This window comes from Ceratotherium simum, chromosome 17, assembly GCF_057802395.1.
Source record: "Ceratotherium simum simum isolate JZ-2026a chromosome 17, ASM5780239v1, whole genome shotgun sequence".
Taxonomy (NCBI): domain Eukaryota; kingdom Metazoa; phylum Chordata; class Mammalia; order Perissodactyla; family Rhinocerotidae; genus Ceratotherium; species Ceratotherium simum.
This window is the reverse complement of record NC_141916.1, coordinates 11384349-11938399: the sequence shown is the minus strand read 5'-3', so window position 1 is coordinate 11938399 and position 554051 is coordinate 11384349. Positions and strand designations below refer to the sequence as shown.

Here is a 554051-nt window from a genome sequence, read left to right as displayed (position 1 = left end):
ATGGGGTAGAAGGGGCTGAGGAACCCTCACTATAGCTAAGAAAAGTCCTGTCTTTCCCTCTGGTGAGATATGAGGCACTTGACTTCTGCCATATGTTGGCCGGTACCCTAAACCCTTTCACTGTACCTGTACATGCTCCTACCTGGCTGGATGTTCCTCTTGCCCATAAGTCCCACAAAGAAGTCATGCATATCACCTGCAGAGAAAGGGTCAACATTGTCAGCAATGATGTCGAGGGGGTGACGCATTTCCCCAGACATGTGTCAAGACTTCTGAGAGCGGGTTTCTGGTCTCTGTTTCTTTATCTTGCCACAGCTTGACTCCCCACAGTTAGCAAGCTATCCCCTAATCCCACCTTCTCCACCCACCTCTCCTCCAAATTTCAAGAATTCTCTACCCCAGCAGGTGCCTGGCTTAGAATCTTCACAGCTACCCAGAGATCTTCCTGGTTCCCAATGCCCAGCCAGTGGAGGGAGAGTCCACCACACCCCTCACACCTGCTTCCTCCTAGTTCCTGGTGGCCTCTCACATTCAGTTGCAGCTGGCATACTGTTTACACCAGCTAAGATGGGGCCAGCCAAAATAGTCACTGGCCTCTATGCCCACAGAGCTCTGGGCAAGTGATTACAGCAGAGATAGGGAGGGAGAAGAGGCTACTCACGTTTCTGGGGAAGCGATGATCCCTTAGGATCTGTGAAAGCAAGAACAAGCATGTAACTGGGGAATGGAATCTGGAAAGTGACAATTAGAGAGAGGCAGGTTCCGATCATGACCCTCAATTACTCACTAAGCCATCTCCAGCCTCCTTCCCACCTGAAGGGGTCTCCCGGCCTTTTAATCTTCAGAATCCTGCCCCGCACACCCCTCTCCCCCGGGCTGCTTCCTACCCACGCTAGCCTTGCTCAGCATTTTAAGCAATCCATCCAGGGAGACTGAGCGGCTGTCATAGAGTCTCCGGAGCAACGACGGGGGCAGCTGGTAGAGATACGAGTCCTTCTAGGGGAGAGAAACAAAGAGGGCTGAGGCAGGAGGCTCACACCCATCCACTCACTCTTTTCCTGTGAGACACAGCCTCTTCTTGAGTCCATCACAGCTGAACCCGACATCCTATTTCTTTCAGGATTTCCTCTGGTTTACAAGGGAAGAGAAGTGGGCTCTCCAAGCGTGGTCCATGGACCAGCAGCAGCACTGCTGGGAGCTTGTTAGAAATACATAATCTCGGGCCTACCCGAGACCATATGAGAGAGAATGTGCACTTTAACCAGGCCCCCGGTGATTCCTGTGTGCAGCAAGGTTTCAAAAGCACTGGTAAAGGGAACACATGGGCTTCCTTACAGGCTGACCAACTGTCCCAGTTCGCCCAGGACTAAGGGCCTTCCTGGGATGTGGGGCTTTCAGTGCTCAAGCTGGCACGGTCCCAGGAAAACTGGGACGGTTTGTCATGCTATCTCCCAACCTCAAAGGGGACTATCCCTTAGGGCCCTCTCCCAGCTCCTGCCACCTCTCAGTGAGAAGGGCCATTGGTTCCTTTCTCCCTGGCACTTCAGGAACCAGTTTGCCCAAGGATGTGGTTGCCCCACTAAGTGAGTGAGCCATGAAAAAAAAGGCCCATCAGACAGAGCAGGTGTCCTCTGGTCTGTGCTCCATGACTGAGTTGCAGGCAGGTCTCGGTCCTGGGACGGGTAGGGGCAGGCAGCCGGGGCCCACCTGCCACCCCGACACTCCCCCACTCTGCACCATGTCCACAGACATTTCTCTCTCTGTCTTTCCCACTGCCTCTCACTCTCTTTTCTTCTCCATGGGTTTCTGCCTCTAGTTTCTCTCCCTCTCCCCTTTCTACACTGGATTTAGAATTTCAGGAAGGCAGCGTGCTCAGAATGACACCTCTTCTTCTCCTCTCCTCCACAACAGAAACCCATTCTGGACCTGCTACCAAGCAGGGGCTCTTAATTGGCGATTTTTTTTGGCAACTTGGGCCCAGCAGGATGGTTGGTGGGCACGCGTCACACGCCCAGTTAATTGCAGGTGCAGAGAGAAAATGACAACCATCATATTTGGAGATTCTCACCTTGAATCCCAGCAGTGCCTCCCTCTCCAGAGCCCAGGTGTCCTTGGGCTGCTGAGCACACACAGAAGCACATTGACACAGAATGCACCCCCACACATACAAACACAGTGACCGAGGCACACATGGATCCTACCCTCGCCCCACCCCAATTTCCCTCATCCTCATAGACCTGCGGGGGGAAGGCATGGACGGCAATCTCTCTCTTTCATTGACCAAGAGGGGCAAGGTCTCGAAGTAAGTTTGTCTCAGAGGAATACACCCAGATATTCTGATCATCTCCAGCTGGAACTTTGGGCTGCGAACAGAGTGTCCAGCCCATATTTGGCAATCCCAGTGTGTTTTTTGAACTGGTTCTGGTCTTTTGGATCTGGTGCAACAGCTGCCACCTGAAAGGCTGCCAGCCATTGTGCCCTGGGACACCTCACCAGCTGGACGAAAGCTGGTGATCTCTCTCTCTGCCCAGCGCACGGCTCCCCAGGCAGCCACTTTTCCCAAATTGTTCAAATACTCTGCCCACCTCCTGCAATGAGATGCTAAAGAGATTTGAGCTGGAGAGGCAGTTACACTTCACACACTGAATTTGTAATCGTTCCACCTGTAATCATCTTAAAAGCATTTGTACCAATGTAATTGCTGTCATTTCAAAACCTTGAGAAGACTTCCTCCCTGCTCTCCCCCTATACCCCTATCCTGACAATTCCTGTTCTTTTTCTTAAAGGAACTTTGGAAATTGGGGCCCAACCTGTTTTGTGTTGTTTTTTTTTTCCATCTTGACTAAGCAGAGGCTAGAGGCGGGCAAGGGAGAGGAGAGAAGAAGGGGTTGGGATCCTAGGAGCACCTGAGGTTACTGGAGTGGATGAGCAGAGGATAAGCGAATTTATTTGAATTTTGAAAACAAAATAATACACATAACTGATAGGTAAAATAGCATACAAATGACCATTTGGAAGAGAAATTCTGTCTGTTTCATACCATCCAGGGAGTGGAGCGGATTTGCCCCTGCAAAGGACAGAACCTGAGCTGGACCACAGAGAACCTCAGACTACCCTAGCCCACCCTTCACAGTACCATCCAATCACCAAGTCACCAATCAACCAACCTAATGACATATCAGTAGGGCACCTTTTATGTACAAGGTGTCAAAGACGCACAGAGTGACAGACACTTACAGACATACCTGGAGACAGTGAGAACATGAGACCAACAGAGAGGCAGGGAAATCCAACCCTCTGATGGATACCCAGGTAACGCCCAATCCGCCAGCCCCACCTTCCTCCCTACAGCTGTGAGACAGGCAGAGCACCAGCTCCCGTGACGCTGCCCAGTATTCTGCAGGGCAGGCACAGCTGGAGGGGGCCTTACCTTGCCGTGGCCCTCGCCAGGCACCACCTGCTCCTGTGACTCCTCACAGACAGCCCCGAAACTCTGAGCCAGGCTGAAGGCGAGAATGGCCGTGAACAGCAGGGCGCTCTGCATGGTGCCTAGGAGGGCAGAGGGACAGGACAGGGAAGGCAGGGAAAAGAAAGACACAACACGGGGGCAAGCGGAGGAAACATTCACAACCAGCAGTCTGGTCTGACCCTGCTTCCCCAGCCCCCAACTCTCCCGTCCAAGCACTGGTCTGGGGAGAGTATCTCTGAGCAGGAGGGGCATCCTTTGGGCTCTGTCTCCTGGCTCCCCCATCACACATCTGCCCAGGAAATGCACCTGGCAGTGAGCAATGGTGCAACAGTGCCAGGGACTAGGCTCTCAAGGAAGGGGATAGATTTATAGGACATGCATGGGGCTGTTTCCTTAGGCAGCTTGAGGAGGGATCCTGGATGCTATTTTCCAGCACTAGGTAACCCCAAGTCTTAGGCAAAAACTTTCTAGTATTGGAAGAATCAGCCTGCACCCACAGCTACAAATATTACTAGCTCTCAACCCCTATGGGTGCCTTCTGCCCACCTTCCCGGTACCCTGCTCCCCAATCAAAGACTGTCACCCTTATGCCCTCCTGTCCTTTATTCCCTCTTGACTCTGGCCCCTGTCCTTTGGTGCAGTCCATCCAACATTCTCCCACTTGTGCCTACCTGTGGAGCAGCTCTGAGCCTAGGGCAGACGGTCTAGCGGGATCACGGAGCTGGCCGAGAGCACTGCCTGCTCCCTACACACGCTGGTGGTGCTGGTGGTGCTGGTGGTGCCGTGAAGAGAGAAACAGGGAGTGGAGGAGATCAGGAAATGTGGCAGGAACTCTGGCCCAGCTCTCTGATAAAGGCTCTGGGAGGGTCTGGGGGAGCCGGGGGAGGGGCCGAGACTCACCAATCCCAGGGTGGCCAGAGGGGAGGGGGGAGGTTGGTGGGGGAAAGGAGGATATAGGCTGCAGCCACACACACTCAGACACACACACACAAACACACACACACCACAAACCCAGCTGTGAGCTGGAATTATCCAGCAGCCCACTTTCCAACAGCCCCTGAGCTGGGTATGCTAAGGAATGATGTTGTATATGGTTTGTCCTGAAATTTCCAGGCCAATCTAGCTCAATAGCTGTGGTCTCTGGGCCTCTTTCTCCTCCTTGTTCACCCCCAGTTCCTTGCCCTTTAAACCCTCAGACTCAACTGCCAGGCCCAACAATTTTAGGCAGGTGCTTCTCTGGCCCTCCCACCACCAAGAGACCAAGTTCAGGCCCCTGAGGATTGGGATGTGGGTCTGGCAACCCTTCCCATCCTCATTTCTCCCTCTGTCCTCCTCCCAGCTGGAGCTGACTCATCACGTTGGTCCTCAGGACTTGTCCCTTGCTGCTGAACACAGGAACCCCCCGGGTGTACCTCCACCTCCACCTCTCCGGTGCTAACATCTCTCCACCTCGGCCTCCCCACCCACTCCTTCTGGACCCCTGAATCAGCCCGATTTAGTTGCATCCTTCTAGAGTTCTAACTTCTCTCCCACCTGCCATAATCTTGGAAAGAAGGAACTGAATACACCAGTTTAGCTGTTCCCCCACCCTTACCCCCGCCCTAGCATTGATCTCTTAATTTCTTCTGTTTTTCCTCCCAGTTAGACTTTTTTCCCACTCTAATCTCTCTCCCTGAAGCTCAGGCATCTTCTCCCCTGACCTTCAAGGCTCTTGTTCATGCCCCACACTGCTGAGGGGGCTTATTCTGCTCACTTCACACCCAAGGTGGAGAGCCCCAGGCGAGAGGGAGAGGCAGAGGCAGAGGCAGAGGCAGAGGCAGAGGCAGGATCGAGAAGCAGAGAGAAAAGATACTGCTGAAAGAGGAGGGAGAGGCAAAGGGGAAGCCAGCTTCATAGCCATTAGTCACTCCCAGCGTTTAGAATGGGGGCAGGGTTTGAACAAGGTGCTTCAGCATAGAGCAATCCATTTGATTTTCATCGCCACTACCATGTGAGGAGGAAATATTTTTCAGATGAGGAAACTGAGGCTCGAAAAGTTCAGTCACCCCCTATGTTCATTGCAGCATTATTCACTATAGCCAAGAAGTGGAAGCAACCTGGGCCGGCTCCGTGGCTTAGTGGTTAAGTGCACATGCTCTGCTACTGGCGGCCCGGGTTCGGATCCCGGGCGTTCACCAACGCACCGCTTCTCCAGCCGTGCTGAGGCCGCGTCCCACATATAGCAACTAGAAGGATGTACAACTATGACATACAACTGTCTACTGGGGCTTTGGGGAAAAAAAGGAAGAGGATTGGTGGTGGATGTTAGCTCAGGGCCGGTCTTCCTCAGCAAAAAGAGGAGGATTGGCACGGATGTTAGCTCCGGGCTGATCTTCCTCACAAAAAAAAAAAAAAAAAAAAAAAGTGGAAGCAACCTATGTGTCCCTCGACTGATGATTGGATCAAGAAGATGTGGTATATATATATACAATGGAATACTACTCAGCCATAAAAAAAGACAAAATCGTGCCGTGTGCAACAACATGGATGGGCCTGGAGGGTATTATGTTACTTGAAATAAGCCAGAAAGAGAAAGACAAACACTGTATGATCTCACTCATATGTGGAATATAAACCAACACATGGACAGAGAAAACTGTATTGTGGTTACCAGGGGCAATGGGGGTAGGTGGTGGGAACAAGGGGTGAAGGGAGATATATATATGGTGATGGACAAACAAAAATGTACAACCCAAAATTTCACAATGTTATAAACTATTAAAACATCAATTAAAAAAAAAAAAAGTTCAGTCACGTGCTCCAGGTCATATAGCTACTGGAGAACAGGCTCAAATTCAGGTTTTTCTCACTCCAAACCTCTCTTCATTTGACTGCCCTAGTGTGAACGTTAACCAGTGAGGGCACTGTTAACTCACACAGAGCCAGTGGTGGCCCACCTCTCCAGGAGACCTCGTACTTTTCTCCATCTTGGGGTTGGGGAGAGAACCGTAGCTCTCTTGTGTATTGAATACAAAGACTCGCCAACGCCTTCCCCAATCACCCTACTTAAAATTACTACCACTCCCTACTCCATATCCCCTGCCTATTTCTTTTCTTCACGCACTTATTACATCCAATATGCTAAATATTTTACTTATAGTCTGTTTACACACCCCCACCCCGAATGTCAGCATCACAGGGCAAGAACAGGTAGGGACCACTAGTGGGTCCCCAGTTCTATGGTGTTTGGCACATAGTAGGTGCCAATAAAGTTTATTTATAAAACAAAAGGGAGCCTTGGCCCAGCATCCTGCGTTCCTTCCAGCCATGAGTCCAGGCCACAGTGTAGATGCTCCATTGGGCTCTCGAGTGCTGCTGGGGTCCTGAAATGTCTGTCTCCCACTCCACATTCCTGACACCCCACCCACCCTGGGGCTTGGGCCACACTGAGGGAAGTCACTCTGGCTGCACACGGCCCCATGTTCACCCGAGTGAGGGCAGCAGCTGGGTCTCAAGGCCCCTTTATTATGTGAGACACTAATGGGGCCTCATTAACAGCTTCCCATTACGCAACTAATTGCAGGGCTGTGTGGGCCGACCATGGGCCAGGACCCAGGATTGGGAGCTTTTGGTAGGATAAGGGGTAGAAGTGGGAGGCTGTTTACATGCAAATGACATGACTGGTTCGTGCCTTTGAGAAGTTCAGGTTCTAGTCCTAACTGGATCTAACCATCAACCACCTCCTCCCCTCCTCCCCCACCAACCTGGAGAATGAGGTCCAGCTAGGAAGGCTAGGGAGAGTTGGGGTGCTGGAGGAGGACCGTATTAGCTAAAGGCTGAGGACTAAAGCCTCCTGGGTCCCTCCTCCCTCAACCAACCCATCCATCCCTGCCCCCCTGGCACCAGGGATGCAGGGCTTCAGCAAAGGTCCACCATAAATAATGTCCTTTGATGATGTGGCATCTCACAGAGGATGGCAGGAGCCAAGGATGGGGGGAGCAAGGGAATGGTAGGGATAGCTGATCACCCCTTGATCTCTGGGATTAGCAAAGACTTGAAAGAGTTGATGCTAAGCTAAGTTAGAGCGGGGGTAAAGGAGTGAGGCTTCGGAGGGCTAGGGCAGGCCGGGCTTCATTTCTCCCACAAATCATATGCAAACGACATGAAAAGTAGGTGTTGCAGCTACAGAGCCCTACGTGTTTTTTCCTTTGAACAATTTGTTATTTGAGCCACATCTCAGATGCTGTCACTGGCCTAGAGGAGCAGGGTCCCCAGCAGATCCTTCCTCGCAGCTCCCCTTCTTTGTTGCCAGGGCAGGTTGGGGGTGAGGCCAGGAGAAGGTGGGTACAGTTCAGCTGAGCTGAGATGCATTAGCCAGCTGTTCCCTGGGGGGCAGAGCTGGAGGCTGACCCAGCATGTACTTGAGCCCACGAGAGGACCTGCACATGTCCACCACACGCACACCTTGTGTGCAACATGTGGACTCCCTCAACATCCTGGAGGGCTGCTGCGGGGTAGGGAGGGAGGAGCCAGGGCCGTACATGACACTGGGTGGAGAGACCAGTGAAGAATGGAAAGATGGCAGCTGCAGGCCTGCAGCTGCGAGACAGCTGGAGGACAACCCACACAGCAAGGAACCAGAAGACCCCCTCAGAGCCAGGACTGAGCTAGACTGGTTAGAGCTGTGAGATGCTAGAATGACTTCTTGTGTATGTGTGTGTGTACGTGTGTGTGAGGAAGATCGGCCCTGAGCTAACATCTGTTGCCAATCTTCCTCTTTTATGCTGAGGAAGATTGGCCCTGAGCTAATGTCTGTACCCATCTTCCCCTGTTTTGTATATGGGATGCTGCCACAGCATGGCTTAATGAGTGGTGCATAGGTCTGTGCCCGGGATCCGAACCTGCGAACCCCGGGCCGCTGAAGCAGAGCGCACAACTTAACCACTACGCCACCACGCTGGCCCCTAGAATGGCTTCTCATGGGAGTTAGCAGACTCCAGGATGGCTTGAGCCTCTCGGAGGCTGAAACACCTAGACTTTGAGAATGCTGGACTGGTGTGGACGGTGGCGGGGGGGTGGGGATGGCAGGAGAACTCCAGCTTCTCTCATTGTGATGGAGCCAATTCAAGCCCTATAACACAGGTGTGGAAACTGAGCCCCTGTAGGCTTCAGGGGACGAAAGCACACAGTCCTGGACTTGAGAAGAGAAGAAAGGCAGAGACACGAAAGAGGAGGCGGGAGAGGTGGGAGAGAAAAGGAGAAGATCCCCCACTTTCCTCAAACTAGCATCCATCTACATGACGGATGGGGGGAGGACGGGAGGGAGACCAGGGACCCTAGCCCTTCCCCCCCCCCCCCCCCCCCCCCCCCCCCCCCCCGCCCAGAGCGCTGACAGTGCCTTCAGCCCTGGGAAAGGAAAAGCAGGATAGGGAGCAGCAGCTGCATATTCTCCTGAAATTGCTTCCGAAAATGACCAGACACTTCACTGGGAAAGTGACGACAATTTGGGCCCTGGGAGCAGGAGATGAGATGGAGAGCGGAGGCGGTCAGGCTGTGGTCACCACCCCGCTCTCAGCCAGACAGGGTCTCCTCGGCCTGATTCTGAGAAGTCAAGAATGCGGGGAGCTGTCAGGGGTGGCTGAAGGCTGACCAGAGCCTGAGCTACTCCCACTCAGGACACAGCTCGCCCAGGGCAGCTCTGGCCCCTCACTCGCCTGGGAAGAGCTGACTCCCTGGATCCTAGCTCAGCTCAGAGCAGGGTGTGCCAGAACAGGGCCTGTGCTCGGAGAGCAAGATTAATCTGCAAGCAAGAAGAGAAGTTAATCAGGTCTCCCGCCAGCACGATTACCTGGGGCCGTGAGCTGCCTGCCGATGGGAGCTGGGGCGGAGGGAGACCCCAGCCTGGAGGCGCATGAGCTCAGTGTGAAGACAGGGAAGAGCAGGGAAGGCAGAGATCATGAGAGGAGGGAGAGACGTCTAGAGATGGAAACCAAGGCAGCCATTTGAACGCTCTCACAGAGCACAGATCTCAATTTTACTGCAAACATTGGAGCTGCTTGTTCCCTAAAGGTAGAGACCAGGGAGGGAGAGGCTGAGACAAGACAGGAAACAGACATGGGGGTGGGTATTTAAAGCATTATACAGACTGTCCCAAACTGATATTAGTCAGAGCCCACAGAAACGGGGACAACGAGATGGTGTGAGAAGTTGGTAACTGAGAAAAAAATAATGAGGATGACACAGGGAAAATAAATGAAGACAAGAGGGAAGGAGTCAGTCATAGGGATGGGAGAGTCTGGGGGGGAGGTCCCCTGTCAAGTGCTGTCAGCTGCAGGCCCCAGATGTGGGACAGCGATTAGCAAGATAACTGTGGGCAGCAGCCTGGCATCTCTGGTGTACGGAAAAAAAGGGGGAGCCAGGGGCAGGTATGAGGAAGCCCAGTGCTGAACTTGGTAGAGGGGTGGTGATGCAGCTCCTGGGTGCAGGGGACCCTGCATTCCCCAGCTCACCAGCTCACATGAGCCCTCCAGCCTTGGGCCTCTCTTCAAGCTAAATATCTCCAAAGGATCCCAGTTTATGCCAAGACAGGGATCCTCACTTCTCCCCTCCAGGGACACACTTAATGAATCAGTCCATTGGCCACCTGCGACCTGAGCCCTGTCCCCACCCCAGTCTCTCCAAACCCCGCCAGAGCTCAGCCGGTCAAGGAGCCGGAAACAATTTCCCTTCTTTTCCATTCTTATTATCTGGTATTAGCTGGCTCCAAGGAGCCTGAGGAAGGGGAAGGGGGAGGGTGGGTCTGAGCACAAGCCGTTGAGAAGATGGGGGAACAGAGACCCATCCACACTGACCAAACCTTTGGGAAGTCACTTGTTTTATTAGGGGACAAAGGGTGGGAGGAAGCTAACTATGGAGAGAGGACTGGAAAGGTCTGGGAGAAGAAAGGTCCTCTTCAAGGCTTCTTCCATCTCTGAGCCCCACCCTGCAATCAGAGGGGTTAGACACAAGATCCTCCCACAAATGTGGGTGGGTGGGGTTGGTGCCGGTCCAGGAGCAAGAAACTGCTGTCTCTCATGAGGCCCCACCTCCTCACTACACAGCCACCTCCAGGCGACGACTCCCCTTCTTCTTGCAGCTTAGCTTGCTGTCCTCAGCACCCCCAGGGCCCTGGGTGACCTTCACATCCACACTGCCCTTCTTGAACCTCACTGAGAACCTGGAGCAGGAACAGACAGAAGGGCAACGCTAGTGCCCTCATCCTCTCGCTCTGGCTCCCGTGTTTTTATGATGGCTTCCCCTCCCCTTCTTGAGGCAGGTCCATCCCCCACCTCACCCTCCACACCCCACTCCCTGTGTCAGAAGACTCAGGGCCCAAGAGAACTTGGGTGGGGAGACTAAGAAACACTTCTGAGCCCTGCCCTGACACAGTATGCTTCATTTTCTGACTGCACGAATTTTTCGGGTCACAATGACAAACAGCTTGGTCATCTGCCCCAAGCCACCCCTCTCCCAGCTCATGGCCTTACTCCTCAGTCACGGTGATTGGAAGCTGCCTCTGCGTGGCATCCAGCACAGCCTGGTACATTCTGGTCAGCAATTCAATCACATGCTCGCTGATCAGCAGGAAGTCCCCCTTGGAGCCCACTGATGATATCTTAGCAAGGGGGAAAAATAGCAGGGAAGGGTTCATTTTTTCTCCTCAGGAGCAGAGCACCCTGAGAGACACCAAAGGCCCAGAGTGAGAGGTCTGGTCTCCATCGCCTCCAGCCCGCCCCAGCCCCATGATGCCCGCCACGTTCTCCAGTCCGAGGCCCTGCCCCGACCCAGTTCCAATACCTCACTCAGATGCAAGCTAAAAAGCCCATCCTTGAAGCTGGTGACTGACACCCCGGCCACACTGTCCAGCCCAATGACAGTTTTGGCCTGGGAGTTCTTGGCGTCTGTGAGAATCACATGCCCCTTGGTCAGGAGGAGAATTCGAGAGGAAGCCTAGGGACAGAACAGGAAAGAGTGAGGAATGGCAGGGAGTCACTTCCACCCTTCCAGCTACCGCCCGAGGCTCCAGATCAGGCTGTGGGGAGGAGTTCAGGATGCAGGCCTTCACCTTGCCGTTGCCACGATTGACCTTTTTCACAGTCTCTGCCACCAGAACAGGCCCTTCCTCCCCGCCCTTCAGCTTCTGCAGCTTGGGGTTCCTTTGCAGCCCAATATAGTCACCGTGGAATGGAATGGGGACACTGAGGACACACAGGAGGTATGCATTGGAGACAAGGTCCTTACCACTGACACCCAAGGCCCTGCACGGAGTCCCCCCACTGAGTTCCCATCTTAGTCCTCCTGTGCCCCTTCCCCCATCCTCCACCACATCCTCTATCTCAGTAGTTCCCAGAGCATGGTTCAGGATCAACCTCAGCATCCCCTGGGAACTTATCAGAAAGGCAAATTCTTGGGGCCCACCCTAGACCTGCTGTATCAGAAATTCTGAGGAGCGGGTGCAGCAACCTGAGTGTTATCAAGGCTGCCAGGTGATTCTGATGCACACTAGAGTTTGAGAACCACTGCTCTATCCCACCTGGGGAATATTCTCTTTGCTCTTAATGAAACTGACTGCACACGGTCTGGGAGGCCCTCACCTCTGGGGGTATGAAGCCTTCTTGCCCTTGAACAGTTCGCTGGCACAGAGCTTCTCCCTCAGGATCTCTACCTGCTTCGGAGACAGCTGATCCCGGAATTTCTTGCCCTGTGAGTGGGGAGGGGCAGGGGCTAAGATCATGGAGGAAGAGGGTGGGGCTGGGGAGAGATGTGGGAGGAGAGGGGCAGGGACTGGAGAAGAAGAGAGATAGAGGGAAAAGGACAAGCACTGGACACCTCAGAGAGGGCAGGGGCTGGAGAAGCATTGGGGAGGAGGGAGGGACTGAGGGATGCTGAGGGAGGGGACTGAAATAATCAAATACAAGCCTCATGAAGGCCATATGCCCAGCATACAGCACGAGCCCTAGTCCCCAGACAGATGCTCAATAGGTATTTCCTGAATAGAAGAACACCATGCTAAGTGAAATCAGCCAGACACAAAAGGACAAATATTGTATGATTCTACTTACATGAGATATCTAGAATAGTCAAATTCATAGAGACAGAAAGTAGATTGTAGGTTCCAGGGTCTGGGGGAGGGGGCAAATAGCATTAAACACGTCATTGCTTAATGTGTACAGAGTTTCAGTTTGGGATGATAAAAAAATATGGAGATGGATGGTGGTGATGGTTGCACACAACGTGAATGTGCTGAATGCCACCAAACTGTATACTTAAAAATGGTAAATTTTGTTGTGTATGTTTTACCACAATTTAAAAAAAAAAAAGTAGAAGAGGGAGCAGAAGAGGAAAATCAAAGGGAGGAGAAAAAAGAAAGACAAATAAGGGGAGAGGAGCCTGGGCCCTAGAAGAGGCTGCCCAGCCACTCACCTTCCACTGGTAGAAGAGCTGCCGCAGCTTCTGGTTGGTGGTGCTGAAGCACCTGTAAGGGGCCGCAGGCCATTTTTTGTCCAAGACACTGGCAGGCAAACTGTTCTTCAGCCCCAGGAGGAATTTCTGAGCCTAGGTTGTGAGCAGGGGGGTTGGGAGTGGAAGGATGAGAAGAAAGACCTCTCGGCAGACTCCCACCCAGATCCTGCCACTTACAAGGAGGAAGGACACCCATAGTGAGAAGCACAAGTGGAGCTGAGGAGACGGAAGGGAGTCCGCCTGGATCTCTTTCAGTGTGAAGGGTAGGCTTGAGGCTGGGCAGTAAGAGCATGAATGGGGGACTGAGGGGAGAGAAGGATTAGTTGCAAGCAGAGACCTGCTACCCAGGCAGTGAGGTGGGAGGAACCAATACAGAAACTGGCCTCAATAGTTTGCTCCTGGAGCTTCCTGTTCTCTCAGCTCACAATTGCCTACAGCTGGCTGCCACTGTGTGAGCCACTGGACAGGTACCAGACTCCCCTCTGCTCTGATCAGTCAAGCCCAACACCTCAACCTGGCATTCAGAGTCCTCTCCTGAGAGCCCAACCTCCTGTCACAGGAGGCCCTGCATTACCCTGGCACACCAGGACTCCTTGTCATGCCTCTGCCCAGCCCACACATGACCACTCTGTGCTCAGCTTATGCTGCTCTCAGCTCCGCTCTGCCACCCAGATTCTCCGCCTCCTTTGGGAGGCAGCTCAAAGCCCTCCCAATTCCCTGGGCCAGGGCACCTCTCCTTTCTTTGAAGCTTCATAGCACTTTGTCTAGACTTCTGTTTTTGTACTATTGTCACTTGTATAGAACTCTTCTCCCTCTTCTAGACAGGAGTCAGGATCCAAGGTCTTGAGGTTTTTACCAGTCAGCAGCATTTACCAAGTATCTGCTCTGTGCCTGGCACCATCCTAGGTGTGAAGGCACAGCAGTGAGGAGAGCAAACATAGTCCCCATTCTCACTGAGCTTACATTCCACTGGGGTGGGGAAGGAGACAGGCCACAAGCAAATAGACATACAATGGAATGTTCAATAATTATACAGGCTATGATGCAAAAAAACAGGCCCTGAGACAGGAACGAGTGGTAGCATATTTCAGAAACAGAAAGACAGCCAGTGTGACTGGACTAAACCGAGCAAGAGGAGAGAAGATGAGTGAGTTGGTCGGTCAAGGACAGATCAGGAGGGGCCTTGTAGGCTGTGTAAAGACACAGGCTTTTATTTGGAGTGAAATGAAGCACCTTTAGAGAGTTTTAAGGGGGAGAGTGACATAATCTGACTTAAGATCTTTAATTAAATACTATTTATTTTCTTATTTTTAAAGTTTTTAAGCTTGCATAAAAGTTGAAAAAACATTACAACGAACATCTGTATAGCCCTCACGTAAATTCACCAAGTGGTAATGTTAACATCTTGCCCTATCTGCGTGCTCTCTCTCTAACACACGCAGACATGTATACAAACGCATATAAACATATAAACACACATATATACACAAATCTTTGCTACCATATCATCCTAAAGTAGGTTACAGATATCATGACGTTTTCCCCTAAAACTTAATCATGCATCTCCCAAGAACTGGGACATTCTCTTACACAATCATGATTCCATCACCACAACTAAGAAAATCAACATCGATTACATACACTCATCCAACAACATCGCATACTCAAATTTCTCCACACGTCCTTTATAAACTTCTAAAAATATTCTTTTTAGTTTGGCTTTTATTTTTCCTCTTCCAGGATCCAATCAAGTTTCACCCGTGGCATCTGACTGTTTAGTCTCCCCGAATCTAGAACAAGGACTCTTAAGTCTTTATATCCCAGAGAGCGCCTAGTGCCTTGTCTGTGTATGGGATAGAATTATTGAAGGTATAGAAAATGACAATCTTGAGCACTTCCAAATTTTTGGAATTTGTTTTTTAATTTTATTATTTATTTATTTATTTTTTTGTGTGAGGAAGATCGGCCCTGAGCTAACATCTGCCAATCCTCCTCTTTTTGCTGAGGAAGACTGGCCCTGGGCTAACATCCATGCCCATCTTCCTCCACTCTATATGGGACGCCACGACAGCATGGCTTGACAAGCGGTGCATTGGTGCGCACCTGGGATCTGAACCGGGGAACCCCTGGCCGCCGCAGCGGAGCTCACGCACTTAACCACTTGCGCCCCTGGGCTGGCCCCAAAGTTTTGGAATTTTTATGAAAACTTTTTACTAAGACATTAGGTTAAAAAAGCTAAAATACTCTCCAGGAACCATCCAAGGTCTCTGTAGCTTCCACTACAGATCTAGTGGGCTTACTCTAATCGGTCTAGAGTCTCCAGTCCTTGGTGTGGTTTGATTTCATTCAACAACCATTCTTAAGCATCTCCCATAATCCCCCATATTCCAATTGATGTGGAGGCTCTGAGGGTTTTCTTTTCTTAATTGTTTTTTCTAGATCTAGAAAGTTCTACCCTTCACTATGCAGCCCTCCTGCACCAGGTCTCCTACGGCCATGGATGCCTGGGTTGCCCAGGCCTCTACTAGGGGGCAGGGAGGCAGTCTTAGGCAGTGCTTAAAACTCTGGAGTCAAATGGTTTGTATCCCAGCTCTACCGCTTACCAGCTGTGGGACTCCCTAGCAAGTTATTCAACCTCTCTGGGCCTTAGTTTTTTACCTACAAAATGGAGGGAAAAAAAGGCCTTCCTCACGGGGTTGTTGAAAGCATTAGAGTTAATGCATGTAAGGGGCTTAGTGCACGGTAATGTTCAAAAAAAAGTAGGTATTAGCATTAGTTATAGGCAAGGTGACGGCCAAATACAGACTAGTCAGAAGCACTGGAGGAATCAATGCCCAGGGGCCCCCTGCATGCATGCTTCCATAGGGAGTGTAATTTATTGAAATACTGGTCTAAACCCAACAGCTCCTGGGTGACATTGAGCAGATGCCTGATAATACACAGGTGAAAGAGGGGCCAGTCAGGAGATGAGAGCAAAATCAGATTCCAGGTCTCAGGTACGCAGCAAGAGAGCACGTACTCTGGAAAGGCAGATACCCTGGAGCCAGCATGAGGAGAGACCAGGCAAGCGAAGAGGCCTGGGAAGCTGGAGCTTCCCTGGGGTGGGGGGAGGAGGACTTGATGAAGGCTGAGGGAGGCAATGAAGAAGCCCAGAGCCCCCATTCCTCAGCGCACCCAGGGACTCAGCCTCTCCAATGACAAAGAGGTGCTCCAACGCATGTGTCCCATGTCTGCATGAGCAGTTAGTAAGAGTCCTAACGAGTGTCAAAAACCAAACTAGCGGAGGTCAGTTCTAATTTACCCCTGCCCTCTGCCCAAGATCCCGCTCTTCCTCCTGCTCTCTGGCCCTTCCTGAGGTTTCACAGGACGTACTGCTCTCTCCCTGTCTGTTTTCCCTCCGATGCTTCTCAGAGGCACCATCACATCAGATGGAAGTCTCCGGAAATCACCCTTCTCTCTCCCTGTTTTCCTCTCACTGGAAATTGCCCATAGTTTGAATGTCCAGGCCTGGTCTCAGCTTCTTCCTGCCCACCCTGACCCAAGTCCTCCAGAATTACGATCGGTCTTCCCTAAGTTTTCATTTCTGACTCGCCTGCTATGTTTTGGAAGAGATAGAAGGAAGATATGATTCCTCCACCTTCACCCTCACCCTAAAATGGATCTTGGAAGGTTGCGTTCGTTAACCCCATGTGTGGCCTCACTCTGCTCTTCAACGAGGCTCAGACTCTTCAACTGTTGGTAACCATCCAGCCCCAGTCTCTTCTCAGGCCAGGATCCGTTGCTGGGTACGCTGAGACCACTTCCTGCCACAAGGTTGCCTGCAGTGTCCACTCAAGCCAAAACGCTCTCTGATTTTGCCCCTGGGCCCTGAGACACTGGGGCCTGCTCCCTGCAGGCTGCTGCCACACCCCATCCCCTCTTCTCCTGGGGCTTAAATAAATACACAGATTAAGGAAGCTCTTGGGGGAAAGCCTTGAGTCACCTCCTCTCAAATCCCACATCTTCCTCTCCCAAACCCGACCCTCCCTCCACCACCCCCCATTTCCACCCTCAACCCCCACCACTTACTAAGCTCTTGTAGATGAAATTCGCCAAGATGAGGGAGGCCCCTGACCGGAAGTATTTTCGATAATTCTTGCGGGCCTGGCAGGGACATACAAGAAAGGAGTCAAAGTAAGGATACAGCTGAACCTAGAAGATAGAAGATAGATCTAGAAGAGTTCTACTATTTTTCAACCTCACAAGGAACAGAGTAAGATAAAGAGCTGAGACTATAGCTGGAGGGACGGAGTCAAGTCGGACAAGTTGGCAATGAGGAGGACACTCAAAGCAGAAGGCAGAGCTCTGCTGCAAGGCAGAGACCCAGCCAAGCAATATACAGATCTCCCTGACAGGCGTCCACACTGGGACAGACCCAGACACACACCCAGACACAGATATGCCATCTCCCAGAGCTACGTCCTGGGTGTCGCGTGGGTGTGGGCACGACTTGCTCGCTGCTATTCTTTTTTTTTTTTTTTCCCCCAAGGCCCCAGTAGATAGTTGTATGTCACAGTTGCACATCCTTCCAGTTGCTGTATGTGGGACGCGGCCTCAGCATGGCCGGAGAAGCGGTGCGTCGGTGCGCACCAGGGATCCGAACCCGGGCCACCAGCAGTGGAGCGCGCACCCTTAACCGCTAAGCCACGGCCCTTAACCGCTAAGCCACGGGCCGGCCCCGTTCTCTGCTACTCTTTCTCCCCCACAGGTGGCACAATCCAAGAGGAACCATGTGGGGGAGGGAACCACGTGTGGGGAGGAGACCCCTCTCCCCTGCCCCATTACCTTCCATCCTCTCACAAAAGCCTGGATCAACAGTGTTGATGCCTTTATCTTCCCATAGCGTTTCTGTTGCTGTAGAAAACAATGGGCCTGTTAGAAAAGCTCCACCTCCTGAACCACGCCTCCTACTTCCCACTCTCCTATTAGAGAGAGGGGGATGGGACTTTAGGGGTAACTGGTACCATGTTGCCCCGAAACCAAGCGGAAATGAGGATCTGACTCTTGCGCATCAGCTGGTAGTGGGTGCGGCAGCGCCAGCCTCGGTACGTCTTCTGTATGAGTGTGGCCAGTTGCTGGAGTCGAAGGCGCCTCTGCTCTTCCAGGTAGAAAAGCTGTGGGAGGCGGAAGGGCGGGATGGAGAGGCTGGCCTGGGGAACATTGCTGTCTCCTCCTGTACCCCACGGCACCAGAGGCTTCCCAGCCGGTGTTTTTCTCATCATTCGTCTTCTGATGTGCCTTCATTCATTTAACAAGCATCTGCTGAGCTCTATCTCTGTAGCAGGCACTATGCTGGGTTTGGAAACTCAGACACAAGCCGCACATCACCCTGACCCTCAAATCCTGCTTTAGGCGGAGGCACCAGAGCGGGCTGTGCAAGCACACCTAATTCCCTGGGCTCGGCGCAGGGAGGGAGCCCAAGGATTCAGTTCCCACGGATAAAGTCCCTGCAGAGAGGAGACTTCCTCATCAACTCTGCATTCCAGGTTATAGATGCTCCCCTCCCCTCCAGCCTCTCTCTCTTTTGGGGGGGTGGGGGATGGGCTCCTACTCTTCCACCTTCCATGCCCACCAATAGCAAGTGCACTCTCCAACTCACAGTCCTGGGGCTTCTAATGAAGATCTTTGTCTTCCCGAAGGCCAACTCCTCTGAGGATATGCTCAGCTCCTCCAGGACCTTCTCGACCCCCTCCCTACAGGAGCAGATGGGGAAAGGTGCTGAGGGGCATCCCAGGGAAGTGTTCTCTTCCACCTTTCCCCTGACCCTCTCACCCTGGGAGAAGAGTTCAGGGTGCAAACAGACCTCACAGCCTCTGAAAAGGGACTATTCAATTCATCTCCCCAAGCATCTGTTCCCCGAGCTTCAGAAGATGTGGACGGCTCTTCCCACAGATGCTGCCTGCACTGCCCTTCCCTGATCCCCAGTCTCCCCACTGAGTCTTACCGGTCTCCCCCATTCCAGTGAGGCCAAGTGCTCCGGCTCAGCAATCGGTACCTCTCCAGGAAGGGCCTGTACTGCTGGCGGTAGGCGAAGCCGGCCCGTCGCACCCGCACATTCTCCAGCAGCCCCAGGTACCGAACCTGGACTGCCACCAGCTCCAAGGAGAACTGACCTCGCTGCTGGTGCTCATTGGGCTTTATGCACCTGGTGGGAGGTGGGGCAAGGCACAGGCTTCAGGAGCTTCACCTCTGCCAGTGTAACCTACCCTGGTCTCTACACCCCTATTCTGCACACGTTCCCGAATTGAAATATTTCAGAGGAAATGGACATACTGGTCTTCCTAGTTTTGCTCACTATAGCATGGTCCCTACCAAAGTCTGGTGCTCTCCCCACTACAGGACTCTCAACTCCACGTCTGGCTCTGTTTTCCATGAGTAAAGAGCCTCTGATACCCTTACTCCAGACACATCCCCCACGTGGATGTTCTACAGTGCATGGACTCTGCATGTGCCATCACATATGTAGCATGCTCCCCTGTGCACCCAGCATGTCACCTGATGTAGCTGGGATTCTTGGAATACAGGTTCTTCATGAGAATGGCCACAGAATTCTTGAACTGGGACCCAGCAGTTGGGGGGCGTTTGAGAGATGCCTGCTTGGGATCACCCTCAGGGAATAAGGACCGAAGGAGGGGGTGCTGGGCCTTCCACATGGCCTGGGACAAGTCCCGGAAGAGTAGGTCATTATTCTTGTCAATGAAGCTGTCCACGTTGTACGTCACCTGCAGAAGAACAGCTATTAGTCTGGAGAGCCCACGACCTTGTCCTAGCACTTGGCCCACTCAGTCTCATTGTGAAGTATTCTGGGTTCTCATCTCCCCCCAGTTCCTCTCCCATTGCCTTCAGCCTGTACCCAGGCCCAGGCTTTACCCTCCAGCCCTGCCATATCACCTTGCCCGCATAGTGGCAGATGCGGAAGCAGCCGAGGCCCATGGTGTGGTCATACTGGCGCTGGGCGTTCTGGGTGACTTTGCTCTCATAGTGACCATGCTTGGAGAAGAGCTGGTTCAGCTTCGCTAGGAAGGTGGAGTCACTGACCACTCCAGGCCGCAGGCACTCCTCGTCCAGCATGGCCAGGATGCCTTGCTGATTCTGCCCAGAGAACAAGATCAGCCCAGCCTAGACCTGGTCCTCCAAGATGTCCATGTCCTCACTGCTGCTCCTCTGCCTCCTCATCCTTTGCCCTCTTCACCATCCTTACCACATGAGGCGAGGGCAGGGGGGCAGAGAGAGAGAGACAGGGGAAGGATGTTCAGGCAGTCTGGAAGGGGAGGTCCCAGAGAGAAGAGAAGGATAACTCACATGCTCAATGAGGTTACAGATGATGCCATTATCAAAGTAGTCCACCTTCCTCCACGGTATGCCCTGGCAAGGGGAGACATGACAAATTACAGGCAGCAGGTCCAAGACAAGCCTCCAAAGACCTCACCTGACCCAGGCCCCCTTTCACCCACCCCACAAAGGACCATCAGAAAGCCCTGTAGTTCAGAGGGGTCCTTGGTGTAGTTTCTGTTTATGTCCCCATCCCTACAAGGTTAGAGGAGAATTTGTGGGGTGGGTGGACAGACATTGGGAGGACCCACATGTGTAAGAGAGGTGAGACAATGCAGAAAGCCTTGTAGGTGCTGTAGGGTGGACAGGGAAGTGTAATATGCCGGGTGAAGATTGGGGTAGGGATTAACCCGCTGTGGGAGGGGGGCAGGATCCTGGAGTGTGTGGAAGAGCAAATGGCCACACTGCTCCAGCAACGAACTAGAGAACCAGAGCGCATGAGTGAGGTTATCATCAAACAATAAAGCTAACTTGATACATTTCCAAAGACTTACATCAGCGATTCTCACACTTGAGTGTGCATCACAATCACCAGGAGGGCTTCTTAGACACAGAGTGCTAGGCCCACCCCCAGAGCGTTGGAGGCAGCAGGTCTGGGACAGGGCCCAGGAATCTGCCTTTCTAACACGTTCCCAAGGGATGCTGACACTGCTGGCCCAGGATCACACTTCGAAAACCACAGATCTACATGATACTTTGGGACTGTATAAATTTTTTTTAAAAAGCAACAATGGTACAGAAGCAGAAGACCCAAGGACAATCGTTCTCTTCATTAGGGATTTGCTGGGTATCAGGCCTATAGGTGGGACAGCTCCTGATCCCAGCCAAGGGCCAGGCCTCCCAGGCTCGGGCCATTCCCAGGTGTGGAAGCCTCTCCCCCTCCTCCATCACAGGTCTTCAGAGAATGCAGAGTGCAGTTAAGTCAAGTCGCCCTCTCACTTCATCCCAGAAATACCTTTCCCAGTTGTTAAATGAGTTATGATAGCCTTACAATCCTATGTAAAAAATCATCTTTACATACTGACACAGAAAGAGCTCTTGTTAACTGATGAAAGCAAGGTGTAGAACTGAGTGTGTTCACTGCCACTTGAATAAATTTTGTGGAAAAATATATTTACAGATTTACTTGTATACATATAAAAGACCTCTGGAAGGAGGCGCATTTCAGCTGCCTCTAGATGGGGAGGAGGACTAGGAGGCTAGAGACAGGGTGGGAGGGAGACCTTTCTTTATACACTTTTTTAAGCTTTTTGAATTCTGAAGCATGGGAATGTATTACATATCTATTTGATAATTTAAAAATTTTTAATAAAACAACTAAAAAAAACTGTTCCACCCATTGTGACCACATTGTCTGAAATTCTGCCACAACAGATTCCCTACAGCTCACAGTGAGCATCCCTGGGAGGGTTTTGACAAGTGACACTCTTGGCCAGTCACACTAGGGAGTGGATGAGCTCAGTCAGAGAGTCTTCCTAACACCTAGCCACAGAAAACAGGGGTTTTCGCGGAACAGGGGAAGGAGTGTGGAAATTTCGAGCCATAGGGCACTTCTGGTGAGGAAGTCTGGGATCAGGGTGCTACCAGAGGGGACGGCGACATCAGCCAGGGCCTGGGGGAGACAAAGGATTCTGAAACATTAGAGAAGGGCACAGAAAGGGATGTGTAGGGTGCCATGCCCAGGAGAAATGTGGCTTCTAAATGTGGCTCACAGTCTGCCACAGGCCAAGCACAGCTGTCACTTCCCTCTTGTCAGGACTCTCCCCACACACACACCCTTCCATCAATCTACCCCCTTCCTCGCCTGGCCTGGAGTGGGAGGATGGGGACCTGGGGGATGGAGAGCAGAAAATCAGGGCTTCTCGGTAATGCTGGAAGGTTCAGCTGTGCAAGAGAAACTTTCGTCCTCTGTGTTCCCATCCGGGGACAACTGAGAGGAAGTTGTGATCAAGGAGAAAGAAAGATCTGGCCTGCCTGCAAGTCATTTCAGAGAAAGGAAGTAGGCAGAAGGCTTCGTTTACCTCTCTCTTGTATTCCTCTTGCTCCTCTTTCAGTGTCATCTCTATGAACACCTGCTGTAGCTTCTCATTGCAGTAGTTGATCACAAATTGCTCAAAGCTATTATCCTGAGGGAGGGTACACAGGTTAGAGAAAGAGACCAGCTCAGCCCAAGATGCTTCCTCCCTCTCAGCCCTACCTCCCCTCTCTCCCATCCCCACTTTGAGCCTGTCGCCCTAACTCTGGGGAAGCAGGGTCTGAGGTTGGGTGAAGCACTCTCACCTCTAATATTTCAAAGCCGTAAATATCCAGGACCCCCATTACCTTCTTCTTCTCCCCAGTGCCCACCTGAAGAAGAAAAAAGATAAATGTGAAGACAGGCCCCCTCTGTACATGAAGCCAGGCCCTTCTGGGGTGGATGTGATGGAGCAGGGGGCAAACAGAACTCGGGTGAGCTTGACTGAGCTGGAAAGGAATTGGTATGCTTTATTCTCCTTCCTCCTCTATATGCTGAAGGACAAGCAAAGATGGAGGAAAGGAGGAAAAGGAAGATGCAAACAGATTCCAGGTTGGTGTTCCCACGGTACAAAGTAGAAAGACATTAAAATCCTCTCAGGAAAATAACCATCTCTTATATCTGTAGAGCATTTTACAAAAAATTCTGTGTTCTTATTTCATTAATCCTTCTCATGACACTATAAGGTATGATTATTCCCATTTTACAGATGAAAAAACCAAATTTCAAAAGGACTAAGCATTTACCCAAACCTAGATTCAAATCCCATTTTACCCTGCTGCCTTCCAGTAACAGCTTCTAAATTGATGGCATTTCCATGTACATAATTTTTAAATAATAGCTCTATTTTGATCTAATTCACATACCATAAAATTTACCCTTTAAAGGTATACAATTCAGCGGTTTTTTAGTATATTTAAAAGGTGTACAACCATCACCACTACCTAACTGCAGAGCATTTTCATCATCCCCAAAAGAAATCTACCCATTAGCAGTCACTCCCCATTCCTGCATCCCCCCAACCCCTGGTAACCACTGATCTACTTCCCATCCCTATGGACTTGCCTATTCTGGACATTTCATATAAATGGATTAATACAAAATGTGGCCTTTTGTGTCTGGCTTCTTTCACTCAACATGTTTTCAAGATTCATCCATGTTGAGCATATATCAGTACTTCATTCATTTTTATGGCCAAATAATGTTCCATTGTATGGATATACCACATTTTGTTTATCCGTTCATCAGTTGATGGACTGTTGGGTTGTTTCCACTTTTGGGCTATTATGAATAATGCCTCTATGAACATTCATGTACAGGTTTTTATGTGGACATCTGTTTTCACTTCTCACAGATATATACCTAGAAGTGGAATTGCTGGGTATATGGTAACGATATGCATAATTTTATCTGATCCTCACTAAACCCGTGAAGCAGGTAGGTATTAGAGTCCCATGCCCCAAATCAGGAAACTGAGGCTCAGAATCTTTGTGAAATTGAAAGGCCATATGGCTGGTAAGTAGGGGATCCAGATAGTCGAACTCAAAAACCAAAGATGTTTTCACAACGACACCCTATTGGAAGGAATTGTAGCCTCCCCCTCATCCTCCTTACTCTGTTCATCTCAGAACTCAAGGTATGGGGCTGGTGACCAGGGCAGGAAAGGCGAAGCAGGCAGGAGAGTGTTGAGGGAGGAGGGCAATCTCTCACCTTGATACTCTCGTTGATTCGATTCACTATCCAGTTGAAAAGGCGGCTGTAGATGTTCTTAGCCAGAGCATCCTGAGCATACTGAGCCTGCAGGGCAAGGCCCGCTGGTTAGTGTGGCAGCCACAGAACAGACTCAAAATCAACCCCCTCCCCTAGGGCCCCTTACCTGGGTGACACTCAGTGCAGTGACCACCTTTTCTTTGGCTGTTTCCACGGTCCTTGAGCACAAAGCTCTTTCTAGTTCCTCTGATTTCAAACCCACCATTTCCCCAATCTCCTGAACACCTGGAGTGACGAGGAAATAGAACATGGCCTGAGAGAGGGCTTTCTCGCAGGGGAGGGAGGGAGGGCTGATAAGTGAAACTGCTAGGAGACTGGTGTCCCTGTGTCTTCCTGGGGAAGTCCTGACCCTGGAGGAATCTCTGGGGAGGAAGAAGAGAGCAGGGAGATATGGACGCTTTACATGCGTTATCTACATTAATAAGAGAATCTCCTGAAATAGGTGTAATTGTTCCCATTTTGCAAAGAATCCCCTGAGACTCAGAGAGGTCCCAGAACCTAAGTCTACCAAACTTCAAAACCTCATTCTAATATGCCTCACTGGGAGTTCTCAATGAGTATGTGTGGACAAGAACTCAGGAGCAGGCTGAGTGGGACTGAATTAGAGTGAAGTCGATTGCACCAGACAGAGAGCAAGAAGGGAAATTGCAGTAGGAGATTCAGAGAGCTGGCTGGGGGCTCCCGCAGGGTGGCGCAGACCTCTCCGATCACGAATGCCACTTGCTGATATCCCATTGGCCTGGAACTCGTCCTCCAGTTCCACGTTCCCCAGCTTCAGCACCAGGGCCGTCACCTCTAGCACCCATCGAATCTCCTCCTCCGAGAACCCAATCACAGCCATTGCCCTCTTAGGGAAAGAGCAGAAATCAGAGGCTGCACTGTGGTGCCAGCCCAACGCCTCCCTTCTCAAAGCCAGGGCTTGGACTCAGGGGATGGCCTAGAGGCCCATTCTGGACACCCACCTGTACAGCTTTGAAGTTAGAAGCGTCATCCATGCCATCCACTCTGGACAATTTCCGGTTCAGATAAGCATAGTTGCGTGTATCTTTCTCAAGCTTCAGGGCCTCTGGGAGTGCCAGTATGAAGGAAGAGTGTTAGTACACGGGCTCTCTGGAGCCCTCCAGCCTTGACTCTCACAGCCCTTGCCCTAAGTTGGCTCATTCATTTATTCGAAAGCTCTTCACCCACCTCCTTTGTTTTGGGATCATGAATTCCTATAATGATAGACTAAATTTTTAAGTGGTATTTAGGGTTTGAGTGTTCATAATTGTTGGTTTTTTCCCCAACATTTATGAAAGAAAAGCCTCATTCTACTCTACTCCCCACCCTCAGGGTTCTGAACAAAAAAAACCAGACAAGCAAACCTTCCATCCTGCTCAGGTCTCTGGCTCTGGGAGGATGAAGGTGAGGAAGGAAGGGTGAGCATACATCTCCCACCCTCCCCCAGCCTCAACACCTCACCCTTGGCCTGGGTTGGCACATTCATTATTTGTTCGCTAAACACCGACAAAGTGGCAGGTACTATGTTCCCCAACCCTGACCTCTCTTCTGGAAGGTTTTCTCTGACATTGTGGGGCTGAGCCAAATGGCTCTCTTGTGTTCCCCATGGTGGATCTCTATCCCAGCCCACAACACCCAGGCTAGGTTTGGTTTTTCTGTCTCTCCCACAAATGAACAACTTATTTTGCTGGGCCTGTGCTTTTTCATCTTCATGCTCTGTGTGCCTGGCTGGTATGCAGGAACTTTCTTCTTTTTAATAAATGAATCAAGGGAATGGTCAAAACTGTTCACCTGAAATGGGATGGAGTAGGTTAATCGTGGAGCCTGAGGGATATCAATTATCTGTTATTCAAATGATCTGAGAATCAGGGAGTGTCCTTCAAACTAGAGTTTTTTGTTTTTTGGGTTTTTTTAATAATTTTATTTATTTATTTTTTTCCCCCAAAGCCCCAGTAGATAGTTGTATGTCATAGTTGCACATCCTTCTAGTTGCTGTATGTGGGGGACTCAGCCTCAGCATGGCCGGAGAAGCGGTGTGTCGGTGCGCACCCGGGATCCGAACCCGGGCCACCAGCAGCGGAGCACGTGCACTTAACCGCTAAGCCACGGGGCCAGCCCCAAACTAGAGTTTAATGGCAGCTTCCCCTGAGACACAAATTTTGAAACAGGAGACTGCTAAAGAGGGATGTCTGGATGGAGAATGAGTCAGAAAAGCCTTGGGATAATGACACCAGGGAGGCCTCACCTGCACTCAACTTAAACCAGTGGGGGCAGAACAAGACATTAGTGCCTACAAGTCGGACAAATTGAACACAATGAAGACTATTAAGCCAGGAGGGATGATGAGACCTGTGGTGTCTCTTGAACTATAGAGATCTCCAGGAGAGGAAAAGGAGATAGGCACAAGTCCAGCATAGAACAACCAGAAACCAAAGGAACAGGTCGTTGGGGGCCAGATACCCACAGTGCTCACAGCTAGAGGGGGAATTAGGAGGCAAACTCTAGCAGGGCCTGAAGTCCCACCAGACCCTGCAGTGATGTCCACTCAGGGCCGTGGGCCCACCCAGCATTCAGGCTGGGATGGTCTCTTCCCCAGAACAAAGCAAGATGCTCCATGCCTTCTGCTCCTATAGCCACCTCCACAGGACTATTGGCACTGATCACACTGCATTGCAATGTATCTGTTCACACATCTGCCATCCCTAGAAGACTGTAGGTTCTTTGAGGACAGGGTCCATGTCTTACTCAACTCTGTATCCCTAGAAGCTAGCACAATGTTCAATCATAGTAGGTGTTCAAGAGATGTTTGATGAATGAACAAATGGAACCTCCATAGAACTATCTAAGAAGAGGAAATCAAGGACAGGGTCCTGGGTGAGGCAGATGTAGACCCAGGACAACTTCAGTTAGAGCTCATTGAAAGTTCTTGAACGTTTGTAACATCCTTCCTGATTTCCTGCTGAGCTATCAATAAAGTCCCTTAAAGCGAACATAGGAAATGATAGTAGACAGAAATGAGTGTTCCATTTTTGAAGCCAGCTTCGGGAAAGAGGAACCCAGGCAGGACAGAGGAGAAAGAGCAGTGAAGAGACAAGAAGGCTTATTCCCAGCAATAAAGCCCCAAAAAAGGAAGAGAACACAGAGGTCAGGGGATTTGTTCCCAACAATGGGTGGATGAGCTTCAGGGTGGGGGATTCAGGCAGGAGAAGTCTGAGGGGCTCAAGGGAAGAGGGCTGCAGGGACCCAGAGGGGACCATGGGTTCTGGGGATTGGATGGAGGTCGGGGATGCTCTGCCGTGTGTCTGGGGCAGGCACATACTCAGCAGCTGAGCATCTGCTCCAGCCAATAGCTGATAGAAGATGTGGAAGTTCCTTTCTCCTTCAAGCTGCTTCACCACTCGGGATTTCTCAAGCAGATCTGGCAGAGAATTAGAAAATAATGTTCTGAGGGTCTGGGAGATACCACACTTTCCCTCCAATTCTGCCCTCACCCCTGGTGTTTCTAGCGGTTGGGGAGTCTGGTAGTCTAATATTCCTCCTTCCTACAGTAGCAGATTAGCAGAAAGGGACACTGTGGGGCCGGTGGAAAAGAGAGGTGGTAAGTGGAATGAGGAGACACGTACAGTTTGTGATGACGCCACCGAGGGGGGATCCCTTGAAGTCAAACTCGATATCCATGTATTTTCCCTTCAGAGACCAGAGAGAGATACTTTGCTTCCTCCTCTTCTCACCACCTGGTCCAGGAGGGGTCTGTGCCATGTTCCTCCCTCTCACGCCCCACACCCTCTCCTCCCAGGCTGGAGAGATGGTCACTCACAAATCGAGAGGAGTTGTTGTTGCGAATGGTCTTGGCATTGCCGAAAGCTGCAGAGATGAGGGGAGAGGAGTGAGGTGGCTGAGGAGAGGAGAGGGACTTTGAGAAGGGAGGGAGGAAGGTCTTCTCTCATCGTGCCCATCTCAGGTTTTTCAGGCTGAACGAGAGCAGCAGTGTTTGGAACACTGAGGAAAAGGGTCCAGGGCTGAGTGACTCTGGGGCAGTAGGGTGCGGGCATGGAGACAGCAGAGACTGGAATTCTCACCCTCCAGCACTGGGTTTGACTGAAGCAGTTGCTCCTTCACAGAGTTCACCTGCTCCCCTTTCCCACAGACGGCTGCCACGTAAGACATCACCAGCTTACTAGCCTCTGCAAGAGAAACCCTCATGTGGACCCCCACCACCCTCCTTAACTTCCTTCATTCCAGCACCTCGCACATCTCAGAGTCAGAAAAACCAGGAAGGAATTGAGGGGCTGGGGGTAGGACTAGGCCTGGCTTGGAAAGAGAGAAGGGGGTAGTTCCAGCAGTGACCCGTGGCTCCTCCAGCCAGGTGCCTCACCAGTCTTCCCAGCTCCACTCTCGCCCGTGATGAGGATACACTGGTCTCGGTCCTGGTCCCTCAGTGACAGGTATGACACATTTGCCAATGCATAGCTTGTGGGGGAAGAAATAGGTGATGACTAATACAGGGCCAGTCCAAGACACCATCTTGCACTCAATCCCCAGCCCCCAGATTCATCCACCCTCCCACTTGGACCAGACTCAAGCAAGTGACAGGTCTAGGAAGGGGCCTCCAGAGGGCCAGGGGAGGAAGGGACAGCTGGAGAACCTCCTTTAGGAAAAAGGATGGAGGAAATTAGAATGTCTCATCATCAGGTAGCTGGGGCCCTGTCACATTCCCTTGGTTTCTCTACTCACATATGGGGCTTCAGCTCATAGAAGGTGTAGTCCCAGTATTTGGCAATGAACTCCGGGCCATAGATAGGCAGCTGTTGGTAGGGATTCACTGAGACCAACACGTTCCCAATGTAGGTCTGGAGCCAGAGAAGAAGGTGAAGGGAATGAGCAGGGTGGAGGTTGGGGACGTCGGGCGGGGGTTGGGGGTGGGCACTGAGAGCATGTGAACTCACTGGCCACAGACCCACAGCCAGGGGCACCCACATGCACTCACATAAATCTCCCTGTTTTCATAGCGCAGCTGGAGGTTCTTCAGCAGAGACTCCTGCTCCAGGGGCTCGAGGAGCACAAGGTCCTCCACCCCTACAGAACCTTCCAGGAGAGCCATGTCCAGACGGGCTATTGATTCTGGGAGTAAGGGGGGCAGTTTGCTGATGTCTGCTCAGCTTTAGGAGCCAGTAACTGTTTGAGGAGAGAAAGACAGAAGGACCTAAGAGAGCCTGCCTCTCCCCTCAAGTCCTGGCCCTAGAGAGTGCCCCCAACCCAGGAGAGGCCTCTGGACTAGCCCAAGCTAACTGTGGGAGGCTGCGGAGACTCAGCGGGAGGTGGGGGATCCTCTGCTCCCTGGGGTAGGGCAGAGGTGGGACAGGACCACCTGCATCTGACCGCCAGGGTAAGGAAGGCACCCAGCAGGCTGCGACTAGGGGAGCACAGATGAGCTCACAGGAGAGAGGGGTGGGAGGAAAGGGTAAGCGAAGCTTGCTGCCACAGCCAGGCCCCGAAAGCTCTCTGCCTCCTGCACTGAGGCCCTGGCCAGGGTCCCGACTCCTTGACTATTTGCCCCAGTTCGCCTTCTCAACTCCCCACCTCTCACAGCCCCTATTTCAGTCACCCAGCCCACTCATACCCATTTCAAAAGTTCTTCCAAAGGTCTCTCCTCCCCTCTCATTTCTACGGTGAGATTCTCTTTTTTTTTTTCAGTTAATATTTAAAAAATTTTTTTTATTTTATTGAGGTCATATTGGCTTTTAACATTGTTATAAATTTCAGGTGTACATTATTATATTTCATTTTCTGTATAGATTGCATTGAGAGATTCATTTTTTATATGGGGACTGGGTAAGGGGATGAGTTAGAGGAGACAGGAGTTCCTCCATAAAAGATTGGAATACCCCAAAGAAAATGAAAGTGAGTTTGTTTCCCCAACATCAAGTAGCTGTCAGGACCTCTGGATGTGTCTACACGTCTGTCCCTGTTTTTCTATCTCCAGCTTTTACACCCATGCCTGCAACCTTCTGGCATGGACTTTGCCCCAGAGAGACACACCCAGCTTTTTAGTAGCTGGTGGGAATGGAAAGGAGGAACAGAGTTGGAGGGGCAGGGACCACTGTGGGGCTCGGCCCCCACGCAGTAGGCACGTGGCGAGAGTTACTTAAGGAGAAAGCCCAGCCCTCCTCAGTCTTTCCTGTGGGACTGAGTAGCCAGGTCGGCCAGGTACAGGACAGAATTATTAGTACAATGGTCAATGCCACTCCCTAACAGGAATAAAAAAGCCACATCCTCTGGCTCTCCTGCATCACTGAGCCTGGGTGGGGGAGGGGAGGGAAGCAGGAATGGAAGATAGGGCAAGAAGGGAGCACAGGCTGCCTTTTCCCTTCACTCTGCTTTCGCCAAGCTCCAGGGAAAGAGAGCACCTGTCACTTCCTGGAAAGACACAACCAGGGGAGCAATGAGAGTGCTGATAACAGCAGCCTCTAGCAATCATGCAGTGTTTACCATGGGCCAGGCGTGGCTCTAAACACTACATATACTAATTCATTCGATGCTGACTATATCCCCATGAAGGAGGTACTATTATTCTCCCACATTTTCCAGATTAAAAAAAAAAAAAGTTGTTTTTAAGTAGCTTAGCAGGGAAAGGTGAGAAGCAGAAGCGGGGCCAGGAGAAGGCATCTAATTTGGATTAGAATTTGAGAGGAGTGGGAATGTGATTGGTTGGAGATGGGGAAGGGGAAAAGGAAGCAGCCCCCAGCTGGGGCACCCCAAGATGTTAAAAGAGGAGCAGTGACATGTCAAGGCAGGACTCACCCAACACTGGAACTAGGGTGTAACTTCAGTGTCCCCTGGAGAATGGTGGCTGAAATCCCAATTTGACAGGAAGGGGGCATAGGAGTCCCAGGCCCCAAGGGTGGAGAGGTGCCTTTGTTAATGGGAGCTGTCCATGGTGTTGGGGAAGCCAGGAAAGGGGCTGCCCTCCTCTTGCCGGTCTCCACTCTTCTGACTTTCCTCTGTGCTGCCTCCTCTAGCCAGGGCTTTCTGTGCCAGGCAAGCCAGAAGAGGCCAGAGACTGCTCAGCACAAAGTCCGAGGCTGTTCCTGCTGAGGGTGTGGCTCGCTTAACCCTTCACAGGCCTGAAGCCCCAGAGGGAGACAGTCAGAAAACAAAGGCCTCTCTAGGTAGGAAAGGTTATCTGGCTGGCCTTAGATGAGGGGCTCACATAGAGTTCTTCCTCCTTTGCCCCCCAAATTTGGAAATGAGAGCAGAAGGAGTGAAATTTCTAGCCAAGGAAAAGCTTTTCCAGAAAGTCAGGAATTTTGTTAAGGAGGAAGGTAGGCTGGGGTGTCTTCCTAGCAAAGAAACAGTACCTCCCTCAAACCTATCCTTCCTATCTTATTGGGAGTAGGGGGTGTGAATAACATTCCTCAGGGAACTAAGCAGACAAATCCCCAAATTCAAATTCATCTCTACTTCCCTCCCCCCATGAATGGGACCCCATCACACAGACCCAAAGACTAAAGTTAGTGATAACACCTCGCATTTGTATAGATGCCACCATTTCACTGAACTCTCATCTGCATCATCTCACTGCATCACACCACGCTCTGAGGTAGGCAGTGTAGACACTTACTCCATTAAAAAGGAAAATTAGAGTCCAATACTGAGGCTCAGAGAGGCTACACAATGTGCCTATAGTTCCACAGACAGTATGTGGCAGAACCAGGAACAGAATGCAGCTTCCTGATCCTATGTCGGCCACAGGTTCCAGCCCGAGGCCTGGTATTTCTAATTTTAATCCTTCTTCTGTGCTAGGATACTGAATAAGACTCGGAGATGCTTTTCCTGGGCACCAGCCCAGCTGGAAATAGCTGCTTCCAATAGATAAGAAGCTTATAAAATCCTATTTTCCAGGGTACTCCCTCATCCACCCAGAAAAATTCCTAAACAGCAGGCTCCCTCTGCCCACCATCCTCTCTCCCAGGCATGCACAAAGAGCAAATTAGGTAATTACAGACACTTAGCTAAAGATAGACTTGATTCTCCAACTCCCAGCCACAGCAGCTTGGTTCAAGGTCCAAACTCTATTGCTCTCAGAGAAGCACTGTGCATAAGCCTGGCCCATCAGCAGTCCCATTATCAACCTGCCCTTACATAATTTATTGATCTACTATATGTATTTGAAGTGGGAGGAGGCAAGGAAAAGAGAGAGAGAGAGAGAGAAAGCGGAGTGGATGTGACATAGGAACAAAATCCCATATCTCGGTGGAGAAGGATCACAGTGTCAGAGGCAGAAATGACTCCAGATTCCCTATTTTACAGTGGAGGAAACAGACCTAGAGTGAGAAACCACTTTCCCAGGATCACACCACTGCACACCTGGCAGAGCTGGGACAGAACCCAGGTCTCCTGTGCTCCAGGCCGGGAACCTGCAGCCACCTACAACTGGGGGTTCATCTGTGTGTCCACCCATTTGCTCACGTGAGAGAAGTGACCCCACAATGAGATGGCAACCTCAGGCCTAGAAAGAACGGCATGAACATCACAGCTAGGGAGACCAAACGTCCTGGTTTGTCTGGGACCAGAGGCGAGTTCTCTGGACATGGGAATCTGAGTGCTAAAACAAGGAAAGTTCTGGGCAAACTGGGATGAATGGGTCTCTCTAAATTAACACGGTGTGAAACACACATACAAGTCAGCTGGGATTTCACGATCTGTCAAAGCATCTGGGGTGGGGAGGATGCAAGGGCACGCAGGACTGTGATCTCCTGCTTCCCAAGCGAAACTGAGACAACGGGAGCTCACTGGTCTTCCTCCACTCTGACCCCAAGATCTCCTTCCTCTTTCCCCCCATTAAAATTTCTAGTCCATGGAGGGAGCATGTGGGAACTTTCAGGGGTGATGCAAATGCTCTATATCATGATTGTAGTGGTAGTTACACAATCATCAACTGTCTCCACTTGTCAAAACTCAGCAAAATTTAAAACTGGTGAATTTTATTGTACATAAATTATACTTCATTAAAGCTGGCACACACAAAAAAAAGAAGAAACAATTCTAAATCCTTTAGTGCTGATTTCTGAGAGTTGGGAGGGCAGCAATCTGATTAAACCAATTCACATGCATTAGTCCTCCCAGGGATATTCACTTTTTAAAAGATGCTACACAATAAAAACACAGAAGTTTTCAGATATCATGGAGAAGATATTTGGGGGTAGAGGGTTTTCTTGACTCTCACAAATTATCTGGTGTCAATTAGTAACAACACTGATCAAGTACTCACTACATGCCAGACAACAGGCTAAGTGCTTTACATCCTTGCTGCTCAAAGCGAGGTCCACAGACCAGCAGCATCTGAATCACCTGAGAGCTTATGAGAAATCCAGACTCTTGGGGCCCCAACCCAGACTTATTGAATCAGAAGTCTGCATTTTAGCAAGCCTCCCAGATAATTTTAACAAGCTTCCCAGATGATTCTTATGCATGTTCAAGGTCGAGAACTGCTTTATATACCTTATCTTTTTTTATCCTCACTAAAGCCCTATGATGTCACACACCTAGCAATTATGCTTTAAGTTTTGATTAATTCAACCATTAATGATCACCTATGTCTTATTTAACTAGCATAGTTATAGAAGGGAGAGGAGAAAGATGTCATTAGTGTGCATTAATCTACATAAATGGACACATGGTCTACATCCTGTTTCTCCCTTTTTCACCCACTGTCTTTCAAAAATGGACAAGGAATTTCCATGTAGTCTAAATAACTGAGAAGAGAGGAGACGGGTACAGAATTAAGGCAAATGCCATACGGGATTCTCAGAGCAAAGAGCCAAAATATAAAAGAAGATGGAAGGTACCAGGCTTCTGCGCAGAAGCTGTGCCCAGACATCATGAAGTTTTTAGTTTGTGGCCCTAATACCCACTACATCCCCGCTCCTCTCCCACGCTACAGCCCACAGCTGGATCCACAGGTCTTCCCTTCACCTCCATGGAGAAACAAGAGATGCTTTATGCCATTAAAAAAGAAAAGAAGTAAAGTGCAATCAGGGTAGCTCCCTGGACCAGGAATAATCTATACATTGTTTTCCTATGAGACAGCACCGTGGTACAACCCACTACTCCTGCAGGAATACCCCTTAGAGATCCAGCATCCTGGGAAATCATCCAGCCCAAGGATGGAAGTAGACCAAGACAGACCCAAGATGGGGAGCAGTGGTTAAGAAAAAAAGGAAAATAGATGGCATGCAAAACCATCTCATTAGAAAGACGAAACTGAGGAGCTAATTGCTGAGTATCTGAAAACAAGAGACTCAAACAAGAAAAGTACATGTTCATTAAGAGAGACCACTATATAGTCTATAAAACTTTATTAAAATTGGGATTACTTACAAACTCGTACAATAAAAATGAAAAAATATATGAGACATCGTTATTTTTTTACAGAAAAGAGTGAAAATGAGACCCATGGCAAAGAGCCATCCCTGATCATTTTGTTCCTTTCAAACATTCATGAATATTTTAAATATAAATGACAAATCTTTTTAAATAACACTAAGGCATTACCCACAGGCTAAAACTTACCCAGTTATTCCTTACCCCTGTTATTTCACCATCAATTCTAGAAACATGGGAAACTGAGGCAACGCAGGCTGTCACAGTTCTCACACTCACATTATGAGCTATCTACCGTGCTGACATAAGAATATTGCCTATGCTGTAGGAAAGTTCAGAGAAGGTGATCTTACCATTTTCAAGTTATTGTCAAGAGTGTGAAGAGGGAGATAACACACATGGATGGGGGCTGTGTGCCATTCCCATCCCGACTAAAGCTGTGCATTGACACTGGCGTGAATCTGCTTTGTTTGTTCCCAGCAGGCTCTGGCCCCCATCACATAAGGCACCAAACACCCTCTCCAAAGTAGTAACCATCTGGAATCCAACTCAACAGCAACTGAATCCATAAGCTAAGTGACGCACTGGACCACAATTGCATATGTTTCCCTAAAAAAATTATTTCTGCTACATCAAACATAAACAAAGGTTTTAGGCTCATTTGCCTTTGGCAATGGCTATTTTATATGTTTATTACTTGGTTTCAGTGCCTGTGTAACATGAAGGCATAATAAATCTGTCAAACTGTCCTCTCCTTGGTTCAGATAAAATTCTTAGCATTTCAAGATAGGTTATTATCTCATATGTCAGACCTGAGTCCAAAGGAATACTAGAAGGACATTTAATTTCCTTTCCTCCTACTTCAACTTTCACTACTCAATTCAGAGAAAAGTTATGAGTATACAGTTAGGAACCACTTTTATGCAGGCATCCATCTGAGCCCGTTTTTTTCCTGGAACAACAAAAAGATTGAAGGCAATTGCGCAATCCATTCCCTAGCCTTTTATGGCTACCAGGACCTGGGGGCCTGTCCAGCCTATTTGGGTCCTTTCATTCACCAAATCTCTATTGTAGACGCCAAGTCGGGATTGGGTTGACGGGAACACAGTCAATGAAGACAGGGCTAGGCCCTAGAATGGATGTATTAGCACAAAAAGGAACACTGGGACCCAAAGTCTGTCACCAGCAAAATCCCTTTGTAACTGACGTAAAAGTCCTAAATTTGGGGGGAGAAATAAACTAGTTTTGGTGGGATGAAGTGGCTATTGATAGGAATTCCTTATCAGAAGATACCAAAGTCACTAAATTTTCCTTATTATTGGTCATTGGTTCCACTGGTCTTGTGAAAGCAATCTGAGTGGGAAAGGGAAGGGGAAATGTTTTAGGCCAGTTGGCCCTTGTATTCCCATTAATGGGAATCATGCTCTACACAACTTGGTCAGACGGATTAGAGGCCATAGATTTCCAATGCTGATGAGATCCTGAGCCCTAGGGCCAATTTACAGCTTGATATTTGCAGAGCAAGACGCTGACATGGCAGCAGACGTGGCTCCACTGTCCAGCTCACTCCATGGTTATGCCTTCAATCCTTCTCGATGAGATCGGTCAGAGAAGAGATGCTGAAATTGCAAGAGCTGTAACCGCCAGAGGAAAATTAAATGGGGGCTTCAGGTAGTCACTGAGCCAGCAGACTAAGTGGCCAAGAGCGAGACAAGAGCAGCTCCTAAAAAAGGTTTATGGAGTCAAGCAATTTCTGGGCACACGGAGGCTCTGAAGCATCTGAGGCAGAGCCACATACGCAGGCATAGCAAGGACACACAGCACAGCAGAGGCACGGTCCTTCACTGTCTGAGAGCAGCTCTCATCTGCAGGACCCGCTGTCATCTCCACTGCCTACAGCTCAGCTCTCCAACTACCAGACAGGAAGTGATCAACTGAGTTTCATTTTACTCACCCCAAATTCAAACACAGTGAAAAAAACTGGTCTTGAGGTGGAAAGTGTATTTCACAAGGAGTTTACTAAACAGAAAAAGAAGAGAATCTTTCTCTGCTTCACAATGCTGTCTCACTGAAACAAAGACATGAGTCAGGAAAAGTCGCCCTGGAGGCAAGCTCCATCTCCCTAAACAGCTATTTGGAGGAATGCATCCAAGTCTCCAGGGAATCCTGAGACCACTTGTGCAGCTGAATTATTTTTTCAAATCAACTTATGCTCAAATATGCTAGGTTTCAATTTCTATAAATGAGGCAAAAAAAAGTCTATTCTAGAGGTCTTAACAGTTCTTTGTAGAGGGATAAAATTATACCATGTACATAATTCACAAAGGCATAAAGGTTTCCCAATATAAAGCTCCTTTACCCTGCAACTTTAACCCACAGCAGCCCAAATACCACTTATTTTTCACTTTCTACTATATGTCTATTTGCAGCCAGTGAGGTAGCTGTCACTTTAGGGCAGTTTAAAGCTGTGGGAAACACTGGTGGAAATAACCAACTGGCCACCTGGAGGAAAGTCACAGAGCTGACATTTTGGAAGTCAGCAATGGAGCCCAGGGCTTTTGAAAATTATCTGCTAAATGGCTGGTCTGAAGGAGTCATTACAGTTTTTTAAAAAATCATCTGCCTTCTCCGTGATCATAGTAAGCCAGTAAGTCTGAAGCTGTGCTCCTGCCAGGGGTGTCTATCTTCCTGGCCAGAGTAATTATAGTTTTTTCCAAAGTACCAGGGTGAAGATCACAAAGAACCAAGTAAATGATGACAGAGACTTGGGAATTTGCCCCCCTCATAAACGACATTAATAGTTTATAAGGGTACTTTCCAATGGCAAAAGAATGTGAAACTAACGCCACTGTAATAAAAGGCAGCAGGAATCTCTGGTCAGAAATGGAATTGCAAATAAGTACAATAAGTTCATGGAAAAATGTATCTGATCCTGATGGCTGAATGAGCATCCAGAGGCATGCAGATTATCTGGAGGTCTATTTCCTGGCAATGCCAATTGTGGAAGCTATTTAGCTACAACTTGTATGCTGTACCAAGACACTTCACGGATAGTTCCAGGGCTTACAAATTAACCAGATTTCGTTGGGGAGGGGTACGGGTGGTGAGGAAAGGCTGAGAGGAAGAGACAAGTAGAACAGGTAGACAAAGGAAGAGAAAGGAAAAGGAGACAGTTTCTTCATTCCACAGCCACTCAAAGATATGTGACCCACAGACAGAAAAAATTGAGAACCTGTAAAAAACATTTATATTCCCTAAATAACATCACTTTTCCTAACTAGCAGGAATAATTCTATAAACCAAGGGGAAGAGAATATAAGAAACAAAACAAACTGGGGCCGGCCCCATGGCTTAGCGGTTAGGTGCACCCGCTCCGCTGTTGGCGGCCCGGGTTCAGATCCCGGGCGCGCACCGATGCACCGCTTCTCCGGCCATGCTGAGGCCGCGTCCCACATACAGCGACTGGAAGGATGTGCAGCTATGTGACATACAACTGTCTACTGGGGCGTTGGGGGGAAAAATAAATAAAATTATAAAAAAAAAAAAGAAATAAAACTGAATTGTACATACTTCCCAGGTGAGGGAACAGACCCTTCCTGAAAGGGCAGGGAGGGGCAACAAGGAATGGGAAGGGAAGAACGCTGATGTATTTTTAAGATGGAATTGAAAGTTACGTATAATAAAAAGCCCAACAGACCTCCCCTACAGAAGGGCCTGCAGGCATGTTCCTAAAAGTAAGCAGGACTCAGAATATCATATGTGTGAGAACGAATTCAAAGCTCGACATCACAGCTCCTGGGGCTTTAATGGAGAATCCATATTAATAATATGTAGGTATCTAAGGGGCTTGTGACTCTGCAGCGCCTGCTGATTCTGGAACTTGAATTTGTTACATTTAAAAAAATATATTCATTTAAAAAACAAGATAGACAAATAAAAATCTATTTACCTCTCAAAACAGTTAAAACAAGGATTATTCTAAAGTCACTGACATAAGAGCAGAAGTGGAGGTGGCTCAGATTTGTGGATTTCTCCCCAGATGATACAGCCTGTAGTCTGAACGCAATACTGCACAGATAACAGTTCTCACTTCTGATTGCCAGCCACAGTGGCAGAAGTGCCTCGACTGAATCGACTTTCAAAGAGGAGCTAGAATACCACGCTAGCTGTGGCCATCCAGTTTCTTCGGAAACATAAAGGTGGGCCGATAGCCTAACCGATGGGAAGCAATCAGAAGCATTCACTACGTTATCCACTCTCCTTCCTCAGGGATCCCACAGAGACCACCAAGACCATTTCCCAAAGGAGGCCTACTCAGGCCTCTGATTTCAGCGGGAGAATTTCTGCACTATCTCACCCTGTTTCAAAGAGCTGAGAAGCAACTGCATGACACATGCAACAGGGACCATGGAGGTACCAAGCCAGTCCTCATAAAAACAGCTGCCACCACCTAGGTCAGGAAACTGTTCTGTATGATAGCCAGGGACTGGGACTCTGAGTCTTCCTCCTCAGAGGACGTTTCTTCAGAGATGTCATCCTGGGCGATAATGCTCCCTAATCCATACTCCTGCTCATGGACAGAAACCTCATTTGGTGTGAGGTGGGAAGAGCCTTCCATAAAGTCAGCAAATCTGGAAAAGAGAAGATAATACTCATTAGTAACCTGGCTTCTGTCTTTTCTGGCTTTCTTTCAAAATAAGAACAAATTAAAACCCTTGATATGCTCACAGCTCAAATTCTATTGAGTCTAGCAAACATCCCTGTCCTTACTGGTGGGTAAGTAGACTAAAGCAAGAAATAAGGAGAAAAGGAAAGCTGGGATCATAGGCCAACATCCCCTGCAACCCCATCCTGTTTAATAAGCACTAGCCTATCCTTTTTAGTTATGGAAGTGCTAAGGTTCCTTTAATCATCTGTAATCCTGATAAGAGAAGTTATGGGGCATTACATATTTATTCGTGCTTATTGCCCTATAAGCTGTATGCCATGAGGAATCCAAATTGAAGCTTCACATATTCATTGGTACAGTTGCTCCAACAAAAAGAAAACAAAAAACAAAAAAAACCCAACCACCTTCCCACAAAAAAAAACCAAAACACTCAGAGAGCAACGCAAAACTATCAGAGGGGAAACTTAATATGGTCCCGGAGTCTTCTCATCTCAATGCTACAATCAAAGCTAGAACAGATAGTTCCTTGAAGAACCAGAAAACAGGCTACTGTTTAACATACGATGATATACGTACCTTTCTCTTGACTACTCCTAGATGAACAGGAAAACAAAGCCACAAATACAAAATGATTATCTAGAAGTATGATCTCTGTTAAAACTCAAGGTCACAATTACCCTGATAGATGCTTGGCATATCTGGCCAAGAGTTTACCTCTTTGGAGACTGGATTCGAGAAACAGTCTTCCAAGGAGAGCAGTCTGGACTGTTACAGTATTCTCGAAGTTCCTCTAAAGCCTTTCGGGTCTCCACCTCACCTTGTAGCCGGTACTCTTCTTCTGTCAGGAGACGAGGTGGGACAGTCTTTTCTGTTGCCTTACACATCTTTCTGTGCTCACCAAAATAACATCATGAATCATTAATCAGTAATCTGTGTCCATCCTTAGCTCCAGCTCCCTTCACTGGGCAAAGCTTACAGCAGAGAGCCTGAACATTAAGAGTCATCACACCCACCTATCTTCCACAGATATCTTTAGTTATAACGTACTTTTGACACATCACACTATGAGTGACAAGTCAGAGTAGTCAATATTATTCACTAATGTAAATAAATTCCCTTATTTTCCAATAAATGACAGACAAAATATTTATTTTCCAATAAATGGAAAAATGACAAGAAAATGATGGTATAAGATTGTGGTCCATTAACTAGGTTCCCCAAACTGAAGGCATCACCTTGACTATCTGTAATAGAACAACCACTGATAACCTCAGAACCTATGACCACTCCACATTCACTATGCAAGGTGATAACATGCTATGAATTACATCTTAAAATAAGCTGAGGACTCCCACAGCAATCTGAAAGCCAATGTGAAATAATCTGAAACCAGGTGACCTGAAGGCATGTGGTATAAAAGTGATATACTTTGCACCACCTAGTGGTAACAGGAACACATGATACTTTGCTGGATGCTTTTATTTTACATAAAGTGACTAGAATAAAACTATAAAAATGCCTACAGAGAGTTAAAAAAAAAAAAAAAGACTCAGAAGGAACAAAAGTAGAAGCATAATACAACAAATTGTCATTAAACAGAGAGGCTCCCAGGTCAACACCTCTGTATCCTTTTGCTGCAACTGCTTCCCAGAATGCACATTACAATACAAAGTGACAATGCCTTTTAGTCACCTGTAGGTGATGTACAGCCACTGAATAGGGTACTCCAGATTCTTAGTACACAGTGCAATGATGACAATGGCAAGGGCAATGTGTGGTATCTGGATACTGGAATACATGAAACATAGGCCCATCAGCTGCAAGGTCCAGGTCAGCAGGTTGATACTTCGCTCGTTCTCCAAGGGCCCATACTTGTAACAGACTGCAAAACTCATGAATCCAACTGTGAGGACATAGCCTATGAGAAGAGTTATCAGAAGACATTCTTTTGCATCTAAAACTGGTAAAAATAATTTGTGCGGGTAGTAGCAGTAAATTCACTATATAGCACCTATTGAACCAGGAAAATAGATAAGACCTTTACTCAATTATTCACACTTTTTTCAGTTTCTACCCTTTCTGCTGTCCCAAATTTATCTGGTTCAAATGGAGGATTAAAGCTACATGTTGAACAACTCTAGAATAATCTGTTTAAAAAATCTAATATATGAAGGGGCCAGCCCGGTGGCGTAGTGGTTAAGTTTGGAGGCTCCGCTTCGGCGGCCCGGGGTTCGTAGGTTCAAATCCCAGGTGCAGACCAATGCACCACTCATCAAGCCGTGTGTGGCGGTGTCCCACATATAAAATAGAGGAAGATGGGCACAGATGTTAGCTCAGAGCCAATCTTCCTTAGCAGAAAGAGGAAGATTGGCAACAGATGTTAGCTCAGAGCCAATCTTACTCACACACACACAAAAGAAAAACCTAATATATGAAAATCCAGATTAATCACCTCTCAAAGGGTAGATTATGGGTAACTATCTGTACAACCAAAGGAGTCTCGCTTTATAGATAAAATTCACTTAAGAATCCTTTACTTCTAAAGTCCTCTAGTGTATTTAAAATATGATTATATTAATAAAGTCAATTTACAGTTTTTCAGAAAGATGCGTAAAGAAAGGTATACTTATAAACACTAACAAATTAAAGTCTTCTCCCTAGCAGCATAATTTTATTTTAAGAGAAGGTGGCAACTGTAGAGGGGTTAGAAATAAGTGAAGCACTGTGATCCTTAAGTGTTAATAAAATGGCATGGACTATTAAATTCCTGTAAGCAGGCAACATCTTTTCATGATCAAATTAACTAAAACAGCCCATAAACATACAAAAAGAAAAGCAAAACCGACAATACTTACTTAAAAGATACTGCCAGTAACACCTCCAGATCTCTTGTAAATTTTTAAAAACTAGTTGAATGAGGTACAGAGAAAAGGACCAGCCTCCCACCAGGATGACATAAATGGGACTTTTCTAAGACAGAGTAGAAGTGAAAGCAAAAAGTTACAACAGGCCTTCCATAAATAAAAGAAGCAAAATGGAAGTACAATTTAAAAAAATAAAATTTCAACCTACTAAAAGTGCACAAAAAAACATATCTCTTAAAAAGATGTCCTTTATATTTAAAATGGTACAGTCTACAAAGAACACTGGGAAAATGAGATGCTAACTAACTTAAAAGCCTAGCCATGTAATTAGCAAATAGGAAGGAGACTTTAATCCCCCATTGAGCACAGGATTTTAAATAAAAAGGGAAAGTTTGTATGTAATCAGGCTCCAAGTTTCATCATGGAAACTACCTTTCTGAATCAAGGAAAGTGTAGGACACTGACTTATCAGCCATCAATGCAAATTTTCAGTGCACTAAGATTTTCCAAGAAAACAGTCATTCAACTATCCAAGCTCATCCTAACTGCATATGAAAATTCTGCTACTTACCTTGGGCATAAACTTGGACAGTATGAAAATGATGATTAGTAGAGAGGCCACAATTCCCACACTCATCCCAGTGGAATAGTAGAAGATTTGGCTTCTGCGGAGAGAAAATTTATTTCATCACTATGTGTGTATTCTTCATACATGGCATTGTTCAAACAAGGACAACTATCCCAGCCAAAAGATAGAAAAAATGTACAAGATTAGAACAGGTATTTGCCCAAAACTTGAGGTCAGAAAACTGAAGAGATTGGCACGATGTAGTTGCTGCCAGAATATGAGGATTAGTATCGATGAGGTCCCTGCAAATATATCCCAATAATAAACCTCTGCTTAGTCTCCACTCCCATCCCCAGCATCTCTCCCAACCCAATTTTTAATAAGAATCCTTCTTCTGAGAACTGCACAGCTTCTCTGGGGAGAAGGAAGGGGCAAGCATACTGCCCAAGTGGAGACTGGAAACCAGAACTGAACTGATTACCAAGAAGGAAAACTAAACATAGGGCCTAGAACAGAGAGGCTCCTACTCCCATTCCAGGCTCTTTCTACCAGATATTCCTCCCTCACCATGCGCTTCACTCAGGATCCCCAAATAAGGAACAACTTCCCCCAACCTTACTCCAGCCCAACTTCAAACTCCAATTGTTAATCTTTTTTTTTTTTGTTTTGTGAGGAAAGTCAGCCCTGAGCTAACATCCATGCCAATCCTCCTCCTTTTTTTTGCTGAGGAAGACTGGCCCTGGCCTAACATCTGTGCCCATCTTCCTCCACTTTATGTGGGATGCCGCCACAGCATGGCCTGACAAGCAGTGCATCGGTGTGCGCCCGGGATCCGAACCCGGGCCGCCAGCAGCGGAACGCGCACACTTAACCACTACGCCACGGGGCAGGCCCCAATTGTTAATCTTTCATTCACTGCTCCACAAATACTCATTTTACTTGTGTAGGAAGTTAATGTTGATTCTACCTTTGTTGAATGTTTGTTTAGTGATCTATATGTTTTCTTTATATTTGTACGTGTCAGTTTCACCTGGCTTGGCTAGTAGGTTCCTAAAGGCAGGAGATGATTAAGTGGCTGATGTTTATTTCTTTACCTATGAAAAGCACGAACTCATCAACGCATGGCCCTGTAAAAATGAGGGCTTAACACACTATTTCTAAGGGTGGAAAGGATGGTGATATATTGGCTAAATCCCATTATGTGATGGGTCAACCTAACAGGGGAATTTCATTATTGAAAATCTTCCTCAATACAAGAAAAAACAAAACGCATAACACATATTAAAGTATTTAAAAAAATTATCCAAGCAGGCAATGGCCTAGCCATAAAGGTCCTGGAAAAGGGAAGGGCAGCACTTAAAGTCTTGATGATAAAAGTCAGGCAGGGGAGGCCTGAGCCTCGTCGTTCCACACTCTAGCCTTGGAACCTACCTGCTCAGCAAGTCCCCACAGAAAAATAGCATAAGTCCAAGGAGGAAAACGAGGAAGAGTTTGGGGTCAAATCCTGAAATAAATAAAGACTTCTGCTTAATAGGAGAACCAAACAGCTTAAGGCATTTTAGAATAAAAGGCAATGTTGGCATTATTGGTCAGCTAATAAAATAAATGCAAAGAGCCCACCTACACAGCATTGTACATTCTACACAAAGCCTGGGCACTCTTCCAAAAAGAAAGTATAATTAGGTCTCTGTCTAACCTGTACATTCTAGAAGACCTTATTTTTATTTGGCTACCTACACCACGGCTAAAAGAAACTAAGCTTTGCTTTTTGGACACAGCCAGGCATACTGCCATCAGCACTTCATGCGATCGCCCACAAGGGGTCTCTACCATTCTGGCTTTCAAGCCTTAAGTCTTTCACAGGCTTGGATTCAGATTTGCCTAGAACTTTGGGTAGGGGCCCTCTGTTGGTCTCTAATTGGCTGCTTCTCTTGCCCAACACCACCACCTACTTCCCTTCTTACAAGTACTGCATTGGAAAAGCCTACACTCAAACACATCTCACTCAGGACCAGGGGGCCAGAGCAGAGGCCCCTAGTGGCACACCAGATACTCCCACAGCTTTCACGTTCACGAGCTCTGAGCCCCCACAAACAGAACAGGAGCAAGAGGGATCAGTAAATGTAAAAGGAACACAAAAAAACTGGCCAATCCTACACAGCCAAAGAACTGTGGTTCCCTACGACAATTGGACGGGCACAACCTATTTCGTTGCAAAACCCAGGGACGTTTTTACTACTCACATCCCAGGACCCTGGGTAGTAACCAAGGAGAGACCAAAAGTTTTAGAGAATTCAACAGGATAATGATCCACCTCCTCTGTGAAACTTTCTCAGACACATTCAGAGAAGGTAAAACTTCAGTTCCACTGAATAAGACATGAAAAGGAGTGCTCTTCATATTTATTTATGGAGCCACAAATACTCTTCATACTCGTGAAGTATTAATATTCAGTTCTTCCTTCAGTTTTTATTAAGTTCATTCAAGTCTTCAAATGTAGGCCTGTACATTTCAGAACATCTTATCTTTGTCTAGAAGTGCCCAGAAGGCAGACAGAGCAATACTCTGAAGAATATTAGGCATATCAGCTCAGGGCCATTGGAAGTATTAGAAATGCAAGTCTGCACGATTCTAGGAAAGGAGGTACTCAGAATGACCTGAGGTGAAGTCTCGATTCTAGGCCTAAAGGGTTTTATGTGGGGTGGAGTCTCCCTGAACTGTTTGGAGCTGTGGTGTACTCAGGTTATAATCAGAACCAAAATGGAGCTGTCCTGAGCTGACTTCTCTGCCTCACTAATTATACCCTTCAAAGTTCAAGCCCTTCTCACCATAGGATCCATCGGAAAAACAGAGGTAAGACTTACTCCGGGTCAGAATGACACTGTACTTGGTGTCGTCCTCTATAATCTCAACTTTGAGGCAGGTTTTTGTGCTGTATAAACCCACGTTAACATAGGTGTCATTCAATTTCTCTTTTAAAAAGGAAGAAAAAAAGTTCCAGATACTAAACTGCTCTAGCTCCTTCAGTTTCTCCTCATTCTCCACCTGGGTGACTCGTACCAGTTTGGAACTATTTACCCGGATCTGTAACACAAGTAAAATCAAGAGGAGAAAGAAGAAGGTAGGAATTTAAAATTTTCACCAATACAATTTTTTTTAAAAACTTTATGATAAATAGCTAAATCAGTAATGGCACCTTTTCCACAAGGCTTATGAGAAATATAGAGATGCAGCAGCTACAACATAATTGAGCAAATAACACTGCACATGGTACAGAGAGACGGCTGTCAGAATGTCTTGTTGTTAACATGATCTGAATCCACTATTAGGCCAGAACATAGGGGCAGAAAAGACTTACAAGCTGAAAGAGTTATCAATACAGCTATTTATGAGAGAGCATACAAAGCAAGGGTCTAGAATATTAAGAAAACTGCCAGGCACATAAACAGCCGTGAAAATGTTTCAACCCTTTGTCACAAATCACTGATTACGGGTAAATCCTGGTTATAATGTGCCCCAGATGGAATATGATTTTTATATCAGACAACAAAAAAAAGAGAATTAAAAAAAAAAAAACACCACAAGCCCACCCTTATGTTTTTGACGTGAACAACAAATGCCCTTATCAGTAACTATGCTTATATCGCAGCAGCAACATTTCCAAAAGGACTCATTTTGTTCAATCATTATTACAGCCAAACACTCTTGCTTGCCAGATGGCTCAACAGTTTTATGAAATAAATGAGACCAAAGTCATTCTATCAAGGGGAAACTTCAGCTCAGGGGGTTTATGAAACACCTTGTGTAGAATTAAAATAGAATAGGAGCAGCAAGGCAAAAGAGTTCACATCCTGACAGTTTCCAGCCCAAAGAAGGAATATGGCCTTTAAAGAAAAAGAGGGTGTGTGTGTGTGTGTGTGTGTGTGTGTGTGTGTAAAAGGAGAAATGGTTAGGGAAGGAAGCAGTTTCTGTGGGAAAAGGAGGAAGTTTACCTCAGGGTCAAGTACTGTAAGCTACTTAAGGGAACAGAGAGACATGAACACAAAGTAGGCATAAATGCTTATTGATAAAAACACAATTCAGGATAATCTCAACCCTTACAACACTGTTAATAATACTTTTTTTTTTAAATTGTGTGAGGGGGAAAAATGTTTCAAGGTACTCACTAATCACAGACAGACAGATATTCACAGAAGCTGCCCCTGCCAGGGGTCTCCAATTATTACCTGTACCCGTGTCCATACATCATGCCACTTTGGGATAAGCACATTTTTATAACAGAATTGTCGACTGGTAGTCATAAAATCAGCTGGGGATTCCTGAAGCATGACCACGTTTACATCAATTCCGGCTTTAGGCAAAGAAAGGAAATGAGAATTAAGTATAACATAACAGAACAAGCTAATAACTATAACTCATTTCATAAAAGGAATTAAACTGATCACTTAAAGTTGGGAATAAAATGTCAGCGATAGAAAAGAAAACTGAGAAGAGGGAAGAAATAAGGCAGTCTTATTTCTGTCAAATTTAATTATCTAAATATTATAAATAGTCAATATAACCCAGAAGTAATAATAAAAGCTACTATTAAGTGTTTATTAAGACAGATGGTCTGCCTCATCTAACCATCCCAACAACGCTATGAGGTAGGCACTCTCATAATCCCTATTTCACAAATGAGGAAACTGATGTTTAAGAAAGATTAAGTAATTTGCCCAAAATCACACAGCTAGTAAACAGCTTAAGGGAATGTCACACCCAGGTCCTGTTTCTCTTATAAAGGCATAGCTAAAGGAACCCATGTGTTGATTTTCTCTACCCCTTTTCTGAGCAGGATGAACAGAATTGGCAATGTTTTTGTATATACAGTACTTTAAGCAGATACAAAAAGACTGCAAAGTTACTTTTTGCCAGCTGTTTTATTTCATTTCAAGTTTTAAGAGAAGTCAATGATATATGCAGTCTCTTTGATTTTACCAAAACAGAGGATTCTCCCCTCAGGAGTTTGTATTCAATCTCAGCTAATTCAAGATTTAAAAACAACCACTCGTGTGGCTGGCCAGTGGCATAGCGGTTAAGTTCTCGTGCTCCGTTTCAGCAGCCTGGGGTTTGCAGGTTCAAATCCCAGGAGTGGACCTACGCACCACTTATCAAGCCATGCTGTGGCAGCGTCCCATATAAAGGAGAGGAAGACGGGCACGGATGTTAGGCCAGGGCCAATCTTCCTCAGCAAAAAAGAGGAGGATTGGCAACAGATATTAGCTCAGAGCTAATCTTCCTCAAAAAAAAAAAAAAAAGGTAGAAAAAAATGACCACTCTTGTATCTTCCCACCCAAGTTTGCACAAGCCATCTTCTTTACCACAAATATTTAAATAATTTCTTCCTTGAGTTCCATATTGTACTTACCAACTTATTAAGCGCTACTCTAACTGGAAATTTAGTTATCACTTTGGTTCTTAGTACAAAGGTGAGTAGATTTAAATAAACAAAACCAAACACACAAAAACCTCAACCAAACCTTAGAAAGCCAAAGTTACACACACAAAAAGGCAATGATGCCTACCAGTCCAAAATGGTTTTAGGGTGAAGTAAGACTAATTTTGAAGTTAAATCCAGTACTAACCCTAAATGTAAGAGCAAAAACTATAAAACGCTTAGAAGAAAACACAGGTGTAAATCTTCATGACCTTGGATTAGGCAATGGTTTCTTAGATATGACACTAAAGCATAAGCAACCAAAGAAAAAACAGATAAATTGAACTCCATAAAAATTGAAAACTTTTGTTTCAAAGGACATTATCAAGAAAGTGAAAAGACAACCCATAAAATGGGAGAAAATATTTGCAAATCATATACCTGATGAGGGTCTAGTATCCAGAATACATAAAGAACTACTACAACTCAACAATAAAAAGAGAAATAACCAAATTTTTTTAATGGGCAAAGGATTTAAATAGACATTTCTCCAAAGAAGATATACAAACGGCCAATAAGCACATAAAAAGACACTCAATATCATTAATCATTAGGGAAATGCAAACCAAAGCCACAATGAAATATCTCTTCACACTTACTAGGATGGCTGTAATCAAGAGGACAATAACAAGTGTTGTCAATGATGTGGAGAAATTGGAACCCTCCTACATTGCTCATGAGAATGTAAAGTGATGCAGCCTCTTTGGAAAACAGTTTGGCAGTTCCTCAAAAAGTTAAACACAGAGTTGTTATATGACCCAGCAATTCCACTCCTATGTATATTCCAAAGAGAACTGAAAACATTATGTCCACACAAAAGTTTGTAACAAATGTTGATAGCAGCAATATCCATAATAACCAAAAAGTGTAAACAATCCAAATGTCCACCAACTAATGACCGGATAAACAAAATGTGGTACAGCCATACAACGGAATATTATTCAGCCATAAAAAGAAGTACTGATACATACTACGACATGGATGAACCTTGAAAACATGCGAATGTAAGAAGCCAGACAGAAAAGGCCATGTATCACATGATCCCATTTACATGAAATATCCAGAATAGGTAAATCCAGAGACAGAAAGTAGATCAGTGGTTGCCAGGGGCTGGGAGGAGAGAGGAATGGAGAGTGACTGCTAAGGCATATGGGGTTTCATTTTGGAGTAATGAAAATATTCTGGAATTAGTCAGTGGTGATGGTTGTACCTTGTGAATATACTAAAAACCTAAAAAGGGTGAATTTTATGGTATGTGAATTTATGGTATCGCAATTTTTTTTTTGTTTTTGAGGAAGATTGGCCCTGCGCTAACATCTGTTGCCAATCTTCGTCTTTTTTTTTTTTTCTTTTTTCTCCCCAAAGCCCCAGTACATAGTTGTGTATCATAGTTGTAGAGTTGTAGCTCTTCTATGTGGGACGCCACCTCAGCATGGCCTGAGGAAAAGTGAGTAGATCCGCGCCCAGGATCCGAACTGGCAAACCCTGGGCCACTGAAGCAGAACACATGAACTTAACCGCTACGCCACTGGGTCGGCCCCTTATATCTCAATTTTTAAAAATTCAGTCTTGATATTGTAGGGAAGGGAAAAGTTTTCCTTGACCCTCTTAGGGTCACTGGCTGGGTCTGAAAATTAAACTGGCAAAGATAGATTAACAGGAGAAAAGCATACAAATTTATTTAATGTGTTTTACGTGACACAAAAGCCTTCATAAGGAAATGAAGACCCAAAGAAACAGATCCATGTAGTTTTATGCTAGGTTTGATGAAGAGTGGACAGTCGTGGAGGAATATGATAGGGTAAGAAGGATGAAATAATTGTAGTGAACTAGGGGAAACTGACCCAGGCCTGTTTGTTAGGATTCTTCTGGGCGTCCCTCTGTCTTTGGAGATAAGGATGCTCCTGTCCTCCAGGTGTAGGGAGGGCACCTCTCACATGAGGGTTTTATGGCCTGTTTCAGGGAAGAAGGGCGATGTAGGGAGGTCAGAGTGACCCACCTGCTTCTGCTGTCTTCTCAAATTCCCTCAGCTTAAAATATTCAATATGCCAAGGGGCCATATTTTGGAGCATCATGTCCTGAACCCCATTTATCAATTTCTCACTAGAAATCCAATAGTAATTTGTATTTCCTTCAAGCCTATCTTTCGTAAAATGAAAGCTTTACAAAATCCTGTTGACATCTGTCTCACTAGTAATCCCCCAAACATACTGAAAAAATACCCACTCACAAATATGTATCAAGAGTTTATTTTCCAGGCCAGGCCTGTGGCGTAGTAGTTAAGTCCAGCACAGTCCGCTTCGGCCACCTGGGTTCACAGGTTCGGATCCCTGGCACAGACCTACACCAGTCATCAAGCCATGCTGTGGCGGCAACCCACATATAACGTGGAGGAAGAATGGCACTGATGCTAGCTCAGGGCTAATCTTCTTCAGGCAAAAAAAAAAAAAAAAGGAGTAGGATTGGCAACAGATGTTAGCTCAGAGCAAATCTTCCTCACAAAAAAAAAAAAGTTTATTTTCCTCTGGAGAGTGTAAGAGAGTAAGGTTATGTGAAGCTTAAAACTACTATACATAAAAATTCATTGAGGTCTGCAAAAACATTGGGAAGTATTAAAAAAAAAAGATGTTGAACAAAAACCTATCACTTCCTTAATACAATATCCAGTCAATTTACAAAGACCCGAGTAAAAACATACACCTGTCAAAAAAAAAAAAAAAAATTCACTTATTAACCCCTTCTTTCCCACAGCACCAAGTAATATAACAGTATTAAGCCCATTTATTATCTTCAAGAGGGTAATAAGATGCAAATTATGTGTCAATAGCACAGGCCATTTGAAAAACTTTTATTTTTTTATTTTTTTTGAGTGTGAGGAAGATCAGCCCTGAGCTAACATCCATGCTAATCCTCCTCTTTTTGCTGAGGAAGACCGGCTCTGAGCTAACATCTATTGCCAATCCTCCTCCCTTTTTTTCCCCCAAAGCCCCAGTAGATAGGTGTATGTCATAGTTACACATCCTTCTAGTTGCTGTATGTGGGACGCGGCCTCAGCATGGCCGGAGAAGCGGTGCGTTGGTGCGCGCCCAGGATCCAAACCCGGGCCGCCAGTAGCAGAGCGCACGCACTTAACCGCTAAGCCACGGGGCCGGCCCTGAAAAACTTAATGCCAAGAAAATCCATCATTGTTTTCAAACTTTAAAACTCTCCAATGCCATTTTCCTAAAGAAATAAAACTGTTTTATAAAAAGCAGCACCTTTTAAAATCTAGTGCTTCCTTTTCCCAAGTTCCACACCATTCAAGGGAAAGAATTTTAAATGAATAAGTAAATAAACTTCTTTAACGGCAACCTCCTACGGAAATCAGCACCTTGGCCAGCCACATCTTTGGAAATTCACCAAGAAGGAAAATATACCAATTCAGCCCAAAAGGATAATCTGTGGAAACAATCACCACTCCGGCTATAGCTGAAATTGCTAGAAACACAGACCAAATCAAATGACTTTAAACATATACAAGTTGTGAAAACACTCACATTAGAACTTTGTGCTTCCAGCAGCAAAAGGGCACGTGCCACCTCTCTTTCCCTCCCCAAAGTGAGTCAGCCAGCCGGTTAAAAAGCAGAATGAATTACACATTCAAGAAAATACCTTCTGAACCCAAAGACCTAGTTCTTCTCAGAAAATGCCTTCTTGGAATTTAGTTAATCACAACTTGCTAATTATATTGACCCATAAAGCAGCTATTCAAAGGTTAACAACTTCACATTTACTTATAATCATTACAAACTTACTTTTCACTTACTTTTCAATCAGCAACACTGATCATTTAACGTCTACAGGTAAAAGGTAATGAAAATGATTCATAGTATGTGAGGACTGGAATGGACCCTAAAAAGTCTTAAAAAAAAAACCACCTCTTCTAATTCTTAAACAGCTTCTTTTCATTTCTAGAGGTAATCCACTTCACCTCACCTCACTTCAAATGCTAACATTAATTACAGATTACAAAGTAAAATAAAAAATTAAATCGTACCACACACAAAAAAAATAATGCAGTTTTGGAGGGCCCTTTAAGCGTAAAAGAAATGGAAATAAATCTAAAGAATAAAATCAAGTAACCACATAAAAAATATAAATCTTCTATTTAAAAAGATAAAAGGGGGCAAACTAAGGACAAGTTCTGCAATAAACAAATAATTAAATACATATATCCTAAATATATAAAAAAGCAAAAATTCATTTTTAAAGTACACAAAATATCACAATAAATAGACCAAGAATAAAGAACACACACATACTCCAAAAAGTTTGAAAGTCTAAACAGAAAATTTAAATAGCTTATAAAAACAGTTGAAAGATGCTCCCTCACAAATAATGCAAGAAATGCAAAGTAAATTAAGATACCACTTTCAATCTATCAAATTAGCAAAAGTGTTACAGTCTGGAATATCCAGTGCTGGCAAGGGTATGGGCCACAAGCTAATATTGCTGATAGTGGTGTAAACTGGCACACCTTTTCAAGAAAGTATTTCAGCAAGGTGTTTCAAGGGTCTTAAATATATTTTAGCTTTTTTTGTGTGTGTGTGAGGAAGATCGGCCCTGAGCTAACATCTGCCAATTCTCCTCTTTTTGCTGAGGAAGACTGGTCCTGGGCTAACATCCATGCCCATCTTCCTCCACTTTATATGGGATGCCGCCACAGCATGGCTTGACAAGCGGTGCGATGGTGCGCGCCTAGGATCCAAACCGCCGAACCCCGGGCCGCCACAGCGGAGCGCGCACTTAACCGCTTGCGCCACTGGGCCGGCCCCTATAGTTTAGCTTTTGATCTAATAAATCTATTTCTGATAATCTATCCCAAAAAAATAATCCAAATACAACAAAAATTTATACAGAAAGATGTTCACAAAGTGTTATCTACACGAATGAAAAACTAGAAACACCAAATATCCAACCAAATGTTTAATTCAGAAATATTAGGGCCGGCCCCGTGGCTTAGCGGTTAGGTGCTCGAGCTCCACTGCTGGAGGCCCGGGTTTAGATCCCAGGCACACACCACCCGGGCGCACACCGAGGCACCGCTTGTCCGGCCATGCTGAGGCCGCATCCCACATACAGCAACTAGAAGTAGAGGTGCAACTATGACATACAACTATCTACTGGGGCTTTGGGGAAAAAAACGGAGGAGGATTGGCAATAGATGTTAGCTCAGAGCCGGTCTTCCTCAGCAAAAAGAGGAGGATTAGCATGGATGTTAGCTCAGGGCTGAGCTTCCTCACAAAAAAAAAAATAAAGTTTCTTTAAAAAAAAAAAAAGAAATATTAAATAGTCTGCCCATATAACAGTACAGAATACAAGGAAAAATAACATTTATGAAGAATTTTAAATGACACAGGAAAGGAAAATGCTTATGCTACAAAATCAAATAAGAAAACCACCTCTTGTAACAACTGGTGATATCCAGGGAAGAGACCAGGACTGCTGACAGGCATACAAATGTATTATCAACTCAAAAAAATTTTTTAAATTAAAAACATGGGGAACAACATAGAAAACGTGGAAAAACAACAACAAACACATAGACATAGAAAATAGATTGGTGGTTACCAGACGGGAAGGGGGAGGAGGAGTGTGAAAGGGGTCAAAGGGCACATTTGGATGATGACAGACGGCAACTAGACTTTTGGTGGTGAACATGAGGTAGTCTACACAGAAGCTGAAATATAATGATGTACACCTGAAACTTATATAATGTTATAAACCAGTTACCCCAATAAAAAATTTAAAAAAAGAAACAATTATTGCTTTAAAAAAAAAATGTGGAGAAAGACCAGAAGAAAGTGTGCTAAAATAGATGGCCTCTGAACAGAATAAACAGTGAGGGCTTTTTCTACTTCTTTATACTTAATTGTACTTGCCAAGTAGTCCAAAATAAACTCATATTATTTCTATAACCAAATTTTTCAAAACCTTCCAGTAAGACAGAACTCCCTACCTTTCTAAGTATTCCATTCTATCTTTAAGCAGCTCTGACTTAGAGAGTTCTTCCCCATTACATGTAGCTGTCACCCATACGATCTATCAGGCCACACAGAACAAATACCATCCCGAGTTCACCCTTCTCGAAGCCAAGAAGTCCCTGTTCCTCTCTTCATTAAAGAAACTTGAAGAGAGACAACTGAGTGAGCGCTATGTAGGAGCATTTTTGCATATATTTTCTCTTTCATCCCCACAATCCCATTTTAGAGGTGAACCACCTGGCCCAGGTTCATTCACATCATAAGCAGCCCTTCAAATGTTACTCTAGGCCCTGCCTCTTCCTGGAAAAGTATCTTCCTGGAGACCTACCCACCTCTCCCTAAAAAAACCGTTTCAGAAGGACGCTGCACTTTGGAACTAGAACTGTGGATCCTGAAACAACCTTAAAGCTGCAGCTGAGGATAATCATAAGTGATACCACGAGACAGTCAGCAAACCAGGGACAGGGGAGAGAGCATGATATGTGTTCACAGAGATGGTTATCTTAACCTCGTGAGTTTCAACTCCCTCCAGTGGAAGCTCGGAAACCTCACTTATTTTTCTGTTGTGCATTTAAGGACAAGCGGGTAGAAGGAGGTTTTTTACAAACACACTCTAGGTTTTCTGGATTAGAGCGGAAAAGGAAAACAGTTTCATCCCAGTCCAAAGCCAAGCATCCAGAAGCAGGTATCAAGAAAGTTTGCTTGAGGAATGAATAAATTTCCAAAAGAAACCTAGTCGATGGCTGAATGGCGTTTCTATCTTTTTCGGAAACGGGAATTTACCTGCCCCGGGTCCGTTCTACAGAGCCGGTAGGGGCGAGGGTTTTACAGGAGCAGAAGATATATTAGATGGAGGTCACTGCATTTCAGTGAACTGTAATGATCTGTTCAGCCACCCGTGCCGGGTCCTGACAGAGCACACGCTCAAAAGGTGTTGCTAAATTGATGAATGAATGGGATGCTCCCTTTCCAGAGGCAGCTCCGCCTGGCCGAATGGTCCTCCCTCTCCTTCCGCAGCCCCCAAGACCGCTTCTCGCCCAGTCCAGGCCTCCCTGCTCATCTCCCTTCTCCCTCCCCACTCTGGGTAGCTGCCCACGGGCCCAGATCCCTCAGTGCCGACACCCACTCGCCGACCACAAAGCTTCTTCCCCCGCACCACGCCTGCGCCGCTGGGCAGAATAACGGTCCGCGCCCTGGGGACATTCCCCACTTTCCTAAATATAACCCCATCGCACCCGCCCCCTTGGCAGCTGCTGCCCGGGCGGTACCTGAGCCGCAGACCAAGCAGCCGGAGAGCACGAGGAGCAGCCGCACTGCCCCAGCGCCCCCGGCCCCCCAGCCCCAGGGCCCGGCACCAACTGCCGCCGAGACCGCCACTTTCATTCCTCCCGCCATGGCCGCCTCACGCCACCGCCTCCTCACGTGCCTCTCCCCAGCAACTAACCCGGAACAGGCGGGGCCGGCAGCCTATCCGCTACAAGACCCGCCCCCTAACAACCAATCGGATGGGCGGTGCTTCGAGCTCTCAGTCTGTACGGACCCTAAATCCCGCCTCTTAGCAACTGATGCGAGAGGGCGGGAGAAGCAGCTTTCAGCCTATTAGAAGGTGGGCTCTCATCTTAGCAATGGCGACAGGAAGATCCCACCCTTAACAACATGCTTCCGTCTCCAGCTTATTTACAACTGGTGCGATTGATGGTAAGCTTAACCAATAGAAAATTAGAATGGACGAGGGCTCCGTGAGCAAACTTGATAGTTCCATCGAAATTGTCTCAAGTTCCTTGTTTTCTCTCTTTCCTTTTTATCACCATCTTTTTGTTAAGGGAAACTTATAATTGAGACCTCGTTATAAATAGGGTCCTGACGGGACAATTTTTTTAAGACGACTGTGTCCTCCAAGGCCCTAAATGATTTAAAACGGAAATCTCACACACACACACAAATTGCGTTGTCAGTGTTTTATAGGAATAAACGTTAGTATTTAAAAACGTAGTCATAGGGATTTTTTTGGAAGCGAAATGAATGTGAAGATTAAAAGTTTTTATTCCTCACAACGTCTTGTGAGACAAATATCTCCGTTTAAGAAGCAGCCAAAGCTAAAACAGGCAAAGAAACCTGCCCAGGATTGCGTGGTTAGTTGGGCTGGGCTGCGGTTCCACCCGAAGTCTTACTCACCCCAAAGCCTGAGTTCTTTCTATGCATCAGGCAGCTTCCCATTAAATGATTTGATACAGTGAGGGCCTAGCAGAGTGCCTGCCACATAACAGGTGTTCAGGAAATGTTAGGAGAAATTGAAGCATCACATTTTTTTTTAGAGGATCTGATAGTGGTGGGTAGGAGCATTAGAGATGATGGAGCCTAGTGAGTTGAGAGGAAATTCAGGGAAGGAGGTAACTGCTGCGGAAGGTTCAAGCTTTCACAACAAGGAATTTTTAAGAAGTCAAAATAAAGCTGAGCCATGGGCAAAAGAACAAATTTCATCCTCAGAAAGAAAAGTGTAGGCCGCTCCTGCTGCAATGGTCATCTAATGTCTCTCTCACACGTTCCCTTGGCTGACCTAGAAAGGTGAGTATCAACAGTAATAAATCACGTGAATACTGTGTCCCCTTGATACCATGTGATGAAAACGGCATTTTACCTCTGTGATTTTCCTCCTTTCCCATGAGAAAAACATTAAATTCCAGTAGGCGCATCCTACAAAATACCTGACCAGTACTCCTCCAAACTATCAAGGTCATCAAAAACAAGGAAAGTCTGAGAAACTGTCACAGCCAAGAGGAGCCTAAGGAGACATGAAAACCAAATGTAATATGCTATGGTGGATGGGGTCCTGGAACAGAAAAAAAAATTAGGTAAAAACTAAGGAAATTTGAATAAACTATAGACTTTTAGTTAATAATAATGTATTAATACTGGGTCATTAATGGTGGCAAAGGCACCATACTAATGTTAAGATAATAATAATGGAAACTGGATGTGGGGTATATGGGAACTCTTTGTATTATCTTCTCAATTTTTCTGTAAATCTAAAACTTTTAAAAAATGATTTGTGTATGTATATTGTCAACACAAATAATCCATAATCAATCTATAAATCAAAATTGGGGTGAGGTTTATTATGAGCCAAGTTTGAAGACTATAGCCCAGGGCCTTCCTTCCCCAAGGAAGAAAGGGCACCACAGAAGTGGGGTGTACAGAGTGGTTATATACTGTCTTGGAACAAAGCATACATCACATTTGGCAGGAATATCTCTTTTACTTCTGTCAGGAGATGCTTAGCTGGCACAGCAGGTCAGTGGTCAGCAGGTCAGTGGTCACAAGGTGAGCACAGCAGGTCGGTAATTAATCCTTAGTTCCCAGGAAGAGATGCTTATTCTTAAAGAAGTGGTGATATGGGGGGAAGCTACATCCCTATTTTTAGGGGCATCATTCTTGTCTTTGGGGCATAGTAAATGTTTAAAACAGATATACAATGCATATTCAACAAGACATGTCAGGCCCTTTTGGAAAAACAAGATCCGGCTGAATTAGTTTTAAACCAAATGGCTTCCTCATATACTCCAATATATCCCATTGCTTTTCATTTATTTATCAGTATATACACATACACACACACATTTTCTACCAGGCCCCAAATTCTCACCATTCAGAGCTCGCTCTTTGGTTGTGAATAAAGGCCAGAGAACAGGAGAACTAATTCCAGGTTTGGAAACTAATTCCAGAAGATCACTGGCTGTTAAAATATGTAAACGAGGTATACATAATAAGACTGGCTGTCCCATTAAACTTTACCATCCAAATGAGTTCTGTCACTTCGAGATAGTCACTCAAGAAGCTTTTAGCCTTGTTTTAATAACGAGGACACTGCTCAAAACACTTTGAGAATCATCTTCAGAGTCTATAGCACACACTGCAATGAATATTCATTATCTGCAGGTGGCTCTGATTTATGCAAATAGCCAAAGAACTCAGGCCAAGACTGATGAGTAAATAGGGTGGGAAATCTGGATATAAATGTGTTTCAGAATTTTTTTGGATTTTAGAAACATATACGGTACATATACATATACAATACGTAAGGCAACAGTCCCAGTGGGGTCTGGGACAGCAACCGTAATCAAACAAATTAATATTTCTGCAATGAGATATATGAATATTCACATTGGGATAAACAAAAGTGGGATAAATGAAACTATAAATAATGAAAGTTTAGGAGGTCTGCCACAAAATAAGTTCAGGTCAGATTAGATTTTGTTGTCAAATGAGTTATGAAAAACTTTTGGTTTTCATTCATTTTAATTTAGGAAAAGGATTACAGATGGTGAATATTTAATGAAGACTCCATGTACTCAGTCACTCAAGCTAGAAGTCCAGGAGTCACCCTAAGCTCTTCTCTTCCCCCAACCCCTCAGCCAATCATCACGTCCTATTGATTTTACTTTCTGACTACCTTTTGAATCTATCCTCTCCTCTCCATCCCATGCCAGACATTTAGTCTAGCATCTTGCCATATCTCACTTGGGCCTCTTTAGTTTCCTTCAAGCTGGCCTCCCTGCTGTTATTTGCAGCCATAAACCCCTTCCTCCACACTATAGTAAATGCAGACCTGGCCATGTCACTCCCAGGTTATAAAGCCTTTATGGTTCCCCAAAAATCTCCTGTGATGAAGTCCAAGGTCTTTAGTATGATCTAAAACATAGATGTAAAGAAACAACTACAACAGCGCTATTCAAAGTTTATTACCAATCTGCAATGAAACAATTTCAGAAATTTAAGTGTAAACATTTAGAAACTTTTACAGCAATTTGACAAAAATATTTATTGAATCTAATAAAAATAGGGATTTTATTTCATTGTTCGATAATTCACTTCTAGTGTATTTTATAGAAGTATAGGGCCGGCTCCGTGGCTTAGCGGTTAAGTGCGTGTGCTCTGATGCTGGCGGCCCGGGTTCGGATCCCGGGCGCGCCCCGAGGCACCACTTCTCCGGCCAACGTGAGGCCGAGTCCCACGTACAGCAACTAGAAGGATGTGAACCTATGACATACAACTATCTACTGGGGCTTTGGGGGGAAAAAAATGAATAAATAAAATCTAAAAAAAAAAAAAAAAGAAGTATAGACTATAGACTGGAAATTTTTTTTAATTGGTCCTTTCTTATAGTTTGAGAAGCACTAGTCTATAATATCCTTAATTCAATGGCCTTGTCCACTTCCCTGGGCTCGTTTTTAACTACTGCCACCCCCCATCCAGCAATAATGAACAATTTCTAGTTTCTCAAAGATATCGTTCTGTTTCATACCTCCATGTAAGTTTATATTCTGCTGACTTGACTGTCCCTTCCTCCTGGAAATCTCCTATCCATACTCCAAAATCCTAGGCTGCAACATCACAGTCCCTCACAACCCCGTACAGAAGACGTCACTTGTCCCCTATACTTCGGTCAGTGTTTGTACCCTTATTATTGTCCTACGTTGTAATTATTTGTTTATATGTCTATCTCCCCTACTAGTCTATGAGTTCCTTAAAGGCAGAAGTTAGGATTATCAGTCTTTGAGGGGTGAAGCATCACCCCTTGTAAAATGACTAAATTGAATGACAATGTTCCTTAGATTATAATTCTTACATGTTACTAAAAGAGGAAAAAAGGATCATTACTTTATATTCATCTATTTCTGTTTCTAGCAAGGATTTCAGCCGTCTACCTTTAGTACCTGAGTATGAATTAATTTATCAGAAGAGTGGACATTTTAGAAGGCCAAGGAGCCAGAGCTGTGAGACTGGAAACTTTAAGAAGGAAGGAGGCATGGAAAAATACCTCCACTTACACAGTTTTGCCCAGGTTCAGCCCCTTTTGAGTAAAATCTGTCAATTGCCCTTTTCAAAGTTGCTCAGGCCTGGAAATAGCATCATCAACTCATTAATTTCAGAGGGCCCACGAGACACCAGACCTACCCTGGAGAGGTCCTGGGCTGAGGGCGAAACAAGCAACTATGCGTTATTGAAATGTGTACAAAGAACCGTGAGGCAACTGAAGGATGGGAGCAATTAATTCGGCCTAGAGGGGGTGCAGGCAGGACAGCGTGCAGGCAGGAGAGGGTCCAGGAAGGTGATATTTGAGCCAGAGCTTGCTGAGTGAGCTGGATTAGGCCTGGTGAAAACCTGGGGGGGGGGGGTGTGCGGGGGGGGGGGGGCCGGTGAGCAGTGCAATCTGCTAGATGAAAAGCTACCCGTGCCTAGGAATCACAATCCTTCTGGTTAGCAGTTTCCTCACTCCTCTTCCACCCACTTTCTTCACAATCTTTTCCCCTGTTCTTGGAAAACTGGGACTCAGGATACTGTTTCCCTTCCTGGAAGAGACCAGTGTAGGCAATAAACCCTTGATGAAACGGATCCGTTGCTCTGCTCTGCGTGCCCCTGACCTCACTGAGGTGGGCGGAGAGCAGGTGAGTCTCCTAAGAAAGTGGTCCTAACCTATACTGGAGGGAATGGGAACCATGAAGAAAAGGAGAGGAAATTAAGATTTTTGTATTCGTCCCACCTCTACTGTCATCCCCCCACCCCCCACCCCGCCCCCAACCTGTCTCTTATCTTTGTGTTTTTCTACAGTTTCTCATGGTCTCCGTGTCTTCGTCTCAGTCTCTCTCCATTTGCTAAAAGCTGGAAATTCCTTGTTCTCAACGGAAGGGAGTAGGAGGGGACTTGGGGGTGGTAGGAGTGGGAGGGAAGCGAAGAACAGACATCTCAGCAGCTGCGGGGGCGCTCTCGGCCTCTGGCGGGGCTTGACAAGTCAATGATTTTTTAAATGTATGTATTTTTAAATCCACACATAGGAGCTCACATACAAACCTAAAGCAAGACGGAGACACAGATACACAAGTAGATTTAAAGACATATAAATACATAATCTCAGGGTACAGAGGCACAAACTGGCAATAGCGTCTTCAATTTGCTTAGAATTTTCCAATTTACAGAGTTTTCGTATACATCCTCTCATCTGAACCTCAACCCTGAGAAACAGGGATACAAACACTAGGGAGTTTCACTCACACACACAGGTTCGCACTCAGAAAAATCCCTTCTGACTCCCCTAGGGGAGTGGGCAGAAACAGTCCGCGGGATTTTTCTCCCCTCTTCCCTCTCTGGCCGAATACCCGCCCTAGAACCGAGGAGTGGAAGCCCCAGAATCGGCCCCTCCCTCGTCCTCTTTCCTGGGCCGGGACCCAGGCGCTCGGCGCCTAGTTGGTTACCGCCCCCCTGCTTCACGCCCTACTCCGCCCTCTTCCCGGGCCTGCGGCTCTCTCCAGACCCAGGGGCTCAGCGCTGCCCCACGGGGGTCTGGGTGGGAGGGAGGGGGGCGCCTGGAGCACAGGCTGCGTGGGCGAAGGATGTGCGTCACGGGGAGCGTGGGCAGGAGGAGGGAGGAGGCACGTGGAAACCCGGGCCAGCGGCTGGCAACCCAGGCTCCAAAATAACCAGAGAGGGGAGTGGGGGAGGGGGTGCCCACACATATCGGAGGGGATCTGGGAGTGAGCCCGTCTAGCCGTGCCCTCCAGTTGGACAACAGGGGATTGAAAGGGGGCACTCGGCGCGATCCTATCACCCTCCACTGTGCTTGAGGCTTAATGGGATGGAGAAGAGAATCTTAGCTACCTAAATCCCCCTATGTGGTGCACCCGTCCCTGCCCTCCCCGCCCGTGACGGAAAGGTCCCCTCGCCCGGCTGGAATGTAGAACCAGCCCCGCCCACGCCACCCACGCCCTGCCGGGCCCGGGCCACTCAGAAGTGCGGAATGGCGGGGCGGGGCTGGGGTTTCGGACTAGGGGGAACCTTGCTTCTGGCCAGTCCGCTCGCTTCCAGTCGGCCCTCTCCCCCACCTCCTTTCCCCGGGGCCTAAAGCCACTGGGACGGGCCCTCAGAGCCCCCGCCTGTCCCCACCCTCTAGCCCTCCCAGCCGTGGGCGGGAGTGTAATGGGAACCAGATGGGGCTAGGAGAAACAAAGGGGGGAGGGGTAGTGGGTGGCGGCGACGGGGGGCGCGGTGGCCAGGCTCCTTGAAGGAGCGCCTCCCTCCAACTCCTCCGTATGGAGCCACGTCGGACGCTCCCGGCCTCCTGCCCATCTTCCACTAGACTCTCTCGGGCAAAGTCCCCTAATAAGACGTCCCCAAAAGGGGAGCCTCCTTATCCCAGCTTTCCCACACAGAATTCCCCAGGAGCAGGTCCCCACTCTCAGCAAATAGGGTGCGACGAGTAGAGGAAGGCGGATACCCCTCCCATCCCTGCCTGGCCTAATCGCTAACAAACCCCGACGCGCCTCATCAGCGTGCGTCTAAGTGGTAGCTTTTAGCATAACCCGCCCAATCCTGTTCCCCGAACTGCGGCGTGGACTCGAGGCAGAGATGGAGGCGGCCTGGATTTCCGAGAACTGGCCTTTCCAAACTATTCTTTTTGGGGCTGGGATATCTGAGGGATTCCCGCAGAGCCCCACGCTCACAGACCAGCCATAAGTGCCCACTCTATGGGAGTCAGATGCACGCACGGGAGGAGCCGCGCACCCGTCTCCGACAACTTTCCCGGCTCACTCCTAACATTCCCACGTACAGCCCGCGAGGCCTGAGTATGGGCAGCGGGCGTCCGCGTAGTTGTTGATGCGCGTGTGCACGTCCGTGCGCTTCTCTGTGTCTTTGTGTACCTGTGCGTGGTTGTGAAACTCCACTCGGAGGGGTAGGGGTGGTGGGGGGAGTAGGAATGTCGCCGGCTGGGCGCTCACGTGGTTACGTGGGCGCGGAGAGGGCCGGCTGTGCATCCGGCGTGGGCGGCACGGAGCGACCTCGCCCCGCCCGCTGGGTCCCCAAGTCCGCCTTCCACAGCCTGGCCTCGTTCACCCCAGTCCCCAACTCGGCGCCCCGGCTCCGCGTCCCCGCCCCCGCCTCCTGCTCCACACCCCCTCCCCCCAGTCTCCGCCTCTCGCCGTCTCTCAGCCGCGGCGTCTCCCCGGCCGGCCGAGAGGCCCGGGCGCCCGCCCCCCGCCCCCGGCCCCCGCCCCCGGCTCTGCCCACGCCCTCCGCCCGCCTGGCAGCCAGCGCAGCGCCGGGCCTCGCTCCCCGTGCGTCCTGCGGGGGCGGAGGCGCGGAGAGGCGGCAAGCGCAGCCGGGGAGGGGGGGGCAGAGGCACAGACAGAGGCGCGGAGGCTCGCAGAGAGGAGACGTGGAGGCAGGGACGGAGCCCGGACAGCGGCGGACACGGCATCGCGCGCCGGGAGGAGCGCAGCGCGCACCAGGCGCCGGGCACCGAGAGGGGCGGCCCCGGTGGTCTCCAGCCTTCCATGCACAGAGCGCCCTCCCCCGCAGCCGAGCCAGGCGGAGGGGACAGCGCCCGCCGGACCCCGCAGCCCAGACTCAAGTTAGTGGGCAAAGGGAGACGGCGGAGAGTGGAGATGGGTGGAGCTGGACTCGGGAAAGGGGTCTGGAGGGCGGAGGTCGAGGAGAGGACCAGGGGAAGCGGGACGGGGGTGGGGGGTGGAGACTGATGGAAAAGGGGGTGCGTCTTCGAATTCGGGGCCCTGGGAGCAGGCAGGGATCTGATGAAGCTGGATATGAAAGAATAGTACCTCATTCTCCATCCCCCGTTTACTCTGTGGGTATGACCTAGCATGTGAGCTGAGCCCCCTGCAAAGAACGTGGGGGCTCCCCAGCGCCAGGGGAAGCCCTGGAGCTCTAGCTGGCAGCAGTGCCGGGGAGGGCGGCTCAGCTGGCTCAGTCTGTCGTTGGCACGGAGCGCGCGGGCCGGGGTCCGGGAGAAGCCGGCGCCTCTGAGCCAAGAGAGCATCAGCGGGGCCGTGGAGAAGCAGGGGATGCCTTAGGTGTCCCTTCCCATTTCTGTGCGTTTATTTGCAGCCTGGGGAGGGGAGTTTCGGTCTGCAGCCCCTCCCTCAGTAAGCTTTGAGCCATTCCCCCACTCCACTTGAAAATGCAGACGGAAAATGAAGAGAGGAGGGTGGGCGGGAGCCCCCGGGCGGTTTTCGCCCACAGACGCCAACACCGTGGGAGTGTGTGTGGGCAGAACAGGCCCCAGAGCAGAACAATTGAGGCACTCCTCCCCTCCCCCGGCCGGAGCTCCACTGAGCAGGTGGGGAAGGTCACTGCTGGGAGAAGGGCCAACTGAGGGGCACTGGGCAGTCTGGAAGGGAGGGGCGAGGTCCCCAGGGAGAGAGCACGAGTGCGCTAAGAATGCCTAATTCGTGAGAAAAGCTGAGGGGAGGGGAGCAGGGGTGCACCCTCACTGAATGGGAAAGGGCAGAGAAAGGGCCACACACCCCCCTTTCAACCACAGGGTCAGGATGCCACCAGGGAGTGAAGCTGGCCAGCAGTGGTCCCAGGTGTCCACTGTGGAGAGGACAGGGGTCCTGCATTCACCTTAGTGTGGGACGTCACCTTGAGTAAGGTTGAGACTGCTGGGTGTTGAGCGTGGCAGATGAGAACTATGTTCTGCAGGAGAGTGCGGTCCAGCCTTCACAGGGGTGTGCTGGCTGGCCTCAGGGCTCAAGGTCTCCTTGCCTCAGGCCAGAAAAGTAAAAGCTGAGGATGGGGATCAAGAGCCTTTGATTTCTGCAGAGACTGGGCCGGTTTTTGGTCCTTCTGGCCAGTCGGATGGCACTGGCACATCTGTGCCTCTGGGCAGTGCCTGATTCTCAGAGACTGTGCTCAGGCCTGGGCGCTGGGCAGAGAGAGCATTCAAGAGAGAGGGAAGAGAAGCAGGCAGGAAAGAGGATAATTGTGAGTGTGGGTTGGTACAGAGCAGGGGGCCTTGTACTGACTGCCCCCCCCCCTCTCTTGTGCACCTCCTTCTCAGGCCCAGTGCCCAAGCCATGGCACTGCCTCGGACGCTGGGGGAGCTGCAGCTGTACCGGGTCCTGCAGCGCGCCAATCTGCTTTCCTACTACGAGACCTTCATCCAGCAGGGAGGGGACGACGTGCAGCAACTGTGCGAGGCGGGTGAGGAGGAGTTCCTGGAGATCATGGCACTCGTGGGCATGGCCACCAAGCCCCTCCACGTTCGACGCTTGCAGAAGGCACTGAGAGAGTGGGCCACCAATCCAGGGCTCTTCAGCCAACCAGTGCCTGCTGTGCCTGTCTCCAGCATCCCACTCTTCAAGATCTCTGAGACTGCGGGCACCCGGAAAGGGAGCATGAGCAATGGGCACGGCAGCCCAGGAGAAAAGGCGGGCAGTGCCCGCAGTTTTAGTCCCAAGAGCCCCCTTGAACTTGGAGAGAAGCTGTCACCACTGCCTGGGGGACCTGGGGCAGGGGACCCCCGGATCTGGCCAGGCCGGAGCACCCCTGAGTCCGACGTTGGGGCAGGAGGCGAAGAGGAGGCTAGCTCACCCCCCTTCTCCCCACCTGCAGGGGGAGGAGTCCCTGAGGGGACTGGGGCTGGGGGCCTGGCAGCAGCTGGGGCTGGGGCTGGTCCAGATCGACTGGAGCCAGAGATGGTACGCATGGTGGTGGAGAGTGTGGAGAGGATCTTCCGGAGTTTCCCGAGGGGGGATGCTGGGGAGGTCACGTCCCTGCTGAAGCTGAACAAGAAGCTGGCGCGGAGTGTAGGGCACATCTTTGAGATGGACGACAATGACAGCCAGAAGGAGGAGGAGATCCGCAAGTACAGCATCATCTATGGCCGCTTCGACTCCAAGCGGCGCGAGGGCAAGCAGCTCAGCCTGCATGAGGTGAGGACCCCAGCCTGCCAGGATTGCCCTTAGCTCCCAGGCCTCAGTCTACTCACTCTGAGAATCCTCACACTCCCCAAGTCCATTTCATTGTTCCTTGACCAGGACCCCAGGCCCTGATCCCCTCCCCCACACACCCCATCCCCAGCCACTATAGTGCTGTCCTCTTCAGCTGAGGGGGAAGCAGAGACACAGACAGCGGCCCAGCTGTCCAGCTCCGTGCTGCTCAAGACCCCACAGGAGTCGAGGAGGCCCCCGGCATTCCTAGGAAGCTGTGGGTGCTGACCTCTTGTCTTTCTGCCTCACAAAGCTCCTGTGTAGTGTGAAAACCCAAGCTAGGATCTGATGGATGGGCCTCATTTGTCTGATGGTGAAGGGGTGTGAGGAGGTCTGAGCCAGGCAGTGGGGGAGTTGGGAATCTGACTGCTCTGATGGCTCTCTCCACAGCTGACCATCAATGAGGCTGCTGCCCAGTTCTGCATGAGGGACAACACACTTTTACTGCGGAGGGTGGAGCTCTTCTCCCTGTCGCGCCAAGTGGCCCGAGAGAGCACCTACCTGTCCTCCTTGAAGGGCTCCAGGTGAGACCCCCTTTTCCAGGTCTTTCCTAGATGAGAATCCTGCCAAGGAGCAGGTCACGTTCTGACCTCCAGTCCAGGTGCCTGCTTCCCACCCACCTGCATGTCTTCCTTTTGGCCAAGTCCACTTGTCTGAGGTCTGGCCCCTCTTCCTCTCCATCTCAGGTCCCCTCTGACCCGCCCCCCCCACAGCAGTAGTACCTGAGCTGGAGACTCCTGCGCAGCCAGTTTCTTTCCAGAGCCTTGAAATGATGCATGCCCTTCCCCAGATTCTGTGCCCTGCCTATCATGTGTCCCTCTCCAGCCTCATCCTCCTTATTCCTCTCCATCTTTGCAGGCTCCACCCAGAAGAATTGGGAGGCCCCCCACTGAAGAAGCTGAAACAGGAGGTAGGTTTTCCAGGGCGTGTGTAGTGGGTTAGGGCGGCTTCCCCAACCCCCTCCCTTGCCAGGTCCTCATTTCCCCATTCGGGGCATCCGCAGGTTGGAGAGCAAAGTCACTCTGAAATCCAGCAGCCTCCTCCAGGCCCCGAGTCCTATGCACCCCCATACCGCCCCAGCCTGGAGGAAGACAGTGCCAGCCTTTCTGGGGAGAGTCTAGATGGACACTTGCAGGGTGAGTGTGCAAAAGAACACTTCTATCCTCACTGGGGGGCGGAGGGGGTGGGAGGAGGGAGCCAGGAGGCAAGTGCCTGGAACAGGGTTGGGAGGCCTGGCTGGATGGGAGCAAAAGGGCCTGGGCCTATGGGTCTGCCTGTGCGGTTGAGGGTGGGGGTTCCCTTGACTGTAGTCCCTTACCTGACCCGTGCCCATGCCCACAGCTGTGGGGTCATGCCCAAGGCTGACGCCGCCCCCTGCTGACCTGCCTCTGGCATTGCCAGCCCACGGGCTGTGGAGCCGCCACATCCTGCAGCAGACACTGATGGATGAGGGGCTGCGGCTAGCTCGCCTCGTCTCCCACGACCGCGTGGGCCGCCTCAGCCCCTGTGTGCCTGCAAAGCCGCCTCTCGCAGGTGAGGCAGCCAGCAGTGCTGTCCCCAAGCACCCCTGCCACCCAGGCCCCACACAGCAATCCTGGTGTCCTGGTGCCGGGTGGGAGGAAGAAGGACATAGTCACCAGAGAGGGCAGTAGGATAGTCGGGTTCCAGCCTTAGGTTGAGGAGAGGAGGACCCTGCAGGGCTGTTCCCACTGGGGAGAGTCTGACCCTAATGGAAACCTGTGAAGGGAGCAGAGGGACAGAAAATGGGAGACAAAGGGGAACAGGAAGGAGGTTCACCAGGAAGGGAAGCTTGGATGGAACTTCTACCATTGTAGGAGGTGCAGCAGGCTAGGATTTGGGGTGCAGTTGTCCAGCTTGGAAGTGGAGGAGCCCGAAGGGGGATGCTTTGTGTGTGGATGGGAACAGGGGGAGTAGGCTGGCAGAGGGCCGGGCAGCGGCTGGGCTGAGAGTGACGCAGCAGACAAAGCCACCAACCCTGGCTTGGTATTTTTAAACTGTGTGGGTGGGGAGTGGGGGTGGGGACTGGAAGGGGGGCTCTTCTTGGGGGAGGAGCCAGGAGGCTGGTTTCCTGTGTTCCCCCTGATTTGGCTTCTAAGAAACTTGGGGGGCATGGCAGGGTGGGTGGGGCTTGGGAGGGAACCAGGGATGAGTGGGGGTGGCAGAGCCTGGGAAGGGGGGAGGGGGAGAGGTCAGAGCCAAGCCACCCCCACAGCTCCTGACAGAACCAGAAATTCCAGCAGAACGGAGGCGGGAGAGACAGAGAAAGAGCGAGACACAGGCAGAGACAGAGAGCTACACACAGCCAGAAAGGGGAGGGGGGGCACATACACTTGGGTATGGACCCCCCACACGTGCACAAGGTGGGCAGGAGGCAGTAATTCAAGAAATCAAGCTCGTCTTCGCAGCCTTCTCTGCCTCTGTTCTCCGTCACTGCTCTCTGCAGTGCCCACCACACAGCTTCCTAACCTGCCCCTTGTCCCTGCAGAGTTCGAGGAAGGGCTTCTGGACCGGTGCCCCGCCCCAGGACCCCATCCTGCTCTGGTGGAAGGTCGAAGGAGCAGCGTCAAAGTGGAGGCTGAGGCCAGCCGGCAGTGAGGGGTGGACTGGTGTCCCCAGACCCAGGACCCCAGACTTCTGGCTCACACAGACCCCTACACTCTCGATCCCTGGCATCCAGTCACAACCGTGGATCCTTCTGCGGCTCTTCTCCTGCCTCCCCACCTGCTCCATGGGCATAGAACTATGGGGCTTCAAGCAATAACGAGCAGGGGCCTGGCGAGAGGACACAAGGAGGGTGCGTGGTGCCCCCTCAGCCTTGTCCAGCACAAGGGGGCAAGGACTCTGCCTCCAGGGCATTGGGGTTCTCCCCTCACACAACACACTTCTATTCTCTTTAGTTTGAACCACTGGTGTGAACAGTTGGACTCCGTTGGACATGGGGGAAAAGGGGACTTCCCTGGGAAGGTCCAGCAGCTAAAAATGAGAACGTTTCCCCCAGAACTGGGGGCCTGGGAACACTGGACCTGCTCCTCCCCACTGCTCCCCCATTCTTGTGCTTCTAGTTTGTTTCTTTAATTTAACAAGTGCTGCGGTTTGCCCACCCATCCCCATCTTTCCCCCAAGTCCTCAGCAATTCTTTTCCTCCTGCCCTCTCTAGGGGGGTTGTGGATGTGGGGTCCCCTTCACCTGCCCCCTCGGGAGGCCTTGGTTGGACTCAGGGTCTCCCTCAGCTGGGGGCTGGACCACAGCACCTGTCTGAGCAGTTAGAGCGTCTTTCTTTTCAGATTGTGTACAGTAGATTATTTATTTTGTTATTTTGGAATAAAATTTATTTTATGGCTTAGGATCTATGACCCCCAAGAGGGAGAAAGAGTGGCATGGGTTGGGGGAGTGGAGGGCAGCTGGCGGTGGGTGGGGAAGTAGAAAAGAAGCAGGGGATCAGGCCCCTTAATAGACGGAGAGGACCACACACCTGGGCCTGGGCCCCAGGCTCACCCCCTGCCTCCGTGCAGGATGGGCCGTGTTGAGCCACTGAAGCTATAGCCATATGCAGATGTCACAGCCACATAGACCCACCTGGGAGCAGTCATACTTAAAGCTGAGTACATTTGGGTTGGCATACATCAGAAAGGCCGGCACACTCACTGGTGTCTTTTGTGCAGTTTCTCACACTCCAAACTTGGGTGGTTATACAGGCAAATCAGATACATGTTCCGTGTGTGCGTACAACTAATGCGTGACATCTATATATTAACATGTCTGAGGTACACACACTTTCACGCAGTTATACACGAAAAGACTCAGCCCTTGTACTTCTGGACAGTACATGTAACTGAAAGCCTCCATCTGACTGACAGGAATTCGAGCTGTTTATGATTTGTTTTTTAATCTGAGCAAAACCCACATCAGTAACCAAATGTACAGACTATTCCTCTCCTCCCACCTGGGGTCTCCTGAACTGCTTCCTCATCCCCCCAGGCTGGGACCCAAGCCCATTCCTCCATCCCCAGCCTCCAGTGCAAGTGTGTGCACGCGTCTACACGTGTGTCCTGGACCCTGGCTCGGGATGGGTGGAGAAGCCCTTCGTGCCCTAACCTGCGCTTGCCCAGCTCCCTTCCTGCTCAGCCCCACCTCCCAGGGAGAGCAGTGTGTGTGCATTCTGCGTGTGCAGGCATGTTGAGCCGTGTCTCACTTTGGAACCTGAAGGGGTGTGTGGTAGGAGAGGAGTGGATAGGCTGCACCCCCTGTGCCTTCTCCTGGCAGTCTTTTTCTCCTGACCAGGGAGTAGGTGGGGATAGGAGGACACGCACCCCATCTGCTGCTTGGCAGGAGCATGGGCAGGTGTCCAGAGAGGTCCGTGGGGGTAGAGAAGCTGTCTCTCTGGTCTCCCTCTCCAGCTGGGATCACCAACTGGGGTTGGCCCTTAGGTCCAGGTGGGACATTGAGATCCCAGACTGCCCATAGGGGGACGGCTGCAGGAGGGGCTGGGCTCCCAAGGGCCCTCCCCCTGACTCCCCTTGCCCCTCCAGGAGAAGCTTGGTGAGGTCCTGTTCAGTGGGCGGCAGCAGGGGCGGGAACATGTCTTCACTGACCCTGCAAGGAGGAAGGGGGAAGCAGTGGGATAGGGATGGCACCCACTCCTCTACCCGCTCCCAGCCACCACCCCAGGCCGCCACCACTCACCAGGTGCCCTGAGGGAACCCTCCCACTGACTGGCTCAGGCAGCTATCTTCCGCCATGGCCACATCTGAGCAGAGAAGGGGCTCAGGGCTGGACACGGCATGCTCCTGAGGCTGGCATGGCAGCAGGCCCCTGCCAGGACCAGAAAAGTAAATAACATGTTGAGGGGGTGAGGCTGGGAGTGAATAGGGAGCATGGGATCAGGACGGGGTTGTCACTCACTGGGGGTGAGGTTGGTCAAAGGGCAGGCTCATCTGGCTCAGGTTGGGGGGCATCTGCAAGTGCGATCTGGAAGCAGGAAGAAGGGCACAGTCAGAGAAGAGAAGGCTGAGCAAGGGTGGGGCGTTGCCAAGTCAAGACCACTGAGGGAGGAAACAGAATTTCAGCTCCTTATCCTGACTGCGTAGCCTCGGGCAAGCCACCTCTACACTGCGAACTCAGTCTTCGCATCTGTCATATGTGTGCTGGGGCCTGGAGGGGGTGTGGGGAGGAGAGGAGGCTGGATGAGCTCATTTCTCATGTTTCTTTGGACTCTGAACTTTGGTAGTTCCAAGTCCTCCAGTCCCCACCCCCACCTCAGCTCCTGGGACGGGAGATATCATGACTTGACGCCTGAGTGTTACCTGTGGAACAAAAATGTCTAGGCTACTTCCAAGACAAAATAGATAAAGAAATAAAAATCAAGACAGCAGTTAAGTGATAGTGGATTTCAGGGGCAGGAGAGAAAGTACTAATACACAGCTCTTGCTATGAGCCAGGTACTATGCTCAGCTTCACACGTATTGTTAACTCATTTAACTTGCACAATAATCCTATGAGGAAGGTATTATTATTATTCCCCATTTTACAGCTGAGGCACCAGACTTGAGTAACTTGCTCAAAGTTAGTAAGTAGTGGAGCTGGAACTGGAACCTGGGAAGTCTGGATGTTAACCAGTAACGCCTCCAAGGAGTGGACACAAGAGACAAAAGAAAGGGTATAGCTTTCTACCACACCTTTCCACAGAAGAGCCTCTCCTAACAGTACAAATGTGCATCCTTCCTGCATGGGTATCCCTGCCCGTCCCCAAGAGGTTTTTCACTTACTCCGGGAAGGCTGGCAGCACACTGACCGATTCTTCCCGGGGAAGGGCTTGGTACGAGGACATGGACTGGGAGAGTGGTGAGTACACTTGGGGCCTGGGGAAAGAAAGCGGACCCCCTGATGCCAGCCCTTCTCCTGGACACCCCCATCCCCTGCCTCAGGACGGGGAATTCCTCTCATGGAAAGGAAAATTCCCTACTTCAGCCACCCATGCCAGCTCCCCAGGAGCCCCTGCTGAGAGCCCACCTGCACAGACCACTCCCATTCCCATCCCTCCAGCTCCTTACACCACATCAGGGCCAAGCTGCATGTTCATGGAGGAGTCAGGAGCCATTCCAAGATCGTAAGTGGGCATCATGGTAGGCATTTGGGGCTCTGGGGTGGGAAGTGGCTGGTCCCTGGAGGAGGGAAGGAGGCACATGTGACTGACCAAGGGTTGATGCCACCACCCCTTCCTGCAAGTAAGTACCAGGCCCCACCCACCATCCACACTGCCACACTCACCTTTCCACAGTCATCTTGATGGTAGCTGGGACATAACCCCTGCCATCCTTACCCATCTGTTCAGCTGTGGTGGGGGAGAAAAGGAGAGCCATGGAGTGCTCCAGGGTTAGGGAGGAAGGGAAATGGAAAAGGTGGGCATGGCTGATGGGCAGGTAGGAGAAGTGGGGCTACGAAAATGGAGAGATAAGTCAGGGATGACACACAGTGGGCAGGGAGGGGGGCAACAGGAAAGAGTCAGAACTGCCCGCTCCAGCTCACGCTTGTAGTGACTCCGGAAAGCCTCGTCCTTGGGTTTCTTAGGGTAGAGATTTTTGAGCTGATCAAGGTCCCGGATTCGGTCCCCCAGTGAGCGAATGGACAGGTCTTTGGCAGAGAAGGGCTGGATGTTCTCTATCTGTGGGGATCCTATGACAGGAATGAGACCCTGAATCCCCTCTGTCCAGACTTTCTTCCTTTTCCCCAGCCCCCACCACAGGACTCATTCTCAGTCTACCAGGGCAAGGGGGAGAGGACCTGGGGTGGGGTCCTGAGGGAGGGAGACCCACCAGTCTCCCTTCCCACAGAGCTCACAGTGAGAAGGTGGAAGTTTAGATCACAGAAGGAACAAGAGAAGCTGGACCTAAGGAAGAACTTCCTGAAGATAGAGTTGGCATCAAGGAAGGCCAGGACATTTCCTTCCCAGAAGAAACCCCAGGGAACACAGGCACAGAGGCAGAGGACTGGCTGGGGTGACCTCACCATCCTGGCCCCGGATGACGTGGGCAATGGTGATGCCCCCAATCTCTGAGTCGCTGAAGCGAAGGAGGAATGTTCCATCAGACTGGTTGAGAAGAAGGCTATTGACGTATTGTTTGCTGATGAAGCCAATGATCAGCCTGCCCAGGAGAAGGAGAGGATGGGAGTGGGGGCACTGGGTGTGGAGAAGGAGCTGGAGGTACAGCTCCTCAGACCTGGGGCAGGGACTCACCGATCTGACCAGTAGCTCCGGAGACAGCGTTTGGTGAGGTCCAGGACACCGTCGAACCACTGCCAAAAGGTGAAGCCACGACCCAGCAGGATCTCCTGGTGGGGGAGAGGTGGTATGAGCAGGAGAGGGCCAGAACTGCAGCCTGGTTAGGGCAGGCACTGGGCTGTGAGTGCCCACATGACAGAGTCACAGGGCTGAGGGACCACACTAGACCTGAGACCCCATCAACGACAATGGCCAACACTCAAGCTTACCACGTGCCAGGCACTATTCCAATCCCTTTCTATAAATTAATTTATCTGATCTTTACAAGCCTGTGGAGGTAGGTCCTGTAACTATTCCATCTTACAGATGAAGAAATGGAAGCTTAGAAAGGTCAAATAACTTGCTCAGGTCCACACAGCTGGTGAGAGGCAGAGCTAGGATTTAGCCCAGGAAGTCTGGGCTGGGGCCCCTCATCACCGCTGTGCTCCACCCCCTCCCCAGTGAGGCCTGGCGGAAGTGGAGTCCAGAGACAGTGGCTTGCTGGGTGTGGGTGTCCTGCTCCCTTTGTTAACACATCCTCTGGTCGTGTGGGCTTTTCTTTCTTCCTTTTTTTCTAAGAGATCAGTACATGACTGCGTTTACCCAGCTGGTTGTCAACCAGGACACCCAGATCTCCTTTTTCCCCTGTTCTTGTAACAGACCCAGTCCTGAGCCGCCTTATTTTGGAAGCAGTAAAATATTATGGCTAAGAGAAAGTCAGAAATATGGGGTTCCATCCCAGCCATGCCACTCGCCTGAGTATCAGGGTCCTCATCTGTGAAATGGGGATGATAATAGTACCTACCTCAAAGGGATGTTGGGAGGATAAAATGAGTAACACACATAAAGTGCTAAGCATGTAGTCAGCCGTCAGCACATGGCAGCTGGTATGACTACATATGTTCCTGTGGGGTTTCATTCCAGTTTTTGCAATAGGAAGTATTTTCCCAGTGGGTCAAAGTCATTCTGAATCAGAACTGTGTTTACATACAATCTGGGTGAGTCATGCAGGTCACTGATAAAGAAGAAGGACAGAGGGCCCCCAGACCAAAACGTGAGGGGTGCCAGAGAACACATCCTCTGGGCTGACCCCCTGAGCTGAGAGATTTTCCTTCCCGGGGCCATGACAGAGGCCTTCCTGACAGACATGATGGGGCATTGTCAAGATCCCAGCAGTCGGTCCCTGGGCAGAGGTTGGAGAGGCCCCGAGTGCCCCAGGGATGAAGAGCTTGGGGGTAGCTGGTCTGAAGGGCAGAGGAATGACCTTGTTGAACTGTGACCAGGACACAGAACGGTGCTGGAAGGCATCCATGCTGAGGCTGTTGTCGTTGAAGATCTTCTGGGCCAGGAAGAAGAAGTGCTCTGGGAGCAGCCCCCGGTTGGTCCCCACCTCAGCCATGAACTTGAGGTTCAGAGTTTCACACATCTTCTCCCAGGGCACACGCTCAGCCACCACAAAGGGCACACGGTCCTGGGGACAAGGGGGAAGGAGAGGGCGCCTCAGGCTATCACCCCCAGTCTTCCTCAGGAGGACCTTCATCCTTCCCACCTCCCCAAGGCTGCCCCTCCCCAGTGATGTCACTCTGGGCTTGCTCACAAAGGCCGTGCTTTACCAACAGTAGTTTAGGGTGCTATGGCACAATGGTTGTTAAGACTGGCAGGAAAAGAGGTCAGAAGCATGAAAGCAGATCCATGAGAAGGAGTTAAGGTCACTCCCACTTGAACATGCCTGCCACCCCACCAGCCTGCTCCCCAACCCTTCATGTTAGAGCCCACCCCATCCCTGTCCCCCCTACTCCAGGTCTTTCCTCACCATTTCAGAGAAGGCATTGTCCCACAGGATGGTAGCTTTGGCATTGTTGTCTTGGTTGCCATGGACGATGACCACCAAGGGCAGAGACAGAGCCTGAAGGAGGTGAGGAGAGGGACAAGGGGCTTCCTTAGGGGCTGGCTCTGAGGGTGCAAGGAAGCTCCTGGATTCATATGACATAGTTAAAAGCTCATGGTAATGTTATCAAATGCTTTCCGAAGCTCAGTTAGGACCTTACTGTAGAGAAGTGGTTGTGAGTCAGTGCTTGGAGCCAGACCTCCAGATTTCAAATGCCAGTTCCAGCACTTAGAAGCTGTGCGACCTGGGAAAATTAATCTCCCTGTGTCTCAATGTCCTCATCTGTAAAATGAGGCTAATAATAATACCTACCTCATCATGTCATGGTGAAAACCGTGTGCGTGTGTGTGTATGTGTGTCACTTGAAACAGTACCCTGATCTACAAAAAGTGTGTAATAAGTGCTAGTTGCTACTACACTGTTATTCCCTGGCATGTGCACTCCGTGTTCTTGCTCCTTCCATCTCACCTTGGCCCCAGTAGGCATAAATCCCAGACACCCAGGGTATGGGACAGTCATGAGGAGTGAGGATCCAGGGCCCCAGTGTGTGGCATGGAGGGGGACGTGGGGCCCAAGATTGGGCAGGGCTGTGGCCTCGGTTCACCTGGAGCTGGATGGGGAGTTTGTTGGGGCCGAGCGTGAAGCTAGTGGAGAAGAGCACCGCACACTTCTCCTCGGTGACAGATTCAGTGCCCTTCCGCTCACACCGCTTGATTTTCTTCAGAAGCTGTGAGGTGGGGTGAGGGAGAGGAGGGGTGAGGGCAGAGACGGCTTCTCCTGGGCTCCCAACTCCCTCACCAAGGAAAGTCGCATAGTCTGAGGACCCCTGCCCCCCTCCCTGCCCGCTGCTCCCTGAAGCCTCACCAGGTTCTTGAAAAGGGCAGAGCAGCAGTTCCCAGGAATGCTGTTCTCCAGGGGCACGGTGTTGTTGATGATTTCCCCACTGCTTTCTCTGCCAGGGGAGTCAGAGAGGCTCAGCCCATGCAGGCCAGGTGTCTGGAAGAGCTGGAGTCCACGGGTGAATGGCGTGGACTACGGGCCCCAAATCTCCATCTCCTCGCTTAAGTTCTTAAGGGAGAAGTCCCCATCTTGGCCAAATTGTGATGCTCCCACCCCATTCCAGCGCGGAATGGGCTGCCTTGACCATTCAGGTCTCACATCCCATGGCCCTCCCTCCCCATCACCTGCTCTTTGTGGGGCCCGGCTCCTCTGGCCTCCACCACCCCAACAGGCCTTCTCCAGCCCCAGCTTACGCGCCAGCCCCAGGCCCCTGGGGCATGCTCAGCTCCCTCGCCTGCTTCTCGGTCACCATGTCAGCCCTGACCAGCGGAGGCTTGGCCGGGGCCCCCAGGAACCGTAGGCCTAGCAGGAATCGAACCCCAGCCTGGAACTTGGTCTGAGTCTTCAGAACCTGCGGGGGCTGCTTCTCCACCAGGAAAGAGCTGGGAGGAGTGAGGAGGACACAAGGGGAGTTGGCAGCTGAGTCCCTCCTGGTGCCCTCCCCACAACTCTACACTCTTCCTTCCTTGGGGTCTGCCCTAGGCCAGGCTGAGGGCTCCCCGGCGTACCTGGTGACGAGGGTTCGCAGGACTTCATCTAGCCGGCTAATCAGCGCTGCCCGGGTCTTGGGCTCAAGCTCCCCACTAGCCGCCCCCACCTCCTGCTGCAGCTGGGAATAAATGTCCACCAGGCTCTCACACCTGGGGCCAGGACAGTGGTCAGGGGGCACAGGATTCAGGCTGCCTGCGGCGGCCCAGACCCCCTTCCCCTAAACCCAGGAAGAGAGCAGGAGAGTGTGTGTGGAGGGGTGGCAGGGGCAGTGGGTGTGGCTGCACCGTGCCTGAGCTGAAGGGGTTCTGGGACTTGCCTTGGCTCTGGGTGGGAGGTTCCTTCTCAATGCCTGCACCCCCTGTGGAAACCCAGAGGCCTCTTCCTCAGGGCTCTGATACCCAGGTCTGCTGCCAGCACGTATGGTGCTTTTTGCGCAAATTGAAAGGGGCCCCGCCCAGGAGACCAAATGGAAAAAGGCCTCCCACTCCTCTGGGCATGGGGCTTGAAGAGAAAAGCATGGGTTGGATGAACGCCCGCTTGTGCCCCCTCAGCCAGGCGCACTTATACAGGTCGCAACCTGAGCCACAGTTAGCATAGCTCTGCGGGAACTGGCTCCTCTGAGTCTTGGCCCCCTCCAAGGCCTTCTTGCCTGGCTTTTTCTCTCATGTCTGGGGGGCCTCCAGCAGGGATAGCAAGTGCCCACCTCCAGCCCACTCTCCGTCCCCGTCAGCCCTGCCCCAACCTCTCCTGTAGTGGGGCCAGGCTCTCCTCAAAGGGGGCACCATTCCCTGCCAGCTGCTGCTGCCGCTTCCACATCTGAATCCTCTTCAGCACCAGGGCCTTGGCAGCCTCCAGCTCCCCGACAATCTCCTGCAGCACCGTGGCCAGAGCCTGTGGGCAGGGAGGGCCTGAGCTAGGGCCACACACTGCCTCCTTCCCCGGCTCCTGAGGGGAGCACTCTCTTTCTCACGTCTCCGCATTCCCTGATCCCAGCTCAGTCTGTGTCTCTCTGAGGCCCAGTCTCCATCCCTTACAGATCGGAAATCCCTTGAAGCTCGCACTTTGAGCTCATCTCCACCTCTCAGGTCATTACTCACCTCACTTGGCCCAGTCCCATTGGCAGGAGTTTCTATCAAGCTGTGCAGAGACACTAGGGGCAGAAATCAGGGATGCAGATAAATGTGAGGTTCAGTCAATGTTGAGGTCCAAGAGGCGATCCCTCCCACACACTCCCCAGAATCCTCTTAGGGCTCTGGGCCCAGGCCCCCACCTTGGCCAGCCTCAGCCTCCTGCTGCACGGCTTCTCGGAGAAGGCGGGCTTCCCCCAGTCGGTGCTGCAGCCTCTGCAGGACTGTGTTAAACTTGAGTTCCTCCTGCTTCCAGTGGAAGGGTGCTGGCAGATGGCCGAACTGCACAGGATAGACAGATGCCGAGAGGTGAGACACTCTGCCCATCCGTCTACACCCGGCCTCCACTCCCTAAAGTGGTGCCTACAGCCATGCTCTGCAGAAAAGGAGATAGACCACTTCCCTTGTCTGGCTCTCCCCTCCCCTTTGATAGTTCTTCCTGACCTTTTGGAATCTCCTGGGGATAAGACCTCTCTTCTGGCAGAATCAACTCTTTATCTCTTGTTCTCTCCTCCCCAGACCTCGCTACCCTCGGTCCCTCATTTGAAGTTTTCCTGAGCTTAGCTTGGGGTTTACTCTGACCCCAGGAACCTCCTTTAGTCATCCTGGGCCTAGAACATTGAGCCTTTCTTCAAGTTCAAATTCCGTTTAGAGGGAATTCTCATGGCTCAAGCTAAAGTCCCAGAATTGGGTTGGGGTGGGAGGTGGGTATCACACAATACCTGTTCCCTAACAGCATTTTTCTCTCCTTGCAGTATTTGTTTGAAAGAGGCCACCAGCTTCAGGGGGTCCCTCTGATATATGCTCTATAGAAATGAAGGGTGGTGGACAGGGTTAGCCAGGCTCTTAGCCATGTCATTCTCCCACTTCAATCCCCCCCATTCACATACACACTGAAAGGCAGCGTAACTGTAGACTCCAGAAGCTCTCATGTATTTGCATGCTTTTAAAATCTAATTTGCATGCTAGCTAACAGCTAACCACAGAACACCAATTTGCTTCCAGCGGCCAACCAATTTCTTCCAGCATCCAATGCTCACCGCAGCTCCACTCTGGCCCCACCCCAGCCTTGTCCTTTCCCTCCTGCCCCCACCTCCAGGGTGCTGATGTGTTGCAAGATGGCGCTTCCCTCCCCCTGCTCTCCGGCTGAAGTCTGAAGGCGCTGGACAGTGGTGGAAAGTAGGGCGCTGGCCATGTTGCAGCAGAAGGCATCTGAGCCAACCAGGAACTCCCTGCAGGAAGATCAGGATGAGGCAGCCTCGAGTCAGGGCTTCCTCAGCTCCACTGACCCTTCACCCCACAGCAAACAGCTCAGCAGCCCTCCACCCCCATTCTCCATCCTCTGCAGCCCTCATCCGTGCTCCTTGTGTCCTAATTTTCCACTGTTAGGGGAAGTGCCCTTGCCCCAGCCCTGACTTTGTCCTCTTTGGCTCTGCCTCCTAAGGGGGTGAGGGACTCCATGTGTCAATAGGCATAGTCTGGTTGATGCAGCACAGACTCCCGCTAAATCTAGGCCACCATCCGTGAGTCCCAAGTCCCGAAATGGGGCGGAGAAAATCTGATGTGGGGGAAGGTGGGTGGGGGAGGACCTGAGGGATGAACATGGGGCAGCTGGGACTCACCAGGGCTGGTTCTCCAGCCAGTCACCCAGAAGATGCCGCAGGTGTTGGGGAAAGTCGACATAGAGCCGCTGCAGCTTTTCTGGGGGCATCTTGAGGACCAGACCCCACAGAGACATGATCTGGGGTTAGGAGGGTGCCTGGAGGAAAGGAACAAGGCCACTCTGAGAGGTGCCAAAGAAAGTTGGCCCATGTTGTGGGGCAGCCAGGGACCTCCCAGAGACCACCCTCACCACCACTCACAGCCAGACCACCTCAAACCAGGGACATCCTTGGTCAACGCCTGAGACAAGGTAATCCCTTCAATGGTAGACACAGGGGTGATGGGGTGGGAAGAGCTGAGCTGCAGCCAGCGGGGTGGGAGATGATGGAGACAGGGCAGTAGGGAAAGCTCTCTGAGAGAATGCAGAGGATGTGGGCTGCAGCTCTAGAGCTGGCTCTGGTTCTGTGGGCAAGGAGCCTCCCCTCTGTGGACCCGATCTTCTCATCTATAAAATATGAGGCTTGATAAGTGCAGAACTTTCCAAACTTTTTAAAGCAGTAGCCAATTTTAGTTTTAATGTGTAGAACCCCAATTATTTAAGATTGGACTTTCTCTGTTGAAAGCAAGTGTGGTAGGCCAGGAACGCTACTGCTCCCCTCTCCCCACCTCCTGACCTCAAAGGTGTCCCTGAGAAACCCCTCAAAATTCCAGGGCTCCATGAGATAATTTGAAGACTACACGGCTAGACGATGAAGAAGAGGATAGTAGAGTAATAATAGCCGCCATTTATTAAGCACTTACTATGTATGAGGCATTACACTAAGGGTGTTATCTCCAAACCTCACAATGATTTTTAAAATAGATAGTTATCCTCTTTCATAGATGAAGACACCGAGTCTCAAGGAGATTCTCTAACGTGCCAAGGCCACTCAGCAAGTGAGTTCCGAAATCAGGATGTGGATCTGAGTGAGAATTAACCACCACACTGTGCCATTAGGATGCTTTCCAGATGCAAATCCTGTCATCCTAAGAGGAGGGGGTGTGGCAGCAGAACTGAAGAAGGGGAGGTGGAGCAAAGGGGAATGTAGAAAGAACTTAGGAAGAAGGTGAGAGATATTGGAGGAAAAGTGGGGTTAATAAGCCTGGAGTGAAGAGCCTAGAAGCGGGGAGAGGAAGCTAGAGAGCTAGAAGGCCAAGGGTAGAGGAGAAGAAAGGGAGGGAAGAAAGGAGGAGACGGGAGAAGGAGGGGAGAGGGTTTTACTGGGTGGGCTGCCAGGTGAGGTGGGTAAACCAGTGGTTTCCCAGGGGTCTCTCAGTTCATGTTTCTCATAATGTCCCTTCCCAAAGATGAGGGGGAGGATGGGGATGGAAACTCCCTGGGTCTCCCCCAACCCAGAAACCCCAAGTCCTCCTGTTGCACTTTTAGCCTCTCCCCTTCCCCAGGACTCCCAAAGGGATGGAGAACAGAGGGGCCCCTTCTCAGGGACTCCAGCTCCAAGACCCTCCTGCCCCTCCCCCCCAGTCCCTATCCCCTCCAGCACTTTTCTCCCAGTGGCAGAATCCTCCCCTTCCTGCTCAGGGTCCTCCAACAGGCCTTTCTCCACCCCTGGGGTGGGGCACCTTTTGCTCTGTGTTGCAGATTCACCGGAGGACTCCGTTGTCTTTTCTGTCTTCCTCTCCCGCTTCTCCTGGCGCTCAGACCTTTGACCCTCTGGCCCTATCCTACTGGGGACTGAGGTGATCCCTAAACCGCAGGCAGCCCCCCTTTCCTCTCTATCCCCTTGTTGAGTGACCAGCCTCCCGGCGTGGCCCTGGCTTCAACTCCCCTTCCCTACTCCGTCCCCAATATCCAGATGTCAGGAGGCCACACTTTCCCCCACCCTCACCCAATGACAAGGCTGAGGGGGTTGGCCTGCCAGGACAGGGGCACCTTCTGCTTTAAGCCCCTCTCCAAGACCCGCAGAGAGGGAGGAGCCGCGGTGGGAGGGGCGGGGCCCGCGTTCCCGTCCCAATCGCGCAGGGAAGCCCCACGTCCGGGATCCTCTTCGGCCGGCTTCGTGGCCTAAACCCGATCACCTCAACCCCAACGTTCCCGAGTCCTGTGGCCATGGGACCAAAGGATCAAAAGTCAAAAGCTTCTCTGAGTTGCCCAATGTGTGTCGGTGACGGTGGGAGCGGGGAGGGGGCGGGGGAGGCGGAGCCAGTTCAGCATGAGGAGGGTTAACTCGGCGCCGCCGGGAAATCTCGGCGTCTACAGCAGCCAAGCGTGGAGCAGTTTTGAGGGGGAAATTCCCCCTCCTCTGGGGCACCATGAGGTCTACATCTGGGGCTCGCTCACCCCCCAGCCACACCCTTGAACAGGAACCTTTGTGGGGGGACAGGCTAGGGGTTTGTCTATGACCCACTGCCTTCTGGCATCAACCTTCTAGGGAGGGGCAGCCACTTCCCCCCACCCAGAGGGCAGAGGGGCACCTCCTTGCCCTCCTTTCCCTGTCTTCACATGTCCCCGGAGGTGCGCGGGCGGGGGTGTGGAAAAAGTGACCCACGGGGGGTGGGAGTGCGGGGCCTGTACCCACCCCAGATTCCTCTGAGAGTTGGAAACTGCCAAGACCCAGTACCACCAGCTCCTGAAACAATTTCTTGGGGACCATACACCTGGCCCAGGGAGGATCCTGAGAGGCCCCCCGCCAACCCACCCCCGCACACCCTCATAGTCAGAGGGTCCCCACCCTGCCCTCCTCGGAGGCATCCCCTCACCTTGGCAACCCCTCTGCTGTCTTCTCCCTCTCTCAGCGGGCACTGCCAGGCCCCATGAGTCTGTAGCTCTGTCCAGCGAGTTCGGGGCTGGCCCTGCCAGCACCCCCCCTCCACCACCACCACCGAAAAGAAACACACACACACACACACACACACACACACACACACAGTCCTCTCCCGTCCTTCCTCTTCAGTGTAAGCAGTGGCTGCCCCAGCCTGCTGTTTCCGGCTTCTCCGTCTACCCAGGTCCCTCCCTGGAGCTCTGACGACACAGAGAAGAGAAAGTGGGCTGGAGGAGGAAGAGGAAGAAAGTAGGGCGAGCATGTGTGCCTTCTGTGCCTGGTGAGGGTGTACAGGGTGGGGGGAGCCAGGACTGGGGCTTGGGGCCCTGGGGCCAAGCTGGAGTGGGAGGCTGATCCCCACTTACTCTGTCCCCCTCAAAAGTGATCAACTTTTCTCCAGAAAGCCACCTAATATCAAGCAGAGACATGCCGCCCCAAACTGCCTGTCCTGTACTCAAACTTTCGAAGCGGCCCAGGGTTTGGGCTCACGAGGGACTGGACTCCCCGGGGCCTCTGGGAAAGCAAATCCCTCTGGGCTCTGCGCTCCCTCCAGTGGAAGACCCTGAAAAGCAGCCGGGGAGCACATCGCCGGCAGGAACTCCTAGGTCCTCCTCCCTTCTTGGTGGTGAACGCCTTAGAGGTCCCGTGACCACTGATGGGAGGGAGTGGGGGAGGGGACCCCGAAGCTCAGAATTCTGGAAGACTCCAGAAGGAGTGCTGCAGACTGAAAACCATCTCTGCCCCTCCACACAGGGTACTACTCCTTAGGCCCTGGTGGGAGTTGACACGAGCCGGAGTCGCTGCCTGCAGATTACCAAGGGACAAATTTGAATATGAATCTGCTGTGCACCCTTGGCGAAGTTCCTGTCTGTTTCTGTGGTAACCACTGAGACACACCCAGAAATACACACGGGTACACATGCACAACTTCTCCAGTCACAAGCTACACACACACACACACACACACATGCTTACACACACATGCGAGCAGGCTCACAGACATGTCAGCACTCAGAGACACACACTCACATACACAGAGCTTGCCCAGCTTCTGAGTCATCATCGTAACTAGTGGGTGGTTTCTGCAGCTTTTGCTGGAGGAGCTGGAGGCCAAGGGACCCAGAGAGGCCTTCACATCCCCAAATCTGGGAGACGTGGTGCATGGAAAGGGTGGTTTCTGGGGGGCGGTGGGAGGTGGAAGGACGTTTCTACTCCCCTCTGTTCTCCCCAAATAGAGCTAGGCTCAGGGGCCAAAGCTAGGCCTATGCTGCCCCCTGGTGCCTGAAGTGATTCCCAGAACCCAGCTGCTCCCACTCCCATCCCGTAGGGATGGGCCTGTGTGTGCCGGAGGGCATGTGTGTGGGCCTGGCTGGCAGCAGAGGGTAGCAGTTAAGAATCTGGACTCTGGAGACAGGCTGCTTGGGTTTGAATCCTGCCAGCGCCGCTAACTGTACAACTCTGGGCAATCTACAATTTGTGATTCAGTTTTGTCATCTGAAAAATGGAGCAAATAATAGTCTTAACTCATAAGGTTGTAGTAGTGACATGTGATAATACGTGTGAAGGCTGAGGACAGTGCCTTCACATAGGAAACAGCAGGCACTATTTTTATAGCCCAGAATAAACCAGGCACGAGGATGGCAGAAGGGCCTCCATCCTACACAGGGGTCCCGGATTTGGGGGTAATATTAGTGCCACAAAGACAGAGCCTATTGGAGGAATGTGTGTTTCTGTGTTTATTGTGTCTGGAAGGCAGTGGATGGAAGAGGAGGGAGAGTAGGGGTGGAGATGGCGGGCGGGGAATCTGATCTCAGCAGTGCCAGGGTCGCAGTGTGTGCACGTAGGCGCTCACAGCACACGCGCTTTGTATGTGCTCCCATGTGCCCACGCTGCCTGCAGACGTCCACAGACAGTGCCTGAATTCAGGCTTTGCCATCTAAGGGGCTCAGGAGGTCCAAGTTCCCTAGAACTTTGCCAAGAGGAGGGGAGGAGGGAACGCAGTCTCTAACTGACTCCTTTTGGGGATGGGAAGGTGAGGAGCCAGTACTGGTGGGAAAATAATATTTATTGTCATTCTCTCTAACTGATTGCACCAATGGGGACACTGTGATAGCCTGGAAAGAACCCAGAATTTAGAGGCAAATCTGGCTTGGGTCTGACTCCACTTAAGAGCTCTGTGATTGTGTGTCAGCTCCTCAAACAGAGACAACAGTTACATCCACTTCACACGGCCTAAGCTGGGGTGAGGTGTCTAGGGTGCGGAATTTAAGGAGGCACTCATCTCAGGTCATGCAATTGCAGGGTTGGCTAGACTTTCAGTAATGCCACCCCCTTACACACCCTGAGAGTGAGCGCCTTGCCTGCCTCCCCTCCTCTGGGCCCTGCCATCCCACCAAGTGGCTGAAAGATTGCATGAGAGAAAGACTAGGAAAAAAGAACTTTGTGATCTGTGAACTGCAGGTTGCAACCCAATAATGAGTCACCAAATCAATTTGATGGGTGTTAGTTTGCTAGGGCTGCCGTAACAAAGTACCACAAGCTGGGTGGCTTAAACAACAGAAATTTATTAGTCACAGTAAAGGCTAGAAGTCCAGGTGTTAGCAGGGTTGGTCCCTTCTGAGGGCTGTGAGAGAATCTGTTCCAGGCCTCTCTCCTTGGCTTGTAGATGGCTGTCTAATGTTCCCCTCGGTGTTCTCCCTGTATGCCAGTCTGTCTCCAAATTTCCCCTTTTTATAAGGACATCAGTCATATTGGATTAGGGCCCACCCTAATGACTTCATTTTAACTTGATTACCTCTGTAAAGACCCTATCTCCAAATAAGGTCACATTCTGAGGGACTGGGGACACCTCATATGAATATGAATTTTCAAGGGACATATGAATTCAACATACAAATATATGAATGTTTGAGAGACACAGTTGAACCCATAACAGTGAGCCTTGACCATCCCTTTTTTTAAACAAAGTAGAGTAGAATAGAACAGCAAATATCAGAACATATCACCTAAAGTTAGGATAAGTAGTGTCTAAGGAAACTTGTGTCAGTTTTATGTATGTATTTGAGTTCTAGGTCTTGATGTAAAAGACACTTTTAGTGCAGGTTGTGATCAAAAAAACAAAGCACCATTTGGATGTTGGTGACCATCACATATCACTTTGTGTTGCTTTTTAACGATTTTATGGGTGTATCCTTCTTCTCTGACAAGAACATAAGCTTGCAGAGGGTGGGGATTCCTATCCCCCTGTACACACTGCTGTGCAGCTAATAAAGACAATGTCTGCTCTTGCTAGTGACAAGGACCACTGTTTACTGAGTGCTTACTATGTATATGGCACTGGGCTAAATGTTTTACATACACTCTCTGATGGAAAGACTGACCTTAGTGATGGATTGATGGCAGGAGCTCAGTACATTTCACAGATAAGATGAGTGGGTGCCTTGTTCAGAGCACTGGACAGTGGCCTGGGATTTGTGGAGGATTGAGGGATAGAAGGAAAAGGTCACAGAAGAAGTGTGGACCCCTACCCAGCCCTGTCTGCCAGGCCTTTTCCATTCTCCCCAAATTCGCATCCACTTTGATGCCAACTCACCACTTAGATTAGAGGAAGCAGAGGCCATCAGTTGGAAACTCCCCCAGTTTCCTGCTCCCTACTGACAGACACATTCATTGGCACCCGCACTCTCCCTGCAGGCTCAGAGGAGAGGGTGTCTCTGCCTCTGCCTCTGCCCCCAATACGTCCCTCCACTTGTGCTCAGGGCCCCTCCCTCTTGCCTCCTCAGGCTCTGTTCCATTAAATATCCCTTCAATTCTCCAAGTCTCCAGCCTCTCCTTCCTTAGTTAGTACAGCTCTTTCCTCTCAGCCTGTACACATGTTCAAATCCCTCCCACCTTTAAAAAAGTAAAATCAAACTGACAGCAAGCAAGCAAAACCAATCCTCCCAGAATCTATGTCCACTTAATTCAACAAAAACTTGTTGGGTGTCTGTTCTCTGGCTCTTACAGCTGAGAGGGGGAAGCAGATTAGTTAACAAACAACGATACTGCCGGATAATTGGGGCTGTGATTCCAGTGAAGGACAAGGTGCCATGGGAGCACATAGAATGGGCCATCTAAACTAGGTAGGGGGTAGGGGAGATCAGGGAGGGGTTCCTGGAGGAGGTGATGCCTTAACCGAATCCTGAAGGAAAAATAGGAGTTATTCAGGCAAAGAACAAGAGGAGAGTTAAACGAGGAAGAAGATCTAGCATGGACAAAAGCATGGATACTTCAGGAGCATGGTACCTTCTGGATATGGATAGTAGTTGGCGATGGGGAGCATTAGAGGATCTAGGCAGGTGAGTAATGTGATGAGGTTTAGTAGAGAGACCACCCTGGCTGCAGTGTGGAGGACGGATTTAAAGTGTAAGTCTGAAGCTAGGAGAACAGTTCAGAAAGTTGATCATAACAGAGGAGGAGACTGTTTGTCGGAGAAGTAGAAGTGAAGCATTGTGGGCGGAATCCAAGGCTGGTTAGGAAGAGAAGTAAAGACAGGAGGAGCCAGTGGGTAAGGATAGAACAGAGCGAAGGAACTGGAAGTCTCAACAGACTTAAAGACTGACCTTCCTGGGAGCAAGGGAAAGAAAGAGCTGGAGGGTTGGAATGTTGTGGTCAGAGACAGGGGGTGAGACTTCAGTCTGGCCCTCCTGGGAGGGTGTGGGACAGGTTGTGGCTATGGCGACATGGCGTAAGTCACTGGAGTTGAGGAGGGCAAGGAAACAGGAGTCCAGGGTGCTGCTGGACTACCGGCATGAACACTGAGGCCATCTGGGTTTGCAAAAGACCTGCGGTGAACAGGAAGACAGTGACTCGGATGCCAGAGTCTTCGAGGAGTGTGGGCAAGTGACCAAGACATCAGTGGATGAATGATAACTAACATTTAGTGAGGGTTTATGCGTTATTTCAATTCCTACTTTAAAAAATCTAAGCACTGTACATTTTATCCTACAATGATACTATGAGAAAGAACTATGTGCCCAACATGGTAGTGACTAACCATATGTGGCTGTTTAGTTTTAATTAAAAAATTCAGTTCCTCAGATGCACTAGCCGCATTTCAAATGCTCAATAGCCACACATGGCTAATGGCTACTATGTTAGCACAGATGTGGGACCTTTCCATCATCACAGAAAGTTCTGTTGAGAGCACTGATAGCCCTCATTTTACAGATGAGGAAACTGTGATGTGGAAAGGTTAAGTAACTGGCCCAAGGCCAAAGATCTGGCAAGTGACAGTGCTGGGATTTGAACTCAGTTAGTCTGACGCAGGCACTGAGGCTGTAAGCAGTAAGCTACACATCTTCTCAATGGACGGTGAAGTATCTGGCCCTGAAAACGAAGAGGAATTAATATGACTCTCGGGGCAAGCACTGCTGGTGCCTACTCAGCAGCAAGCCTTTCTCCCTTGCTGGCAAAGTCTGGATTTTGTACAGGGATTCCCCTCCCGTACGTTCAGGGGATGAATCTAATTGGTCTAGCCAATCATGGTCTGTCTGTTCCCCTGGCCAGTGACTCAGTCCTGGCCAACAGGACTTTAGGGGGCTATTGGGTACAATTTTGTTCTTCTTCAATGACGAGTCCACATGTGAGGACTAGAACAGCTGCAACCAGTTGCAACTGTGAGAGGAGATACCATCAACCACTGAGGATAGAGTAGCAGTGTGAAGAGGTAGAAAATTCTTGCTGAAGCACCAGCCCTGGATCTGCTCTAGAACTCCTCATTGTTCAGTCTAATTTAGTTGGGTCTTCTGTTACTTGTGGCTAGATGCATCCCTAACTGAGACCTTGGTGGAGCCATACTGACTACAGGAAATGGAGAGCCCGGAGCGGGCTGACTGCCCACGCTCCCACCACCACCCGTCTTGTGCACTTGGGAGAATAAGTGATATCTCTTTAAAGGAAGTGTCCTCAGGAAAGAGCCAGGTTTCGGGCAAGCAAAGAGGGGCAAGGACAATCTGAGCCAAGGGTGGTCCAAGGCTTCCTGCAAGGAGGAGGTAGGGAGAAGCGCAAGAGTGGTCAGGAAGAGGAAGCACTGGGCTGAGTGGAGAAGGGTGGACGCCCACTGAGGTCTGCCAAGGATGACAGGATGTGAGCAATGGCAAAGTCAGCTGATCTCCAGCTTCCAAATGAAGCCCTGGGGCTGTCAGAGGCTCTGTGGCCAACAGACCTTCACCTCACAGAAGGACAAGTAGTAGCCCTGGTGGGTGGGTGAAGTCAAGCATCTCTGGATGGAGCCAGCTGTGGTCAGGATTGAGCCTCTGCAAGGAAATTCCAGCCCTCTAACTGGCACTATAATTACTGTCTTGCCTCTCTCTCTTGTCCCCTGTGCAGCCAAACTTCTTGGGAAAGTTATTCACATTTACTGTCTTCCCTTCCTCACCTCCTCAGTACACCGCCAGCTGGCTGCTGCCCGCATCAGTCCCATGAAACTGTTCTGGCCATGTCACACGTACCCTCCTAGGTGCCCAGAATGATGGTCCAGCCCTGTCCTTCTCTCCCTGGACCTCTCTGCAGGATTCAGCACTGTTAATGGCTCTTGAGTAAGCCCTCCCCCCGTTGGTGTTCATGGTCCCTTTCTCCTGCTCTTCCTCCTACCTCTCTGGGTGCTCCTCAGTCTCCTGTCTTCACGGGCTACTCTTCCTGTGTGATCTCATGGCACCCAAGGCTGCAGCATTCTAGAGGCAAAGCAATGTAATGTGGTGGTTAAAACTGTGGCCTCTGGGGCCAGGCCACCGGGGTTCAAATCCCTGCCTCACTTGGTGGCTGTATGACATCCAAACCCCTATCAAGATGTAGATCATTGTCCTCACTCCACCCCTGAGGGGGAGCCACTGCTCTGATTTTTTTTCACCATAGATTAGTTTTGTCTGTTCTAGAATTCATATAAATGGAGTAAAACAGGATGTGCTTTTATGTCTGGCTTCTTTTACTCACCATGTCTGAGATTCATCTGTGTGGTTGAGTGTATCCATAGTTTGTCCATTTTTATTACTAACTATTAGCCCATTGTAGAGATATAACAGTTTGTTCATCCTTTTTTTGATGATAAATACCTGGGCTGTAGCCAGTTTTTGGCTATTATGAAGAAAACTGCTATGAACATTCTTGCTGACATCTTTGTGTGAGCGTGTTTTCTCTTCTCTTTAATAAATAACTAGGAGTATAATTGCTGGGTCATAGGTTAGGTACATGCTTAGCTTTATAAGAAACTGCTACATACTATTCCAAATTGATAGAACATTTTACATTCCCACCAACACTGTGTGAGAGTTCCAGTTGCTCTATATTCTCACTAACATTTGGTATTGTCAGATTTTTAAAGTTTTCATTTTGGTGAGTGGGGAGAATTATCTCATTGTGGTTTTAATTTGCATTTTCTTGATGACTAAAGATATTGAGCACTTTTCATGTGTTTATTGGCCATTAATATAGGTTCTTTTGTGAAGTCTCTATTCAAATCATGGGGCCAGCCCCATGGTGTAGTAGTTAAGTCTGGCGCGCTCCGCTTCAGTGGCCCAGGTTCATGGGTTCGGATCTTGGGCATGGACCTACACCACCCGTCAAGCCATGTTGTGACGGCGACCTACATACAAAATAGAGGAAGATTGGCACAGATGTTACCTCAGGGCTAATCTTCTCAAGCAAAAAAAGAGGAGGATTGGCAACAGATGTTAGCTCAGAGTGAATCTTCCTCACCAAAAAAAAAAAAAAGGTCTTGTGTACACTTTTTTAAAAATTGGGATGTCTTTTTATTACTGTGTTATAGGAAATTTTTTATATACCCTGGATAACAGTCCTTTGTCAGATCAATGTTTTGCTTACCTGTTTGGTTTACTTATTCATTTTCTTAATGATGTCTTTTGAGGAGTGAAGCTTTTTAATTTTGATGTTTCTTTTATCAGTGCTTTTCTTTTATGGTTATTGCTTTCCATGACAAGAAATTTTTGCCTACCTCCAAGTCATGAAGATATGCTTTGTTTTCATCTAAAAGCTTTATGATTTCCCCTTTTATGGTTTAGATCTATGATCCATCTTGAATTAATTTTTGCATATGGTGTGAGGTAGGGGTCAGGGTACACTTATTTCTCTTATATGGATATTCAGTTGTTCCAGCACCCTTTGTTGAAAAGACATTCCTTTCCCCCATGGATTACTTTGACACCTTTGTCAAAATCAAATGACCTTTATTTTTTTTTTTAACAGTTTTGCTTTTATTTTATTATTTTTTGTGTGTGTGTGTGAGGCAGATCAGCCCTGAGCTAACATCTGTCACGAATCCTCCTCTTTTTGCTGAGGAAGACTGGCCCTGGGCTAACATCCGTGCCCCATCTTACTCCACTTTATATGGGATGCCGCCACAGCATGGCTTGACAAGCGGTGTGTTGGTGCGCACCTGGGATCTGAACCCCAGGCCGCTGCAGTGGAGTGCCCTCACTTAACTGTTATGCCACCAGGCTGGCCCCTCAAATGACCTTTAAATGTGAGTCTATTTCTGGCGCTCTCTTCTGTTGTCTTTATACCAGTACCACACCATCTTGCTTATTGTAGCGTACAAGTCCTGAAGTCAAGTAGTATAAGTCCTCCAGCATTGGTGTGTTTTTTTGTTTGTTTTTAGCATTGGGATTTTAAAAGCTCCCCAGGTGATTCCAATGTGCAGCCAAAATTTGAGAATATTCTAATTTGAGCCAAAGGTTCTAGACCCAGCTTTCTCTGTCACTGTCCTCTAGGCCGACATGATAAACCAATTAGTGTACTTGAGCCTACCTTCTTAGTCTGGAATCCTCTTCTTCTCCAGCTCTATGGCTGATGCCTTAAAGACTTCATCAATTTCTCACCTGGCTCCCCACTACTTCTAGAAAAAAGTTCTGAGTCCTTAGTGTGGCTCAAATCACCCCTTGTGATTAGGCTCTCTGATACTTATCCATTACCCTCCCCAATAAGTACCTTAACCTTCAGCCACACCATATTTGCCATTCCTCGGATGTTTTAAACTCCTCATGCCTCTATGCCTTTGTCATATGTAAATGCCTATGTCATTGCTTGTCATCTCCTTCCTTTCTTTCAACATGTAGCCTGGCATCATCTGCCCTGCTCTGTGTTGATCCCCTTATCTGGAATAGGTACCTTGCCCTGGTTCCCAGACCCTCTGCGCTTGCCTTTACCATAGGCATTAAGGTTCTGTGCTGTAATTGTCAATCATCTTGTTACAACCCCACCAAACTGTTTGCTTCTTAAAGGTTGAGACTGTGTGTTTCCATCTCTTGTCCCTAGTGCCTAGCAACATGCCTGGCACATATGAGATACCTGATAAATGTTTATCAAGTGAATGAAACCTGGGCTCCAATCTGCACTGTGATTTGGGGCAGATTTCTTAACCTTCCTAAGCCTCTACTCTACTAAATACCTACAAACTGGAAATAACCCATGTCACAAGGTGGTTATGAGACTTAAGTGAGTTAATCCATGTAAAATCCATTGCGTGGGTGGGACTACATCAGACCAAAAAGCTTCTTCAAGGCAAAGGAAAACGAAAAGACAATCCACCAACTGGGAGAAACTATTTGCAAATCATATATCCAGCAAAGGGTTAATTTCCAAAATATATAAAGAATTCATACAACTCAACAACAGAAAAACAAACAACCAGATCAAAAAATGGGCAGAGGATATGAACAGACATTTTGCCAAAGAAGATATACAGATGGCCAACAGGCACACAAAAAAGATGTTCAACATCACTAATTGTTAGGGAAATACAAATCAAAACTACAATGAGATATCACCTTACACCTGTCAGAATGGCTATAATTAACAAGACAAAAAATAACAAATGTTGGAGAGGGTGTGGAGAAAAGGGAACCCTCATACACTGCTGGTGGGAGTGCAAACTGGTGCAGCCACTATGGAAAACAGTATGGAGATTTCTCAAAATATTAAAAATAGATACGATCCAGCTACCCCACTTCTGGGTATTTACCCAAAGAACTTGAAATCGACAATTCAAAGAGATTTATGTACGCCTATGTTCATTGCAGCATTATTCACAATAGCCAAGACATGGAAGCAACCCAAGTGCCTGTCAACTGATGAATAGATAAAGATGTGGTGTATATATATACATATATATATATGTATATATATATACACAATGGAATACTACTCAGCCATAAAAAGACAAAATCGTCCCATTTGCAACACCTTGGATGGACCTTGAGGGTATGATGTTAAGCAAAATTGGCTAGAGAGAGAAAGACAAACACTGCATGATTTCATTCACATGTGGAAGATAAATAAACACATGGATAAAGAGAAAAGATTAGTGGTTACCAGAGGGGAAGGGGGTTGGGAGGTGGGTGAAAGGGGTAAAGGGGCACATATGTATGGTGATGGATAAAAATTGGACTATTGGTGGTGAGCATGATGCAGTCTCTATAGAAACTGATAAATAATAACGTACCCCTGAAATGTCACAACATTATAAACCATTACGACTTCAATAAAATAATTAAAAATAAAATAAAATAGAAGAAAAGTGAAAAAAAAATCCATTGCATGGGCTAGGTACATGGTAAGCGCTAGATAAATCTTGGTTCTCTTCTCACCGTCTACCACACCCTTCAGCCACCCTTCCTTTCCACTCTTCTTTAGCTGACCACTAGGTGGTGTCAGTCTCTGGCCTGACATTCAGTCCTAGAGCTGCCCCCTTAATGCCCCAGCCCAGTGCCTGTTACATTCAGACAGGAAGGGGAGATGTTTAATGATTTGCTGGGAGATCCAAACAAGAAGATTTCCTCTTCCCACACCAATATCTTTGCCCACTGTCACCATTCTAGGTATCCCCATCATGGATTGCAGAGAATTCGTCCTTGGTTCCCCATTATTTTGGTTATAATTCCAACCCAAGGATTTGAAGATGGAAGAAGCTTCTTAAGAATAAGTGGGGAGAGGGCCAGCCCCGTGGCTTAGCGGTTGGATGCGCGCACTCTGCTGCTGGCGGCCCAGGTTCGGATTCCGGGTGCGCACCGACGCACCGCTTCTCCAGCCATGCTGAGGCCGCGCCCCACGTACAGCAACTAGAAGGATGTGCAGCTATGACATACATCTACTGGGGCTTTGGGGGGAAATAAAATAAATAAATAAAATCTTTTAAGAATAAGTGGGGAGAAAGAGAAGAAGCCGAGGCAGGGGGGATTGCATAGTGAGTGCTACAGGAGAAATACGAGGAAGAAGATGCTTACAGTCACATCCTGTTTGACAGTAATTAATTACGATTGTCTCCTCTACCAGGGCCCGCACATCTAGTTCTAACACTCTTGTCAGCCTCCCCACCAATCAATCAGAGCTCCTAACACTGGGTGGATACGAAGAAGTAAAAGACATGATCCCCTCCCTTAAGGACTTTCTGGTCTGGGGGTGGACACAGAACCTGCAAAATTAAGTGCTAGATTCTAGGAACTGAGGCTATCTTGAGTGCAAGTTTGGAACAGGAGAGATGGGCAGAGAGAGAATAACAGGAGAGCTTTTCTGAGGAGTGTGGGGAGGAGCTGGGAAAACAGTATAATTAAAGGCTCAGGTAGAAATATGCATTCTCTCATCTTAAAGAGACACCCTCAGCAGTTCACATACTGGAAATAACCAAGGCCCCAACAATCCCAATAGATTGTGGAGTATCCAAGAAGGAGATTCCAAGTAGCCAATATAAAGAGTGAGCTAGATGTGTATGTACAACACGGAAAGGGATCCAGATAAGTTAATTGAAACAAGCAGGCCGGTCCTGGGGCTTAGCAGTTAAGTGCGCACGTTCCGCTACTGGCGGCCGGGGTTCGGATCCCGGGTGCGCACCGATGCACCGCTTCTCTGGCCATGCTGAGGCCGCGTCCCACATGCAGCAACTAGAAGGATGTGCAACTATGACATACACCTATCTACTGGGGCTTTGGGGGAAAAAAAGGAGGAGGATTGGCAACAGATGTTAGCTCAGAGCCGGTCTTCCTCAGCAAAAAGAGGAGGATTAGCATGGATGTCAGCTCAGGGCTGATCTTCCTCACAAAATAAATAAATAAATAAATAAAACCCTTCATTAAAAAAAAAAAAAGAAAAAAGAAAATTACAAAACAGAATATATTGGGGCCAGCCCCGTGGCTTAGCGGTTAAGTGCGCATGCTCCGCTACTGGCGGCCCGGGTTCGGATCCCGGGTGCGCACCGATGCACCGCTTCTCCGGCCATGCTGAGGCCGCGTCCCACATACAGCAACTAGAAGGATGTGTAACTATGACATAAAACTATCTACGGGGGCTTTGGGGAAAAAAAAAAGGAGGAGGATTGACAACAGATGTTAGCTCAGAGCCGGTCTTCCTCAGCAAAAAAAAAAAAGGAGGATTAGCATGGATGTTAGCTCAGGGCTGATCGTCCTCACACACACACACACACACAAAACAACAGTATATATTATATGAACTCATTAAAGGATATTTATTTATATTATTCATTTAAAAAAAAAGCCTCTTAGAAGGAGACCCAAGGAACTCTTAGTAGTGGTTATTCTGAGGGTGGGACTGAAGAATGGGAGCCTGGAGAGTGGCAAGTTGACTTGCATCTTGCACCTTCCTATACTCTGAGTTTTTTGTGGGTTTTTTTGCTGAGGAAGATTCACCCTGAGCTAACATCTGTGCCAATCTTCCTCCACTTTGTATGTGGGTCGCCGCCACAGCATGGCTGACGAGTGGTATAGGTCCACACCCAGGATCTGAACCTGTGAACCCACGCCACCGAAGCAGAGCATGCCGAACTTAACTGCTAGGCCACAGGGCTGGCCCCTACCCTGAGTTTTTTAACCACTAAGTTTTACCATTTTTTACAATATAAAGTTAATAACGACGGTTTGGTCAATGACAGACTGCATATGCAACGGTGGTCCCCTAAGTTCAGTACCATGTAGCCTAGGTGTGTAGTAGGCTATACCATCTACGTTTGTGTAAGTACACTCCATAATGTTCGCACAGTGACGAAATCACCTAACGACACATTTCTCAGAATCTGTTCCCATTGTTAAGCAGCATGACTGTAAACACATGTTCACATTCAGGAGATGGCAGGGTTCGGAGGTAGCAAGTGGGAAGTGTTGACATGCTGGTTGAGGCCGGATTCTGGAAGGCCATGACTGGGAGAAGAGTTCACATTTGATTCAGTTGTCTATAGACACCCTCTAGAGGTTTGTCAGCCAGGAAGAGACATGGGGAACGCAGTTTTAGGAAGATTCACCTGTGTAAGGTAGATGGAGGGGAAAGGAATGAGCCCACCCCCTCCCAACCTTCTCAGGCGCATATACAGTCACTCCAGCTAGCCTTTTCCTTTCAAAGCTACCGGAGGTCTGTTTCAATCTGATTTCACTCGGACCACAGTATTGGGAGGGAGTTCTGGGAGGCATTCATTAAAAACATTTAGTGAGTCTCTGCCATGTGCCTGTCACTGTGTTAGCCCATGAGGGCTGTGCATAAAAGGATGAATAAGACTTCACCGTTGCCCGGAGAAACTCTCTGGCAGTGGAAAATGGAGGAACGCTGAGTGCTACTTCAAAGGAAAAAATGACAGGCCTTGTGCACAGGCTTGCAAGACTGGATATAGGAAAGGCCCAGAAGACAAGTTGGCAACAAGTCTGAGGCTTCTGCCCTGGGTGTCTAAAGGCAGGTGGCCTTGGCACTGAGCAAAGCAAGCCCGGAGGAAGCTCTGGTTTGGGGGAAAAGTCGAGTTCCTTCTGGATTGCTCTCTTGCTTGCTCTCACTGCCATCACTGGAGAAGTCCTCCATGCTGTTCCTCTGTCTGCCAGAGACAGACTAGAGCGAGGACTTGGGGCCCTTCCGACTAGAATTTTAAAAGGGAGAAGGGAGGTGCAACACTCTCTCATCTCTAACGTCAATTTCTGGCAACAGAAGTGGCCTGCTGTCTCCCTGAACTCGGACTGCCAGACACCAGAAAGTCAGACACGCAGGGTACGACCTTAAAACACCGCCCAGAAGGGGGCACTGCCAGAGGCACATTCACCGGGCTCTGGGAACCGCCCGGCGCCTTGCGGACTCAAAGCAGCATTCCCTTAGGGCTCAGGGCTGGGACGAAGGTCCCCCACTCAGCAGACACCTCCTTAGAACTGGAGGCCTGGAAGCAGAGGTCCAGAGTCCCTCATCTTATTCCAAATCCCTGTCGTTCGGAATCCAAAATCCCGACTTGGTGGGATGCCAGTCAGGAAAAAAAAAAAAAAAAAAAACACCAAACAAAAAAATAAATGAGCCCCGACCTCTTGGAGCGAAGGCGGGTGGCCCTTCCTCAACCCCACCCGCTGGTGACTCACCTCCCTCCAAACCAAGGCCTGCCCCTCCAGCGCCCGGTGCCAGGCGAGCAGGGCGGGGCGGGTACTAAGGTGGGCTCCATCCCTAAGCCCCAGGCGGGCGGACAAGCTCCGGCGTGTCCCCGCGGGTGTCCCTGTTTACTCCAGCCCGGAGCGAGGTGGGGGCGGGCCCTCGCGGCCCCTCCCCCCTCCCTCCGTCGCAGGCCCCAATCCCGGTCCCAGTCGGACAAAGTCTCCAAATCAAAGCGCAGCCTTTCCCCGTATCTTCCCCGCAGACCGGCGGCCCCTGCCCCCACCCAGGCAGGGGAGGCACAGTCAGGGTTCCCCAAGGAAATCGGGCCTCGGCCCGCATCTCCGGATCTTGGATCCCCAGACGGGGCCTGAAATCCTAAGGCTTGACACCGAGTTTCAAAAAGTCGCTCAGCTCTCCTCGCCCACTGCCCAATCCCCCCATCGCCCCTTCAGCTCCCTGGAGCGCGAGGGAGAAAGGGCCAGCAGGGAAGAGGACGCTCCAGGCACCAAAGCGGCTACCCGGGCCCCGAGCCCCCCACTCTCGAACCGCTGGCCAGAGCTCCAAATCTTGTCGCTGCTCTGACTCCCCCTCCCCAGGGCAGCGCGCCAAACCGGCGCATGCGCACTTCCAGGATTGCCGCGTAGCTCTTTCTCCCCCCCACCTTTTTCTTTCCCCGCCCCTTCTCTCCCTCCCTCCCTCCCCGTCCCCTCCCTCCCTCCCCGTCCCCTCCCTCTCCCCCCCTCAGCCCGCCCCGCGGCACCTCAGTCCGGGGAACAGTGGTGCGAGCTCCAGGCCCGTGCACTGAGGAGGCGGAGACGAGGGGAGCCCCCAGAGCTCCGTCAGGCCCCTCCAAAGGCTCCCCAACCTGGTCCACGCCCCCACCCCCCACCCCGCCTCCTCCCAATTGTGCATTTTTGCAGCCGGAGGCGGCTCGGAGATGGGGCTGTGAGCTTCGCCCGGGGAGGGGGAAAGAGGAGCGAAGAGAAAAGCAGGGGGGTTTGGATTTGGGGGCAGGGGGCGCACCCCCGTCAGCAGGCCCTCCCGGAGGGGCTGTGAACTCTACCTCTTCACCCACGCCCCTGGTGTGCTTTGCCGAAGGATAGGATAAGAATAGAGGAGGAGGAGGGGGAAAGGAGGAGGAAGGGGGACCCCCCGATTGGGGGGGTCGAGAAGTAGCAGGACCTGAGAGGAGGGGGCTACTGTTTGCATCAGCTCACACCATGCTGACCCCGCCGCTGCTGCTGTTGCTGCCCCTGCTCTCAGCTCTGGTCGCGGCCGCTATTGACGGTGAGTGAGATTCCACGGCCCCCTTGGACCCCTGGGGACACCCACTCCCCAGCCCCCACTCCTGCGTTCCGATGGGGAAGGGAGACGCGGGAGGGGGTGCCTTTTGTTATCCCAGTCCAGCTGACACAGCAGCGGCCCGACTGGGGGCGGGGATGGGGGTCCGATTTGGAGGATGGGGGCCCTGGACAAATGATGCTTCCGGGACCCCCCAACCCAAACAAAGACAAGAGGCCTGGGAAGGGAGAAGAGAGCTCCCCCTTTTTCTTATCCTAGGATCAAGAGGCCTTCTCTTCCTATCTCTGGTTGGGGAGGGCCTCTGCCTCCCCTACATCCTCCACCCCCCCCAACCCCCATCTGAATTGTGAAGGAATCCGGATTTGCAATGTACGGCTTCAAAAGTGGGCGGGGGGCCTTTTGCAGTGGCCTCTGAATCTGGAAGGGAGAGCCGGGTCAGGGGTGCCCCGCTGGGCAGAGGGCAGGCAGGCCTGGCAAGGCTGTGGGTGGGGAGAGGGAGGGCCAGGAGGGCCCCCTACTTGGGTGTGGAATCTGGACCCGGGAGACCAGGCTTGGAGGCCTGGGTCCAGGATCCAGCCAGCTGCCAGCCTGGATTCTGAAGTGGGCACTTCCCCCTCCAGGGCCTCTGTCAGTAGCCTGGATGGGGCTGTATTGGGGGGCGGAGGGAGGGGGGCAGGTGATGCTATGTGACTTTGAATTTTCCTTCTTAATTCCTGGGAGCTTTGAGATGAAAAACGTCAGATGTCATCATTGGGGAAGGGGACTGGAGAATGGCCTGGAATGCAGAGGTGGGAGGGTGGAGGGAGGCTGCTTCTCCCTGACTTCTGGCTTGATCACAGTTTGGACTGGAAGGAGAATTGGAGGTTGGACGGGGGTTATGACCATGCCCCCACCCCGGAGTTCCTTGCTCCTTTGGTGGATGTGTTTATTTCCACGTTTCTCCCCCCACTCACCCCCGCCCCCCCACTTTGTATCCTGCAGTTAGGCTGGGGCTAGAACTGTGTCCTTTTGGGGAAATGAGGTGCCCCCTCTCCCCTTTCTTTTTTTTTTTTTAAAGATTTTATTTATTTTATTTTTCCCCCCAAAGCCCCAGTGGATAGTTGTGTGTCGTAGCTGCACATCCTTCTAGTTGCTGTATGTGGGACTCGGCCTCAGGATGAACGGAGAAGTGGTGCCTCGATGAGCACCCGGGATCCGAACCCGGGCCACCAGCATCGCAGCGCGAGCACTTAACCACCAAGCCACAGGGCCGGCCCACCCTCTCCCCTTTCTATGTCAGCTATTTTTTCACTTACTTGTGAGTCATTGGTTCAAGTCTTACCCAAGCTTTGAGCTGGGATCATGGGGTTGGGCTGGGCTGGGCCACTGATTTGAGAAAGGGTAGGATCTCATCCCTTCCCATCATTTTAGTCCTCTCATCCAGGGAAAAAAACTGGGCCCAACACCATCATGCACCCCTCCTCCATCTTCTACATTTTGCCAGGTTGGGACTGGGAAAGTTTTTCTCTGAAACCAGATTATCTCTCCCTCTCCTCCCCTCCCCCCGACTCGCTTCAGTTGGGGGAGGGAGGCTAGGGGGTCAGGAAGTAGCTGTGCCCAGAAGGCCAGTATATTCAGTGGCCCTCAGATATGCCCTCTTGGGGACTGTCTGTCCCTCTGCCCACTGCCTCAATTATCTGCCCAAGAAGAGGAAAGAGGCTCTGCCCTCAACAGCCTCCAGACCACCCTGCCAGCCAGCCCTTGCCCATGACCCCTTCAGTAGGCATGTTCTTTCCTCTCGTTCTTGGCCCTGTGAGGTGGGAAGGGAAACTGAGGCAGAGAGGTTTGGGTGCAGCGGCTTCTGGGAGGGACAGAAAAATATTTTAAGAGAGACCCATCAGGAGCCCCATGATAGAGGGTGGATAGAGATGAGCAGAAGCAGGGGTGAGGGGCCTCTGTGGAGAGCAGAAAAGGTCCTACCCGGTCAGGAATGCCCTGGGAGCTTCACCCCCAGGGTTCTAAAGCGGTTCTGTTTGCAGCACCAAGTTGGTTGGTGCTAAGTGGAAGAAGGAGCTGGACATGTTACCCTTAACTGTCTCCCTACCCTTTCTTAAAATTTCCACGCAGTCCACAGCTGTAACCCAGCTCAAACCAAAAGCTCTCCAAAGTCCCAGGGAGAGGACCCCTCCCCAAACCCACTACTGTTCTTCCCGTGGGAATGGGAATATGAATCATTGGTTCCACCCCACTCTGGGGGGTGGGAAAGAGGGAATGGCACAGACCTGTAGGACCCACGCTCTCCAGGACAGCTTAGGGGCTCCCTACCCTTGCCCTTATGCCTCAGGCTCCCAGACACCGAACTTTCTCCTTTGCTTTCCAGAGAAGGAGACCTCGTGGACCCAGCTCACCTGATTTAGCGTCTAACCTTCCTCCTGCTGGTACCACAGGCCTTGCTGCTTTCCCTCCAGGGGAGCAGCCCAGGGGGCTTTCCCCACCTCATCTGCTTACTCTGCTATGCCTGAACCCACCCCCAGGGTCCCCTTCTCTTTGGGAAGCAATGTCACTCTCCACTAGTAGACAGAATTGGAGGAGGGGGAATGGGAAACAGATGGGGTAGGAAATGGGAAGAGGGGTTATCGAGGCCCCTGCAGAGATTCGGAACTTTTTGTAGTGAGGAGGGCAGCCCTGGGCAGATATGGCCCAGGGAAGGAGCCTGACTGCCCACCTCTCTCCCACCCCTCTGCACTCAACCCTCTGCACACACACCCGTGAGCTGGGGTACTACCAATTATCAGACAAGCTGGCCAGTTGAAGTGAGTTATGATGCTGAGGTGTTTGCCTCCTGGCTCTCAGAGAGAAGATTCCAAACTCCTTTCTCCCCTGGTCAGGCCCAGATCCTCAAACATCTCCCCTTAACCCTTGTCTTTCAAAGCAGAGATGTGTAGGACATTGATTTTGGGGTTGGAGGGAGATTTTGATGTTTGAGGCTGCTTCACAAGACTTTTTTTTTCTTCCAGTCTTGCTCCCCATCCTTCCATTTTCTGCATATGATTTTGCCCCCAGCCACTCCCCCATCACTGGGCCTCCTGAGGATGTCAGCTGGGGCCCTGGCCAGAGCCAGATCCTGTCCAAATCCCCCCAGCTCTGCAGAACTCCTTCTTGACCTTTGGGAAGCCCTTCCTTGCTCAAGTCTAGCTTTCTTTCCTCCTGCTGCAGTCTCAGCCTTTGCACATCAGAACCCCAAGCCTAGGGCTTACTCCCCCTCAGTAGTCTCTTCTCAGGGTCCCCCATACTCCGTGGACTCTCCAGCATTCAAGTCCTCCAGCTCTGGATGGGGGCTCGTTGCCCTTGGGGAATCTGGGTGCAGTTGAGTGGGACCACACAAGGGTCCTTGACCCGGTGGAGCTGGGTGCCGGGGGTGAGCATTTGGAGAACCGAGTCCCTGTGTTCAGTCCCAGATTTTAGCCCAGTTAGCAGGATCCTGCATTGTTTGGAGAAGGAAGCAGTTGGCTCCGGAGTGCTTCCGGTGCAGTGGCCCCAAACACCAGTGTAAAACCTCCCTGGGAAAGAGGTGAGGAATGGTGTGGGAGAGAGGCATTTGTCCCTCGTGCTCCCCTAGGGGAGATGAGAGTCTCTCCAAGGCCTTGGCTTCCCTCATTGAAGCGCTCCAGGCTTCCTTCTCCCACCCTCCGAGTTCTGGGAGGCAGTAGCCCCTATGCTGGGTCTACCCTGGGTCAGACACTGCTAGGACAGAGACTCTGTCTCCCCAACTCAGGATATATGCCGCCCCCACCCTACTCGGAGTCTCAGGGTGGGTGTTCTTCTCTGTGTTCATCCCAAGACGACTGTGTGGTTATCTTGACAACCTCTGGGCTGAGACTCTTTCCTGTCTTTTTTGCCTCTGTCTGTCTGTCTGTCATTGGTACTTGCAGTCTTGGCCCCTCAGAACCTCTAACTCTCATCCTCTTGGTTCATCTCCTTTTTTTTTTTTTTTCCTTTTGGTTCATCTCTCTTATTGCCCATCCTTCGTGGCATTCTCTGTCCTGTCTCTCTTGGTCTCTGTCTCTTGATTTGTCTCTGCCTGTCTCCATCCACCTCTATCCAGGCCTCTGGGTATCCTGAAAGCTCTCAGGGAGCAGGAGTCTCTCCTGGGCTTCCCCCCGTGCTCCCCAGCTCCCAGCTCACCATTTGGGAGTTATTCTTCCCCTCCCAGGCCAGACTCAGAATATTCACTTTGGCAGTTCCCCCTCCACTTTCCTCCAAGTTCTTCTTCCCCCTCCACTAATCATTTTGGGAATGATTTTGGAGAGAATATTTCTGGAAGAAGGGAACTTGATACCCTTTGTGGGATAAGTATGAGGGGAAGAGGAGACATTTCAGAAGGAAAGAGGGAGGTTAGACTTCTGGCAGAACTTTCTCATGACCAGGAGCCCAAGAACTGGAGAAAGGTGTGGGGGATGGGTCAGGAGCTTAAAGCTTTTACTTCTGCTGAGCACAAGCCATGTGTGTGTGTTGGGGGTAGGTGGGGAGGGCTTATGAAGGCCTGGTGAGAGATATGATGACTCTGGAGGCGTTTGAGGGGTCTGAATTTTACTTGTGGGGAAAGCAAAAATGGTGGGGAGGTCACTGGTCAGGCTAATGTCCTGCTGAGTCAATATTGACTTAGGATGGAGGGGGAGACCCTTCCCCTCCCCCGGCAGTCCAAGCCATTCCGTCTGTCCGTCTGTCCAGGCCGCAAAGCAGAGGCCCAGACTCAGGAATGACAAAAATGTGTCTGAGCCTCACTGAGCTGTGGGGAAGGAGCCACCGGGTAACACCCAAAATACATAAAATTCAGTGAAAAGCTCTCGGTTTGGGTCTGGGAGGTCCCTACTACCCCACCCCATATGTTGGAAAGTTCAGATTCCTGCAGGTTCTGCCCCCCACTCCCTGGCCATCCCCTGGCTCCTCTATTCCCTTACATATATCATGTGGTTCCCTTTAGAAAACATTCCCTCCCCCCCACCCCAGCCTATCTCTCCCTCTGCTGTGGCCACTCTTGGAAAGGGCCTCAAGGGTCTCTTTCATGCTTTTCCAGCCTCGAGTCTCGGTCCTTTAGGAAACACCATCTGAGGTCTCACCTCTCTTCCTCTCCCTCAATGCTCCCAGGGGATCAACGGATGGTCTCCTTCTCTGGATAAGACTCCCTCAGGGCCTGTACTTTCTGTCACCCTCTCTTCTCTGGCCAGACACTCTCACCCCCCTTCCCCACCCCACCCCCAAGGTCCCAGAATGGGACAGAGGACGACAGCCAAGGCTCAAACTGGGCAGTGGGGTCCGTGTTGTGTCTGGATGCATACTCAACCCTACACCTCCTGTCCTGGCTCCAGCTTGGTGGCCCTGGGGGCCATGGCTGGGCCGGGTGCCTGAGTTTGAGGGGGGGCAGGGGTGTTGGCCAGAGTTAGCATGGCGGTCACATTCATCTCCAGGCGAAGCTGAGAACAGACGGCCCCTGTGTCTTGGCGTTCTCTCTGCAACCTCACTCGCTCTCCTCCCTCTCTTGTTCTCTCCTCCTTCTTCTCCCTCCTCTCTCTTCCCTATTCTGTCTGTTCTTGTCCCTCTCCGTCTCCTCCACCCTCTCCCCTCCTCTCTGAGGAGCCCTGAAGGCCACTACCACCCCTACAATCCGTCTCCCCACTCCAGTGCCAGAGGACCAAAATATTCTCCTTTCCCTTCTTCATCCTTCTTCATCCAGCCCCATCATCATGGCCAATGAGGAAACCATCTTTTCAGTTACTAATCGCTCTGTCCTCAGTTTCCTCATCTGTATGATGGGGATTGCAATAGTACCCACCACACAGGGTTGTGAGGATCTAAATGCGTAAATATGTATGAAGTGTTTTAGCTCAGTGGCTGACACATAGTGACCATGTTGAAAAGCGTTAGCTCATATTATTAGGAAGCCCCAATTCTCATGAGGGGCGGGAGACGGAGGAGGCCGGTAGTTGCTCCCAAACTCAGGGCCGTGTTGTTCCCTCATCTAAGCTGCAGGCCACAAAGGTGGGGTTTCTGGGTGCTGGCATCAGATGCAGAAGGCTCAGCTGAGGGCAGTGGGGTTGGCTGCTCTAAGCAGATTACAAATTTCCTACCCCACCCCCACTGCAGCTCCCTCCCACCTCAGAGTGAGGCTTCCCTTGGCTGCGTAGACTGCCCCAAAGTAGGTTATTTATTTCTTTCCTCCCCTCTCCCGAAGGAAATCAAAGACAGGCCTCAGCCTTCAAACGCGAGATTCCTGGGGCTTTCTCCACCATGCCTGACAGGAAGGAAGTTCTTTCACTTATCTCTCCACCATCCTTGTGCTGCCCTGGCCCTTGGGAGATGTGCACCCCCAGTCCCTCTGCCCGGGGCCTGAAGAGATGCTGCTGTGGACGGGCCCTGAGCTTCCTCTTCCTTTCACTTTCCCCATCCCCCACTCCCCTCCCTCCACAAGAGCACATCTGGTTTGTGAATCTCTCTCATTCCAGCTTTCGGAGTTTGCCAGCTGCTGTTTCCTCTGTCGAGTTCAGGCCAAAAGTGGGGGTGGGGGACAGCGGGGGGGACAAAGTGAGGGCCAGAGGAGGGGGGATCGTGGCTGGGATGCGGCACAGAGGGAAGTGACCAACCAGTGACCTCAGGCCCCGGCTGTGAGTTCTGCCTTGGGGAGGAGTGAGGGTGTGGACTAAGTCCAGGTGGGGGGTGGGGTGGCACGGGGGCCGTTTCTGGGCTCCAAAAAGCCCATCTGCCTCTGAGCCCCATTCGAGCCGCCTCTACCCCCCCAGCCGGTCTCGGCTGGCCAGGGGAAGAGGCTGGCCAGAGGAAGAGGACCATTCTCCGGCATGCTAACTAGGCTGGCGGGCTGTTTCCCCGGGAAGACCTCACAGCTGGCCCAGTGGGGCAATGAACTCAGTATTATCCACCTCCTCAAGGGGCCTTTATTCCCCGCTCAGGGTGGGGGGTAGGAGTGGGGGACTCCGGGGGGGCCTGGCTGGGCCATCCTTGATGTGTTTCCTGAACTCGGCTCTCGTCCTGGCCAGGGGCCTGAGTGCAGTCCCCTCTGCCAGAGATGGGGCTTAGGGAGGGAGGACATTTCGGTGTGGCCCCCCTCAGACTCTGTCCCTCCCTGCTCAGAGCCTGACACACTTTACATGCCCTCCCTCCCAGCCCTGCACTCACTCTGCCCTGCATTCAAGTTGGTTGTGTACAGCTATCCTCCCAGAGGACTGTGGCTCCTGAGGGGGCATCTCGCTCCCCCCTGACACCCCAGTGCCCACTGCAGGGCCTGGCACAGAGCTGGTCTTCAGTGCCTGCCAGCTGAATAGAAAGCTCCGCTGCTGGCGGCCCGGGTTCGGATCCCGGGCGCGCACCGACGCACTGCTTCTCCGGCCATGCTGAGGCCGCGCCCCACATACAGCAACTAGAAGGATGTGCAGCTATGACACACAACTATCTACTGGGGCTTTGGGGGAAATAAATAAATAAATAAACAAAATTAAAAAATAAATAAATATGCTTTAAAAAAAAAAAGAAATGGAACTGATACAGGCTGAGGAAAAGACGAGGAAGGCCTGAGAGACTGGGTGGGGTGAAGGAGAGTGGGGACTTTTCTTCCTGTGGAGGCCCTGGTGATGGGGTGCGAGGAACAGCTCCTGAGTGTTTGCAGTGGAAAGGGGAGACTGGTGTGGACTGCATGGGGTAAAAGCTGCGAGTCAGCTCGTTTGATTTGAGTCCTGGTTTAGTCACTCACCTGCTGTGCGACCCCACCCTCTCTGGGGCCTGGTTTCCTCATCTGTGAAAGGGCAGTATTAGTCGTACCTACTTTGTCATATTGTGGGGAGGATTAAATAAGCCAATACACGGAAAGAACTGGTTTACCACAGTTCCCGGCACATACTGAGCTCACAATGAGTTAGTGTTACGATTCTTAATTCCTCCTCAGAGAATGAGGAAAGAGAATGGGGTGGGAGCAATGGGAGGCTGGTGGGTGAGGGAGTAGGGCCAAGAGGTCCTGGATATAGAAACTTCATGGGTTGGTTGGGCTGAAACCAGCTTCTACAGGTCACCCCAGCCATCCCCTAGTCTCAGCTCTCCCACTCCATCATCCTGAGCAGTCTTAGGTGCCTCTTACCTCTGAGAGCATCTGCTGAAAGTCTTCCCGGAGGTCTAACCAGCAAGGGAGGCTGTCTGTTTAGAGAATGGAGGTGGAGGCAGGCTCTCTGCCCTGTGCTAACTTGCCCTGCACAGCCTTGCTCTCCTGTGCCTCTGCTGATACCATCTCCAAGCCACCGCTGTGCCAAAGGCACCCCCCCAACACGCTTCCCGTTGGGGGTGCTGGTGGTTAGGAGTTGGAGATGGGTGGGGTGATGAGTTCCAGGGACCAGGAGTGTCCCAGAGGGCAGAGGAGCAGAGAGGTTAGAAAAGACCAGCTCTGGACTTCTAGTGGGAGGGAGAGGAAGACAAAGAGAAGACATGTCAAAGGCCTAAATGCCCCATCCTTTACCACCACTCTCAGTCAGCAAAGCCAGGGGATGCTAGTGTCTGGCCAGAGCACTGGAGAACAGCAAGGGCTTTGACCCTGAGGGCTGGAGGAGGGGCACACTGGACAGGCAGCCTCGGGGGCTGTGGGGGCTGGGGGGCAGTAAAATGTGCCCCCTGCATCTTCCCCTCCCTCTATCATAGGTATACATTGTTCAGGAGCACCCCACAGCCACCTGCAGCCCCAGGCACATGGACTGTGGCTCGAATTCTGGGCCAGATGGGGACTGATGCTGGGAAGGAGGAGGAGCCTGGGGGGCCTTAGGGCCTTAGAGTTGGCCTCTATCCACCATTTACACCCCTGTTTTCTTTCCTTGCCCCTAGCCCCTAAGACTTGCAGCCCTAAGCAATTTGCCTGCAGAGATCAGATCACCTGTATCTCGAAGGGCTGGCGGTGTGATGGTGAGAGGGACTGCCCGGATGGATCTGATGAGGCCCCTGAGATCTGTAAGTATCTTCTCCCCCGATGGGGGATGGATCCCTCTCCCGAAGCCCCTGAATTGTCCCTTTTCCTCTTGGCACAGGCAGTTTGGGATGAGGTCACTTGACCTCTGGCCTGGTGTGGACCTTGCTCTGGGATTGTTTGTCCGTGACACAGCTCAAACTGTCCTCTCCCCCTCTTCAAAGTACCCGGCATGGTGCCTGGTGTGCTCAGAAATGGCACATTGGATTGCTCCCGCAGCCGCACACCCCCAAACCTGGCAGAGACTGTGTTCTCTGGGCTGACAGCTTCGCTGGAAGGAAAGCTTTGCTGGAGAGCCTGGCCCCCCTTCCCTTCCAGCTCATCCCTCTCTTCTTCCCACCTCTGGGCCTCCTGACCCTTGATGAGTGCTCCCAGGTCTTGCCAGATCCCCTTCCTGTCCTTGGGCTCCCAGGCCAAAGGCCACTGGCTCTTGCTCAGTCTCCGTACCAGAAGCCCCACCCCTGTGCGTTTCCCGCCACCCCCGCCTTCCCCTGCCCCCAATAAGTGGTGTAATCAGAGGCAGCTGTTTAAACTGGGAGAAAGGTCCCCACCCAGCCTTTACCCTGCCAGTGGGGGGTGGAGGACTTGCTGGCAGGACCCCCAGAGTCCTAGGCAGCTGGCAGAGTCCTGGGGTCTCCACCTTCAGCCTCTCTTCTGCTTGGCTAATCTGGGCCAGGGTCTAGGCAACCCTGCACTCCCAGGTCTGTCTCTGTTCTCTCTCCTGGGTCTATCCTACTCCAGCCCCATCCCGTTCTCACTCATAATCATCAGGGGTAATTTTAGGGCCAGAAAGGGAGCCACCGGTTCTCTCAGCCTCACCCCTATGCACTGCCCTGGAGGGGCGGGGACCGTGGATATTCTGCAAGTGTTTCTGTGATGAGGGTGGTTGGGCCTGGAGTCTCTTCTTATGCGATGCCACCTTTATGGGCCAGATTTCTGACCCCGATGCTTGGTGTTGGGATAAAGAAAACCATGCAGAGGGCCTGGCTCTGGCTCTTTTTATCCATTTTTCCTTTAGTTTGATGCAGACCCCACCTAATACACATCCCCATTCTGTCCCCACTCATACACACTCCCGGATCCATCACACTCGCTCGCAGCCCCTCCTGGGCACTGACTCACCCACCCACCCAGCATACACAGACAAAGGCAGATGCTGACACAGACGCGTTCTCACAGCAGCAGAGTCAACACTCTCAAACGGGGGTGCAGAAACACAACCTGTGCTCAGATCAATGCCCCCAGACACTCACAGCCAAACCCGGACTCACTCCCAAAGGACATAGACATGCACGTCCTGAGGCCAGAAGCGCCAGCGCACACAGAGGCGCACAGATGCCACTCCCTCTGCACTTCACACCTCCCTCACCTGTGCATGCGGCCTCCTGCCCAGGCACATATGGATAGATGCACTCACACGCAGGCACGGTCAATCACACACCCTGTCCAGACCCGGGAGCCAGTGGGCAGTGGTCTGTCTCCCAGCCCACAGGCTCGGTCGGCATCCTAGCCTGCGTGGCCTCCTTAGGATTCCCTGAGGAGCTCTACCCTGCCGCACCCCCAGCCCATCTTCTTGGGCAACAAAGGAAGTACCTGTGGGCCACAACCTTTGACTCTTCCCAAATCCTTCCACCAGGCAGGTTGCTCTGTGGTTGGGGGTCTAGAATAGTGCTGTCTAACAGAAATATAATGAAATCACACATGCAATTTGGAAATTTTCTAGGAGCCACATTAAAAAAGGTGAAAATAATCAGGTGAAATTAATTTTAATTTTATTTTACTCAATGTATCCAAAATATTATTTCAGTATATTTTTCATATAAAATTATTAATGAGATCTTTTGCATTCTTTTTTGTGTGTGTGGTATTAAGTCTTCCAAAGCTGGTGTATTTTATACTTACAGTTCGAACCAGTCACATTTCAACTGCTCAACAGCTGCATATGACTGGCTTTGTATTGGGCACTGCAGTTCTAGAAGACTTGGTCTCATCCTCAGGTCCAGGGTCTGTGACTCAGGGGCCCATGGGAAGGAGTGTTCTGCATCGTTTGAGCTTCTCTGCCATGGACTCTGCTTTCCTCAGCTCATTAAAACCTTTCACTTCTATCCTGAGCCGTCTCTTGAGTGTAGGATGTTGAGGCATTGGGGTCCATAGGTGTTGGGCATTTGGGGAGTGGACTTTTTGCTGAAGGCCTAGTTCACCCCTCCAACCTGGCTGCTCCCAGGTGTGTGGCTACTGTTGGGAATGGTGTGGAAGAGTCTATAAACAGCCCCTGAGATCTAAAAAATGGAGGTGCCTGAAACCCCAGTCTGAGTCCCTTTCCCCAGTGATAAGTGGCCAGACGGCCGCTGTAGCCAGCTTGGTCATGCTAGCCTTTCCATCTGCTCCCAGGTCCACAGAGTAAGGCCCAGCGATGTCAGCCGAACGAGCACAATTGCCTGGGCACCGAGCTGTGTGTTCACATGTCCCGCCTCTGCAATGGGGTCCAGGACTGCGTGGATGGTTCGGATGAGGGGTCCCACTGCCGAGGTAAGGGCTCTTCCACCTCTCCTGTCCCAGGTGGATGCAGTGAGTTCTTAGCCAGGTACCTGATGGATTCGGAGGCCCGCCATCCGAGGACTGTCCTCACACCTTCAGTGGGGATGAGGCCCTGTCCTGCTCCCCTGCGCAGACTTGCCACCAGACAGCAGCCCAAATTGGTGGGCCCTTTGGGCTTAGAGCTTGGTCAACAGACCTGGTATGGGCCCTGACCTAGCCACTTCCCTCTGGCTGTGTGTGCTTGGACACATCACTACCCCTTTCCAGACTCTGGTTTCCCACCTGTAAAATGAGAGCTTTACACTAGATCTGTGTTTTCATACTTTTCTTTTGTAAATTATGGGGTCCTTTCTTCAAATGGTTTCTTACATGAAACCCGACTATGAAAAGAGAAGAGCAGATGCTGTGATGAAGCTGGGGCTGGGGCCTGGAGTTTTGTTCACCTGCCTCCCCGCCTGTGTCCCCAAGGCATCCCCCAGGAACTGCATATCCCTGAGGCACCCTAGAGCTGCTGGATGGGAAGTCACCAGGCTGGGAGGGAACCTTAATGATAGGTCAGACTTCCTTCCCACTGTGGCTCCAGTTACCAGCCCCACTGTTCTTCCCCTTAGGGTCCCTGTGGGCCAGCGAGAGTCTGGGTCAATGTGAGCAGTGGGGGGGAGGATTCCCGTGGGGGGCAGGCAGAACCTCAGGCCCGAGAGTCAGGGAATAGTGACTCTCCCTTCTGCTGCACTCAAGGTCTCCCAGGCTTTGCGAGGCCCCAGCAAGCCCCGGGGGGCGGGGCTAGTCTTCCGGGGTGGGGACAGTGTCCTCTGCCTGTATGCATGTCAGAAAACATCTGCCTGTGGGAGGAGACACATCTGGATCCTGTTCAGTGAAGGCAGGGAGTGTGGAGCAAGGGAGTTTGTGGAAGATTTTTATCCTTTCCTTTGGTTGATTTTCATGTTTTTGTCTGAAGCTCCTGGGATGCGATGCAGTGTGGGCCTAGGGGCTGACTTCAATTACCACACACATCCCGTTGTACCGATGGGGCGTGTTCACATTTGCTTCCTCTTGAATACCTGTTCAGTATCAAAAACAACAAAGAACCTCAAAAGCTGAGGATTGGAACTCCCTTCTCTGATATTACAGAAGTTGGACCTCCTCCTCCTCCCACCCCATATCCAGAAGAGAAACTCTTTTCTAGATTTTCCAGAACAAACAATATTTCCCTCCTTTGTGGGGGCAGGCTGGACAGGCAGCACATTTGGGCTGCAGGGTGGAGGTGGGGAGGAGAAGGAAGAGTGGGGCCTGGCCCCCCATCCCAGCTCCTCCCCGCAGGCTTAGTGCCTCTAAACATCTTAGCATCTCGGCAGCTCTCTCTCCTAGGTGCGGGAGGAGCAGGGGTGTGAGGCAGCTGGACAAAAGGGTCTTTGTGGCCAGGCCGCCTGGCCCCACGCAAGGCCATTAATTGGGTCGCTGGTCTGGGGGGGGCAGCGGCTCTCCCACCGCTCCCGCTCCTGTCTCATTCCTGTCTGTCTCCCCTGTGGAAGTGGGTCAGTGGCGGGAGAAAGATGAGAGAAGGATGGCGAGGGATCCAGTTTTGCCTCTCCTCCCATCCTCCACCTGGACCTTGGGCCCTCTCACTGAGGCCTCCAGGCCTGAAGGGGTGGGTTGGAGGGGTGCTTCCAGACCAGAGCTGGGATCCTGTGGGGAAGCCTCGATCCCATGCCCACTCCTCACCCTCGGCCCTGAAGCCAGCACTGTAGTCCCGGGCAGTGCAGGCAAGAGGCATAGGAAGGGGCTAAGACTCACTTTCCCCACTCCCTGTTGACCCCAATAAACTACTAGGACCCCTCTCCAAGGGGACAGAGGGAGTCCAGAGCAGCCAGAGCAGGGAGATGTGGGTTCTAAGCTGTAATTGGCCATGTGATCTTGGGCCTGTCTCACACCCTGCCCAGGTCTCAGTTTCCTCACTTGCAAAATACAGTAGCTGCTTCCTAAGCCCATCTTCTCCAACGCTGCAGGCCTTGGAGGTGGTCTCTGAGGGGTTGGTGGGAGTTGGGGGAGGGTTGCAGTCTGGATGTGGCTACCAGGTCTGGGGACCTGAGTGTGTGTTGCCTGCCCCCACACAGAGCTGCGAGGACAATGTTCTCACCTGGGCTGCCAGCACCACTGTGTCCCTACCCTCAACGGGCCCGCCTGCTACTGCAACAACACCTTCCAACTGCAGGCGGACGGCAAGACCTGTAAAGGTGTGTGGGTGTGCGCTGTGTGCTGGAAGGGCTGGGGGGTGGCCAGTGGGCCTGGCTGGGCTGGGGAAACCAGATGGAGGGTGCAAGAGAGGAGGTGTGGCCACATGCTTGACAGCCCCAGGGCACGACTGAAGCCCCCACCACTCGCTTCCACCAGACTTTTAAAAATTCATCTTCAAATTATGTGGGTCATATGTGAGTTTTCTTGTAAAAAAATTAAAGCACTGCAGATAAAACCAAAGTCCCCATTGCCTAATCCTCTTCAGCTCTGGTCCTTTTCCCATCTCTCTGGAGGTCAGCTCTGTTATCGGCTTGCTGACTCTCCTTGCAGGCTTTTTTCTGTACGTTTGTACACATGAACCCATGGAAAATCTAAGTGAACGTATTGTTTATGGGCATGTGCCCTTTTTTACGTAAATATCATACTGTTCATATCTTTTTTCAGTTTGTTCACTCGGTATGTTGTGAAGATTTTTCCATGTTCATATGTAGAGACCTACCTTGTTCTTTCAAAAACCGCTGTGCTGTATGACTCTTACCACAGTTTACTTGGCCATCTCCCTATTGATGAGTAAGGTGTTCTCGATTTCTCTCCGTCACAAACAATGCAATTTTCTGTTTTAAATTTACCTCTCTTGAGTCTTTGCACAAATGCCACCTTCTCAATGAGGCCATCCCTGGCCCCTCTAACGTCACACCCCACCACCTGCGTTCTCTGTCCCATTTCTCTGCTTAATTTTTTTCCATAACACCAGTCACTTTCTGTTGCACCAGCACCTCTAAGATATAATTTACCTTTTTGTTTTATTTATTATTGTAATAACAATATTGTACTTATTATCAGAATTTTAGTTTCATGAGGGCAGCAATTTGAATCTATTTTATTCACTGATGGATCCCCAGAGCCTAGGACAGTCCCTGGCACATAGTAGGTACTCAAGAAATCTTTTCTGAATGAATGGATGACATGCACGGGTGTGGATACCTGTGTCAGGTAGATTTCACATCTGGACTTGCTGGGTGATATAGTTCTCACATTCCCTATCGTAATAGATTCTGCCAAATTGTCCTCCAAAGTGGCTGTGGGGATGGACACACCCACTGGAGGTGTCTGAGGGTGCCCACTTCCCTGCCCTCGTCACACTGGAAATGACCGTGCCCTTGCCCTTTTCCTGGCAGACTTTGACGAGTGCTCGGTGTACGGCACCTGCAGCCAGCTGTGCACCAACACAGACGGCTCCTTCACGTGCGGCTGCGTGGAAGGGTATCTGCTGCAGCCAGACAACCGCTCCTGCAAGGCCAAGAACGGTAGGTGGGGTCGCCTGTGGCCTCAAGACTAGGCGCCCTCAGTGTTGTTCCCTGATGGGGAGTGGCCGAGGAGGTCCTAGGGCCTCTTACTGCATCCCCTCTCTCCTCCATCTGCAGAGCCAGTAGACCGGCCCCCCGTGCTGCTGATTGCCAACTCGCAGAACATCCTGGCTACATACCTGAGTGGGACCCAGGTGTCTACCATCACGCCCACTAGCACGAGGCAGACCACAGCCATGGACTTCAGCTACGCCAACGAGACCGTGTGCTGGGTGCACGTTGGGGACAGTGCTGCCCAGACGCAGCTCAAGTGTGCCCGCATGCCCGGCCTGAAGGGCTTTGTGGATGAGCACACCATAAACATCTCCCTCAGCCTGCACCGTGAGTCGCCTGCTCTCAGCTCGGAGGGCAGGAGAGGGCGGGGGAGATGGGCAGGATGGAGCTTGTCTGGGAGAAAGGCCGAGGATTAGACAGGATGACCTGTCTCTGGGGTGGAAGCAGAAACAAGAAGCCCCCGACTGAGGCCAGGGCAGGGGGCTGCACCTGATGACGCCTGTTGGGGGCAGGAGCAGAGTCACCGCTGTGCTTCCTCCCCTCTCTCTGGGCCAAGTCTCTGGATGGCTTCTATATTTCTGGCCTAGAGCTGAGGAATGCCTCGCAGAAGTGAGGGCGAAGAGGGCAATGACTGGTCAATCTCCAGGGAGCAGGGACTGTCCCTTCTTAGAGAGAGGAGTGTTGATTAGATTGCAGAGGGGCTTTCCCATGCAGCAGGAGCCAGGACAAGGGAAAGAAGGGGCCTGGAGCCTGGCGGAGTCTTGCTAAGTTGTGGCTGAGGGCAAAGCAGCCAGGGCCTGGCTGGGTCTATCTCCATGTTCCACTGTTTCCCTTGGGGGCATCGCCAGAGTGGACTTCCTGCTGCAGCGTGGATATGGGAGTCCTGAGGCTGTTTCTGGGGAGCTCAGTGGCAGTGAAAGAGACTAGAGGAGGAGCAGTGAGCACTGGGGCCATGTAGCGTTTTGATATCCAGACGTTCCCAGTCGGGCTCCCTCCCTAGGCTGTACTTGGTGTCTCACGGGTGGAAGAAGGGCTGACACTGGGGATGGGCCAGGGCATAGATCCACTGCCAGGAGCAGTCCTGCTCAACTCAGATGCTGTTACATAAACAAATAAAACATCTGGCATCATCACATTTCCAGGAAATGCACCACAGGGCTGAGGGGACGATCTGGCCTGTGGTTGATCTGAGCCCGGCGGGAGGGTAATGTGATCTGTGACCTTGAGTAAACCAGAATTCCCTGTCTCTGCTTTGGTTTCTAATCTGCGTAATGGGTTTGAGCTTGTCTGTTCAGGTCAGATATATTGAAGTGAAAGCCGGAGGTGACTAGAGGCTGGCACACACGAGGTTTGAGGTCGTGAACTTCGGGCCTGTCTACAAGATCTTTAAGTTCCTCCATTGGCTTCTGTATGATGATCCCCACAGGAGACCAAGATCCTAGGAGGACACAGGGCTTAGTTCTGCGGGGAGGAGGGGTTCCTCTGGGAGTCCTCACCTTCGGTGGCCTCATCATATGGTCTACACCTCGGCTCCAGCTCCTCCAGAGCATCCCAATAGTGTCCTTGGGCTGTTGGTGACCAAGGCTCACCTGTGATCAGACATATGTCCTCCTTGGACTACTGGGCTGGGGGCTGCCATGGCTAGTTGGCTGAGCTCTTGAGAGGTGGGCAGCTCAGGGCTCTCCATGGCAGAAAGGATAGGATTGGGGTGAGACCCCATGAGACAGCTGCCCTCTCCCTGCTCCTTGTCAAGGGCCCCACCCAACAGGCCTGTCTGGGCAGACAGCTCAGGCAGTTCCCTCCCTGGCCCTGCCTCAGGGCCAGACGATGGGCTCATGGGTAGGTGGCTGGGCGGGGAGGGGGGCGCCCTGATGGAACCTTCTCAGCTTTTGCTCTGGCCTGGCCCCCCTCCTGCCTTCTTCCCCAGGAGAAGCAGGAAATAACCTCAAGCAGATACCCCTCCCTTGGCAAACAGAGTTTTGCCTCCCAGTCTGCTAGATTCCCTGGGCCCCTCTGGGGCAGAGTCCAGGAGGCCGGAAGAGGCCAAGGTTCTGGGGAGAAATGCTAATGGGGTGACTGAGTGGGTTTCTCTTGCCCCAGCCTCTGTCCCTTCCTCCCTGACCTGCCCCCACCCCACGCCCCATGCCGCCTGAATGTCTGGCTGTCACCCTGAGGATGGTTGTTTTGCTCTCATCCCACAAACTAATTATGGGCCCTGAGCTGAGGATGTTGGAAGTGTCTCCCCCCCAGCACCCTCCCCCCATCCCCAGTTCATCCCCTTTCTCAGGAGAGGCTGAATGGCCTGCCCTGGTGTGTGGGGTGTCTGGTCCCAGGCACTCACCTGTGCAGTGGGCTGCTGGCCTGTAATTAGCTCCCCCAGGGGCATGAGGAAGAAAGGCTACTGCTTTCTCCTGCTCTCTCTCTGCCCTCTGGGGGAGCCCTCCCTGCCCTCATCCCATTCTTGGCTATGACTGTGACCTCCATTGGACTCCTGGGCTGAGCCCCATGCAGGAGGGAGGAGTCTGACAATTGAGAGGTGCTGGAGCCCAGAGGCCGAGAGGCTGAGAAAGGCCGAGAGGCCAGGCCGAGAGAAGCCCGCCTGCTGGTGTGTGTGGGAAGAAGGGGGAGCTTGCCCCAGAGAAAACTCTGGAAACAGAAATAGAATAGAAAGAAGGAAGGAGGCCAGGAAGTAAGCCTGTTCACATGGGTCCCCGGGCATGTGTGAGCCAGACCTGCTCTGAGTCCCGAGAGCCTCAGGGGCCCCTCCAAGCCCTTGTGGCGTCAGTGCTTGGTGGTTGGTGCAGCTTCGAGGAGGGGCTCAGTGGAGCAGGCTCAGGATCGGAGCTCCCGCTTTTTGCTGTCTCCATCCCAGCTCCTTTCCTCTGTTTCTACCCAAGAATTGGGGGAAACCCACTGGCCAATGTCCTCGCATGTTCTGAAAGGGGTGTGTGTAAATGTTTGTGTGTGTGTGTGTGTGTCTGTGTGCGCTTTCCCCCCTTAACCGAGCCCAGGCTGTCAGCCCTTCTTCCCCCAGCCTGTGTCTTTCATTGGCCTGGATCAGGGTGGATCTTGGGGACTCAGTCCTCATCTCTTCCCCTCCCTCCTGGGATATAATCTCAGGCCCCATCCTCCCCTCTGCTGCTGTCCCAGCAGGATGGGGAGGTCTCTGAGGACTCTGATTCTGTGACTGGAGAACATGATGGTGAGAGCCAGGGGACCCTTGGGGAGGACTGAGGCTGACCCCTTGGGGTTTTTTGTTTGTTTGTTTTTTTCGTGAGGAAGATTGGCCCTGAGCTGACATCTGTGCCAGTCTTCCTCTATTTTGTATGTGGGATGCCTGCCACAGCATGGCTTGATGAGCAATGTGTAGGTCCATGCCTGGGATCCGAACCTGCGAACCCTGGGCCACCAAAGCAGAGCATGTGAACTTAACCACTACACCACTGGGCCGGCCCCCCAACCCCTCGGTTTTTAATACTGCCTTTCCCAAAGCCAGACACCTTGATTTTAGGTCGTACATGATGTGTATTTTTCTTTTATTGTTATAGTTATGTTTTTATTTAATACCCATTAGGAAACTCCTATTACTAGCATATCAAATGTATGATTTCATAGATTGTTTAGGATGCAGAAAAATAAGAAAAGTGAGTTGATTTAAAGAAATAATAGGTAAATGATAGTGCAAGCTGTATATAAAGATGGCAAGCATTTTGAAAGTGATACACAAAGTTCTGGAAACTGAGACCCAGAGGGGTCAACAGGTCTGGTAGTACCAGAGCCAGGCCTGGTCTGACCAGCCTACCACCCACCTCTGACCACCCTCTCAAGGAACCTCAGGCCTCGTCCAGCCCCCTGAAGGGCTGCTCCTGGGCAGGGCTGGAGGTGAAGTCTACTGACCCCACCCCACCCCCAGCCCTGCATTGCCTAGGCTGCGCTCCTCTGACTTGTCCTCCGTTAGCTTTGAGGATGTTTCCACTGGAGAAGGAATGGGGCAGACTGCAGGAGTGGGGCCCGGGAAGGTATGTGTATGGTGAGGGGAGGTTCTGAGGTTGCAAATAGGGCCTTAAAGGAAATAAGGCTTGCTGAAGTCACTTAGTTTTAGACTATGTAGGAGAGGATGCTCTGGAGGGACCCTCAGGAGTCCTAGGGTTTCTTCCCTGTACCATGCTGCATGGAAAGAAGGACATAGGCAGGAAGGCCCAGAAAAGCCCCCCTAGGCTGCAGGGTCTGTTGCGAAATGGGTCCCCAAGTCCAGCTGGCCAACTTCACTTTTCCCTCCCTCTTTCTTTGTGTGTGTGTGTGTGTGTGCGTGTGTGTATGTGTGTGTGTGTGTTTAAAATCACAACAGGAAATGAGGTTGTAATTTGTCTAGAGGGGAGGCAGAGAGGGGGCAGAGAGCAGCCCCTCTGGTGAACTAGCTTCCCCGGCTGGAGGGGGAGCTGTCTTCTCACTGAACTGGGCACCCCAGGCCCCCTCAGACTGCCCCCCGTGCCTACGGAACACTTCTAGACTTTAGAGATGGGAGCCAGCTGCCCCCTTCCTTGGCCTTTCTCACCCACAGGGTGTTGCAATGTTGGGGGGCTCTCGCCAGCCCACTCTTTGCCCTTGGGCTCCCCACGTCCTGGTGCTTTTGCTTCCCATTCCCATTCTGAATTTCCTAGTCATTTAGCAGCACTCTCTCCTCTTCCTGGCGAGGGCCAGCCCTGCGTCTCCCGGCACAGCTCCAGCCCTGTCCTCTCCTCCCCCGCTGTCTCCTTGAAGTTGCCTCTCCACCCAGCCTTCTCCCAACACCCCCCTCCCTGTTTTCAAGCCAAAGGAAGTAACTTAAGCAAGAGAGATGTGTTTTAGAGCCCAGCAAGGATTTCTCAATAGTGGGAAGACCCTCGTTCTGCTTCTGAATCAGAACTGCCGAATCCAGTCTCATCCCGGGACCTGGGACTGACTGACTTGGTGGAGCGGGGCCAGGCAGGGGAAGGGAGCAGGGCATAAACCCCACAAACCCCAGCGGGGCTGGAGGGGGGCCCAGGGGACAGAGGTGACGCGATATGGCTGAACCTAAGACTAGCTGGTAGAACAAGAAGAGCTGAAGTCAGGACCTGGCAGGAAGCAGGACGTGAGGACATGCCATTTAGCAAAGCTTCTGCCAGGCCTGCCTGGCTGTCTCCTCTCTACCTGCAAAGTCCTCAGACTCTTGATCATCTCCCCCAGCCCTCTCCCCTCCCCCAGTGGCTCTGACAACCAGGAGGATTACCAGACAGACATCTTCTCCCACTGTCTTGGGATGTTCCAAGGCCAGAGAAGGAGGATCCTGGCAGTAGAAGGGAAGGGAAAAAGTGACGTCCCAGCTCTAAGATGACAGTGAGAACTCAGTACTCAACAAATATTTCTGGAATGAATCAGTACATGTGTGTCGGGCACCAGGGAAAAAGATGGAAGATAGCACCCTACCCTCAGAATATTTGTAGTCAGGTAAAGAGCTGTGATAAAAAGGAGCTACTGTGGCTTCTGGGAGCCTGTAAGACAGAAATCTTCCTGCTGGGGCCCTATGCCGAGTCCTGAAGCATAGTAGGTGTTAGCCTCAGACTTCTCACCTGGAGAGCTCACCTCTGCTCAGGAGGCCACAGGGCTCTCTGGCTGGAGGCACAGATGGTGACTTGCGGGAGAAGGTGGAGAAGGACGGGGTTGAGGTGGGGGAGGACGACGGTACGAACAATAGCTCCCATTTGTGGAGTGTGTATTATGTGCCCGGCCCGGCCCTGTTCTAAGTGCTGTTAATGTACCATCCCATTTTACAGATGAGCAAACTGAGATTTGGAGACGTTAAGTAACTTGTCCTTAGTCGCACATTTGGAAGGTGACAGAACACCAGATCCAAACCTAGATCATCAGTGTCTAGAGCCCGGCTAGGCCCAGGGCAGAGCAGAGTGACGGAGAGGTGCAAGGGTCCCAGAATAAGGGCCAGAACATAGTGTGTTCGCTGGAGACATGGTTAAGGTGGAAATGGGGTTCTCCTTCATCATCTGGGGCCCTGGTGTCCCATCCTGCAGTCTTTGGGTGTGCAGCTGGGTTGGGGGATATTTCTTTAGGGGATAGAGGCTCCCTTCCTTCCCCAGATTTATTTTTAGGGAGAGAGACTGGAATCCTGCAGTTGAAGCTAGGGTCTTCTTGGGAATGGAGTGGGGGCTGTTGGTTTTGGAAAAGCAGCCACTATTTAGAGAAATGCCTCTTGAACCATATGAACGATGGAGAAGTTGAGAAAAACTAGAGTTTGTGGGGAGCGCAGAGTGCTAAGCACTAGAGTAGGGGGTGCAGGGAGGACTCAGAATTCTGTCACAGACACACACCCCAGGTCTATTCTGGGGCCTGGAACTGAAAGTCCTTTGCGACATCATGGGCAGGCAGGCTGTGGTCTGTCCTCCGACTGTCTTGTCCCCCTCCCAGCTTCCTAACCTCCTTCTCTCTGCTGGAATCCTCAACTTTTTGGCCCCCAGACCACCCCCAAACTCCTCCCACAGCACAGCCTTCCTCCCCTTGGGTTTACCTGAGATTCTCGTGTCTTTAGGATTTGAGGCCTTTGGCCAGAGCCCCTCTGGAGGGTGCTCTGGGGTGGGCCAGCCCTGAGAACGGGACAGCTACCCTCTGGGTGTGTGGGGCCAGAATACTCAGGTCCTCTAGGCTGAAGCCCAGGACGCCACTTGCCCCCTCTGCCACGGGACAGAGGGCAGTGGGGCAGCCCAGGAGGGAAATTGCCCTCACCCAATATGAGCCCATCTCCCTACACTGGCCTTGGAGTAGTGTGAGTTGCCAAGCGTTTGTGTGCCTGTGAGTGTGTGCACGTGTGTGAGTGTGTGCGGTGGGGCGGGCAGAGGAATCTGGACTTTAGGAGAGAGGAAAATAATGTGGTAGAGGGGTTGGATAACAAAGGATTTTTGCTTGCAACTAATAGTCTCCAGCTGCAAAAATACCACAGGGGAGGCCAGGCCGAGCTGGGGCCTCCACTTCTTGCCAACTCCTCACCGGCCTGCTGAGTGGGGCCCTGCCTGGCCTTTGGGAGGTGGAAGGGGAGACCCGCCAAGGGTAAATATCTGAGAGCAGGGATGATCCCTCTGCCTTCCTTCCCGGAATCGGCAGGGAACCCAGGCCAGGAGAGAGGCTCGAGGGTCAGCCACATCCTGAGGCTTGGGGGATGATCGTGGCGCTGCACCTGGGATGGGGGCATCAGATCTTCAGATTTCCTCCTCCTCCCCTCTTGCCGCGGGAAGGGTGGACGGGGAGCAGGGGCAGGGTGTTGCCAGCCCTGGAGCTGGACAGTGACTCAGGGAAGCCTCAGGAAGTTGGAGAGAAGGACGCAGCTGCACCAGCTGGTGCTGGGAAACAGCCCCGAATGGTGAAGTTCCTCTGCGTGCCAGCAGCCCCCAGGCCCCCACCGTGCCCGCTGAGTCAAGGGCACACGGCCCTATTTGCCTTTAAACCTACTTGCCTGCTGGCTACCTGGGGCTGCGGCCAGTCCCCCTCTTCGGGACTTTGGTTTCCTCTGGAGGCAGCCCAGCAGCGTTCGTTTAATCTGCTTTCTCTGTGGTAACAGTGTGAGGGGCAGTTTGATGGCCTCACCCCTGCACGGGGCCCTCCTCCTCCAGGGCCCGGGACCCACACTCCCCAGGCAGCTCTGTCCCCACTCTCCAACTGCGTCAGCGTGGGACAGTCCCGGGGGCCCAGATGAGAGAGTGGCTGGGTTTGGGGGTGCATCAGACTTATAGGGGTAACACCTCATCCCTGTGACCTCTTTCTCCAGTCACCTTGGAGTGGGGTTTAACAGGGGGGACCTGAAGAGGAAACTAGTTTGATAAGGGCCTCAAATTGGCTCTTTCCCCTCCTCCTCCAGCTGAGTCCTGTGACTGTGAGTCAGTGTCAGGGCCTGGCCAAGTTCCTTGGGAGCCACGTTCCTGTTCCCTTTACCCCCCACCCCCACCCACCGTTAGGAAACAGCCCCTGAATCCCTGTGGGGAGCGGGGAGGACTAGGGAAGGGTTGAACAGAATGCCCTGTCATTATATCTGTAGCTGAGTGGGGCAGAACAATCCCTACTGGGTTGAGTGTGGGTAGCGGGGGTAAGTTTCAGCCAAAGGCAGGTCGTCCAAAGGTTTCTTTACCTGTTGGGGAGATTGGTGGTGGTGGCATGCAAGGCAGGGGTCCCAGAGTCACTGTCTTGGAAATTTCTCAGTTTGCAAGAGACATCACTTCTGATGGTGGCATTTGGAGGGGGCAGAAGGTGGATGGGAGCCAGCGGGTCCTGGAGAGGAGGGGCCCAGAGGATGCCAGCAGGGGTCCCTGTCCCCAGACTTCCTGCCTCCTAGACTTCCACTGCCCCTGCCCCACCTCTACTCTCTTCAGCCCTTTTTGGCCTCTTTGGTCTCCTCCAGACCCATGGCATAGGCTGAGTGTGGGCCTCTGGTCTCCATCCTCCTCCCCCACTCACACCCTTCTGACGCTCCCCCTGTTTCTGAGCCATGCCTCGGTTTACCCTAGAGTCCTTTCATGGCCCTCCTCCTATAGTCTCTCTCCTCGAGCCCTATATCTTATTCCCCGCTCCTTCCCACCCTCCCAGGACATGAGAAAATTGAGAAATAGGGACATGGAAGAAACAGGGGGATGGTGGTGAGTAGAGGAAGTTTGGCTCATGTCACTGGTTCCAACATTTTGCCACCACTGGCCTTCCCTTTTCCATCTCTGTGGGTCCTGTATTTGACATTCTTTCTCAGATTAGATTTATTAATGGGTGCTCTGCTTTTCCATTTTTATTTATTTATTTATTTTAAATTTTTTTGGTGAGGAAGATTGGCCCTGAGCTAACATCAGTAGCCAGTCTTCCTCTTTGTGCTTGAGGAATAGTGGTCCTGAGCTAATATCTGTGCCAGTCTTCGTCTATTTTGTATGCGGGTTGCCGCCACAGCATGGCTTGATGAGCGGTGTGTAGGTCCGTTCCCCCGATCTGAGCCTGCGAACCCTGGGCCACCGAAGCGGAGCACGCAAACTTAACCACTGTGCCACCGGGCTGGCCCCTGCTTTTCCATTTTTAAAAGTCACGCAGCTCGTACAGCTCCCAGTCAGTGCCCTGGCTGGCATGAGGTGACTCGACTTACCACACAAAGTTGGTCAAGTCAGCCAAAAGCAAAGATGTGTGGTGCTCTAGTCAGCCCAGGTGCTCTCATCTCAAGTAAAAACAGATTTTAAAAAATATTGGAATGAGTTAGTGGACCTGTCCTCACGGCCTTCTGATACCCCAAGAAGACAGTCACTGTTCACAGAAGGGCGAAAGTTGGGGAAGCTTGTCAGTCGTCCAACCAGCCAGTGCTTACCCAGTGCCCCTGCGTGCCTGCCCTGAGCTTCGCTTGGGCAGCCAGCTGTGTGGGAGGATACTCAGGGACTTTTCTTTGGAGAGACCAGATCAGTGGAAAGGTGGCAAAGAACACAAGGTAAAGTGTGAGGCTGCCGTAACTCCCACAGGAGCTCAGGGAGGAGAGAGCTGTAGCCTGGGGGGTGAAGGGGGCGCCGCAGATGAGGTGGGCTTCCGGAAGGTTCTGCATGGGCAAAGGGTGGGCATGTCAGTGGGAGGACCTCCCCTCATAGCTCTTTCGTTCACACCCTCCAGATGTAGAACAGATGGCCATCGACTGGTTGACGGGCAACTTCTACTTTGTGGATGACATTGATGATAGGATCTTTGTCTGCAACCGAAACGGGGACACGTGTGTCACTTTGCTAGACCTGGAGCTCTACAACCCCAAGGGCATCGCACTGGACCCTGCCATGGGGTGAGAGTGGCAGGCAGGGGTTCAGGCCCTGGAATGGGGGAGGCAGAGGCCAGAGTGGAAGGGAGGGTGCCCAAAGTCCAGCCCCTGATTAATGGGCCATCTGCCCACAGGAAGGTGTTTTTCACCGACTACGGGCAGATCCCAAAGGTGGAGCGCTGTGACATGGATGGGCAGAACCGCACCAAGCTGGTCGATAGCAAGATTGTGTTTCCTCACGGCATCACGCTGGACCTGGTCAGCCGCCTCGTCTACTGGGCCGACGCCTACCTGGACTACATCGAGGTGGTGGACTACGAGGGCAAGGGCCGGCAGACCATCATCCAGGGCATCCTGGTGAGGAGGAAGCCTTTGCAGGGAAGCCGTTCTCTAGGCCTCCCAGTAAGGGGGTGGACAGTATGGGAGCATGGTTGCCCCCAGCCCTCTGGTGGGGACTTGGGGGGGCATGAGCACTTCAGGGAAGGAGAGGACACGGCTTCCGCTGTAATGGGAACAGTCATTTTAGAGACACCTTTACTTCCCTTTTATCATTTAGTCCTTACAACAACGTCCGGGAGATGAGCAGGTGGGTGGCTCAGTTCCCTTTTGGCAGATGAAAAAAGCAGGGTTCAAAGAGGTTAAGGGATTTGCCCGAGGTTACACAGCTAGAAGAAGCACTTGAACTTAGCCTAGAAGCCCTGCTGGCTCACAGATGGCGCCTCCATTCTGGGATAATTAAGGTGACCAACCATCCCTGTTTTTCTGGGACTGCTCCAGTGTTAGCCCTGAGATTCCCATAAACCCCCAGCAAACCCCTTAGTCTTGGACAAACTGGGACAGTTGGGTACCCTAGATAAATTATGTGGGTAGCGGGGGCTGTTACAGACTTGCTTGGGGCGAGTCTGTCCTCTCAGTGCTCCCAAAGCTGGGGACTAGAGTCAGGCTAAGAATGTGAATGTTCTCTATGGACAGAGTTTAGCGCCCAACTCCAATTCAGTCCAAAATCATGCCATCACCTACTGTGTGCCTGATTCTGTAGGGGGAGTGGCTCCTGCCCTCAAAGGGTTTAAGCGGAGTGGGTGGGGTAAGTCCACAAATCACCAGACCGTGGATAACAGCCAGAGAGATGGAGTGTAGAAGGAGAGACTGTCTCTGGTTAGAAGGTTCCAGAAGCTCTTCAAAGAGATGCTTTGTGAAGGATGAGTGGGACTTTGACAAGTAAAGATCTCAAGAGCAGGACAGTCCAGCCAGAGGAGATAGGAGTAAAGCATGGAATTAGACAACTGTTCAATGAATTTGGGAATGTAAATAATGAAGTTTGGATGAGAAGCTGAAGGGATCTCCAGGGGTGGAGGGAGGATTCCCTTCTCCTCATGTTGACCATTCCTACCTGCCTGTCTCAGATCGAGCATCTGTATGGCCTCACTGTGTTCGAGAATTATCTCTACGCCACCAACTCGGACAATGCCAATGCCCAGCAGAAGACGAGTGTGATCCGCGTGAACCGCTTCAACAGCACCGACTACCAGGTCGTTACCCGTGTGGACAAGGGTGGCGCCCTCCACATCTACCACCAGCGGCGTCAGCCCCGAGGTGAGTAGGGCTCCCCAGCCCCTCCAGGGACCCTCCTGTGGGAACCCCTGGTTCTCTCATCTCGAGATTGCTTTTCTAGCCATCTACCCCAGACTACCTCCCCTGGCTCCTGACCATCCCCTGCCAGCCCCTTCCTGCCCTTCAGCCTCCAGATCCCGCCCCTGGGGAGCTCTTCTCCCCGTTCTGCTCGTGACGTAGATTGCCCCCCTTCATTCCCTGGCCGGTCTCAAGTAGAAGCACCTGGCCGTGGACGACTGTGTGACTCTCTCCCCTGACCATGGAAGCCCCCATCCGAGGGTCTGAAGGCTAGGTCATGGCGGGGCCGAGGAATTCCAGTCCTGTGACTTCCAAATCCTCAAACGGGACAACAGGCACAAAGACCGCAGCGGGAGGGAATGTGGTCAGACTTCAGGAAGCCTTCTCAAGGCCTGGGCACAGGGCCTCTGAGGGTCCTGACCAGCTCTCCACGCTGCCCCCAGTGAGGAGCCATGCCTGTGAGAACGACCAGTACGGAAAGCCCGGTGGCTGCTCCGACATCTGCCTGCTGGCCAACAGCCATAAGGCGCGGACCTGCCGCTGCCGCTCCGGCTTCAGCCTGGGCAGTGATGGGAAGTCATGCAAGAGTGAGTGACAGGGAAGGAGGGCGTGCCTGCTGGGATGGGTGGAGGGTGTCCTTGTCTGCCTCCCCACAGCCCAGCTGCTTCTGATGAGATGGAGAGAGTTGAAGGAACATACCCAGAGTTTCACCACTCATGAGGGGCAGAGACAGAACTTGAACCCGCATCCGAGAACAGGGCTTTTCCCACTATCCCACTCAGGCTCCACAGAAGACCATAAAGTGGCCCATTCATTCATTCATTCAACAAGTATCTAGGGGGCATGTCCTATGTGTCTGGCACTGTCCTGGCAGTGAGGATTCAGCAGAGAATGAGATAGATGGTGTCTCTGGCTTCACGGAGCTTACGGTCTGGTAGGGAGACAGATGAACCAAGAACTATAGCTTCAGGTGGTGCTAGGTGTTAGGAAGAAAATACACAGAGAGTAGTTGGTGATGACAGTTTGGATACAGTGGTCAGGGAGGAAGGCTTCTCTGTGGAGTTGACATTTGAGCCGAGCTCTCTGTGAAGTGAGGAAGTGAGTCATGTGACTACCTGAAGGAAGAGCATTTCTAGCAGAAGGAATCACAGTGCCAAGGCTCTGAGGCCAGTGGGAGCTTGGCATGCTGGGAGCGTGGCAGGGGGGCGCGGCACTGAGCCGTGTGAGTGATGGGAGATGAGGAATGGGAAGTTGGAGTGTATTCTAACTGGAGTGAGAAGCTCTTGGTGACTTTAGAGCAAAGAAGTGACATGATTAGATTCACGTTTGTAAAAAGATCATGGTGGCTGCTGGATGGGGGATGGGCAGCAGGGAAGTGGCAGGAGGCTATTTCTGTGAGGTAGGCAAGAATTGATGTGGCTTAGACTAGGGTGGTAGCAGAGGAAGTGGTCAAAAGTGATCATATTCCAACATATTTTGAAGATGCTCCTTTTGGGCCACAGAAATTTCACTACCCATCAGTGGGCACTTAACTGGAAATGTACTACTTGCTACCCTTGCCCCATTTCCCACCCCTATGGGGCAGGTAAAACACCCAGGGCATTGTCCCCTGGGCCTTGCATGTTTATATGTCTGTCCATATGACCCAGAGCCCCCACCGCCCCCAAATCCCCTGACCCAGTACAGCCGGGCATTGCAGCCCCTTGGGCCACAGCCCCCGAGGCTGGGTGGTGATATGTGTGTGTGCACACACACATGTGTCTGACTTTGTGTCCTTTCTTGTGTCTGCCCTAGAGCCGGAGCACGAGCTGTTCCTTGTGTATGGCAAGGGCCGGCCAGGCATCATCCGGGGCATGGATATGGGGGCCAAGGTCCCAGATGAGCACATGATCCCCATCGAGAACCTCATGAACCCCCGGGCCCTGGACTTCCATGCTGAGACCGGCTTCATCTACTTTGCCGACACCACTAGCTACCTCATTGGCCGCCAGAAGATCGATGGCACTGAGCGTGAGACCATCCTGAAGGACGGTAGGGACCCCTGAAGTTGGAGGCGCGCAGATGGGACTCCCGAGGCACACAGCCCACCTGGGACAGGAAGCGATTTGGGGCCCAGGCATCTCTTTCTCGGTGCCCTCTCAGCATGGAGAGTCCCCTGCTGTCTGGCTGGCTGAGCTGGTTGGCGTGGAGATGAAGGATAGACAGATTGACCCCTGTGTGACCCCCTTCTTGGCTGAGCCAAAAAGAAGTAGGAGGATGGATGGGTTAGGCAGCATGGGCCGTCCTTGCCAGCCCTTGGGAAAACTCAGGATCTCTCTGCCATTGGCTCTGAGCCCTGGAGCTGCATGCAGCACGCAGCCTGAGAGAGGCCTGAGGCCTTGAAGTGGAGCGGCGCACCAGCGCATGAGTGCACGCACAGGGTCTGTGCAGCCAGGCTCACACTGCCGAAAGCTGCATGCTTAGATGTCCCGCAAAAATTGTGTTTTGTGAGTTGAATCCAGTTTTTCCCTCTTAGTTGCTCGAGCAGGTCAACAGTGCATTGTCTTCTGACTGTCCATCTGCGTGGAGGCTCTGAGCTCCTGAGTTCTGCCCCTTTCCTGCGGCTGTTAGGAATTCCCAAACCTTCCCTCAGGCCCCCAGGACAGGGCGCCCTAACCACCAATCTGGCCGATGCAGTTACCCGCTTTGTGCTGCTCCCCACTCCCCACCCCCCACCACAGCTCAGAGAACCTCAGCAGTCAGCAATCACGAGACTTTGGGGAAATCAGAAGTAACTCCTCATCAGGAAAAGATTGGGGTTCTCTATGCCAGGGGAACTTGCTGTTTAAGCTCGAGATGAAGCCTTTGACTAAGAGAAAAATCACTTCCTGATTTATTCATTATGTTAGCTCAGGATTTTTAGGCTGGGACGTGGCATCACCCTTGTGCCCAGAGCCATGTGCATGTTGCTTCAGCTGTCCACCCAGCTCAGGCCCAGACATGCCCTCACAAGAGAGCCACATCTGCCACGGAGGTTTCCTGGCTGCTGTGTGCAGTTTTGACAGATTTAGTGCCCAACACAGATGTGGCAATACAAATGATCTCCCAGCTCCTTCTTCCAACTTCCATCCCCATCCCCCACAGCGTCTTGGGCACAGGAGGCTCCCTGCATTCCCTGTAGCCAAGTGTGCCTGTATCCCATGGGTCGGAGGTGGGCGGTTGGAGCTTCCTTTAAGGCTCTCCGGGGCCGGCCCTGTGGCTTGGTGGTTAAGTGCGCGCGCTGCGATGCTGGCGGCCCGGGTTCGGATCCCGGGTGCGCATCGAGGCACCACTTCTCTGTCCATCCTGAGGCCGATTCCCACATACAGCAACTAGAAGGGTGTGCAGCTGTGACATACAACTATCTACTGGGGCTTTGGGGGCAAAAAATAAAAAAAAAAAATAAATAAAATAAATAAATAAATAAAATCTTTAAAAAAAAAAAAAAGGCTCTCCGTCATTGCCCCCTTCATCCCCCACAGGCATCCACAATGTGGAGGGTGTGGCTGTGGACTGGATGGGGAACAATTTGTACTGGACGGATGATGGGCCCAAGAAGACCATCAGCGTGGCCAGGCTGGAGAAGGCTGCTCAGACCCGCAAGACTTTAATTGAGGGCAAAATGACACACCCCAGGGCCATTGTGGTGGATCCGCTCAATGGGTGAGTCCTCCCAGGGCCTTGGGTTGGTGGGAGCAGGAACTATGTGGGTCTCAGAAGTGGGGATGAGACAGAGAGTGAACAGGGAGGGCGGCCTGGGTGGGATGCTTGGGCAAGAAAGGGAGGCTGAGAGGGGAGAAGGGGTCCTGTCTTCAGGGCAATGGGAGTGATGCTGTAAACACGTACGTAGAAATGTGACTGTCCTTCGCAGCTCAGAGCCCTCCGCCGCTCCCCTTGCCCTGAGAGTGAGACGCACATTCCTTATCAGGCTTGGGGTCCTACGGGGTCTGCCTGCAGCTCGTCTGACCTCATCTGCACCTCACTTCCTGCCCTTGAAAGTTCTGTTCCTCCCTCCCTGCCTCTGGGCTTTGCTCTCGGAGTCCCTTTGCCTGGACCTCCCAGATCCTTGCAGATCCAGCTCCTTCTCAGCATTCAGAGCTCAGCTCAGACGCCACCTCCTCAGAGCGGCCTTCCCCACATGCTGCCTGGTCTCTCCATGCCAGCACCCTGCTTCCTGTCCTTCCTGGCTTGTATCACTCTCCCACGTGTGTGACCTTCTCGGTTGACTTGTTTTCTGTCTGTTTCCCTGGGTGGGACGTGAGCTCCAGGAGAGCAGGGGCCTTGTCTCTGACGGGTCCCCGAGTGTCAGACCTGTGCCCGACTCACAGCAGGCCTGCAACAAATACTTGCTGAATGGAGGAGCAAATGAAAGAAATGGGTGGGCCAGGGTCGAGTGGGGCAGGAAGACTCCTGTGAGAGGCTCTGGGGCAGCTCGCCTGGATTGGGGTCACAGGGGAGGCTGTTGATGGCAGGAGTGGCCTGTGCGGTGCTGACCAGTTGCTGCCCACAGGTGGATGTACTGGACGGACTGGGAGGAGGACCCCAAGGACAGTCGGCGAGGGCGGCTGGAGAAGGCCTGGATGGACGGCTCACACCGAGACGTCTTCGTCACCTCCAAGACAGTGCTCTGGCCCAATGGGCTGAGCCTGGACATCCCAGCTGGGCGCCTCTACTGGGTGGACGCCTTCTATGACCGCATTGAGACCATACTGCTCAATGGCACAGACCGGAAGGTGGGCAGGCGTGCACCTGTGTGTGGGTGTTCCTGTGTGCGTGGACCACGTTTGTGCGTGGGTGAAGCTCTGTGTGTGTGGATGTGTGGACATCTGTGCATGTCCGGGCCTGTGTGCTTCACGTGTGTTTACCTATGTACCTATGGATGCGTCCGTCTGTGTGCTTGGCGTCTCGTGGGTTGTGTTGTTTGAGGATTGCCTCCATTAGTGTATCTGTGACTGTGCGTGTTGTCTGCAGGCTTAACCACCTGTGTGCATGCCTGCGTATACACATTGTGTGCTTCTCGGCATGTTTGTGCACATACACACAGCACACATTGGTGTGTGCCTGCACTGTTTGCCTCTGCACCAGTGCGAGATGCCTGGAGATGGCGTATACGTACGCTTGTTCGTTTGAGTGGCTTCATGAGCCGGGTGCATGTCTAGGTGTGGACCGAGCTCTTTCACGGCATCTAAGGCCCTTTGTGATACAGCCCCGACTCCCTCTGTGGTCTTATTTCTCCCCCTCTTCCCTGCATCCTGACACTGAACAAGCGACGCTAGCCACCTCTGATTCCCAGCACATGTCACAGGGTGCTGCCCTCGGTGCCGTCGCTCGTGCAGTTCTCTCTGCCTCCACCCAGCTCCTCCTTGCCTGGCGCGCTGTCCCTCTTCCACCCTGGACTGCCGTGTGTGCACTCCATGAGACCATGGGCAGCTCAGAGCGGAGACCATGTCTGTCTCATTTCTTAGTGCCTACACAGCTTGGTCCTTAGAAGATCCTGGCAGGGCGGGCCCGGTGGTTTAGCGATTAAGTGCGCGCGCTCCGCTGCTGGTGGCCCGGGTTCAGATCCCGGGCGCGCACCAACGCACCGCTTCTCTGGCCATGCTGAGGCCGCGTCCCACATACAGCAGCTAGAAGGATGTGCAGCTATGACATACAACTATCTACTGGGGCTTTGGGGGAAATAAATAAATAAATAAATAATTAATTATTAAAAAAAAAAGATCCTGGCAAATGTTTGTTGGGTGAAGAAATGAATGGATGAATTCTGGCTGTCTGCTTAGTACTGTGTGTGTGTGTGTGTGTGTGTGTGTGTGTGTGTGTGTGTGTTGGAGGAATATGAATGAACATAAATGAGCCCAAGAGAGGACAGGATGGACAAGCCCATCAGCATCCTGCTGGGTTCAGGGTCTGGCACCTCGCTGTGCGCAAAGCTATCACCCTCAGGCCAGTGGAGGAAACAAAACCCACAGCCAGGACAGGGACAAATGAGTGTACAAGACAGTGATCCCCCTGGGCCTCTGGGCCTCCCTCAGGCACCCCATTTGTCTCCAGCTTCTTGGTAACCTCCCCTCCATTCCTAGATTGTGTACGAGGGTCCTGAGCTGAACCACGCCTTTGGCCTGTGTCACCATGGCAACTACCTCTTCTGGACCGAGTACCGGAGTGGCAGTGTCTACCGCTTGGAACGGGGTACAGGAGGCGCGCCCCCCACTGTGACCCTTCTGCGCAGCGAGCGGCCCCCCATCTTTGAGATCCGCATGTATGATGCCCAGCAGCAGCAAGGTACCCTTGGGACTGGGGCTGGGGACAGGGTGGGACCTAGATGGGGTGTGTGAGCCTCCTATGGGGGTAAAGGTGCTCCCCAGGGATCTTAGCTCTGACTTTTGAGGCTCTCGAGAGGAGAGGCCCCCAACCCAAATTGACTCTGTTCTCATCCCGCTTCCTGCCCGTGCCTGCGTCTCCTCTTCTCCAACGTGTTCACTGTCCTCTCCACATTTCCTCCCTTTCTGTCTCCTCACCTTAATACATCTCCTCCCCACCCTCTCGTCTCCCCCGCCCATCCTCTCATCTTCCCTCTTTGGCTGTTCCTGACCCTGCCACAACCCATTCCCTGCCCTCCCCACTCCCCTTCCCCTCCCTGTGGCCCCTCCCTCACAGTGGGTACCAACAAATGCCGGGTGAACAACGGGGGCTGCAACAGCCTGTGCCTGGCCACCCCTGGGAGCCGCCAGTGTGCCTGCGCCGAGGACCAGGTGTTGGACACAGACGGTGTCACTTGCTTGGGTATGAGGGGCCCAGTGGGAGTGGGAGGCAGGGGAGCAGACCCCAGCAGGAGGAGGCCACAGGGTCCAATCAGAGTCAAAGGAGGCAAAGAGGGCCCTGTGGGTGCAGTAGGAGGTGAGGGATGTGGGGAGAGAAGGCTCTGGGGGCCAGGGGGCGGCTTAGGGAGGAACAGGGGATGGGGGGGTCTGGGGCGCATGAAGATTAGGGGAAACTGACGGATGAGCAGGACAGCCATGGAAAAAGGAAAATATTCTTCTTTTACGTTTATTTCCTCATTATTAAAGCAATATAAAATGGTTCTCGGGGCCGGCCCGGTGGCGCAAGTTGTTAAGTGCGCGTGCTCCGCTGCGGCAGCCCAGGGTTTGCCAGTTCGGATCCCGGGTGCACACCGACGCATCGCTTGGCAAGCCATGCTGTGGCGGCATCCCATATAAAGTAGAGGAAGATGGGTACGGATGTTAGCCCAGGGCCAGTCTTCCTTAGCAAAAAGAGGAGGATTGGCAGATGTTAGCACAGGGCCGATCTTCCTCACCAAAAAAAAAAAAAAATAGTTCTCAATATTGGAAATTAGAGAATAGAAAAAAAGCTCAAATCCCACCTACAAACACCACTATATTGTTAGCCTTGTGATAAACTGAACACCATCCCTTTTTCGTTAGGCGGGTTATATTGTTGGGTTTTACATACCTGCAATCACCCTGTATAGAAAACGTCTTCTGCCCTTTTTGGCTCATATGTGTTACAGCATTTTCTGTGTTATTTTTGCATTGTTTTAAATACCCTCATTTTTTAATAAAAGTAGGTCATGCTCATTGTAAAAATAAATAAATAAACAGTATAGAAAAATATAAGGAGAAAGTACATCACACCAAATTCTACCACCCACAGATACCACTGTAACCATTTTGGGGAACACCCCCCTAAATATTTCTCGATGCATTTACCTTAAATGGAATCATGCTGCCCATGCTGTTCTGTTTCCTGCTCTCGTCACTTGACGGTATGTCGTGAATACGTGAGCAGAATTCCTGATGGCTGAAATATTTTTCATCTAGTGAACGTTCCATAATTTACTCAACCATTTCTCTGCTGTTGGTTGTTGCGGTTTTTGCCAGTTTTTGTTGTAATCACTGCTAACATTTATTGAGCACAGACTATGTACTGGGCACTGTTATAAGCACATCCCACACAGTAACTTATTTACTCCTTAAAATATTGCTGTAGGGCCGGCCCGGTGGTTCAGCGGTTAAGTGCACGCGCTGCGGTGACCTGGGGTTCACAGGTTTGGATCCCTGGCGCAGACCGACATACCACTTGTCAAGCCATGCTGTGGCGGCATCCCATGTAAAGTAGAGGAAGATGGGCACAGATGTTAGCCCAGGGCCAATCTCCTCAGCAAAAAGAGGAGGATTGGCAACGGGTGTTAGCTCAGGGCTAATATTCCTCGCAAAAAAAAAAAAAATATATATATATATATATGTTCCTGGAGGGATTGTATTGTTATTATCCCCAATTTACAGATGAGGAAATTGAGGCCCAAGGTTAGAGCAGGGATACGAACTCAGGAACTCTGACCAGAGCCCATTTCTTAATTCCCCGCTTTGCCATCTCGCACCCCCTCCTGCCTTCCCACATCCTGGCTGGCTTTCTTAGGATAGACTCCCAGAAGTGAAAATGGTCCGTGGGCCTACGCATAGAGCTAAGAGTGCGTGACTGGGGCCAGGAGGAGGGCAGGAGCATTGACGGGGAGGAGATGTGTGGGGCCAGGGTGAGGGAAGGATCGTCTACACGTTGAAATCACCACACGTTAATGCAAGAGTGACTCGAGAACATGACACTGAACCAGGAGCTCAGCCCTTAGGGGTGACGGGGAGTGGCCTGGGGGCCCATAGGAGTAGGGGTGGTGGAGTCTAATCACATGAAAGCCAACGCTGACCTTTCAGGAAGGAGAGGGGGGAAGAGTCAGGAAGCAGGACTGAGGGGCATGGCGGGCATCTCCAGGTGCCCAGGAGTCCATGGACTCTGGGACCCACAGGAAGTTTCAGGGATTAGAGAAGGATAAGAGACGAGTCAGAAAGGTGATGGGCAGAGCTGTAGGGTCCGGGGACGGGCTGACCGGGAGTCCTGGGCTTCTTGAGGTTACAGATGCAAACACAGACAAGGGGCACTGGATGCTCCTCTCATAGCCCAGGCAGGTGGCGGTGGTGAGGGGTGAGTGTTGGGGGCCAGGAGCCGGGGCCTGCGCAGTTCTGGGGCCTGTCTTCACTCCTGCTGGTGGAGGGGTGATGCATCTGTGAAGGAAAAAGTCCAGCGACCAGGGCCGGGCCCTGGGGGTCCCTGAGATGACTTCCAAGGGGCAGTTTGTGGAGATGGCAGGAGGGGGTGAGGAGAGGTCTTCTCAGCAGGGATAAAGGTATAGGGGGCTCTTGGCTCCTTGGAAGCTGCTGTATTCTCATGCTGTTCATGAAGAATTATGCACCAGGAAAAATTACTGTCTGCATATTATTTTAAAAGACTAAAACCAGCCAAGTGCAGGGGCTCGGCACCTGTCCCAGGCTCTGGGTCTGACTCTCCCCCTCTGCCCTGTGGTGCCCACAGCGAACCCGTCCTACGTGCCCCCGCCCCAGTGCCAGCCTGGCGAGTTTGCCTGCGCCAACAGCCGCTGCATCCAGGAGCGCTGGCGGTGTGACGGTGACAATGACTGCCTGGACAACAGTGATGAGGCCCCCGCCCTCTGCCGTGAGTCACCCACCTGCCCTCTTGGGGGGACCACAGGCCACAGGGCAGCAGGTGAAGGCCTCCCCCCTCGCTGACCCCTGATCTGTTCCCCCCTAGATCAGCACACCTGCCCCTCGGACCGGTTCAAGTGCGAGAACAACCGGTGCATCCCCAACCGCTGGCTCTGTGACGGGGACAACGACTGTGGGAACAGCGAAGACGAGTCCAATGCCACCTGTTCAGGTGTGGGGTAGGGCATCGCCACCCTGGGCAACCCTCAGTCGGGGAGGCAGGCAGGTGGGGAGCCAGGCTGGGAAGACAGGGGTGGAAGAAAGAGAGAGGGGCCTCAGGGGAAAGCAAGGGAGGATGGCGCCCCGAGCCGGAGGACTGAGCCCACAGGGGACAGAGCAGCTCTAGACTAGAGATGACGAGCCGGGCAGGTGGATCTTTCCTTGGAGGATCCAGAGACCCCTTGAGAGATTGGGTGAAGCGCCCGGTGTGAGACCACATCGGTGGTTTTGGATGTCTCTAAGAGAAATGGCTTTGAGGCCCTTGGGAAGACTTGCTGATAGGCAGAGAAAATAGGAAAGAAAAAGAAATTAAGAGAAAGGACAGGACCGTGAGCACTCACACCCATCCCTGTCCCCAGCTCGCACCTGCCCACCCAACCAGTTCTCCTGTGCCAGTGGCCGCTGCATCCCCATCTCCTGGACGTGCGATCTGGATGATGACTGCGGGGACCGCTCTGATGAGTCAGCCTCGTGTGGTAAGAGGGACAGCAGGAAGGCCAGGCTGGCACTGGGGAGGGCGAGCCCATGAGAACGTGCCCTGGGGGGAGGCGCTGGAGAGACCCTGCAACTTAGCACCTGGGTGGCCCTGAGCAAGTTACTTAATCTCCGTGGCCTCTATGAGGTTCATCTGCAAAGTGGGGATCATAATAGCACCCCCATCACAGCGTTGATGTGGGGGTTCAGTGAGATCTTGCATGAAAAGCACTCAGCACAGGGCCAGTGTTTGGTAACTAGTAGCTTGAAAAAAGGATGCTCAGAGGGGTAGGGATGAACGAGCAGAATTTCAGGCTGAGGCACGGCCACTTAGCCTCCCCTCCCCTATCTGGCCGGGCTCAGGGCTGCTGGTTACGGGAGGGACCCTGCACCTACCTGCTCACTTCCACGATGCTGTGCAGTCTTGAGGGCCCTACTCAACTACTCTTTCTCCCTGACAGCCTATCCCACCTGCTTCCCCCTGACTCAGTTTACCTGCAACAATGGCAGATGCATCAACATCAACTGGCGATGTGACAATGGTAAGAGTTGCCTCCCTTCCCTGCCCTGATTCCTTGGAAAGCTAGAAGCCTCAGCCAGGCCCTGGGTGGGAGGTGAAGCAATTTTAGAATCCAGCCAGGGACTCCCTCCAGTTCACTGGAGTCCCACTGGGTTGGCTGGGAGAAATAAGGATGAGCCAGAAATGCCTTGGGGAACCAAGATGGAGCAGGGGAGACTCTGTCCATCTCCGGTGAGCCATTTCTCCCCTGGCAGGGCCTGAGCTGCCCATCCTCCGGCAGAGGCTCAGGGGCCAGGGAGGATGAGTGAGAAGGGGCAGAGGGGCAGATCAAGGAGAGCCCAGTGCCCAACTCCCTTCTCCCTGAAACCCTGTCTCCTGGGGTCCTTGGTGCACCCTCCAGGCTCTGGCTCCAGGCTCAGGAGCCCACCTGGCGGTCAGCCATGGACCAGGCGATGTCAGCCCTGAACCCACGGGTCTGTGGATCGTTATGTGTGTGCCGTCTCAGGGCTGTGGTTGTGTCCGTGTGGTGTTGTGACATGTTCACCAGTGGCTCCAGCCCTGACTAACGTGTGAGAGGATATATTGGGTCAGCGCCACGTTGCCCCTCATCTTTGCTGTGTCTCGCGTGCCAATGGTTGCCCTGGCGGTTTCTGTGTTTCAGAGAAGGATTGTGGGGACGGCTCTGACGAAAAGACCTGTCCTGAGCCTGCCGGTCAGTGCATAGAAGCACATGCACCATCACCCCCAGAGCCCAGCTGGCTTCGGCCGCCTCTCAGGACCCCCAGGCAGCTCCCCTCCCCAGAGCTCCTAGGATGTGAAGGAAAAGCAAAAGAGAGACGAGAGAGAGGGAGGCAACAGAGGGAGAAAGGAAACAGTGGAAGGGAAAGAAGCAGAGAGGGAAGAGGGAACCCCTCAGAGGAGAGGAGGTGACAGAGAGGCGGGGACAGGATCGAGACAGAGTGGGAGGAGAGAGTTAGAGAAGCAGATCCGCTTGGAAAAGAGGCAGGAACACAACCCAAGGGGGACAGCCAAGCCCCAGTCTTCTCAAGCATCCTGAAAATGTGGAGGGAAGTCCCGTAGCCCCCACCCAAGAGGCCTGGAAAGCAGGACGTTCATTCAGTCACCCTCAGATGCCTTCTGGAAGTGGCCCCTGACCCTTCCCAGCCACAGGTGGTGCCCCTTGTGAGCCGGGCACCCAGGACATCAAGCCCAGCAATGCCCAGGCTCAGTGCTGGGCCTGATTAAGCCTTCCTACCCAGCAGAGAGGCCTCACCTACACTCCACCCCCCTCTCTCCCTCCAAAACTAGAGAAGTCCCTGCCTTTCCCTAACGTAAGCAGACCCCTGTTCCCACACCCTGCCAGAACCAGAAAGGAACGCATCCTGTCCCCATCCTCCACCCTGCCTCCCCCAGCCTTCGGGACTCAGGGAAGGGCCCTCCTGGAGCCCGCCAGTCTCTCCTGCCCCCACGGGGGCCATGGTGCATGCTGCAGTCTATGCAGTTTCTGTGTCTTTTCCGTTTGTTGTTTTCTCAGTGGCGGTTGGGGTGGGCCGAGGGGGGGAATGGGGAGGTGGGTGGGGGCCCAGAGCTGGGGTCAGAGAGAAGGCTGCTTGCTGACCCCTCCTCGCCTCTCCCATTCTTGCCTCCCCCCAGACAACGACTGTGGGGACAACAGTGACGAGGCCGGCTGTAGCCACTCCTGCTCCAGCACCCAGTTCAAGTGCAACAGCGGGCGCTGCATCCCCGAGCACTGGACCTGCGACGGGGACAACGACTGCGGGGACTACAGCGACGAGACGCACGCCAACTGCACCAACCAGGGTGGGCGCCTGGGGCTGGCCGGGCGGGTGGGCCTGTCCACATGCCAGTCACTCGGGCGGCCAGCCATCCTCCTCACTGTGTGCCGCTGCCATTCGGGGACCAGAGAGAACCCAGACCTGGCTCCATCCTGCAGGGGTGTCCAGTCCTGTGGGGGAAGGAGACTACAGACGAGTCTTCAGCACACAATGTTACGATCGCAGGCTTGGCAGTGGGTGGCCTTGGGTTTGAGCTCCAGCTCTGCATCTTACTATCTGGGTGGCCTTGAGCGAGTTACATAGTCTCCGTGGCCCTCTGAGTTCCATCTGCAGAGTGGGGATCAAGACAGCACCCACATCACAGCGCTGATATGGGGGTTCCCTGAGATCAGGCATGAAAAGCACTCAGCACAGAGCATGTGTTTGGGAGCTGGTAGCTTGAAAAAGGGATGCTCAGAGGGGCAGGGATGAATGAGTGCAATGGGGACAAGGGACAGAGAGCTGGCTCTGTGAGGGTCCCCTGTGCCCAGGCCTCCTGGGGCGTGGGGGCTGAGTTTCTGGAAGGCACAGCCCTTCTCGGGATGGTGGTGTCTCGGCTCTGGCCGGATGTTGCCATGGAAGAATGCAGACCCAGGGTGGCCCTGGCTTGACAAGTCAGAACTGCATATTTTTATGGGAACTCTACCCATTTTAAACACTGGTGTGTTAGTTTCCGAGGGCTGCCTCAACGAAGTACCACAAACTGAGTGGCTTAAACAACAGACATTTATTGTCTTGCAGTTCTGCAGGCTGGGAAGTCCAAGACCAAAATGTCATCAGGGTTGGTTCCTTCTGAGGGCTGTGAGGGAGGATCTATTGCAGACCTCTCTCCCAGCTTCTGGTGGGTGCTGGCCGTCTCTGGCGGTCCTCGGCTTGTACGTGCTTCACCCGGCCTCTGCCTTCATCTTTACGTGGCGTTCTCTCTGTCTCTGTGTCCAAATCTCCTCTTTATATAAGGACACAGTCATGGTGGATGAGGGCCCACCCTAGTGACCTCATCTTAAACTGATCATCTGCAAAGACCTATTTCCAAATAAGGTCACGTTCACAGGTACCATGAGTTAGGACTTGAGCATCTTTGAGGAACACAGATCAACCCATAACAACTGGCAAAGTTTTAAAAACACTGCAGGCCAAAATCTTCTAGTAGGCCTCATCTGGCGCCTGGGCCACCAGCCTACAGCCTCTGCCTTGTAGAGTTAAGGTGCACAGAGTGGGGACAGGACTGCCAGCACTGAGCACCCGGGATGGGCCCAGCACTGCGAGGGAGGATGGGGGTCACTTGAGGCCCGAGAAACAGTGACCAGTCTCAAGGGCCATCTCCTATGGAACAGGGAGCAGTGCCTGGGATTCTGAGAAGGGGCCCCTGGGGGCCTGCAGTCAGGCGTGCTGCGAAGAGCTCCCTGCCCCTCACTTATGAGCTTTGCGAACTTGGACAGGTCGCTTCCTCAGAGCCTTGGCTTCCTCCTCTATGAAATGAGAGGAGACGTGTGGGGGTCTGGCACGTGGGAGCAGGGCTGTCAGGATTGGTAGCCACTGTTAACTCTGGTTGTGAGCTGGAGTGGTCTGGGACCGTTCAGAAGGAGGTGGAGACGAACTGGGCCCTGCTGAGAGATTAGGCTGTGGGTAAAGGGACAAGGTGGCGGGTCTTCAGACAGGGGGTGGGGGTGGCCTGGAGAACCCGGCAGTAAGACTTAGAGAGTGAAGCTGAGCACTCCTGCAGGGACCGGGGTGGGGCAGGGCCCCCCAGACTAGAGGGAACAGCGGGGAATGAGGCTGTGCCCGAAGGGGCAGGTGACAACAGCAGGTGAAAGTCAGGCTCTGGGGACCTTCGGAGGATTTTGAAGCTGGAAGGTGATAAGATGTGGGAGGTGCTTTCAGAAGATAATCCTGGAAGGGGATTAGATTGGAAAGAGGTTCAGGGGCCCCGAGGAAGGAAAATCAGCTCAGAGGCTGTTGCTGAAGTCCAGGCACAAGATGAGAGCGTCGACCGTATTGACGGCGAGAGGGCGTGGGGGGAGTGGGGCTCACAGCAGCATCCGGGGTGCGAGGTGTGCCTCCCAGGTGCTGCCCGCACCCCTTCCCTGGCAGCCAGAGTGACCCCGCAGAACATGAGTCAGATCATGCCCCAGCCCTGCCCTCCAGCCGGCACCAGCTCTCTGCACGCTTAGAATCAATGCAGCCCCGCTCTGTGGCCTGCAGGGCCCCCTCTCTGATCTGACCTGCGTCTCTGCCACTCATCCCTTCCTTCACTCTACTCCAGCTGTGCAGCCTCAAATATGCCCTGGGCATTTTTCGAATGTGCCCTGCAGAGTCCTGTCTCAGGGGCTTTGCACTAGCTGTTCCCTTGGCCTGGCACCTCCAAGTGTCCTCGTGGCTCACGTTGTTCACGCCTGGCTCGAACGTCTCCTGTCAGAGGCCATCCCTGATTGTCCTCGGTACAGCAGCGTCCCTGTCCCTCTCTGGCCCTCACTCAGGTTTGTCTCTATAGCTTGAGCACTACCCGCAGTTGCACTCTGGATTTCCAGGTCTTGTTTTCGCTTCTGTCTTCCCCACTAGAACTTCAGCTCCATTAGGGTGAGCACTTTGTCTTCCTTGTTCACTGCTGGCAGCTAGAACAGTGCCTCGCACATAGTAGGTGCTCAGTAAGTGTTTGTGGAGTGAATGAATGAAACAGTGGCGAGGCTGAGGTGGGGGGCATTTGAACTCTGGCCTAACAAATTGCTTATCCAATCGAGCCCTGGCGTGTGACGTAGGGAGAGTGGACAAGGTGATGGCGGGGGTCCTGGAAGGTGTGACATCCCTGCCTCTCAGTTAGGGCTTCCGTGGAGTTGGCAGGGCTCGAGAGCTCTCCATCACTGCCTCTGTTCATAGCCCCATGCTGGGCTTAGCGGGAGGGGACTGGAAGGCAGAGATGGGCATGGCTGACCTGGAGCCCCTACCCCCCATGCCCTCCACCTGTCCCCCTGCAGCCACACGGCCTCCTGGCGGCTGCCACAATGATGAGTTCCAGTGCCGGCTGGATGGTCTGTGCATCCCCCTGCGGTGGCGCTGTGATGGGGACACTGACTGCATGGACTCCAGTGACGAGAAGAGCTGTGAGGGAGTGACCCACGTTTGTGACCCCAATGTCAAGTTTGGCTGCAAGGACTCTGGTAAAAAGAAGGATTGGAGGGAGCCTGGAATGGGGCAACAGGGACAGGAGGAGGCCATGTTGAGAGCAGTGCAGTGGCAAGGGAGACAGTCCCATACTGTGAGGGGTGGGCTGGGGACATGGTGAGGCAAAAGGCTGCACAGCAGAAGCTTGTGCATGATGCCTGGGGGAAGGTATGAAGGGACCAGGGCCTGCACTGAGGGCCCTGGGAGGTAAAACACACATCAGAGTTGAGCTTCAGCACCTCCTGCAGATTCCTGCCTTCTTTGTTGCCAATGTGAATTTGACAGAAAAAGCCTCAAGGTTCCTAGTGGACCCCAAGGCACTGCAGTCATGACCCTATTAGAGAAACCCACTGGGTCTGGGAAGAAGGGCATAGAAAGCCCTGCTGCCCAGGCCTGGCCCCTCATACTATACCCTTCTCTCAGCTCGGTGCATCAGCAAAGCCTGGGTGTGTGATGGCGACAGCGACTGTGAAGATAACTCGGATGAGGAGAACTGTGAGTCCCTGGCCTGCAGGCCACCCTCGCACCCCTGCGCCAACAACACCTCGGTCTGCCTGCCCCCCGACAAGCTCTGTGATGGCAACGATGACTGTGGAGATGGCTCGGATGAGGGAGAGCTCTGCGGTGAGGCCCAGGCCTAGGAGAGGCCCCGGGAGAGGAGAGGGGAGGGTGCCTGTGTAGGGGGTCTGGGCCAGCGCAGGGGAGACAGGGCAAGCTCTGTGCGGAGAGGTCTGAGCCCAGGAAAGGGCAGCTCTGGCTGCTGGGTGAGTCATGCCCAGAGCAGTTACCAACAACTGTGTTGATTTCGGACTTCCCTTGGCAAGAGACAGTGCTAAGCATGTCACACGTTACAGCATTTAATCCAGAAAGCAGCCCTGTGGGGCAGATACTACTGTCATCTCCATCTTACAGAGGAGAAAACTGAGGCACAGAGAGGTTAAATAACTGGTCCAAGGTCACCCAGCTCCTCAAGTGCTATAGAGAGAGTGCAGGGCAGCCCCTCCCTCAGGCACAGCCCCTCACCCACACTCGTACTGCAGAGCGGTGCAGAGCCGGCTTCCCAGATGGAGACACCTGGGTTGAGTGTTGATGTGGTCAGGGTGGGCTTCCCAGAGGAGGCCGGGATTTAACTGGTTCCTCAGGATGGATATATCTTGCAGAGCAAGTGAAAAGGTGGGAGGAGGAGGGTGTGCATTCCAGATCAAAAGAAATGGGGGTCAGGGAGGGCCACATGGTGTGCTTTGGGGACGAGGAGCAGAGCAGAGCAGCCTTATCTCCTCTGAGCCGGGCAGAACATCGGGTTCCTTGAAGACGAGGAGGGGGAGATAAGGCAGGTGGGGGCTGGCCCTGAGAACTGCTGACGGGTCATCAGTCAGGCTGGCAGATCCCAGAGAGTGTCAGAGGACCTGGGACAGGACATTCCCTACCGCACCCCACCCCAAATCACACCCGACTCAGGATCAAGGACAGGGGAATGGACCTACCGACCCTCCCAGAGAGAGGCAAAATTCTGGGGCCCCCACCACGGGCTCAGGAAGGGGCACGGAAATAGAGACGAGACAGAGATACAGCCGTGATGTGGGGGTGCCCCTCCAGGAAAGGGGAGGGGTGGTCCCGGGTGGTGGGTCCTGGGGTCCCAGCCCTGGTCCTGAGGGAGCCTGGGAAGTGGTGGGACAGAAGCGTGGCCGGGAATGGAAAAGAAGGACACCATGGGTGGGGTGCCAGGGACTTGGGGCCCAGCCCGGCCGTGGTCCTGCCTCCTCCCAGATCCTGACCCTGATCCTGCCCCCTGCTCCCACCACCTCCAGACCAGTGCTCTCTGAACAACGGCGGCTGCAGCCACAACTGCTCTGTGGCACCTGGTGAAGGCATCGTGTGTTCGTGCCCTCTGGGCATGGAGCTGGGGCTGGACAACCACACCTGCCAGATCCAGAGCTACTGTGCCAAGCACCTCAAGTGCAGCCAGAAGTGTGACCAGAACAAGTTCAGCGTGAAGTGCTCCTGCTATGAGGGCTGGGTGCTGGAGCCCGACGGGGAGAGCTGCCGCAGCCTAGGTGAAACACGGGTGGCCGGGGTGGCCGGGCAGGCTGGGACAGGCCCCTGAGCCGCGGTGGGCTGCCCTAGGGCGGCCAAATGCCAAGGCTGAGGTTTCCATCCAGGCCCAGGGCCAGGACCAACAGAAACACTGCCTGCCTCTGGACAGGGTGACAGAGGCAGCAAGCCCCTTGCTGACCCCTATCATTCCCTCCCCCAGACCCCTTCAAGCCGTTCATCATCTTCTCCAACCGCCATGAGATCCGGCGCATCGACCTTCACAAAGGGGACTACAGCGTTCTGGTGCCCGGCCTACGCAACACCATCGCCCTGGACTTCCACCTCAGCCAGAGCGCCCTCTACTGGACCGACGTGGTGGAGGACAAGATCTACCGCGGGAAGCTGCTGGACAACGGAGGTGACCGCCCTCCCCGCCTGCGACTGATAGGGGCGGAGTGCACCCAGACGGGGCACTCCAGTACTCAGAGCCCCAGGCCCAGGTCCAGGCCCTGAAGCCGAGGCCCTTAGCTCTCCATCCCCCACACTCCTGTTAATTGAGTTAGATTTTGCTGTGGGTCTTGGTGCCTGACGCCCCGTAATTATCGTCAGCAGAGCTGCCAGCCTGATAATTAACAAAATGATCAGCCTTTCTTTGGAACGGCCTGGAGTGCGGCTCCCCAAATCCTAGAATTGCAGGCTTGAAAGGAAAAAGCCATTTAGGGGTAAGGTACCTGAACCCTGCCTTCTGTCCTGAGGCGGCCTGACCCCTCACAGATGTCTTTCGTTAGTAACACACATATTGAGCACCTTCCGTAGGTGCCCTGGGGCCCCTGGGGAGACAGCAGTGATCCAAACAGGCTAAAACGTCTGCCCGCATAGAGCCTACACGCCGGTGGGAACATCAGATATAAACAAAACAAACGATACCATATGGAATATAACAGAAGGGACGGTGCTGGGGATGTAAAGGAAGGAGGCAAGGGGGGTCAGGGAGCACAGAGTGGCATTTTAAATTGGATGGTCCAGGAAGGCCCTTGAGAAGGTGACATCTGGACAAAGACTTGAGAGAAGCACATTTTACGAGAGGAGTTTGTATCGTTTGTAATAGAGAAAACTTGGAACCAGCACAACTGTCCATCAACACGGGGATGGCTGAGTAGATAAGATACTGTTCACACTATGCAACAGTTTCTAAAATAATGAAGTCCCTACATGTATATTACCATGGAAAAATCTCCGAGACAGTCTGCGGAGTGACTTCTAGAAACTTCTGTCCTCTTCGTATTGAGTCTAGGCTGTCCCCCAAAGCCTCCACCATCTGCTGTGACCTCCTCCCATGTGTTAGCCCTTCAGAACTGCAAGCAGAAGGAGCTGCCGCCTCGCCTTCTCCAGGGTTCTGGAAGCCAGGCTTCTCCCCTACTGCTTGACCTCCTGGTGGGGTGGGGGCCTGGGTGAGGAGAGTGGAGGGGTCTGTGAACCCCAGTTGAATCCAGGGCACATCAGAGGTGTTGGCAGAGGTGTCAGGGTGGGGAGTGTGTCATCCGGTGGTCCTCAGGTACCACCATTCAGCCCTCCGCACCCCAGGGGCGTCTAACCCCCCATGACCTTCTCTTCTCCAGCCCTGACCAGTTTCGAGGTGGTGATTCAGTACGGCCTGGCCACACCCGAGGGCCTGGCTGTAGACTGGATTGCAGGCAACATCTACTGGGTGGAGAGTAACCTGGACCAGATTGAGGTGGCCAAGCTAGATGGGACCCTTCGGACCACCCTGCTGGCCGGTGACATTGAGCACCCAAGGGCCATTGCACTGGATCCCCGAGATGGGTGAGGACCCTGCCCAGCCCTACTCCAGCCCCATGGTCCCCCAAAGCCTTGTCCAGCCGGGCCGGGGAGACCTGTCTCCTCAATACTGTTGGCCCCCCTCCGCCCTTTACCGAGAATCCTGCCACAGCCCCTCCCCCCGACCTTGGCCCTCCTGACCCCCTCCCCACTCCCCAGGATCCTGTTTTGGACAGACTGGGATGCCAGCCTGCCCCGCATCGAGGCAGCCTCCATGAGTGGGGCCGGGCGCCGCACCATCCACCGAGAGACAGGCTCAGGGGGCTGGCCCAACGGGCTCACCGTGGACTACCTGGAGAAGCGCATCCTCTGGATAGATGCCAGGTCAGCGCCCTCCACCACACCCCGGGAGGCCTCCATCCTCCCCGATCCTTTCCAGGGACAGGGTGGAGTCAGGGGTCCCAGTACCTGGCAGTGATGAGAAGGCCCGGGGGAGCTAGAGCCAGAACCCGGGCGGCCAAGGGCTGGGCCCAGTAGGAGGACTGAGGTCGGGGGAGAGGCTGGGCTGGGGGGAAGAGGTGCAGAGAGGAGAGGTGGAGACAGGGCTGTCACCCTGCACAGGAGTGCCTGGCCAGGGGTGGACGAGGGCTGAAATGCAGCCTCCTGTCCTCACCCACAGATCTGTGCACTCTCCTGGGGACTCTGTCAGCCCAGAGCAAGGGGAAACTTTTCCTCCTTGGTCTGCCCAGAGTGGGTGCCTTTTCCCAACCTTCACCAAAACCCTGTGTGTGCTAACGGTGGCTTGGGGAGAAGGGAGACAAAAGACAAGGGGCCTGGGCGTTGGGTCTGGGAGCTGGCATCCTAGACCTCCTACCACGTGGTTCTCGCTCCAGGGCGGCTCTGTCTGCCTTCCCTGGCCAGCGGGGTTTTGGGGGAAGGAAGGCTCCAGTGTGCTGAGGTTGGGGGGCGGTGGGCCAGGGCCTGGGCAGGTGGGCACCCGGGGCAGGGTGCCCTGAGGGCTGAGGTCCCAGCCGGCATCCTCACTCTGCCCCGACCACGCTCTCAGGTCAGATGCCATTTACTCAGCCCGTTACGACGGCTCCGGCCACATGGAGGTGCTTCGGGGACACGAGTTCCTGTCGCACCCGTTTGCAGTGACGCTGTACGGGGGGGAGGTGTACTGGACAGACTGGCGGACAAACACACTGGCCAAGGCCAACAAGTGGACCGGCCACAATGTCACCGTGGTACAGAGGACCAACACCCAGCCCTTCGACCTGCAGGTGTACCACCCCTCCAGGCAGCCCATGGGTAAGGGGCCAGAGAGGAGCCAGCAGCCTCTGTAGAAGCCCTTGAGAGAGGAGGGGGCGATGAGAACGGGGTGGGGTCTGTGCTGGGACGGTGGGGCTGGGCCAGCCTGCTGACAGAGGAAGGTACGGCAGCAGGCGATGCTGGAACAGGGAGGGTGAGGGGGGTGACTGGGGGGCAGGTGAGAAAGGCCAGGTAGGGGCCAGCAGGTCACAGGATGTTCTTGCTCCTCCCTCCCTGCCAGCTCCCAATCCCTGTGAGGCCAATGGGGGCCGGGGCCCCTGCTCCCACCTGTGTCTCATCAACTACAACCGGACCGTCTCCTGTGCCTGCCCCCACCTCATGAAGCTCCACAGGGACAACACCACCTGCTATGGTAGGAGGCCCCTCCGTCAGGAGCCCATGGCCAACCGAGGCTGAAGGGGAGGGGGTCAGGCGCCCAGGCCCCCCGTTGTAAGTGAAGGTAGACTGTGCCAGTTGGGGGGGACCTGATGAGACACGCTGCAGAGATGGCCACCGTAAGAAGAGGCTGGAACTCCAGCAGGGAGGGTACTGCTCATAGCCAAGGGCCAGCAGCAAACAGAAGGAACCAGAAAAAGGAGGGACCCTCATCTGGGTGGGTGGGGAGCACAAAGACAGGGGGCTGCCCTCAGTGACCTGCCCCGTGCCCCACAGAGTTTAAGAAGTTCCTGCTGTACGCACGTCAGATGGAGATCCGGGGTGTGGACCTGGACGCCCCCTACTACAACTACATCATCTCCTTCACCGTGCCGGACATTGACAACGTCACGGTGCTCGACTATGACGCCCGCGAGCAGCGAGTCTACTGGTCTGACGTGCGGACACAGGCCATCAAGCGGGCCTTCATCAACGGCACAGGCGTGGAAACAGTCGTCTCTGCAGGTTCTGCCCTCGCTCTGGCCCCCCTACTGTGGGTGTAGGTGCCCCCCACCCAGCTCTTGCTCCCCCTGGTCCCCTTGGTCCTGATGTTCCTTCTCCAAGTCCTCCCTCTCAGTGCTCTGCCGGTTTCCTGATCCCTATTCCCCCCGGACCCAGGCTGGCCCCTGCCCCCCCAGCCTCTGTGCCCTGCAAACACCCAACCACAGCTCCCCACTGTGCCCCTAGACTTGCCAAACGCTCACGGGCTGGCTGTGGACTGGGTATCCCGAAACCTGTTCTGGACCAGCTATGACACCAACAAGAAGCAGATCAACGTGGCCCGGCTGGACGGCTCCTTCAAGAACGCGGTGGTGCAGGGCCTGGAGCAGCCCCATGGCCTGGTTGTGCACCCCCTGCGTGGGTCAGTCCAGGACCCAGGGTTGGGGAGCGTGGGGTGTGGGGTGGGGGGGTGAAGAGGACTCTGACCCTCCCCTCCCGGCATCCCCCCAGGAAGCTCTACTGGACCGATGGTGACAACATCAGCATGGCCAATATGGATGGCAGCAACCGCACCCTGCTCTTCAGTGGCCAGAAGGGCCCTGTGGGTACGAGCCTGCCCTGCCTGCCGCTGCAGCCCTTCCCCAATTCCTCGACCAGGACATGCTCTCAGGTCCCCTAGTTGCCCCTCCACCTCCCCAAACTCCCAGCTTAGCACTGGTCCACCACCCTCCCCTCAAAACTGCACCCCCCTCACACCTCCTCTGTGCCCAGCCCTGGAGGCCCTGCTGGGTCAGGCTCCGGGACCCCAGCCCTGGGGCCAGGCTCTCTGGCAGTGACACCCCCTCTTCCAGGCCTGGCTATCGACTTCCCTGAAAGCAAACTCTACTGGATCAGCTCCGGGAACCACACCATCAACCGCTGCAGCCTGGACGGGAGTGGGCTAGAGGTCATCGACGCCATGCAGAGCCAGCTGGGCAAGGCCACCGCCCTGGCCATCATGGGTGAGGGCACTGGCGGGAGCAGGGACGGGAACAGGGCGGGCCAGGCCGGACTGGCTGGGGAGACGGGGGCTGGCCTGGGGACAGCCTGCCCACCCTGCCAGGGCAGGCCCTTCAAGAGAGCTGGGAGTGGGGCCTTCCCCAGGGTCTCATCCCCTCCTGCCACCCCAGGGGACAAGCTGTGGTGGGCAGATCAGGTGTCGGAGAAGATGGGCACGTGCAACAAGGCTGACGGCTCTGGGTCTGTGGTCCTGCGGAACAGCACCACCCTGGTGATGCACATGAAGGTCTACGACGAGAGCATCCAGCTGGGTGAGGCGGGGCGGGGGCAGGGACAGGGGCAGGGGATGGGGCGGAGAGGCCACGGCTGTGGCCAGGCGTGGCTGCAGGAACCCCTGGGGTGAAGGAGACTGAAAACAGATTAGGCTCCACTCACCACCCGAAGGGGCTCCTCTTTCCAATTCTCATAAAGGCACCATATACTCTCTCAGCCGCCCTGGTCCAAGGGCCAGGGGCCCGGGGGACCAAAGACCTGAGAGCTAGGTTGGGTGGTAGCCCCCACAAAGTTCAGGACAAAGGCGATGCCCATGCTGATCCTGAGCAGCGTGAGCCTGACACTGAGGCCCCAAAGAGGGCCGCTAACCCTTTCTCTCTGCCTCCCACCTGCCCCCAGACCACGAGGGCACCAACCCCTGCAGTGTCAACAACGGTGACTGCTCCCAGCTCTGCCTGCCCACGTCGGGGACCACCCGCTCCTGCATGTGTACAGCCGGCTACAGCCTCCGGAGTGGCCAGCAGGCCTGTGAGGGTCAGTGCCCTGTCTCTCCTCCCCGCCTTGGCCCAGGTCCCCAGCCTGACCTGCTCCCTACAGCCGCACCTTCCTCTTCTCCCCTCGGGACAGGACTGCATTCATCACATATTATTAAGTGCCTTCTGGGTTAGATGCTTAGGAAAGCTCTGCTGTGCTGGGTGCTGTGGGGGAGCCAGGGGGCCGAAGTCCCTGTCCCTGTGCTCTGCAGCCTGCACCAGAAGTGGGGCAACATGTAGGGGAAACTGGCCCATGAAGCAGCTCTGACTCTTGGTGCCTGCAGGAGGGTTTTGGAGAAATAGACGGCAGCAGGCAGCGCCGGGGCCCACTCCGTGGGCTTGTAAGGACAAGGGTTTATAGGACAAGTTGGATTCGAGTGCACGGCTCAGAGGAAAAGGGGCCGCACGCAGGGAAGGGGTGCAGAGCACTAGGAGGGTGTGCGGGGCCTGTTGTGGCAGGGTGTGGGAGCCCTGCGATAAGGCGGTGGGGTGGGCGGGGCTCCGCGGGTGCTCAGCCAGGAGTGCCTGGAAAGTGGTGTTCGAGGCAGATTAACCTGGCGGCAGAGAGCCGTTGAGTGGGGGAGGGAGAAACCGAGGTAGTCAGACCAGTTAGGAGGCCATTAGAGGAATCGCAGAGTTAGGAGCTGGGGCCTAGGCTGGGGCTTAGCAGCTGGGCGAAGAGACGGATGAAACTCAGAGACATTTCCCAAGGGCTTGCTGACTGATTTACGAGCTTGCCCCAGACAGCATTTCCCAGAGCACTCCTGGGAACCTCCCTCTTTGATGTGGGTAGATATTACAGAAGGAAACACTAGGTTGAACAAAGTTTAAAGTGTTTTTTGCTGCAGAACTTCTCAGAGCCTTGAATACGCTCATGTGCACTGAGAATTTTTCAAAAGAAGACTCTGGTGTTTGGGGCTTCCCCAAACTCACTCGACCATGAATCCTTTTTTTCATAGATCCCGAGTAACCAGGGCCCATGTGGGGGTTCACTGGGGACACACTGTATCAAGGGATAAAGGCAAGGGAGGATTCTGGGATGCGTGGATAGTGGCGCCTCCTAAGAAATGGGAAAACTGGGAATGAGATGGCTCAGGAGCAAGGTGTTGGGAATGTTGAGTTTGGGGTGTTGGAGAGAGAGTGTGGCACAGACCAGACGGGGGAGGACAAAGATGAACTAAGGTGGAACTGTAGATTTGGGAGTCATCCAGTCCGATAGTCTTGTCTGAACCTCCCAGATTCTAGCTAAGGGCTTTTGGGGGGTTCAGGGTTGTGCTGAGTAAGGCCAACTAGAGGGCAGAGCACAGGGAGAGAAATCCCCATCTCTGCTGCCCTCTAGTGGGGGCTAGAGGTCTTGCGGGTGGTTCCCCAGAGTTGTGGCTGCTTTCTCCACTCCCGGCCAGGTGACCTCCCTGCCCAGGCTCCAGGCCTAAGGCCAGGGTGTGTGCATATGTGTGTTCAGAGGGAAGGAGAGATGGGGGGGGGGGCGGGGATCAAAAGGGAAGCGAAGAAGAACGGGTTTGAGGGTGACAGAAGCCAAGCTCAAAGAGTGTCCTCGTGTTTCAGGTGTGGGCTCCTTTCTCCTGTACTCTGTGCACGAAGGAATCCGGGGAATCCCCCTGGATCCCAATGACAAGTCAGATGCCTTGGTCCCAGTGTCAGGGACCTCTCTGGCTGTCGGCATCGACTTCCATGCTGGTGAGCCATTTGGTGGCAGGAGGGAGTGGGACATGGCCTTTGGGGGTGGTGTGCTCTGGGGGTCTGGTGAGAGGCTGCCTGACCACAGCTGGAGGGGGAGGCACTCACCACAGCTGCCCCTGCCCTGCTCTATCTCCCCTGCAAGCCCCTGGGCACCCTCGGCACTCACTCACCTCTATCCTGACCCCCACCCCGCCCCCGCCTGCCCCTGCTTTGTTGGGCATCCTCACGTCGGCTCCTCCACCTCCAGAAAATGACACCATTTACTGGGTGGACATGGGCCTAAGCACCATCAGCCGGGCTAAGCGAGACCAGACGTGGCGCGAGGATGTGGTGACCAATGGCATTGGCCGCGTGGAAGGCATCGCAGTGGACTGGATCGCAGGTGAGCCGTGGGAGGGCTGTGGGGCTCCTGGTGAGTGGAGGACTGGAGGGAGGTGGGGTCCCAGAGGAGGGATCTGAGGAGCAGGGGTAGGCAGGAGCAGATAGGGAGCAGCAGGAGTACCTGGGGGCTGGGAGGGGACCAGGGACACATGTCCCCACCCAGCCCCCTGAGCTCCACCCACTCCCTCCTCAGGCAACATCTACTGGACAGACCAGGGCTTCGACGTCATCGAGGTCGCCCGGCTCAATGGCTCTTTCCGCTACGTGGTCATCTCCCAGGGTCTGGACAAGCCCCGGGCCATCACTGTCCACCCAGAGAGGGGGTGAGGAGCTGGCCAATCCCCAGCCCTGGCTCGGGTCTGACCTGGTCACTCTGCCACAGCCCACGGTGAGGAAGCCCTCTCTCCTCCATGGTCTGGGGACTGACCCCCACTTCTACCTCCACCCCACAGCTACTTGTTCTGGACCGAGTGGGGCCAGTATCCGCGTATTGAGCGATCTCGGCTGGATGGCACTGATCGAGTGGTGCTGGTTAACGTCAGCATCAGCTGGCCCAACGGCATCTCGGTGGATTATCAGGTCTGGACGAAGGCTTGGACCCCATACTCTGGGGGAACGCTCCCCCTACCCTGGGCCCTGTTCCCCTGAGTCCCCCTGTGATGAGCCCCCGTTTGGTGGGAAGATATGGACCCAGGGAGTCATGCGGTCTTCTGCCAGCCCCCCACTCAGAGTAGGACTGCCACCCCAGAGATGGCGAGTGGGGGTCACTCAGAAGTGGGGAGTGGAGGGACACCTGGAGGTCGGCAGGTCAGAGGGCAAGGAGGATGTGGAGGAAGGGGGAGGATGACATGAGAGGCAGGAGTGAGTGGGGACTGGTGGGGCCCTGGAGGCGAGCTGGGTGCCACTGGCCTGCAGGATGGGAAGATATACTGGTGCGATGCCCGGACGGACAAGATCGAGCGGATCGACCTGGAGACGGGTGAGAACCGCGAGGTGGTCCTGTCCAGCAACAACATGGACATGTTCTCAGTGTCTGTGTTTGAGGATTTCATCTACTGGAGTGACAGGTGAGGGCTTCTGTCCTGGCCTTCTCCTGGGCCGTCTGTCCCCTCCCTCCTGGCCCCCTCGATGGCCTGCTCACGGCCCTCCCCTTCCCTCAGGACTCACGCCAACGGCTCCATTAAGCGTGGGAGCAAAGACAATGCCACAGACTCTGTGCCCCTTCGAACAGGCATCGGCGTCCAGCTCAAAGACATCAAAGTCTTCAACCGGGACCGGCAGAAAGGTGAGGCTGGGGCTCTGGGCTGGGTGGGAGAGGCAGAGAGGGGCTCCCGGCTGGGAGTGCTCTCCCCAGGGCACCCGGAGTGAGAGGGGCTAGGGGAGAAGTCAGACTCAGAGGGGCATTTTCCAGTGACTGCAGAGGCTGAGGAGCTCTGGGACCAATCTGGGTGCTGGGCACAGGGGCACGAAGGGTTGTCGGAACTGGGGATTGCAAGCAGAGCAGGGTGCCAACCAGAGTTTCCACCTTGGCTGAGATGGATGAAACTCCACCTTTCCCCAAGGTGGGCCCTGCCCTCCATAACCTCCTGCTTCCCCGGTGCCCTCCCCCCAGGTACCAACGTGTGTGCCGTGGCCAATGGTGGGTGCCAGCAGCTGTGCCTGTACCGGGGCGGGGGACAGCGGTCCTGCGCCTGCGCCCACGGGATGCTGGCTGAAGATGGGGCGTCGTGCCGTGAGTATGCCGGCTACCTGCTCTACTCAGAGCGCACCATCCTCAAGAGCATCCACCTGTCGGATGAGCGCAACCTCAATGCACCTGTGCAGCCCTTCGAGGACCCTGAGCACATGAAGAATGTCATTGCTCTGGCCTTCGACTACCGAGCAGGCACCTCCCCTGGCACCCCCAATCGCATCTTCTTCAGCGACATCCACTTTGGGAACATCCAGCAGATCAATGACGACGGCTCCGGGAGGACCACCATTGTGGAGAGTGAGCCCCCACCCCAAATCTTCCCAGGAAGTGGGGGGTGTGGGGAGGGTCAGCAAAGACTCAGGGTAGAAAAGCCGTCGGATATCAGCCAGCCCGCCCCTGCCCTGGATCTGAATCCACGTGTTGCTGCGTCCCTGACAAACGGCCAGCGGATCACACTGCACCACTGTAGTTACTTGAAAGTTTCTCCTCTTCTGGAGTCAGACCAGGCCCCCCTCTTTCTTCCCCTCTCTGGTCGTTCGGCCCCCAGGCTGCACAGAATCAGCCAAAGTTCTCTGTGTGTCCGGTGCTCACAGCACGGGCCGTGGAGATGGGCCCAGGGTCAACCCCGGGCACGGGATTCCAATCACTTGGGCAAGTTTCCCACGATCTCCAAGCCTCCAATCCCTGTCTGTGTGAAGGGTCACCTGAGACAGCGGCTGTGAAGAGCAGGTCACACAGGACCCATCGTGCGCTACGTGAAGGGGGGGTGTTAGAGCTGTCCTCCTGGGACGGCCTTCAGCTCTTTGAAAGCTGCCATCTTGTTTGACTCATTTTCTTCTCTCCGAGCTGGAGAACCCCGGTACTTTGACTCTTTCATTTGTCCATTTATTCATTTATCCTGTCCATAAAGGCCTGCCAGACCCGGAACCAGGTGCTGGGTATACAGTGGTGATAAAAACAGACCTGTCCTCTCAACCTCCTCTGGACATTTTCTGCTGCACATAGTCCAGTCCATATGTCTGTCTAAAAATGTCCACTGCTAAACTCGATACTCTAATCGTAGCTGGATCAGGAGAGACGGGCAGCACTGTCCCCTCCCTTTGGGCCATTGTTCAGGGTACAATACTTCTATTAATGCAGCCTTCTGGCCACCACGTCCTCATACAGCTTGAAGCCACTAAAACCCCTGAGTGTTTTTCTCTTAAACTACTGTTCTGCTGCGTCTCTCTCATAGTGCACTTAGTTCTTTAGCCTGAGTATAAGATGTCTACCGTACGACCCAGTTTGGGGTCTTTTTTAAGGGGAAGCTCCCCAGTACAGCCCACACAGGATGTGACTTACTGAAATCCAGTTTGCACCCAACTTGGCAGAACTGTAGCTCCAAGGAAGTGTGACCACAACACAAGCCACATCTCTGTGCGGTGGGGAGACGCAGGAAGGAGAGCTACGGAGATGGAACCTAGGGCGTCATTTGGGTGGGAAATAGGTGGTACAGGAGGGGGTGGGGGCCTCGAGGGCTGCACCCCCAAAAGCTCCCAGCTCCCAAACTTCTCTTCCGGCCCCACATATGCCAGGGAGTGGGTGCCCCAGGCCCCCCCTTATCTTCTGCCCTTGCCGCTCCTCTGGCCCTGCTCTCTAGCCCAGTCCTGACCCACAGCTGCTCCTGTCTCCTCACAGACGTGGGCTCCGTGGAAGGCCTGGCCTATCACCGTGGCTGGGACACTCTCTACTGGACAAGTTACACAACATCCACCATCACCCGCCACACAGTGGACCAGACCCGCCCAGGGGCCTTCGAGCGTGAGACAGTCATCACCATGTCTGGAGACGACCACCCACGGGCCTTTGTGCTGGACGAGTGCCAGAAGTGAGCTGTTGGGCCCGGGGCATGGGGACGGGTGGGCCACAGGGCAGCAGAAACTGCCCCAGGCAGACCCGGGTGGGGGATACAGAAGCAGGAGAGATGGGCTGTAACCTGAGCTCAGCCACTTCCTTGCTGTGTGACCTTGGACCAGCTATATGACCTCTCTGAGCTTCAGTTTCCTCATCTGTAATGTGAGGATAATAATATTTCAGGTGCCTGAACCAAGGGGAGAATCAGGGGGCTGTGGAGGATGCTTCTGGTTTGGTAATTAATTGATTCAGCAGAGAGCCAAGTTCAAGACACATAGTAGGTCCTCTGTATTTCTGGGACTCCAAGCTCAGGCAAAGACTGTTCACTGAACACCTGTTGTGTGGAAGCCTTGGGCTGGGCCTGTTCAAGCCGCCCAGCTGGGGAGCGGCATCATGTTGTTGGGAGGCCCTGATGAGCAGCGCGGGGCTGTAGGTGGTGACCAAGAGGCATCCTGGAGGTGGCGGGATGGCACAGGGCCTGGAAGTGGAAAGACCAGGGAAGGGCAGCTGGACAGGGGCTGTGCTTTGGGCGAGAGTAGCAGGAGGGAGAGCCGAGGCAGGGCGGGACTGCCCTCACAGTTTCCCACCGGCGGACAGGGGCTCAGGTTGCAGAGGAGTCCGAAGCACACAGGCCAGGAAGAGCTTGGGAGGCACCCCGGCTCCACTTGCTCTGCTCTCCTGCAGGGGCAGCCCCGCCCCCACCGCGTGGGCCTCTGGTGAGGCCCCTCACCTGAGCAGTCCTGGCCCACACCTGAGCACAACTTCCTTCCCGAGTTTAGCAGCACTCGGATGGTTTTCCCAGAGCTTCACTAGGAAACTACAGGCCACACAAAACCCAAAGGCAGCTCCTCAGACATGGTGAATGCACTGAAGCTGGATTCCTCCCCTGATGGGACTCAAGGCCGGCCCCAGCCCAGCCGCCTGGCCCCGCCACCCCCGCCGACCAGCACAGGGGCCTCTGACCCCTACCCGCCTCAGCCCTGTCTGCACGGACACGCACGTGACACACATCTCATCTGCCCTGCCGTGACCCTTAGCGACTTCACCTGTCTGGGGCTGGCCCCACCTGTCCCTCCATGGAGGAGCCGTGCTCTGGGCTCCCACCCCCATCGCAGAGGCGATGGAGCATTGCGGCTTCAAGAAGCCCCTGGTGTTCGCCCACCAAATGCCTTTGCTCTGAGCCCAGCGGATTTAGTCATTCACTCAGCAAATGGCTTTTGAGAACCACCAATGTGCTGAGGATCCAGTGGGGAATGAGATGGACATCGTATTTGAGTCTAGTCATGATGAGGCTGCAGGGAGCTTCATGAGTGAGTGACGAGGACCCGACCCAGGCTGGAAGTCAGGGAACGTGTGTCCTCAAGGAGGTCTGGAGGATGACGGGGGTGCACTGAAGCTGGGGCAGGGTACAGCAGAGAGAGCTGAGCTGTCTGGGAGAGGCCCTCCCTTGGCCAGAAGGAGGAATAGGGAGGAGCCAGTATGGACCCAGCTGGAGGGGCAGGGGCCTCCTGCCGAGCCTACCCTGCACCAGCCCCGGACGCTCATACTCCGGCTGCTGATCACCTGCCCCTCAGGAAGGCCTCTCCTCCTGCCCTTCCCTGGGCCCCTTCCTGGGGAGTGGTTTTACCAAACTCAGAATCACATTTGCAGTACAAATCATTCTCTACATGTGACAGTTTGTCACTGTAGGAAGAGAGCCGCTTCTCACCGTGGTGTGAGCTCAGCTGTACCCAAGGGCGTGGAAGTCCCTGGTGGGGACCGACAAGGCAAGGAAGATGACTCTAACAGCTGCCCCAGGACACCCATTTTCTTCTGTGGAGGCCAGAGAGAGATGCCACCATGCAAACTCCCATCCTGATTCCAAGGGCCGTCCAGAACCCCCACCTCTTCCCGGGATGAGGCCTTTAAAATCAGAGCCTCAGGGCTGGCCCGGTGGTGTAATGGTTACGTTTGTGGGCTCCGTTTCAGTGGCCCAGGGTTCGCAAGTTCAGATCCCGGGTGCGGACCTACAGACCGCTCATCAGGCCATGCTGTGGCAGTGTCCCACATACAAAGTAGAGGAAGATCGGCAGAGATGTTAGCTCAGGGCCAATCTTCCTCACCAAAAAATAAAAAATAAAATCAGAGCCTCATCTTCAAGAGCTCGCTGAGGCTGGGTGCAGCCAGCACCTCCCTCAGGGGAGGGGAGCGTCCTTTTCCTCCCTGAGCGTAGTGGCTGAAGCTGATTGCTCAAGTGTGATGGAGAGACTGGGGGAGGGGGTGGTAAAAAGAGAGACCTGGAGAGGTTTGAGGAGTCAAGTCTACCGGCTGGAGGATAGCTCTGTGGCCAGAACAGCAGAGGGTGGAGGGAGGAGGGGCACAGAGGCACTGGGTGGGAGGCAGGGGGCAGGCCCATGAGAGAACTGGCGAATGGAACTGGCTTTTGTGTAGCTCGGTGGTTCTCAAACTCCAGGGTGCATGAGGATCGCCTGAGGAGCGCTGGAAAGTGCTGGCTCCCCGGCCCCACCCCAGGCCTAACCGAGTGTGAATTTCTGGGACCGAGGACCCAGGAATCACGTTCCAATGCAGGTGGTCTGAGGACCACACTGGCACACCCAATGGGACCAGCTGACCAGCCCTGAGGTCTTCCACACCCCTCTCGGAGCCTCACCACCCCCAAGAGGAGGAAGGCATGGCCAGCCATCCCCACCACCTCCTTTACTGAGGAGGCCAAGGCACAGAGGGGCCAGGAGGCTCGTTCAAGGTCAGAGCTAGTGAGGAGCAGAGCTGGGGCTCAGACCCCAAATATGCAAAGGCCTTAAATTATAGAGAAGGTGATTCTTGGGAACTTCTTGAGGGTAGGATCCACCCACCCCCAGGACCTAGGACACAGCGGACACTTAACCAGGGTTTCCTGGATGCAGGGAGAAGGGAGCAGTTTAAAATAACAGAAGATACTCACACAACATCTGCCGGCTGTCATCAGGATGAGTATTAACTCATTTAATCCTCAAACCCCTCCACAAGGCGGGCAGTAGTCTTACCCCACTTCACAGGGGAGGAATCTGAGGTGCGGAGAGGGGAAGGAACTTCCTGAGGTTCCTAGCTGGTAAGTGGTGGAGCTAGGATCAGAACCCCGCGCCCGACTCACTTGGCTGCACTGTCTCTCCGTAAACACAGATGGTCGATCCACAGACACTGAGAAACACACGCACACACGCACATGCAGACTGCGCTGCAGCTGGGCCCTTCCTGGGCACCGGGCTGTGTTGGCCTTGGTGGCTCGGAGGTTGCCTGTGGCGCTGGGGTCTGGTTCACACCCTGGCCGACCCCTGGGTTTGGCTGTCTGCACGCTGTGGCCCGGGCCCTCCCTGGAGGTCTCCCTAGCTTTGACCCCCGATCCCTGTGGCTCTCTCTCCCCCCAGCCTGATGTTCTGGACCAACTGGAACGAGCAGCACCCCAGTATCATGCGGGCAGCCCTGTCGGGAGCCAATGTCCTGACCCTCATCGAGAAGGACATCCGCACCCCCAACGGCCTGGCCATCGACCACCGTGCCGAGAAGCTCTACTTCTCCGATGCCACCCTGGACAAGATTGAGCGGTGCGAGTATGACGGCTCCCATCGCTATGTGAGTCTCTGGGGGCGGGCAGCACGACGGGGCTGGGGTCGGGGGACGGCTGGTCAGCTGAGGAGGAGCCTGCCCAGGCACAGAGCAGCAGAAAGGGAGCCAGATGGTGCAGTAGGAAGAGCCAGGAGAATGAGGAGTCCCATCCAGCCCTGACGTTGCCACTTAGCTGTGTGGCCTTGTGCAATACTCCACCTTCCGGGCTTGGCTTCCTCATCAATTAAATGAGGGAGATGGCAGGGTACCTCTCCAGGTCCTTCCCATTCTGTGACCATGTCTAGGGAGCGTAGACCACGGCCAGGCCCCCTGGTCCCTGGAGCCAGCTGCAGTGAGGTGGAGTCAGGGGCAAGAGGCCTGAGCCGTACCGTCACGGCGATGGTGCTGTCTCCCAGGTGATCCTGAAGTCAGAGCCGGTCCACCCCTTCGGGCTGGCCGTGTACGGGGAGCACATCTTCTGGACTGACTGGGTGCGGCGGGCTGTGCAGCGGGCCAACAAGTACGTGGGCAGTGACATGAAGCTGCTGCGCGTGGACATCCCCCAGCAGCCCATGGGCATCATCGCCGTGGCCAATGACACCAACAGCTGTGAGTGGGGCTGCTGCCACCAGCCTTGCTCCCCTGCCCACTGCGCCAGCACATCCACATGCTATACCCTGGTCCTGCTCCCTCAGGGCCTCCACCTGTACAGACACACCTGCACCCAGCCTCACCCCCAGGAGACTCCAAAATACCTAACACTCCTCTGCTGCAGCTCCCCGAAGACATCGATACACACACACACACACGCTCATACCACCCCCAGCTGGTCTCATCCACATCCTTGGACACCCCCAGCACATGTTCTGGTCATTCCTCCCACCCAGAACCACACATACCCCCGGAACCCGGTGACACACACACATATCCCAGGCTCTGCCTACACGGCCCTCTCCATGCACGTGTACAGACACACTCCCACACTGGGCCTGGCTGAACCGAGTGTCCCCCACACAGATCCGCAGCTTTCCCAGGCTTCTCACACACTCCTCACACAAGCCCTGGGGCCCCCACCACTACACACGTGATCTCAAGGCTCCTTACACTTGAATCTCCCCAAAGCCCATAGCCCCTCTAAGAGCACATCCATCCTCGACCTCAGGCCCACCCCTAACACTCCCCACCCGGCCCTCCCAAGCAGCCTTCCCTGCCCCTCCAGCCATGAGCCACTGTCCACGGCTGGTGCAAGGAAGCTCAGAGAAGCTGTGTGAGTGGGTGTGGGCATTCTGGGTGTGCACAGTAGAGAACACTTTTAGCCCACTGTCCTCCATCCCTGCCTCAGGCGAACTCTCCCCTTGCCGCATCAACAATGGGGGCTGCCAGGACCTGTGTCTGCTCACTCACCAAGGCCATGTCAACTGCTCCTGCCGAGGGGGCCGCATCCTCCAAGAGGACTTCTCCTGCCGGGGTGAGAGAGGGAGTGAGGGAAGAGGGGCACTGGTGGGGGACCCTGGACTCAAACTGGGAACCATCTCCTCCCAGACGCTCCAACAGCCCAGCCCCCCAAAGCCTTTTACCAAAGAGAAACAGGATGACCTCAGTTCCTGGGGGAGAGGGGCCCCAGGGCCCTGGCTCATGAAGCCCCTCCGCCTCCCTCCACAGCGGTGAATTCCTCCTGCCGAGCGCAGGATGAGTTCGAGTGTGCCAACGGCGAGTGCATCAACTTCAGCCTGACGTGCGACGGTGTCTCCCACTGCAAGGACAAGTCTGACGAGAAGCCGTCCTACTGCAGTAAGGAGCCTCCTCCAGCCCCGGAGCCCCGGCCCTCCCCACCAGGCCCCTGGCCTCCAGAGTCGCCAGCCCCGGCCCGACCAGGGCCCGAGGAGTCTGGGAGCTCATGTAGGACAGACCCACCGTCAGCCCTGTGCCAGGCCCACAGTGGGGACTGAGCAGTTAGTCAAGGGAACACACGCGTGGCGTCGCATCAGAGGCAGCCTGTCCCCTGTAGCTGCTGCTGACAGTCTGCTCCCCCACCCGCAGACTCGCGCCGCTGCAAAAAGACTTTCCGCCAGTGCAGCAATGGGCGCTGTGTGTCCAACCTGCTGTGGTGCAATGGGGCCGATGACTGCGGGGATGGCTCCGATGAGATCCCCTGCAACAGTGAGTGGGACCCCGTGCCCGGGCGTCGGACCCCCAACCTCTGCCCCGCCCCCACCCTCACTGAGCTTCGGTCCCCCGGCCCCAAGGAGTCGGGGTCAGGGCACTCTATGACAGGCCTGGGCAGGAGCTTCAGGCCAGGAGCTGGCCCCCATGGGGAGGTCTCTGGCCTGATGGCACTGGGGTGGACGCTGTTCTAGAGACGGCCTGTGGGGCGGGCGAATTCCGCTGCCGGGACGGCACCTGCATCGGGAACTCCAGCCGCTGCAACCAGTTTGTGGACTGCGAGGACGCGTCGGACGAGATGAACTGCAGTGAGTGACGCCCCTGCCCTGCGCCTCCGTGGCTCCCTGCCATCTCGCTCCTGTCCCCTCTTGCCTGTCCAGCTGTCCTCTCTGCCTTCCCTCTGGCCCACATGGTGGCCTCAGTCCCACTTCTGCTGCTCGCCTCCTGGCCCGGGCACCCTGGATTCAGGGTGCGACAGTGAGCTGAAGGGGGGAACAGCGCCCCACCCCAAGGACACCGTTCAATTCTCTAAAACACGCAAAGGCACCGAATGGGCCACCAGCCTCCCTGGGAGGGTGTTTGGAGGGGACTGGTGTCACCCCTCATCCCCACCCCCACCAGGCGCCACCGACTGCAGCAGCTACTTCCGCCTGGGGGTGAAGGGCGTGCGCTTCCAGCCCTGCGAGCGGACCTCCCTCTGCTACGCACCGAGCTGGGTGTGCGACGGCGCTAATGACTGCGGGGACTACAGCGACGAACGCGACTGCCCAGGTCCGGCCGGAGGCAGGTGTGTGGGGGTGGGCCTCTGAGGTGCAGTGCCCTCACGCCTCCCTTGCCCCCAGGTGTGAAGCGCCCCAGATGCCCCCTGAACTACTTCGCCTGCCCCAGTGGGCGCTGCATCCCCATGAGCTGGACGTGTGACAAGGAGGATGACTGTGAGCACGGCGAGGACGAGAGCCACTGCAGTGAGTGCCACCCCCCCCACCCAAGCAAGCCCAAGGGCCTTGCCATAGCCACTAGGGCCCCGTCCAGGCCCCACCTCTTAGTTCCCTCCCAGGAAATGCCCTCCGAGGGCCTACACCCCTTGCCCCCCACCCCCGCCCAGACCGTCAGGCTCCTGCTGATCCCCCACAGAGGGTGCTGTGGGTGTCTCTCCCATCCGTCCTGTGGGATCTACCTGCCCAGCTGAGTGACCCGCCATCCCCTCCCTCTCTAACTATGGCTTCCCACTGCCCCAGACAAGTTCTGCTCGGAGGCCCAGTTTGAGTGCCAAAACCATCGCTGCATCTCCAAGCAGTGGCTGTGTGACGGCAGCGATGACTGTGGGGACGGCTCGGACGAGGCAGCTCACTGCGGTGAGGGGTGCTGGGATCAGGTTGGGGAGGTGGCTCCGGGAGGGACAGACCCCCCCACACTCTGCCCATATGCACACATACCTCCTGCAGGAGGGACAGCCCAGCAGTGGGGATGTCACCCCAGCTGCCCAGGCCCGCTCCACCTGCTCTTGAGTCTCTCAGTGGCTGCCTGTTTCCCCCACAGAAGGCAAGACGTGCGGCCCCAACTCCTTCTCCTGCCCGGGCACCCACGTTTGCGTCCCTGAGCGCTGGCTCTGTGACGGTGACAAGGACTGTGCTGATGGTGCTGACGAGAGCATCACGGCCGGCTGCTGTGAGTGGCAGGGGCCATGAGGAGTGGGTGGGCAAGTGGCCACAGTGTCACTTTGCAGAAGGGGAAACTGAGGTCAAGGAGAGAAAGTGCTTCAGCAGGGGTCACCCAGGGGGCTAATGGCAGAGCCCCACCTACAACCCAGGTGCCTGGATTCCCCGTCCAGCGCTCTGCCCTTCTCCCAGTCGGACCACAGGAAGGTCCAGGGTGACACTCAGCGGCGCGTCAGGCGGGGGCTGATGGGCCATCTGCCTCTGCCTGCAGTGTATAACAGCACGTGTGATGACCGCGAGTTCATGTGCCAGAACCGCCAGTGCATCCCCAAGCACTTCGTGTGCGACCACGACCGGGACTGTGCCGACGGCTCTGATGAGTCCTCCGAGTGTGGTGAGCCTGGAGCCGCAGTGGGAGGCGGGGCCTGCCCTCACCATGCCCTGTGCCAGGCCGCCAGCCTCACCACCCATCCCCCTCCAGAGTACCCGACCTGCGGCCCCAGTGAGTTCCGCTGCGCCAACGGGCGCTGTCTGAGTTCCCGCCAGTGGGAGTGCGACGGTGAAAACGACTGCCACGACCAGAGCGACGAGGCCCCCAAGAACCCGCACTGCACCAGCCCAGGTGGGCCCGACGGGGGCTCCCCTCCACCTCTCGCCCCGACCCCGACCCCGTGGGACCCCGCTGACCTGCCGCCTCCCCCCTCCCCAGAGCACAAGTGCAACGCCTCCTCGCAGTTCCTGTGCAGCAGTGGGCGCTGCGTGGCCGAGGCACTGCTCTGCAACGGCCAGGATGACTGCGGCGATGGCTCGGATGAGCGCGGCTGCCACATCAACGAGTGTCTCAGCCGCAAGCTCAGCGGCTGCAGCCAAGACTGTGAGGACCTCAAGATCGGCTTCAAGGTGTGCCCCACCCCAGGGTGGCCCCTCCCACACCCCCAAGCCTGGCGAGCTCCTTTCTCCCCCCTCCTTCATTCGTTCATTCAACACCATCCCCAGCACCTACTGTGCCAGGCAGTGTTCTAAGCACTGGGATGCAGCAGTGAACAAAACAGAAGTCTCTGCGTGATTGGGTTCTGTGTCTATTTGGAAGGTAGAGCTAGCAGGCTTTGCCGGCAGATGAGCGAAGGAGGGGTGTGCAGATGTCAAGGAGGCGCCACATGTACAGGTCTGCAGTTCAGGGAGAGGCCAGACCTGAGAGCGAGATCTGGGAGTTATCACCATAGAGACAGCATTTAAATCCATGAGTCAGGATGAGATCCCCAAGGGAGTCCGTGTAGATGGAAAAGAGGGGCGGGCGGTCCAAGGTCTGAGCCTGGCGCTCAGCCACACTGAGGGCAGGGAGGGGAGGGGGGCTGGCAGAGAAGCCTGAGAAGGGGCAGGTGAAGAAAGCTGGAGCAGGAGCGTGATCGGCTCTGCCCAGTGATGCTGACGGCCGCACAGATGAGGCCTGAGCGTCGCCCTCTGGATGCAGACACGTGGCAGTTTCCAAGGACTCATTCTAGTGGTTTGGGTGGGGGTGAGAGCCAGGTTGCTGGCGTGGGTTGGCTCGGTACCTGTTTGCTGCCTGCCTCCCCCTGGCAAGGCTGGGCTTTCCCGTCACAGCCAGCCACCCAGGAGGGAACCAGAGCCCCAGAAGGGCTTCTGACCCCAGGTCTCCAGGGTGGGAGCCTGCAGCTACCAGGGGGGCCCAGACCTCTGCGCTGTCCCCAGACCAAGGCTCCCTGTGTCTGCAGTGCCGCTGCCGCCCTGGCTTCCGCCTGAAGGACGACGGCCGAACGTGTGCGGACGTGGACGAGTGCAGCACCACCTTCCCCTGCAGCCAGCGCTGCATCAACACCCACGGCAGCTACAAGTGTCTGTGCGTGGAGGGCTACGCCCCCCGCAGCGGCGACCCCCACAGCTGCAAAGCTGTGACTGGTGAGCCGGGCACTTGGGGGGTATGAGGTGGCCTGGACAGCTGGGGGCTGTAGTGGGAGGGCTGGGACAGCAGAACTCAGGACAGGCTGAGACCGACCGAAGGCACTAGAATGTGATGCAGCCAGCGGCTGAGCCAGGATCGTCTGTCTCCAGATGAGGAGCCGTTTCTGATCTTCGCCAACCGGTACTACCTGCGCAAGCTCAACCTAGATGGCTCCAACTACACGCTGCTTAAGCAGGTACCAGACCCGGCCTCCTCACCCCCACCCGCCTCCCCAGGCCCAGAGTCACTTTCTTTACCCAGGACAGCCCCCTCGTGCTCCCCACCTGGGCCCAGGGTTGTCACCCCCTACTGACCTCTGCAGCCACCCCTGTCCTGACCCACAGCCATCCTTCTCCCCACTCCCCAAATCCAGGGACTGAACAACGCTGTCGCCTTGGACTTTGACTACCGAGAGCAGATGATCTACTGGACGGACGTGACGACCCAGGGCAGCATGATCCGGAGAATGCACCTTAATGGGAGCAACGTGCAGGTACAGCCCGCCTCAGTGGGCAAACTGGGCTGGAGGCCAGAGGTCCAGCCCCAGGGCCCAGCCCCAGGCTCTCTCTGTCTCTCTGGCTCAAGGCCATCTCCCCTTCTGCCCACCCACCCACTGAATTACTGCCTTCACCCCTTCCCCGCTGAGTCACTGCTGACTCAAGCCCAGAGCTCGAGCTCTAGGCGAGCCCTCTTCGTCTCCCTGATGAGCACTAAGTCCCCCTTATGTCTGACCTCCCGTAAGCCTATGCTCCCAGGCACGGTGGGGTTTGGGGTCTGGTCTCTCTCTTCCAGAGTCCTAGAGCCTTGGCTGACACCAGGCCCGGGCTGGGCACTTTCTATCCATTGTCCTCCCAGCCAAGCTCGCCACTTTACACAGGGGGCAGCTGAGCTCAGAGAGGCTGAGGGTCCTGCCCCAGGTCACCCAGGGCTCTTTCTCCCCTGCCCCTGCCCGCAGGTACTGCACCGGACAGGCCTCAGCAACCCTGACGGGCTGGCTGTGGACTGGGTGGGCGGCAACCTGTACTGGTGTGACAAAGGCCGGGACACCATCGAAGTGTCCAAGCTCAACGGGGCTTATCGGACGGTGCTGGTCAGCTCTGGCCTCCGCGAGCCCAGGGCTCTGGTGGTGGATGTGCAGAACGGGTACGTGGGCTGGGAGGGCTGGAAGAGCCCCTGAAAATGGGCGGTGTGCTCAGGCCTCCAGGCCCAGCCTCCCTTGTGGGACCAGTCCCTGGATCCCTCGGGACTCACTGCCCACCCACCTGCCAGGTACCTGTACTGGACAGACTGGGGTGACCACTCACTGATCGGCCGCATCGGCATGGATGGGTCCGGCCGCAGCGTCATCGTGGACACCAAGATCACGTGGCCCAACGGCCTGACCCTGGACTACGTCACAGAGCGCATCTACTGGGCCGACGCCCGTGAGGACTACATCGAGTTTGCCAGCCTGGACGGCTCCAATCGTCACGTTGGTTAGTGCGCCAGTGAGGCTGCCCGGGCACAGCATACCTGCTGGGCACGGGAGTCTGAAGCTACAGGGGATCAGGCCTTTGGGGCAAGAGCGGGCATAAAAGCCAGAGGGCATGGTCTGAGGACACCACCCAGCAGGAGTGTGGGGGTTCAGAGCTCCCCAGGGCACACCCCGTGGACTGGCCCCAGCACGAGGCCACCATCAGCTCCCTCGGGAAGGAGAGACAGAGGCCCCTTCCCATGCACAGTTCCGGAGGACTGGGCCCCAAGGAAGGTGGGATTGCAGGCTTGGGGTTGGGGCACTTCAGCTCCCCCGCACTTCCTGATGGGAAACCATATACTATTGTGGAGCAGGAACCTGCAGTCCAGCAGCCTGCATCTGAGCTCCGGCTCTGCCACTCATTAGCTGTGCAACCTGGGGAAGCCACCTAACCACCGGACATGAGGCTGGCGCCCACCTCACAGGGCTGTTGTGGAGTTAAGGAGGTCCAGTAGGGAAGGCGCCCAGTATGTCCATGGCACTGACCGCTTCCGGGCCTGTCCCCTCCCCGTCTGCAGTGCTGAGCCAGGACATCCCGCACATCTTCGCACTGACCCTGTTTGAGGACTACGTCTACTGGACCGACTGGGAGACAAAGTCCATCAACCGAGCCCACAAGACCACGGGCACCAACAAGACGCTCCTCATCAGCACCCTGCACCGGCCCATGGACCTGCACGTCTTCCACGCCCTGCGCCAGCCGGACGGTGAGCAGCCAAGGGGTGGGAGCAGGTGAAGGGTGAGCCAGGCACGGGGACCCCAGGGTGGGATGGGGCCCCGGCAGGGTTGGGACCCCCACAGTGTCAGCAGGGGTTCCTGCCCACCCTTTCCCCAGCCTTGACTGGGCAGTGCTTGCCAGACCCTGGGAGATTCGGGAGGCTGGAGACAGGCTAGGGTCTGGCTCTCAGGTGGGCAGCCTGGGTCCAGCCCTGGAATCTTGGAGCAGCAAGGCCCTGAGGCCCGTCAGGCAGGGCGGGTCTGGGTGCAGACCACCGAGGTGGGACACCAGAGACAGGCAGGCCATAGCCGAGGGAGGGACAGGTGAGGCAGTGTGCAGGCTTTAGGCCAAGCCTGATCCTTGGACTTCGAGAGAGGACTTTCCTGTCTCTGGCTCCAGCTCCCTCCTGAGAGGGAGGATCCACCTCCCTCTGCCGGGGTGGTCTGGATCCACCCCGCCTCTGCCCAGGATGGAGTGGGCTCGGCAGCCCTTGAAAGTCCAGAGAAGTGCTACCAGCACATGCTGCCTTCTTTCCACCAGAGGCCAGTGGCCAGGGGAGCAGTGGTCCATACGCTGGGGCCAGCCAGCTGCCCTTTGACCCCTTTTTCTCTGGCAGTGCCCAATCACCCCTGCAAGATCAACAATGGCGGCTGCAGCAACCTGTGCCTACTGTCCCCCGGGGGCGGCCACAAATGTGCCTGTCCCACCAACTTCTACCTGGGCGGTGACGGGCGCACCTGTGTGTCCAACTGCACGGCGAGCCAGGTGGGGCCCTTCCCCTCAACCCCATTCGCCAATGCCTCGTTTCCCTCCCCCACACCAGTACCCCACTCCTTGGCCCCCACACCTGCTCTGATGTCCTCACGCATCTGGTTTTCCCATGCTAACACCCCCACATCTCTTGCCTACCTCTTGTCTCCCCACAGCAATACTTTTATACCTGTCACCTCACACAAACACCTCCACACCCTGACCCTGACCCCCCCTCACCCACACCCCAACCCTGACCTCTACACTTTCCCCAACACGGATAGCCCTCGCCTGGCCTTCCTGCACTCGCCATATCCCAACGCTCCACCCAGCTCAACCTCCCCCCAAAATACCCTGACCCAGCCCCTCGAAAGAAAACCTCCTGAGCTCCCCAGACCCCCACCAACCCCTCTTGCCCCACCTGCCCTCCAGTTTGTGTGCAAGAACGACAAGTGCATCCCCTTCTGGTGGAAGTGTGACACGGAGGACGACTGCGGGGACCACTCGGACGAGCCCCCCGACTGTCGTGAGTGCCCAGGGCGGGGTGGCGAGAGGGTCCCGAGTCGGAGCAGCCTGACGCCCAAGGCTCTGAGTGGCCGCGCCCACCCCCGGCCCTTGTGACACTGAGCCTCCCCTCCCGGCAGCCGAGTTCAAGTGCCGCCCGGGACAGTTCCAGTGCTCGACAGGCATCTGCACAAACCCTGCCTTCATCTGTGACGGCGACAACGACTGCCAGGACAACAGTGACGAGGCCAACTGTGGTAAAGGGCTGCCCTCCCTCCCCGGGATTTGGGGGTTTTGTACTGCACTCCAAGGCCCAGGAAGCCCAGCCCGCAGCAGCCTCCGCTCCAGGCTGGACTCCTGCAGCTCCAGGCCCTGAACCTGCAGGGGCTGGGGCGCCCCCCCGGCCCCTGAGCCCTCAATCCGCCATTGCTCACCCCCCGCTCCTCCCACCCCACAGACATCCACGTCTGCCTGCCCAGTCAGTTCAAGTGCACCAACACCAACCGCTGTATTCCCGGCATCTTCCGCTGCAACGGGCAGGACAACTGCGGGGACGGGGAGGACGAGAGGGACTGCCGTGAGTGCCCGGAGCCACGGCCGGGACAGGCCGGGGGGGAGACATGGCACAGACTCGCCGTTCACATTGAGATCTACCCCACTTCATCCAGGGGCCCTGCTGCTCTCAAGTAGTGTCATCAGATGGGCAAAAGAAATGATGTGGGTGGGCCTAGGTTTGCTCAGAAAATCATCATGCTTGGTGTAGACAGGTGCAGATCCAGAAAACCAAAAGCACCAGAGTTGGAGATAAACTGTCCCTTCCTCCCAAGAGTTGCTGGCAGGACCGGGCCCTGGGCTTGGAAGAGGGAGAAGCTGGTGGTCTGAATGGTGGTGGGAGGCAGGATGGCAGGTTTTCATTCTCTCCCCCTCCCCCCCGCAGCCGAGGTAACCTGTGCCCCCAACCAGTTCCAGTGTTCCATCACCAAGCGCTGCATCCCCCGTGTCTGGGTCTGTGACCGGGACAACGACTGTGTGGACGGCAGCGACGAGCCCGCCAACTGCAGTGAGTTGCCTGGCGCCCGCCTCCCACAGAGAGCCCACCCTTCCCCCCCAGTGCCCGCTACTCCCACCGCCCCACACGCCACCCCACGGTGGCCGCTCCCACCCACTCCCCCACCCTCACAGCACATTCCTGAAAGGAGCCTCCCCTCACCACCGGGCCCCCTTGCAGCCCAGATGACCTGCGGTGTGGACGAGTTCCGCTGCAAGGACTCGGGCCGCTGCATCCCAGCACGCTGGAAGTGTGACGGAGAGGACGACTGCGGGGACGGCTCCGACGAGCCCAAGGAGGAGTGCGGTGAGCAGGGGGCCGAGCCCCACCCCGCTGGGGCAGGCATCCTGCCTGGGTAGGGTGGGGTGGCTCCCATGGGTTGGGGAGGGCTGGGCTGCCTGCTGATTGGGTCTGCATGGCCTGGCACTGGGCTTCCTGTGCCCACCACCTCCTGCCTAATTCCCCTGTCCCTGCCCCACAAGACATCCTCAGCACATACCTGTGTTGAATCTCCTCTGCCCACCCTATGGGATCTATTAATCCCTTCCCCCAAGCAGCTTCCCAACTTGTGTCCCTCCTGCCCCATATCCTCCATGTAGACCCCACATCTCAGAACACTGTCTGGGCTTGCCATTGCTGACCTTTCTCAGGCTGGAATGCCCACTCTCCCATTCCTGGCCAGCCCGACCACGCCTGTCTGAGATCCTGATGTCTGCCCCCTACTCTGTCCCTGACTGCCCGCCTTCTGCCCCCTCTCTTCTCCTCCCCAGACGAGCGCACCTGTGAGCCCTACCAGTTCCGCTGCAAGAACAACCGCTGTGTGCCCGGCCGCTGGCAGTGTGACTACGACAACGACTGTGGGGACAACTCCGACGAGGAGAGCTGCAGTATGTCCCCACCCCTCCCCACCCAGCCCACAGCTGCCCTCCCCAGGAGACCTCTGGATCCACCCTCTCAGCAGCCCTGCCCCTACCGCCACCAGGCTGCACAAGGGCCGGTGGCCACCCCCGGGGGCTGGGGGTCAGGAGCCCCTCCCTCCTCACCCCCGCTCCATGTTGTGTTTTTGAGTTTGTGCCATTTCACCTCATCTCATGTTTCTCTCCATTTTCACACTGTCCTCTCGGGGGTGCAGAGGTAGGTGTCTCGGACGTGCCCGTGCTCCCACCACACCCCTGCCGCTGCCCCCGAGCCCACCCGTCCCCGTGCTGTGCTCAGCCCATTGTCCTTGACTGGCCTCCCCCTAAACCCTGGTGCTTGTCTTAGTGGTCTGCCCCCTCCCCCTCCCCACACATAGTCCGTCCTGAGGGCAGGGCCAGGGACCCATGCCCTCTCTCGTGTGTCAGCCCCAGAGGGGTGAGTGTGAGCACCCTCTGTGCCTGGATGGTCCCATGAGGGCAGCCAGTTGGCTTGCCCAGGATTGGTTGAGCATCTTGGTCATTATGCCAGTCAGCTGTGGCCTTCAGGGACACAAGGATGGGGGGGTATCGCTCTGCCCAGGGCTGGAAATGCCCTCGAGGGATGAGTCCCTATGCCCACCCTCCTGGGGCCTGTCTCTCCCCTGTCCTTCCTCAGCCCCTCGGCCCTGCTCTGAGAGTGAGTTCTCCTGTGCCAACGGCCGCTGCATCGCTGGGCGCTGGAAATGCGATGGGGATCATGACTGTGCTGATGGCTCAGATGAGGTAGGCAGGGAGACCAGAAGAGGGAGGTATGGCCTCAGAAGAGTCAGGGCAGGGCCACAGGGGTGCCCAGATCTGACTGGGATGCTGCTCCTGTGCCCACAGAAAGACTGCACCCCCCGCTGTGATATGGACCAGTTCCAGTGCAAGAGTGGCCACTGCATCCCCCTGCGCTGGCGCTGTGATGCAGATGCTGACTGCATGGACGGCAGTGACGAGGAGGCCTGTGGCACTGGCGGTGAGCCCTTCCTTGGCCCCCAGCCCTCCCACCCGCCCCCCACAACAGCCCTTAGTCAAGGAGCCAGTCAGGCTGAAATCTAGCAGAAACTGGTGGGCTGTGTCCATCCAGGCCCCACCCCACAAGTTCTGCAAGACAGTCACTGCCCCAAGAAACAAAGTCCTGCTCCCTTTCCTTTCCTGGGGCAGTGAGGCAGCAGTGGCCCCCGTGGACCTGCCTGGGCTCCGCAGCCCCCCGGGGAGTGTGAAGCCCAGTGAGAGAAGGTCGGGGCTTGGTGCAGAGACCCCAGCAGTGAGGGCAGACATCCTGGCTGTGCCCTGGTGGGCTAAGGACAGGGACTGGACCCCAGGTCTCCTGACTCCCAGCCCAGTGCTGCTCCTCTGTATCTGCCATTGAACTACAGCAGGCCCTAGTGCCCTGCCACAACCACCAGAGAACAGGGCCCTCTGGACCCCTCTGGACACTCTTCCCCAAAAAGGTCTCTTCATCTCCCTTAAATACCAGAGGAGGGAGTTCTCTCCCGCTGCCCAGCTGGTAGAAAATTAGGAGACCCCGGTTCAATCTGGCTGCACCACTGCTTGCCTGGTGACCCCTCTGGGCCTCCACCTGTGGAGGGAGGGGTCTGGGCAAGACCCTGCCCCCAGCAGCCTGGAGCTCAGGGCTCATGCTTTGCTTTTGCTCCCCCTGGCGCCCAGTGCGGACCTGCCCCCTGGACGAGTTCCAGTGCAATAACACCCTGTGCAAGCCGCTGGCATGGAAGTGCGACGGCGAGGACGACTGCGGGGACAACTCAGACGAGAACCCGGAGGAGTGCGGTAAGGCTCGAGGGTGGGGCGACTCTCAGGGGGGGACGGGGCGGTGGGGGCAGGGGCGGGGCTCTCATGCTCCCCACTGGCGAATGGCCCGCCCGCCGAGGCTGATTCCGGCTGTCTCCTCCCACGGCCGCAGCCCGGTTCGTGTGCCCTCCGAACCGGCCCTTCCGTTGCAAGAATGACCGCGTCTGCCTGTGGATCGGGCGCCAATGCGACGGCACCGACAACTGCGGGGATGGGACTGATGAGGAGGACTGCGGTGAGCAGGGGCCAGTGAGAGGGCGCCTGGGGGGCCTAGAGTTGCGTGCTGCACAGGGGGAGGGGTGGGCCAGGTGGGAGCTGTGACTAGGGAGTGTCGTCGCCCATTGCTGGGAGCCTGGGGGCCCCTCCTTCGGAGAGAGAAACCCCTGGGGAAGGCACCGAGGCTTCCTGGCCCCCTTGGTCTTGAGATGGAGACTGGGAATCTGAGTGTTTAACTCGCTTCCCCTGAAGCTTGATAAAGAGCCAGGCTTGGGACCCACCTGTAGCCGTGGCTGACTGGGAGTTCCTGTGGGAGGAGGGCCAGGGTGGTGAATACCCAGGACCTGAAGCCCCCACCCTCCCCAGAGCCCCCCACGGCACAGACCCCCCACTGCAAAGACAAGAAGGAGTTTCTGTGCCGGAACCAGCGCTGCCTCTCCTCCTCACTGCGCTGCAACATGTTCGATGACTGCGGGGACGGCTCTGACGAGGAGGACTGCAGCATCGGTACGACGAGCGTGCGGGGCGGCGGGGGCGCTGGGAAGGGGCCGAGAACCGAAGCCCAGGCCTGGGGTGGCTCAGGGAGGAGGACACACTCTGTTCCCTACAGACCCCAAGCTGACCAGCTGCGCCACCAACGCCAGCATCTGTGGGGATGAGGCGCGCTGCGTGCGCACCGAGAAGGCCGCCTACTGCGCCTGCCGCGCTGGCTTCCACACTGTGCCAGGCCAACCCGGTTGCCAGGGTAGGAAGGCGGGGCCCCGAGGGGGTGGGCAGAATCCCCAGCCGCAGGACTCCCCATGACCCCCCCATGTCACCCCCAGACATCAACGAGTGCCTACGCTTCGGCACCTGCTCGCAGCTCTGCAACAACACCAAAGGCGGCCACCTGTGCAGCTGCGCGCGCAACTTCATGAAGACGCACAACACATGCAAGGCTGAAGGTACGGGAGCCGGGAGAGGACAGAAAGAGCGGGCGGGGCTGTGCAACGCCAGGGTATAAAACAGGGGCGACCGGGAATGGGCTGTTTTCCCGCAGACCCCCTTGCCAAGCACGGAACTCCAGACCCACAGGTGCAGCTTTTTGCGCACAGTGCTGGCTGTGTGCAGAGGGCCAGGTCCCGGGGCTGAGGAAGTGTGGGCTGGGGGCAGCACACACGCCACACACGCCTCCTCACCCAGCACTCCGAGGAGGAGAGCGCAGAGATACGCGTTGCACACGTACAGTCAAGGGCATCCCACCCACGTATTCCCATGACGCTTCTTTCTTCAGCTTTATTGAGGTATAATTGACAAAATTGTCAGATATTTAATGTGTACAAGGTGGTGATTTGATATACATACCCCACGGGGAAGGATTCCCTCCATCAAGTTAATTGACACTTTCATCACCTCACATATTTCTTTTTTTTTTCTGGTGAGAACATGTAAGTTCTACTCCCGCATATGCTTTGACACACACTTGCACCTTCCACTTGCCTGTGTACTGACACCCACACACACCCATGCACACACGAGGGTGTGTGTATAGACACAACCCCACCAAACACAGCCAGGTGCACTCACTCACATGCCCGTGCATACTACACCCCTCCACACTTGTGCTCATCCGCCCCCACATGCATATGCACAGAGCAGGTGGTATGTAGCAGAGATCGTGGCGATGCCAGCCAGAGGCCATGAGGAGGCAGAAGTCCCTGGGGCTGGAGGAGCAGGGACAGCTCTCGGGAGTAGCAGGTCACACTAGATCAGCTCAGGGAGAAGAGGAAGGAGGTTCCCAGGGCTGAGACTGGAGCCCTTAAGCCCAGCACTGGGGCAGGTGAGCAGAGGCTCCTGGCTGAGGCAAATGGTTTTATCAGAGAAGACATTGTTAGTGTGCAAGGGGCTGGGGTGGGGAGGCCAGCACATCCCAGGCACGCTCCTCCCAACACCAGGCCCAACAGCCCCCAGCCCTGGCCTCCTGCCCCTGGCTCCCCCCACTGACATCTGGCCTCTTGCCCCTCCAGGCTCTGAGTATCAGGTCCTGTACATCGCTGATGACAATGAGATCCGCAGCCTGTTCCCCAGTCACCCCCATTCGGCTTACGAGCAGGCCTTCCAGGGTGACGAGAGTGTCCGCATCGATGCCATGGATGTCCACGTCAAGGCTGGCCGCGTCTACTGGACCAACTGGCACACGGGCACCATCTCCTACCGCAGCCTGCCACCTGCCGCGCCTCCCACCACTTCTAATCGCCACCGGCGACAGATTGACCGGGGCGTCACCCACCTCAATGTGAGCACCAGGCCTGGGGTGGGATCCATGCAGGGGCATGGGCTGGGTGGGAAGATTCCAAAGAGCCGAGTTTGAAAAGGACAGTGGGAGGAGGCGAAGGTGAGACTGGAGGGCGAGGGCAGTGAGGCCCGGAAGACAGGCAGACGGAGCAGGGGGAGTTATCAGTGGTTGGCCCTGCCATGTTGCACCCGAGGCACAGGGCACAATGGGCACACTGGCCTTCGCCATCAGAGCCTCATTCACTTCCTGATTGTCACTGCCACCACTGTGTCAATCTCGGCCAACCTAGCTAACCTCTTTGGGCTCACTTTGTTCCTCAATAAAGCAGGGTAATAATAGCTAATCCAGGAAAACCTGTGAAGGCTCTACGTGTGGCCCATGAGAAAAGTGTCAGTTGACTCTTCAAAGCCAGGAGACTGGCTCTCAGTCTGGGATGACTTTTTAGCAGGGACAGGCTGGCGGGGGGCGGGGCTGGTAATGGGCAGGAAGACAACAGGTGGTAGCCCTGAAACTGTGACGCCCTCACTCAGATTTCAGGGCTCAAGATGCCAAGGGGCATCGCCATCGACTGGGTGGCCGGGAACGTGTACTGGACCGACTCTGGCCGCGATGTGATTGAGGTGGCGCAGATGAAGGGCGAGAACCGGAAGACACTCATCTCGGGCATGATTGACGAGCCCCACGCTATTGTGGTGGACCCGCTGCGGGGGTGGGCAGGGGTCCTGGGGGAGGCATCGGGTGAGGGCAGGGGCCCAGCATCCCCAGGCGTGTTCTTCCTCTCCCAGACCAGCCTGGGGCAGGAGTCCTCCTCGGGCCCTTGGGCCTTCCGAGCTGCCCCCAGCTCTGGCCCTCCCAGGCCTCCCAGCTGGCCTGCTTGGGTAGGGGCCTGACCTCCACCTGGCTAGCTGTTACGGGCAGCCAAGTTCTGGGCTTCTTCCCTGCTCCAGGAGCAGCTCTACCCAGCTGGATGACTCCTGTCAGCACATTGTGGTTCTAGAGTAAAAGCTCCTTAACCTGGCCAGGAGCCAACTCCCCCGGTCCTCTCGGGAGGAGCGCACACAACACTCTCCTCCCAACACCCAGCAGTCCCTGTGCCCAGGCCAGAATCTGGTGGCCCACTTTGGTCAGCCTCCCTTGGCAGCCTCAGGTCCTACCCACACTCACTGCTTCTCCCTCCCCAGCACCATGTACTGGTCAGACTGGGGGAACCACCCCAAGATTGAAACAGCAGCCATGGATGGGACCCTGCGCGAGACATTGGTACAGGACAACATCCAGTGGCCCACAGGTCCGTGGCGGCAGGGGGCAGGGGCTGTGGGAGGGGTGGGCTCGCTGAGGTCACATGAAAGCTGGGGAGGGAAGCGACTGGGAGGGGAGGGGATGGGGCGGATAGGCTATGGAGGCTTTTCCCAGAAGAGGTGATTGGGAGTGGTCAGGGGAACAGGCTGGAGCTGTCCCAAACACAGAGACAGTTCTGCTGTCTCCCCAGCCCAGGATGGGAGAGGCTGGGCCCTCACCGTACTCTCTGCCCCCTCCAGGCCTGGCCGTGGATTATCACAACGAACGGCTCTACTGGGCGGATGCCAAGCTCTCAGTCATCGGCAGCATCCGGCTCAATGGCACGGACCCCATCGTGGCTGCTGACAGCAAACGAGGTCCGAGTCTCAGAGCAGCCTCGGCCAGCCCTGACCTCGGGCCTCCCGTCCTCCCCACTGAGCCCAAGGCCTCACCCAGCACCTACTGTCCTCCTTGGCGTGACCCCCAATAATCCTGCAGTGCCTTCCATGCCTCTCCCAACTGGACTCCCCCTGCACCAGCCCTGCAGGCCCGAGGCCCACCCTGACCCTCTGGCCCATTGTCCATTCGTTCGTTCTACCAATGGGTATTGAGCTGCACAGAGGCAACATAGGTGGCAGTAGGAACTTAGCAAATGTGGGGAGAGGGAGCAGAAGTGGATCCTGACCCCGGAAGTCTAGGGCTGATGGGACCTTTAGCCAGTGGTGGCCACAGGAGGAGGAACAGGTTGGGGGTAGTTTGGTTTGGGACCTGTTGAGTTTGAAGTGTCTGGGAGCTATGGGGACCGGTGTCCTGGAGAATGCAGCCCGGGCCTGAGTCTCCTCCTCCTCCTCCCCCCCCCCCTTCCTCCTCCTCCTTCTCCTCCAGGCCTAAGTCACCCCTTCAGCATCGATGTCTTCGAGGATTACATCTATGGCGTCACCTACATCAATAATCGTGTCTTCAAGATCCATAAGTTTGGACACAGCCCGTTGATCAACCTGACCGGGGGCCTGAGCCACGCCTCCGACGTGGTCCTGTACCACCAGCACAAGCAGCCTGAAGGTGGGCAGAGAGGGAGAGCCCAGGCTGGGGCAGGGGAGGCCTGGGGCACTGTCTCCAAGCTGTGGCCTCAGGCCTGGTGGGCAGGGCAGGGTTCTGGGTCCCCAGGGCTCAGCATCCTCCCACGTCTGCAGTGACCAACCCCTGTGACCGCAAGAAGTGCGAGTGGCTCTGCCTGCTGAGCCCCAGTGGGCCTGTCTGCACCTGTCCCAATGGGAAGCGGCTGGACAATGGCACCTGCGTGGCCGTGCCCTCGCCAACGCCCCCACCAGATGGTACACTCACACCCCTCCCTAAGTCCCCACCCCAGGCCCCAGAACCCTCGTCTCTGTGGCCCCTGAAACCCCCTCGTCCTCTGGCTCTGCCCTGACGGTCCCTCCTGCAGCTCCACGGCCCGGCACCTGTAACCTGCAGTGCTTCAACGGGGGCAGCTGCTTCCTCAACGCGCGGAGGCAGCCCAAGTGCCGCTGCCAGCCCCGCTACACAGGCGACAAGTGCGAGCTGGACCAGTGTTGGGAGCACTGTCGCAACGGGGGCACCTGCGCCGCCTCCCCCTCTGGTATGGCCTACAGCTCTCCCACCAGGACTGCTCCTGGCCCCTGACCCAGCCTCCCCGACCTGCGTCGGGGCAAATCCCCAGCCCCCGCCCTCCCACGTCACCTCTGCCTCCCCTCATGCCTCCCGTCCCCACCCCAGGGTCCTGGCCCTCTGCTGTCCGCCTGTCCCGTTGCTCTGCAGTAGGGCTGGGGACTTCAGTGGGCCACCATCCCACTCACACGTCCTCTCCCGCCAGGCATGCCCACGTGCCGGTGCCCCACGGGCTTCACGGGCCCCAAATGCACCCAGCAGGTGTGTGCGGGCCACTGTGCCAACAACAGCACCTGCACTGTCAACCAGGGCAACCAGCCCCAGTGCCGATGCCTTCCTGGCTTCCTGGGTGACCGCTGCCAGTACCGTGAGTGAGCCAAGCCTGGGCCCTGGGGGCAGGGGATGACGGCAGCGGTGGTCACAGGGGCAAGCTGTAGGCAAGGAGGCCATTCACAGCTCAGCCAGGCCCAGTCTGCTGGTGCTCCTCGTGCTGGTGTCGCCACACTTCCCCCGAGGTAGTGAGCCCTCTGGCATCAGGATTATTCAAGCAAAAGCAGTGCCCTGTCAGGATGCTCGGGGATGTCCTCATAGCCTGGAGCCTGTGACGTGGGGCCCGCAGGGGGCTCAGGAGGAGGTGGGAGTCACCCAAAAGACCTGGGGGGTCCCCTCAGGTGTCCAGCTCCCCCCACACCTCCTCTCCCCCCCAAACCGCAGGGCAGTGCTCTGGCTACTGTGAGAACTTTGGCACGTGCCAGATGGCTGCCGACGGCTCCCGGCAGTGCCGCTGCACCGCCTACTTTGAGGGGCCAAGGTGCGAGGTGAACAAGTGCAGCCGCTGCCTGGACGGGGCCTGCGTGGTCAACAAGCAGAGTGGGGACGTCACCTGCAAGTGAGTGGGGCGCTGCCCAGCCTGCCCGCCCTGTCCCCGTCTCATGCCCCAGCCCGCCCCTCCCAGCCCTGCCGCCCCCTAGCACTTCTGACGCCCCTCGACCAGCCCTGCCCAGCCTCTCCCTCTTTCCTGCAGCTGCTCCGATGGCCGGGTGGCCCCCAGCTGCCTGACCTGTGCTGGCCACTGCAGCAATGGCGGCTCCTGCACCATGAACAGCAAAATGATGCCCGAGTGCCAGTGAGTCGGGCCTGAGCCTCACTGAGGCCTAGATCATCTCCCCTTCCCCAGATCTGAGGGGTCCTTCAGGGTCCCCGGGCCCCTCCCAGTTTCCCTAGCAGCTGTGGCTGTGGAGCTCACGCCTGCTCAGCTCTGCCCCTCCTGTCTGCAGGTGCCCACCCCACATGGCAGGACCTCGGTGCGAGGAGCAAGTGGCCAGCCCACAGCAGCCTGGACGTAAGTGGCAGGGGGTGGGGGGCCTGGAACCAGGGGACTTTGCGCCTCCTGGGCCTTTCTGACTGAGTTTCCCACCTCCTCCACTCTAGATATGGCCTCCATCCTAATTCCTCTGCTGTTGCTGCTGCTGATGCTTCTAGTAGCTGGAGCAGTATTCTGGTACAAGCGGCGAGTCCGAGGGTGAGTTATGGGGAGTCTAGAAAATTCTGGCCATTATTTTACTGCCCTAGGCTTACCCAACAGAATCCTTGCCCTGTCATACTCTTGCCTCTCCCCAGGGCCAAGGGCTTCCAGCACCAGCGGATGACCAATGGGGCCATGAACGTGGAGATTGGGAACCCCACGTATAAGATGTATGAAGGCGGGGAGCCTGATGATGTAGGGGGCCTACTGGATGCTGACTTTGCCTTGGACCCTGACAAGGTGGGCTGGGAGGAGAGAGGAGGAGGCTGTGGGTGGGGTGACTAGGGGCGTTGGGTTGGATGATGGAACGGAGGTGGGCGGTGGGGTACCCGGGCCACAGAGCCCAGCCCCTGAACCCCACCTGAACCCTCTCACCTTGCAGCCCACCAACTTCACCAACCCCGTGTACGCCACACTCTACATGGGTGGTCACGGCAGCCGCCATTCCCTGGCCAGCACGGACGAGAAGCGAGAACTCCTGGGCCGGGGCCCTGAGGACGAGATAGGGGACCCCTTGGCATAGGGCCCTGCCCCATCGGACTTCCCCCAGAGAGCCTCTTGTCCCCTGTTGGAGAAGTCCTTCAATGAGCCCCTCTTCTGCCCAGCCAGCCCTTCTCCGGCGCTGCTGGGATGTATAAATGTAAAAATGAAGGAATTACTTTTTATATGTGAGTGACCAAGCGAGCAAGCGAGCACAGTATTATTTCTTCCCTTCTCCCCCTCCCTGCCTGCTCCTCAGCACCCCTCTGCTGCCTTCAGGGAGGACGGGCAGGGAGGGCTCAGGGGGCTCCTGTAGCTGACAGGTATGAGGGGTTCCCACCTCCCACCTTCCCATCAGAACGCACCCCCACTGGGAGAGCTGGTGGTGCTGCCTCCCCCCCCCTTACAAGACACTTTGTCAAGGCTCTCCTTCTCATCCCCCCACCCCTCCTGGCTTCCTGAGGGCTAATTCTGGGGAGGGAGAGTCCCTCGCTGCCCCTCTCTGGAAGATTTGGCTCCGGCTGAGATAGGAAGGAAAGGATGGAGTTTTTTAGTTCTTCTGGGGGAGGCCATCCCAAGCCCCAGCCCCCACTCTAGGGGTACCTCTGAGATGGCCATGCTCAATACCCCTCCCAGACAGGCCCTCCTCCATCTCCAGTGCCCCCTCCGTGGCTCCCAGGGCTGGAGACTCTTCGGTTAACAGTCTCCCAGGATCCCCTCCCCTGGGGATGTGGAGCAGGTGGGGCACACCAAGGAAGGGCAAGCGGGCAGCCCCGTTTTGGGGACATGAACGTTTTAATAATTTTTGCTGAATTCCTTTACAACTAAATAACACAGATATTGTTATAAATAAAATTGTAAAAAAAAAAAAAGAAAAAAGAAAAAAGTCACTTGTGTCTACCTATGAGTGTGAGACTCTGGGAGCTGGGCTGTGCTTGCCTGCTTCAGCCACCAGAGGGAGCCATGCTCTGTGCTGGAGGCGGGTCTGAGAGTCTGGTCACCTGTGCCCTCATCTGAGAGCTGCCCCCTGTCGTCTCACTGTGGCAGGGGGTGGGGGTGGCACTGGACTTGAGGAAGATCTGCTTCTCCTGGCTGTGTGACCTTGAGCGGGTGACTTTCTCTCTCTGGATCTTGTGTTCTCTCTGGCTCTAGGGTACTAACTCCAAGATCTGTTTGTCTGCATTGTCACTTTTATGGACACCACCACCCCCCCTACCCAAAACAATCTCCCACAGCGAGAAATCCCCCCCATAAGAAAGGAACATACTGGGGTTGTGAACAGCTTCTAATCCTTCAGGGTGGTCCCATACAGCTCCCTGCCTGAGGTTGCTCTTGAAGTGCTAACATCTCACACTTCGTGGAGACTAATTAATCAGATGCCGAGATAGAACGCTGGGTTCAGGAGAAGGCGGCCCTGGAGGGAAGGAGAGCTGGGAAGACCAGTTTGCCCAGCCCCACAGGCCACCAACAGACCCAGCTCACCAACCATTGTAGACATCCCAGGGGTTGACAGGAAAGGACTACTACATTCAAAAGGGTCCCAGGTCTACTTCACCCCTGCCCAGAGCGGGGAACCTTATGCAGGTCACCTAGCTTTACACTGTCCAAGATTGAGAGAGGGTTAGAGCCCCACTCTCCCCTCAACAGCAAACAGGTGGCAAAGAACCCTTACAACTCCCGAAAGGGGAGCACTGCCTTTCATTCCACCTCCCTCCTTGGTCAAACTTCGTGTCTATTCCTCCTTTCTTGAGGAACCTATGGGTCTAGGCGCCTCTAGAAACAAGAGCCCTCCCTTGCCTCTTACCCCTGAGATCCCATCTCCAACCTCAGCCTCCAAGCCAGTTCTGAGATGCTCCATTCGTCGGGGGCTCCCTAGGGCTGCAAAGGCGCAGGGGCAGAGCGACTCTGCTGAGAAAAATGGGCATCATTGTTGATTGCCGAGAAGGAGGCTTGTGCCTCCATCTGCCCACCAGGTGGCGCATGCACGCCTGCAGGGCCGCTCATCCTGAAGCCCAGCACAGCCCCCTCTCCAACACACACACTAATTATACACCTGCCGGTGGACCCCAGCCCAGCCTCTCACTTCCTTCCCTCAGGCTATTCTGCCACACCCCCTACACCCTCGCCAGCAGGCTCCTCTCCCTCCCCCAGCGCCTGCCTGCTCCCCACCACCACCAGCCCCACCCCCTCACTCCCTCCCTCTGCCAGCAGTGCATCTGGCGCCCCCGGGGAGCCACCGATTCTTTGCCTGTCGCCTCAAGATCCTGGGCAGAGGGAGAGGGGCCCCCAGCTGTGGCTTGGAACGCACACCCCTCCAGGACCGGCCAGGAGAGAGTCTACCAGGAGGCTCCTCACCTGGCAAGGAAGGCAGAGGGCGCCTAAGACAGAGATGGAGGAGCCAGGAGCAGGACCAGGGGCAGAGGTTGATACAGAAAGAATGCGAGACAGAGATACAGAAATGGAGAGATATAGGGACAGAGGCAAAGACCCAGAGACGGGGAGTAGTGTGTGTGTGTGTGTGTGTGTGTGTGTGTGTGAGAGTGAGTGTGCGCACGTGCGCGCGTGAGCAGCTGGAGAGAGAAGGGGGTGACCTGAGATTGTAGCAAAAGGAGGAGAGATGGGGTGGGTCGGGACTCCACAAGATCAGGATCCCAGTGATGGGCATCTGTCTTGGGCACCCTAGGCCTGAGTATGCCCCACACCCCAGCTCACTGCTGCAGCAGCCCCTGTGCTTGAGACCTGGGCTCAGGGTTCTGGTCGGAGTCTTGGGGCCTTGGGCCTGGCCACTCCTGTCCCTCCCTGCCTCTCTCCTCTCTGCCCAGCCTGCTCCCAGTCACCTGCCTCCTGGCTACTGTCTGTCTCTCCGGTGTCTCTGTGTCCGCCTCATCTTCTCAGCATCCTTGATCTTTTTTTGTGTCTGTCACCTCCCTCTATCTGTCTATCTGTTTGTATGTGCCTGGGCTTGTCTCTTGGACTGCCAGTGCCAGCGTACACCTGCGTGTGTGTCCATCTCTGTCTGTGGATGTTTGCCTCTCTGCCAAGGCAAGGAAGTGGGGGTGGGCTCTGAGTACCTGGTGGGGTGTGCTTGTCTCTTGGTGCAAGTGTGCATTTGTCTGTCTGTCTCTGTGTGCTCCTGTGTGTGTGTAAATGGTGTGTGTCCATCTGTGTGTGCCAGTGTGCCTCTAGGTGCACCTGTCTGTGTGTGTGTGTGCTGGTCTCTGCAGGATGTGTTTTGCTCTGCCTGGTGCTCACCTCCATGGTGGGCCTGTCCCTGTGACTGCATCTGCCAGCATGCCTGGGGGGTGTTGGTGTCTCAGGGTATGCGCCTGTCTCTCTATCTCTTTGCTTGTCCCTATCTCTCGCTAAGTGTCGGTCATACCACAACCTCAGCCACAGCCTCAGTGCGTAGCAACAGCTGACAGCTGAAGACTCCCTGGGCAGGGGAGAGAGAGAGACTAGGGGGAGGAGGGAGCCGGTGAAGAAACAGCTAAGAGGATAGGGACAGAGACAGGGCTGGGGCTGGGGACAGAGACAAGGACAGAGACAGAGGAGGAAGGGGACAAGGATTGAGAGGAGCTGATGGCGAAAGATGGGACAGTGCGTGGGAAGGGATAGAGATTGCACCAAGAGGCCGGGCAGGCGGCGCGGAGGGGGACTTCCTGCCCAACCCCCACGCAGGGCCGCTCTGGGACGCGCGGGGGTCAGCGGTGGGGGGCGAGGGGCAAAGGTGAATGGCTGGCCTGGCGGAGGGGTCCTGAGACCACGGCGGTGCCTCGTAGGCGGGGGCGGGGGTGGCGGGCGCCATTTGTCAGCGCTATTGACAGACGTGATGGGGTTTCCGTCCGTGATCAATGATTCTCATCTCCGGGCCGAATGAGCCGCGGGGCGCCCATCCATCCCCGTCAGCGCCGCGGCCCGCAGACGCCCGAGGCCCGGCCCGCCCTTACCTCGGCCTGTGCCCTGCTCCTGCCCCGGGACCCACCTTGGCCCGGAGCAGAGCAGGGGCCCGGAGCACCGAGGGACCCTAGTCTGGCTGGGCCGCCGAGCCCTGCCGCGCTCCTGTTCCGCGGTGCCCCCTTCGGGGCACAGTCCCGGAGCCTCGCGCCCTGCGCCCTGCCCCGTTCCTCATCGGTGCCCAGACCAGCCTCTCGGGGACACGGACCCTGAGCCCCGCAACCCTCTCCGCTTCGCACCTGGGCCGGGGGCGTGTCTGGGGCGTGTCGGGTGAAAGTCACCTTCGGTGCCCCCAGCTGGGCGGGAGGGGGCGCGCGGGGCGCGGCCGGGATTGGAGCGCCGCGGAGCCCCGCCCCCCCGCCCGCCCGCCCGAGTCAGACCAACTTTCTCCCCCGCCCGCGCCCCGCCCCCAGCCGCGCTCCGCTCGCTCAGTCCGCGGGCCGCGCCGCCCGCTCCCGCCGCGCCCGCAGCCACCCCGCGGCGCGCCCGCCCGGGCCCCGCGCCCCCGGCCCGGCTCCCGCCTGCCCCGGTCCGTTCCGCGGCCCCGCTCGGCCGCCCGCGAAGATGCGGCTGCTCCCGGAATGGCTTCTCTTGCTCTTTGGCCCGTGGCTCCTGAGGAAGGTAAGGGCGGCGGGGCTGTCTGGGGGCGCGGGGTCTGGGGCGCAGAGGTGCCGGAGCGCAAGGGGCTCCGTGCGCCCGCCCTGCCTCCGGCTCCGAGCGTCCCAACTTTGCGCGGCGCGGGAGCGCGGACGGACAGACTCCCCCATTCCGGACAGGCGCTCTCCCAGCGCAAGTTAGCGGAGGGTGGGGGGCGGGTGCCGGGGTGAAGGCCCAACTGGGATCTGGCTCCGGGCGTGGCGGGGGAGGGGACCGAGCCCGACCTGCGAGTGCGCCAGACGGAGCGGGAGTGCGAGACAGACAGACAAGCCAGCGGGGTGTCAGCCTTGCCGTCTTTCCGCGCCAACCTCGCTCGCCTTCCTCGCTGTCTGTCCTTCCACCCTTCCACCCCCGCCTTCCCATTTCTCTTCTCCGCACTTGTCACAATGCCAGGTGGGCACAGTGTGCCGAGCATGCACGGCCCGAACACACGCGCGCAGACACGGACTCACAGATACGGGCGAACTTGGCTACAATCTCCCATCACATTTCCCGCGGAGACACCATCTCCCCTGCACAACCTCACAGACACACCCCTCTCTCGCGCCCGGCTGGTAGGGGGTGGGGGCTGTCTGGAAGAGGAGTCTCTCCTCCCGTCCCCTCCTTGCCCCCACCTCCCTAGGCTGCCTCTTTTCCTGAGGCTCCGGGGCGAGGACCCGGAGGCTAAGGGGGCCCAGACTTAATCTGCCTCCCTCCCGACTTGGAGGCTTCAGCTCCGTACGCGGTGTGCTTATGTGTGCTGGTGTGGAGTGTGTGGGTCGGCGTGTGCACCTGTGTGTGGGCATGTGTCGGGGCAGCCAGGCTTGGGTGCTAGTGCTGGGGTCCAGGGTGCATGTGTCGCAGGTATGGTGTGTGGTGTTGGCTTTGAAGGGGTGAGTGCAAGTGCCTGTTCCACAGTGCAGCCATCTGTGCCTCCTGTGTGTCCCACAATGGGTGCATAGGCCCTGGACCCCCATCTCCTGCATCCCTGCCCATGACTTCTCTCCTGCACCCCGAATGTGACCTACCTAGTTTGAGGGCAAGAAGGTGGCTTCCTAAACCCCTACTCTCTGCCCCCCAAGCCCCAGCCCCTGCAGAGTCTGGAAGGGGTGTAGTTCTCCCCCCAACACTGGGACCCCACCTGCTCAGCCAGATCGGACTCAGCAGCCCCAGCAGGGCAGGGGCTGCCCTAGCGAAGCTGGCAATGGAGCGCCCTGATTCTCCCAAACCCGCCTGGTGACCTTGAGGTGCCAGAAAGTGGGCAGGAGAGCCCCCTCCACAAAACCTACTTCCACTGGCAAGAGCTTCTTCTGGACTTGCTGCCCAGCTCTGCCCTTCAAGGCCTGCGGGAGGGGGTCTGTGCCCACAAACAGCTGGGTGTGAAGGCCTGGGGAGGGGAGGGATGGATCTACTCCCCTGCCCCTCCTTTCCACTCCCCCTCCCCTCCTCTCCACTCTCCCTGTCAAATAAACTCCCCTGTGGACAGATCTTGTTTAATTTCCTTTGCCCCCTGAAGGGGAATGAAACATCTGGTGGAGACTTGAGGGAGAGTAAGCATGGGGATGTGACCGATGGGCATCTAGCTGAGCGTGTGAAGCTGCAGCTGTGGGCCTCGGTGCTGGAGTCAGTGGGGGAGAGCATATCTGCCAGTTAGTCCAGCTTGTGTGCATGTGAGAGTCTGTGTTTACGTGTGTGTACAGACTGTGGGTGTGTGAATATGCATAACTGTGCATGGGGGGGTGTGTATAGGAAAATGTGTGTCCGAATACCCATCTGTGTGTGCTTGTGTGCACTTGTGTATACCTCTAGGTGGGCCTCCAGTGCATCTGTGTGCTGGGGCACATGTGTTGTCTGGATGTGAGTCTCCGGGGTTTGTGAGTGTGTATCTGCATGCTTGTGGTTTTGAGTGCATGAGTGTGGGCAGGGGATTGTGAGCCTCAGGATGTGTTCATGAATCGGATTCTGGCTTATGTATGTGTGTGCTGCGGGCCGTGTCAGTGCCCGGGCTGAGAGTAGGTTGACCCTGGGTAAGAGGCTGCTGGGGGACAGTTTACAGGCAGCTCTTGGGAACCGGTAGCTGTCCAATGCTAACAAGGCTGCCCCTCCTCCAGGAGCTCTCTCCCTCCTTGCTCCTTGCTCCAGGCTCTTGGTCTCCTCTCAGGGCCTGGGACTCCTGGCCTCCACTGCCCCTGGAGCTCTGGCCTCTGGGCCAGGCCTTCTTCAGGATCTTTCTAATACGGTCTCTGACTCCTGCTCTCCCTCTGTCTCTGTCTTCCCCACCCCTAGCCCAAGTGGCTGCCTACTGGGAGAAGGAGCAGGCGATCAATAGTCACTAATCACTAATTACTAATTAGCTGGGGGAGGGCAGAGGCGGGGCCCTGTGGGACCTGCCAGCTCCATCCTGCCCCAGGGGAAGTATTAGGCCGGAGCTTGACTCTCAGAGAGGCTGGGCCGCAGCCATGCATCCAGCCACCCCTGCCTCCGTAACCCCGAAGGCCCCCAGCTAATCTCCGGCTGGGCCACTTAGGCACGTGCAGCCTGGGCTAGGGCCCTGAGCTGTTGGCGGGGATTTGGGAGTAATCAGGGGCCGCAGCTGGGCCGAAGGCACAGGAGGGGGGGCACTGTGACAGCTCCCTTGGGCCAGAGCCTGCGAGTAGGGGAGGGGTACCCTTGGAAAGAATTTAGAGGGTTAAGAGTCGGAGTAGGGGAGGAGCCTGAGATCCAGGACAGGGTGACTGGGGAGGATGTGAAGTAATTGGGGGACAAAAACAAGGTAAAGAAGGTCACTGGGGTCAGAGACAGAGTCATTGGGAAGGGGCGAGATAAAGGTTGAAAGACACCAAGTAAATGAAGGGGGCATCCCAGGGGTCAGAGATGAAGTCATTGGCCAGGAAATGGGGAACTTTGAACTGAGCCCTGCAGCTCCACGTGGGCGGCTCCAGGAGGAGGACGGGGTGACAGAGAGAGAGCAGGGTCATGGGGGAGGGGTCCCAGGGCTCGAGGGTTGCCGGGCGCGGTGGGGAGTCGCGGGGCGTGGGGTGGCAGCGAGCTGCGGGGCGGGGATGGGGAGCAGGGAGCGCTGCCGTGAGCGCTGGAAATTGGCGAGTCTCCCCCTCTCCCTCGCCTGCCCCTCCTCCACCTCCACCCCGCCCACTCCCCCTCCGGCTCCGGCTTCGGGAAATTACATCCCCGCTCCGCGGCTCCCACACCCCCCCCCCACGGCGCCCCGGAGCCCGCGCCTTTATAGGCACATTTATTGCAATAATAAAGTGAGGCGCGGGGCGGGGGGCGGGGGGCGGCCGTTCCCGGGGGGACCGCGCCGGCTGTAGGAAGCAGGGAAATAAAATAAAATAAAATAAAATCAAAATTCAGATAACGGTGAGCCTTGCGCTGCAGGCCTCAAGCGGGCGGGCGGGCGGGGCTGAGGGGGAGGGGGCGCCCGGCCCAAGGGCAGAGCCCACCGCACCAGCGGTCCCGCCGCCTCACGCTATAGTAGGGTCTGGAAGGAGATATCTGCGCCTCCACCTGCCGGGCCCCCTCCCGTAGCCTGATCCTGCCAGTGCTCTGCCTTTTCCTCTGACTTGTCTCCCATACCTGTCCTCAGCTCCTGTCTCTGTCCCAGTCTCCCATCTCCTTCCTTGTCCCCCATTTCTCATTCTAGTCCCCATTCACATTTCCCATCCCAATCCCCTGAGTCTCTGCATCTTTCAGCATCCCTGTTTCTGCCCAATAACCATTCCCCATCCCCCATTTCTGTTCCCACCCCCAACTGATCCCCATCCACATCTCCCAGTCCCTATCCCATTCCTGCCCTCCCAATGCCCATCCCTCATCCACTGTCCCTGTCCTCCCCCATCCTCATTTTGGTTCCCATCCCATTCTCTGCTCCATCTTCATTCCCCTGGTCCCTACCCCATCTGCATCCCTGTCTCTGCCCAATGACTGTCCCCCATTTCTGATCTCCTCTTCATCCCTGTTTCCATGCTTCATTCCTGTTCCTATCCTTGTTCCATCCTTAGCTCTGCACCCAATACCTGTGCCTTCGAGGTCCGCACTCCCAGTCCCCCTCCATTTCTGTCCCAGTCCTCACCCCAGCTGTCCGGTCCACCCCCCTCTGTCCTCAACCCTGTCTCTATCTCTGGTTCCCAGCCAGAACCCCCCCAGCCCCGACTCCACCCCACCCTGACTGCAGTGCCCCCCTCTTTCTAGGTGCAAGGGCTCAGTACGCTATTCCCTCCCCTTCCCCAGCCCAGGCCTGGAGCACTGTTTTTCCCCAACCATAGGGTGGGTGCCCTCCCCCCGTGGGAATCCTGAGCGCCCCGCCTGACCCATGCAGCAGGAGAGAAGCCAGTGACCGACCAGTCTGGAGGCCTGGGGGAGGTGTGCCCTGCAATGCGGCTGGGGGGCCGACAGCCTGATCCTCCCCCGATTCCCATCGGTCTCATCCCAAAAGATCCCCCCCCCCCAGTGGAGTTTGTTCATCGGCAAGAGACAGCCTCGACTCCCCTCCATTGCGTGGGCTCGCTGCCTTGGGGGCAAAGCGCTCCTGGCTCAGCTCCCGCCCCCCATGGGCCTGGAGGCTCCTGGTGAAGCACACCCCCACCCCCATCCCTGCTGCCACCAGGCACCTCCGCCCCCCTTGCCGACAGCTGGGCTAGCCTCTCCCCTCTGCAAATGTCACCGTGCCCAATTAGCTTAATTAAACCAGCTCTGGAGCAAAGGGGACCCCCTCCTCGGACAACACCCTGCTCCCACTCTCGGTCGTAGAGGGGGAGGGACAGCTCATGGATTCTGGGCAAAGAGGGGCTCCTGTATCACACTGCTTTCCCCTCACTCCCACCCCCACCACAGCTGGAGACAGACACCCCAAGGAGAGAGGGAAAGAACCACAGTTAGAGAGACAGACAGAAACGGAGAAAAACAGAATCAGGGAAGGAGAAAATTAGGGACAGAGTGAGGAAGAGACTGAGAGACAGAAAGAGACTGGGAGAAGAATCAGGGAGAGAGATGGAAAAACAGTGAGAGGGAGAGCGAGCGTGCAAGCAAGGAAGCCAGAGGGAGGATTTTATTTTATTTTATTCCATGTTCCCATTTCTCGGCTCGTTTCCTCACAGACTCTCCCTCCTCCCTGTCCCAGCTCCCCCCCCAAGGTCGCTTTGCCCCCCCCCACCCCCCCGCCCCCACCCCCCCGCCACTCTTCCCTTTTATCTTGGCCATTTCCTGTGGCGGTGGGGGGTGCGGGTGCCCAAAGCCCAGGGATTTGCCAGGATCAGAGAAGTGCAGACTGCAATTTGTCTGGGATCAGGGGGGGACACCTGGCACCCCTCACTGCCCAGCCAAACCTCCTTCCCTCTCCCAGCCCTGCCTGGGAGAAGTCGCTGGACTGAACCAGCCCTTGACAGGTCCTGGGCTCGGGGCAGGACTTCAAGTGCTGCTGGGGGTGTGCTGGAAGGGGGTGGCTCAGAGGCATTTGGGATTGTAGCAGCAGGAGGTGCAGGCTGATAGAAGCTCCTGGAAAGAGCAGTGGTTGGGCCAGGACCAGTGAGGCGATTAGGTGTCAGAGTTCAAATGGCTCCCCACCCCTCACCCTTGGACTTGCCCTGGAAGCCACATACACTCCCTCCTCCAGTGCCCTCTCTGGGGCTCAAGCCCTGCCCTCTCCAAGCCCATCTCCTGGGGCCTTGGCCCCTCGTCCTGGGAGGCCCTTTCCCCCTCCTCTGGTGGTCTGGGACCCCTTCCCTCAGCCCTTTCAGACCCACCCTCCGGGTGTTAGCTGCCAGCTCCAGCCTGTCTGTCTGAGTCAATCACTCCTGCCGCCCCCGTCCCCCTCACCTGAGCTGGGAGGAGGGTGGACCGGAGGAGGGATGAGGGGGGCGATAAATATGTATGACGAGCGGGTGGCAGCAGCATTAATAACCCGGGATCACAGCGCTGCAGGGATGGGGACCAGGCGGTGGAGAGTCTAGCCCAGCAGCTTGACCCTGCCGTTCCTGTTCCCCGTGGGCATATGGTGTGTACACCTGGGTCTGTGCAAACAGGGGCTATCCATGCTGCCAGGCCTCTTTACCCACCCAAAGCTCCGCCTGCAGGCCTCTGTGGGACCCGCCAGGGACCACTCATTACAACATATGCACCCTCCAGGGGGGACACAGTGAGACCACACTTGTTCTGTCATTGTTCTGGATACACTGACACACACCCTTTAGAAAGAGCTTGACACATGGACAGAGGATGATAGGAGCACCCACAAGAAAAGTGACACCTCCAGAGCACCACACACAGCTACCCTCAGACAGACAGTCAACCCAGGCGTACCACTACACCGGTCACACAGACACAACTACCACAAACTGATACACAGCCTCACTCAGATCACCACACAGACACACACACACAGCCAACCCAGGCACACATACATAGCCACCACACTGACACAACAGACATTCAGCCACTACAAGCAGGCAGACACATACACACAGGCTCCTCAGACTTATATACATGGGCATACAGACACACACACACAACCACCACGCACAGCCACCCCAAGCAGACATGCACACTCATCACCTAGGTGGAGACACACACGTGCACACACACAGCAATCACTCCGGGTAGACAGACACACACATACAACCATCCTAGGCTAACAGAAACACAACCACCCCAGACTGACACACACAGTACTCCCTCCCCCCAGCTGGAACCCACAGCAGTAAGGGCCATGCTAAACGGCCACAGCCAGCACAGACTGACTGACACACTCTGACACGAACGCCTCCTCTCCCCTGCCTCCCGCGCCCCTCGCTGGAGCGGCATCTCCATATTTCTTCCTCTCGCTCTCGCGTCTCCGTCACTCCCAGCCGCCCCCCACCCCACCCCCAGCCCCGGATAATTGATGGCCCGGGCCTGGCCCGGCCGCTCCCGCCTCTCGATCCATCTTGTACTCGCGCCCCGCGCTGTCTTCCAGATCAGCGGCCACCTGAGACACACGGACGGGTGGGGGCGGGCTGGGGCGGTGCTCCGGCTCCCCCGAGTTCAGGGAAGGACCACCAGGGGGCCTCCCCCACAGCAGGAGAGCTGGAGATGGAGAGGGGTGCCCGCATAGCCCCCAGCCTCAACCCCCCCAGCGCCCAGACTCTCCACTGCTCTCCTCAGCTCCTCGGTTTCCCGTGCCCCTCCCCGCAAGGGAGTAGAGGTCGAGGCCTGGGCCGGGGGGCTCTAGGCTCGGCAGAGGTGTGGGAGGTCTTCACTTCTTTCTGGATGCTGGGTGTTGACACTGATCATGGCCTCGCTTGCCTGAGTCCAGCTCCTCCTTGGCCAGTTACTTCGAACCAACCAGGCTCCAGGCCAGGGGAGACAGGGCTGGTCCACAGCTCCACTCCCTACCTAGACCACACTGGCTTTGGCTTTTTTGGCTTTCTCGGCCCTCATCGGAGTTCTGTGAGAACACAAGGATTCTCAGTGTCATTTCACAGATGGAGAAACTGAGGCCAAGAGCACACAGCTTGAAAGGGCTGCAGGTCTCCTCCAGAACCACCCGCAGCGGCCTGCCCCATTCCATTTTGTCCCCCAGCGGCTGTGGAAAGGGGCTGGCGTGGGTAGGGCCCTGGCGGGGTGGCCAGGGACAACCCCAGCGTCTCTCTTTCCTCCTCTTTCTTCGTCCACAGGCTGTGAGTTCCCAGATCTCAGAGTCCGGGAGGCCGCAGTACCTGGAGCTGCGCCCCGGCGCGGCCGGAGGGGGCGCTGCTGGCCCACAGGTCCGGGCGCCCAGGTCTTCCGACGGCCTGGGCTCCGCGGGCGCCTGGAGCTGGGCCTGGCCGGCTAACCACACCGGGGCCCTTGCCCGGGCGGGGGCGGCGGGGGCGCTGCCGGCGCAGCGCACCAAGAGGAAGCCGTCCATCAAAGCGGCCCGCGCCAAAAAGATCTTCGGCTGGGGGGACTTCTACTTCCGGGTGCACACCCTCAAGTTCTCCCTGCTGGTGACCGGCAAGATCGTGGACCACGTGAACGGGACCTTCAGCGTGTACTTCCGCCACAACTCGTCCAGCCTGGGCAATCTCAGCGTCAGTATCGTGCCGCCCTCCAAGCGGGTCGAGTTTGGGGGCGTCTGGCTGCCAGAGCCCGTCCCCCACTCTCTGCAATCTACACTGGCCCTGGAGGGAGTGCTCCCCGGGCTGGGGATCGCGGCCGCGGGGCCGGGGCTAGGGGGCACCCTCGGGGGCGCGCTGGCGGGCCCTCTCGGGGGCGCGCTGGGGGTGCCTGGGGCCAAAGAGTCCCGCGCTTTCAATTGCCACGTGGAGTACGAGAAGACGAACCGCGCGCGCAAGCACCGCCCGTGCCTGTACGACCCGTCGCAAGTGTGCTTCACCGAGCACACGCAGAGCCAGGCCGCCTGGCTGTGTGCCAAGCCCTTCAAAGTCATCTGCATCTTCGTCTCCTTCCTCAGCTTTGACTACAAACTGGTGCAGAAGGTGTGCCCAGACTATAACTTCCAGAGCGAGCACCCCTACTTTGGATAGCGCGCCCCACCCTCGCCCCGGCCCTGAGAGCCCCGCCCAATCTCGGCCTCCCTGAGTGGGACCCCTCCCCGCGCCCCGCAGCTTCTGTGGCCGCGTCCACCCTTTCCACTCCGGGGGCGGAAGGGAACAGCCCTCCCGGGGACCGTCTGCCGGCGCGGGTCCCCTTTTCCTTACAGGGAGGAAGGAAGGGGTAGCCCCTTCCCGCTACACCCCGAAGAGGAGGGGCAAGAGCGCCGCCCTAGAGTAGGCGGGGCGTGGAGGGGGTCCCAGCGTCCCCTACGCCCACATTGGGTCCCCTATATGCCCCTGGCGCTGGGCTGGACACTCCTTCTGCCCGAAGCTTAAATGACACCCGGCCTGGCACCCCCCTCCCGCCCTGACTGTCTAACCCTCGGGCGCGCGTCCTCCTGCTCCACCCTGTCCCCACGTAGACCGCGGCCCAACCCCATCCCATTCTGCCTGCCGTGCGCCTGCCCCCCTTCCCCGAAACCCCGATTAGGGTAGGGGAAGCAGAACTCCTGGGCATAGGCCGTCGACTCTCGCCGCTGCCCTCTGCCGCCTCCCGCCCGTCTCTGCGGTCCTGCTCCACCTGCCCATTTCCGGCTGCTTCCTCTGGTGATATTTTTTCTACGCCAAAACAGACGGGAAAGGGAACAAAATAAAGTGAAATCCAATACGCGTCTGTGTGAGACCTTTGTAGGGAAGGGGGGGGTTATGTCTGCTAGACAGCTGGCCAAGACCTCCTCCCTCTGTGGCTCGAGGGGAAACTGAGGCAAATATAGATGAAGCTAGCACTCGGAGGTGATCCAAGACCAGATCAGACAGAGATGAGGACGGTCGGAGCCCTGCCTGAGGTGGGCGAAGTAAAGCTGCGGCAGATAGGATGGGGATTAGACCTGAGAGGGGACTACCAGCGGACTATTCGGGACTATTTGGGGGAGGAACTATAAGGCCTCGAATGGGATGGAGATTCAGGGACAGCGTAGGCGGAGCGCTGACAACCTGCTAAGTTCCGCGGGGCTGGCGGGAGGCGGCAGGTGGGGGGAGGGGGAACGGTGTTTGCGGCATCTGGAGTCATCGATCTTCCTTTTCCTTCCTAATTTCGTGGGCGCTGAGTTTGCAGACGGATGAGGGAGGGAGGGAGGCCTGAGACAGGGGGTGGGGGAAGGGACGAGCGCGAGTTTGGAGAGCCGGGCCGCGGCGCCGCCGCTGGCCGCCTGCAAACAAGGCCCGCTTCAGCCAGCTGCCCACCCTCCCCACCGCCGCCTCCAGCTCCTTCCTGCAGCCTCGGCTGCTAATTTTATCCGCCCCCAACCCCGGCCCGGGCGTTAATTGGCTGTGGCTTCATTAGCAGTTCTCAAGCTCAGCCGCCCCCCTCCCCTGGGGACCCCTGACTGGGGAGAGGGAGGGGGTAAGGACAAGCTGAGGCACAGAACGACACCTCGTCTTTCGCCTTCCTTCTCTCTGAGTCCTGAGTCGAGGTACTGACTCCGAGAGGGCAGTGTTCTCCAGGGGATTGCCCACGGGCTCCAGCGGGAAACTGAGTCAGAGATGAATCTGACCCAGACATGCCTGGGAGTGAAAAGTCGGTAAGTGGAAAATAAATATCGGATGAATGGATGGGTGGGTGGGTGGATGGATGGATGGATGATAACAGGATCAACTGAAAGGAGGGAGGCGGGAAGTGGGTCTGGGTCAGAGACTGGAAGAAGGAGAAAAACCCAGCAGACTCCTAACACCTGCCTGTTGCTGGAAAGACCTGAGAACACCTGAGGCTAGAGTGGGCCAGATGGAGGTTAGAGCTAAGGGTGGACTTCGGAGGCCTGGTATGAGAGCCAAGTGGGAATGACTGGAATTAGCAAGCTAGCCTATCTCAGCCTCAGTTTCCTTATTTGAAAAGCAATAATAAAATAGCATGTCCTAGAGATTAAGTGAGATTTTGCATGTGAACATGCTCTGTGATGGATTGTCCTCCCCTTCTTCCTGATTCACAAACCTGCCTCCTCCACAGCCATCTTCTCCTCCTCCTCCTCCTTGCCCTCCTCCCCCTCCTCTTCCGGCATCTGGACATCTGGGATCACACTGAGGGGCCCGGCCTGTAATTGTACTTGCTGCATTTTGTTACCTGCTCATCTCTTGATATCCCAGCAGTCAGTGAGCTATTCTTGTATCTCCAGGGCTATGGCAGGCATGGCATGGAGTAGGAGCTCAATATGTCTGTTGAATGAATGAATGAATGAATGTGTAATGTTGCTATGTAAGACAATGGTTCTCAAAGTCCCTGCCTATTAGAATCGCCGAGGAGAGGTTTTGTTTTGTGTCAGCGTGAGTGGGCAAATGGCCCACTTTGAGATGCATTGAATTAGAACCTCTGAGGAGAGGCCCCACACTCATACATGTATATCACATTTCCCAGCCAATTCTTTTTTTTTTTTTGCTTGAGGGAGATTCGCCCTGAGCTAACATCCTTGCCAATCTTCCTCTATTTTGTATGTGGGTCGCCACCAGCATAGTTGCCGATGAGTGGTGTAGGTCCGCGCTGGGAACCAAACCCGGGCCGCTGAATCGGAGTGCGGCAAACTTAACCACTAAGCCACAGGGCAGCATCTCCCAGTCAATTCTGATGCCAGGGTATGAGAACCTACTCCTAGAAGGGTCAATGAGTCCCTCCCCACAAAGGATGAGTCCAGATGAAATCAGGCTAAAAGGAAGATGCCTTCTAGTCCAGAGGATCTGTAGCCCTGGGGATGTACAGCGAGTTCCCTGCCAGCTGGGGCGGCAAGAGGTCAAACAGGTAACGAAATGCAGCAAGTACCACAGACGGGAGGGGGCACCTCAGTCAGCTCCTGAATGTCCCTGGAGGAGGAGGAGCTGGTCCTGGAGGAGGCAGGTTTGTGAGTCAAAGAAGGAGGGAGGACAATTTATCCCAGAGTATGTATGTTTACATACAAAGTCTCCTTTAATCCCCACCGCCTGGTCTTTTACTATTGATTTACAAGTGAGGAAACTGAGGCCCAGATAGGCTGATTTGCTAGTCAGTTCCAGAGCTGGAACTGGAACTCAGGTCTCTCACCCTTCCACACCAGGGTGCTTTGCAGTGCGTTATGGCTCTCTAGCTTGTACGGGAGTCTTTGTAGTTCCCAGAAAGCCTGATAATGCTAGGTATTCAGTAGGCACCCAATAAATGGTTGTTGTTTGGACAACAGACAGAAAAAAAAAAACTCTGAAGAGTTTCAGGACATGAGGAGCTGGGGCGGCACTGGATCTCTTTTCTCTCAGGCAAGATCCTCTGACATGGGGCTACCAACCGAAAATGAAGTCGAAGAAGGGGGAGAAAACTACAATTCCCAGAAGACCATACAGGAGCTACCTCACGCATGCGTAGGTCCCTCCCCTTAATGTCTGGCGTCTCGGGCGGCTCTTCCCGCGCATGCGCTCCCTGATCAGTCTTCTTCCGACCCCTTGCTTCCCCTGGCGGGAGTTGGTGGATGCGCCTCCTGCGACCTCGGTTAGCGATGCTGCCCTTTTCTTTGCTTTGGGCGAGTCGGGTAAGAATCGGGCGCCGGAGATGGGGTGACCAGTAGAAAGCTCCTCCCCCCACCCCCACTGTCCATTCACAAACTCTGGGGTTCTCTTGGCTTTTCCGCGCACGTGGTCTGGGGCCTCGGATAGCGGATGCGCAACTAGGGAATCCCTGAGACCCCAGGGTGCGTGCGGAGTAACTGGGGCCCCTCCCCATTCCGGCAACCAGACGCCCCGGGGCCTTGTGACTGCCTATTTCACGTGGCATTCGGAGAGAGAAGCACACCAGCTGCCCCGTGGACCCTCTGCTGGCGAGCAAGCGGGGTTCCCGGCCGGGACCGGCGAGCTGAGTATTTCCTGCCAGCTCTGAGCCGTGCAGATGGTGCAACCCGGCCCCACTGCTTGCATCGGGTGCCCCGCGGCTCTGTGGGTTGGCAGGAGGTGGAAAGAGTCGGGGGCGCAGAGGACAGGATGTGGGTTTTAGCTTCCCTGCCAGCAGACCACCCCCCACACACCTCTTCCCCAGGGACTGCTAAAGCTCTACCCTCCCGTCTCCATTGCTCTGGAAACCACCTCCACAGCCTGTTGCCTCAACCCTGCCAACTCGCCTCTTCCTCCCTGACTGGGGTATCAGTTTATGGAACCCTGCTGGAAGACCCTTTTGTTGCTTTGGGTGAGGAGGTTCTGGAACCTCAGTGGACCACCCCTGAGTTCCAGAGACACAGGCTTCTGGAAGACAAACTTTGCCCTGTGGCTTTGCAGAGTGGTTCATGGGTTGAGGTGGAGAAAAATTCTGAGGTGAGGTGAATGGACCCAGTGAGAACCACCCCTTGGACATTGATCTCAACCTTGGCTCTAGAACTGGCTTTTGAAGGTGGAGGGGGTGGGTGAGAACTGGGACAGGCTGGCTGGACAACAGGCTGCTGCGTTTGGAGCCAGAGGGCCGTGTAAGCATGGCTGAGTTGTTGGGAGACTGTTTCGTTTGACCTGGCTTTTCCTCCCCTAGCCTCTGCAGAGATGTGGTCAGCTGGCCAGGACGGCCATCCGGTGCCAGCACAGTGAGGCGGCCCAGACCCAGACTGGAGACAGAACCAGAGGCTGGACAGGCCAGGAGAACCTGTCAGACAGTGACCCTGAGATGTGGGAGCTGCTGCGGAGGGAGAAGGACAGGCAGTGTCGGGGCCTGGAGCTCATTGCCTCAGAGGTGGGGCCTGGGCAGAGGGCCAGGGCTCGGGCCACCATGGGTGCAGGAAGTAACGGAATCTGATTGCTATTTCTCCAGATCTCCATTTTAGACTCAGGGCCTTCCTGCTGGGCCTTATCTTCCTCTCTTCTTACTGTCCTCTGAAGCAAAGGCAGGGCCAGTCTGGGTTATGGGATGGGAGCATTAGAGAGCTTCCAGAGCCTTCCAGGGCCCTCACAGTCTAGTCTAGTTCCTCCTCCCTCCCAAGAGGAAAGAGGAGGCTGGAAGCACAGGTTTGAGTAGACAGGTGGCCTTGCTGGGGACATCTATGGTGGCATTTGGGTTTCTGAGGATGCTGCCTCAGGCCTGGCAAGGAACCTAAACAAACAGAGCTTCCTGTAGAGCCCGGCTCCTCCCTGCAGCCTGGGACTCGGGGGGTGGGGCTGTGGGGGTCCAGGGGAAGGGGCTCAGTAACTCTGACATTGCCCCCCACCCCCACCCCAGAACTTCTGCAGCCGAGCTGCGCTGGAGGCCCTGGGGTCCTGTCTGAACAACAAGTACTCGGAGGGTTATCCTGGCAAGAGGTGAGGGCTAGGCACCAGAGGGCTGGAGGGCAGCCTCAGGGATGGTGCTTCCAGCAGGGGACACCCACCTGTCCCCTCCCCGTGTGTATAGAGGAGTGGCCCTCCCAGTCCTTTGCTGCTGGTCAAGGGGGATGGTGGAGCCCTTTCTCTGTGCCCTGATACACCCCCTCCTGTGGCAGATACTATGGGGGAGCAGAGGTAGTGGATGAAATCGAGCTGCTATGTCAGCGCCGGGCCTTGGAGGCCTTTGACCTGGATCCTGCACAATGGGGAGTCAATGTCCAGCCCTACTCGGGGTCCCCAGCCAATCTGGCCGCCTACACAGCCCTTCTGCAGCCTCACGACCGAATCATGGGACTGGACCTGCCCGACGGGGGCCAGTGAGTATGGATGGGGTGCTGGTGGGCTTGGTGGGCAGTGTGGGCATGGGAGAGGAGTGACTTGTTGAACACCTACTGTGTGCCATGCAGATGAAACAGGCCTCTCCCTGTCCTGCAAGTTACAGTGGATGAGGAAGATAAGACCCCAGTAACCAGTGCCCACCACAGAGTGGACAGAGCAGTGAGGATGGTCATGCTGGGAGCAGCGTTCCAGGGACAGAGGCCTTCGGAGCAGTGCAGGGCACGGTTCAGTCTGGGAGTTACTCCACTCTAAAGCCTTCTTATGTCCTCTCCTCCCCTCCCAGCCTCACCCATGGCTACATGACTGATGTCAAGCGGATCTCAGCCACATCCATCTTCTTCGAGTCTATGCCCTATAAGCTGGATGTGAGTGCTGTAGGGTGTGGGGTGGGCCCTGGTGGCGCTCTCCTGGGGAAAGTGAGGGGCAGGAGCCCTGGGTAGCCCTCAAGGTCAAGGGGGAGAGTCAGCTGCCCTGCTCCCTTCTCAGGGCTTTAGCTTTTTGTCTGTCTGTCCAGCCCAAAACCGGCCTCATTGACTATGACCAGCTGGCACTGACTGCTCGACTTTTCCGGCCGCGGCTCATTATCGCTGGTACCAGTGCCTACGCCCGCCTCATTGACTACACCCGAATGAGAGAGGTGGGTGGAGGGCTGGAGCACCACTGGCCGTCTCCAAGGGGTGGCGGGGAGATTCTGGAGGAGGGGCCGCCTCAGGCAGGCCTGTCTGGCCCTCCCCAGGCTAAGGCCTGTCTCTGTTCCTGCCCAGGTATGTGATGAGGTCAAGGCACACCTGCTGGCAGACATGGCCCACATCAGTGGCCTGGTGGCTGCCAAGGTGATCCCCTCTCCTTTCAAGCATGCGGATGTTGTCACCACCACCACTCACAAGACCCTTCGAGGGGCCAGGTCAGGCTCCCCTGAGGTCAGGCCTCACCTTTCCCTGCCTTTACCTCCTAGTCTGGGGCACTGGTGGGCTGGATCTGAGAGGAATACATTCCCATCTGGAGCCCTGAAGATTTCTATCTAGTCCATGATGATTCTCCTTCTTTTGCCCATGGCAGCAGTTCCCTGCCAAGGGGTCTGGGGGTGGGAGTGAGGGGCTGCTCCCCTCGACCACTGGAGTCCAGCGCACTGGGTGCAACTGAGGTGGACTCAGAGCCCTCCGGGGGCTCAGGCCAGCCAGCTGCCTTTGCTCTCCCTGTCCCTCGCCCTTTCTTTTTTTTTTTTTGTGAGGAAGATCAGCCCTGAGCTAACATCTGATGCCAATCCTCCTCTTTTTTGCTGAGGAAGATTGGCCCTGGGCTAACATCCCTGCCCATCTTCCTCTACTTTATATGGGACGCCACCACCGCATGGCTTGACAAGCAGTGTGTCCGTGCGCACCCGGGATCCGGACCTGCGAACCCCCAGCCGCCGCAGCGGAGCGCGCGCACTTAACCGCTATGTCACCAGGCTGGCCCCCTCGCCCTTTCTTTTGCACTTTCTTTTCAGCTTAAATTCTGACCTCTCATCTCTCCCACAGGTCAGGACTCATCTTCTACCGGAAGGGGGTGCGGACTGTAGACCCCAAGACTGGCCGGGAGATCCCTTACACATTTGAGGACCGAATCAACTTTGCTGTGTTCCCATCCCTTCAGGGGGGCCCCCACAACCATGCCATTGCTGCAGTGGCTGTGGCCCTAAAGCAGGTTGGGGAGCCTACTCTTGTGGGGTGGGAGCCTGATGGAAGGGCAGTGCAGCACGGGAGGGGTCCAGGCTGGAGTCCCAACTATACAGGGGATGGAGGGGCAGAAGGGGTAGGATTTGGGGTCACAGGTGGTGCTGTCTTCTCTCCAGGCCTGCACCCCCATGTTCCGGGAGTACTCCCTGCAGGTTCTGAAGAACGCTCGGGCCATGGCTGATGCCCTGCTTGAGCGCGGCTACTCGCTGGTGTCTGGTGAGCTGGGGCGTGGGTGAGAACCTCTGTAGCCTCACGCAGAGGCCCAGGACTCACCACTCCCCGCTTACTGTCCCCCCTCAGGTGGCACTGACAACCACCTGGTGCTGGTGGACCTGCGGCCCAAGGGCCTGGATGGCGCTCGAGCGGAGCGGGTCCTGGAACTTGTGTCCATCACGGCCAACAAGAACACGTGTCCTGGAGACCGAAGTGCCCTCACGCCTGGGGGCCTGCGGCTTGGTGAGACCTGGGGTTCAAGGAGGGAAGGGTGGCTGCCAGGGGAGCTTGGGCTGTGCCAATCCCCTTCTGCCTCTCTCCCAGGGGCCCCAGCCTTGACCTCTCGACAGTTCCGTGAGGATGACTTCCGGAGAGTTGTGGACTTTATAGATGAAGGCGTCAGCATCGGCTTGGAGGTGAAGAGCAAGACGGGTGAGTGGGCAAGATGCCCCCTGAGCCAGTTTACAGTCACCATCTGCCCCCCTCCCCAAGCTGATCTAACCACCTTCCCAAAAGCTCTGACCGCTCTCTCCTCACCCCTTTCCAGCCAAACTCCAGGATTTCAAATCCTTCCTGCTCAAGGACCCAGAAACAAGTCATCGGCTGGCGGACCTCAGGCAGCGAGTGGAGCAGTTTGCCAGGGCCTTCCCCATGCCTGGTTTTGATGAGCACTGAAAGAAATGAGGCCCACAGACTGACATGTGTTCCCCTTCCCCTGCCTGGACCAGTGGAGGGCAATGCCTGTTTCCAGTTTTTTGCTGGGGGAGGGAAGGTCTCCCGCTTGGGGCGGGAGCCAGATAGAGTTCCCCTTCCCGAAATTTGTAGCTGAAAAGATTTCTTTTTGTAACAAGACTTAGAAGGAGGAGGCCTGGGGCTTTCTGCCCTACCCTCTCCCGTTATCTCAGTGTTCTAGACTCCCCAGTCTTCTTAGAAAGGGGGATTACCCTTGTGAGCCAGAGGAAGGGCTGGGTAGGCACCCTCATTTCTGTTTTTAGCTAATAAAATGCTACCCTGCTCTGAGCTTCTGTTACTGGGGGAAGGGTTCCCTTGGCCAGGTGGGGATCTGTCTCCCTCAGCGTGTGCCTACCTTCCCTCCCACCGCCACCACACGGCCCCCGGGGGCTGCAGCCTCCTCTCTCTGTCTCTGATCAGAGCCGACACCAGACGTGATTAGCAGGCGCAGCAAATTCAATTTGTTAAATGAAATTGTATTTTGCCCACGGCTGCTTCTGTTTGATCCCCCGGGACGACGGGAGCAAGGGAGGGGCGGGGATGGCGGGGGAGGCCCAGGTGTGAGGCGAGGGGGTGCCGGTTGGCGCCCGAGGCAGAGCACTTGGGCAGGGGCAGGAGCGCGCTGCACCTCCCTGGGCCCCCGGCCGCATCCACGGCAGGCTGGGCAGCCCGGAACGAACCCAGTGAGCCGGAGCAGCGCCGCCCCTGGGCTGGTGCCCGGAGCCCGGGCTAACGCGGAGCCAGCCACGTCACTTGGTACTCAGAGGCCCGTGCTTGCTCTTGGCTCACGTCGGCCACGCTCAACACGTAGCCTGCACCACGCCCTGCCTGGCCCAAGTCGCGGGCGGAGGGGCTGCCTGGGGCCTTTTGGGTCGACCCGGCTGCTGCCGGTCTCCCGAATCCCCCTCCCCCGCGTGGGACTCAAGCTGAGGGTCAGAGGCGCTTCCGCCGCTGGGACCAAGGGAAGAGGGTGGGGGTGGAGCTGTTCCCCTCCCCGTGGGAACGGGGCCTGTGTAAGCAGAAGCTGGACAGGGTGGCTGCAGTGGTGCCCTGGAGTCGGGGCGGAGAGTGGAAGGAATGGGTAGACTGGCGGTGGTGGTTTACATCCAACGCGCACCCCAGCCAGGCTTAGAAGTCTGGCCGGTCTTTCTTCAGCTTCTTATAGTCAGTGGAAACTGCAAGGAACTATGGGAGGGAAAGGGGGATTGCAGTGAGTGCCCCTGGCCTCCCTTTGGGGGGGGGGTCGCGGGCGGTGCTGAGGGCTGGGTCCTGGGAGCAAGAGATGAGGGGGTAGAGGTGCAACCTTAGAGCCTGGGGGGTACCTTGTATTGATCATTCGGGCTCAGGCGGTTCCAGGGCTCTGGGTTGTTCTTTCGGTCCCAGCTGCGGAGAGGGGGGTGGGGGGGAGGGTTAGGGTCTCCTCTCTGGGAGCTAGGACTTGAGCCTAAGGTGACACCCAAGGTCTCTGCTCCCACCCCAGCACCCCTCCTCCTACCCGGGGGGCCCATTGCCCAGAGACTGACAGGAGAGGAGGCACGTTAGCAGATGCTGACAAGTGAGACAAGAAGGCTATCACCGTTGTCAGCATGGGGCCAGGTGACAGACTGACAATCCGGCCCAGGGACTCTCGCCTGCACCTTGCCACCGCGGGTTAACCCCGCAGAGCAGAGCCATGGGAAGCAGGCAGCGATCCAGAGGGGCTGGGGCTTCAGTGATGTGCCTGGAATTCCCATAATGCCCTGGGGGCTCCTGTGACGTGCTGGAGGACCCCGCATCGCCGCCGCCTCTGGCGGGGCATGGAGTCTTCGCGCCACCCCGGCCCCAACGGCGCCGCCAGCAGCTCACCCGGCCGCACCCCCAGCGCTCAGGCGCCGAGATGGAGGTACCCGAAGGCCGCTGGCGGCCGGCAGAGCGGCGTCGCCATGGCAACAGGGCCGGGAGCGGTGCGGGTTCCGCAGCCCCAAGCGGGCCAAGGCTCGGGCCACGGAGGGAGTCAGCGGTGGGGTGGGCCGGAGTGGGGGCGGGGGCCTCCCAGGTCAGGCAGGAGCGGCTCCAGCCCCGAGACGCCGAGATGCCAGGCAGTCCAGTCGCAGGTGTGCTGCCTGGGGGTGCCCGCTAGGACCACCCATTCCAGCCCTTCCTGAGAGGCCCTTGCATTCTACCCCATCTTGCTCCACCCGGGACCTCCCAGGACCCGGTCCCAGGCGCGGCCTTTACCAGACGTCCGGGCTGCGCAGGGCGAGCCTCAGCAGGTAGAGCGCAGCGCTGCCCATGCCCAGGCCGATGAAGCCGATCATCGGGATGAGCTGCGGGAAGGCGGAGGGCACTCAGGGTCAGCTCCTCACCGCAGTCCCAATGGTCCTTACAAGCTTTTCTCCCGCGCCCCTGCCCATGCTGGGTCTGGCGCTCGGTCCCTTCTGGGAGAGGGGACCTGGAACCTCCCACACACATTTCTTTGCCGTCTCCCTCACCCCACAGCGAACCTGTCCCAGGTGGATTCAAGGGACACGGGGCATGTTGCTGGGATGGATTGAGGGCACCCTGGAGAAAGATTAGGAGCATTGAGGGAACTAGGCAAGAGTCAGGGCACTGGGAGATTTGGGGGCTGCGGGGCAGCGAGAGAATTAGGAGTTAGTTAGAATGAGTGGCTCTGGGCACCGAACTCACCCCGGGATGTCTCTTGATCTGCCGGTAGAAGCGGGCTCCGAGACTGGTTCCAGCCATAGCGCCTCTCCAGTGTCTAGTCCTCTCCAGAGGCTCTGCTCCCTTGCTCCTCCTGGGGTCCCGCCCCCGGCTGGGGAGGGGTCAGGCCAGCCTGGCCCAGCCCGTCCCTCTTCACCAGACTCACCGCACCCCCCGCCCATCTCGCTTCCTCCTGCAGTTCCAGGCTGGCAGTGGGGAGGAGAATTGGGGAGCAGAGGGGTTTCCGTTCCTCTACTCTCTCCTCCAGGTGCCGGAACCCTGGCCCACGGGGAACACCATCACACCTGGGGCTTTGGGCTGGTCTGAGGGAGAGGCCTCACAGGCTTTGACTTGGGTTATGTCTCCCTCCACAGTGTAGTGGGAGGAGGAGGGGGACAGACAGACCGACAGCACTAAAGCTTCCCAGCCCCTCCCGTCGGGCGTGGTTTCTCCAAGTTGTGTTGCAGTTGGCCTGGAACAGTCTTTGGAGACCAGGGGAGCCCGATGTATTTTAAACCTGGCCCAGGACAGAATAAGTCAGTTGGTGAAGTTTGGGGGGCTTGAGAGACTTGCTTGCCCTGCCTACTCGGTAAGGGTGAGGGTGGAGCCACCACCCCCCCCCAAGGAGGCCACTCTCTGCCTCTGGCTGTGATGGAGAGGAAGAGAATGGAGTGAGGGAAACAGTTAAGGAAAGAGAGAAAAGATGTTGAGGGAGGAAAGGGATCAAAACACACAGAGACAGAAGTGCAGGGCGCTTGCTTCCCTTTCCCCAGCCAAGTCAGCTATTTGCTGTGCTGTCAGGGTGGGAAGGCTCACGGCCACCGACTTTGGGGAATCGGGGTCCAAGGGACGCAGGACCCCAGCCCTAACCACCTCTCCCCACTCCCGTGCTAACCTCCATCCCCCTCCCTCCTTGTCGCCCTGGCAGCCGGATCCTGCAGAGCTCGCCCACTTCTCCCCTCCAGAGCCCCGTGGGAGCACGGACAGGGGCGAGCTGTGCACCCACCGCTGGGCCCCAGGGCGGGACAGAGAGGGAGGGAGGCCCCCAGGAACGGCCCCCTCCCTTTCCCCCCGCGCTGATACCTCTCGTGCCCCCTGTGCTGACAAGCGTGGCTGTAATTAGGCTGCGGGGTCCCCGGCTCTCCGCCTCCCTCCGGTGGATAATGAGATAAAGTGTCAGAGACACGGCGAGAACAAAGAGACAGAGACTCGCTGCGATGTGTGTGCGGGGCGGGGGAGGGGGCTGACGGGATGTCAGAGCCCGGAGCAGCGCAGAGCCCGGCCCTCCCCGAGCACCGCACCTCCCAGGCCGGGCCAGGGAGTGGGGTGTCCTGTCACCCGTGCCCCCCTCCTCTCCAGTCTTTGGGTCTGAAAATCTATCCTGGAGTTCGAGCTCGAGGGACCGCACAGCTGGGCTGCACAGCTGGCTGCGTGCAGCACAGCTGGGGCGCCAGGACGCGGGCAGGGACGTCTGGCCCCTGCGCCGCGCCCCTTTGCCTCTCAGGCCCTCGCCCGCCTCCCTGCGTCGTTTCTCGTGAGTCCCGGTGACCCGGGTCTAGGCCGTCCCGGACCTCCGCCCCGCTCCTTTCCTGGAGCCGCTGCTGATCTCCTGCCTTGGGCCTCCGCCCCGCTCCCCCTGCCCCTGAATTCTTTATCGCTTCTGCTCCGGCCTCTCCGGGGCTCCTTGACCCTCACCTGCTCTGGTGCCGGTCTCTGACCCTAGGTCTAAGCCCCCTCCCATGTCTGGATCGTGGTCTCTGGGGCCGGGCTGAGACACAGCACTCCTTGGGTTCCAGATCCTGGCCCTCCCCACCGCCCCGCACTTTCCCACCAGAAGGACTCAGGCCACACGCTGACCGAGCCGGGTGAGGGACGGCAGAAGTCATTAGCCGCGGATTAGGCGTGGCCGGGGGCGAGCGGGCGTCCCGCCGGGACTGGCCACGGAGCGCTAAATCGCACAGGACGCTAATCCGCGCGCTGGCGGCGCGGCGGGTCAAAAGCAGCTGGACTCGGCGCAGCGAGCTGGCTGCCGGGGCCGTGGGCGCGGGCGCCCCCTGGAGGCCGCGCGCTTCCTAAGCTCTCAGGGGCGATGCCTCGGGCGCCCCCTGTCGGGCCGCGCCGGCCCTGCGCCCCGCGGCTGTCTGTCAGGTAAGTGGGTGCCCAGAGTGTCGGGCTGAGCCCGGCCCGCCGCTCCTGCCGCTCCGGCCGCCGAGGCAGTGCGGTCCCGCAGCCTCCACTCTTCTGGCGTGAGGCGGGGCTGGGAGGGGGCGCGGAGATTGGACGCGGAAGCTCCTACTTTGCCAGCCGCGGGCACCTCAGGTTCATGCTGGTTCCGCTCGCGGGGCTAGACGGCCCCAGATGCCTGGGGCTCGGTCTCTGCCCTGAGACTGCCCTCTGCCCTCTGCCCCTGCCTGCCCTAGTCTCTGGCTGCCGTTCTTTCTGCCTCTTTCTTCTTCAGGCTCTGTCTGTCTCTGTCTATCTCTGTTTCTCTGTGCCTCCCTGTACTTATCATTCTGGCTGTGTGTCTGTCTCTCCCTCTGCAGCTCTCTCTACCTGGCTTTGTCCCTCTGCATCAGAGTCTCTGTGTCTCTCTCTTTATCTCTCCTTGTCTCTGCATCTCTCTACTCGCTGTGTCTCTCTTTACAAATGCCTCTCTCTCTGTCACTGTCTATCTCTGTCTCCCCCCTCCCATTCCCCAGTTCTGTTCCTATTCTCTGGCTTGCTGCCCTTGGGGGGCTGCAGCAGTCCAACGGGACAGCCTGGGGACACCTCGGGGCACTGCCTAGGGTTCCCTTCCCGGTCACCTCGACATGTCCGTCACCCTGGCGCGGCCTCTGTCTTCCCTCTGCAGCTGTGGGGCGTGGAGGGGGCGCCCGGGAGGGAAGACACAGTGCCCAGCATCTGCTCGGGAGCCCTGGGGCCCCTGACCCCCTCTGCCGCTATTAAGGGCGCCGGGTCCCGAGGCTCTGAGATGATCATGATTGCATCAGCCAGACAGCCGCGGAGCCGGGAGCCGCGCGGCGAGCGAGAGAGCGAGCGAGACAAAGACGCCCGCGCCATCTGTTTATGCAAAGCGCTCTCCGCCGGGGACCTCGGCGTCCCGGTGCCTGGCCGGCTCGGGGCACAGGGTCATGAGCCCGCTTCTGCCCGGCTCCCCGCCGCGCCGCGGCTCACCACTCGCCAGCACCCAGAGGGGCCGCAGGGCGAGCGGAACGGAGGGGGGTGGGAGGTGTTGATGTGATTGGAGCGGACGCGGCTGTTTCTTCAATAATGGATGGAGATGATGCGGACGGCGGAGCCAAGTCCGCCCCGAGAGGAGAGAGGAATAGAAATGGGGAGAGGAAGGGGCCGGGGCGGGAGACTCACCCAGGCGCGCGCGCGCGCGCACACACACACACACACACACACACACACACACGAGCGCGCGTGCGTCACACTGCCATACGCCGCGGCGCGGCTCACACCCAGGCACACGCCCACGCACTGTCACCGAGACACACACACCTGCAGGCGGAGACGCCAGAGCAACACACACTCACCAGAGGCCCTTCCTGATTTTCACACATACACAGTCCTGCGGGCAGAGACACACGGAAATGCCCACACATCGGGCACCCCCAGGAGAGGAAAACACACAGACTCGTAGACACGGCAAAGCACCTATGCACATCTAGACACCCAGGGACTTAGGGAGACAAAAATCATAGAGTTTGGGGGGTGGGCAGAATGCGGACAAGACCGACAGATACACACTCAGGGGCACAGACACACACCAGGGGCACACATACCAGGGGAACATATATCAACACATACACCTCACCTGGGCTTCTGATAGACACACTTCACATACTGGGGGCACAGACACACATACTACACACCAGGGGCATAGACACCCATAATCGCCAGGGGCACATAGAGACACCCCTCACCCTCACACATTCAGAGGTTCACACCCACACATATGCAGGAGCTGCTGCCTGTGCCCTGAGGTGGTAGAGTGTAGCAGCAAGGTCGCTGGAGTCCCGGAAGCAGCCCTTGTTAGTCTAGCTATCTAATGAGGTCCTGGTGAAAGGAGGCACCCGAGGCTGTGGACCCTGCACCCTGCTTGACTGCCTGCAAGCTTCCTTCCGTGGACCCCAAGGCCAGTGGTGGACCTTGGGCCATTCTGGCCACAGCCAACCCAGCCAGCCCGCACCAAGCTGGCCCCAACCTGAGCAGCTGGGGAGAAGAGAGGGAGCCATAAAGGGACATTGGCGGCTGCATAGGGAGACTCCCAGGATCCCCAACATACCCACAAGGCAGGAGTGGAAGAGAGGGTCACTCTGTCTCCCCCTCATCCCCAGTGCTGCCCAATCTTCCGACTTCAAGGGGCACTTTCTTTGCTAAGAGTAGGGTGGGTGCTGGGGAGGGGTAGGGTGTGGGTCGTGTCCTGGACCCTGGTAACCCCAGCCCCTCCTCCTCTGGTCTGTTTTCAATTCAGTCCGCTGCTTGGCCCAGACTTATGACCTTTGCAGCACGAGGCAGCATCATCCATCACCCAGGCGGCGGCTTGCGGGAGTAGGGGCCGTTGGGGGCTCACACTGGGTCCCTGGTGCTTCCACCTCCCTCTCCTGAGACCTGCTTTCTGCCGGCAGGCCAGGGCTCCACCGGCGGGCAAGTACTGGGGGGAGGGCGTGACCACGGGACTCAATCAAGATACTGGGCCTTGTGTCCCCACCTCTGGCACCCCACCACCCATCGTTCTAGCTCGGCACAGCCGGCCTCCCCGCTCCTCCCGCCCTCCCTCTCTCGGGCCCTTTGCTTAATTTCCTATTAACTGCTGATAAATCCAATTAAACCGCCGCTCTAATTAGGGACAGCTGCCGGCTGGGCTAGGCGGGGGAGGGAGGGGGTGCCCCCCGAGTGTAGGGGGGAAGAACAGCCTTTCTCTCTGCTTCTCGGTACCCCCACACTAGCATCGCCGCCCAATGAGCCAGTAAATTGGTTTTGCTTCAGCATTGTGGGGGGCCCGCTCGAGGATCTCGGGGGGCTCTGGTTTTGAGTCCCTCAGATCGCTTGATGAAGAGATGAGACCCGAGCCCTAGCCGTCCCTCCCCCACCCCACATTCATGGTAGGAGGATCCCGAGGAGGGATGGGAGTAAAAGGCTTGATTTGTGTGGTGGTGGAGGGGGCCCGTGATCTGCTCCTATTCCAGCCCAAGCGTGATGAAAGGGGCGCTGCCTGAGCCTTCGTTTATGACCCCGCCGCCGCCCCCAGGCGTATGGGACAGTCAAGGGCAAAGGGAACGGAAACCGAACCCAGTTCTGCAGAGAGTCTTCTTGCGTGCTTCCCTACCCCCACCACACTTCAGTCTTCTGGAAGGGAGGGGGGGGCGCTCCCGTCCCGGGCCCTCCTCTTCCCCAGCCCAGCTGAGCCTCTGCCCTTCCCCCGCCAGCAGCAGATGGTGCCCGGGCTCCCGCTGCCAACCTTGCTAGGCGGTGCCAACCTCAGGCCTGGCAGACAACGGGCAGAAGAGGATCTCCTGGCTGACCAGGCTGGCCCTCCCCCATCCGCCAGCAAGCTCAAGACCCCCCGCCGGCCCCACTCCAGCGACCACCCCGGGCTGCCTCTTACTGGTCCACCCCCAAGTCCCCAAACTCCTTGTCTCCTTCAGTTCCCTTCCCACACCTTCCCGCTCCCGGCCACCTGCCACCCTGACCAGGGCTGGTACATTTGCATATTTACATATGCAAATAATAATATTTGCATACGACGCGCCGCAGCGGGGGTCTCCGCCTGAGCCGGTTAGCTGTCTGCCCCGCGCCCTCTTGCTCGGTACCTGTCGCAAAGGGCTGGGGCGGGGGCCGCGCGAGAGGGGTTAGGCCCCCCGGCCTCGCCCGCTCGGTTCCCGGAGGACTTGAGGAAGTGTTGCCATGGAGACGGCACGCACCCCACCCCCTCCAGGCCCAGGGTCTCGGGCTTGGTGTCTCTGGCTCGCTGCTCTCCCCGCCACTCCCGCCCCGCGCCCCGCGCCCCGTCCCTGGCTCTCCAACCGAGATCTTGCATCGCCCCCTGGCGGCTCAGCTCGGCACTGAGCCAGGTTCCGAAATGGAAGTGGCTGCCCGCGGCTAAAGCGCCAGGAGCTAGAGGGACCTATCCTGCTACTGGATCCAGCTCACGGGCGCGGGGGCGGTGACACCAGTCCGACTCCCCTTTCTTCATTGATGACAGAGGCCTCGCCTGGCGGACGCACCTGTCTCCCACCTCCCACCAGCCTCAGCCCAGGTAGGTCTCGGGTTACCGGATGGTAGTGAGGTGAGCCGGCTGGGGAGGACTCCCCACCCCTTCGTAGGCCCTCTCCTCCCTCTCCCCTTGGCCCCCAGTTAAAGAGCAAACTTTTCTAACTTTTGTCAAAACTTTAATAAATTGGCAACGTTCGACAGTTCGCCTCCCACCCTCCGGGGGCGCCTCCTGGTGGAGACGCGTTCTTCTTTTCCCAGCTCTCAAAAGCTGGGCCTCAGGGGTCGCGGGAGAGGCTGCTCTGGGCACCAGGCATCCGACGCCCTCGGCCGGGGGAGGGGGCGGGAACCAGTCCCTCCTCGGAAGCCCGGTCACGCTCGGACGGGCCTTCCCACCCCTCCCCCAGCCAGCTGTGCACGTAGCTGCTTCCGCCCCTTTCCTCCCCACCCTCTACTGGGCCTGCCCAGAATGCGGCGTGGGTCTCTCGCCAGCAGGCGCCCGCACGCCTAGATCTCCTCCAGGAAGTCGGTGGGGAACAGTCCCACCTTGCGGCCGGTGTAGACCTTGACGTAGCCGCCGGCTTCATCTCCCTTCTGCACCACGATCTAGAGGTTAAAGGATTAGAGAGAAGAGGAATCAAGGGAAAACGTAAAAGAGGCGAGCCACGGAGCCCGGAGTTGTGGAGGCCCATTCTAGTCCCATTAATGGGTTAAGATCTGCAAAGAGTGTGGTTTGCACAGGAGCCTTCGGGCCTGGGGTTGGGTTGGGGCACCAGAGCTACCTGGTCCTTCTTGAGAGTGATCTGCCCTATCTCGCGGTTCCCCACGAAGGATCTCGTTACGCGGTGCACACGCTCTCCAGCCCGGACTCGAATGATAAAGTTTGGAGGGAAAAATCCGACCTTCTCCCCTATTTTCCCCTAGAGGAGATGGTAGGGAGAATCGATCTCTCATCTCAGGTCCTAAACTCAACCCACGGCCCACCCTAGCCTCAGCCATTTCTCTTACCCGCCACCACTCCTCATTGGAGTCATCGATGACTGTGATCTTCTCTCCAGGCCTGGGAGAGGAAGGAAGGGGCCGCTGAGATTTGGGGGCCTTACTCACACATCCGGTCCCTTGGCTGTGCCAGGTCCAGCCCCAATAGGCTCCCAGCCCTGAGTCCCCCCTTTTCCTTTCCCAGAGGGAGCTGGGCTCTCCCTTCTCCACTCCCAGTACACCCCCACCCCAATCCTAAGGCCTCTCACGGGAAATCCAGATCGTCCTTCTCCAGGGCTTTGAACCGATAGAGAGCCACAAAGTAATGAGACTGCTGGAAGCCAGGCTGCTTGTGCTGGGGGTGAAAGGGAGTGATGAGTGTCAGGGCTCCTCTGTCCCACAGTGAGGGACAGGAGTCCAAGGCAGGGGCATTGTGTGTGTAAGGTGGTGGAGAAGGCAGGTGAAGGGTGATGGAACCCATGGAGTAAGTGTGAGCTTCCGCTGAGGCTGGGAGTGGTGTTAGACCTGGGTTGGGGAGAGGACTGGGGCCCCTGCAGGGAGAGAGGATTCTCACTTTGTCATCAGGTGTCTTCTTTTCAGCTTTCTTATCCCCTTCAGGGTTTCCTGGGAGCAGAAACACAGACAGATTGTCTCTGGCTCCTGGAGAGTAGCCCTCATTCTCTGACTCTTCTGTTGCAGGGCCTCTTTTATCTCCAAACCTGACATGTCCTTTGGCCCTCCATCCCCTGCGCCACAGCTGAGCCCCTAACCCTACTCTATCTCTATGGGTGGAGGTGGGTGTTACTTACTGTCCTGGGATTTGCCTTCCTCTGCTCTGGCAGACTCTGGCTCCTCTTCCATCATGGCTGCTATAGGCTGGAGAGGGCACCAGAGTTAGGAAGATGCTGTCTTGGGAACCCATGCTTGCCCTGGCTCTCCAGTCAGGCCAGAGAACTATAGAATAATAGGATCTCAGGGTTGGAAGGGGCCTTGGAGGAAATATCTAGTCAACCACTTGCCTAATGCAGGGACTTCCTCTAAAACATCCTGGCAGTGGGCCACCCACATTATGCTTGAATGTAGCTAATGACAGGGAGCTCACTACCTTGCAAAGGAAGCCCATGCAATTTGGGGGCAATTCCCTATGTTAGGCCTATGTCAGTCTCCCTGTAACTTTTTGTTATGGGTCCTGATTTGCCCCCTGGAGCAATACAGAACAAATATAGTCCCTTTAAAGATCTGAGGACCAGCTAACATGTCCTTCCTGCCTTTTCTTCTCTAATCATTCTCAGTCTCTTCAAATCACCCCCCCATCCTGATTCCATGTCCTTTACTATAATATCTGCCCTTAACATAGTCCAGTGTGTAAGAGAAAAATTTTCTCTTAAAACAGCACCGTTTTTTATAACTCCCTTAAGAGAATAGAGCCTGAGTATGCTAGCCTTTCTGGAAGCATCCAGATCACATCGCTAGTGCCTTATAAGTCATAGTTCATGCCACAGAAATCCGAAATTTGCATCCAACCTCCCTTTTAACTACTTTGAGGCCAGATCTCTAGTTTTTTTGTGTGTGCAGTTGATTTTTTTTCTGATCTAAGAACAGACATATACATTTTTCCTTACAAAATTTCAAATGATTAGTTCTTGGCCTTTCTTCTAGTCTAAAATTTCTGAATATATTATTCAGTGTGTAAGTTTTCCCTCTTAGGTTTCCCACAAACTTACTGGATATACCATTTATATCTTTTTTTTTTCTTTTTTGTGAGGAAGATCAGCCCTGAGCTAACATCCATGCCAATCCTCCTCTTTTTGCTGAGGAAGACTGGCCCTGGGCTAACATCTGTGCCAGCATGGCCTGACAAGTGGTGCATCAGTGTGTGCCCGGGATCCGAACCCGGATCACCAGCGGCGGAGCTCATGCACTTAACTGCTACGCCACAGGGCCGGCCCCTGGATATACCATTTATATCTTCATTTGCATCAGTGAGAAAAATTTCCATAGGTGGGACCAAGGACCGAATCATGTTATAAGGCATCAGAAATCTCCCTCTCACTGGACACTTCCTAAAGGACCAGGATCCTTTGGTTACTGTCATGCAACCAATTTTAGGAATCCATCCAACTGTAACCATTATCCACATTGGTCCATCCTGGTTGTACAGAAAGATACAAGGATACACTAACAAATTCCTTGCTGAACTGAGTGCAAGTCTATGGCATTACTGATCTAGTAACCCTATTACAAAAGGAAGTGAAGTTGCTCTTGGCCACTAGCTTTGTGCCTCAGTTTCCTTATCTATAGGAAATGGGTCAGACCAGATGATCTTCATGGACCCTTGCATGGCTCTAAAATTCTCTGATTACGTGGCATGGCAAGTTCTCTTTCCCAAATCCAAAAGCATTGCTCTTGTTTCTGGTGCCCAGCAATGCCAGGGGCCTGGGGCCTAGGCTTCAGTTTGTTGGTGGTTAATCTGACAATTTCAGAAGGGAGTTCCTGGAGAAAACACACTATGGCAGGAGTTGTTAACCTGAGGCCCTCTAAAATTGCACACAAAAATGTATCTGTTGGGTTATGTGCAACTTTAGAGGGAGAGGATCCCTAGCTTCTGTCAGCTTTCCAGAGAGGAGGGAGGACCTGCTCCACAGGGTCTCTGGAAGGGACCTCAGTAGGAAGGTATGGTGCTCACATTCTTCTTATCTGCCTGTCCCTTCTTCCGTTCCTTGTTTGCCATGATCACCCCAGTGCGCAGGGTTTCAAACACAGGGTCATTGCGATTGGCAGCAGCTAGCGGGAATGGGAGAAGAAAGAAGACATTACTGCGGAGGCAGAGAAAGGCTTGAAGGAAAGAGAGACCTCCTAAGTAAGGGAGAGGTGGGATTGAGCAGATAGACATGCATGCATGTGCACATGTTTGTGTAGGATTAGGGAAGGGTCAGCTGGGCTACCTAGGTCATCAATCTATAAAGAGCTCTAAAAATATCCCTGGAAATGTAATGTGATAGAGAAAAATGTTTACCAGCACTCCTTCTAGGCAGAGCATTATATGATGTTGGAAAGACAGCTTTGCTAACATGCTGCTTGGGAGTTGGGGAATCCTCAGAATCACTATTCTCCTTCTAAGGAGAGTGGTCTTTTAACTGCTGGCTTTTGTTCTGCTGAGTGGCATGTGTAAGCTGGGATGCTAACACCAGTGGGTTCTTCTTTTTCCACCCATGCTCCTCACAGAGTTCAGCCTCTCCTCCAAATAAATCTTGAGAAATTGTCAATGAATACTTTTTGAAGGGTTGCCAAATTATGAATCTGCCCAGGATGCTCACAGCTCTTGGTCTGGCTTTGAGTTTGGCATTATTCTGTAACCAGGATGTAGAGAGTCTAAAATCCTTGTTCTTGCTTAGAAATGGTTTCATATATGAAGAGCACAGATTTTGAAGTTAGGCAGATGAAGGTTTCAGTCTTGGCTCTGTCTCTTGTTGTCTGTGTGAAGCCCTAGCTAAATCTTATCTCCCTCAGCTATAAAATGGGAATATTGACTGCATCCAAGATGGCTAAAAGTTTAGCTTGAGAGACAATCTTGTGAAATAGGATCTTTCTGTTTCAGAATTTGCTTCCAAATCTAAAGGTGGTGCTGACACGGTCTCTAGGCTTGCCCGTTCCCTCAGGTCCCATAGAGGGCACTTACAGAGATCTTTGACACAAGCGTACTGCTGGTTGCTGTAGAGTGGGGAGCTATAGGCCCGATGGAAACCAGGGGGCTGTAGGAGGGGATGGGAGAAAACATTAGAGATAGCAAGGAAGGGCCCAGAACCCATCTCTCCCATGAGTGCTCACCTCTTCTTAGAGTAAGAGATGGGCTGAGAAAGAAGCAGCAGGGAAATGGACGGGATGACTTGAGGAGGGACTGGCAAGAGGGTAGCTGGCAACACGCCCCTCCCTTCTACTTTCTTGCTCCCAAGGTCTACTCACGATCTTCCCGAAGCACCTCTGCATCTCCACGTAGGACTGACAGTGTTCGTGGATGTTAGTTTTGCAGTTCTTGCAGCGAAGCCCAAATTTGTTGTTGACTTGGGAGAGGGGAGAATGTCTGGGTGAGGTCCCTGAGCTCCCTTCCCTCATGCCACAGCTGCTCCTCGAGCTCTTAGTCCCTTTTCTGTCTGGGAGCCAACATTCTCAGTCTCTAATAGTATTTTCTTAAAGCCAAAATCATGCCAAAGCCTGTCTGCGATACAAATACCCCTCTCCTAAACTCTGTCCCCGCCCCCTGCCTTCGACATCACACTCTCTCCACTTCCCTTCAAGACTCACGCACAATCATCCGGGCACAGACATCACAGAACTTGGGCTTCTTGAAGAAATGATCTTTGAATTTGTGGGGCTTATCATTGACAAGCTTAGGAGGTTCTGGGGGTGGCTCCTCCTCCTCCTCTTCCTCCTCCTCTTCCTCATAGATGTAGTAGATGGGCCCAGCCCCAGCTCCCACTGCCTCCCCATTGGCCTGGGGCTCTGGGGGCAGCTCCATCTCCTTTGTCACTGTAGACTCCTTCCTGAATAACTGCTTCAGCCGCTGTAGCTGAGGGAGGCAGGGAAGGAGGGAAGGAAACCCAATGTTAAAAGAACTGTCATGCTTTCTAGAGGAGGTAAGGTGGAAGCTGACTAGACATTTTTCTAGCCTCGGGCAAGGGGCACAGCCCAGCATTGGGGGGTATTGGGGGCTGCAGGTGCTGGCTAGCATTCTAACAATAAATGAGTCACATACAAGTGAGATCAACTCAAGCGCTTTTCATCAAGGGTTGCCATGGCTTCCCAGCTCCCCACAGCTGGTGGTCAGAGGCCCAGACTCACCCCACTTTGCCGAGTCTCTGCTGGGAAGGGGGGCTTAGGGGACTCCAGCACCTCCTTCTCTGTCATCCTGCAAGAGGTCAGACCCCACTATGAAATGTCACCTCTGCCTGCCATTCTTCCCTCCCTATTCCTGTCCCTCACAGTAGGGTGGTCCTTGAAGAGGAGGCTTCAGGGGAAATTTGGTTAAACAGGGATCCTTTCACAGGCTTATGAACAGAAAGTTTCCACGGAAGTCCAGAGAAAAGCCCAACAGACTCAAGAACTTCCCAACCAGTTCCTCAAACCGATACCCATCCTTCCACCCTGAGGGACAACCCGAGTTTACAGCCCCAACACAGTGCTCAAGTCTGCACGGTTTAGGGCATTTCCTACAGGTACTTTGTGTGCAGTACAGACATGACATACACCTTCCCAGATCCCCTTTCTTCAGCAAGTTTAATGTGTGTGTCCATAGCATGCATGATGGGATGGGCTGGGGACATTTGTTCTCCCCTCTTTCTTGAGCCCCAGGGGCCCAGTGCTTAGTTCCCAGCCTGCCTCAGCCCTCAGCTATTTTAAGTTTTCAGAGTAATATGAGCCTTTCCTTCCCTTACTACTCCATTACCTTGACCCCACCCCCACCCCACCTTCCAATCCTAACTCTTGTCCTGGAGTAGAATAATAATTTCACTCCTAAAACCCAAACTACTCACAGAGGAGGAGAGAAATAAGAAGCTGAACAGACTATGGATTGGGGAAGCTGGGGTAAGCAGTCCTGGAAATGGGAAGAGGATGACAAGGCAACTTACGTTTGGGATTCCCTAGTCAGTCCAGAGTCTGTGGAGGGAGGAGGGAGCACCTGGGGTCTTGATGGTGGTGCTGGGGGAGGACTGGTCTTCTTCCTTGGGGGCTAAGCCCCCCCACTACCCTGTGTACTCACACCAGCTACCCAGACGGTATTTGTAGACCTCTTAGCCTCTCGCCTTGGTGTCAGAGCTGAAATGACAGGGCTGGAGCAAAGTGGACAGCTGAGTGACACAGCTGACACAGAGAAATTGGACACGGGGTGGCCTGGGCAGGGCTGGACCCTAAGTCCTCCCATCCCCCAGAGCTGCTGTTCCCTGGTTTTTCATCCACAGTGTGTAGGTCAGTAATGGCTAAATTCAGGAAGGGACGGTGTTCATGCTGCATCCTCATTTGGGTGATTTTAGATGAAGGAAGGTAGTCATCTAAAATTCTACCCTCTCTGGACCTACTTTAGGAACCTCTCAGCCATTGTCTTCATGTGGCCATGTATTTTTATACTCTCAAGCATCAATCTAGCCTCAAACCTTTAGGAAGGGAAGGGCTGGGGATGGGTGAAGACAGGGAAATTTGCATTCTCAGAGCTCTCCTATCAGCCAGAGGAGACTGCTCTCCTATCCGTGGTGGCTGGAGGGGCAACTTGCTGCCATCTTGTAAGGGAGTGAGGAACATGTAGTACCGCTTTGTTCCCTCCAGCTGCCCCCAGAGACATCTTTCCCCGGATTCCTCTAAAATCTTGTCCTCAGGGTGAAGGGAATTCTAAGAGTTACTAAAAAAAGCCAGGCTGGGACTTCCATCTGAGGGGTTCTGGGGGGGTGAGGGTCTAACAATCACGTAGAGATGGTCCTCTTAACATTGGACAGAAGGCAAGAGCTGCCACATGGGGAGTTATCATCTGTAAGTAATGTCTCCTTCCCCATGAGAACTGCAGACTCGACTCTTGGAGGTAGGAGGGCCAAGCCTCACACTTCCTAAATCATTTTGGTTCTGATTCCATCACCCTCCTCTGATGCCCCAGGTATACGAACTGCTGGGTCAGTGAGATATCTGGCATTCTTATCTCACAGGGATGCAGCCTTCCCCTACCCTGGGCTGCGACATGGCTGAAAGAGGAGGTACTCCATCTCAGAGGAGAGCGATTTGGAGCTGGTACTGTAGTGCTGCTTTATGCCTTGTATCTGTAAGAAGTAAAGGATTACATTGCAGGTTGGGTCAGACAAGCTTCAGAAGGGACTGGCTAGAGATGCGGCTACCCAGACCCAAGAGATTTCCAGGGCAAGGTGCTCGGTCATTTCTACCACTGCTCTTTTTTCTCTTTAAGGAGTGGGTGAGATTGAAAAGGGGCTGCTTGGAGGTTCTGGGTCTACAGGTTCTTTAACGGCCCTGGTCTGACCCTCTGCACAACAGGGCTAGCTTTAAGAAGCCTCAGAGAGAGGAAAAGCTCCATCTTGCAAGCAAGTGACTTCTGCTCTTCACCATTCTTCAGCTGCATAGGCCACGGACCGCTGAACACGCCTGGATAACACGGCATCTTGGCACTGCAAGTTCAATTGATGTAGCTTTTATTGTAAGAAACATCTACCTCTGTTCCTACCAGGTAAAACTCAATCCTCTGGCTTTAGGATTAAAGAAAGGCCCAAGTCCTCCATCCCTGAAAAGTTTTCAGAAGATTAGAGGGACAGGTATGAGGCAGCATCTCAACTCATTTCTGGACCTCACTCACCCCTCCCCAGCTCAGCCATGAGGGCCCTAAATGAGTATCACAGACTTAACAGAGTGGAAGGAATCTTAGAGGTCACCCAGTCAGTCCAAGTCTTTTATTGTACTGATAAAGGAGTCAGAGGTCCAGAAAGGAAAAGTGATGTGCCTGATGAACCACAGTTAGTGGCTGAGTTGGGAGAGCCCAGAACCCAAGGTCCCATTAGAGACCCAGCCATCTATCAGAATATTATGTGCAAGGAGGAGGAAGGGACACAGGGAACAGTGTTAGGAAGATATGTGTGCATATGCTAGGGAAAGCCATCCCAACCCACATCAAATCCCTCCAACAGCTGTGGGGCTGTACCTACCCAGGACCTCCAACCCCCACCCACACCAGGGCGGCAAGAGAGAAACAGGGACTGACGTCAAGTGACAGACTTTTTTTTTTTATATTTAAAAACAAAATCAACCTCTCCCCAGATAACCCCCCCAAACAAAAAATCAGATTAAATAAATTTACAGTGAATATACCCAGCAAACATCTGTATGTGCAATTAAATACTGTGTCTGTTACTGCGGCACGAACCTCAAACAAACAATATACAAGTGTTCTGTGGGGGGGAGGCCCAAGTTTTAACTCTGTGGGGTTTAGGGAGACAAGATGGGGGAAGTGAGAGAAAGGGCAAATCAATTTCATTTTTCTTAATTCTGTCCATATAAATATATTCATAAAGACCAAAAAAGAAAAGGGAGCTTGGGATGGTACAGAAATAGGAGAAGAGGGGAGTGTGGGACCCTCCCAATTCTACCTGACCAAAAATATGAAAGAAATTAATTTCACGGTGGGCAAAGAGATAAAAAAATGACAGAAGAGGATGGGAAGGAGAGGGAAGCAGAGGGGGGCCAACCAGAGAAAAAGAGGGGACCCATGACAGGGGAGCAAGAAGGAGCCCAGTGCCATTGTGAGGGTCTCTGATCCCATCTTCATCTCTCCTGCCTTAGGCTCCAGTTTAGTGTCTGTCACCTTACTTTCGGCCTCTGTCTGTGGTCTGTCAGGATGCCTCAACTCTCCACCCTGCCTCCACCCCCACCAGGCCAGTCCCTTCCCCTCCTCCGTTTATTGGGAGCTGGCTCGCTCCAGGATCCTCAGGTCATAGTTCTTTTTGGCCACTCGAAGTTTGAAGCGACTCACAGAGTTGTTGAGGCGAAGGGAGGCATTTTGAGCAGCCAGGGGGCTGGGGAACACAGCCACGATGGTGTACAAGGCAGCGAGGTCTGCGTGGCGGCCGTTCTCGGCAGTCCCACTGTTGTCCCCACCACCCCCGCCAGGCAGCCCCTGAGCATCCTTGAGCCACTGGATCTTGGCGCCGGACATGGCAAGCTGAGTGAAGAGTTTGTCCGCCTCTGTACGGGTGATGCCCTCAGGGAGATCTGTCACCTCCAGCACCCGCCCCAGGACTGGAAGGGGAGGAGAGAGGACATGGTTGTGAGAGGTGCAAAGCAGGGAGGACTGGACAGCGGCTGGCTGACCAAGGCTGTATACAGTGTCCTCAAAAGCCTGGCTTTTCCCACTCAGCCCTTTCCTCCCTCCCTAAATCAGCCCAACCCCCCACCATCCACACTCTGATCACGGCAACTAGGAGAAACAAAGGAACCTTTCTCTTCTCCTAGACCAGAGATGCAGGCAAGAAGAGCCTGGAAATCAGAATCCCAGATTTAAGACCTGGAGACCTATGCCTCAGTTCTCTCACAGGGAGCCATTACTGTGAAATAAGTGTGGCTTTTGCTGATGTTCTTTCACAAAGTCAATAGCTCAACCCGAAATATGTTCCATTGTTCCCTTCTCAAAGGCTGGACCAAATAGATTCCTCTTTCATATCACCTAGGGAAGTCAGTTTCCCTTCCTTTCCTTGTTTAGCAAACTGCTCCAAATAGGGGAAACCCGAGAGATCTCGTATGCCTAGCATGAAAGGCCTGCAGGAGGAGAGTCCCTCCCCCACACACTCTTGTCAAGCTTCTCCTAAATTGGGTCTAGGAATACCAAAGGCATACATCCTGGATTAGGCTCGGGACCACTCCCACCAGACTCTCTCTTAATGACAGGCTCAGCAACCCCCAGCATCGTGTTACTCCCCATTTTTACCATCATATTCCAGGACCTGGAGTGGCTTGGTAAGGAGAATGGAGATACTTTACTTCTCCAGCTTCTCCTTGCTCTTGAGAACAAAAGGGTCCCATTTCTACTCCCCACCCTAAGCTGTTAGCTTTTCCCACCGGTCCTGGGCTGGTAATGCAGGGCTGGAGGGGTGAGCACCTTCTCTTAGGGATTCAGCATCCTGTCACTCACCAACATCTGTTGTCCCCAGGTCAGTGGAGGCAGATTTGAGTGCTTGTCTCTTGCTCCGGTTTCCATGCTTCAATCCACTCTGTCCCTTCAACATTTCAAAGATAACTCTCATCCCTGGTAAACAACACTGACTGACTTGAATCCCAATGTCTATCTGTGAGATTAAGGAGCAGCACCCAACCTGAGGACCCCACCCCATCAGGCAGTCAGATTGGCCAGAAAGTGGCCACTAAGAAGCAAAAAGCCCCTCCCTCTTGGCACTGGGGTCAGGTGGGAGGAATGAGTACGGGAGTGGGGTAAGGCCCCCCCCAACTCTGTCCATTCTCTCTATGTTGTCTCCTTTGTCCACCCAGCTGGTTGAGGTGGGTGGCTCAGAGATGGGGGCCTGGTGGCCCTAAGGCTGATGGTGGACACCCTTACCTGGTGCACCGTGTAAGTTGACTGGCCATGGAGCAAGGGAGGGCAGATGGACAGATTGTACTGTAATGGCTGGCCTAAGAGGGAGTAGCGCCCATCACCTAGGGAGGAGGAGCAGATGGTTTTCTGGGAGTTTGACCTTCATGGTAAGACTTTTATGAGTCTTCAAGGGGCTTTGGAGATGGACAGCAACAATGCATACTATTCCTATTTTTTCTATGATAGGAGTGCCCATGTGACTGACTTAAATTGTCTCTCTTCCTAAACCCCTGGCTCTCAGCTGTATCTCAGACAAATGGGGCTCTTAGGTTCCCTTACCCTTGAAGAAGGGCTCTGTCTATTGTAGATAAAAGGCCCTGGAGGAAACCTCAGACCCTTATGAATGTCTTTTATTTCTTATATAGATTCTCCCTACCCCAAAGCCAGGGCTAAAGTTTCTGAGTCACAGGAGAGGCAATACAGTGTAGTGGATAAAAGCACAGACTTGGAGCCAGACTGCCTAGGTTCAAATCCTGGCTCTGTTACTGGAAATGGGATGTTGGGTGTGTTTTCCCCTCACTAGTGCTGCTGGGAAGGTTAAATGAATATAAGACATGTATAGCACTAATAGCAATGCCTGGTACATATTAAGCACCATAAGTGTTACCTATTATTATTGATAAATATTATATTTCAGGGCACTTTAAAGTTTTAAAACCATATTCTCATCTTATTTTTATACTGCTTATGATAGCCAAGGCAGAAAGCAGATAAGATTATTCCTATCTTATGTGTGATTAACCCCCTTTTATAGATTAGGAAACTGAGGTCTGGTTCCGAGTTTAAGTGACATGCTCAACATCACAAAGCTAGTTAGTGGTGGAACTAGAACTTGAACCCAAGTCTTTTAACCCAAATCCCTCTTCTAAAACCACACTGTTTCTGACACAGCCCCATATTCCCAGCCCTCAGACTCATTACTGATGGGTTCAACTCTTTGGTTCGTTGGAAAGTTCAGTGAACTTCTTTTCCCTGGCTCATAACCCCCTCCTTACTTGGTAGTAAATACTAAATATGTAAAGGAGGCCTGGAGTAAGTTAACTATGGGCAGCACTAAAGAAGGGCAGGCATCCTTGGCCTAAACAGGGACGTTAAAGGAAGAGCTGTCTCCTAGAGGTGGATGACCAACCACACTGCTGCTACCTTCTCGATCTCCCCATTTGGGAATGGATGTGAAGGGTGAATTTGACAGCAGCCAGCCCTAATCTAACCCCTTACCCTGTGCTGGACCCCCAGGCCGAGGGAACTGTGTGAGGACGGGAAGGGGACTGAGTCCTGTGCAGACACTGCTGAGGCTGGTGACAGGAGAGGGTGCTGGAGACTGGGTAGGAGATGTGACGGGGCTGTTGCTCATTTGTGTGTTGGCCTGTGGGAGAGAGGAGCACACATATATAAACACCAAACATTACCCTCTGGTTATTCCTGTGGCTTGGCTTAAATTCATCCCCCTTAGGAAACTTCTCTTGCTGAACTCTGCCAAAGTCAGACTGCTCCTTCAAAATGCCCCTTTAGTCCCTAATTAATTTGTATTATTAGCCACTTTTTGACATACTGTTTTAAGTATTCTCTTAGCATTTTCAAATGTGTGTCCCTTAGATCTTAGGTTCCTTGAAAGAAGACACTCTTCTCTATTTCTTGTGTTTCTCCCCAGAAAGTGCCCAGGGAAAGATATGTAAAAGAGGCTGGTCAGTCAAGGGCAAAGATCACTCCCTGAGAAGAATCTGATCACCTCCTAGCCAAGACAAAGCTGGGTTGCAGGACTCACCTGGGGGCTACTGTCAGGATTGTACAGGTCTCCAGGTTTCTGCCCCCGCTGGTCCATGCTGTAATATTTACAGTGACTCCACTGGACCATGGATGGGTTCTGGGGGGGCTGGGGTCCATTAGGGACATTCAGCTGCATGACCACCACACCTGGTCCAGAAGGTGACACTCCTGAGTGGCAGGAAGAAAGCAGTTGGTTGTGAATTCAAACTATATTTTGGTCTTCCAGCTAACCCTGAGTGGGACAGCCAGTAAGCAAATCCACCCACTCACCTCAGGGTCACTTAAATTGTGTCCTGCTAGGAATCTGAGATAGTTGCTGATTTATTTTCTGACTTCTTCTCCCCAAATCAGTGGAAGTTTGAGTGGAAGGGACAGAAGTCCCAGATGCCAATGCTACCCTGGCCTTCACCTGGTGAGGGGTACTTTGGTATGCTCGGCAGAAAACTACTCCATTCTGTCAAAGTTGGGTATTACCAAATGCCCAGGTCAGACTGCTCAGAAGCCCGCGCATGGTAAAGGTCCCAGTCTGGGCCTTGGGCTAGGGATGCTCGCTTATGCAGCTTTTTCTGGTAATGGCTGCAGATTAAGTTGGTGATCTCCGGTTGTTCTGGAGAAGATGAATGTCCATAGCTTCACTAAGCCAGACCTAGGAAGCACTTCTTGGGCAGGGGTGGGGTGAGCTGGGAACATTTCAAGCAAAAGAAACGGCAGAGAGATGGATGTCATATTCAGGAAATGACAAATAATTCAAGGTGCTAAGGCACAGGGGCTGTGTGGGGGAAGTAGGAGATGAGACGTGTATTTGTGTTTTCAATATATACTATGTGCCAGCTCCTCTGCTGGGCACTGGGTGTATAATAGATAGAGCTGGTCCCTGCCCTCATGAATGGACAGTCTACTAGGGAGTCAGACAGTACGCACATAGTTGGTGTCAGAGTCTGAAGCACATTCTGGTAAGGGTCTCTATCCTGTAGGTGTTGGCAATAGGACTTGTGCTTTAGAGAGCTAACTCAAGTGGCTGAATGTAAGATGGCTGAAAGGAGGCTGAGACTAGCAGCAGGAAGACCATTAGGAAGCTACAGAAACAGAACAAGGAGGTTCTGAATTAGAGCAGTGACAGCAGGAATGGAGTGGGAGGGTCAGACCCTCAGAAGGTTTCACTGACAGGTTCAGGTGACTGACTGCGATCCTGAGGTTTTAGCACAGGCAACCAGGCATAGCCTTGCCCTCTCACAGGCTGGGGGAAGAAAAGGGCTCAACAAGGAAGAACATTAAGTCCTGAATCTTCCTCATGGTGAAAAGCCAGGTAAGGGGTCAGGGAGAAGCAGTTTGATGGACAGTCCCTGCTGGGAGGGATGGGTAGGAGCTCTGCTTCCCCACAGGGGACTGTCCAGCGTGAGGGTTTGCTCTTGACCTCCCAAGCTATATTTCTGTTGAGGGATATGCTGAGTTCATGTGTGTGTGGTGGTAGAGAAATGGGACTGGGGGTTGCTTGAAAACGCACTGCAGTGCTGCTACTTTCACAGCTCAGTGCTCTGGGGCTGCCACTGCTGCAGCCATCACATTGCTTCCTGTGACGGGAAATGTTGCAGCCTCTGCCCTGGGCACCAGTCATGCTGGCAAGTGAGCGTGATTGCTTTTCTCAGGTAGCATTGGTCAAAGGAAAGGAAAAGAAACAGCAGGAGGCCTGAGAAAGCAGCTCAGGAGACACAGCATCTATCGTATCCTATTCCCTAGTCAATCCGTGGCCCCCACACTCTAGGGTTCATCTAATCAGAGAGCACAAATATTCAGACTCACAGGCTCGCATCTCCCCATCCCCTGCCAAGGGGGACAGGGTATTCATCAGCACCGCTTGTAGAAGGGCCACGGGAAGATTGCACGGTTGTGGAGGGTCATGCATTTAAGTCTCCCTCATGCTGGTTCCTCTGGGCCTGTTATTTCCCCATCCTAAGAGCCACACCTGCTCCAACATTCTCTACCAACAAAATTGCAATTGACCTTATTCAAACACCTCATTGCCACCTGAGGGGGCCAAGACAAAAATAATCAAATCTACAGCTTTTCTAGAAGGCAGCTCATAACCTGAGCGTAATGCCCTGGGCCAGGAAAGGGTGGGAGATGTGTGAGTGTGTAGGGTGTGGCATAAGCAATGCGGTGGAAGCTCTAATACCAGCATGTAGCCATAAGGAGCTATTAGGGGGCTCGAGGGGAGGGGAAAGAGAACAAAGTCCTCGTATTATTTTCTCTGATCCCAACAAAAACAAAGCCAGGGTTCTCAGTTGCAGCCTCAGTCCTGAGCTCCTCCCCACACGGAGTCCTCCCCCGCTGGTCTGCAGCATTGTTCCTTCACAGCTGAGGACACAACACTGTTCTGCTGATGAGCTGATGCTTATGCTTCTCTTCCTAAAGCCAAAAGCAGGTGGCATCCGTTAGCAGCTGAACTGTCACTACTTCTTAATAGACATGGCAGTAAAAAAAAAAAAAAAAAAAAAAAAAACCCACCCCACTGCCCAGTGACAGCACTTCCATATAATCAGGTTGAGGGAAGGAGCCTGGGTTGGAGTGGGAAGGGGGGAAAGGGGGTTGAATAAGGAAATCAATTTCAGCTTGAAAGCTCTGAAAGGAGAGAGGACGTGTGAATGGCTTTTTAAGTGGCATCATTAAACCCGGGCAGAAAGGTCGATTGGGCAGAGCAAACCGCATAAATACAAACAGATGACATTTATGTCTGGTAGAATTGGTTTTTGTTGAGTTTTTTTTTAAATCACTGAGGTAGAAGACTGATAAGGCTTTTTCCTTACCACTAGGAATCAAATCTATGGAAAAGAATGTCCAGAGAAATAAAATCCACAGGCATCTTTCCCAAATTACAGGATAGAATGCAATAGTATCTTGGTCTTTTCCCCTTTTTTGGTGGGGGGAGGGATATCTTCAGGGAGTGGGAAAGAAAAAGAGTTAGTCTCAGCTTTGGAAACCCCTCAGCTACAAAATGAGCCAGTAAGTATGTGAGAGGCTATTTCTGTATGTACCTCACTCTGGCCATGCTGCTGTGTCACTGTGAGTTGGGAGTCTGTGTATAGGTATCACTGCCATTTCATGTCTCTGTGTGTCTTTCTCAGGCTAGCATCCCTGCAGAAACCTCAAGGGACCTGCAAGCCATCATTTTAGTGGGAAAAAAAGTGTTTCCTGGGGTTACAGTTATGTCTAATATCATCGTGGAATAATTAAGGTCCAGGCCTAGGAGTGAACTGGGAAACTACAAAAATGTATTAATAAACCAGAACAGTTGTTCCAGGAACAGCCAATCCTAATCCCTGCCTTTATTTTTGGAAAAGTGACCATGTTGTTACATGGGAGAAGGGCGGGTGACTGTCCTCTGAAGGTGACATAGCAGCCCTTGTGAGCTATGCTGGCCTTCTATCTTCCCAGTAAAGGGTGAACTGGAAAGGAAGACAGAAGCAGCACTTGTTTCTTTTCTTCCACTTCCTCTTAGATTTCCATAAGCAGGGACTGAAGACTTTAAAAATCAATGGTATGGTGAATATGGTCTCTTAGATGACATGGTGGAACAGAAGGTCCCATTATCTAGGAAAAGTACAAGGGGTCAGTCAGAAGCCTAGGATCAATCAGGGTAGCTAAGAAGAAAGGAAATATAACAGAAAATTCCAAAGAAGCGAGGGAAGTAGACGATGAAGAGGGTTTCCTCCATTTCTATTGATTTGGTAAGAGCCTAGATTATGTCCTTCCAGCCCCAGCCCAGATCTCTATTGCTGCCAACTTTCAGAACAACAGCTGTTTCAGTTGACTTAACCCAGCACTGGGTCCAGAGTAGGTAATAAAAAATTCTTTTCACTTGGTTTGTTTCTGATTCAAAGACTTTGTATTTGAAGATGAAGAGATACAACCACAGAAACCCAATAGATATACTGATATACCACTAATGACACACACAAAAATGTACATACAAGTATACCCATATGCACCACACACACTTATTTTAACAAACAGGAGAGAAAATGCCCTGCGGTACCAAGCACCACCACAGGCTACAGTGGTTCTTGGAGCTGGTTTCTACAATTTCCATACCCCACTGGGAATTTCAAGGTCAAGTGCCCCTGGCAGACACTAGGAGAAGCAGCTAGAGAGACCAATAATGTAATAAAGGGTAAGGGCTATTCAACTTAAAACCTCTCAGCCTGTGGGAGATCTATGTTTGGTCTGGATGAAGGCAGAAGTCATTGCTCCTTGGAAGTAAGAATTTATCATGTCTTATGAGCAAGATTAATTTTGGAATCCACTCTACAGCATCTAACATAGAGTGCAAAAAATCTTACGTGAAAAATATTCCATTTCTAAAATGGGGAAAACTGGCAAAATACCTCCCTCTCACCAGAAGAGGGCACTCCAACATTCCCACAGTAGTGCAGAATGGGGATGGTTGGAGATAACATTGAGACCTCCTCCCCTCCAGAATCCCTGAAGTTTCTTCAACTGCAGTGTAATGCTATGTTAGGATGGGGCTAAAGGGAAACAAACTTGGTGTGTTGGAGCTCTTGGCAAAAGCGGACAGTGAGAGACTGCAAGGCTTAAGTCCATTCAGCTGGATAGCTGGCCCCTCCAAAGAGGGCCTGTAGCTGTTTAACATGAGATCTATTTATTTCCCACTGAGGGAAAGGAACCGAGTACAGAAACCTGATATTGAGGATGTAGCATGGGTTATGGAAAGTCAAAAGACCCAAATTCAAATTCTAGGATTGTGACCTTAGGCAAGTCATTTATCCTCTTTGAGTCTTAAATTTCCTCTTCATGAAGTTGTGGTAAGAATTAGAATGACACAATGTTATGTGAGCATATACAAAAAATTGCCTCACAAATCTAAGATATGGCTTAAAAAGCATTTTTTCAGCCTCCCCCGTACTCCCAAGAGAAAAGAAAAGCTGTCTATTGGAAGAATGAGTGCAAGAGACAGAGGGAAGCACTTGTGTTTCAAAGGCATGTGAGTGGTGAGTGGAATGCTGAATTCAGGAAAAAAAAAAAAAAAAAAAAAAGAATAAGAAAGGAAGAAAACAAGGAATTCAGTCAGAGATTTGGCTTCCCAAGGATAGGGATGGGGCAACCAACCTCACCTCTCTTGAGAGGTCAATTTTAGCACCCCTGGAAAACACCAGCCAGGACTTTGGTCTTTCCTTGTGATGGGGTCACAGTCAGGGACAGAGCCAATGCCTGAACTCTCTCTGCCCTTCCCAGCTCTAGAGCACAAGTCCTACAGCAGTGTTTGCTCTTACCAGTGCCCAAGACCCCCAATTCTTTTTTTTTTTTTTTTTTGGTGAGGAAGATTAGCCCTGAGCTAACATCTGTCACCAATCCTCCCCTTTTTGCTGAGGAAGACTAACCCTAGGCTAACATCCGTGCCCATCTTCCTCTACTTCATATGTGGGACACCTGCCACAGCATGGCTTGATATGTGGTGCGTAGCTCTGCGCCCAGGATCTGAACCCACGAACCCCGGACCGCCGAAGCGGAGCATGCAAACTCAACCACTACGCCACCAGGCCAGCCCCTAGACCCCCAATTCTTTATCCTCTTACCTGAGTACTGCTGTGGCATCTGTGGTGGACTGCAGGGAGAGGGAGACTGAGGCATCTGGTACTGCTCAGAGCCAGGAGGTTGCAGAAACCCCACAGAAGGGCTGGGGAGGTGGAGAAGAGAGGAGTGGTAAAGCAGCAGAGGAAGGAACACAGCTCCTGGCAAACAGCTGCTGCTCCCTGCGCCTCCCCTGTGGGAAGCAGAGGCAGCTCCAAGCCATTCCCAGACCAATTTGCCATGCAATTTCTAAAATCACTCATCAGTTCAAAGTTAATTATATATATTTGTACTTGATCATCTTTCAATTAGGAAGCTGCTAATCAGTGCTACAGATGGAATGTTAGTGACACATGCTCTTCCCAACAGTGTGAAAACACCAGACACATACACGTGCATACATGCGCGCGCGCACACACACATTCTGAGAAACACAACAGAAACACAGACAAAAAGAATGCCAGACACAGACACACAGTGCTAGAGAGAGACGGGTAAAAAAGAGCTAAGGAGATGTGTAATTTAGGATGTTTACACAATGGCAAACACAGTCCTCTAAAGACAAATGAGGAAAAATCCCCACAAAACTCAAGACAACATGGAGAAATACATAAAAAAAGACAGAAATAAACATATACACACTGAGAGAGACAGACAGAAATATATACAAGTAGGCCCAGACTTGAGTTCTAGTTCCAGCCGTGCTTCTAACTAGCTGTGTGACTTTGGGTAAGTTTCTTAACATCGCTAGCTGGAATTTCTTCATTTATAAAAGAAGGGAGAAATATAAAACAAGGGGAGTGGACTAGATATTTCTAAGGTGACTTCTACCTCTAAAATTCTAATAGCTATGACCTATACTATGATACATATAAATAGAAATATAGAAATAGACCATCTGAGATTCATACATGGATACAGAGGTACACAGAAAAATTTACAAATATATACTCCAAATTGCTTCTTTTAATGATGAGCAGTCTCTATCCCATAGTTCTTAATCCCACTGATTAGAAAAACAAAAAATGGGGGGAATTATAAAGCCTCTGTTTCTGAAGCAGGATTTTTTTCTGCTGATGAGCTCTTAGGCAAATGTCAAATCTACCAAGAGAAATGGAGAATGAACTCCCTCGTATTTTACCTGCTTTAAGGCAGCACTGGCATCTTTACCCCTGCCTTTCTTTTCTTAGGACAGTGGAAACAAAACCATGGTGCAACAGTTGCTGAAGGTCTATGGGAGATGAGCGCCAACTCAAGGAGTCCTCACCTCGTACCGTTCTGCTGAGCCGGCGGGATCATGCTGTAGTACACTGGAACGCCCCCTGCTGGGAGGCCACCTTGCACAGATTGGCTCGCAGGGACCAGCAGTGGTTGCTGGAAAGGCGGCTGGACCACATTTTGCGAGTCATTACCCACTGGGACCTGGGTGGAGACGAGAAGAGAATGACTACTCGTATTCCCAATGAGCTCATCCAGAGAACAGTCCAGTCATCACTAGACTAGGGCACTCTCCGTCTCTACCTCTTAGAGACTCCTCCGAGTCTCCTCATCTGCCTAAAAGAAATGCTTACAGAGCTCCCTCCACTTCCCTCTTCTCCAAACACCACCCTTGGGCACTTAACATAGAGGAAGGAGACTGATTTCCTTTAGATCCTACTTTTCTGGGCATTTACTCATTTGCGTGTCTGTATAAAGACCAAACTGTCTACCTATCTATCTATATATCTATTTAGTGAGGAAGATCAGCCCTGTGCTAACATCTGCCAATCCTCCTCTTTTTGCCGAGGAAGACTGGCCCTGAGCTAACATCTGTGCCCATCTTTCTCCACTTTATATGGGACGCCGCCACAGCATGGCTTGACAAGCGGTGCCTCCGGTGCGTGCCCAGATCTGAACCCAGGCCACCAGCAGCGGAGAGCGCACACTTAACCGCTATGCCACTGGGCCGGCGCCCAAACAATTTAAATAAAGATTCTTCTCAGACTCTCTGGGCTTTCTCTCCGAGGAAAAAAATCTAAAAAATCTAAGGGGAATGTAAGTAATATTTTCATGCTGGAGTTGTCAGACTGGATGGTGTGGGAGGCTGTCCTCCTTTTCCTCATCCTCAGGACTAGGGGTTCCTTCCCAATGCAGAATGCACCCACTTGGTAAGAAGGCAGTGGAGTGTACTGAACCACCAGGCCTTGCATCTGGCCCCCCATGCTGCTCCTCTGGTTGCTGAGCAGGCCCTGGTTCTGTGGCTGCTGGACCCCAATCATGCCTTGGTAGGCCGCCTGCTGCTGGTTAGGCATCATGGGCTGTAAACCTAGGGATGGCAAGGCAGAGAAGACGTTAGCATGGTCTCAACAATGTTTACGAGGTCACACTCTATCAGTAATTTCCCTTCTCCTATTTTACCTTTTCTTTTTCTGGAGACCCTGGGACCCTCTTTAGGACCCTAATCATTCCTGCATTTTTTTTTTTTTTTTTTAAACGGGGAAGGTAAATTCCTCTCTCTTTCCTAGTCTCTGCCCTTCCCCTATCCACTGCGTTCTTACACCAACAGTTCCTCTTACCAGGCTGCTGGGATGGCTGAGGCAGCTGTTGACCACGTTGGGGGCTGTAGGCCACCGGGTGAGAGAGAGGTCGGTATTGCTGGTTGGAGTTAGGATACTGTCCAGGGGTATAGTAAGAAACCTGGATCTACAGTGAGAGTAAACAGATGTGAGAAGGTCTCTCAAATTCAGTCCCCAAATCCCCAAACTATTAAATGCATCAGGGTTGATGGCCAGAAATCTATAAATGGAAATATTTGGGACCTGCAATTGCAGCGTTAGTATACAAGTTTGAAACAGATCAGGAAGGTCTTGTGTTATATAGAAAGATGACTTTCTGACTAGAAAGCCAACTTTCAAGTGCAAGGTGGGGCAATAGAGGTGGGGGATAAATATTCCCTCTGGCGTGTCTAAACTAGAGGAAAAAAGAAGGATTATAATATTGGACAAACTGAATTAGTGATTTAAGCTGGGAGCCCGAGCCGCTCACCTGTTGAGGGGGCTGCATATAGCCCTGGGGTGGCAGGACTTGCTGAGTAGGTGGTGCATGGCTAGGGGTGGAATAGTTGGAAGTGGGGAGGGGCTGTCCTGTAGAAGCCATGATGAAGCTAGTCTGCTGAGGGTGCTGGGAGACGAGTGGGGGCTGGAAGAGAGCTGAGGATGGGTCAGCTGCTTCAGTAGAACCTTGGCGGCTAAGACTCATTTGTCCAAAGGGGTTGCTGAGGTCATCTGCCTGTTGGGAGAGTGAGGGACACTCAAGGACCGAGGTTGTATCAAGCCCCATGTCCTTGGCTTCAACACAGACAGACAGACAGAAATAGCAACCCTCTCTACAGCCTTCCTTACACCAATGTGGGAGACTCCTGCCTCTGTGCCCTGGGAGGTGCTTTTTAGCCCTAAGCCTCTGTCATATGGTGTTTTAAATTGCTATGAATTGAACAGCTGTTTGAAGCCCAACTCCAGAGCCAGTGTCCCTACCACATATGAGGTAACAGTACCTATCTGATTATGATCTTTATCAGAATTAGTCCTGGGGAGATGGGAGCAATGACACAACTTCTATATATAGAAAAAACAAGACAAACTAGTGGGTTAAAAAAAGACTATGTCTTTCCATTTCCTGTCTTCTTCATGCCTTCAACCATACAAAGAGCCCCTATGTTGCCATAAATCTCGTTTTTATAATAAAGGACCCAGATAACACCTTGAGTGGATCAGAGATGGCTTGGTTCACGTGGCTTCCCAGCTCTGCCAATGCAGTGGAAAGACTGGTGGGCTCCCACTCCTGCTGCTTATCTCCTTACTCCCTCTCTCGAGGTCATTTCCACCTCTGTTCTCTGACACTTGCCTAGAGTTCTCCTGTCCTTCAGAAAACACTTCCAATTCTCACCTCGGAAAGGAGGCCAGGGTGAGTGGCGAGCTAAAGGGCGAGACTGACTGGCTAGTCTGTAATTGCCTTCTCTCGCAGCCCTCTGCTCTAAGCAGCAAGAGTGATGGAGTTCCATCTCTCACTTATATGGTGATAGGTTAGAGTTTGTGAGCTCCCTCATCCTTTCTGCTCCCTGGATAGTAATCAACACACACACACACACTCACACAGAACAGAAGTTCTTTTGCAAAAGAAATGAATAGAAACAAAAGACAATGCTTTCCTGCGGTTTCACTTGATTTTCAGGGATCTGATCTCCTTGCTAGCTATTTTGCTACCTTAGTGGGCAGAAAGAGATGACAAGAGGACTGGATTGCAGATTATTTTGAGGTCCATGTTCCAGGACTTTTCAGAATGGAGATAAGAGGTGGGAGGAAAGAGGGGATTCTAGTGAAAAAGCCGACAGGCGTGATTAACACAAAATAAAAAAAATCAGGGCTCCTATAACCATGATGGAAGTTATCAACTATGAGGCAAATCAGATCTTCAAAGGATTTGTAGTCAGGGTACAAACAATTTAAACAGCACGTGCTGTGCAGTAGAAGATATTTTTTATGCAAAATAACATAAGATAGGAGAACATTTTAAGTTTTTACCAATGGTACAAGAGAAATCTGCAAATGGTGTTTATTTTTAAAGGAAATTATAGAGAACCATTCTGTACAGAATAGACTGGGTTCCTCAGATATGTCCAGGGAGCAGAGGAGATGAAAGATGCACATGGTAGAGGGATTAGGAGCCCAGGTTAGACCAACATCCAATTTCGCTCTCCTGAAACTCAGGGGAACTCAGTGTTCCTCTCTGACTGACATTTACGCATCTCTAGATGCCTAGCGAGCTGTGATGGGGTCACTAGAGTAGAGTGTAGTTCAGCCTGTTCTGGCCCCTCACAAACAAACACCTTTTAACATGGCCCTCCAAAAAAGCACAACTGCTTTGCAAGATTGTCACAGACTGACCCAGACATACCCACAGATACAGGCCACACATGGACAAGACAAAAACGGGAATGGGGTTTATACCATGTTGTACTGCTGGGGTGGAGAGACTGGCAGAAGGACTTGGGGACAGGAGCCTGGAGAGAACTGAACAGGCTGCGGAGAGGGCTGCAGAGCCGGTACTGGCTGTGGACCAGCAGAGAGCCATGTGGAAAAGGGAAGAGAAAAGGGAGGTGCGGGGAGAGGCAGGGGGCAGAGATGGGGAGGGAAAGGGAGGGGACAACAAGGTTAATCATAAAAGAAATTTCACACGAATAGCAAGGCTGCTGAGCAGGCTGGAGCTTGTGGCTTTCCCATCTCTGACAGAGAGGCACTGTCTCCTATCGAGAAGAACCGCTACACACTCTGCCCTGTTAGCCACTCAGAACTCTGCCGCCGTTGTGAGCAATCTTAGGATTCTCAGAGCCAGGGTCTGCTGCTTGATTCCAAACACAGCTTTTCCCAAAGCATTTTTCTGAACACGCAATTCTTGGGGAGCACGATCATAACACTCCTTGAATGCCCACTTGAGAAGGGATTTCTTGCTTCTGTAGGAAGGGTCATCCAAGGTCTGGCTCAGATCTCCCTGCCACACTCCTGATTTCACACCACAGCTTTCCTGGAGGAAGTGCTCATTTACAAGGATCATCTCCCTCCAGAGGGCAGAGAAGGAAAAAAACAGCCAGTTCAAGCCTGGTTCCAGCTACCTCCTCCTGCTCCATGATTGTTCTGTGCTCCTCCAGGCTGAGGGCAGTATGAAAAATGCCCCCATAAGCGAACAGGGAGAGCTTTAGGAATAAAATATAAATAGCCTAGTTCTAGCTTTTGTTCCTTCACTCCCTTCACTAGCCTCAAGCAGGAGGATTTGTTTATTTGGAGCACGATGTGTTCTAAACCAACTAATGGGGAGTTATTTTTTTCTCTCTTCTTCCCCTCCAGCCATTTCAATCACCTCGTCAGTTCTCCAGTCACAGCCCCTGGTGGTAGGAGGGGTAGGACACAGGAGAGAGGCTAGGAAGAGAGGAGGAAATAACATTTATATACATTGCTTAATTTACATATATTATCTCATTACAGCCTCACACTAAGCCTATAGGGAGATATGATAACTTGTATTTCCAGTTAAGATAGGAAGGCTCAGAGAAATTAAATCACACATCCAGGATCACACAGCTAATGTGGCCGAGCTGGGATGGGAACCTAGTTCTGCCCAACATATGTTCTTTCCACTCCACTCCAGCAATAGGAGGGGATAAAAAAGAAGTCAAACAGAATTGTATTAAGAGGTGTAGGGGACCATGGTATCGATATCCTCTCCTGCTACAGACCTCTGGGAGATCCTTTCACAGAGGGGCTAACAGTTCCAGAGACAGAGAGTCCAGGAATTAGAAGACTCACAAAATGGAAAATACTCCTGATATCTGGATTAAATAAAATGTAAGTCATCTTGGTTATGAAAAAGTTACTGAGAATCCACTGTGTGACCTGGGAGAGATGCTGCCGTAGCCTTGAAAACAAATTTTCAGCTCTCCTGGTACACCTGTTTTCTGCAAGCCAGCGGCATTCCACATATAACTGCTGGCCAAGCTGCTCAGCATGAGCTACTGGTGCTGGCAGCTTTTAAACCCATTTTCTGTTGTCCTAATCCTCTTTTTTCCTCTTTAGGGAGGGCCTATTGTGCTTCAGGCCTTAGATCCCTTGGGGGAGAAGGGGCAGCCACAGGGACAGTGAAGTGGTAAAACAACTCTGCCTGTTTTCTTCACATTTGTGAGTTTTGAGTAAAAAGTGAAGAGAGAAGAAATGATGCTCTTCTCTTAGGCCTCTCCTGACTGAGGAAGGGTAGTGGTAAAGGCAGGCGTCTCAGTGCTATTTTTAAGTTACTCCACCACTCCCCTCAGCTACAGTTGTCTTCTTAGAGAGTCTCACACTCCAGAGCTAGGGAACTTCCGAAAAACCGTAGGGAAGCCAAAGACTGGCCCTGAGGAATGTGACTGCCACCTACTGGTGAATTGTGGGCTCGTCATTGTCTCTTGGATGCCTGACTGGCCCCCAGGAGAGAGGCTCCTTTTCAAGAGGTCCACTCCACTTTCAGTAAATTGGGCAAAAGGGAGCCACTGGCCCTTTAATCCTCAGCCTCACCCCTTGACTTCACATGTTCTGCTGATGTATGACATGAGGGCTGCTCTACAGCAGAGCCCTGCCAGAAGCGAAAGAGCATGGTTTAGCCAGCACTGTCCCCAGGCCTTAACTACCTGTTCTCAGTTTTTCTTCGAAAGGAAAACCTTTAGAGTAAGCACAGTGGGGGGTGGGGGGTGTGTGTGCATGTGTATGTGTGTGTGGTCACTTCCTTTATCACTGCACTGTTATGTACCATTTGACAAACTGAACACTAAGTATTCTGGGGCTCAGTAACTTGAGTTTGGAGAGCCACCAGTGCTGAGAGATAAGGAAAAAGAGAAAAGAAGAAAGAAAAAGGCAGTAGGAAGAAGAAGAAAGGGATAAAGAGAGAAGGAGAAAAAGTGGAGAAGAAGAAAAAACGAAGCATACATAGCAGGGCAGGGGGCGGGTATAATATCAGTAGCTACCGTAAGTGCTTCAGGGACGCCAAAACTTCACCACGGTAAGATTTTTCAGTTTGGAGTCTGTGATCACAATTAACCTCAAGAATAAATTTCTGAGGGAACAGAGATCTCTGTATCAAATAATGCTACCCTGTCCCCAATCTATAGGGCCTAACCTAGCACCATATTCCCTGCAGGAGATCAGTCAATACCAACTGACCCCCTGACCCTCATGATTCAGAAGCAGGGACAGAATTTGAGTAGAAGTTTGGGATTTAGGGCTGGTCACCAGGACATTCTAAAATGTTTTCAGTCCCAAACGGTTATTCTTTTTACTTATCTCTTTATTCCTCTCCCATTCTTGCTGTCTGTTTCTAGATATAGATGGAAGGAGGAGGCAGATGGAAGACTAAGAGGGAGAAAAGGGAGCAAGACTGTATTAAAATACACATGCTAGAAAACTTGGAAAAATTCTGGGACCTTGGAAAAGTCAGACATACACACACAGAAACACAGTAGGAGATAGCCAGAGGGGGAAGCACAAAGTTTACCCACTTATAGGTCTGAATTAAGACACAGACAGGGAAAATCACACACACACATGCTATGTTTCAATATGGAGTGAGGTAAGCTGATATGAAGGAGACGTAATGAGGCAGACGTGGTAGAACAAGAAAGAAGTCAGGACTATAGAGAAACTGATTTAGGGACTAAGATGAAGGACTGGAATGATTTGCGTGTGAGTTACATTCAGACACAAAGCAGGGTTTCCTTGATCTTCACTGTTTTTTATTTTAGCCTCATTTCACAGTATTTGAATGGGGTAGTACTGTGCCATTCTGGTCTTTCCACTCTGGTTTCCAGTTCCTAGGATATTGGTACGTGGGACTTGTTTCTTGTACTATGGAAGAGATTATCTGAGGCCAAGTGGGACTAACTGAGCAGGGAGATGAGGGAGCCTGAGAGGTGAAATGAGAACTTAAACTGCAGCAGAAAAGACTGTAGACATATGGCCTTCCTGACCACCAGAGAATACTTCAGGATAAGTATGGGCCCTATTCATGAAGAGCTCTATTCATGGAAGAAAAGAATAAGTGAAGATCTCAGCACAGCTCTCCTCAGAGTATTGAGGAGACTTTGAAACCTAGAACCCTGAGGTTCCAGTTTAGAACAGGATCTGATTCTTAGTTTTGCTTCCACAGAAGCAAAACTTTACTCAAACCCTGGTTGGTACCAACATCTACCAGTCCAGCAACAGAAGGAGAAAGAGAGAGCTCTTTTATGGTGTGGGAAACAAAGACAACACTGGGGGTTTTTGTGCCTTATGGTGTATGTTTGGCAGGGGTCTTGAGTGAGTGCTATTTCCTTTCCCTCAAACCGATACACATGAATATGTGTTTATGGGTCAACAGTCACATGAATACATTCAGTCAGACTATGGTGGGAGCTGTAATCTTTTCAAGCTCCATATATGGATATCGTGAGCAAAATCACCTTGCTAATTACACAGGATGTAGAGGGAGATAGGGTACAACAGAAATGTGGAATGGGATGAAAGATCCCACTGACAATTCTCAGGAGGAAAAGGAAGACATATAAAGAAAAAAAATCCCAGGCTGACTCTACTAAGAGCACTTTGGCTAAACCTTTGCCCTTACTCTTCTCTCCCCACAACTAACAAACGAGAAATGGAGGAGAGAGTGGCATGTCTCCAAAAACAGATCTTTCCTGCCACCCACAGCACAAGAGACATGACTGTGCTTCCAGGGCTTACTTAAATCAGAACGGAGGGGGCTCTGGCACTGAGTGGTGACTCACCTGTGAGATCATGTGATTATTCAAGGGTGTCTGTTGCTGAGGCGTGGGTGGGAGAACAGGAAGTTGCTGTTGCTGCTGCTGCTGCTGCTGCTGCTGCTGCTGCTGGGCAGTACAAGGGAGAAGGCCCCGGACAGACTGGGATGAGGTGACCTGGCTGCACACTTCAGGGGCACCTAGCACCATACCTAAGGCAAAGAGGAGACCCACCAAGAGTTGTAAGCACAAGCCATGAACACCCCACCCCTGGAGGCCCAGCTGCAGGGCTCAACTCTTTCCTTGCCATTTCTCCTCACTCCCCTTCTGTTCGCTCCTCCACTGTCTTAGGAAGATCCATGCGTTAGCAAAGATGCATTTCAGCTGCCCTGCTGATGGAGTCCTCATCTAAGCAGGTTTCTGCTCTCCAGGGACAGTAACCACCTTGACTGTCAATGTTTGGTTTGGGAATTGAACAAAATGTGAGGCTGCTAAGGCACCTCCCCTGAAGTACCTAGAATCTGTCCATCATGATTAGACAGCTGAAAACATGAATGTTTGCTTCTTGGGAAAACACAAATTCCTAGTCCCTCAAGAGACCTGTCTTCTCTTTGATTTCTTCTCAACTTGCAGCATCTCATAAAAGTTGCTGAGAAGGCAGTCTTGCCTCTCCAAGCACATGCCTGTGCACACACATACACACCACCTTCACCCAACTATTTTTCCCTCTTCTAGGCTCTCCAAGTCATACACACATTCACGTAAAATGCTTTTACTGAATATCTACTATAAGCCAAGCATTGTATAATGAACTGAGGAAACAAAGGTGAAGGGAACACAGTCCTTGCTCTTAAGCAGCACAGAATTCTGACAGGAGATGGACATCCACACAATGATTACAATCTGATAAGGATAAGGGATGCATCAGTGATATGAACAAAGCTGTGTGAAAGCAAAGTGAGGTAGCAATAACTCTTGGGAGGGAAGGATTTAAAAAGGAAGTGGCATTGGGGCCGGCCCGGTGGCGCAAGTGGTTAAGTGCGCGCGCTCTGGTGCGGGGGCCCAGGGTTCGCCAGTTCGGATCCCGGGCATGCACTGACGCACCGCCTGGCAAGCCACGCTGTGGCGGCGTCCCATATAAAGTGGAGGAAGATGGGCATGGATGTTAGCCCAGGGCCAGTCTTTCTCAGCAAAAAGAGGAGGATTGGCAGATGTTAGCTCTGGGCTGATCCTCCTCACAAAAAAAAAAAAAAAAAAAAAAGAAGTGGCAGGAGACATGGATTTGAAGGATGAATAGAAGGCTTGTCGGCCTGAGAGGGGACAAAGCTAATGCCATTTTCAAGAAACGGCTGGCGGGCCAGAGGGTGGCTATCTGGAAATGAGACTGAGACGGCACATGAGAGTCAGGAAGCTATGCTATATTAAGTAACTTGGATTATGCAGGGAATGCAGAAATGTGAACGTTTTATAAGAGCACTGACGTGACTAGATCTATGCTTTAGATTGGTAAACTGGCTCTGAAAAGGGCTGAGGATGGAGCATGGAAACCAGCTTGGAGGCCAGTGACATAATTAAAGAAAAGAAGATACGGGCCTGGGTAAAGGCAGAGGCAGTGGGGTTAGAAAGGAGTTAACAGAGAAGGGCAGCAGAGACTTAAGAGTCAGAGACAAAATCTTCACCACTATTGATTTCTTCTGAGCACAAGACTACAGAACTCCTGGGATGAGAGTCAAGCACTTCAGAGGTAGGAGGATGGTGAAATAGAGGCCCACTGGGTATACAGAGCTAAATAGCCCTCTGCTAAGAGTCCAACAGGAATAGATGGAGAAGGTTACACAGCAGATCAGAAGAGCAGAAGGGTGGTTACAGGGCTGGCATGTGGAACAAATGCTCCTTCTCAGTGACTGGTTTCAGAGAAGCAGCTACAGCCGTATCTCTGGGAGTTCTGGCCTAATGGCTGCTACCAATTAATTACAAACAGCGAAACTCTAAGGGTTCTCTCTGCTCTACAAACTGTCTTTATAATTTCAGAGGCCACAGAATGAAAGCAGCTATCATTCTCATCTTAGTATATAACCTGAACCTGGGCTGATAGCGATGTCACATCTCAGTCAGAGATTGGATAAAATAATCTAATCCCAATCAGTTTTTTTCAATTAGAAAAGAAGGTTTGAAAGAAAATCAGAGAGGGGACTCAGAAGGACAACAGATCCAAGAAATCAAATTTCCCCTACGTTAGGTTTCTAGGGCACTATATTGGGATAAGTGTATTGTTAAAATTAACTATCAGTGATGTTTTGCAGAAGACAAGCAAGAAATGAAGGGCATGACACAGAAGGAGAGAAGCTGTGGTACCTGGCCTGGAGCTCCTTCCTACACTGCCACCTTTACTGCTCCCGATGCTGTCACCTCGGGTGAGGATAGAGATTCCACTGAAGCTGCTGGCTTTGGTGACAGGGGGCCGCATGCTCCGGACAGAGCCATCAGAGTCCGTGCTGCTCCAAGGCCGTGGCTCCAGGGATTTGAGTTCGCTGTCTGTGCTGCTCTGGCGGCTGCTTGAGGTGCGGCTCAGCCCCTCACGGTTCCCCCTGCAGAGACCACAGTGGTCAGAGCACCCCTCACCTACCACTTCAGCAAAAGGGCTAGGAGAGAGTTCATTTCTATTCTTTTAATAACAAAGAAAGGGTGAGGGTTGCGGGGAGGATGGACACTGCCTTCTTGTTAGTTGGCTGGCCAACCAAGACTTGATGGGAGCAGACAGAACAAGATCCAGTACAGTAACAAAGAGCACAGAGGCAAATCTGGAAGACAGTGCACTGGCAACTAATTCAATACATCAGACCAGAGGTGGATGGGAAACCACATACATGATGCTGAGATTGGCTGTGGTCTCTTCCCCACCTCCCTGCAGGGATCCCACACATGCAGGAAATAGTGGGGAGCAGAGGGGTACCAGCTCCTTCTGGGGGTTCTTAAAACAAAAGGACTCCTAGAAGTTACTATTGCTAGAGGGCAGGAGTAGCCAATGACATGGATAAATCCCATAACAGGTCTTCCACATAACACAGGTCTAAGCAGCAGAGGTGCTGCTGATGGCCACTTTTCCAGGGGTGAGAAGACGAGTATAGTAGACTAAAGGGGCACTCTGGAAAACTCAGTCTGATGGTCCGGAATTGACCCAACCTGTTTTGTGGAAGTTCTGTGTTGGTATCTTGGAACAACTGGTTCCAAAGTCTCTATGGGCTGAAGTCCTCAGCATGATCAAGCAATCCCTGGGACCCAGGATGGCAAGGAGCAGGGGACTGACTGTGCCTAGCTGCCTCCATATTAATAACCCTATTGTCCTAGATAAGGCATAAGACTATTGAGAAAAGGAATTCATCCTCTCTTATTTTGCTCTGGAAACATCAGGGTTACCCTGATGCTATAACCACTGCCTGTGATTATAAATAGCTGTACTCCTCAAGATAGACAAGGTTGGCCTGAAAACGCTAAGTCTTGTTGAGCTCTTACTGCTTCTTAATCAATAAGCAACCAAGAACCAGAAATTTTCCTTTTATATCCCCCACCCCCAATGACTAATGACCTGAGGAAACAAAATGACAGTAATTACAAAGATTTTGGTATGTATACTGGGTGGCAACTGAGCAAAAATCACAGTGGCTTGGGCTCCCTCCTGTTCACCTTCCCACCTAAAGCAAATAGAAAACTCTATCCCAATCCTCTTAGCTTCAAAGACACTAGGCTCAGAGTTATTCTAATAAAGAAAGGTATTTTTCTTAAGGGGGTAATGTTAAAGAAAATACCTTTCTTTATTAGAATATCTGCTCCAAGGGTACTGTAGGGAAAATGGGCAAAATATATGCTAGGGCTACTATTGTAGTTTTTAGCCAAGCCAATCATGGAGGGCTAAGAACACACTGGCACAGCTAGTTAGGGACATGCTAATTCTTCTTTGAATCCCAAGTAGATGTATATATAACTCTCTAACTAACAGCTTCTCTCTACATAGTTAGAATAGAGGACTGGAAAATATTCCTGTTCCCCCACAAATTACCCCTTTCTCTTGGGGATATCAAAAGTACAATGGGAAATAAGAAAGAAGTATAAATCAGGGACTCTCCAGGAACAGAACCAGACCTTAAGTGAGAGCTAACAGCCCTGTCTCAGTGGACAAAGGCAAGTCTACTGAGAGGACTCAACAAAGATGTGTGTCTTTGTGGGGTATGGGATACAGCAGTGGCAATGGATAAGGCTGCTCATTAGAAATTAGAGCTTGAATTTTGCAAGACAAGTCCTAATGGCCTTTTATACCTAAATCAAACACTCTGCTACCTATTAGGGCAGTTCTGCCATTTACTTTCTCTTTCTATCAGAGGTACACAGTGAATGAGTCAACTTTACACCAAATACCCTGGGAAGCTTGAGCCAAAGTGGCAGTACTTCTGTACTCATCCAATTTCCCCAAGACAGTGATGACCAAGTGCTCAAAATGTGGATTGTCTGATGATCTTCTGACTAACCTGGGTTAGTACACTACCCTCCTGAGAGTTAGAGAATCTAAGTTGAGTCTTGGCCAGGAAAGAAATCAGTTTTTCTTCTCTACAACTAAACCTAATCTCTAGTTGTGTCTTTACACTTCACTAAAAATAAGGCAATTAGGGAAAGCTACTAGACTCAACTCTGAGCACTGGATTGGGTTGTATGAGTTGGAGAGATGGGGGTGAAGGGCAGAGAACAATCATACTTCACACTCCTGTGAAATCAGAGCTAACTTAGTTTTTGCAAGTAGATTTAGTGCTGGTGAAAAGTCCAGTTTATTGGGTCTGGGCAGTGGGTAGAGAGGCCTGTGGAAGACGTGGCAATAAATATCAGTAAGCCTCACTGTAGCTTATTTATCAGTGGAGTAGAATCTTCCAAAGAACTGGGAAGTTGCCATAGTTACTGCCAGTATGGATGATGGAATCTGGTGTATTGGTATTTGTTTCACAAACTTGGGAAGAGAGGTATAAAGCAGCTCAAGAAGATCAGCTTCTACTCATTAGAGCTCTGGACTAGTACTCAAATAGAGGAAGAAGTTACTCCCTTAAGAGTCCCTGGAGCTGCATTTTAGATGACAGATCTTTAATCAAAACTCAGTATGGAAAGCAGCAGCTTAAAAGGAGGTCTGGATAGGAGAGGGCTGCACCTGCTCACTAGATCCTTCAAGCTATTATCTGCACAGTTTGATGTAGTTTGATGCTCCACAGCACTAATAAGGGCATCATTCCTAGCAGAAAATGTGAATTATGGCCCCGAAAGAACACTACTCAGAGAGAAAGAGGTGATGTTTGTAGAGAGCCGGTGTGGTGTGGTGAAAAGAATACTGGACAAAGAGTCAGTCCCAGTTTTGCCACTAATACCACGTAAACTTGGGTTAGCCACTAATCTCTCTGCTTTTGTTTTCTTACATGTAAACCAGCTTACCAAGTCAGAACATTGAGAGGATTGAATCAGAAACAGTATACTTTGGCGACCATAAAGCACTGTGCATTAAGTCACACATAAGAGTTAGTTTAAAACTCCTGTTTATTATAGGTGTTCTGGGATGATTTAAGACCCTAAAGTGTACAGTATGGAATGGGAATTTTTTTTTTTTCTTTTTAGAAAGGGGAACTGCTTTATCTTGACCACCACGAACAATGCAGAGCCCTCTCTGCCTGGGGCTTTCATATAATTTTATTTATTTATTTATTTTTCCCCCAAAGCCCCAGTAGATAGTTGTATGTCATAGTTGCACATCCTTCTAGTTGCTGTACGTGGGACGTGGCCTCAGCATGGCTGGACAAGCGGTGCGTCGGTGCGCGCCCGGGATCCGAACCCCGGGCTGCCAGCAGCGGAGCGCGCGCACTTAACCGGAGCGCGCGCACTTAACCGCTAAGCCACAGGGCCGGCCCCTGCCTGGGGCTTTCAGATGGACCTCAGGACGGGAAGGTCTAGGAAAAGTTCAGAGATAAGGAAAGGGAGATAAATCCTCCATCCCAAGAATGGAAAATCTCGCTATCCCAATTTCCATATGGTTTGACTAGCTTTAGAAAGGACAATAGGGAAGGGACAACTGAAGTCCTGGGAATGAGGGCTTTAACTAATCTGAGTTAGTCAGTTCTTATCAAGTTTAGGATTCAAAAAGAGAAGCCCTTTGGAAAGGGTTAGACCTGAATCCTAGTATTAAATACTCAGGTTTTCTGTAATCTGTAAGTTTTTCTACTGGTAAAATGGGAAGAACATACTTAAAATGAGTTGGTGCCAGGATATGGTCCTAAAGCAGTGCTTCTCTCACCACTGCCTTGTATAATCCTCTGGGGTGGGACTGAGAGGCTGAAATGAAAGGGAGATTCTCATGACTACTTTGTGGAAAATGGAGAATATTAGGTACTGGAGAAGTTAATACAGCAGCTTTCACCAACATTAAGAGCAAGTCATGGACAATCATAAAAACGACATGCTCTAAGTCCCTGCTAAGGCAAACAGGTCCTTTCTGAGGTCATCTTACCTATTACATTGTCCCAAAGAGAAAACTACATAGACAGAGGTGTTCGTATGTGTTTTTATATGTGTGTGTGTTCCATTCTTTCTGAAAGATACAAAACATTCTCCCTGCTGTGTGAGGGATAAGCTCTTTACATATTTCCATAGATTCAGAAAGGTAGCCAGAAGATACCCATTCTTTTACCTTAATATAAATATATGTTGAAATCCTCCAAAAATGCCCAATTCCAGCAAACTTCTGGGAGGGAGCAGTACCTATCCCTATTTGGTCCCCCTTTCACCTATCCAGGACTTAAAATGAAGTTAGAAACAATCAAGTCATTGAGCAGGAGCCTTTTTTTTTTAAATGGGGAAAAATATCCAATGTTGCAAAAACCACAAATTGAATTATTCCACAAGCAGCCATGCATGGAGCAAACTCACTCCACTGGAAAGATTACAGCAAAACAAAATAAAATTTAAAAAAAAACAAGGAGGGATATAGATCACACAGAGGTACCTAAAAATCTGCCTTCTCTTGTGAGAGCTAGAAGAAAAGGCTTCTTTGGAGAGTCTGTTGGTTAACATCAAAGAAAAGCATCATTACAGGATTATATTAACCTCACTGAAAAAGCTCAATGAGAAGCAGGGAACATGCTAAGTGGTACTAACCTGATGTCATTTAGATATCCGTTCTGGCCAGTCTAGGTGAGGGGGAGAAAATGGAAAATAACTTATAAGAAAACAGCATGGCATAACCAAAAAGGGTGTCCATGATGCTATGAATACCCAAGGTCCTCAAACCAAGCTCACCCCCCAACAGGGAGAGACGGAGCAGGGACAGGATGACCCACACCCTCATACCCAATCGGACTTCTCACCTTAATGGGAAAAAGCATTTGACGTTTTTAGCCTTCCCACAGAGTGTTTAAAAAGAGAGTCTGATAAAGTAGAAATGTGGAAAGGAGGAAGAGGAAAGTATTAACCTCACTATTATTTCCTTTTTAGCTCTCAATTTATTCTCTCTAGAGGTAAGCTGAGCATAGTAATTGGTGTGCTTGGTTCTTAAGAGTGTGTTCAAAGGAAGGAAAAAGGGAGATAAGAGAAAGAAATTTAGTGTTTTGGGAAATCATCCTCAATGACTATTCCATTTGTCTTCTACACTGGCCAAAATGAAAGACATTCTGACCTGAGACCCAAGGAGAGTAAGAAACTGGGGAAGCAGGTACTTTTCAGAGCCTAGAAAAAGTGAGAAAATTAAAAGCCTGAAACATTCCTTTTGAGGAGCATTTCCTGACAAAGCCACCGAGCTGAATGAAGTGAGCATTATGGTGGACTCCCAAGCCTTAAGAAAAGGTACCAAGAGTGTCCAGCTGCTGAGCCGAGAGGGCTCCGCGCAAAGCAGAGCCTGTGTGGGCAGCCTTCCCAATGCACAGCTCAGGCTCCAGAGAAGGCTGCGGCAGCAGCATTTCCATCCAAACACCCTTCTTGCCACTTCCCTTTCTTTTTGGCCTGCCTCTTCCTCCCCTGCACCCCAACCTACAACTCTACCCTTAATCAGCTCCCTTTGACTGGCCAGGTTCCTCTCCACATAAGACTCTTTGGAATACGGTAGGCTTTGGCCATTTTTCCTTGTCTAGACCTTCTGAGATTCCTGATGCCTCTACCACAGCAAGAGTTAGGAAGTGCTGAAATGAAAGTGATAAATCCACAAGGATTTAACAAGGAATACAAATATTAGTAGAGGCTTCAGAGACTAGAAATCAGGAGGAAAAGGAGAGAAGAGCTAACTTTGACTTTGTTATGGTTGTAGGTAGATATATTCCATTGTTGTTCATAATTAGCCCCAATACTCGATTAAAGGTTGTTTGTGCTTTCAGAATACCTATGACTTTGCTAATGGCTGGCATGGTGGGACAGTCATTTTCCATGTGTCAGTGAAGCAGATAGCTACCCTATGATGTCACTGGTACTTCTTAATCTAAAGAGCCTGGAGCAGAGCAAGCTATTGAGAAGTGGTTTTTTCTAGAGGTTAAGAGCATGGACTCTGGAGCCAGACTGCCTGAATTCAAATACCAGCTCTTTCACTAACTAGCAGTGTGATTCTAGGTTACTTAACCTCTCTATGCCTCAGTCCCTCATTTATAAAATGAGGAAAATAATGGAACCTACTTCATAGGCCTAGTGTGAAGATTAAATAAATGAATTTATGCAAAATGCTGAGAACAGTGTCTGAAAGATAGTAAGCACTCTATAAATGTTTGCTATTATCATTCACCAACCTGCTCTGTCCACAATTTAGGGTCATCACTGGTCAGAATCATGTACAAATGACCTCTCTCCTGTCATTCCACCCAACTGGTTTGCAGGTAAAGGCAGAGAACCCTCTTCAGGCTACAGTTGGATAATTTGGAGGACAGATTTTTCTGACTCAGAATGGAAGTCTATATAACAGAAGGTTAGAAGATTCCTTCTCCTTAGACTTTGGACCAGAGGGTTTGTCATGTATCTGTCCCCAGTGAGGATCCTTGGAACACCTGGGTTTCCTGAGACAATGGAACAAGTTCATAGAGGAGTTCAGTTTAATTGAAGTCGGAGACAATACTTTTCTGAGCTAGGTGATGATGAAAAGATATACCTTTTTTTGTATTGCTGAGGGAGGGGAGAGTGGGGAAAAGGGAGGAGAGTAGTGTCCATCTAAGTATACTGATTAGAACTGGCCATCTTTTGACAATGAAGGGAGGCTGGCTCTTCCTCCTTTGTTTGCTAATTTGACTGTCAGACAGTGCTGCTATCTGGAGCCTATATTTCTGGAGATTTGCTCCTCTCTTGCTTGTCCTCAGCCTTTCCTGAATTTCTGCTATACTTCTCTCCAGTCTGGTCGGCAAAGGCCACCAGATACAGGGATACCAAGTATATTTGATATGGCCCACAATTCTTAAGAATAAAGTTACCTAAAATGATTCATTTTGCCTTTTGGCCCAGGGAGCTAGTCCTATTCTAAGAAGCAAAGTAAGAAATATAGGAAGAAAGAGACTTCCTGTTCAGGTAGAGACTGGAGGGAATAGTGAGTGGTACCCTCTGTGCATGTGGAATGTGGAGCTCAGAGAATGGATGTCAAATCTGTGCTCTAACAATCACCAACATATCCTAAAAATGAGGCTGGCCAAACAAGATGAATGTGTAGGCTGTGTGGACACTAAGTCTTCCACTTAGAAGCAAAGAGGCCTAAAATGGACAGTGGAAGTGAAAGAGGGTAAGTGGGAGGAGGGTTTGACAGGCAAGATTCAGGGCCCTTCCATAAGCCCTGCCAAAACCATGTCTATTTTCAGTCTAATCACATCTACCAAATTCAGCCACTCCATTTGTTCTCTTTGTATGCCATACGGCAGAATGTATTAAAAATAATACAAATAATAATCTGCAGCTTCCCAATAAGCCACATTTAATTTTAGAGATCAAGTCTGGAGCTGGCTGATGTTGGTTAGACAAAAAAAAAACAACAAAACATTTATGGAGGGTTCATTCCATTCACAGTTTCAAAGATTAAGAGCTAAAAGCTATGGGCTGACAACTCTCAGAAGCTACACTTACCTCTCGGGCAAATATTCTCTCTCGGACCCTTTGATATTCCTCCTCTCTCTCTTCTATTGACTTGCTCCTCCTTCCATCCTGCAATGGAACTCTGATCTAGATCGATGAGCAGAATTAAGCTAGTTAAGTTCTCCTCGTACTGCAAGCTCACTGCACACCAGCAAGGAAGAGAAACCGGGAGAGTTTATAGTTGCCATCAAAAAAATGGAAAAAATAAAATAAAATTTCCAGTGTTAGATGGGTTTCACTGGGTACATCTGACCATGCAGTTTGGGAGATCAGGTTTTCTGGAAGGTTGGGGCCTCTCCATCTCCCCACCCCCGCCAGAGAATCAAGAACAACAACTATTTATAAAGACTGGGTTGCTTCCTTGTAGTAATCAGGTACTCTCCAGTCAGTGAGGATCAAGAGAATAGCCCAGGGAATAAACGACATTGCTTTGGAGGGAAAGCAAGGGATAGGAGAAAGCTAGAGAGGGAGAAGAAACAAGTATTTAGCAGAGCTGAATATAGAGAAGAGTTTTAGAGAACTAGCACCTGACATTGTCCCTTCTTTAGTCACTAATGCCATGGCCTGAAGACCCAAGTCACACGCAGCTCAGCAAAGAGGGCCTTGGAAATGAAATCCCAAGGGCGAAGCTAAAGTCAAAGCTTAAGCATATTTTCTCATCTTAACTATAGCTACTGGAGGGAGGGAAAGAGAGAGAAATTACAGAAATAGAGAAGAAAGAGAACAGAGCAACACAAAGAGGAATAGAGAAAAGAAAAGGAGAATAGAACAGAAAGAAGGATGGACAGAGAAAGGAACAGAAAAATAAGGTTCGGTGGAGGGAGGGGAGAGATAGAGCGATAGAAAGGGAAAAGAAGAAATGAAGGATAGAGAATCTTACATTCTGTGAAAAATGTAGTGAAGTGACTAGAAGGGATGGCTGGGCAGATCACCACATCTGGCTAGCCTACCACCCAACTCTCCATCACTGTCTTTTCCTCTCTTGGCCTGTGAACTGTGAGCACTGTCCTGCGTAGGGTGTTATAGAGTGTCCTTTTCCATACTGCTCTTGAAGGCAAGGAGCTCTGAGGGAGATAACCCATCAAATGAATGTCATCAGGTTATAAAAGATTCTGACCTTCAATCCACAGGCTTTGAAAGCTTCAGATGAAGCAACCAAGGAGACTGCTGCTCTAGGCTGATCTTCCTGATCTTCACCAATCTCCAGAGGTAGGTATAACTTCAGGAGAATCAACTTTTGACTAGATTTAGTTCTCACTAGCCTTAAGAACCTAAATTCTACTAAATGTCCTTTTACAAATCCCATTCCAAGAAGACACAGAACCTCAAGGTGCTGTATTGTCCTCAGCCCCTAGCACCGGTAAACCAGTGGCAGAGTAGAAAGAGCATAATGGGCTTTGAGATCAGGCAGAATCTCAGCTCTGCCACCTCTGAGTAATGTCACTTTAGGCAAGTAACTTAGCATCTCTTAGCCTCAGTTTTCTTATATTTAAAGTGGGGCTAATAAGCCCCATCTACACTGGATTGTGGAGAGGATTTTAAGAGATAAAACATATAATGTGTTTGGAACAGAGTCTAATTCATGGAAAACACTCAATAAAATAGCCATTATTGTGTTTATTATTAATATCACAGACAGAAAGTGCATAGAGCTTACCCTATTATGGATCAAGCCTGAAGCTGAGAGATGAAAAGTTTATAATAGGGAATATTCCACTCTGCTTAAGTGTGCCTCTAGGCCTGAATAATTCCTGATCCACAGAAAAAGGGTTTTGGGAAAATGGAGAGAAGGGCATCAGGATGGAAAGGCTCTTTCTTGTTTTTCAAAATTTTGTCTTTTGTATGTTTCATTGTTTTCAATCAGACCCAGCATGTTTGTCCACAATAGATGATGGCACTTTTCTCAAAAGGACTCCCTCAAATACTCAAGTAGCAAGCAGGAAAAGTTCTGGTCTCGAGACCATACAATATCCCAAGAAAATTAATTTTGACTCTAGAGGTAAGATATTACAGTTATCATTAATTAGCAAGACTCATATTGGCTCTACCCAACCATGCTCTTCAAACCTTAACCCTGGTTCTCCACCTAACCTCCTTTGGAAGCCAATCAGAAGCAGGCTGGATCTAAATGCTTTATGTGGCTAGGAAAACTAACCCCCAAATTATCACTTACTATCTGAAGGGCGGGCTAGAAGTAAGGGCAACAGCCAGGCCCATAAGTGAAGGGATGGGGCAGATTGTTCACTTCTTATTCCCACAGCAGTGGATCAAAAAAGGGGATACTGCCTGAGGTTCCCAGCATCACAAGTCAAATTAACTCACTCACCTTGGTGGAAGGAGTTGGGAAAAGAATGAGTAGTTTGCAGAAAGGGATCAGAAACACCTTTATAAGTGGGTAAATTAGATCACAACTTTGCCAATTCAAGGCTAGCCCTGAGCTAGGATAAGAGTAGAAGTGGCATAAAGTAGCTTTTGGTGGTTCCCAAAGAAATCCCTAACTGTTAAAGAAAAAAAGAAAGAAGCCATCAGCTGAATCAACGCTGAAGCAGGGAGGGACCTTGTTTTGTCCCAAAATGACATGGAGTTAGAAGTCAGTGGCAGAACCAGGGAGTTCCAGGCCAAATGAGAAAACCCAGCAAAACTCAGCACCATGTCTCTCTGGGGCTAAGAGGGTGGCATTCAGCTCAACAAGTGTAGTCAGTCCTCAACATTAAGCCAAAGCCAACTCAGCACAGCTCTATAATGTATAGCTATATACATTTTTCCATACTAAGATATTTTGAGGTTTTTCCGTCCCACAAAAATTCTTCTCCCCTCCCAGTTTCTCTTACTGCAATCTCTCTCTCTATAGGCCCACCCCTTTCCATTCTTCACCTGGTTATCATCTCGGTCCATACTGGCATCATCTCTCTTGAGAATGAATCTCTGTTGAAATTCTGAATTCTTCTCATCCTTTATATGTTCTGAGAACCTCTGTTCAGGGCTGGGATTGGGAGAGAGATGTGGAAGGAAAGGAGGAAAAAGACCCTTTTGTTAGGAAGCAGACCTCCCAGAACAGCTCTCTTAAATTCCACAACTCCCACTCAGGGGATTTCTGGAGTCAGGCATCTGAAAAGTCACTTGATGGTTTTAATGAAATCCTCAGGGTCTGTTCTTTATACATTTATAACTTGTCTTCCTCCAAAGTTATACCTGTCATATCAGTAAAGGTAAAGAGAGCCAGGGGCCAGTCTTCATGAAACACCAGTGCCTCTAGAATCTATCTCTGAGGCCTCACAAAGAGTAGGAATTGATAATATAACCCCCCAAACTGTCCTCTCCCTGGAAAGAGACATCTTCCACCCCAGAGGCTATCCCAGGAAAGCCTTCTCAATCTGTGGTTTCCTCCCTTACATTCTTGTGTTACTGGTTTTGTTGATGATGACAGCTTTTCCAGTTTGATCAACATTGTGGTCCATTCCAAAATAGGCAGCTACCCGGTGTAATAGCATCCGGTGATATGAGGTCATCTGAGGAAACTTCTTGAACTGGTTACTGAAGGGAAACCCAGGGGAAAAAAAAATAAAATAAGGACAAAAAATAGCAATAACAGCCAATTATAATTTTTCTTATAAGTGTCCAAAGTGGGGAATTTCTCAGGAGAAACAGACAAAAGGAAGATAGATATTTACTCAATGGGAACCAAAAATCTTCTTTATCTACAGTATTTTGTAGTTCACTCTGATCCACTATCCTCACTAAATACTCCTTAGGCCCTAGGTCTCACCCACCTGGATGATATTCTACAAAGAAAAAAGTAAGAAATTTAAGAATAATGAAATATGGGACAAGGGCTAGCTGCTGAAAAGATATAAATTCTTTTCAACTTGGGTCTATGCAATAACTTAAAAACTTCACTTGGTTTTCACATACATACTTTTAAATTCATTTTTATTACTTCTCCCCAACTCCTTTTGGTTCCCAGTGAGTAACTACTTCAAAATTCAGACTTTAAGGAAAAAATGAAAGAGGGACATTCTAAAATTGTATCTAAATTTCTTTTCAGCCCCCCCCACCTTTAAATGTGTATTTTATTCAAGTAACTTACTTGTTGTCATTAATAAATTCCAGAATCTCCTGTTCTAATTTTAGCAGCATCATTCTGTCCCTGTTTAAAAAAGATTAAAACAATACAAAAAGCAACCCTCCCATAGACATTGAAAATACAAGCTGCTCACTACAGAAGCTGAAGGGAAGGACAGAGCTAAATCCCAACAGTGGACCAAAAATGCAGAGGCTGCTGAGCCTCACTGGCCTGTCTTATGTTACTTTAAAAAAGAAAAACAATCAAGTATACATTTTGCAGATCCTCTCAATCATGTACTTTGTTTTTCTTACCAGAAACCTAATTCTGTTGGCAGCCATATTCATACAAACATACTTTATACTTATAAATCTAATCACTAGTCTACATTCCATTCAGTTATTTATAGAATTTTAAAACAATTATGATTTAGCTTATGTACAAATCAATTATTTTTTCTTTGGTGCTTTTTAATTTTACTCCCAAGCCTTCATATTTCTTTGTCTCTGTATTCTTCTTCCATAGAATTTTTCTCAACTCTTCTAAAAGCAGAAACCTCAATGTGAAGGTATTCTGAATCCCTCACAGATATAAAACTACATTGGAGAGAAATGGTGGTGGGGGGTGGGCATCCTAGATTCAAATAATAGAAAAAATTCTGAGAAGCTACTTGGCCTTTTGGGTACCTTGCTGACTCCTGGCCCCTTTTTCCCTTCCATCAAATCATGTTATTACCTTGGGTTCTTTTTTTTTTTTTTTTTTAAGATTTTATTTATTTATCTATTCCCCCCAAAGCCCCAGTAGATAGTTGTACGTCATAGTTGCACATACTTCTAGCTGCTGTATGTGGGACGCGGCCCCAGCATGGCCAGAGAAGCGGCGCGTTGGTGCGCACCTGGGATCCGAACCCTGGCCGCCAGCAGTGGAGTGCGCGCACTTAACTGCTACGCCATGGGGCCGGCCCTTACCTTGGGTTCTTTTTCAGTGTATTTACAAGAAATTCATGTAGGTCTATTCCAGTGGAGTCCGTATATTCTTGACTGGAGTCTAGAACCACCACAATAAAAGAAATTTAAAATAAATGAAACTGCCTTGCATGATATCTAATCCCATGCAGAAGCCCAAAACCTGACCAGGAGAGATGAAAATAGGAAAGTAGAATCAAACTTCAGGGGTTTTAGCTTAAAAACCAGAATGATCTTGATTTGCCAGCCTCCCCAAATTCCCCATGACAATGATAGAAGGTAGAATCTGGGTCATAGTGTTGCATCAGTATTCAACTGAAAAGCCACCGTACCATCAATAAGTATTTACTGAATGTCCTGACCAGAACAAAGCAGGTTTTCTTCTAGTTAAGGAAAAAAAATGCCAGGTAAGGGCAATCAGTGCTGAATTTCCCAGAATCTCAGCAAATATGCTCAAATGTTGATTATATATATTTATAAAATTTTAATCCCAAGGTTGTCTTTTTCCTCTCAACTACCATTGATGGACCATGTCTTTTTGCTACCAGCCCAAGAGTTTAAAACTAAAGAGAGCTTAATAATTAGATGCAAATCTGCATCATTAAAAAAAAATCAGTCCACACATCCCAAAACCAAAATATAAATGGTATCTGGAGGATCTGAAACCAGTGATGATCCACGTCACTGTTTACTCCAGAGCAAAAATAAAATCAGAATTAACTACAATGTCCTCCTATGGGTAGTGCCAATGTTAATGCAGTAGCTCTCTGTCGCAAGTTAGCCCCTAAGGCAGGGCTGGAGAAACCAGCAAAGAAAGCAACCTAACCTAGTCAGGCACTTCCCCAAGCAACCATGAAGTCAGCAGAACATTATGAACTGTTGGGCCAGTAAGGCTAGTGGGTGCCAGGCTTCAAGATGGAAGGAAAGCGCAGTGTAGAGCCAGGCCCTAGGACAGATGAGAGAGGGGCCAAGTCCTCACCTCTAGACAGCATCTTCCTTGGGACCTTTTCTTTGTTTTTATCCTTGTCTTCCTTTTCAGAGACATCCTTTGTGGACTTTTCTTCCTCTTTGTCAGAGGGGCAGCTGATGTGCAACTGAATTATATCCTTGGATAAGGGGAAAGAGAAATATAATCAAACGGGAAAAAGGATTTTAACTCTCCTGCAGCTCCCTTGAAATGTCAAAGAAGGCAAATCTTGGGGTGGCAGCACTCTCTCACAGAAGTGAATATTTTGTTAATTAAATTGTTTTAGCTTTTGTTCTACCAAAAGGGTAGAGGCCAAATCTTTTCTGCCAACAATCACAGCCCACTATATGGAGGGCTCAAGTTACACTGGCTGTTCTTGGCATAGGAAGTGGATGGAAACGGTTCTAACCACCAGAGGGGCATGGTGTGGATGGGAAAACAAGATCCAGCCCTGGGACCTCCTTATGGACATCATCCTGGGTGGTCCAGGTGTGAAGACCTATACTTCACACTCTCACCCATTCCCTGCTTTACTGCAACAGCTTGTTTTGAAGCTCTTTCTACCCTGATTTCTAAGCCTAATGTTGATGCTATGCTCGCTATACCATAGTTTACCAAACAACTGCCAAATGCAAAAGCCACACTTACTCTTACAAACGACCTACCTGGGTTTCTAGTGGTCCATCAACAAATGGGGCAGAGGACTCCTCACACACTGCCAGGCTGCGCACCAACTTTAGCTTGGAATTAGACTGAAAAAAACAAATACACACATATATTCCCTTGGTGAACATTCAGAAAGCTTTTGGCTGAATGAAGAGCATCATCTTTGGCTCTGTTAGTTGCTGCTTCCATTAAATAGGGTTTTTTTCAAACAGGTCCTATTTGCCAGTTCCTGCTTCACTTGGAAGATAATTCTCCAGCTTACAAGAGTAGACATATAAAAACAAAATGGCTACTTTGGACAGATGATAGGAAAACCACTTCACTTAGCTTTCCTCTCTCTACCCCAGTGCTCCAACTTCAGACTGAGAAGTTTACTGAGAATATGCAGCAGAGCTTAGACACTGGATTTAAGAGCCAGAAGTCCTAGCTTTAACTCCTGGTTTTGTGCCTCTGAGCTATGAGACCCTGAGCAAATTACTTGACCTGTCTGGGTCTCTGTTTTTCCTCAACAAAACTGGGATAAAGATAGTTATAGGGTTGTTGTAAGAATTAGATGATATAAAGTATGTAAACATACATATCATAAATAGTGCCTCGCATACAGTAGACAATAAATGCTAAATGACTCTAAACCTGAGATGGCAGAATATGGAAAGAAGTGTCTAAGAAAAGAGTAAAGAGAAACACAGAAAACTTTCTAACATTTGGGATTTAATATGATAAAAAGCTTATCCACTTGGTTTATTGCTGCTTGCTGGTGAATCTCAAAGAGATCTGAAATCCACTTTGCTAATCACTGCTCTCCTAGGCATCCCAAAAGCCAAAAATTATAGAGTGACTCATTAGAAATCTACCTATAAACTCTTCTGAGAGTTCTTATAATAAAATCAAGGTTTACAGTGAATACAAGAGCACAAAATGTGGTATGTGTGTGCCAGGCAGTACGGTATACTGAAAAAAACTTGCAAGTCTGAAGAACTGACTTCAAGCCTGTTCATCCATAAAATGGAGATAATAACTGTCTTACTTATCACAGAAAGTTTGGGAGGAAGTGAAGTAGCAGTGAACACCCTTTGTTTTGAACTTTAATGTCAAGCCCATCACTGTGGATTAGGCCACATAAGGCAAGACACAGAGCCAATTTATCATACGTTGTGGTCTTCTTCAAACCCAAGCCACTTTCTGGCTGGGCCACTCCCAAATTCTGCTATTATTTTTCTGGGGGAAAGGGGTGGACACCCTTAATTATTACTTCTGGTGACAATTCTTCCCACGGGAATAAAAATTGAATATTTTACTGTTCCCCAACTAAAATTAAAAAGCTATCACACTAACACATATAGTCCTCCCTGATAACAGTGCTTAAAATAATCTGTGATGTGCTAATTTTATGATACAATGATTAAAAACAAAATCCTCCTCCCTGCCCCAACCTAAAAAGTAAAACATTAAAAAAAAAGTGCCTGTGTTTTTAGGATGTCCAAAAATGGTGAGTCATTTCTACTAATAGAGTAGGATTTATCTTAAAGGAAATTCACATGGCAAAAAAAAAAAAAAAAAAAGAACAAGAAACATTGGGGGAGAAATAAGACTTATGTAGCAGCCATTCTCCGAGAGAAGCCAGAGGTGAGCTGAGAAACTGGCGTTTCAGCAGATCCGCTACCAGTTTGCTCAGGCTTTGTGGGAGGCTCTGGCTGGGTATCCCTTCAAGTATCAGAAACCGACTGTGACTGAACTAGAGACAATGGAGAAAAATAAAACTAGACCTTCGAAAAGGAAATGTGTGTATGTGTGTGCGTGTCTGTGTATGCACGTTCACCATTACGGTACAAAGTGTGGGCAAAAAACTTTGCCTATATATAATCCAAATAAACTAGATTAGTGATAAGTCTATTTCTGAAACATATTACTAATAACACCAGAAAAGAAGCTATAGAGAAAGGGCTCTCACCTTGGCTCTTTTCCTGGCATGACCATGGTTGGATGTCCGCCTCTGTTAGAAAGGAATTGGACAATATTAAAGGTAGGGAAAATCAACACTCAAGTTAAAAGCAATACAAGTGTACAAAGAAAAAGCACTAACTGTAAAACCATTACAATAGCCAAACTATGATGAGATCCACTTGGTGTGGTTGTCCCCCTATGCTATGACTCTAGCAACTGTGACACAGAAGGGACCACAGGTCACCTACTGACAAATCACCACTCACCATGAAGATAAAAAAATAAAAGGAGTCACTGACTGGTTGGCCTCTTTCACAGATTGAGAACAAATTACTTTTGGATACATCATGGAATCCTCTCCTGATTAGGATGCTTGTGGAAATGTCACCACCATAGCAAGATAGAGTATTTTTTTCCCCAAGCTTGCACACAGTAGCCTATTTAACCCATAATGAACATGAAATATGGCCACTAACCATCACTTATAATAACATCTTTATAGGACAACATATTCAGAGTTCCAACCTGAGATACTCAAAATACCTGTTCCTATGGCTGCAGAAATGGCATGAAGACTCTTCTTGCCAATTGCCTCACTCCCTGAATATGAGAATTCTCCCAGTTCTAAGCTCCTGGTGATGGGTCTTATAGCCTGTCTAGGTCAGCAATATAAGATGGGACAGGATAAAAAGAAGGGAGCATGGAAGATATGGACAAGACCTCCAGAGCAAAGGTAGGATAAGGAGAGTAGATAAGGAGCAGGGTAGAAGCTGAGGAAGATGATGATTGAGGGCCTGAGATGGAATGAGGGAAGAAACGACTAGTTAATTGATACAGTTTCTGAACAGCTGAGAAATCAAAATGAGGGCTTTTGGGAAGAGGCTGGGTAGGGTTATATACGGGATGAGGCACTTAGGGCTGCTGAGATGTCTGGAATGGAAATCAGTGCCACCAGAGTGTGGAGAGAACTGAGGCTGGGGTGGGGCCAGGGAAGGGAAACAAGACAGAGGCAGAGTACCAGCACGGTCCTGGGTAGGTGAGGATTCCTCTTTCCTTTGTCCTCCTCACTAGTTACCAAACAACACTGCAACAATGCAGAATGGAGAACCGGCAAGGGGGATGGAAAGAGTAAGACATGACGATGGATCTGGTCAGTGGCAAGATCTGTTACAGTAAGGGAAGAGTCATAGTCCAGGAATATAAAGCAGTATTTGTCACTAATTTTTCAAATAGGTAATAACATACACATGGCACAAACATTCAAAAGGTATAATGGGGTTACATAGAATAATAAGTCTCCTTTCACGTCTGTCCCCCAGCTACCTGGTTCCCTCCTAAAGGATCAACTAGTACTGAATTCCTTGTAATCTTTCCAGAGATCTTTTATGCATGTACAAGATTATTATACATGTATACACACACAGGTTTTTCTTTTTTTTTTTAAACCGAATAGAAGTATATTGTACACACTGCTCTGAACCTTGCTTTTAAACTTTTTTCATGGATATCATTCTATAGATCTACTGTTTTTCTTAATGGCTGCATGGTATGCCATTGTGTGGCTGTACCATAACTTATTTTACCAATCCCTTAAATGGCACCATTTAAGATGTTTCTGATTTTTTGTTAGTATAAACAATAATTCAATGACCAAATACAGTATATCTGTAGTCCATTTAAAAATTTTATGAAGTATTGCCAAATTGCCCTTCAAGGAGGTTATATCAATTTATAACCCTATAAGCAAAATATGTATGAATGTGCTTATTTCCCAGAATGGATAGTTTTCATTTAATAGTCAAACATATACTGAAAGCCTAATATGTACCAGGCACCATGCTAACTACCGGAGGATACAGAGATAAAAGACACAAACCTTGTCACAAAGGAACTCATAATCCTGTTGGAGAAGACAGACAAATAGACAATTACAATATAGTACATTAAGTGCATTACAGAGGTACTTGGAGTGCTACAGGAGCACACAGCACAAGTGTCTAACTCACACCTAGCAAATCACAAATTCATGTGTTCACAAATATTGAGTGCCTGCAAGGAACTGTGTTTGGCTTCAGAAATACAATGGTGAGCCCAAACTGACCAAATCCTGGGCCTCATGGAGCTTACAGTTCTCTGAAGGAGACAGACATTAATTGAAGAATTACGCAAAGTAGACCTGCAATGGGTGAGTAAGATCGTCAAAGAAGGTTTCCTAGAGAAAGACACATCTGGATTGAGATTTGAAGGATAAATAGGCATTAGACAGATGTTGGCAGCAGGACTTCAGGGGTTGGAGAAGGCCAAGGAAAGAATACCAAGGAGGGCATTCTAGGCACAGAAAGCATGTACAAAAGCATGCTTTCCCCAAACTTTTCAGCTCTTATTTATAACAGGGACCAAGGAGTCAGATAATGCTGAAGCATAGGATGTGAGAGGTAGATGGCTGGTGGGCAAGGGACTAGGATACAATATGCCATGCTGGCAAATCTGAGACTTAGCCTAGGACAATGAGACACAGGAAGTTTGAAGAGAATTAACACAATCAGATCTTTGTTTCATAACCATCTTTCTAAAGCAGAATGGTAGGTGAATGAGAAGGGATTACAAGTTTAAAGGCAGAAAGCCCAGCTAGGAGGCCACACCCAGCTGATTATTTAAAGGACCCACCTAAGGTCAGTATATATTAAGTCAGGGCTTGCCCATTCTAAACTGAATCTCAGAGCCTGCCTTTTATAGCACTGTTTCCATGCAAAAGATGATCTGAGTTCCAATTGCTGATTCCAAGAATATGTCACACAATACAAGTAATGAAAGTCCCCTTTCCACAAACATTCCAGCTCCAATTCATAATAGGCACTCCCTTGACAGCATCAGTAAGATTCTTGGTGAGACTTCTAGGGTGTGAGTCGGGGGGAAGGTAGGAGAAAGAGCAGAATTTTTAGTGCTGTTGAAGGGGCACATGATCTGTTGGGAAACGGTAGAGGGGAGAGGGCTTCAGAAGGGTGGCCGACAAGACTGAAGACTTTGCAGAAGAAGTAGGAGCTCCAGTAGATGGCAGCAGCAGCTCCACCTGCTCTAGCAGCAGCAAAAGGAGTCAGAGGGGAGGCAGGTTCCCCTCCTACCCTCCCACACGACCCATTTGTATATCTAAGTTACAACATTTTCAAACTAAGTGAGTGTCCATAAGACATATAAATCTATAGACATCCTTTCTTTTCTGCCTGTCTTCAAGTACACACAACAGGAGTTTAGAACACCACTTAAAATAGTCTTCTGAGAATACAGTAACTTGGACCCAAAAGTTCATTTAATTATTATCTTCCATGTAGCATGACAGCATGTAATTAAACATTCATCACTTATCTGTCCTGAGGATTTAAAATTCATTATTGGTATCAGTGGAGGCTGGAAGTATAGTTGGAACAGTGGCAGATTGTCTGCACAAACTCTGGAAGGATGGGTGGGGAATGACAACTCATATGAAAAAGATAATGGAAAGAAAAGCAGCCAGGACAGAGATCCGGCAAATTGTAAGAGGAAAGACAGTAGAAAAGCAGGCAGCTAGAGAATAAAATATTTCAGAGAGCTGTCTGATTTTAATTCATCTCTTCATGAATTAAATGTTGTTGCTGTTTTAATCTTTAAAGAAGACAAGGCCTAGGTGAACTGCCTTGTCAAGAGAAATTATGCTTCAAGTTTCTAGACCCTCCAAAATGTGTTGCTACTGCTTTTTAAACTAATTTACTAGTAAGAGTTAAGTATATCTCCTAAGCATATAATAAAAACCAGTCTCACCCCTGGGCATGGAGGAAAAGATTTATATAATTTGGGCTGAGGAAATGAGCAGTGCCCACAGAAGAAAAGAAGGACTGGAACAGGTAAGCTAGAAGAGACTCAGAGTCTGGGCTGGCTGGGTACCAAAGAGGAGCTCTAGAAGAAGCTCAGCTGGCCATCTACTGCCATCATATCTGCACTGCAGTATGAATTTGGATGGATAACAACATGGCAACCAAAGAGTGAAATTCCTCTCACTCACATTTACCAAGTGGCAAGTTCAGAGACTATTTCTGACCCAGAAAATGCTGACCGCTTTAACACAACCAGGATATGAATTTAACACTATATGTAAAGCCATGCAGCTCTAGTTTTAAGAGTTTATTGTATGAGCCACATTATAACTTGTTAAATATGTGTTTGTATAGTTTATTTATTTATTTATTTATTTATTTATTTATTTTTTAAGATTTTATTTATTTATTTTTCCCCCCAAAGCCCCAGTAGATAGTTGTGTGTCATAGCTGCACATCCTTCTAGTTGCTGTATGTGGGACGTGGCCTCAGCATGGCCGGAGAAGCAGCGCGTCGGTGCGAGCCCGGGATCCGAACCCGGGTCGCCAGCAGTGGAGCGCGCTCACTTAACCACTAAGCCACGGGGCCAGCCCCTATAGTTTATTTTTTGATAGTTAAAAAATATCAAAATGTAGCAAGAACCAGTGTAACTCAGGTCCAAGTGGATTAGGGATTTCACTTGGTCTTCTTGACACTTCATTGTGGACTCTATGACAAAAAAAGGGAAGGAGATACTTCTTGAGAGGTGAAGTTGAGTTTTTAGGGACAATCAAGTGTTCATATTAAGTGACTGGCTTCCTATAGATCCCCAATGTCACCTATAATGGCATTTCTATTCAGGTATAAAGAGTGTGTATATGATACACTTCTAACCCTTACCTGTGTCTCCTGACGCAAACTGGTATCTTCACTCTCTTTCTCAATTTCTTCTTTACTTGGAGTCTTAGATATAAACTTGTTTTTGCTTACAGATTCTTCCACCAGTTTTTTTTCTGATTCTTTCATTATTTCCAGGGTCTCTTGAGTAGTGTTACTGTTAGACATCTTCTTCAATAGAATACAGTAGCCTCTATGGACTCCTAAAGAAACATCAGATGCATTAAACAAGAGGTGTGTGTCTATACTTAACACACACACAAGTCTTCAGCAGCCTCCCTGTAACCCAGAAAAGGATCCTTTGATAAATGCTATCCCTGGATTCATTTTTCTTTTTTGTAAGCTTTATTGAGGTGAAACTGACGTACACTAAACTACATATATTTAAAATGTACAATTTGATGAGCTATGAAACATGCATACACCTGTGAAACAATCACCACAATCAAGATAGTAAGCACATTCATCACCCCCCCACCAAGTTTCCTCCTGCTCTTTTGTAAGCCCTTCCTCCTCTCCCCACCATCGCCAGCCAACCACCGATCTGCTTTCTGTCACTATGGATTCGTCTGCATCTTCTAGAATTCTCCATCATACATTATCTGGATTCTTTTACTCACCATAACTATTTTGAGATTCCCCAGGATTCAGTTTTAAAGCAATGTAGTATGAGTCCTCTTGGCATTTTATTTGCCCTCCCTTGTTCCCTACAGAAGTTTGCTCACATTTTCAGCTTGAGCACTCCACAGAGTTAACTCACTAGACTCTTTCCGGAAAGAATAAAAATATATTATAAAGCTCTATTCACCACCAGAGAGGACCACTCTCCTTTTCCAAGGGAGAACTTCCACAGCTACCATAAACCACAACATTGTTACTAACTTCAAGCACCTCCCCCATCAAAAAGCAGCAAAATCAGACAATGATCATAGAATCTTAAATTCTTCCCTTCATCTTAAACAAGCTGAAAAAGCAAGAAGAGAACTTTGTAGTCATCTGTCCTTCAGAAAGACTGGGTTTTGCCCTGGATCCATGAAGAGAGAATCTTTGCTTTGCTAGTCACTATTTGGGTTCAGCCACTCTACTGCCTCCCAGTAATACACAGCATCTGTAGTGCAGGGGTGGCCGGCTCTTTATCTCTTACTATTGCTACCTGGAAAATCTTGTAATGAAGTTAACACAGTTCTCCAACACACACACTCAGAAACAGAAGTTGATGTTCTATACACAGACTTATATCTACAAGCATAAGTTTGACTTCAACTCCCGTTGAAGTCAAACGTGCTTAGCTCCAACAATGGTTTGTAGAGGTTTCTCCATACGTGGGTTACTGACTGTACTTCAATCCCGAATACTTTCCCACCTTTAAAAAGACTAGAAACCCTCTAAGATGTCATGTGGCCCTAGAAACCGAGCTGAACGAACAAACAGCAATGCTTCAAGAAAATGGTCATGCCAGACATTTTTTCCTCCTTCAAATCAGTTTGAAGGATAAGACCCAGAAGGCTCTTAAGAAGCACAGGTAACCTCATCCTGGCGTAAGATAGATAGTCTGCAAGATTACTGCTTTGTTCACCTTGTGATGGCTCCTGAGCAGCTGCCTGAAGACTTTGTTTGCATAGGGCTAGATAAATTCCCTCTAAAAGGCCAGAGAGTCATTCATAAAATCATAGTCATACAGCTGAATTTAAAGATGAGAGATGTACTGGAAGAAACTGACTATAAAAGAAAATGGCCAATATTCTACTTTTTAATTAATTGATTCAGTACCTAGAGGCTTCTATAAAAGAATTATAACTCACAGAGCTTTATGGATCACTGGCTGTACATGGGAACTGCACATACACATACATTTATTTTTCCCCAACGGGTGAATCAAGCCTCCATTCTCCTCAGTTTGAAGTACAGTAAAACTCAGCACATGCCTTCTCCCTCTCTCTTAGCTGGGAAACATCAACAATGATCAGAATTGGAAGAGTTCTTACCGTATGATTTCCTTCATTAAGTAGTAGATAATAACAACAATAAACAAACACATAGGGACAGAGATTGGATTGGTGGTTACCAGAGGGGAAGGGGGGAGGGTGGAGGGTGAAAGGGATAATTCGGTACATGTGTGTGGTGATGGGTTGTAATTAGTATTTTGGTGGTGAACATGATGTAGTCCATGCAGAAATAGAAGTACAATGATGTACACCTGAAATTTTTGCAATGTTATAAACCAATGTTACTGCAATAAAAAAAAATAATAATAAAATAAAATAAAATAAAAAGAACCAAAAAAAAAAAAAAAAAGGAAGAGTTCTTAGATTTGACCTCATGCAATCTCCTCCTACTTCCCCAGAGAAGAGCTCCTTTCTGTAACCTCTGGAGAGGGGCCTACATGTCTCTCCTGGAAAATTCCTGGGACAGGATCATTTCACTGTTTCTTAAATAGTCTTAACTGTTACATAGTTGCTCAGTATAATAAGCTATGAACTGCTTCAATCTTGATCCTAAATCTGCCTTACAATCACACAAAATTAAGTTTACTTCTTTTACCATGTGATAGACCTTCAATATTTTTCTTTTTCAGGCTTAAATAGCCTCAAACAGATTTCTCTATCAGAAAGAGAAGGTGAGGGGTGGAGAGTAGGGGAATTGGATGAAGGTGGTCAAAAGGTACAAACTTCCAGGGCTGGCCCAGTGGTGTAGTGGTTAAGTTCACGCGCTCTGCTTTAGCGGCCCAGGGTTTGCAGGTTCGGATCCCGGGTGTGGACCTATGGACCGCTTATCAAGCCATGCTGTGGTGGGTATGTCACATATAAAGTAGAAGAAGATGGGCATGGATGTTAGCCCAGGGCCAATCTTCCTCAGCAAAAAGAGGAGGATTGGCAACAGATGTTAGCTCAGGCTAATCTTCCTCACCCCCCCAAATAAAAAAAAGGTACAAAATTCCAGTTATAAGATACATTAACCACTGGGGATGTAATGTACAGCATGATGACTATAGTTAACATTGCTGTATGGTATATTTGAAAGTTGCTAAGAGAGTACATCCTAAAACTTCTTATCACAAGGAAAAAAAATTTTTTTTGGTAACTATATGAGGAGATGGATGTTAACTAAACTTACTGTGGTAATCATTTCACAATATATGTATGTCAAGTTATTATGTTGTACACCTTAAACTTATCCAGAGCTGTATGTCAATTATATCTCAATGAAACTGAAGAAAAAGAAAAAAGAGATGGTGATATGGGAAAATATAAAGCAGCTGGTTGTTTCTTTTTCCAGGATGGGCCTCAATTACCGAATAGGTATATTTCTTCAAATCAGAATGACAACTTTGCAGCTCCTCTTCACATGTGGGTCAGAAAAGGCTCAACTATCCGGATACCTAGACTAACTTCACAGGGTCCAAGTACTGTTTCTCAGCCAAAGCACTAAGGAAAAAAACCAACCAAACAAAAAGAGCTCTTTCATGACAGCCACCTGTGGAATATGGTCACATATTCCAACTCAAGTTTTAAGGAGCCACATGATTTCCTTCATTTATTGGGAAACAGGAAAACTTGAGCTTTAGATTCTTAAAGACATCCATAAAACAGCAGTGATTAATGCATCCACTTTCAAGAATTTTGACAGTCATTTCCACTGAGACCACTAGCTTCTTAAAGAGCTGCGTAAAACAAAGTAATTCTTACTCTAAGGAAAAAAGCAGCAGCAGAGGAAAAGGTACAGTAGCACACTGTACTGGCTGCCTACCCAGATCTCCCCTTTCTTCCACACTCATCAATCTAGCCCAGATTTTCTTTTCGTGTTTGCCTTCCTCTGAGGACACATGATCAGGGAAGGTGACCCTATCCCTGAGCCCTAGGAGGTGGCTCTTAATTAGCTAGACCAATCATAGTAATTCTGTTTCCTTTCTGTGTCTGGTTTGGGAAGGGACAAGTGACTCAATCATCACCAGTGAGACATGAGAGGGCTCTGCTGGGTGAGTGGCTTCAAAGAATGGCTTCCTACTATAAAAAAAAAAAAAAAAAAAAAGGGCCACTAAGAAAAAAGGGTAGCTATCTTCAGCTGAAGGTGGTCTTGTATGCAGATGATGGCTGGACTGTGGCAACACCCTACCAACACATGGACGATGGTAGAGCAGAGAGAATAAGCTTGGATTCTTGATGCTGTGATGCAGACACTGAATTAGTCAACCTGGATCCCCCTACCTCTGTACCTCTTGGTATGTGAGGTCATAAATCCTCTTATCATTTAAGCTATTTTGAGTTGAGTTTACTGTTTCTTCTAGCCAAAAGCATCCTGAGATAGTCAGAAAAGGTATCTTAAGACAGGGACTATCTGGACCAGCAGAGAAATCCAGCTCTATAAGTAGAAATAAGTGACAGGGAAAGAGATGATAACAATAATCAGCTAAAATTTTTGGAGTGCTTACATTGCACCAGGCACTATTCTAAACTATCTCATTTAATCTTACAATAATCCTATGAGATACATATTATTATCATCATTATTTTATAGATAAGAAAACTGAGGCTACAAAGAAGTTAAATAATTTGCTTAAGGTCATACAACTGGTACACAGCAGAGCCAGGACTCAAAGCCAGGAAATTTGGCTCTAGCACTTGCTTTTTTAACCTTTATGCAATACTGCCTCTAATTAAGGAGACAGATTGTCAAAGACCAGGCAAGAAAAGGAAAAGTCTACCCAAGATCCAAAAGAATCATGGAATCTTTTTTGTGTGTGTGTGAGGAAGATCAGCTCTGAGCTAACTAACATCCATGCCCATCTTCCTCTTTTTGCTGAGAAAGACTGGCCCTGGGCTAACATTCCTGCCCATCTTCCTCTCCTTTTAAATGGGATGCCATCACAGCATGGCCTGACAAGCGGTGCATCGGTGCGCGCTCGGGACCCGAACATGGGCCGCCAGCATCGGAGCGCGCACACTTAACTGCTACGCCACAGGGCCGGCCCCTCATGGACTCTCATAATTGGAAGGGGACTCAGAAGCTTTCTCATTCAGCTCCATCCTTCTACACCCACAGTCGTCCACAATCAGGTTCTTGAATCATCAGTAACTCTAAAAAATAGCGTCCTCACCCTGCTTGTATATCTCTAGTGACGGAACAGTCTTCACCTCGATATAAACCTGTTTTGGGGGAAAGTATAAAGAGGCAAAACTCATCTTCCTGTTATTTCCTTCCACTGGCCCCAGTTTGGTTCTCTGTGCAAGTCATAAAGAACAAGCTTAATCTCACTTCCATGTCAGCCCCTTACAGAAGACAACTTTATCTTACTTTCTTTTCTAAACATTCCCAGGTTTTCAAATCACAAGGTCTTAAGTCTCCTCCCCATTTTCTTTCTAGGATAAAAGAAGCTGTCCTCAAGTTAATAAAGGCTAATAATGAGGGATTACAATGTTACTATTCTAGAGTCAAGATCCATTGCAAGATACACTGAGCTCAAAACCGTATTTCTTAAACTGAGGCTCTCTGTTCTACAAAATAACCTTTAACTACAGTCATTTCCAGTCCTGTAATCCTATGCAGAAGGCTCTCCTTACTCTGGCAATAAGGATTCCTGGAAACAATTTTTTTTTTGGCCAAAACAAAGTAAAAGTTGCAGCTGAGGGACAACACAATTTATTAACTAAAAAAAAAGCCTTAAAGAGTGAGACTAAAGCCAGCAGAAAAGGGTTAAAAGGCAGAGAAGTAATTTCCACTCTTCATGGTTTATTCGGCATAAAGAGAAAATTAAGGGCTTGGGAGGTTTTTTTGGTGGGAGAAGAAAGTAACTATTTCATATGTAACTTGATTAGAACAAAGCAAAGACATTAAGCTCCCAGGAGAGCCTAGATGTGTGCTTCCCTACAACCTATTGGTGCACACTGCACATTTCATCCAGGCAAACAGCACAATTTTAAGGCTGAATGTCTCCTGAGGACACTCAGTGGCTCGAAGCTGCAGAGAGAGTACTGTCAGAAGTGGGGGGCAAGGAGAGGGAGTGAGGAAATATGATGATACAGGGGAGGATGACGGAGAGCCAAGATTTGGCAATTTTTTACAGGGAGAATACTGCATATTTCCCATAAATTCTTTGACTGCCAAAGTAAGTACCTTCTAGAGCACAATGAGATTATATATCCTTCCATCAACTCTATAAACAACTTTCTAGGCATTGGGCCAAAAAAGAATATATTATATAAGGGACACTCAGAGACAGAAGGGCAGTTTCATTTTCTCCCTTTTAATCTATGGCCAAGTAGACAGAATGTAAGCAAGAAGACAATAGCTAGAGGCTAAAAATTCAGACTTACCCTGTGGCAAAATCCCTGTAAACTTTCCAGTCCTTTACTAATTTGTATGTCAAGAGTAAATTATTCCCAGGGCCGGCCCCGTGGCTTAGCGGTTAAGTGCACGTGCTCCGCTACTGGTGGCCCAGGTTCGGATCCTGGGCGCGCCGACACACCGCTTCTTCAGCCATGCTGAGGCCGCGTCCCACATACCGCAACTAGAAGGATGTGCAACTATGACATACAACTATCTACTGGGGCTTTGTGGGGGAAAAAAAAGGAAGAGGACTGGCAATAGATGTTAGCTCAGAGCCGGTCTTCCTCAGCAAAAAGAGGAGGATTGGCATGGATGCTAGCTCAGGGCTGATCTTTCTCGAGGAAAAAAAAAAAAAGAGTAAATTATTCCCAATTGATACTCATGTTTAAAAAATTGTTTAAAATCTAGGGACTCCGGAGACTAGATAAACAAATTGTGGTATATTCATATAATAGAATACTATTCAGCAATAAAAATGAATGAAATTTGGTTTTTGCCTTCCTCTGAGGACACATGATCAGGGAAGGTGACCCTATCCCTGAGCCCTAGGAGGTGGATCTTTTTTCTTTTTTTTTAAAGATTTTATTTTTTCCCCCCAAAGCCCCAGTAGATAGTTGTATGTCATAGCTGCACATCCTTCTAGTTGCTGCATGTGGGACTCGGCCTCAGGATGGACGGAGAAGTGGTGCCTCGATGCGCACCCGGGATCCGAACCCGGGCCACCAGCATTGCAGCGCGCATACTTAACCACCAAGCCACAGGGCCGGCCCGTAGGAGGTGGATCTTAATTAGCTAGACCAATTGTGGCAATTCTGTTTCCTTTTTGCGACTGGTTTGGAAACGGACAAGTGGCTCAATCATCACCAGTAAGGGTGATGGGTGTATACTGACATACACAAAAACATGGACGGATCTCAAAACCATTATGGTAAGCAAAAAGTAGCTCTCCCTCCAAAAATAGTCCATTTATATTAAGTTCAAGAACAGGTAAAACTAACCTACAGTGATTTAAATCAAAAAGTGGCCACTTAAGGTTTAGGGTAAGATATTAACTGCAAAGAGGCACAAGGGATCCTTCAAGAATGATGGAAATATTCTATCATGTTTGAGGTAGTGGTTACATGGGTATATACAACTCAAAACTTACTAACTGAATGCTTAAGATCTGTGCATTTTATTGTATGTTATTTAACCACACACGCAGAAAAAAATGCCCTTAGGAGTCAAGACAATGGGGACATAACATCCATAGGGTTAAAAATGACAGGTTAAAACCAAAACAAAGCTGCCTAGGTGCTCATGCATGGCAAGGCTGTTATTACACTCTTTGACATTGGAGTTAGGAGAAGAGGAAAAAGCACTAATATTTATTGAGCACCATTATGAACCTGCTTTATGCACTTCAACTCATATCCACCAAGAAGAGTAGTTAAGCAACTTGCCCAAGGTCACAACCCACTACTAAGTGACAGAACCAGACCAGAACTCCGGTGCTGTCCGATTCCTAAGTCTACATTCTTTCTATGACTTCATTGTTTCTATATAGTACTTTATTTAACCCTAACAAAACTCTTTTGTTAGGGCATTTTTCAGATGAAGAAACCAAAGCTCAGAGGAATTAAATAACTTTTCCAAGTTAACACAAGAGGCGCAAGGGCAGGATTCTAACCCAGCTGTGTCTGATCCCAAAGCCAAAGTTCGAGGTGTCCCAAGGTGGACATTCAGGAGCGTTCTGGGGCACGACATGTGGGATGGGAGGGGTGTCTAGATCTGAGGCCTGTCTTCAGAGAGTGTCAGTGGGGGACTATTTTGGGGTTCAAAAATTAGGTTTGTAAATTCTTCCATCTTTCCCCTCAATCTGGGTCATCTCACGTGACTTTAATTTTTTTACAGTTTATAAAGAGTATCTTATCTTCTCAAGGTATAAAACATTATCTCCATTTTATAAATGAAATACTAACATTCAGAAAGCTTAGGTGAACTGTTCAGGGCTATACATGAGGTATAAGGAGCCAGAATTCAAACCCAGGTCTTCTTGATTCCAAAATCCCATGTTCTTTCCACTACAGTGCCCAAAAAAAGAACAAAAAACAAAAACAGTATGATAACTGCATACCTGAAGAGGTAAATGGCTCAAAAGCCCTTGGGAGAAGGACAGGAAAGAAGGTCCTACTGAGTTATAAATGAGAGAGATGGGTACAACACTCCCTTCTCTTTAAAGAAAGCAAGCAGAATATGGGGGAATAGAGTGTAAAGTACTTATGAAGCATGTAAAGCTATAGTTACGTGACAGTCACCAAGTCCTTTAAGGACTTCAGAAGTCAACTGTCATAGGTTTCACTAGTTCTAGGCCAATAAAAATAACAACAATAATAACAATTGTGCCAATTTTCTAAATCAGGGAAGCGTGAGAAAATCATTCTGCTCTATAAATGCAAAAGGATTCACTAGCGTGTAAGGAAGGCCACAGGAGTTGGCTGATGTCCGGAACAATTCCTTAGGCAAAGTAAAGAGAGAAACAAGATTAAAATGTTCTGGACATGTACTCTCTTTCTTTGCTCAATATCTGTTATGGCTGTACTTGCCCTGAAATGAGAACTGCAGGTGCTTTGGTTAATGGACTGAAGTGTTAGTTGGGCTTCGTTATAGTTTCTATTGACTTCTCTACATTCTTGGCCAAAAATGCCCATTTTACTTCCTCGAGCAAAACAGACCACTCCTTTTTCAAACAAAGAGCAGCAGTGGGGGCTTTTCCCTCTGCTGCTTCCATTTTCTTTAGCTTTATCATAGTGATGCCACTATATAGAAAATATCACAGAATCTTAGGGATGGAAAGGACCTTGAAAGTTCACACTGTCTTTTCACATACCCAGGCAAAATTGCTCCCAATTAAACCCAGACAAGACATTCTGGGAAAGAAAAAAAATCACAATTTACCTGTTCATGGCATTTCAGGATACCTTCTATTGCTAACTTAAACGCCATGCAGCTAAGTCTATATTGTACTACTGTGAGGACCTTAGAGGTCAATGCCACCACCTGTTAGGTGGAGAGGACATCTAAGTCAATAATTTAGTATTAAAAGAATCTTTCAAAATCTAAAATTGAATGTGAGATTGGCCAGAAAAATGATATAAGAACAATCTAATTTCACATGAAGGAATTGGAAACCTTTAAGAATCATTATTCCTTAGGCCTCTGTTGCAATGAAGAGCCTGCTATTTATTCCCCAATATCCAATCACGTCTTCCTTAATAGAACTACTGATTTTTAGTTAGGACATGGCTGCCTGGAAAAAAGCTACATATACCAACCTCCATTGTAGCTAAATATGAGTATGTGACGAAGTTCTAGTGCATGGGATATAAGTAGAAGTAGTGTTACGAGTTGAACTGTGTCTCCTCAAAATTCATGTGTTGAAGCCCTAACCCCCAGTATACCTCAGAATGTGACTATATTCGGAGATACGGCCTCTAAAGAGGTGATGAAGTTAAACAGAGGCCATTGGGGTGTGCCCTAATCTAATCTGACTGGTATATATATAAGAAGAGGAAATCTACACACACACGAAGACACCAGAGATGTGTCAGCAGAGAGGAAAGACTGTGAGCATACACCGAGAAGGTGGCCATTTGCAAGTCCAGGAGAGAGGCTTCAGGAGAAACCAAGCCTGCTGATCTTGGATTTGTAGCCTCCGGAACTGTGAGACATAAATTTCTGTTGTTTAAGCCATCCAGTCTGTAGCATTTTGTTATGGAGGCCCTAGGAAACTAATATAAGTAGTAATGAAAGTGGATGGCCCTTCTTTACTCATCCCTAATTCCTCCTGGCTTCAATGTAGAAGTAAAGGCTGGTTCTTCAGCAGCCATCTCGGACTGTGAGATGATACTAGGATTAAAAAACATAGACTCTGGGGCAACAGATAGAAAAAACCTGGGTCCTTGACTAGACCAGCCCCAAACTGGACTGACTACCTCTGGACTTCCTGAATGTGAGAGAAAAAGAAACTTAGTCTTGTTTAAGATACTATTTAGGCTTTTCTGCACATATATATTAAAAGCACACACACACACACGCACGCACACTCTAAGTAATAATAATGATGAAAAAAATAATAAACAGTTCCTCAATTCCTATAAGCGAGGAATCCTGCAGCAACACCCTGGAGCTTATATGTACTTGGGAGGGAAGAGGTAATATAAGAAAAGTTGGCATTTTTATGGAGGATATAAGAGCATTACCCTTGTGGTGTAATACTACCTCTGCTGCAAGGAAAAGGCTGAGCATCATTATAGGGTGAGTTAGGGGCAGCACCCATCAAAATCAAGAACATTCAATCTCCAGACTGTGGGAGGCAGCAAGCATGTTATAATGGATAAGTTTATGAACTTTGTAGTTTGACATGAATTGGCTATGAGACTCCTGTTTCCATAACTTATTAATCATGGAACTGAACCCCAGCCTCCTCATCTGTAAGATTAGGCAGGATACATACCTCATAGAGCCACTGGAAAATCACATGAGATAACAAACGTAATGTGCCTGCACACAACAGATGTTCAGTAAATGTTAATTCCTCCTAATCGTATTCTACAGCAAGAAGGGGGAGAAAGATAATTGAGAGACCCCTTTTCTTTGCTGTTCACTGGTACTGTTTTTCTCTTATGAATGAATATATTTCCACTCAGAATTGGTATCTTGTATACAGCCTTTTCCCAAGCAGTACTGAATCCACATTATCCTGCAGAGGTGACATCCTTGACTGTTTTAATGAGAATTACACAATAAAAGACTGCAAGGAAGAGAAAAGATAAGAATTTTATTTACCCCTTCCTGTACTTGGTTTCCTATTTTTCTTGGTACTTTGGTATTTTAAGAATTGTTTTTAAAAAGTCATTTTAGAGGCCAGCCCGGTAGTGTATTGGTTAAGTTCACGCACTCCGCTTCAGTGGCCTGGGGTTCACAGGTTCGGATCCCGGGCACGGACCTACACACCGTTCATCAAACCATGCTGTGGCAGCGTCCCATGTACAAAGTAGAGGAAGCCTGGCACAGATGTTAGCTCAGGGACCATCTTCCTCAAGCAAAAAGAGGAAGCTTGGCAATGGATGTTAGCTCAGGGCCAACATTCCTCACCAAAAAAAAAACGTCCTTTTAGGTAAATTGCTTCTTCCAAAAGAAAGACCTCCAGTGTTTGATATAGCTATAAGCATAGGCCTAAGGCAAGTGATGAATCAATGAAGAGTGGCTGTTTCCTTCAGACTGTTACTCATGATGGCTAGTCAGGTGTTTAAAGAACACACAATGTTTGATGGCTCAGATCCTAAGGAGACCTCACTTCTAGAATGTTTATCATCGATCATTCTTTTGTGTGCACAGAGCTAGACATTGTACAGGTAGATAGTATCATTCCTTTTTTATAGAAGAGTAAGCTGAAGATCAAAATGATCAGGGAGCAAATCCCATTGACGGTAATTTCAAAATGCATCCAAAATCTGATGATTTCCTACCCTTCCACTGCTACCACCTTGGTCTAAGCCGCCATCTTTCTTCACGGGACGATTGCAAGAGCCTCCTAACTGGTCTCCTGCTTCCAGTCTTACTCCCTACAGTATTTTCTAAACATAGCAGCCAGAGTCACTGTGTAAAAACACTTTCAGATCATGATACATCTTTGCTCAAAACTCTCCAATGGCTCCCCATTTTACTCAGAGCAAAAGCCAAAGTCCTTAAAATGACCTACAAGACCTTAAGTAATCTGACCACTAGTTTGCCCTCTGACCTCATCTCTTACTATTCCCCCCACTTACGCAGTCCAGTCACAGTGGCTCCTCCCTGTGCCCTAAACCCACTTTAGGGTGATTGCTTTGACTGTTTCTTCCTTCTGCCTGGAATCATCTTCTCCCAGATAACAGCACAGCTTGCTTAGTCTCTTCAGGTCTTTACTCAAATGCCTTCTCAGTGAGCATTTCTCTAGTCACAATAACTAAAATTACAAGACCCCAAATACTTCCTATTCTACTTCCCTAAGGCTTCGCCCACAAAAAGTTATTCAATCAGATACCAAGCAGACTTTGTGCTCCTCTTTGCTTAACAGATGAATCTGAAGTTTGTTTGTTTTTCCCTCTGAGACAGAAAGTGATGGTATAATGAAAAGTTCACATCTCACTCATAGAGACTTGAATAGCTCAAAGGAGGGAAACAAACTCATGGACCTCTTGAGGTCTCTTTCACTTTCAAATCTGTAAATAGCCAAGCATGGGAGCACTGGAGGAGAAGAGAACAAGATCCACCATAATTTCTCAAGTATCCCTGATGTAAAATGTAAGAAGAAAAACACAAATGCTCTTGACTTCTTTTATTTACAAGATCTAGAGGGGAAATTTTCTTTGTATGAATGAATCATTCTCAGTCTCTAAAGCAATAAGGTACAGGAGAAGATACATGTCATGATCTGCTATGACAAGCAACTGACAATGAGCTGAGTGAATCTCCCAGACCTAAGTCAATAAATATGAACAAGCTAGGGAAGTGAAGATGGAAAACACAGAAGCTACTCCCAGCTAATCCCCTAACTCCAGACCAAATGGTGTGCAAATATAACATCGACAGGGATCTACCACGTCGGAATGGAAGAGAAAGAAGGAAAAACAAGTAAGAAAAAAGATGCCAATTTCTGACTCAGCTTTAAAGCTACCAAAATAAGCAAGGCAGCTTCAGATAGAAAGACAAATCTCCTCTGGTCTAGAAGGCCAGAGTTTGACTTAGACTTGGCATAAACCTAACTGACTGCAGCAGCAGCTCAATTCACAGACAGCGGAGAGATGATTCCCACCATATCTTCTCCCAGTCAAATCACGTTAAGAAGATAATGTATCATTACAATGTTTATCTTAAACAGCAAATTTTGAAAGAGAAGAGAAAAACACCTTATACCATTCTTGAAACATTTTATTGCACAGCTCTATGTACAGTTATGGTATTAATGTCATATATCACTGAGTAAATGAATTCTGCAAGGTTAAATGATGATGTGTTTATGTTCTATCTGCTCATTGGCCCCTGGGTCAGCCAATCTGATCCAGGACTCCATGGCAACAGGCTCTATCACTAAGAGCTACAAGATGAGATTCCTCTTGGCTTCTTTTTTTTTTTATTTAAATAAAGCATTTTCCACAGAAACTGCTGCAAATACTGTCAAAGAATAATCTCCACAGACAGATAAGAAATGCTGCCATTCTAATATACTAAAAATGAATAGTGGGGGAAAAAAGGGAATAGCAATGACAATGAATCTATGCAAACAAGGGATCCCAAAAACTCCGGAGATTTCCCCTTGTTTAATTTCAGTAGAGAAATTCAGGAATCTTTGAACTGCAAAAAACCAACACTAGAATAAATTGAGGGATTAGTATAAGGGAAGTGCTGGCCAGCTGAAATCACAATATTGAAGCTTCCCATGTCACAATATACAGAGAGACCTAGAAGTTTTAAGACTGCTAACCTTTGTAAGTTTCCCACTCTTTTGAAATGTTAAAATGAGCATCAAAACTAACAGATCTCAGGCTCTTCTTCTCCATATTTTCAAATCACAGTCAGTTCATACTTCTTGGAATTCTATGATGTCTGTCCTCTTCTCTACACTCCCCTTACCTCCCACCCTACTATGCCTAGAGGAAAAAACTTGCCATTTTCAAATGAGGAAATAATACATTTCCTCTTCACATTCCATATACCCCCATTCCTTCTCTCTCAGCTGCAGACCTCCTTGAAGCAAAGAGCAAACAAGATCATCACAAATTAGATGAGGAGACTAGACAAAAAACCTCATCATTCTCCCCAGTGGTGCTCATTAACATTCTACAATCTACCTGACATATTACAAAGTATTCCACTTTCCTGGCATGCTTTTCCACAATAATTGATGTAATATCTCTGGCTGCAAAAAGCAACTTTGGTCCCCACCTTCTGGTATATGGTGGTAAGTGAATGCTGAGAAGTAGACAGAATATGAGATGTCAGGGTCAAAATTAGCTTGGAATCTGTATGTTTTCATCTGGCTCACCTTGTGTGGTTTTCTATTTTGTTTTAGTTGTGGTAAAATACACATAACATAAAAATTATCACTTTAATCATTTTAAAGTTACAGTTCAGTGGCATTAAGTACATTCACATTATTGTGCATTACAGAAGAGAAAATGGTCTCAGGCACAAAAGCCATGGTATTGAGAGACTACAGACATTCTTTCTATGACTATTTACTAAACACATATTTATTGTACAAGTCACTTATATTACAAACTATAGTGAATAAAAAGAATAAATGGTCAAATGTTAAGAATATCTGACACTACTGCCCAGTAAAAATAGCTATCGACGTGTATTTCCAGTATGTTTTCCATATGCTGAAGTTGCTTACATGCACATCTCAGTTCCCAAACAAGTCCCAAGTAGATAGAAGTCTACATCTCTTTTGTCAGCACTGAGTTCCAAGGGACTCATAAGGGCAGACTAACACGAGAAGCAAGAGACAGAGTTGCAGAAATTCCTAGAACAGAGAAAACCTTTTCTGTTACACTGTTTCAAATTTCCCAAGAATTCTTAAGGAGACAACCCAGAAAAGTAGGTAAAAGCATCTGGTAATGGGAGTCATAAATTATATCGAAGCTAAAAAAAAAAAGTAACTGTAAAGAAAATCACTACGAGGCCTCTCTCTACATTAGTTTCCTCTATACTTTCATAAGAGAAAACCAAAACATGTCACTCTGGTCCTACAACTTTTTTTTTTTTAAAAAAAAGATCCTGGGCCAGTATATACAGAAGGACAGCATATTATTGACCTCAGAAGGACAAGAAGCTGCATGAAAAGAACATTTTCTCAGCGATGCTGCCTCCCAATATGAAAGTCTGGGCTCTGATCACAGGAAGCTGTCTTCCTCAGGTAATGACACCAGCAGCCATCGTTCACTGAGCATTCACTGTGTTCCAAACACCATGCTCAGGAATCTACATAAGTCTCACATTTATCTTCACTTTAACACATTCTGAAAATTTACTTTCAGATACTAACAGAAAAGGTTTTAAAAATTTGCATTCTCGGGCCGGCCCCGTGGCTTAGTGGTTAAGTGCGCGTGCTCCGCTGCTGGCGGCCCGGGTTCGGATCCCGGGCATGCACCGACGCACTGCTTCTCCAGCCATGCTGAGGCCGCGTCCCACATACAGCAGCTAGAAGGATGTGCAGCTATGACATACAACTATCCACTGGGGCTTTGGGGGAAAAATAAACAAATAAAATTATTAAAAAAAAAAAAATTTGCATTCTTGCTTTATGATTAGAAAAGTAGTATAGGCTTCTTTATACTTACAGAAAACACACACAAATCTAAGAAGAAAAAAAAATCACCCATAATCTATAACTCAAAGATAACTGCTATTAATAACAGCAATGTTTCAAGATATATTTTTCTAAACTTTGTTTCCATGTTTGTATGGAATTTGTTTGCATCCATATTGGATACGTTTCCATATCCAATAATTTTTATGTAATTTACATTATAGAGGATATTTTTTATCCCATGCTTTTTTCTATTACTAAAATTGTGACCATTTTCCCTATTATCAATTACTTTTAACAGTCACTTGAATAGCTATCTAATATTCTACTACATATATGTACCATATTTAACCATTTTCCTATTATTAGATATTTAGGAAGCTGTTAATTTTTATAATAAAATAATGCTGTGATGTATCTAAATCTGTATTCACATTTCTCATCAACTGCCTAGGATAAATACATTCAAGAGTTTTTAAGATAAAAAATATCCCCCTTAGTTCAGTCTAGTTAACAGACAAGGACAGTCAGACTATCTAATTATAGAGTTTCTCAGTTGTTCCCCCAGCAACATATAATGTCCACTTAGCACATCCCATGGCAGTGCCTGGACTTTAAGGACATTCACCTCAGCAGCGCTTCTCACTTTTTATTTTTCTTCAACTCATGCTCCACTTTAATAATATTAACTCTTCTTCCCCATATATTTTACTAAAGAAGATATGACTCCCTACTCCTTAAGGCTCACTGGCCTAAGAAAATTAATAGGGAGGACAAGATAAAAAGTTACACAGGGAGATATCCTCTTTGCTATTAATGTTACACATCTTACTAGCTCTTGTCAGTGTACCCTGGTAATTTAGAGAGCAATCCAAAAGGCAAAGCCTCAAAAACCACAAAAGAATAACACTCTAAGTCTAATATAAAATTAAAGAAGGTAAAAGAGCATGGAGATATTGGATATTTTAGCATTTGTTTGTGATTTGACATGCGGTCCATTTAAGATCCTAGATTTTTTCAAGTTAGTGAATTTAAAGTCTTTATACATAGTACTTCATAGAAATCTTATACTCTCACAAATATATGGAGAAAGAAGAACACCACATCAACTCACATAGAGAAAAGCAGAGGATACAAAGTTTCAGAGGTAGACACCAGATGCAAGCGTCCTAAGATACTAAAGCAGATCAGAACCAGTGGTAGAAAGTAAAAAACAAAATAAAAAATAAAAACCAACCATCATCTACAGAAGACAAAAGAGCAGTGATGGCCAAAGAAGAAAAAGAGAGCTGTTAATCTGAGAGAATATGTTCAAAATTTGGCTTACAAGCATCAAATTAGAAAAGAAACTTCCTAAAAGGACAAACTGTGTCAATTCTAAGCTTATATATTTAGATTATATGCATACTCTTTTAAAAAACTCAATATCCTACAAGGCTTGGAAATCTCTCTTGGTTTCCTCAAAAATTACAGGTGATCTGAAGATATAAATGGTATATCCTTGTTCAATTTCTAAATATTAATAATAATGGCTAATGCTAAGTAAGCCTTTAGGATGGCCAGGAACTATCTTAAAGGCTTTACAGGTATTAACTCTTTCAACTCTCAAAACAACCCTAGGAAGTAGACACGATTATAATCTTCATATCATATACTTTACATATGAAGAATGGAGAGGTTAAGTAATTTGTCCAAGGTCATAGAACCAGCAATTGACATAGCTGGAATTTGAACTCAGGCACCCTAAATCCACAGTCCAAGCATTTGGCACTATGCTTTTCCAAAAAAGCTCCTAACAGACTATAAAACAGTGGGTGTTGGTGGGCTAGGAGAGAAGAACATTGGAGAGGAGTTGTATAGTAACTTTTAGGCACAGAAATAGTCCCTATCAATTTTGCCAGAAAGTTCTTCCAACATATATCACATTTTTAATTATCCCAAACAGGGTGATGCTAAACACCTTTTGCAAAAGCAGTTCTTGATCTTTTCCTCCTTCTTAAAAAAAAAAGTGAAAAAAAGTGAAAAAAAGGAAGGATAAAAAGAAACTGAAATCTTACTTTTCCAACACCTTTCAACAGCTTCCTTTCCTTGACCTTTTCCAACACCTTGATGGTTAGAAAACAAAGATGAAAAAAGAAGGCATTTCAGTTGAAATAAAAAGACCTCTTAGTAATTTTTCCATTGCTATGACTGAAACATTTAAGAAAGACTTTAGGTCTATCCCACCTACTCCCAAAAGGAAGGAAAAGCAAGTTAACAAAACCGTCTTTTAATTTCACAGCGCCTTTCTTCCCCCTCAAAGGCTATTCCTGTCCTTGGTGCAGACGGGGAACCGCTCCCAGTGACGGCAGAGCAGTCTCCCAGCAACGATTGATGAGGGCTGTCCACCACAGGGGTTTCCTGAAAAGCTAGTGAGAAATTATCCTCATATTTGCTGCAATATTGAGATGCAAGGATGCTGTGGAATTTCTCTTAACCCTTATAGCTCCAGTTTCTGGCAAGCTTCTAAACAGGTTATTCTTTTGGAATGCTCTGCCTTTACCCTAGGATTATCTCCTTTTTTCTTTCCTCCACCTCCCTCCAAATAAAATTAGAATTTTGTTAGTTTGAAATATTTATGGCTGTAATAAATATTAATATAACTGCACTACCATAAAAAATAGGACTGCATAATGTAAGCTGAAAAGCAGACATTACTCTTTGCACTTCACACACAGAACTTAGAATAAATGAAAGCACAGAACAGAAATTAATATCAGGATAGAAAATAAACCAGCAAGTTCTTAAAGGCACTTTTCCACATATGCTATCCAAATACATTCATAGGCAGGCAAACCTTAAATTTTCCTAGGCTCTAGTCTACTGAATTTTCACACTGACCTCTGCAGGCAGCCCTCCAGAGATCAGTGGTATTAAAATGGAGTTGCAGAGAAAGGAACTGGAAGCCCAAACACTTGATCCAAAAAAAGATAACTTAGGTTCACACCTAGGAGTATATCTAACAATTTCTTCCTAAAGTTTTGCTTTAGCTCCATACATCCAAAATGAGAGTTTTACTCTAACTATGGCGGCAAGGAATTTTATATAATCATCTATTTTTGAGGTCTGAAAAACAGGGTATAAACCACCTGCTTAGGACCAGTGCAAATAAGGTAGAAAAATTCCAAATTCCAAAACTCAACATAGAATTACTCATGGATACTACGTTCCAAAAACCTGCTTATGAGCCCTTTTTCATTCCATACTTAGAAAAAGCAGTTAGGTAAAATTCATTAGCAGCAGAACATATAGGGTTAATTCAGGCACTCTGCTTCAGCAATCCCGACTTTGGCCCCAGCCTATTCTAAAAAGAAACAAACAAAATAGCATCCCTATCATTAACAACATCCCACTTTGGCTTCAGCTCTGTTCAATGGTACCCAGTTATCATCAAGGTATAGATGGGAGAACGCACCACTTCCGATGGATTTTTCTTCTTCCTTCTCTCTGTCCCCTCCCTCTCAAAAGAAAATGACTGCAAACAAAATCACTACGTCACTGGAGGTAGAGGGAATCCCATCTCTGCACTCTTTAGAAACCAAGGCCAGCAAACAAAAACAAGGCAATTACAAGAAACAAACAAGTAATCCAAAATAAGAAGCAGTAAACCCACAGGAAATTCTTACGAAAACCTCAACATGCCAAAAGGCATTTTTCAGCTAAAAGGCTGAACAAATTCCTCCTAAGATGTTCATAATCAAAAAAGCTTCCTAGACACAGCAAAGGCGACATATTTCTTCTTATCACATTTAAAGACTAGGGGACAGTTACATAAAGACATAGGACAGAGAGACATATTCACCAGCCGGGTGTGGATAGCGGTGGAATGACACAGTGAAGGATATTTATAGGGGATTCCCTGCTTCCTGCAATGTGCGTCAACAGCATCACCAAAGAGAACAGAAATCACCACTATTCTGATAAGCTAAATCTGAATGAAGCATCGCTTGAAATAGCCATGGAAGAGGTAGAATCTAAACAGAGAAAAAGTTCTAGCAAATCTAATTTTTAAAATATTTTAAAGATAAAAAACAGCAAACAAAAATGCCCACAAAACCCTCACAAAACTTAACACTTGAAAATTCTCTAATTTCCTGAGCGTGGATTATACAGTTAAATTGGCCAAGATACGAAAGAAATCCACCTTTCTAGCTTCTTCCCTACCCAGTCTGTGGAGTTCAAGGACTTTCATATAAAGAAAGAAAATCATCCAAAACTCACCCCAGATGGATCTGGACTTAAACCAACAGCAAGCTCACATTATTAATGGAGACCTCATTGTAAGACTCTGTTCTGCCCGAATTTTGCCGAAGAAATTCCTTCTGGGAAACCTGTGCCTCTTCCCTCGCCCACAGTCCCCTCCCGCCCCTTCACCCTTGAATGAAACGCTACTGATCCTCGCTGCTGCGTCTCCCGCAAGCTAATTGCTCTGACAAGCAGCTCTGAAGCAGACCATGGCCCAGCTGTTCAGAGGGATGTCACCTAGAGCTCTGCCAACAGTCACACTTGGAGTGCGCGCGCGCGCGCACACACACACACACTCTCACCAACACACACACACAGAGGCTGCAAGAGCACTCCCTCCCACCTCTTCCTCTCGCTCTCATTCAAGCACTTCAGTGACATGCCTGCCTCCACACTGCTCTGAGGATAGTTTTTAAAGACACAGGAGCTGCTCTTTTCTGCTGCATATGCTGAGATGCTAAAATAGAGTCTTGTTAGGGAAGAATAATGAGTTGGGGATGTGTATTGAATTAAAAGTTCACTTTTAAATTTACCTTGCCTTTTTCTCACCTGCAAAATAACTGAGGCCAGACAAATGGTCTTTGCCTAAAAGCTACTGGGCTGACTTTTGAAACTAAGACCAAAGCTAGTAACACAGAATTTTCTTTCCAGCAAGCTATATTTAGTAATATCATTTTTCAATTTGGGGAAGAAGGAAGGCAACACACGATACTAGTAGTTATCTGTTCCTCCTCCCATATCTGTCCCTCAAAGGATGGGAAGACGACTTGGGCTATAAAATGGGGGGAATGAGAAAACCGTGAAGGCACCTTACTGATAGAACTGATGAAAAAGGATGAGAATAGAGTATAAGGATGGGGAGGAGGATAAACAGATTAAAATGAAGACAGTGGTACAAAGGACACTAGGAAAGAAGAGTAATAGTTCTTGAAAGTACGCATGACTCTGGGACAGAAGACTTAGAAATGACTTTCAGGTCTTAATTTTTAAGAGCCTAAGGAAAGGTAGTAATAATCTCTATTGCTACAGCAAGTAATGGACATTACAGGTGGTGTGTGCAATAACACAAAATAACATATGGGTAGGGTCCAGGCATCCTGAGGAAAACAATAAAACCTGTCACAAAGACACAACTAGTCATTCAGTCAAATACATATTTGTTGTGGGCTTGGGTTCTTACTAAGGGCCAGACACTATAAGATAAAATCTAGGAATATGAGATAGATTCATTAAGAGTCATACAGAAGAAGGAAAAAAAAGGATTCTGGCTTTTACTCTGAATGAGATGAGAAGCCATTAGGGACTTAGAAGGCTGATCCTGAAGGGCCAAATAGACCACCGAAAGGAATCTGGCTTTTACACTTAGTGGGATGAGAGGCCACTGGGAGTTTTTAAGCAGAAGAAACAGCATGTTTTAGACCTATATTTCTTTTTGCCTCCAAATTTTCATTTGAGAAATTCCTAACATACAAAGAATTTGCAAAAATAGTACAACAGTCACCTAGATTCATATACAGATTTAGTACATATGTATGCATGTGTGTATATACTTTTTTCAGAACTATCTGAGATGGTCTCATGTTCACACCTAAAATAATTCAGCATGTATCTCCTAACAGTAAGGTTACTCTGAACTATGAGAATAGTCACTAATCAAGTCCCAGAGGAATTAATGGGTAGTGCACAAGCAAAGCAGATCTAAATGGCATTGCAAAAACTTAGAAAACTGAAATGACTTTGGAATCACCATCCACTGAAGGCTGGACAGAATTTGTCAGCTAAACCAACCAGGTCAAATGTCTGCTAAAATAGAAGTCAACATTCACCATGGCATTTAAACAAGACCCCAGACCTTTATAGTATAATATTCAAATTTTCCAGGATACAATGCAAAATTACTTAGCATATAAAGAACCAAGATAATCTCAATTTGCATGGGGAAAAAAAGATGAACAGATACAACATGGAGGTGACACAGATGTAGGAATTATCTGACAGCTACTAAAACAGTTATTATAAAAGTGCTCCAACAATTTAGGGACAATACTCCTGAAACTAATGGAAAGACAGAATGTCTGAGGAAAGAAATAGAGGATATAAAGAGGAACCAAATGGAAATTTTAGAACTGAGAAATATAACAACCAAAGTATAAGCCCTCACTTGATGGGTTCAATAGCAGAATAGAAATGATAAAGGAATCAGTGAATTTACAGACAGATCAAATTCAAATTGAAGACAGATAAATTTGAAGACAGATCAAATTTCAATAGAAATATCAAATATGAATCATATCAAATCTGAACAATAAGGAGAAAAAAGATTGAGAGAGAAAGAAGATTGGGGAAAAAAAGAATAGACCATCAACGACCTGTAGGACAATACCAAAAATCTAATATTTGGGCCATCAGTGTCCCAGAAGGAGAGGAGAAAAGAGTGTGGTGAAATATTTGAAGAAATAACGGCTGAAAATTCCACGAACTTGACAAAAGACATAAATCTATAGAGTCAAGAAGCTCAGCAATCCCCTAACAGAATAAACACAACAAAATCCACTACTGGATCCATCATAATCTAACAGCTAAAAACTAAAGACAAAGAAAAAATCTTGAAAGCAACCAGAGAAAAATGATGCAGTTCCCTTATTAAGGGAACACTGATTTGAATGACTTCATATCTCTGATCAGAAACTACTGAAGACCAAAAGGAAATAGAACAACATTTTTAACGTGCTGAAAGGAGAGAACTATAAACAGAATTCTATATCCAGAGAAAACATCCTTTGGGAATAAAGATGACATAAAGACATTCTCAGATAAAGGAAAACTAAGAGAATTCATTGCCAGCATACCTGCTCTGAAAGAATGGCCAAAGAAAGTTCTTCAAAAAGATGAGAAATAATACAACAACACTTGGAACACCAGGAATGAAGAAAGAAAAACATAAATGCTAAATATCTGGTTACATATAATAGACTATCCTTCTTTTGAGTTCTTTAAAATATGTTTGATGTTTGAAAGCAAAAATTGTAAGATTACCTCATGGAGTTTTCAATGTGTGCAGATAAATGTAATAAATAAGACAACCTCAACTTTAAGGGGGGACAGAAAAGGAACCTCCATGGTGGTAAGGTTTCGACATTCCACCTGAAATAGCAAAATATTAATTCTAAGTAGACCATTAAAAGTAAGGTGTGTGTATATACACATACATATATGTATATGTATATACGTAGATGAGAGAGAGAGAGAGAAGGAAATAGAGAGAGATCCCTAGAGTAACCAATAAAAGCTATACGAAGAGATATAGTCAAAACCTAATAGATAATTTAAGTGATTAAAATGGAATACTACAAAATGTTCAAATGACTCAAAAGGCAGGAAAAGGGAATCATTAGAAGATTAAAAAATAGGAAGAACAAAGAAAAAAACAAATAAGATGGTAGACCTAAATCTAAACAAATCAATAATTACATTAAATGTAAATGGTCTGAAAATGCCAATTAAAATACAGAGATTGTCCAAATAATTAGAAACTCACTTCAAACATAATGATATAGTCAGGTTAAAAGCAAATGGAATAAACAATTCTGTATGGTACGTTAACAGTGGATAAATGACACTTATACATTTGCCAGAACCCACAGAACTGTACAATGCAAAGAGTGAAACCTAATGTAAACTATGAACTTTAGTTAATAGTATCAATATTGGTTCATCAGTTGTATCACATGTACCATACTAATGCAAAACATAAATAATACGAGAAACTGTGTGTGTACTGGGGAGGTTGGTATATGGAAACTCTGTATACTTTCTGCTCAATTTTTCTGTAAACCTAAAATTATTCTAAAAAATAAAGTCTATTAATTTAAATTTTAAAAGATACACTATAAAAACACTAACCAAAAAAAGCTGGAATGGCTATATTAATATCAGACAAAGTACACTTCAGAGCAAAGAAATGACCAGGGATAAAGAGGAACATTACATAATGATAAAAAGGACAATTCACCAACAAGACAACAAAATGTCTATGCACCTAACGGACCTTCAAGATACACAAAGCAAAAACAGAGAACTGAACAGAACAAGAGACAAATACACAATTACAGTCGGATATTTCAACACCCCTCTTTCAGGAACAGATAGAACCATTAGACCAAAAATTAGTAAGGATATGGAAGAATTGAACAATATCATCAAACAACAAGATCTAATTGACATTTATAGACCACCCCAACTAAAAACAGAATACACATTCTTCTCAAGTGCTCATAGAACATTCACCAAGATAGACCATATATTCTGAGTCATAAAACGACCTTAAGAAATTTAAAAGAATTAAAATCATACAAAGTATGTTCTCTGACCCTAATGGAATTAAACTAAAAATCAGTATCAAAAATATAACAGGAAAATCTCCAAACACTTGGAAATTAAACAACACACTTCTAAATAATCCATGGGTCAAAGAGGTAGTCTCAAGGGAAATTGGAAAATATTTTGAACTGAACAAAAATGTAAATATATCAAAATTTGTGGGATGCAAACTAAAGAAGTACCTAGAGGGAAATATATATGTAGCACTAAATGTTTACATTAGAAGAGCAGTGTCATGTACTGAATATTTGCGTCCCTCCAAAATTCACATGCTGAAGCCCTAACCCTAACAGTGTGCCTGTATTTGGAATAAGGCCTCTAAGGAAGCAATTGAGGTTGAACAAGGTCACATGGATGGCGCCCTGATCCGACAGGATCAATGCCCTTATAAGAAGAGACACCAGAGAGCTTGCTCCTTCTCTCTCCCGCAGCAGGCACAAGAGGTCATGTGAGCACACAGCCAGAGGGTGGCCGCCTACAAGCCAAGAGAAGAGGCCTCAGAATGAAAGCTACTTTGCTGGCACCTTGATCTTGGACTTCCCAGCCTCCAGAACTGTGAGAAATAATTTTCTGTTGTTTTAAGGCACCCAGTCTGTGGTATTTTGTTATGGCAGCCTGAGCTGACTAATACAAGTAGAAAGGTCTCATGTCAATAATCTGACTTTCTACCTCAAGAAACTAAAAAAAGAAGAACAAAATAAAGTAATCATAATGAAGATAATAATAAAAAGCAGAAACCAATTAAGTTGAAAATAGGGGAAAAAAATCAATGAAACAAAAAGCTCATTCTTTGAAGAGATCAATAAAATTGACAAATCTCTAACAAGACTGACAAAGAAGAAAAGAGAGAAAACACACATAATAACAATAGGAATGAAATAAAAAGGTCACTACAGATCCTGCAGACATATAATAAGGGAGCATTACATACAATCCTAAACACATAAATTTAACTATTAGTTGAAACAGACCACTTGAAAACCACAAATTATCAAGTCACCCAAGATGAATTAGACAACTTGAATAATCCTATAACTATTAAGGAAATCTACAGAAAATCTACTATTTTCTCTGGTAAATTTTAGCACACACTCACAGAAGAAATAGTACCAATTTTATATAATCTCTTCAGAAAATAGAAGAGAAAGAAACACTTCCCAACTCATTTTATGAGGCCAACATTACCCTGATACCCAAACCAGGCAAAGACATTATAAGAAAACTACAGACCAATATCCTCATGAACGAAGATGCTAAATGTCCCAACAAAATATTAGCAAATAAAATCCAGTGATATGGGCCGGCCCCGTGGCTTGGTGGTTTAGTGCACGCGCTCCGATGCTGGCGGCCCGGGTTCGGATCCCGGGTGCGCACCGAGGCACCGCTTCTCCGTTCATCCTGGGGCCGAGTCCCACATACAGCAACTAGAGGGATGTGCAGCTGTGACATACAACTATCTGCTGGGGCTTTGGGGGGAAAAAATAAATAAATAAAATCTTAAAAAAAAAAAAAAAATCCAGTGATATATATAAAAAGGATAATGCATTACAACCAAGTGGAGTTTGTCCTGAGAATGCAAAGCTAGTTCAATTTTTGAAAAGCAATTAATGCAAACCACCATATTGAGTCTAAAGCAGAAAAAAAAAATGATCATTTCAACTGATGCAGAAAAAGCATTTGATAAAATTCAACACTCATAATAAAAACACTCAACAAGCTAGGAATAGAAGGAAATTTCAGTCTGATAAAGGGCAACTATAACAATCCTACAGACTGATGCCTTCCCCCTAAGATCAGAAATAAGGCAAGGTTGTCCACTGTCACCACAACTATTCAACATGATTCTGAAAGTACTAGCCAGTACAAGAAGCCAAGAAAAAGAAATAAAAGGCATACAGATTGGCAAGGAAGAAATAAAAACTGTTTCTCTTCACAGACACCATAATTGTGTAGATATAAAATACCAAGGAATCCACACAAAAAAATCCCTAGAACTAGTATGGTGTTTAGCAAGATCGTAGGACACGAAGTCAATCAACACTGCCAAATCAAATTTCCATATACTAGCAATGAATAATTAAAAAACAATACCATTTATGATTGCTGCCTCAAAATTAAATACTTGTGTATATACATAACAAAATATTTACAAAGTCTGTATATTGAGAACTACAAAATACTGAAGAAAGAAACAAAGACCTAAATAAACGGGAAGACATACTGTTCTCATAGACTGGAATACTCAACATAGTAGAGATGTCAGTTCTCCCCAAATTGATCTATAGATTTAGTACAATTCCACTCAAAATCCCAACAGGATTTTTTTGTAGGTACAGACAAACTAATTCTAATATTATATGGAAAGGCAAAGAAGCAAAATAGACAAAACAATTTTGAAGAATAAAGTTGTAGGAATCATCGTACTCATTTTAAGACTTACTATAAAGTTACAGTAATTGAGACAGTATAAAATTGGTGAAGGGAAGAACACATAGATCCATGGAATAGAAAAAGAGAGTCCAGAAATAGCCCCATACAAATATACCAACTGATTTCTTACAAAGGTGCAAAGACAACTTAATGGAGAAAGAACAGTCTTTTCAAAAAATAGTATAGAAACCACTGGATATCCACATGCCAAAATAAATGAATATCCACATAAACCTTATACCTTACATAAAAATGAACTCAAAATGGATTGCTGATCCAAATGTAAAATGTAAAACTAAAAAATGTTTACAAGAAAATATAGGAATAAATCTTTGTGACCTGGGAATAGGCAAAGAATTCTTAAACAAGATACCAAAAGAACAACCCATAAAAGAAAAAAATTGACAAGTTAGACTTTATCAAGATTAAAAACTTTTATTCTGTAAAAGACACTGCTAAGATAAAAAGACAAGCTACCAGATTTAAGAAAATATATGCAAATGATGTATCCAACAAATGACTTTTATCCAGAATATATAAAGAACTTTCAAAACTCAATGATAAGAAAATAAGCCAATTAAAGAATGGCAAAGAACTTAAATATAAAATACTGATAATCCTACTAAAGATATGGAGCAACTGGAACTCTTATTGGTACAGCCACTCTGGATAACAGTTTGGTAGTTTCTTATAAAGTTAAAATACACTTACCATATAACCCAGCAATCCCACTCTTAGCTATTTACTGTAGAGAAATGAAAACTTACATTCATACAAAACCTATACGAGAATGTTTACAGCTGCTCTATCTATAATTGCAAAAAAAAAAAAAGAAGGAAACAACCTAAATATCCTTCAGTGAGTCAATGGATAAACTGTGGTACATTCATACAATGGAATTCTACAGAGCAATAAAAAGGAATGAACTACTGATACATGCAGCAAGTTGGATGAATCTCAAAGACATTATGCCCAGTGAAAGAAGCCAGTATCAAAATGTTACATATCGTGTGATTCCCTTTACATGACATTCTGGAAAAGTCAAAATTATAGAGACAGTAAACAGATTAGCAGTTGCCAGGGGCTGGGGGTAAGGGAAGGGGACCAACTACAAGGGGCAAAAGGGAATTGTTTGAGGTAATGGAAATAGTATCTGGAGCGTGGTGGTGGTTACAAGGTTGTATATGTTTGTCAAAATTTATAGAACTGTTCACCTAAAAAGAATAAATGTTACTCTATGTAAATTATACCTCAATAAATATGACTTTCAAAAATAATAAGAAAAATAACAATCAAATGGGGGTAAGCAATGGTTGGAGGTATAGATTAAAGAAGAATAGGAGAATGTTGATGATGACTGAAGGCATAGGAGGATTTATTATAATATTCCATTTACTTTATATTTTTGAAAATTTTCATAAAAAAAAAAAAAGGTCAGGAGAACCAGCAAAGGAGACTATAAGAAGAAACAGCCAGAGAGAAAGGAAAGTGTGATGTTTTGGAAGCCAAGTGAAAAAGCATTTCAAAGAGGAGAAGGCAATAAACAATGTCAAATACTGACAGGTCAATTGAGATGAGAACTTACTACTGATTACTGGATTTAGGAATAGAGAGTGGTGGTGGTGAAAGCCTAAATTAAGTGGGTTCAAGAGAGAAAAAAGGAGAGAAATTGGTGATAGCAAGAAAAGACAACTCTTTCAAATAATTTTGCTATAAAGAGAAATGAGGTGGTAGCTGGAACAGGGAAAGGATCAAGAAGGGTTTTTATAAGATGGGACAGATTGCAATATATTTGAACACTAAGGTTCTTTTACAAACGTACTCTTATTTATTTATTTTTTCCCCCCAAAGCCCCAGTAGACAGTTGTATGTCATAGCTGCACATCCTTCCAGCTGCTGTATGTGGGACGTGGCCTCAGCATGGCCAGAGAAGCAGTGCGTCGGTGCGCGCCCGGATCTGAACCCTGGCCGCCAGCAGCGGAGCGCGCGCACTTAACCGCTAAGCCACGGGGTCAGCCCTCAAACATATTCTCTTAAACAAATCATTAGCTAAATCCATATAAAGTATGTTAAGACCTCCAGGTCAAATTCAATGATAAAAGCAAGTTGCATTTGCCAAAATCTTTTTGAGTATTTTCTATGGTCTATGCACTATTGTAAGCATTTTAAATGTTTTTCATTGAAATCTCATTCTTCAATAATCAAAAATATATAAAACATCTGCATATAAAAATGTTCACAAGCATTATTTATAATAGAGAAAAATCTGGAAATAAGTTAAATAGCCAATAATGGGAATAATAATAAATGATGACAAATTCAAATGAACGAACATTTTAAAGTTATTCTCATGTGCTCATAAATTTTTTTTTAATGACAAGGGAAATATTTAAGGTATTCTAGAACAAAATCTTATGCAAAAATATATATACATTATATTAACTGTAAATAAATATTTATAAAAAGATAGATTAAAAATATATAATAAAAATATAACAAGTATCTGTCTCTTAGGAATGAGATTGCAGGTGTTATTTACTTTCTTCTTTACTCACCTACATTTTCTAAAATGTCTTTAATAATCATGGATTGATTCTGTAATCAGATATTTTTAAAACAGTCATTCTTGTACTGATCTACATGAGCTAACAGAAGACGACAAGGAAAATAGGCGATTGGAAATTTTTAGATCCCTCGAGCTTAGTATATGAAAACTTAACTGTGAGCTTTACAAGAAAACAAAATCTTGAAAATTGAACTTGAGGTTAACTAAGAATTTTAGCTGGGTCACAGAACTAGGATGTGTTCAGATCCTCATTAACTGTGAAGAAAGCAAGTCAATAAGTTTTAAAACGGGCAGTATCATAATTCCAGCAAAAGTCCTCTAGTTCTTCTACATTGCATCACAACAACATCAACAACAGCATCCCCAAATAAACACTAAGGAACTCTCTGGTTTCCACAATTTTTTCAGCTAAGAAGTTAAAATGTATGGACCTTGTTTGGATCCATATTCACACAATTATAAGAAAAAATACCCTGGAGACAACTGAGGAAAACTGAACATGAAATGTGTATGGGATGACATCAAGCATTATTGTTGATTTTGTGAAATATGAAAATGGCATGGTGGTTATTTTTAAACAGTCCTTATTAGTTACAGATGCATCTTGAATTATTTACAGGTGAAATGATGTGTGTGTGACTTTGCTTTAAAATATTCCAACTTCAATAACAAGAATAATAACAAAAAAAAGTGTGTGTGAGGATTGTGTTGAAACTGGGTATTGAATTCATGTTGGTTCATTTGACTATTCTCTATTGTATTTATGTTTAAATCATCCACAAGAAAAAATTTTGAAAAGAAAAGAAAATTTACATGAGTGAGGAAAATGAGGCTTTAGAAAAATTTCCAAGACTTTTCCCACATCTGGATGGCAAATAAAACTATGTCAAATGTCTAAAAAATCAAAAAAAATATGTGGAAAGGAAGCTGCTGGTATTCTGACAGGTAAAATCTGCTTATGTAATGAATAAGACATACTGTGAATTGTCATAATTAAGACTAAAAAACAATACTAGTGTTCATTCATATCAGCAGAACATAAAAGGAAGCAATAAGTAAGATCTGTGGATGGTGAGTATTGAGGGAGTATGTGCTGTTTCCATAGCACAAGGCAGACGGAAAATTCATAGAGAAACAAAATGTCCGTATATGTCATTTTAGCAAGACTTTCTATTTCTCACTGAGAGATCCTCCTCAAGGTAAAGCACAAGGACTAACAGTGACTGATTCACAGGCTTTCTACTCACTAATCATGTAACGGGCAAACTACTCTACCTCTATGAACCTCATCTATAAAATTGGGATAACTGTACTTGCCTTGACAGATATTACAAAAGTCAGAAAAAAATCACTGGCACAGTACCTGGCACAAAGTATGCAACTTAATAAGTTGCAGCTAGCGTTATTATTACTGAGTTTAACAGGAAAGAACAACCATTAGAGTCAAGAATGATATAAGGAAGCTCACCATCACCTATTCAGTATTGTCTCTATTCCATACTGAATGGAAGGGATTAGACAAAAGTAGTAAGACACAAAAAGGAAATAAGAAGTATAAGAATTAGAAAGAAAGACAAAACTTTCCCATATTTAGCAATGTGACTGTGGAGAATCCAAGAAAATCTAAGGACTAACCATTTAGCAATAAAAAGAGCTCAGCTGAAATGAAGATCAATGTACTAAAATTAACAATGTATCTATATTCTAACAACAGTAGAAAAAGGGAACCCACACACAATAACAACCAATACCACCTAGGGATAAATCTAACAAAAGAAAAAGAAGATCTTTAATGAAAAAGTTATAAAACACTATTGAAGGATATAAAAAACCCAAGCAAATGGTGTTATAGACCATACTTCTAGCTGGAAAGACTTGATATCGCAAAGAAGCCAGTTCTCACCACGTTTATCTATAAATTCAATGCAATTCCAACAAAAATGTCAATGAAGTTGAAGGAAGATCAAGACAGGGTAGAGAGATCAGCCCTACTAGGTATAGGCTTCTAACACGGTAATCAAGATATGGAAATTGAGCAGACCAATGGAATAGAAGAGAGATCCTAGACACACACATCCAGAAACTTGATTATATTAGAGGAGGCATACTTAATATTCAATAACAAATGGTTTGGGCAACTAGTTATCCATATAGAAAAAAAAAATCAGAGTCCTATTCACACTACACACAAATATAAATTCCAGGTAGGTGGATTAAAAATCTACATATGAAAAGCAAATCCTTAAAACTTTTAGAAACAAATATACAAGAATTTTTATGACCTCAGCATAAGGAAGGATTTCTTAAATAAGAATGAGAAGCACAAACCAAAAAAAAAAAGGATTGAAATACTTGATGATTTTAAAATTTTAAACTTCTATACAATTAAAAAAATCATAAACAGTTAAAAGATAGGGGGCTGGCCCCGTGGCTTAGTGGTTGAGAGAGCGAGCTCCACTACTGGCGGCCCAAGTTCGGATCCCGGGCACACACCGACGCACTGCCTGTCCAGCCATGCTGAGGCGGCGTCCCACGTACAGCAACTAGCAGGATGTGCAACTACGACATACAACTATCTACTGGGGCTTTGGGGAGGGGGTGGGGAGAAAAAAGGAGGATTGGCAATAGATGTTAGCTCAGGGCAGGTCTTCCTCACACACACACACAAAAAGATAAGCTACAGATTAGAAAAAAATATATTTTGAAACATACGTATATGAAAAATAATTGGTACTCAGTATATACACAGAATTATAAACCAAAAACTCAAGAGAAAAGTTGGCAAAGACTCAAAAGTAGAAACCCAAAAGGCCCATAACAAAAGACAAGAAGCTCATCTTCTCCTAGTAATTAGGAAAATGAAAATTAAGACAAGGAAATATCATGTCACATCCAACAGACTGTCAAAAAAATTTTAAAGTTAACAAGTTTTACAATACTATGTACTGGTATGTCAATAGATTGTTCATTTTTATTGCTCAAAAGTATCCCATTGTATAGATAAACCACAATTTATCTACTTACCTGTTGGGTAATATCTGGGTTGTTTCCAATTTTTAACTAATACAAATGGAGCTGCTATAAACATTCATGTACAAGTCGATGTGGACATATGGATTCATTTCAGAGGTGGAATGGCTGTGTTGTTATGATAAATCTATGTTTAATTAGGAAAAAAAGTTGAACTGTTTCAAAGTGGCTGTGGCATCTTACATTCCTATCAGTAACATATAAGAGTTCCAGTTGCTCCACATCCTCATCAACATGATACAGTCACACTTTTTAAGATTAGCCATGCTAACAGTTGTGTAGCAGTATCTTGTGGTTTTAATTTGCATTTCCCTAATGACTAATGCTAAACATCTTTTCATGTGCTTATTTGCCAACCCCATATTTTCTGTGACAAAGTGTCTGTTCATATCTCTTGCCCATTTTTAACTGGGTTGTCTTATTCTTTAATTATGAGTTCATATATTCTACCTACATATATTTTCTTAAACTTATCTTTTCTGCCAGTCTGTGGCTTGTCTTTTCCTTTTCTCTACCATGTCTTTAAAGAAGAAATTTTATTTTGATGAAATAAAACTTGTCAATTTTTTCTTTTATACTTTGTGCTTTTTGTGTTCAACTTAGGAAATCTTTGCCTAATCTATGATCACAATGATTTTCTCAGATGTTTTCTTCAAGAACTTAATAGTTTTAGCCATTGCTTATAGGTCCATGATCCATTTTGAGTTAAGTTTTTGATGGTGTGAAGTAAGGTTGGGTTTTTTGGTTGTTTTTTCAATGTGGTGAAGGGTAGCAGAATTTGCCACCCCAAAATATGCCACTTTGGCATAAGGATTATTTTGAGTAGAAGGCAATTAAGAAAAAGATAAAAGAAAAGCTCTCTGCCCTCCCTCTATTTGTCTAAAACCAGGACATACATTTACAAAGGTGTCCTCCTCCTCCTCTACAGGGAAGGACGAAAGTTAATCATGGGAAACAACCCTTACCAGCCTGGAGATGGCACCAGAGGACTCTATATAACAAACTTGACTAACTAGCCTTTATCTACCCTTAGTTTCACATATGTTTGCCTTCCCACAATTGCGGCCCCTACAGACTCAAGATCCTTTTCTGTTGTCTTGTCATTTCTCTACAAATTTATTGTTCCTTTGTTAAGATGCTAGATTCATAAACCTCAGTTCTAACCAAAATTTTAGGTTATTCATCCATGAGTTTCTCCCATGTATGCACAAGATATACATGGTAATAAAGTTGTTTTCCCCTTGTTAATCTATCTTTTGTTACAGAGACCCAGCTGAGAACCTAGAAGAGTAAAAGGAAAAAAGATTTTTCTCCTTTAAAATGGCTATCCAATTATTTGAGGACCACTTATAAAAAGTTATCCTTTCTCCACTGAAACGCCTTGACAACTGTCAAAACTCAATTGACCATGTAACCACGGGCCTACTAGACCAGTTCAACTGACCCCATCTTATCAACAGAGTAATTCAGAGTTGTTTTTCAGGACTTGAAAGTCTCCCCCACCCCTGTCCCATTCAGACCACCAACCCATCAACTAGGCCTGTGCAAACACCAAATAAATAACCCTTTTCACGTCACAGGGCTGAAAACTCCACCCTCAGATCATGCTAACACCACCATTTTGTGAACATGCATCTTATGAAGAGCCATGAAGCTTGACTACACTCGCAGAGATCATCAATTACTTTACTTCTCCTCACCTCCAATCATCTATCTCCACACTTCAGAACGCCCTGGCCTTCATCCCATAAATTTTGCCCCAAGCCCTGGATTGGAGAGACAGATCTGAGAGCATGTGCCTCCTGTCTCCTTGCAGATCGATCTTGCAATAAAGTTTTCTTTTCCCAAAAGCTGATGCTGTAATAATTGGCTTTTTCTATGCACGTCAGGTAGGAGAACACCATCTTTGTGCAGTAACAACCACATACATTTGGATCTATTTCTGGACTTCTCTTCCATTGATCTATAAGTTTATTTTTACACCAATACCACACGATTAATTACCAAACCTTATTACAATAAGTCTTGAAATCAGGTAGTGTAAGTCTTCCAACTTTGACTTTTGTTTTCAAATTTGTTTTGTCTATTCTAGACCCTTTGTGTTTCCAGATAAATTCTAGAGGCAGTGTGTCAATTGATTGGGATTGTGTTGAATCTACAGATCTGGGAAGAACTGAAATCTTAACAATATTGAATCTTCTGATCCATAAGCAATCTTTTGTAGTTTTAAGTATACAGCTATTGCGTGTGTCTCGTCAAATTTAGCCCTAAAAATTTCATATTTTGATGCTATTTGTAAATGGTATGTTTCATCAATTTCAATTTCAGATTGCTCTTCCTAGTATATAAACATACAATTGATTTTTATATACTGACTTTGTATCCTGCAACCTTCCTAAACTTAATTATTCTAGTTTTGTAGATTCCTTGTGATTTCCTATATACATGATGCTGTCTTCTGCAGCAGGAAAAGTTTTACTTGTTCCTTTTCAAGCTCCCCCCTTCCTCTGTTAGCTTATTGCACTGGCAAGAATCATCAGTACTATGTTGAAAAGAAGTGGCAGAAGCAAACATCCATGGCTTGTTCTTGTTCTTAGAGGCAAAGAATTCAGTATTTCATCATTAAGTATAGTATTATCTGGAGATTCTTCAAAGATGTCCTCTATCAGATGGAGGAAATTCCCTTCTAATTTGTTGAGAGTTTTTAACAAGAATAGAAGTTGAATTTTCTTAAATGCTTTTTTTTTTTTTTTTTTTGGCTGAGGAAGATTCGCCCTGAGCTAATATCTGTTGCCAATCTTCCTCTTTTTGCTTGAGGAAGATTGGCCCTGGGCTAACATCTGTGCCAATCTTCCTCTATTTTGTTTGTGGGTTGCCACCACAGCATGGTCACTGATGAGTGGTGTAGGTCAGCGCCTGGGAACCAAACCCAGCCGCTGAGGCAGAGCACACCAAACTTAACCACTAGGCCATGGGGCCGGCCCCTCTTTTTGCTTCTTTTGAGATAAGTATATGTTATTTGCCTTTTCAGTCTGTAAATATAGTGAATTATATTGTTTGAATTTTAAATGCTAAACCAACCTTGAATTGCTGGGATAAAACCTACTTGGTCATGATGTATTGTCCTTTGTATATATTGTTGGCTTCAATTTACTAAAATTTTGTCAAGGATTTCTGCATCTATGTTCATAACAGATATTGGCCTGCGGTTTTCTATGTCTGTTTGATTCTGTTACAAGGGTAAGGCTGGACACATAAAGTGAGTTGGGAAGTGTTCCATCTCTTTTAAGTTCTTCAGAAGTTTGTATAGAAATGGTACATAAATTCTTTCTTAAATTATTAGTAGACTTCAGCAGTGAAGCCATCTGAGCCTGGAGTTTCCTTTGTGGGAAAATTTTAAAATACAATTTAGTTTCTCTAATAGACACAAGCCTATTCAGGTTATCTGTTTCCTTTTGATTGAGCTTTAGCAGTTTGTGTCTTTCAAGGAACTTGTCCATTTAATGTAAATTGTCAAATTTACTGGCATAGAATGGTTTCTGATATTCAATACTATCTTTATAATAGCTGAAGAATCATCAGTAAAGTCCCATCTGTTATTCCTGAGAGTGGAAAAATATTCTCTTCCCTTTTTAAGTCTGCCTAAAAGTTTATCAATTTTGATAATTGTTTTAAAGAACCAGCTTTTGGTTTCATTGATATTCTCTATTGTTTTTCTGCTTTTTAGGTCAAGGATTTTTGCTCTGATCTTTATAATTTCCTTTCCTCTGCTTGGAGTTAACTTTTCTTTTCCTAATTTCTTAAGGTGGAAGCTTAGGTCAATGATTTTAGATCTTTCTAACATAAGCACTTAATGCCATAAATTTCCTTTTAAGTACTGCATCCCCCAAATTTTGCTATGTTGTGTTCTCATTTTCATTCTTTCAAAAATATTTTCTAATTTCCCTTATTCTTCTTTGACCACTGTCTAATTCAGAGTGTGTTTAATTTCCAAATATCTGGGAATTTTCCAGATATGTTACTGATTTCTAATTTAACCCCTTTATGATAAAAGAACATACTTTACATAATTTAAATCTTGAATTTATTGAAACTTCTTTTATGGCCCAGAATATGGTCTATCTTGGTAGACTCTATGAACACTAGAAAAGAATATGTATCATGCTATTCTTGGGTGAAGTGGTCTGTAAATGTCAACTAGGTCATGTTCAGGTTATTTACTGATTTTTTTTGTCTAACTGTTCTATCAATTATAGAGAGTAGTGTTGAAATTGCCATCTATACTGGTGAATTCTCTATTTCTCCTTTCAGTGTTATTACTTTTTGCTTCATGTATTTTGAAGTTCTGTTATTAAACACACATTTATGATTGTTAGTCCTCTTGAAGAACTGACCCCCTTTTCATCATGAAATAACCCTCAATATGCAGGGTAACAGTCCTTCTGAAATCTACTTTGTCTAATATTAATATAGTAACTCCTGCTTTCTTCTGATTAGTGTTTGTGTAGTATATCTTCTTCCATTTCTGTATTTTCAGTCTGTTTCTTTAAATATACTTGAAGTGGATTTCGTGTAGATAGCACTTAACTGGGTCTTGCTTTTAAATTAAATCTGATAATTTCCACCTATTAATTATAGTCTTTAGATCATTTGCATTTAATGTGATTATTGATACGGTTGGATTTAAATCAACCATTTTGCTATTTGTTTTCTATTTGTCCAATCTGTTCATCTTCCCTTTTTTGGACATCTTTTAGATTAGTTAAGCATTTTTATGATTCAATTTTATCTCCTTTATTGGCTTATTAACTATACCTCTGCTTTTTTGTTTTAAGTAGTTTCTTTAGAATTTAGGGTATATATCTTTAACTTATCACAGTCTACTTTCAAGTAATATACCACTTTACATGTTATAAGAACCTTACAACAGTATACTTCTATTTTACCTTTCCCTACCTTTTGGGCGATTGCTATCATACATTTTATTTCTATAAGTTATAAATCTCACAATACAGTTTTATTATTTTGGTTTTAAACAATTATCTTTTAAGTGGCTTTTTTCAAATAAAAGAACTCTTTAATATTTTCTATATATATTTCTGATTCTCTTCATTCTTTTATGTAGATTTAATTTTCCATCTGGTATAGTTTTCTCCTGCCTTTAACATTTCTTATAGTGGTAGTTTGATAGTGATTAATTCTATCAGCTCTTATATATTTTTTAAAAGGCTTTATTTCATCTTCATTATTTTTATTGTGATATAATTCATATACGATACAATTCACCCATTTAAAATGCACAATTCAATGGCTTTTAATATATTCAGCATTGTGCTTCCATCACCAAAATGAACTTGAGAACATTTTCATCAAAAAGAAACCCTAGATGAAATCCAGGCATTTGTGACAACATGGATGGACATTGAGGGTATTATGCAAAGTGAAATAAGCCAGAGGGAGAAGGTCAAATACCGTATGATTTTCTTCATTAAGTAGTAGATAATAACAACAATAAACAAACACATAGAGACAGAGATTGGATTGGTGGTTACCAGAGGGGAAGGGGGGAGGGAGGAGGGTGAAAGGGATAATTCGGCGTATGTGTGTGGTGATGGGTTGTAATTAGTATTTGGGTGGTGAACATGATGTAATCTATGCAGAAATAGAAGTATAATGATGTACACCTGAAATTTATACAATGTTATAAACCAATGTTACTGCAATAAACAACAACAAAAAAAAACAAAAAGAAACCCTATACCCATTAGCAATAACTCCTCATTTTCTCCCAATCCTCAGCCCTAAGCAGCCCCACGAATGCACTTTCTGACTCGAGAGATTTGCCCATTCTGCACGTTACTCTTCAATTTTGAAAGATATTTTTACTGCATATACAATTTTAGGTTTGCAGGTTTTTTCATTTAGCATTTTAATGTTATTACTTCCGGCTTGCAAGAGTTCTGATGAAAAGCTTGCCATATTTCTTACCTTGTGTATTAGTGTGCTAGGGCTGCCATAAAGAAATACACAGACTGCATGGCTTAAACAACAGAAATTTATTTTCCCACAGTTCTGGAGGCAAGAAGTCCAAGATCAAGGTGTCAACAGGTTTAGTTTCTCTAGAGGCCTCTCTCCTTGGCTTGCAGATGGCCACCTTCTCACTATGTCCTCATATGGTCTTTCCTCTGTGCACACATGCCCTTGGTATTCCTTTGTGTGTCCACGTTTTCTCTTCTTATGAAGACATCGGTCAGATTGGGTTAGGACCCCCCCTAACAGCCTCATTTTAACTTAATTGCCTCTTTCAAAGGTCCTTTCTCCAAATATAGTCACATTCTGAGGTACCAGGGGTTAGGGCTTCAACATACAAATTTTGGGGGACACAATTCAGCCCATAAGACCTCTGTATACAATGTTTTTTTTTTTTCTCTGCTTTGAAGACTTTCTCTTTTCACTAGTTTTGAGCAAATTGATTAAGATATGCCTTGGTATAGCTCTCTCCATGATTTTTCTGTTTTGGGTTCTCATGGAGCCAAGCAGCTCAAAGAACCCAAAAGAGAAAAATCATGGAGAGAGCTACACCACAGCATATCACAATCGAACTACTTAAAACCAGTGATGAAGAGAAAATCTTAAATGACCTTTCTGAATCTATGAGTTTATAGTTTTCATTAAATTTAGAAAATATGCAGCCATTATTTCTTCAAATACTTTTTCTGTCCCCACTCTCACATTCCTGAGACTCCACTTACAAGTATTCTTAGATTGCCTGATGTCGGCCCTCTGCTCATTTATTCCTTATTCACTAATCACCGTATATTCATATCTTCCATCTTTTTCTTATCTTTTATTTTAGATGTTTCTATTCTATGTCTTCAAGTTCACTAATTTTTTTTCTGCAATGCCTATCTGTTGTTAAGCCTGTCCACTATATTTTTCATTTCAGACATTGTAATTTTCATCTTTAGAAGTTTGATTTGGATAATTTTTATATCTTCCATGTCTCTACTTATTAACATGCTCAGTCTTTCCTCTAGCTTTCTGAACTTATGGAATAGTTACAACTATTACAATGTCCTGTCTACTAATTCTATCATGTGTGTCATTTCTAGGTCTATTTCTATTGACTGGCTTTTCTCCTCAATATGAACTGTATTCTCTGCTTCTTGGTATGCCTGATTAATTTGTGGTTGGATGCCAAATGTTGTAAATTTTGCATTGTTGGCTGCTGGAGTTTTTGAAAAATTTCTCTCATTTTGAGCTCTGTTTTAGGAATCAGTGACTTGGAAACAATTTGATCCTTCTGAGGCGTGCTTTTATGCTTTGTTAGGCAAATCCTTTAGACTAGGGCTAATTTGGCACCATTACTGAGGCAATACTCTTCTAAGGACTATATTCAATGTCCCAGGTATTAGAAGGTGTTTCTAGTACGGCTAGTGGAAACACAAAGTATTCACAGCCCTGTGTTCCAGGGGCTGTTCTGCCTAACGCTTGCTAGTGTTCTTTTTCTGCCTTGGGTTCCTCACTAATCATGAACTGATTAGCACTCAGCTAAAGAGTCTAAGGCAGTAAAGTCCAAGAGAACTTTCTGTGATGATGGAATTGTGGCTACTGAGCATTTGAGATGTGTTTAGTGCATCTGAGGACCTGAACTTTTATTTAAATATCCGCATGTGGCTGGCAGGTACTGTACTGGACAGTGCAAGTTTAGGGGAAACCTCTGCAAGTCTCTGCAGCTCTTGCGTGTGAAGCCCTTTTCTCTCAAATACTCTGCCTACAAATCCTAGTTGCCTTGGCTTCCCTGAACTTTACCTCTGTCTCCTCAACTCAGGGGACTGCCTGCTTTGTTTGGGTATCCCTGCCCATCCCAGGTGCTGTTTCCAGCCTGGAAACTTTCTTCAGGCCAAAAGTGGGACCATCACAGGGCTCCACTTGTTTGTATCCCTTCTCTCGGGTATCATTGTTCTGTGCTACCCTTTGTTCAATGTCTGAAAACAGTTTTTAAAATATATTTTGTCCAGTTATTTATCTGTTTAAGGCAGGGGCACAAATCAACTTCTTGTTACTCCACCATGACTAGAACTATGAGTTCCCTACTACTGAGTTTTTAACTTTCAATTATTATATTTTTTTGTTTCTAAAATATCTAATTGCTTATTTTATAAACTACCCAGTCCTGCTTAATTTTCTTGTTTCTTATTCATGGTTTTTATTCATTCTTCTATTTCATTAAATATACTTATTTTATGTTCTATATCAAATAATTCCAACATCTGAAATTTCTGTGGGTCTGGATCAGTTGTTTATGCTGACACTTGTAAACAGTGACTTATTTGCAATATTATTATTAATAGCTCATATTTGTTGGCAATCTATCTTTGGGAATTCTTTGAAACTAGGGTTGAGGTATATTCCACCAGGGATGATCTGAGTTTGCTTCTCTCAGGTGCCTGGGAGCTCTATCAACTTGGAACTACTTTTTTTTTAAATTCAATTTATATATATTTAACTTTTTGACCAGAAAATAAATTTGCGTGGTTCAAAAAAATTTAAAGTGGTTCCCTTCCCCTTCCTCTTGGCTGGGCCTGAGGATTAAACCAGCACAGTGTGTGGTAAAGAATTTAACCTTGCCCAAAGAGAGGTCTGGTCTTTCCCTTCAGCTCCTTGGAAGTAATCCTAAACTACTAGAATGTCCTGCTTGATAAGAGTCTTTGTTTAGTGGGGGCATTGAGCTGTGCCAGATAGTCTAACAATGTGATTTATGGTGGGGACTTTGGGTCACACAGTAGGAGCTTGACCTGAGGAAGAGCTGGAGACTGAGGTCAGCTAGGTAGGCAATCAACCATATCTTGTGATGAAGTCACAATAAAAACTCTGGACACCAAGGCTTCGGTGAGCTTCTTTGGTTGGCAATAGTCCATGTGTACTGTCATACATCATTGCCAAGAAGAGTTAATGCTGTCCATGATTCCACTGGGAGAGAACAATGGGAAGTTCAGCATTTGGAACCCTCCTGGACTCTGCCCCATGCCATCTCTTCCATTGACCGATTTTAATCTGCATCCTTTTGCTGAAATAAACCATAACTTTGAGCATAACAGCTTTTAGTGAGTTCTGAGTCCTTCTAGTGAATTATTGAACCCAAGGGTGGTCTTGGGGACCCCCAAACTCTGTAATTGGTGCCAGAAGTGAGGGTAGGCTTGGAAGCTGTTCCCTAACTTTGCATACAGTCAGCAGTGTTCAGACTGAGGATTCTGCTGGTGTGGGGCTAAGAAGGCAGCACAAGTGGTCAGGAGATTGATTTCATACAGAAGGATTAGGCAAATAAGTAGCCTCAAGCAGCTTTCCTCCTAGCCCTCACTCAGGAAATTCCATGCTGCCTAACCCTACTCTCCCTACCCTCTACCCCTATCCTAGCCCCTTAACACCATCATGTGATCTAAAGAGTGTCAGGAAAATGAAACATAGTTCCACCTCTTAAAAGGTCAGGGACCCAACCTCTGAATTAAGATCTCTAAGGTAAACCCAACTCTCACGCAAAGTGTCACGGGGGGGTTGGAAAAGAAGGTTAACAGCCCAGCAGATAATGTCCAATTCTGGTTCTGAATGTCACCTAAAAGACTTTCACAGTAAACTGATGTGAACTCAAATTTATTAAGGATGTACAACTATGCCAGCAGACCGTCAGGGATAGACTTTTGCTCATGTAGCCCATTCTTATAGCATGCCAGTAATAAATATGCTCTAACTTTGTTATGCAGACAAAACTTGGATGGCTGTTTTAGAAATCAAGTGTGTCTTTTTGGACGTTCAATTTGTACTATGTGTCATTTCAGTCTCCAAAATATAATTCCAAGAAAGACTGTAAAGTCTTATTATTCTTACCATTCTAAAAGATACAAAATAGAGAACCTCAATACTTAGGATTTCCCTCTTTCCCTATACTGATACCCTATTTATCCAAGGAGTCTGCCTTGTGCTAAGGCAGGTGGCTGCCTACCATGTGCCAAGACCAGTAGGAACAGTTCATAAGATTCCACAGAAAACAAGATATTTGCTCTTGCCCTTACAATTGACATCTGGAATTTAGAAACATATATGTGAAATTTAAAACCAACAGAAATTCAAAATAATGAGAAAAAAAAACAAATCCATTCATCTCTGATTTCCCCCTAAGATTAGACCTTCTTGAGCACAGGGACTGTGCTTTAAATCATCAGCAACTTGAAAACACAAGACTTGATAATACAAAAATTAAGAGTACATACAAATTAATAATAGTTGGGTAGCAGGCCAGCTGGTGGCGTAGTGGTTAAGTTTGCATGCTATGCTTCGGCAGCCTGAGGTTCATGGGTTTGGATCCCTGGCACGGACCTACATACCGCTCATCAAGCCATGCTGTGGCAGCAACCCACAAACAAAGTAGAGGAAGATTGGCTGTTAGCTCAGGGGGAATCTTCCTCAAGCAAAAAGGAAGACTGGCAACAGATGTTAGCTCAGGGCCAATCGTCCTCACCAAAAAAAAATAAAAATAATTTAAAAAAATAATAGCTGGCTAGTGTGAATCATGGAAAGTTTCCTAAAGAATGCGATTTTGCACTGGATTTTTCAGGGAGTCATGGAAATGTATCAGCAAAGAGAGAGTTAGGGTTAACTTGGAGCAGAGCAAAAGCACAGGGAAAGACAGTAAACTTAGTCCAGTTCAACTCGGCTAATGCCACCCAGAAAATGAGTTTAATGGACTGTCAGGAGAACAGTCAGTGAGTGGGGCTGTCCTAAGGCCCTGCTGAGAAATGTGGGATTAATGCAACTGAGATCCACTATCACAAGGGAGTGAAATGGGGATAATGATAATAACTGGAATCACTAAGCAGTAAGATACCAGTTTCTCAGCCAGTAGCACTGACCAACAGCAACAACAGAAGGCCAAAAAGCTTGTTCTGGTTCAAAATATAAAAGCATTTCATCATTACTCCATGAATGGGAACCAAATCTATACCATTTTATATATATATATTTATATATATATATATAATTTTTTTTTTTTTTTTTAGGAAGATCAGCCCTGAGCTAACATCCAATGCCAATCCTCCTCTTTTTTGCTGAGGAAGATTGGCCCTGGGATAACATCTGTGCCCATCTTCCTCTACTTTATATGGGACGCCACCACAGCACAGCCCGACAAGCAGTGCATCGGTGCAAGCCCAGGATCTGAACCTGCAAACCCCAGGCCACCGAAGTGCAGCATGTGCACTTAACCACTGCACCACCAGGCCGGCCCCCATTATATTTTTTTTAAAAATATGAGCAAACTCAGAGATGGCCAACAGGGTAAGAGGGACAAACAAGGTTTCTCTTCTGCCCAAATGACTGACAGCTACTACCTTTCTGCCTACAATGATATGAAAGGGGAAAATATTTTAAAAAGTAAAGAATATGCAAGTAGTAGTGTATCCATATATCAAAGAGAAAAAAGTAGTGAAATCAAGAAAGAGAAAAATGTTTTCATGAAAGATAGGATGCAGGAAAAAACACAGGATGAAGACAAAAGAAAAACATCAGTTATGATGCATCAGAAAACAGAAAAGGGAAGAAATATCATTCAAAATAATTGCCTTGCTCTTAGGCTTTGCCATCCTTCTTCCAAGCCTTCTTAGTCTGTAAGAAGGTGAGAGAATAGGCAATAAGAAATACTCCCAAAGAAAACAGATGAATCTCCCACAACCCATACCCCAAAACCAGAGAATTTTAAAGTGCCCCCAAGTAATCCAGGTCATATTTATAAGCAAAATGAATCTCGATTTAATGCTGTGCTTTTCATGGGGATTTCTCCCTCATCTCTCCTAAAAATGCAACACTATAAAACATAAAATAAACATCATCGCAAAAATCAGCTAAGACAACTTCTATCTCTGAGCAGAATCTAAGGGAAGAACATGGCATAGCTTCTATTTTTCTCACTGCTGCCAAAACAAAATAACAACAACCTAAAAGTCTGAATGATCTTACAGTACATCATGGATTGTGGCCTGTTCCCACACTGCCTTGCATCCTTCCCAGGATGGACGAGTGGGATTTAACATGAACCAAATCTGTCAACCAAGTTGAAGACGGACACGTGAGTCCTAATGAGCAGCGGTGGAAAAAACATACTGCTCCATTCAGCTCCAAACAATGATAAATAATTCAGGAAAAGAACCACCGCAATCCAGAGCACAGCAGCAGGATTTAAAAATAGATCGCAGGCTACAGAGCCCAGGTGGGGCAATCAGGAGTCAGAGAAAATGGATCTATGTTAACAAATTCCGAAGTCCTTTGCAATACAGGATGCTGCTGAAACTGTCACTCAAAACAGATGCCAGAATTTGAATGTGCTTTTTCAAAAAACACGTATTTTTCAGGAACTTTGCAAATTTGGTTACAAGAGAGTTAACAGACAATAATACTATCTGGCGATAATAGGTATCATAGAAAAAGCAAATCCAAATGACATAGGGAAGATGTGTTTTTAAGAAAAAATTAGAAAGGGGTTAAATTTCTTTTTTTCTTATCACCAAGTTCTAGGTCTAATATCAATTTAGACTTTTACTTACAAATTATGCCTCTAGTATTGAAAGTACATAGCACTCAAGATTTTTCTATTCATTTTTCCACCTCTAACACATCTGATCATGCAATACGTGCAAACCAAGATTCTCTTAATAAAAAGGGTAGCTTGAAAACTGAACAGAGCCACGATTATGTTCTTACCAGATTTAAATTAAACTCCAAGTCTGAAAGAAGTCTGACTTGATGAGTTTATAATTAGACGAGGATAGTCCAAGATCCTGGGTTCACATGGATTGTGCAGGTTTCAATCTACTCAAGAATGCTTCAAGTATGAGGTCTGATGAATAGTGTCGCTGGACAGTCAATCTGAAGACTGGTGTCCTGAGGACTATAAGAATGACCAGAACCCAGATGTATTCTTCAAACTCAACAATGCATATGCTGAAGAAATAACATTCTACATCCAAACTGCATTTCCCCACAGCCATCAAAATATACACCATCCTCTCTTCATAAGCCTGAGATCAATTTCAGACTATTGAAAATTTTAAGGCCAATAATGATGTCTAATCTACCTATAACGTATGATATAAAATACAAAAGAAACCATAATCTGGTCCTTCCACATACTGCTTTATTCTAACTAAGCAAATCAAACAGTACTGAAGAAATTCTCATTCAGTATAAACTACAGACCAATACATAAACAGACCAATATGCTTCTGCCTTGACTATCTTTAGAAGAAAAATTGGCTATGTCTCCTCATAACTGTGCCATTCAACTTAAACTACACAGAGACCAGAATGCACTTGGAATAAGATGAAACTTTTTTTTCAATTCTTAAATTCTCTAGATTCTAAGAGAAAACACTAAATAGTATTTTCAAAGGAGAAACAGACTAGCTCATTTAAAACTTGGTCCATCTAAAGCACTTCTCCAGGCATGACATAACATGATCGGACCAGCTGTTTTCCATCCCTGCTCCACTCACCAGACAGTAAGCATTACTTCCTCTCTCTATAAATCCAGGCTTTCTTACTCTTGACAACAGGCAGTATGGTCAGATAGACCTAGGTTTGAATCCTGGCACTAGTACCACCCTTGGTTGTGGTAAAGGAACTCTTTTCTGAGTCTCGCTTACTTTAGACAGATCCACTCTGATGCTCTTCTGACCTGCCTATCCCCTCAGGGCAAGATGTTCATGGGACCAAGGGGACATACCTAACTGAAGTCCCTGACTCTACCACCCCCAACTATGTTCTGGATCCAGAATTCCCTGCCCAAGCAGTCCCAAGCCCACCTTCAGGGCCTTCAGTGGATCTCTTCTTAAACCCTTCCCTCCTACAGACAACACTCACTGTGTACACATTCCATGGTCTCAATGGTGGGCAAGGGACAGATGATGAAAGGGGTGTCGATGGAGAGACTAGACTTACAGGGTATCCCTGCATTATCCCATCCTATCCTGGGCTCTTTGAGGAGTCCCAGAATTCTGGCCTTCTAGGTCATTTTGAAAATATATCTGTCTAGGTAGGAGAATAAAGATTTTTTCCAACAGTTTTTTTAAAAATCTTGATTTATAACTTAAATATTTAGACATACGGAATATATGCTTCCATTCATGCTCTTGCCCTGGGACTTAAAATTGTTAGGAGCAGGCCTACCTACCCCTATCAGTTGTGTGATCTCAGATTAGTAACCACCTCTGAAAGTCTCACTTCACTGATTTGTAAAATAAGCTAGTTAAAACCTCCTTCATAGGATTTAAATGCAATTAAATAATTTTCAAAATAATTTTGTGGGACCAGCCCAGTGGCGTAGCAGTTAAGTTCACATGCTCTGCTTCAGCAGCCCGGGGTTTGCAGGTTCGGATCCTGGGTGCGGACCAACGCACTGCTTGTCAAACCGTGCTGTGGCAGCGTCCCATATAAAGTAGAGGAAGATGGGCATGGATGTTAGCCCAGCACCAATCGTCCTCAGCAAAAAAGAGGAAGATTAGCAATGGATGTTAGCTCAGGGCTAATCTTCCTCACAAAAAAAAAAAAAAAAAGAATTTTGCAGGGTGTTTGGTGCACAGCAAATCTGTGACAAACTGAAGCTATTATTATACGCTCTGCCATCACTCTTCTCCCTAGTATGGGCAGAAAAGAGACTAAAAGGCTTTAAAAAGTAGAGCCAATTTCAGAGAAACTAAAACCAAAATACGACCATTTGTGGGTCTCATTTTAGGGATTTCTGATATTGATTCCATGGAGGTCTGGTGGTATTGATTATTTTTCTTACAACCATTTCTCCCACTAAAATATAAGCTCCATTTTTTAAAATTATATAAGGAGATGAACATTAATTAAACTTATTGTGGTAATCATTTCTCAATCTATGTATGTCATTATGTGTACACCTTAAAAAGTATGAGCTGTATGTCAATTATATTTCAATAAAACTGGAAAAAAAAATGTAAACTCTCTAAGGGCAGAGATTTTTCCTTTTTCTTTATTGCTATATCCCTTACTCTCAGACAGTTTCTGGCACAATAAGTGTTTTTTAATAAACTATTAACTACAAAAATCAAGTATGGAGTGGTTATCTGACACCCCAACATCAATATGATATGTAAGCAAGCCCGGCATAACCAGAAAATGAATTATTTATATAAAGCTACTTCACTTAGCTGCCTCCTCTAATTTCAGAACAGTTTCCTTAAAAATGAAATTAATGAAAACATCAGAGTATGTCTTTAATATGAGGACATTTCTGCTCTCTTCAACTTCACTTCCTCACCTGCCTGCACAAGGATACTCATAATACTCAGTAATTTCATACATAATCCTACCAGAGAGGATAATTCAATTAACTAAATTGTACTGAAGCTCTTTTTTTAAGCTCCAAATATGATGGGACGTGGTAGAAAGAAATTCAAAAGAGCAGGTTAGGAAAAAGGCACCTCTCTGCATGTCTCTCCCACTTTTATCCCCAGCCCCCTTAAGTCTTGCATAGGTCAATCCTATCAATTCCTAAGAACTCAAAGCAAGTCTACAAACTATATCCTATACCCTATCACATTTCAAAATCATGATTTTCAAATTCTCTTAATCAATTCATTTATCTCTGATGAATGCTCATTTCCAAACTAAAGGTTAGAGTATTGTGGCAGGCGTAGGTAATTTGAAATCAAATCTATTCTGAAACAGATTGAAATGACCTTGACAACATTATACATAACACTTTCAGGTAGACAGAATGATGGCTGCTCAAAAGATAGCTCAGCAGCATATCCTGCATAACTGAGAATTAAGGGTGTCGACAAGGGGAATATGTGGCAGATGTGCTTTCTATATCACACAAATCCCAAACTAGCCTGGGTACTCATTCAAAGTTTTATTTTAATAAAATTGCATCCTCCATATTAGTCTGATTCTGAAACTCATCTACAGCATAAGGCATTATCTTAAAGAAAAACTGCTCTTGGGGACCTCAAGATACTATGAGCAAAAGACAAGTATAACATTCTTGAACACTGGCAAAATAAACTCCCAATAGCCCTAAATTCCATGACTGGACTTAGATGGATTAACATAACTCCTCCCTGAACAAAATTCAAAGCATTATTAAAAAAAAAGACACAAAAGCCAACAAGCTCCAACACATCCTCTTCTAGATCAAAAAATACAAAGCTATAAATGTCTAGAAATGCCTCAAGGTGTGTAATTACTGAAGCTAATTAGCATTCCCAAAATTAAACATCCCCTGCAATGCTCAAGGGATTGAGGGGCAGAAAGGAGGTATAGCAGAATTCTGGAATTAACCAATATAACTTTCTAGGAGAAGAAAAATGATTATCAACCTCATAAGTCTCAACTAAAATGTAAAACTTTCTGTGGCTGTTATTCACTGGGAAAGTGGGAATTAACTGGGGAGGAAGCTCAGAACTGTGATAATGATTTTGTAATAAAGATAACATGAAAGATCCTTTCATTCGTACCAAAAAGATGTTGTTCTAAAAAGAAAACACATTTTAAAAATCTATACTAAATCATCTTTTTCTATAAGATCACCAGAGTTGTGCCATATAATGTTACCTCTAATTCTCACTTACCTTTATCCTAGAAAAGAGTATAACTATGGGATCCTGGGTAAAGATTCAGTATTCTGTACAGTATAATTTTAGAGATTTGATTTCCAAGTCTGCCACTTATAAGCTGTGTGATCTTGGGCAAGTTACTTAATCTCTTGGTGCGTCAGTTTCCCTTATCTGTAAAACAAAAGTAACAGTAACTATCTCATGGGGCTGTAAAGATTAAATGAGTTAACATACAGGTAAAATGCTTAGACACATGGAAAGCATTTAAATCTATGTTCGCTATTATTTTTGTTGTTGATATTTAGTCTTCTCTAAACTAATACAACAAGATCAGGGTAACTATTTTTAAAATTTGGAAGAGTTAATATAAAAATAATATTATCTGTTTTATGGTTCCTCTGAAACTGAGGGACTTGCTTGCATAGAATGAACAGAATAAGTAGGCACCCAGAGTGATACTGTTTTAAGGTCCTCAATATGCATTTTCCTCTCAGAGACAAATATTCTGGGATGCAATCTAATATTCCTGTGCCACAATAATGAACTTCCCTTCCTGCACCTACCAGGAAAATTAACGGTGCAGGAGACAAACAAGTAAATTATAATGTATTATGTTGAGTGCTAGCTAGAGCTGCTCACAGGTTAGAAGGGAATAGAGGGAGCAGGCATCTAAATCAGAGGAAAGGCTTCCAGAAGGAGGAGATGTTTAAATCTAATCCTCAAGGACAAATAATATTTAGCCAAACAGAGAAGTGGAGAAACAGATCTAAATTCCATATTTACAAGCTGGATGATTTGAGGAAAGTTACTTAATCTCGCTAAACCTCAGTTTCCTCATCTGTACTTCTTTTGGAAGGCTGTAAAGATTAAATGAGGTAATATATGTAAAGTACTTAGAACAGTGCCAGGAACATAGTGTGAACCCAACAAACTAATATTACTAACAGAGATGTATGGGTCCCCATGATGCTTTCTCAGAACTGCAAGTACTGCATAAAGAAAGCTATAGTATAAGGCACTCACAGAAAAGCAGCTTGAGAAGAAGCTAGAGGCTAGTGGAAACAGGATGATAAAACATCTTGCATACTAACTAAAGCCATGAGAAACTTGTAAAGGATTTTCAGAAAGGAATTGCATCATCATATTTCTATTTTAGAAAGGTTACTTTTGCTACAGTGTGGATGGCTTAGAAAGAAGATAAAACGGAGGCAGAGACACCAGTTAGGAAAAGATGAGATAGGCATTCTGGCTGTAGAATGAGGGGATTCTGACCCAAGAGGCATCAAGGAGGTAGAATCATTAAGACTTAGTGACATATGAGATATGTGTGACGACTGCGAGAGAAGTTAAGAGGACACCAGGTGACTGGATGACTCTGAGACGCAGCTCTCCAAGTGTGGCCTGAGACTCTTGGGAATCTTCAAGACTTTTTCATGGGATCTGCAAGGTCAAAACCATTTTTATAATAATACTAAAGTCTTGTTTGCCCTTTTCACTCTCACGCTCTCACAGGATATGACAGTATTTTCTAAAAGCTACAAGCCATGTAGTATCACAATCAATTGAATGAAAAGACAGATATGAGAGTCCATCTGTGTTCTATTAACCCCAACATTAAATCAGATTTGTAAAAATGGAAAACAATGACACATTCTCACTAAATTTTGTTGTTGATGTTTTGGAAAAAATTTTCATAAAAAACTTGCTTTTATGTTAACATGTAATGGATTTATTATCATTTTTAAATGAATTAATAAAATTTTTTAAAATTTTCCATTTTTAATTTCTAATACATTAATATTGATAAGTATAACCCATATTTAAAAAAAAGCTCTTCTGGAAGCCTCAATAATTTTTAAGAGTATAAAGAGATTCTGATACCAAAAAGTTTGAGAACAACTAGGGTGAATATTTCCACCACTGAGACAGGAATACTGAAGAAGAAACCAGTTTGGAAAGAAAGATGATAAAGTTCTGCTTAAAACATGGTAAATGTGATGTACTCGTGGGATGACACAACCAAAGTGCACAATAGGCAGTTACACTGGTGAGCCTGGATATCTAGACCAACACACTGTGACAGAAGCTGAAACCTTGATTTTAAAGGGAGAGTGCATGGAGAGAACAGTGGCTGATTAGCAGCAGAAAAGGCTACAGAGGTGAGCAGAGGCCTCAGGACCAGTATTTAAGGAATAAAGAAGAGGACGAAGACTCCACATAGAGGAAAAGAAAGTTATAAAAATTTGAAAAAAAGAAATAAAATAAACGAGCACATCACTAACTATAAATTAAAGAGGGAAAAAAAGCTGGCCAGAGCTTTGAAGAAAAGCAAAAAACCAATTCACCATTAGTAATGGCAGGGAAAATATAACAGATAAATGAAATCCAGTAGTAACTCCAAAATCTCATTTTAGCCAAGTGTTTAAATCTCTTCTCACATAATGCTTTTTTCATATCAGAGTTACTCATAGACAACAGAATGATTTCAGGTTCATTTTTTTGCCTTCTTTGTTTACCCCCCGGAGGAAATGCAAACAAGTAAGAAAATGACCAAAAAGATAGAGATGGAAAGAAAAGGAAATATCCTGGATGAAATATACGAAGGGAGTTGACTGAAACAGTGACTCAATGAAGAGGCATTCATTCATCCAACAAATACTAACTGAGTAACCACTCTGCAAGGCATCATGACAGGCACTGTCGAAAACAGCTGACTAATATACCAAGCTACGCCCTGGGTTCATCAGCAGAAGCAAGAGACTGGAAATAGAAATAAAACTTTTCTGATGAGACTGGCACAAGCAGAGGCAGCTCTATTCCAAAGGTGGCTCTAGAAGATTCCCAGAGCTCAAAGTCACCTAATTACTGAAATGTGTCCTAATTCCATAAAATAACTTCAAAGAAATATTTTCTTCAAGTGTTTGATAGCTACGTGGTCCTGTAGCAAAGCTATATTTCTGAGTTTTTATACAGATAAGTGCAGCTTTGAAATGTAGAAATAAATATTTAAGAAATCCTAGTATATACATTAAATCATCATAAACTCTGATGTACTCTCCAAAATAATAAAGGTCAAAGATTACCTAGGTAGATGCAACTAGGCTGGAAAGGCTGCTTTAACTGGTCAACTCTCCCCTTTAAATACAGGAAAATGTGATTTTATAAATATGACCATTCTTTCGAGAAAAGGACTATAAAGATAAGAATAGAGAAAAGGCATATGAAAATACCCAGAATTTAGAATTATATCCAAAGAGAACCCTGAACAAGAAAGTATATATCATCACGCACACGCTGTCACTAAAATCTTTTCACACCATCATCTTGTGCTATGGTAGCTGACCTATTTCTTGCTCTAAGCCTATTATCTGATTGATTTGCAAACTTCTGGAAGTAACTAGGCTTCATCAGAACTGAACAACATCAGAAGTACCTTTTTGTCTGAGTTATATTTAGCCTCCATTCTGCCCCCTCTTCCTTTTAGGAACTTGAGAAAGGAAGGAATTATTGGACAGTAGTTAATAAGAATGGGTACTCCTAATGTCACTGAAAACTTTGGGCATGGGGGAGGATGCCATTTCTGACTAACATGGAATAACAGGGATCATATTTACCTTCCTGGTAGAAACAACTAAAAAACCAGACAAAACATGTGAGGCAATGGTTTTTAAGACACTGGACATCAGGCAATGAAGGACAGTGATTCCTGAGAGATGGCAAACAAATAAGGTAAGCCCTATGATTACCCAAGCTTAATGCCTAGAGAGTGTTTCCAAGTAACGTCAAAAGGAAGAGGGAGCCCAGGAGGAATACAGGCAGAGTCCAACATGCTCCCTGAATAGAGAACACAGGAGTGACAGTCTGAGAAAGCAAAGGAGTCTAGAGTTCACAGAAGAGAGTAAGCCACAGACTGGAGAAAGTGTTTGCAAACCACACATCCAATAAAGGACTTGTATCCAGAATATAAAAAGAACTCTCAAAACTCAACAGTAAAGAAACAATCCAATTAGAAAATGGGCAAAACACATGAACAGATATGGTCAAAATCATTAGCCATTAGGGAAATGCAAATTAAAACCACAATGAGATATCACTACACACCTATCATAATGGCTCAAATAAGAAATACTGACAATACCAAATGTTGGCAAGGATGCAGAAAAACTGGATCACTCATACATAGCTGGTGGGAATGTAAAATGGTACAACCACTCTGGAAGACAATTTGGCAGTTTCTTATAAAATGAAATATGCAATTACCACACTACCCAGCAATATACTCTTGGGTATTTATCCCAGACAAATAAAAGCTTATGTTTATACAAAAACCTGTACATGAATGTTCACAGTAGCTTTATTCCTAACAGGCAAAAATTGGAACCAACCCAGAAGTCCTTCAACACGTGAATGCTTAAACAAACTTGGGGCCACCATACCATGGTTTACTACTTAGCAATAAAAGCATATATCTTACTGATATATGCAACAATATAAAGCAATAAAAGCATATATCTTACTGATATATGCAACAACTTGGATGGATCTCAAGGGAATTATGCTGAGTGGGGGGAAGAAAAGTTACATACTGTATGATTCCATTTAAGTAACATTTTTGAAATGACAATATTATATAGATGGAGAAGAGATTCTTTTTGGTTGCCAGGGTTACAGGTTTATGAATGAGGTGGAGGGAGGTGGGTGTGGCCATAAAAGTGCAAGAGGAAGGATTCTTGTGAGAATGGAACTGTTCTGGATCTTGATGGTGGTTATGGATACATAAATTCACACATGATGAAATTCCATAGAACTACATACACAAACACAAACACACAAAGGAATGCATGTAAAACTGGTCAAATCTGAATAAACTCTGTAGATTGTACCAATGTTAATTTCCTGGTTTTGATATGGTACTATACTTACACAAGCTGTTACCATTAGGAGAAACTGGGTGAAAGGCACATGGAACATTGCTGCACATTTTTTGGTAAATTATACTCACAATGAAAAGTTAAAATAAATGACTGAGAAATGAAAAGATTATAGAATTAGTAAAGAAAGAAATTTAAGAAGTTATTATAACTATACTCCATATGTGCAAAAATCTAAAGGAAAAAAGTAAGCACAATAGGGTAGAAGAAGTAAAAAAAAATCTGTGAAAAGTTAGAGATAACAATACACTATATAAGACTAATAGCAGACTAGAAATCACAACAGAACAAATCATAGGTAAAAAACTTGAGGACATAGCAATAGAAACTAAGCAAAATAAAAAACGAACCAAAATAAAAAACAGAAAGAAAAAACCATTGAGATAAAATGAACAAAGCATCAGTGAACTGTGGGATAAATTAAAATTGCCTAATATATGTGTCAGTGGCATTTCCCAAAAAGAGAGAGGGAAAAATATTTAAATAAATAAATAATAGAGCCAGCCCTGATGGCCTAGTGGTTAAAGTTTGGCACTCTCACCACTGCAGCAGCCCGGGTTCAGTTCCCAGTTGTGGAACCACACCATTCGTCTGTCAGTTGCCATGCTGTGGTGGCGGCTCACACAGAAGACCTAGAAGGACTTACAACTAGGATATACAACTGTGCACTGCGGCTTTGAGGAGGAAAAGGAAAAAAAAGAAATAATAACTTAAAAGTTTCCATACTGGAATAAAATTATAAATACACAGATCCAAGAAGCTCAAAGAACGAAACCAAGCCACATCATTACCAAACTACCTAAAACCAGTAATACACAGTAAAGTTAAAAGCAGTCAGAGAGGGGCAGGCCCAGTGGCAGAGCAGTTAAGTTCCCGCGTTCTGCTTCAGCGGCCCGGGGTTCACTAGTTCAGATCCTGGGTGTGGACCTACTCACTGCTCATCAAGCCATGCTGAGGCGGCATCCCACGTAGAAGAACTAGAAGGACCTACAGCCAGGATATACAACTATGTACTGGGGCTTTGGGGAGAAAAAAGAAAAAGAGGAAGATTGGCAACAGATGTTAGCTCAGGGCCATTTTCCTCAAAAAAAAAAAAAAAAACATCAAGTTTGCCTTTAAAAAAATTTTAAAAAGCAGCCAGAGAAAATGTACTTATTACATATAGAGGAACAAAGACTAAGATGAGAAAAGAATTCTCATTGGAAACTATTCAAGTCAGAAGATAATGGAGTAGTATCTTAAAAGAGTGAAAGAAAAAAACTGTCAATCAAGAATTCTATACTCAGAAAATACCTTTCAAAAATGAAGGCAAAATAAAGACTTTTTCAGACAAACGAAAGCTAAAAGAATTCATTAGCAGCAGACCCTATACTAGTCCTTTGGGCTGAATGAATATGATAACAGATGGAAATCTGGATCTACACAAGGAATGAAGAGCAGCAGAAATGGTAACCATGTGGGCAAATAGAAAAAAAATTTTTTTTTGCTTGTTATTTAAATATTTTTTAAAAATTATCAACTATTCAAAGCAAGAATAATTTAAAATATATTGTATTATGTACATATACAAGTAAACTGTATGACCAGAACAGGACAATGGCCAGAAAGGAAGAAACAGAAGTATACTATTGTAAAGTTCTTATACTATACATGAAGTTGTATAACATTACCTTCAAGTAGAATGTATGGCCTATAACAGGAAAAATGGAAATCAACAGACATTCACTTAGGAATCCCAGACATTGGACTTCTTAGATAGACTTTAATCTGCCATTTTAAATAAGATCAAAAAAGGAAAGGAAACCATGACTAAAGAATTAAAGGAAAAGTATGAGAACAATGTCTCACAAAAAATAGAATATTAACAGAAAGACAGAACCAAATAGAAATTTTGGAGTTGGAAAGCACAATAACAGAAATGAAAAACATCACATCTGTAGAGGGGTTCAACACAAGATGTGAGCAGGAAGAATGAATCAGTAAACTTGAAGCTGGGTCAACTAATGTTATCTAGTCCGAGGAACAGAAAGAAAAAAGAATAAAGAACAATGAACAAAGTCCCAGAAACCTGTGGGACACCATCAAGCATATCAACAAATGATACTGGGAGTCCCATGAGAGAAGAGAAAGGGAAAGGAAGAACACATAACGAAATAATGGCCAAAAATCTCTCAAATTTGATTTAAAACACTATATCTACAAATCTGAGAAGCTCATCAGAAAGCATGGAGGCCAGAAGGCAGTGGGAAGATATATTCAAAGTGTTGGGGAAAGAAAAAAAAAGACTATCAACCAAGAATTCTATATCCAGCAAAATTATCCTTTAAAAATGAAGGACGAGGGCCGGCTCCGTGGCTTGGCGGTTAAGTGCGCGCGCTCTGATGCTGGCGGCCCGGGTTCGGATCCCGGGAGCGCCCCGAGGCACCACTTCTCCGTCCAACGCGAGGCCGGGTCCCACGTACAGCAGCTGGAAGGATGTGAACCTATGACATACAACTATCTACTGGGGCTTTGGGGGGAAAAAACTGAATAAATAAAATCTTTAAAAATGAAGGACGAATTAAGACATTCCCACATAAAAATGAGAGGACTCATCACTAGCAGATCTAGTCTACAAGAAATACTAAAGAGAGACAGTCAGGCTGAAATAAAAGAACACTAGGCAGTATTCAAATCCAAATGAAGAAATCAAGAGTATTGGTATAGGTAAATATAAAAGACAGTCTAAATGTATTTATTGTCTGTGACTCTTTTTTTCTATCTGATTTTAAAAACAACTGCATAAAGCTATAATTTATAAATCTGTGTTGATAGGCAGACAATGTATAAAGATGTAATCTGTATAATAGCACAAAAGAGAGGAGAGCATACAGAAATACACAGGCACAAAGTTTTGTATACTATTGTAATTGAGTTGGTATAAATTGAACCACGTTGCTATAAATTAAGACAGTAATGGTAATCCCCAAGGCAATCACTAAGGAAAATCTCACAAAGGCAATCTACAAAACCCCATAAATAACATCATACTTAATGGTAAAAGACTGAAGGCATTCACTCCAAGATCAGTAATAAGAGAAGGATGTCCACTTTTGCCACTTCTATTCAACACTGCACTGGAGGTTCTAGCCAGGGCAATGAGCGAATAAAAAGAAAGAAGAGGCATCTAGATTGGAAAAGAAGAAGCAAAACTATCTCTATCCGCAGATGACATGATCTGGTATGTAGAAAATCCTAAGGAATCCAATAAAAACAAATAAACAAGTTCAGCAAGATTACAAGATACAAGGTCAATATACAAAAATTGATTGTATTTTTATACACAAGCAATGAACAATCCAAATGTGAAATTAAGAAAAAAAATTTACAATAGTAACAAAAATAATAAAATACTTAGGTATAAACTTAACAAAAGAAGTGTAATGGGGTAGCGTTAAAAAAATGTAAGATTTGTATATTGAAAATTACAAACTATTACTGATCGAAATTAAAGAAGATCTAAATAAGAGGAAGATATCCCATGCTAATGGATTGGAAGACTTAATATTGCTAAGACAGTAACACTCCCAATACTAATCTAGAGATTCAACGCAATCCCTATCAAAATCCCAGCTGACGTTTTTGCAGAAATTGGCAAACTGCTTCTAAAATTCACACGGAAATGCATGGGACCTAGAATAAACAACATAATCTTGAAAACGAAGAACAAAACTGGGAGACTCACATTTCCCTATTTCAACTTACTACAGAAAGCTATAGTAATCAAAACAGCGTCGTAGTGAAATAGAATTGAAAGTCCAGACATAGACCCTTACATTTATGGTCAAGTGATTTTCTACAAGTGTGCCAAGACAATCAAATAGGCCAAAGATAATCTTTTCAACACATGGTGCTTGGACAAGTGGACATCTACACATAAAAGAACAAAGTTGGAATCATACCTCACATCATATATAAAAATTAACTCAAAATAGATCATAGACCTAAATGTTAAGATCTAAAACTATAAAACTCTTTTTTTTTTTTTTTTTTTGTGAAGATCAGCCCTGAGCTGACATCTGATGCCAACCCTCCTCTTTTTTGCTGAGGAAGATCAGCCCTGGGCTAACATCTGTGCCCATCTTCCTCTACTTTATATGGGACACCGCCACAGAATGGTTTGACAAGTGGTGCATCGGTGTGCGCCCAGGATCCAAACCTGCGAACCCTCAGGCTGCCGAAGCGGAGCGCGCCACTTACCCGCTACGCCACTGGGCCGGCCCCTAAAACTATAAAACTCTTAAAAGAAAACATTGGAATAAATCTCTGTGACCTTGGGCTAGGCAAAATCTTCTCAGACACAACACTAAAAGTATAAGCAACAAAAGAAAAAATAGATCAGGTGGACCTCATCAAATTTAAAACTGTTGTCTGTAAACAATAACCATCAAGAAAGTGAACAGACAACCCACAGAATGGGAAAAAATATTTGCAAAGCATGTATCAGATTAGGAACTTGTATCCATAAAACAGAACTCTTACAACTCAATAATAAAAAGACAGGCACCAGTCCAGTGGCACAGTGGTTAAGTTTGCACGCTCCACTTCGGTAACCCAGGGTTCAGGGGTTCGGATCCCAGGTGCTGACCTACGCACCACTTATCAAGCCATGCTGTGGCAGCATCCCACATATAAAATGGAGGAAGATGGGCACAGATCTTAGCCCAGGGCTAATCCTCCTCAGCAAAAAGAGAGTAGGATTGGCAACAGATGTTAGCTCAGGGCTAATCTTCCTCACCAAAAATAATAATAATAACAATAATAATAAAAAGACAAGTTATCCAATTTTTTAAAAGCAACGGATTTAAATATACATTTCTCCAAGAAAGATATATAGATGCCCAACAAGTACATGAAAAGATGCTTAACGTCATTCGTCATCAGGGAAATGCAAATCAAAACCATAACGAGATACTATGTGACACCCACTAGGATGGCAAGCATCAAAACACAGACAATAAGAAGTTTGGTGAGGACAGACAAATGGGGACCCTCATACACTGCTGGTGAGAATGTAAAATATAGTGCAGCCACTTTGCAAGCAGTTTGACAGTTCCTCAAAATGTTAAACATAAGAGTTACCATAAGAACCAGCAATTATACTCCTAGGTATATACCCAAGGGAAATGAAAACATATGTCCACACAAAAACTTGAACATAAATGTTCATAGCAGCATTAGTCACAGTACCGAAAAAGTAGAAACAACCAAAACGTCCACAAACATATGAATGGATAAACAAAATGTGATATAGCCACACAATGGAATATTATTCAGCCATAAAAAGGAACAAAGTAGTGGTGCATGCTACAACTTGGTTGAACCTCAAAAACATTATGCTAAATGAAAGAAGCCAGACACAAAAGGTCACATATTGTGTGATTCCTTTTATATGATATATCCAGACTAAGCAAATCCATGCAGACAGAGAGCAGATTAGAGGTTACCAGGTGATGGGGTGGGGGGGAATAGGGAGTCATTACCTAATGAGTATAGGGTGGTTTATGGAATGATGAAAAAGTTTTCAAACTGGAAAGAGTTAGTGGTTGCACAACATTGTAAATACACTCAATACCCCTGAACTGTACACTTTAAAATTGTTAATTATATGTTACATGAATTTCACTCAATGAAAAAAAAATTAACTTGGAGGGAACAAAAGTATAGGTCCATACAAAGATTTGTACACAAATACTCACAGCATAGCTTTATTGTAATTGCCAAAAACTAGAAAGAACACAAATGTGCATCAGCAAGTGAATGGATAAACAAATCACATCACAGCTATACAAGAGATCGCAACTCAGCACTAGGAATGAACTATTGATTCATGCTACAATATAGATGAATCTCTAAATAATTATGCTTAGTAAAGAAGGCCAAACCAAAAATAAATAAATGTGAGAGTATACACTTTACAATTCCATTTGTATAAAACTTCTAGACAGTGCATACTATTCTATGACAGAAAGTTGATCAACGGTGGCCTAGGGATCATGAAGGCTGGAGGAAGGATTACAAATTGGGATAAGGAAACTTGCGGGGGTGATGAATACATTCATTATCTTGATTACGGTGATAGTTTCATGGGTGAACACATAGGTCAAAACTTCACAAATTGTACACTTTTAATATGTACAGTCATGGGCCAGCCCCATGGCTTAGCGGTTGAGTACGCGTGCTCCGCTAATGGCGGCCCAGGTCGGATCCCGGGCGTGCACGGACGCACTGCTTGTCCGGCCTTGCTGAGGCTGCATCCCACATACAGCAACTAGAAGGATGTGCAACTATGACATACAACTATCTACTGGGGATTTGGGGGAAAAAAAAAAAGGAGGAGGACTGGCAATAGATGCTAGCTCAGAGCCGGTCTTCCTCAGCAAAAAGAGGAGGATTAGCATGGATGTTAGCTCAGGGCTGATCTTCCTCACAAATAAAATAAAATAAAATGGGCAAAGGACCTGAATGGACATTAAAAAAAAAAATATGAACAGTCAATGATACCTCAATTAAGCTCTTTTTTGAAAAAGATGGGGAAAGGGGAAATAGGGCAATATACTCATGCTGGCCACTTAATCACTGATAAGGTAGTAATAAAAGCAGTTTTACTTTACCTTGCTGAAAGTAAAGACAAGGCAAAATGAAACATGGAGAACCACTCAAAGTAGCATATAAATTTGAATTTTTATAAACTTAAAAATACTTCCATTAACCTATATTATAATTTCAGAGATGCTCAATCCTCATTTTTTTTTTTAAAGATTTTATTTATTTATTTTTTTTCCCCCCAAAGCCCCAGTAGATAGTTGTATGTCATAGCTGCACATCCCTCTAGTTGCTGTATGTGGGACGCGGCCTCAGCATGGCCGGAGAAGCGGTGCGTCGGTGCGCACCCGGGATCCGAACCCGGGTCGCCAGCAGCGCAGTGCGCGCACTTAACCGCCAAGCCACGGGGCCGGCCCATCAATCTTCATTTTTGACTGATCTTCAGTCAGTAATCCTAGCAACTCTCACAGTTCTGTCAAGTACTACAATTAATGGGATCTGTAAATAAGTATTTAGATACACCAAGAAAGCTCCTATAAGAAACCCTAATAAGGTTCCTTAAAGCTAAAAATACCCACGAACAGTATCTCAAATGTGACAAAATTAACAAAAAGACTCCTTTTATCTATATTAATCACCTCTTAAGAATTTCCCAGTTATAGATATTTACCTTTTGCAGATATTTACTGAAATAAATATAAACTATTTCAAAAATTTTATCTACTTTCTCAAAAGTTAGAAAAGCTTTAAGGTTAACACCCTAAGCTGGATTTTTCTTTACTAAAAATATGTCCACTGTTTCAAAGACAAACAAAAAGTATGATGTCTTCACTAGCAGGAAAAAGTTATGGAAATAGGGGTGAAGTTCAGTCAATCAAAACCACTTTACACTCATGACATTTATGCCAGGTAAGGAATGACATTATCTAACCCAAGCTACCATCATCTCTCACTTCCACTACAGCAGGAGCCTTTATTTTTTAATTCAGCTGAACTCAATCTTGATGGACTCTGAGTCTCAATTTCTTCATCTATTAAATGGGTACGATAACACTTCCAACCTCATGAGGTTGTGTGAGGATTGAATGAGAATACAGGTATAGCACTAAGTTTGTTGTCCGGCACATAAAAAGTGCTCCATAAATGTTACCTATTATTACCTGCATAAATGTTCAGCCTCCATGAGTCCAGTGCTGGAATGGCATCACATATAAGAAACAAGTCTAACCTCAAAAAAAAAAAAAAAAAAAGTAAGTTAAAAGCAATTTAAATTTTAATATATTGAGATTCTCAAATAAACTAAAAAGAGATCCATTTCAAAATCCACAGCTCCTTAATATCTTCTTTCCCAATTCCTTTTGCTGACAATGTTTCTCATAACCCTATACCTGTCCTGAACCCTCTATATACATCCCTACTCTTAATTCACAATAAAACACTCTGCTCATTTGGCTCTTTCCCCTCTATTGATCCCCTATAAGCAGTTCTCAGTCCACTTTCTAATATAAATTAATGATCCAGTCTTACTCCTTGAAATTCTTCAGCTGTATTTTTACCCATTATCCTTTTACACAAGATAAGTCTAGAAACTGAGCTAGCAGATCTAGAATCTTTCTTAGTAGGTGAGAAGCAAAAGTTGAGAGGCCAGAGACAGAATTTTCTGTGAGTAGAAATAAATATTGCAAACACATAGTTTAATATCTCCTCATCACAACTGCAGTATTTATTATTATTATTATTGTTATTGCTATTACAGGATTCTGAGGGCTGGCTGCTGCTTAATCCACTTTAAGAACCTTGAGTGCTGAGTGCCACCACTGGAACCCAAACCAGTCTGTGTTCTTGGAAGCCCTCAAAATACCTAAGCCCACTGTGTTCTATGCTGAAGTGAGGAGTATCCCAACTCAGCATTTTGTTTTACAATGCTATCCCGTGAATATCACATCACTAAAGTCTGCCTTCCCTATATCGTAAATAAGATTTCTATGAAAAAGCTCTTTCAGCTTCTTCAAAGCCTCAGGGTTCTGGCATTAGAGATGTGTGCAAGTTTGGTGAGGGTTGCGAGGCATGGCTAGAGGATACTGCCCTTCCCCTTTTCACCACCAACCTTCATCCTGAAACACTGCATGCATGGTGAAGTTGTTCCCAGGAAATGCCTTATTCTCCCCTATGCAAAGAAATTACTAGTTGCCTTTCCCCAGAGGCCCTCAAGCCACGCCCAGAAGTGTCTGATTTTTAAGTAGGCACAGTGGGCTCACGCTGAGAGCCTTGCCATACCAAGAGGTCACTCTCCAATTCTGAGTCAGAGAATCAAGAGCAACATAATTCAAAGCACACACTAGTACTTATTGCTGTGATGGTTTTCTTGCCCTATCTGTAATCTTATCAAAATTAAAAGTGGAATACTTTCTACAAGAAGTTCAATTCCTTTCTGCTGTCCACCCTCCACAACCCCCATCTAGCTTGCAGTTTTTTAATAAAACGCACTACCCTCTTAACTAGTCTCTCTACGTCCACTCTGGGCACTCTGAGGTTCTCCCCAGAGAAGCATGAGTGATCCTTTAAAAATGTAAATCAGATCATTTAGCTTTCTTGCTCAATCAGCTTCCTCCAACAATGGCTTCCCATCATCCCAAGCAAGGTCTACAGAGCCCTACAAAATCTGGCCCCTGCCTATTCTTTTTTTTTTTTTTTTTTTAATAATTTTATTTATTTATTTTTCCCCCAAAGCCCCAGTAGATAGTTGTGTGTCATAGTTGCACGTCCTTCTAGTTGCTGTATGTGGGACGCAGCCTCAGCATGGCCGGAGAAGCGGTGCGTTGGTACGCGCCCGGGGTTCCGAACCTGCGCCGCCAGAAGCGCAGCGAGCGCACTTAACCACAAAGCCATGGTGGCCCCTGCTTATTCTTGAACACACCAAACCACACACTCCCCACACAGCCTTCGTATTTGTTGTTCCTCCTGCCCAGAACACTCCTCTCCCATCAAGGAAATGCTGGTTCTGCCTCCTTTCAAGTAATAGTTCATATGTCACCACGAAGAGGTCTTCCCCGACCACCCAATGTGATGTATCCCCTTCTTCATTACTCTCAATCACGTCACCACATCTATTTTTTTCATAGCACTTATCATAATCTGTATCTTATTTATTTGAAAATTGTCTATTTTCTCCAACAAGAACGTAAGCTCTTTGAGGGCAGAAATCTTGTGTATCTTGTTCATATCTGTACCTCCAATGCCACATACTGCCTGACACATAATAAGTACTGAAAAACAGTTTTCTAATTGTTTGATTCATTTCAAAGCTAAGTACAACCTCTGAGGTCAACTTAGGTTTTTTAAATCTTACTTGTACAGCCAATAAGATGGTCCAGCTGTCAAAACCCTGTGTTCTCTTCTTCATTCTAACAATTTGCCTTGTGTTCTCCAAAAGCTCCTTTCCTTTCTCAGAAGGTAAAATTTGCACTCAGAAAATAAGATGGCAATTGTATCTGGCAACACTGTTCTCTGGGTCTGTGGCAGCAGCAATTGCCAAAGGTCTGGCTACCAGCACTGCACTGAGGAGAGCCTCACAGCCCGGAACAAGCGGGCTAACCTGACCCAACCTGCAAATGCCTGTGAGAATCAGGGTCGCTAAGAGTTCTGTGAAGCACTCCAAACGCCTTCCAAGATAACCTCACAGGAGTGGGAAGATTCATTTCAGCCATCTGACTAGTGGTGCATTCTATAAAGCTTTAATAATGACCCTGTCACCAGAAAAACAGATACTCTGTCCTAGCCTTCCAATCAGCTGCATTTAGCAGCCAACATTCACCTTTTGCAATAAAATGCCACCTATGAGTTCCTATTCCTATCAAATTATCACTGGGTTTGGGCAATAGATAAATCAGAAACTACAGTTAACAAATCTACTTATCTGGGATCCAAGGCAATTAATTAAACTTACTTGGAGCAGAATAGCCTCTAGTCACCTGGAAACAAGTTTTAAAGATCCTAACAACTGTAACACTTGGGCACACCAAAATGGCTATAATCTGAAGAACAGCCACAGGTCGCTTCCAATGGTGCTCCTATACTGAAAGTGACCTTCCCCCTCCAAAATAAGTAATGTTTAAAGTCAGCTGAACCTTGAACAACAACTCTGACTTTTCTCTAAAATAAGGGCTATGACAGCTACCTTAATGAGAGGCCAATAAACTCAGGGCAAGGGGCGCATTGTGCTGACACTGTCACCTCATCTAGGACTTCAGCTGATTCATCCTAATGGGCTGACAGGTCACTAATATCTGCACCTTGCCCAAGATTCTTGTTTACTTTACATATAAAAACACTGTCTACTCAAGACAGCTGCAATCCAGACACCTTCTCCTGCTACGGAGCCTTTCCCTTCCTGACTTCACTGAGCACCTTGGAAAAAAAAAAAATTGTCATTTCAGGCCCATATTAGTAACTCTGGATGACAAACAAGACATGGAGGGGCTGGGAACAGTCCACAAAAGGACCAGAGTGTTAACCCTCAGCAATTACCAATTTTTAAAAAAGGACTAAAAAAAATCAGAATCACCTAGGGGAGAAACCAAGCTCTTCAGCACTGACAGATGTTTGATATTATTAAGGTAATTTAGAAAACAGTCGCAAAGTCAAGACCTGAAAATATCTGGTCCTTGGCCATACCAAGTAATCAAAGAAGACATCCTTTAACCAACGTAAGCTTTGTTCTAAGATGAACTTCAAGAAGAAAGACAAGTCAGGCAATTTTAAAAAACCCACAAAATACCCACTTCATTTAAAAGGGAGGGAGGGAGGGAATGAGGGAGGGAGGAAGGAAGAAAGAGAGAAAGAAAGAGGGAAAGAGGGAGAGAGAGAGGAAGGGAGGGAGGGAGAGAAGGAGAGGGAGGGAGAGAAGGAGAGGGAGGGAGGGAGGGAGAGAGAGAAAGAGAGAAACAGAAACAAAGAACAATGCCCACTGTTGTAGATTAAACAGGGTCATAAATTATTTGCAGCAATTCCCATCAAGAAGTAGAGCTCCTTTCCCCAACCCCTGAATCTGAGCTGGCCTTGTGACTTGCTTTGTCCAATAGTATGCAGCTTGAATGACTGCGCAATTGCTGAACCCAGGCCTTAAGAGACCTTGCAACGTCCACTCTTGCCCTCTTGGAACCTAGCCACCGTGCAAGGAAGTCAAGACAGCCTGCAGGAGAGGCCATAGCACCCTGGATGACAGCTCCAGCCCCATGTTGGACAATGCTGGAGTGAGGCTATTGAGGTACAACCAACTGCTAGCCAACCTGCCAACAGAACATAAACACACGAGTGAGCCCAGCAGGTACCACGTGGAACAGAGGCAAGCCGTGCCAGATGAGCCCTGCCCAAATTGCCAGCCCACTTAATCATAAGCAAATAAATAGTTGTTTTAAGCCAGTAAGGGTGGCTTGGTCCATAGCAATAGATAACAGAACACACACAATCAGCTGAGACTAATTCAAAACATTAATAGTAACCCACTCGAAATCAGCAATGTGCATTCCCATCATGTAAGGAAACTGGAATCTCTAAAGAATAACATACAGGACCACCCTCCATTGGTAAGACATATAGCACAGAATTCCAGTCAAACACTCAGATTAATCAATTTGTTCCTGCATCTGTCCCACGGGTAAATACCTGGAGATGATATGTACAAATATATGTATTCCACAAAGGACTCATATGCAAAATATACAAAGAATTTCTACAAATCAATAAGGAAAAGACGAGCCCATTTTAAAAATGGGCAAGCGTTGAACAGGTACTTCACCAAAGAAGATACTTAAAAAGCCAATCTGGGGGCTAGCCCAGTGGCGTAGTGGTTAAGTTCACATGCTTCACTCTGGTGGCCTGGGGTTCACGGGTTCAGATCCCGCGTGCAGACCTATGCATTGCTTAGCAAGCCATTTGGTGGCAGGCATCCCACATATAAAGTAGAGGAAGATGGGTACAGACGTTAGCCCAGGGCCAATCTTCCTCAGCAAAAAGAGGAGGATTGGCAACAGATGTTGGCTCAGGGCTAATCTTCCTCACAAAAAAAAAAGAAAAAAAAGGCCAATATACATATGAAAAGATATTCCACATCAACGGTCATCAGGGAAATGCAAACTAAAACCACAAAAAGGCATCACTACACCCCCAACAGACTAGCTAAAATTAAAAGGACTGACAATACTAAGTGTAGTCAAAGATACAGCACAACCAGAACTTTTATACATTGCTGGCAAGCGAATAATTAATACAACCACTTTGGAAAACTGGTAGTACTTACACATATACACGTAACACGAACTAGCAATTCCACTCCTGGGTATATAACCAACACAAGTGAGTGCTTATGTCTATGAAATGCCATGTACAAAAATGTTCATAGCAGTATTATTCATTGCAGTCCAAAACTGGAAACAACTCAATGGAAAACTTATGGCATAGTCAGACGATGGACTATTACACAGCAATGATAAAGAACAAACCATATGCAACTACATTCATGAATCTCAAAGACAATGATGAGCAAAAAGAGACACAAAGGAGTATACACTGTATGATTCTGTTAATATGAAAATCAAAAACAGATAAAACTAATCTACAGAGTAATAGAAGTCAAAATAGTGATTACCGGGGCCAGCCCGGTGGCACAAGCGGTTGGGTGCGCGCTCTGCTGCAGCGGCCCAGGGCTCACCGGTTCGGATCCCGGGGACGCACCAACGCACCACTTGTCAAGCCATGCTGTGGCGGCGTTCCATATAAAGTGGAGAAAGATGGGCATGGATGTTAGCCCAGGGCCAGTCTTCCTCAGCAAAGAGAGGAGGATTGGCAGATGTTAGCTTAGGGCCGATCTTCCTCACAAAAAAAAAAAATAGTGATTACCTTTGGAAGTCATTTTTGCAAAAGAGCTTCTAGAGCATTTCTGTTATTCGATTAGGTTTACTTCCAGAAAAAACTGCCTGAACAAGAGTATTTGAGGGGATAGCTTATAACTGACACGATGATAGCAGCAGCTGGTTGTGCTCCTGTCCATCCAGCCAACCAACATATGCTGCTAGGCTTAGTTCTGCTTTAGGAAGGACATGCTCTAACCCCGGCACTGTTCTGTACAGCCTGGCCCTCTGTGGCTCCATGTCCAAGTCAGTGCCTTCGTTTAGGACCTCACCATTTTCCACTGGCCTCCTTATCACAAGACATGTGATAAGGGTGATCTTTGAAAAATACAAATATGATGGCATCATCCACCCACACTCCTACCATACGTACACACCCCTCCTTAAAACCCTTCAAAGACTCCCCACTGCCTATAGGATAAATTCTGCACTCCTTAGCAGGGTACTTAAGTTCCTTTATTATCTGGCCCCTGACTACCTTTTCTCTCTCTTTCCATACATCCTGAATTCCATAACAAATTACTTGTAGTTGACCTAGAAAGCTATGCTTTTTCTCACTTCAGTATCTCTGGATATATAATGCATCCTCTACCTAGAACAGCAGTTCTCGAAGAATGGTCTCAGGAGGTCTAAGAGGTCAAACTATTTTTATAATAACAAAATGTTATTTTTCATAACAACACCAAGATGTTACTTGCCTTTTTCACCATAGTGACAAAAGCAATGTAGGTCTAACTGCTAGTGCCTTAGCATCAATCAAGGCAGGGGCATCAAACTGTACTAGTAATATATTCTTCATCACCCCACACTTGCAGTTTAAAAAAGATAAATTTTACTTACACATGTTCTTGATAAAGCAATAAAAATTAATAATTTTATTAAATTTCCATACTTGAGTACATGTCTTTTTAATATTCTAAGTGACAAAATGGAAAGTAAGTATAAAGCACTTCTGCTGCATATCAAAGTGCAATAATTATCTCAAGGAAAAGCAGCTGAACTAACCACTCTTTTGAGTTTTTTTTTTAATTGATGTCATAATAGTTTATAACACTGTGAACTTTTAATTGTACATTATCGTTTGTCAGTCACCATATAAATGCGTCCCTTCACCCCTTGTGCCCACTCCCCAACCCCCTTCCCCCTGGTAACCACCCAACTGTTCTGTCTGTGTGTTACTGAACTAACCACATTTTTCACAGAATACTATTATTTCTTGAGAAAACAACTGACAGGCAAACTACGGTTATTCAGACTTGGGTATGTGGCAATATTTTTCACAAAAATGAACAAAGTGAGCCTGTTACTTAAAAGAAAACAAATGATAGTATTTGTTGCTAGTGATAAAATTCAAGCTTTTAAGCTAAAATCAGAATTCTGAAAATGCGTATCTGCTGTGAGCTTGACAGCTTCTGAATACTTTAAGACTTTCCTGATGAAATGGCAGTGATATTAATGAATGTGATTTTTTTTGTTGTATACTGAACTATGTCAAACATGTGGAAGATCTGCATAACTCAGTGAGCCATTATTATCCAATTGACCAATTCAAGATGTTTCAAAATCATACACAGGTAAAAGATCCATTCACTATACAAGACAGACAAATGATTTTAATGTCACCAAGTATAAAAGTTCATTAATATGGTTTCAGATTTTACACTGCAACTAACCTTTAAGAAACAACCACTCATTGGTTATAGTGTCAAGGAATACCCATAATTACTTGAAGAAGATATTAAAATACTCCTCTCTTTTCCAACTACATATCTTTGAGGCTGGATTTTCTTCATATACTTCAACCAAAATGACTTACTGCAACAGAATGAATGCAGATGCAGATACGAGGATCCAGCTGTCTTCTATTGAGCCAGACGTTAAAGAGATCTGCAAAAATGTAAAACTGTGTCCCTCCTTTTCACTAAATTTTTTGTTTTAAAAAATAGTTTTTTCATTTAAAAAAGTTATATATTAATATGTAAGGAGCCTATTATTTTAATGAATTAATAAATATTTAAATATTTTCTTAGTTTTAATTTCTAATACAGTAAATAGAATCCACATAAATAAAAGTTCTTTGGAGTCTGTAATAATTTTTAAAAGAGTTAAAGAGGGCAGAGACCAAAAAGTTTGAGAACTGCTAATCTAGAATTTCCCCTGCCCCACTTGTCCTTCAAGGCTCTGCTCCTCCAGAAAGCCATCCCTGATAGCTTAGGTAGAGTTACTCTGCTATATGTGCCTACAGTGCAGAGCAAAGACTACATTCTTTCATAAGCACTCAATTAATGGTGCGTTGAATGAACAAGGACAAAATGCAATCTAATGCTGAGTGCTCCACTCATGGACGAAAAAATTTCAAATTGGTTATTTTGTATATATCCACCACGACTAAATCCTCTCTCTCAAATCTTGAATCAACCGCTGGTGGAAATGTAAACTGCATATACTTTTGGAAGGCAATTTTACAATATCTATAAAAATTACAAAAGGATACACCTTTAGAAATTTATCTTAATAATAAAATGACATATGTACAAGGTTATTCATGCAGCACTGTTTGTAACTGCAAAAGACTGGGAAAAAATCACGGGCCGGCTCCGTGGCTTAGCGGTTAAGTGCGCACGCTCTGATGCTGGCGGCCCGGGTTCGGATCCCGGGCACGCCCCGAGGCACCACTTCTCCGTCCAACGTGAGGCCGAGTCCCACGTACAGCAACTAGAAGGATGTGAACCTATGACATACAACTATCTACTGGGGCTTTGGGGGGAAAAACTGAATAAATAAAATCTTTAAAAAAAAAAAAAAAAAAAAAAAAAAAAAAGACTGGGAAAAAATCAAAACGCCCTTTAATAGGACAGTGATAAAATAAACAATACATACATATCCCATAATACTCTGCAGATATAAAGAAGAATAAGGAAATTCTTGATGTACTTATAAGTTATATTGCTAAGCGAAAAGAACAAGACATAGAACCATTTTTGTAAAAAGGAGGAAAAAGAATATATATACATGTTTACATGTATATGTATATTTTATAAGTACATAGAATGCACAAAAACTGGTAATATTAGTTGCCTCTGGAAAGAGGAACTGAATGCTTTGGGTTATAGGAGGAGCAAGAAGAAAACTTCACTCTACTTTTTTCTATTCTTACAATTTTGAACCATGTAAATGTAATACCAATTCAAAAAGTAAATCTAAAAATCTCTAAGAATCTTCATTTCACATAAGGAATAACTTCTCATCTTCTTTTCTTTAGCCTCAAAAAATATCAATCCCTAATTTTCAACTATATGTTCAGTGCTGCCTAAACTAGGTATCTATAATTAACATAAGAATAAAAGATACGCACTATGAAGCCTTTGAATTAAGTAAGCCTTTGTGTTAAGTGGTTAACTAGTGATTTTGGGGTAGGGACAGGATCTTTATCTTTTACCATACATACTTTTGAATTATTTAAATTTCTTACAATGAGTACATATTACTTTTTTTGTGTGTGAGGAAGATCAGCCCTGAGCTAACATCTGATGCCAATCCTCTTCTTTTTTGCTGAGGAAGATTGGCCCTGGGCTAACATCTGTACTCATCTTCCTCTACTTTATATGGAACGCCGCCACAGAACGGCTTGACAAGAGGTGTGTCGGTGCGCGCTCAGGATCCGAACCTGCAAACCCCAGGCCGCTGAAGCGGAGCGCACACACTTAACCACTGTGCCACTGGGCTGGCCACTACATATTGCTTTTGTAATCTGAAAAATGCCAATCTCTATAAGATTGAAGATATTAAATAGAAAATCTACAGTCTTGACTTTGAATTGGAAATATTGATATGAACTTGTGATATACTTTGTCAAAAAAAAAAAAAAAGCCACCTTATTTCCTAGCCTTGTTCACTGAAAACGGCAAGAAACAATGACCAACCCACTAAGCAAATGAGTACATCTTGCACCCAGACTGTGGTCTCTAAACCTCATTTCCCCATAAAGGAACCAGGGTTTTAGGGGTAATGGCTGATCCATGCCCAGGAATGGGAATGTAATAGATGATCTGAGAACATCATGTCAGCCAGAAAACAAGGAAACTATCAAAGAATAACCAGATGAGATCAAAAGGACATTGGAGTCAACTTGAACAGGTTCCCATTTGCCAAGCTGAGACATCAACTTCAGTGAGACATCAATAAGGATAAATCTGAAATTGGCTGAAACACATAAATACGCTTAAACCAGAGAGTTCATAATGACAATTAAAAGAACCTTATTGGGGCAGGCCTGGTGGGGTAGCAGTTAAGTGCATGCGCTCAGCTTCATGGGCCCGCAAGCCTGGATCCCGGGCATGCACCAAGGCACCAACGCACTGCTTGTCAAGCCACGCTGTGGCGGTGTCCCACATAAAGTAGCAGAAGATGGGCACGGATGTTAGCCCAGGGCCAGTCTTCCTCACCAAAAAAAGAGAGGAGGATTGGCATCAGATGTTAGCTCAGGGCTAATCTTCCTCACAAAAAAAAAAAAAAGAAAAAGAAAGACTCAAGTTTTTGTCTTGCCTTTGCTGCACAAGTTGTACCTCAGACTAACCAAACAGGTGATGAGGGGAGGTATCTCTTTATAAAAGTATTCCAGCTAAAATAAAGAAATGACAGAATTTGAATATCACCATTTAGTAACCCCTGATGAAGTTCAATGAAGTAAGGCATGTAGACAATGATCATCAATGTCTGCTGACATCAGAAAAATGAGACTAATAGACATCACACACCTCCCTCTAACGGAAGTACACTATCAAGTATTCTAGCCAAAAACTTTGAATCTGAATCTGATCAAGTCTCTAGACGTTAACTGCCAGTTTGAAGAAAATACAGGGGACAGAGAAACATGTTAAATGACACCATGATGTCGATCACCAAATTCATCTGTGGGAAACTACTGAACAGATGACCCAGTTTCTTCAAGAAATAAACTGCAAAGAAAAAAGAGGGAGGGGAAATCTTTTAGATTAAGAGATTTTAAAGATCTATTGACCAACGGTAAGGTATAGACTTTATTTGAGTCCTATTTGAAACATATAGTCTATTTAAAAAATTATGATACAATCAGGGAAATATGAGCACCAGACATTTAATATTATATTAATATTGTTAATATTGTTAATTGAATTATTGTTAATTATTTTAGATGTACAAATGGTATTGGTATTATGTCCTAAAATCTTTATTTTTTAGAGATATATACTAAAATGTTATGGATTAACTAATATGCCACAGATTTGCTTCACAATAATCATGTAGGAGTATAGATGAAACAGGATTAGCCATAAGCTAATAACTGTATATGCAGGTTCATTTTACTATTCCCGCTTCTTTTGAACGTTTAAATTTTCCATAATAAAAAGTTTTTTAAAAAAGCAAATCTCAAAAAAGAAAAATATGTTTGAAATATGACCCCTGAAATGAATATTGTATACTAATCTTTTATTGAAGCCCAGTGCAATTCCTACCTCTTCTCTCCCTGTGCTGATTTCTCTCTTCTTTTCTTCTGCATTTGTTTGTACTACAGAATTAGACTCAACTAAATTCTATTGCATTCTGTTTATATTACAGAATCTAATCTATTATATCTACTAGTGTTTTGATGATTAAATATTTATGTTTTATCTCCACAGCTAGACAGTAAGGTCCTTTAATATACAAAAAATTTTTAACCCCACAGCCCTAGAATGATACTAAGCCTTCTACTGGTCCCAAGTACCTTAGCTGACACTCAAGTTGTCTCTGGAAAACCCTGAGACCAATAGAAAAATGCAATATTCTTCCTTGTCACCCCAAAGCCTACTTTGTGCTAAAATTAAATTTATACTCTAGTAAAAGCATATAATGTTGTCTTCTTCAAATTTTATAGGGGTCCCTTTTGTGACATCAAAATGCTAGGTCTCCAGCAAATTAAGGAAAGCTACTAAGCACAAGCTTTTCCTCCCAGAGTTCAAATGGGCACATTTATCCTCTTTCATAGAAAGAGAATTATATGTTACTAGGTTTAAATAGAAATTTTGTTAGCTAAGAGATTTATTAAATACATTGAAGTTATTTAATAAAAACTTCAGCCGCAATATAAAAAGAGAGCTTAGGGCCGGCCCCGTGGCTTAGTGGTTAAGTGCGCGCACTCCACTACTGGCGGCCCGGGTTCGGACCCGGGCGAGCACCGATGCACCACTTCTCCGGCCATGCTGAGGCCACGTCCCACATACAGCAACTAGAAGGATGTGCAACTATGACATACAACTATCTATTGGGGCTTTGGGGAAAAAAAAAAGGGAGGAGGATTGGTAATAGATGTTAGCTCAGAGCCGGTCTTCCTCAGCAAAAAGAGGAGGATTAGCATGGATGTTAGCTCAGGGCTGATCTTCCTCACAAAAAAAAAAAAAAAAAAAAAAGGAGAGCTTACCCAATAAAATAGTCACAAAGCCCAGGAACCAAAGAACTCACCACTGAACTGGAGACCAATCAAGAGTGCTGGAGAACAAGTCTACCACAGGACTTACAAGTTTTAAGAGTTGATTTATAGTCCTTTTCTCCTTTTAAAAAATGTTTTTAAATAATTGATTTTTCCCTCTATAAAAGAAATTCATGTTCTTTGTAAATAGAAATAAGCAAAAAGAAAATAAAAGCCATCCTACTACATAATATTCATAACATTTTTGTCTCAGTAGACAGTAAGTCCTTTAAGAGTAGTTCATTTCTCCAAGGAACACAGGTCCCTCTCTTCTAGAACTCACCTATCAGAAACCCCAGCAGGAAGGAAAGGGGGGAAAAAACGCACATGCGCTTAATTCAATGACAGTAATATGTAGATTTGTTTTTCAGTGTTTTTACATTTCACCATTTGTATAAATCCAGGATCAGAAAAAAATATACATTCCAGTTTTAAGAATTTTTCTTAGTTTATAATAATTTTTTTGGCATTTTTTCCAGTATCCTTAAAATCTTAGTATAGTAGCAACGAAGTCCTACATTTCCAATTGCCAAATTAGATAGCAAACACTTCATATTCACGCTATATGTAAAATCTTACTCTATTTTAATTTATATTTAAACTAGTTACTCAAAATAACCACTCCTTCTACTTGCTATTTCTTTCTTTTTTTTTGCCGAGGAAGATTTGCCCTAAGCTAACATCTGTTGCCAATCCTCCTGTTTTTGCTTGAGGAAGATTGATCCTGAGCTAACATCTGTGCCAATCTTCTATTTCGTACGTGGGTCACCACCACAGCATGGCTCCAAGTGCTGTAGGTCCACGCCCAGGAACCAAACCCGGGCTGCCAAAGCAGAGCACACAGAACTTAACCACTAGGACACAGGGCCAGCCCCTACTTGCTATTTCTTATGTTTGGGGTCCTACCCAACTCCATCAACAGATTTTCTTATTTCATGTACAGTTAAATGTACATGGAATAACTCAGTTTCTTCTCAAAATATCTTACACTAGTCTGAATTCACACATATGTAAAACAATTCCAGTGTCATAAAATTCACCCACAAGTACCCAAGTGTAATGCTCACCTGATCTCTAGCTCAGATGAACTATACAAACTACTTAGCAAGCATAATGTGGGAAGACACTGGGGAAAGGATAGTGGATAGCCTCCAGCAATTCACCTAGGAGGGGGAAAAAATTATCCCTTTCACACCCAGAGTCCAGGCTCTAACAAGTTTTCAGCAACAGTCAAATAAAATTCTCAGAACAGTGCTGACTTTTCACCGGACTCTGTGTCTTAATTAAGTAGTCTGGGTGACTGCAAAAATTAATTTGAAGCTACCTTTCTTCTTCCTTATTCCGAAAGGCTGAATATTGTCTGTCTTGACTATTAAAATCCCCAGAGATTTCAATTCTGCAGGAGCTCTACATGGTTCTAAATTTAGCCAAGTAATAGAAATAGTCGGAAGGCATGCAATTCATTTTAATAACTGCACTTTTATGTTGCCAGGCAGCTAATTTCTTAAGTAATCTTAAAGCAGTCATCCACATAACAGAATAAATATATAAGCCATATAATCAACTGATAGGTTATTAATGGTGTTAACTAAAATATTATCTATAACTTCTGGAAATGACCAACTTCCTTCCTCCAAAAATATATTCAATAGTTCCTCCACAGGGGTAATAGGCAAGATTTTAAATATTTCAACAGAGCATGTTAATAGCACGTCATCACTTTCCTTACAGCTTATTTATATGTTTCCACATCAAAGGAACATATACATAGGTTTAATGGGTTTCACCTTCAGTGCAAAATGTTGCTGTGGAAGCGACTGACATGTCTCATTTCATGTAGAGTCCTAGAGCAGGTCATTGTCAAGCTGTTGGACCGTGGTAGGTGATTAGGGTGTAACAGATCCCAATTCTAAGGCTACTTCTATTTTGGATTTTCTAAAACATCAGACCTCACAAGGAGCCATAAAACCATGCTCCAACAGAAATGTTCAATACAGTAAACACCCTAACTTCATGTCTGTTTCCTAGATCATATTCACAGACCAATGTGTAAAATATATTATATACAGATGAATACAAGTTCACGTGGTCAGAGCACAAGCTATAAAAGGCCTGGTTTAGAAGTTTGCCTATCTAAGGAGATTTTAATTCAGACAGCAGACGATACAAGGAGGAAAACAACTCTTAAGTGACTACACCACAGGAAGAAAAAGCCTGGATTACATGAGAGTAGGAAGGATATGAAAACTTATTTTCACTTTCACATGTCACCACCAAGTTAGGGGAAAAACCCAATTCAACGCCCATTTTCTCCCCCTTCTCCCATGGCAAGTAATCAGAGCTGACTATAACTCACTTCCTCCTGAGAAATAATTCAATTTAGACACTTTTATTATCAAGTACATCTGGGAAGACAGAGAAGGATCTTAGATCTGGAATCCACTCTATTTTTTTTTTTTTTAACTGGAAATAACTGATCCCATAAAGATAGCAAAGGATAGATAATTAAGTATCAGAAGTGGTTCCCCTTTAAAGGAACCATTCTCCTCTAGAGGAATCAGAGTTCCCTGCAGAAATGATTGACTCCAGGTCCAGGGCAAGTAAAATACAAAGTGAGCCGGAAACATCGTGTTGTGCCAGAGTATAAGGAAGTGTTCAAAACCTGACGGGGACTTGTCAAAAGGACATAGGAGTCAGTTTTAAGGGGCTCCCATTCACCAAATTTACAAAAATTGCTGCATTTTTAATACTGAATACTGTCAGTATTTTTAATATTGGCAGCAATAAATTATAACATATTGAATTTTTTAAAAATGCCAAATGTATAGTGATCCTCAAAGACAAAAAAAGGGAGAAGTAAAGCTCCTCTTTATAAAACAGTGCCAACTAGTAAATGAAGGAATGAGAGATGCAACATTTTGCAACCACCAACATAACAACTGATTCAGGCAAGGATCATCAATGGATGTTAATGCCGCCAGGTCAAATGCTGAGGAAGAGAAGAGTCACACAATCTTAAAAGTATCATCCCACAGATTGTTTCTTAATTACAAAGGGAAAAAAGGTACCTTTACAAAGAAGAAATGCAGCTGACATAAACTTAACTAAACGATCAAACTTAGTATCACCAATAATGGGACAAAGTGACATTATGTGCACAGAGAGGCACACAACACCTTCTTATCAAAAATGTTTAACCTGAATCTAATCAAGACTAATCCAAATTGTAAAACATTCTTCAACACAACTGGCCTGGACTGTTCAAAAGTATCAATGACGTGATAAACAAAAATGGGGAAGAGAACTGCTCTGAATTAAAAGACTAAAAAGACATGACAATTAAACTCAACACATGATCCTTGAATAAACCCAGGATTGGAAGGAAAGCTTGGATATAAAGCAATATCTCAATTACTGAGATAATTGAGGAAATTTGAGTATAAACTATACATAATTATTATATCACTTTAAAATATTTTGAATGTGATAATGAGTTTGATAACAGTATTGTGGTAATGTAGGAAAATGTCTTGTTCTTAGACAATGTATGCTTAAGAAATTTTGGGGTGAAGTTTCTTGTCTATAATTTCCTAATACACTAATAAAAATTCCTAATACACAATAAAAAATAATGTGTATATGTGTAGGGAAGGAAGGAGGAGAGAGAGGTGGAAAGACAGAGAAAGAGAGAGAGGGAAAGGGAGGAAGGGGGTAAAGAAAGAGAGTGAGAGCACACATGTGGCAAAATACTCGATAAATATAGGTAACAGTCATACTGATTTTCACTGTATCACTCTCAACTCTTCTATAGGTTTGGAATTCTTCCAAATAAAAAAGATGGGGTGACAGTGGGACCAAATTCCTAGCTCCAGGCCTCAGTTTCCTCACCTGTCTCATACACCTTTTGGGGAGTTAGGATGTGTAAAGTGCTCAGAAGAGTCAATGGCATGGGATAAGTCCTCAATAAATGTTACTTATTAAAACAAAAAAAAAAAGATGGGATGAAAAAGAACAAGAACCAGGGGGTGGCCCGGCGGCTCAAGTGGTTAAGTGCGCACGCTCTGCTTTGGCAGTCCGGGGTTCGCAGGTTCGGATCCCGGGCGCGCACCGACACACCGCTTGGTAAGCCGTGCTCTGGCGGCGTCCCATATAAAGTAGAGGAAGATGGGGACGGATGTTAGCTCAGGGCCACTCTTCCTCAAAGAAAAAAAGGGGAGGATTGGCATCGGATGTTAGCTCAGGGCTAATCCTCCTCATACACACACACAAAAAAGAACAAGAACCAACATTAACTCAAACTCTTGGCTATCCAGCATAAGTTTTGCTGTATCCTTTTTTTTTTTTTTTTTTTTTTTTTTGGGGGGGGAGATCAGCCCTGAGCTAACATCCGCCAATCCTCCTCTTTTTTTGCTGAGGAAGACGGCCCTGGGCTAACATCTGTGCCTATCTTCCTCCACTTTATATGTGACGCCGCCACAGCATGGCTTACCAAGCAGTGCGTCGGTGCGCGCCCGGGATCCGAACCAGCGAACCCCGGGCCGCCGCAGCGGAGCGCGCGCACTTAACCACTTGCGCCACCGGGCCGGCCCCTGCTGTATCCTAAAAAGCAATTCTAGGTGGGGTTACAAAAGCAGATTTCAGCGTGAAACTGGGTTACATTTTGGCTGCATGATGATGGATAATCTAACTTAACCTCTCGGCTATGGTCTGAATAGGATTTTAGGTCCTCCTAAAATCCATATGTTGAATCCTAACCCTCAAAGTGACGGTATTAGGAGGTGGGGCCTTTGGGAGGTGATTAGGTCATGAAGGCAAAGCCCTCATCAATGGGATTAGTGCCTTGTAAAAGAGGTTCCAGGGGCTGGTCCGTGGTGTGGTGGTTGAGTTCCCCACGCTCCACTTGGGCAGTGCAGGTTTGCAGGTTTGGATCCCAGGCACGGACCTACACCACTCATCAGCCACGCTGTGGCAGCAGTCCACATATAAAGTGGAGGAAGACTGGCACAGTTCTTAGCTCAGGGCTAATCTTCCTCAGCAAAAAAAAAAAAGTTCCAGAGAGATCCCTATCCCCTTCCACCAAGTGAGGACACAGTGAGAAGACACTGGCTAGGAACTGAGAAGGGGGCCCTCACCAGAATGTGACCATGCTGGTGCCTTGGCCTTGGACTTCCCAGCCCCTAGAATTGTGAGAAATAAATTTGTTAAACCACCATCTGTGGCATTTTGTTATAACAGCCTGAACAGACTAAGACACTCACTAAGCTTCAACTGTGAAACAGGGATAATACAGTACTACTCCATGGAGATTATTATTCTGAGGATTAAATGATCCAATATGTGCTATTATTATTATTAATATTATTTTGTTTTTTTGGTGAGGAAGATAAGCCCTGAGCTAACATCCAATGCCACTCCTCCTCTTTTCGCTGAGGAAGATTGGTCCTGGGCTAACATCTTTGCCCATCTTCCTCTACTTTATATGGGATACCGCCACAGCATGGCTTGACAAGCAGTGGGCCGGTGCACGCCCAGGATCCGAACCTGCGAACCCCGGGCCGCTGAAGCAGAGCTTGCGCACTTAACTGCTACGCCACCGGGCTGGCCCCTCTGCTATTATCATACTTCCATGATATCACATTCTTTGTCCACTTACCTACCCTGTAAGTATGGGAAAACTGGACCAATTTTCAGCCTTTCTGTGTCTTGGCAACTAGCTTACAGGCTACAATAACTTTATAAAATTTTATGAATTGCCAAATATATCCAAACTCGAAAGAATTAAAATGCAATCCATCTAAGGACGAATAAAAATACATCACCCTTAGGGCTGGCCCGGTGGTGTAGTGGTTAAGTTTCCACGCTCTGCTTCGGTGGCCTGGGGTTCACAGGTTTGGATCCTGGGCACAGACCTAACGCAACACTTGTCAAGCCATACTGTGGTGGCGTCCCACATATAAAAAATAGAGAAAGATGGGCACAGATGTTAGCTCAGGGCCAATCTTCCTCAGCAAAAAGGGTAAGACTGGCAACAGATGTTAGCTCAGGGCTAATCTTCCTCACCAAAAAAAAAATAGATCACCATTATCACAAACAACAGAGCTAACGTTCTCTGAAGCACCTGTCAAATGGCAGAAGTAGCAGCTTCTCACAGCTTACATTTGCTCCTTCCTTTAAACACTAGTGGGTTACACGTAAGGAACAAGCACAGGCTGCCTTGGTCCCAAAATGTCAATCTTTACATTAAAATCCAATGCCATCAGGCCAGAAGTGCTCTTAAATTCTGGTATTTCCTGGGGCTTCATCTCAGCTCTCTCATCCCTCTAGAAGTTTGCCCTGGATGATCTCATACCCAATCATGGATTGAACTCCCTTCATGTGCAGAGTACTCTAAAACCTAAATACCCCTGCCTCTCTCTAGAACTCCAGACTCATTTAGACAACTAGCTGCTACACATTCCAAAAGTGAACTCTCTACCAACACTCCTCTAACCCCAAACACGCTCCCCCTTTTTAGTGATATAATTGATATTTAACATTAGTTACGTGTAGAACATAATGATTCAATATATGTATACATCAAAAATGATCACCACAAAATGTCTAGTTAATGGGGCCAGCCCCGTGGCATAGTGGTTGGGTCCAGCGTGCTCCGCTTCGGCGGCCTGGGTTTGTGGGTTCAGATCCCAGGTGCAGACCCACACCACTCATCAAGCCATGCTGCAGTGGTGACCACATACAAAATAGAGGAAGACTGGCACAGATGTTAGCTCAGGGCTAACCTTCCTCAAGCAAAAAAAAAAAGAAAAAAAAAGAGGAAGATTGGCAACGGATGTTAGCTCAGAGCGAATCTTCCTCATGAGAAAAAAAAAAAAAAAGTCTAGTTAACATTTATCACCAGACATATCTCTAAGTTTTTTACCTTGTGATGAGAATTCTTGTACTGTCAGCAATTTTCAAACATACAATACAGTATTATTAACTATAGTCTCCATGCCGTACATTACATCCCCAAGACATTTTTTTTTTATAACTGGAAGTTTGTACCTTTTGTCAACTTTCACCCATTTTGCCCACTTCCATCCCCCAACTCTGGCAACCACCATTCTATTCTCTGTATCTATGAGTTCAGTTTTTCTGTTTTTTACATTCCACATAATAAGTGAGATCATATAGCATTTGTCTTCCTCTGACTTATTTCACTTAGCTTAATGTCCTCAAGGTCCATCCATGTTGTCACAAATGACAGGATTTCCTTTTTTATGGCTGCATAATATTCCATTGCGTGTGTGTGTGTGTGTGTGTGTGTACACACACACACGCATATAAAACCACATTTTCTTTACCCACTCATTTGTTGCAGGACACTTACGTTGTTTCCATGTCTTGGCTATTGTGACTAATGTTGCAATGACGTGGGGGTGCAGATATGACTTTAAGATAGTGATTTCATTTCCTTCAGACATATACCCAGTGGGATTGCTAGGTCATATGGTACTTCTAATTTCTTGAGGAACCTCCATACTGTTTTCCATAGTGGCTGTACCAATTTACATTCTCACCAACAGTGCACAAGGGTTCCCTTTTCTCTACATCCTCACCAATACTTGTTATCTCCTCTTTTTGATGATAGGCATTCTAACAGGTGTGAGGTAATATCTCATTGTGGTTTTGATTTGCATTTCTCTGATTAGCGATGTTAAGCACCTTTTCATGTACCTGTTGGCCATCTGTACATCTTCTTTGGAAAAACATCTATTCAGTTCCTCTGCCCATTTTTTAATCAGATTTTTTTTCCTATTGAGTTGTATGAGTTCTTTATATATTTTGGATATTAATCCCTTATCAGATAAACGATTTGCAATATTTCCTACCATTCAGTAGGTTGTCTTTTAATTTTGTTGATGGTTTCGCTTGCTGTGCGCTTTTTTTTAGTTTGATGTAGTCCCACTTAATTTCACTTTTGTTGCCAAATCCAAAAAATCATCACCACATGGATACCAAGGAGATTACTGCCTATGTTTTCTTCTTGGAGTTTTATGGTTTCAGGTCTTATGTTCAAGTTTTTAATCCATCTTGAGTTAAGTTTTGTGTATGGTGTAAAAGAGGGGTCCAGTTTTCCCAATGCCATTTATTGAAGAGACTATCATTTCCCCATTGTATATTCTTGGCATCTTTATCATAAATTAACTGACCATATATGCATGAATTTATTTCTGGGCTCTCTATTCTGTTCCATCCATCTATGCGTCCGTTTTTATGACCATACCAGTTTTGATTACTACAGCTTTGTCATATCATTTGAAATCAGGAAGCATGATGACTCCAGTTTTGTTCTTTCTCAAAATTGCTTTGGCTATTTGGGGGTCTTTCCTGCTTCTACACAAATTTTAGGATTGTTTGTTCCATCTCTGTGAAAAATGCCATTGGAATTTTGATAAGGATTGCACTAAATCTGTAGGCTGCTTTGGGTAGTATGAACATTTTAATGATATTAACTCTCCCAAAACATGAGCATGGAATATCTTTCCATTTATGTACGTCTTCAACTTCTTTCATCAACATCTTTTTCATTTGTTTTTTGGTGAGGAAGATTGGCAACATCTGTTGCCAATCATCCTCTTTTTGCTTGAGGAAGACTGTCCCTGAGCTTATACCTGTCCCAATCTTCCTCTACTTTTTTGTATATGGGATGCCGCCACAGCATGGCTTGATGAGCAGTGCATAGGTCCGCGCCCAGGATCTGAACCCACAAACACTGGGGCCGCCAAAGCAGAGTGCACAAACTTAACCACACCACCGGGCTGGCCCCATCAATGTCTTTCATCAATGTCTTACTGTTGTCAGCGCACAGGTCTTTCACCTCCTTAGTTAAATTTATTCCTAGGTATTTTACTCTTTCTGATGCAATTGTAAACGGGATTATTTTCTTAATTTCTCTGACAGTTCATTATTAGTGTACAGAAATGCAACTGATTTTTGTATATTGATTTTATATCCTGTCACTTTACTGAATTCATTCATTAGTTCTAACAGTTCTTTGGTGGAGCATTTGGGTCTTCTATATACAACATCATGTCATCTGCAAATAGTGACAGTTTTACTTCTTCCTTTCCAATTTGGATGTCTTTTCTTTCTTTTTCTTGCCTAATTGCTCCAGCTAGGACTTCCAAAACTATGTTGAATAAAAGTGGCAAGGAAAAGCTTCCAGCTTTTCATTGTTCAGTATGTTAGCCGTGGGCTTATAATATATGGTCTTTATTCTGTTGAGGTACATTCTCTCTATACTGACTTTGTTGAGAGTTTTCATCATAAATGATGTTGAATTTTGTCAAATGCTTTTTTTAAAATTAATTTCACCCTCTTCTTTTTCTTTTTTCCCCCTTTTTTTTTGCTAAGGAAGATTCACCCTGAGCTAACATCTGTTGCCAGTCTTCCTCTCCTTTGCTTGAGGAAGATCTGCCCTGAGGTAACATCTGTGCCAATATTCCTCTATTTTGTATGTGGTTCGCCGCCAAAGCACAGCTGCCAATGAGTGGTGTGGGTTCATGCCCAGGAACCAAACCTGGGCTACCAAAGCAGAGCACACCAAACTTAACCACTAGGCCACAGGGCTGGCCCATCAAATGCTTTTTCTGCATCTACTGAGATGATATGATTTTTAGCCTTTATTTTGTTAATGTGGTATATCACATTGATTTGCGGATACTGAACCATCCTTGCATCCCTGGAATAAATCCCACTCAATTACAGTGGATGATTCTTTTAACATATTGTTGAGCTCAGTTTGCTAATATTTTGCTGAGGATTTTCGCATTTATGTTCATCAGGGATATTGGCCTGTTATTTTCTTTTCTTATAGTGTCCTTGTCTGGTTTTGGTATCAGGGTTATGCTGGCCTCATAAAATAAGTTTGGAAGTGTTCCCTCCTCTTCTATTTTTTGGAAGAGTTTGTGAAAGATTGGTATTAATTCTTTTTTAGATGTTTGGTAGAATTCACAGTGAAGCCATCTGGTCTTGGACATTCGTTTGTTAGGAGGATTTTGATTACTGATTCAATCTCTTTACTACAAATGGGTCTGTTCAGATCTTTTATTTCTTCAAGATTTAGTCTTGGTAGGTTGAATGTTTCTAGGAATTTATCCATTTCTTCCAGGTTGTCCAATTTGTTGGCAAACAATTGTTCCTCATAGTCTCTTAACGATCCTTTGTTTTTCTGTGGTATTAGTTGCACTGTTTTCTCTTTCATTTTTGATTTTGAGTCCTCTCTCTTTTTTTCTTGGCAAGTCTAGCTAAAAGCTTGTCTATTTTGTTTATCTTTTTAAAAAAACAGTTCTTAGTTTCGTTGATCTTCTCTATTGTCTTTTTGGTCTCTATTTCATTTATTTCTGCTCTGATCTTTGTCATTTCCTTCCTTCTACTAATTTTGGGCTTAGTTTGTTCTTCTTTTTCTAGTTCCTTGAGGTGTAGAGTTAGGGTGTTTATTTTAGGTCTTTCTTGTTTCTTAACATAGGCATTTATCACCATGAACTTCCCTTTTAGAATTGCTTTTACTGCACCCCGTAGGGTTTGTATTTTGTACGTTAAATTTCCATTTTCATTTGTCTCCGGGTATTTCTTAACTTCTCTTCTGATTTCTTCTTTGACTCATCAGTTGTTCAGTAGCATGTTGTTTAATCTCCACGTATTTGTGAACTTTCCAGTTTTCTTCTTGTAATTGATTTCTAGTTTCATACCATTGTGGTTGGAAAAGATTCTAGATATGATTTCAATCTTCTTAAATTTATTAAGACTTGTTTTGTGGTCTAACATATGATCTATCCTGGAGAATGTTCCATGTGCACTTGAGAAGAATGTGCATTCTGCTGCTTTTGGATGGAACATTCTGTATATGTCTGTTAAGTCCATCTGGCCTAACGTGTCATTTAAGGTCAATGTTTCCTTATTGATTTTTCTGCCTGGATGACCTACGCACTGATGAAAGTGGGGTATTAAAGTCCCCTATTATTATATTGCTATCTATCTTTCTCTTAAGGTCTGTTAATATTTGCTTTATATATTTAAGTATGCCTAAAACTTGCCCCTTTCTTATCTCAGTTAGCAATACCACCCAATCACCCAAGACAGAAACTGAGAGCCATCTATTCACAATTCCTTCTCTCTCCTTCCATATTTAATCAATCTCCAAATTCTGGCACCATCTCCTGGATCCCTCTGATCTTCTCGTCTCTTGTCCCCTCTTGTCCACTCCAATCACTTCTGGGCAGAGAATTTAATTAATGGGGCAAGACCTCCAGAGCTCATTTTTGCCTCCAGCTCATTTTGGCTATGTTCCCAATGGTAGCTGCTCTGTCAGCCTTCATCCCCGAATAACTACAAGTCTCTAACCTATCCTTGATGGACATGTAGTGCAAATGCGAGATAAGCTGTTGTTTCAAGCTACTGAAATTTATGGTTTGTTTCTTACCCAGCATACCCTGGTCAGTCGTGGTTTCAACATCTTCTGCACAGACTACTCTAACAGCTTCCTCCCTCTACAGTTTCTCTCCCTCTACTCTAAATTCCCCATAAGTATTTCTCCAAATTGCTATCAGAGTTGCCTTTGTAAAACAATCAATCCATTTCTCTGATTAAAATCTGCAGAGGTTCCTTGTTGCCTCAAAATACTCCAAATTCCATAATATAGCTCTTAGAGCCTACCATAAAATCAGGCTCTCCAGCCATTCAAAATACTGCTGCCCCTCCATACGTACCATATTCTTTAATACTCGTAGGTCTTTGCTTAGGCTATTCTATCTGCTTGACATCACCTCCCACCCTTACACCACCTCACCCTACCTTTGCCTGCCTAGCCATACAAGACCCCTAGTCAGCTATTCCCCACATTCTCTCAACAGCTATTCAAATTTGGCTCTCTTCTCAAGGCCCCTATTTTACCAACTCTCTTTACTCTAACACATCAGCCCCCTAACCCAAAAGGATAAGTCTCCTACACCACAAGGATTAAGGCATGCCCTCAAATTCCTTTGTTCAGATACCAAATACTTGTCCCCACCCCTTTTTTGACCTTTTCCTTTTTTCTTAATGAAGGAGATAATAATAATTCTATCTCTGCTCTAGATTTCATCTTCTCTACATGCTCAAGAACTTCACTCCATTATCACCACTCTCTATTGTCTTGCCCATTCCCCAAACACATAACTATGCTCAAGTCATTCATCTTAAAAAACTCTTCCTTGAACCCCACATTCCCTCACTACTGTCCTCTCTCTCCATCTCTTTGCAATGACCTTGAAAAACAGGGCTTATTTGCCTTTTCTTTACCACCTCCTATATATTCCTCAACCCAATGCAATTTGGCCTCTGCTCTTATCACTCCAGAGACCCTGCTCTCACTGATGTCACCAACGACTTGAATGCCAAATTCAATAAATTCCTTTCTGTCCTTATCATACTTGACTTTTCAACCACACTGGAATGACTGCCTTCCTCCTCCTTGAAACTCTCTCCTCTAAGATCCTACCATACACACTTTATTGGTTTTCCATCTACCTTCCTGGACTCCTCAATTTTCTTCCAGGGCTCCACTGCCACCAGCCACACTTTTAACTGTCAGTGTTCTCCAAAGCTCTCTCCTCAGCCTTCAGCTCTTCAGTCTTGACATGATCCTTAGATGACCCAAACCCATCACTTCAACTACAACACATTTGTTGACTCCCAAATGTCTCCCAGCCCTGATTTCTCTCTCCAACTCCAGATTAATACATCTAACTTCTATTAAGCATTTCCACATGGTTCCACAGGCACCTCAAACTCAACCAATCTGAAACTAAACACCTCACCTTTATTCTCAAACATGCAACTTCCTTTATTCCCTAATTCTTAAATGATGTCACCATCTACCCTGGTATGGACCCCAGAAAACCGGGAGTCATCCAAGAGCTCATCCCTCTCACTAACCACTATACTTAAACATACACATACACACACACACACACACACACACACACACACACATCTCCAAGTCTAACAAATCCTATCTCCTAAATCTCTCTTGAATCTGTTCATCCTGGCACACTTGTAGGACCACTTTAGACTCTACTTATTATCTGGATTATTTTGACTGCCCTTAAACTGGACTCCCTGATTCTAGTTTATTTTCTCTAGGGAGCTCTTTTGGCACAGGAGAGATCACGATCCTAGCAATTTTAACTTCAGTGTGAGCAGAAACTCAGAATGTATGGAGGGAAATATGGTAAGGTAAAGACAAAGAGGAACCCAGCCTTGTGGAAACTGGTTCAAAAGAGGCAGACAAAATGAGAGGCTTGGGATGCCCTGAAATGGTTCCAGAACATGATCCCTAACTCAGCGAGGGTTTTTGTTTTTGTTGTTCTGAGGTGGAGACGCTTTCAGGGGAAGCAATGGTGTATCCGAAGGCAGCAAGGTGAGAGAACAGGGAGGGTGAAAGAAGAAGTCAGTCATCTGTAGCTGAAGCCTAACCCTGAAAGCAAATGGAAAACAGCAAAACATAAGGCAGATGAGGTAAAGCACTCAGATTAAAAAAAAAAAAAGCCTATTCTTTGTACTGGGAACAAGAAGACATTAAAACATTTTAAGCTTGAGAAAATAACAGATTTTAGTTTTCTTTGGCTGAAGGGTATAGGACTAAATGAAAGACTAGAAAGAGCAAGACTAAAGCAGGAAGGCCAGCTAAAGGCCATCTCAATTATCCAGATGAGAGATGATGATCTCCTGAACTAAGAAAACGGCAATGCTGATGGAGAGAAATGGAAAGATTCAAGCAAGACTGAGGAGATAAGACTCTACATAACTTTATAATTACTGGATGTTAAAGAGTAAGAAGGACTCAAGTATGACATCCAGGTTTCCGGTTTATGCAACTAGGTGGTATCATTAACAGAAAACAGAACTCAGCAAGAACAAATTTCCAGGGAAAAATTATTTTTGCTTTGGTCATGTTGAATTTGAGGTGCTGCATGACAGTCAAATGGAGATGTTCAAGAGACCAGTGAATAAATCAGCCTAGAGCTCAGGTGAGAGATCAGAACTGGAGACAGAGACTCATAAATTGTCAGCATATAGTAAAAGATGCTAAGTGAAGCCATGAGAGTAGATGAGACTGAGAGACTGTGTAGAGCAATGTTTTTCTAAACATCATCCAAGACAACTGACCAGAGACATCAGAAACATGAATGTTTGTTAAAACACAAATTCCTGGGCTCCATCCCAAGCCTACTAAATCAAAACCTCTGGGGATAAGACCCAGGAATGCACATTTCATTTATTCAATAAATGTGTACTGAGTAACTGTTTTAGGCACTAGGAATATAGCAGTTACAAAATAAATAAAGTCCCTATTCTCAGGGTTTAAATTCTAGATGTAAGCCAGACTACAGACAAGAAAACAAACAAGATAATGTAAAATAGTGGTAAATGCTATGGAGATAATGAAACAGAGGAATGTATGATGAAGCACAAAGGGGAGGTTAACTATTTTGGACAAGGTGAAGGTCTGCGGAGAAATCATTTGAGCTGAGACTTCAATAATGAGAAGAGGTAAGTCAGCTAAAGATCTGAGACAACACCAATTCAGGCAGAAGGAACTACAAGAGCAAAGCCCCTGAGGCAGAAAAAAAGCCACTATGGCTAGAGCATAATAACAACAGGGAAGTGTGGTACAAGGTAGGTCAGAGGGACTGACAGAGGCCAGATAATGAAGGCTTTTGTAAGCCACATTCCTAACAAATTCTCCAAGAGATGCTTATGCCATTAAGGTTTAAGAACCAGAGTTAAAGAGGGAGCATACAAAAGAAACCTTAAAGTAAACACCTATTTACGGCATGAGCAGGAGAAAAAGAGCCAGGAATTCAAGTAGAAAAGAAAGTAGTGTCACTGAAACATTTCAAGAAAGAACAGGGTCAACAGTGACAAATGGTGCAGAAAAACTGAATAAGATAGGATGAAAAGGCGTCCATTCGACTTAACAAGGTCTACCATGTTCTTCTCAACGATTTTGATGGCCACTGGGAGTTGCCTCCACCAACAGCATTAGAAACACTAAGTGACCACTTGTGTACATTCACCTGCTACCCATCCATTGCACATTGTTTCCTGGAAGTTATCAGCTGGTTATTATCAGCTGGTTACTATCCTAGATTTTCTTCTTCTCTTTTCCCACAGAATCACAAAGGAAGGGTAATGAGAAAGAATAATTTTTGAGTATACAGAAAATATATTTCAAATGTATCCATCATTAAATTTGGATTGTCACTGCCTTGATTACTTTCCTCCTAGTTCTGTTCTGAAGCTTTCACAGTCTGAATTACCCTTCTCCAAGGAACAAAGAATTACCTTACGACCACAATGCTGCTCACATGCCAAAACCATGCATAAATTCTTACAACTGACGTATGCAACAAAAACACCACCACAAAAAAATATGAAATGCATACCTGGAAAATCTAGTTTTTAATACACATGTTGACACCACTTTAAGGTCCAACGAGCTTCTAGGAAAGAGAAAAGTGCTTTGTAGATATGAAACATGGTTTTGATCATTATTAATAATAAACACTGCAGCACAAATGTTGTCATTAACATGAAATATACCAAAAGCATTCACATAAGGAAGATAAAAGACCAGCAGAGGAAATTAGTTAATAAAGTTAAAACAGTCTATCTCTATTCTGTACATAGACAAGAACTGAAGACTAATAGTGCAAGCAAAATTACCTCCAAAAGATCAAGATAGAAATTGACTAGCCTACAGACCAGTGTTTTCTCTTTCTTTTCCCACTACAGACTCACAATCAACAAATACCTACTAGAAATAAACTCAGTTCTTTTGAATCTTGCTGATTACCTCACTTACCTTTACACTTCTAGCTCTACAAGATAAGGACTTAAGATCTTTCGAGACCTTAGAGTAACTGTATGGGTGCAAAACTATAGTTTTTACTCGCTTGCAAAAGATTTTGAGGTTTTCAATGGAAAAAAAAAAAAGCTGTAAAACATGCTATTAATGCCCATAGAGAAATGGAAGAATCAGAATACTGGTTTAAGTTAGGGAAGAGACCTTACAGGAGCATTTAACAACTAGCTTCATTTTTTTTTCCCCAAGAAAATACCAGAAAGGCCTGAAAATTGTTTCCCACAAAAAACTGAAGTCTTTGACAATTTAGAACAGTCACAATGTGACAAGTAAGCAAGCAATTAAACTGAATAAAAAGATTTTTGATGTTTTTGTGGTTAACAAACTAAGGAGAAATAAAACAAAATAAGTCTTTTAAAAATACCAAAAGTGTTTTCACTATTGGGAGACATGACTGCCTGAAGCTTTTGCACCTTTTCTATTGTCTCTCATCTCTAGGCTGGGGTTCTCAATTTGGTCAGTTCTTTTTAAAAAGCACAAATAAAGCACTCTAGGAAACTTACTGTCAAAACCAGAAAGCTGAGGGCCGGCCCCATGGCTTAGCGGTTAAGTGCGCGCGCTCCGCTACTGGCGGCCCAGGTTCAGATCCGGGTGCACACCGACGCACCGCTTGTCCGGCCATGCTGAGGCCGCGTCCCACATACAGCAACTAGCAGGATGTGCAACTATCTACTGGGGCTTTGGGGGAAAAAAAGGAGGAGGATTGGCAACAGATGTTAGCTTAGAGTGGGTCTTCCTCAGCAAAAAGAGGAGGATTAGCACGGATGTTAGCTCAGGGGTGATCTTCCTCATACACACACAAAAAAAACTAGAAAGCTGAAACAGCTTTTCCAGTATAGGCTCACACAAGTGAACAACTCACAAGAGATCCTGCAGAAAAGCAAAAAGAACACCTGGATTTAGGAACCATCCCAGAATCTTTCCTTTCACACATCCCAAGTAAAAATGATGAAATCAGTGCAGATTATTGTAATTAGGGCCTTTCAACATCAATTTTTTTAACTGTTGGAGAAAACACAGATATATGTGAAGAAAATTTAAGGGAACTCAAAGAGGAGTCAAAACAGATCAAAGTTAAGAAATCTTTCCTATCTATATCTGTTTTTAGAAATGAACTAAAACTTAAGAAGGAATGGACAGAATAACTATTGGAGAGATGGAACAGATGCTACACTGCTAAAGTGGCAACCATGGTAAGAACAAAAGTTAACCACTAAAAGACTATTAAGTGGAATGTTTTGTACACAGAGGATGAGAAGGATACAGATGGAGGAAAATACTGACGACACTGTGTATGAAGAAGGTCTCTAAAATCAGACTCACCAACTGTATTCATGCACGCATATTCAAGCCATGAGTCCAGTTATGTTTACTATTTCTAAGTTGGCAGCACATTCCACAGAGGGACACTCAGAGTTCCTTATCCAATCTTATAAGGAGGTATAGAAAAATCTTAAAAACACAACCCACACACAGTTTCACAAAACTCTGTCCTCTGCACTTCCTGGGACCATGTAACTAAAATGCAACACTTTATACCCCTTCCTCAAAATCTGCTTTTTTCCTGAAAGCTTTCCTTGAGTTCATAAAGGCATCTGGCACAGGAATAAGCACTGCATCATTCAGAAACCATTACCTACACTGAAACATGGTCAGCACTCAGTATTTATCTAAAAGAGGTGAGAACACACAATACAGATGTTTAAGTATCCAGAAGGCCTGAGAAAGACTTCCTAGAAACTTTGTGAAAGGATTTAAAAGGGAACAACAGAAACCTGTTTTATCAACCTGCCTAAACTATGTCAGAAATTATTCACAAAATGAGAACTACTAATATACTTCTGATGCTGTTACTTCTTTACACTAATAATATCAGAACCAGATCTAGTCCAATAGATACAAGATCCCCAATTCTTCCACCCCCTACAAACCATTCTCTCATAAGCCTGGATGCTTTCAATATCCTGGCAAAGGTTTAAGCAAAAACCTTAGGCTTTGCCAGCAGCATTCCCACAAAGTGTTAAAAGCACTACCTCACCCCCTTCGCCTTCCTAAGCTGGAGAACAGTGGCCAGGACTGCCCCAAAGAGAAATCTCATCCATACTACTCTAGCCAGAAGGTCAGTGAAGGTAACAAATGCACCAATCAAGAAACGAGAAAGGAAAAAATAAATGAGGGATAATCCACAGAACTCAGGGGGCCTGCTCCTTTTATGCTCAGATTTAATACAGAATTTAGTTGCTAAAAATGCCCCCCAAAATGGATTTGTGAAAAAGAGGATCACATGTTCCCCAGAACCAAACACTCCGCCATTGTTAGAGAAAATTATTCTTATAGTTTTTGAGCTCAACTGTCTCCACATGAATGGGAAAAAAATTCTAACCCATACAGCCTGGACTATAAATATTAATATCTCCAGTCTACTGAAAAATTCAAAGTGGGACCAGCCTGCTCAGCTCTCTGGGCCCAAAAAGGTAAAGATGGTGATACATGTCTCATCAGGCATATGAACAAACCTCAAAGGAAGAGCCTGAAGCAGTAGGTAAAAACTCTAGCTACCTGAGATCTGATATAATCTTCCTCCAAGACCAGCAACACCAAAGATCCCCCACACACTCCATCCTCTCTGCCTTCAAAGTGCTTTCATTCAATGACTTGAAAGTACAAGACTTCTTCAAAAAAGAAATGTGGCAAGAACGGACAGAAAAAAAATATTTCAAGTTCTTCCAATGAAGAACTCTTCCAATGAGTACTTTACAAAATCCTAGAGCAAATCCATTCCACACCTCCAAGGACAACCAATCATGATCAGAAATTCATGACAATGAGAGAGTTCAAGAATAAAACAACTGCTCTTTCCCTAGTCAGTCAATAAATTTGCTGAGCACTGACAGCACGTCAAGTCTATCCAACATGCTGAGGATACAGCAATGAACAAAACAAGGCTATCTGCCCGCATGAAGCTTACTTTCTAATGGAGGAGACTAAATACACAGCACATTATCGGTTGATAAGGGGTAAGTGGAAAATGAAAGCAAAAAAGTGGGATAGGGAATTACATAAATGTATGTCAGGGAGCGGCTTTGCAACTTAGATAGCCAAAGAAACCTTACTGACATTTGAGTAAAGACCTGAAGGAGGTGAGGGCCAAGGCTATGCAGCTTTATAGGGGAAAGGTGATCCAGAAAGATCCAAGGAACAAGTGCACAGCCCCTGAGGCAGAAGTGTGCCTGGCATGCTCAAGGAACAGCCAGGAGACCAGTGAGTATGTTGGGGGGAAAAGGGTGCTACAGATTTAAGGCTTTAAAGGCAATTGTAAAGTCTTTGGTTTTTATTGTGAAAGAGAAAGGAAACTATCTCCTCTTTTGACTCCTTTCCATTAAAAACTATCAGGCACCCTATTTTTATACACGTAAATTTTTTAAATTTTGCTTTAAATTGTGGAGGTCTATCGTATAGACCATATAGCAGACACCAAGACAGCTGGAACCGCAACTCTGAAATCTAAAGTTTTGCCAACAGTTCCTCAGACCTTCAAGAAAGGTTCTGTTATCTCAACCCTGTGGAGAACAACAAGAGGGGAAGAAAAATACAACCAAAAAGTGAACTGAATTACTCTAACCTACCACTTTTCACCACTTAAACCATTTTTGTCTTGCTGCCCCAGGCTCCACAAAGGGAAACAGAAAAGGAAATATTGGAGTAAGAAAACAGGGAAAAAATGAAAAAAGAACAAAAAATGCATTAGGAAGAAAGAGGAGCCACAAATAACTAACTGAAGTGCCAATTTGACTCTCCAAAAATACAATAAAATGTTAAGAATTTGTGACATTTCTGAAGTGGAACCTGTCACCCCCCTCCTCCCCAGTCTCCACGTTGCCTACCAACATCAGACAGGACTCAGGCTTCTCAATTTTAGTTAAGTCTATTTGAAAAAAATATATACAAGGACATTCATCCAACTGGGATCTGAATTTAAATTTCTCACACATTTCCACTGGGGCTGTTATTCGGTCACTTCTCATCATTACCCAAGAACAATTCACTTTGAGTGAATAAATATTCTGCGGAGTTACTAAGCTAATGGTCACAAATTTTGAAAAATGTGGGCTCTACAGGAAACCGAAATCGGGAAGAGTTTTCAGAGGCTCCAGAGTGAGTCACGAGCCTAGTGTAGGCCCAACTTTGAAGCTCCAGAAACATCTCCCTGTATGTTCCAACTCAATCTCTGTCCCCTAATGAACTCGGACACCGGCACGACGTGCAGCACTGCAACACCTCTCCCGCCCATTGCTGCAATGCTCGGAGAAAAGTGGAGACCCAAGAAACACATGGAGCTAGCCACCCGCGAGCACTCCCAGGGCGCTACAGTTCTCAGGTCCCCCCCACACAGGCCACAGGTGGCGCCGCCCCCCGCCCTCCGCCCCGCGCCCCCTGCTGCTCGCCTGCGCTCCCCGCGCGCACTCGGGGCTCTCGGCCTCGGGCCGTCCTTCACGGGAGGCTCCGGCCCCGACCCACCGCCCCGGGGCCCGGGCAGCTGCAGCGCGGGGAACCCAGGCCGGGGGCCTCCGCCCGCCCGCCACGCCCCCTCCCCACGGGCCGCCCGCGCCGCCCGCCCCCTCGGCCGGGAGGCGGCCTCACCTCACGCGGGCCGCAGCGGGGACTGCGCCCGCGTCTCCGCCCGCCGCCCGGGCCCTCGGCCGCTCGGCTGCGGCTCGGCCCCGACGGCCAGCGGCGCCGCGCTTCAGGGGGCGGGCTCTTCTCGGCGGGGGTTTCCCCGGGGCCCGGGGCGGGGGAGCAGGGGACTGGGGCGGGGGAGGGGAAAGGGGCTTGGGAAGGAGGGGGAGAGGGGGAGAAAAGGGGGGAACCAAACCCGGAAAGGGAGAAAAGGGGGGAGGGGGAAAATCAGAAGGGGAAGAAAGGCCCGGAGTCCGCCCCCCGCTGCGGCCTGCGCGCTACGTCACCACGTCCGGCGTAGTCGTCAGCGCGCCCTGCGGCGCGCGCGTCCCTGCTTCCTGTGTGCTTCTCGCCACGCCGGCGGACGCCCTCTACCTGCTCAGCCGCCGAGCCGCCGACACGCGCGCTCTGCTCGCGACGCTCGCCCTTTCCTCCCCGATACACGCGCACGTGCAGGCAGAGGCTCGCTCCGTCCGCGTTACCTGTGTGTCGAGACACCAACCCAGATCCGCGGCGAACTTCAATCCACCTGAAACCCGTCAAGCCTGTCAGATTCACCCTAAATTTAAACATAATACTAATACTAATAACTGCAAAGTAATTTAAATTTGCAGAACACTTTCAAAATAGCCTTTCACTTAGGAGAGTAACTCCTGTGCCCAAAGAGCATATATACTATAAATATTCGTGGTATAAATGGACAAAGATCATGTGGTAGGTAAATGTACATTTTTTCCAGATGTAAAACTGTGGCTCTAAATAAAGCAGTTTTAAGTCCATCCTAGTCAAGTCACTTCTTATCACTACCGCCCTCTAAGATATAGTTCTTTTTCTTGAGTCATCTTAAAGTTGCAACCTCCCCCATTCTGTCTGTTGTAGGCAGAATCAACTTAGTTACTGATTACGTGTATTTGGATCGTTTTCTGACCAACTCCCTCAAAGAAGTGTTGTAATCTTACATTGATAGAATTCGACCATTAAATATTTACTATGTGATGAGAACTGCAGTAGGCAAAAAATAATAATAATAATAAATCAAACCATTATAGTACAATGTAAGTGCTATAATGAAGTGTTGGATGTGCTATGGAAACACAAGAAGGAGCAATTAGTTCTTAGAGGTAAGGGAGATTGAGTAAACTACAGAGAAGCTACAGGTGAAATTTCAGCTAACCTTGGAGAATATAAGTAGGAATTTGTCAGAGAGGCAAGAATGGAGATTCCAGCAAAGTCCTAGAGGTATAAAATTCTTCTTTCCTGCAAAGATCAGAAAGTTCCAGGTTTTCAATTTGGAGGCAGGGGGCAGTGATGGCCAGGAGGAAATAATAGCTAATATTATATTATGTGTGTATGTATGATATAGAGTATGTAGCATTCTACATGTATTATTTCAATTCTGTCCTCAAAACCGTAGGTACTATTATTATACCCATTTTATAGATAAGGAAACCCGAGGCACCAAAGTCCTAGATTTTGAACTGAGACGGTTTATCTTCAGAGCCTACTCTTAATCATTACACTATTGGAAATGTAACTGGAAAGGGCAGTTTACAAAGGACAGAGTAAAACAGTCAGGTCTTTCTGGGACAAATGCAGTAACTGAAGAACAAGGCAGAAACATGAGGCATGCACCCCCTCAGAGAAGCCCTCCTCTGCTTCTCCCCCTTTTGCTCACCTCTCGTTTCCTAACTATTTGCCAGAGAGAAGGTGAGAGGCTGAATTCATCCTAGGATTTGAGGGGCTCTGGGAGCTATGTACTGTAGTCAAGACATGAAACAAATAGCAATATAACTACCTCCCCCAAATTCAAGATAAGGTTATCATCCAAGAATGAAATTAGGAACATTAAAATGTTAGAGATAAGATCAGTCCCTATAGGCTGGGGTGAGGAGAGTGGGGAGTGACTGCTAACGGGTACAGGGTTTCTTTTGGGGGTGATGAAAATGTTCCTAGGTTAGATAGTGGTGATGGTTGCACAACTCCATGAATGAGCTAAAACCACTGAAGCTGTACACTCTAAAGGGTGAATTTTATGTTATGTGAATTACATCTCAATAAAACTATTTTTTAAATAAATAAATAAACGTATCCTAAAAACTAAATAATAAATCTACCTCTTTCATACCCCTTAAAGAAAAGAACAAAAAAGATCAGCCCCTATAGAAGAGAGCTGAGAAACTGTGCCACAAAAATCCAATCAAGATGACTTGAGTATAACTTCTGAGAAGCAGGCTGGCTTGTAACATTTTTTCATTCAATAAATATATTTTAAGCACTTTTATTATAGATCAGGCACTGTGTGCAATACTGGGGATATAATGGTAAGCAGCAGAGATGACTTCTAAGTGACTGCAATACAAATGGCGATTGGGGGCATGGCATCTAGGAAAGGAGAGTCCAGAAGGGCAAATATTGGCAGAATTTCTTCAGCACATCTAGAGGTGAGAGTATTCTGGCCCACAAACAAACCAATGTAGCAGGAATAATAATAAACTTTTATTAAGTACTTACTATGTGCCAGCCACCGTCAATGCTTTACAAAATTATTTAAATCTCAAAACTCTGAGATAATCATTATAGATCTATAATCCCATATTCACAATCCATAGGGCCAGACGTGTTTCAGAATTCAGAAAATTTCAAGTTTTAGAAAGGTAAAATGGTACATATACTGTATATTATTTAACATCGCCAGGGGTAGCATCCCATAAACTATTAATATTTCTGGAGTAAGAATGTATAGTCTCAGTACGATTTTTAAAAAGACTTTAAATAAACTCACTTCTCTTCAGGTCACGTATAGCCACCATATGAATCACCAAAAAAAATGTATGGATTACAGGGTTTTTTAGATTTTGGAATCATAGATAATCATTCTTCTCATTTCTCTGTGAAGAAACTGAAGCAAGAGAGGTCAAGTAACTTGCCCAGAGTCACACAGCTAGGAAAAGGAAGAGACAGATTTTTAACCAAGGCCGCCTGGTTTAAAAACATATGCTCCTAACTCCACCCACCACTCCTGCCAGGTAAATCCTACTGTGGAGACAGAGGCCCTTCCCTGGAGATCTATTACTAAGGACCTTCGGGGGAGAGAGCCAGGAATTCTGAGAAATCTCAAAATTTCTTTTCCTAAACAGAAGAAACTCCAAAGGTTGAACAACTATAGCTCTCAAGCCCCTTCCCCACCTTCAGACTTCCCTCTGAGGACACAGAACACCTGGCTAAGACACTTCCCCTCCTCTCCCTTAAACCTCAGACTGGATGGTTTTGAGCCCTGCTGGGCAAACCCAATGTGGGGCTGACCAAAGGAGTCTGAGTTGTGGGCCTCTCAATACCCTGCATGACAGTGACCTAAAGTGCCCACCAATGACCCCCTCTGGTTTGAGAGACATCATTTAAGGCTCTATTTTAAAACTTCTGATCTCCGCCCCCCCCCCCCCCCCCGCCCCCCGGCTTCCCAGCAAGCCTGTGGATCTGAAGAGGAATTTCATCTCTAACCTTTGTCCCCAGGCCTGGCAGCTCACATGGGTAACCCACTGTCTCCCGATATTGGCCCAGCAACATTTCTTTCCCCAAACAAACCAACCTCCCCTCACATCCCCCACTCTGTACTTCCACTGACTGTGTTGGCAGCTTCTGTCAAGTTCTACCTGTAACCGACTTCATCTCTCAAATCAGATGTTTGGCTGCTGTATCCCCTGCAACAAGGAGTCATGCCAGCTGGACACACTCTCCTTCCGGAGCCCCTGGCAGCCAGGATGGAGCCAAGACCACAGCTTTTGAGACCCTCAGCCCTGGGTTTACGGCTCCGTTCATGTCGCTCAGGGAAGGCCTCCCCGGCAATCATCTCCTCGTTGCTCCTGGCCTTCCTGTTCCTGGCTCCGGCCACAGTGGCCACTCCCAGAGCTGACGGTCAGTGTCTGGCATGTGGGGGACCCGCTTTGGACCTGGAGAGCCAGCGGGAGCTGCTTCTTGACCTGGCCAAGAGAAGCATCTTGGACAAGCTGCACCTCAGCCAGCGCCCAACACTGAGCCGGCCCGTGTCCAGGGCTGCTCTGAGGACCGTGCTGCAGCGCCTCCATGGGCCCCCACAGGGGGCGCTTCCCGAGGCTGACAGTGGACAGGAATATGAGATCATCAGCTTTGCTGAGACAGGTGGGTTCCTGGTCTGTAGATCTTCCCCAAAACCTGACCTCTCAAGGGAAAGAAAAGCTTCCTCCCCAGCCTAACCCCTGATTCCCTCCCCCAACCCATCCCAACTCTTGCCTCCTGTGCCCTGTCATCTCCTAATGCCAGGCTCCCCGCCCCAGGCTCTCTCTTGTAGTTCAGACCTGGCCAGCGGGCAGCTGGGAAGTGGGTAAATTTCACTTCTTTTGAGACTTCCTGTCCCCATCTCCTCTGGCTCCTCTCTCTGCAGCACCACAGACTTCCATGGGCTGTGGTGTGAGCCCATCCCCCTCCTGGGCCTGGACCCAGGGGCTGGGAGCTGGGGAGTCTGTCCTTTCTCTGGCCCCAGGATCCAGCCTCTCTGTCTCCCCCCTCCAGATGCCTCATTTGGGTAAAAGCGCAACAAGTAAAACACCAGGATTATACTACCTCTCCACCCTACCCTGCCCTCTTGCCTTCATACTTGAATCCCCACATCAGAACAGGGTCAAAATGGGACTCAGAAAGGTGGATAAAATATAGAGGGTAGAGGAGAAGAGAGAATTACTTCCATAGAGGGGAGAGAAGTTGGAGAAATTAGTGGGCAGCTGGAGAAAAGATCAAGAATTTGGAGACAGGACAATAGAGACAGAACACAAGTGTTCTCTCTGGCCTCTGAGCTTCTTGCAAGCTCTTTCTTGGGTCTGGAAGGCTGTTCCCATTCCTGGCCCCTTTCCCCTAGTCAGCACCTACTCCCCTATCCCTTCAAGCACTCCCATCCTCAAAAAACCACCCTGACCTCAGTGTGAGGGGCACCCTCTCTGTTGGCCCCCACCCTCACCCAGGACTCTCCATAGGGAATTGCCTGTGTTTCCAGGTTTTCTGTGAAGTCTGTCTTCCCATAGAATGTCAACTCCATGAGGCCAGGAACTGTCATTTATTTCTCATGTTGTCATGAGAGGCTGGTGTATAGTAGAAATAACTAACACTTACACAATGTTTACTGTGTTACAAGCCTTTTACATATACCAACTCCTTGAGATCCTCACAACAACCCAGTGAGGCAAGTACTGTTATCCCATTTTAGAGGAGATGAAACTGAGGCACAAAGAGGTTGAGTATCTTGCTCAAGGTTGCATGATTGGTAAGTAGTGGAGCCAGGCAGTCTAGCTCTGGAATCCATGACCTTGACCACTATACCACTTTGCCTCCTGCGAACATAGTAGTTGCTCAGTAAACACTGGTTGCATTAAACAACCAAACCACGCTGTAAGTCAGCTTGACCGCAGTCTAGAGTCCCCACTGATGGATGAGACCCTATTCCACTTCAGAAGGAGGTTTCTGCTCATGATTAAGAACACAAACTCTGGAGCCAGGTAGCCTGGACTCAAATCCTTGCTCGGCCACTTATTACTGTGTGATCTAGGTTGTTAGTAGTCAGTTTTCTCATTTGTAAAATGGGGATGATGAAAGGATAGTTGAGAGAATTAAATGAGCTAATAATGTATGTAGAAGGCTAAGGTGGGAGGGAGCAGGAAATAGAAGACTCAGCTCCTGCTTATGAGGTGTTTAGTTGCTGCTGCTGGGAACAAATTAATTAGAATATAAGGCAGAATGAAATAAAGGCTAGATGAGGGCAAAAGAGCCTGCTGGGCCAGGAGTTCATTCATGGGGACCTGGTGAGACAGGCAAGTCTTTCAGAAGAAGATTGCAAATGGGCTGGCATTGTAGAGTAAGTTTGACTTCAATGGGTAGAGAATGGTAAACAACATCCTAAATGGAGAGAAAAACATGAGTAAAAGTCTAAAGGAGTAGACTGCATTTAGAGTTGAGAAAGAGTTTGGAGCAGATGAGCACACGTGGACAGATGGCCATGAAACATGAGTCCCTTGAACACAGAAATCCTGGTTGGTTTTTTTTCATCTTTGTATCCCTGACACTTAGCCCAGTTCCTGGCACATTGTGACAATAATGATGGTTACCAGGTATCTGGTGTACCTGCCTCATCTCTTTTAATCCTCGCAGCCACCCCGTAAAGTAAAACTGAGACTCAAAGAAGATAATTTACATGGCCAAGGTCATACAGCTTGCAGGGGACTGAATTCAAACACAGTCCTCTCTGACTTCAAAGTCTATATACTTTCCACATATTTGCTAATCAATGAATGAATACAGCATGCAGGCTGGAGGGGGCCTGACCTGAGATGAAGTTTGGAGGTGAGAATGTCTGATGCCTGGATTCCACCTTTTACGTTTAAATATTTTAGCTTAAAGTTTTCATTCCAGTTTAAGCTATCATCTATACCACAGTGTGAAGGAAAGATCTGAGAATTGTTCTTGCTGGAGATATGAAGAGAGAGAGCTTGGGGCTCTGGGGAAACTATGGTGGGAGCCTTCAGTGGTGTCCTGGAACGGGCTCATACTGGCTCCTGAGAGCTGACTGTGAGCATTTCCCAACTCCACATCCAGTGTCGTCACATTGATAGTTTGAAATCAGCCGTGGTGTGAGAATTTATACCACAGACATTGGCAAATGCTATAAATCAGGGTTTTTTCCTCTGGAATCTAGTTGTTAAACATTTACCAGCGCACCACTGCCTGTGACCTAAAAATACAAGTTATCTGCCTCCCACGCACTAAAATACAATGCTGAGACAGGGACGTGATAACCGTAATAGATACTCCTGTTCCAGTGGGGCATGGGGGAGTGGGAGACACACAGCGGTCATTGATCCATGGAAATTCTGATATCCCGCCAGGCACGTATCTCAGTCTAGAATCCCTTGGTTAGGGCCTGGTTCTGCTCCCTGGTAGGATTTTCCTGTCTTCTTAAGGAGTGCCCACAGCTGCCCTCCTTGGCTTCTACATCCACTCTCTCAGCCTCTGAGATGTTTTTCTTTTTCATTAGTAAATGACCTGCGTTTGTGGCTGAGTGGTTTTCTCAGCCTGCTTCCTGCCCAAAGAAGTTGGGGGCCCAGAGACCTCTTTTCATTTTGAATCATCTCTGTCCCTTTTAGTCCAAACTGGTGCTGCTTTCACTATTAAAATTCTCTTTAAAACTCTGTGGGCCTTCTAAATAATAAATTGTAGTCTACTCAGTTAGACAGAAGGCACTCCACTCTACCAAGACAGACCCCTCCTTAGGTTACAAGTCGGGGTGTTGTGACAACACTCTTAAGATTCTTAGAAGCCCTTTTGTCTAGTTGAGAGGGTCTACAGAACATCATCTTAAATTTTAGATCTTAACAGAGGGTCTTACAGCTGACCCTTTATTTGTTTCCATCTTCACTCCAAGGCTGTTTTACTAGCAGTACCCTAAATTTGATTTTTGCCCCAAGACCATTTCTTACTTTGAGATACTTTTGTCAGACAGAGAAAGGAATGAAAAAATATTTTATTGTTCAACCTAGCAAGTCCTGTTGGAAATATTTTCTCTAGATTCTGCTTGAAAATTGAACAGTTCCTTTTTTAGTTCTTCTCACTCCTGAAATGCCTTATCATAGGCAGCTAAAATAAGCCAATTGGCACTTTCAGCATTCTGCCTGGAAATACCTTTAGCTAAATTCACAACTTTGTTAGATGCCATTCCTAGCTTCCAAGTTACTGCGGACAATAGCCAATACATAACACAGGTTCTCCTTTCTCCAGCTTCCAATAGCAATTTCCTCACTGCTCTTCCTGCCTTCACTAAGTCTCCTCACCATCCTTCCAACCTCTGCCTGCCACCCAGTCCCAAAGCCAATACTACACATTTTAGGTCTTTGTTATGGAACACCCCAGTTCTGATACTAATTTCTGTTTCAGTTATCCAGTAATAAAACAAATAAGCCCAAACATAGAGGCTTAAAGCAAAAAATTCAGTATTTCTCATAATTTTATGGTTTGACTGGCTTATCTGGACAGTTCTTCTGCCCCATGTGGTGTAGCTGAGGTCACTCATGCACCTGCATTCAGCTAGGGGGCTAGAACATCTAAGATGGCCTCTGATCCTCCAAAGTTTCTTGCCACGCGGCTTCTCATCATTCAGTAGTCTAGCCCAAGTGTCTTTAAAGCATGGTGGCTGGCTTCCAAGAGGACCAAACTTCGATGTGTAAGTACATATCAAGCTGCTTCTTGCACCATGCTTGCCTATGTCTCATTGGCCAAGTCAAGTCACATGACCAAGCCCAGAGTTAATATGAGAAAGGACTGCACAAAGCCATGGATACTGGGAAGTGTTGTTCACTGGGGGCCAACAATGTAATAGTCTACCACAGCCCCTGCTCATGTGTCTGCCTGCCATAACTGGGTGACTTAAGACATTCTGACCATAGGGTGCTTAGTGACCTAGCAAGAAAAGATTAGTTGGGCCAATCAGACTCTTCTTCTAGGGTTTTGGAACTAGGACACTGGAAGATCAACTCACTTAGCTAGGAGGAACTGAGTAAAAGGTTCTGTAGACTCAGGAGCTGGGGCCACCATTTTGGGAGCTGAGGAAGCTGACAAGGAGACAGAAGAAGTAGATCACAAGAGAAGAGAGAGAAGAAGGGAGTAGACTTACATAGAGAGACTGAGATGAGAGAGATCATGTTGGCCGTCAGAAAAGAGAGCTGTCAAGAGTAGCCATATTCCTGACTTTCCAATTCACACAAAGCCTAGTCGAACTTTATTTTCTGCCCTTTTATGCCCATGAGAGTATCAGTGGTGTTCCACAATAAAGCACCCTTTACTTGAAAAATAAAAATAAGGGTAGCTGAGGCCAAATCATAATGGACATTTAACTGCTTCCTAAAAGAGTTTGGACTTTATTCATCGATAAGGTTTTTGAGACAGTGAATTTTATGATCTAGCCAAGTTTTTGGAAAATAATTCTTGTGTCAGTGTAAAATAAGAGTTAAACGAAAGACCATTCATCCAACAAATGTTTATTGAGTGCTTGCTATGTACTAGGTACTGGAGATACAATGGTGAACCATACAGGCATCTCTGCCTTCATGGAGTTCCCATTCTGGCTGGGGTGGGTGGGTAGACACACATAGTAAACAAATGGACAAAACCCCAAGATGATTACAGAGAGTGACAGTGGCTATAAACACAGGGAAGCAGGATGATGTATTAGAGAGACGGAGGTAGAGTTGAAGGCTGCTTTGGATAGGTTGGTCAGGGAAGCCTCTCTAAGGAGGAGACATTTGAGCCAAATACCAAAAAGGAGCCAGTCATTCAAAGATCATGGAAAGGCAATCCAGGCAGCCGGGATAGCAAGTGCAAAGGCCATGAGGTGCGTCCATGTTTGGTGAGTTCAAGGAACAGAAAAAGGCCAGTATAGGTAAAATATAGTCATTAAATGGTGGAATGCCTAATCATACAGGTTTGCTATGTTAAGGAGTTTAGATTTTATTCAAATAGCAATGGGAAGCCTTTGAAGGGTTTTAAGATGAGGAGATTAAGCTAATCGGATTTATGTAATAAAATGATCACTCTGGCTGATGTGTGGAGAATGGTTTGGGGGACAAGAGTGGGCCACTTGGGAAGCTATTATCATAATTCAGGAAAAAGATGATTGTGGGTTGAACTAATGTATAGTAGAGGAGGTGGGATAAGTGAAGTTATTTTATGAATTGGAGATAGAGTTGACAGATCTTGCAGATAATTTCAAAGTAGGGGATGAGGGCAATTAATGTTTTGGCTTGAGCAGTGCATTCACCGGGAAGGGGAAGATTGGAGAAAGAACAGGTTTGGATTAGGGGAATAAATCTAGAGTTCATCTTTGAACATGAAAAGTTTGAGATATCATTAGATATCCAAGTGGAATATCAGATCAGCAGCTGGATATATAGGCCCGAGGCTCAGGGAGAAATCAGGGCCAGGGATATATATTTGGGAGTCACCAGCATATAGATGGAATTGAAAGCCATGAGAATTGATGAGACTGTTCTGGGAAAGAGTATAGATAGAGAAGGGAGCTCAGGACTTCCAACATTTAGAGGTCAGGCAGAGGAAGAGGAGCTGATAGCAAGAGACCAAGATGGAGTGGCCAGAGTCACAAAAGCCAAGAAGGAAATATTTCAAAAAGGCTAGGAATGATTAAGTGTGTCAAACACTGCTTAAAGGTCAAGAAAGATAAATATAAAGAGATGAAATCATTGGATTTGGCAACATGAAAGGTGATGGTGATCCTGACAAGAGCAGTTTCAGTGGAGTGGAGGGAATAGAAACCCAATTACGGTGTTTCAATAGGGCAAGTGAGGGATGAAGAGGGGAAATTGGGCAGTAGTAATGGTAATAGGAATAGGAAGAAACGCATAGCATTCAAACTGTTGTCGTGAGGGACTGGATGTGGGGAGTGAGGGGGTGATCCCAGAGTTTCTAGAGGTGATAAGGAGGGTAGTGGTGCTACCAATTCTAAGAACAGAAAGAGAGGTATATAGGAAGGAAAATAATGATTTCCACTTGGGATCAACTGATTTTAATGTGGTGGCAGGAAATACATGTGGCAAAATTAAGCAGTTAGAGGTTTAGGCCTGAAGCTTGGTGGCTCCCAAATCTGAATGTCCAGTGCAGAGGTACAAAGTGGTCTGGACTAGACATACAGATTTGGGAATCACCAGCATAAAAATTGTGTTGCCTGACCGTGAGTGTGGGTAAGAGCTCCCTTCAGTGTGGAGTAAAAGGAAATGAAGGTCAAGAACAAACTCTGGAGAACTCTAGCATTGAATGAATGGTCAGAGAAAGAAAAGCCAGCAAAGAAAATCAAGAAAGAATCATAAGAGAGTTGTGTCATGGAAGCCAAGAGACAAAAGATTTTCAAGGAGGAAAATGCCAAGTGCTGCAGAGAGTTCAAGTATGCCGAGAATAGAGAGGTAGCTGGTGGAATTGACACTCAGAAGGCCACAATGACTGGGGCTTCTTGTGTCCACAGGCCTCTCCAACCTCAACCAGACTCGTCTTGATTTCCACTTCTCCTCTGATAGAACTGCTGGTGGCATGGAGATCCAGCAGGCCAGCCTCACGTTCTTTGTGCAGCTCCCTCGCAATACCACCCGGACTTTGAAGGTGAGGGTCCTTGTGCCAGGCCCACATGACACCAACCTCACCTTGGCCACTCAGCACCTGCTGGAGGTGGATGCCAGTGGCTGGCACCAGCTCCTCCTGGGGCCTGAAGCTCAGGCTGCGTGTAGCCAGAGGCACCTGTCCCTAGAGCTGATACCTGAAGGCCAGGTAGCCCACAGCTCAGTCATCCTGAGTGGGGCTGCCCATAGGCCTTTCGTGGCAGCCCGGGTGAGAGTTGGAGGCAAGCACCGGGTTCGCCGGCGAGGCATCACCTGCCAGGGTGGGTCCAGGATGTGCTGTCGACAAGAGTTCTTTGTGGACTTCCGTGAGATTGGCTGGCACGACTGGATCATCCAGCCTGAGGGCTACGCAATGAACTTCTGCACAGGGCAGTGCCCACTGCATGTGGCAGGCATGCCTGGCATTGCTGCCTCCTTTCACACCGCAGTGCTCAATCTTCTCAAGGCCAACACAGCTGCAGGCACCGCTGGAGGGGGCTCATGCTGTGTGCCTACAGCCCGGCGCCCCCTGTCTCTGCTCTACTATGACAAGGACAGCAACATTGTCAAGACTGACATACCTGACATGGTGGTAGAGACCTGTGGGTGCAGTTAGTCCATGTGTGGTATGGGCAGCCCAAGGTGGGGTGAGCAACATCCCCTCACAGAGGTTCTCTTCCTTGAGAGGAGGGAGTGACCCCATTACTGCCTCTGTCCCGAAGGGGGACTCCTTCTTCCTGAGCAACCTATGGAAATGATCCCAACTTTGGCTTGAGGAGATCTTCATCTAAGAGTCACTGTACCATCTTCATGACCACCAGCCTCTCTCCTAGAGCATAGTCCATCCAGGAAGCTCCACGTTTCCAACTGCCACCCTGGAGACTCTGATCCACCTGCAACCATGAGGAGCGCCATCTGGTTCCCAGGCAAAGACACCCACAACCTGCCCTTAATCCACCCCATAATCCACTATGCCTTGCTGCCTTTCCCATTCCATGGCCCCTACTCTGGGATGAGCTGACCCAGCCTTTTCCCTTGATGGTCTGGCTCTCCAGGGAGCCCCTTCCTTGGATTCACTAGAGATCAGATCACTATTTCCCAGAGTGAGGCTTGCTCCTCTCTATGTCTTGAGCCCTTTTCCTTCTTACCGGCCCAGCTGGGCTGCTAAGGCTCTCTCGGCACAGCCTCATCCATTCATTGTCCTTCTGTGCCCTGCTCTGTGCCCTTGGGGGCTGACTCACCTGAGTTCCTTTGGCCTCTGGCTTCCTGCTGAGTTTGCCTAAGGGGAGACGCAGGCAGGAGATCAAAGGACAGGAGGAGCTAGAGGGCAGGGTATTTCTTATTCCTGCTCCCTCTGCCTAGGTGCCATGCTCCTGAGTGACCATGACTGTGGGATGCCCTGACTGCTCCTGTCCAGCTCCCCACTTCCACGGCTCCAGCTCTGCTAGATTCTGATATCACTGCTTTGCACTAGGGGCTTGTAATGGCTTTCCACTCTTGCTAGTCCCTGCGTGCTTCAACATCCCCCCTTGGTTCCCTTAACCCTAGCCATATGTCTATAAATGAGTTCTTCATTAAGTCTTCTTAGGTATGCAAGCACGGACAGCTGAGTGGGTCTTTTGTCTCCTGCCAGGCCCCTGACTGACACCGCAGGTGACAGAGAGCCTAGCTACCCTGCCCTGCCCTTCTGCTCTCTCCTCACACAAGTTCTTCAGAGCTGAGCTACTGTGTCCATCCCACACTTTGTGCCTCTTCCTTCCCCAGGCTGCCTCCTCTTCTCTCTTAGGCCACCTGCTCCCTCCCAGAACCATCTTTGCTGCTATCAAAGACCTAGGTTTGGGGCTGGCCCGGTGGCATAATGGTTGAGTTCGCATGCTCTGCTTCAGCGGCCTGGGGTTCACAGGTTCAGATCCTGGGCGCGGACCTACACGCAGCTCATCAAGCCATGCTGTGGTGGCATCCCACATACAAAAAATAGAGAAAGATTGGCAGAAATGTTAGCTCAGGGACAATCTTCTTCACCAAAAATGAACGACCTGGGTTTTACCTGCTCCTCTCCTCTCCCTGTACTCGCTCCAAGAAATGAGACAGAATGCTGCTCAATCAGCCAGTTGGCCGACAACCTGTGGGCACACACGTGGTGGGAGGCAGAGGCATGGCTCAGAGCTGGCTGCTTTCCCTCACTGACCCCCAGGGCTTCATCCAGGAGTCCTGTCTGGAAGCTGGAACTGGCCAAGGGCCACTTCAGTGGGACAGGGTGAAGAAAAGGAAGGCCAGGGATGAGGTGAAGGAGGCATTCACTCTGAGACTGGGTCCTCTCTAGACCTTTACCCTTCCTCCTCTACCATCTCTCCTCCCTTTGGTTGGATAGCCCTGAACCATGAGGTCGATATTGTCTGCAGCCCAAGGCCGAGTTTGCGCAAAACCCATGTGTTCTTAGGGTAATGTAATGTCTGTGTTTGCTCAGCTTATAACCTCTCCTACAGGGGCTGAGGTCCTGGAATAGGAATCCTAGAGGAGAAAATCTGAAGGGGACCTCCTGGGGGCTGCAAATCTGAGCTGTGGGCCTTCCTGAGCACCCCATGGGAGGTATCCCATCTTTGACTTGAGGAGGTCATCATCTAAGGACATCCTTGGGTGCCTCTCCCTCCTGTTTCCACTAGTGTCTCTCCCACCCACTCCACCACTCTCCCAGATCTAACCTCCCTCCCTCCAACCACAGCTTCAGTCCCCAGGGCCAAGACTAAGGTGAAGTGAAGTGAGGCACTCGCTTTGGGGGCAAAATGTTAAGGGAGTGCTAAAAAATTCATCAAACAAGATAAATAATATCTTAATGCAATATTTTAAAAGCATCAAAATGAATGCCAAAAAATCCATGATGAACAAAATAGCAAATTTTAAAATAAACACAAGATCGATATTATTCCCTTTCTTTTTTGGCTCTGCCTTTTGTAAAAAGGGGGAAGAGTGGGTCTGTCTTCTTCCAAACATTTTCTTCAAGAGCCCCCGGTCCCTAACTCTAGACTCTGTCGGGCTTTTCCCCTTTGGGCAAGATCATAATTCTGGCTCCTTCCACTTCCTTCCCCAGCTCCAAGCCTGCGCTACCCCCAGCCCCCAACCAGGTTGGTGGTGGGGCGGGCCTGTGAGGCAGATGGCTGGGGTATTTATAACCCGGGAGCACTTCTTGGGAAAAGTGACTAAGATGCTAAGAGCATATTTATAGCTGGGTTCTGACGTAAGTGTCAGTGGGGAGGTAGGACCAGGCACAGCAGCAAGAGGGTAGGAAGGGCTGGAAATTGGGGCCACCAGACAGAGAGGGGAGGGGAGAGGTGTGGTCAGTGACTCCTGCAGCCACTTCTTGCTGCTTCCCTTGACTCTGTCTCCTGGCACCAACAGGTAAGCTCTCTGAGACAACACCATGGGCAGAAACCTCTACTTTGCAGTTCTACAGTCCAGACTCCAGGGGGTAGAGGGCTGTCATTCACCAGCCCTGACCAACAGAGAGGGAGCTGGGGAGAGTGCTGGACTGTGGGCCTTGAATATGTTTCAAGACCTGGGGAGAAATGCAGGGTGGACAGGAGGGTCTAAAAGTCTCATTGTCCCTTCTTCCCACTCTCCACTCCATGGTGCCCTGAGTTTCTAGCAACAGCCTGGCACCCATCACCAAGCTCCATAGCCCCATTGCCACGTGTGAGTGTGATGAGGTAACCAAAGGTAGCCGTGATGTGGGTCCTGACAACAGCCTCTGCTCTCTGGCAGTGGCAAGGGGAGAGACCAGAGAGACCAGTTTCTCTGTCTCCTGTTGGAGAGGCAGGGTCCCCAGAGTGAGAGACTGGGAAGCGCTCTGCATCCCTCCACTCCTGGAGCAGCACCTTCCCTGGGCAGCTGGTCAGCGCTAAGCGGTGCTGTTGTCCAGCAGCTCGGCACTGCCACATGGTGGACACTGGCGGTACTGAGGCCCAGCCCCCAAAGCGACACCTTTCTCCTCCTGGTGACAGACCTAGTAGTCTCTCTTGACAGCCCCCACTGGCTAAATAGGGGAAAAATGAATAAAATGGAGTCGGGGCACATTTCCAAATCACACTCGCTTCCTCCTAGCTTCTAGAAGCAACTGGGGCATAAGGAGAAGGCTAGCATGAGGCCTACCGTCTGAGTTCCAGGTGGAGGGCCCCTGGCCCCCACGTAAAGTCAGTGAAGAAGGGTGGTAAGAAGGAGGGCTGGGACTGGTGCACTCTCATTACTTTGCTCTTAAAAGCCCCTAAACCTCCTATTTCCCAACCCCATTAACAGAGGCTTGGCACCACTTCTAGGATGCCCCCAATTTAGGCAACACTCACAGTCCCCTGCAAGAGAACCGGCAACGGGTGCAGGCCCTCCCAAGTCCCATGCCCGCTGCCACCTGTGGTGGACTCTGCCCTGCTGTAAGATTGCATCACCCCATCACCACCTCTCCGGGTTTCCTGAGACACGACGGTAACATGCCACCCCCACCTCTCCGCCATGCCCTCCTCCACGTCGTGCTCTAGTCCAACTGGACTCTGGGCCGCCAGCACAGGCAGGGTCAGGGGGTGACTTCTGTGCCCTGTTGCACGGTCACCTTGGCCTGGACAAGAGGACTCCGTTCCTCCCACACCCCCAACCTCTCAATCCTGTCCCAGCCTCATTGCTAGAAATAAAGTCACCAGAGTTCTCCTTCCGACCCAGAGACCCCAGAGAAATAACCACTGGAACTCCAGCTGCCTCGTGGAAACTGCTGCAGCAGAGGTGGCTGACAAGCTAGAAAGACTGGGGTCTGGGGGGAAATGGCCCGGCCCCACCTCGTTCATATGGAGTTCCCGCCCCCGAATTCCAGACCTTGGGGCCTGAGCATGTGAAATCATCCTCTTTCTTGCATCATGTGTGTCCACATTGCCCCCCCACCCCCATACCCCTACCTCAAGCTCAGTGACCAGGGCCAGATGGTGAAACCCGAGCTCCAGGGGGGAACCTCCCCCTGCTGCAGGGACCTGATGGGCAGCACAGCCGGCCAATCCTGAGGCTCAGAGGGTAGGTGGCCGGCTGACCACTAGGTGAGGGAGCCCCAGGCCACTGGCTCTAAAGAGGCCCCAGTCAGTAACAGACATGAGCTGTGAGGGTCAAACTGGCAGACTTCGCTAAACAGAGCTACCCATCGGACCATCCTCTTCCTGCCCTCCTGAGTCCCAGGCAACAGAAGACAGGTGGCTCTACCCTTAGCCAAGGGTAGGTGTGGCACTGCTGTCTGCTGCTGCTGTGCCCTCGTTAGCCTCCACGCAATCAGATTCAACAGAAGGAGCAACTGCCGTCTGAGGCTCCTGACCCGACCCAGGGCCATCCGCCAGGAGCATGGGGCTCCCTGATGTCCAGCTCCAGCTGGTGCTGCTGTGGGCGCTGGTGTGGGCACAGGGGGCAGGGTCTGTGTGCCCCTCCTGTGGGGGCCGCACACTAGCACCCCAAGCAGAACGAGCTCTGGTCCTGGAGCTAGCCAAACAGCAAATCCTGGAGGGGCTGCACCTGACCAGTCGTCCCAGAATAACTCATCCTCCACCCCAGGCAGCGCTGACCAGAGCGCTTCGGAGACTACAGCCAGGAAGTGTGGCTCCAGCGAATCGGGAGGAGGTCATCAGCTTTGCTACCATCACAGGTAGGTGAGGGAGGGACAGGCAGAGAGCAGATGGGGAAAAGGAGGCAGAAGGGGAGACTGACAGAAAAGGCAGAGGGAGTGGGGTGTAGGAGGAGGAGGCGGAGATGGGGCAGGGACTGGTTGCGGAGGACGCAAAGCAGTCCCTGTTTCTTCTAAAGGTGGGTGCTAGGGAAAGCAGTGGGCCGGGCTTATGGGACTCTCAGAGGAGAGCTTCATCTCTGCTCACGTTCCTCAGTCCCTTCTCCATCTTTCTGGCAGACTCCTCCACTGCAACCAGCAGCTTCATGCTCACCTTCCGCCTGTCCACTCCTCAGTCCCAACACCTGTACCACGCACGCCTCTGGCTGCACGTGCTCCCCACCCTTCCTGACAGTCTTTACTTGAAGATCTTCCGATGGGGCCCAAGGAGGAGGCGCCGACGGTCCCGCGCCCTCCTTGCTGAGCACCAAATGACAACCCCGGGCTGGCACGCCCTGACTCTGCCCTCTAGTGGCTTGAGGGGTGAGGAGTCTGGTGTCCTGAAACTCCAACTAGACTGCAGACCCCTAGAAGGCAACAGCACAGCTGCCCGACAACCTCGCCGGTTCTTGGACACAGCGGGAAACCAGCAGCCCTTCCTGGAGCTTAAGATCCGGCCCAATGAGCCTGGAGCAGCCCGGGCCAAGAGGAGGACCCCCACCTGTGAGCCTGAGACCCCCTTATGTTGTAGGCGAGACCATTATGTAGACTTTCAGGAACTGGGGTGGCGGGACTGGATTCTGCAGCCCGAGGGGTACCAGCTGAATTACTGCAGTGGCCAGTGCCCCCCCCATCTGGCTGGCAGCCCCGGCATTGCTGCCTCCTTCCATTCTGCTGTCTTCAGCCTCCTCAAGGCCAACAACCCTTGGCCCTTTGGTAATTCCTGCTGTGTCCCTACTGCCCGAAGGCCTCTCTCTCTCCTCTATCTTGACCGTGAAGGCAATGTGGTCAAGACGGATGTGCCAGACATGGTGGTGGAGGCCTGTGGCTGCAGCTAGCAAGTGGACCTGGGGGTTTGGAGTAAAGAGATCACGTTGGGGGTTCCCGGGCAAAGGGCATCTGTGGCTGGAGGCATCAGATTTCTGATCCACAGCCCCACCCAGTGGGCCACCTGGCAATATGACTGGGTTGACCTCTATGGGACCCAGATGGGCACTTTCTTGTCCAGCCTCCGGCCTATTCCAAGCTGGTTGATGTGTGGGGAGATAGGGAAAGTGTGTCTTCTAAAGGAATCTACCCAGAAAGCATGATTTCCTACCCTAAGCCCTGTGAGAAGATGGCAGAGGTGGGGGGGGGGGGAAGGAGAAGGCAGAGAAAAATGACTTAGTCTCTCTCAAGAAGAGAAAGTCCTCAAGTGAGGGAAGGAGAAGCAGACCGAGGACCCAGCAGGCTTGGAACAGCGGAACAGGCTGGCCAAGGGTAGGGGCTGTCGAAGTGCTTTAAGGGAGGGTCAAGAGGGAGATGGGCAAGGGGCTGAGGGAAGGTGTTCAGGAGAGCCCCAGAAATGGGAGTCAGGAGAGAAGGGTGCTGGGCCTGAGAAGTTCCCTGGTTTTTCCTGGGGGGCAGGACCCAATGGGGAGACAAACGTTTCTACTTTCCTAATAAAAACAAGGAAAACAAATCAACAAGTGTGAGTCATAAAGAAGGGCTGGGGTGATGGTCCAAAGCAAAGGTTCTCAAGGTGTGGTCTGGGGACCCTTGGGAGGTCCCTGAGACCCTTTCAGGGATGTCCCCAAGGTCAAAACTATTTTCATAATAATATTAAGATGTTATTTGCCTTTTTAATTTTCATTATCTCGAAAGCATACAGTGGAGTTTTCCAGAGGCTGTGTGACATGTGATTACATCATCTGACAGCATTGTTAATGGGATGGTGCTTGTGTATTCTTGTGTTACAAACTTTTTTTCAGTTTTAATTTCTAATATGGTAAATTGATATAAACCACATAAACAAAACCTCAATAATTTTTAAGAGTGTAAAAGGGTCTTGAAACCAAAATGTTTGAGACTCACCGATCTAGAGACCTCGGTGGGGAGGACAAAGCACTGTGCTCTAAAAGAGCCAGCCTGAGGGAAGGGGCAGATGGCTGGGACTGGAGCATGTGTAGGGTCCCTTCTTCTCCAGTGACCATTGGTCTTGCCTGACCCTCTGGGTATAACTGGTGTCTGGGTCAAAGTCATGTGGAGGAAGGAGGGTCAAATGTCCCTGCCCAATTACTACCTATACTTGTAGGGCCTCAGAGGTCTTCCTAGCTGCACTTTTTCCCTGGACCCTCAGACTGAATAGTGAACCTAGTGACCCCCCAGGCCCAAGGAGGTGGTTCTTGGAAGCAGAGCTAGGATGTGGGAGGTCTGTCTGAGGGGTGACATAAAAGGAGGGGACTCCTTTCCCCCACCACGCTTTCTCCCCTTTCTCATAAGGAAAAGTCAGAGAGACTAAAATAGCTGCCCCTTCCGCTGCATCTGGTCGCCATGGCAACACAAATCCGAAGGCACAGGGCACTCCCCTATCAGTTAGGTACTACCGCTCTGCGCTAGCAGCCTCTGCCGATGTGCCCTCCGTTTCTGTGGGCTCATACAACCCCCTCCCTGGGCTCCTAACTGGGCCTTGGGTGGGGAGACCTGCTAAGTCTCCTACGGGCTCCCCCAGTCTCCTCTGCCTCCAGTCAGACTCTGAGAGGGTGTGATGTGGCAGAATGGCCAGCAGAGGGAGCAGACAGCCTTGAGGAGCCGAAAGAGAGCGGGCAGCGCAGAGGTGCGGAGGTGGCCGCAGTCTCCAGAATTTAGAGATGAAGGAGAACGGAGGTTCTCAGGGAACATGCTTCAGCCCCAGGGCTCCTTTGTAACCTTGTGAACACACGCTGCACCCAAAGCCTGAGCCACCTGCTCCTCTCTTTTGTGCTTCATAGACTCCCTCACCTTCCGCGTAGGGCCCGCGACCCCAACTCTGTCCCAACCCTGTTTCCATCAAACTCCAACTCTGTCCCAACCCCTTCACGTTCCATCCGATGGGTGAGGCCGGCAGATAAACCACAGGGTGGCGGAACGCTCAATCAGCACCAGCCAAAGTCGACGACCCAACCTTCAATATTATCTTTCTCGGACGAACTTTTAGTCGCCCCGGCCCCCTGCCTCCCCCGCCCCCCCGCATATATCTATCAATCTTTTTTCTGGTTCTGGTTCAGGGCCTCTTCGTGGGTAGTCGATCCAAGGATCCATGCCGGGATTTACTGCCCACCAGCAGCAGCGTGTTCAGCGGGGGGGCAGGGGGGGCAGGCAGTACAGGGTCCCTCAAGGGAGGGGGAGGATCCTGGGGGTCCTGGGGGTGCAATAAGCCCGGCACCCCCTCTCTCGCTTGCAGTTACCCCGCCTCATCTTCCAGAACGGCGAGAGGGAGGGAAATAGGAGGGAGGTGAGGGGCGAGCGGGAAGAGCGGCGGCGCGCCAGCAGCTTGAGCGAGAAAAAGTTTTTGCAAAAAGAAAAAAAAAGTTTGCGCTTCTCGCGGGTGGTCCCGGCTCGCGGCCCGGCGGGCTGGGCCGGCGGGAGGGCTGGGGGCCAGGTTAGGGCGGTGGGGGTGGCACTGAGGCTGCGCTGCCGTGGCCCTGTCCGCCCCCCCTCCCCACCGCACACCCCCAGCCCAGACTCCAGACCTGGACCGCGCATCCCGAGCCCTGCGCCCAGACGGAGGTGAGAAGGGGGGCGCGCGGGGGACCACCTGGGAGCGGTGGGGGAGGGGGCTTGAGGGGATGCTCTGCTTGCGAGGGACTCTGCCCAGCCAAGAGGGAGACCTGGGGCCCAGAGGCAAAATGGGGGTGGGAGAGCCTGGGGTGAGATCTTAGAAAGTTTGGAGAATTTTTTCATTTGTGTCTCCGTTTCTCTGTATCTTTTTTTCTTCTGACAGTCTGTGTGTCTCTGTCTCAGGCAACCGTGGATCTCTTTGTCTGTCTCTGCCTCTCCCATACATTAGAAACATCTCACTTCCATGAGGTTGGGATGAAGAGGCTGGAGGGACGGCTAGCTGGAGGTCTGCGTGGTAGAGGGAACTCCAGGTGTGTCTCTGAGCGCCGGGCAGGAAGACGTCAGTGTTTCTGAAAGGAGGGGACAGCTAAGGAGAGAGCCCTAGGTGGGGTGGAGATGGGTGTGTGTGAGGCGACAGAACCACCGGGGGGCGGCTAGGCTTGAACCCCTGACCTGTCTTGTGACAGATGTGCTTTCGGGTGCATGTGTTTTGAGGAAGAGGAGTGCCTTCTGGACTAGGAGGGTGGCTGGAGGGGCCAGTGTCTAGTTTAGGCCCTAGAAAGACTCCCCAGGGAATTTGGACTCCTGAGTCCCAAGGGCTGTGGGCAGGGTGCTAAGGAGGAGCTGAGGAGACCTTGTCTTGACCCTCTGACCTCAGGACCACCAGGGCAGCTGGGGCCAGCCGCAGGGAGACCCCTACTGGGACTGGGCGGGACCACTGGCCGCTGCCTGCTTGTGCATCCCTGTTGGCCCCCCTCCCAAACGGGAGCTGGGGACCGAGGCCCCTCCTCTGGCTCAGACCACCCTGCCTGCCCTTGCTCCCCGCTCTGAAGCCTCTTTCAGGCCCCGTGACCCCGAAACAATCCGCCCTGGGCAGCTAGCTTTGGGGACAGGATTAGGGAAAGGGGATCCCATAGAGACCGGGGACTGAAGGTTTTAGGGGGCTGGAGAATTGGGGTCTTGATAGGATAGATCTTTACGGTCCAGTAGAGGGAGAAGGCGGGGCGATTTCCCGGGGGAGTTGTGAGGGCCGGAATTAGGGTGGTTTTCCCTAGGGGGGCGGGGTCCTGAGACCCCCCCCCCATTATCTCCCCGGCATCCCCTGCCAGGCAGCACAGACCCCGCCCTTGACGTCACTAAGGGGTTCCCGGGGGTCTGGAGGGGTTAACCCTTGGGAAGCCATCCGGGACACCCGGGAACCTGAGGTGTCCTGGCACCTCCTCCTCCCCATACACACCTTATTTTATTTACCCACTTTCTCTCCCTACAGTTTCGGCATTCTTCTTTCTTTTCCACGCCGCCACGGGGACCCCCACTCCCCAACAGTGCCCCCCCACCCCACCCCCGCGCCACTGCCAGCTTTCTGGATGCACTGAGGGGAGGAGGGAAGAATGTGTCCCGCCTCTCACCGCCCCCCTTCCTCCGACTCCACTGCGGCTCGCTCGACTGGGCTCCCGGGGCGGGCGGGGGAAGCGGAGCCGTCTGCAGCCAGAGCCTGCGGCGGCGACTTGGGTGGGCCGAGAAGGCACGGAGGCGGGGAAGGCGGGACCGGGAGAAGGGGGCGGGGCCGACTCCTGGGAGTTGGGGAGCGGGGGTGCGAGGGGGACTCTGGAAAATAGGGAGACACAGAAGATGATTCAGGGCTCCGGCAGGGGAACCCTGGAGCTCCCTGCCCCATCCTCGCTCTCACCCACACCCCAGGAAACGTAACTCAAGCTGGAAAAGTTGGCGAAATTTTTCTTCCACTAGTGTGAAGGGGAGACGTGGGTGGGCTGTGGCACGCGTGGGTGAGGAGGGATGTCGCCCCACTTCCAACTCTGCTCCCCTGCGGCTGGGCTGTGGGGCAGGACGATGAGAGTAGGCACGTTTGGGGGAGTCTCTTTAGTGTTTGGGGGGTCATTTGCGAGCCCCCGCCTCCTTCCCCTGGGTGAGTCATAGAAGGAGGCGGGAGAAGTGTCCCCCCATCCAGCTGCCAGCCAGCTGTGCCCCCCCACCCAACCTAGTGCCAGGGTCGAGTTGGGAGGTCTTGGATGCGGGACCCGGATCTCCGCTGGGAAAGGAGGAGTTAGGAAGGGTACAGCCCAGGCTGCGGGGTTCGGGCTGGATCATGGGGTCCGGGTTCCGCTCCCCATCTTACCCCGCCCTCACCCTAAATCCCAGCATCCCGGGATCACCCACCGCGCCGGCCGGCCCGCTCCCGGTCGTTCTCCACCCTACCCCGCCCCACCCCACCCTCAGTCCCGGGAAACCGGAAAACCCGGGGCGGAATAAAAACTGGAGTTTGAGGAGAAAAGCGGACAGCGGCAGCCTCTCCTCCTTCACTACTCCTCTCTAATGGATGATGGCTTCATTTCTTCATTCTCTCAAAGCCTTCCTTCATAGTCCTTCTCCTGTTCCCCAAAAACAGACCAAAAGAATTTAGGTGGGAGCCCAGATTCAAACCACCCCAGAATAACATCAGAAAAACATTCCATCCTTTCACCCAATAGACCCGGGAGGCTCCCCTCAGAAAACTTATCCCCTTCTACACACAGTTTTCTGCCATAGGGAGAAAAGGGCAGATCGTCGGTGATCTCTCCTGGCCCCAGCAGCTTCTGTCTGGGCTGTGGCGAGAGCGCCCTCTGCTGGACACTGGAGAGACTGTAGACGGGCTGTCCCCGGGCAGGAACAAATGAAGGAGAGGGAAAGGGGCTGAGGCAGAGGAGCCAGCCCAGGGCTTGAAGTCAGATGCTCCGCATGAGTTCCCCATCCCACCTGTCAAAGCTGGCCCGTGGCCTGAGCAAGAGGAAAGAGAGGGCCCATGGTATAAAGTCACTTGAAGCTCATATAAGCACAATTAGTCCACACCCCGCCCTCCTCCCACCACACACACAGACCACCCAGGCAAAGGTCCCACCCAGTTCCCACAGAGATCGCCAAGACTGCCTCTGCCTCTTTGGGACTTCTCTCCTCACCCTCTCCTTAGCTGAGTGATGCTCATTTCAACTCGATTTCCCACGGAAGATGTCTTGGAGGGGCTGAGGGCACAGGAAGCTCTGCCCTGGGTTCCATGCCTGAGGTAGTTATCTGACCTTCCCTGTCTCCCTCCTGCCTTTATGACTTGCAGATCTCCCTTCCCCTCCTGCAGTGTCCCCACACTCTCCTCTGAGACACCATGTTCAACTCGATGACCCCACCACCAGTCAGTAGCTATGGCGAGCCCTGCTGTCTCCGGCCCCTCCCCAGTCAGGGGGCCCCCAGCATGGGGACAGAAGGTCAGTGCATACACCAATCCCCGGGCCTTGAGGACTGGCAGATCTCTCACCCGGCCCCAGGGATCCCCCTTCCATCTCCTACCCTTTATGCCAGCTTCCCATCTACAGGAAGATTTGAGGCCCCATGTCACATGGGCTTGGAATATGGGATCAGGCCTTGCCTGGGGTTTCAAGGTGAGGCCTTATATGTCCTTCATTCCCATCCCCCATTCTAGTTGTCTCTCTTTGTAGGGCTGTCTGGTCTGCCCTTCTGCCACCAGGCCAACCTCATGTCCGGCCCCCACAGTTATGGGCCAACCAGAGAGACCAACAGCTGCACCGAGGGTGAGGCCTCAGGCAACATCTCTTCCCTTTCTGCCCCTCTGGGACTTGTCCTGAGGGAGAAAGTGGGAGGGCAAGGGATCTAACTGGGGACAGGAAATGCTTGGAGATGGGAGCAAGGGGTCACAGCATGATCAGGAGGTCACAGATGCTGTCAATAGGGCAAAGCAGAGTCAAGTGTCACTTACCTGCTGAGAGTCAAGACCCATGGGTCTGGGTGCATGAAGAGACATGCCCCTTTAGCATACCAATCTCCCCTGTTTCCTGCCCCAGCCCCACTCTTTCCTCCTCCCCGGAGTGCAGTCAAGTTGACAAAGAAGCGGGCACTCTCCATCTCACCTCTGTCGGACGCCAGCCTGGACCTGCAGACAGTTATCCGCACCTCGCCCAGCTCCCTCGTGGCCTTTATCAACTCACGCTGTGCATCTCCGGGAGGCTCCTACGGTCACCTCTCCATTGGCACCATGAGGTGCAGACAGCCCCGGCCTGAGAGCCCTCTAAACACCCTACCAAACCCCATTAAAAGCCTCAAGCCCTCCAAACCACCTGACCCTATTTGAATCTTGATCATTTCAAAGGCGTTGAAGCCCTCCTCAGTACTTCCCCAGGACTGCCTCAACCGCTTCCCATACCAAGACTTCCAGAACCCTCCATATAGCCCAAGAACCCCTGAGACTTTCTGAGATGATAGTCCTGAATAACTGCCTCCCCTCCTCCTCCTCCCCAGCCCGTCTCTGGGATTCCCACCCCAGATGAATCACCAAAAAGGGACCTCGCCTTCCTTCGGGGTCCAGCCCTGCGGTCCCCATGACCCCACCCACGGGGGGATGATGCCACATCCTCAGTCCCGGGGACCCCTCCCAATGTGCCAGGTGAGAGTCCTCTTATTGCCACCTGATGTCCCTCAGCTCAGCTCAGTGTGAGGGTGGTGGACTTTCTAGAGGGACGATGAAGGCAGAACAGGGGATATGAAAGTTTTCAGTACCAGAAAAATAAAGGGGGATGGGTGCTGGGGTTCGCTCCTGGGGGTTGAATCAGACTCTTCCAAATGAGATCCCCTTTCGCCCACCCCATTCACCAGTGCAGTCTGAGGAGGAAGTCTCTTCCAAACCCAGGGGTTTCAGCTGCTGGGGTGGGGTTGCTCAGGGCAGGAAGACCTGGCTGGGCTCCCTCTTCCTTCTTCCCACTTCTACCTTCAAAACTCTCACCTCTTCCCTTGGGGAAGCTGAAGTCTGAGCTGGACAGCCTGGTTAGCAAGTGCCCCGAGGAGGCCTTGGAAGGTGATATGTCCAGCCCCAACTCCACAGGCACACAGGTAAGGGGCGAGGGGGACTTTACCTCTGGAACCTGAGCAAAATGAAAGCTGCCACCCAAGTGACCTAGGACTGCCTCTCCTGCCCTAGGATCCCCTGCTGGGGATGCTGGATGGGCGGGAGGACCTGGAGAGAGAGGAGAAGCCTGAGCCTGAATCCGTGTATGAGACTGATTGCCGCTGGGACGGCTGCAGCCAGGAATTTGACTCCCAGGAGCAGCTAGTGCACGTGAGCCCCGGTTGGGGGGGGAGCAGGAATGCTGGCTGGAGCCTACAGGACATTCCCGTGGGATGTTGTGGAGTCAGGCTGAGGGCAGGAGGTCAGAGGATACTGAGGTCAGAGGTTGAGTGCCCTGGTGGGTAGGCAGAAACTCAGGAGTTGTGGCTTTGTTTTAGAAACTTGGAGGAACTGAGGATGTGGGCTATGATGTTCTTCCTGCCCCTTCTTCCCCCATGAGGCGGAGCCCTGGAGGAATAGGGTGGGGTGGAGAGGTCAAGGGAAGGTCTGTTCTGGGTCTTGGGGGCATGGAGGAACCTCGGAGAGCCTCTGTCTGCATCTTCTCTCTCAGCACATCAACAGCGAGCACATCCATGGGGAGCGGAAGGAGTTCGTGTGCCACTGGGGGGGCTGCTCCAGGGAGCTGAGGCCCTTCAAAGCCCAGTACATGCTGGTGGTCCACATGCGCAGACACACGGGCGAGAAGCCACACAAGTGCACGGTGAGGCACCCGCTTCCCGAGCTCAGGGTCCCCACCAAGGGGCTCCCCACCAACGCAGGGCCCCGTTATGACTTTCATGAGCCCTAGGCAATTTTGCCTCTATAGGCCCCTTCCTCCATAAACAATTATTAAAAAATAGTATTTTATGACTGTGTTGGTATAAAGATGAATATATTGATATTATATATTAGAACAGTTTCTTGGACCCAAAAGCTAATTTTTTCCCTTGATTTTAAAAGAAATTAAAATATTTTTGTGGGCCCTAGGCACTGTGCCTACTACTCTGCCTAATGGAGAAGCCCCGCATCAAGGACAGAAGACACCCCCAGGACAACCCCATCCTGAGATAGTCTAAGGCCCCCATGCAGGGGCCAGTGCCTCCAGCTACTTCTGTTCTCCCACCTCTTGCCTGCCCTTGTCCCCGAATTTGGGGAATTCTCCTGAAGCCCCAGTGCTCTCCCACCTCGAGTTATATTCTCTGATGATGTCCCTTTTGAGATTTAGGGTTCCTCTAATCTCCACATCCTTCTCTCTGAGAGCTGTCCTTTGACCCCCACATCCCTTAGTTTGAGGGGTGCCGGAAGTCATACTCACGCCTCGAAAATCTGAAGACGCACCTGCGGTCCCACACGGGTGAGAAGCCATACATGTGTGAGCACGAGGGCTGCAGCAAGGCCTTCAGCAACGCCAGCGATCGAGCCAAGCACCAGAATCGGACCCACTCCAATGAGGTGAATGCCCTGCCTGAGAGACCCTCCCCTCTTGAGAAGCCACCCACTGGGGAGACCCCCCCCCCAGGAAACCCCTTAGCCCAGCACCCACTCCACAGAGGTGAGTTCCCCCTGCGCATATAATTCACCGGGAGAAGGCCTTTCTGAAACCAAGAATTTCCACTTTCCACACACCCCTCTAACCAGCCGAAGGGCTAACCTAAAACAGACCCATTCGAACTAGAGGGACCCTGGTCCCTTCAGCCACTGTATTTATGAGGTCTCACAGACCTGGGCTCACCCCTCACCTTGCCCAGGCCTGGGCCGTCAGTTTTCCTAATCAACCTTGACCCTCTCATCTTTTACGCCATGGGCCCCAGTCTCCTGACTTCCTCGGGTGCTGTGATCCCCCCTTGCCCCTTGTCCTCACTCGATGCCACCCCTTCTTCCCATTCCTTCTGCATTCTCTGGCTTTGACCCCTGTGCCCGCCGTCTCCCTCCTCCACTCAACAGAAGCCATACGTGTGTAAGCTCCCTGGCTGCACCAAACGCTACACAGACCCCAGCTCGCTCCGAAAACACGTCAAGACGGTGCATGGTCCAGACGCCCACGTGACCAAGCGGCACCGAGGGGACGGCCCCCTGGCCCGGCCACCGTCCCTTTCCACAGTGGAGCCCAAGAGGGAGCGGGATGGAGGCCCCATCAGGGAGGAGAGCAGACTGGCCGTGCCAGAGGGGGCCATGGTGAGACAGCTGGGGCAACCCCCACCTCCATACCCCCGCCTGCCCTGCCGCCGTCTTTCTGGTCCCCTCACAGCCGTCCATCCCTCCTGTGGAAATTACTCTTCTGGGGCCAGTCTTCCAGTCTCCTGTCCCAGTCTTGCTCCTTGGGCTACCCAAAATCGAGGGATTTTAGTGCAATTAATTATTTAATTGGTTCACCGAATTCTTATATAGGACATATTGTATTGTTCTAAGCCTTTTACATGTATAATTTCATGTACTCCTCACAACAACTTCACAAGAAAGGAACGTACTCTCTCCACTGTCAGATGGAGAAACTCAGGCAGAGAGAAATTGCCCAAGGTCACAGCACTAAGAGCCCGAATGGAGCCCAGGCCCTCTGTGCTCCAGCCCAGGCTCTTCTCATCAACATCACTCCTCCAGTTTGCCCCTGTCCCTCACCTGCCCAGCCCTCCCTACACCTGTGAGCCTCCCTCAGCCCCAGCGGTCACTGGGACACAGCCTTTAGCCCCTCACCAAGTTCAGGGAGCTGTGGGGAAGGGGGAAGGGGGCCACCCTCAGCCCTCATCTTCCCCACAGAAGCCACAGCCAAGCCCTGGGGCCCAGTCATCCTGCAGCAGTGACCACTCCCCAGCAGGCAGCGCAGCCAATACAGACAGCGGTGTGGAAATGACTGGAAATGCAGGGGGCAGCACTGAGGACCTGTCCAGCTTGGATGAGGGGCCTTGCATTGCTGGCACTGGCCTGTCCACTCTTCGCCGCCTTGAGAACCTCAGGCTGGACCAGCTACATCAACTCCGGCCAATAGGGCCCCGGGGCCTCAAACTGCCCAGCTTGACCCACACGGGTGAGACCTGGGTGTGGCAGGTGGTTGCTGGGCTGAGATCTGGACCTTCCCTGAGGCGGAAGGGAGGACTTCACCCTTCAGGGCTTCCATACAGCATTTTTGTACAATTAGAAAAAGGTCCCCCTTCCTTAAGACACTTTCCTTCCATCTATCAGAAAATTGTTGTGATATACAAAGTCTATGATATGAATGCTGTCCCCTAGGATCATGCAGTGTACAACCTGTACAACTGTTCACAGTGGCCCTGAATCCCTGGTGACACAGAAGCAGAGAGGGCATGGGAGAAGGAGGAGACAGAACTGAGTGGTTAGAGTTAAGGAGCCTGTCCCTGAGATTCCAGGACAAGGCTATCCCATGGGGGAGGCAGGGGTGACATTCAGGAGGCTCCCTGACCACCCTGCCTTTTCTCTCCGTCACTTGCAGGCAGCCCTGTGTCCCGCCGTCTGGGCCCCCCAGTTTCCCTTGACCGCCGCAGCAGCAGCTCCAGCAGCGTCAGCTCCGCCTATACTGTCAGCCGCCGCTCCTCCCTGGCCTCCCCTTTCCCCCCAGGCTCCCCACCAGAGAATGGGGCATCCTCTCTGCCTGGCCTCACGCCTGCCCAGCACTACCTGCTCCGGGCAAGATACGCTTCAGCCAGGGGAGGTGGTACCCCACCCACCGCAGCACCCAGCCTGGATCGGATGGGGGGTCTTCCTGCACCTCCCTGGAGAAGCCGAGCTGAGTATCCAGGATACAATCCCAATGTAGGGGTCACCCGGAGGGCCAGTGACCCAGCCCGGGCTGCTGACCGCCCTGCCCCAGCCAGAGTCCAGCGGTTCAAGAGCTTGGGCTGTGTCCACACACCCCCTACTGTGGCAGGGGGAGGACGGAACTTTGATCCCCAGCTCTCAACCTCTGTCTACTCACCACAGCCCCCCAGCATCACTGAGAATGTCACCATGGATACCAGAGGGCTACGGGAGGAACCAGAGGTTGGGACCTCCATGATGGGCAGTGGTCTGAATCCCTATATGGACTTCCCACCTGCTGATACTCTGGGATACGAGGGACCCGATGGGGCAGCGACTGAGCCTTATGGAGCTAGGGGTCCAGGCTCCCTGCCTCTTGGGCCTGGTCCACCCACCAACTACGGCCCCAATCCCTGTCCCCAGCAGGTCTCCTATCCTGACTCCACTCCAGAAACATGGGGTGAGTTTCCCTCCCACACTGGGCTGTACCCAGGCCCCAAGCCTCCAGTTGGAGCCTACAGCCAGTGTCCTCGTCTTGAACATTATGGACAAGTGCAGGTCAAGCCAGAACAGGGGTGTCCAGTGGGTTCTGACTCCACAGGACTGGCACCCTGCCTCAATGCCCACCCCAACGAGGGGCCTCCACGCCCACAGCCTCTGTTCTCTCACTACCCCCAGCCTCCCCCTCCCCAGTATCCCCAGGCAGGCCCCTATCTCCAGCCACCCCCTGATTATCTTCCTTCAGAATCCAGGCCTGGCCTGGATTTTGATTCCCCCGCTCATTCCACAGGACAGCTCAAGGCTCAGCTTGTGTGTAATTATGTCCAGTCTCAACAGGAGCTGCTGTGGGAGAGTGGGGGCAGGGGAGATCCCCCAGTCCAGGAATCTCTCTACCAGAGTCCCAAGTTTCTGGGGGGTTCTCAGCTTAGTCCGAGCCCTGCCAAGGCCCCAGTGGCCACCTATGGACCTGGCTTTGCACCTAACTTGCCCCATCACAAGTCAGGCTCCTATCCCACCCCTTCACCATGCCATGAAAATTTTGCAGTGGGGTCAAACAAGTCTTCCCATCGGGCAGCAGCACCACCCCGACTTCTGCCCCCACTGCCCACTTGCTATGGGCCCCTCAAGATGGGGGGCACCAACCCTAGCTGTGGCCATCCTGAGGTGGGCAGGTTGGGAGGGGGTCCTGCCTTGTACCCTCCTCCTGAAGGGCAGGTGTGTAACCCTCTGGACTCTCTTGATCTTAACAACACTCAGCTGGACTTTGTGGCTATTCTGGATGAGGCCCAGGGCCTGAGTCCTCCCCTTTCCCATGACCAGGGGGACAGCTCTGAACACACCCCACCTCCCTCTGGGCCCCCCAACATGGCTGTGGGCAACATGAGTGTCTTACTGGGATCCCTGCCAGGGGAGACACAATTCCTCAACTCTAGTGCCTAAAGAGTGGGGAATCCTGCCCACCACAGGGAAGTCAGGAGGAGGAGCCATAGCCCCCGGGATGCCCCAGGGATGGGAGGTATGGGAGGGGGGCTGTATACAGTCTGTATATGTGTGGGGGAGGAATTTGATAATGACACTTTCCTGATAATAAAGGAACTGCATCAGAAAGGGCCCTCCTTTATGTGTTATTACCTCGAGGACGGGGGTGACAGGGAACAAGAAGAGAAGCAGGAGTTAATCCACCCACCCTCCTCTCCGGAGAAGCTCCCTCACCACATCCCAACACCTCAGGTCAGACTCACAAAGATGGAGATGGTCATCCGGGAGACACAGGATTTAAAGGGATATCCTCAAAACAGAACACCCCACCGCTGCTACACCAAAGGGTACCCAAGAGAGAAGATCATCGGAAACACATTTTCTCTTCTTCCTGCCCCAGTCAGGGGAAGAGGCTGCTGAAGTCGGTGAGCATCAGCTGGACTAGCTGTCCGGGGTAGAGAGCATGGGCTGCTGGGTCAGATGTCTCCTGCTCTGGCCGAAACAGCGTTGGTCCAAACACAATTCCCAGGTTGTGGGGGGTCATGCGGTTCTTATCTGAGTGCGCTATCACCCTGTGGGCAAAGGCCAAGCGAAGGGGCTAAAGGCAGCAGCTCTGATGCTTCAAATAAATCCAGCCCTTCAAAGGTTTGAGTGGGGAAGAGTTCCCTCTGGGGTCCCTCCAAAGAAACCAAGGAGAGAGCCTCAAGAGGAATGCAGATGGGACCAGTGGGGGAACCTTCAAGATATCACTTGAAGATGAACCTAGGACACACCCGCCTCTTCCCAGCTTCAGAGACCTCCCCTAGAGTCTTCTCTGCTCACAGTTTGGGACGCTTTAATTCAGATGGCTATCCTTCCTCAGAAGTCACTGGCCAGGCCCAGCTCAGCCAGATAAGCCATTGCCACTGTCCCAGTGGGAGACAGAGAGGCAGAGGGAAGGGACACGTTAGATTTCCTTCATTTCTCTCACAGCATCCCTGGGCTTGTCCTGGGCCCCATTTCCCCATTTGATGCTAGCTGATCAGAAAGCTTTGATCCTGATAATATGTCCCCTGCACAGAGGTTGACTGTTTCTTCCATTTGCCTACAAAACTCAGGTGTTTTCCTACCTTCCCCACCTGAACAGAGTCCATGCTACAGGCCCCGCTCCACCCTCTCCCCACATAAACAAAGATGTGCCATCTTCCTGACCTGCACAAATGCTCCAGGAGGTACCGTAGAGTGTCATGGTTGGGCTTCGGCATCGAGCCTATTAACTCTTGTATTTGAGAGAGGCACTGCTCTGATTCGGAGAGCGCTAGAGAGATAGTGATGGGCAGGGCATGGGGGTAAGGTTAGGGAAGATGCTAGGGCAGAGTGGGTAAATTCCCTCCTCTTTCCCGTGCCCCTGGAAGACATTATTAATCTATCGCAGCTTTCTTTTTCACTGAGCCCAACTGTAGCCTTCGAATTCTTTTCAATTCAGCCCTCTAAACATTCACAAAAAAAACAATTGGAGTTGGCACATGAGTTAAAAGTTATTTTCCACCTCTGTGCTCAGGATGAGACAGAAGAGTGTAAGGGAACCTGTACTCGACTCTATCCTCTACCACTCATGCCTCCCCTGACCCCATATCAAGGGTGTCACCCAGAGCTCCCATCCCTTACCAAGGGCAGCACGGAACTGAGGCAGCAGCAGTGGGGGCACCAGAGGCTGGGGTAGCTCCCTGAGAAAAAGCTTCAGGGCTCCAGTGATCACATGAATGTCATCCCACTCAGCACTGTCCAAATCTAATCGGCCTTCTGGAAGGAGTAGGTACAGAGGGGTTCAGGGCCCGTGAAGGGCCAGAGGGAGCCAGAAACTGAAAGATCAGGAGTTTAGGAGAAGATCTAGTTAAGGCAGACCACAGGAATGCCTTTGGGGTCCACAGTGGGGCAAGACAGCAGAGGTGGGGATGGGGACAACCCTCCCAGGAGCAGAACAGGGGAGAACCCACGGGGAGTAGGGAGGACGTGGGGAACTTTTAAGGGTTTGGGGGGCCTTCCGTGTAAGTACCTTGTCCTGGCTGTTCTGGGAACACATACCTCCCATCGGAGGTGATCGCCCGCTCTGCAACAGGTATGAGAAGAGATCAAGAGCTAAGACGTGCAGTTCAGCCAGAAGACCTCCCTGTTCTGCCAGCTCCCTCACTCAGAACTGCCTGCGGTTCTGAGGCATGAAGTTCTTAGTACCTCCACTTGCCCACAAGCCTTCTCACCTCTGTCCACCAGGAATCGAAGTTTCTGGACCACTGCCAAGTTGCCGCTCACCCGGTAAATGCCATCCACATCTAGACCTAGGAGATGAGGCAGGGTGCAGATAAGGATTCCTGCTCTACAGTGTGTGTGGTGAGGGCTGGTGAGGGGTCAGAGCGTAGAGAGAAAAAGGGCAGAAGGGGAGGGAGGTGGGGAATTCTAGGACTTGGCCTGTTGGAAGGGGACATTCTGGGTCTCTGGGAAAATGACCTCTCTTATCCACAGCAGCAATGCAGAGCCGCACAAAGCTGGGCACCGTGTCCCCTTCCCGCTGGCACAGTGATTCCAACTGGCAACCGAACACCTGGTCTGGGGAGGCACAGAGTGAGTGGAAAGCCAGTGCAGCCATCACCCATGGAAGCTCTTCTCAGCACAGGCCTTCAACCCAAAGTTAGGCTGACTCTCCCGGCTGCTGATCCAGGCCTGGGCAAGGAGCTACACGCCCGCCCCCCAACAATCAGCAGTAGTGGGAAAGGCAGTGGTCTCAGAAGAGAAGAAGTTCTGGGAAGCTGTACTCTGAGACTCGCTAAAGTTTTCTTGCCCATGAAATGGGCTGACGCCCAGATCAGGAATGTACAAGTGCTTGCAAAACCACTAAAGCCTGCACGAAGTAAAAGGGTGCCAGCTGGCCCAGCCCTCCTCACCTCGGAGCAGACCCCGCTCCTGCAGGCTCTGCAAGGGCGGCCTCTTCGCGATAAGCCGCTTTAGTTTGTTTCGCACGCGGTTCTGCTCGGCTCCTTCCGGACTCCGACCTGTCGCAGGCAGGCGGGGTCAGAACTTGAGAGCAGCGGCGGCCTGGGAGCCCGGAGCCGCCCGAGGCCCCGCCCCCAGCCCCGCCCCTCACCGGAGCTCCGGCGGCCGCCGAGCCGCAGCAGGGGCTTGTACGCCGGCTCCGACTCCTCCTCCTCATCCTCCCCGGCGCTCAGCTCCCCCAGCTCCGCCGGGCCCGAGCCCGACAGACGCAGCTCCAAGGGGTTCTCCCGATCCTGGACCCGGAAGGGCGAGGTGGGCCGAGGCGGAGGTTGGACGAGAGAGGAGAGAAATCTGCACCCCCAGCTGGACGCCGGGAGACCCTAACCGGCTGCTGGGGTCGCAGGTCCCAGCCCCACCCCAGGGCTCTACACCGAGATCGCCCTGTCCCCCACTGCCCCCTGAATCCTACTGCTCCTCCGCCACTCCCTCTCCGCGCCCCGGCCCGAGCCTCTCCCCAGTCTCCGGCCCGCCCCCTCCCACCCGTCTCACCAGGCGCTCGATGACCGCGCGCAGCGCGCGGTGCCAGGCCCGCAGCTCGGTCTCCTGGTCTGACTGCAGCAGGAACTCGTGGCCAGGGACCGTGCGGATCTGAGCGGCCGGCGGGGAAAAGACTTGGGTCAGCGGAGAGGAGTATAAAAAGCAGGGGGCCGAGCAGGAGGCCCGTGCGGGAAGTGGGGGGCGCACCCCCGGTGGAGTGGGGCTTTGGGGCTGCGGGGGGGGGGCACTCACGTGCAGGACGTTGCGGCGGCTGGACAGGTGGCGGCCGTGGGCCAGGGCCGCTCCGCGCAGGTCCACGCTGCTTTCGGGTCGGCTACCCGCTGGTCCCTGGCAATTAGGGGAGAAACTGAGGCCTCCGCGTTGTTTCCCTCACCGCCTCTCTCTCACCCAGTGGACTGTGAGGAGATGGAGGCTGTCTCCTTCCTAACTCCTTACCTTCCTCCACACCGCCCTCCCACCTCCACCCCCACAGTTGGCCTGAGGCGGGGAGAAGTCGTGCCTGCACACCCCCCTTCTCCCCTGCCTCGCACTCACCCAGACCGAGGAGGGCGCGGGCGGCGGTGGCTGTCGGTAGAACATCAGGCTGTTACCCGCTAACACCACCCATGCTGGGCCCCAGTTCTTCCTGCAGGGGCGGAGGGGGCAGCGGTAGTAGTGCAAAGGTCACTGAGAATCGCACGGAGAGGGCGCTCTCCCAACACTCCGCTCTACCCCAGGGAATCCGACAGTCCAGGCCCCTGCAGTGTTCCGGGCTCTCCTCACCTGAGCTTGCGCCCCCCCTGGGCGATCTTGGTCATGTTGAGCAGACCCGACTTTTCCACCTCCTAGGAAGTGGAGGGAGGGGATCTAGTAAGTCACCCAGCGTTCCTCACAGCCGCCACTGCCTTCCCCATGGGGTCTCCCAGGAGTGAGGTCCTTTCAAGTTGGGAGGGTTGCTGGGTAAGAAAGGACACCCAGAGAACACTCAGAAAGAGGAAGATGTTTCTGAAGGAGCAGGAATTGGGGGGTGGGGCAGGGAGGATCTTGGCATTATGGAACTAGGAGACTTACATGGGGGTCCTCCAGGACCTGTGGCAGAGGTCGAGAGGGCTGCAGGGCTGAAGGCTGGTCTGAAGGGTCCAGCTGGGAGGTGCTCCGGTGGAGGCAGGGTGAACCCTGGGGGAGGGGATTGGAGAAACAGGTGGAGGAAACTTCAACTTCAGAATCCCTGGCTGTAGGGGGAAGAGGGGTGCAGATGTGGGTGAGAGGCAGGGGGTACGGTGGGTAATGAGGAAGAATTTCTTGTAAAAAAGAGAAAGTCATAAAAAGATGGCCTTTCCTGCATGTGATCAGGAGGTGGAGAGATCTCACCTGGGGGTCAGGCAGTTCTGGGGTCCCTGTGTCAGATCCTGAGCCCTTTGCCTGAGGTTGCAGGACACCGTTGTCCCTATTCAGGGTCTGTGTCCCATCCATGGAGCCAGGGTTCTGCGGGGGAGGGGAGGGAAAGCTACATCCAGACGCCACCTCAACCGGCTCTCAACACCCTTCTCACAATATTCTCCTGCTTCTGATCTTCTGAGAGCCCCGGAGAGAAAACACACTACTTTGGGGTTCAGTAGGGGAAAGCAGGAGATTGAGGGGACAAAGCGACAACAAGAGGGAAGGTCTCACCGTCTCTCGGGTGCGAGTGTGGCGTGGGGGCTTCCAGGACTTGCAGCCAGTCAGCGAATTGATGTAGAAGCAGCGGCCAGAGCTGGGGTCCAGGTGCTGCTCCCACGCGTCCAGCCTCTGCAGCGGGGGGCATGCAGGGCTTGGGGGCGGGGACCGGGGACAGCGGCGAAGGTCCACCAGGTTACAGTACACAGGGGGCTCTGACATGAGGGGCTGGGGTCTTGCCTGCCAGGAAAGGGGGAAGGAAGATAGTTATTCTGCCTGTGCCTCTTCCCAATCTTCTCTCCACCTAACCACTGTCTCCTCTATCCCCCGCCATTTTCTCACCACCAGCTCCTGGCTGGGGTGACCCAGGTACTGGGGGAGAAAACCCAGTCCCCGGCGGGTTTTTTTTTTTTTTTTTGACTCCCTCCCTCAGTCTTTGCTTTTCTCCTCACTTCCTGTTGCCAACTTCCCTCCTCCCCCACCCCGCCCCCACCGAGGGCCACAGGAAAGGGGAACAGGCTTTGTGGGGGGGGGGGTTGAGGGGAGCACCCCACTCTCACATCCTCCACAGAGAAAGGAGACAGAGAGGGCTCAGAGACCCTGCTAGGGGAGGATGAGACAGGAGGGGCCATTTTCATCTACTATTAAGTAAGAGAGAGGGGAGGGGCTGAGTCTTCTGGAAGAGCAAGGGAGTTACATCTCTAGAGGGGACTTGCTGGTGACCTGAGCTGGCAAGAGAGGACACAGGGAAAACCCTGCCCTGGGCCAGGAGTTGGGAGGAAGAGAGAGAAAAGCATGGCTGGAGTGGCCTTCTTTCAGTCCCTCTGTCATCTGCCGGCTTCCACATACCCTCAGGCTCTCTGCCACTTGCTGTCCCTCAGCTTCATGGCTGTCTCTTCCTCCTCCTTATTCAGATTCAACTGAATGTCATCTCCTCAGAGATGCTTTCCCAGGTCACCTCAGTCACTCCACCACCTTCAAGCTTCTCAGTAGCACTTATCAGTACCAAGGGTTACCTTCCTTATTTGTTTATGGGTTTGTCATCCCCCTGGGAATCCCTTGAGGGCACAGATTCTGTCTGTCCTGTTTGCCGTTGTGCCTAGAACAGGGCCCAGCAGTAAATATCTGTCGACTGACCATGCTCAGGAGAGCAGTGACTCACCATGTCGGCACTGGACTCCGTCAGCAAGTCCTCCTGAGAGAGGGATCTGCTGCTTGGTCCTTCCTGGAAGGGCTGCAGGAGGGTGGGCCTCAGATTGGTAACACTGACACTTCTACACATTTTGGGGGGAAGGGGAGGAGGCTGCTCAGACGTAGCCTGGGCTCTGCCTGGGGGTTCCTGAGACAGGTGGAGCTTTTCTAGGGAGCCAGGAAACAACTTTGGCCCTGGAAACAGAGAAATGGGAAGAGGAGGGGGCAGGTGATCAGAGGCGTGATCTTGGCTGAGTCCCCCATCCTGGGGGCTCCCAGGGAAGACAAGAGCAGGGGAGTCTGTAGAAAATTACATGAGACCTGGAAGGCTTGAGACTGGGGAGAGACATTGGGGACACGTTGGTGGTGCTGAGGAGCAGGCTGATCAGAGGGAAATAAGAGAAGTGGTTAGCAGAGGCTTGGGGAGAGGGGGTCCTTCCAATAATTCCCAGAAGCCAGGGAGGTAGGAGGGTGATGGGGGAGGGCTTACTCACCAGGAGTCCAGATAGACGGGCTGGGAGTGGTGGCAGTTGGGCTCTGGGAAGAGATAGATTCTTCTGTCACATAAGCAGCTGGGACGAAGATGGGTCGAGACCTGGACGGTGCTCCCAGGCGCCTTGCCAACCACCAGTCTGAGTTGGTCTTTCGAAGCAGTAGGAACCTGTCCCCTTCAGCCAGAGACACTTGCCGGCCATCTGCCCCAGTGTAAGTGAAGGCATAGAGGGCACAGAGCTGGGATCCCCGAGAAGGGCTTCGGGGCCCCAGCCCTAGGCTGCCCCAGGTACTTGGCCACCACCGGCCTGACAGCATTGTGGTCAACACTGTCACCTGTGGGAATAAGGGGTGTTGGAGATCCAGAAAAGCACAGGACTACCTGCTTCCAGGCAGAGAGACATGGTTCTAAGAGCAGTGGCGGGGGGAAGGTAAGGACAGTAACTCTGCGGTGAGAGGAGAGGATAAAGCAGAGGCCCTGGGTGGGGGTCAGTAACAGGTTTCAGGGTCTAAGAACTCTGGGTGATGTGACTGGTGAGGAAGTATATAAGTAAGGTGAGAGAGGATGTGGTCAGCAAGGCTGCGAGGCCAGCAAGGCAGGAAATCAGAGGAGAGGGCCTAGCTCGGTGACTTTCCTCCAAGTACCTTCTGGGGCCCATCAGAAGATCCAGGGGCAGGAGGAGCTGGTCCTGGGTGGTGGTGGGACTTCTGAGCTAAACACAGGAAGAGGAGGAGAAAAAATCAGGTCTGAGACAGAACAGGCAAAGAGAAGTTAATGACAAAGATAAAAAAGTTTGTGACCCTTCATTAAATTGACACAACCACCAATGTTTCCATTACTGATCACCTCAGACCTAAAGCGGTGTGTTTCCTGTGCAGACTCAGAGAGACACTGAGACAGAGAAACAGAGAGCCAGAGGAATGGTAAGACCAAATTGGAGAGAAAGAGAAAGTAGTCAGGAGAAACACAGAGGAGTTTAGAGTTAGAGGAAGAGGAGAAAATACAGTACCACCATCCTCTCAGTCCAGGAGGTGTTTTTGAAAGCTGAGAAGCCTTAATACATTCTCCGTACATAAGCCTCTTGGGCGGGGACCTGCTTTAGTGTGTGGGTTCATTCATTCATGCTCTTACCATGGATTGGCTGAGCACCTCCTGTGTGAAAGGAACACAGTTAGGCCCTGGAGATAAGAAAGGGGAAGGAGATAGACACAGCCCTTGCCCTCTGGGAGCTTAAGGACAGATCTGAACTAATGACACAATAAATTTGTTAATTACAATTGAATCAGGGGCTACTGACAAGTAGCACAGGATGCTATGACAGCATGGGGTGGGGGGGAGATGAGGACTGATGTCAGTTTCTCTCCTGTGGAAGGTGGAAACTGACCTCCCCTGTCAATTGCCAGAGCTCTAAAACCCACACTTGTGCTACCTCCTTACCTGACCACTCCTCTTTTCCCCTTCTTTCTGTTTCTCCACTGCACAATGTGAGGCTTTCTGTCTGGCTTTTGGAGAGCTGGGGTAGGGAGTGCCCCTCCCCCTTGGTGACATCAGAGAGCCAGCTTTCGTCCTCTGACATGTGATCGGAGGGCTGGGTTGCCAGTACTGGGATCCTGCCTCACTGATCTTCCTCCTTAGTTTGCCCCACTTCCAACATGTGGAGAATCCTACCCCTCAACTCTTCCTTCCCACTTCCAAAATAGTGACCAACTTCATGCATTGATTCGTTCATCAGTGTTTTTTAGAGGTTCAAATCTCATCCTCTTCTGCCTTCTCTGCCATCTTTCCTGCACTTTATCTTCTGACTCCTTCCCATTAGCTTTTAAACATAGCCAAGTCTCCGCCATCTTTAGACAAACCTCTCTCTACTGCACTCTCTGGTTACCATCTGACCTCTCTTTCTTTCTACAGTCAAACTTCTTGGAAGAGTTGCCTACACATGGAGGTCTCCATTCCCTCTCCCCTCATCCCCTCACCTCTCAAGGTCACTCCTCACGAGGGTCACCCCTGACTTTGCCCGGACACTTTGCAGTCCTTATGTGCTTGACATCTCCACAGCAGCCAACATAGTTGACCTTTCTCTCCTTCTACAAACACTGCTGGTGTCCCTCTTATCTTTCTAGCAGTTCCTTCTCTGCTGCATAAGGAAGGACTTTGCTTGTTCCTTAAATCCCAGAGGTCTGTCTGAGATCCTGTGCCCTTTGCACTCTCCACACTCTGGTGGTCTTATTCTTCCCCCAGCTCAAATGACCTCCATGTGATGCTGAGTACCATATCTTCAGTCCAGATCTTTCTCTGGAGCTCCAGCCTAATCCACTGTCCACTGAAAAACTCCACTTGGGTATTTCACAGGTGCCACAAACACAGTATGTTCTAAACTGAATTTGTTAGCTTCCCCCACAAACCTGTTTCTCTTCCAGTACCACTATTCAGTTAAATTTACCTTGAATAAATATGTAGTGAATGCTTATACCATATGTGCCAGGTGGGAACTGCGTATTAGGCATTGTCAATTGAGATGACAAATATGGCCCCTGCCCTCTCATAACAATTAAAATACAGTGTGATAATCAGTATGACAGTGGAAATGCTATCATGTGTTGGAGCACATAGAGGGTGTACCCAACTGCCCATGCCAGAAACCTGGCAGACAACCTTAATTTCTCTTGTTTCTTCACCACTCACATTTAATTCCTATCTACCCACTTTAATCCCTACAACCACCACCCTCTTTAGCCCGGATGATATAACCTCCTAACTAGTCTTCTTGCTTATAGTTCTCCCTTTCAGTCCATTCCTAGCACAGCAGCCAGAGCGACCTTTCTAAAACACAAAAATGCCCTGCCACTCTCCTGAGTTAACCTTTCAAATGCTTCTCATTGTCCTCAGAGCAAAGTCCAGATTTTACAATATGGTTTACAGAGACTTTCTCCTTTTATCCTAGCCTTTCACACTCCCCACTACAAACTCCATACTCTACCCACACACTAATTCTTCACATTCCTAACGTGCACAGAGGTCTCTGGTTCTTTGCATATGTTGTTTCCTCTGCCTGGAACACTTCCTCTCTCCACTCTCACCAATATTCACCTGGCTAACTATTACTCATCATTCAGATCTCAGTGGAAAGGTCACTCACACAAGAAGGCCTCTCAACTCCTTAGAGTCAGGTGGGGGCCCTAACTAGGAGCTCCCACAACAAGCTTTACATCCCCCATCATAACTTTCATCATACATTAAAGATTATTTGATTTTTTGTCCTTCCAGGAAGTCTATGAGCTCTGCCAAGGCAGAAGCCTGTATCTGTTTTGTTGATAATTGTATCTTCAATGCCTTGTATAGTTTCCGGCACAAAGTAACCTCTCTGTGCCTCAGTTTCCTCATCTGTAAAATGAGAATGAGAGAACCTATCTCATAGTTTGTTTGTTTGTATTTTGTTAAATAACAGCCAATTTATTATAGATCACAATTTTATGGGGCAGAAATTGGGGTAGGGTTCAGGGGGTGATTCTTCTGTCCTATGTGGCATTGATTGGGGTCACTTGGTGGTGTTCAGCAGGCGGATGAGTTGGTCTGCAGAGCTTCACTCACATATCTGATACCTTGATGGGGATGACTGGAACGGTGGGACCAGCTGGAGCTATCAGCTAGAATGCCAACATGAGACCTCTCCAGCATGGCAATCTCAGGGTAGTAAGACTTCTTACATGGCAGCTCATGGCTACTAGAGTGTTTCAAGAAGCCTGGGCAGAAGCTGCATAAGAATATGGCCTAGCTGCAAAAGGCCCAGAACCTCCATAGAATTTTTAAGAATAAAATTAATTAATATCTGTAGAGTGCTTAGAACAGTGCCTAGCTCATAAGTACTATTAGGTATTAATTATTCTTAAAGGCATACAAAGATGAATAAGAAGGATCCCTTTCTCAAGTACTGATATGTGCTTTCCTTGTATAAATATACTTATTGGCAAATTCTTAGTCTTCTTAGTTCCCCTCAATCTAACCTTTTCCCTACACACGCTCCCTCCCCCTTTAATGAGACTGTCTAGCTGTATATGAGCTGCAGACTGGTATTAATATTTAACAGCCACATCTTTTTTGTTAATAAGATATCTTCCCTAATTTCCATTGTGTCACTTAAGTCAGTTTATCGTAACTCTCAACTCTAAAGCTCTAATTCTTATGAACTTGAATCCCAGGTCGGCCACTGGGAGCAGCCACTGTCACCACACCGCCTCCTCAGCCTCCACCAGCCCAGAGCAAACCTCGCTTTCCATCACCGCCCTCCGCCTACGTCGGAGGATGGAAGCCGGTCAGGCCCTTGCACGTAAACGTCTCCCCGGGCCCGCCCACCCAAAACGTGCCGCTCTAGCACTGCACCTACGGCCTCTCCATCTCTATGATATCCTCTTCCTGTTTCCTAGTGTTGCATGACGGGAGAAAGAGTCGGCTTCCCGGGAGGGGAGCGCTGGGAACAGCGTAAGTCGGAACTCCATTTCCCGGCGTGCCTCGCGGCGGTGGCTGAACCCGCCGGCGGAAGGCCGGTTCCGGTTGCATCAGCGTGGGATACACGGCGAAATGAGACTGTTCGTGAGCGAGGGTGCCCCGGGGAGCCTGCCGGTGCTGGCCGCGGCCCGGAGGGCCCAGGGCAGAGCGGAGCTGCTCATCAGCACTGTAGGCCCCGAAGGTAGTGGGGATGGTGCTGGTGGGCGGGGGGTGAGGGGGCGCAGGACCGAAACACGCCCGACACCCACCCCGCAGTTGTCTTCGCCAGCCCCCCACCTCCTACCACGCGCTCCTGTCATCCTTCTCCCCCATTATCCTTGTTCACCCCATTCCCTCTTCCCTCCTGGTCACATCTTTCATCAGGCCCTTCCCTTAATTACCTTCAGCATACCCTTCCCTCATCCCTCGCCTCCCCTCCTTCATGTTCCAGGACCCCGCCTCACCCCAGCGAACCTCTCTGCCCCCTTTCCAGCCTTCTCTCACACCTACCAGGCACTCCCCCCCACACACACTCTCTAGTCACTCGCGGGACAACCCCCAGGCACTCCTTTGTCATTCTTAAGAAACCCTGCTCTCCCTTCCTAAAACACAGAGCCACACACACACACTCCTTTGGGTTTACCTCTTCTCATTCCCAGCCAACTGATTGGGTGACTTTTAAGCGGTTCTCTTAATTTCCTTCTGCCACTGTTATCTCAGTTCTTGGCTGCAGCACTATCCCAATGCCACCACCTCCTCTCTTCAGTCCCCATCTGTTGTTTCCAGCTGGCAGTCTCAGCTGAACACCTGCTGGTCTCTCTGGCTAGTTCTGGACCCACCCCTTTTCAGTGGTCCTATCCTGGAACCTCTGGGTTGAGACTGCCCATCTTTCTTCCCTTTTTCCCTGAACAATGCAGGGTTGTCCTTCTGAGTTGACAAAGTATTTCTTTTCTTATCCTTGTTTTTCACCCGTTTCCCTCTCCTGCATCAGAGTGTGTGGTCCCATTCCTGACCCAGCCTAAGATCCCTGTCTTGCAACTGGATAGTGGCAACTACCTCTTCTCCAGTAGTGCGATCTGCCGGTCAGTACTGGTGCTTGATGCGGGGAGGGGGCTGAATCAAATCAGGGCTTACTGTTCTCTGTGCAGCCTTATTTGCAACCACTGTGGGGTGAGAAATGGGCTGGACAAATGGGCCCCTCTAATTCCACGTTCTGCTGTTGTCTCCCTGGGCAGATACTTCTTTCTGTTATCTGGCTGGGAGCAAGATGACCTCACCAACCAGTGGCTGGAATGGGAAGTGACAGAGCTGCAGGTGGGACTGAGACATGGGAATGGCAGGCAGGCCCTTGCTCTGCATGGCCGTCCTGACCCATGCCTCCCACATTTTAGCCAGCTTTGTCTGCTGCCCTGTACTGTTTAGTGGTCCAAGGCAAGAAAGGGGAAGATGTTCTGGGCCCCGTCCGGAGAGCTCTGACTCACATTGACCACAGCTTGAGTCATCGGAGCTGTCCTTTCTTGGCTGGGGTGAGTTGGGCCTTGAGATGGGGGGAAGGCTGTATGGTATAAGAATTAAGAAGAAAGACTGTAGGGCCGGCCCCGTGGCTTAGCGGTTGAGTGCTGGCGGCCCGGGTTCGGATCCTGGGCGCGCACCGACGCGCCGCTTCTCCAGCCATGCTGAGGCAGCGCCCCGCATACAGCAGCTAGAAGGATGTGCAGCTATGTCATACAACTATCCACTGGGGCTTTGGGGGGAAAATAAATAAATAAATAAAATCTTTAAAAAAAAAAAAAAAGAAGGAAGACTGTATTCAGAGTGTTCAAACCACCACACTGCCACTTTTACTAGCCATGTAATCTTGCAAAATCACTCAACTCTCTAATCTTCAATTTTTTTCGTCTTTGAAATGGGGGTAATATTAGTACCACCTCATTGGGTTATTGTGAGGATTAAGTGAGATGATTTAAAGTGCTTAACACAGTACTTGACACATTGTAAGTACTTATGAAACGCTTGTTATTATTATATGTATTGGGAAGAAAATAAGTGTCTCACCTGTGTACCTTTTTCTTTTCTTTCCTCAACAAAGGAGACGGAATCTCTAGCTGACATTGTTTTGTGGGGAGCGCTATACCCATTACTCCAAGACCCAGCCTACCTCCCTGGTGAGAACTGTGCATATCATTCCACCTCCAACCCCAACCCTAGGAGCTTGGTGTAGGGGTTACTAGAATATTGAGGACTCACTTTGAGGTGTAGCTTGACAGGGCAGCTATAGCAGAAAGATGGCTGAAGGAACTGGGGAAGGCAACTGGAGAAACTTCATGAAGAAGGGGAGGAGGTCCACTCCTGCCTGCCGATTCTAGGTCTTGCTGATTCCGTCTTTTCTCCCATGCTCACAGAGGAGCTTGGTGCCTTGCACAGCTGGTTCCAGACACTGAGTTCTCAGGAGCCATGTCAGCGAGCGGCAGAGACTGTGCTGAAGCAGCAGGGTGTCCTGGCCCTCCGGCCCTACCTCCAAAAGCAGCCCCAGCCCAGCTCCCTTCAGGGGAGGGCTGTCAGCAATGAGCCTGAGGTTTGGAACAGAGCAGAGGGGTCCCCACAGAGCCTCAGTGCCTGAGATGGGGATGGCTTGGAGAGGGACTTTAACATGGCCACTAACTTACTCAGTTGTTGGAGAGCAAGGAGAGTTTCTTTGCTCTTTGGCCCCCCTCACTTGATGAGGGATTCTGTCCACTCTTCATAGGAGGAGGAGCTGGCTACCTTGTCTGAGGAGGAGATCACCATGGCTGTAACTGCTTGGGAGAAGGGACTGGGAAGCTTGCCCCCGCTTCGGCCACAGCAGAATCCAGTGTGAGTAGGCATGGACAAGTGGGGCTTGGTTTCTTTAATGGAAATTATTGATAGAGCCAATACCTACCTGCCGAGTCCCCTTTGCTGACCTCTCTTTAATTTTCCATTCTCTCTGTTATTCTTAAATCCCTCTCTTTTTTTTTTTAAATTTTATTCTTCCTTATCATTTTGGACACCGTCAGTCAGTCCCATCTGCAGCCATGTTTGTAGCTACTTTTAGACCCACTGACAGCACCTGAATCTGTTTTTTGAGTCCAGATCTCTATCCTGAGCTCCAGACATGTTTGTTGTATTATCCCCTAGATCCCTCCACCTGCACAGGCATTACAAACTCAACATGTCCAAAAGCAAACCTATGATCTTCCCTGCCAGCCTCTATTTCTCCTTTATTCACTTGCTCTAGTGAATGACCCCCACCTTCCACCTGAAAATCCAAGCCAGAAATCTTGATGTCATCTGCACCCTTCCCTCTTCCCTTCCGGTGTCATTTATTCCATTACCAAGTCACTGATTCTAAGTAGTCCTTGAATCCGTCCTTCTCCTCCCTGTCCTCTCTGCTGCCACCTTAGATCAGGCTTCACCATCTCTTCCCTTCTGTTTCCCTGCCACCCCGTGCTCCACACTGCCACCAGAGTGACTGCTGAGACCTGCACATGTCATCATCTCCCTTCTTTTTGGAATTCTGCAGACGGTTCCTTTGTGTGCTTCATGATCTGGCCCCTGCTTGCATGCTGAGCATCATGTTTTATCACTCTGCTGCTACATTAAGACACACGCACACACAGATTTTTCCATCAAAATGAAATATTTTTAACTCTGAGCCTGTTGACATTGAGTAAAGATTTGAGCATCACTCCTCGTCAGGCGCGTGTGCTAGGAGCCAGGTATGCAGAAGGGAACAAAATGGACAGACCTCTGCTCTCGTGGAACTTTGAGGCTAGTAGGATATACAGATATTTAAAAAACTGTCGCACAAATGTATAATTACAAGTTTCTGTAAGGCCTATGAAGAAAAAGAACAGGGTGCTGTGAGAGAAATATCACAGGAGGTTAGCTTAGAGGCCTCTCTAAAAAAGTGACATTTGAACTAAGACTTGCAAGATGAGTAGGTGTTAGTCAGTAGGGGGAAGGCTGGGAAGGGTGTCTCATATAGAGGAAACCTCATGTGCAAAGGCCTGAGGAACAAGAGAGTTGGGCTCTTTTTAACTAATTGGTTGACAGTGGCTGGAGGCTGGTCAGTCAAGGATCAGATGGGTGAAGATGAGTTTTGAGAGGGAGGCAGGCTGAGATCATACCATACCTGATGTCTTAGCACATGCTGTTCCTTCTCCCTGGAATGCCTGCACCTTACCTACCTGATGGACAGTTGTCACTCCAGACACCAGCTCTGTTATTTCCTTCTCTACAGAGCTTGAGACAGCCTTAAGTGCTTCATCTTCTGGGAGCTCCCATTGTCATATTATGTTGTAATTGCCTCTTTACATGTCTGTCTGCTCACTAACCTGTAAGCTTATTGAAGGTAGAGACTATCTCTCATGTGGCCCAGTTTCTAGCACAGGGCCAAGTGTTCGGTAGATATTGATAAAATTTGAATGAATTAATGAAACTCCATGCATTTGCTCATTTTGAGTACCTATCGTGGATTCAGTTTAGTACTAAGCACTGTGGAGCTAAGAAAGACAAAGAGATAGACTTTCTCAGGTATCTATCCAGGCTAACACGTTTAAATGCATATGCAGAGGAGGAAACGATTGGTGTTGAAGACCCTGTATAGAGCCAAACCAAGCTGTCTTCTGTGCTTTTCCTTCTGACTGAAAGACATCCCCAGTGTCTTGATCAGGCAAATTTCCACCCATTCTTGAGGCCCAACTCAAGTAGTTCTGCCTCTGTGAGGTCTTCTCTTAATCTTAGGCTGGAGTGCATGCTTGCCTTCCTTCAAACTCCTTTGGCACCTTGTACCTCTCATTGCACACATCCCAGTCAACAGTTACATAATAGAATGTAACCCCACTGAGGGCAGAACTCTGGCCTACTCACCTTTATATCTAGCATGTAGATGTAAAGCACACTCATAATGAGAGAGAAGTTACGGGGTAACACAGAAGGAGCACCCCAGAGTGTGCCACAAAGTGGTTAGGGGCTCGGGATACAAGGATGACTTGGTGGAAGGCTGGTCATCAGGGAAGGATGGCTTGCCTGAGGAGCTGATTTCTAAGCTGGATTTCAGAGAAAATGATGGTATTCAGGAGAAATTAGTGAGATCTTTTGTGAGGAAATTCCAGGAAGTTGTTGGGACATCTGACCGGATATATCGCAGCAGCTGAGAAGACGGGGTGAGGTTAATGTGAAGGACTAATTTGAGTCTTTGTTAGTAGTAGAAACTCTGGGAATCAGGGAGCTCTCAGGATGCCGAGAGTTGAAAGACACAGTAAATGATGGGGGCCAGTGAGTGTAGGTTGAGAATGGTTGGACAGATGAAAGGATCCCTGGTTGGGGGTCGGTGCTAAGGAGGGGGATGGACACACGATGTGTGCAGCTGAGCTGTCGAGGATGATGAAGCATGAAAAGAATAGTGGATTGAGTGACTTCAGACAGCAGATTGAGTGACATGACTAGGAAAGATCCCAGAAAAGTGGGGAGGAGAGGAGGGCTACAAAGGCAGTAGTTGGTGCCTCCTGGTTTCAGTCAGGCCATTAGCAAATGAAGGCCATTAGCAAATGGTTAGGGCGAGAAGAGGCAAGGGGTACAAAAGGACTTGGGAAGATTTGTATATGGGGTGGTGAGCTGTAAGAATTTCAGGCAGTGACTAGAGGTAATATTAACATAGCACCTGGGAAGAAGGAGAGAGGTCAGCGCTGGGAAAGTGTTTTTGGGTGACATCAGAGTCCAGAGTCCAGGGACTAGTGAGTGATGGTGTTGGATGGAGCCTAGGGAGAGTTTTGTCAAGACCTGGGAGGTTGGAGCCTGAGAACGAGCTAATGGAAAGGAAGCAGTCACCATGGTAAAGAGGGACGGAGATCAGTGTTGGAATGAGGCTCCTTCGGAGCAATACACGAGGCTTGTTCACTGTGGGCAGGGCCCTGTACTTGTGACTATAGAGGATCTAATGGCTTTTGGGGGAATTTGTGGTCCTGTGGGTTTGTGTGAGAAAAGACTTCAGATGTACATGACCCTCTGACAGTGGAACACATCTGGTCTGGGTGTTCTGTGCCCTGCTGGTCCCTCTCGCGTCTCCCCATGGACTGTTCTCTTCCTCCTTCCCTACCAGGTTGCCTGTGCCTGGGGAAAGGAATGTGCTCATCACCAGCGCCCTCCCTTATGTCAACAATGTCCCCCACCTTGGAAACATCATTGGTTGCGTGCTCAGTGCTGACGTCTTTGCCAGGTGGAGCCAGCTGCAGCGTGGAGGGGAGAGCTCCTGAGGGGAGCAGTGGGCCCCGAGGGAATAGGATGCCTCAAGGGTGGAGGCTGGAGGGATCCTGGGGGTATGGGAGGGGCTAGATGGGGCCCTCCATGATCACCATGTTCCCTTTCAGGTACTCCCGCCTCCGCCAGTGGAACACCCTCTATCTGTGTGGGACAGATGAGTACGGTACAGCGACAGAGACCAAGGCTATGGAGGAGGGTCTAACCCCCCAGGAGATCTGCGACAAGTACCATGCCATCCATGCCGACATCTACCGCTGGTTTAATATCTCCTTTGATATTTTTGGCCGCACCACCACTCCACAGCAGACCAAGTAGGTTTCCTCTAATGAGGTAGAAATGGAGGGTGAAGGCTGGGCTGGGGCAGTGAGAATATCCTGGAGACAGAAATCAAGATGGTTGTCTAGGCACTCCCCCTTCACTTAGGATCTGAGTATTGCCCTGAATTAAGGGGTTCACTGTGTGCAGAAGCCTGTGAGTGCAGAAGCAGGAGCAGCCAAGGGAGGGAAGAGACAGGAGTTAGGCTCATGGGAAGTATCTGCCTTCTCTCTACTGCCTTCCTCCTCCCTGGTTGCCATGGAGTCTTAGGACATTCCCTCCCACTCCTATGTGTGTTCAGAGCAAACGTACTCATGCTTCCTCTGCCTGATATTCATCCTTAGAAAAACTCTACATAGTAGACAAGCTGCCAGCTGATAGTGCTGTGTGGTTTAGCAGTTGGACTGATTTAATTTTAATTTTTAGAACATATTAAAGAACAGCGTAGTCCTATCTCTTTGGAGATGTTTGTTAATGAAGAATACAAAACAGATAAGTCTGTATTTAACAGAAACAAATTCTAAAGTATTGAGGGAAGAGATTGTGGGGGGAGATGGGGAATATGTGTGAGGGGCCTGGGCTCATCCAATCACACTCCCTAAAGACAACTAGGCGGCCTTTGCCTTGAGAGTCCTTCTGCCTGATTTCTTTGGCACTTGGACTGAAGGAGTTTGAGTCCAAGGTGGAGTGGCAGGAGGGAGGGGTGCACCACTTCCTCTGACTTCCTCTGACCTGTCCCTCCCCTGTTCTTGCTCCTCGCCAGAATCACCCAGGACATCTTCCAGCGGCTGTTTGCCCGAGGTTTTGTGCTGCAGGATACTATGGAGCAGCTGCGGTGTGAGCACTGCGCCCGCTTCCTTGCGGACCGCTTTGTGGAGGGCGTGTGTCCCTTCTGTGGCTACGAGGAGGCCCGCGGCGACCAGTGTGACAAGTGTGGCAAGCTTATCAATGCCATTGAGCTCAAGGTGAGAGGAGGGTATCATAGGAGCCTGGAAGAAGACAATCTCTATTCTTGTCCCATTCAGGATTTTTGTTTAGCATTCAAGACCTTTCATCAATGGCTTTTTCTCAGCAGCTTGTCCTTCAGTCCACTGGATAAAGACTCACTGGGCATTGTCTTTGTGCTTAGCCCTGTGCTGGGAAATAGACAAGTCACGTTTATACTTTGCCACCTTGTTCCTACTTTAGACCACCTGATCTGCATTTATTTAGTTCTTTCTCTTTTCCATAAACGCCATATCTTCTACTTGTATTTACTCGTTTGTTAATTTATTTATTCATTCATTTATCCTGCAAACATTTTTTGATTCCTTACAATAGGCCAGTGACAGTTTCAGGTGCTAAGGACGTAGCAGTGAACAAGACAGACTTTTATCTAGTGTGGGGAGGAGACCAGCACTAAACAAGACAGGAATATAATTGTAGAATAAACTCTCGGGAAGGATGTGATAGTGAGTTTTGGCTAGATTTAAGCTAGGTGATTAGGGAAGGGCTTTCAGAGGAGGTAACATTTGAACTGAGAGTTTAACTGAAGAATGAGAAGGAGCAAGCCAAGTGATGAGTGGGGTTAAGAGTGTTCCAAGCAGAAGGACCACGAGTGCAAAGGCCCAAAGCAGCAAAGAGCTGAAAAGGCGTAATGGAAAAGTACCTGTAGGGCTGGCCCCGTGGCTTAGCGGTTAAGTGTGCACGCTCCATTGCTGGCGGCCCGGGTTCAGATCCCGGGTTCGCACCGATGCACTGCTTCTCCGGCCATGCTGAGACTGCGGCCCACATAACAGCAACTAGAAGAATGTGCAACTATGACATACAACTATCTACTGGGGCTTTGGGGGGGGAAAATAAATAAATAAATAATGGGAAAAAAAATAGTAACTAGAATAAAATATACAAATGGGAAAAGTACCTGTAGCATAGTGAGTGAGAGGGAAGGTGACTTCAGACGAGGTCGGAGAGGTAGGCAGTGACCAGATTGCCAGGGCCTGGTAAGCCATTGCGGGAGTTGAATGGCAGGCTGCTCTGTGGAAAATGGATGGGAGGGAAGCAAGACAGAAAGTGGGGAGACCGGTTTGGAGGCTAGAGTGGTTGCCCAGTGGATGACAGTGGCTTGAACTAGGTCAGAAGCAGTGGAAATGAAAAAAAAAGAAAAGAAGGATTCGAGATACTCTTTGGAGGCAGACTGTAGAACTGGATAGACTGGAATTCGGGTTGAGCGGAAGTCAGGAAAACCGTGACTTGTAAGTTTTTGGCTTGAGTAGGTTGGGGAGACATTTAGGAACATGGGCAAGATTGGATGAAGAGCAGGCTTTCGGGTGGAATGCAGTGATACCCTTTAGGTCTGTTAGGGTTGAGATGCCCGTTAGACGTCCGGGGAGAGACTCTAGGTAGGCAGTTGGATGTAGGTGTGTGCAGTCAGGAAAGGTCATAAGAGAGTTAGATTTTCTCACCTTCTAAACCCAAATCAAGGGGTCGGACTTGTGGCGTAGTGGTGAAGTTCCCGTGCTCCGCTTCTGAGGCCCGGGGTTCGCCGGTTTGGATCCTGGGTGTGGACCCTACGCACCGTTCATCAAGCCATGCTGAGGCCGCGTCTCACGTAGAGCAACTAGAAGGATGTACAATTATGATATACAAGTATCTGCTGGGGCTTGGGGGAGAAAAAAGGAAAAAAAGGAGGAAGATTGGCAATAGATGTTAGCTCAGGGCCAGTCTTCCTCCCCCCCAAAAAAATAAATAAATAAACCCAGATCAAAACTCACTTGGGAGCTTTCCTTGATTAGCCCCACCTAACTGTTTATTCCTTTAGCCATCAGCCTTCAGTGTTGGTATAGTCCATTTGAACCATGAAAATAAAGTATTTCCCGACATTTTGCTTTGTAAAGGTCTACTCTTGTTTCTTGTGCAAGCCGTCTCCCTCACTTGATTGTCACTTCTTCAAGGAGAGGAGCTGTGTGTCGCTCCTTCCTCCCCTCACACAGCTGCGTACAGTGCATGCTCTGTGCCTAGCCTGTGCTCAGAGGGTGCTCTTGCCTGGGCTTTGGAGTGGTAGGTCAGAGACGTGAAACTAACAAATGTCGTGCTCTGCAGACTTGAGTCTCTGGGTTTAGAGAAGGCCAGGTAGTTGGTGAGTTGGCTGGGTGCCAGCATGAAGCTAAGCCAGATGGCAGACTGGGAAGCTCACCCCTCAGCCTCTCCCCTTGCCTAGAAGCTCCCCCTGGCCTGCAGTGCTCATCCTGACTGTCCCACCTCAGGTCACCCCTTCTCTTGAATTTCCCTTCACAGAAGCCTCAGTGTAAAGTCTGCCGGTCGTGCCCTGTGGTGAAGTCCTCTCAGCACCTGTTCCTGGACCTGCCTAAGGTAATGGCCCTTCCCACCATCTCGTCTGCATGGCCTCTTCTGCCCCCACTGCCTCGACCTTGCATCTGTACCAGATCACTCGCAAGTGTTTTTAATTTCCACTTAAAAATTATACATTGTAAAAGGGTGGAACAGATTAAAGGGCACAAAGTGAGAGGCTCAGGCCCACTTGCCAGAGGTATTTACTGCTGCTCACTTTCCTTCGTGTCTGTTCAGAAATAGCATATGCATGTGAGAATATTTGTATGTCGTTTTTGTTTTCTTAATACAAATTAGATCATAGCACCCATATTCTTCTGCAACCTACTTTCTTTCTTTTACTTTGCAATGTGCCTTGACCAATTTTCCACGTTAGTAGATTTGCCTCCTTTTTTTTCTTTTTTAACTTTTTATTTGGAAGTAATTTCAGGCTCACAAAGAAAGTTGCAAGAATAAATAGTTGCTTGAGCAAAGAACCTCATGTTCTTTACCCAGATTCACTAGTTAAGGTTTTCCTCCATTTGCTTTAGAATATTCTCTGACTCCACGTATAAATATATATGTACATATATGTCCTCTTTACTCTTAAATACTTCAATGTGTGTTTCTTGCATAACCACAAAAAAGTTAATAGCTTCAAGAAATTTAACATTGATATAGTTGTCTTACTATCCATATTCCAATTTTGTTAATCATTCGAATAATATCCTTTATAGCATTATTTTTCCTTTAGTACAGAATCTAGCTCAGGATGGTGTATTACATTTAGTTTTTGTATATCTTTAGTTTCCTTTAATCTGAAACAGTTCCTCAGCCTTTCTTTATCTTTTATGACATTAACAGTTTTTAAGAATGTAGGCCCTGACGTCCTTTTTAAAATTGAGTATTCCTCATTTTGGATTTGTTGGGTGTTTCCTCATGGTTAGATTCAGGTTATGCATCCTTAGTTGGAAAACTACATAAACGATACTGTGTCCTTTCCAGAGGCAACTGATGGCCATTTTCCCCTCACTGGTGATGTTAATTTTGTTTAGTCAAGGTGTTACTCAGTTTCTCTGCTGTATAATTAATATTTGCCCTCTGCAACTTATAAGCAGTCTATGGGAATACAATTTAAGACCATGAAGACACCCTGCTCTTCACTGAGAGGTTCCCTCTACATTTCACATCCACTTATTTCATCATTCTTACCTGGACCAGTTTTCATTAGGATTCTCCAACTCTACCACTCCTTCCACATTCACCCTCTTCCTTCATTCCCTCATTTAGTTGTCTATTTATTATCACTGTGGACTCGTGGATTCCTATTTTTTCGATGGTTTATAATTTATTCCTGTCCTCAATTATTTTCATGTTCCAGTTGTCCCTTATTTGGCCAGTGGGAGCCTCTTCAAAATCGTTTCCCTGTGTATTTTTGAGATCTCCCACCATTTTTTAAGTTCTTCCTTGTTTTCTGGCATAACCATATTCTAGATCTCATCTTCTTCCAGCCTTGGAATCAGCCATTTCTCCACAAAACTCTAGTTCATTTTAGTAGGGAACAACATTTGAGACCAAGGTTTGGGTGCTCTGTGTGCTCACTGCTACTGGGGTGCCTTTGCTTCTAGTCCTTTAGCAAAGAGAGTTAGGCATTTCGGTTCATGCTGACACCTGCGATCCCAGTCTCTCCCCACAGGGTTCTTCCTCATTCTCCCTCATTTCCTGTGTATCTCCCTTCTTCCACAGTAAGTGCCCTGGTTCCCAACAACATTCACTCATTTGCTCAATCCTATAATACACCTAAAAATAATTTCAGAATGGCTTCACTCATTCCACTACAAAACAACCTGCTGAAAAGAGTTTAGGGTTTGTTGGCAGTCCTGCCCCTTCCCCCCAACTGAGGGTGTATAATCAAATAGTGTGTTCAGAATTGTCTTAGATTAGTTTTCTCTCCCTTTAGTGTGGTTATGTTACTGAAATAGGTTAATAAGTTTGGTTCATTTGCTTTTAGTTTTTTTTTTTCCCTCTCTTTGTCCTTGTTAATTTTATTTTATTTATTGAACATGTAAAACATCAATATCCTTCTAAAAATCAAAACCATACAAAAAGGTATACTCAGAGAAGTGTCGTTCCCTTTCTGTCCCTGCCACCTTGTTCTCCCATCTCCTGTAGGTGATCAACTTCGTTTTCTGATTTATTCTTAGTGTGTTTATTTTTGTAAAGACAAGCTTTATGTATATGAATAAAGATAAACAGAGATATATGTATGTTTTCTTATTTCCCCTTATACAAAATATAGCATATTGTGTATATTCTTGTGCATTTTGTCTTTGTCACCTAACAGTATGTTCTGGAAATCACTCCCCATCAGATCACTCTATATCAGTCCATAGAGATCATCCTTATTTGTTTTTTTTTTTTTTTAACAGCTGCATAGTACTCCATTCTGTGTATGTACCGTAGTTTATTTAAGCAATTTCCTGTGTCACCATTTAGGTAGTTTCCAGTGTTTTGCATTTACAAATAATGTTGCAGTGAATTACCTTGTGCGTATGTATTTTTGTATTGTTGGAAGTGTGTCTTCAGGATAAATTCCTTAAAAGTGATCACTTGCTGTGTCAAGGGTATATGCATATCTAGTTTACTGCCCCATTTTCCTCAGTGGGTGTTGTTCCATTTTGCATTCCCACCAGCAATGCATGAGTGAACCTGTTCCCTCAGAGCCTCACCAGCAGAGTAGATTGTCAGGCTTCAGAATCACATAAACCATTCCTTTTTTTTTTTTTTTTTTTTATTTTTTTTTTTTTTATTTTTTTAAAGATTTTATTTATTTTATTTTTTCCCCCCAAAGCCGCAGTGGATAGTTGTGTGTCGTAGCTGCACATCCTTCTAGTTGCTGCATGTGGGACTCGGCCTCAGGATGAACGGAGAAGTGGTGCCTCGATGCGCACCCGGGATCCAAACCCGGGCCGCCAGCATCGCAGCGCGCGCACTTAACCACCAAGCCACAGGGCCGGCCCAACCATTCCTTAAAAAAGATTTATCTTTGTTTTTCTGCTTACAAAAGTGATATAAGCTTGTTTTTAAAATTTCAGATAGAAATATATGGTATAAAAATGGATGTTTCCCATAATCCCATCTGAGAATAATGCACTAATATATATTTTCCTTCAAAATGTTTTCTGGGTTTATAATAATCTGTGTATTATTACTTATTTTTATAATAATTGGATTATATCCTTTGTTATTGTTTTGCAGTTTGTTTTATTTAATTAATAATGTGTCTCGGAGATATTTACATGGCAATACATATAGGTCTGCCTCACTCTTTTTAATGGCCTTATAAAAGTATTTCATTGTATTGATATACCATATTTCTTTTGAACCATGGGAATTAGTTTCAGTTTTTCGCTATGATGAACAGTGCACCTGATATACACATCTATACACTCTTGTGTGACTATTTCTGTTGAAAAAAATTCTGGAAGTGGAATTGCTGTGTCAAAGTCATGAGTCTTTTAATTTTAATTCTGTATTGCCAAACTGCTCCAAAAAGGCTGCACCTATTTATCCTTACGCAAACTATGTATGAGACTGTCCTAAATCAGCCCTCTGTCTGCCTCTGCCATCTCAGCTGGAAGGGCGACTGGAGGAGTGGTTGGAGAAGACATTGCCTGGCAGTGACTGGACACCCAATGCCTGGTTCATCATTCGTTCTTGGCTTCGGGATGGCCTCAGGCCACGCTGCATAACCCGAGACCTCAGATGGGGAACCCCTGTACCCTTAGAAGGTTTTGAGGAGAAGGTAAAAACCCTCTGCTTTACTCATGTCTCATTCAGCCTTGGGGTTGACACCCTGAGCTAGCAGAATAGACTGTTGATGATGTCTTGTTTCAGTCTGAGACTTTGGGTTGGTGAACTTCTCCCATTGTTTTTTCATCCTACCATGTCTCTTTCCTCCTGACCCTCCAGGTATTCTATGTCTGGTTTGATGCCACTATTGGCTACCTGTCCATCACAGCCAACTACACAGACCAGTGGGAGAGATGGTGGAAGAACCCAGAGCAAGTGAGCAGTTCTTGGTTAGCCTGTCTGTGGGGAGGGTGCGTGTGTGTGTGTGTGTGTGTGTGTGTGTGTGTGTGTGTGAGAGGGGTGGGTAGGTGAGGGTTGAGTATCTGTTCTTTCTTGGGCCTTTGAAGAAGATCTCAGGAGCTCGGCCTCCCCACTATATTCCATAGGTGAGCCTATATCAGTTCATGGCCAAAGACAACGTTCCCTTCCATGGCTTAGTCTTTCCTTGTTCAGCCCTCGGAGCTGAGGACAACTACACCTTGGTCAAACACCTCATTGCTACAGGTACCCTGGGAGACTGGAGATGGGGGTGTTCCTGGGGAATGAGGGCTGAAGCAGTACTTGGGAGAAGATTCTGGAGGTCCTGAGTTAGGAGTTGAGATGAAATAGGAAATAATTGGAACATGAGAACTCAACCCAGAAGAGGGAAACAAGAACCTGAAGAAAGCAAAAGTCCAAAGCTAAAACTTTGTAATGGTAGAAGCAAAGGGAAAAAAGGCCAGAATGGAGAGGAAGGATCTCCCAAGTCCTGTGCAGGCCAGCTACTCAAGGAGAGGTGTCGCTGGACACCCAAGAGCTGAGGCTGAGGGAGAGGAAAGCAGAGTTAGTGAGTCAGAGAGGGAAGGGTGTGATTTGAGCAGATGGTTCTCATTCTCCTTTTCTGTCCAGAGTACCTGAACTACGAGGACGGGAAATTCTCTAAGAGCCGGGGTGTGGGAGTGTTTGGGGACATGGCCCAGGACACAGGGATCCCTGCTGACATCTGGCGCTTCTATCTACTATACATTCGGCCTGAGGGCCAGGACAGTGCCTTCTCCTGGACAGACATGTTGCACAAGAATAATTCGGAGCTGCTTAACAACCTGGGCAACTTCATCAACAGGTGGGACTTGGTGAGGGGTCAGAGTCAGAAAAGGAACTGGGCTGACTCTGCTCCATGAGATGGGAATACAGAGAGGGCTGGTAAATGGGCAGGAGGCTGTGAGGGATCGGGAGGACAATGTGGAAAGTGGATTTCTATCCATTGGGATCTGCTCCTAGAAACCAGTACGCTGTGTGTGCTTGGGGGACGTTAGTTGTAGAAACGTGATTTAGCAAAGTTGGTCACAAAGTGAATTTTTGGGGATTGCTTTTTTATTAATGTTCCTTATAGAATTGGAGGTGTATGCTCTCCTAGCAGAAAAGTTCACTTGTAGACCATTGAAAAGTTTTGCAGAAGGGGTTATTTGAGTGAAGGGTGGGAGACTTCTGCTGTACTCTTCGGAGTTTTTGTTGCTTTAGGCTCACATTCCACTCTTGGTCCCTATCTCAGCTGTTCTGCAATCTAAGAAAATATCCTCCATGGCTTCCTACCCTCTCAGGTTTGGTCATTAACCACATTTAACAGATAATCTCTACTAGAGTATTTGTTTGACAGCAATTAACATATATTTCAACTTGATCATGCTAAGTATTAACTTTTTTTTTTTTTTTTGTGAGGAAGATCAGCCCTGAGCTAACATCCATGCTAATCCTCCTCTTTTTGCTGAGGAAGACCGGCTCTGAGCTAACATCTATTGCCAATCCTCCTCCTTTTTTTTTCCCCCAGAGCCCCACTAGATAGTTGTACGTCATAGTTGCACATCCTTCTAGTTGCTGTATGTGGGACGCGGCCTCAGCATGGCCGGAGAAGCGGTGCGTCGGTGCGCGCCCGGGATCCGAACCCGGGCCGCCAGTAGCGGAGCATGTGCACTTAACTGCTAAGCCACGGGGCCGGCCCCTAAGTATTAACTTCTTAAAAGTAGAATGAACAGTTTCTTAACTGTCAGGTTTCTTTAAATAAGGGATATCTGTATGTAAAATGTTTGTTATGTACAGAGTCATATTCTTAGGGGAGGGAGAATAAAGAGTCAATTTGTTAAGCTTTGCCTTCCAGCTTGAGGGAAGCAGGAGGTGTCAGTTCTGACAGAATGTAGAATTATGAAAATCAGGTCAGATTTCTATAAGGAGACTGGACAGTAACTCCTCTTTTCTCTCCCCTCTCCTTCCCTACTCCCATCAAGAGCTGGGATGTTTGTGTCTAAGTTCTTTGGAGGTTACGTGCCCGAGATGGTGCTTACCTCTGACGATCAGCGCCTGCTGGCCCATGTCACCCTGGAGCTCCAGCACTATCACCAGCTGCTAGAGAAGGTTCGGTAAGGAACCTACACCTCTGTCTCACCTCAGTGATCTGCTGCATGCTGAGAGCCCCATAGTGGTCCCTCTAGGACCTTACACCTTGCCTCCCCGCTTCCTAGGATCCGGGATGCCTTACGCAGTATCCTCACCATCTCTCGCCATGGCAACCAATACATTCAGGTGAATGAGCCCTGGAAGCGGATTAAAGGCAGTGAAGCTGACAGGTAGGTCAGGAGGTAGGGTTGGCTACAGGAATAAAGTGGTCTGTAGGCTGTGTCCTCTTGGAGGTCCTGACTAATCTCTCTTCTTCCTCAGGCAGCGGGCAGGGACAGTGACAGGCTTGGCAGTGAATATAGCTGCCTTGCTGTCCGTCATGCTCCAGCCTTACATGCCCACGGTTAGTGCCACCATCCAGGCCCAGCTGCAGCTCCCACCTCCAGCCTGCAGTATCCTGCCCACAAGCTTCCTTTGTACCTTACCAGCAGGACACCAGATTGGCACCGTAGGTCTCAGAGTTGGAAGAGCCAGGGTGTCTTACAATTGTTCCCTTTGCCATGCAGCCTTTGGGGAGGGCTCAGAGAATTTACTTTGGGCATGGGACTCTCACAGCTGTTCCCTGAACCCCTTCCCCACTGACCCCACTCTGCACTTGGGCTTGTTTCTGGTCTTGGTTCACAGGCCCAGCATTACCTGTAGCCTTTTTATCCTCATTGCTTTTCATGTCAGAACCCAGTCCCTGGCACATGAAACTAACTGGTATACAGCAGATGTTTGAGGAAACACCATGGTCACCTGGTCTCCATACTGCTGAGAAGCAGTAAGCAGGCAGAATCCCGGGGGGCCATTTCCTCTTGGACACAGATGATAAAGTTCATACACCTCTAAGCTTTTGCATCAACCTCACGTCATTAAATAGTTTAAATGATCTGTGACCCTACTAATACTTTGGGCTTTCATAGTGAACACCAGTGCTTTTTCTGGATTCTTTACTGGAATCAGCAGGTATTTGCTCAGCGTTTCTTCTACAACATTTGGAGTTCCTGAACATCAGTGATTGGGGTGGGAGAGGCCCTCTGTATAGTCTGGTAGAGTTTATACCTAACCAGTGAATGATTCCGGAATTTTTTTTTCACAGGTCAGCCCCTTGTTTCAAAAATTGGAAAATGACCAGATTGAAAGTTTGAGGCAGCGCTTCGGCGGGGGCCAGGTGAGAAAGCTCAAGACTGTTCTCACCCCGCCACAGCTATAGCGCCCTCTCCTTAGTGTCCCCAAGTAGTCCTCACTCATTTCTTTCCATCTTTTGGTCCTGCTGCTTCCTCACTTGTAGTTTTTCTTTCCTGTCTTAGCTAGAAGAGCCCTTGGAGTTGAAGGTAATCCCTGTCCCCCCAGCCTGAGATGTTATACAAACTTGAGGTCAGGGGGATAGTTACGGTGGCAGGTGATAACTCTGTTGTTGTTTCCCAGGCAAAAGTATCCTCCAAGCCAGCAGTTGCAGAGACTATGACAACCGCTGGACCACAGCAGATACAAGTGCTGATGGAGGAAGTGACAAAACAGGTAGGAAGCAAAGCCCCATGGGAGACTGGACAGCTGAATCCTGAATAGGTCCCCTCTGGTCTCACTGTGTTACCCCACCCCCTCTTCTCGTAGGGCAACATTGTCCGAGAACTGAAAGCACAAAAGGCAGACAAGAACCAGGTTGCTGCAGAGGTGGCTAAACTCTTGGATCTGAAGAAACAGTTGGCTCTAGCTGAGGGGAAACCCCTGGAAACCCCTAAAGGCAAGAAGAAAAAGTGAAAGGGAGAACTTGGGTCAAAGAAAGTCACTTTAATGGTTATGGACAGTAATAAATAAATGTACAATCTCTATATACATCCTGTCGTCTACCCCAAGCTTTCCCCCCGACTGAATAGATGGGGTTGAGGGTCACATCATTGGCACTCATGAGAAGGTGGTCAGGAGCCACTTCTGGGAAAGGTAGGTAGTGGCTTGAGCAGTGGCCCAAGGGGGAAGTGATGGTCCCCACTGTTCATGCTTGGTGCAGATTAACCATTCGGTCAATCAGAGCCCGGCGAGTCGCCTCCACTTCCCTGGTCAGGCGCTCGATTTCCTGCTTGAGCCGTTCGTTCTCTTCAGCTAGCTTCGCCACTTTCCTTTCGTTCTCTTGTTCTTTCTCTTTCATTCGTTGCTTTCCAGCCCGGGCTGGGGACTGGCCACTCTGTTTCCGTTTCCTGGGTCTTCCTTGATCTTCCTCTTCTTCTTCCTGAGCCAGGGAGCTCTGACTGGAATCCGGAGAGCAAGGGCTCTGGGAGGTGCTTGTGACCTCTGCTGGTCCTGGCTCCTCTGTCAGCCAAGCCAGAGAGGCAGGGTCAAGAGTGGTGAAGGTTTTTGATTCTTCCTTCAAGGAAATGAAGAAAGGTAGGGTAGATATTAGTTGAGAAGGGAAAGGCAACATCCCCCCCAGCTTTAGGCCTAGCCTTCTCACCTCCTCGTTTCCAGGGGATGAGACATAGGTACCCCCATTTTCATCTGAGAACAGCACCTCCTGCAGATCCTCATACCAGGCTTCCAGTTCCCAGCTGGACAGTGTCCCGAAGGAGAAAGGCAGTGACTCAGCTGCCATCTCTGCGGTTGAACCAGCCTCTGGGAAAGTACATACAGTTGTCCCTCAGAATCCTTAGGGAGTTAGTTCCAGGACCCCCCATGGATACAAAATCCAAGGATGCTCAAGTCTCTTATACAAAATGGCATAGTACTGGCATATTTCCTATGCACATCCTCCCATATACTTTTTTTTTTTTTTGTGAGGAGATCAGCCCTGTGCTAACATCTGCCAATCCTCTTTTGTTGCCGAGGAAGACTGGCCCTGGGCTAACATCCGTGCCCATCTTCCTCCACCTTATATGGGATGCCGCCACAGCATGGCTTGCCAAGCACTGTGTCGGTGCGTGCCCGGGATCCGAACCAGCAAACCCTGGGCTGCTGCACTGGAGCGCACGCACTTAACTGCTTGCGCTACGGGGCCGGCCCCCTCCCATATACTTTGAATCATCTCTAGATTAAGTATAATACCTAATACAATGTACATGCTATAAATAGTTGTTATACTGTATTATTTAGGGAATAATGACAAGAAAAAAAGTCTGTACATATTCAGTACAGATGCAACCATCGTAGGCCTTTCACTCTGTAGTTGGTTGAATCCATGAGGGCTGATGGTACGCAGGATAGTGGGGGGTGGGTGGAACAAATGCCATAGATCAGTCAGTATACACCACGGGTCGGCAAACTGGCCCGCTGCCTGTTTTTGTAGATAAAGGTTTATTGGAACACAGGCACATCCATTTATTTACATATTGTTTAGGGCTGCTTCCATGCTACAACAACAGAGATGAATAGTTGTGACAGAGACTGTGTGGCCCTCAACGTCCAAGATATTTACTATCTGGCCCCTAAAATCTAGCAACCCCTTGTCTATAATAATATTCCCTCCTTGCTTTTGCCCAGCACTTGAAGAAGCAAGTTGTTACGGAATCCTAGTAAAAGTCCTCAGCCCCCCTTGGGAACTCCACTGGTAGTTTCCTGGGGATATTACAAGACTGTTTGGGTTCCTTTCTCCTCCTGTGTGGGGAGCTGGGGCAGACAGTCCTTTGGGTCAGTCGAACCTTGATGGGGACTGAGGTGTGGTAAGACAAACCAGTTATCTCTGTTGGGGCTGACTGCTCACTCAGAGCCAGCTCTCAACTAGGACAGCAAAAGCCTGCTCAGATTCCAACACTCCTCTCCCATCCTCTCTAGGTGCTCTCACAACTTCTTAGGGTCCCAATCCAAGAACCTAAGCAGCATCTCTTAGGAGTTGGTTTTGGGAAAGGGTTAAGTTTACCTGCTTTCAGGTGTGATGATGTATGAAGATACACTTCCTTCTGGAACACTGTGGGGATCAAAGATGAATGTTAGCCATTTTTAGGAGGAGGAGAGGCAGGTTCCTTTACTTTTATCTCCAGCTTCCTTCCTTCCTGTCTTGTAGAGTATGGATAGTTAACGGTCCCTGGAGCCATTTCCAAGGACAGAGGAGAGCCTGACTTCCTTTATTTTTAGTTGCTGACATTTGTAGTCCTGATTACATAATAGCAAAATCCTGGCCAACTCAGCTTTCTCTCAATTCAAGGCAGGCCTGAAGCCTGCCAGGGTCAGGACTGGCCTACAGGGAAGGGAACAAATCGAGTGGCATTCTCCTGATTCCATTCCCACACTAACATCCTCCAGATGTTCATTTCCAGTCCGGGCCTCTCCTGGGACCTCCAACTCTGCTATCTAACTGCTTCCTTGCCATCTCCTTTTGGGTGTCTAATGTTAGGCATCTCTCAGACTTAATATCTCCAACAACAAACTCCTGCTAATCTTCCCCTTCCAAGATCTTCCTCATCTCAGGAAATGGCAACTTTAGGTACTTAACGTCAAAAATCTTGCTATCATCCTTGATTCCTCTCCTTTCACACCCCACAATGCAATCCAAACCACCAGCAAAATTTCTTAACTCATTCTTCAAAAACCCAGAATCTAAACACTTCTCACCAGCTCCATTGTTTCCCATCTAGATCATCTCTATAGTCTCTCTGATTACTGCAGAAGGTCACCCAGTTTCTGCTCTTGCCACCCTTCCTGAGTCTATTCATAACACAGCAGCCAGAGTGAGGCTTTTAAAACTTGTTAGGTAATGTCATTCCTCTCTTCAAAACCCTCCAGTGACTTCCAGTTTCATGCATATTAAAGGCTAAAGTCCTTAAATTGACTTACCAGGCCCTCCATAATCCACTCCTTCCCTGCCCTGCATTTCTCATTGACCACTCTCCCTCTTGCTCACTCTAGTCTAGCCAACTGGCCTCCTGTTCCCTAAAGATACTATGCATGCTCCCTGGAAAGCTCTTCCATATATCTCGATGGCTTACCGCCTTGCCTCTTTATTTAGGTCTTTCATTTAAATGTCACCTCAGTGAGTGAACCCCTGACCTAATGTAAAACTGAAAGCCACTGTGAGCATTCTCTACCCTTCTGTGCTTTAGTTTATTTTCATGGCACTTATCTGTCTACTGTATGCCTCTTTCCACTGAAATGTAAGCTCTGTGAAAGCAGACATTTTCTTCTCTTGTTCATGGATGTATCCTGGGCCCGAAACTGCATGGCACATAGTGGACGCTGGTTAAATACTGATTAGGAATGAGTGGATAAATTCTCCCCCATCTCTTTTATAGGGAAGGGAAGAGGATGCCCAGAGGCAGAGCCGTGCTGCCTATCCCTGGGGACTGTAGATGCAATATCACTCTGAGTGTTTCTCTGCAGGGCTGTCCTCCCTGGGGAGCCCTCCTTGCCTTCCAGTGTGTGGGACCTGGCTTTCATCAGCAGTGGAGCTCCAGGCCAGAGGGCTGCAGGGCCAAACAGGGGGCTGGCCTGATGCAATGGTTACACAGAGATTAGCTGGAGACAGGACTGAAAGAAAGAGGCAGGGACCAATCCCAGGAGAAGGACAATACACTAGGGAGACCCCAAATGGCTTCCCACACTTAAGAGATCCAGGATGCTCTCTTGTGCAAGAAGCCCAGGGACCTCTAGGGGAAAGGGAAGATCCATCTGCATTTCCTGTCCATCGGCACCCCTCTCCCCGAAGGCTTGTGTCAGTCTCTCTGCCAGGGTGCAAAATGGCTGTCCTGTGGAGGGTCCAGGAGCCCCAGATACCGACATGCTCATGCTGGCCCTGAGACGCTGCGGCTGAGACTGGGTTGGGGGTGGAGTAGGGGCAGTGCCGCTGGTGGCAAAGCGGCGGCAGCGGCCTAAGCCATGGTCACCCAGGCTTCTCGGCGCGGGGGTGTGTCCTGCTGCCCCGTCTCCCACCGGACAGGCCTAACGAGGCGGCCTGGGTCAGCAACTGGAGACACTAAATCTCTGAGGGCAGACGGGGCCCCTTCCCCTACAGCACAGAGCAGGGCCTGTGCTCCGGGCAGGGGTGGGATGACGCTGTCGTCCCAAGGGAGAAGAGTCTGTAAGCACCACTCCCGAATAAAGGATTCCCCCCATCCCTCCCTCGGACGGTTGAGGGGGTGGGGCCCCATCCTCAAGAGCGGATGCCTCAATCTGGAAGGGACAACTGGTGTTCGCGAGGATGCGAGGGTAAAAGGTAGATGGGGGATCAGTACTCGCCTCTCTCCTCAGGTTCCGGCTCTGATTTTGGCTCTGTGGCTGCCACCCGCTCATCTTCAACATGATACGCTCTCTGCCTTAGACCCAAGCCTCTGACCTCGAGAGCCGGGAGCAGCGTTCTTTTAACGTGGCCTTGTCCTCCTCTCGGGGAGGTCCAGAAGCTCACCAATCAGGAAGCGGCACGCCGGCGCTGGCCCCGCCTCATCCCTCACATCCGCCACTCAGGAGCCCTCACGGGGCCGCCCCCACCGCTCCCTCCCGCTGGAAGGCGGACGTCGCGTTGGACCCGGAAGTGGCTTTGGGTCACGAGGCTTCGCGGAGGAGGTGAGTGAGTCATGCGCGCGCGCGGAGGGGAGAGCTGGAGGGGGGAGGGGAGGCGAGGGGGGCGGGGATGATGCAATGTTTGGCAACCGGTGTCTGCGCGCGCACGCGCAGGGGACTAAGAGGGTGGTGGGAGGTGCAGGGGGGTGGGAGAGAGAAGAGGGGGCGGGGCGCTAGCTCCCGGCACCCAACGGCCCCAACGGCCCCCAACCGCGGCCGCCCCTGGGCTGCCGGGGAAACCTCTGTGCAGCTTGTCTTCCCTCAGGAGCTCTCGTTCCGCCCACCTGGCGTTAACCCCGTCTTACCTCTTCCGCAGGGGACTCCCATTTTCCTTGACCCCCTCCCTGCTAATGGGCACAAGGCCTTTTAACCCTCTCTCCGTTGAAAGTTTGCATCTGTCCACCAGGATTGTCTGCTGCATCTTCTTGAGTCTTCTTAAAGGGGCCTTATCTTTTAGCTCCTAACTCCCCCAAAAGGGGCTGAGGTATTTGAATCCCCTTGGTAGTCATTTTCAGCTCCTTTCAGAAGAGCACCCTTAGCTTTTATCTTCGTGAAGTTTCCGACGAACCCTCAGCGTGCCAGAGTTCACGTTCTTTGCCCAGTGGACGCGATTCTGTTTCCCCACTCATCTCCCCCATAGTGCTCGGGCCCCCTTCACCAAAGACCAAGACCCCCGCTGGCTTTTCACTGTCCCAGAGAGCAAGTCCTGTGACTCCTGCTGCGAGGAGCCGGCACAGGCCTGCCTCCCAGGTGTCTGGGCCACAGCAGAGCCTTGTTGCCCCGGGCACTGCGTGCACTTGAGCCCACGACTGACTGCCGTGGCCTGGGTTGTCAGGAGCCCCGATTCTAGCCTCAGCTACCCCTTACTTGCCCAGGGATCCTAGGCCAGCCACCTAAGCTCTGTGCCTCACCGTTCTTGTAAATAAAAGATAATGAGTTGTGAACGTAAAATGAGAGAACTATGAACTTGGAGACAGCTTGAACAAGAGTGAAAAGCGCCATGCAAAATGCAGTCTTTTTCTTGTGCCATTAGGTAGAAAACAGAGGCCATGTGGTGGCCTGTTACATACCCTGTCATACCCTCATGGGGGCAGCCAGAGTATGTCTGAGTAGAAACTATTACAAGGCCGGTCGTGGCTAGATGGCAGGTATGGGTGGTGGTGTGACAGTGACAGGTCCTTGGCCAGGCCTGCTCGGTTGCTCCAGACCTCCATTTCCCCTTCTGTAAATGGGAGAGGGGGTGGATTGGACCAGATGGTCTCTCCCGGCCCAAAGATATCACCAGGTTGTCAGTGACAGGCAGAGGTCATGTGACTTGACAGGCCGAGGTCGTGTTGTGACATGTTGACCCGGGGAGGCGGGTCAAGTCCCAGCACACTACCCGGGAAGACTTTGGGGCGGGGCAGGGCAAGTCGCGACTTTCATCTTTTGGGGCTGGCCCCTCCCGGACCTGGCATTCCTGGCTCCCCCAACAGATTGTGGCTTTGGAAGGGGCCCCTCCCCGGGGAGGGCTGGGATTGGCCACCAGTGGCCTGGGAAGAGGCTCAGATCCTTCCGCGGAGGGCGGGGGGGCCGCGTGGGGTGTTTGTTCTCTTGGGGATTAATGGGGGGTTGTGGGGGAGGGGTAGGCGCGCTCCCGCATGCGCACTGCGGCCCCTCCTGTTGGCTCGTCGTTGTCCGCTGGGCGGGGGCCCGGCCCCGCCCCTCTCCCGTCCGGGCGGCGGCGGCGGCGGCGGCTGCGGCGGTGGCGGCGGCAGCGACGGCGGCGGCGGCAGCAGCCTGCGCGGTGCCTTCTGGGAACGGAATCCCCAGGGCTGCCCCTGGCCCCTATGGCGCATGCGCGGGAGGCCGCTCGGTGATCCGCGGCGGCGGCGGCGGCGCTTCCTGCTAGGACCGGCCGGGGCCGTACCGGAGGCTCAGGCTTCACCGACCCTCCTCCCACTCCCTCCCACTCACCCTCTGGGCCGCGACTGCGCAGGGCGGGGCCGGCCGAACCATGGGCCGCGGTGAGTGCAGGGCCCGGCCCCCCCCACCCCGCCCCTCCCCCTCCCCTCCCCTCCAGTCCCTACCCTCTGCCCCCTCGGCGTCCTCTCGGCCCCTTTCCCTGGCCCCATCCCCGCTCCCCCGCCCTCACCTGCCCCCACCGGTTCTCCCTCTTACTGCTTGACTTTTGCCTTCTTCACCTCCCTCCCCTGAGTGCTTCGCCCACCCTCTGCCCGCCCTCTCCCCAAGTTCCTTCCTACTTCGTGCGCCTTCCCCTCCTCCCCAGGCTGAGGGAAGCAGGCTGGGTGACAGGGCGCCTTGTTATGAGAGGGAAAGTTTAGAAGCCGCCAGCGTGGGGTGGGAACGATGGTGAGGTTGGGGAGGATACTTGCAGGTTTGAGGGGAAGCCCCACGTATCACAGGAGAAGCCGTCTTGGAGCTAATTTGAAGCCAGTGGGACAGGAGGTGCAGAACCCCCTTGCCTTAGGCTTAGGGGAAGATCAGGAGCTTCTCAAGATCGGGGAGAAGACAGAGCTATGATTCCAGGCTTTCTTAAGACCCACATGAGCCAGATCAGTGATTGTCTAGTGGAGTAGGCATGGGGGGAGTTCTGCTGGTACCACCCCAGCGGGCAGTTGGGCAATTGCCTGGTGACCTGTGGGGCAATGTGTACTTTTTATATGATTTTCCTGGGGGGAGGGAACAGCAGGGGCCAGACTCTCTGGGAAACCTCCTAGTGGCCTGGCCTTATGGGAATTTGCCCACACTCCTGGGTGAAGTCTCCTATCCCTCATGGGACAAAAGGACCTTGCTCTTTACATGTATAGGGGTTGGGCTATGATTCCTTGGTCCTTGGCAGTTGAGGCTGTGACCCTCTGGTCCCTAGGGACTAGACATGGAAAGGATGGTTGTGAACTCAGCCAGCAAATCCCTGAGCTCTTTAAGGGCACTCACCTCATACTGTTAAGGGTTTTTCCCTTGAGAGTGTCTTGGGCTGTGGTGCTCTCCTGAGTTGGGCAGATTCCTGACAGTCCCTTCTCTTCTCCTGGGTCTTGCAGGTGTGGGCTAAGCCGGCGGCCCCGGCTTTAGACTGGACCCCACGATGTTTGCAGAGATGTTCAGGTAGCCGTGGTGTGAGGGCAGAGGGCTCCCCCTCATCCTCTCTCCTAACTCTCTGAGGGTTTCCCTTGCCCCTGAGTTCTCTCTGGTCTCCCCACAACCTTTGCCTTCCCGGAGTTCTCCCTCAGGTACCCAGCACAGTTTAATCCTCCTAATGCCCACATGGATGTCTGTGTTATCAGGCACGTGGGAGCTGATTACACACAATGAATGGGGGCAATGAGAGCAGTGGAGCAGACAGAGCTGGGGGCCCTGTGGCCACATCTGTCCCCATCGGCTGGCAGCGCTGTGTTCGAGAGGGTGCTGTGCTCTATATCAGGTATGGATCCTCAGATTCCCTGAGTTCTATCCCCAGGCCCTTCAGTTGACTGAATTTTCTCTCTCCCATCCCTCCTCTCAAAGCCCAGATCTCTGGTACCCTATTGCTCTCCTCTGTTCTGCCTTCCTTCCTCAGCCTTTTTGCTCTCTGTATCTCTGGCCTTTTGAATCTGTTCTCCCTCTTCCTGTCTCTTCCCACATCCCTCACTCTCTGCTCTTCCCAGGAAGGTTTCTGACAAAGGAACTGTTCTTTAGGAGTGTCTACTGATTCAGTGTCAACTAACCCCATATTTTCTGACCCTGTTCTCTCCCAGCCCAAGTGGCACAGAGTTGTCTTCCTTGGAGCAAACCCGGAGCTACCTCCTCAGCGATGGGACCTGCAAGTGCGGTCTGGAGTGTCCACTCAATGTCCCCAAGGTCAGAGTGGTGAGGGGTGCCAGAGAGTACAAGGGTAGGCCAAGAGACTTAATGTGTATCACTGACTATGGTAGGTCTTCTCACAGATTCCACCCCTCAGGGTCCCTGTTCATGCCTTCTACCCTACAGGTTTTCAACTTTGACCCTTTGGCCCCGGTGACCCCGGGTGGGGCTGGGGTGGGGCCGGCATCAGAGGAGGACATGACCAAGCTGTGCAACCACCGGCGGAAAGCCGTAGCCATGGCAACTCTGTACCGAAGCATGGAGACCACCTGCTCACACTCTTCTCCTGGTGAGTCTTCTCCAGTTTACAGGAGACTGAGGAAAACTTAAGGGCCTAGAATAGAGATGGTGGGAGGAGCTCTATGAGAAGGAGCAAGGAGAAGGGAGGAGTGGGGAGCTGCTTGGTGAGAGGAGGGCATAGGAAGGTTGGGAATTTATGGGAGATGAGATGGAAAAAGACAAAAGAAAGTTCTTGGAAGGAGAGCCATAGGCTGACCTTTCATTTCTCATTTATTGCAGGAGAGGGAGCGAGCCCCCAAATGTTCCACACTGTGTCCCCAGGGCCGTCCTCTGCCCGCCCTCACTGTCGAGTCCCTCCTACAACTCCACTTAATGGGGGTCCTGGCTCCCTTCCTCCAGAACCACCCTCAGTTCCACAGGCCTTCCCTCCTCTAGCAGGCCCTGGGGGGCTCTTCCCACCGCCAAGGCTTCCTGACCCAGTCCCCTCTGGAGGCAGCAGCAGCCCTTGTTTCCTCCCAAGGGGCAATGCCCCCTCTCCAGCTCCACCTCCTCCACCTGCTATCAGCCTCAACGCCCCCTCATACAACTGGGGAGCTGCCCTCAGATCCAGCCTGGTGCCTCCTGACCTGGGCTCTCCTCCAGCCCCCCATGCCTCCTCCTCACCACCTTCAGACCCTCCTCTCTTCCACTGTAGTGATGCCTTAACACCCCCTCCTCTGCCCCCAAGCAATAATCTCCCTGGTGTCCCTGGCCCCTCTGGTCCTGCCACTCAGCCACCAGTGTCTTCAGCCACTATGCACCTGCCCCTGGTCCTGGGACCCCTGGGAGGGGCCCCCACGGTGGATGGCCCTGGGGCGCCCCCTTTCCTTGCTAGCAGCCTACTCTCTGCCGCGGCCAAGGCACAGCACCCCCCGCTCCCCCCTCCCAGCACTTTACAGGGCCGAAGGCCCCGTGCCCAGGTGCCCTCAGCTTCCCACTCATCACCCCGGCCCTCTCAGCGTCGTCCCCGGCGACCCCCAACTGTACTGCGATTGCTAGAAGGGGGAGGCCCTCAAGCCCCTAGACGGAGCCGTCCTCGGGCCCCTGCTCCTGTCCCCCAACCGTTTCCTCTCCCTGAGCCATCCCAACCCATTCTCCCTTCTGTGCTGTCCCTGCTGGGACTCCCCACCCCTGGCCCTTCCCACTCTGATGGAAGCTTTAACCTTTTGGGGTCAGATGCACACCTGCCCCCTCCCCCAGCCCTCTCCTCAGGGAGCCCTCCCCAGCCCAGGCATCCCATCCCGCCCTCCCTGCCTGGGACCACCAGTGGCAGCCTCAGCAGTGTGCCAGGTACGTGAGTGTGGTAGAGGCCTTCCTCACCTCGGATGCAGACAGGCAGCCAAGGCATTTAGGGGAGAGTTTAGAGAGCTCCTTGGTGGGTTTCTGGGTGGGGGGCAGGGAGGTTGGCTTCTTTGGATGCTGGGAGAAAGGGCCTCTCTTGAGCTGAATCTCTCTTTTCCTTTGCAGGTGCCCCTGCCCCACCAGCTGCCTCCAAAGCCCCCCTAGTCCCCAGCCCTGTGCTTCAAAGCCCATCTGAAGGGCTCGGGATGGGGGCGGGCCCAGCCTGCCCTCTGCCTCCCCTGGCTGGTGGGGAGGCTTTCCCTTTCCCCAGCCCTGAGCAGGGCCTGGCGCTGAGTGGAGCTGGCTTCCCTGGGATGCTAGGGGCCTTGCCTCTTCCTCTGAGTCTGGGGCAGCCTCCACCTTCTCCATTGCTCAGCCACAGTTTATTTGGCGTGCTGGCTGGGGGAGGGGGACAACCTCCCCCTGAGCCCTTGCTACCCCCACCAGGGGGACCTGGCCCTCCCCTTGCCCCAGGCGAGCCCGAAGGGCCTTCGCTTTTGGTGGCTTCCCTGCTTCCGCCACCCCCCTCAGACCTTCTTCCACCCCCTTCTGCACCTCCTAGCAACCTCCTTGCCTCTTTCCTGCCCCTGTTGGCCCTGGGCCCCACAGCTGGGGATGGGGAGGGATCTGCAGAGGGAGCTGGGGGTCCAAGCGGGGAGACATATTCAGGTTTGGGAGATCTGCCCCCCCTACTGTTCCCCCCCCTTTCAGCCCCCCCCACCCTCATAGCTTTAAATTCTGCGCTGCTGGCTGCCAGCCTGGATCCCCCCTCTGGGACGCCCCCCCAGGTGAGGATAGGGGGTGAGTGGGTGGGACAGAACAAGAAGTAGAATCAGAGATGGGAGCTGGGAATCAAAGGCTTTCAGTTTCATGCCTGAGCTCTTCCTCAGGGCCTTTGGGGAGGGCTCAGTTCTTGGCTGGGGGTAGGATGGCTGCAGGAATTGGGACTGTATTCAATAAGCGTGGTCTACTTCATGTGAGGCTTCAGTGCGATTGCGTCTGTGAGAGTACTATAAACTTACTGCATACTTCACACATGTAAGTGTTACAACCGTTCTTTCTCCTTAGCCCTGTGTCCTGAGTGCCCCCCAGCCTGGACCACCTACCTCCAGTGTCACCACGGCAACTACTGACCCGGGGGCCTCCTCTCTGGGCAAGGCCCCCTCCAACTCAGGGAGACCCCCTCAACTCCTTAGCCCTCTGCTGAGTGCCAGCCTGCTGGGTGAGTCTGAGGGAAAATTCTGGGTGAAAGAGAAGAAAGGAGGCAGTAGAAATTGGGATTAGAGGCTGGAAGAAGTGAGGAAGAAGGTCTTTGACTGCTGGGTATAGCCTAAGAGAATAATGGGGTCTGCTCAGCCTAACCAGTTTGCCTAGGGAGACTCCTGACTTTGTAATTCCTCAACAGGTGACCTGTCTTCGCTGACCAGCAGCCCTGGAACCCTCCCCAGCCTGTTGCAGCCTCCTGGCCCTCTTCTCTCTGGCCAGTTGGGGCTGCAGCTCCTCTCTGGGGGGGGAGCTCCTCCACCCCTCTCAGAGGCTTCTAGTCCCCTAGCCTGCCTGCTACAGAGTCTCCAGGTGAGCGTGTGGGTGTGTCTGTCAGGAAGAGAATTTTTTCCCAAACTGGCAACATAGGCATTCTGAGTTATAGTAGCAGAGGGACTGTATTTGAGACTGACTGAGATGTTATTTTTTGTCTATAGATCCCTCCAGAGCAGCCAGAAGCCCCCTGTCTGGCCCCTGAGAGCCCCACCTCAGCCCTTGAATCGGAGCCTGCCCGGCCTCCCCTCAGTGCCTTAGCCCCACCCCACAGTTCTCCCGACCCCCCAGTCCCTGAGCTGCTCACTGGGAGGGGGTCAGGGAAACGGGGCCGGAGGGGAGGAGGGGGACTTCGGGGCATTAACGGTGAGGCCAGGCCAGGCCGGGGCCGAAAGCCTGGCAGCCGGCGGGAGCCTGGCCGACTGGCCCTCAAGTGGGGGGCACGTGGTGGCTTCAATGGACAAATGGAACGGTCCCCAAGAAGGACCCACCATTGGCAGCATAATGGGGAGCTGGCTGAAGGGGGTGCTGAGCCCAAGGATCCATCCCCTCCCAGGCCCCATTCTGAGGACCTTAAGGTGAGTGCAGAGTGATGGAGGTCTGGGCTGCAGGGCTCTGAGGAAAGGCCTGGTCATGGTCCCTTTTTCTAACTTTTCCTACACACACAGTCCATCTTTTCCCAGGTGCCCCCGGGGGTAGTCAGAAAGTCTCGTCGTGGCCGGAGGAGAAAATACAAGTGAGTGTTGGGCCTGCCACAGTCCTGGCCTTTCCTCACTTCTTGCTGGGTTTATAGAAATGTCTTAAGAGGAGCTTGGCTTTCAAAAAGGCAGATACTTATTTGAATATGAATAAGGATATTATGCCTTCATTGGTCAAATATAGAAAGTTTCCCACCCAAACTCCAAAATCCACCTGGTGCTTGGGGAGGTGTCCCTGATCATCTGTGCCCCTTATTGCAGCCCTACACGGAACAGCAGTAGCACCCGCCAGGACGTTACCTTGGACCCCAGCCCCACAAGCCGCGTAAGTGTGTGTGCACGCGCCTGCATGGGTGGGGGTGTATGCGGGATGAGGCAGGAGGAAGAGGGGTAGAGGGAGTGGGGAGAAAATAAAAGACTTCCTGATACTCAGCTGTTTGATCACTTCTTTCAACTTCCCCTCTTGTATAGGCGGCTGTCCCTCTGCCTCCCCGGGCCCGCCCTGGCCGTCCTGCCAAAAACAAGAGGAGGAAACTGGCCCCATAGCAGCCATCCCTGGAGCTGGATCTGACCCTGACTGGGGAGAGCTGGGTGCTGAGCCTTGGGAGCCCCTGCCAGCCACCTGCACCTGTGGACAGGGGGTGGGGGCACTACTCCCCACTCAGAGCACAAATGCAACCCCCTCCCCTACAATCCCATCCTGAGCCATTGCAGGGGGTAGGGAAGCTCACCTCCTCCCCCCGAAAGCCATGTCACTGAAAAGGCCTGGGGGGGTGGTATATGGCCCTCTCCCCACCAGGCTAAGGGGAACACCCCCTTCCCCAGGTCTTTTATTTGTTTAAGTTATTTTTGCACAAATGACTCTTTTATATTTAATTCGACTTCATTGCCTCCCTTCTTGAAGCCAGCAGGCTCAGTTTACAAACCTGTGAGCTACTGTTGGCTGCTGCCCTCCTTCCCAGTGAAAGGTACAAAGCAATAAGCATCATGCATCCTCCCTCACCCCTCCAACGCCCCTCTGCCTCTGGCTCAGGTTGCTCAAAGCACAGATCCCCTCTTACCCCTGTCCCCAGGTTTGAAACACATAGCCTCATTTCAAGGTGTAGCCAGCTTCCCTCTACTTTCCTCCGGAATATAAAAAGGGGGAAGGGGGCAAAGAGAGCCTGCTGGGCCTCTCCTCCCATACACACTACACTGCCCCTTCGCCCCCCCCATCAAAACGCTCAGAGACGTTGTGATGATGCGACTGAGGATTATGCAACGTGGTCCAACCGGAGTGGCCAGCATGACCAGCTGTCCAGGGGCTGCCTCCTGCCTTTTCTTTTGTAAAGACAAGACCCTTGGGAGTTTTAATTCTGTTTTGTACTTGCCCTGTGGGGCCTCCACTGCTTTTCTATGGGAGACACTCTTAATTTAACAGATGAGAATATTTTGAAACTCTGGCTCTGACTCTGTACTCATTTTTTCCTTAGTTCTTTGATAAGAACAGGTTACAATTTCAACCCTCTTGTAGTCGAGAGTGGCTTAGGCTGCCTATTACGCTGCGGATGTCTCAGTGCTGCCTCTTCCCCAGGAAACACAGCAGAGGCCACACAGAGTACAACAGCATTTAATGGTCAGAAACAGTTGTACAGTTACAATCAGCCATAGAAGCTGTGCTGGAGGACAGGACCCAGTCCTTCCCCACACCAGGCAAAGCAGTACTGGACATGAGCTGGCAGGTGGCTGGGCCCACATCATCCCCAGGGCCTGTGAGGGGAGACCACCATCTAATATCCCCCAGCTACCACTCTATTCATCAGAGGAGGGGTGTACACCCCACATGCAAGAAGAACCCCTTGCCCCCAGTGTCAAATGGGATGGGGATGTGAGAGTTATAATTAAGGGGAGACCCTATGTAAGCTGTTAACAGAGTTCAGAGGGCTAAGGATTACCCCCATTCTTCATCTCCCAAAGGTGCTCACTTTCCCAGCTTCTTCATCCGTTCATCAATATTGGCAAAATTCCCTTCAATTGTGGACAGGTTCTCACGCATGGTGGTCTGCACCTAGAAAGTGACAGAGATGTTTTACTCTGTCAGGACCAGGTGCTTACCTGGATGAAGACCTGGAGAAATTCTCTTGGAGAAGACAAAAAAGACATGGAAACAAAGCTCATAGGCCCCAGAGCGGGGAGGTTACAGCAGCAGTTTTCCAACTACCCTTGGAGTACCAGGGCCCTAGCTCAGGGTCTGCCAAGCAGGCAGGACTCAAGAATTCCCATCCTGACTTCAACCAGAACAGTTCTTTTATCTGCTTCATGTAGTGAGGGTCAAATAAGATTTTGTTGAAAGGAGGGTTTCAATAGTTCAAAATTTTAGAAGACTGGTCTAGAGGAAAACGTGTACCAAGTACTTAATATTCATTTATCTTGATGGTCCTGTGATGCTGGTCTCTCAACTCGAATGCTCCCCCAGCACTGAGAACAGTGCCTCCGACAGACACCGGGGACTCATTATGTGCCGGGCACTGCTGAAAGAATGAAGGAAGAAGGTGAGGCTCACTGCCCAGGTCAGGAAGGAAGTGGCAGGACCAGGTTGGGGCCTGGCTCCTGAATTCAAAGCCCATATTCCTTCCAATGTACTGTGCTCAGGAGCATCTGGATGAGGATCCAGGAAAGTAAAGCTAAGCTGAGACTACAGAAGGGAAGGATAGGTTTTACAGGAAAAACATTCTCATTGAACTCCTAACAATTCACCCATAGTATTTCACCTAGTCTACATAACTCTGGGATAGGTATACTTTTCCAGATAGTAAGACAGAGGTTCATAGATTCAGTAAGTTGTCAAAGGTCCCACAACCACTGAGAAACAGTATGGAGACTCAAACCACGCCCCTGACACACTACCATGGTACCAAACGGGCTAGAGCAGAACCCTGTGAGAAAAAGAGGGAGAACCTAGTCTGTGTGTGTTAAAGAAGGGAGGGAGCAGACCCATAAGGGGCACACACCTGGGTCAAGAGGGTGGTATTGTCCTTGAGGGAACTGGCAATCATCTGCTGTGTGGTATCCAAGTGTGTCAGGAGCTGCCCAAACTGCATGGCTACAAAAGAAGGTAAGAAAGGTATGGATGAGGTCAGAGTCCAAGACAAGAAGGAAGAGAACAATAGCTGCCCACTTTCCAGCTGGCCTCCCACCTTGCTCATGCAGCTGCTTGATGGTGACAAGTCTCTGCACCAGCTCAGGAAGGGTGGAGGCGATGGGGCTCCAGCGCTGTATGGTTTCATATAGCTGGTGCACCTGGAGGGACACGATGGCGCAGAGGGGATGGCTGAGCCTTCAGTGAAGTACACACTGACTACTTCACCAGGGTGGGGCAAGGTCAACTAGGTGGGGCGAGAGTGAAGCACTGCCTAGACTTTCTCAGTAAGAGCTTATGAAGACAGGGACCTGAGGATTCAGTGCTCTCATGCTTTGGAATTACCACCAGGATGAGTCAGAGAACATGAGGGAGCAGGACAGGGTGTAAAGATGGGGGAAAGGTGTCTTCCTGACCTTGCTTTGTGTATCTGCATCCTCAACAGAGGCTTTATGCTTGGCAATCTCATTCACCTTTCCCAGGACGCTCTGAAAGCACAGATTGAAGGTTAATAGTGAGGGCACCCAGAGCTTCCAAAGTCTCAAGCTCTCTATAATCCAGTTTGCCCTCCACTTAATACCTGTAGCCGAGCCTCCACTTGGTCCAAAACGGCAAGGTCCAGGGCGCTCACCTTTGCCTGCAACAGCTCTACAGTCTCCTGGGGGTAGGGGTTGGGACAAGTTTCATGAAGGGGAAAGGATCGGACTAGGAAGAAGCTACACCATATTCCACTGGAGATAATATATAGATACAGACCCCAAAACAATTCTCCAAGCAAACCCAATCCCAACATCCCCTCTGTAATCCAAAGATTCCAGGTTCCTTTTACACTCACCATAAGACAGGTTCCCTGTAGGCCTGCAGAAAGGGGATTCTGGTGGGGAAGAGGAGGAAAGAAATCAGTGGTTCTATCTCTATCTGATTACCACCTTCTCCCATCCTTTCTGGTTCTAGCTGGCAACCCACTGGCTGATCCTGTAACTGAAGCCCTTTCCTGACTCCTCCCAGGCTTCTGTGGAATGCTGTGGACCTTAGGGCTCAAGGTGCAGGATCTGAGGGTCAGACTAAGTACAGGAGAGCACCTGACCTGAGCATCCTGATCACAGCGTACAGTTGCTTCCAGCTCCGTCAGGCGCTTCTCAAGTTCTGCAACCTAGGGGAAGAAGGAGGTGAGACTTGCCACCTGCCTCCCTGCTGCTGCAGTGGGAGGTAAGATCCTGCTCTTCCCTGCTTGTCTGCTTGCCACTTCCCTTGCTCTCCGCTCCACTCTGCCAAGGGTCTCTTCCCTGGAACACACCCCTAGTCACAATCTTAAAATCCAGACTGAAAGTAGATGGGTAAGGGAAACATGGAGGACGAGACACAAAGAGGAATCAGAAGCATTCCCAGCACCCTCTCCCCAGATCTGATCCCTTGGAGGGAGGCAGGAGAGTCTCTGGGACCAGGAGAGTCTCTGGAACCACATCTCCCTCGGCCCCCCAAGCAATACTACATACATACTTACTTTGGCAGTTTGAGAGAACCTGTCCTGCTCAGGCCGAGAATGTAGTTCGTAAGTGACAAGGCTGCTATCTGGGGGGCTCCCAGTGGTGGTCTTTCCCCCTGAACCAGCCCCTTTGCAGTTCTTTGTTGCTTCCAGCTGCAGCAGTAGGCGCCTGGGTCAGGAGACCAAGTAATAATATCATGCCTTGAAGGCTGTGGGCCAGCCCAGTCCCTCTCTCTCATTTCTGCCTCACAGTCAGCACTAAGGAACAGCTAGGCCACCTCTCCCCTTAGTATCCCTGTCAGTACCTGGCTAAGTCCCTCTACACCCCAATCAGCAATGATTTCCCAACAAAGTAGTGCACCCACTTAGCCAGAGCTCCATCAGGGTCAGTAAGGTTGATTGCTGCATCTGGTCCCAGCAGCTTCTCCAGGTGGGAAGCAACCAGCTGCTGCTTTAGGACTGCCAGCTGTTTGGCCAGCACCACAGGGGTCAGCTTCTCCTCAGTGGCTGACTCCTTCACTGTCGTCTGGTATGAAAACAGTGACAGTGAGGGGTGGCAAGAGTGAATCAAGAAAAAAAAAAAACTAGACCAAGATCTTTAAGGACAGCTGTGGTTGGAAGTCACAGGGATGGTTCTCATCCACCTAGAGCACTGAATGTAGAGTCATGTCATTCCTAAACTCTGGAAACCTCAGCCCCCTTATCCAGAAACTTAAGGAATCTTTCTCCTCCTGCTGGGAGGTCCTCCTCTGCTATGTAAGTCATGGCAGAGAGGGGAGAAGAGAGTTTAGTTACCTTGATTTTCTCAACTTCAGTTGTCAGCTCTTGAACCTCATGCAGTAGTCGGTGGTACTTTTGCTGGGGCGTCTCCTTTACTCCCAGACCCTCTCCAAGCTACAGAGCAACCACAGACAGTGAGGCCACACCTCCCGGTACAGGAACCTCAAGAATGTATCCAAACCCTCAGCCTGAGTTTTAAGGGGATCACATCCAACTCAGAGGCCACAACAGCCTAGTACAGAAGAACTGGAGATAGCTGGGAGCCTGGAGACTCTCCAGAGCAAACAGCAGGGGTACAAAGCACCCTCACTGCCTCCTACTGGGTTTCTCAGGATCCCCACCAGAGAGAAACTCAGAATCCAGACTGTACCCCTTGCTCTCCCTCCTAAATGCCTGCTAAGTAGGATCACTGCACCATTCCCAACAACACACACACACAACAAACCATTTCATATTCTCCAGATTCATATCCTGTCCTCTTGGTTTTTCCAATACGATCTGAGAAATCTGCCAACAAAAGAAGATAGAATTGAGGGCTTGATCTAGGCCCAGGGCAGCATGGTCTCAGGTAACTATGAGGGCTTCCATGAGAGATCTCCATGAGGAATCCTTTCCCAAAGCAAAAGTCACTAAGACCTGAGGACAGGCTTCCCCCAACCCAGTTTCCAGCCCAGTCTCACCAAGTCCCTTTGTCCCCACTCTCTTGTCTTTGAACTTGTCATAGGCAGCATTGGGATTGACAATGATGTGCTCCACACTTGTGCTTGTCAGCTCCTCCTGCAGGAATACGTAGTTCAGGCCAGGGGCAGACTCATTTCCACCCCAGAACTTCCCCACAAAACCCCCAAACCATTAGGAAACTGGGCCCTACTCTCCTGAGGGGAAAGAAGGGTGGCTCCATTCCAAGCTGCCTCCCAGGCTCAACCTAGGAAACGGAAGCTTCCTGGTAAATGTGGAGTCTCAGTTGTATAAATATTAACACCCTGATTCAACTGGGAACAGAGGCAGCATAACCTCCCCACCCACTCTGTACATAAGCCTCCCCATCCCGCCACCCCATCCCACTGGGCCCTCCCAGTTATCTGGCACAAACCATGCACTCAGGGCAAGAAACCAACTTGACCTCTTTTAACCTCCCCCTCCCAAAAGTAAAGTTCCTGGCTGCTGAGGAAGTCCATTTTCAAGCTCACCTCCCATTCTTGCTGGAAGGAGAGAGGAGAGATGGCCGACAATCAAGCTACTAACTCTGAGGGGGATATGAGGACTTTAATATGCTGCTCAATGGCAGACACCAGCTCTTAGATACAAAAGGAAAGCTGGCAGGCGGCCTGACCAGAAGCCCTGTTTCCAGGCTGCCATGAAGCCAGGGAATTCAGGGGACATAGAGAAAAGGCAAGGGCTTACTGTATTATTGTTTAAAGGACATCTTAGAAGCAACAAGCTTAAGCAGTATCTGCTTGCCAAGGGCACCTGTGGGCAAGGGCCACATATAAGTCCTGAATGGAGAGAGCCCAGCATGTTTTCAACGAGAAGCTGCAGCACCTGCCTCTTCTCCCTGACCCCTCTGTCGTCTCTCAGGCACTGAAGCTCTTCCCTAAACGGAGGACATGGTAAAGAAAAGGGGCAATTTTTACCCTAGAAATTGAGGCAGAGAGGTTCTCTCCTTACTAGGTATCTACCAGCTGTTCAGATTTTAATAACTACACCAAGACCAGGCGCTCCAGACTGCATGTCTCTCCCTGAACTGTCAGCAGTCCCAGAGCTCTCACTGCATCACTGGAGGAAGTGGGAAGGAGACCCAGGCGGCCTTTTCTGTTGGGGATAACATCTCCACCTTCTACAGGAGGAAGGCAAAGTAAGTCTTCTTTCCTTTAACTAGGACAATGGTTTTCAATCCTGGCTGCACAACAGAATCACTTAGAAAATGTTTAAAAAAAAAAAAGAGGCCTGGGCTCACCTCTGTAGACTCTGATTTAATTGCTCTGGGGTAGGGCCAGGGCAGTAGGCCAGTTTAAAAGCTACCCAGGTGATTATCACATGCAGCCAGGACGGAGACCCTCTGCTGGAGTATGGGTACTGGGGTGGGGGGAGGGGGACGATGATGGAGAGACATCACAGAGAAAGGGCAGCAGACAGAAGCTCTGGCCTGTGTCTCTGGTCTGCTATTACAGAAGGAATTAGTGTGAGTGGCCACTTTAAAAATAAGGGAAGACAGGCAGTAAGGAGAAAATATCAACTTTGATCTTTACCTCTTCTTCAGGGAAGTGCTGGACAGAGGGGCAAGAGCTAAAGATTAAGGGAAAACAAAAGGGTCCAACATCTCATATGCAAGTGCCCAGGGAAGGGACAACTGAGTCCCAAATTATTGTCTCTTTAATCTTCTCTGAATTGTTATGGCCAGAGCTCCCACCAGCCAAATAACTGTGCGGTGGTCTCTAGCCTTTACAAAGTGTTTGTCTGAGCAGGACTCATGCTCAGCAAAGACAACCCCCTCTTCTTCAGTTCACGCTCAAGAACATGCTACTCCTCCCTGTGCGCCCCCATCAAGGCCAACGAAGTAGAAATCCACTTAAAAGAAAAACCTCTTAAAAAGAAGAATGGGAGGAATGGTCTACAGACAAGGAAAGAAATTCGCCAGAGCTACCATTGGTTAAGCCCTTGTTATGGGCCAGGCACGGTGCAGATGAGAGCCTACTTTCTTATTTACTTTCCCAAACAGGGAAGGGGTGGAGTAAAAAAGGGCCAACACACAGGACGAGAGAGGTTCTGGATAGTAATGGGTAGACAGTGCTTTCATCTCACTATTCCTGCTGCCCGAGCATGTCCTGGGTCAGGAGGGCTGCCCGACGCTGCCATCCTCTCAGAGCCTCTCGAGGGTGTGGCCCGGGAGACTCAGGTGGGCAGCACACTTTAGTCTTCCAGTGGCACCTACTCCGCCAGTGTCTCGGAGATCTGGGGGCATGGGGCGGGGGCAGTGTCATTACAGTGATTTGTGAGAAGGGAAAAGGTTGTGGGGGGGGGTGGGGCTGACAGAGAGATGAAAGATTTAGTAGAGACAAAAGGACAGAGAGACAACTGCCCATCATAGCACATCCCACTAAAAAGCAGACGAAAGGTCAGGCTTCTTACCAGCTCCTTGTGGTTTCCCCAGAGGTGAGAAAATCAAGAGTTAAAAGGAAAGGGAGTGGGGAAATGGGGGTGAGGGAGGGAAAAAAAGACAAAATTGTTATTAGCAAATTGTCACATGCACTACATGACTGTCTTCAAACACACCGCACCACAGGGCCCAGGGGAGCCTAGCAAAATTTGGAGGCCAAGAAATTTCAGCTGGGGTCATCACATACGCCAAGAAAAAGAAGAGCTTGGGACACTTTCCTCTCTGGTGGTGAGGATGTCATGAAGATCTGCCATTAACAGCAGCAATTTAGGATCACTGGAGAACTAGTAGTTAGATATTGCAAGCTAGTGGCAATGGAATAGGAAACTGAGGGAAGAGAAGGCTGAGGTGTAGAAATGGCAGAAAGTGAAGCAAAGGCTATGGAGATTCTGAGGACCTGTAGCTGACTGAGGGTCCATAATTCTCAAGGGAGGAGTTCATGGCTCAAGTCTTCCTGTCTCCTAGTTTCTCTAGTTTTGAAGAATTAGATATTTGGATGGCAGAATCAGTCACAATGAGGGTGCTCATGTGGGTGGTTTGATATGACTTTAGTTAAGCAGAACAAGATATGTCAGGTACAGATGGTGAGTTGAAGGAACTATGAAGTACCTAATTGCAGCGCCATTCTCATTTTCTGCTGCCAGAAGAAAGGCAGGGCAGATCCTGGTCCCTCGTGTGGTCTGGAGTGTTGGTATCCATCTTGAGTGGTCAGTAGCTTACCTGCATCTCTGAGGGACCCAGAGCAATTCTGCCATGATGTGCTAGCACAAAGAGTCCAGAGGACACCAAGATTCACAGCTGCCAGCCCACAGGCAGAACGTGTTTCTTCAACCCTCTTCACAAGATTCACAAGTGTTGGAAGGTGGATAAGGGGGAAAGATGAGAGCATTTCAAAGAGGCCTTATCTTAGTCCAGCCACATGGATAAGGCTACCGCTTCCAGGCAAGACTGGTAAAGAACTGCCAGGAGGGGAAATCCAGCTGTGTGCCCTTCCTCTCCAGGAGCTCTACTGGCCGGCAGACAGAAACGGTTATGTGTATGTGAAAACACATGGTGGGATAAAGACAAGCACTTCCTGCCGAGAGATTTCAGCTAGATATACCTGAACTCAACCTCTCTAGTCCCTGTCTGATGCAGGGTCCAGCCCAGCCAAGACTCCTCTTCCAGCTCAGGGTAGAAGTGGATCTGGGTCCTGCGGTCTGGGCTGGGATGTCTCTGCACAGAGTGGGTGCAAGCACTCACAAGTGCACACATGCAAACACATCAGGGGAGGCACACACACTATACCTATACCTTTCTCTTACATGCCCACCAAGCTAAAACCAGCTTGGGAGAAACTCAAGGAGAGAGAGGACAATAGGCCATAAGTTCAAGTTCAAATCATGAGGAACACGCAGAATGGGGGAACACAGAAAATCAAAGAAAAGGAAAAGTGGTATATTAGTTTGTAAGCAGTATATACCACCTCCAGGTCTGTCCTATGGGTGGGCTGGGCAATGATGAGATTTTAGGCATAATTCCTGTAACCTGGAGTAATAGTCACCATGGAAACCTAGTACATTCGGCCACCTTGATTGGAAAATTCTAAGTGCTCTGATCCCAGGTACCAGGTTACCTGGCACATGACTCCCAGGCCCTCTACTAGTGGACTCCCAGACTCCCCAGGGCTGTTTGGCTAAGTGACTATGCCTCAGAGGGCAAGACCTGAGGTTCTAGATCAGGCAGGGGAAGAGGCCACCACTGCTCTCTGAGCCTGTTCAGGCTCTATGACAACACTGCAGCCAGGGAGACTTCAGAACCATGACGACAAGGAAGATGGATAGTGCTGTAGAATAAAACTGTCCAGGATGGACCACCATAAGGCTGAACATCCATCTATTTCTAAAGGAGGGGCACAGAAACAGAAAGACTCGTGAAAGCACAAATAACCCAAGTTATTACCTTAAAATTGCATGTAACACCACTTTCCTATCCCCTTTACCTTTCTCCACAGGCTCAGCATAGGTGAATATTAAAATTAGTTTTTTTCCAGGATAGTCCACGTACAGCTAAGAAGTAAGAACTGCAGCTGTCCCTCTTGTTCTCCACCCTTGTCTAGAATGGCTACAAGTCATTCCTTTTCTCAACTCCATTTCAGTCTGAGGAGGAGAAAGGCAACCTCCTTCTAACTCCAGCCTCTAAATGCCTCAGGTCCAAAAGCATTCCCAGCCTCCATGTTTCCGTCCCATCCTTCACTGGACAGTTTTATCCTGCAGACCTCACAAGGGGAAGAGACAGTGATTCATGGATCATAGTTGTGCTTTTAAACCTTGATTAATGATCTTTAAACACAGGGCAGCAGGCCCCTTAGTGACCCAGCTAGGGACTCATTAGAATTTAAAACGATTAGCTATGACAATAGCACAATGACAGGGAATTGCATGCGAGATGGCAGATGAAAAAAACATGCAGAGAAGAAGCATCGAATGGTCTTACTTGTGCAAACTAGTGTCCAGGCAAGGTGGTGAGGAGGGAGGATGGGGGAAGCATTAGGAAAAACTCAGGTAAGTTCAAGTGTGCCAACAGTCAATGAACACAAAAAAGCATACTCTATGATATCCCAAACTGTAAGGGAGAGAGCCTACTGTTTCTCAGCTCAGGCTGGTGGAGTGTCCAGCAGGATCTACCGTTTGGAGAACTGAAGCCTCTGCCAGGGTCCCACCAAACTATGGTTAGGTCATTTTTTCCCCTTTCACAAGGCTTTGGGGATAGTTATGGCATAAAGAGAGAAATTAAGTCCTGTTTCTAATGAAGTTTTTTAAATTTAGTCCCCTTGCTCCAGTAGTTCAAGAGCCATGAGCAGAATGCCTCACAGACCTGAGGACAGCTGTAGGCCCAGGGGGGAGGGGAGTCAAACTGGGAATTAGCTTTCCTGACACGCCATTTTAACAAAAGTCTCCAAACAAGCCCATCACCCCAATCAACCAGGGAGTGTCTAAAATGCAGAGAGGAGATCCTCCAAGACTGAGGAGGAAAGGGCTAGCCCGTGCAGTTTTCTGGCCTATTCACTTTAGAATATTTTACTTCCTGCTAAAATTGTTTTTAAAGGGATAGTAAGAAAATAAGGATCACCTTTACCAAAATTAAAAGCTTCTGCTACTTTCCTCCCCATCCTCCCCACTATGGGAATAGCAAAACTTTTACGTTTAAGTTAAACTAGCAATTATGATCTTTAAGGGATATTAGAGCATGTTATTTCCTTCAGCAGCCCGATTTCTTCCACAGTGGAGCAATAAGACAGTAAGGGTCAACACTCTTTGACTATTCCTTTAAATAAAAATCTGGAGACCCCCCGAAAGGTTCCATAACAAGCTGGTCATATTGATTGTCTCCAGGGAAGGGAACTGAGTGGTGGCAGGCAGGGGTGGGAAGAGAGACTTTTGTTCTATGTGCATATATTATCTATTTTAAAAACTAATAAAATTAAAGTTGAAAATAACCTGGAGACTAAGGCAGACCATGCTGTTGCCAGGGGTTAAGGTGACTGAAAACCTCATGGTTCAGGCACGACAGTGGGTTTGCACTGTTGCCTGTGCCAGGTCTTGAGAGGGTAGGTGAGAAGGGGATAGGGTGCTGGTGAGAATCCAGGCCTCACAGGGATGAAGTTTCTGGATTGTCTAAGTACAACCCACTGCTCCTCAAGTTGCACATTTACGTCAGTATTAAGAGCAGTGGCAGAACCATTACTCAGCTGACTTCCCGAAAGCTGCCCTTCTAAGGCCCATAGGGACACACAGGGGCCAGAGACATTAGCTGACATCAGGAAACATCTCAGCCTCCGGACCCCCACCTGAGGGCTCCTGAAGCAACTGAAGGTCTCCCCATCCCACTCCTCCCTAGTGATGGAGGGTCATTTAGCTGATCCTTAGGTGACAGAGGCAACTGACTCCTGTTGTATTTACCATCCAGCTCTTATGCACTTCTATACTGGCATCCTAGGCAATATGCCGCAGGAAATGAACACTTATGGTGGCCTCTCCCCATCAGCCACCCCATTAGATGTTACTAAAATAGGCTGCTCAGGCTCAGCAGGAAGAAAGAGCCAATCAGGGTTGCACATTCAGGTTCTTCCACGCCTGGAATGGGTGTCATCTTTTTATTAATTAAGAGATATCCCAGTACCTTCAAAAGGAAAATTACAATGCATTTTTTGGTTTGGAAAGGGAACTGCTGTGATACCACATGCTTATGTTATAGTCAGTGACAAAGGGACAAAGTTCCATTCATTATCTCACCATGAAGGCTTGATATTTTATAGGCAGAGGCCTAGGCCAGAGTTGAACAGTCTCTGAACTATGGCAGTAGTGTGAGTCCTCAGCATACACACTCCTGCCCTGCGAGGTCAGAGACAGCTTCCTAATAAGATACCTCTTGGAGTGACAGCTGCACACCCAGGTCCTTGAGCAATGACAACATTTGCATTACCTACATGTATTGAAGCTTGGGGGACAGACTGACATGCCAGCAAGTACAGAAGCCACAAGGAACATACCACTGAGAGAGGGGACAGCGAAGATGTTCCTCACAAAGCAGGAACACTTCCACATGGGGGCAATCAAACAAAGAATAAGCGAGTATGCCAAGCCATACATTATAAGCCAGCAATCAGCATTCTCCAGAACTAACCAGCCCCACAGACACAGCCACAGGACTTACAGACACATACTGAGCCTGTTCCCGCTGGCTCTTGGTCACAACTTTATTGAGATCTCACGCCATCAATGTGACCCAAGCCCAGCTCTCTTTGAAAGTAATAGAACCTAAAACACATCCTGTAAGACATGCTAAGAGATCTTTGTTCCTCTTTGGCACTTACATACAGAGTTTTTACTATGCTGATTTCCATTCATTCAATTTTATTTTTTCTTCCATATGTCTCCTATATGTATACTAACTCGCCTATTAGTCTGGGGGATCCTTGAGGGCAGGGACATTTCTTCCTCTGCATTGCACAAAAACCAATACAAAATGAACACATTCAATAAACAATGATTAAGTGGTTCCCCTCATAGTTAAAATGTGTCCATAGCTAATTCCTTCCTCCTCAGAGCTCTTCTTGGATGTGAAAGTGCTACCAGGGCCTCTCCTCTGCTGATATGAAAGATTTATGTTCTTCCTCAAATTTGTTTTGCTCTGACCAGGTCCCTGATCTTCCTAAAATCTCCTAATCATTTTCTTACTCCTTGCCCAACGGATACTGGATATTCACATAAAAGAGTTTCCTCTATACTTCAAAATCTAGCTCTTGGTAGGACACTAATAAACATGTATTGAGTGAAATTTTTTATGAAATAGAAGGCCTAGGTCCTAACCTCAGTTAGCTCAGGCTTCAGGATTCATTACCATGGACTAGCACCCAGGGGCCTAAGTCACTAGCCCCAAACCTAACTGTTTTGAGAGATTCAATTTTATTTAAAAGGCTGAAGATCAGGTCTTGTTAGCTGTAATTCCACTGACCTGACTCTCCTTTCTGGCATTGCTCATTGGTGGCTGTAAGACCAGCAAGGCCTTTGCAAGCCTTAGAACCTACATACCACCCAGGCTGGGTTGGCATACCCGCTTATTGCTGTGGTTCACCAGAAATGGGAAAGGGCCTGCCTGGGGGAGAGAAGTCAGAATCCAGAGGAGTCCTGAGGCAGCACATAGTCTTACCGCATCAAACTCCGCTTGATCATCCTCTGGTAGGTCGCTGGTTTCATAAACATCTGGCTCGTTCCTGGCCTGCAGGTAGAAGCAGTGACCACCCAACCTCACTACCCAGCATCCATGAACACCCCTGACCCCCCTCCATTTGAACAACTAATGGAGAAGACAGGCTGTGGTGTCAGGATTCTATGCATTCTCTTCCACCTGCCCGGGGAACTGCATGTCAGTTCCCATGTCTTAGAAGGATGCAGATGGCAGTGGGGACAACTGTGACCTGATGGTAAATGGTGAGTGTAAGTGATGACAAAGATGTTACCCTGACTTCTGAAACGGGGGCGAGTTCTTGGCGTCCATTATGTCAGAAGTAGGAGAGGGGCTATGCTCGAATCAGGGCCTGTACACAACTACCCTGGCACAAGGGCTGAGAGTGACTCAGGACCTTAGTACCCAAGGTCCTGTGCCCCAACCCCCACCCAGAGGATGCAGGCAGGGCGGCAAAAAAGGAGGGTACATGCCGGCATGTGCCGGGGCGGGGTGGGGAGGTTCCCCGGAGGACAGAGTTCTCCATCTGGCACAAGGGTTTTGCCACGGTAACCTCTTCCTTGGCAGGGTGAAGGCCATCACCAAGTGGCCTGGTACGTGTGTAAGGGGGTGGGGATGGGGGGCTTATGGGAAGATTTGAGGAAACACGGGTGATGTTGACACAACACTCGGGCACAAGTGGTGAGCGCCTGGAGACGACTTCTGGGCCGAGAAACCGGCGACTGCCAGAAAAGGGGCCTGGCAGGCCGTCCCACGACCCGGCCCAGGCGGGTCGGAGGAGTCCAGGAGGTGCTGCGGCCCGTCGGGGAGCGAGCGGCGGGAGCCTCGGGGGCGGAGGAGGGGCTGCAGGCGGGAGGGGTCGCGGGTTGGTGTCTGTTGGGGGTCCTGAGGAGGTCTGGGGTGCGGTCCTGGGGAGGCGGGGCCAGCCCTGTACTCACAATGCCGGGAAGGTCGGCGTATTTAGGGTCCGCCATGGCGGCGGCGAGGCGGGGTTGGGGGACCGGGGCCTCGGTGGAGCCGGGGCTGGTGTTCGGGTAGGGGAGAGGCTGGGTCCGGGTCCCGGGAGAAGGCGGCGGCAAAGGGAGCGGCGGAGAAGGCGGAGGAGCAGGAAGTCTCGCGACAGGAGTAACACAGGAGAAGGGTAAAGCAAAAGTCGCGAGAACAGCCCGCCACCACACCCCTGGCGAGGCAGGGATTGGCGAGAACGAGGCCAGGGAATGAGGTAATGGCAGGGGGACGCCGCCTAGAATTGTGGGACATGTAGTCTTAGCTGATTGAGGCTTGGGCGGGCAACGACAATAACGCGCCTTGGGAGTCATTTCGTACAACTTATTTTCTTCCATTTTTACATCAAGTCTGTGAAAGAGCTTTTATAATTCCTGTTTTCCAAATGAATAAATTTGGACTCCCAGAAATTAAATGACTACATAAAAATAATACAACTAGGCATGCTGTGGCACAGCCAGGGCTTCAAAAACAATAACGAGTAAAATTTAGTAAAGGCTTAGTCATGTTAGGAGTGAAAAAGTTAAGTTATCTTCTCAAGTTAGGGCTGTCAGATAAAATACAGGACGCCTAGTTAAATTTGAATTTCAGAGAAACAACTAATTTTTTTTTAGTGTAAATATGTCCCATCCTATATTTCGGAGTTTTTTTTTTTTTTTTTTTTGTGAGGAAGATCAGCCCTGAGCTAACATCCATGCTAATCCTCCTCTTTTTGCTGAGGAAGACCAGCTCTGAGCTAACATCTATTGCCAATCCTCCTCCTTTTTTTCCCCCAAAGCCCCAGTAGATAGTTGTATGTCATAGTCGCACATCCTTCTAGTTGCTGTATGTGGGACACGTCCTCAGCATGGCCAGAGAAACAGTGCGTCGTGCGCACCCAGGGTTCCCAACCTGGGCTGCCAGTAGCAGAGCTCGCGCACTCAACCACTAAGCCACGGCTGGCCCTGGGACATACTAACACAAAAAAAATTATTAGTTTTTTAATCTGAAATTCTAATTTAACTGGGCATCCTGTTTTTGTTTTTCGAATCAGGCAATCCTATCTCACATTCATAAATAGGTAAGTGGTGGCTCTGTGTCTGTCTGAACACCCGCTGTGCTCTTAACCACTTCACTAATAGTTTTCAAACTTCTGAATTTCACAGTTCAATAAAATCAAAACAATAACAATAAACCTTTTTGAAGATAGACATGATATTGCTGTGTTTTTATTTTGCCAAGTAAGTTCATTAAGGAAAGAAAACCTATTACTACTATTACCATCCTTACTTAATGGAAAGGTACAGAAAGACATATTCTCAGAATAAAAGTCCTTTGAAACTTAACAAATCCAGCTTTATGAAAAACTTATCGCATTGTGTGTGTGTGTTTTGGGGGGAGGTATACTTGGTGAACTTTTGTCTCTGACCAGTGACTCTCTATGGACTAGCATTTTGAAACTCCTTCACTAAGGATGCCACCCTGGAGCCCCTGGGGGCCTGAGGTTGGGATATTTCCTGAGCTTGCAGAATGCTGCAACACTTAGAAAGAGTGCCAGACTCAGTGACTGGAGAGATGCCTATTTTCCCGAGTTTGGAACTCATTGTCATTGTATGCATACTCTCCTGGCTCCTCCCTGAGCCTCAACCCCTCTTTCTCCTACTGCCTTCCCATCCAGTTTCTTATGCGGGACCCCTTTCCCTCAGTTTCCTTAAGATTCAAGGTGGGTTAGAGGTATAGGCTGAATTCCAGAAACCCCCTCAGCTGAGTTCTGAGTGCTTAGGTCTTGTCTGGCCAGGCCATCATTCTCCCATCCTTGCCTCGTAGTGTCTAAGTGACCTTAGGCAATTGTTAGTTAGGCAGAACCTCCATCCCCTCCTCCTGTCTCCCATCACCCTGCTCCTCCCCTTGGCCAGAACCTCAATTCCTGCAGTCTAACTTCTCTGTTCGCCAGCAGAGGCCTGTGACAGGGAGAAAAATCAATTCGGCCAGCTTCTAGGTGGTTCTGCCCAGGGGCTGCAGCAGGAGTCTGACCTGAGGGGAGGAAGGACAAGGAATCTCTAGGCGTGGCTTTTTTTTTGCCAGGGAAGGGGGAGAAATAGAGAAGAAAGGCCTGAGAAAGGGGCTGGGTGTTGGTACTCTGCCCAACAGTAACTGGGACAAGAAACACACTCACATATGTGCCTAAACCTGCCTGAAACCCTAATGCAGATGTCTGCCCTAGAGGTCCTCTCTGAACGCCCCTCTGGCCTTACCCGCTCCCATCATCACCCCTCCTTCACCACTTTCTAACTCCCTTTCTCTTGAAAAAGTTACTCCTCTCCACCTCCATCCCAGCCTCAACCTATGAGGCAAAAGTGAGAATTTTATCTGCTTTTGAATTCTGATAGCCCAGGATGGGAGTTCATCTTCCTTCAAACTGGGGACCTAGTGTGAATGTTGGGGAGAGAGTAGAGTGCACCTTTGGATGTAGAAGAGGAAGGGAATGGCCGGACCTCCCCTGACACTCCTTTCTGAAAAATGGGACCTGGACACCCAGCTCCATAGGGGTACAGGCAGCTGCCCTTGCAGGTTGAGTGGGTTGGGAATCTGTGCGGGGGTGGGGGTGTGGGGAGAGGGAATGAGAAGTGTGCTCCCAATTTGGAAAGATGACGTGACGGGGGTGGCCGATGCCCTGGAATAAAGCGGGTGGACGCGCTGTTGACTCTCTTCTCTAAACAGGTTCAGGCCCACCTCAGACTCCTTATCCCTTCCAGGGGGGTGGAGTCCGAGGGAGAGGCAGACAGATCAGGGATGTGGGGGGTAGGATGCAGTGAGTGACCTGGGTGGGGAAGGGGTGAGGGCAGGGTTATCTCCGAGACTTAAGGTTGGGGAGAGGAGGGGAGAAGAGAGGAAAGGTACCACCAGTCGGTGGGGGAGGCCAGCGGCTGACCCCCCTCGAGGGAAGCCCCGCCCGCTCCTCCAGCGCGGCCCCGCCCAGGCCCGCAGCGCGGCGCTGCAGCGCGAGGGGCGGAGAGGCAGAGCGCCGAGAGGACCAGACGCCAAGTCGCCTGCATCCCGGTGCCGCAGGAGAGAGGAAGCGCGCCCCGGCCCTGCTCTCCAGCCATCGCCCGGGCGCCCGCAACAGCCTTCTCAGCCGCAGAGCACCTGTCCTCTGCCTCGGCCTCAGCTGAGCCCCCGCCTCTGGAGCACACACCACCTCTGCCGCCCAAGAAGTGCCCCAGCCCCGCGCCGGCGACCACCATGGCGGAGACCAACAACGAATGTAGCATCAAGGTGCTCTGCCGATTTCGGCCCCTGAACCAGGCCGAGATTCTGCGCGGAGACAAGTTCATCCCCATTTTCCAAGGGGACGACAGCGTCGTTATTGGGGTGAGTGCCGCCCCAGGAGGGAATTTCGGGGAGGAGGGGGTAGGGTGAATCCTCCCCTCCGCTGAGCCTTAGCCCCTGCCTATCGCTCTGCGCCCACTCCCCGCGGCTCATCCTCGGTCCTCTATCCTCTTCGCCGCAGCCCCTCCTCGCCGCTGCATCAGGATGGCTGGGTGTGGCCTGGCCAGGCTGACGGCCAAGTCTCCGCAGAGGGGGCTACTTCCCCGCGATCAGGGGACCCAAGTCCGCGTTGCTGCTCTCTGCAACGTCCCCACCCCTTAGAGCCAGTCCCTTGTTTTTCCGATGTTTTCCCTCTCCCCTAGAGAAAGCGCATCTTCCCTTTGTTATTGGCTTGAATCTCTACCCCCAACTCCCGGGAAGGGAGGAGGAAGACTAGTGGATGGATGGGCTGGATTGGAGGTGGGCAGTTCGGGGTCTCTGCGGAGGTATACATGAGGGTGGGCTCCAGGACCAAGCCCTCTGTCATCCCCTGAAGTAGTTACAGCCTGGACTTGGGGGGAGGGAAGGGCTCTGATGAAGGGTTTTCTGAGAAAAAAATACATTGCGGCCACACCCAGTTTGAGGGGGAGACTCTGGGGTCCTAAGGAAATAGCTGCCTTTCCCTCTGGGTTCAGCAGGAAGAGGATTTCAGACCCCCAACTCCCCCTAACAAATAAAAATAACCAAATCCTGAGATCCTAACAAGTACTTGCTTATTCATCCTTTCTCTTGATGATCCAATAAAAAGTGGCAAGCTACCTCTACCTCATCATGACAGCCTCTACCCCTAGAGGAGATCTCATTAAGAAGAACTAATATTTACTGTGTGCTTGTTACTCTACATATATTATTTAATCTTCAAAACAACACTCTGAAATAGGTATTAATATTTCCATTTCACAGATGAGGAAGTTGAGGCCCAAAGAAGTTGAATGACTTTCTCAAGGTCACACTATTAATTCAGGGATCTGAACCTAAATCTGTGACTCCAAAGCTCATGTCTTTTTCTCTATATCACATTGCCTCCTCAGATTTCTTTTCTGGACCTTTATCTGGGGTGGCCCAAAAGGAATTCCTAACCCACCTCTCCTTTCCCAGGTTGGTAGGGACTATTAGGCTATGGGTGAAAGGATCTGGGGTTGAGTCCAGTAGGGCTTGAAGGGTGCTGGACCAGGGAACTGTGGCCAGTTTGAGAAGGGAGGGGCACGTATGAGGGCAGTCCTCAAGGTCAGGGGCGCTTGTTATGTATCCTTGATCCACAGTGCTTGGCACAAGGTGGGCTTGTTAAAGGAAGGAAGGAAAGAAGGGGAGGGAGCCTGGGCCTTCTTCATCAGTGAGCATGGGACTTTGAGTAAACATGCCTTAGGAAGAGACCTGCTTACAGGTTCTGTCCCCAAGGGCCCCAGTCTGCCACCATGCTGAGCTCTCACCGCACTGTGAACTCAGATGGGTGCGTTTGCCTTGTGTGTGTGTTTGCCACATAGAGAGAGCCCCTGTTTCTCTTTGCCTCAGAGCCATTAGGCCTTGCAGTCTGGCCAGTCTGGCCAGGCTAACATCATGCCTGGATCAACCCTGGGGGACTCCCTTCTGTGTAGTCTGGATAGCCAGCCTTAGTTATGAGCATTGGAGCTTAAGGTCCCCCTGAGACACAAAGCCTGAGAAACAAGAGGGAGGAGCAAATCCACAAAAGGCTTCTACTTTTAAGCCTGGCTTCCTTGCTGGAGGTTTATCTGCTAAGTCTGAACCGACTCCTTCCAGCTCTCTGGGCCGTCCTGGTGTGGTGGGCATGGGGCATGGAGTGATGTTGGGAGGAGGAGGTGTGGTGTTGATCTGTCCAATTTGCTAGACAGGAGAGACACAGAGGAAGGTGAGGAGGGAGGAGAGATGAAGAGAGGCCCAGGCCCCCTGCCAACTCAGATTCTATCTTAGCTCCACAGCTGCTCCTTCCTTGTCTGTTTCCCCTGATATTTGTAGGGCTCTACCTTTGTCTTGCTCTGTATCTTCCCTCGCCCTAGCCCTTCTTGTCAATCTCTCACTCCAAGATAAATGCTTCTAGGGGGCCATTTTGTCTCAGGCAGCATCCTTGGAGTTTGCCGTCCCAGCCTTGCTATTCCCTCCTCATTCGGGAAGATGAGGGCTATAGGAGAAGTGAATTTGAGGAGACCCTTGAGGGTCCCAACAAGGGAAGGAAATCTCCTACCCTCTTTACTCTTTCCTCCTCTAGCTCCCTTTGGGGCCCAGTGTGTGAGAAACTGTCTGAGGAATTAATGGAGGCAGCTGCTTCAGGATGTCTGGGAAGGTGAGGGAAGAGGGGAGGTGGGAGAGGAAATCTCTCCAAACCCAGCCCCTGCTCCTTTCTCTAGCGGCTGTCCTCCCTGCCTCTGCGGCACTGCAGCTAGCTCTGGGTTTCAGGGTCCCTAATGTTCGTGCGCTTTCTCTGCTTGGCGGAGGGTAGGAGAATAAGCTGGAGAGACAGCTCTGCAAGCCTTATCCCTCTCTCACTCCCCTGACTTCTCCCAGGAATCTGGGGGATGGGGCTTAGGCAGAGTTAATGGCCTGAGTCATAGCAGAAGGGTGTCTGGGTCACTGTCTGTGTGCTATGTACCTTGTTTTGCTCTTTGTGTCACTCAGAATCCACTGTGACTTTTTCATTGGACCCATTTTTTTTTTTAAAGATTTTATTTATTTATTTATTTTCCCCCCAAAGCCCCAGTACATAGTTGTATGTCATAGCTGCACATCCTTCTAGTTGATGTATGTGGGACGCGGCCTCAGCATGGCCGGAGAAGCGGTGCGTCGGTGCGCGCCCAGGATCCGAACCCGGGCCGCCAGCAGCGGAGCACGCACACTTAACCGCTAAGCCATGGTGCCGGCCCCATCATTGGACCCATTTTAGTGTTTCTCTGCCTTGGTCTTGGAGGGCAGAGTGTCTCAGTGCCTACTGTCTGGTCTTCTGCATCTGTACCAGACGTGGGAGGGATGACAGTGAGGAAACACACACACACACACACACACACACACACACACAAACACACTTTCTCTGTCTCTCTCCTTCCTTCATTCAAGTATCCACTACATGCTACCTCCCTCAGGTCTCCCAATGTTAAGTGGGTTCTTAAGGAGACAAAAAACCAGGACCATGAAGTACCTCATTTGGAAAAGCTGGTTGGGACCTGCAGGATTATTGGAGCAGAGTCAGTATTGTTTGGGGCAGCTTGGGATTCCTTTGATATCTGAAGAGGGGGAGCAGGTCTCCTCTTAGCTTTGGGGGAGTCTCATAAAGGAAAATGGAGAGGGGAGGTGTAACGCTCACTGTGGCCAGTGTCTCTGCAGCATTACCATGGCAGCAATCCCCAGGGGTGTCACCATGGAAATCAGGCCTGGTGCTCAGAAGTTCAGCCTCCACCAAGTGCTTTACTGAGAGTCGAAGGGTTTGGTCATCTTTGGACCCCTGACCTTAGGCTCTCCCATTAGCTTTAGTTAGCACACATGATGGAAAACTACAGAAAGTTCTGGGAGACATGAATGGACAAGGAGACAACAAGGAGGCTTGGTGTGGGTCAAAGGAGAGCAGAGAGCCCTGGGCTGCAGGGCTCTGAAGAGGGGCTCTCCGGAGAAGGCTAGGAGGAGTGCATGGACAGCTGTGGGTGGGAGAGAGAGTGGGTCTCAGGAGCATTCCTCAGAGGTGGAGGGTCTCCCTGAGTGTTTCTAATTTAACGAGTCTTCTGGTCTCTGATGTTGCACGAGCTCATGGGGTCCTTGATAACCTGGAAGTAGAGATGGTGAGGGAGGCTCCTCAGAGAGGATGGGGGGCAGAATAGCATACTTCAGAAAATGGGGTTGAGGTTGGAAAAGGGGAGTGAGGAAGGGCTTTAGTTCTGTCTGGAAACATTTGCAGAAGTGCCCAAATGTAAGGGAGGGCAAGGAAACGCCGTGGAGGGGATCTGACGCAGTGCTGGCACTTCAGTTTTTGGATCACTTTGGCAGTGTGGGTCTGGAATCAGATTGCTTGGGTTTGAAACCATGCTCTACCATTTCTCAGCTGTGTGACTGTGGGCAAGCCACCTTACCTTTCTGAATCTGGAATAATAATAGTACCTACCTCCTAGGATTGCTGTGAGTGTTAAATGACATAATGCGTATAAACTGCTTAGCACAGTGGCAAGCACATAATAAATGCCCGATAAGAGTTAGATGTGATTATTATTTTATATATGCCATCTCCCCACAAGCTAGCCTTTGACCCAGTTGGGAAGTGGTTAACGTTTTCCCCTCTTACTGGTTGTTTCATCCAAACATTCAGGTCTCTAGTATCTTCTTGCTCTCTTCCTCCATCAATATCTGTGTTTACTCAACAACTATTTATGAAGAACATCCTGTGGGCCAAGGACTGTATGGTGTTGGGAATTTAGAGGGAATCTCTGCCTTCAAGAAACCCTTGGTGTGCATGGTGATCCAGGCAGAGGCCTGGGAGGGGGCATCAGAAATGGCTTTTGCTAACTGTACATACATCCCTCAGGTTCTGATAAGAAACCCCACACAACATACTATAGTCTAACTCAAAGTAATTGTGTGTCACGAGAAACGTAAATAGTGGTGATGTTTCCCATGTGATTAGTCTAGAGGCAGAAAAAGTAGAAAACCACTGGTCTAGTTATTGTCATAAAAAGATCTGACAAAATGAATTCATCCTGAGTATAATCAATAGAAAGTGAAAAGAAATTTACACTTTACACAGAATAAAAAATCTTAAGAAAAGAAATGAAGAACTAGACTTGGAATTTAAGGGTCCAGCCAAGAGTAGGGAAGTAGTAGCAGGACTTTCCAGAACGCCTGAAATTATAATCCATGTCGATAGCTTTTCCTGCTCACCAGATTACTAAGTGCACCCATTTTTAGCTCTTGGCTGTCTTTTATCCTCACAGTTCTGAGAGCGTCACCCTTCCTCCCTTTCTGGTCCCTTCCTTCTTCCCAGCCCAGGCTGAGGCAGAGGGGTTCCTTAGGCAGCAATTGCCTTCAGCACTTGGAGAGCGCCCTCCATGTTAATGCGTCCACAGCACCCTCTGGAATCCTATAACTGGGAGTGTTGGGGAGAGAGAGAGAGAGAATGTGTGTGTGTGTGTGTGTGTGTGTGTGTGTGTGTGTGTGTGTGTTGGTGCCCATGTTCCTAGCAGGGAAGGAAGGGGGGGGCAAGGTTGGCTCCAGAGTTATATTTAATCCCCTTTGGCTGTGTGCCTAGCTTCCAGAAGCATGAGTAGATATCATTGGTGGAGAAGAGGTGAGAGTCATTGGCCTGGATGGACATCTTTTGTTTGTTTCTGTTTCTTGGCCCCTGGATGGGAGAAACACTGAGGTAGATTACAATTCAAGAATCAAGGTTCAATAAAATAATAAAATTAAAAGGGAAGAAAAAAAAAGAAAGATATTACCACTGAGGAGGAGAGGCATCAATGGCACTTTAAATCTGTTTATTTATTTATTTATTTATTTAATTTGTTTATTTTTTTGTGAGGAAGATCAGCCCTGAGCTAACATCTATGCCAATCCTCCTCTTTTTGCTGAGGAAGACCAGCCCTGAGCTAACATCTATTGCCAATCCTCCTCCTTTTTTTTTTTCTCTTTTCTCCCCAAAGCCCCAGTAGATAGTTGTATGTCATAGTTGCACATCCTTCTAGTTGCTGTATGTGGGATGCCGCCTCAGCATGGCTGGACAAGCGGTGCGTTGGTGCACGCCCAGGATCCGAACCCAGGCTGCCTGTAGCCCAGCGTGCACACTTAACCGCTAAGCCACGGGGCTGAGTGCCACTTTAGATCTGTTTATTGTAACACTGTATGATTTTATTCTATGTAATAAGGATTTTATTCTTTGTAATGAAGTACAATGATGAACTATACAGATAAAAAGGATGAGAAATTCATAAAAGTACTATTAATAACCTATAAAGTGACTCAAACTTTAAAAAAAAAAGAAGGTAGGTTTTTCTTTAATAATATTAAAGGTAAGCTGATTACAACACTAATATATTTTAATTGTTGACAAAGTTAAAAACAAAGAAAAGCATACAGAAGAGGCTAAAAATCACTCAAAATCCCACCATCCCAAGAAAAATACTGTTAACAATTTGATATATTTGTTCCCAGTGGGTTTTTTCTGCATATATACATACATTAATTTTAATAAAAGCGTATCACAAACTATGTATTGTTTTGTAACTTACTTTTTAACTAACAAAAATTATATTTTACATCATTAAATATTTTACATAATTTTGTTTATATTTTTAAATGTTTAATTTAATTTTTGAATGTCTTACATGCATATGTGACAAAATTCAAATGATATAAGAAGATATACAATGAAAAGTAAGCCTCCTTCCTACCCCTCTTTCCTAACAACCCAGTTCTCATATCAGAAAGAAACCTTATAACCAGTTTCTTATGGATCCTTCTAAAAACATACTATACATTTACAAGCAAAGATGTATATACATACATATACTTGTTTAAAAAACACAAATAGTGTACTATACATACTGTTCTTTACTTTGCTTTTTTTTTTTTTCTTAATAATGAGTCTTGGAGATTCTTCCATATCAGTGCATAAAGATCTATCTCACTCTTTTTAACAACTATATAATTTGTTGTAAGGATATGCCATAATTTATTTAACCAGGTCCCTATTGATGGACACTTAGGGTTGTCCTAATCATTTGCTATTACAAACAATTGAATGACCTTGTATGTATTTTGCATATGTGCAGTATGTCTATAGGATTCATTTTTAGAAGTAGAGGTCATAAGGTATATGCATTTAAAAATTTAAGCGCTAGTTCCAAATTGCCTTTCATAGAGTTGGCCCCAGTTTATATATGCCCTCAGCAGTGTGGTGCATCATCAGACTATTTTATTTTGGCCACTTTGATAGGTTACAATGGTATTTGGTAGTCTTAAGATTCATTTTTCTTATTAACAAAGAGATTGTGCATTAATTCATAGCCATTATAATATCATTTCATGATGTTATATTTTATGATAGCACTTATTACGGTATAATTTACATACAGTGAGTGCACAAATCTTATACAAGCAGTTTGATGAATTTTATAACATATTTTGACTCCCGTGGAACCACTACCCAGATTGAGATCTAGAGCATTTCTGTTGTCCCTGAAAGCTCCCATGTGCCCCTTTCCTGTCAATATCACCCCCCAGGCAGCCACTATTTTGAGTTCTATCAGACAGATAAGTTTTATCCATTCTTAAACTTCATGTAAAGGAAATAATACAGTATGTGCTCTTTGTGTTTGAGTTCTTTCACTTAACACGTTTTTGAGATTTATTCATGTTCTATTATGACATCATCTTAAAGAGCAGCAAAGAAAAAATATATGCACATGCCATAATTTAGTCAATTCCTTATGTTAACTGGTCCCCTAAATGTTACTCCTTTCAGTTGTTTTCAATTTCTTGTTATTATAAGCAGTGTGATCTGGTAGCTAAATATTTGCTACAAATACTTCCATGGTATGAATTCTTAGAAGCACAATATCTGGATGAATGGATATGTACTGTTCAAGGCTTTTGATTATGTATTTCTGAATTGTCCCCATAAAAGTTGTATGGATGTACTGTCCTACCACAGAAGAATGAGGGTGTTCATTTCAAGGAAATTATACCTCCTTGATCCCTCACCAATACTGGGTATAACAATTAAGTTTTTGTTTTCCAACTTGATAGGTGAAAAATGGTGTTACCATTTTAGTTTCCTTTTCTTCGAAAATGTTGAACATCTTTATGTTTGTTGAACATTGGTATTTCTTCTTCTGTGGTTAGCACCTAGCTCTTGTCCATTTTTTTCTGTTTAGTTTTGTCTTTTTGTTACTAATTTATGAGAGTTCTTTATGTAGTAAGAGTATTAATATCTTTGTTTTAAAAACTTAAAATTTCCTATTTAAAAATTATGTATTTCCGTTTTATAAAAGTTTTATTTATTTTTTAGTGAGGAAGATTGGCTCTGAGCTAACACCTGTTGCCAATCTTCCTCTTTTGCTTGAGGAAGATTTGCCCTAAACTAACAACTGTGCAAGTTTTCCTCTATTTTGTATGTGGGTTGCCGCCATGGCATGGCTTGATGAGCGGTGCGCCTGGGATCTGAACATGCGAACCCCAGGCTGCCGAAGCGGAGCATGCAAACTTAACCACTGCACCAGCAGGCTGGCCCCTAAAAGTTTTAAATCTAAACCCAAAAGAACAAAAACTCCTAAAATCCCACTGTCCAAGGATAACCACTATTAATATGTTTTTCTAAGCATATATGTAAATATACTATATATATATAATATATTTTTTTACAGAAATGGAATCATCCTTTACATACTCTTTTTGTGTGTGTGTGAGGAAGATTAGCCCTGGGCTAACGTCCGTTGCCAATCCTCCTCTTTTTGCTGAAGAAGATTGGCCCTGGGCTAACATCTGTGCCCATCTTCCTCTACTTTATATGGGACGCCGCCACAGCCTGGCTTGATAAGTGGTGCGTTGGTCCGTGCCCAGGATCTGAACCTGCAAATCCTGGGCTGCGGAAGCGGAGCGCACAAGCGCAAACTTAACCCCTACGCCACTGGGCCGGCCCCTTTTACATAGTTTTTTTTGTTTTTGTTTTTAAACTTCACACTATTTTAGAAACCGCCTTTTTGCTTAACAGTATTTTGTGCATGCCTTGTCATGTCATTACATATTTTTCTATAACATCATCTGTAATATTTCATTTTTTTCATTTAAAAGCAATATGTTGTCATTGTAAAACATTTGAATATCACAGGAAAAATGTAGTAGGTATAAGTTCCTGTCCTTGTGCTCTGCAGTGATAACTACCATTGACAGTTCTGTGTATGGTCTTTCACATCTTTTTCCTAAGGCTTTTCTAGCCATACTCTTTTTAAAAAATATAATCGCATTATGCACATTGTTTTTAATTTTTCGCTTAATCAATCTTGGACACGTCAATATATGTAGACCAGCCTTGCTTATTGTAATGGGGGTAGAATATGGAGATGTCGTCACCAACATCTTCTTGATGGATGTTTGAATTGTTTCTGGTTTTTCTTTAATACAAACTGCTTTAATACAAGCATCCTTCTACACACATCTTTAAGAGCTCAAGCAGGTGTTATAAAATGAATTCCTAGCACTGGAATCACTAGTACAGAGTACAAACAGTATGGACATTTAAATATTTAATAGCATTATCCTCCAGAAGGGCTCTATCAGTTTACAGCACTCCCTTCATTGTAGAGAGCTCCTTCATAGCTTCTTTCTCTTTGTGGATTCTGTTTTGTGGGTTGCAGAGGCTTTCATCACAGAGAGATCAGAAAAATAGTTCAGGTAGATTTTTTCGATAAGCCAGATTTTTCAAATATTTTAAATATTAAAAAAATAATATTTATTAGTTTTCCTTTATGCAAAGAAGGAAAAAGAAGGAAACAAAATAATGCACAGTTGTCCCACTCTCTTTGACATTAAAAAATAAAAAATAGGGGCTGGCCCTGTGGCGTAACTTAAGTTCAGTGCACTCCACTTCGGCAGCCCAGGTTCGCAAGTTCGGATCCCGGGTGCAGGCCTACACCACTTGTCAGCCGTGCTGTGGCGGCGACCCTCATACAAAGTAGAGGAACACTGGCACAGGTGTTAGCTCAGGGCTAATCTTCCTCCACCAAAAAAAGAGGAGGATTGGCAACAGATATTAGCTCAGGGCGAATCTTCCTCAGCAAAAATAAATAAATAAACTTAAAAAAAATAATAATACTTGAACATGGTTTAAAAATGTAAACCATCCAGGATACAAGATGAAAAAGGAAAGCCTCTCTCCCAGTTTCTCTCCCCAAACTAACCACTGTTAATACTTTTGTATAATCCCTTCTAGAAAAATATTCTCTATATATTGATGCAATATTGTAAATATACCTAGAGCCACATCTCCAGCTCTAGCCAAGTTTTGTGACTTTCCTTAATTAGTTAAAATGTGTCTCCCAAACTCTGGTGTCCATAGACCTAGAGGTTTACATTTCAAATGGATAGAGATGGGCTCTGTAGTAAAATAATTCGACAGCTAAGTCATAGTCTCTTTATACTGACTGGCAGGAAAACATGTCTAAGAAATTTGTCACCTATGATAGAGAACAAGCATAGTCTGATTTAATCTTACCAGAGATCTTCCCTTTAATATGATTAGATATCAAATATATTCTTTGTTTGGCTCCCTGGGTTGCAGATATGTTATATCTTTAGCTTTCTTATCAGTACACTTGATTTACAACATATTCACTGAATTAAACAAAGTACTTGCAGGTCTGAGTGTTTTGCTTCACCGTTTCTCTTTACTTAAAGCTGATTCCTTAAAGGGAGACCCATATTTCTGATTTCATATATTCCTTTCACAATGAGAGAGCTTGTGTTAATGTTTCCATAAGAGCTCAGCTTCTCGGTAGATGTATATTTCATTTACACAATAGGGAGAATACTGTACATATGTCCCTAACTTTGCATCTTTCACTTAATATGTCTTGAAGATCTTTTCATGTCAGGCATATGGATCTATTGAGGAAGATATTTTTAAACTGAGGGGTAGATTTTTAAAGCTAATGAATTGTTCTTCACCCTCCACAGCCTGTGGCCCTGTTGTCTTTGCCCATTTGGTTTCCCAGGAAGGGGGTCGGGGTGGTAGACTGCTAAGTCATCACACCAAGGCTGAGATCCCCTCAGGCAGTCCCACCGTGTGACACTCCTCAGTGACCCTCTCTACCCCGTGGACACAATTCCTGGTGTCAGTGCTAAATTTCGCTTCTCTGTCTCTGGGTGCCCTCGCCCCATAATCGTCCATATAGACAGAGGGTTGAAGAACGGGTGCCTTCTCAGGCTGATGGAAGGGGACTGTGGTGTTTTTCCTCCCTCACGCCCTGCCTACTGACGTCTGCCGTCTTTTATTTCCACTCCAGGGGAAGCCGTATGTCTTTGACCGTGTATTCCCCCCAAACACGACTCAGGAGCAAGTTTATCATGCGTGTGCCATGCAGATTGTCAAAGGTAACGGGTGTATTCTTAGAGTGTGTTCTCTCAGGCTCCTCATCCCTACACCACTTCTCTCCACCAGTGCTCTTGCTTCACCATCTCTTCCAGATGTCCTTGCTGGCTACAATGGCACCATTTTTGCTTATGGACAGACATCCTCAGGGAAAACACATACCATGGAGGTGAGGGTTCTGACTTCTATGGGGGGTGAGGAGTTGGGGGGTGATAATGGGAGGCCAGGGAATCTCAGTAGGGGAGGATCTAGGAATCAAGGGTTGCCTGGTCCAGAGGAAGAACTGAGGGGCAATATTATAGTGGAAGTTTAATGGAATCCCTTCTGCCAGCTGCAGTTTACCCTCTTTTCCACTACTCCAGTTTTCTTCTTTTGATCTGTAAAAGCAGCAGCAGTACAAGTCCAAAAGTCTACTCAGTTCTCTCCTTCCACTAAGAGGTAGATGTGGAGTGACCACCTCCTACCTTAGCATGTTCTTCTTATCAACTGTTACTTGGTGTGCACCTCATACTCTGAGTTGTCCATTCTTCCTGCGCTCCCGCCTCATTCTGGAATATCTTACTCCCCAGGGAAAGCTGCATGACCCCCAGCTGATGGGTATCATTCCTCGCATTGCCCGAGACATCTTCAACCATATCTACTCCATGGACGAGAACCTTGAGTTCCACATCAAGGTGATGAGGGCATGACCGCTGGGCATCCTCAGATGGGCCTGGAAGGGGAAGATCTAGTAGGAACCCACTGAGATCCTGGGCACCCCAACTTATTCTCCTCGCCTGGTTGCCTCAGTTCTTCTCTGCCAAGATATTCTCTTCTGCTCTTTCCCTCCCACTCCCACCATTTGAGTGTTCCCATTAGCTTGAGATCCCTGTATCAGATTTAAGACAGGCCCTCTTCACGTCCTATTCCTCCTTTCTCCCCAACCAGGTTTCTTACTTTGAGATTTACCTGGACAAAATTCGTGACCTTCTGGATGGTGAGTGAAGTTTAACCCCAGTGGGTGGGTGGCGGGGGGAGGAAGGCAAGGAAAAGAGATCACATTGCTCTTGGGATTCGGTCCTGTTTGGCAAGAGATGCAGAGGGCACACACATTCATACCCATGTCCCTTGCCTCCACTCACCAAGAATTTCCAAAAACCAAAAAGGTCAGAAGAGGAGCTTAGATGCCCAGGCCTTCACAGAAACAGCCTGAGATGAGCTGGACCCCGGGGGCTGGCATCCTGGAGGAGGAGAGACTGAGTTTTCAGGGCATGATGGAGATTTAGCATCACAGGGAGTCTTCTTCCCTTCTGCACATAGAAGAACCCACCATCTGAGCAGACTGCAGGGGGCAGGGGCTGGGGAGCTAGGGGTGGAAGAGCTGGCCTTGCTCACCCTGCCTTGTCTTCATTCAGTGACCAAAACAAATCTGTCTGTGCACGAGGACAAGAACCGGGTGCCGTTTGTCAAGGTGAGAGTGGGGATGGAGGCACTCAGGTGGGGCCAGTGTACTAGGAGTGTCGGTTTGGGAGGAGAATAAACCAGTGACCCAGAAGTTGGAGGGTGGATATTCTGGAGCAGTGAGATGGGTAAGAGGCTGGGGAGAGTCTGAGGCTTGGGACAGACACTGTCTTGAAAGGTCATTTGGTCACCATGCAGGTAATTTATTTATTTATTTTAATCTTTTTTGTGTGTGTGAGGAAGATCAGCCATGAGCTGACATCCATGCCAGTCCTCCTCTTTTTGCTGAGGAAGACCGGCTCTGAGCTAACATCTATTGCCAATCCTCCTCCTTTTGTTTTTTTCTTTTTTCCCCCAAAGCCCCAGTAGATAGTTGTATGTCATAGTTGCACATCCTTCTAGTTGCTGTATGTGGGACACGGCCTCAGCATGGCTGGAGAAGCGGTGCGTCGGTGCACGCCCGGGATCCGAACCTGGGCCGCCAGTAGTGGAGCGCGCGCACTTAACCGCTAAGCCACAGGGCTGGCCTGCCGTGCAGGTAATTTAATTTGCAGGTCAAAGTTTATGGGTCACCGTCCATTTGTCCCCTGCAGGGTTGTACTGAACGCTTTGTGTCCAGCCCCGAAGAGATTTTAGATGTGATTGATGAGGGGAAATCGAATCGTCATGTGGCTGTCACCAGTGAGTGGGGGTATAAGGGGCTCTTGAGTCAGGGGTCAGCCTCTCCTCTGTGCCCTCTGGGGCTGAGGGACTTGGAAGTGAGCAAGCGAAGACTGTGTCCTCCAGAGGAGGAGGGATGCTTGTCTGTGCGACCCTGCAGCCTGGGAGCTGTAGTGGCAGGGCTGGTCCTGGCGGGCACCCTCTCTCAGTGGGTGGGGGTGGCAGACAGTGGAAGCCAAGGGCTGAGGGGTTGGCACAGAGACTGTTTCTCCCTTGCTCCTACAGACATGAATGAACACAGCTCTCGAAGCCACAGCATCTTCCTCATCAACATCAAGCAGGAGAATATGGAGACTGAGCAGAAGCTCAGTGGGAAGCTGTACCTAGTGGACCTGGCAGGGAGCGAGAAGGTGGGGGTCTTGTGGGGGAGGGGTGGGTAGGGAAGGAAGCCTCGGGGAGTGGCCTTTTGTAAAATCAAGATAACTTTTTTATTGAGTATAATTCCCATACCATAATGTTCACCATTTTATTTTATTTTTTTATAATTTTATTTATTTATTTATTTCTTCCCCCAAAGCCCCAGTAGATAGTTGTATGTCATAGCTGCACATCCTTCTAGTTGCTGTATGTGGGACACGGCCTCAGCATGGCCCGAGAAGCCGCGCCTCGGTGCGTGCCTGGGATACGAACCCCAGCCGCCAGCAGCGGAGCATGTGCACTTAACCGCTAAGCCATGGGGCTGGCCCAAGTTCACCATTTTAAAGTGTACAACTCAGTGGTTTTTAGCGTGTTTGCAAGATTGTGCAGTTATCACCACTAATTCCAGAACATTTTCACCACCTGTTAACAGTTGCTCCCTATTCCCCCTCCCCCATCCCCTGGCAACCATTAATCTACTTTCTGATTCTATGGATTTGCGTTTTCTGGACATTTCATATAAATGCAATTGTATAATATGTGGGCAGGGGGGTGGCCTTTGGCAAGAGAGTTTCGGGGGACAGAGGAAGGGCCTTCTCTGTCCTCTTTCCCTGTCTCCTTCCCTCCTTGGACTGAGCCCCCTACGTGGAGAAGAGGTGGTGAGAGCCCTCTCCCTCTGCAGCTGCTCATGACACACTGGTCCCTTAATGCTCTGGTAGGTCAGCAAGACGGGAGCAGAGGGCGCCGTGCTGGACGAGGCAAAGAATATCAACAAGTCCCTGTCAGCCTTGGGGAATGTGATCTCTGCACTGGCCGAGGGCACTGTGAGTGTTCCCTGGGTACCCTCACCCCTCTAGCTCCACCACATCTCTGCCTTCTCCTGATGCCCCCATCTAATCATGCCCAATTCCTGCTTGCTCGATCCCTAGTCAGCACCACTCTCCTTTCTGATTCTCCTGTTGAATTCATTTTTCTTTTCTTTTCTTTTTTTTTAAAGATTTTATTTATTTATTTTTTCCCCCCAAAGCCCCAGTAGATAGTTGTATGTCATAGCTGCACAACCTTCTAGTTGCTGTATGTGGGACACAGCCTCAGCGTGGCCAGAGAAGCGATGCGTCTGTGCGCACCCGGGATCCGAACCCCGGGCCGCCAGCAGTGGAGCGCACGCACTTAACCGCTAAGCCACGGGGCCGGCCCCAGAATTCATTTTTCTGATTCACGGTCTCCCTCCTCCCCCAGAAAACCTACGTTCCATATCGTGACAGCAAAATGACGCGGATTCTCCAGGACTCCTTGGGAGGAAACTGCCGGACAACTATGTTCATCTGCTGCTCGCCATCCAGCTTCAACGACGCGGAGACCAAGTCCACCCTGATGTTCGGGCAGCGGTCAGTGGCAGGGTCCCTGGCTCCCTGCCCCAGCCCCTGCTGCTCTCTCCCCTCAGCATCACGGAAGCCTTACTGTAGGTCTCATCTCGCTCTTCTCCTCACCCAGGGCAAAGACCATTAAGAACACTGCCTCAGTGAATCTAGAGTTGACTGCTGAGCAGTGGAAGAAGAAATATGAGAAGGAAAAGGAGAAGACAAAGGCTCAGAAGGAGACGATTGCAAAGCTGGAGGCTGAGCTGAGCCGGTGGCGCAATGGTTAGAGAGGTTTCCTGTGGGCGTGGGAGGCAGTGGAGGAGGAGGAGGCTGAGGGAGCCAGAGAGGGCCCTGTCTGGGGTGGTGTTCAAGGGCAGGCTGATCTCCAATGGGGGCCGTGTTTCTGGAGGAGTGCAGGAAAGCAGTCATGAGGGAAAGGGAGAGGGGGCTGACTACCCTTATCCCACCCCCAAAAAAGGTTGAAGGTCCACTTGGCAAGGGGGATGGAGGCCTGGAGGTCTTGGTGTTAAGAAGTGCGGGATGGGCCGGCCCGTGGCTTAGCGGTTAGGTGCGCGCGCTCTGCTGCTGGTGGCCGGGGTTCGGATACCCGGTGCGCACCGACGCACTGCTTCTCTGACCATGCTGAGGCCGTGTCCCACATACAGCAACTAGAAGGATGTGCAGCTATGACATACAACTATCTACTGGGGCTTTGGGCGAAAAAAATAAATAAATAAAATTATAAAAAAAAAAAGAAGTGCGGGAGGAAGGGCTCGTGGGTGCAGCTTTCTTTTCTCCCATCCCTCACCTTGTCTGCCCCTTTGCCAGGAGAGAATGTGCCTGAGACTGAGCGCCTGGCTGGGGAGGACGCAGCCCTGGGAGCCGAGCTCTGTGAGGAGACACCTGTGAACGACAACTCATCCATCGTGGTGCGCATTGCGCCCGAGGAGCGGCAGAAATACGAGGAAGAGATCCGCCGCCTCTACAAGCAGCTTGACGACAAGGTGAGGACAGTCAGGCAGGACACAGAGGTGAGCCCAGTGGGATGAAAAGTGAGGGATTAAAGAATTAGCTTATACTGCCTTTTTCTGATTTTAAAAGGGAGAAATGCTCATTATTGAAAATGTGGAAGATAAATAAAAATATATAGAAGAAGGGACCGGCAAGGTGGCATAGTGGTTAAGTTCATGCACTCGGCTTCAGCGGCCCGGGGTTCACTGGTTTGGATCCCAGGCATGGACCTACACATGGCTCATCAAGCCATGCTATGGCAGCATCCCACATACAAAATAGAGGAAGACTGGCACAGATGTTAGCTCAGGGACAATCTTCCTCAAGCAAAAAGAGGAAGATTGGCAACAGATGTTAGCTCAGGGCAATCTTCCTCACAAAAAAAAATAAAATAGAAGAAAATTTGAATCATCATTCATCCCACCGTTCAGAAATAACACTATTAACATTTTACTTTTCCCCCTGCATATACCATGCAGTTGAGAGACACTGTATGGGTAAATCTTATTTTTTTCATTCTGCATTATATAATGAACAATTTCCCATTTCGTTAACAATTCTTCATAAAAATATTTTTAAATAGCTGCCTAACGGTCCACTTATCAAAATGTATTTAACTATTTATTTATTACAGGGCTTCTAGGTTTGTGGTTTTAGTCATCTGTTTTTGCTATTATACAGAACTCTGAGAAGACTGTCTTTGCCTCCTGTGCATAGAACTTTGCTTTTGAGTGATTTGATTAGAATGGAGCACTAGCATGGGATTTCTAGGTTAAAGCTTATGAACAGTTAAACGCTTTTGCTGTGTACTGTCAAGGTTTTACCTACTTCCAGGAAAAAAGGAATTTAACAGTGAGGGCAGGAGTCTAGGAAAGAAGCTGAGGAAAAGACTGCTTTCTAGGATGTAGGGTTTTTCTAACCTAAAGCCTAAACCATCTGGATTTTTATCAGGATCCTCCCTCTACTCCCAACCCTGTAAGTGCAGACTGGAAGGAGCAGCTTCCCTTCACTCCATCTTTCCTTCTTGCCTCCAACAGGATGATGAGATCAACCAGCAGAGCCAGCTCATAGAGAAGCTCAAGCAGCAAATGCTGGACCAGGAAGAGGTAACAGGGAGGAAGGCAGGACACGAGAGGAGAGGGGTGTGTGCTCACCCCTCTAAGGCAGAAAAAAGACCTTTCACAATCAGATGGAAGAAAGGGCATTCTGCTTAGGGGTTAGTCACCCCCTAACACTCTAGAATTCTGGGGACCTCATTGGGGCTTTGCTTAAAGCACAGATTTTGGAGTCCAGGTGCTTCTTCACTCTGTGGCCTTATTTCTAAGAAGCCTAAAGCCCACTTCCTCTTGCCTCTTGCTTTGGCCCTGCCTCTCTCCTAGAGCTGTGCCTGGGTGGGGGGCTTGGCTTCCCCAGACCAAGGGGCTGTAGAAGTCACTGGCAGCAGACTCCCTCACATGCCTCGCCTCTCCCTTGAAGCTGCTGGTGTCCACCAGAGGAGACAATGAGAAGGTCCAGCGGGAGCTGAGCCACCTGCAGTCAGAGAATGACGCCGCGAAGGATGAGGTGAAGGAAGTGCTGCAGGCCTTGGAGGAGCTGGCCGTGAACTATGACCAGAAGTCCCAGGAGGTGGAGGAAAAGAGCCAGCAGAACCAGCTTCTGGTGGATGAGCTGTCTCAGAAGGTGGTGAGTGGTCCACGAGCTCCCTGGCCTCAGAACATCCTACACATCCAAAGGGACCTCTGCTTCCTGCCAAGGCTGCGTCACATTTGCCCCTCGGCACTGCTGTTCTGTGTGTTGTGAGACCCTCCCCGACCCTGTCACTGCATTGCTCTCTGGACCCCTCTCTCTTCCAGACCCTTCTGCAGGGCCTGTGTTCTCCTTGTAGCAGCCCTCAGGGTCATGCATGATGGGAGAGCCTCTGCCTGGGCTGGGAAGGGGAGTAGGAAGGTGCCACTGGGATGACCTGAGGGCCGTCCCCAGGCCACCATGCTGTCACTGGAGTCTGAGTTGCAGCGGCTACAGGAGGTCAGTGGACACCAGCGAAAGCGAATCGCTGAGGTGCTGAACGGGCTGATGAAGGACCTGAGTGAGTTCAGTGTCATCGTGGGCAACGGGGAGATTAAGCTGGTGAGTAGAGCAAGAGGCAGCAGTCTTGTGCAGGGCATTCTGGTTCTGGGCACTGGTGGGAGAGGCAAGGTGGGCCAATCCAGGCCCTCAGGGATACTGAGAAAGGCGGGCCAAAGATCCGGGAAACACACCCTCAAACTAGACACAGGAAAACAAGTAGTAGTCTGCATAGACTCAACTGAAAATACACATTCTCAAGGGTGCTGGATAAAGAAGCAGTGGAGATGTGCTTATGGCAGGATTTAGAGATGGGGCGCAGAGGTAGGAATGGGAATGACAGATGCAAATCTGTGGCAGTGACAGTGACCCATTGGGGTGATCAAGCAGAACAGTTTGATTACGAAAGAAAATCATATTGCTTTATAATGTAGAAGAGGGTGTCTGTTGGAATTGGATCTTTAAGTGCAGATAGAGGAATTGAGTGTGAATGTCAGGTGACAGAGAGCTGCTAAAAGTTGTTCTGAAAACATCTGTCCCACCTGAGTCACTGTGTATGTGGCTGTGTGTGGGGATAGGCAGAGTGGAAGGGAATGGTAAGAGGCTTCCTCGCAGCAGAGAAGCACCTCTCCCCTCCTGTGCCCCCCACAGCCAGTGGAGATTAGCGGGGCCATCGAGGAGGAGTTCACCGTGGCCCGACTCTACATCAGCAAAATCAAATCAGAAGTCAAGTCTGTGGTCAAGCGGTGCCGGCAGCTGGAGAACCTCCAGGTTGAATGTCATCGCAAGATGGAAGTGACTGGGCGGGAGCTCTCGTCCTGCCAGCTCCTCATCTCCCAGGTGAGTGCCGGGGTGGAGAGCCTTTGGGGGCCAGGGGAGAAAGAGGGCGACTCTGTGGGTACGGATAAAACTCTTAGTACCCATGTTTATGTCAAGGGCCTAGGGTCAACTGAAGTCAAAGACTGAAGAGCTTGGGGTAGCAGGGGAGGGTCCAGGCCAGAGAAGTGAAGGTTCAGGGGGCTCCTGGCCTCTGAGCCCAGAGGGTCTAAAGGAAGGCTCTCCAGGGGAATGGCCCCCAACCCTGCATCCTCATGAAAGGCACAGCAGGAGGGGAGGGCTGGGAGGAAAGCTGGGGTTTACAGAGGTCTATGCTGCCCAGGGTGGTGTCCTTTGCTCCAACCATCTTCTTCCTCTCACCAACCCTTCCCCCACCAGCACGAGGCCAAGATCCGCTCGCTTACAGAATACATGCAGAGTGTGGAGCTGAAGAAGCGGCACCTGGAAGAGTCCTATGACTCCCTGAGTGATGAGCTGGCCAAGCTCCAGGCCCAGGGTGAGGCCTTCGAAACCTCCAGCCCACCCATCCTGGGCTCCGAGATCCCTGAGGGGGCGGGGAGGGAAAGTGACAAATGTCAGAGAAATGGCCGGACGGCACAAGCACCCAAAGTTGCAGACTGAAATCACAGGGGCAGCTCCCAGGCCGTTTAGCGAGCCTTTGCATGGAGCTTATTTTACATGAACTACAAACCCTCCGTTGTTCTCTGTCCCTGCTACATCAAGTTGGACTGTCCAGACCCAGAAGAACACCCCTGTGGGCCCTCTGGGTAGATGTCCCCTGCCCTGCCTGGAGCTCTGATCACAACGTGAAGCTCTGGAGGAGGAAGATGTGACGTACGCCATCTTCCTTTCTTTCCCTCAGAAACTGTGAATGAAGTGACCCTGAAGGACAAGGAGCCAGACACACAGGATGCAGATGAAGTGAAGGCGAGTAGGGAAGGTGGGGGGACGACTCGGGCCTGCCAGGGCTGTGCTGGCCTCCCCGAGCTGGTGTCTGGGAGTCTGGCTCTGATCTTGGGGTAGCTTGTTTGCAGAAGGCGTTGGAGCTGCAGATGGAGAATCACCGGGAGGCCCATCACCGGCAGCTGGCTCGGCTCCGGGACGAGATCAATGAGAAGCAGAAAACCATTGATGAGCTCAAAGAGTAAGAGTTCCCAAGGGCAGCTCCACACTCCACCCGGCCCTCTCGCCTTGCTGTGCTCACTCAAATGCTCCCTCTTGGCCCCGGATCCTGTTCTTGAACTTGCATGTGTCATTCCTCCAATAATGACACAACTTTGCAGCCCAACTCCAGGTATAAGGAGTAAGGACTAGTCCCAATCCTGAGGCTCTATGATTAGATAGCTCAGGGTCCTTCCTCGGTCGTGGAAACACGGCCTGAGTCTGCCTCTGATTCTGAAGGTAGATGCTTCAGTCCTGACTGGACTCACTCGTACAAGAAGGAAAATGTTTGAAGAGATGCTCTTCCCTTTCCCGTCATGAACATCTTTGTGTTCTCTCCATACCTCCATGCCCTCCATAGCCTGAATCAGAAGCTCCAGCTGGAGCTAGAGAAGCTTCAGGCTGATTACGAGAAGCTGAAGAACGAAGAGCATGAGAAGAGCACCAAACTCCAGGAGCTGACGTGAGTCCACGGCCATGGGGCTCAGATGCTACTCAGACTCGCCTGCAGAGGCAGCACGCACCGTAGATGTGAACATGGGGACCACAGGAAACAAGGCCTCAGAAGAATAATTTGATGGGTGGGAGGAAAAAAAAAGACTTTCAGCAATGACCTCTGTTGAATATTAGCTAACATGGAAAGATGTTTGTGATGTTCTTTTAAGTGTGAAAAGCAGGTTACAAAACAGTATGAATGATCTGTTCCCACAAAATTTATGTGAGATGTATGTGCATCGCAGAAAGAGTCTAGAATGATGGACCACCAGAGTGTTAACGGTGGTTTGATCTGTAAGTAGTAGGATCATCGGCTTTTTGTGAAACTCGTCTTCCTCAACCTTTTTTTTTTTTTTTTCTAATTTCTGCACAATGAACATGGGTAACTTGTATGACAAATAATAATAAAATATAGATCAAAGGAATGGAGGAAGGAGGAGAGACGGGGGAAGGGTAGTCCTGAGGGGTTCTTCTGTTTCCTTCTTCCTCCAGATTTCTGTACGAGCGACACGAGCAGTCCAAGCAGGACCTCAAGGGTCTGGAGGAGACAGTTGTAAGTGGTTTCCCTCTGTGCCAAGTTGACAGGGTTGGGGGGTTCCTTTCTTCCCTCCGATTTCTTCCTAACTCCATCCCTGCCATTCTGCAAAGTCAGTCTGTGGCACAATCCGGACACATCTTTTCCTAGAGGATGAGTGACTCACTTGACTAGATAGACTGAAGGTTCCGGTAATTTCGGAGCTAGAAAGTTGAACTGGTATTTGGCTACCCCGATTATTCATCATTCTTTCCAGGCCCGGGAACTCCAGACCCTCCACAACCTTCGCAAACTGTTCGTTCAAGACGTCACGACTCGAGTCAAGAAAGTGAGTGCCATCCTCGAGGTCTTCCCAGCCCCCATGTTCTCCTCCTGTCCTCAGGTTTCTCCAACCCCTTGGTGTCCAGTGGGGCTGGCTTGGCCCGGTCTGGGTGGGACCTGTTTGGTCATGGGACGGCCACGTCTTTTCCCTGTCTCCAATCAGAGTGCAGAAATGGAGCCCGAGGACAGTGGGGGGATTCACTCCCAAAAGCAGAAGATTTCCTTTCTTGAGAACAACCTGGAACAGCTTACAAAGGTTCACAAACAGGTGAGAGCAGGGGAAGGAGTGAAGGAAACTTCAGGCCCGGTGCCTAGGATCCTCGAATCCTCGGAGGCCCGTGGATTTAGGAAAATCTCCTCGCATGGTCTCCTTACTTTTCCTACTAATCCCTTCTTTATACCACGTTGGGTTCCACTTTGACCTTGTTCTTTGTTCCATGCCTGTTCTCCCTTCTCAAAGCTCCCAACCTGCTTCTGCTCAGAGTGAAATTCCCTAGGCCTATGGTGTTGGAGGGAGAGGCTGAAACTGAGGGAGGTGGCAGAGGCCTGGGGCTGTAACTATACACGAGGAATACTGGCCAGATTTAGCCAGAGGCAGGAAGCAGTGAGACAAGAAGTCAGGGAAGCTGGGCTTTCTCTTCTGGAGGGAACTCTATCTGCCTAGGCCTGGGGCAGGTGTGCAGAGAAATTAAATGATGGCCTCCAGGTGGCCTCACCAGCCCCGGCTGGGGCCAGTCAGAACTCTGTGTATTAAGTTGCTGCCTCTCTGTCCCCCTCCTTGCTGCTGCGGTTCCTTAGGTGGATGACTGGGTTTCAAAGGTATGGGGTGGGGAGCTTAGAAGGGGCAGTCCGAAGGAGTCAGGACAGGAAATGTTTGGTGCCCACAGAGCGGAAGCACCCTCGCTAGTGCCAGATATCTGAGTCTTGAAGAAGGGCAACAATCTGTCAACTGGCTCTTTCAACTGATTCATAAAATGAACCCCAATCTATACTTCATTCCCTTCCTTTCAAATCCACCTTCAAATTTGATTTAAACTCACATTCTCACTAAACTAGAGCTTAAATTTCTTTCCTCCCAGTGCAATGCCCAGCATGTATTGTAAATACTTCGTACATATTTTTTTTCCTTTCTTTTAATAATGAAAAAAAATCCCAGAACTGTAGCCCAGTGATAGTCTGCAGGGTTTATTTATGTCATTTGAGCCAGCAGAGGGCTTTACTACCATCTTTTTCCCTTTGCTTGTTATAAAACAGTGTAACCGTGTAGCAACATTACAGAAAAAATTGAAAGGCAGGGTAGAAACATTTGTAATCAGTTCTGCCATTCTGTTTTCATTTGTGTGTTCACTTTCCTTGTCTGTCCAAATGTGTCAAATTATGTTGTTTTTTCCCCAATTGTTTTTATTGTAGTAAAATACACATAAGATTTACTACCTTAACAATTTTTAAGTGTACAGTTCAGTGGTATTAAATATATTCATAATGTTGTGCAACCATCACCGCCATCCATCCCCATGACTCTCTTCATCTTGTAAAACTGAAACTCTGTCCCCATTAAACAATAACTCCTCACTCCCCCTCCCCCAGCCCTTGGCAACCACCATTCTACTTTCTGTCTCTATGATTTTGACCCCTCTAAGGACTTCATATAAGTGGAATCATACAGGAATTGTCCACACATGACTGGCTTATTTCACTTAGCACAGTGTCCTCCAGGTTCATCCACGTTGTGCCACATGGCAGGAAACCTCAGGCTGTTTCCTTGTCCCTCACTGAAGCCTCTGCCTCTGCTCTAAGTCCCAGAGACCAAAACTACTCACCTACAGGATAGAGGACTCCTTATAATCACCCACCTCAGCAGACACAAGACTAGAAAGGAAAACAAAAGAGATGTAGAAATTTCTCAGTTACCAGAATCTTAAATAGCCAGGGCTACAGCCCTATTACAAATTAAGCTAAGCTATTGTCATAGCAAAACATTGTTTATAATCTGTAGATTGTCCAAAATTAAAGGGGCACGCACATGTTCCTAGCTCTGCCCCTTCCTCCCAGTGGTCCCCATGACGCCAGTTTACCCGATATCTTCCAAGGCCGCTCCTTCAGCAATCTGTAGTGTCCCCAGTCGGGTGTGAAACCCTGTAAAAAGATCAGGAAGTCTTGCCGGGCCACTCGAGCTTAATTTAAATGGGGGAGAGACAGCCCAGGAAATCCTTGAATGTGAAGGTAATGAGCACAAATGTTTGTGAGATTTCAAACATTTTCTTTCCTTCCTATGGGGCACCGTGTGTATGTGTTTGGGTTGGGGGGAGGGGGACTCCTGTATTCCAGCTTCTGCTCCTGCTCTGCACTGCACCTAACCTGCACTCAATGCCATATCCACCCCCACCCTGCTACTGTGCTCTTGCTGCCCCGCCCTGTGCATGCCAGGGTGAGCCACCTCTGGGTGAGGGGTGCCTCATCCCCATGGTTGCCCTAGGGCTGTTGGTCTGGCACAGCTGTGAGATATTGTAGGGGTGGGGTGTCTAGGCCACGAGGAGACTGGGACAGGACGCTGTCACAAAAGTTCTGGGCTACGGTGGGCACATTTTGCTGCCCAGAAAATGATGTAACTTTTTAATGCCTGCCCACCGTTTGCTCAGGGAGAAGGAAAGAACTGGCTAACAGTGCATTACGTAAAGGGAATGAGGCCTTTCAAGGAAACAGCGTGGTCTCCATCTTCTCTGACTTGGTTTTTCTTTATTCTCTCTCCCACCCGCACCCCGCACTCCACGGCTGGCTCTCTCTTGGGTCACTGCCTTTCTTTCGGCCTCTTCCCTTGGGCTCACCCCACAGCTGGTACGTGACAATGCAGATCTGCGTTGTGAGCTTCCTAAATTGGAAAAACGACTTAGGGCTACGGCTGAGAGAGTTAAGGCCCTGGAGGGTGCACTGAAGGAGGCCAAGGAGGGCGCCATGAAGGACAAGCGGCGGTACCAGCAGGAGGTGGACCGCATCAAGGAGGCCGTTCGGTACAAGAGCTCCGGCAAGCGCGGCCATTCCGCCCAGATTGGTGAGTGGGGAGTGGATGGCAGTAGGCCAGTGGGATTACCCCCCGGGGAAATTCAGCAGATTCCTAAGTGTCAAGCAACTAGATTATTGCTTCTTACTCTACCCCTCCCCCCAGCCTCACCCCCAAAAAGTATAAAAGTAAATTCTCTTATAGGCAACTCAGTTTCAACTCCCGCTAAGTGACCTCAGGGACCAGGGCACTGCAGGGTGACAAATAGCCTCCTCACGGTCATTCTTCTTCCTTTACCATAGCCAAGCCCGTCCGGCCTGGCCACTACCCAGCGACTTCACCCACCAACCCCTATGGCACCCGGAGCCCTGAGTGCATCAGTTACACCAACAGCCTCTTCCAGAACTACCAGAATCTGTACCTGCAGGCCGCACCTAGCTCCACCTCAGACATGTAGTGAGTGACCACGGGCCTGGGCTAGAGTCCCAGCCCAAGGCTTTCTACACCCTATAAGGCATAAGGTTAGGTCAGTTATTGGGTGAGACTTAATTCTTTTCCTAAGTGGTTTATTTCTAATCCTTCTTGACTTCACACCTGCAATTACAAGGTGGGCTTCTGCCCTCCCAGCCTGCGGCCATGTTTGTGGTCCTTTGGGGATGGGAGGGGTGTATGGCAACAGCCTTGAGGTGGAGTGTATTCGTGGTCCTCAGAATCGTGGGGGCTGGGTGCCAGAGGCTGCATCTCTTTCCTCTGCTCCATCCAGCTTTGCAAACTCCTGTACCAGCAGTGGGGCCACGTCTTCTGGCGGCCCCTTGGCTTCCTACCAGAAGGCAAACATGGACAATGGTGAGTGAAAAAGATGGGTAACCAGCTTTTGGGATCCCCAGGGCAAGTTGAAAAGTATAAAAAAGTAAGTGGCCCCGTACCTGTGAGTTTGAACTCTGCCCATCCCTTCAGGATCTTGGGCTCTGAGGAGTGGACGCCTCCTATTGCTGTTCCTGTCCCCTCCCTCCCCCTCTTTCCCCTCCTCCTCTCCTTCCTGAGGGCTCAGGGAGGCTTTTTCTCAAACAAAAGAATGATGCGGCTTGAGGTAGTTAAAGATAAAGTGCCACAGACCCAGATGGCAGTGATGCTCCAGGGTCTTCCTTTACCTCTCAGCGATTAGGATGAGAGAGGGTTTGGGGAGACTGTTTCTAATGCCCAATCTCCTTTTTTCTCTTCTAACCCTGTGTCCTCCACGATGATCTCTTCAGGAAATGCCACAGATATCAATGACAATAGGTACACCTGTCCCCACTGCTCTTGGGTTCTCTGGGTGGGACCAGCAGAAATGATTAAATTTCCCCCATGCCCTACGTAGAGGTTCCCCGGAGCCTGCAGGGAAGGAGGAGGAAATGAGGACCATTCTTGCCGGCACAGTGTTGGTCCGGAGATGCACTCATTCCCCTGCCTCGTGCAGAACACCATCCCCTCCTCCATCCTATCTGGCTTCTCCTCATTCCAGTTATGGGGGCTGGACTTCTGGTGACCTGGGTTTCTCTGCTAGCTTTGAGAACTTGGTGACCTTGGGCAAGTCAGCTCCATCTCTCTGGCCTTGATTGTCCCTGTATTCCCGGAAAACCCGAATGGTCCTCGCCCCTCGTTATCTCCCAGGGAGGCTCTGAGAGCCAAGTGACTGAATGCTTTCATGATTGTGCTGGGTCTCTTCTTCCAGGAGTGACCTGCCATGCGGCTATGAGGCTGAGGACCAGGCCAAGCTTTTCCCTCTCCACCAAGAGACGGCGGCCAGCTAATCGCCACGTGGACTGCCGCATACCTGCACTTTCAGGTAGCTTCAGGCTGCTTCCTCTGACCAGCTTCAGGTTGCCTCCTTTCTTGCCCTCAGGCTCTTTGTTTCTCCTGCTTTTTAAAAATCACCTCAAAACTTTCACTATCTAGCTGTCCCTCAACTCCTGCTTTCCTCTCCTAGGGGCAACATCCATGCTGCCCCATGAGCTCTGGACACTGACCTCCCCTCCCCACTGATGCTTTCCCTTGGGCCATAGTAGTAACCACAGTACTGCCTCTCTGCCACTAGGGGTCACTGCCACATGTCAAAAGAAGTGAGCCAGGGTGGTGTCCCTCTAGAGCCACACACAGGTCACAGGATGCAGTAGATGTTAGGAGAACTTGGGAGATCATCTCAACCCTCCCTCAGCCTCCATCTTAAAATAATTTTGGATGGATAGGTATTTTCTGAACTAAGACATCTCTAGTGAAGGAGATGTTTGATTTACTCCTGCACCTGTGTCCTGTACTCCTCATATCTATGTCACCAGTAAGCTTTAGGAGGTGCCCCGGGAAGTCTAACCTTTTGTCTCTCCAGCTGGGGTGTCAGCACTCCCCTTCCATCTTGCTCAGTGGAGGTAGAAGCAGCTGTGTCCCCGCTCCAAACCCCGCTTCTCCAGCTCTGTCCCCAGGTCCTCTCCTCTAGCAGCTCAGGCACCTTCCAGTTCTTGTGTGTCACCAGGCTTCTCGCCATGGTGGCTTTACGGCCCAGAACTGGGCACTGGGATCCTGTTTTATTGTCCACTTTGGGGCCCTGGAGAGCTAGAAACAAGAGAACATGGCCAGTCTCTTACTGGGTGGCATCCAAGCCGAGCCCTCTCCAGGGGTTTTCCAGAATAGTAGGCCGGGTGCACACAGGCAGACAGCATGAGAGGCGAAGAAGTCGGAAAGGGGAAGGAGGGGTTAGGGGAGGTCTGGGGTGAGGAGCAGGGCCTGGGGGTGGTGCCGGGCACTGGTATTAAAGGAACAGGACTGTGAACCAAAGTTTGTACAAATGCCACCCTGTTCCCGGTCGGTGGCTGGGCTGCAAGGCGATTCCTCACAACCTCTTTCTCTTTCTTCCCCAGTTTCTAAGAGGGACTGAGGCCTCTTCTCTCAGCATGCTGCAAACCTGTGGTCTCTGATACTATCTCCCTCCCTGCCCTGTTGTTCGACTGTACCACGTTTGACGTCCTCTCTTCCTCTGTATCTCTTTGTACTCTGTATCGATATATCAAAAGCTGCTGCTACGTCTCTCTCCTCTCTGTCTTACTCTCTAGTATCTAATGATGTATTTAGCAATTTCTAAGCATAGTGGACCCTCCTCATTTGGGGCAATAGGAGGAGGGTGAATGTTTCTTCTTTCTCTCATATATGCGTCCCTCACACTGAGTGGTGTTAGTCACGGAGATGATGAAAGGAAAAACGGGAGCTAGAGGGCTGTGATCCTTCACACACTCACACACACACGCACGCGCACACACAAAGCCTTAAGCAGAAGAATGTCGTAGCATCATAAGAAGATACAGAAATAGACTCTTCCTCCCTCCTCTTTCACATATAGCACAGGGGAGGGTAAAATGGAGGGACTGCTAAATTATGTGTCGAATTTTCTTCATACATCCCTCACCTGAACCAGGGGGTTCTGGGTGTGCACCTCTGCCCTCCGAAGTCTGCCTTTTGCCTCCCCCTTCCCGTTCCCCTGGACAACCAAGAATATGGATTGCTCAAGGGAATTTCTCCTCAAAACTCCTTGTCATATTTTCTACCCCAGAGCTCATGACCACAATCCAGAGTTGCTTAAAAATATTTTGAAAAGTTGAGGAGGCAGACCCTTCCCAACAGTCTGTCAGATGGTTCCTCATCTGTCCATGGTGTTAGTTAGAGGCAAGTATAGTCAAAATGATGGCATCTTAGGCTTTGGGGGGTGAACAGGCTGGGAAATTCCTAACTATTTTTTGCCACAGTGATGAGCTGGATTCCTTTCTCTGTCCCATATTGGGCTGCATGTTCCTGCCATCTCCACCTTTTGGTTTGGGGGCTTGCAGTTCTTCCTTTCAAGATGGAGCCTGACTTTTCCCCAATATACATTATAATTTTTTTTTCACAAAGAATTCCTTCTATAATATCTCCCTCTGGTATTAAGTGCACTTTAAAGAAAGGGGCAGGGCAGATTTTCCAGAAGTGGAGGAGCCCAAGGGCTTGACCCCGGGGGCTCTTCCCCCAGCCCCTACCCGTGTAATTGGGAAGACTATTGTTTGAGTTTCACATGGTGCTAAGGTGGCTTTACAGGTAACTGCAGGGATGGAGAGTGGAGGCCACAAGCTGGTCCAAATCAAGAAAGAAAGTCTGGTATCCAGATACCCAGTCTTATTTAGGATGGAAGAACAGGGCAGCAGGGCAACCCGTCATCTAGCTTCTCAGTCAGCAAAGAAAGCTCCGTGGAAGTGCCAGCTGGTGAAGACAGGCTGTATTGGCCCGTGACTCCTTCAAGGGAAAAAGTCCCTTCTCCCTTTACCAATTAAGGAGAAATGCAGGGAAACAAATACCAGAGGGGTGTGGAATAAATCCAAGGCGGTGACAGTTAAACATCAGTCAAACATCAAGTCAAACAAATCTTACATAGAACCCTAAAATAAATAATAACTAAGCATGATGCAGACGTGGGCAGTTTGCATTTTGTTTATTTGGTGGAAAATGCTGCATTCGTCGAGGAGCCCTTGAACAGTCCTCAGAGACCCCGAGGGTTCTGTAGAGGAGTTTGGAAACCAGTGTTCTGAGGAAAGGGCTTCAATCTGGCTCCCCTGCCCCAAGCCCACAACTCATAGCAAAGAGGGACTCGGGGGATGATGAGCCACGCTGTCTCCAGACCCAGTCGGAGAAGAAGGAAGATACTTGTGCACCTGTAGACTTGGGCCAATACTTGCCAGCAGGGTGCCTAAGAACCCAATGGGCTTTATACAGTCTTGTCACCAAATGATTCTTTTAAAATATGTAAGAAAATGTGAAGGTGCAGGGCAGATGAGGAGAGAGGTGACAGACGGAGCAGCCTTCCCTTTAGCAAGATGTAAGGGAAATATAATTCACTTACATAAATAAGAAACAGTATGTTACACACGAAGCCTTCACCAGAAGGCTCACTCTACGTCCTCCTCCTCCTCCTCCTCCCCCCGACCCTCACCACATCCCTTTCAAAGAGCCAGGGTGACCACCAGGGGCACCTGGCCTGCCCACTCACATCTGCCAAAATGTTGCATGCCAGCGTGGAAGACAGACCAAACTGCACAACCCCCAGTGTGTATTTACTTGATGTACATAGATACCTTTAAAATAAAATAAATTCAATGATAACTCTACGGTGTTGTAAATCTTTATCCCTCCCCAGTCCCACTCCCTTCCTTGCATGTAATGGCATTTGACAGTGTGGTATATATCTTTCCAGATGTTTTTCTATGTATTTACACAGTTTTTTTTTTCCCTATTTGATAATATATCCTAGAGATATTTTCATGTCAATATACATAGATTTACCTCACTAAAAATATATATATACATAGGGGGCCAATCCGGTGGTGCAAGTGGTTAAGTGCATGCACTCTGCTTTGGCAGCCTGGGGTTCGCAGGTTCAGATCCTGGGTGCGCACCGATGCACCGCTTGTCAAGCCATGCTATGGCAGCGTCCCATATAAAGTAGAGGAAGATTGGGCCGGCCCCGTGGCTTAGCAGTTAAGTGCATGCGCTCCGCTGCTGGCAGCCGGGGTTCAGATCCCGGGTGTGCACCGACGCACCTCTTCTCCGGCCATGCTGAGGCCGCGTCCCACATGCAGCAACTAGAAGGATGTGCAGCTATGACATACAACTATCTACTGGGGCTTTGGGGGAAAAAAATACATAAATAAAAATTAAAAAAAAAATAAATAAAGTAGAGGAAGATGGGCATGGATGTTAGCTCAGGGCCAATCTTCCTCAGCAAAAAAAGAGGAGGGTTGGCATCGGATGTTAGCTCAGGGCTGATTTTCCTCATAAAAAAAAAATTGAAAAAAATATATATAACTTTTCATAAACTTATCCTATAATTTTTTCAACCATTCCACTATTGGTGGACATCTATCTAGGTTGTTTGTAATTTTTAACAAAAATGGTATCCTTTTTCTTCATTTTTTTCCCCAGACCATCACCTCAGTCCCAGCATCAATTCCATCCCGCTCCAGCGTGTCTCCATCCTTCTCTTGCCAACAGTTCAATTCTCTTGTCCCAGGATCATCTACCACCATCACCCTTCTCACCCCTATTTAGAGCATACCCCTTTCCGTCTTCTCTGTTCATACCTCAGAGCTTCTGAGCTGAGTGGAGGAAATCGCACAACAACAACACTGGGGCAACCAAACACAGCCTACAGAGCTAACTGGACCTTTGTGCTGCTTCACGTTCCTCCTGTGTATCTCTGCTCAGTTTCCTCTCCCACCCGCAGAGCAGCTGCTCTAAACCCTCACTCCTCAAGATCCCTTCTCACCTCCTCTCTTAGGCAACAACTTTGTCTGCTTTAAAGGGAAAGTTAAGGCGTCTGAGCATGAAATTCATTTCATCTCCTCCCACACCTACACACTTACCTATATCTGCACAGATCCTTTCCTTTCTCCCTTCTGACAAGTGATAAATCTCCCGTCTCTGGACTAAAGCAAGTCTCTTCTGGATCCTTCATTCTTGAGATACTTACATACACCCAATATATAAAATAACTAAAAGTGATGCAGACTTGGACAGATTGCATCTTCTTTGTTAATTTCTGTTTGAATGATTTCTTCCCTTCTCCTTGTAAGGTCCCCTTTAAAAGTGTATTTTCTTGGGTATTTCTGTATAAGTGACTCCCCTTCTTGTTTTCTTACAATCAAATTTCCTGAAAAAGTCCCAGGCTTTCCTCACCTCCCTTCCTCCTTTCTTCACCTCCCTTCCTCCTTTCTTCACCTCCCATTCATTCCTTAACCCACTTGGCTCTGGCTCTTGTTCTGCTGAAGCTGCTTTCCAAAGGTCACTAGTTGCCAAATACAATGGGCACTTCTCCATCCTTGTCTTGCTTCACCTCTCCTTGACATTTGCCACTGCTCTCCACTCCTTCCTTCTTGAAGCTCCTGTGACCCTGCTCTTCCGGCTCCTTTTACTTCCCTGGCCACTCCTTCTCAGTTGCTGGTCTACACCAGGGGTCAGCCCTTGTTTTTTTGTTTTTTACCTTAAATAATGATATATATATATATATTTTTATTGAGGTAACTGATTTATAATACTATATAAATTTCAGGTGTACATCATTATATTTCGATTTCTGCGTGGACTACATCATGTTCATCAGCCCTTGGTCCTTTCCTTGCTCTCTCTGGGAGGTGTCATTCACACCCATAGATTCCACAACAATAATTAAATCTGTATCCCCAGCCCAGAACATTCTGCTGAGCTCTGGGCCCATATGTTCAGTTGCCCTCAGGTGCCTCAAAACACGTTCCAAACTGAACTCATCTTTTCGCCAAAACTGCTCTTTTCCTGTCACCATCATCTCTCTTCACCTTAGCCAGAAGCCTGGGATTCATTGTCAACGTCTCCCTTTCCCTCAAACCCCACATCCACTAAGAATTTTCCAAACTGACATCAAACTATACCTTTCGATGCCATCCCCTTCTTTCCATCCCAACAGCCACTCTTTTAGTTCATCATCTCATGCCTAGACTTTTGCAACACTCCAGTCACCCTCCAGAATGATGCCTGAGTGGTCCTTCTAAAAGCACATTTAATACATCAAAACCACTTAAAGGATCGCCTACTTCGTAAAGAAAGTCTTTCGGGTTAGCCTCAGGCGGGAGTACTCCTAGAAACTGGGCAAAACCGGATGGCGGCGACCTTGCAACAAAGCAGCCCCAGACCTAGGCGGGAACCAGGCCAGCCAGGCCGCATCCCCTTCGTCTCGGTGGCCGCTCCCAGTCCCCAGGGGCCACGCCTCCGCGCGCCACCCCAGCGCCAGGTGAGCCCACCCTCGGCGGGCGTTGGGCGGCGGGGGGCGGCGCCATCCCCGCCCCGCCCCGGTCGCGCGCCCGCCGGCAGCCTCCGGTCACGTGACGGCGGCGCAGGTGAGCACCGCTTCCGGGGTCGGGAGCCTGCCGCGAGGCCGCTCCCGCCTCTGCTCGGTCGGGTGTGCGGGAGACTATGGCGTCCTCCTCGGTCCCGCCGGCCACCGCACCCGCGGCGACAGCGGCCCCCGGCCCGGGTTTCGGCTTCGCCTCCAAAACCAAGAAGAAGCATTTCGTGCAGCAGAAGGTGAAGGTGTTCCGGGCGGCCGACCCGCTGGTGGGCGTGTTCCTGTGGGGCGTAGCCCACTCGGTGAGACCCGGCCCTAGCCCCCCGCGGCCCTTCCGAACCCCTCAGCTCCTGCGCCCCGGGCGTCCCTGCTTCCAGGCTCCCGCCTCCGGAGCCCCTCGCGCTACAACTTTACCCCTCACCCCGGCTGTCTTGGTCCCCGCCCACCACCCCCAGGTGTGCCCCCAGCGTTATCTTCTCGCTCTAGACCTTTTTTGAACGTTGACTTTTGTCTCCCCCTCGCCCTTTACTCCACTCTAATTCCGCCTTCCCCACCTGAAATGCAGCTCCCTGCCTCCTTCCTGCCAGGTCCGGCTCAGCCCCAGGCTGCGGAGACCGGCCAGGACCCGGCTCGGCTCCGGCTGGAAGGACATTAGGGGGAGTGGCTCCTCAGGGTTGGTGGCGGTGAGGTCTCTTGTGAGAGAGTGTGTGTGTGTGGAAGGGGAGCAGGGTGAGGGGGATCGTTCACTTTACTTTCCACCTTGCTTTCCAGCCGCCGTCCTTGACTTATGAACCTTGGCTTTGGGGGAAGCTCTACGTTTCCGGGACCTTTTAATCCTGCTTGTCCCTTCCTTTCTCTTCCAGAGGTACAGCATTCCAGAGAAGCTGGCCCACCCTGAGCCTAGTGGTTGCACTCACTCAGGACTTATGTATATATGCCTTTGGCCTTGACTGCCTCCCCAGTGCTGGCTGGAGTGATGGTGTTTGGTGTGAGTGGGGGTCATCTTTGACCAAAGAGATGACTGAGGACCTCTGGTCCTGGGGACGCTATGGTGGTGAACTTTAGAAGCAGGGAACTGCTGTGTGGATTTGTCCTGGGAATCAGGAGGCCAGAGACGCTAGTGTATCTCTTTTCCTGAGGATGCCACAGGAGAAGGTATGTGGCAGGCAGTATTTTATAAATCAACTTCCTTGGATGGTGACCGTCATGGCAGGATTGTGGAGGTGGAAGGGGGTGAGGAAGAATACAATTTTTGTCACATTCTTAATTTGTGGCTGAGAATGTCATTTGGGGTCCGTCAGCTCCCTTTGGCATTTGTAGCTCTGTGGAGTGCTCCCAGCTCCCTGAGTGGTAATGTCTTATCAGCCAGTATCCAGTCTAAGGCACTTGGTATGGGCAAGGCTGGTGGAGGTAGAGCTGCCTCTCATATGTACCTTCGAGGTGACTTATCTATCCCTTTGGGAGGGGTTTGGGGAATCACACAGAAGACCTGCCTCAGCTTCCCTAGGTATATATACTTTAGTGTCAACACCCCACCCTCCAGCCAACACACATTTCCTTCAAGTGTCTGTAATGGAGAAATTCCTTGAACATATGTCTTAGTGATGATTCAGCCTGCTTAACAGCAGGTGGCGAGGAGGGGGCATGAAGAACTATAGTTGAATTTTAGGCTAGGAATCTCAAGTGGCTTTTTTTTTTTCCTGGAGCAATATGTTCTGTCCTCCTTTTCTGCCGAGAAGGAGAGGAGCTGGGTTTCGCTGCCGTGTGTGGGATTTAGGTTAGCCTGCGCTTCGTAACCTCTGTGGGACGATCAAGTAAGGATAGGCAAGGCATACGTGTATTCAGTTAATAAACACTCTGGACCACCATGTGCCCAACATTGTGCTAACTAGGATCCTGAGAGATACAGACGACTAGAACTGGTCCTTGCTCTGGAAGAGCTCACAATCTAGGGGGGACTTAAATAAACTAGAGACCAGAACCATATGACAAGTGCACTATTAAAGGTGGGTGAAAGATACTGTGGCAACACTGGGGAGAAAGCACAGCTCCTCAGGATTTCTTAGTACAGGAGCTCCCTTTGCACCCTGAATTAGCAGACTCCTGATTCTGGGGGCTGAGAAGAGCATGTGATGCTTGCATCCTTTGGGCTGTGGGTTGATTTGACTTTAGTGAACAGACTCCTAATGAGCTCATATCCTCCGTCTGCCTGCATTCCCTCTGAAATCAGCTGCTCTTCTTTTACCTTACACCTAGGCAGGTGGGGACCTACTGCAGAGAACTGGGTCAGAGTGGTCTGGAAGGACTGGTCCTGTTTGTAAGCAGATGCCTCCTGCAGGATATGGCCATTTCATTCTTGTTGCTGTTGACCCGTCAGCAGCCATTAACTCTTGTGTACTTTAAAAATGCCTTTTGTTTTGTTTTTAATGGAGCATGGAACTGTTTGTCTTGAGTGTCTTGAGTCTGCAGAGGGTGTTTTTTTCCTCTAGAATTTCTCACAGCTTTAAAAATAGTCCTGAGTTGCTCACAGGGTTTGCCTAATATAAAATGACTGTTGTGAGCATGAAGTTCCACGGGGGTGGAAGTGTGAGGGGCTGTGTGTGAGGGTTGCTTACTGCAGTCCTTGTTGGGCAGCAGAAGAGGTCAGACACATTCTCTCACCTCTGCCAGGTATATGCATAACCAGTGTTGTTTTTTTTTTTTGTGAGGAGGACTAGCCCTGAACTAACATCTGATGCCAATCCTCCCCTTTTTTCTTGAGGAAGATTGGCCCTGAGCTAACATCCATGCCCATCTTCCTCTGCTTTATATGGGACGCCGCCATAGCATAGCTTAACAAGTGGTGTGTCGGTGTGTGCTCGGGGTCTGAACCTGCTAACCCCGGGCGCGCGCACCTAACCACTTGCGCCACCCGGCCGGCCCCTGCATAACCAGTGTTTTTAAAGGAGTGAGGTTTGAGTTGCCCTTTTCTGACTCTTTCCCATACACAGTGTATAAGTAGCTCTCCACACCCCTACTCACTGCCTCCCTGTTCTTGTTTTGGTTTATCAGATCAATGAGCTCAGCCAGGTGCCTCCCCCGGTGATGCTGCTGCCAGATGACTTTAAGGCCAGCTCCAAGATCAAGGTCAACAATCACCTTTTCCACAGGTATGTGGGGATCCCCGCCCTTCTCATTTCAACCTTCCTAGAAAAGAGTAATAAATAATTTTAAGAGTTAAGATTCAGTAACTTGAATGTTTTCGATTTAGAAGGAAACTGACAAGTTGTATTGTCTAATCTCCTTCCACATGCAGAAATTGTGCAAAGAAAGCATTAAAATAATCTCCAATGTTTCCTAAACCCTTATGTGTGTGTACTAGTTTATCTCTCCTCTAGCCTGGTAATTCCAGAGAGGAAATATATTTAGATGCCATTACTATTAGCTTCTGATACAGACTCCCTGAAAGAAATACCTCCGTCCTCTAAGCTCTCCTAGTATCAGAAGATGCCATTCAAAACAGTGGCACCTATTGCTGATTTTAGGATGTCTAACTTGCATGACGTTTGGGAAATGCTGCGGTTTGGATGGGCAGTAGATCCTGGTTCTGCTGAAGCCACTTGCCAGTGATATGACTCAAGCAGGTCACTCAGCCACCCTGAGTCACAGTCTCTCCTTCTATGAAATGGGAATAATATATCTTTAAAGGACCTCACAAGGGTTTTATGAGAATCAAATAAGGTAATATATGTGAAGGTGCTTTATAAACTGTCAAGCTCTATGTAAATGTAAAGCGATATTGTTACTTTGTTTTCTTACCTTGAAAACCCCTATTTCAGGGAAAATCTACCCAGTCATTTCAAGTTCAAGGAGTATTGTCCTCAGGTCTTCAGGAACCTCCGTGATCGATTTGGCATTGATGACCAGGATTACTTGGTGAGAGTCCTTTATGGGGTGAGGGTAGTCCTTTCTCCCTAACAACTGGGGAATCCTTGGGACAGTCATGTTTGGAGAATCGAGAGCCTTGGCAAGTATTATTCTTTACCTTTTTGTGATCACAGGAATCTTCAAAAATCTGATGAAAGCTATAAACCCTGTCCTTGGGAAAAAATGTAGATACATTAAAAATTTTTCTTTCAATTTCATTCAGTCCATATATGGACACCACATTAAGAACCCTTGCTCAACCTCTTACACCAGGGTTTTATCCACTTTCTGATGCATTCGTTTGACCATTATCCTATAACTTGCATCTCCATATAAAGGGGCAGGAAAAGATCTCTGGCCTCTTCTGTGTCCCCAGGTGTCCCTCACCCGAAGTCCCCCGAGTGAAACTGAAGGCAGTGATGGTCGCTTCCTCATCTCCTATGATCGAACTCTGGTCATCAAGGAAGTATCCAGTGAGGACATTGCTGACATGCATAGCAACCTCTCCAACTACCACCAGGTCAGGCCTCTCTTCAGCCTCGTTCTTTCTCTCGGCTCCTCCCTACTCATAGTGCCAGAGCACATGGGGAGACTTCCTATCCCTTTTCCTCCCTACAACCCATTTTTCCCCAAGAAGCACTTGATATCATGTTTTTGAAAACTAGGAATTTCAAAAAAAAGCCTCTCCGTACCTATTTGTGTTTGACTAAATAGAAGAATTTAGTAATGTCCCTTATCATTTGGTACTTAACGATCTCAAACCCTGTGGATTGATACATAAAGCACACACATATAGCAAAGTATTAACTATAGAGTAAGTCAGAATTAGGTGAGGTGTTAACACCAAATATACTATTAGGAATAAATGCAGTTTGGGGAGAAAACCAGAATAAGTGCACAACTGGGATAAATTGGAGGGGAAAAGTCATGATTATATCCAGCCCTAAGTGGGATTAGGGAAGCTATTCTGTCTGATCAGATTAAATTGGAATATGGAGTTTCTGGAATATTTTGGTGATGAAAACACTGCCCAAATATCTTTCTACTGAAGAAAAATCTCACCAAAATCAATGAGCAATGAATGAATGAAAGACTCTAAAAGGAGTCTTTGGTTTATTCAGCAAATATTGAATGTCTCTTATTACTAGGCCCTATGTTACGCAATGGAGAAAGAGGTGAATGAAATGGTTGTGGTCCTTAAGGATCTCTTGGTCTAATGGTGGAGACCAGTAAGCTAGCATTAGCACACAGCAAGATGTGTGCAATAGTAGAGGTATGTACAGAATGCTCTGGGGCTGCAGAGGAAGAGCATCTCAGCTCACCTAGGGGAAGAGGTGCACTGGGAGGCTCAAAGAGAGAGTTTTAGAGAGAGTTATCATAGGAGCTGATTCTTGAAAGACTAGTAGAGACTAACCATTGGACAAAGTGGAAGAGAGCATTCTAGGCAAGGGAAAACAGCACTTGTGAAGACACAGAAACATGAGAGAGCTTGGTGTTGGGGAACTGCAAAAAATTCAGTGTGGCTGGGATATGGTATTGGCGAAAAATAGTTAGGTAGGAGCCAGATTGTGAAGGGTTTTATAAGCCACGCAAAGAGTTTGGGCTTTATCCTGAAGGCGGTTTGTAGGGGAGTGATATATATGTTACTTAGAAATAACACCAAGCATTTTAGGGAATGGATTGGAGGGGGGAATACTGGGAGTGGAGATACCTGTTAGGAGGTAATTATAATAGTCTAGGTGAGAAGTGACAGGGGCCTGGAGGAGTGATGGTGGTGGAGATGGAAAGGAAGACCTATGGGAGAATTGTGGGAATTAAGGCAAAGGCACCTCCAAATTCCTGGTTAGGGATAACTGGGTACCCATTCACCAACAGTTGGGAAGCAGAAAAAGAAACAGGTTTTTGGAGGAAGACAGTTCTGATTTAGACATGTTGAGTTTGGGGTTTCTGCAGTTCATCCAGGTACAGATGTCTAGCAAGTGGTTGAGGTACAGAGTTCAGGAAAGAGGATGAGACTAGGAGTCTAGATTTGAGAGTTATAGGTCAATAGAAATTAAAGCCACGAATATAGATAATATTATTGAAGGGAAGTGTGGGGTGAAATGAAAAGAAGGTTGAGGACAGAATCTTAAGGAGCAAGAAGAGAAAAGAGCCTATAAAGGAGACTCAGAGTAGATGGACGCTCTTCATTATTTATGCCCTACTTCATTCGATACAGGATTTGAGGACAGAGAGGAGGAGGAGCAGAAGAGTGGTATGATGGGAGCGGAGGGTGAAGAGAGTTTTAAGGAGAAATGAGTCAGTAGTATCAAGTGCCACCCAGTTGAAATATGACAATCACCAGATACCCATTGGATTTGGCAACCGAGGGATTTGGGGGAGGGAGGAGCAGAGAGATTTCAGAGGGGAAAGGAGAGTATAAATCTCATTTCACTGATTTGAGGTGTGAATGAGAGATAGGAAGTAGATTGATTGCTGACTAATTTTCTGAGAGGTTGGCTATGAAGAGAAGTAGGCAGCATTACTGAGAGAGAGAGATGGTAGCATTAAAAGAGGAATTTTGTTTTTAGAATCCAAATTTATAGGCCATCATGCAAACATTTTTACTGTGAGAATCTAGCCCACCAAGAAACATTGGTTCTAGATAAAATCATTTCACTGAAAAGCAGAGGTAATTTCTAATCCTGGTTCTGTGACCACTTGCATACAAAAAGGATAACACCTACCTTGCCCATCTCAAAGAATGATAAAGATGAAATGAGCGAAGGCACTTTAAAATTTAGAGATATTATACAAATGGAATAAATCAGAGGAGATGTGGATTCAGAAACTGTATGAATAACCAGGGGCATCTTTAGAAACACCCCCCCCCACCCTTTGACCTTCTTGTAACCTGTCTACTTGAAGTTTTCTGCCCCACTCTGGAATGGTAGTGTTTGAATTCCCATCCCTGGGTTTTGTATATCTGCTGCTCAGCCTCTCCGCATTCCTTCCTCCCTTCCACCCCAGTACATCGTGAAGTGCCATGGCAACACACTGTTGCCCCAGTTCCTGGGCATGTACCGAGTCAGCGTGGACAGCGAAGACAGCTACATGCTGGTGATGCGCAACATGTTTAGCCACCGTCTTCCTGTGCACAGGAAGTATGACCTCAAGGTAAGGAGAGGAGAGCCAGGCCTGAGGGGGAGGCTCCTGATGACCTGAGTGTGGAGAAGGGCCTGGGAGGGCACTGGCTCATTCATTTTAAGGAAAGAAGACTGGGCTTGAGCATGCATCTTAGGAGCTGGATGCTGACTGTTCCTTTAGCCACTTCTGCTGACTTGTCTTTGGGTCTCTCCACAGGGCTCCCTAGTGTCCCGGGAAGCCAGCGATAAGGAAAAGGTGATACTGATTTTAGGTGATAGGGTGAGGGATGGGGGAAGGCAGGTGAAAGGGATCTTCTTAGGATCAAGAGGTAGGGATCACCAGCTATTTATTCTTATTTTAATCTACTGAAAAAGATGTAAACTTGTACTGATCCAGGGATTGTTTGGAAGGGGCAGGGGGAACAGCTGCTTTGTCACTGGCATCGGTTATTCCATGTGGAAGGTTTGGGGATGGGTGAGGATGCCAGACTCTTAAGAGCAAAATGCTTACCCTCCACCTCCCACTCTGGACTCTCCTATTCAAGCAGCTGTTTTTTCTTAAGAAGAAAGAAAAGTCAGCATGGAGAGTCTTTATTGAAAACTATAAGCACAAAGTAGTGGGCTGTGACTTGGGGTACAGCTGCAGTGACTGGTCTGGGGAAGCCCCTGGAGGTGAGAACAAACTCTGGGGCAGCACCCCAGTGTGGAGTTGGGTGAGAGGGATCATGAGAGCTCCCTCCCCTAGAGGCCTCTTGAGTTGGAGACAGAGCCCTAGATAGAGCAGGGTCCTCTGGGACCTTGGGGGAAAGGATATATTGCCAAGATGTCCCTTTACCTGTTCTCAGGTTAAAGAATTGCCCACCCTTAAGGATATGGACTTTCTCAACAAGAACCAGAAAGTTTACATTGGCGAAGAGGAGAAGAAAGTATTTTTAGAGAAGCTAAAGAGAGATGTGGAGGTAATGACTGGGGTGTTCTGGGAAGGGCTTTGTTTCCTTTTTTGCTCCCCAGAGGTTAGCTCTCTCTCCCATTCACGATATGAGGGAACTCCTCCCCTTCCCTTTATTCTTTGGGCTCTCTGCATGTAGGGGAGTTGGGTATGAGATGTGAAACCCCCCTAGAGGGGACCCATGGATGGGGGAACTGGAATGAGCTAAAAGGATGACCTTAGATACCAGGACTTTTAGGTACTAAAGGGCAATGGTATACTCCCAACTCTCTAGTTTTACACTTCCTTTCCCCAGGAGGGCCCCAGAAATTCAGGGGTGGAGGTATAAGGGTGGTACCTGGGAGTGGGGAGGGAGAGCTGGGGTGTCTGATTTGTCAGTGGGGTCTCAGTTCCTAGTGCAGCTGAAGATCATGGACTACAGCCTTCTGCTGGGCATCCACGACATCATTCGGGGCTCTGAACCAGAGGAGGAGGGGCCTGTGCGGGAGGAGGAGTCAGAGGGGGATGGGGACTGTGGCCCGACAGGACCTCCTGCTCTGGTGGGTTCCTATGGCACCTCTCCTGAGGGTATCGGCGGCTACATCCATTCCCATCGGCCCCTGGGTCCTGGAGAGTTTGAATCCTTCATTGATGTCTACGCCATCCGGAGTGCTGAGGGTGAGAGAGATCCTGGAAATTTTAAGAGTGGGGAGGGTTGTCCTTGGCAGACAGAGAGCAGGGTGGTGGGTAGAGAGACTGGTTAGCTTTTCAGAAGAGATCTGACTGGTTCCTGGGAAGAGGGGATTGGGGCTATACTTGCTTTTCATTGCTGGTCTCTCTCCCCAGGGGCCCCCCAGAAGGAGGTGTATTTCATGGGCCTTATTGACATCCTGACACAGTATGATGCCAAGAAGAAAGCAGCTCATGCAGCCAAAACTGTCAAGCATGGGGTGAGGGTTCCCCAAAGCCTTGCCTTTCCTGTCTTGACTGTTATTTGGGAAGAGAGAGCCTCTTGTGCCAGAGCAATGGGGTGGCAAAAGGATAAAGGGTTGGGTATGGAAACGGTCTGGAGTAGAACAGAGGGCGGGCAGTGGGGAAGGGGCGTGGGGTGGCCTGACACCGTGTTCTATACCTCCTCTCACAGGCTGGGGCAGAGATCTCTACTGTCCATCCTGAGCAGTATGCTAAGCGATTCCTGGATTTTATTACCAACATCTTTGCCTAAGAGACTGCCTGACTCCATGGTGACTGCTGGCAAGGCTTATGTTCAAGGTGGTGGGGTTCTGAGGGGCTTGGGGGAATTGTGGATATTCTGGCCACTACTTCTTCTCTTCCTCCTTTGCTAAATTCAGGCTAAGGCTCCTTGCATCCCCACAACTCCATCTTGTTGAGCGGGCTCTTCCTGGCCCTCAGAAATACGTCGTCCCTTCTCCCCTTTGTCCGGTTTTCCTCCTTTGCCCTCCCCTCCAACAAGTCTGCTTGCTTCATGAGAGCGTTACTGTTGACTCTCCCAAGTGCCTTGAGATTTGTCAAGTGTCCTGTTGTTTCTATAACATAGGAAGAGCTGGGGAAGGGGGTTGTTTGCCAACTTCAGGACCTGACTGGACAGATGGACCCAGCTCAAGCAACTACTCTGGATGCACTTTGCTGTGTGGGATGAACTAAGAGTATTTGAATTTTGCTGATAACTTTATAGAACTCACTGTGGCATGCTTCCTTCCCAGTGGGCCCTGGGATGGAAGAATTTCAAGATACTACAGATGTGGGTGCTGGCATGTACACATATGATGGGACATGGCCAGTCTTACACACAGGTGGGGTGGAGAGTGGTCAGCAGGCTGGCACCTCATGGAGGTGGGACCTAAGAGGTCTCTTGATTATGCAGGGAATTGGAGAAGGTCTATGTCAAGGATTGACTACTCTCCAGTCTCTTCCCTCACCCCACTTCCACCCCGACTCCTGTACTTCTGGGTGCGGGACCCCAGAGATGGCCACAGCGTTCCAAAGGTGTTTGATTGACTGTTGCTGCTCTTCACCAGGACCTCATACCCATCTTGGGGCTGGAACCCTTCAGTGGGGGTGCGGCCTGGGATGATGGGGCAGGGGTGTAAGGTTCATTCTCCATGTTAAATTTCCTTTCTTCGTGTCTAGCCATCCCTGTGGTTTTAGTCCTAGCAGAAGGCAATATCACTGCCTGGGTCAACCCTGGTCATGTAAAGAGGAAGCCTCAAGTGTGGGAACCTCCTCTGCTCCCTGGAGGTGTGCACCTAGCATACTCCCTTCCCCGACCCCTACTCAAACCGGTTTTCCAGTTGGTTTTGTTATTCTGTTCTCTTCTGTCCTATCTTATACTGCTACTGTGTCTCCCAGGGGACAGATGGCCTTGTTTGTCATCTTCACTCTCAACCCCTAGAGAGGAGTCAGAGCCATAACTCAATCACCCAGCCCCCTCCAAAGAGGGTTGAGTTGATTCGTGATAGTCTCAGAATGTAGAGGACCCTGATGAGCTGAGATAGTGTCCTCCCCTCCCCCCAATGCCTTTGGGGCTAAGGAAGCCATTCTTTTTGCTATCCTCTATCTCCCATGAAGCTTCTACATTTTTTTAAACATAAAGATGGGTATACCAGCAGCTGGCCTGTGGGGATGCAAAGATTCTTCGCTCTATATCTGGCTGGACTGATCTGTCACACAGAAGTCATGAGGTCATAAAGGAGAATTCCTCTCTCCCCTGCATCTTCTACTCCAAAGGAAGTAATGAGGAGTCCCCAGTGAAGGATTGGAGCCCCTACCATACCTTCCTGTCAGAAGTCTGATGGATCTTTTTCATTCCAAGTCTACCTTTCCCCTGTTGAATGCAATAAAACTCCATGACACCAGCAACTGTTGTTCTTTAGAAATGGGTTTTCTGACCATGTGGCTAATGTATCATGAGCGGTATGGTCTTCATTAGTTGTTTCTGTTTTTCATCTTTTTTGTTTTATTAATAGAAAAGATCTTGTGTATTTACTCCCATTGCTGTCACTATATAGAAAATAAATTATTGAATCCAAATTCCTTCAGAGAAATGCCTCTTGTTCCCCCCCCCTTTTCTGAGGAAGCCTGTGCTTAGGTGTACAGAGACCAGAGGGAGAATTCTCATCTTTAAGTTGTTGGGCCCCTAACTAAGGCTGTGGGTTTCTAGATAGATGGTTGTGAACTTAAAGGTTGCGAGGGCTGTGCATGGGAATGGAAAACTTATTCTCCAACTTTGTGGAAGTTCAGCTATAGGGGGGCCAGGGGGAACTGAGACGAGATGACTCTCTCTTTTCCCCCAGGTCCTGGGCTTGATCACACTCCCATCTCAGTAAAGATGAGTGAGCCTCTCAGCTCAGGCACGCAGGCACGCACGCACGCACGCAGGCACCACGCACCGCAGGCAGCATGCACGAGCTAAAAGAGATGGAATTCAGTGTTCCCCCAGGCTTCCTGGGGAAGATGTCCTCTGCCTGGAAGGCAGGAAGAGTACATACAGCAAGGTCCTGGGAAAGTGAAGAAGAAAGTGACCAACCCTCCAGCCCAGAGGGGGAGTGAAGAAAGGGGGTGGACAAATAGAGGTTGTTGCCAGTCTAGGAGATCAGTACTGCCTGGGGAGGAGGCCATTTGGCTGGTGGAAAAACCTGGCTTGATGTGGCCCCAGGGATCCGTGAGTTGGACTGGGGGCGGAGATTGCTCTGATGTGGGAAGCAGAACAGAGCACAGCTTTCTTTTTTTTCTGTGAGAGTTTTTAACTATTTCAACCATAGACTTGACCCCACCTCCCGCCAAGGCATTTAAAAAAAATGTATTCACTCCCTATCCTGCACCAGCCTCAATATCCCTGTTTGTGGAAAGAGAAAAATCAGAGGCGCTCACCAATAGCCATCTGGGAACAGGTTGTTGGGGTCACAGAAGGTAACAATCTAGGAAAAGGCAAGAGATGAGGGAGGGGATTGAAATGGTTTAGTCTTGGGGTTTATCTTTTAGAACCAATGCTATTCTTTTTACTGTGATTCTTCTTCCCATCCTATATTCTTCAAAGGCCCTTCCAGCATAAGGATCACAAAAAAATTGCCCCTCTTCCCCATCTACCTAAACCAACACTCCTCACCCACCCATCCACCACCAGCTCCCAGCAGCTGCCACGCAGCTGGCTGGGAAAAAGGGAGAGGGTTCCTGCCGGGAGGGGAAGGGAGAAGGGTGGCGTCTCTGAGGGATTTAACCTCCTACCCTCGGTTCCAGGACGCCACCCCCTCCTCCAAAGACTGGGACGGCGCCTCCATTTTTGTTTTGGGGCGGAAGGGCAGGGGCTGGTGGATAGAAGAGGTCAAAAGGAAACGGTGGTTATCAACCGAGAGGGGGGAAGAGGGTGCCGTCTTCCCTCGTTCCCTTCCCTTCAGTCTGCACCCCCTGCAAACTGCCCCCACCTTCTCAGGGTCTCCCCCCCCCTTGTTGCTAAGGCCCAGACCGTCATCCCAGCAACAGCCTCAGTCATGTGACCGGCAATGGCGGCGCTGACGAGAGGTAGGTGAGCCCGGCGACCCCCACACCCATCGCGCGACCCCCGGGCCCGGCTCGCACCCCCCGCGCGCCCTCCCGCTCCCCCTACGCCCCCTCCTCCGCTTCCTCCCCCCGCGCGCGGCGCCCGACTCCCCCACGCCCGGCCGATCCTCTTTCTATCACCCTCCAGCGTTGGCCTCCATTTGGGGGTTCTGGGGACCGCGATCGGCCGACATGCACCCATGAGGGGGCTCCGGGAGCTCCGGCGAGAGGGCGATGTGGGGAGTTGGTTCCGGGTCGGGTCTTGCAGGACGTCGTGGGGGGAGGGGTGCAGCTGCCTCGATTGATGCCCCCCGGGACCCTTGCCCTTCCCGGCTGCCCCTCTGCAGGCCTCTCTCCGGAGGGAGGGACTGACTCCGTGTCCGGCCTGGGTTGCCCCAGAGGAATCAGAGACCCAGCATAAACTGTAGCCCCGCCTCCCTTTTCCGTGCCGGCAGGACTTGGAGCTAAGGACACCTAGCTCCTGGGTTCCGTCTGATGGGGAGGGGCGTGTTCCACCTGGACAGACAGTATGAACCGAAGCTCTCGGGGTCCAGTTTCACTCTCTAAATCTCGAGGTGCATCTGGCCTTGAGGGAACTAGGGTGGAGGCACAAACGGAAATCCGCTCCCCTTTGGATCAGTCAAGGAATTAAGGTCACACTAATGGCCCCTCTTTCTATTTGAGCTGCATTTGGAGGTGGTGTAGGGACAGCTCTGTAGCTGAACGTGGCCAGACTCAGGGGAAACATCAGGCTCCTCCAGCCGAGTCCCTGAGGGAGCCCCACCCCTCCCTAAATGCGGGCTAGATTGCTGACCGGCTTGCACTTCGCCCTCCGTGCGCTGGGTTTATAAGGCGACGGTGAGAACTTCGTTATTGCAGGGGCTGCTGTCACTTTGTTCACATTCCAAACAGACTTCCGCAGAAGGGACTGGGTTAGCTCTCAAGGAAGGCTCCCTAGGGGCTGAATTATTTGGGAATGTGGAGCAGGCCGAGGAGTTGGGGAGCATAGGAGATATTCTTGTCCATGTGATCTGAGGGAGGTGGCAAGAAAGACCTCCATCTGCGTGGGTCTTTCCCTTCCTGACTTGTCTTATCTGCACCCAGGCTTTCTGGAGATCCTCAGAGCTGGGGAAGAAAAGAGGAAAGTTAGCATGTTCAAGTTCCTTCTTTAGCAACTTGGGGAGTGGCTGGGGAGGGAATTTTGCAGGAGAGAAGGAGAGGAAATGGAAGAGGAGTTTTTGTTTTGTGTCTGGACTGGCTGGGGAAAATGTTAACCTTTGTCATCATAACCCTTTACCTTCCTCCCTTCCCCCCAGTCCTGGTCAGCCGAGTGTGGAAATAGAGGGATTTCTGCTGCTGTTTCCGTCCATGGGCTTTCCAGGTATCTACCTCCCAAAAGAACCTCAATTTTCACCTTTAAATTGGTTTCCTCCATTCCATTTTCCAAGTAATCCCATTCCTACTAACTGACACCCAGGTTCCCATCTCTGTGCGGTGGGCTATTGGGTAGGGGCATGTGGGACCGGGGGAAGGGGTTTCTCACTTTCCTTCCTTTTCCTTTCCACCCACCAGGTCACACAACCTACAAGTAGGGAGCAGGGACACAGAGAGAGAGCCTGCATGCCAATTCTAAGCTCTTCAGGATCAAAGTGAGCAAAAAGGAGGTCAAAAAGTCTCCCTCCCCTTGAAAGAACCCGGTTTTCACTCAGAGGGGGGAGGGGCAGATCGTTTCTGTGATCTTGGGAGGAGTGTAAGGAGAACCAAGACTGATGCTTGGCCTAGATGATAGTAACAAAGTTATAGAAACTTTCTTGCTTGCTCTTCAGTGGGTGCTGGGGTTTGAAAGATGGGAGGAGATAGAAAATGAACTAGAGGGAGGAGTTGGGACTATGAGAGAGTAGAGGTAATACAGGTTTGGAAAGGAACCTGAAGTAGGAGGCACTGACATTTGTCAAATGGGGACCCCCCACCCTGAGTCCCTTTCACCCTGGGGGCAGTGTCGTTCGTCCTGTCCAGAATGGCAGCCTGTGGAGGCACCTGCAAGAACAAAGTGACTGTCTCCAAGCCTGTGTGGGACTTCCTGAGCAAGGAGACCCCAGCCCGACTGGCCCGGCTTCGCGAGGAGCACCGTGTGTCCATCCTCATAGATGGCGAGACTTCTGACATCTATGTTCTCCAGCTTTCCCCACAGGGCCCCCCCCCGGCCCCTCCCAATGGGCTCTACCTGGCCCGGAAGGCTCTCAAGGGGCTTCTAAAAGAGGCAGAGAAAGAGCTGAAGAAAGCTCAGAGGCAGGGGGAGCTTATGGGCTGCCTGGCGTTGGGGGGTGGGGGGGAGCACCCCGAGCTGCACCGCCCAGGCCCACCTCCTCTCCGAGCAGCCCCGCTCCTGCCCCCAGGGGCACGGGGACTCCCCCCACCTCCACCTCCCTTGCCCCCTCCTCTTCCTCCCCGCCTTCGGGAAGAGGCAGAAGAGCAGGAGAGCACTTGCCCCATCTGTCTGGGGGAGATCCAGAACGCCAAGACCTTGGAGAAGTGCCGGCACTCGTTCTGTGAGGGCTGTATCACCCGGGCCCTGCAGGTGAAGAAGGCCTGCCCCATGTGCGGCCGCTTCTACGGGCAGCTGGTGGGCAACCAGCCCCAGAATGGGCGGATGCTGGTCTCTAAGGACGCCACACTCCTACTGCCCAGCTATGAGAAGTACGGCACCATCGTCATCCAGTACGTCTTCCCGCCCGGTGTCCAGGGGGTAAGAAGACTCCAGTCTGCCCTTACCCTTCGGTTTTCCCCAGGCTCGTTCTGTGACCTAAGAAAACTGGGTGAGGGTGAGTGAGTGTTAGATGGGATACAGTCTTGCTGTCTCCCAGCATGCCTTCCCACTCAGTGCCCTGGAGCTAGGACATCCCCTTGAGGCCCAGCTTCTCCATCCCCATGACCCCAAGGCGCACGTGAAAATCAGGTATGAGAGAAAGGAGTTGAATACTGTGTCCTTCGTGAACTTGCATGTCGACAGACATTCTTGGCAGAGGTGAATTCTGTGGAGATGGCGGCTCAGGTGCAGGCAGGCACAGCGGGAAGGGATCTAACCCTCCTAACAGAGCTGAGAGTGTTACTTGGTTCCAGATTTATGAGAGAGGAAAACCTTGATGACAGTGGAAGGTTAAAACAGGAGTGGTGGGGCCAGTGGTGCAAGCAGTTGAGTGCGCATGCTCTGCTTTGGTGGCCCAGGGTTCGCAGGTTCGGATCCCGGGTACGCACTGGAGCACCACTTATCAAGCTATGCTGTGGTGGCGTCCCATGTAAAGTGGAGGAAGATGGGCACGGATGTTAGCTCAGGGCCAACCTTTCTCAGCAAAAAAAAAGGAGGATTGGCATCAGATGTTAGCTCAGGGCTGATCTTCCTCACACACGCACACACAAAAATAAAAAAAACCAGGAGTGGTCGAGAGCCCACAGGTATCTTCCTGCTTGAGAAAGTAATTTCCAGGTCTGGTTTGCAGAGGGATGAGGAAGCTCAGAAGAAGGGTAATAGAAAAATGGAACAGGTTAGACACTGGAAGAAGCATTGGGAGTGTTGTCAGGTGGAGAAGGGAAGGCTGAAAGATAAAGTATTGTCTTCACATTTCTGCTGAGTTACCTGGAGAGTAAGGACCAGCTACCTTCCATCACTTCTGAGAATCCATTTGTTGCTGAACTGAGACTTGAGGGATCGAGACAGCAGAAAGAACCTCTTAACAATAAGGATTTTGTCCAGAAACAAGCTCCTGCTGCCCAGACCCCAGAGACTCTCCTTCCCTGAAGGGGTGTCAGCCTGTGGCTGCCCTATCAGCATTAGCTGGGGGTGCACAGAGAGAAGGCTGGCCAGGGCGACCTTCCCTTGGCGTCATAGGCCTTAAGATGTCCCGCTGCTCACTGCCCACTTTGCTTCTTCCCCCTCCTTCCAGGCTGAACACCCAAACCCAGGAGTTCGGTATCCTGGCACCACACGGGTGGCCTACCTCCCGGACTGCCCTGAGGGCAACAAGGTGCTGACCCTGTTCCGCAAGGCGTTTGACCAGCGTCTCACCTTCACTATCGGCACGTCCATGACCACAGGGAGACCGAATGTCATCACCTGGAATGACATCCACCACAAGACCAGCTGCACCGGAGGACCCCAGCTGTGCGGCTCCTTCATTTCCCCTCCCCTGGCTCCTCCCCTTCTCTCCATTCCCACTGAGGGAACAGCATCAACCCCCTCTCTCTGGGAGCCTCCTAACTGGAGAGGACCGCCCCCAAACTATTCAACCATCTTTCATCCCAGTTTCTCCTACATTCAACCTGGTCCTGATGGGCACGGCTTATCCTACAAAAATAAGCAGAATTGGGCTAAGTTTGGATAACCTTAGGGGAGGTGGGGAGGGGCTGGAATGGGGACCCCGAACGAGGGTGAGCATGGGGTAAGATGAGTAAGCCCCAACAGCTAACCCTGACCCTCATTTCTCTTTGCTCAAACTCCCAGGTTTGGGTACCCGGACCCCACCTACTTGACCCGGGTGCAAGAGGAGCTGAGAGCCAAGGGTATCACAGATGACTGAAGGACATCCCCTTTGCAAGGCCCCTGCCGTTCTCCTCCACTAGGACCCAACAGAAGCCTCTGTTCTCCTCTCTCCCTCTGCCCCCCCACACCACACTAGTCAGGCACCTGTCTGACTGGGGAAGGAGTTCAGAGAGGAAGGGGGCAGTCCCGTCCCCTGTCCCCCACTGGCCGAGTGCTTCAGTGCAGTGTGAGCCACTCCCTTCTGGCAGGGTCCCAGGCCCTGCTCCCCTCCTCCTATGTACATACTCCCAGCTTCCCTGGCCCTCTCTTGCCCTTGGCTTTTTCTGGTTTGTGCTGTGCTCCAGTGAGTAAGCTGAGAAAGGACCTGGGTGGGGAGGGCAGGGTCTCTTGAACCCCCCCTGCGCCCACATACTGCTCCTGCTGAACTTATCGGTTCAGGGGGCTTATTGGGCTGCTGTGAGCCCCCATGGAGCCGGCTGTGTGTGTTCTTCAGAAACAATTCCCCTTCTACCTTAACCTCGTCCTTTCTCTCCTGTGTCTCTGTCTGTCTTTCTCTCGCTCTTCTCTGCCCCCTATAAGGAGCCTCCTTACCCTGTTCTGGAATCGCTGCCAGACTGTAGCTTTTAATTTAATAAGAATAAAGTAAAATATGCAACTCTCTATGCCACACCCGTTCTGTTCTGTGGACCGGGTGGGGGTGGGGGTGGGGATGGGGTGGGGAGCAGGACTGCTGAGAAGGGGAGGGGGTGGTGATCGGGAGATCCCTGTGTGCCTCGCAGTCTCCCTGCCTCCCGAGGGCCTGGGGGGATGGCCTGTGCGTAGCGAGCTCTCTAAGAACACTGCGAAGCCCTGGATCACGCGTCGAAGCTGGAATCGGGATTAAGAGGAGTTTGTTTGTTGTCGAACTACGGTTGTAGAGAAAGGAACAACCCTATCCCTTCAGAGAAGTTTGGCTGGGGTGGGAGTGGGGGCGGAGCCGGGCAGGGGGCGGATTCGGCGGCAGCAACTCCCCGGACGCACGCAGGCCTCGGAGCCCCCCAGCTTCCGTGCCCCCTCGGCCCTGAAACTTGGATCAGGGTAGGGGTCCAGCATGAAGCCCCCGGACCGCCCCGCCCCTGGCCGCACTGACCGGATACTGGGGGTCATGGGTGGCATGCTGCGCGCATGCGCCCTACCCGGGCAGGAGGGGGTAAGAAAGGGGCACCACGGTTGGGTCCGGGGTCTTTAGGGGGCTTCAAGCCGGCTGCACCCCACAACTCAATTTACCCGCAAACAGGAATTCTGCGGGGCAGTCGCAGGAATCCGAAAGTTCCATTAAGAGGGTCGTAGCCACGTTCTGGGTGAACCACTCCCTGCACCCCAGCCTTGGCGACCCCCTTATAACAACGTGGATCATGACAGGAGGGAGAAGGGGAAGCGGGAGGTCAAGGCTGGGCGTGGAAGGCGGGTTCCTTAAGATCATTCTCTCCGCGCAGCTCCCAGAGAGAAGCCCCCTAGGGCCGGGGGGAACCGATCCAGAGTCTGACTGTACAGAGGGGGACCAGAGAGGGGAGCGTGAACGGGAGGTCCCCGCCTGGGCTCTACTGCCCGGTAAGAAGCTGGGGGTGGGGTGGGGCACAGTTTGCCATCCTGCGCAAAGTGGCGAATTCAAAGATTTGCTGCTCTTATTAGCATAAAGGTTCGCATCTAATTTGCATGAGACCCATTTAATCGCTGAGACCTCCACGCTTCTTCTCGCCGTCTAGTCCGCTGTGTGTCCCCCACCTCACCCGGTCCCGAGCCCCCGCAGGAGGAGTGTCCCCGCGCCCCACCCCTGGCCTCTCGCCAGCCCAGGCTCGGGACTTCGCCTTAATTGGTGATTAGTCTCAGCTGGAGTCCCGGGGCCTGGAGGAAAGAAGGGTCCGGCGAGAGGAAGGCACCTGGGTTATGTTCCCCACAAAGAGCTCCCCATCCACGCACCCCCTACTGGGGGGGCCTTGTCTACCCCAAGCGGCTAGGGACAGTCCCAACCACAGGACATCTTCGCACAGGCCAAGGCCCCATCCACCGCGCCCTACCCCACCGCAGAGGCCGAGGGGCGACCCGCGCAGACCCCACCGCCCGGCTTAACCCCCAGCCCAGTGCTCCGCACTCAGAGCCCGAGATGCGGGAGGGAGGGGGAACTCGGAGCGGGGGAGCCCAGGCCGGGGAGGAGGGACGGAGGCGCTGGGGACGTGGAGTGGGAATGTGGTGGTGCCTGGGGGAGGGGGTATTGGGGCGGGAACCCGGCACAGGCCGGAGGGGGGACTGGAGGGAGAGGGCGGAGCTGGGCCGCAGAGGCCCCTCCCCGCGGCAGCACCGCGGCGGGGCCTGTTATTCGGCTCGCGGCTCGGCCGGGACCCGCGCAGCGCCAGTGGCTCGGGGAGTCGGCCCCCGCCTCCTCCCTGCCCGGGCCTAGAACCACCCCCAACCCGAGAGGCCGGCGACGGAGCTGGAGCGGCTGCCGCATCCCGGCCCAGCCTTCCCCACTATCCCTCCCCTCCCCGCTGGACATCTGGACCCTGGGCCCCGCACCGATAGGGTTCCGGAAGCCCTCCCCGCCCAGCTCGGCGGCCGGGCCCCGCGCCGCCCTCTCTGCAGAGCCCCCAGCCCTCCTCCAGACCAGACTTCCGCCTCCCCCTGGACGCCCCCTCCCCGTTCCCTCCCTCCCCCCCTCCCCCAGCCTGGAGCGGGGTAGGAGGGAGGGGGGGTGTGCGCCCTGCGCCGTCCCCGCCCCGCCCCCCGTGATTCCCCCTGCATGGCCGGCCCGGGTGGGGGGTGCGGGGGGGCCCGGGCGCCATGCGGGGGGGGCACAAGGGGGGTCGCTGTGCCTGTCCCCATGTAATCCGAAAAGTGCTGGCAAAATGCGGCTGCTGCTTCGCCCGGGGGGGACGTGGTGAGTGCGAGGTCGCCAGGGCCCAGTGTTGAGTTGGGGGCGGGCTGAGGGTTCAGGACATCTGTCGGCCCTGGCCCTAGGGATTTAGAGGCTGGAGGCTGTACCTGTGTTTTCCAGGAAAGTGACTTCATAGATAATTCCTCTAAGATCCCTCTGCCTCCAAATTTCTATCAGTTCAAGTTAAGGAAATTGGGGAAGGGGCAGGGGACTCTTCTCTTTCTTGTAGTCAACTGGGTGTGAGAGAAACCCATCCACAATCCCCTTAGGCCTAGAACCGCCTTTTCCCTCAAATCCTTTAGCTGAGAATTGATTTCAGATCTGAAGAGGGACAAGGGGATGGAGGAATGAGGATGAAGGGTCTCCCAGGGGCTTTATCACAAATCGCAGCTCCTCTGTCCCTGAGCCCAGGCCAAAGATAACCCTGATGGGCTCTCCTCACTTGCCCCTCCTGTTGGGTTTGTGCCTGGGTTGGGGAGGTGGGCTGCAGAAGTCTTGTCTTTTTATAGTCGTTACTGTAATTGGTGGAGGAGAGGTCTGGGGGTGGCAGATGCGCTCTTAGCTCTCTTTCTTCTCCCCTTCTCAGAGAATGGTCTGTACCCATTGGAAGGGGGAGGGTTGTAAGAGAGCAGATGGCCACCCCCAGCTTCCAGTGTCTGCCCCATATGGCTGTCCCCACCCCCACATCTGTGCCATGCTCAGGATATGAGGGAACCTCCACATGTAACTGGGGGTTCCAGGCCTGGGGAGCTAGGTGTTTACTGACCCCCCTCACAAGGTGTCCTGCTGGAATTTTCTATCCTGGCCAACTCAAATGAGGGTGGCAAGAGAGCAACCCCTCTCGCTCTCTTGGGAGAGGGGCTGAGCATCATAGAAAGGAGACTTGCGGAGCTCCTTAGGGACCTTGACTCTGGAGCTGGAGCAATATCTATCTCCCCCTCTCCCCCTCCCCCCCATTAGAGTCCTATTCCATTGCTGGCAGTGAGGGGAGCATCTCAGCTTCAGCTGCCTCAGGCCTGGCTGCCCCCTCTGGCCCCAGCTCTGGCCTCAGCTCTGGCCCCTGTTCCCCGGGCCCTCCAGGGCCAGTCAGTAGCCTGAGAAGATGGTTGGATCATTCTAAACATTGTCTCAGTGTGGAAACTGAGGCAGACGGTGGCCAGGCTGGACCATATGAGGTGAGCAGGGACCATATGAGGTGAGCATGGATGCAGGACATCCATTAAGGACACTGGGAGAGAGGGCAGGTTGGGGGCCACTGGTCATTGGAGAGATATAACTACTGTCCTCTGAAACTTGACCTTTGCCCCAAGAACTGGATGCTGGAACCAGTTCTAGCCACAGGAGAGGAGCTGCCAGAACTGACCCTGCTGACCACATTGTTGAAGGGCCCTGGAGATAAGACGCAGGTATGAAGAAATGGGTCTGGAGCGACTCCCCTCACCCAAGAGGCATCCATTTGCTTACTCTAGGATATTCTTCCCTTCCAGCCACCTGAGGAGGAGACTTTGTCCCAAGCCCCTGAGAGTGAGGAGGAACAGAAGAAGAAGGCTCTGGAAAGGAGTATGTAAGTGTCCACACACTCTTCCTCCACCCCACAACTTCCCGAGGACTGTCCCTCCCATTTTAGATCTGAGACTTGGAATCTCCTCTGAGATTGGCTGTGGTAATGAAGGGGCTGCTAGTCCACGAGGAAGTGGCTAAACCAAGGATGCGCACTGCCGCTCTCTTCCCAGGTATGTCCTGAGGGAACTGGTAGAGACAGAGAAGATGTACGTGGATGACTTGGGGCAGATTGTGGAGGTAGTTCCCTTTTCCCTTCCCAGCCCTGGCCCAGCCCTTTCCCTCTGCTCAGGGCTAATTTTAGGAGTTGCCTTGGTGCTCCTCTGTTCCACCTTCCCCGTCCCTCCTACATCCTGGACTTCTTGGGGAGGAGGGTTTCCCGCTAGGGCTGGCCCCACACATTCATACTCCCACCCCAACCTTTCCACAGGGTTATATGGCCACCATGGCTGTTCAGGGGGTCCCCGAGAGCCTTCGAGGCCGTGACAGGATTGTGTTTGGGAACATCCAGCAAATCTATGAGTGGCATCGAGAGTGAGTGGTGGATCCTTGAGGGAGAGGGGGAGGGGCATATGGCTGGGCCCATTGTTGCCTGAGGAATGTTTAGAGAGGCTTCATGGGGAGCACTACTAGGGCGGACAGCTCTACCTTGCCAGTCGGGGTATTTGACCTGGCTTTTCCCTGCCAACTCCTCCAGCTATTTCCTGCAGGAGCTACAGCGGTGCTTGAAGGATCCTGATTGGCTGGCTCAGCTATTCATCAAACACGTGAGGGTTGAGGGGGTGGGGACCAGGAGGGAAGAGGTCTGGGCCTGGATCAGGGGTCTCTGAAGATGGGCTCTCTCTCCTTGGTAACCCTGCTCATTCTTAAACTCTGCCCCTGTTAGGAGCGCCGGCTGCATATGTATGTGGTGTACTGTCAGAATAAGCCCAAGTCAGAGCATGTGGTGTCAGAATTTGGGGACAGCTACTTTGAGGTCAGTGTCTGAGGTACCTTGGGGGAGGGGAGACAGAATCTGCATGAGCAGGCTTTCCAGGCTGCATAACCCCCCTGTCCCTGTCCCTGTCCCCAGGAGCTCCGGCAGCAGCTGGGCCACCGCCTGCAGCTCAACGACCTCCTCATCAAACCAGTGCAGAGGATCATGAAATACCAGCTGCTGCTGAAGGTCGGGACCACCAGCTCCCTGGGGTCACAACTGGTTGGGACAGCCCTTTCCTCCTCCATCTCCCTAGGGTTCCTAAGGCTCCCCCCAGACTTCCTGGGGGTCCTCACCTGTGTCCTCAGGGGAAGATGTGAGAGCTTCTGAGGATGTCCTCATGACCTCCCTGAGCATTTCTTTTCTACGTCTTAGGATTTTCTCAAGTATTATAGTAGAGCTGGGATGGATACTGAAGAGCTGGAGGTGAGGACTCCCAGGTCTTCCAGAATACACCACACACACCTTATCTTCTTTGTCTCCTGGGTCCCCCAGCCCCTTGGGTGGTGTAGAGCTGCCTGGTTTTCAGGGGGAGGCTGATTGGGGGTTGAAACACCGTCTGAAGAGGCCTCCTTCCCAACAATGACAATGCTCCTCTCTTCACCTGGGTCCCAGCAAGCTGTGGAGGTCATGTGCTTCGTGCCCAAGCGCTGCAATGACATGATGACCCTGGGGAGACTTCGGGGGTTTGAGGTATGGGGATGGAGCAGGAAACTGGAGGCCCAGTGCTCTTCTACCTGCATCTGAGCACTGGGGAGGTCATTATGGGGGACTGTCCTCTCCTGGGGCTGACTCCTTGGTTGGTTGGGAGTGTCAGGGGAAGGAGGGAGGAGCAGAGAGTTGCCCCTTTTCTTGTTTTTTTCTCGAAGGCCACTATCCTTTGGTTGTAGGGCAAACTGACTGCTCAGGGGAAGCTCTTGGGCCAGGACACATTCTGGGTCACAGAGCCTGAGTCTGGGGGGCTGCTTTCTTCCCGGGGTCGAGAGAGGCGTGTCTTCCTCTTTGAGCAAATCGTCATCTTCAGCGAGGCCCTGGGAGGAGGAGTGCGAGGTGGCACGCAGCCTGGATATGTGTACAAGAGCAGCATCAAGGTGGGGAGGGCTCTGACCGGGAGGGGCGAGGCCTCTGAGAGGATGGCTGGCTCTTGGATTTGTGGGAGAGGGCAAGAACCAGAGAGGGCCTGAAGAATTTGGGGGCTGTCTCCTATTTGCCAATCCAGGTGAGCTGCCTGGGACTGGAGGGGAACCTCCAAGGTGACCCTTGCCGCTTTGCCCTGACCTCCAGAGGGCCAGAGGGTGGGATCCAGCGCTATGTCCTGCAGACCACAGACCCTGCGGTCAGTCAGGCCTGGATCAAGCAAGTGGCTCAGATCCTGGAAAGCCAACGGGACTTTCTCAACGGTGAAGCTCTCACCCTCCCCTCCCGACCCATGCTCCCTGAGCCCGTTGACCCCCGAATCCCTCACTGCCCAATCTCCAATCCCTGCCCTCTGAACCTGGCTTCTCCCCGTCCCTCATCCCCACTATTCCACTCAAGATTTGGTAACTCAGAATCCCCTAAAACCCCAGCAATTTACATTGACTGACAGTTCTTAGGAGGGAGGGCAAAGAGGGAGGATGGCCTGAGCAGAGCCCCTAGGGAAAGGACCTGTCTCTGCCGTAACTCTCCTTCTGTTCCTGTCTTTGCCCCAGCATTGCAGTCACCCATTGAGTACCAGAGACGGGAGAGCCAGACCAACAGCCTAGGGCGGCCAGGAGGGCCTGGGGTGGGGAGCCCTGGGAGAATTCGGCCTGGAGACCGGGCCCAGGTCAGCACACACACCCCCATCAATGGCTCTCTCCCCTCCCTACTGCTGTTGCCCAAAGGGGAGGTGGCCAGAGCCGCCCTGCCCCTGGACACACAGGTATGAGGAATGGAGTTCCCTGGTTGTAGGGGCAGAGTGGGGAGGGCCTCTCTGGTTCAGGGATCCCCAAATCCCCTCCCCCAGATCATTCCTTTCTTCCTTTTGTCTGCCCCTTCCTACTTCCCATCTCTTATCCTCCCCTCTTCCAGTTTAACCTTGGGAGAAGTTGATGGTCTCAGATAACCTAAGATGTCTGGCAAGAGGAGGTGGCCTGAGTAGGGGCTTACACTGAAAAGACAGGAGTGAGGGCAGATTCCTGAACTTTTTGATCCTCTGACTTGAGTCTTTCTTCAGGCCCTCAGTGACATCCCCCAGGCTCCTCATGACTCTTCTCCAGTTCCACCAATTCCAAACACCCCTCCCTGCCGAGCCAGACTTGCCAAGCTGGATGAAGATGAGCTGTAACTGGTGAAGGCCATGGGGGTGGTGCTGACTCAGCCACCGGATTCCCTCAAGGAACTTCAGGGCAATCCTTCTGGCACCGCCCCGGAAATCCTCCCTCTTGGTGTGTCCAGAGGGCGGGCAAGGCTGGGTGGGGTGTTGACTTGGAGGAGGGTACCTAGACTCAAAAGGACTTCTTTGTACCCGAGGAACGCAGATTCCTTCAGCTCCCACCCCTATGCATGCATTACAGATCCCCCAAAAGGAGGATATGTGGGTGGGTGGGAGGGCTGGGGCAAGGGCCAGATACAAATGATTGGTTTTGGTTTTGATTTTGTTTTTTCTGTTTTCTGAGAATAAAGGTTTTGTTATATCACTAAGGCTGCTGTCTTGGCAGAGGGAAGGGTTCAGTGGGGTGAACTGGCACGGAAGAGATCAGCTGGCCTCTCAAATCAGTTGTCTGAGGAGGGGTCTGGTAAAAGGAGAAGGGCACAGGGTGGAAGATGAAAGATGTTGCTCTCTTGTCCCTCACCTGCAGTTGCAGCATCTCTCAGTCCAGACCTGGAGCTTGGGGCCACTGGAACCCCTAGATCCTTGATGTATCCTCCCCTTTACCCTTCTCTCCCTCCCATCTGGCCTCTGTTCTAGACCCCCCTGGAAAGCCCAGTGTAATGCGACTTCCCACCGCTCACCCAACACCCAGCCTCTAAAGCACCAAATGCCCAATGTACCTTTCCTTCTGAGGCCTCCATGTTCAGCTGAAGGAGAAGAGGAAGGCGGAGAGGATGCCGTGGGCTGTGGCCCCTTCTGGCTCTGGGTCTCTTTTTTTTTTGCTGTCTGGGAGGTCATAAGGCATATCCACACTGAGCAGGAAGGGATTCTTCTTCAAGCCACAGACCCAAGAGTAGAGAGCCCAAAGGGGTCTTCACCCCCCCCAACTTCTGGGACAGAGTGAGCCAAACGTGCAGAGACCCATGTCCAGAAGCCCTGTCCTGGGTCCTTGGGCATCAGTATGTCCACTGTGTCCACTCGTCCCCTGGGCCTGGTCACGTGTACTTGAGCTTCCTCAGTAGACAATAGACTGCTGGGGTGGGAGGGTGAGGAGGAGCTGGAGCCTCCCTGAGGGCCTGAGGTCCCTCTGGCTGACAATGGGGGGAGGGACCTCTAAGGGGGGGACAGGACGTACAGCCCAGATAAGACTTCTGGGGAACAATAGGAGGAATTGAAGAGGGGAGACCCACCCTTACTGTACCCCACCCCCAGGGCTTTGGGGTCAGGGACTGGGGACCAGAGGGTGAGGGGGAGTGGTGCTGAGGATTCTTGTGAATGGAGGAGGGGATGGGGCAAACAGGATTCTGGAGCTCAAAACTTTTGTATCTCTTTAGGGACCACAGGGGTATATGAGGTTGGTGGGTGACCCTTTGGTACTTAATTTAACCACAAATGTGTTTTTGAGCGCCTACTTTGTGACTAGCACTTGAATGTAATAAATGGTACTTCAGCTTTTTTGCCTTCTAAGAAATAAAATCAAAATTTCCTATCAGTTCAGTATTTTCCCTGAAGCCCTGAACTGGGAATTTAGGCCCAGGCACCTCCTGTGGAAGTGTGGGGTGGTGGTTCTCTGTCCTTATCCAATCCCATCTCAGTAGTGTGTGAAACTGCTGAGGCCAATGGAGCACCTTACACTTTCTTGGGGCAAGCTGTACCCCATGAGGATTTGGGTCTGGGGGGAGAGTGGGGCTTAGGAACCACCCTGAACTTTCTTGCTGGGAAATGCAGCAGCTCTGGGAATGACCAGTAACCCTAGAGGAGCCAGCTCCTGTCTCCACCCAAAGTGCAGGTGCAGAAGGGAACCAAGAGTGAAGAGGCCCCAGTCAAAAGGCTTAGGAGTGGTAAATAGAGGGTGCTGGGTGTGGAGGGTGCCCTGTCTTTTGGCCTATCTCTCTGCTCCCTACACCTTTCCACAGCCATCCTGCGTAGCAGGCTCCAGAGGGAGGGATCTGGCCAAGGATGTTTGAGGAAACGCCTAATGTAGAGATGCCCCTCTCTCTCTCCTGACTGTGGAGGGTCCCTAAGAGAGGGCCCCCTCCAGGGCCGCATTGGACCCTGCTGCTTGGAGGCGGGACTCAGGGCCAGCAGGCGGAGGGTATTTAAGACCGGGAGGAAACTGGGAGGAGTTGGAGGTGACCCAGGGCAGAATGAGTGGGCTATTGGGCGCCAGGACCTGCCCAGGCCCGGGAGAGGCCTCTGACCTCAAGTCCCCCCTGGGCGCCAAGTTCAGGGAACCTCTCACCGAGGGCCGCTTCCAGCAGCTCTTCGGGGATGCAGAGCAGGAGCCGGAGCTCCCGGCGGAGGCCCGCTTGACCCGGCTGTGGAGGTGGCGTGCCCGCGCCTGTTCCGGACCGGGGGCGTGGCGCCTGCTGCTGGCGCGGCTGCCCCCGCTGCGCTGGCTGCCCCGCTACCGCTGGCGGGCCTGGCTGCTCGGGGATGCGGTGGCCGGAGTGACCGTGGGCATCGTGCACGTGCCCCAGGGTGAGCAGCCCCAACACCAGTCTGGCCCGGGCCCAAGCTCCAGAGGGCTTGGTGGAGAGGGCGCGGTGGGCTGGGAACCCGGGAGCAAAGGGGTGGGTTAGTGTGGCTGAGGGTTCTGAGACAGGGACCTGAGACCAAGGTCTGGGGAAGGACTCTCGAGCTCCATCAGATCCCCAACCCCAGCTCCCCTTATCAGCGCAATCCTGCGAGAAGTCTCGCACGCGTTCCAGCTCAGGGAACTGGAGAGAAGCACCAAGCCTGGCCCCCAGGACTCGGCTGACACGGATCTGTGACCCTGCCCGCCCCACGACCTCCCACCGAGGTCCGTTAACCCCTCAGTTCCCTCATGTGGCATGACTGAGCATCCTCGTGCCAGCCTCTAAGAGCGTGGAACGGGGGCGGCGTTCTGGAGGAGGAACAACCCTCGCCCACCCACACACAGAAGATCTTTCCTTCCACTTCTCTGCCAGGCATGGCTTTTGCCCTCCTGACTTCCGTGCCCCCAGTTTTCGGACTCTACACTTCTTTCTTTCCCGTCCTCATCTACACTTTGTTGGGTACTGGGAGACACCTGTCCACAGGTGAGTGACCCAGCGACTCCTCTCCTCTGTGGGCTGAAGATAGACAGGGGTTTGAGGCTTATTCCCGTCTTCACCTCCCACGCCTTCCCTTCCGCCCCTGCCGCTCCCCTGCCGCGAACCTCTGACCTCGGCCAGCTTGCTGCGGGAGCTGAGTGTATGCAAAGCAGCGGGAGTTTACTCGGACTTTTTCTCCCCATGAAGTTTGGTTAAAACGAACAACTCTAGGACTTGGAAAGGGGAGAAGAGATGCACGGTCACCCAAAGGAGCAGGCAGTTCTCGGGGCGTCCGCAGGAGGAGGCAGTGATGCAGTTGGGGGCAGTTTTTGGCGGTTGGTGCGCCCTCCTTTTCTCCCTCCCCATCGGGTCCCGGCCGCTGCACCCGCTTTCGGCCCCATGGTCTCCACCGGAGCAGCAGCCTCCTCGGAGAGGGGTCAGACAGCGGCATCCGGGCCGAGAGCGCGGAGCCTGGGCTGTCGCTGTGCTCCAGGGGGCACAGCTGGTGATCTCTGCGTTTGTCCCCTGGCCCTAGGAACTTTCGCCGTGCTCAGCCTCATGACGGGCTCGGCCGTGGAGCGGCTGGTCCCCGAACCCCTTGGGGGGAACCTGAGCGGAATCGAGAGGGAACAGTTGGACGCTCAGCGGGTGGGAGCGGCTGCGGCCGTGGCCTTCGGGAGCGGGGCGCTGATGGTGAGGGAGGACACCAGGAGAGGACCCTGGGGGAATCCAAGCTAGGGGCTCGAGAGAATTGGGCCAGGGGAGGGGGAGGGACAAGTCTCCGGCTCGGGTCTAGGCGGGAGAGGTGCGCGGAGACGCTGGCGCACTGCGCTCTGCCTGCTCTGCTCCTCCTCCTGGGGTGATGAAGCATCCTCTCTCCTGTAGCTGGGGATGTTCGCGCTGCAGCTCGGCGTCCTGGCCACCTTTCTGTCCGAGCCTGTGGTCAAAGCGCTGACCAGCGGGGCCGCGCTGCACGTGCTCGTGTCCCAACTGCCGAGCCTTTTGGGGTTGCCCCTCCCGCGCCAGATCGGCTGCTTCGCTCTCTTCAAGGTGGGGTTGGGAGAACAGTGGAGAAGAGGCAAACCCGAAAAGAAAGGAAGGCAGGACGGCGAGTGGAGGGATAATGTGTGACGGGGGCGGAGGAAAGGAGATTAGAACCGCGCGGCTGAATGAGGGTCGCTGCGGAGGTGGAGGCCCTGATCGGGACCGGGAGACCTTGCCTCGTCTGGTGGGTCTGCGCTGGGAGCAGTCGACCCTGGCCCCGGCCCTCTGCTCACCGCCCCTGCCCGCAGACGCTGGCCGCCGTGCTGATGGCGCTGCCCCGGAGCAGTCCGGCCGAACTGACCATCTCGGCGCTCAGCCTGGCGCTGCTCTTGCCGGTCAAGGAATTGAACGTGAGGTTCCGAGACAGGCTCCCCACTCCGATCCCGGGGGAAATCGTCATGGTGAGGATGGCTCCTGGGTCCGGCCTCCCGCCCCGCACAGAACTTGCCCAACCTGTAGGAACTGGCCACTGCTGCCCCCTTGTGGAATGCCGAGAGGTCACAGAGGGAGGCCCTGCTTACACGTGTCCTTTTCCAGGCCTCTTCCCAGAACTCTTTGACCCTCCGGAATCCCCCATCCACGCGCTCCCCCTTCTCTCACAGAGGCCCCTCTAGACCTGCTAGAAGGCCGTCTTCCTCCTTACAGCGCCCCCTTGCGGTGTCGCTCGCCACAGCACATCCACTCATCTCGCCCAGTCCTTCACTATAATTCATGGTTATCTCCCTTTCCACGCCCGCTTATATTTCTCTCTCTCCCCACTCAATAAATATTCCTCGTCTCCACAGATGCCCCATATATCCCTAGATATAGCCCAGCTTCCCTACTTAGAATGGCTCGGTTGTACCTCCTGATCTCCCCGATCCCTCATAGGAGCCCCTCTTACTTCCTCCCATCCCTTGCTCTCCACAGCCCCAGGTGTACCTCATTCCTCTTTCCCATCCCCATTCTCCTTCACTCTAAAGCAGTTGTCATGCACCCGGCCCAAACACATCCCCTCTCCCCCAGGTGCCGCTCCCACAACCACCTAAGCCTGCATTATGACCCTCTCTCAGGTTGAGTCCCTTCCAGCCTCTGCCAGGGGTCCTTCTCCTCCCATGTCCTAATTTGGTCTCTTTCCCAGGTGCTTCTGGCCTCCGTGCTCTGCTTCACTTCTTCTCTGGACACGAGATACAACGTCCAGATAGTGGGGCTGCTTCCTGGAGGGTAAGAGAGAATGAAAGGACACCAGCTTTCTCTTCTCACAACTCTCCCACCCAATACCTCCTCTTGTCCTGCCCCCTCCATTTTCTCTGTCTTCCCTGTAATCTTCCCTCACCGTGGATCCCTCTCTCTCCAGATTTCCCCAACCTCTCCTCCCCAACCTGGCTGAGCTGCCCAGGATTCTGGCCGACTCATTGCCCATGGCACTGGTTACTTTTGCTGTGTCCGCCTCCCTGGCCTCCATCTATGCAGACAAGTATAGCTACACTATTGACTCCAACCAGGTGTGACTCTGACTGAGGGCCCCACCTCATTCAGGAGATGCCCCCCCTAATATGCCCCCCTCGCCCCATGCCTTTGTCTCTCTCCTCTTCACTCACTGCCCCTCCCCAGGAGCTCTTGGCACATGGTGTCTCCAACCTCGTCTCCTCCCTCTTCTCTTGCTTTCCCAACTCCGCCACATTGGCCACGACCAGCCTCCTGGTGGATGCTGGTGGGAACACACAGGTAAGAGCTCGTCCTTGGTGAGGAGAAGGTGGGGGTGGGCATCTAGGTCAGGTCGTGGTGGTGGAGAAACAAGTGGAAGATTGGTAGATATGCAGGCGGCAGCTATAGAGAGGAGGATGGGACTCTGTGAGGGGGGCGAGTGAGGGGATGGGATTATCTAGATAGGAGAGATGGAAGATAACAAAGCTCCATTGAGACCTGTGTGAACTCTAAGCACTGAAAACATTTATGGTGCCACGTATGTAGTTCAAGATAGAAACAATACTAAACTGCAAAATAAATTTAAGAGACAATATTCTGATTTTTTTCCCTATGAGGACATTTTCTTTTAAAAAGAAGTATCACATATCAAAGTCTCCCCCTAATATTTTTGGTTTCCTTTACTTTGCTGGTGCCCTAAGCATGTGGCTAGCCGCTTTTGGGGTAATCCAACAGTGCATTTAAGATGGAGGTGGGCTACACAAACAGGGGAGCTGAACCACGTCTAGGGGGAGACTGGCGGATGATATGCGTTCAATTAGGGAAGGGGAGAGGAAGGGATGACACGCAGAATATCAAGAAGGGGCTTGCAGAGAGAGGAGTATCTGTGTGGGAGGGGATTTGGGAGGAGGGAGACTTGCAAGGAGGAGGCAGGGAGAGCAGCTCTCACCAGGGTGGGGAGGCTCCTTCTTCCTCCACCCCTCCCTCCCCTAGCTGGCCGGCCTCTTCTCCTGTGCCATCGTCCTGTCAGTGCTGCTGTGGCTGGGGCCCTTCTTCTACTATCTGCCCAAGGTGAGGAGAGAGGAGGGGTGGGGTGGTTGGGGGGGGGCACATGCCAGGATATTGGGGTGGTCAGCTCGCCTCCTTTGCCCCTAGGCTGTCCTGGCCTGCATCAACATCTCCAGCATGCGCCAGATGTTTTTCCAGATGCAGGAGCTTCCACAACTATGGCGCATCAGCCGCGTGGACTTTGTGAGAAATGGCAGCATTACCCCCAGATTGCTCCCTCCCATTTCCCAGCATCCCCAGCCTCTGCCCTGGATTAAAACTAACTGGTCCTAAATTCTGCAACTCACCTTCTCCTAACATGCACATCCCCAATCCCTTTACTCAGAGACAAGGCGAAGGGTGGGGTTTGAACCCCTTCAGATCTGAATATTTGTAACTCCCCAGCTGGTGCAAGGTCTGTGTATCCCCTGTAGGGCCAATCTTGTCCCTTCCTTCCGTCATTCTTTCTGCCTTCTCCTGGGCCACCCGTCCTCATCACTTGCCCTAGCAGTGACTGCCCCTGGACCCCTAGCCCTGGCAGGGATGGTCTGGCCTTTCTTCTGGGCATTTCACTCCTATCCATGTCCTGCAGGCTGTGTGGATGGTCACATGGGTGGCTGTAGTGACCCTGAGTGTGGACCTGGGCTTGGCCATAGGTGTGGTCTTCTCCATGATGACTGTGGTCTGCCGCACCCAGAGGTGGGAGAAGAGATGAGGAAGTCGAGATGAGGGGACGGGGACAGCGGAGCACTTGGGGTGACTCTCCAGCCAGGTCAGGCTGGGAATCTGACCCCAGCTTCCTGCCCAGGGTGCGGTGCCTGGCACTTGGACTGGCTGAGGGGACGGAGCTCTACAGGCCACTCAGAGAGAACCACAAGGTGGGTGGGCTACAGCCAAAGAAGGAAGGGAAGATGAGACCCAGATGTTTCTCTGACCCTCTGACCCCTTAGCTCCTCCAGGTCCCGGGGCTCTGCATCCTGAGCTATCCAACACCGCTCTACTTTGGGACCCGTGGGCAGTTTCGGCACAACCTGGAGTGGCATCTGGGGCTTGGAGAAGGCGGCAAGGTGAGGGATTCGGTCAAAAGGGAGTGTGGCTTCTCTGGAGCGGGAGGTAGGTGGGTGTTCTGAGGGGGATCGTTGTGCTCAAGGGGTGTACGTTCATGCTTATGTCTCGGAGGTGGTGACTGCCCTTCTCTACTCACAGGAGACTCCAAAGACAGATGGCCCGCCTGATGCAGGTGAGATGGGATGACAAGGCGGGAGATTTGGGCAAGACCCATGGAGGTGTCTGGGCACTCTTTCCTTCTCCTATCCTAGTTGCTGAGCCTGTCAGAGTGGTGGTCCTAGACTGCAGTGGCGTCACCTTTGCAGATGCTGCTGGGGCCAGAGAAGTGGTACAGGTGAGGGAGAGGGTAGGTTGAGGAGAAAGTCCCCTTATCATCCCATGCATACCCTCTAATATAAGATTTAACCCCTGCCCCACCTCTGCAGCTGGCCAGCCGATGCCAAGATGCTGGGATCCATCTTCTCCTGGCTCAGTGTAATGGTAAGAGGTGTGGAGGATGGAGGGACCTGGACCAGGGAATGCATGGACACTTGGAGGAGGGAAGAGGACCCAGTGTGGACTTAGGACCTGAGAGCCTGACGCCCTCTCCACACAGTCTCAGTGCTGGGGACACTGACCCAGGCAGGTCTCCTGGACAGAGTGACCCCAGAACAGCTGTTTGTGAGTGTCCAGGATGCAGCTGCTCACGCCCTGGAGAGACTGGTAAGGGGGCAGTAGCAACATGAATGGAAGCAGGGAGGAGCTGGGCTATAGCAAGTGAGGTGCAAGCCAGTGGCTGAAGATCCAGGCAGAGGAGTCTGGGAGGGGGGCTGAGGAGGAAGATGAAGGAGGAAGGGGTGGGGATGAAATGATTAGTTCACGTAAGACTAAGCTAGGGAGACTGGGCCCAGCTATGGGTGAAGAACTGAGGAACCAGGGTCCCAAAGAGGGTGGTGTGCCCCTCAGAAGACTGCCAAATCTTAGGTGAGCGAGGGGGGTATCTAATCTATTCCTGACTTGTCCCCTCCCTTTTCCAGGAGCACACTGGTCCAAAGACCTGCACAGTGTGGGTCTGACCTGGTCACTTGGACTGTGGATGGCCCCAACAATATGTGTGTGAGGAGGGCCATGGCCCCTGAGCCCCCTTACTTAATGTAACTAATAAAACGAAGCTGAGAGCCTCTGGGATTCACGAAGTGAGTTTGGGTGGCTGCACACGGACCCCTATTGCCCCTTGCTCTACGCCCACAGCATTGCAGAGACACAACTAAAAATGGCTTTCACCTACGTGTTCACCAGCTCCCACCCCAGCTCCAGAGTCACCAGTTCTCTCCATAGGGGTGGGGCTGGAGCCCGTGCACAGAGTCCTGGATCCAGAGATGAGGGGATGGAGGCACAGCCCTTGGAATACATGCTGGGGGCTTCCCCACCCCTCAGTCCCAAGGAGATGAGAGAAGGGTGTTTCCACTTTAGGTTCTTAAGAGTCCCCACAGGCTCTTTGGCACTTGGAAAGCACCCCCCCCCCCAGCTTCCTGCCCCATGAGAAGGGGGTTGGGGGAGGACTTGGCACTGGTTGTAGGAGGAGTTATGGCTCCATCACACCCCGAGGCACTCGCAGAAAGGAGTGTCACCAGGACAAGCCCCTGTTTGGGATCAGGTTCTGAAGGAGATTGGGGATGGTCGGGGGTGTGGGGTGGTCACTGGGTGGTGGGGTTTGCTAGAAATTCCTGGCAGGGACAAGGAGGCAGGCCCAGCCTGACAGTTGGAAGGCCCTGAGTCGCCATCACTCCGCGGTCATGCACTGCAGGCGGTGTTTGAAGAAGAGCAGGCGGTGTTTGGCCACCTGACTTTCGTCCAGAGATCCTGGGTACCGGTACCGGGCATAAGTCTCTGCCCCAGAGTCCCTTGATGTCCAAGGCAGCTTCAATTTGGATGCATGATCCACAATGACATCTGAGCAGGAGCCCACTCGAAGGGAACCAAGCCCATCCAGGAAGAATTCTGGGGTGGAGGGAAGGGGTACACAATGAAGGGTCTTGAGGGTGCAGAAGGCCAGCCCTTAAGGGAGAACTGAGATTAGGGTATGGAGGGTGCGCGAGCAAAGAACTCCATTTCTAAGGACCGTGAGCATGTAAATGAACTCTTTACTCTTGTACAAAATGGAGTCAATGTACTTACCTTGTGCTTTGAAAACGGACCCCCCACCCCCCTACACACACCCAGAGGTTCAATAAATGCTGAATGGGCCGCTCAGAGTGTGGTCTGCACAGGGGAAGCGGCTGGGAGAGGAGTAGAGGAGGCGGTGACGGTGGTGGGGAAGTTCAAGGCGGACCCAGCGGCTGTGCTGGGCGTCTAGGTTTCAGTGGTGTGCGGGGTGGGTGGGAACTGCTCTAGGGGCCCCGGGTGGCAGCCTTGGGGAGGAGGCCCGGGTGCCCTTGGCGCCTCGCCCCGCGCCCCGCGGGGTCCCTGCCGGGCCGGCCGGGAGGGGGCGCCACTCACCCAGGTGCGCCACGCGGCTGAGGCGCGGGTCGAAGCCGACCTCGCGCACCTTGTCGGTGCGCGCCAGGAAGAAGTTGACCACGCCATCGGTGACCACGCAGCCTGGGAAGCCGACGAGCTCGTGGTGGAAGCCGCGCCGTTGCCGGAGGCAGTTCCCGCGGCCTGGCGCGCCGGGCTCCACGCTCAGCAGCTGCCGGTAGGTGGTGGCGAAGCCGGAGATCTCGCGCACCGCGCCCCCCACCTGGGGGGAGAGGAGGATGGCGCCAGGCGGGGCGGGGACGGGAAGCGGGGAGGCCTGTGCTCCCTCTCCCCCGGGCGGTTCCCCTGCCCCGTCTTTTCCGCTCCACCCCTGCAGGCCCCAGATAGTCCCCCAGGCTCCGTTTCGTCGTCCTTTCTCTGTGCCAGGGCCGGCCGCTCTCGGCTGGTCTCCCCCGCAGCGGCCTTAACCTGCTGGAGGCCCTCCTCCAGCCCTCAGCTCGCGGCCCTCCCCTACCAGGTCCAGCGGCGTCCGCTCCAGCACGTCCACAAGCCTCTCGAGCCGCGTCCGCGCCGTGAAGACGAAGTCGTCGTCCACCCACAGCACGTACTTGGTGGTTACTTGCGACACGGCCAGGTTCCGCCCCGCGAACCAGCCCTGGGGGAAGGGTATGTGTGGTGGGTGACGCGGCAGAGATAGCACATACCCCTCTGCCACCTTTCCTCCTCTCTCCTGACCCCTCTCAACAGCCTGTGCCTCTCTCTCCAAATTTTCGAGTGCTTACCAAGGCCGGGAGCTAGGTAAAAAATGCAGTTTCGCACTGCCAGAGGTTCTGAGTCAGTGTTCTGGGAGAGGCCAGGGTCTTGGGATGTAGTTAATTCATGTATGCATGCATTCCTTCATCAGCTCTCTATTGAGCACCCACTAGGTGCTCAACACCATTCTAAGGACGCACAGCGAGTAAGACAGGCACGATTCCGGCTCCCACAGAGCTCACATTCCAGGAACCCTCTTGCTTAACAGGCACCCAGTGACTCGGGGGCAGGTAGTCCTGGAATCACTACTCTGGAGACTGCAGACTGAGGGGCGCCCCCTGCCGGTGCACTCTGGCGCGCCGTTCAGCCTCGCTGGCTGCGCACCTTGCCGAAAGGCATGAGATACTGCTCGATGTGGGGGCCGCTAACGCTCTCTGGCTTGTCGCTGTCGTCGGCGATGACCACGGTGACCGTCGGGTAGAAGCGGCGGATGCTGGCGATGAGTGCCCGTAGCCGATTGTAACGAAGGAAGGTCTTAGTGGCAATGGTGACCAGAGCGCTGATGTTGTACTGGACTGGGAGCCAGGGGCCGGGTGGGGTGCAGACAAGGAGAGTGGGGAGTGAGCAGCAGGAAGACATCTCCCAGCGCCACCCTCTCCCAACTTGCTCCCCATCAGGACTGGATCTATGTCCCTGCACGCACCAGCCTCACCTCCCTGGGGTAGAGACCCAGGTGGGTACAGCCGAGGGTTGGGGGGGTGTCTTATGCGGATGGTGAAGGCAGCCTCATGTCCCTGGGTGGAGAACCGGACTGGGAAGAAAGAACATGAGATGTGTGGCCTGTAAGGCTGGGACAGCATTCTCTTTTCAGTAAGTCAATATTTAAGTGCCTACTCTGTGTACCACCTTTCTAGGCCCTGGTGAGCAAGAATGTAAGGTTCTTACCCTCATGGAAGTTTTGTTCTAATGGGTGGGAGAAAGACAATAAAAGATTTAATTAAAAGCTAATCTTTATTGAGCATTAACTATGTGCCAGGCACTTTTTAAATTACCTTAAATATATGAACTCATTTAATCCTCATAATGGCCCTATTAAGTGGATTTCTACTACAGAAAAAGAAGGCACAGAGAGGTTAAGTAACTTGTCCATATTTACACAACTATTAAGCAACAAAGCCAAGACAGTAACCTAGTCAGCCTGTAAAGTAAATAAGAAAAGTAAATAAGAAAACTCAGATACTGGTAACTATTGAATAGAAAATAAGACAAGTAATGTGATAGCGAAGAGGAGACATTTGAGCTAAGATCCAAATGGCAAGAAGGAGCCAGCCATGCAAAAATCTGGAAGAGCATTCTAGGCAGAGGCAACAGCAGGTACCAAGGCCCCGAGTGGGAGCAAGTTGGGTGCAGCACGCCTTGGAGAGAAGCAGGAGGGCTGTATTAGCTCCTTTTGCTGAAGGAGAAATGGGAGCTCTGGGAGATAAAGCCCTTTGCCCTTTAGTAAGTGATGGGCTGAGAATAGAGCTTCAGTCTTCTGGCTTCTGGGGCAGGTCACTTCCCAGGGTCCCCATGGTTGGCCCGAAGAGGGGACACACCCAAGGCTCGGGTTTCCCTCTGGCCTGCTCTGGCCCAGATGAACAAAGGCCCCTTCTCTCCCTCCCTGGCCCCGCTGGCCTAGCTGAAATGCCCATTGTGTGGCTGGGCAGCTCTGGCCACTGCCTGAGTGTCTCCCACACCCTCTGCCTTTTGCCCGGGCCAGCCTTTCTGGGTTCCCTCTGTTCACCCAGCCTGCCCCTACCTCCACCGGGGCTCGCACCTGTGTCCGCTGTGTTTGTGTGGTAGCTTCGGCTGCTATAAGTGACCAGTTGCAGCTGCCGATTGAGTTGGTCCAGCCCTGGGCTGGCGAGGGTGAGATCTGGCTGCCCCTCTCCAGTGAGAGTCACTCCAGTCACTTCCCCTGCTACGTCCCAGGTGCCCAAGGAGGCAGTCAGGTTCACCTGGGAGAGGGGATCGGAGAGTGCAGGGTCAGGCCCCAGCCCCACCTCTTGCCTCCCTGGTTCCTCCACCCCTCCTTTGGCAGCCCTGTTTCCCTCCCAGCATCCCTGATGCCCACCTGGCCTCCCCGCCCTCCTGTGTCTTCTCACCTGGTACACCTCCTGACTAGACACGGCCTGCAGGCTCAGCCCTGGGAGGAAGGAGGGGGGATCAGACAGCCTTGAGTTCTTCCTCACTTTCTCTTCCCTCTTTCACCACACACATCACAGAACTTCTCACCCATCCCTCTTGTTGAGGCCACAGCAGGGCACAGTGTGGGACATAGCCTGGAGGAACTGATTTTTTACTCCTTCCCATCAAAGCCACTTCTGTGCCCTGCCCTACCTATGCAACTAAACTTTGGTCAGTTAGCAAAGAATAGATTCTCTTCCCTAAACCTCTCCAGTTACAGTCTTCTGCAATTCCTGACAACCCTAGAATCCCTTCTGTTCCCACCTCCCACCTCATGAGCCCCCTTCTGACCTCAAGTCTCCCCCGCTTTCATCAGAAGTCCTCCTCCTCCCATTCCAACCTTCCCCCATTCTTCTCCAGCCAACCTTGGGCTCTGCCACCCCCACAGTGGCTTAGGTCACCCCTAGGACCGTTGTCCTCACCTGGCACCAAGATGCTCCTGAGGGGCTGGACCTCCACACCCTGCAGGGGGTACTGTAGGGGGGAGTTGGCAGGGGCTATGAGCAGCTGGTCAGCAGCGGACTGGCTCCTGGCCAGGGAGTTGGGGGGACAGAGAAGGAGTCAGAGGGCAAGGGGCTCTCCCTCCTGCCACACCCACCCTCCAGGCCTCCCACTGCTCTCCACCTACAGAGTCATGTCCTCCTTTAGTGCTGGTACCTTGAAAGGAATGCCTGGAACTCCTGCTCCCTCAAGGCAGAGGCAGCCCTCAGCTCCTCCGGGTCAAAGGCCTTGGTGAGGTCAATGGCTCGGACCTGCCTCTGGAAGGGGAGGAGAAGGCTCCCCCCACTGGACTCACAACTACAGTTGTTCCCAGACAGCAGCCTGGAGCGGGGAGGAGGGTCTTCAGAACCCAGCCACACAATTCCACTCATTCCACAAAACACTTACCCAGTGCCCCCCACCTTGGCCCTTCAACCCTGCCCATCCACTCTCTGTCCCCTTAAACTCTGCTCTTCAAATGGTCCCCAGGGGGAGGGACCACCGACGGGATGACTCATCCCCTAAATCTGGATTTTACAGAGGTGTGGAATAGGGCCAATTGCTAGGATTTCAGAGTTGCCTACCCCCCACTCAAGACCCCACCTGGACTCTTCATGTGGACATCTCAAGACATCAGAAAGTCCCTCAGGGCCCTCCCTGCCTCACCCTCCCCTCCTCATGACCATGACAAGGTTCAGGGAGAACATATTTTCTCGCAGCCCAAGACTCAGTAGCCCCATCCCCCATCCCAACCAGTCGGGAAAACCCGGGCACCAGAGCTCAGCAGTGGTGGAAACAAAAGCTCCCTCCCCACGCCGCCCCCAGCAAGTGCCGCGCCGCCGCAACCGCTCCTTACTCACCCCACCACTTGCTCCTTGATCCTGACTGGGATGTGTGCATAGCGGGGCTCGGAGGCAAGGTCTCGCAGTTCTGGCCTGGGGGGGCCCTGCAGGGGCGCCCACAGCGCAAGAGGTGCCCGGAGGCCCGACGCGTCCCGGGTGCTCGCGTACAGGAGCCCCAGCGAGGCGCAGGCGAGCAGCAGGACCAGCACACAGAGGGCCCGGCGGCCCAGCCGCATCCTGGGTGGGCGGTAGGGGTGGGAGGATGAGAAAGGTGGGGAGCGAAGGCGTGGGCTGGCACCAATGACCCCGGCCGTCTCGGAGGCTCTCGCCGGCTGCCCAGGGCGCTCTCCACATTTCGCGCGCTAGGGCGTGCACGGCGAATCGTCCCCCCCCCCCCCCCCGACCTCTCCGGGCCCTCTCCCCGCACTCGCCGGGCCTCGGGTCTCCCGGCCTCCTTTCTTCTCGCCCTCTCCCGCATCTCGGTTTCCTCTCACGCCCGAGGCCCGGCATCTTGATGCAAAAGACCTTTGGATGCGGTGGTTTCGACGCGGCCACGCATAAGTAGAAGGGCACTGCTTCATTAGAGCAGCGGACATCGCCAAGCCCGCCGCCCCCTTGGCCCGCGCGTCCCCCACCCCTCGGTCCCGGCATCACCTGCCCCCCGGGTGGGGTGCAGAGGGCAGCTCCACACCTTCCCTGTCATGAAAAATGCAGAATCACGCCCGCGCTATTGGGTGCACCCGGCGGAGGTGACCCCGTGAGCGGCCTCGGGAGGCTGTGCGAGGGACAGGGTGGACCGGCGAGCGCGCCTCCTGCCGCCTCCAGCGCTGCCCCTCATCCCGCCCGGGCACTGACCTGTCTAACGCTCTAAGGCCGCCGCAAGGTTTCGGTCCGGGCTGCGCCAGGCTCTCAGCCCCGGCCTGGGGGTCCTCATGGGACTGGAGGCGACCAGATGGGGGAGTCGGGCGTGAGCCGGAGAGCGTGGGGAGTCCGCCTGCCTCCCGAGCGCGCCCGACCCCTCCCGCCTTCGGACTCCCCGGGCTTTGTAGACCGCGGAGTGGGGTGGTTCTGGGCGTTTCCTGCGGGGGTGGGGAACGCCGTTGAGAATCCGCCGCACCCCAGCTCTGGAACAAAGCCGGGCTCCCGGCACCCCGTCCCACTCGCCGGGCGGGGAGGGCTCGAGCCGCCGCCCGCTCTTCAGATCGCGGCGCCGCGCGGCTCGGCTCCCGGGCTCTTTGCGGCGGCGGCTCCGGCTACGCGCAAGGAATGCGGGCGCCCGGGCGCCTTCTGGTGGGCGCCCGGGACATTGCGGGGGCGCGAAGCCGCGCCGGGAGATACCCACCCAGCCCTTCGCCCCCGAATCCTGGCATCTCAACCGCCAGCCCCCAGTCTAGTCACTCTACTCCCTATTCGTTCGGAGCCTCGCTCTCATGATTGTAGGCAAGGACAGGCAAAAAGGGCTTTGGAGGAGGGCGGGGGCGCCCTATACCCCCTTTCGAGGAAGATTTGGGTAGTTAGCGTGAGATAAAGGAAGCAGACTAGACCGCGGAAATAAAGACTCTGCCTGGCTAACAAAGACAGCTTCACAGCCTCCTTCCTATCCTCGCCACCCTCCCACCCCCCCAATTATCTAACACTCAAGAGAGACACACTCCGTGATTCAAGGGCCTATTTTGCCTAACTGCTCCTTGTTGCAGACTCGTGGGAGGAAGGAGACCCCAAACAGCGGCTAGGTTGGCTGTAGTTCTGCCTGCAAGCCTTAGACTCGTAGCCTCCCTTCCTTACAGCCAGATTCCTGACACTGGCCAAGGTCCTGTGGTTCCATGGTTCTAATAAAAGATGTATCAAGATTTAATGAGAAAAAAAGATATAATAAGAAATGTAGAACATGATGAAAACGTGTGTGTGGAGGAAGGATAGATTATTGAATGAATTGTATACAAATGTTAAAAAAATTCAATTGAGTAAATTTTAAAGATCTTACTGGCTTTGTTCAACCATTCATGAATCAGGCAGCATCTCATCTAGCAGACAGAGAGGAGCTCCGAGGAGCTGTACAAAACGAAGGACTTTTATAGGCAGAAGGGAGCAGGAACAAGGAAGTTATACCAGCAAAAAGCAGATTGGCTGTGGCAAGGTCATTTTCCTTTAGGGGATGGCAGGGGTCTGTGTGGCAGATGACCTCACCAGTGCTGACCAGACAACTCCTGATTGATTGGTTTAAGATTCCATTTCTGAGAGAGCTTGCAACTGTAATGAAGTTTGGTGAAGCAGGCTTAGCACAAGTGACTCCATGGGCCTGTTGTCTCTTTTTTAACAATTCCCCCCTTTTGATCAGACTCTCAGCTTGACTGAGAGATGTGATCAAAATTTAAGGCATTAGCGCCACTCCCAGCTACCACTCTGAGGTTCTCACAGTTTTTGCTGATCCTCTGTGTGGTATTTACAGGTCATGACTTCAGATTCACATTTTTTAAGTCAGTCATTCTCTTCATTTCTTTTCTGATGTTCCAGTCTTAGGGAGATCATTTGCTGGTGGTTAGTGGCTGTGAACACACATTTAAAGCTTTTGAGAAAATACAGCACACTAGGAACACTACAATGATTATTATAAGAAGGACAATTCCCAATGTTTGGAGTGCACTTTGGAACCATGGTCCCCAGACCTAAACCAATCAAAATCAAATAAGTCAAAGAAAGACCTCCATTAAGGGAGTCACTTTCTTAAGCCGAGTGGCTTGTTCAGTGATCTTATGTAGCTGAGTTTCAACATCCCCAGAAGTGTTAATCCAGGTGCAGTAGATGGTGTTGGCCACAGCACAGACACCTCCTTGCTCAGCTAAGAGATAATCAAGGGCTATCATATTATCAAGAACAACTTTGGCCAGAGAGTAAGGAGAGGTTCTTGATCATAGCCTCATTTGCACTTACTCCTGGCCAGGGGAGCAGTGATCTACCAAAGGATGCTAATTTTGAATCATGAATGCCTCTTGGTAATTCTCATTTGAGTCTGTGGCTCAGGACTGGAAAGGTGACAGACATGGAGGCCAGGAAAATTTAAGGGTCTGTAACCTCACAGGCAGTTTTATTCTGGTTACCCTTGCCTTGTGTCCTCTTCTTTGTACAGAACCTGGACACAAGTTTCCCCAGGTTTGGAGTTGTTAACTAGAGACAAGGCAATGGACCCCCAGGGTTAAGGAGCCTGACACAATAGAAGGGGGGCTGAATTTGTTTCAGAGAAACCGAGGCATTGGAAATCACCAGCATCTTGGCAAATCCAACAGTCATTTGGAGGTTAGATTACCCCCCTTTGCAATGGCCTGAGAGATACAGATGATGGCATTATCATTGCAGGCCAATGCTAGAGTAAAGGAAAGAAAGAGACTAAGACAGGGTTTCATGTTTACTTGAAGTCTTGATCTGGCATCTTGGGTGGAAGCAGTCTACCTCAGTGTCAGCTACTTCTCTTCCTTGTCAATTTGATTTAGAGGTCTCCAGCATTGGCACAAGACCAGACGTCAGGTGGGACTGTCTTCAGTTGTGAACTATGCACCCAAGGTTCAACACCTTGTAATTTGGCAGTGAAATCGGTGATCAAGAGTTTTTGGTGGGGTCCTTTCCAGGAGTCTCACTTTTGTAAAAGCATCAGAGTAAAACAATAATTGTAAATGACAAAAGGCTTAAAAATATCCATGGTTAAAGAGCTGATAAGAGTTCAATATAAGGGAATTGAAAAGGAAATTTGGTTATTTCTGTGACACACATTTTAAGATAACTGGAATTATATCTGATAACATTATACCAGGACTGATATATATCAGATTTCCAGGAATTTCATACAATTTCTGAAACACTTATAACATACACCTATACGAATACAACATAAAGAAGGTTTAGTATTACTTCTTATTTGACAATGCTTCCCATGTAATGTAACATGTCAAATAAGCCTAAGTAGTTTAACATCTCTGTTTTTATAAGGAGAGAGAACAATTCTTTTGAAATGTTCCAGGGCCCTCTGGAAAATCCCAAAGTTAATTCAAGGTCAAAAAGATTAGATTTTCATTTTGCAAAGTTTGTCAAAAATATCAGCAAGGTTTTAAAATGCTTACTTGGATAGGATCATAGGTCACTGTGAAGCAATACTTAGTTATCTATTTAACCAAAATGACAATTAAAGACTTCCAGGCAAATACAGAAAGTTACATAGGTGAAAAAAAAAACTTGGCTCTTTTAATAGAGAAGACAGTTTTCCTAAGTAATCAAAGATCTAATAAAGACAAAATGAAGCACAGGAAACTATTTTAGTAATTCACAAAAGCTTTGCTGTCTAGGCAGATTACTTAAAAGGTAAAGAAACTTTCATAATCTGTTATCAAAAGCAGACAAAAAGTTCAAGAAAACTCTGTTCTTTTAACAGAAAACCAAACTCTAATTTTGCACCAGTATACTTTTGATATTAAAACTCATTTTTTATACTTAAATAAATTCATTCTAATCTTAGCCAACTTGGCCATGCATAAAATTCTTTTCCCAAGATTCCTTTTCCACAAACTTTCTACAACTTTCCTTTTTACATTCAGATGTTGTCCTGTGTTTTCCTCTTTCCCATTCTGAAAGAACATTTTAGGAAAAAACTACTCTTTTTCCCTCAATGAAAATGCATCTTCATTTCTCATACCTTCTCTTACCAAAAACACACGTTCTACTTTCCTTGCTTAAAGAGATATTTCTCGTTAGTTCTGAAGGAAGTAAAAATTATATTAAAAATTAAAAAGTTACTACCTTAGAGACAGGCACCTCCACGCCCTAAGGATTCCTGGTATAGGGGGGAACGTTTATCGATCCTGACTGACTCTATTCATGAAAGACCCACCCTAAACTGTTCGGGGGAAGAATTGAGAACAAGAGAGTGCTCCAGAGGGATAAGTTTGGGAGGGTCGGGGTGGAGGGGGTCCAGATGGGAACGCGTGTGTGTAACCTGATAATCGCTTCGCGCCATAGCAATTCGCGCCATAAAATGTAACTGTTTAAATGTTTTAAATTAGCCAATCATGTAAGACTGCGCCAACCTTTTCCCCGCTTTGTGCTCCCAAACCCTATATAAGAATTTGCCCTTTAAGGTCCGGGGTCGACTCCTCTGTCTCCTGCGAGAGATACGTGTCGACCCAGAGCTCCGCTTAATAAACCTCTTGCGTTTGCATCAAGCTCGGTCTTCTGTGTCTGTGGGTCCGCGCCTTCCCGAGACTGGAGTTGGGGTTTCCTTTTTGGGATCCTACATTTGGGGGCTCGTCCGGGATCTACGCGGTCACCCCAGACTCCGAAGACCCCTTGGAGGTAAGCCTGAGTGACTAGGTGTGTGAGAGTGTGCGGCGCCGCAAAGCATTGTTTTGGTTTCGGTATCGGGGCAGCCGCCGCTTCGGGCCGTGAGGACCGAGCGGCTGCAGTGGCAGACGTGCTGGGAACTGCAGGCTGCAACCCTGGGGGACGCCCCAAGGGACAAGGGGAGTCAGGAAAGCCTGACCACCCCCCTTCAGGTGGAAAAAGAAACGGCACTCTTTTTCCCAGGGAGGACACGAAAACCCCTCCCGTCTGAAGCCGCCTTCGGTTGGCTTGTAGAGATGCCAACCGGGCAAGGTTGTTTATGTTTTGGTGTGTCTTTGGTGTTCGTTGTTCTGTTTTTGTTCGTCACGTGGACCTCATTTGACGGGATGGGACAGACTATGACACCCCCCTCTCCTTGACCTTAGACCATTGGACTGAAGTGAGAGCGAGAGCGCACGATTTGTCGGTAGAAATAAAAAAAGGGCGTTGGCAGACTTTTTGCATCTCTGAGTGGCCCACCTTCAATGTGGGTTGGCCCCCTGAGGGAACGTTTAATCTAACTGTTATTCTTGCGGTGAGGGCTATTGTTTTCCAGGAGAGACCGGGGTCCCATCCTGACCAACAACCATATATTACAGTATGGCAGGATCTAGTGCAGAACCCACTCCCGTGGGTTAAGCCATGGGTAAAAGTGGAGTCGGAGGCCCCCCCCCCCGCCGGGGTCTACCCTGAGATTGAGCCTCCTCCCGAATGGCCCCCTTTCTCGCCTCCCCCTTACCCCTCCCCTTCTCCAGGCCCGCAATCAGGACAGAGGACAACTGGCTCGGGTCCCTCCGCTGGAACCCGAAGCCGCGGCGGAGCCACTCCGGACGGGCCTGATACCACGGTGGCGCTCCCGCTAAGAGAGTACGGAGCTCCTGCGGGACCCAACCAGCTGTCACCCCTCCAGTACTGGCCTTTCTCTTCCTCAGATCTGTATAACTGGAAAAATAACCATCCCCCCTTTTCAGAAAACCCCGCCGGATTAACCGCCCTGATAGAGTCCCTAATGTTTTCCCATCAGCCCACTTGGGATGACTGTCAACAGCTCTTGCAGGCGCTCTTCACCACGGAGGAGAGAGAAAGAATCACACAGGAAGCAAGAAAGAACATCCGGGGCACCAACGGGCAGCCAGCAACGATAGCTGAGGCGGAAGAAGGGTTTCCACACAACCGACCCAACTGGGACTATAACACGGCTGAAGGTAGGGAGGCGCTGTCCGTTTATCACCGGGCTCTAGTGGCGGGTCTCCGGGGAGCCGCAAGGTGGCCCACCAATTTGGCTAAGGTAAGAGAGATTCAGCAAGGACCCACTGAACCCCCCTCCGTTTTTCTAGAACGATTGATGGAGGCTTATCGCAGGTACACGCCCTTTGATCCGTCCTCGGAAGGGCAGAAGGCCTCTGTCATTATGGCCTTTATTGGACAATCAGCTCCAGATATAAAGAGGAGATTGCAAAGACTAGAGGGGCTGCAAGACTACGACCTGCGGGACGTAATAAAGGAGGCCGAAAAGGTGTATCATAAAAGGGAGAGTGAAGAGGAAAAGCGGGAAAGAGAGAAAAGGGAGGCTGAGGAGAGGGAAGACAGGAGAGACAGGAGACGGGAAAAAAATCTAACTAAAATACTGGCCGCAGTGATAAGAGAAAAAGAAAGAGAGTCGACAGGGCCAGATCACAGACAGTCAGGGAACCTGGGCAGCGCCCCACGACCGGGCTCACGCAGACGGCAACCCTTGGACAAAGACCAATGTGCCTATTGTAAGGAGAGAGGACACTGGGCAAGAGAATGCCCCCAAAAAAAGGCCACACCCAAGGTGTTGTCTTTAGAAAAAGACGAAGAATAGCGGGGACGGGGCTCGGGCCCCCTCCCCGAGCCTAGGGTAACCCTAACTGTTGAGGGGACCCCTATGAGTTTTCTGATCGATACGGGAGCTGAGTATTCAGTACTGAAGCAACCTTTAGGGAAATTAAAAACTAAAAAGACTCTGGTTGTTGGAGCCACTGAGCAGAAACAATACTCATAGACCACTTCCCGGACAGTGGACTTGGGGAAAGGAAGGGTGTCTCATTCCTTCCTAGTGATTCCTGAATGCCCGACCCCGTTGCTAGGTCGAGACCTTTTAACCAAGCTGAAAGCTCAAATAGATTTTGCTCAACCTCGGCCTACAGTATCCTGGTCCGCACCTACCACCATGATATTGGCCCTGGGGCTAGAGGAAGAATATCGGCTCCATCAGCAGCCTAAGCCTAGAGCTTGGCTCAATACCGATAAGTGGCTGACAGAATTTCCAACGGCATGGGCTGAAACCGGGGGACTGGGGACGGCTACGAGAATTCCCCCAGTCGTGATAGATCTTAAGGCCGGAGCCCTCCCGATAAGGGTGCGTCAATACCCAATAAGCAAAGAGGCCAGAGAAGGAATCCGCCCCCACATTCAGAGGTTGCTCCAACAAGGAATCCTGGTTCCTTGCCAGTCTCCTTGGAACACCCCCCTCCTGCCTGTAAAAAAGCCTGGAACTAATGATTATAGGCCGGTCCAGGATTTGAGAGAGGTAAATAAAAGAGTGCAGGATTTACACCCTACCGTGCCAAACCCATATAACCTACTCAGCTCCCTCCCCCCATCACGAAAATGGTACACTGTCTTGGACCTGAAAGATGCATTCTTCTGCCTACGGCTTCACCCAAAAAGCCAATTACTTTTTGCTTTCGAGTGGCGCGACCCTGATATGGGGATCGTTGGACAACTGACTTGGACGAGACTACCTCAAGTTTTTAAAAACTCCCCTACCCTGTTTGATGAAGCCCTCCACAGGGACTTGACTGATTATAGGGTTAAAAACCCTCAAGTGACTCTTTTACAGTATGTAGATGATCTAGTATTGGCGGCAGAAACCCCGGGAGACTGTGAAGAAGGGACCAAGCGCCTCCTGGCCGAGTTGGGTGAGTTGGGATACCGGGCGTCGAAAAAAAAGGCACAGTTGTGCCAGGAAAAAGTAGTCTACTTAGGCTACACACTAAAAGACGGCCAAAGGTGGTTAACCGACGCACGGAAAAAGACTGTGACCCAGATTCCTGCGCCAACCTCCGCTCGCCAGGTAAGGGAATTCCTGGGGACAGCCGGCTTCTGCCGATTGTGGATCCCTGGGTTTGCTACCCTGGCTGCTCCACTGTACCCATTGACTAAGGAGAATGGGAATTTTGTCTGGACTTTAGAGCACCAGAAGGCTTTTGAGACTCTAAAACGGGCATTATTAGAAGCACCCGCGTTGGCCCTACCAGACCTGACCAAGCCTTTCACCTTGTATGTAGATGAAAGAAAGGGAATCGCCCGGGGAGTCCTAACTCAAGCCCTTGGGCCCTGGAAGCGCCCAGTCGCATATTTATCAAAAAAACTGGACTCGGTAGCCAGTGGATGGCCCTCCTGCTTAAGGGCGATCGCCGCCATTTTTTTTTTTTTTTTTTGGAAAATATAGTTTTTATTTTTAAAATGCGTTACTTATGTTAACATATAAGTCAATCTTGTTATTTTTAAATGAATTAATAAAAATTCTTAAATTTCCATATTATGTGAACAGTGATAACAAAATGAAGTAACATATGTCAAGGCTTCTAAAATGGAGCTGGGAGGCCATTAAGGAAATGGGACTTAGGCACCACACACTAACTACATCTCTTCCCAGACAGGCTGTAACTTTTGAACTGTGCCTTACTATTGTCATCTTGACCTTCTTTCAAGAGATATGCTTACTCCTACAGATAAGAACTTTTTGCCTTAGAGATGGCCTTGGCAACCAATCAGTATAGCCAAGAAGTAACAGTTCTTGCCAGCACCAATCACAAATTTTGCAAAATAACATGTGTGATTTCTCTCTTTTTGCCTTTATAAACCCTTGCTTCCTCTGTCGTCCTCAGAACACATCTTGGGTTTCCACCTGAATCTATCTCTAGAATTGCAATTCCAATTGTGCAAAGAAATATCTGCCATTTGAATTCTAGTGAATTTTTCCTCGGTCAACAATTAATTTCTTTTTTTTTTTTTTTCTTTAAATTTTTTGTTTATTGCAGTAACATTGGTTTATAACATTGTAAAAATTTCAGGTGTACATCATTGTACTTCTATTTCTGCATAGATTACATCATGTTCACCACCCAAATACTAATTACAACCCATCACCACACACATGTACCAAATTATCCCTTTCACCCTCCTCCCTCCCCGCTTCCCCTCTGGTAACCACCAATCCAATCTCTGTCCCTATGTGTTTGTTTATTGTTGTTATTATCTACTACTTAATGAAGGAAATCATACGGTATTTGACCTTCTCCCTCTGACTTATTTCACTTTGCATTATACTTTCAATGTCCATCCACGATGCCACCGCCCAGCTGGTGAAAGATGCAGATAAGCTAACTCTGGGCCAACAGATAACTGTAGTAGCCCCCCATGCCTTAGAAAGTATTATCAGACAGCCTCCAGATGGATGGATGACCAACGCCCGGATGACTCACTACCAAAGTCTGCTCCTAACTGAAAGAATCACCTTTGCCCCACCGGCCATCTTAAACCCGGCCACACTGCTGCCCGAAACGGATGACGAAATACCCGCTCACCAATGCGACGACATCCTGGCATCAGAGACGGGGACCCGACCCGATTTGCCAGATAAGCCATGGGCTGGGGCCCCTAATTGGTACACCGACGGCAGCAGCTTTATGGCAGAAGGTAAGAGGATGACTGGGGCCGCCGTGGTAGACGGGAAAAAAACTCTGTGGGCTAGCAGCTTGCCGGAAGGGACTTCTGCACAAAAGGCTGAGCTTATCGCCCTGACACAGGCATTGAGGTTAGCTGAGAATAAGACTGTAAATATATACACGGACAGCAGGTATGCCTTTGCTACTGCCCATGTTCATGGGGCTATTTATAAACAAAGAGGGCTGCTTACCTCGGCTGGAAAAGATATCAAAAATAAAAAAGAGATTCTGGGCCTCCTAGAGGCTATACATTTGCCTAAAAAGGTGGCAATCATCCATTGCCCAGGTCATCAGAAAGGCACCGACCCCATAGCTCAAGGGAACCGCTTAGCAGATTTGGAAGCCAAGCGGGCGGCACTAGGACCTATGGTCCTGGCTCTCCAGGGAGCTAAGGTCAACAAAACTGCCTCCGATGGGGAACTAACTAAAGAAGAGAAAGTCCTTTCCGTTGCAGAAGGGCGAGAATATCTATCACATCTACACCGGCTAACCCACTTAAGCCCTCAGAAACTAATTAAAATTATTGAGGCCTCCCCGTACCAGGTACCAGATTTGAGAAAGGCGGCTGAAGAAATTTATAAGGATTGTAGAGCTTGCGCTCTCACAAATGCTGCAGTTACCAAATATCGCACGGGACACAGACTCCGGGGAGACAGGCCCGGAACCTTTTGGGAGATAGACTTTACTGAAATCAAACCGGCCCGGTATGGAAATAAGTATCTTCTAGTATTTGTAGATACCTTCTCGGGATGGGTAGAGGCTTTCCCCACCCGAAAAGAGACTGCCTCTGTAGTAGCCAAGAAGATATTGGAAGAAATCCTCCCGAGATTCGGGATCCCAAAGGTAATTGGATCTGACAATGGTCCTGCATTCGTTGCCCAGGTAAGTCAGGGACTGGCCAGTCAACTGGGGATCAATTGGAAATTACATTGTGCTTATAGACCCCAGAGCTCAGGCCAGGTAGAGAGGATGAATAGAACAATTAAAGAGACCCTAACTAAATTGTCCATAGAGACCGGCGGTGATGACTGGACAGCCCTCCTGCCCTTTGCCCTGTTCCGCGCCCGGAACACCCCACAAGGGCCCTTAAAACTTACACCCTTTGAGATCCTCTATGGAACCCCTCCCCCTTTGGCACAAATAGGGATACATGACCCTGACATTATACCTTCTATACCTTTGTCAGCCCGCTTGAAAGCACTTGAGGCCGTCAGGCGCGACATCTGGAACCAGCTAAAAGAGGCCTATCAGCCTGGTGATCTGCTCATCCCGCACCAATTCCAGGTTGGGGACTCTGTCCTTGTGAGACGACATCGGACGGGGTCATTAGAGCCACGTTGGAAGGGGCCCTACGTGGTGCTCCTCACTACGCCCACAGCAGTCAAGGTGGACGGTATAACCTCTTGGGTTCACGCCACACACGTAAAGAAGGCACCCCAGAATGCAGCAGATTTCTGGAAGGTGGAAAAGACTGATAACCCTCTTAAGTTGCGTTTGCGTCGTGGGAACGGCGAGCAGCTTGTCCAATCCTAACCCCCACGCTCCTCAACTGCTCACGTGGCAAGTCGTCTCCCAGGTAGGAGATATAACCTGGTCAATCCAAAAAACTGCTCCCCCTTGGACATGGTGGCCAGACTTACACCCTGACCTTTGTAAACTAGTTATTGGAGCCCCTGGTTGGGACTTAGAAAGGTTCACAGATAACGGTAGGGCCTCATCCCCTCCGGGACGCCATGGGTCGGCGAGACAAGCCGGAGGGTGCGGCACCCCCGATCGCCGGAGTAGACTAAAGGCAGTGCCCTTTTACGTGTGCCCCGGTTACCACAGACCTCGTTCAATTAACTCCTGGTGCGGGGGCAAGGAAGACTTCTACTGTAAGAACTGGGGATGTGAAACCAGTGGGACTACTTATTGGAAACCCTCCTCTTCTTGGGATTTAATCAGGGTTAGAGCAAATTACAGCCACCAGATAAGTCAGTGGACATGGAAGGGAGGGCGAACAACTAATTGGGGCCCAGAATGCAATACCTGGTGCCACCCCTTAACCATTCAGTTCACAGAAAAAGGAAAAACAATTAAAACCTGGATCGGGAATGGTCATTCATGGGGAATAAGATTATACAAAGAACGATATGATGATGGCCTGACCTTCTCTATTAGATTAAAAATAGAACCCCCCGCCAGCAGACCAATAGGGCCAAACTGGGTCCTAGCCGATCGGAGGCCCCCTCTGTCCCAAAAATCCCCCACCAGCAGACCGATAGGGTTAAATAGCCCCAAACCCCCCCAGGCAAAGTCCACAACCCTAAACGGGACCATGGATATGGTCACCAAATCTGCCCTGCGACCACCATCTACGCCACCTCCCGCAGTACCTACTGGGCAAAGATGGCACAGACTGTTTAACTTAGTACGGGGAGCTTACTACGCCTTAAATGGCTCCAACCCTGAAATGACTGAAGCATGCTGGCTATGCCTAGCGGTCAGCCCCCCTTATTATGAAGGAATTGCCACCATGGGGGTCTATAATAACACCACAGACCACACGACTTGTCTTTGGGGCAAAGAAGGGCGGCTAACCCTAACGGATGTGTCGGGGACCGGTTCAGGACTATGCTTAGGAAAAATTCCCCCGGGGTTACCAGGCTCTATGTAATAAGACTGAAGTCAGCCTTCCGACCACTCCTGGTTATTTTTTGATACCAGGGCCCAATAGGTGGTGGGCTTGCTCCACAGGCCTGACCCCCTGCATCTCAACTGGCGTATTCAATTCGTCACAAGATTTTTGCGTGCTTGTGCAGTTGGTGCCTAGAATTTATTATCATACTGCCAATAGTTTTGAGGATGAATTTGACCAGAGATCCAGATTATGGAAAAGAGAACCAGTATCCCTCACCCTGGCTGTACTCCTGGGACTGGGAGTTGCCGCGGGCGTAGGGACTGGCACTACGGCCTTAGTCACAGGAGAAAGGGGATTAACTGCCTTGAGCAATGCTATAGATGAAGACCTCAGGACTTTAGAACAGGTCCATCTCTAAATTAGAGGAGTCCCTCACCTCCTTGTCTGAAGTAGTGCTCCAGAATAGAAGAGGATTAGACCTGCTGTTTTTAAGAGAGGGAGGACTTTGTGCGGCCCTTAAAGAAGACTGCTGTTTCTATGCAGATCACACAGGGGTAGTCCGAGATTCAATGCAAAGATTAAAGAAAAGATTAGACATGAGGCAGCAAAGCAGGGAGGCGCAACAGGGCTGGTTTGAATCCTGGTTCACTAAGTCCCCCTGGATGACGACCTTACTATCCTCCCTAGCAGGACCCTTGCTGATTCTTTGTCTACTTTTAGTTTTCGGACCGTGTGTTTTCAATAGAATTACTGCTTTCATAAGAAAAAAGGTCAATGCAGTGCATGCTATGATGCTCCAACGCCATTACCAAGCTCTCCCACGCAATGAGCCACTGATAGACACCGAAAACTAAGTTCTAAGATTAGAACTAGGGACAAAAGAAGAAGTGGGGAATGAAGGAAGTAAAAATTATATTAAAAATTAAAAAGTTACTACCTTAGAGACAGGCACCTCCACGCCCTAAGGATTCCTGGTATAGGGGGGAACGTTTATCGATCCTGACTGACTCTATTCATGAAAGACCCACCCTAAACTGTTCGGGGAAGAATTGAGAACAAGAGAGTGCTCCAGAGGGATAAGTTTGGGAGGGACGGGGTGGAGGGGGTCCAGATGGGGACGCGTGTGTGTAACCTGATAATCACTTCGCGCCATAGCAATTCGCGCCATAAAATGTAACTGTTTAAATGTTTTAAATTAGCCAATCATGTAAGACTGCGCCAACCTTTTCCCCGCTTTGTGCTCCCAAACCCTATGTAAGAATTTGCCCTTTAAGGTCCGGGGTCGACTCCTCTGTCTCCTGCGAGAGATACGTGTCGACCTGGAGCTCCGCTTAATAAACCTCTTGCGTTTGCATCAAGCTCGGTCTTCTGTGTCTGTGGGTCCGCGCCTTCCCGAGACTGGAGTTGGGGTTTCCTTTTTGGGATCCTACAGTTCTAGTAGCTTTAATTACATATATTAGAATTCCTAACTCTTAAAAATCTTAATTTCTAGTGAAAAGAAGTAAACAATTGTGAATTATCTTTTATATTAGCATTCTGTGGCTTGGCAGACTTATAATGCATATCATAATTTCTAGAAGTATATTCTTCCTCATAGTAAATTTTTTAATGTGGCACAAAACATGTTTACTAATAGACCCAAATATCTTCAGTTTCTCAGTAGTAAGAAACCAAAAGTAGATAAACCTATGTTCAGTAATTAATATTCCAGTATTCTATTTCATTTAGAAATGATCCAGGGGCCGGCCATGTGGCATAGCGGTTAAGTGCGCACGCTCTGCTGCTGGTGGCTCGGGTTTGGATCCTGGGTGTGCACCGATGCACCGCTTGTCAGGCCATGCTGTGGTGGTGTCCCATATAAAGTGGAGGAAGATGGACACAGATGTTAGCCCAGGGCCAGTCTTCCTCAGCAAAAAAAGAGGAGGATTGGCATGGATGTTAGCTCAGGGCTGATCTTCCTCACACACACACAAAAAAAGACATGATCCAGATATTTAATGACTATCCATCATTTAATTTAACTTAGCAAACTCTAAGATTTCAAGTTACCAAAAAGATTTTGGGAAGCTATTTAAGTAGACCTACCATAAAATATAATTATTGCTGAAAAGTTCACCTAAAAACTCTTATCCTACTTAACATCTATCTAAATCACTTGTTCTCAACAATTATGTTTAGATTACTCATGAAAATTTCATCATACCAGGTTATTTTTCTTGCTGACAAATTTTGTAACAGAGATAACATGAGCTTATTTGGCTAGTAAACCCCTGTAGAATAAAAGCTGCATATCTGCATAGTTTAATGCTGCTAACTCAGAAGACACACCTACTTTTTTTGGTTTTTGGTTTTGGGTTTTTTTCTTTTTTTTTTTTTTGTGAGGAAGATTAGCCCTGAGCTAACATCCGTCACCAGTCCTCCTCTTTTTGCTGAGGAAGATTGGCCCTGGACTAACATCTGTGCCCATCTTTCTCTACCTTATGTGGGACACCGACACAGCATGGCTTGACAAGCAGTGCGTTGGTGCGTGCCCAGGATCTGAACCTGCGAACCTCGGGCCACCAGCAGCGGAGCATGCGCACTTAACTGCTGCGCCATGGGGCTGGCCCCTAAATAGAGCTCTTTTAGAAATTAATTTTAACAACACCATCTGGAGGTAGAAAAATATCACACATCTACAACATACATATACAGACACATATAAACATACAGACAGAGATAGCTTCTGTTCTAAAATTTTAGCCATGAATCAGGTACAATAACACAAAACTCACTAGTTATAAAAGAGGTTGGATCCAAATTGTATTTTTGGCAGGTGGAATGAGTTAGTTACTTGATCAGATAGCTAAAGCTCTTTACCAATATTTATGGAGAAGACACTTAAAGATTTTTTTTATTCACCTAGTTTCCAAGATAGCATTTCCTCCTTTTGTTCCCATTCTGATGAGAATTGCCTCCCTGAAGTTTGCCCTTTAAAAAGATTGGCTTGGGCCGGCCCCGTGGCTTAGCGGTTAAGTGCGCGCACTCCGCTGCTGGCGGCCCGGGTTCAGATCCCAGGCGCGCACTGACGCACCGCTTCTTCGGCCATGCTGAGGCCGCATCCCACATACAGCAACTAGAAGGATGTGCAGCTATGACATACAACTATCTACTGGGGCTTTGGGGGGAAAATAAATAAATAAATAAAATCTTAAAAAAAAAAAAAAAGATTGGCTAGATAAGAGTTTCTGGAGAAGACCAGGTAGAACGTTGACATCTCAAAGGCACAAGAAAAGAATGCAACTTCTTCCAAGATGGACTCTTGTTTCTTAAGGCCAGAATTTTTACAACGCCTACAAGCCTTTTGAGATAAATAGGGGAGGTTTTGGGATTGGTAAAAAGAATAGGTGGACTTCGAGTTTTTTCTAGAACTGCATTTCTGGTTTTGCAAAGATTTGTAAGATAATTACAAATTTTAATTTGTATTATTTTTTAATTTAATTTTTTCTTTAATTTAATTTAATTCTTTTTAAATTTTTTTCCTTAATTTAATTTAATTCTTTTAATTCCTCAAAGAATTAGGTTGCAGCCTAAATGATAGCAAGGGGCTGATTCACCCATCTAGCCACATTATCTTCAGTTTGCTTTTTTATGTCAGGGAGGGTATTTCCAACTAAGATGGAAGTCAAAAGATTTCTATATTCTGGATTTAGAGCTGTTTGTCCTTGGAATGTTTTAGTAAATCCTTCTGCAAAAGCTTCTGAAGGTTTTTCTTTCCATCTGGATACATAGTTTTATTTTAGCTTAGGAAAGAAGGCCTAAAAATATTCCTATCAGGCTCTGAATATCAGCTTCCAATTTGGCCAACTTCTGACCATAGCAAATATCTTGTCAGGTTTTAGCTGGGACAAAAAGTAAATATTTCTGGCAGTACTGAACAACCCTCCTTGGATCTCACAGGGGTCCGCAAAGAGGGTGCAAAGGACATTACCTCCCCAAGATCCAGAGTCACTTCCAAAAATAGCCAAAAGAAAGAAAGACATAGACAATTCCCCTGAGGGCTGGCAATAGACCTTAGCTACGAATGAAGTTCAACTTACATTTCTGTCCAGCCATATCTAGCTGCAAATGGGGTGCAACCCGCATTTCTGTCCAGCCATATTTTGGAGCCCCCAACCTGGTGGTTGAGTTGCCTGAATATGCAAGAACCAACAACCTGCATGTGCCAGGCAGGCGGAAAGCCAAGCTGAGTTCTTAGGACACAAAACAAGTAAGAAGGCAATAGCTATCCCTGGAAGAGAAAGGATCAATGGGTCTGGATTTGGAAAGGAAGGGACAATGTGAAATTTTGTTTCCTTCTCTCGACCGGGCACTACAGACAGAGGTTTGGGAGAGCTGACTCTGGTAAGAATTCTCACCCTTCGCTGGTTTCTGCCAGTTTTCCTGGGATCCCCTCTGCAGGCTCTAGTATCTAGCAGAATTTGGCAAGGTTTTCCATTAATTTTAATTTAAGTTTCCCCTGGCTGTTTAAAGGAATAACAGAAGTTTGCCAGAAAATCCCTCAGAGTCCCATCAGCTCTGGAAAGGGCCCATATGGGAGACCTCCTTCAAAGGTAGCTATGGGGGGATTCAAGTTGGTGTTGAAGGATTTGCACAAAACTTTTTTTTTTTTTTTTTTTTGGTGAGGTGATCAGCCCTGTGCTAACATCTGCCAATCCTCCTCATTTTTTGCTGAGGAAGACTGGCCCTGGGCTAACATCCATGCCCGTCTGCCTCCACTTTATATGGGACACCGGCACAGCATGGCTTGCCAAGCAGTGCATCGGGTGCGCGCCTGGGATCCGAACCGGTGAACCCCGGGCCGCCACAGAGGAGCTCACGCACCCAACCGCTTGCGCCACCGGGCCGGCCCCTGCACAAAACATTTGAGGACAATTTTTTTTTCCAGTGTCCCAGCTGATTGAAAATGCGACGTCGATTTCCAGGCCAGTGTTTTGATGATGGATCCCGAGGAGGGTGCAATGAGGGAGGCCCCGGTGTTATTTTAGGTTTCTGGCCTTGGTGCTGTTTCGGCTATAAGGCTAATAGCTTGGCAGACTTTTGTTTGTAGTCCTGTTCCAAAGTCCTTTCAAAGTGCTCAGCTATGGTCACGAGTTCAGTCCAACCAGTGGCCTCCCATCATATTTTCTTTTTTTATCAATCCACTAATCTCAAGAGATGATCCATTTACAAACAGGGAAGCTAGAGCAGGTTGGGTGACATCATTTATTGTATGGAACCCAGAATGCTGTGGGAAGAGAGCTTCCAGATAGGCTTTCAAGTCTGACACAGATTCATCTTTCTCTTGTTTGTGTGTTTGAATAATAGACCAGTCAGTATGGGCAGGGAAAACTCTAGGAATGGCTTTTAAAAGATCGGTTGCTATTTTGTGAGCTTTTGCTGGTCCATCAGGGGACCATGTTGAAGATCAGGGATCTCAAATATCATCCTTGGAGTTATGTTTCCCGCATCCGTTTTTGGGCTTCACCAGGTCCTACCAGCATGTGCACAAGCTGATAAAGATCTGGCAGCCAGGGGTCATAGGTCCCAATAAGGAGTCTAAATTCTTCATAGAACTTTTGGGGTTCCTCTCTGGATTTAAGAAATTCTTGAACTATGGCCTTTAATTCAGTCTTTGACCAAGGAGTGAAAGATGCCTGAAGAGGATCACCTGCAGCCTTGGACAGTTTTATTTCAAGAGGCGACTGTTTGATAGACTCTTCAGAGTGGAAAGGCAATTCAGACAGAGAATTAGTAGAACGTGAGTACTCAGGTAAAGGAGGATAGAGGGCAGTCACATGGGTCTTATTGTCTTTTGTTTTAGGTACCTCTTGTGTCTAAGTTTTCAGTAGCCTTTTGTAACAAATCTTTCAATGAAACTATTTTGGAATCTTGAAGACTTTTGGAGGCTTCTGTATACCAATTAAAATAGGTATCTCATTCTGTTTGTTTGATTTGGAAACCCTTGTTTTCAAATACTCTTCTTTAAATGAACAAACTTGTTTAATTGGAACATTCCCCATAAAGGCTGTTGTAATTCTAGGTGGTCTTTAGTAAGATTTGGCCATTTTTGTAGATATCTACAGCGTCCAGGACCATAGTTCTTTTTTTTTTTTTTGTGAGGAAGGTCAGCCCTGAGCTAACATCTGTTGCCAATCCTCCTCTTTTTGCTGAGGAAGACTGGCCCTGAGTTAACATCTGTACCCATCTTCCTCCACTTTATGTGGGACACCACCACATCATGGCCTGACAGGCGGTGCCTCGGTGCACCTCCGGGATCTGAACCTGGGCCGCCAGCAGCGGATCATGTGCACTTAACTGCTATGCCATAGGGCCGGCCCCAGGACCATAGTTCTTAGACATAAAATAAGCAGATGTGCCAGAAGGTGGTGCCCTCAACACTTCGGAACTGAAAGATCCCATTTCTTTAGCTAAGCCTTGGGTCTCTCAGAGCCAAATTAATACCTAAGAGGGATGTGCCACTGGGTTGGGGATTGTGTAGTATTTTACAGTGTACCTCATTGCACGGAAATTTTCTTGAGGTCAGTGGGTGACCTAGTGTCAATCTAACCCATTTCGTGACCAACTTCTCCTAATACAGGAGTCTTGGAGTTAGGTGGTGAGCACTGTAACAGCTTTAATGCACTTGACTCGTGCCCAACAACTTTGTGGCTTTTGGTTTCTGAGATTCCCATTAGCAATAGCCTTTACCTCATGTGCACATTAACACACCAGCAGTAATCAAAGAGATGTTACTGTGCCTGGCCAAGAGACGACCTTGTGTGCACCACCAGGAATTCCTAACATGGAACTGGGCCTGGGGAAGGGACTGAACTGCGACAAATGGAGACTGTGGACTGGGATTCCAGTCAAATAGGAAACTGCGGACTGAACTGCGGGCTAGGGGCTTGGGTTCTGGGTGGAACCGTCCGCTAGCTCAGGCTGACCTGCCCTGGACTAGAAATCCAATTAGATCTGGAGCCCAACGCAAAAAGAGTGGAGCTCAGAACTGAGAGAACTTGCGCGTGGCTCTCGGAAACGGTGAGAAAGATAGAGAACTCAAAGGGTTTGTTGGTACTAGCACCTGTATTTCTCATTGTCCCCAGAGCCATCAGAAGTTTCCTTTGGATCCTGCCGCTGCCATCAAATCTGTTTCAAAACAAAATTCAATTGAGTAAATTTTAAAGATCTTATTGGCTTTATTCAATGATTCGTGAATTGGGCAGCATCCCAACCAGCAGATAGAAAGGAGCTCCAAGGAGTTATACAAAATGAAAGACTGTCATAGGCAGAAAGCAGTGGGGACAAGGAAGTTATACCAGCAAAAAGCAGATTGGCTGTGGCAAAGTCACTTTCCTTTAGGGGACGGCAGGGGTCTGTGTGGCAGATGACCTCACCAGTGCTGACTAGATAATTCCTGATTGATTGGCTTAAGATTCTATTTCTGGGAGAGCTTGAAACTGTAATGAAGTTAGGTATTAAGTCTCAGTTTGGTGAAGCAGGCTTAGCACAAGTGACTCCATTCTGGGCCTGTTATCTCTTTTTTAAGACAAAGAAATGACTAATCAGCTAGGGAAAAAGTGAGACTCTTACTCTCTTTATACTGAAATAAATTCCAGATCTATTAAATATTTTAATATTAAAAATGAAACCATAAAAGTAGTAAAAGAAGGGGCCGTCCCGGTGGCACAAGCGGTTAAGTGCGCGCGCTCCGCTGCGGCAGCCCGGGGTTCGCAGGTTCGGATCCCGGGCGCGCACCGATGCGCCACTTGGTATGCCATGCTGTGGCAGCGTCCCATATAAAGTAGAGGAAGATGGGCATGGATGTTAGCTCAGGGCCACTCTTTCTCAAGAAAAAGAAGGGGAGGATTGACATCGGATGTTAGCTCAGGGCTAGTTCTCCTCACAAAGAAAAAAAATAAATAAATAAAATAAAAAGTAGTAAAAGAAATCATGAAGTTTGTTTTGTTTTTTATAGTCTTGGAGTGGGGAAGACATCTCTAGGCAAGATATAGAGGGAAATATTAATAAATTTGCCTATATAAAAGACTTGAGTGAAAAAATGTCTATAAACTAACTTGAGAGAGAAATGACAAACTGTGAAAAAAATATTTGCAACATGTAAGACAGATAAAGATCTATTTTCCTTAAGAGCTCTAAAACATCGATAAGAAAAAATGACCAACTACCCCAAAATGGACAAAAATCGTAATTAGGCAGTTGACAGAAAAAGGGAAAATGGCTTTTAAATATATGAAAGTATACTTGACCTTATTCATAATAAACGGGATGCAAATTGGAACAACAGTGGAATGTTGTTTGATTCCCAAGTTAGTGAAGGTCAAAGAGTTTGCTAACACACTGTGTGGTCAAGTATTTGGAGAAACAGCCAATGCCATACTCATTGTTGTGAGTGTAAAGTGGTAGAACTTAGGAGAGCAATTGGCAAATCTATTAACATTTAAAATGTTAATCATTTAAATTTTAAGCATTAATAATTTAAAAATTTGAAGATATGGTTCAGTCAGACAATGGGACACTGGATTAATCTATATCTATTGATATTGAATGATATCCAAAGTTGTTAAGCAAAAGAAACAAGGTATAGAGCAGCATATATAATTGGCTCCTGTGTGTGGGCTTTATTATTTTTTTTTATAATTTTATTTATTTATTTATTTTCCCCCCCAAGCCCCAGTAGACAGTTGTACGTCATAGCTGCACATCCTTCTAGTTGCTGTATGTGGGACGCGGCCTCAGCATGGCCAGAGAAGCTGTGCGTCAGTGCGCGCCCAGGACCGAACCCGGGCCGCCAGCAGCGGAGCGCGCGCACTTAACCACTAAGCCATGGCGCCGGCCCTGTGTGTGGGCTTTAGCTTCTGGGTTTGGCCAAAGTCTGGAAATGAGGTGCTGCCATAACAAAAACCTAAAAATGCGGGAATGGCTTTCGAACTGGGTCTTGGGCAGAAGCAGGCAGGAATCTGAAGAGTGTTAGTGCAAGACCAAAGGACATTGAATAGCGTGTTAGTAGAAGCCTGATGGCCTTTCAGGAGGCTGCTGATGAAGGGAGGTGAGGAAAGTAAAGAAACTAAATGAAAAGGGGTCCTTGTTATATGTAGTGACACTGTCACCAACGGTGGGGTGGAAAGCAGAAACTACGCCTAATGAACTGGGATCTCACTGAGGAGATTTCAAAGCAGAATGTTTGAAGGTGCCATCTGGTTTCCTCTTGCTGATTATTGTAAAATATGAAACGAAAGAGATAAGCTAAGGGAGAAATGTTAAAAAAAAAAAAAAAAAAAAGGAGCTGAGGATTGTTGAGTTTGAAAATTCCTAGCCTCTCCAAGGACCAATCATGCTAAAATCAAAAAATGGCTTCTAGGCAAAGACCATATCTAGGAAACTCTCAAGAAAACATGATCTGGAAAATGAAGCCAAGGATGTGAACACAAATATTTTGTTAAAAAGATCTGAAGTGTCAGCTCCAAGAACGGTTCAGTCTAACGATAGGACTTCTAAGAAAGTCCTCAGCAGTCTAAGCAGAAGCCCAAAGTAGAGAAGGGCTTATCTCAGTGACAGTTGTGGATATGGCTTTCCTTTAATATAGTTAACCCCAATGAGATTCATAGAAGACTCATAAAGATTTTAGGAGAACTGTATTTGCGGATTTTTATTGGTGGTACAATAATTCTCTCTTATCATTTTGGTAGAATAAATGTTTGCTATTTTAAGCCCCTAAATTTGAAGTAATGTATTACATAGCAATAGATAACTAATACAGAATATTATATAGCACTGAAAATGAATGGTCTACTGCTATACACAATAACTCAGAATGCTGAAAGAAAAAAGTCAAACACAGAAGATGACATTCTGTACGGTTCTTTTTATCAAGGTAGAATATGGGCAAAACCAATCTATGATATTTGTAGTCAGGATCGTGGCTTTGTGTGGGAGAGTAACTAGAAGGGGTCAAAGGGAATCTGGGTGCTGGTAGTAAAGTTGTTTCTACATCTGAGCACTGATTACACAAGTGTGTTTAGTTTATGTAAATACACTGAGTTGTATATTTATAATCTGTGTACTTTTCAGTATGTATATAATACATATATACAAAGTTTAAAAATATGTGAGAACAACAATTGTAATCCGCTTTTGAAAAAATCCAGATGGTATTGTCTTCAAGCAGTACACAAAGTTGCAGCTGAGTGGTTCTTCTGAGAGTCTCACCTTGGGTTACTCATGTGCCGCAGCCATCTGGCAGCTCAGCTGGGGCTGGATGATGCAAGTTGCCTTTACTCATGTCATGGGAGGTTGGTGCTGGCTCCTGGCTGAACCTCTCTCTTCACGTGGCCCTTCATCCTCGGAGAGGCTAACCTGGTCTCATTGCCTGGCAATCTCAGGGCAGCAAGTGGGTGCGAGCGGAAGCTGCAAGGTCCCTTGAAACCTTCCTTGTAATTCACACAGCATTATTTCTCTCTCTCTAATTTATATTTAATATAATAATATAATTTATATAATAAATATACTTAAAAATAATTAAAATTATAAATAATTGTATATTTATTTATATATCAAATATATATATATAAATTTACATATATTCATGTGTCAAATCAAATCATCAGGCTATCCCATATTTAAGGAGTTAGATACTTTCAGAAAGGAAGGATGTCTTAATAACTTGGTGTCACCATTGCAAGGAGTAATGCTCTGAGATGGCAGAGCTATATACACAAAGGTGCCTGGAAGTAAACGCACCCCAGTAACAATCAACAAAGGACCCAAATCTTCTAGTACTGTGTTCCACTAAAAGGAACAAGCCTCCTTGGCCTCATTCCAGGTCCTATCCCAGAGCTAGGACAGGAGAAGTTAAACATGATCCTGCAATGTCAGAAATCAATGAAGTACTGAAAAAGAAAATGATGGGAGCATGTTAAAAGGACACACCCGAGAACCAGCTTGAAGGGGCTTCCACTAGCTGAATCGGGGAAAATTTGAGCACTAAAATAATTTAGGTTAGGAATGAATTATGAACCACTGAAAAAATAGGAATCCATGAGTCCACACTGATAATAAATACATAATTAAATAAATAAACGAAGTAGGAGGAGAGAGTGCCAACTGATAAGTATGGAGGGAATGATGGAGTAGAAAATAATAATTTTGAAACCATCATAGTAAAAATTGGTTTGGGCAAGAATCATCAATGCGTGCTAATTCTAACGGGAAAGTTTGATGAGGAGCAGGGTATTTATGTGGTTTAAAGTGTCTCCCCACACTTTGCTTATTAGTTGTAAGAGAAGAAATTGTAACTGCACCATGGAAAAACCAGACAGCACCTTGACTAGGTGGTCAAAATTAACATTACCAATGAGGGACAGAGGATATCGTGTGTCTCCAGGTATGCTACCCTGAGAAAGACATGACATCACTTATGCAGTGATCTGGCTGGGGATACATAACTTGGTTCTAAATATGAGCAAACACACAAACCCCAAATGTGGAATATTTTATATACATAAAAGAAACTGGCCAGTATTTTTTTTTTAATGTCAACGTCACAAGGGACAAAGAATGGCTAAGGGACTGTTCCAGATAAAAGGAGACTAAAGAAACAACTAAATGCAATGTGTGACCCTAGATTGGATCCTGTCTTTCAGGCGAAAAAATGCTATAACAGACATTTTGGGGACAACTGACAAAATTGGAGTATAGATGGTAGCTTAAAGTTAATGTTTTATCTTTGTTAAAAGATAAATGGTAAATGTTAAATTTCCCAAAGTTGATAACTGTGGCTACCTAAGAAAATATCCTTGTTCTTAGAAAACACCCTGAAGTGTTAAGGGATAAAGTGGCATGATGTATGCGATCTACTTTCAAATTGCTGGAAAAAACGGATAATATAATATGTGCGTGTTGTATATATGTATATGTGTGTGCGCACATGTGGTATATATAATATATAATTTATGTTTTATTAATTTAATAATGATTAATTACAGTATTTATTATGAACTATGTAAAATTATACAAGTATATAGGGAGAGAGAGAGACACAGAGAAAGAATGATAAACCAAATGTGACAAAATGTCAAAAATTGGTGCAGCTGGATAAAAGATATGTGGGAATACTCTGTATGCATTCATCAAATTTCTAAGTTTCAGATTATTTCAAAGTAAAAGTTTGAAAAGAGGGGCCGGCCCGGTGGCGTAAGCAGTTAAGTGCATGTGCTCCGCTGTGGCGGCCCGGGGTTCGCCGGTTGGGATCCCGGGCGTGCACCAACGCACTGCTTGGCAAGCCATGCTGTGGCCGCGTCCCACGTAAAGTGGAGGAGGATGGGCATGGATGTTAGCCCAGGGCCAGTCTTCCTCAGCAAAAACAGGAGGATTGGCAGATGTTAGCTCAGGGCCGATCTTCCTCACACACACACAAAAATTGAAAAGAAAAAATCTTCCTCCTCCGCTTACTTTAGCTGAAAGCGAGCATCTACTTAGTTATTTAGTGATGGTGCTGAGAAATTGTTTCAGCACAGTACTGTCACACTTTTAAAAATTGACCAGTAACAAATTTTAATAATGAAACAGTAGTTAAAAAATTCTAATAGAACTTCATGTTAATTCTTGTATCCCAGTATTTCATTCTTTGATGGTGATATTGAGCCTCAGCTGAATACTGATTTTCTCTCTCTCTCTCCCCACACATGCGCACGCGCGCGCGCACACACACATTCTTTTTGCCACCCTTTGAGTTGTAGACATTGTGACTTTTTACTCTAAATACTTCAATTTGTATCTCTTAAGAACAATGGTATTTTCTTAAATAATCACAATATGATCATCAAACTTAGGAGATTTATCATTGATATGAAATCTTTATCTCATGTACAGTCCATATTAAAATTTCTCCAGTTGTCTTAATGATGACCTTTGTAGCTTTTAAAAGAATTCCAATCAATGGGGCCGGCCTGGTGGCACAGCAGTTAGGTTCATGTGCCCTGCTTCAGCGGCCCAGGATTCGCAAGTTCGGATCCTGGGCACAGACCTGTGCACTGCTCATGAGATCCTGTGTGGCAGGCGTCCTGCATATAAAGTAGAGGAAGATGGGCACGAATGTTAGCCCAGGGCCAATCTTCCTCACAAAAAAGAAAAAAAGAGAAGTGCTTATAGTATTTATTTCTCATGTTGCTTTAGTTTCCTTATCTCTGAGGATATTAAATATACTTATTTAAAAATTTTTTCAGGTTGCTCTATTATTTCCATTTACTCTAGAGTGAATTCTCTAGTTTACTGAGCTTGTTGACTATCTGTCATGGTGTTAATTTTCATGATAAGCTTTGAGATTTTAGTGTGCTAGCTTGTCTTTTGTGAGAGTTTGTTTCTCATGCACGCGTCTTGGTTAGGGTTCAGTGTAGACGGCAGAAACGACTGTAGCGGTTTATTGCTGGGTATTAGGCGCCTTACAATGCGGTTTTGGGAGTTGGTTTTTGTATGGGTGATATGTGTGCCTTCCATAGGCTTTTGAAAATATGTGGGGACATTTTTAATGGTCACAATGACTGGTGAAGCTACTGGCAATTGGTGGGCTGGTGTCAGCTAAGCTAAATGTCCTACACTGAATAGAACAAGCCTACGCAGCAAAGATTTGCCCTTCCCTAGATGCCGCTAGAAACTCAATTGAAAACACTGCTTTAGGCAGAACTTTTAGGAACAGCTGCCAGCCTTCAGAACCACGCAACTCTGTTGATAGCAGCAAAACTGAGGTCACAACTGCTTCCGAAAACAGGAAGCTACTATCTGCAGAACGCCTCAGCCTCTTCTGCCACAATTCATATCTCGCAAGGCGGACACCTCCCACTCGGAGTGATCTGTCCTCCCCCAATTTAAGGCCTAGCTCAATTCAGGTTTCTCAGGCATGTATTTGATTGACAAAGGAACACCAGCTGGAGGGGATTTGGGGAAATGAAGTTTTTAGCACTTCGGCTTCTGCCACCGAGCCAGATAGATTAGGAAAAGGTTGTAATGGGTGCTAAATATGTCAGTCCACTTTGCAGTTTTAGATTTCCCTCTCTCTCCTCTGCATCCCTCCATATTGAGTGGGTTTGTGACTGTCTCCCCAGCCCAGAAACAGAGTTTACATTGAACATGCAGGGCTCTGATCCAGGGGTGATGTTGCTGATCCAGTCCCCAGCCAGCTGCCAGTGTAGCGCGATTCATCAGGGTAGCTTGGAAGGCTGGCTAGCCTAGTCCTCTCTGCTCTTGTAGTCACTCCAAGGAAGCAGCTCTTAGTGGACAGAGCCCAGCCAGGGGCCACAACATCATACAGATGCCTGTCATGCAGCAGAACATCCAGTGAATTCTCCAAAGGAGCTGGTTCCTGGCAGCTGCTATTTCTTGTCCCGGTGGTATGTTTCAGCCCCCAGCAATCATGTTTCCATTTCCAGTTCAAGGAGATGCTTATTTTGTTTTTTGTTTTTAACATGGGTTGTCTTTTTAATATATATTTGGAATATACTACCTGTCAGTTTATCTGTTTAGAGCCAAGAGAGGATTTTCTCTTGAATTCACTCCATCCTTTTGATAGGAAGTGACCCTATAAAATTTGTCTACTTATAAATTTTTTTTAACAGAAAGGGGAGTGTATTATACTCATTGAATGACATATTGCTTTTTTTCACATGACATATATCTTGGAGGTCTTTTTATAAAAGCACATGAAAGTATGTCTCATTTAAAAAATTTGACTGCATATTATTTATTAAATTATACAGCTATATCATAAGTTATTTAAACAGTCCTGATTGACTGACACCTTGTTTCCTTTACAGTGCTGTAATAAACATACTTGGTGAACTCTTGTGAATATGTCTGTTCTATTTAAACCAAATGCCAATTATTATACGTGAGAATGATTTTTAATTTAGATTTGTGGCTTGGGTTACAGCAAAGAGCCAGTTCAAAAATATCAGTCCGAAGAGGCAACCAAGAAAATCTTGAGCCACTTGTTGCTTGTGTAGAAATTAATAAAAGAAACCTCAACTAAATTGGAGCCAGGAAGGCCTGTAGGGGAAGCTCTCACACTCTATCACACAGCCTCAATTACACCAAACAGAAAGAGAGGGGTGCTTGCATCATGCTTACATCTTGGCCTGGAAGTAAAACTGCTTTACTACTGAAGGACGATTTCTCTCCCCAGCTCGCAACAGCCCAGCCAATGAGAAGCGGTTGCTGCCCTGAAGTGCTACTTCCCTGCAATGCACTGTTTAGAACAGCCCCTCCCTTCTCCCTCTCTTTTTCTATAAAGGCAGCTCCCCTCCTTTGTTTTCTGGATTTGCCTATGGTTTGCCATAGCATGCACATCCCAAATTACAATTCTTTTGGCTATTCCTGAATAAATCCATTCTGAGATAAAATAATAGGCAAATTTGCTTTTAAAGATGACACTTGCCATACACACATTTATTCTCATTCAACAAGTTAATAAACAATCAGTGAATTAATCAATTAAGTGGCAGTGAGAGCTAACAAAAGCCCTGTGCTACCTTATTCCCAGGATTTGGTCAGTCATTCTTGGCCTTTAGCCACTGTTTACTCTTACTGATGCATCAAGGCAACTCTTTGGTCATGGATGTTCTTTACCCTAAGCAGTGCAAGGGAGGCATAGTGACTTCGTGGCATACATGTGGTCCAGGGCACTCCAGAGAGACTCAGGGATACTAATGCAGTTGTTTTCCAGCGTTCAGTGGCAGGCAGGGATAAGCCATGCCAGCTTGGCTTATATTTGAGTGTGGTAGCCTAGTGGACTGGTAAATGTATTTACAGATTTAAGGTAACATGTATATGTGCAGATTGCGCCTTTCTCCTCCATCCAACACCTCACAGCAAATCATGCAGGGTGAGAGGATATAGCACATCATCCTGAATTTGTATATCCTATCACCCTGCACTTATAAATTACACTTATCACAATATCCCTAGGATAAATTCCTAGCAATGGAATTTTTAAATGAAAGGATTACATACATATTAAATTTGGATAGCTAGTGTCAAATTGTCCTCCTGAAAGGTTATACCAATTTACACTCCCTCCAAGTACTACATCATCATTTTTGAGGCTGCCTCGTATTCTGTCATATGGATGTTCCATAATTAAAATGCTTCAGAGAGTGCCTGGCACAGGGAGTGTTAGCTATTATGACTGCTGTTATTACTGGACAGCTTCATTGTTTTTGCTAATATTATGATATTGTATTATCGGTATTTTCTCATCACTTTTGCCATTTTCTTTTTTATTATAAAGAAATATATATACATATATATGAAGAAATACACACACACACACACATATATATACACAAACTATAGTTTAAGGAAGAATTAAAAAATTAACCCCTGTGTACCTACCGCTTGATTTAAGAAATAAAACATTACCTGTTCCTTTAAAGCAGCTGTCCTCAAAGTGTGGTCTATGTACTCTTGAGGGTCCCCAAGACTCTTTCTAGGGGTCTGTGAGGTCTAAACTGTTTTCATAATAACACTAAGGTGTTATTTGCCCTTTTTGCTGAGTTGATCTTTGCACCAAGGGTGCAAAACAAAGGTGGGTAAAACTGCTGGCCCCTTAGCACTAATCAGAGTGGTGGCACCAAACGGTACCAGCTGCTGTGTTCTTCACTGCCACACTCTTGCAGTAAATCATGCCAGTTTCTCTTTAGAATGTCCTTGACAAAGCAGTAAAAACTATTAATTTTGTTACATCTTGACTGTTGAGTGCACATCTTAAAATTCTGTGTGATAAAATGGGGAGTACGAATAATCATTTCTGCTGTATACCAAAGTATAGTTGTTTGGAAAGAAAAGCGTTGGCCTTATTTAGATGCAAGCTGAACTTGTCATGTTTTTTTCCCCGGAGCACCGTTTTTACTTGAAAGCATGATGCACAATGTTTGTTGAGATTTGGGTATTTGGCAGGACTTTTTACAAAAATGAACAAAGTGAACCTGTCACTTCAAGGAAAACAGCTTGACAGTATTTATTGCCGATGATAAAACTGGAGCTTTCAAGCCCAAACTAGAATTTTGGAAAACTCATATCTACCACCTAAGCTTGATAGTTTCCCAGTACTTAAAGACTTTTCTGATGAGATTGGTGGTGGTATTAATTAATAGGATTTTTTTGGATTTTGTGTAATGAAATGTGTCGACATTTGGAAGATCTGCATAACTCAATGAACCAATATTTTCCAAATGACCAATTCATAATGTTTCAAAACTATATGTGAGTAAAAGACCCAATCAAAGTACAAGATGGATTTTAACATAGAGTAGAAAAAGTTTATTGATATGGTTTCGGATTCCACATTGCAACTAACCTTTAGGAAACTACTTGAGTTGTTGTGTGTGTGAGATCAAAGAATATCCACAATTATCTGAAAAGTCTATTACAATACTCCTCTCTGTTCCAACTGCATAGCCAAGTTTATTCACATAATTCAACCAACACAACCTGTCACAATAGATTGAATGGAGAAGCAGATACAAGAGTCCAGTTATCTTCTGTTATTGTCACACACTAAAGAGATTTGCAAAGTGTAAAACAGCACCCCTCTTCTCACTAATTTTTTTTCTTTTTGAAAATATGGTTATTTGTTAAAACAAAATATGTTATTTATCTTAAAAGTAGTGGCTTTGTTATTGTTATTTAAGGTGACATAAATATATGTTTAAAAGCTTTCTCAGTTTCAATTTCTAATATAGTAAATATCAATAGACATAACCCATATAAACTAAAGCCCTGGGAGTACTCACTTTTTAAGAGGATAAAGGAGTCCTGGGGCCAAAAAGTTTGAGAACTATTGCTTTAACGCCCCCAAAGGGCCCTCCCTATTACATCCCTTCCCTGCCCCCAAGTAACTACTATCTAGAGTTTTAGTTATTCCCTTTATTTTTCTTACAGTTTACCATGTATATTCTACTTCTTGGTCACATCCCCTGCCCACATTCTACTGCTGGTGGGAATTGGGTTGTTTCAAGTTTTCTGCGCTTTTGAACTATGCTTCTATGAATGTTATTAGTACACATTTCCTCGTGTACAGGTGTGAGAGTTTCTCATGGTATATACACATGAGTGGAATTACTGGGTCATAGGTTAAGACATTTTTAACTTTATTGGGTAATGCCAGCCTGTTTTCCAAAGGGCTGTACCAACTTACACTCCCACCAGTAGTATTTGGGAGTTCCAAGTATTTCTTACCCTTGCTAGCATTTTGTATAGTAAGACCAGTTAACTTGTGCTGATCTGTTTGCTGAGTAATGATATTTCATTTCAATTTTAATTTTCCCATTAATTATGAGGTTAAACATCTTTTCATAAGTTTATAGGTTATTTGTATTCCCTCACTTCATGAAATACTATTGAAGTCTTTTGCCCAATGCTCTATAGGATTGTCTATATTTTCAATTTTATTAATAGGAGTTCATTATATATTATGAATACTTATCCTTTGAAGGTCATGTCAAACAAACATCTTCTCTCAAGTTTAAAGCTTGTCTTTTTAGTGTCTTTATGGTAGTTTTTGATGAACCAAAGTTCTTAATTTTAATGTAAAAAATGTATCTTTTCCTTTACTGGTAATGGTTTGGTTTAGAGTTCATAAAAAGATTCTCTCTTACTATCTTCCAAAATCTTCAGAGTTTTGCCTTGAACATTTAGGTTTATAATACTCCTGGATTTTATTTTTGTGGATGGCGTGAGGTAGGGGCTTCAATGTTTTTTTCCTTGTGGACTTTTAATTGTCCGACTATCAATTACTGAAGAGTCTACCATCAATGCTTCTCTGTCATGTTATATCAAGTGTCCGTATATGTGTGGGTCTGTTTCTGGGCTCTCTATACTGTTCAATTCATCCACTTGTCTTTCTCTGCATCAATATCACACTGTTTTAATTACTACAGCTTTATAAGAAGTCTTGATACCTTGTAGGGTCAGTTTTCCCATCTCGTCCTTCTTCTTCATGGCTACTCTTAGCCATATAAATCTGAGAATTAGTTAGGATCAACAAAAATAAGCTAGGATTTGAGTAGGATTTCGTTTTAATCTACAAATCAATTTGAGGAGAACTAATATATTTTCAGTATTTACTCTTCCAATCCATGGACATAGGCAAATGATTAGTATCACAGGAAGCCAAGCTCTCTAACTGACACAATTGTGGTAAAACAATAACAAAAAGAATCTCATTAGACACCATACTAGCTGGAAAATTTTACTAAGAAATTAAAGAAATAGTTCTTAGTACCTCAAAAGTGAAAGAAGGAATGAGTACCTTTTTCCTTTTATGTCCGTCTTGTTAATGGCTGCAAATGAAGTTTTACAGTTTTCTTTCCAGAGATCTTGCATAATTTTGCTGGATTTATGAGGCACTTTATATTTTTATGCCTTTGTAAATAGCATCTTTTTAGACATTTAATTTTTTATTATTATTTTTCATTGAGGTAACATTGGCTTATAACATTATATAGGTATCAGATTACATCATCATCATTTGACTTCTGTATACACTATGTCATGTTCACCACCAAAAGTCAGAGTTTCCATCTGTTACTGTACAAATGACCCCATTTACCCATTTCACCTTCCCTTCCCTTCTCCCCTTCCCCTCTGGTAACCACCCATCTGTTCTCTGTATCTATTTTCTTTTTCAATCTTTCACATATGAGTGAAATCCTATGGTATTTGGCTTTCTGTATCTGACTTATTTCACTTAGAATAATACCTTCAAAGTCCATCCATGTCATCGCAAATGATGAGATTTCATCTTTTTTTATGACTAAGTAGTATCCCATTGTATATATAGATATACCACATTTTCTTTATCCATTCATCTGTCGATGGGCACTTAGGTTGTTTCTATGTCTTGGCTATTGTAAATAATGCTGCAGTGAACATAGGAGTGCATATATCTTTTTGAATTAGTGTTTCCCCCCCACTTTTTTTCCCCTAAGCCCCAGTAGATAGTTGTATGTCATAGTTGCACATCTTTCTAGTTGCTGTATGTGGGACGCGGCCTCAGCATGGCCAGAGAAGCGGTGCGTCGGTGTGGCCCGGGATCCGAACCCCGGGCCGCCAGTAGCGGAGCGCGTGCACTTAACCGCTAAGCCATGGAGCCGGCCCTGAATTAGTGTTCTCTTATTCTTTCGATAAATAACCAGAAGTGGAATAGCTGAATCATATGGTAGTTCTATTCTTAATATTTTGAGGAATCTCCATACTGTTTTACATAATGGCTGCACCAATTTACATTCCCTCCAGCAGTGTATGAGGGTTCCCTTTTCTCCATATCCTCTCCAACATTTGTTATTTCTTGTTTCTTTAATAATAGCCATTCTGATGGGTGTGAAGTGATATCTCATTGTGGTTTTGATTTGCATTTCCCTAATAATTAGTGATGTTAAACACCTTTTCATGTGCCTATTAGCCATCTGTATATCTTTGGAAAAATGTCTGTTTAGATCCTCTGCCCATGTTTTAATCAGGTTGTTTGTTTTTTGTTGTTGAGTTGTATGAGCTCTTTATATGTTTTGGATACTAACCCCTTATTGAATGTATGACTTGCAAATATCTTCTCCCAATGGGTTGGTTGTCTTTTCATTTTGTTGTTGGTTTCCTTTGCTGTGCAGAAGCTTTTTTTGTTTGATGTAGTCCCATTTGTTTATTTTTGATTTTATTTCCCTTGCCTAGGAGACATATTCAAAAACTTACTGCTAGGACCAATGTCAAAGAGCGTACTGTTTGTTTTTGTTTCCTTTGCCTAGGAGACATATTCAAAAACTTACTGCTGGGACCAATGTCAAAGAGCGTACTGCCTATGTTTTCTTCTAGGAGTCTTATGGCTTCAGATCTTACATTCAAGTCTTTAAGCCATTTTGAGTTAATTTTTGTGTATGGTGTAAGATAGTGGTCTAGTTTCATTCTTTTGCCTGTGGCTGTCCAGTTTTCCCAACACCATTTACTGAAGAGAGTTTCCTTTTTCCATTGTATGCTCTTGGCTCCTTTGTCAAAAATTAGCTGTCCATAGATGTGTGGGTTTATTTCTTGGCTCTCAATTCTGTTCCGCTGATCTGTGAGTCTGTTTTTCTGCCAATAACATGCTGTTTGATTACTGTAGCTTTGTAGTATGCTTTGAAATCAGGGAGTGTGATACCTCCAGCTTTGTACTTTTTTCTCAAGTTCACTTTGGCTAGTCAGAATCTTTTGTTGTTCAATATAAATTTTAGGATTCTTTGTTCTCTTTCCATGAAAAAATGTCATTGGCATTTTGATAGGGATTGCATTGAATCTGTAGATTGCTTTAGATAACTTGGATATTTTGACTATATTAATTCTTCCAATCCATGAGCATGAAATATCTGTCCATTTCTTTGTGTCTTCTTTGATTTCTTTCAATAATGTCTTATAGTTTTCAGTGTACAGGTCTTTCACCTCCTTGGTTAAATTTATTCCTAGATATTTTATTATTATTATTATTATTATTATTTTTTTTTTGCTGAGGAAGTTTCACTCTGAGCTAACATCTGTTGCCAACCTTCCTCTTTTCGCTTGAGGAAGATTTGCCCTGAGCTAATATCTGTGCCAACCTTCCTCTATTTTGTTTGTGGGTCACCGCCACTGCATGGCTGGTGACAAATGGTGTAGGTCCGCACCCAGGAACTGAGCCCAGCTGCTGAAACAGAGCATGCCAAACTTAACCACTAGGCCATGGGGCCAGTCCCTAGATATTTTATTCTTTTTGATGCAATTGTAAATGGTATTATTTTCTTAATTTCTCTTTCTGCTAGTATTTTGTTAGTGTATAGAAATGCAACTGATTTTTGTATGTTGATTTTGTACTCTGCAATTTTACTATATTTGTTTATTATTTCTGATACTTTTTTTGTGGATTCTTTAGGGTTTTCTATATATAAAGTCATGTCATCTGCAAATAGAGACAGTTTTACTTCTTCCTTTCCAATTTGGATGCCTTTTATTTCTTTTTCTTGCCTAATTGCTCTGGCTAGGTCTTCCAATACTATGTTTAATAAGAGTGGTGAGAGTGGGTATCCTTGTCTTGTTCCTGTTCTTAAAGGGATAGGTTTCAGTTTTTCACCATTGAGTATGATGTTAGCTGGGGTTGGTCATATATGACCCTTATTATATTGAGCTACTTTCCTTCTATACCCATTTTATTCAGATCTTTTATCATAAATGGCTGTTGAATTTTGTCAAATGCTTTCTCGGCATCTATTGAGATGGTCATGTAATTTTTATTCTTCATTTTGTTAATGTGGTGTACCATGTTGATTGATTTGTGGGTGTCGAACCATCTTTGCATCCCTGGGATAAATACCACTTGATCATGGCGTATGATCCTTCTAATGTATTGTTGTATTTAGCTTGCTAATAGTTTGTTGAAGATTTTTGCATCTATGTTCATCAGTGATAATGGCATGTATTTTTCTTTTTTTGTGTTGTTATTGCCTGGTTTTGGTATCAGGGTAATGTTGGCCTGGTAGAATAAGTTAGGAAGCTTCCTCGCCTCTTCAATTTTTGGAAGACTTTGAGAAGGATAGGTATTAAGTCTTCTTTGAATGTTTGGTAGAATTCACCAGAGAAGCCGTCTGGTCCTGGACTTTTGTTTTTGGGGAGGTTTTTGATTACTGCTTCAATCTCCTTACCAATGATCAGTCTATTCAGGTTTTCTATTTCTTCTTGATTCAGTTTTGGAAGGTCGTATGATTCTAAGAATTTGTCCATTTCTTCTAAGTTGCCCAGTTTGTTGGCATAGAGGTTTTCATAGTAGTCTCTTACAATCCTCTGTATTTGTGTGGCATCTATTGTAATTTCTTCTTTTTTGTTTCTGGTTTTACTTATTTTAGCCTTCTTTCTTTTTTTTTTTTTTGGTGAGGATATCAGCCCTGTGCTAACATCTGCCAATCCTCCTCTTTTTTTGCTGAGGAAGACTGGCCCTGGGCTAACATCCATGCCCAACTTCCTCTACTTTATATGGGATGCCGCCACAGCATGGCTTGCCAAGCAGTACATCGGTGCACACCCGGGATCCGAACCAGCGAACCACAGGCAGCTGCAGCAGAGCGCACGCACTTAACCGCTTGCACCACCGGGCCAGCCCCAACCTTCTTTCTTTTCTTAATGAGTCTAGCTAAAGCTTTGTCAATTTTGTTTATTTATTTATTTACTTATTTATTTTTTGTGAGGAAGATCAGCCCTGAGCTAACATCCACGCCAGTCCTCTTCTTTTTTGCTGAGGAAGACTGGCCCTGGGCTAACATCCATGCCCATCTCCCTCCACTTTATATGGGACGCCGCCACAGCATGGCCTGACAAGTGGTGCATCGGTGTGCGCCTGAGATCCGAACCCAGGCTGCCAGCAGCAGACTGTGCGCAATTAACTGCTACACCGTGGGGCCGGTCCCTTGTTTATCTTCTCAAAGAACTAGCCTCTTAGTTTCATTGATCTTTTCTATTGTCTTTTTAGTCTCTATTTCATTTATTTCTGCTTTGATTTTATTTTATTTTTTCTTTTTATTTTTTTTAAAGATTTTATTTATTTATTTTTTCCCCCCAAAGCCCCAGTAGATAGTTGTATGTCATAGCTGCACATTCTTCTAGTTGCTGTATGTGGGACGCGGCCTCAGCGTGGCCGGAGAAGCGGTGTGTCGGTGCGCGCCCGGGATCCGAACCCGGGCTGCCAGCAGCAGAGCGCACGCACTTAACCACTAAGCCACAGGGCCGGCCCTCTGCTTTGATTTTATTATTTCCTTCCTTCTACTGACTTTGAGCTTCATTTGTTCTTTTCCTAGTTCCTTTAGGTGTAATGTTAGATTGTTTATTTGACGTTTTTCTTGTTTCTTTAGGTAGACTCGTATTGCTATAAACTTCCCTGTTAGTACTGGTTTAGCTTGCACCCCATAGATTTTGGTATGTCATACTTTCATTTTTATTTGCCTTTAGGTATTTTTTTTATTTCTCCCTTGACATCATATTTTACATCTTTTTATTTTGTGTATCCCCTAATTACTTATGTAGTTATAGTTGATTTTACTACTCTTGTCTTTTAACCTTCATACTAGCTTTTTAAGTGGCTGATCCATTGCCTTTCCTAAATATTTGCCTTTACGAGTGAGACTTTTTCTTTCATATATTTTCTTATTTCCAGTTATGGCCTTTTCTCTTCTGCTCAAAGAAGACCCTTTAACATTTCTTGTAAGGCTGGTTTAGTGGTGATGAGCTCCTTTGGTTCTTGCTTGTCTGTGAAACTCTTTATCTCGCCTTCAATTTTGAATGATAATGTTGCCAGGTAGAGTATTGCTGGTTGTAAGTACTTTCCTTTCAGCACTTTAAATATACCACTCCCTTCTGGCCTGCAGAGTTTCTGCTGAAAAATCAGCTGATAGTCATATGGGGGTTCCCATGTGACTTGTTTTTCTCTTACTGCCTTTAAGATTCTCTCTTTGTCTTTAACTTTTGCCATTTTAATTATACTATATCTTGGTATCTTGGTGTGGATCTGTTGGGTTCATCTTGTTTGGGACTCTCTATACTTCCTGGACCTGGATGTCTGTTTCCTTCACCAGGTTAGGGAAGTTTTCAGCCATTATTTCTTCAGATAAGTTTTCTGCCCCTTTCTCTCTCTCTCCTCCTTCTGGGACACCTATAATGTGAATGTTAGTACACTTGATGTTGTCCCAGTGTCCCCTTAAACTGTCCTCATTTTTTTAAACTTTTATTTCCCTTTATTTTATACTAAATTTATTCCCAGCTGATACGTTTTTGTTTCTTCAGTTTCTTCTGGGATATCTTTTTATTTTGTGCAAACTCCTCTTCTGGTTTAGGAACAATCAGCTCTTTTTCAGGAAGGATCATCTCAGTGTGGCAAGGAGAGCTCATATATGGGTTAATCTGCCTCTGAGCTCTGTCAGTTCTGTGCCGCATCTTGGGGATTTTGTTCACCTGGATGTGCTCAATCACCAGAGAATCTACCTCTAAACCCTTAAGTTCA

At 49.3% G+C, this 554051-nt stretch overlaps 27 protein-coding genes and 1 long non-coding RNA gene across 95 annotated transcripts in view; 16 read left to right on the top strand and 12 right to left on the bottom strand.

Annotated features, from left to right (window-relative positions):
- TAC3 (tachykinin precursor 3) overlaps nucleotides 1-4280 on the bottom strand; it is a 7004-nt gene extending 2724 nt beyond the window's left edge. For 2 of the 3 annotated variants that reach the window (XM_004429282.2, XM_087441936.1), the window contains exons 1-5: nucleotides 4141-4280; nucleotides 3431-3549; nucleotides 888-996; nucleotides 662-691; nucleotides 143-196 (exon numbers count right to left, since the gene is read on the bottom strand). In XM_004429282.2, coding sequence (XP_004429339.1) covers nucleotides 143-196; nucleotides 662-691; nucleotides 888-996; nucleotides 3431-3544 — 307 coding nt within the window. In that variant the 5' untranslated portion in view covers nucleotides 3545-3549; nucleotides 4141-4280. The remainder of the gene's footprint in view (nucleotides 1-142; nucleotides 197-661; nucleotides 692-887; nucleotides 997-3430; nucleotides 3550-4140) is intronic. The other variant, XM_087441937.1, reaches the window with a different exon arrangement.
- A 6033-nt stretch (nucleotides 4281-10313) lies between these two features.
- On the bottom strand, nucleotides 10314-31143 carry MYO1A (myosin IA). The gene is made up of 28 exons (XM_004429283.3): nucleotides 30906-31143; nucleotides 29092-29279; nucleotides 28839-28954; nucleotides 28480-28574; nucleotides 28184-28288; nucleotides 27922-27968; nucleotides 27728-27791; nucleotides 27424-27522; nucleotides 25067-25170; nucleotides 24804-24951; nucleotides 24211-24329; nucleotides 24045-24131; nucleotides 22601-22666; nucleotides 22342-22446; nucleotides 20291-20353; nucleotides 19880-20080; nucleotides 19484-19710; nucleotides 18933-19133; nucleotides 18588-18681; nucleotides 17953-18102; nucleotides 17774-17842; nucleotides 17018-17092; nucleotides 12911-13042; nucleotides 12082-12188; nucleotides 11553-11685; nucleotides 11285-11437; nucleotides 10975-11102; nucleotides 10314-10664 (listed from the first exon to the last, which is right to left on the bottom strand). The coding sequence occupies exons 2-28, from the start codon at nucleotides 29203-29205 to the stop codon at nucleotides 10541-10543; spliced, it is 3126 nt and encodes a 1041-aa protein (XP_004429340.2). The 5' UTR covers nucleotides 29206-29279; nucleotides 30906-31143; the 3' UTR covers nucleotides 10314-10540.
- Nucleotides 31144-34445: 3302 nt separating this feature from the next.
- NEMP1 (nuclear envelope integral membrane protein 1) lies at nucleotides 34446-55492 on the bottom strand. 5 transcript variants are annotated; one of them, XM_087442179.1, is made up of 10 exons: nucleotides 55356-55439; nucleotides 49909-50017; nucleotides 46815-46939; nucleotides 45453-45672; nucleotides 44020-44092; nucleotides 42592-42685; nucleotides 42012-42126; nucleotides 40849-41074; nucleotides 39871-40044; nucleotides 34446-39118 (listed from the first exon to the last, which is right to left on the bottom strand). In XM_087442179.1, the coding sequence occupies exons 3-10, from the start codon at nucleotides 46914-46916 to the stop codon at nucleotides 38938-38940; spliced, it is 1185 nt and encodes a 394-aa protein (XP_087298305.1). In that variant the 5' UTR covers nucleotides 46917-46939; nucleotides 49909-50017; nucleotides 55356-55439; the 3' UTR covers nucleotides 34446-38937. The 5 variants fall into 5 exon arrangements, with proteins under 5 accessions (XP_087298305.1, XP_004429341.1, XP_087298306.1 ...); XM_004429284.3 differs by lacking the exon at nucleotides 49909-50017 and having other exon boundaries at nucleotides 55356-55492; XM_087442180.1 differs by lacking the exon at nucleotides 55356-55439 and having other exon boundaries at nucleotides 49909-50527.
- A 7690-nt stretch (nucleotides 55493-63182) lies between these two features.
- On the top strand, nucleotides 63183-69237 carry NAB2 (NGFI-A binding protein 2). Of its 2 annotated transcripts, XM_004429286.2 has the most exons (7): nucleotides 63183-63490; nucleotides 64940-65813; nucleotides 66261-66394; nucleotides 66729-66780; nucleotides 66874-67006; nucleotides 67212-67403; nucleotides 68377-69237. In XM_004429286.2, exons 1-7 carry the CDS (start codon nucleotides 63414-63416, stop codon nucleotides 68484-68486), a joined length of 1572 nt encoding a protein of 523 aa, XP_004429343.1. In that variant the 5' UTR covers nucleotides 63183-63413; the 3' UTR covers nucleotides 68487-69237. The 2 variants fall into 2 exon arrangements, with proteins under 2 accessions (XP_004429343.1, XP_014642129.1); XM_014786643.2 differs by lacking the exon at nucleotides 67212-67403 and having other exon boundaries at nucleotides 63185-63490.
- Nucleotides 69238-69758: 521 nt separating this feature from the next.
- On the bottom strand, nucleotides 69759-82325 carry STAT6 (signal transducer and activator of transcription 6). Of its 3 annotated transcripts, none has more exons than XM_004429288.3 (22): nucleotides 82075-82324; nucleotides 79338-79474; nucleotides 78809-78947; nucleotides 78438-78521; nucleotides 77859-77997; nucleotides 77686-77738; nucleotides 77331-77479; nucleotides 76606-76737; nucleotides 76291-76479; nucleotides 75902-75989; nucleotides 75642-75764; nucleotides 74963-75055; nucleotides 74414-74620; nucleotides 73126-73220; nucleotides 72897-73033; nucleotides 72417-72563; nucleotides 72159-72222; nucleotides 71942-72052; nucleotides 71657-71749; nucleotides 70794-70859; nucleotides 70575-70703; nucleotides 69759-70484 (listed from the first exon to the last, which is right to left on the bottom strand). In XM_004429288.3, the coding sequence occupies exons 2-22, from the start codon at nucleotides 79451-79453 to the stop codon at nucleotides 70295-70297; spliced, it is 2544 nt and encodes an 847-aa protein (XP_004429345.1). In that variant the 5' UTR covers nucleotides 79454-79474; nucleotides 82075-82324; the 3' UTR covers nucleotides 69759-70294. The 3 variants fall into 3 exon arrangements, with proteins under 3 accessions (XP_004429345.1, XP_087298302.1, XP_087298303.1); XM_087442176.1 differs by lacking the exon at nucleotides 82075-82324 and adding an exon at nucleotides 80938-81083; XM_087442177.1 differs by lacking the exon at nucleotides 78438-78521 and having other exon boundaries at nucleotides 82075-82325.
- Nucleotides 82326-97295: 14970 nt separating this feature from the next.
- Nucleotides 97296-178601, top strand: LRP1 (LDL receptor related protein 1). Its single transcript, XM_004429287.3, has 89 exons — nucleotides 97296-97817; nucleotides 106686-106808; nucleotides 109216-109353; nucleotides 111477-111596; nucleotides 112776-112904; nucleotides 113022-113285; nucleotides 122607-122769; nucleotides 122880-123102; nucleotides 124149-124338; nucleotides 124818-124961; nucleotides 126169-126405; nucleotides 127875-128055; nucleotides 128903-129125; nucleotides 130473-130674; nucleotides 131050-131175; nucleotides 133774-133914; nucleotides 134011-134136; nucleotides 134543-134659; nucleotides 135119-135199; nucleotides 136831-136998; nucleotides 139985-140167; nucleotides 140595-140795; nucleotides 141980-142225; nucleotides 142426-142623; nucleotides 143825-144029; nucleotides 144204-144368; nucleotides 145051-145295; nucleotides 145537-145668; nucleotides 145968-146195; nucleotides 146418-146592; nucleotides 146682-146776; nucleotides 147023-147172; nucleotides 147341-147481; nucleotides 147843-147977; nucleotides 149543-149674; nucleotides 149925-150059; nucleotides 150252-150381; nucleotides 150511-150637; nucleotides 150974-151125; nucleotides 151219-151343; nucleotides 151671-152048; nucleotides 153429-153618; nucleotides 157049-157253; nucleotides 157643-157835; nucleotides 158569-158694; nucleotides 158889-159017; nucleotides 159267-159386; nucleotides 159584-159697; nucleotides 160011-160160; nucleotides 160232-160354; nucleotides 160628-160744; nucleotides 160929-161057; nucleotides 161319-161441; nucleotides 161529-161669; nucleotides 161757-161947; nucleotides 162781-162964; nucleotides 163118-163203; nucleotides 163381-163500; nucleotides 163963-164150; nucleotides 164277-164482; nucleotides 165039-165227; nucleotides 165855-166003; nucleotides 166421-166514; nucleotides 166633-166749; nucleotides 166950-167069; nucleotides 167430-167552; nucleotides 167721-167846; nucleotides 168311-168427; nucleotides 169113-169219; nucleotides 169322-169454; nucleotides 170150-170269; nucleotides 170403-170525; nucleotides 170873-171013; nucleotides 171117-171251; nucleotides 171331-171450; nucleotides 172513-172781; nucleotides 173312-173490; nucleotides 173963-174069; nucleotides 174320-174436; nucleotides 174945-175121; nucleotides 175253-175393; nucleotides 175504-175677; nucleotides 175912-176073; nucleotides 176421-176595; nucleotides 176731-176832; nucleotides 176984-177048; nucleotides 177138-177228; nucleotides 177327-177471; nucleotides 177614-178601. The coding sequence occupies exons 1-89, from the start codon at nucleotides 97751-97753 to the stop codon at nucleotides 177752-177754; spliced, it is 13635 nt and encodes a 4544-aa protein (XP_004429344.1). The 5' UTR covers nucleotides 97296-97750; the 3' UTR covers nucleotides 177755-178601.
- A 3628-nt stretch (nucleotides 178602-182229) lies between these two features.
- NXPH4 (neurexophilin 4) lies at nucleotides 182230-191498 on the top strand. Its single transcript, XM_004429291.3, has 2 exons — nucleotides 182230-182286; nucleotides 189969-191498. The coding sequence occupies exons 1-2, from the start codon at nucleotides 182230-182232 to the stop codon at nucleotides 190818-190820; spliced, it is 909 nt and encodes a 302-aa protein (XP_004429348.2). The 3' UTR covers nucleotides 190821-191498.
- Nucleotides 191499-194230: 2732 nt separating this feature from the next.
- Nucleotides 194231-199457, top strand: SHMT2 (serine hydroxymethyltransferase 2). Of its 3 annotated transcripts, none has more exons than XM_087442173.1 (12): nucleotides 194231-194328; nucleotides 195349-195546; nucleotides 196030-196109; nucleotides 196289-196489; nucleotides 196795-196876; nucleotides 197026-197148; nucleotides 197276-197415; nucleotides 198032-198197; nucleotides 198346-198445; nucleotides 198530-198685; nucleotides 198767-198874; nucleotides 198990-199457. In XM_087442173.1, exons 1-12 carry the CDS (start codon nucleotides 194251-194253, stop codon nucleotides 199115-199117), a joined length of 1560 nt encoding a protein of 519 aa, XP_087298299.1. In that variant the 5' UTR covers nucleotides 194231-194250; the 3' UTR covers nucleotides 199118-199457. The 3 variants fall into 3 exon arrangements, with proteins under 3 accessions (XP_087298299.1, XP_004429349.2, XP_087298298.1); XM_004429292.3 differs by having other exon boundaries at nucleotides 194254-194368; XM_087442172.1 differs by lacking the exon at nucleotides 194231-194328 and adding an exon at nucleotides 194468-195140.
- A 172-nt stretch (nucleotides 199458-199629) lies between these two features.
- On the bottom strand, nucleotides 199630-202704 carry COXFA4L2 (cytochrome c oxidase hypoxia associated subunit FA4L2). 2 transcript variants are annotated; one of them, XM_004429296.3, is made up of 4 exons: nucleotides 201842-201940; nucleotides 201392-201480; nucleotides 200497-200557; nucleotides 199630-200359 (listed from the first exon to the last, which is right to left on the bottom strand). In XM_004429296.3, exons 1-4 carry the CDS (start codon nucleotides 201896-201898, stop codon nucleotides 200303-200305), a joined length of 264 nt encoding a protein of 87 aa, XP_004429353.1. In that variant the 5' UTR covers nucleotides 201899-201940; the 3' UTR covers nucleotides 199630-200302. The 2 variants fall into 2 exon arrangements, with proteins under 2 accessions (XP_004429353.1, XP_087298300.1); XM_087442174.1 differs by lacking the exon at nucleotides 201392-201480 and having other exon boundaries at nucleotides 201842-202704.
- A 5526-nt stretch (nucleotides 202705-208230) lies between these two features.
- Nucleotides 208231-214762, bottom strand: STAC3 (SH3 and cysteine rich domain 3). Of its 4 annotated transcripts, XM_004429300.3 has the most exons (12): nucleotides 214681-214762; nucleotides 213893-213959; nucleotides 213356-213620; nucleotides 213017-213114; nucleotides 212733-212805; nucleotides 211740-211837; nucleotides 209863-209929; nucleotides 209628-209677; nucleotides 209323-209408; nucleotides 209084-209135; nucleotides 208858-208995; nucleotides 208231-208681 (listed from the first exon to the last, which is right to left on the bottom strand). In XM_004429300.3, the coding sequence occupies exons 2-12, from the start codon at nucleotides 213956-213958 to the stop codon at nucleotides 208583-208585; spliced, it is 1092 nt and encodes a 363-aa protein (XP_004429357.1). In that variant the 5' UTR covers nucleotide 213959; nucleotides 214681-214762; the 3' UTR covers nucleotides 208231-208582. The 4 variants fall into 4 exon arrangements, with proteins under 4 accessions (XP_004429357.1, XP_087298294.1, XP_087298295.1 ...); XM_087442168.1 differs by lacking the exons at nucleotides 208858-208995; nucleotides 214681-214762 and having other exon boundaries at nucleotides 213893-214487; XM_087442169.1 differs by lacking the exons at nucleotides 213893-213959; nucleotides 214681-214762 and having other exon boundaries at nucleotides 212733-213114; nucleotides 213360-213503.
- Nucleotides 214763-214769: 7 nt separating this feature from the next.
- Nucleotides 214770-353999, bottom strand: R3HDM2 (R3H domain containing 2). 27 transcript variants are annotated; one of them, XM_087442142.1, is made up of 31 exons: nucleotides 353744-353997; nucleotides 348624-348680; nucleotides 320919-320986; nucleotides 308258-308413; nucleotides 304362-304548; nucleotides 259267-259466; nucleotides 256416-256439; nucleotides 254547-254588; nucleotides 252595-252681; nucleotides 251942-252068; nucleotides 250966-251044; nucleotides 250022-250081; nucleotides 249328-249468; nucleotides 248809-248917; nucleotides 245926-246021; nucleotides 243004-243035; nucleotides 238180-238412; nucleotides 235852-236036; nucleotides 231518-231619; nucleotides 229557-229799; nucleotides 229088-229214; nucleotides 228677-228837; nucleotides 227800-227954; nucleotides 226538-226638; nucleotides 220945-221114; nucleotides 220398-220545; nucleotides 219144-219241; nucleotides 218724-218808; nucleotides 217569-217834; nucleotides 215762-215853; nucleotides 214770-214881 (listed from the first exon to the last, which is right to left on the bottom strand). In XM_087442142.1, the coding sequence occupies exons 6-31, from the start codon at nucleotides 259429-259431 to the stop codon at nucleotides 214782-214784; spliced, it is 3228 nt and encodes a 1075-aa protein (XP_087298268.1). In that variant the 5' UTR covers nucleotides 259432-259466; nucleotides 304362-304548; nucleotides 308258-308413; nucleotides 320919-320986; nucleotides 348624-348680; nucleotides 353744-353997; the 3' UTR covers nucleotides 214770-214781. The 27 variants fall into 27 exon arrangements, with proteins under 27 accessions (XP_087298268.1, XP_087298267.1, XP_087298269.1 ...); XM_087442141.1 differs by having other exon boundaries at nucleotides 320919-320981; XM_087442143.1 differs by lacking the exon at nucleotides 348624-348680.
- INHBC (inhibin subunit beta C) lies at nucleotides 353341-365569 on the top strand. The gene is made up of 4 exons (XM_087441995.1): nucleotides 353341-353884; nucleotides 354081-354263; nucleotides 357605-357934; nucleotides 364824-365569. The coding sequence occupies exons 1-4, from the start codon at nucleotides 353341-353343 to the stop codon at nucleotides 365567-365569; spliced, it is 1803 nt and encodes a 600-aa protein (XP_087298121.1).
- A 4385-nt stretch (nucleotides 365570-369954) lies between these two features.
- Nucleotides 369955-371922, top strand: INHBE (inhibin subunit beta E). Its single transcript, XM_004429303.3, has 2 exons — nucleotides 369955-370615; nucleotides 370874-371922. The coding sequence occupies exons 1-2, from the start codon at nucleotides 370318-370320 to the stop codon at nucleotides 371629-371631; spliced, it is 1056 nt and encodes a 351-aa protein (XP_004429360.1). The 5' UTR covers nucleotides 369955-370317; the 3' UTR covers nucleotides 371632-371922.
- Nucleotides 371923-374209: 2287 nt separating this feature from the next.
- GLI1 (GLI family zinc finger 1) lies at nucleotides 374210-384789 on the top strand. 5 transcript variants are annotated; one of them, XM_014786656.2, is made up of 13 exons: nucleotides 374210-374320; nucleotides 374535-374682; nucleotides 377499-377625; nucleotides 377857-377949; nucleotides 378220-378415; nucleotides 378674-378818; nucleotides 379172-379261; nucleotides 379350-379487; nucleotides 379828-379977; nucleotides 380544-380708; nucleotides 381201-381431; nucleotides 382011-382278; nucleotides 382702-384789. In XM_014786656.2, exons 3-13 carry the CDS (start codon nucleotides 377526-377528, stop codon nucleotides 384444-384446), a joined length of 3321 nt encoding a protein of 1106 aa, XP_014642142.1. In that variant the 5' UTR covers nucleotides 374210-374320; nucleotides 374535-374682; nucleotides 377499-377525; the 3' UTR covers nucleotides 384447-384789. The 5 variants fall into 5 exon arrangements, with proteins under 5 accessions (XP_014642142.1, XP_014642139.1, XP_014642141.1 ...); XM_014786653.2 differs by having other exon boundaries at nucleotides 377478-377625; XM_014786655.2 differs by having other exon boundaries at nucleotides 374224-374320; nucleotides 374555-374682; nucleotides 377478-377625.
- On the bottom strand, nucleotides 384603-396586 carry ARHGAP9 (Rho GTPase activating protein 9). Of its 7 annotated transcripts, XM_087442133.1 has the most exons (20): nucleotides 396455-396571; nucleotides 392339-392481; nucleotides 391974-392041; nucleotides 391331-391664; nucleotides 390808-391031; nucleotides 389661-389885; nucleotides 389361-389474; nucleotides 389061-389165; nucleotides 388773-388834; nucleotides 388545-388635; nucleotides 388242-388337; nucleotides 388002-388100; nucleotides 387604-387745; nucleotides 387404-387511; nucleotides 386970-387068; nucleotides 386723-386800; nucleotides 386521-386574; nucleotides 386133-386267; nucleotides 385677-385782; nucleotides 384603-385057 (listed from the first exon to the last, which is right to left on the bottom strand). In XM_087442133.1, exons 4-20 carry the CDS (start codon nucleotides 391644-391646, stop codon nucleotides 384886-384888), a joined length of 2226 nt encoding a protein of 741 aa, XP_087298259.1. In that variant the 5' UTR covers nucleotides 391647-391664; nucleotides 391974-392041; nucleotides 392339-392481; nucleotides 396455-396571; the 3' UTR covers nucleotides 384603-384885. The 7 variants fall into 7 exon arrangements, with proteins under 7 accessions (XP_087298259.1, XP_087298258.1, XP_087298260.1 ...); XM_087442132.1 differs by lacking the exon at nucleotides 392339-392481 and having other exon boundaries at nucleotides 396455-396586; XM_087442134.1 differs by having other exon boundaries at nucleotides 391331-392041.
- Nucleotides 395847-413815, top strand: MARS1 (methionyl-tRNA synthetase 1). Of its 2 annotated transcripts, XM_004429311.3 has the most exons (21): nucleotides 395849-396013; nucleotides 396803-396893; nucleotides 397047-397125; nucleotides 397203-397337; nucleotides 397901-397976; nucleotides 398214-398386; nucleotides 398558-398664; nucleotides 401933-402049; nucleotides 402201-402404; nucleotides 403172-403373; nucleotides 405685-405759; nucleotides 409352-409522; nucleotides 409690-409785; nucleotides 409956-410073; nucleotides 410458-410671; nucleotides 411831-411962; nucleotides 412065-412169; nucleotides 412261-412447; nucleotides 413081-413152; nucleotides 413410-413502; nucleotides 413596-413815. In XM_004429311.3, exons 1-21 carry the CDS (start codon nucleotides 395905-395907, stop codon nucleotides 413740-413742), a joined length of 2703 nt encoding a protein of 900 aa, XP_004429368.1. In that variant the 5' UTR covers nucleotides 395849-395904; the 3' UTR covers nucleotides 413743-413815. The 2 variants fall into 2 exon arrangements, with proteins under 2 accessions (XP_087298256.1, XP_004429368.1); XM_087442130.1 differs by lacking the exons at nucleotides 413410-413502; nucleotides 413596-413815 and adding an exon at nucleotides 413292-413354 and having other exon boundaries at nucleotides 395847-396013.
- Nucleotides 413758-414570, bottom strand: DDIT3 (DNA damage inducible transcript 3). Its single transcript, XM_004429312.3, has 2 exons — nucleotides 414431-414570; nucleotides 413758-414343 (listed from the first exon to the last, which is right to left on the bottom strand). The coding sequence occupies exons 1-2, from the start codon at nucleotides 414566-414568 to the stop codon at nucleotides 413975-413977; spliced, it is 507 nt and encodes a 168-aa protein (XP_004429369.1). The 5' UTR covers nucleotides 414569-414570; the 3' UTR covers nucleotides 413758-413974.
- Nucleotides 414571-414594: 24 nt separating this feature from the next.
- Nucleotides 414595-418326, bottom strand: LOC147914693 (DDIT3 upstream open reading frame protein). The gene is made up of 3 exons (XM_087442138.1): nucleotides 418141-418326; nucleotides 415829-415876; nucleotides 414595-415246 (listed from the first exon to the last, which is right to left on the bottom strand). Exons 1-2 carry the CDS (start codon nucleotides 418201-418203, stop codon nucleotides 415835-415837), a joined length of 105 nt encoding a protein of 34 aa, XP_087298264.1. The 5' UTR covers nucleotides 418204-418326; the 3' UTR covers nucleotides 414595-415246; nucleotides 415829-415834.
- Nucleotides 418327-418364: 38 nt separating this feature from the next.
- On the top strand, nucleotides 418365-427597 carry MBD6 (methyl-CpG binding domain protein 6). Of its 3 annotated transcripts, none has more exons than XM_087442128.1 (13): nucleotides 418365-418464; nucleotides 421503-421566; nucleotides 421746-421882; nucleotides 422196-422298; nucleotides 422428-422590; nucleotides 422821-423870; nucleotides 424048-424709; nucleotides 424990-425143; nucleotides 425327-425496; nucleotides 425622-426035; nucleotides 426126-426193; nucleotides 426417-426480; nucleotides 426627-427597. In XM_087442128.1, exons 3-13 carry the CDS (start codon nucleotides 421770-421772, stop codon nucleotides 426699-426701), a joined length of 3036 nt encoding a protein of 1011 aa, XP_087298254.1. In that variant the 5' UTR covers nucleotides 418365-418464; nucleotides 421503-421566; nucleotides 421746-421769; the 3' UTR covers nucleotides 426702-427597. The 3 variants fall into 3 exon arrangements, with proteins under 3 accessions (XP_087298254.1, XP_004429371.1, XP_014642148.1); XM_004429314.3 differs by lacking the exon at nucleotides 418365-418464 and adding an exon at nucleotides 420221-420467 and having other exon boundaries at nucleotides 426141-426193; XM_014786662.2 differs by lacking the exon at nucleotides 418365-418464 and adding an exon at nucleotides 420221-420467.
- Nucleotides 427598-427748: 151 nt separating this feature from the next.
- On the bottom strand, nucleotides 427749-441537 carry DCTN2 (dynactin subunit 2). Of its 3 annotated transcripts, none has more exons than XM_087442136.1 (15): nucleotides 441362-441537; nucleotides 440388-440456; nucleotides 432220-432316; nucleotides 431985-432046; nucleotides 431555-431653; nucleotides 431125-431285; nucleotides 430778-430928; nucleotides 430361-430426; nucleotides 430109-430147; nucleotides 429854-429931; nucleotides 429690-429761; nucleotides 429332-429434; nucleotides 429146-429237; nucleotides 428542-428665; nucleotides 427749-428202 (listed from the first exon to the last, which is right to left on the bottom strand). In XM_087442136.1, the coding sequence occupies exons 1-14, from the start codon at nucleotides 441395-441397 to the stop codon at nucleotides 428549-428551; spliced, it is 1242 nt and encodes a 413-aa protein (XP_087298262.1). In that variant the 5' UTR covers nucleotides 441398-441537; the 3' UTR covers nucleotides 427749-428202; nucleotides 428542-428548. The 3 variants fall into 3 exon arrangements, with proteins under 3 accessions (XP_087298262.1, XP_087298263.1, XP_004429374.1); XM_087442137.1 differs by having other exon boundaries at nucleotides 428542-428662; XM_004429317.3 differs by lacking the exon at nucleotides 428542-428665 and having other exon boundaries at nucleotides 441362-441535.
- A 2934-nt stretch (nucleotides 441538-444471) lies between these two features.
- On the top strand, nucleotides 444472-471904 carry KIF5A (kinesin family member 5A). The gene is made up of 28 exons (XM_004429318.3): nucleotides 444472-444779; nucleotides 455768-455855; nucleotides 455949-456022; nucleotides 456423-456527; nucleotides 456781-456829; nucleotides 457248-457303; nucleotides 457887-457974; nucleotides 458239-458363; nucleotides 459090-459194; nucleotides 459610-459758; nucleotides 459865-460013; nucleotides 460560-460735; nucleotides 461780-461848; nucleotides 462219-462425; nucleotides 462723-462869; nucleotides 463458-463646; nucleotides 464022-464139; nucleotides 464506-464570; nucleotides 464678-464787; nucleotides 465166-465267; nucleotides 465792-465852; nucleotides 466091-466162; nucleotides 466319-466423; nucleotides 468988-469204; nucleotides 469456-469609; nucleotides 469917-469999; nucleotides 470407-470434; nucleotides 470868-471904. The coding sequence occupies exons 1-28, from the start codon at nucleotides 444651-444653 to the stop codon at nucleotides 470944-470946; spliced, it is 3099 nt and encodes a 1032-aa protein (XP_004429375.1). The 5' UTR covers nucleotides 444472-444650; the 3' UTR covers nucleotides 470947-471904.
- Nucleotides 471905-477094: 5190 nt separating this feature from the next.
- On the top strand, nucleotides 477095-488033 carry PIP4K2C (phosphatidylinositol-5-phosphate 4-kinase type 2 gamma). The gene is made up of 10 exons (XM_004429320.3): nucleotides 477095-477325; nucleotides 480075-480172; nucleotides 480842-480938; nucleotides 481306-481449; nucleotides 483939-484085; nucleotides 484272-484310; nucleotides 484900-485013; nucleotides 485393-485660; nucleotides 485829-485932; nucleotides 486127-488033. Exons 1-10 carry the CDS (start codon nucleotides 477152-477154, stop codon nucleotides 486205-486207), a joined length of 1266 nt encoding a protein of 421 aa, XP_004429377.1. The 5' UTR covers nucleotides 477095-477151; the 3' UTR covers nucleotides 486208-488033.
- Nucleotides 488034-488420: 387 nt separating this feature from the next.
- Nucleotides 488421-494736, top strand: DTX3 (deltex E3 ubiquitin ligase 3). Of its 4 annotated transcripts, none has more exons than XM_004429325.3 (6): nucleotides 488421-489521; nucleotides 490856-490920; nucleotides 491112-491188; nucleotides 491556-492285; nucleotides 493481-493698; nucleotides 494038-494736. In XM_004429325.3, the coding sequence occupies exons 3-6, from the start codon at nucleotides 491160-491162 to the stop codon at nucleotides 494111-494113; spliced, it is 1053 nt and encodes a 350-aa protein (XP_004429382.1). In that variant the 5' UTR covers nucleotides 488421-489521; nucleotides 490856-490920; nucleotides 491112-491159; the 3' UTR covers nucleotides 494114-494736. The 4 variants fall into 4 exon arrangements, with proteins under 4 accessions (XP_004429382.1, XP_087298249.1, XP_087298250.1 ...); XM_087442125.1 differs by lacking the exon at nucleotides 488421-489521 and adding an exon at nucleotides 489623-490397 and having other exon boundaries at nucleotides 491537-492285; XM_087442123.1 differs by lacking the exon at nucleotides 488421-489521 and adding an exon at nucleotides 489614-490397 and having other exon boundaries at nucleotides 493481-494736.
- A 373-nt stretch (nucleotides 494737-495109) lies between these two features.
- ARHGEF25 (Rho guanine nucleotide exchange factor 25) lies at nucleotides 495110-502187 on the top strand. 4 transcript variants are annotated; one of them, XM_087442121.1, is made up of 16 exons: nucleotides 495110-495265; nucleotides 495552-495666; nucleotides 497948-498162; nucleotides 498298-498393; nucleotides 498475-498551; nucleotides 498721-498787; nucleotides 498978-499081; nucleotides 499245-499314; nucleotides 499434-499523; nucleotides 499620-499712; nucleotides 499899-499949; nucleotides 500139-500216; nucleotides 500414-500614; nucleotides 500743-500923; nucleotides 501215-501330; nucleotides 501721-502187. In XM_087442121.1, exons 1-16 carry the CDS (start codon nucleotides 495167-495169, stop codon nucleotides 501829-501831), a joined length of 1764 nt encoding a protein of 587 aa, XP_087298247.1. In that variant the 5' UTR covers nucleotides 495110-495166; the 3' UTR covers nucleotides 501832-502187. The 4 variants fall into 4 exon arrangements, with proteins under 4 accessions (XP_087298247.1, XP_004429384.1, XP_087298248.1 ...); XM_004429327.3 differs by having other exon boundaries at nucleotides 501215-501426; XM_087442122.1 differs by lacking the exon at nucleotides 500414-500614 and having other exon boundaries at nucleotides 501215-501426.
- Nucleotides 502188-503990: 1803 nt separating this feature from the next.
- On the top strand, nucleotides 503991-510659 carry LOC101398864 (solute carrier family 26 member 10). Of its 4 annotated transcripts, none has more exons than XM_087442115.1 (19): nucleotides 503991-504339; nucleotides 504536-504661; nucleotides 504810-504920; nucleotides 505450-505607; nucleotides 505800-505964; nucleotides 506207-506359; nucleotides 507079-507161; nucleotides 507295-507442; nucleotides 507552-507665; nucleotides 508359-508436; nucleotides 508521-508616; nucleotides 509005-509111; nucleotides 509221-509290; nucleotides 509372-509479; nucleotides 509619-509652; nucleotides 509732-509814; nucleotides 509906-509960; nucleotides 510076-510182; nucleotides 510497-510659. In XM_087442115.1, the coding sequence occupies exons 1-19, from the start codon at nucleotides 504006-504008 to the stop codon at nucleotides 510533-510535; spliced, it is 2169 nt and encodes a 722-aa protein (XP_087298241.1). In that variant the 5' UTR covers nucleotides 503991-504005; the 3' UTR covers nucleotides 510536-510659. The 4 variants fall into 4 exon arrangements, with proteins under 4 accessions (XP_087298241.1, XP_087298240.1, XP_087298242.1 ...); XM_087442114.1 differs by having other exon boundaries at nucleotides 509363-509479; XM_087442116.1 differs by lacking the exon at nucleotides 504536-504661 and having other exon boundaries at nucleotides 509363-509479.
- A 57-nt stretch (nucleotides 510660-510716) lies between these two features.
- On the bottom strand, nucleotides 510717-517463 carry B4GALNT1 (beta-1,4-N-acetyl-galactosaminyltransferase 1). Of its 3 annotated transcripts, none has more exons than XM_087442120.1 (11): nucleotides 516874-517184; nucleotides 516257-516475; nucleotides 515574-515738; nucleotides 515339-515445; nucleotides 514835-514875; nucleotides 514507-514687; nucleotides 513403-513501; nucleotides 513075-513265; nucleotides 512452-512592; nucleotides 511959-512199; nucleotides 510717-511460 (listed from the first exon to the last, which is right to left on the bottom strand). In XM_087442120.1, the coding sequence occupies exons 1-11, from the start codon at nucleotides 516939-516941 to the stop codon at nucleotides 511243-511245; spliced, it is 1671 nt and encodes a 556-aa protein (XP_087298246.1). In that variant the 5' UTR covers nucleotides 516942-517184; the 3' UTR covers nucleotides 510717-511242. The 3 variants fall into 3 exon arrangements, with proteins under 3 accessions (XP_087298246.1, XP_014642163.1, XP_087298245.1); XM_014786677.2 differs by having other exon boundaries at nucleotides 510718-511460; nucleotides 513394-513501; nucleotides 517094-517463; XM_087442119.1 differs by having other exon boundaries at nucleotides 510718-511460; nucleotides 517094-517463.
- LOC147914692 (uncharacterized) lies at nucleotides 511977-513081 on the top strand. Its single transcript, XR_015554922.1, has 3 exons — nucleotides 511977-512154; nucleotides 512455-512603; nucleotides 512959-513081. It is a non-coding gene; the product is annotated as an uncharacterized LOC147914692 (long non-coding RNA).
- Nucleotides 517464-525947: 8484 nt separating the features above from the next.
- Nucleotides 525948-528654, top strand: LOC147914691 (uncharacterized). The gene is made up of 2 exons (XM_087442113.1): nucleotides 525948-526330; nucleotides 527546-528654. Exons 1-2 carry the CDS (start codon nucleotides 525967-525969, stop codon nucleotides 527890-527892), a joined length of 711 nt encoding a protein of 236 aa, XP_087298239.1. The 5' UTR covers nucleotides 525948-525966; the 3' UTR covers nucleotides 527893-528654.
- Nucleotides 528655-554051: the final 25397 nt, after the last annotated feature.

What these genes read in the sequence shown, in the direction of transcription:
- SHMT2 (XM_087442172.1), top strand. Translation starts at nt 194,814, where the DNA reads ATGTGGGTTTTAGCTTCCCTGCCAGCAGACCACCCCCCACACACCTCT. An exon ending in CTATGCCCTATAAGCTGGAT is followed by an intron (nt 196,877 to 197,025) that starts GTGAGTGCTGTA and finishes CTGTCTGTCCAG; the next exon opens with CCCAAAACCGGCCTCATTGA. An exon ending in GGAGGTGAAGAGCAAGACGG is followed by an intron (nt 198,875 to 198,989) that starts GTGAGTGGGCAA and finishes ACCCCTTTCCAG; the next exon opens with CCAAACTCCAGGATTTCAAA.
- DCTN2 (XM_087442136.1), bottom strand. Translation starts at nt 441,397, where the DNA reads ATGGCGGACCCTAAATACGCCGACCTTCCCGGCATT. An exon ending in CCTGATGGAGCTCTGGCTAA is followed by an intron (nt 430,929 to 431,124) that starts GTGGGTGCACTA and finishes CTCCTGACCCAG; the next exon opens with GCGCCTACTGCTGCAGCTGG. An exon ending in CAAGCAGCTGCATGAGCAAG is followed by an intron (nt 429,238 to 429,331) that starts GTGGGAGGCCAG and finishes CTTCTTTTGTAG; the next exon opens with CCATGCAGTTTGGGCAGCTC.
- MARS1 (XM_004429311.3), top strand. Translation starts at nt 395,905, where the DNA reads ATGAGACTGTTCGTGAGCGAGGGTGCCCCGGGGAGCCTGCCGGTGCTG. An exon ending in TCAATGCCATTGAGCTCAAG is followed by an intron (nt 403,374 to 405,684) that starts GTGAGAGGAGGG and finishes TTCCCTTCACAG; the next exon opens with AAGCCTCAGTGTAAAGTCTG. An exon ending in GGTGGAAGAACCCAGAGCAA is followed by an intron (nt 409,786 to 409,955) that starts GTGAGCAGTTCT and finishes TATATTCCATAG; the next exon opens with GTGAGCCTATATCAGTTCAT.
- DDIT3 (XM_004429312.3), bottom strand. Translation starts at nt 414,568, where the DNA reads ATGGCAGCTGAGTCACTGCCTTTCTCCTTCGGGACACTGTCCAGCTGG. An exon ending in CATCCCCTGGAAACGAGGAG is followed by an intron (nt 414,344 to 414,430) that starts GTGAGAAGGCTA and finishes ATTTCCTTGAAG; the next exon opens with GAAGAATCAAAAACCTTCAC.
- B4GALNT1 (XM_087442120.1), bottom strand. Translation starts at nt 516,941, where the DNA reads ATGACAGGGAAGGTGTGGAGCTGCCCTCTGCACCCCACCCGGGGGGCA. An exon ending in TTCCAGGCATTCCTTTCAAG is followed by an intron (nt 515,446 to 515,573) that starts GTACCAGCACTA and finishes CTCCCTGGCCAG; the next exon opens with GAGCCAGTCCGCTGCTGACC. An exon ending in ATCTCATGCCTTTCGGCAAG is followed by an intron (nt 512,593 to 513,074) that starts GTGCGCAGCCAG and finishes CCCTTCCCCCAG; the next exon opens with GGCTGGTTCGCGGGGCGGAA.
- ARHGEF25 (XM_004429327.3), top strand. Translation starts at nt 495,167, where the DNA reads ATGAAGCCCCCGGACCGCCCCGCCCCTGGCCGCACTGACCGGATACTG. An exon ending in CCCTACCCGGGCAGGAGGGG is followed by an intron (nt 495,266 to 495,551) that starts GTAAGAAAGGGG and finishes CTCTCCGCGCAG; the next exon opens with CTCCCAGAGAGAAGCCCCCT. An exon ending in AATACCAGCTGCTGCTGAAG is followed by an intron (nt 499,713 to 499,898) that starts GTCGGGACCACC and finishes TCTACGTCTTAG; the next exon opens with GATTTTCTCAAGTATTATAG.
- INHBE (XM_004429303.3), top strand. Translation starts at nt 370,318, where the DNA reads ATGGGGCTCCCTGATGTCCAGCTCCAGCTGGTGCTGCTGTGGGCGCTG. An exon ending in CAGCTTTGCTACCATCACAG is followed by an intron (nt 370,616 to 370,873) that starts GTAGGTGAGGGA and finishes TCTTTCTGGCAG; the next exon opens with ACTCCTCCACTGCAACCAGC.
- DTX3 (XM_087442123.1), top strand. Translation starts at nt 491,160, where the DNA reads ATGCCAATTCTAAGCTCTTCAGGATCAAA. An exon ending in CTAAGCTCTTCAGGATCAAA is followed by an intron (nt 491,189 to 491,555) that starts GTGAGCAAAAAG and finishes CGTCCTGTCCAG; the next exon opens with AATGGCAGCCTGTGGAGGCA. An exon ending in TCCCGCCCGGTGTCCAGGGG is followed by an intron (nt 492,286 to 493,480) that starts GTAAGAAGACTC and finishes CCCTCCTTCCAG; the next exon opens with GCTGAACACCCAAACCCAGG.
- ARHGAP9 (XM_087442131.1), bottom strand. Translation starts at nt 392,905, where the DNA reads ATGTCAGAGGACGAAAGCTGGCTCTCTGATGTCACCAAGGGGGAGGGG. An exon ending in CTTCTGATGGGCCCCAGAAG is followed by an intron (nt 391,665 to 391,973) that starts GTACTTGGAGGA and finishes TTATTCCCACAG; the next exon opens with GTGACAGTGTTGACCACAAT. An exon ending in CAGGGGGGGCGCAAGCTCAG is followed by an intron (nt 388,636 to 388,772) that starts GTGAGGAGAGCC and finishes CCGCCCCTGCAG; the next exon opens with GAAGAACTGGGGCCCAGCAT.
- COXFA4L2 (XM_087442174.1), bottom strand. Translation starts at nt 202,038, where the DNA reads ATGGGCGGGGGGTGCGGTGAGTCTGGTGAAGAGGGACGGGCTGGGCCA. An exon ending in AGATCAAGAGACATCCCGGG is followed by an intron (nt 200,558 to 201,841) that starts GTGAGTTCGGTG and finishes CCCTCTCCGCAG; the next exon opens with CTGGGACCGAAAGAACAACC. An exon ending in GCCCGAATGATCAATACAAG is followed by an intron (nt 200,360 to 200,496) that starts GTACCCCCCAGG and finishes TCCCTCCCATAG; the next exon opens with TTCCTTGCAGTTTCCACTGA.
- MYO1A (XM_004429283.3), bottom strand. Translation starts at nt 29,205, where the DNA reads ATGGCTCTCCTGGAAGGTTCTGTAGGGGTGGAGGACCTTGTGCTCCTC. An exon ending in TCTGCCACTATGCGGGCAAG is followed by an intron (nt 19,711 to 19,879) that starts GTGATATGGCAG and finishes GTTCTTCTGCAG; the next exon opens with GTGACGTACAACGTGGACAG. An exon ending in ATTTCATCTACAAGAGCTTA is followed by an intron (nt 13,043 to 17,017) that starts GTAAGTGGTGGG and finishes CTCACAACCTAG; the next exon opens with GCTCAGAAATTCCTCCTGGG.
- PIP4K2C (XM_004429320.3), top strand. Translation starts at nt 477,152, where the DNA reads ATGGCGTCCTCCTCGGTCCCGCCGGCCACCGCACCCGCGGCGACAGCG. An exon ending in AACAATCACCTTTTCCACAG is followed by an intron (nt 480,173 to 480,841) that starts GTATGTGGGGAT and finishes CCCCTATTTCAG; the next exon opens with GGAAAATCTACCCAGTCATT. An exon ending in ACAGGAAGTATGACCTCAAG is followed by an intron (nt 484,086 to 484,271) that starts GTAAGGAGAGGA and finishes GTCTCTCCACAG; the next exon opens with GGCTCCCTAGTGTCCCGGGA.
- MBD6 (XM_087442128.1), top strand. Translation starts at nt 421,770, where the DNA reads ATGAATGGGGGCAATGAGAGCAGTGGAGCAGACAGAGCTGGGGGCCCT. An exon ending in CTGCTCACACTCTTCTCCTG is followed by an intron (nt 422,591 to 422,820) that starts GTGAGTCTTCTC and finishes CATTTATTGCAG; the next exon opens with GAGAGGGAGCGAGCCCCCAA. An exon ending in GGCCGGAGGAGAAAATACAA is followed by an intron (nt 426,194 to 426,416) that starts GTGAGTGTTGGG and finishes CCCTTATTGCAG; the next exon opens with CCCTACACGGAACAGCAGTA.
- NAB2 (XM_004429286.2), top strand. Translation starts at nt 63,414, where the DNA reads ATGCACAGAGCGCCCTCCCCCGCAGCCGAGCCAGGCGGAGGGGACAGC. An exon ending in ACCCCGCAGCCCAGACTCAA is followed by an intron (nt 63,491 to 64,939) that starts GTTAGTGGGCAA and finishes CCTCCTTCTCAG; the next exon opens with GCCCAGTGCCCAAGCCATGG. An exon ending in AGCAGCTCAGCCTGCATGAG is followed by an intron (nt 65,814 to 66,260) that starts GTGAGGACCCCA and finishes CTCTCTCCACAG; the next exon opens with CTGACCATCAATGAGGCTGC.
- R3HDM2 (XM_087442142.1), bottom strand. Translation starts at nt 259,431, where the DNA reads ATGTCTAACAGTAACACTACTCAAGAGACCCTGGAAATAATGAAAGAA. An exon ending in AAGGAAGATGCTGTCTAGAG is followed by an intron (nt 251,045 to 251,941) that starts GTGAGGACTTGG and finishes TGGTGGTTCTAG; the next exon opens with ACTCCAGTCAAGAATATACG. An exon ending in GCCTGGGGGTCCAGCACAGG is followed by an intron (nt 219,242 to 220,397) that starts GTAAGGGGTTAG and finishes CCTCCTCCCTAG; the next exon opens with GTGATGGGCGCTACTCCCTC.
- LOC147914691 (XM_087442113.1), top strand. Translation starts at nt 525,967, where the DNA reads ATGTCCATCCACGATGCCACCGCCCAGCTGGTGAAAGATGCAGATAAG. An exon ending in CAGCAGCTTTATGGCAGAAG is followed by an intron (nt 526,331 to 527,545) that starts GTAAGAGGATGA and finishes TACCTTTGTCAG; the next exon opens with CCCGCTTGAAAGCACTTGAG.
- STAC3 (XM_004429300.3), bottom strand. Translation starts at nt 213,958, where the DNA reads ATGACAGAGAAGGAGGTGCTGGAGTCCCCTAAGCCCCCCTTCCCAGCA. An exon ending in CAGAGACTCGGCAAAGTGGG is followed by an intron (nt 213,621 to 213,892) that starts GTGAGTCTGGGC and finishes TGCCTCCCTCAG; the next exon opens with CTACAGCGGCTGAAGCAGTT. An exon ending in AAGGACGATCTGGATTTCCC is followed by an intron (nt 209,136 to 209,322) that starts GTGAGAGGCCTT and finishes TTCCTCTCCCAG; the next exon opens with GCCTGGAGAGAAGATCACAG.
- KIF5A (XM_004429318.3), top strand. Translation starts at nt 444,651, where the DNA reads ATGGCGGAGACCAACAACGAATGTAGCATCAAGGTGCTCTGCCGATTT. An exon ending in ACCTTGAGTTCCACATCAAG is followed by an intron (nt 456,528 to 456,780) that starts GTGATGAGGGCA and finishes CTCCCCAACCAG; the next exon opens with GTTTCTTACTTTGAGATTTA. An exon ending in GCAACGGGGAGATTAAGCTG is followed by an intron (nt 462,870 to 463,457) that starts GTGAGTAGAGCA and finishes TGCCCCCCACAG; the next exon opens with CCAGTGGAGATTAGCGGGGC.
- LOC101398864 (XM_087442114.1), top strand. Translation starts at nt 504,006, where the DNA reads ATGAGTGGGCTATTGGGCGCCAGGACCTGCCCAGGCCCGGGAGAGGCC. An exon ending in GTGGGGCTGCTTCCTGGAGG is followed by an intron (nt 507,162 to 507,294) that starts GTAAGAGAGAAT and finishes CTCTCTCTCCAG; the next exon opens with ATTTCCCCAACCTCTCCTCC. An exon ending in CTCACGCCCTGGAGAGACTG is followed by an intron (nt 510,183 to 510,496) that starts GTAAGGGGGCAG and finishes TCCCTTTTCCAG; the next exon opens with GAGCACACTGGTCCAAAGAC.
- STAT6 (XM_004429288.3), bottom strand. Translation starts at nt 79,453, where the DNA reads ATGTCTCTGTGGGGTCTGGTCCTCAAGATGCCCCCAGAAAAGCTGCAG. An exon ending in CTGCGAACCCTCGTCACCAG is followed by an intron (nt 76,480 to 76,605) that starts GTACGCCGGGGA and finishes CACTCCTCCCAG; the next exon opens with CTCTTTCCTGGTGGAGAAGC. An exon ending in ATCAAGATGACTGTGGAAAG is followed by an intron (nt 72,053 to 72,158) that starts GTGAGTGTGGCA and finishes TCCCTCCTCCAG; the next exon opens with GGACCAGCCACTTCCCACCC.
- INHBC (XM_087441995.1), top strand. Translation starts at nt 353,341, where the DNA reads ATGAACTCGGACACCGGCACGACGTGCAGCACTGCAACACCTCTCCCG. An exon ending in TCGCTCCGTCCGCGTTACCT is followed by an intron (nt 354,264 to 357,604) that starts GTGTGTCGAGAC and finishes CATGTCGCTCAG; the next exon opens with GGAAGGCCTCCCCGGCAATC. An exon ending in CATCAGCTTTGCTGAGACAG is followed by an intron (nt 357,935 to 364,823) that starts GTGGGTTCCTGG and finishes TTGTGTCCACAG; the next exon opens with GCCTCTCCAACCTCAACCAG.
- LOC147914693 (XM_087442138.1), bottom strand. Translation starts at nt 418,203, where the DNA reads ATGTTGAAGATGAGCGGGTGGCAGCCACAGAGCCAAAATCAGAGCCGG. An exon ending in GCCGGAACCTGAGGAGAGAG is followed by an intron (nt 415,877 to 418,140) that starts GCGAGTACTGAT and finishes TGATCCCCACAG; the next exon opens with TGTTCCAGAAGGAAGTGTAT.
- NXPH4 (XM_004429291.3), top strand. Translation starts at nt 182,230, where the DNA reads ATGCGGCTGCTCCCGGAATGGCTTCTCTTGCTCTTTGGCCCGTGGCTC. An exon ending in GCCCGTGGCTCCTGAGGAAG is followed by an intron (nt 182,287 to 189,968) that starts GTAAGGGCGGCG and finishes CTTCGTCCACAG; the next exon opens with GCTGTGAGTTCCCAGATCTC.
- LRP1 (XM_004429287.3), top strand. Translation starts at nt 97,751, where the DNA reads ATGCTGACCCCGCCGCTGCTGCTGTTGCTGCCCCTGCTCTCAGCTCTG. An exon ending in GGACGGCAAGACCTGTAAAG is followed by an intron (nt 111,597 to 112,775) that starts GTGTGTGGGTGT and finishes TTTTCCTGGCAG; the next exon opens with ACTTTGACGAGTGCTCGGTG. An exon ending in CCCGCACTGCACCAGCCCAG is followed by an intron (nt 161,670 to 161,756) that starts GTGGGCCCGACG and finishes CCCCCTCCCCAG; the next exon opens with AGCACAAGTGCAACGCCTCC.
- NEMP1 (XM_004429284.3), bottom strand. Translation starts at nt 55,482, where the DNA reads ATGGCGGGAGGAATGAAAGTGGCGGTCTCGGCGGCAGTTGGTGCCGGG. An exon ending in ATGTATGGACACGGGTACAG is followed by an intron (nt 45,673 to 46,814) that starts GTAATAATTGGA and finishes CTTGTGTTACAG; the next exon opens with ATCCGGGTAAATAGTTCCAA. An exon ending in TGTCCAAGTTTATGCCCAAG is followed by an intron (nt 42,127 to 42,591) that starts GTAAGTAGCAGA and finishes ACTCTGTCTTAG; the next exon opens with AAAAGTCCCATTTATGTCAT.
- GLI1 (XM_087442127.1), top strand. Translation starts at nt 377,526, where the DNA reads ATGTTCAACTCGATGACCCCACCACCAGTCAGTAGCTATGGCGAGCCC. An exon ending in ATCGGACCCACTCCAATGAG is followed by an intron (nt 380,709 to 381,200) that starts GTGAATGCCCTG and finishes TCCACTCAACAG; the next exon opens with AAGCCATACGTGTGTAAGCT. An exon ending in GCCCAGCTTGACCCACACGG is followed by an intron (nt 382,279 to 382,701) that starts GTGAGACCTGGG and finishes CGTCACTTGCAG; the next exon opens with GCAGCCCTGTGTCCCGCCGT.